Consider the following 576,716-nt stretch of genomic DNA (forward strand, 5'->3'; position numbering starts at 1 on the left):
CAACTTCGGCTTGGGTCATAATCTCACAGTCTGTGAGTTCGAGCCCCGCGTCGGGCTCTGTGCTGGCAGCGCAGAGCCTGGAACCTGCTTCGGATTCTGTGTCTCCCTCTCTCTCTGCCTTTCCCCCACTCATGCTCTGTCTTTCTATCTGTGTCAAAAATAAATAAACATTAAAAAAAAACACACACACACACATTGAGATACCACCTCACACCAGTCAGAGTGGCTAAAATTAACAACTCAGGAAACAACAGAAGCTGGCGAGGATGTGGAGAAAGGGGAACCCTCCTGCACTGTTGATGGGAATGCAAACTTGTGTGGCAGCTCTTGAAAACAGTGTGGAGGCTCCTCAAAAAATTAAAAATAGAACTACCCTACAACCCAGCAATAGCACGACTATGAATTTATCCAAAGGATACAGGAGTGCTGATTCATAGGGGCACATGTACCCCAATGTTTACAGCAGTGCTATCAACAATAGCCAAAGTATGTAAAGAGCCCAAATGTCCATCAACTGAAGAAAGGATAAAGATGTGGTATATATACAATGGAATATTACTCAGTGATGAAAAATAATGAAATCTTTCCATTTGCAACTACATGGATAGAACTGGAGGGTATTATCCTAAGTGAAAGAAGTCAGTCAGAAAAAGACAGCTATCATATGTTTTCACTCATATGTGGAGTTTGAGAAACTTAACAGAAGACCATAGGGGAAGGAAAGGAAAAATAAGTTGCAAATAGAGAGGGAGGCAAATCACAAAAGACTCTTAAATACAGAGAACAAAATGAGGGTTAATGAGGGTGCAGGGTTGGGGGGATGGGGAAAATGGGGATGGGCATTGAGAAGGGTACTTTTTGGGATGAGCACTGGGTACTGTACGTGAGTGATGAATCATGGGAATCTACTCCCAAAGTCAAGAATACACTGTACACTGTATGTTAACTAGCTTGATAATTATTTTTAAAAAGAGAGAGGGAGGGAGGGAGGGAGGAAGGAAGGAAGGGAGAAAAGAAGAAAGAAAAGAAAGGAGGGAGGAAAGGAAAGGAAAGGGAAGGAAGGCAGGAAAGAAGAGGGAGGGAGGGAGGGAGGAAGACAGAGAAAGAAAGAAACAGAAACAAAGAAACAGAAAGAAAGAAAGAAAGAAAGAAAGAAAGAAAGAAAGAAAGAAAGAAAGAAAGAAAGAGGAAAAGAACAGAAAGAAAAAGAGGAAGGAAGGAAGGGGAAAAGATTAAATAATAGGAAGGGATAATAAAAGGAAATCAAATTTGTGATGTCACCCTAAAAAACAAATAAATGAAAATAAAAACTTAATCCAAATCTGCACTCAGTTTACCTCAGTCATCTCAGTCAGTGACAGCTAGATTTCCCTCTTGGTAATCTGTCTACCTGTATTTTGGATCCCTTTCTGTCTCCTTAGGGACTTCCCATTATCAGTTATTTCCTTTTATCCAAGTGATCAATCTTACCTGTGTCCCACTTTCCCCCATCAACGTTAGACATATCCAACGTTAGACATTTCCCCCATCAACGTTAGACAAATCTTCCCCTCAATCTCATATCTCCAGTCTACCTACCCATCTTGTCATACATTTAAATGGCCCATATTCTTGAAAGAGTTCATTAAACTAGCTGTTTCCATTTGATTTCCCCTCCTTGTCATGTGTATACCTGCAAGAAATCCACTTTTTTGGGTAGTTCTCTTTCCCAGTCACATCCCAGAATTCCCAAAGAATACTTAATATCCTGTAAATCCACCGTTTTTCAGTTGTTGCCTTAGCCAGATAGGCAAAACTGGCAGTGTAAATATTTACTTTTAAAAAGCTATGCAAGAGGGGGGAGGAGCCAAGATGACAGAACAGCATGAAAGTTTTTTTTGCATCTCTCCTCCCTTGAAATACAGCCAGATCAACACTAAACCATCCTGCACAACTAGAAAACTGATTTGAGGATTAACACAACAATCTGCACAAACTGAAACATAGAATTCAGCAGGTACGTGGTGCAGAGAAATGAACTGGGGGAGAAAGCCACGGAGGACAGGGAGCTGTTTTTGCTTGTGGAAAGAGGAAAGAGACGGGGAGAGTACAGAAAGCATCCCCCCTGCCTGAAAGCAGCTGGAGAGAAAAGAAAGAGTATGCAAGGGACTAAATAAAAAATGGAGAAAGGAGAAAGGAGAGGGTTTAAATTCCATCAAGATTCTATAAACGGGGAGTGTAGAGTCTGAAACTCCACAGCTGGATACCTGGCAGTGCTCTAGTGGGAAGGGCAAATCCCCAGGAGCAGAGAGAGAGGTCCTCAGGGTCCTCAGACCACATGGGAAGAGGCATTTCCCCTGACGGGAGGACATTTGGTAGACACTGTGTGGTCTCCCCACAGGCAAAGATCCCAGTGGACCCCAGAGAACAACCACATTCACTGGTGCTAGAACAAGGATGTTAAGGGGGAAGCCTGGCACCAAATGTGTGTTGTGATTTTCCATAATCCCTGAAACAATGCCACTACAGGATTGTGAGAACTTTTTCTGAGGTGTGCTGGCACCCAGCCGCAGTCTCTGGGCATCAGTAGCAGCACGGTCTCCAGGATGTTCCTGGGGATTGGGATGGCACCCACCCATCACTCGGTGAGACCCTCCCTGAGAAAGTCTGAGCGGGTCAAGGCCACAGTCCCTCAGATGTGAGGGGTTGGGAAACACACCCCCATCTGAGATAAAACTCAGGAGGGAGGTGCTGCCTGGCAGACTGATGGCTTGGTCATAAAGAGTGTGGAAGTGGAGGGCGCCTGGGTGGCTCTGTCGGTTAAGCGTCCGACTTCAGCTCAGGTCATGATCTCACGGTTCATGAGTTCAAGCCCCACATCGGGCTCTGTGCTGACAGCTTGGAGCCTGGAGCCTGCTTCAGATTCTGTGACTCCCTCTCTCTCTGCCCCTGCCCCACTCGTACTCTGTCTCTGTCTCTCTCAAAAATAAAACGTTAAAAAAAAAAATTAAAAAAAAAATAGAGTGTGGAAGTGGGGAGTGGACAGAAGTGAGAGACAAAGGAGGGGTGCTTGACTGCCAGTTGTGGAGAGCACAGAGTTCTGATACTGGGTAGCTGGGTGCCACTATTTTCACCCATCCCTTGCATGCACATTCACACCTACAGGTACCACAACAATCCACCACAGTAAGTTAAGCAGCGCCATCTAGTGGAGAACAGAGCTCTTACACTAAGTCCCACCCAACTGGGCCAACCTGGCTCTTCAGGAACAGCACAAGTCTCTCCCCCCGCTTAGGTTACTGACTATAAGGTACTTCATAGTTCGACTTTTAAGGGAAAACGATGTAATTTCAATTGTACTTCAGTCTGTTTGCTGGTCCACCTATTCAAATTTTTTTCTTTCCTTATTCTTGAATACAGAAAGAGAAAAAATTTATTTGTTATTTGTTATTTTAATTTGTTTTTCATTTCTATTAAAAATATTTTTCATTAATTTTTTCTATAATTTTTACGTTTTGTAAATTTTTCAAATTCAATTTTTTTACTTCCATTTCATTTTATTCTATCTCATTGTCTTCCTTTTTTCAAATTTTCAAACATTTTCCTTTTTTTCCCTCTTTTTTTATCTTTCCCTTTTTTTCTCTAATCCATCAAGCTTCTTTCAACAACCGGACCAGAACACACCTAGGATCTAGCATCCTTTATTTGATTTTTTTGTGTTGTTTTTAATTTTTTAATTGTTTTTTTTTTACTTTATTAATTCCTTTTCTTCCTTCAAAATGACAAAATGAAGGAATTACCACAAAAGAAAGAACAGAAAGAAATGACAGCCAGGGACTTAATCAACACATATACAAGCAAGATGTCTGAAGCAGAATTTAGAATCACAATAATAAGAATACTAGCTGGGGTTGAAAACAGACTAGAATCCCTTTCTGTGGAGGTAAGAGCTGGTCTGGATGAAATAAAAAATGCTATAACTGAACTGCAATCTCAAATGAATGCCACGGCGGCAAGGATGGGTGAGGCAGAGCAGCAATCAGCAATATAGAGGGAAAATTTATGGAAAACAATGAAGCAGAAAAAAGGAGGGACACTAAGGCAAAAGAGCACAGTTTAAGAATTAGAGAAATCAGTGACTCATTAAAAAGGAACAACATCAGAATCATAGGGGTCCCAGAAGATGAAGAGAGAGAAAAAGGAGAAGAAGGATTATGTGAACAAATCATCGCAGAAAACTTTCCTAACCTGAGGAAAGATACCAACATCAAAAGCCACGGATGACTCCCATTAGATTCAACAAAAACAGACCATCAACAAGGCATATCATAGTCAAATTCACAAAATACTCAGTCAAGGAAAGAATCATGAAAGCAGCAAAGGAAAAAAAGCCCTTAATCTGTAAGAGAAGAAAGATCAGGTTTGCAGCAGACCTATCCACAGAAGCTTGGCAGGCCAGAAAAGAGTGGCAAGATATATTCAATGTTCTGAATTGGAAAAATATGCAGCCAATAATTCTCTATCCAGCAGGCTGTCATTCAAAATAGAAGGAGAGGTAAAAAGTTTCTCAGACAAACAAAAATTAAAGGAGTTCATGACCACTAAACCAGCTCTGCAAGAAATTTTCAGGGGACTCTGAGGGGAGAAAAGATGAAAAAAAAAATAGATCAAAAGCAACAAAGACTAGAAAGGAACAGAGAACACCATCAGAAACTCTAACTCTATAGGCAACATAATGGCAATTTATTCATATCTTTCAGTACTCACTCTAAATGTCAATGGACTAAAAGCTACAATCAAAAGACATAGGGTAACAATAGACAAGAAAACAAGATCCATCTATATGCTGTTTACAAGAGACCCACTTTAGACCTAAAGACACCTTCATATTGAAAGTAAGGGGATGGAGAACCATCTATCATGCTAATGGCCAACAAAAGAAAGCCAGAGTAGCCATACATATACCAGACAATTGAGATTTTAAATTAAAGACTGTAACAAGAGATGAAGACGGGCATTCTATCATAATTAAGGGGTCTATCCACCAAGAAGATGTAAAAATTGTCAACACTTATGCTCTAAATGTGGAGGCACTCAAATATATAAATCAATTAATCACAAACATAAATAAACTTATTGATAGTAATATCATAAGATAATCTCAACAGAAAATCAACAATGTAACATTGGCTTTGAATGACACACTGGACCGGATAGACTTAACAGGTATATTCAGAACATTTCATCCTAAAGCAACAGAATACACATTTTTTCTCCAGTGCAAATGGGACATTCTCCAGAAAAGATCACATACTGGGATGGAAATCAGCCCTCAACAAGTACAAAAAGATTGAGATCATACCGTGCATATTTTCAGACTATAATGTTATGAAACTTGAAATCAACCACAAGAAAAACTGTGGAAAGATAACAAATACTTGGAGACTAAAGACCATCCTACTAAAGAATGAATGGGCTAATCAAGAAATTAAAGAGGAAACTAAAAAGTACACGAAAGCCAATGAAAATGATAAGACCACAGCCCAAAACCTCTGGTACACAGCAAAGGCAGTCATAAGAGGGAAGTATATAGCAATCCAGGCCTTCCTAAAAAAGGAAGAACGATCTCAGATACACAACCTAACCTTACACCTTAAAGAGCTGGAAAAAGGACAACAAATAAAACCCCAAACCAGCAGAAGACAGGAAATAATAAAGATTAGAGCAGAAATCAATGCTATCAAAACCAACAAACAGTAGAACAGATCAATAAAACCAGGAGCTGGTTCTTTGAAAGAATTAACAAAATTGATAAACTCCTAGTCAGTTTGATCAAAAAGAGAAAGGAAAACAATATATAAATATTGTTTACTTATATATTGTTGTTTATTTGGGAAAACCCAAATAAATAAAATCAAGATTAAAGAGGAGAGATCACAACCAATACAGCAAAAATGCAAAAAATAATAAGAGAATATAAGAGCTAGTATACACCAATAAAATGGGCAATCTGGAAGAAATGGACAAATTCCTAGAAACATATAAACTACCACAACTGAAACAGGAAGAAATAGAAAATTTGGACAGACCCATAACCACTAAAGAAATTGAATTAGTAATCAATGATCTCCCAAAAAACAAGAGTCCAGGGGCAGATGGCTTTCCAGAGGAATTCTACCAAACATTTACAGAAGAGTAATACCTATTCTCTTGAAGCTGTGCCAAAACATAGAAATGGAAGGAAAACTTCCAAACTCATTTTGTTCTCTGTATTTAAGAGTCTTTTGTGATTTGCCTCCCTCTCTATTTGCAACTTATTTTTCCTTTCCTTCCCCTATGGTCTTCTGTTAATGCAACTATGTTGCATTTAAGCAACATAGACACTGATAAGAAGAAAGGAAAAGTACTAGCACAAAAAGTGATCTCCAGAGTAGGAGGAAACCCAGAGCCTTTTGCTACTAAGGACACCAATCCACACACTGAGGATTTTTTAACCCTTTTGGTCCTGGCAACTTTAACTTACTAGAAGTTAGGGCCATGAAAATAGACAAAACTACAACCAGAGTCACTGGAAGGAGACCCTATTTCAGACAATAAATGACATAAATTATAATGGAATTCCAACAGATTGATTTGGACACAAAAACCCAGTGCCTATTAGATTTATAGTCCAAGGTAGGACTAACTTGATCCTCACAGGAATAAAGATTGCACAACTTGGACCCATTACCACAGATGTTAAATATAATCATCTTAGGGCATTTGGAGAAAATAGTACTAATTTACAAAGATCTTTGTTTCACAGAAAAACAACAACCTAGAGATTAAGATGGCTTATACCTAATATGTCCCTAACATTTCCCTTAAGACATCTCCATGGAAAATAGCTGGGAAGCTACTAATATAATAATGAAATTAGGACTATTAGCTATGACTCATGATAGGGGACAGAAACCTTCACCACACTAAAGTGACAGAACAAATTAAAAAGGTAATTCTGCCCTCTGCAATGATGTGGATGGAGCTAAAGGGTATTATACTAAGCGAAATAAGTCAGTCAGAGAAAGATAAATGACGTATGATTTCACTCATATGTAGAACTTAAAACAACCTAGCAAAGGGGGGAAAAGAAGCAAACCAAGAAATAGACTGTTAACAATAGAGAACTGATGGTTCCCAGAGGGGAGGTAGGTAAGGGCATGGATGAAATAGGTGATGGGGATTGAGGAGTGCACTTGTCATGATGAGCACTAGGTGATATATGGAACTGTTGAATCACTATATTGTATACCTGAAACTAATATTACACTACATGTTAACTAACTGGAATTTAAATTAAAACTTAAATAAAATTAAATTAAAAGTATATTTATTTTTGAGAGAGAGAGAGAGCTCGTGCGTGTGCGCACACGTGCACAAGCAGGCTAGGGGCAGCGAGATGGGGCCAAAGGATCCAAAGCAGGCTCTGTGCTGACAGCAGCAAGTCCAATGTGGGGCTCAAACCCATGAACCAGGAGATCATGACCTAAGCTGATCAGACACTCAACCAACTGAGCTACCCAGGCACCCCTAAATAAAATAAAATTAAATTAAAAGGTCATTCTTAAAGCCATACCCCACAGGACAGAACATTATTAAAGGTATTTACTGGTGCTAGAAACACAGGGGAACTGATTGACTTGATAAGAACAGCTGAGAAAGTAAGATAACAGCTATAGCGTTAACACTCATGTATATGGATAAAACAGGCCTTTATCTAATGTAAAATAGACCCAATCAAAATGGACCATGAGACTAAACCTACAACTATTTAGGCCACTACATATTTGTTTTAATATAAACAAATAACAATAGAAACCCCAGAAACTACTTATAGTGGCAGAAAAACAAAAATAACCAACCTTTTAGAGTAAATAGACCTACAGAAAAGAAACCCATATGTAGACCCACTAACCCACTTACTATAAATAGTAACTTAGAAGCAATTTTTTAATGTTTTCTTTATTTTTGAGAGAGAGGGAGAATATAAGTAGGGGAGGGGCAGAGAAAGAGGGAAACAGCGGATCCGAAGCTGGCTCTGTGCTGACAGCAGAGAGCCCGACATGGGGCTCAAACTCACAAACCAGGAGATCATGACCTGAGCTGAAGTCAGACACTTACCCAACTGAGCCACCCAGGCACCCAAAAAGAACTTCTTTATAAACCCTTGGCCCAAGCCAAAGACAACTGCCCATAGGTTACACTAACCATATTAATAGAAACCCCTTTGTATATAAAAATACTACATATATCACTATGTTGTTAGATACAGAGTCCCAAGTAACAATGATACAAGGATTTCCTAGTAATTTAGAAAACTAACAACAAAAAGGAACTGAAGGATTTGGATAAAAATTAACCCAAGGCATTTGAGTACATAGATTGATGATAGGCCACGCATTAAGGCTAAATGTTTTATAGGTCGAATGCTTGAAATGGATGTCACAGGACATTTTCATATTAAGGGAAAAATTTCAGGAACTTCTAAAGGAAATAATTATTGTGCCTACTGTTTCGCCATATAATAACCTGATCTGGCTCCAAAAAGACAAATTATAGGAATTTAAACAAACATTCTCTCTAAGTTGAGAGAGCACCTCCCTGATACAGATGCTATTATAAACAATATCACCACTGGATCCAAAACTTATTACATGGTGACAGATTTATCTGACATGTTCTTTGCTATCCAACCGATGAAGGGAGACAACCTATGATTGCATTTACATGGGAAGGCAGACAGCATCAGTTTACTAGGTTACCACAAGGATACTTAAGCAGACTAGTAATAGCCCACAACATTCTAACACAAGACATCTAGGCTTTTCAAGAAAACTCAACCTACAGCAAACCAGTATTTCCTGTATTGATGACACTCTTATTCTGGTGATAACTTGGAAGAACAGACTAACATCAAAAATAGAGTTAATTAAATTCTTTACACTCAGAGGGTAGACAATCAACTCAAGTAAGGTCCAAGGACCCCACACTACTGTAAAATTCCTAGGCATAATTTGGTCCTCTGAAGGTAGAAAAATACCACAACAAGTCATAAACTAAATAGATTGCATGCCAATTCCTACCACAAAAGGAAAAGCTCAGAAACTGATAGGACTGTTTGGATACTGGAAAGAGACATCACACATATGGGGATATAGTAAAACACATTTATGAAATAACTGGAAAGAATATGGAATTTATATGAACAGAGACTCAGGAGGTAGCTTTTACTTATTTGAAAAATGCTATCAGAATTTTTAATATATTGGAACCAGCTAATGAGAACTCTAAATATGTTATATTTAGAGTACCTATATCCATATGTACCTATGTTTGCAACACAGTCACTGTGGACTAAACCACTGCAGGACCCCAAATTGTACCTAACTGGATTCTGGACTAAAAATTTCTCATGGTCAAGAACAGAAACCAACCAAATGAAAGGCTCATCAAGGCACCCTCTGAGGCCCCACAGGATACATAGCCACTAACAGAAAATAAACTAATTATACTTAAACTCCAATAGCCTATTCTGGAGTAGGTAGAGCAAACCCCTGACAAACAGAGAAGAACTATTCCTGCTCAAAAAGTCCTAACATGGAAATGGTATATTTCTAATTTTTTAATGCTTATTTATTTGGGGGGGGGGGAGGTGGGTACAGAGCACAAGCAGAGAAGGGGAAGAGAGAGAGGGAGACACAGAATCTGAAGCAGGCTCTAGGCTCTGAACTGTCAGCACAGAGCCTGACACAGGGCTCGAACTCATGAACTGTGAGATCATGACCTGAGTCGAAGTCAGACGCTTAACCAACTGAGCCACCCAGATGCCCCTGAAATGGTGTATTTCTAAGCAGGACATATGGATGGAAGTCATCCCTCTGCATTAACTGAGGAAATCTCAGTAATGCCAATAGCGAACTTTACAGAATTTCCAAAGATTGAGCCTAGCCAAACTCGAGCAGTTGGGCAATGGGGACCATCCTGGTCCACAACACTCAACAATGCATGGCTTACAGATGAATCAGTCTCCATGGCACCATCTGGAGTATGCTGGCAGACTGTGGCTTTGAGGAGTAATGATGGTCTAATCCTGGCAGAATCAGGCTCAGGAGAAGAAGCACAATAAGCTGAACTAATAGCCATAAAATTGACCATGAACAATCAATTAAGAAAAATTAGAATGAGGTATATCTTTTCTCAGACTCATGGGCGATAGTTAATGAATGGAGTAGCTCTTTATCAAGAACATGGCAGAAAAATGACTGGAAAATTAGGAAATAAGAACATACAGGGTAAAGGCATATGGCAGAAAATATTACTGACTGACATATCCATATTCATCACATGGGTCTCTGAACATCAGAAGGACAACTCTGAAATAATCAAATTTCATAACCAGGTAGACAAACTCACCAAGAAAAGAAAACTAATGAGGCAAAGATTCCTAAAATGTATCTTTAAAAAAAAAAGAAAAGATTGGTGGTGTCTGGGTAGCTCAGCTGGTTAAGTGTCCAACTCTTGATTTTGGCTCAGCTGAAACCGAGATCATGGTTCGTGAGATCAAGCCCCCAGCCCAGATCTCTAACCCACAGAGATCTGTCAGCATGAAGCCTGCTTGGGATTCTCTCTCTCACACCCCTCTATCTGCCCCTCCCCCGCTCATGTATGTTTTTCATCTCTCTCTCTCTCTCTCTCTCTCAAAATAAATTAAAAAATAAATGTTAAAAAATAAAAAAATTTTTAAATGATTCATGGCTAAGGAGGAAATCAATTAAAACCATAACCTTAATTGATTTCCTCCTTAGCCATGAATCATTTTTAAAATTTTTTATAAGAAAGACAGTGGAACATGAAATCTGAATACACAGACGACGTGCCAGTTTGACAGGATTATTACAGGGACACATCACCAAACAGGTCATGATGGCACACATGACTAGAACATAGTCATAGAAAAGAAACATATATATATATATATATATACACACACATATCTGTCTATATATGTATATACCAAATAGCTCTATTTCAAATTAAGATATGTGAGAATTGCTGAAAGTTTAAAGTTTGAAGGTCATTAATGAATACTTCAGATAAGATCAAACCCAACAGACCCTTCCAAATTATACAAATTGACTATATAGGATCCTTGCCTACATCAGAGAATAAACTATATGCATGCATCATTGTAGACACATGGTCGGGAATAGGATCACCCTATCCTTGCAGGAAATTTTATTAAAAATCCACCATCAGAGCATTAGAAATCTGGATTGCATGGAGTGGTATCCCAATCATCATACAATTAGGTTAGGGAACCCACTTCACAGGAAAGCTAATACAAGAATGGGCTAAGGAAAAAGGCATAGTGTGGAACTTCCACCTACCCTACAATTCAATTACCTCTGAAAGGTATAATAACTTGCTCAAGGAAAAATCTAGGTTGTTTACTAACAAACCATTTATGAAAGCTTGGACTAAAACAATCTGGGAGTTGGCAAGATCTCTAACCCATAGATACAGAAATGCTGGAAAAACTCCTAGTGAATTAATATTGCAGGCACCAACAGAGAACAGAATTAGCACTAGCAACACCCCAGAATCTAAATTAAAAGGAAAAGTGTTAATTTAAAAATTTTTTTTTCTTTAAACATTTATTTATTTTTTGAGAGACAGAGACAGAACATGAGAGGTGGAGGGGTGGAGAGAGAGGGAGTCACAGATTCCAAAGCAGACAGCAGGCTCTCAGCTGTCAGCACAGAGCCTGACATAGGGCTTAAACTCATGAACCGTGAGATCATGACCTGAGCTGAAGTCAGACGCTTAACCGACTGAGCCACCCAGGAGCCCTGGAAAAGTGTTGATTTAAAAACATAATGATATATATAGAACTGGGGAAATTATAGCACCTGCCACCAATAAAACCTATTGGGTGACTGAAGGAAAAGACACATTACCTCAAAATTTTAAAAATAATATGATACCTCTACCAAAATTTCAGGCATGAACAACACCATCTTTTATTTTGTCAACACTAGATGCCTAGCATTTAGCCTAACATGAGGCAGGGCAATTATGCTTGAGGCAATCCTTGCAATAATGGCCGTAATAACTATAGATTTCCTTGTGTGGCAAGAACAACAACAACAACAAACTAAAAATTTGTAGGATACTATCTTTATTTTGCAGGAATGAATCTGGTATGCATCTTTAACCCTATCTGTGTTACTAAGTGGGTTAGTGCAGCGTGCTGCCAGCTGGCCATACAATTTTGCCTATTGCTTGCTAATGAATAGCACTCTCTTTGCAGCTATGGATAGTCTTCCAATAGCTCCAGCAACAGTTGTACCACCATTCTGAACTGGAATACCAACTTTTGGTCCAGATACAACTTCCCTGGCTGTGACATTATTACAACTGAGAGTCACCAGCATCACCTAGCTGAACCAGACCCCATCTTTCACTATCAGCATGATCTACTAACTGGGAAACCTGTCAATGTTTCGAGAAACTGAATACTTAGGATAGCTGATGAAGCAATGGAAACCTCCACTTCAATCTTCACAAGAATCAATGAGGATCATTGACTTGAAGGATGAAGATTGGCCTGAACTACCAACTGGCTCTTGGTATTACAACCCAGAGCATATGATGACGAAGTACTGGTGTCTGTACTTCTCCCTTATCTTACTGAATTGAGTGCAGCATTGAACATAAGGCAAAGACTGTACAAAGTAACCACACTTTAATTCCTGACTTACTTTGTGTGCTAGCATTTCATTGTAAAACAGCAGCTCCTGAGTATTCACAATGGGCAATTATATCTTTAAATAGAAGAAAAAACCCAAAGATTATTTGCTACACTCCCACTTTACATTGTTTAATCCATATTCATCTATTAGAAAATTAACAATAGATCTCTGGACATTGTGTCCAGTCATTAAGAAAGAGGGACACCTCCTAAGGTGTATAGAGGGCACATAGAAAACTTAGCATATAACACATATCATTATCCTTGGTGATATACCTCTGGGTTTTGCCTCACACCAGAGATTTCTACCCAATAATATGGGACCTTTTGATAATAAAACCTCTCATGCTCATATTAGAACCTAAAACAGTAGCCTATACCTTGAAATTTAATATACAGCATTTTCTTTTTTTTAATTTTTTTAAATGTTTATTCATTTTTGAGACAGAGAGAGACACAGCATGAATGGGGGAAGGTCAGAGAGAGAGAGGGAGACACAGAATCTGAAACAGGCTCCAGGCTCTGACTGTCAGCACAGAGCCCAACGTGGGGCTCGAACTCACGGACCGCAAGATCATGACCTGAGCCGAAGTCAGACGCCCAACCGACTGAGCCACCCAGGCGCCCCATATGCAGCATTTTCAAGCCACATATAGATCCCCAAATTTTGCTCAGTTTTATCCATCTTAATTTATGCCAACTTTATAATCTATGCCCAAAACAGATTTTCTAAAGAAAGAAGAGGCTTACAGTTCTTTGTTGGGCTGGTAGGAGGCTTAATTGGAGGAAAAATGGCAGTTGATTTTTCTTATTCCAAATCAATGAAATCACATGAAATTAAAAAATTTTTGAAACCAACAATCACAGTTTAATATATATACCATGGCAGCTTTGTCAAGGTTGGGTACTCAGATGAGTAAAATTAGCAGTATATTACAAAACATCAATTAATTTCATCAGGAAGTAAATAGAGCAATGAAAATTTGATTTTTATTATTATTTTTTTAAACAGAGAACGTGTGTGAGAAGGGGAGAGGGACAAAGGGAAAGAGGGGGAGAGAGAGAGAGAGACTCTTAATCAGGTCCCATGCTCAAACCCACGTGGGGCTCCACCTCACAACCCTGGGATTATGACCTGAGCTGAAACCAGAGTCAGACGCTCAAGTGATTGAGCCACCCAGGCAACCCAACGAATGAAAATTTGACATTAAGTTGGAGGGAATGCTAAAAAATATCAAAATACTTTCAAAAAGAAAATAAAAGATGTTTCTCTGCCTGTAGATTGTCAATTGTTGCAGTTAAGATTGGTTGGTATGTGGAAAACTCGTGGAACAGCAATACTCTTGAGACAATACTGGCTACCTGAGGTAACAGTAAACCCAACCAGAAGTCAAATAGGTGCCACACATCCTAATGGCTGTGATTCCTTGGGCAACTGTGAAATTAGATTATTGGCATTTCCAGGAGGAAACATCACGTTGGGTTTACCACACTTTTGCAGTTCCCCAATATTAAAACTTAGAGTGAAGCCTACAGGCACCTTATGATAGAAGGAAAAGATGTTCCTAAGGATATGTTGGTGGAATTGAACCCAAATGCCTTTATTACTGCTAGACTTTTGACTATGCCTATAGTATGTATCCCTATGACTAGAGCCTTGATGCCTCCTCTACTAGTTAATATAGGAAATTGGACCATGATAGCATGCTTGAAAGCCAAACTCACCCTAACCTATTTAAGTCAAGGGAAAAATAAGGAACACAACATGATGGGATGTGTAAAACTAGAACAGGTAATGAATGTGGCAATAGAAGAAAAAAGGTATTATTTGAGCTTAATAGAAGATGAAAGAACTATTAAAATAACCAGAGAAATGTTTCACGTTGAACATCCTAAAATTAATAAATGTAAATCATGCATTAAAAAACTTAAGTAAAGGAACATTTGAAAGATGTGACTAAAAAAGTCAAAATAATTTGCAGGAATTGAGAAGAGAACCAAAACATCCATTTCCTAAAATAATGACAGCCTTGAATTCTGATGTTATGGCAACTGAACATGTGCTTGACAGTGGTGTGCCAGCCATACTCCATGGAGCTTTACAGAAAAGATCTTTACTTGGAGGTGCACCTGGTTGGCTTAGTCAAGGGAGCATGTGACTCTTGATCTTAGGGTTGTGAGTTTGAGCCCCAAGTTGAGTATGGAAATTACTTTAAAAAAATAAAATCTTCAAAAAAAAAAAGGATTTTTATTTGGAAACATAAACCATTTGGTTAATCTTCTGACAGTTAAGAAGCTTAACTTTTGGCCACTTGGTGATTGGCTATGGTACCATGTTAAAGAGTTCTTTGTTGTGTTTACCTTGGGAATATTAGAAATATCGTTGCTTAAACTGGTCATTAAACTATGGCATAAAAGAATGTGCAAAGGAAAAATACTTGTAAAATATGATAGTTATGATTAAGACTGTAAGTGATGTAGAATCACAGGGTGCATTGATATTTTTGTGAACTTAGGTTTGTACAGAGCATTAGGCCCTTAGTATTAATTCGTGTGTGAGTGATTTGAAATCACAGGTTGGATTATTTTGTTTTGGTTTGATATGCTTTCAAATCCACTTGCTTATAGCCAAGACAAAAACAGTTGTTGTTTTTTTTTAGTAGTAAAGAATTTTCATATAAGAATTAAGTTTTCATATAAGAATTAAGTTGTATCAGGATGTCATCATCTTATCTGTACACACCCACGAGAACTTACTGGCTTAGCGTCTAAGGGGCCCTTCTGGGGGTTTATCAATACACACATATGAAGGAGCAACCATATAGCAAGGGGACATTTTGACTATGAATAAAGAGATTCTGTGATTACTACCCAAGAATGTTTGGTCTAGACAAGGCTACTCTTTGCTAATCCAAAATAGCTCTCCAGGGGCACCTTTGTGGCTCAGTCTGTTACTGGCAGTTAAGCATCTGACTCTTGGTTTCAGCTCAGGTCATGATTTCATGGTTTCATGGGTTTGAGCCCCACATCCTCTCTCCCTTTCCCTCTGCCCCTGCCCCACCTGCACTGTCTCTGTCTCTCTCAAATAAAGAAATAAACTTAAACAAAAGAGAGAAAGAAAGAAAGAAAAGAAAATAGCTCTCCAAAGACCTTGGAGCAATTCGCTCCTGCCAGGGTAAAGAAAACTCTTTTACTGGCCGTGGCCCCTGGAAGAAGATGCTCTTGCCCATCAACACCAGGGCCCTCCTGCCCTAGCAACACACTCCAGAAACACTGGGCTTTGACTTTTGCGCTGGCAGGTAGCTAAACTGTTTCACCTGAGTATCAGCTCCTACTAAAGTTACCCATCAACTAAATTTGAGATTTAGTCCTTTCATCTCCCCTTGACCGGAACAACAGTGTGATTAACTTAAGATTGGTTTGGAGTATGCTATTTCTCTATTGGTAAATTAAAAGGCATTATCCTGTATACTATTGGCTTGTGAAATTCAGGCAGTGAACTAGTGTTAAATACATTGTTGACAGAGACAAAAATCAGTCTGAGAGTCATTTGCCTGCCCACAGTAGATTTAGGGGGAATATGCACATTTGTTTAGGTTAGGACTCGGAATTAGGCAGATGCCAGCTACCCCCAGTAGCCTGCTTCTGTGACCTGGCCTTTCCCTACAGCTGCCCTGTCTCAGGTCTCTGGTTCCCCTGACCTGTGCCCCTGGCACATGCACAGTCTGCACTCTGTCAACTGGCCTCTGACTGTTAAGGCCCTGCAGGCCTATAGGGCTCAGGCCGGTCTCCAAAACCTGCATTGCCTCTGGGGTGAAGAGTGCCTGGTCCCCAAAAGTCTTCTTGAGGCAACAGCTTTAAAGTGGTGACAGACAGTCCCTGGCTTCTCTAGCCATCAAGATTCCCACGTGTCTGGTATTGGTGGGTACCCCAGCCATCATCCTGTGCCACCCACCCTGGCAAGGAAGTCTGGATTTCCCCATTTGTGTCTTCAGGGGGAATATGTGCATTTGTGTGGGTTAAGACTTGAAATTAGTCAGATGCCAGGTACCCTCAATGGCCTCTTCCTGTCAACTGACCTCCTGCAACACTGTCCAGCGTTAGGACTCTGGCTACCCTGACCTGTGCTGCCAATGTGTGGGCAGCAGCCACATTGTCAGCTGGTCTAGGGCTGCAGGGGGCACTCCAGGCCCATGGAGCTCTGGCAAGACCTCAACCACCTCAAAGGCTTCAGGGTGCAGGGAGCCCACCACACCCTGAAAATATTTCTGAGGCTCCATTTTTAAAAATTTTTTAACGTTTTTTATTTATTTTTGAGACAGAGAGAGACAGAGCATGAACAGGGGAGGGGCAGAGAGAGAGGGAGACACAGAATCTGAAACAGGCTCCAGGCTCTGAGCTGTCAGCCCAGAGCCCAACGCAGAGCTTGAACTCACGGACCATGAGATCATGACCTGAGCTGAAGTCGGACGCTTAACCGACCAAGCCACCCAGGCGCCCCGTGAGGCTCCATTTTAAACCTGGGACTATCAGTCCCCATTCAGACTGGCTGCTTGATGGTATCCCGGGCTTTTCCAGAAATCAAGGCTCCCAGGTGTCTCTTATGGAGGGTACAAGGAGGATCCTGAGAAGACCCTCCCCGGCAAGGCAGTCCAGATTCCTCCAGCTCTGCCTTCAGGAGGTGTAAGTGCATTTGTGTAGGTTAGTACCTAGAGATACGTGAATGCCTAGTACCCCCCACAACCGCTCTCTCAAGCTGGCTCCTACTCCAGGGCCCTGGCTACCCTGACATACTCTGCTTGCAAATGCGCAGAACAAATTCCATCAGACTAGTGAGGACAGCTAAGGCTCTCCAGGCCCGCTGAGCTGGGGTCAGTCCCAAACCACCTGCAAACTCTTTTGGTGGACAGAGCACTCCTCTGAAAATCCTTCTGAGGAGGCACCTTTAAACTGGCAATAAGTCAGTCCCCATTTGGCTGGCTGCCTAATGGGGTCCTGGGATTCCCAGTAATCAAGGCTCCCAAGTTTCTTTCAGTAAAATATAACCCAGCAGATGGCCAGGCCCTGTCCCCACAATAAGGTCCAGATTCCTAAAGCCTTACCTTCAAGGAGAATATACACACTGATGTAGTTTAGGGTTTGGAATTATGCAGATACCTTGCACCCCCTCCAGCCTGATCCCATGACCAGTCCTCTCCAAACATTTGCCCTGTTCCAGAGCCCTGGCTATATACATACCTTGCACATATGCAGTATGCAACCCACCAGCCCACTTAGGGCAGCCGGGGCCTTCTAAGCCTGCGAACTGGCCTGCCCCCAACTACTTCCATAGATACACTCTTAGAGCAATGCTACCCCTGAAAATTCTGAGGTGGCAGCTTTAAACTGGTGACAGTCCTCATTTGGACTGGCTGCCTGAAGAGGGTTCCCTAGCAATCAAGGCTCCCAGGCATCTGATTGGAAGATATTCCAGCAGATTGCCTGGGGCCCAACTCTGGCAAGGAAGTGCCTCTTTTCCCCAGCTCTGCCTTCAGGGGGAACATGCAAATTGGTGTAGGTTAGGGCTCAGAATTAGGCAGAAGCCTTATGCTCTGAACAGCCCACTTCCATGACTTGGCCTCCCCAGACACTTGCCCTGTTCCTGGCTCCTGGCTACTGGCCTGTACACAAGCCAGCCCTCCAGGGGCAGTCCAGGCCCTCCAGGCTGGTGGAGTTCAGTTTGGTTCCAAACCACATGCATAGCCTCCAGGGTGGAGGGAGCACAACCCCCAAAAAAGTCTTTCTGAGGGGGCAGCTTTCAGTGGTGTCAGTCTCTATTTGGCTGCCTCCTGGGGTCCCCAGCTTACCAGTAATCAAGGCTCCCAGGTGTCTCTTAGTGAAGGATACTCCGTCCTGACAAAGCAGTCCTGTCTCCTCCAGCTTTGACTTCAAGAGGAATATCTGCATTCGCGTAGGCTGGGTAGATGCATTACATACCCCCACAACAGCTCACTGTCATAATCTGACCTCTCCACACACTCGCCCAGTTCCAGGTTCTTGGCTACCCTGAGCTGCACGTCTCGCGCATGTGCAGTATGTACCCTCCAGCCCATCTTGGGCAGGTGGAAGCCTGCTAGCCTGTGGAGCCTAGTAATCAAGGAACTCAGGTGTTTCTAACTGCAGCATACCCAGGCTATTAGGCCTGGCCCCACACGGGCAGTTTCCTCCAGCTCTGCCTTTAGGGGGAATATGTGCATTATATAGATTCGGGCTTGGAATTAGGCAAATGCCAGGTACTCCCAGCAGCTCACTCCTGTGACCAGGCTTCTCCTGACACTTTTCCTATCACAGGCCCTAAGCTAACCTGACCTGTGTAGCACATGCGTGGTACAAATGAAATCAGCTGGTCTTGGGGGGGGGGGGGGTGAGGCCTATCCCCAACCACCTGCACAGGCTTGACAGTCTTTATTGAGGAAACAACTTTAAAATGGCCAAAGTCAGTCCGCATTTGCACTGGCTGCATTAAGGGGCCCCAGACATCTACGTTTTAGCCTAATAACCAAAATCAGCTAAATGTTTAGTGATTTAAAAGTATTTCTAAATAATATTTGTATAGTCTAGCCACAATCCACTTACCCTATTAAGTTTGGACATCTTCATATATTGTGATTCATTTGTGAAGTTAATAGCCTCAGCACTTTACAACAGTCACTCTGTGTAGTTAGGAAGACAGAAAGCTTTTAGTTTACATCATTTTCCCTTGAATAGAGAGCTCAATAAGTCATTTCCTCCTGTTGAAATAAAAGCTGTTCAATGAGAATACAGACCAAATTCTGTAACTAGAGAAGTATATGTTACTGTCATGAGCCCATGAAAACAATATCTGATATATCTAAATTCTAGTTCAATAAAAGAATTTTGACAAGCTCTTCAGATTCATTTTGGCTTATTTTGTATGACACTGATCAGTATGCTTGTTTGCCTGTTTTTGAATGGTTGAATTCATTGCCCAATGGCTGGTTTTTAAAATACAGTCTACTTGACTTCTCTGTCCCACTTAACACTGTCCACTACCATGGGTTCGTGGTCTCTCCTCTCTGATCTTCTCAAATACCACTGTCTGAGGTCCTCCTAACTCTCTGATAATTCTTATCTTGGGTTCTCTCACTGTCTTAGCTGTTGTGATTTCTCCTGAACTTCTTCTTTTCTCTCTGGTGTGCTTACCTGATGTCCTCAACTATTCTTATTTTTTCATTTATAGACATTAACTCTCAAATCTATTTCTTAAATGCCAACCTTAATCTTGAATTCTAGACTTGTATTTTTTATCTGTATTCTGGACACCTCTACCTGGATATACAAAACATTTTTTTTTTATTATCGCTTGTTACCTACCTACATACCCAAAACACTGGTCCTCTTCCTAGATTCCTGTTCTTAGTGGATGGTGTTGCCGTCCATCCTTTTTCCCAAGCTGGAAATCTCAATTATTCTTAATTCCTCTGTCTTTACCCCTCTCATGTTCTCTTTCAAAAAAAATCTTCAATCTAGCCCATCTTTTCCATCATCTCTGCTTTGCCCTAGTTTAAAAGGCTTGCATCATCTTTCACTTGGACTTCCCAAACAGCCTCAGAATTGACCTCCTTTCAGCCCAGAGGACTCCCATCAAAATCAACCAATGCAGGCCAACAGCAAGACATATTATATTTAAATTTGCAAAATATAGTGATAAAGAAAAATCCTAAAATCAGTAAGACAAAAGAGGCCCCCAACTTACAAGGGAAGACCCATAAGGCTAGCTGCAACTCTCTCAACAGAAACTTGGCAAGTCAGAAGGTAGCGGCATAATATATTCAATGTGTTGAAGGGAAAAATCTGCAACCAAGAATACTGTAACCAGCAAGGCTATCAATCAGAATAGAAGGAGAGATAAAGAGTTTCCCAGACAAACAAAAACTAAAAGAGTCCATGACCTCTAAACCAGACCTGCAACAAATATTAAAGGGGAAAGGAAAGACCAAAAGTGACAAAGACAAGAAAGGAACAGAGGAAATCTCTAGAAACAACAACAAAACAAGAAATAAAATGGCAATAAATACATACCTATCAATAATTACTCTGAATGTAAGTGGACTAAATGCTCCAATTAAAACATTAGGTGTCATAATGGACAAAAAACAAGACCCATCTATATGCTGCCTACAAATGACTCATTTTAGACCTAAAGACACCTACAGATTGAAAGTGAGGGGATGGAGAAAAATTTATCATGCAAATGGACAACAAAAGAAAGCCAGAGTAGCAATGCTTCTATCAGACAAACTAGATTTTAAATCTAAGACTGTAACAAGAGATGAAGAAGGACACTATATCACAATAAAGGGGACTATCCAAGAAGATATAACAATTATAAATATTTATGCTTCCAACTTGGAAGACCCCAAATATATAAAAACAATTAATAAAAAAACAAAAAGGAACTCATTGATAATAATACAATAATAGAAGGAGACTTTAACACCCCATTTATATCAATAGACAGATCATCAAAACAGAAAATCAACAAGGAACAGTGGCTTTGAATGTTACACTGGACCAGATGGACCTAACAGATATATTCATAACATTTCCTCCTAAAGCATCAGAATACACATTCTTTTTGAGTGCACATGAGACATTCTCCAGAACAGATCACATACTAGGTCACAAATAAGGCCTCAACAAGTACAAAAAGATTGAGATCATATCATGCATGTTTTATGACCGCAATGCTATGAAACTGAAAGTCAATTACACGAAAAAAATTTGGAAAGACCACACAAATACATAGAGTTAAAGAACATGCTACTAAAAAATTACCGGGTCAACCAAGAACACAAAGAAGAAAAATTTCAAAATACATGGAAACAAATGGAAATGAAACCACAATTGTCCAAAACCTTTGGGATGCAGCAAAAGTGGTCCTAAGAGGGAAGTATATAGCAATACAGGTACACCTCAAGAAGCAAGAAAAATCTCAAACAACCTAACCTTACACCTGAAGGAGCTAGAAAAAGAACAACAAACAAAGCCTAAAGCCAGCAGAAGAAGGGAAATAATAAAGATTAGAGCAGAAATAATTTTGATATTGAAACTAAAAAAAACAATAGAACAGATCAATGAAATCAGGAACTGGTTCTTTGAAAATAATAAAATTGATAAACCCCTAACAGACTTATCAAAAAGAAAAGAGAAAGGACCCAATAAATAAAATCACAAATGAGAGAGGAGAAATAACAAATAACACCACAGAAATACAAACAATTATAAATTAATATTATGAAAAACTGTATGTCAACAAATTGGACAACCTGTAAGAAATGGTTAAATTCCTAGAAACATGAACTACCAAAACTGAAACAGGAAGAAATAGAGAATTTGAACAGACTGATAACCAGCAAAGAAATTGAATCAGTAATCTCCCAACAAGCAAAAGTCCAGGGCCAGATGGCTTCACAGGTGAATTCTACCAAATATTTAAAGAGTTAATACGTATTCTTCTCAAACTATTCCAAAAAATAGAAGGAAAACTTCCAAATTCATTGGAATTTGGCCAACATCCCTGATGTACATGAATGCAAAATTCTCAATAAAATACTAGCAAATTGAATCCAACAGAACATTAAAAGAATCATTAACCATAATCAAGTGGGATTTATTCCTGTGCTGCAAGGGTAGCTCAATATTCACAAATTAATCAACATGATATACCACATTAATTAAAAAAAAAAGGATTAAGAACCACATTATCCTCTCAATAGATGCAGAAAAAGCACTTGACAGAGGTGCCTGAGTGGCTCAGTTTGTTAAGCGTCCAACTCTTGGTTTTGACTCAGGTCACTATCTCACAGCTTGTGGGATAGAGCCTGCTTGGGATCTGTGTCTCCCTCTCTCTCTGCCCTCCCCCACTTGTGCTGTCTCTGTCTCTTTCAAAATAAATAAACTTAAAAAAAGTTTTTTAAAAGCATTTGACAAAGTACAGCATCCATTATTGATAAAAACCCTCATCAAAGTAGATTTAGAGGGAACATCATACAGGCCATACATAAAGGCCATACATGAAAGACCCACACCTAATATCCTCACTGGCCAAAAACTGAGACCTTTTCCTCTGTGCTCAGGTACAAGACAGGGATGTCCACTGTCATCACTGTTATTTACATAACATAGTACTGGAAGTCCTAGCCTCAGCAATTGGACAACACACAGAAATAAAAGGCATCCAAATTGGCAGGAACAAAGTCAAATTTTCACTATTTGCAGATGACATGATACTCTATATAGAAAATCTGAAAAACTCCACCAAAAAATTGCTAGAACTAATACATAATTCAGCAAAGCTGCAGGATACAAAATCAACATACAGAAATCTGTTGCATTTCTATACACCAATAATGAAGCAGCAGAAAGAGGAATCAAGGAATCAACCCCAATTACAATCACACCAAAACCCATAAGATCCTAGGAATAAACCTACCCAAAGAGGTAAAAGATCTGTACTCTGAAAACTATTGAACACTTATGAAAGAAGACACAAAGAAATGGAAAAATATCCCATGCTCATGGACTGAAAGAATAAATATTGTTAAAATGTCTATATTACCCAAAGTAATCTACACATTTAATGCAATACCTATCAAAATACCAAGAGCATTTTTCACAGAACTCAAACAAATAACGCTGAAATTTGTGTGGAACCACAAAAGACCCTGAATAGCCAAAGCAACATTGAAAAAGCAAAGCAAAGCTGGAGGCATCAGAGTTCTGGGCTTCAGGTTATATTACAAAGCTGTAGTCATCGAGACAGTATGGTACTGGCACAAAAAGACATAAAAGACAGTTTCTTCAACAAATGGTGTTAGGAAAACTGGACAGCAACATGAAAAAAAAATGAACCTGGACTACCTTTTTACACCATACACAAAAATAAATTCAAAATGGATGAAAGACCTAAATGTGAGACAGGAAACCATCAAAATCCTAGAGGACAACACAGGCAGTAACCTCTTTGACATCGGCTGTGGCTGCAGCAACTTCTTACTAGATATGTCTTCTGAGGTAAGGGAAACAAAAGCAAAAATAAACTATTGGAACTTCATCAAAATAAAAACTTCTGCACAGCACAGGAAACAATCAACAAAACTAAAAGGCAACCTATGGAATAGGAGAATATACTTGAAAATGATACGTCTGATAAAATATGGAAATACAAATATGAAAATGGAGAGGGGGGAGATATGCAAACCAAGAAACAGACTCTTAACTATAGAGAAGAAACTTATGGTTACCAGAGGGGAGGTAGATAGGGGAATGGGTTAAATAGGTGATGGGGATTAAGAAGGGCACTTGTGATGAGCACTGGGTGTTGTATGTAAATGATGAATCATTAAATTGTACACCTGAAACTAAATTTATACTGTATGTTAACTAACTGGAATTTAAATAAAAACTTCGGGGAAAAAAAAAAAGAAGAACTGGTCTCCTTTTTACTCTCCCTGATCTGGTCCATCTTCTTCAGTGCCAAGAGCATAATCTATGTATGAAAGAATTTTGTCAATACCACAGCTTGCTTTTGCCTGTCAAATGATGCCAGAAATTAGATTTGCAACTAACTTATGACAGTTAGCTCATGATTGTTACAGCTGTATCAAATATACCACACTTTGCTGTTCACTGAAAATATGGCAAAGAATAAAAATGAAGGTTTTTACATCATTTTTAACACTGGATTAAGCTGCAAATTCACACAAAAAATTTATATCAAGCTCTGCAAAGAACTACCTTAGCATAAATAAAAGGATAGAGTTTACAAATAAAAACTATAAGGAAAAGAATGCTAGTTGAGTAATGTTTTTACAGGTAAACTCATATAAATAGTAATTAATAGCATCATATTGAGCCATTTGCAGAGTTAAATCCCCTTGTGCAAATTCTCTAGAGTTGGATGAAGATATTGGCAAATGGGCAGGAGAAAGCTTTCCTTGATGGAATAATTGCTATTGTCTCTTTCACTGCCAGCTGACACTTATTATTTTTATTATTTCACTGACAGCTTATTATTTTTTTAAATTTTATTTTCAAGTCATCTCTACACCCAGCGTGTGGCTCGAACTCACAGCACCAAGATGAAAAGTCGCATGCTCTATTGACTGAGCCAGCCAGATGCCCCCAAAGACAGCTTATTTTTAAATAATTATGTTACAAACAAATATTGTATTTTCCCCAAGCTAAAAAATTTAGCTTTGCTGCCAGAGAACACAAGGGGCAAGAAAGCTCTCTATATCAGGACACTAAAACTTGAGTAGTTTTTTTTCCCCCTCTCTAAAAAATTTCAGTTATTTTTTTTCCCCAAAGGTCTTTTTTCAGAAGTGCAATTTAGGATCCACATGCAAGGAATCCATGTCGCCACTAGAGGGCGCCAACCACTTACACAACGATGAGTAGTAACCATTTCCCTATCTTTCCCCTTCTGAATTTTTTCTTTCTTTCTTTCTTTCTTTCTTTCTTTCTTTCTTTCTTTCTTTCTTTCTTTCTTTCTTTCTTTGAACTATTTCTAAATCAGAAAGGCCAGGTGTTCTTAGTAAAAGCCTTAGTAAATAGTTTATATTCTCTCTCCCTTGTGATTTGTTGTGATATATACACATGAAACCACAGATAACTAGGGCCACACATATTTTCTTCCCATAAAAAAAAACAGCTCCTGTGATCTTCTTTCTCAACTTTTCTTTCCTTGCCCCCCTGCCATGTTTTATTTTATTTTATTTTTTTATTTTTTTTTTTCAACGTTTATTTATTTTTGGGACAGAGAGAGACAGAGCATGAACGGGGGAGGGGCAGAGAGAGAGGGAGACACAGAATCGGAAACAGGCTCCAGGCTCTGAGCCATCAGCCCAGAGCCTGACGCGGGGCTCAAACCCACGGACCGCGAGATCGTGACCTGGCTGAAGTCGGACGCTTAACCGACTGCGCCACCCAGGCGCCCCAACACCCTGCCATGTTTTAAAATCAGTTCTGAAGTTTGTCATATTCTTGTATTGCTCAACTTTATGGCTGTAATTATATTAACTGACTTTAAAGTAATCAGATTTCTCTTCTCCCCTCTCCTTTCTGTTTCTGTTTTGTTGTCTTCCATCTCCTTCCCTCATATATTCCCAAGCATTTTTTCATCTATTCCTTTTTTTTCATCCAAATATTTGACTCCTGAAAGCGATGTTACAAGAAATGGGGGGGCCATGCTGTATACAAAACTCTAAGTAAGAAAAGCCTAGCATAGAGGTCAAGTGCAGCCAGGATCTGTGTGCTTTGGTCCATCCCTCCCTGGGGCTGGTCTTCCACAACAGGTGCAGGTGAATGTGGTGCTTCATCAGCCAGACAGAAAAGACATCTCTCTGAGTCTTTCTAGAGGAGGAGAGTCAGCAAAATGGGTGGTTCTGGAGCATCTAGGAATGTAGTTCACAACAATGCATAGTGTTAGCTGAACAAGACAAAATCTGTTGTTATTATTATAGAGAAAAGATAAAAGAGTCTGTAAACTCAAGCAAATATAAGAGTGGCTGTACTGGTGAGAACAAAAATCCATTTATATCATTTTTTATTCTGGGGCACTTGGATGGCTCAGTTGGTTAAGCTTCTGACTCTTGACTTCGGCTCAGGTCATGATCTTATAGTTTGTGAGTTCGAACCCCGTATCTGGCTCTGTGCTGGCAGCACAAAACCTGCTTGGGATTCTGTCTCCCTGTCTCTCTGCCCTCCCTCGCTTGCTATCTGTCTCTCAAAAAATAAATACAAATAAACTGAAAAATTTTTATATAATTTTTATTCTTGAAATAACATTACAAAGAAAATTTTGTGGGAATATATAATCATATATTGTGACTTTCTCAAAATGTCCCTAAAAGCATCTGTTTGTCTTTATAATCAATCCACTACAGTTTTTCATTTGTGTAGTATTTAAATTCTTTTGGCAACTCTTCTATTTCAGCCAGCAAATCCCCTTGAGAATAGAAGCTCCTCATGTTTATAGTCATTTACTTGTTTTTTAATGTTTATTTATTTATTTATTATTTTTAACATTTATTTATTTTTGAGAGACAGACAGAGTGCAAGTGGGGGAGGGGCATAGAGAGAGGGGGACACAGAATCTGAAGTGGGTTCCAGGCTCTGGGCTATCAGCACAGAGTTGAAGGCAGGGCTCGAACTCATGAGCCATGAGATCATGATCTGAGCCTAAGTCAGATGCTTACCCGACCAAACCACCCAGGCACCCCCCTAATGTTTGTGTATTTATTTATTTTGGAGAGGAGGGAGGGGCAGAGAGAGAGGGAGAGAGAGAATCCCAACCAGGTTCTGCACTACCAGAGCAGAGCCCCACACAGGGCTCAAACCTACAAACCATGAGATCATGAACTGAGCCGAAAGCCATCCAGCCCGATATGGGGCTCGAGCCCATGAACCGTGAGATCTTGACCTGAGCTGAAGTCAGCTGCTTGACTGAGCCACCCAGGTGCCCCAGTAACCTTGTCTTAGTTATCTGTCTCAAGGGTGCCTCCTTCCTCTAGTATTCTAGAATTTATTGAATAAATTCAAGTAGATGATACACCATTTTTAAAATTATTATTTTTACTTTTACAGAGTGCACTTGGGGGAGGAGCAGAAGGAGAGAGAGAGAGAGAGAGAGAGAGAGAGAGAGAGAATCTCAAGCTCACTATGGAGCCCTATAAGGGGCTCTATCTCACAACCCTGGGATCATGACCTGAGCCAAAATCAAGATGTGGTTGCTCAACAGACTGAGCCACCCAGGTGCCTGACTCTATACCATTTGTAAATCAAAGTACTCTACAAATATATCACTGTTGTTATTAAGTTGTATGTTTTTAGGGGTGCCTGAATGGCTCAGTCAGTTAAGCATCTGACTTCAGCTTGGGTCATGATCTCATGATTTGTGAGTTTGAGCCCTACATTGGACTCTCTGCTGTCAGCATGGACCCTGCTTTGAATCTTCTGCCCACCCCCCCACTCCCCACCCTTCCCCCACTTGTTCTCTCTCTCTCTCTGTGTCTCTCATTCTCTCTGTCTCTCATTCTCTCTCTCTCTCAATAAACTTTTAAAAAAAGATGTAAGTTTTTAATGCATATCACAGTTCTTTCTTTTCAGATTCTTTTTTTTAAATATATGAAATTTATTGTCAAATTGGTTTCCATACAACACCCAGTGCTCATCCCAAAAGATGCCCTCTTCAATGCCTATCACCTACCCTCCCCCCCACCCCATCAACCCTCAGTTTGTTCCCATTTTTAAAGAGTCCCTTATGCTTTGGCTCTCTCTCCCACTCTAACCTCTTTTTTTTCTTTTTTTTTCCTTCCCCTCCCCCTTGGGTTCCTGTTAAGTTTCTCAGGATCCACATAAGAGTGAAACCATATGGTATCTGTCTTTCTCTGTATGGCTTATTTCACTTAGCATCACACTCTCCAGTGCCATCCACGTTGCTACAAAGGGCCATATTTCATTCTTTCTCATTGCCACGTAGTACTCCATTGTGTATACAGACCACAATTTCTTTATCCATTCATCAGTTGATGGACATTTAGGCTCTTTCCACAATTTGGCTATTGTTGAGAGTGCTGCTATAAACATTGGGGTACAAGTGCCCCTATGCATCAGTACTCCTGTATCCCTTGGATCAATTCCTAGCAGTGCTATTGCTGGGTCATAGGGTAGGTCTATTTTTAATTTTCTGAGGAAACTCCACACTGTTTTCCAGAGCGGCTGCACCAGTTTGCATTCCCACCAACAGTGCAAGAGGGTTCCCGTTTCTCCACATCCTCGCCAGCATCTATAGTCTCCTGATGTGTTCCTTTTGGCCACTCTGACTAGCGTGAGGTGATTATCTGAGTGTGGTATTGATTTGTATTTCCCTGATGAGGAGCGACGTTGAGCATCTTTTCATGTGCCTGTTGGCCATCCGGATGTCTTCTTTAGAGAAGTGTCTATTCGTGTTTTCTGCCCATTTCTTCACTGGATTATTTGTTTTTCGGGTGTGGAGTTTGGTGAGCTCTTTATAGATTTTGGATACTAGCCCTTTGTCCAATAAGTCATTTGCAAATATCTTTTCCCATTCCATTGGTTGCCTTTTAGTTTTGTTGATTGTTTCCTTTGCTGTGCAGAAGCTTTTTATCTTCATGAGGTCCCAATAGTTCATTTTTGCTTTTAATTCCCTTGCCTTTGGGGATGTGTCAAGTAAGAAATTGCTACGGCTGAGGTCAGAGAGGTCTTTTCCTCTTTTCTGATTCTTACCTTCGGTCACTCTTCAAACATTATTTCAGAGCCTACAATGTGCCAGGCACTGTGCTAGGATATAAGTATGAATGTGACATTGTCCCTGACTCTCCACATTATGTCACATCTCCTTTCTCCTTAAATCTCTAATACTTCATTTTCTCTTATTGTCAACTGGTGATCTCACTTTACACTTCGTTGAAGGAAGAGAAGCCAACAGGCACTAATTACATCGCCTCACCATCCAATCTACCAACCCACCTAACTCTGAACACATGTAGTCTCTCTTTTCACAAGGAAAACGCATACCCTCTCCTCTCCAGGGCTCTGGATTGCATGCCTGCCACGTTTTACTCGGGCCATTATCTGCTCTTTTCTGCAAAATGCCTTCGTGTTTTCAATAAGTAAACTCTAAGGTCCACACCCTCGACGGCTTCTGCCCTGACTCTGCATCCTTTCACAGTGAAACTCATCAACAATTGCCTGTGTTTGCTCTTCACTTTCTCACTTCTCCATCTCCTCCAACCCACTTCAATTATATGTTCACTGAATTTGTTGAAATAACCTTCATCAAATCTGTCACCAGTGACTTCACCTTGCCGAATACAATGCCAGTGTTCAGCGCTCTCTAATTTGACCACACTTCAGGATTTGTTCAGCGCTCTCTAATTTGACCACACTTCAGAGATGACCATTTCCTCTTACTTAGAACACATTCCATTGTTGGCTTCTATTACCATATACTGTCAATTTTCCCTCCTACATCACTGGAATTTCTTCTGGGTCACCTCTTCCTTTACTCTGCCTGTATATATTAAGTGCCCTAGGTGTCTATTTTAGGACCTCTTTTCTTCTGCAGTTAATGTCACGACATAGGTGATTATATCCAGTCTCATTGCTTTAAATACAATCTATATGTTGAAGAGTTACAAAATTATGTGTCCAACTCTGATATCTCCCCTGATCTACACACTTAAATATTTATCTGCCTTCTTACATCTCTACTTGCATCCCTTAGTGCATCTTAAATATAACAAGACAAAATCAGAATGTTTTCCTGAAAATGCTTTCCTTTTCCAGGAAAGACTTGAGTAAAAGGATCCCCACTCACCCAGCGATTCCTCTTGCCACCACATCCAATTCATCAATGAGTCTTCTCAGCCCTACTGCAAACTGGAACCTAATCAAACCTCTGCTCACCACCATAACTACTATGACCTTCGTCCAAACCACCCTCACCTCTTGCCTGGATGGCAGCAATGGCAATATGAACATTATCTATGTTTATCTTCTTGCCTACCACTCAAGAAGCCAGAGAAACTTTTCAAAAGAAAATCACATGACTGCCCTACTTAAAACCCTCTGATAGCTTCCTCTTGCCATTAGAGTAAAACTGCAGCGCCTGTCCAAGTCCCCCGAGACCCGCATAGCTTTCTGACCTCATCAGCTACCACTCTCCTCCTGTTCACTGAGCACAGGGCCGGCCTTACAGCCCTCATTTAATGCCAAATGCATTCCTGCCTTAGGATTTGCTCTTACTGTTCCCTATTCTAGAAATACTCTTCCCACAGATCTCTTCCCTGGGTAGACTCCTTCCCTTCATTCACTTCCTGGAGCTGCCAGTGCAAATGCTGGCTCCTCAGATCCCCTCACCATTCTGTCCAAAGTGTCCTCCCACCCACTGCCCACCTCCAAAGTCATTCTATTCCCCATTACTCTGTTTTATTTTTTCATAAGACTTACTACTACCTGAAAGTATTGACTTGTTGACATTATTTTGTCTTCCTCCTCACGAGAATATTAAGGCAAAAGGCACGGCTCTCATGGCTCAACCCTATGTCCCCAGTGTCCGGCAGACAGATGTTCTGTAAACATTTATTAAATAAATAAATAATTGAATGAATGAATGAGTGGGAAGACATGAAAGACAGCATAATGATAACCCTCAGTGATACAAACTGTGACAGAGATAACCAACCAAGGAAATGGTCCTTGAAGAGAAGCAGTATCATAAGATAATCCAATTGCTCGATAATTCTTTTTGCTTTGAAAATGTAAGATTACATTTTTATCATTCAGATCTTAAATATTTAAAGATAGTTAAACTAAACACCTTTCACATAGGAAATCTCACTTTTCACCCCTTTCCACTTTGCAGGTCCAGATGGGTCTTCCTAATTAAGGCCCATATCTCATTTCTCACTACCTTTTCAGGCTTCTACAACATGTTCTTCACAAAAACAAGAGCAAATTAATAGACTAGAACAGCTATCTGTATTTTTGAGATGCTATAGTTACTTGAAATCTTAGACTTTGCTAAGAGCAGGACAATTGCTTTTGAGATTTCTGTGAAATACTATGATAGTCAAAATTAATAGGTGTATTTGAAATAAATTATCAAAGAGTGTCATACATTTTGATCTTTAGGTCTTTATTTTTTTGTATTTTTTAACTGAGGTATAACTCAACATTATATTAGTTTCGACAGTACAGCATAATGATTAGGTAATCATATATATTATGAAATGATCACTACATATCTACTTAACATCCATCACCGCACATAGTTAAAGAGTTTTTTTTCTTGTGATGAAAACTTTTAAGATCTGTCAGCAACTTGCAAATATGCAACACAGTATTATTAACTATAGTCACCATGCTGTGCATTATATCTCCATGACTGATTTATCTTATAAATGGAAGTTTTGACCCCCTTTTCCCATTTTTCCCACTCCTCATCCCCTGCTTCTGGCAACCATCAATCTGTTTTTTTTAACTATGAACTCCTATTTTTTTGTTTTGTTGTTTTTTAGATTCTACATTTAAGTGAGATCATATAGTACTTGTCTTTCTCTGACTTACTTCACCTAGCACGGTGCCCTCAAGGAGCATCCATGTTGTTGCAAATGGCAAAATTTTATTTTATTTTTTTGTAATACCTGAATAATGTTCCAGATCTGTTTTCAGATCTTGATCATTGTAAATCGTGCTGTAAAGAAATGAGTGTGCATATATCTTTTCAAGTTTATGTTTTCAATTTCTTCCAATAAATACCCAGAGGTGGGATTCCTAGATTATATGATAGTCCTATTTTTAATTTTTGAGGAAACTTCATACTGTTTTTCCCACAGTGGCTGCTCCAATTTATATTCCTACCAGCAGTGCACAAGGATTCACTTTTCTCCACATTCTCACCAACACTTGTTATTTCTTGTCTTTTTGATACTAGCCATTCTAACAGGTGGTTTTGATTTACATTTCCCTGATGATGATTGGTGATGTTGAGCGACTTTTCTAGAAAAATATCTATTCAGATCCTCTACCCATTTTAAAATCAGATTGTTTTTTTGCTATTGAGTCATAAGAGTTCTTTATATATTTTGAATATTAAACCCTTATCAGATATATAACTTGAAAATATTTTTCTTCATTTATAAGTTGTCTTTTCATTGTGTTAATGGTTTCCTTTACTGTGAACACGTCTTTTAGTTTGATGTAGTCAGTCCCATTTGTTTATTTTTGCCCTTGTTGCTTTTGCTTTGGCATCAAATCCAAAACATCTACTAAGACTGATATCAGGGAGCTTACTGCTTATGTTATCTTCCGGCAGTTCTATTGTTTCAGGTCTTACATTCAAGTCTTTAGTCCATTTTGAGTTGACTTTTGTGTATGGTGTCAGATAGTGGTCCAGTTTCATACTTTTGCATGTGGTTGTCCAGTTTTCCCATTCTTTCCCCGTTGTATATTCTTGGTTCTTCTTTAAAAAGAAAATTAATTGTTGAAACAGCACGCTGAGAAGAAAGGAAGATGGCGGCGTAGGAGGACGCTGGGCTCACCGCATCCTGCTGATCACTTAGATTCCACCCACATCGGCCTAAATAACCCAGAAAACTGCCAGAAGACTAGCAGAATGGATTCTCTGGAGCCAAGCGCAGATGAGAGGCCCAAGGAAGAGGGTAGGAAGGGTGGAGAGGCGGTGCGCGCTACACGGACTGGAGGGAGGGAGTCGGGGCGGTTATTTCAGCAAATTCAGTGAACATATAATTGAAGTGGGTTGGAGGAGATGGAGAAGTGAGAAAGTGAAGAGCAAACACAGGCAATTGTTGATGAGTTTCACTGTGAAAGGATGCAGAGTCAGGGCAGAAGCCGTCGAGGGTGTGGACCTTAGAGTTTACTTATTGAAAACACGAAGGCATTTTGCAGAAAAGAGCAGATAATGGCCCGAGTAAAACGTGGCAGGCATGCAATCCAGAGCCCTGGAGAGGAGAGGGTATGCGTTTTCCTTGTGAAAAGAGAGACTACATGTGTTCAGAGTTAGGTGGGTTGGTAGATTGGATGGTGAGGCGATGTAATTAGTGCCTGTTGGCTTCTCTTCCTTCAACGAAGTGTAAAGTGAGATCACCAGTTGACAATAAGAGAAAATGAAGTATTAGAGATTTAAGGAGAAAGGAGATGTGACATAATGTGGAGAGTCAGGGACAATGTCACATTCATACTTATATCCTAGCACAGTGCCTGGCACATTGTAGGCTCTGAAATAATGTTTGAAGAGTGACCGAAGGTAAGAATCAGAAAAGAGGAAAAGACCTCTCTGACCTCAGCCGTAGCAATTTCTTACTTGACACATCCCCAAAGGCAAGGGAATTAAAAGCAAAAATGAACTATTGGGACCTCATGAAGATAAAAAGCTTCTGCACAGCAAAGGAAACAATCAACAAAACTAAAAGGCAACCAATGGAATGGGAAAAGATATTTGCAAATGACTTATTGGACAAAGGGCTAGTATCCAAAATCTATAAAGAGCTCACCAAACTCCACACCCGAAAAACAAATAATCCAGTGAAGAAATGGGCAGAAAACACGAATAGACACTTCTCTAAAGAAGACATCCGGATGGCCAACAGGCACATGAAAAGATGCTCAACGTCGCTCCTCATCAGGGAAATACAAATCAATACCACACTCAGATAATCACCTCACGCTAGTCAGAGTGGCCAAAAGGAACACATCAGGAGACTATAGATGCTGGCGAGGATGTGGAGAAACGGGAACCCTCTTGCACTGTTGGTGGGAATGCAAACTGGTGCAGCCGCTCTGGAAAACAGTGTGGAGTTTCCTCAGAAAATTAAAAATAGACCTACCCTATGACCCAGCAATAGCACTGCTAGGAATTGATCCAAGGGATACAGGAGTACTGATGCATAGGGGCACTTGTACCCCAATGTTTATAGCAGCACTCTCAACAATAGCCAAATTGTGGAAAGAGCCTAAATGTCCATCAACTGATGAATGGATAAAGAAATTGTGGTCTGTATACACAATGGAGTACTACGTGGCAATGAGAAAGAATGAAATATGGCCCTTTGTAGCAACGTGGATGGCACTGGAGAGTGTGATGCTAAGTGAAATAAGCCATACAGAGAAAGACAGATACCATATGGTTTCACTCTTATGTGGATCCTGAGAAACTTAACAGGAACCCAAGGGGGAGGGGAAGGAAAAAAAAGAAAAAAAAGAGGTTAGAGTGGGAGAGAGAGCCAAAGCATAAGGGACTCTTAAAAACAGAACAAACTGAGGGTTGATGGGGGGTGGGAGGGAGGGTAGGGTAGGTGATAGGCATTGAAGAGGGCATCTTTTGGGATGAGCACTGGGTGTTGTATGGAAACTAATTTGACAATAAATTTCATATAATAAAAAAAAATTAATTGTTGGGAATGCAAACTGGTGCAGCCACTCTAGAAAACAGTATGGAGTTTCCTCAAAAAACTAAAAATAGAGGTACCCTACGACCCAACAATTGCACTACTAGGTATTTATCCAGGGGATACAGGTGTGCTGTTTCGAAGGGACACATGCACCCCCATGTTTATAGAAGCACTATCAACAATAGCCAAAGTATGGAAAGAGCCCAAATGTCCATCGATGGATGAATGGATAAAGAAGAGGTGGTATATATATAAATTGGAGTATTACTCGGCAATCAAAAAGAATGAAATCTTGCCATTTTCAACTACATGGATGGAACTGGAGGGTATTATGCTAAGTGAAATTATTCAGAGAAAGACAAATATCATATGGGGACTTTAAGAGACAAAACGCATGAACATAAGGGAAGGGAAGGGAAGCAAAAATCATATAAAAACAGGGAGGGGGACAAAACATAAGAGACTCATAAATATGGAGAACAAACAGAGGGTTACTGGAGGGGTTGTGAGGGGGGGATGGGCTAAATGGGTAAGGGGCACTAAGGAATCTACGCCTGAAATCATTGTTGCACTATATGTTAACTAATTTGGATATAAATTGAAAAAAAATTAAAAATTAAATTAAAAAATAAAACACACACACACACACACACACAAATTAATTGACCAGGCGAGCCTGGGTGGCTCAGTTGGCTAAGTGTCCAACTTCAGCTCAGGTCATGATCTCAGGGTTCGTGGGTTCGAGCCCTGCGTCAGGCTCTGTCTTGACAGCTCAGAGCCCGGAGCCTGTTTCGGATTGTGTGTCTCCCTCTCTCTCTCTGCCCCTCCCCAGCTTGTGCTCTCTCTCTCTCTCTTGAAAATAAATAAACATTAAAAAAAAATAATTTACAGGGACATCTGGGTGGCTTAGTCAGTTAAACATCCAACTTCGGCTCAGGTCACGATATCACAGTTCATGAGTTCAAGCCCCATGTTGGAATCTGGACTGACAGCTTGGAGCTCAGAGCCTGGAGCCTGCTTCAGATTCTGTGTCTCCCTCTCTCTCTCTGCCCCTTCCCTGCTCATGCTCTGCCTCTTTCTCTCTCAAAAATAAATAAACATTAAAAAAGTTAATTGATCATATATGTGTGGATTTATTTCTGGGTTCTCTATTCTGTTCTTTTGATCTTGTCTGGTTTTATGCCAATACAATACTGTTTTGATTACTATAGCTTTGTAATACAGTTTGAAATCAGGGAGCATGATGCTTTGTTCTTCTTTCTCAAGATTGCCTTGGCTATTTGGAGTCTTTTGTGGTTCCATACAAGTTTTAAGATTATTCTATTTACGTGAAAAATACCATTGGAAAATTGATGGGTATTGAGTTGAATGTGTGGATTGATTTAGGTAGTGTGGACATTTTAACAGTATTAATTCTTCCATCTTTGAGCATGGAATATCTTTCCATTTATTTGTGTCTTCAATTTCTATCATTAATGTCTTATAGTTTTCAGTGTACAGGTCTTTTACCTCCTTGGTTAAATTTGTTCCTAGGAATTTTAATGTGTTGGAGTCAATTGTAAATGAGACTCTTTTCTTATTTTCTCTTTCTGATAATTCATTATCCATGTATGAAAATGCAACAGGTTTCTGTATGTTAATTTTTCATCCTGAAAATTTACTGAATTTATCTACTAGTTCTAACAGGTTTTTGGTAAATTCTTCATGGTTTTCTATCTATAATATGTCATCTTCAGATAATGACATTTGTACTTCTTCCTTTCCAGTTTAAATAACTTTTATTTCTTTTTCTTGCCTAATTGCTGTGGGTAGGACTTCCAAAACTGGCAAGAGTGGGCATCCTGGTCTTATTTGTGATCTTGGAGAAAAAGCTTTCAACTTTTTGCCACTGAATATGATGTTAGCTGTGGGCTTGTCATATATAATCTTTATTATGTTGAGGTACATTCCCTCTAGATCTACTTTGTTGAATTTTTTTTTACCATAAATGGATGTTGAATTTTGTCAAATGCTGTTTCTTCAACTATTGAGATGATCACATGATTTTTTTTTTTAATGTTTATCCATTTTGACAGCAAGAGAGAGACAGAGTGCAGGTGGGGGAAGGGCAGAGAGAGAGGGAGACACAGAATCTGAAACAGACTCCAGGCTCCGAGCTGTCAGCGCAGAGCCCGATGTGGGGCTTGAACTCATGAACTGTGAGATTGTGACCTGAGTGGAAGTCGGACTCTCAACCGACTGAGCCACCCAGATACCCCATGATCACATGATTTTTAATCCTTCATTTTGTTAATGTGGTGTGCCACACTGATAGATTTGTTGATGTTGAGCCACCCTTGAATCTCTGGAATGAATCCCCCTTGATTATGATTATGATATATGATCCTTTAAAATTTTTATATTTATTTTTATTTTTTGATTTTTAAATGTTTATTTTTTTAAAAGAGAGTACAAACAGGGGAGAGGCAGAGAGCAGGGGTGGGTGGCACATGAAACAAAGGATCCAAAGCAGGCTCTGTGCTGACAGCAGAGAGCCAGATGCGGAGCTTGAACCCACCAACCCCAAGATCTCGATCTGAGCCCAAGTCTGACACTTAACCAACTGAGCCACCCAGGCGCTGCAATGGATGATCCTTTTAATGTATTCTTGAATTTGGCTTACTAATATTTTGTTGACGATTTTTGCACCTATGTTCATCAGGGATATTGACCTGTAATTTTCTTTTTTTTGAAGTTTTTATTTTAATTCCAGTTAGCTAACATACAGTGTTATATTAATTTCAGGTGTACATATAGTGATCTAACAATTCCATTCATCCCCTGGTGCTTATCAACACAAGTGTACTTCTTAATCCCCAACATATATTTAGTTCATCTCCCCACCCACTCCCTCCAGGTAACCATCAGCTTGTTCTCTAATTAAGAGTCTGTTGTTTGGTTTATCTCTTTTTTTTTTTTTTTTTGCTTGTTTGTTTTGTTTCTTAAATTCCACATATGAGTAAAATGGTATTTATCTTTTTCTGATGGCCTGTAATTTTCTTTTCTTTTTAATGTTTTATTTATTTTTGACAGAGAGAGAGAGAGACAGAGCATGAGTGGGGGAGGGGCAGAGAGCGGGAGACACAGAATCCAAAGCAGGCTCCAGGCTCTGAGCCGTCAGCACAGAGCCCCATGCGGGGCTCAAACTCACGGACCGCGAGATCATGACCTGAGCCGAAGCTGGGGGCTCAACTGCCTGAGCCACCCACGTGCCCCAAATGTTTATTATTTATTTTTTAGAGAGAGAGAGAGTACAAACAGGGAAGGGGCAGAGAGAGAGGGAGAGACACAGAATCTGAAGCAGGCTGAGCTGTCAGCACAGAGCTCAATGTAGGGCTCAAACTCAGGAACTGTGAAATCATGACCTGAGCTGAAGTCAGACACTTAACTGACTACGCCACCCAGGTGCCCCCTGATGGCCTGTAATTTTCTTGTCTTGTGGTGTCCTCCTCATCTGCTTTTAGTGGCAGGGTAATGCTGGCTTCATAAAATGAGTTTGGAAGTGTTTCTTCCTCTTCTATTATTTGGAAAACTTTGAGAAAAATTAATATTAGTTCTTCTTTTTCATTGTTTGGTAGAATTCACCAGTGAAGCTTTCTGGTCCTGAACTTTTCTTTGTTGGGAGGTTTTTGGTTATTGATTCAATCTCATTATTGGTAATCAGTATGTTCAGATTTTCTATTGCTTCATGATTCAGTATTGGAAGGTTGTATATTTCTATCAATTTATCTATTTCTTCTAGGTTGTCTACTTTGTTGGTGTAAAATCGTTCATTACTATGATATTTTGGTCCTCTTATGATCCTTTTGATCCTTTGTACCTGTTGTAACATCTTCTCTTTTTCTTTCATATTGATTTCATTTGAGTCCTTTTTTTTTTTTTTTTTTGGTGACTTTAGCTAAAAGTTTGTTAATTTTATTTGTCTTTTCAAAGAGCCAGCTCCTTGTTTCATTGATCTGTTCCATTGTTTTTTTAGTCTCTATTTCATTTATTTCTGCTCTTATCTTTGTTATTTCTTTCCTCCTACTAACTTTGGGATTTATTTGTTCTTCTTTTTCCTTGAGTAGCAAATCAGGTTGTTTTTGGTTTTTTGGTTTGTTTTTTTTTTAGATTTTTCTATGAAGCTCCCTCTTAGAGCTGCTTTTGTTGCATGTCGTATATTTTGGTGTGCTGTATTTCCATTTCCATTTGTCTTGAAGTATTTTTCAAATTTCTCTTTTGATATCTTCATTGACCCATTGGTGTTCAGTAGCATGTTGTTTAATCTCCACATAATTGTGAATTTTCCAGTTTTCTTTTTGTAGTTGACTTCTCGTTTCATACCACTGTGGTCAGAAAAGATACTTGATGTTATTCCAATCTTCTAAAATGTGTTAAAACTTGTTTTGTGGCCTAGCATATGATCTATTCTAGAGAATGTTCCATGTGCACTTGAGAGGAATGTGTATTTTGCTGCTTTGGGGTGGAATGTTCTGTATATATCTATTAAGTCCATCTGGTCTAATGTGTCATTTAGAGCCAGTGTTTCATTATTGATTTTCTGTCTGGATGATCTATCCATTGATAATGATGGGGTATTAAGTACCTTACTATTATTGTATTGCTGTCTATTTCTTCATTTAGGTCTGTTAATATTTCCTTTATATATTTAGGGCTTCTATACTGGGTGCATACACATTTACAAATGTTATATCCTTTTGTTGGATTGACACTTTTATCACTCTGTAATGTCTTTTTCCCTCTTTTTACAGTCTTTGTTTTAAAGTCTATTCTGTTGGGAGCCTGGGTGGCTCAATTGGCTAAGCATCTGACTCTTAGTTTCAGCTCAAGTCATGATCTCATGGTTTGTGAGTTTGAGCCCCATGTCGGGCTCTGTGCTGACAGTGCGGAGCCTACCTCTGTCTCCCTCTCTCTCTGGCCCTCCCCCACAAATAAATAAATAAACATTAAAAAAATAAAAAATAAATAAAGTCTATTTGGGCTGACATAAGTATAGATGCTCCAGCTTTCTTTTGGTTTCCATATACATGAAGTAGCTTTTTCCACCTCTTCACTTCCAGTCTGTGTGTGTCCTTACATCTCAAGTGAGTCTCTTGCAGGTAGCATATATATGTGTCTTGTTTTATTGTGTTTTTTCTTTCTAAATTTTTATATCAGGTTTATTGAGGCAAAATTTATATAAAGTAAAATTCACATAAATGTATACATATACATTTTACATATACAGTTCTATGAATTTTGACAAAAGTATATAGTCATGTAACCACCATCACAATCAAGATATAGAACACTTCCAGAAAGAGAGAAAGAGAGAACGAGAAACAGACTTTTAACTATAGAAACAAATTGATGGTTACCAGAGGGGAGGGGTTGAGGGTGAGTGGGTAAAATAGATGATGGGGATTAAAGAGTACACTTCCCATGATGAGCACTGAATAATTTATAGAATTGATGAATCACTACATTATACACTTGAAACTAATATAACACCGTGTGTTAACTATAATGAAATTAAAATTTAAAACTTAATTAAAAATATATAGAGATTATTTCTATCATCCCAAAGTTTCCTCATGCCTCTTTGTAATTAATCTTCTTCCACCCCTTGTCTACCACTTATTCTGACAGTATAATTTTGCCTTATCCAGAATGGAATCATAATGATTTTTTGGTAATGTTTTTGAGACTCATTCATGTCACATGTCTGAGTGGTCTTTCCTTTTTTTTTTTTTATTTAAAAATGTTTTTTAATGTTTATTATTTATTTTTGAGAGAGAGAGACAGAGTGTGAGCAGGGGAGGTGCAGAGAGAAAGGGAGACACAGAATCCGAAGCAGCTCCAGGCTCTGAGCTGTCAGCATACAGCGCGACGCGGGGCTCGAACTCATGAACTGTGAGATCATGACCTAAGCTGGAGTCGGAAGCTTAACTGACTGAGTCACCCAGGTGCCCCTGGTCTTTCCTTTTTATTGCTAAAGTAGTACTTGATTCTATTATAATTTGGTTATCTCTTTCTGTGCTAAGTGCATTTTGAGATATTATATCCAGAAATAAGGTTTTCTGGAAGGCATTTGGGGTTTACTAAATAAACATTTATTGAGCCTCTACTATGCCTGTGGATTCTGAGGTGAATATAATGCAGTTTCTTTTGAAGGGAGACTAACAGAGCAGGTGAAAGAATAGGACATGAGTTTTCTTATTGTTTTTATAAAGGCCCTACTAGAAGCCAAGTTTTGTGAGACTGAAAACTCTTTGAAACATAAATACATGTGGTATTTAATTAAGGAATTCTTTCACAAATATATTTTTTTAGTTCTGTTCACACACTTTATTGTGTATGTTCAATTTTACTGATTGTAATGTCCCAATTAAAAATCTTAAGATGGAATAATATAGTAATTAAGAACACAAGCTTTTAGAATCACAGTAACATGGATTTAATTACTGTGTTTGTTTCTTCTTTGGTATTGCAGACATTTTTTGTTTTGTCTTTCCAGAACAGCAGCCTCTATTCTAGAAATCTCTCTGGCACAAAAACAGGCACATAGACCAATGGAATAGAATAGAAACCCCAGAACTAGACCCACAAACGTATGGCCAACTCATCTTTGACAAAGCAGGAAAGAACATCCAATGGAAAAAAGACAGTCTCTTTAACAAATGGTGCTGGGAGAACTGGACAGCAACATGCAGAAGGTTGAAACTAGACCACTTTCTCACACCATTCACAAAAATAAACTCAAAATGGATAAAGGACCTGAATGTGAGACAGGAAACCATCAAAACCCTAGAGGAGAAAGCAGGGAAAGACCTCTCTGACCTCAGCCGTAGCAATTTCTTACTTGACACATCCCCAAAGGCAAGGGAATTAAAAGCAAAAATCAACTACTGGGACCTCATGAAGATAAAAAGCTTCTGCACAGTGAAGGAAACAACCAACAAAACTAAAAGGCAACCAACAGAATGGGAAAAGATATTTGCAAATGACTTATTGGACAAAGGGCTAGTATACACAATCTATAAAGAGCTCACCAAACTCCACACCCGAAAAACAAATAACCCAGTGAAGAAATGGGCAGAAAACATGAATAGACACTTCTCTAAAGAAGACATCCAGATGGCCAACAGGCACATGAAAAGATGTTCAACGTCGCTCCTTATCAGGGAAATACAAATCAAAACCACACTCAGATATCACCTCACGCCAGTCAGAGTGGCCAAAAGGAACACATCAGGAGACTATAGATGCTGGCGAGGATGTGGAGAAACGGGAACCCTCTTGCACTGTTGGTGGGAATGCAAACTGGTGCAGCCGCTCTGGAAAACAGTGTGGAGTTTCCTCAGAAAATTAAAAATAGACCTACCCTATGACCCAGCAGTAGCACTGCTAGGAATTGATCCAAGGGATACAGGAGTACTGATGCATAGGGGCACTTGTACCCCAATGTTTATAGCAGCACTCTCAACAATAGCCAAATTGTGGAAAGAGCCTAAATGTCCATCAACTGATGAATGGATAAAGAAATTGTGGTTTATATACACAATGGAGTACTACGTGGCAATGAGAAAGAATGAAATATGGCCCCTTGTAGCAACGTGGATGGAACTGGAGAGTGTGATGCTAAGTGAAATAAGCCATACAGAGAAAGACAGATACCATATGGTTTCACTCTTATGTGGATCCTGAGAAACTTAACAGGAACCCATGGGGGAGGGGAAGGAAAAAAAAAAAAAGAGGTTAGAGTGGAAGAGAGCCAAAGCATAAGAGACTGTTAAAAACTGAGAACGAACTGAGGGTTGATGGGGGGTGGGAGGGAGGGGAGGGTGGGTGATGGGTATTGAGGAGGGCACCTTTTGGGATGAGCACTGGGTGTTGTATGGAAACCAATTTGACAATAAATTTCATATATTAAAAAAAAAAAAAAAGGAAAAAAAAAAGAAAACTCCCCCTCAAACTGATTCTCATGAAAGCTGCCATCTCTTAGGCATTGACTCCCTAAGTGCTGAATCCTCTTGCTTTCCTAACTTGGCTCTTCTTTTCCCATCACACTTTTGTTTGGGCACCAGATCCCTCTCTGTCTGTTTTGTGACTGATTCAGAAATAACAGAGCTAGGTTGTTAGTTGTTTGTTTGTTTGTTTGTTTGTTTGTTTGTTTGTTTTTAATGCTAGGAACTTTGCTAAACCTTTTAATGCATTATCTCATTTAATTATGACAACCACAATGAGTCATGATGCAGTAAATATTATCCTTATTTTTCACATGAAGAAACAAATGTTTAGAGATTTTATGAAAGTCACAGGGCTAGTAGATGGTGGAACCAGCTCCCTTCAAAACCCTTGCACATAGTCACAAACTGTGGCTCTCAGAAGCCAAAACCCCACTCCTAACCCAGGACATGTCCAGTGGAGCCTCTGGTCTCCTGCTCTATGGGTGGGTGGAGGAGTATTCAAGGTCTTGTTTCACCTCCACTATACTTTAACTTTACTGGCATCATGGATTCCATGAGTCTTGTTAAATACTGGGTAGTTTTCACTACTATTTTTAGTTCCTTCACCACTTACAGGAATGCCTCAGCCTTGTTATCATAGTCTTTGATGGCGTTCAATACGACATTTATCTCTTTCAAAATAGACATGATCCCTCTAATCTTATCTGTCTGTGATTTGGGGGTTTCTTAGTTTCCCTTGTTGCAATGTTTTCTACAGGTACCTATTGCTTTGTTACTCCTCTTTGGAGCTGCAACATTTTTTTCATTGAAACTGGGTTAACTTCTTTCATTTTGTTTAGTGTTTTGTTGGGACAGATCTACTAAACTATTCTATCCTGCCTATTACACTACAATAGACTGAATGTTTATGTCCCACAAATTTATATGTCAAGAAATCCAAACCCTCAAGGTGATGGTATTAGAAGGTGGGGGCTTTGGGAGGTGATTAGCCCTCATGAATGGGATTAGTGCTCCTCCAAGAAAGACCCTTTGCTCCTTCTGCCATGTAAAATTACAGTGAAAAGATGGCCATCTATGGAAAGTGGGCTCTTACCAGACTAAATCTGCCAGCAGCTTGATCTTGGGCTTCTTAGCTTCCAGAATTGTGAGAAATAAATTTCTATTGTTTATAAAGTACTCAATTAGTGCTATTTTGTTATAGCTGCCCAAACGGACTAAGACATATACCTAGAACAGTGTCATTTAAACTCTAGGACACAACTCATTAGTGAGATGTGAAAACAATTTACGGGTTGTTACCAGTATTTTTAAAACAGAAAATAGAATTGAAAATATCAGAGTGTATTATACATGTTCAGGATTAATATAATTTTGTGAAACATTTGTCTCAATTGTGTGTGTATGTGTTACAGTATAAAATATATTTCTCACTGTGAGTGATGATCAAAAAGGCTTGAGAATGCCTTTCTTAAAGAATCCTCCTCTTGGGAATGTCCTGTTTTATCCCATAGGAAGATAATATTTTCATTCATCTTTCTATAGCTCAACTAAACCACAAAAAATGGCATTTATTAGATTTCACAGTTGTGACAATTATCTAAATAACTGAAGCATAACCTGTAAGTATCCTAGATCTATGTCAATATATGATGTTAAAAAGCATTTCATCTTAGATGGGAAATCATCGACCAGCTTCTATAAAGTGCTTAGAACATTTCTTTTCCCAGGACACCTGGGCGGCTCAGTTGGTTGAGATCCGACTTTGGCTCAGGTCATGATCTCACAGTTTATGGGTTCAAGCACTGCATCAGGCTCTGTGCTGACATGCCAGAGCCTGGAGCCTGCTTCAGATTCTATGTCTCCCTCTTTCTCTGCTCCTCCCCAACTCATGCTTGCTCACTCTCTCTCTCTCTCAAAAATTAACTAATTAATTAACTTAAAAAAAAAAAAAAAGAACATTTCTTATCCCCAAATATAGTGCATTCAGTTTGTCCCTTGTACTTAGAGATTTTCCCACTACCAATTCCATATTCCTGGGAGAGGGCTCAGCCCATATTCCTGATGGGCTCAGCTTAGGGTAGGTGATGACTTAGATCCAGTCAATAATGGCAGAGATGAAAGTTAAGAGGTCACATGATCTAGCACCAATAAGCAGGAGCTATGGGTGGAGTAGGCATGAAGAGGCATACTGCCTCACAGGGGGACCTCGGTGGCTTTGTCAGTTAGGCATCTGGCTTCAACTCGGGTCATGATCTTGCAGTTTACAATTTTGAGCCCTGCATTGGGTCTGTGCTGACAGCTCAGAGCCTGGAGCCTGCTTTCGATTCTGTGTTTCCCTCTCTATCTGCTCCTCCCCTGCTCACACTCTGTCTCTCCCTCTCTCTCTCAAAAATAAATAAACATTAAAAAAAAATTAAATCCTGCTTCCTGAATTTGGCATCTGAGTACATCTTTTATCAGTGTTTGTTGGGAATACCCTAATAAAGTGTCAAAATTTGATCACTGGCACATATTTTAGGACCATTTCAATAAGGAAACTTAAGAGGCTAAAAGGAATCATCATCCTACACTTGATTTGACCCTCCATTAAAAGCGTGAGTTATTGGGGCTAATACAAACTGTTTGATCCCATCTAGTCCCACAGGGGCAGGTCTGAGCATCTTTAAATAAAAGGGCTAGAGTCTGAACAGCAAGACCCACTGGGAGCTAACTCTGGTGCTCTGAGGCCTAAAGACAGATTCTACCTTACCAGGGCCCTGACCTCTGCCCATAAATCACCTAAACCAAGGTTCATCTCAACTTCCTATTGATTATGTCTTAAATCCTTCTAAAAAGATTTCTCAGCCTTATCATTCCATCTGACCAAACTCCTAACCATTTTGTTTCATAGGGTTTTTTTTTTTTTTTTCAGTGCTTACCATGTTTTCTTTTGAGTACGAGGCTTTGAGATAGTTACTAAGGATACATTGGAGAATGAAATAAACAGTCTCTGTCCTGATAGAGCTAATTGTCTTCATTTGTGACCAGGACTGTCTCTTATGTTTTACTGGTTTTGTTCTCTACCTCAATCTTCATTCATGGGACTTTACCTCTTCCTGAAATTTTTGCAGACTTCTTCCTTGAGCATTCTGTGAACACTGGGTCAAGGGTGAAAGGAAGAGTTACTCTGTGTCTGTACTGCAAGAAGGCACATCTTTCCTGCTTATCAGAAAATCAAAAACATTCTTAAGAGCAGCTGAAACAAATATAAAGCCTTTTTTTTTTTTTTTTTTGTAGGGGATCACCAGACTGACCCATGTAATCTTATCTACGGAATTCTCTTCCTTAACCTATTAATTATCTCACTCAATCCTTAATTTTCTTAGCAAGGTTCTAATAAGACAAATATTTGGGGTCCAGCACTAATAGCTAGGATCATGGTGTCACTACCTATGGAAGTCGTGACTACACAAACATTTTAGTGAATGTTAAAAATACTTATGAGGTGTGTCATTAGGAAATTATTACTATCAATAAGTAAATTATATATGTGAAAGTGATATTTTAAACTAATTAGAGTGGATTCAGGGTTACTCAGGGTAAGCAAACCATTCAAGATCAAATATTTTTTAACATCTCTTAAATACATGCTAGGAATTATGCTAGGCACTGAGAACACAGCACTGAACAGTCAGACAATCGAGAAGACTTGTCTGTGTTCACCCTATCGAATTCCTCTCCTCCCATTCTCTTATAAACCTACTCTAGGCTTTTGATCTCCACTACCCCTCTGACACTGTTTTTGTCCAGGTCACCAGTTACCGCCCTATCCATTGTTAAAACCAATAGTCAATCCTTAGTCCTTCTCGACCTCACATATTTGCAGCGTTGCAAAGTTGCTCACTCCTACCTCCTTGAAATGTCCTCTTCACTTGGGTTCAGAAATATTACACCCTCTTGGTTTTCTTTCCTAAATGGAGCAGGGCTGTCCCCCAACTTCCCTAAGGCTGCTGTGCCAGGTCAAACAGGTACAAGCAATCCACCTGATTGAAGGGCTGAACAAGTTTAAAAGAGAATTACAGAATCATTTCTTTTTATGCTTACAGTACTTAATTAAGGTATAATTTATAAATAGAAAAATGCACAAACCTGATTTCGACGAGTGCATATACCAGTGTAACTAACACTCAGATCAAGATATATCATCCCAGAAAGTTCTTTTGTGCCCCTTTCCACTCACCCCAACCCAAAGGCCACCAATTTCCTACTTTCCCTCATCAAAGATTAGTTTTGCCTATTCTTGAATTTCATACAAAGGGAATAGTACAGTATGTATTCTTATTGTCATGTGTTTCTTTCACCTGCATGGTTTTTGGATTCAGTCATGTCATTACATATATAAGGAGTTTGTTCTTTTTTATTGCCACTCTATGAATACACCATAGTTGTTTACTCATTCTGTTGGTGAGGAGGTTGTTTCCTGACATGGGCTACAATGAATAAAACTACGATAATAAGTGTACTATTAACATTTGCCTTTTTGTGGACATACACATTTCTCTTGGGCTATATATCTGGGAGTGGAATGGATGGGTACTAAGGTAGGTGTATGTCTAACTTTATATAAACTGCCAATTTTCCAAAGCAGTTGACCCCTCAACATCGTGTGGTGGTTCCGATCGCTCCACATTCTTGTCAATACTTATCAGTGGACCAAGGTCAGGCCTTCCTTCTGCTCTACCAGCTTGTACGCTCAGCTCCCCTCAGTCCCCTTTGTAAACTCCTGAACTGAAAGCCTGGACAACTTGAAAAGCAAATGGTGGAGTCAGTCTTTTAAATATGAGTCATTCTGGTGGGTGTGTATTGGTATCCCATTGTGGTTTTAATTTTAATTTTTTTGATGACAAATGATGTTGAGCAAGCACATTTTCATAAGTTTACTGGCCATTCGAATATCTTCTTCATGAAATAATGGTTTAAGTTTTTTTGCCTGTAATTATAGTTTTGTTTGACTTATTGTTGACTTGTAGGACTCTGTGAATCCTTCATCAGATATATGTACTGTGAATAGTTTCTTCCAGTTTTTGTCTGAATATTTTGATGAGATGAAATTTTAAATTTTGATGAAGTACAATTTGTCAGATTTTTCATCTATTTGTCATTACTTTTATGTCCTGCATAAGAAAGCTTTGCTTATGCTGAGGCAGTGAAGTTTTGCCCCTATGTTTTCTCTTCGAATGTTTACAGTTTTAGTTTTCATATTCAGTTTTACAATGATGACTGAGAAGGCCACTGTCAGTCACTCAGAGAACGGCAGTTGTGTCTTGTCTCCTTACTTCCCTCCTTGCATCCCTGCTGCCCCTTCCCAACACAACAGCCATAGTGACCCTTTAAAAACATCATGTAGGTGGGGCACCTGAATGGCTCAGCCAGTTAGGTGTCTGACTTCAGCTCGTGTCATGATCTCACTGCTATGGGTTCGAGCCCTGCATCAGTCTCTGTGCTGACAGCTCAGAGCCTGCTTCAGATTATGTCTCCACCTCTCTGCCCCTGCTCTGCTCACTCTCTGTCTCTCAAATATAAAATAAGATATAAAAATATTTTTTTAAATATTTATTTATTTTTGAGACAGAGAGAGACAGAGCATGAACAGGGGAGGGTCAGAGAGAGAGGGAGACACAGAATCTGAAACAGGCTCCAGGCTCTGAGCTGTCAGCACAGAGCCGGACGCAGGGCTCAAACTCATGGACCGCGAGATCATGACCTGAGCCAAAGTCAGACGCTTAACCGACTGAGCCACCCAGGCGCTCCTAAAAATATTAAAAAAAAAAACATCATTCAGGGGGCACCAGGTGGCTCAGTTGGTTGAGCATCTTACTCTTGAACTCATGAACATGATTTTCTCATGCTAAGAATTTGGTATTTTAGAGGGGCACCTAGGTGGCTCAGCTGGTTAAGCCTCTGACTTCAGCTCAGGTCATGATCTCACAGTTTGTGGGTTCGAGCCCCACGTCGGATTCTGCGCTGATAGCCCAGAACCTGTTTGGGATTCTCTCCCTCTCTCTCTGCCCCTCCCTGGCTCACTCTCTCTCTCTCTCTCTCTCTCTCTCTCTCTCTCTCAAAAATTAATAAATAAATAAATAAACATAAATTTTTTTAAAAAAATAAAATAAAATAAAAACATCATTCAGATCATGTCATTCCTCTCATCGAAAACCCTGGTGACTCCCCACTTTATTCACAGTGAAACCCAAACTCCTTGCAGGGGCCCAGCAGGCCCTGTGTGACCTGGCCCCTTTATTATTTTCCTGAGTATCATCACTGCTCCCAGCCTGGTTCGCTCTGCTTCAGTCACATTGGCCTCCTTGCCTTTCACAGAATGTGAACACACCAGATAAACTCATGCTTCCGCTCTTCCGTTTCCTTTGCCTCAAATGCTCTTTGCAGATATACATATGGAAAAGAACCCTCATATCCTTCAAGTCTTTGTTCAAGTGTCTCCTTGATGAGGCTGACCTTGACCACTATGCTTTCCATCTCTGCACTTCGAGTCTTCCTAACCCTGCTCTGTTAGTCCATAGCACTTAGCACCTCTTACATACATGGTGTTCTTATTTATTGTGTTTACTTATTGTCTGTCTCCCTCTGCTCTAGTGTAAATTCCCTGATAGCAGTGAGTTTGGTATGATGTTCACAAGCCCATAAAACATAACCTAGAATGTAGAAGACAAATCATAAATTTTGGAATTGTTTGTTTCCCTTTTTATGAGTAAGCACTTCAAACATCAGAAAAGCAGAGAAGACAGTATAATAAACCAACAGTTAACAATCATTTGAATTTAGTAATTATTAGTATTTTACTATATTTATTTGTTCTATCTTTTAAAAAATTTTTTTAATGTTTTACTTATTTTTTTAATTTATTTTTTAAAATTTACATCCAAATTAGCATATAGTGCAACAATGATTTCAGGAGTAGATTCTTTAATGCCCCTTACCCATTTAGCCAATCCCCCCTCCCACAACCCCTCCAGCAACCCTCTTTTTGTTCTCCATATTTGAGTCTCTTATGTTTTTGTCCCCCTCCCTGTTTTTCTATCATTTTTGGTTCCCTTCCCTTATGTTCATCTGTTTTGTCTCTTAAAGTCCTCATATGAATGAAGTCATATGATACTTGTCTTTCTCTGACTAATTTCACTTACAATAATATCCTCCAGTTTCATCCACGTAGTTGCAAATAGCAAGATTTCATTCTTTTTTGATTGCTGAGTAATACTCCATTGTATATATATATATACCTCATCTTCTTTATCCATTCATCCATCAGTGGACATTTGGGCTCTTTCCATACTTTGGCCATTGTTGATAGTGCTGCTATAAACATTTGGGTGCATGTGCTCCTTCAAAACAGCATACCTATATCCCTTGAATAAATACCTAGTAGTGCAATTGCTGGGTCATAGGGTAGCTCTATTTTTAACTTTTTGAGGAAACTCCATACTGTTTTCCAGAGTGGCTGCACCAGCTTGCATTCCCACCAACAAAGCAAAAGAGATCCTCTTTCTCTGCATCCTTGCCAACATCTGTTGTTGCCTGAGTTGTTCATGTTAGTCATTCTGACAGGTATGAGGTGGTATCTCATTGTGGTTTTGATTTGTATTTTCCTGATGTCGGCTGGCCATTTGGATGGCTTCTTTGGAGAAGTGTCTATTCATGTCTTTTGCCCATTTCTTCACTGGATTTTTTGTTTTTTGGGTGTGGAGTTTGGTAAGTTCTTTACAGATTTTGGATACTAACCCTTTATCTGGTATGTCGTTTGCAAATATCGTCTTCCATTCCGTTGGTTGCCTTTTAGTTTTGCTGATTGTTTCCTTCACTGTGCAGAAGATTTTTATTTTGATGAGGTCCCAATAGTTCTTTTTTGCTTTTGTTTCCCTTGCCTCCGGGACATGTTGAGTAAGAAGTTGCTGTGGCCAAAGTCAAAGAAGTTTTTGCCTGCTTTCTCCTCAAGGATTTTGATGGCTTCCTATCTTACATTTAGGTCTTTCATCCATTTTGAGTTTATTTTTGTGTATGGTGTAAAAAAGTGGTCCAGTTTCATTTTTCTGCATGTCGCTGTCCAGTTTTCCCAACACCACTTGCTGAAGAGGCTGTCTTTATTCCATTGGATATTCTTTCCTGCTTTGTCAAAGATTAGTTGGCCATACGTTTGTGGGTCCATTTCTGGGTCCTCTATTCTGTTCCATTGATCTCAGTGTCTGTTCTTGTGCCGGTATCATACTGTCTTGATGATTACAGCTTTGTAATACAGCTTGAAGTCCAGTATTTGTTCTACATTTTATGCTAAAGCATTTCAAGTAAATTGTAGATACTATGATGGCTAATCCCTCATGCTTCAGTATACATGTTTAAAAAGATAAGGACAGATTTCTACAAAATTCCAATGCCATTCTATACCTAATAAAATTAATGATAATTCTCTCTTTATTTCCATATTTAATCAAAAGCCAAATCTGCCTCTGCATTTTTGGTATCTTATTCCCATGTATATTATTTCTATTTCCATTATCACTTAGATTATCACAACAACAATAATAATAATTGTGATTTATTATATTAATAAGAGTAACTTATTGTGTGTCAGTGCTGCTTAGAATTCTTTAAAAAAATTTTTTTTAACTTTATTTATTTTTGGGAGAAAGAGACAGAGCGTGAGTGGGGAGAGGGGCAGAAAGAGGGAGACACAGAATTGGAATCAGGATCCAGGCTCTCAGCTGTGAGCACAGAGCCCGATGTGGGGTTCGAACTCACGAGCGGTGAGATTATGACCTGAGGTGAGATGGGACGCTTAATCGACTGAGCCACCCAGGTGCTCCAAGAATTCTTTATTAATTCATTAAATCCCAACTGGTCTTGTCTGCTGCTGGGATATTCAAAAGCCCACTTTGTAATTCACCTTAGAAAGCATGCCTTGTGATATGCCTATTATATCCTGACCTTACATATCTCTGCTCCAAACAGCCCACCTTTATCTTATTTTTTCATCCTTTTTCCCTGTTAATCTGTTACATCATGGCCCTTAGTGCACCACATCTTCCAGTGCTCACATACATGTATAGCCCCTTTCCCTTACATATGGACTAAATATGTGACTTGTTTCAACCAATACCATGTAGCAAAAGTGACACTGTGTCTGGTCCATGCCTCAACTTAAAGGAGGTCCAGCAGCATCCATTTTGGCTATTGGGAGTCTTGAACCACCATGGAAGAAGTCTGGCTACCTTGCTGCAGAGACCACATGGAAAGAAGTGATACAGAAAGCCCATGTAGAAAGGAAGAGGCCCCGAAATTACATCGAAAGATAAAGAAACCAGCTCAGCTGTCTCAGCTGACCCCAGAATTGATTATGCAATAATGAGAAAATTGATGAGTTAACTAATTAGATACAGAAGAAATAACAAAATTGCCTCATCCTGGAATACCCTAGCCAAGACTTTCCTTTTGCTTTAGGGAGTGTTACTCAGAGCCTGGCCTGAAGCCCACCTGTATTATCAGAATAACGTGGGGTGTTTATTTGAAAGGGAAATTTTTGATTCAATCCCAGAATCTCTTGAGCAAGACAGGGGAATCAGCATCTTTAATGACGTTTCTCCAGTTGATTCACAGACACAATGAAGTCTAAGAATCCACTTAAAGACTTTCTCTTGCCTGTTCTCCACACTGTTCTAAGCCTACTTTTTTTTTTTTTTTTTTTTTTTAACAATCTCTTGCTCTACTCTCAGGAATTTGATCATGCTGTTTCTCAAATGCTGGACCAGAATTCTAGATCAAATAATTTCTCAAGGTTGGCATTTTCCTCTCCTCTATCCAACTCTGTTCTACCTGGCTCACTCACACTGGATCCACCTCATCTTCAGGATCCTTCCTGATTTTGAGTTGCTTCTCATATTCCATCTGAAGAAACTCATGGCTTTGAAAACTTAAAGTCCTTCGCTCTGCAGACTGATTCTGATTCCCATCTTATTTCTCAGGCCAGCCACATCAATTCTCCTCATCCTTAAAAATTCATGATGAGAGTGTTTAAATACAGTCCAGTTTAAGGACAGAAAAGTATATGATGGCTTTGTCAATTAGGAGTTGACATTAGTGAATTCAGTGAGATCCCTATCAAGGGTGTGGTGAAAGCAAAAGCCAGATTTTGCAGTAGGTTGAAAAATGGGAGCTGAAGTTTAAAGAAGTTTTATCAAGATGGGAAAGACTAAGTATCTTGTAGGTGGAGGAGAAAGAACCAGTAAGGAAGAAAAAGTTAGCAAAATAATGTGTGTTGAGAAGGGTGATCCAGAAGGGATGTGAATTGATTATAAAATAAGATCCCAGAGAAAGAGGGAAAGTGTTACAGGTTTCTATTGCTACAAAACAAATTATCCCAACTATTTTATTATTTTTTTTAATGCTTTTTATTTATTTTTTGAGAGAGAGAGCGTGCATGAGCAGGGGCAGAGAGGTGGGGGGGACAGAGGACTCAAAGTGGGCTCCATGCTGATAGGCTGACAGCTGCAAGCCCAACGCAGGGTTTGAACTCACAAACTGCAAGATCATGACCTGAGCCAAAGTCAGATGCTCAACCGACTGGGCCACCCAGGTGCCCCTTCCAACTATTTTATTACATCTCGTGATTTGGGGGCCAGGGATTTAGGCATAGCTCAGCTGGGCAATTCTTTTGCCCTGAATAATGTTGTATGAGGTTACTTGCCAGATCTGCTGGTGGATGGGTTAGTCTGAAAGATCCAAGATGGCTTCATTCACATGTCAGATGCCTTGGAAAGAGTGTCTAGAAGGATGGACTTGACTGAGAATGTCAACCAGAGCACCTGGTTTTCAGAGCAGTGGCATTTCTCAGAGCAGTCTCAGGATGATTGGCCTTCTTATGTGATGGCTCAGGCTTCCAAAAAGAATATTCCAAATGTCTTGAACAGAAGCTTTATGACTTCTTATGATCTAGTCTCTTAAGTGCTAGGGTCACTTCTGATGAATTCTACCAGTCAAACAAGTCACTATCCTTAGAGACTCAGCCCAGAATCAAAGGAGGGGAATTAGACTGCACCTTTTGGTGAGAAGAGTGTCAAAGAATTGATAGTCATTTTTAATCTGCTATGAAAGGAGTGAGTTGGATAAAATCAGAGAACACATAAAAGACTTGCCTTGGATGTGAAGAGAGACCCCTCTACTGGACTTCTAAATGTTGGAGTATCCAGAGCTCTGTCCTCAGCTGTCTCTACATACTGGGTCCCTGGGTGATGTAGTCTTGTTGCTTCAAAGACCTTTGTATACTGGTAACTTTCAAGTTTATATCTCTAGACCCAAAACTGTTGCCTGAGTCCAGACATGTATATCCAACTACTTACTCAACATAACCACTACGATGTGTAATAAACACCTCAAATTTAACATGGCCAAAACAAAGCTATTGATTTCTACTCCAAGTCTGCTTCCTCCAGTCTTCCTCATCCTAATAGATAATACAAATATACACTAAGTTGCTCAGGACACATACTTAAGAGTCCTACTCAGCTCTTCTCTTTTCCTTACACAGCATACTCATTCCATCAGTATCTACTAAAAACAGGTCCTATTGGCTTCGACTTCCAAGATATATCCTGAACCCAACCACTTCTCTTCATCTCCACTCTTCTTGTCTAAGTCAATGCCATCATTACCTTTCACTGGTCTCTCTGCTGTACTTTTGATCCCCCATTGTCCTTTCTCCATCCACATAGCACTCAGAGTAATCTCTAAAAAGTGTAAACCAAACATAGTTGACCCTTGAATGACACAGGAGTCAGGGGTGCTGACCCACTGTGCAGTCGAAAATCTACGTATGATTTTTGACTCCCCCAAAACTTAAATGTTAATAGCCTATTGTTGACCATAAACCTTACAACATACACAATTAATACATATTTTGTAAATTTTGTGTAGTATATACTGTATTCTTATAATAAATACACCAGAGAGAAGAAAGTGCTATTAAGAAGATCGTAAGAAAAAATACATTTACAGTACTTGGTGTGAAAAAAATTCACATAGAAGTGGACCCATGCAATTCAAACCCATGTTGGTCAAGGGTCAACCATAATACAATTTCCCTCTTCAAAACCCTCTAAAGACTTCCCAATGCAATCAGGACAACCCATAAACTCATCAGGATCCAAGAGGCCCCTCAAATCTTGTTCCATTCTCCTCTGCTCCCTTGTTCATGTTGATCTTCTTTTGGTTCCATGAACACCCAAGGCTTGTTCCTGGCTCAGACCTTCCCACCTGTTGCTCACTTTGCTTGGAGAGCTCCTGTGGATCTTCATGTGGTTCCTCCTGTTTATCAGTTAGGTGGTAATAAATAACTCAAATGTCACTTTCTCAGAGAGGCATTCCCTGACCACTGTAGTCAAATTAGTACCACATCTCCCCAGTCATCTTCATCTCAGGGTTCTATTGTTGCTTCTTCATAACACTTGCCAGTGCCTGAAGTTCTTACTCATTTCTTCTTTATGTTTATTGCCTATCCTCCCTCACTAAAACATAAACTGGAAACATAAATAGGGGGAGCTATTACTGTCTGTTTTATTCCCACAGCTGATTTTCCAGTACTGAGAACACTGTAGGCCACAAAATAGATACACAATAAATGTTCATTTAAATTGATTATTTTTATTCTGCAAGCAGGTTGAGAGAAGTGGAGAGAGGAAAACTCTCTCCTGTGATATGGTACATAAAATATTTGGCTGTTAGAAACAGATGGGAGAGGGTTTTCAGAAGGGTAATGAATCATTTTAGACTATTCTCTCACTGTTCAAATGTTGTGGGTTTTTTAAAATGAGTGGTTGAAAGTTTGTTTCAATTCTAATGAAAGCTTCTTAAATAGTAATTTTATGAAAAAATAATTTGATTTTTTTACCTTTTTAGGTAGCATTGGCTGTCAAAAACACCAATCCCACATCTGTTATAATTCTGGCCTAGAACTGATTTCCCTTAATCCATTGTTTTTGTTTTACTAGCTTTTGTTTTTGTTTCCCTTCCTTTCTTTAAAGGATCTGTTACATCTGGCTCTGACAACTTAAGACCAAACTCAGAAAAGCATAATATCAATGCTTTCTTTCCTTATTGCCTTTCAGTATGGCCTTAAGTGATTCCTTTCATGTGCCCACACCCACACTTCTATCTTTATTTCCCATCAATAAAGTCTAGCTGTTTTTCAAGAATTAAATACGTGTGTGTCATTTTCTATATTTGAACATAAAGTTCCATTCAAGGTAGATCAGGGATGCAAAATTTATTTTCTTACTCAACTTTTTAATGATGCTTTCTTAAAATGGCTCTTATGACACTTTTTGATGAGTTCGTTTTTATTGGCTCACATACACCCCTCATCTAGAATGTTGCTGTGAACTAGAAGTGAATTTATGAACGTGATGAGAAGAGCAATTAAACAAAGAGCTACTTCTGACAGATGAAAGCGCTGTGAATTATTTGTCTTAGAGAAATGCACATCTACATACAGCAGTACAGCTTTTGGAAACCAGATCAACCTGCTGGACATGCTGAACTAGTTCTAGTCTATTCCAAAAGTGGAAAATAACACATGGGATTCATTTCTGAGACGTTTTCAGAAAGCCAAATGTGTTCCAGGTGATATCTCACGTCAATAACTTCACTGGGGTTTTTGACTTGCCCTTTTGTCATTTGCAAGCGTGGCTAACGCACCAGAGTGGACACGGCTGCGCAACACTAAGCAGTCAGCAGCTGGGTGAACTGTAGGGTGCTCATACCTAGCCCAGACAAGGGCTTTTAAGAACAAGCCTCTACTCATGTGTGTGTCTATACACAGAGAGCTTTAAGAAATTAAACATTGCTCAAACCTCTTTTAGCCTGCGCCTGATCTGGAATCTTGATTAGGGAGCTTATTTTTGGAATTGTCCACATTTGGTCAACCATATGTGCAGGAGAAAAGAACACAGTATCAGTCTGAATGTGTGTCTGTGATTGTTTCCTCTTGTTGAACAGCAAGCAGGGGCTGGGACTTTCCCTGGTCTATTTCCTTACCTCCAAGCAGATCTGGATGTAAACTATTCCTAGACTAAATAAATAATAGTTTAATTAATTCTTGTGAGTCTCCAAAGAAGATTCCATGGCTTCCTTTAGAATGAGGCAATTCTCATTCCAAACTACCAAATGCGACATTCATTGTCCCAAGGTCTTAAGTATTTCGATGACAAGATGGGTGGTATTTGGTTCTAAATTTCCACTCTGGTTTTCTTACAAGGACACCCAACTTCCTCTTATTTTCATGGGCCTCAAGTGGTCTCACAGGCCCTGGGACTTTTTATTTGCTGCTCCAGAATCAGCCTCCTGCCAAGGCTACAGCCAGTAATCTGCCTTGGACTTTCCTACTCCTGCATAAGCCTGCTCAGAACTGATGGGGGAGGGGTGGGGACTCCTACCCACTTCCTTCTAGTAATTAATACAGATCTTTCAGCAGTAAACTTGCCCTCAGGCTAAAGCAATTTAAGCCCCTAAGAGGCAGCCTTTTTTTCATCTTCACTGATTGTTCTTTTCCTTAAGTATTTCAAAAAAGTTTTCTCAGAGAGTAGGCCAGAAAAGCATTAATCCGTGTTGTAATAAGCAATTCACAGGCAGACAGCTACATCTCTTGGTTTTTCTGATGAATCATAAGAATTTCCTGCCCTCCAAAGCAGCCCCATCCCTTCCCCAAAACACTGTTAGACAAGTTTTCTTATTTGGTTTCGGAAATATAATCGTGATATTTTGGGGATTAGCCATCAGTTCCAAATTCTTATATCATTTCCTCCAGGAGGTTTTGAGGCTTTGAGACCCTCATGCAAACAATATTCTCTCACTCTGATATTTTAGCCTTTCCCAAGTGAACTTATAATTTATGCATCTTTCTTTCCCACATTTGACCAAGGTAGGCCTTGTCTATGCAACATCTCCAACACTTACCCAAGTGTGATGGAGTACCCTGGGAGCTGCACTGTATGTCTCTGCCTTATTCTGCACAGCAGTTCCCTGAAACGGTCTCTCCTTTCCACTAGTCCCAACTTACTCCAGTCCTTCTGAGAAGGAGAGCTGGTTAAAAAAAAAAAAAAAAGCAGATAAAAAGGGGCAGCCAGATGTCTGAGGACAGATACTCCTCTTGCATGCTTTTGGCTTCTTCAGATCTTGCTTGCCTCTTGGATCAGCCTGTAGCCAGGAACTAGAAGCTTGACTGTACTAGTCCCACCCATCCCAGAAGCACGTATGTATAAAAGACCAGCAAAACCCCAGCCGGATGCTCAGCTTTGGAGGTGACTCCACTGGGCCGGCAACGGTGTGAAATGAACAGTCTTTTCTGATCCTCCCGGGGCTTGTCTCTTCCTGGGCGCCGAGTATTTGCTGTAACACTTCCACCTTCCAACCAATTCCTACATATTGTGATTACAAAGCTCTGGGATGTTAAAAAGAGCTACCACCACTTCACTGAACACACACACACACACACACACACACACACACACACAAGTTTTGACCTCTTGGATTTAAATTATTCCAAAAATGGAAAAATGTTTCCATGTTTGCTTTGGAGACGAAATAGGCAACACTTTCAAGTCAATGTTCAAAACTACTTTCCTATTGTCTACTAACTGCAAACAAAACAGGATCTTAGCGTTTTCCTCCGCCATAATATAAGCCCCCATCATCTCTCGCCTGGACTCCGAAAACAATTTCCCTACTTCTGCTCTTCCTCACCCCTAACACATTCTCTACACAATATCCGGTGTCATGTCACTTCCTTTTTAAATCTCTTTCATGGCTGCCGGTTTGACATAGAATAGAATCCAAACTCCATACTCTAGCCTCCAGAGCCCTGATCGGCCTATGTCTCCAAACTCACCTCCTGTGCTCCCCCCGCCCCCCACCATCCCCCTCCTGTGCTCCCATCACACCAGTCCTCTGTCAGTTGCTAGGACCCCAACAAGCTCTTTCCTGAATTAGGACCTTGTACTTGCTGCTCCACTGCCTGGAAAAGCTATTTTCCTGGCTCAGTCCATAGCTGGCTCCTTATTCTTTAGGTTTCAGATTAAATGTCACCTTCCCAGAGAGCCATTCCCTGACCTTACTGGCTAAGTATTAAATTGCTACCACTTCTTCTTTTTTTTTTTTTATTTGTAATCCAAATTTTATTTTATTTTTTTTATTATATGAAATTTATTGTCAAATTGCTACCACTTCTAAAGTCACAGTAGTAGTAGCATAATTAACACTGACAATAGATAAGAAGAATAGTAGAATAGCCCCTATTATTCTCTGCATTGACCTTCATTTCCTTCTTGACTCTTTTGTCCTTCATGACTTTCTATATGTTTGTTATGTTTCCTCAGCTGAAGGTTGGCTTCTAACAGCACCAACGTTGTCTTACTCACGGGTAGGTCCCTGTCTCCTGGTGTAGTGACTGGCATAAATAAAAACCAGGCAATTAGTAAAGACTTGTTGAAGCAATAAAGTTTTAGGATTAGAAAATAACTTAGAAGTCATCCATGTAGTCCCTTATCCTAATCATCCAGGGCTTTATTTTCAGCTCTATCTAATGCAGAGTTTATTTATGCTGGTTGAGAACAAAAAACAAAAAAAAAACAAAAAACAAAAAAACAAAACTCAATAGGGAGGAGCTGTTTCTGTCTCCCTAATTGATTTTACCTTACTTGTTCTGACATCAGCTTTGCTTTTTACCCCATAGACAAATAGTCATATGAGTCATTTATTCTTAGCTAAATAGCTAACCATGTGGCCACTCCTTTGGAGGGGGAGGTTGTTATAGTTGAATGAGTTTTAGATTAATTGTCATTTAGTTGTTCACCAATCTCAAAAGGATTTTGTCTATTAATATCTCTAGCGCTTAATAAAGTTTTTCCAAACCATGGGCTCAGACTCATTACTGAGTAATGAAATCTATTTATTGCATCATAACCAGCACTTGAAAAATGGAAAAGAACAAGAGCACATTCATTGCATATTGTAAAGATAAGTCCTGTCTAGAGAAACTGTGGTTTCAATCACAGACGTGACTACGTATAAGTGTGTGTACTATGTTTTGAAGTAAAATACATTTTTAGTATTTTACTAAGTGGGAAATAAACAACAGCAGCAGCAAAAGAAAGGTCTGAAGGCCACTGCTGAAATGAACACTCAGTGTCTTACGGTAGAAAGGAAGTTATCTGGCAGTCCTGGGATGGTGTTTAGGTTGACCTCCTGGGCCGTTTTCAGCCAGAGCTCTGAGGCTGTTCAGGATTGAGGTGGATGAGAAGGATAATTCTGCCATGCTTAAAAAAATTGTTTAATGTTTATTTATTTTTGAAAGAGAGAGACAGAGTATGAGCAGGAGAGGGGCAGAGAGAGAGGGAGACACAGAACCCAAAGTGGGCTCCTGGCTCTGAGATATTGTTACAGAACCTGGTCTGGATCACCCGGTGGAAGAACCACGCGGCACTCGGAGATCTTGGAAGGCAGAAGGTTTATTTTACACTGGAGGGCTCAGAGGAGATCACTCTCCAGAGGTCTGAGTCCTGAGCATAAGCAGAGGGAACAATTTATAGTCTGTTACTTCCACCTTCCATATTAGTAGTAATTTGGTGTGTGTGCTGCAAGCGGGGTGGGAAGAAGAATCTGGAAGGGGAATCTTCGGTTAGGACTGGAATTTCCCTATCAGTCCTGTCGGCCATCTTATAACAGATTTTCCCCTATCATTGTCAGCACAGAGCCCAGTGTGGGGCTCGAATTCATGACCCATGAGATCATGACCTGAGCCGAAGTCAGACACTTAACTGAGCCACCCAGGCATCCCAATTCTGCCATACTTTTAAATGAAAACACTACTTCATAGCCTGGAAACAGACCAAAATGTCATAGAAACACAGGGACCACATCAGCTTTTTGAAGTAAACTATAAATACAACAAATACATTATTCATTATTATCTTCATTATTAGTTCTTCATTACTCTTATTCTGTAATCCTATATCAGAATAATTTTGGCCTCGCATACTATGGCCAAAATGGTCAGGAATCTGGTAAGAGCTGGGTTGGAAGGGAAATGAGTAAAGAGGTTCAGGAATTAGGCCCCCCCAAAAATTATGTGTTTTCCTTTTCGTGCCAATTTTCTTCTGATGGCTTCTCCTTTTACAGAGAGCAGGAAGCAATATCATCAGCTGAGAATGAGGATGGGGAGGAGGTGTCAGAGGTCAGAAGAGAGAAGGCACGGAAGCAGTGGGAGACTGAATGCATTAAGGAAAGGTAATATGACTGTGGGCAGCATTAAGGGATATACATTTAAAGTGGGCCTAGGGGCGCCTGGGTGGCTCAGTCAGGTAAGCTTCTGATTTCGGCTCAGATCACAATCTCGCCATCTGTGCTGTGGGTTTGAGCTCCGTGTCAGGCTCTGTGCTGACAGTTCAGAGCCCGGAGCCTACTTTGGATTCTGTGTCTCCCTCTCTCTCTGCCCCTCCCCCACTTGTGCTCTGTCCCTCTTGCTCTGAAAAATAAATAAGCATCAAAAAATGTAAAAAAATAAATAAATAAAGTGGGTCTAGCCAGCACAATATATGTTCAGCTGGGGGATGCTGGCTTGCAGTAGTCAGAGTTGAGTTTAACCACAGATGAAAGATATGTTTTGTTTAGGGGGAGTGAATAGCATGAACAAAGTTTGAGTGCTTAGAATTACATGATTGTAAATATACTAAAAAAATCTGGGAATCACAAGCCATTCATTTGGCTCCAATGTCCACCCAGAAAGCTGAGAAACAGCCTGGCACTCTCCTCCTGCAAGTGAAATGTGTGGCATACCACACTGAATTAAAGAGGTTTAATGGAGGTCTCCCCAGGTCTTCTGATTTAGCTGTGAATCTTGACTACAACGGTCATTTAGGGATCTGATTGAGCCACCTGTTTTCATGTTTCACACTATCAGGAGGGCCCTTTATTATAACCACAATGACCAGAAATAGCTGAAGAAGGCTGAGTCCCCACTAGAAGTGAAAACTATAAATAGTTCACTAGACAGTTAATTTCAGCAAAATTCCAGAATACGTCGATAAGCCAGAATTAATATTCAGTGGGGGATTCGTATTTCTCCTCAATGAGAAGCCAGTAAAGCTAGGGACTGAGTATGGGCATAAGGATAAAACCTTAAAACCTTGAGCTACTGTAACCCAGAAGAGTACTTGATACTATTGCATGAGAAGTTACACGGCAGCCGTTTTCTGTCAAACTACAACAGAGGATTTTCAATTTAGGGTCCAATTTGAAAGTTATTCTTCTTACATAAAAGAGAAGAGTTTAAAGGACCTTCCCCCCATCACACTATGGGAAAAATACTTTGGAGAAAGAGACAATGGAGATACCTTAAGAATTGGCAAGGCATTTTGTGGAAAGAATTGGACCCTACTTCACAATATCACTGATAAGGATTTGGTACATAGAGTACAACTTAGGTTTCAGTTAAATGTCCCTTTTCGGCATCTTTTGGGATGAGCACTGGGTGTTGTATGGAAACCAATTTGACAATAAATTTCATATATTTAAAAAAAAATAAATGTCCCTTTTCAGGAAGCTTTTTCTCATCCCTTTAGACTAGGTTAAAAACTTCTGAACTGCCACAGAGTTGCAGGTTTCATGGGATACACTTATACATTGTTACTTATCTGAAATTCAAATGTAACTGAACATCTGTATTTTACCTGAGGACTCTGGATTTCTTCTTTTCTTTTTTAAGCACCCAGGACAATTCACTGTAACTGCTTATTTAAGAGAGAAAACTCTATAAGGGCAGAGACCAATTTTTTATCGATTTACTTTGCATCTCTAGGGCCAGACATGGTCTGGCCATATCATGGTCGGGATGACAAAGATTTGTTGAATGAAAGACAAAAGTTATTGTAAATGAATATGAAGTAGAGAGTGAGCATTTTTTGTAGATGGTTGTAAAGACTCAGATTCAACAAGTACACATCTTAATTTGGGATGTCTTGAGATAAAAACAGAAGGGATTACACAGAAGAGGATTAATTGAATCCGATTTGATTAATGCAAGAAAAGAAGATACCATATTAGAGTAGACTAGAGATGAGTCCCTAGCTTTACTGGCTTCTCATTGAGGAGAAATATGAACATATGAACATATACATATATATATTAGAAATGCTCTCCCAGGTTTTTCCCTGCCTGAGCCTCTTCTGTCCTTCTCTGTCTTCAGGGTTATTTCTGACTAATGTGCAGTGTAAGAATGCCAGCCATTTCTGGGGTAAACAAGCAAACCAACCCTTGTTACTTCTCAATAAGTGGGACTAAAAATACCAGAATATACTTCTTCTATGTTTGTCAGTGAATAGATTATTTCAATCAGCCCATTTACAAGCATTCAAACTTGCTAACCACCAAATCAATTGGGTAAGATGTTAAGGTGGTGAAATCAATTCTTTTGAATAAACTTAATCTCTGTCATCTATAGAAAAAGTCAACTTTTTTTTTTAGGAAATGTCACAGACAAAAAAAAAAAAAAATTACCAATACCTCTCTCAATTCTCTTTTAGTCTGAACTTCAAGGTCAAGACATGCATCAAGAAGGCGTCGGTATAACACCCCTGGCTGCCCCTCAGCTCATTTGCTTTCCCCAAGGTAGGAGATAAGTTCTGCCGGGGTCCATAAGATCTATAGCAGTGCCCTTGTGTAGTGGACATATTTTGGAACATCTTGGTGACTCACAATGAACCTTTAACTTGTCCCTCACCTGCAGCAGAGTGTGTTCATTACCCAACCCCTGGCCACACTAACTGGACCAGGACTAGGCCACTGACTCAGGCTGAGCAGACCCCCTTCCCAGGGAATTGGAAGCAGGGATGGGAAAGAGAGAATGAGTCTTTCCATGTGGCTGGATCCATAAAAGTAAATTTGGGAGCCATGGCTGCCATCTGCCAGCTGCCATATGGCTCAAATAACTGAGAAAGCCAGATGCTGAGGAAAACAATGAAGTGTGAAACAGTGAGTTCTCTGAGTTCTGCTGACCTTCCTGTTCCATTTCCAGTCTTGACACCTGGCTGCTTATATTCTTTGGCTCAGTGACACCCCTCTTTCTTATAATTTCCCCTTTTTCTGCTTAGGATAGTTCAAGCTGGTTTCTACTATTTGGAAACATAAACATCCTGAAGGAGTCATGTGGCACCTGGTTGGCTCAGTTGTGGAACATGCAACTCGATCTTGGGGTTGTAAGTTCGAATCCCACATTGGGTGTAGAGAGTAGTTAAACATAATATCTTTAAAAAAAAAGTCCTGAGGAGTCCTGAGGGCTGGGTGTTCTGTCCCCACAAACCCCCCTGGTGAGACAGTTGTTCCTCCAGGCATCCTGTGCTGGTCACACTGCTCTTTCCTTAGCTCCTTATGAATCCTATTGGGCAAGTCAAATGGGAAAATATGCATGAAACAGAGTGGGAAGAACTAGACAGAAATGAATTCAGATCTAACCACATCATTTATTCGCTGTTGGATTTTATAAGTTCCTTAAGCCCTCTGAACTTCCATTTAACTTTTTATTAACACCTGCTTTGCAGGGTTGATTAAATGAAATAATGTATGTAAAAATTCTAGAACAGGGTAAGCACACAGTAGGCACTCAGCATCTAATGGCTACAGATAAAACATGGAATGGCAACCTATAAACTATGCTTCTTGGCCCAGGAGCTGAGGCAGTACTGTCACTTGGTATCCAGGGACACATATAAGGTGCTCCTCCACAGTAAGCAATGAGATGGCTTTCAAGTTTCTGATTAAATATTTTTTTAATGTTTTATTTATTTTTTTCTCACCTTATTTTTATTTTTTTTAATTTACATCTAATTTAGCATATAGAGCAACAATGATTTCAGGAGTAGATTCCTTCTTCTTCTTCTTCTTCTTCTTCTTCTTCTTCTTCTCCTTCTTCTCCTTCTTCTTCTTCTTCTTTTCCTGCCCCCTCCCACCACCTTCAGGAGTAGATTCCTTAATGCCCCTTACCCATTTAGCCCATCCCCCCTCTCACAATCCCTCCAGTCACCCTCTGTTTGTCCTCCATATTTAAGAGTCTCTTATGTTTTGTCTCCCTCCCTGTTTTTATATTATTTTTGCTTCCCTTCCCTTATGTTCATCTGTTTTGTATCTTAAAGTCCTCATATGAGTGAAGTCATATGATATTTGTCTTTCTCTGATTGACTAATTTCACTTAGCATAATACCCTCCAGTTCCATCCACATAGTTGCAAATGGAAAGATTTCATTTTTTTTGACTGCTGAATAATACTCCATTGTGTGTATATATATATATATATATATATATATATATATACACCAAATCTTTTTTTTTTAAAGAAATGTACCATTTTTTTAACGTTTATTTATTTTTGAGACAGAGAGAGACAGAGCATGAACGGGGGAGGGTCAGAGAGAGGGAGACACAGAATCCGAAACAGGCTCCAGGCTCTGAGCTGTCAGCACAGAGCCCGAGCCCGATGCCAGGCTCGAACCCACAGACCGCGAGATCATGACCTGAGCTGAAGTCGGGCGCCCAACTGACTGAGCCACCCAGGCTCCCCATATATACCAAATCTTTATCCATTCATCCATCGATGGACATTGGGCTCTTTCCATACCTTGGCTACTGTTAATAGTGCTGCTATAAACATTGGGGTGCGTGTGTCCCTTCGAAACAGCATACCTGTATCCCTTGGATAAATACCTACTAGTGCAATTGCTGGGTCATAGAGTAGTTCTATTTTTAACTTTTTGAGGAACCTCCATACTGTTTTCCAGAGTGGCTGCACCAGTTTGCATTCCCACCAGCAGTGTAAAAGAGATCCTCTTTCTCCACATCCTCACCAACATCTGTTGTTACCTGAGTTGTTCACGTTAGCCATTCTGACAGATGTGAGGTGGTATTTCATCGTGATTTTGATTTGTATTTCCCTGATGATGAGTGATGTTGAGATTTTTTCATGTGTCAGTTAGAAAAAAAACTTTTTTTTAAGTTTTATTTGTCCATTTTGAGAGAGAGAAAGAGAGAACGAGCATGGCAGAAGGGCAGAGAAAGAGGGAGAGAGAGAGAGAAAGAGAGAGAATCCCAAACAGTCTCCACATTGGCAGATACGGGGCTCAATCATACAACCCTGGGATCATGACCTGAGCCGAGACCAAGAGTTGGGCACTCAACTGACTGAGCCACCCCGGTGCCTCTCACTCTTTCTGATATTAACATTACTTTGTGATGAGCATCCTCACAACTAAATCTTCAGGCACATATTTTATTTTCTTAGAATAAATTGCTCTTAAGAGAAAGCACAGGTATGTTGTTCTGGTTCTTGATGCAGATTGCCAAAATTCCTTCCAAAAAAACTGAACCTAGTTACACCTCCACCAGCAGTGTGTGCCTACATATCAGTGTAGTAGACAACTAATTGTCCCCCATATCCAATCTCCCTTTCTTCCATACTAATTGAGTTTTAGCAGAGTATGTGGCTGCCCAGGCTGAGTACATTTCCCAGCTCCCCTTGCCACCAGTATGGCCATTAAACTAATTCTTAGCATCAGATCAAGAGATTTGCAACTTCCCTTTTATTTACTTAAAAGGAAACTGCTTGCCCTCCAGTGCTTCTCTTTCTCCCTTCCCCCAAGCTGAAACTCAATCCCATTTTAGACATGTAAATGAGGACTACTGCTTTAGGGAATGGTGGAGCAAAAGGACTGAAGGACCTTGGGACCCTGAATGAGTTCATGGAGCAGAAACCCACCCTTCAATAGCCTAAAGCGCTTACCTCCAACCTGTTACATTAATGTCTCTTTGCTACAACTCGGCCTGTATCTTAATAGCATAGTAGGATTAATACATGTTTATTAATAATAGTAAGACATGTTAGAGTGCTAATTAATTTTATTCAATTAGCAGGTTTGTTTAATACAAACAATGGCTGTTTGTATTATCCATAATAGCCCAAATGATGTAGCTTCCATTTACATGTTTCAGTATTTCCTTTCTAAATAATGGTTCTTTCTGTCTGCTTTAGGAAAAATTTCCGTTATTATAAAAGTGCCACAGGTTTTAGTGCCAGTCACTCTACCCTTTGTTTTCACGAAGGTTTCTTCAGTGTTAATGCATAGTGTGTCTTTCTTTACAGCGAGCTACTGAATTTCAAGTATATAATTGACCTAAGCAGATTTAAGCATATACTGTGGAGTTCTTTATTTCCAAGTATGAACTCACAGTTGATCATCTACAAATATTTCGTAGGACTACAGGTCAGATTTCTAGAGAGTTACATTAGTTGTACACTCCACTATAGACTGTTACGACCACAGTCTAATTTTTATGAAAGTAACTCCCTTAACTATTGCACTGGGCCTGATGTTAACTACTTCTCTCTTATGAAAGCTTGTGGAAGCTTGTAATATATTACGCTGATGCTCTATCATCATACATTTGTTGGATTGCATATGAGAGCTTCTAGATTATGTATGGATGATTCTAGAAATAAAGTGAGTATTACGGGGATTCATACAAACTATTCCTAAATAGATGCTTAATATTATCTTTGCCAGTTACATAAATGTTAAATTGGTCTGTGATTACCCCCTTCTTTGTTTCCTTTCTCTCAAGGATCGCTGGTCTGTGCTGGCTACTGCCCAATGTCTGAAAACATTTGCTTCACTTATTTTATCCAGTGTTATGGTTATTTACTGTGAGAAGGTAAATCCATTATTCTGTCATAGCCAAACCAAATACCATTGTGAAATTTTGAATCTTCTTTTTCTACCTTAGTGCCATATGATGAGGATTGTCTTATATTAAATAAACATTCAGGAATCAAGACGGTCCTAGAACTAGGTTACATCATTGGCCCTTCCTCGTAGCGGATCACTGATCCTTCACCATGAAGGTAACCATTCTTTCCATTTTTCCTTTCTCCTCCTTCATCTGTTGCTGCCTCTAATGCTCTTCTCCTCTGCCCTGCTTCTCATAACTTTGGTCTTCTGAAGGCTTATAATGGTCTCTAAGAATCTTTTCTGCTCTAACTTCAGCTCCCCCTACCAACTACTAATTTGCCCTCTGTATTTCACACTGAAACTCCTAAAGAAATCATATGGTCATTACTCCCCCTCATTCTGGGGGAATTTTTTGGACCAACGCCTTTTCCTAGCAATGGTAGGTAAAGCTGGTGAAAAAGAGAAGTGGACTGGTCACTCTGTGCAGAACATGGCCACCCAGCACTTTATTCATCAGGAGCCATGGCAAAAGTTCTGCACAAAGGAGCAGTCAATATGACAGTCACTGGCATTGGCTTGTAGTGGTGATTTATTTATAAGTCTCTCTCCTCTAAAGGTGACCTTTTGAGGGTAGGAGGCAAGTTTTAGGTATTTTTTAATGCTTAATGGCCCGCACATTGCTTGGCACATAGTAGGTTCTCAATAAATTTTACTGAACAAATGAATTGATGAATGGCTATCTTGGGTCCCCAGACAGACTGTTGACTCTCTTGATTGGCCCCAGAGTTTAACATAAATCCTAGAAATTGATAAATCACAAAGGCTAGCCTGGGGAATGTTTTAATAAATAATGTTTCTTTTAAAAAAATTTTAATGTTTATTTACTTTTGAGAGACAGAGTATGAGCTGGGGAGGGGCAGAGAGACAGGGAGACACAGATTCTGAAGCAGGCTCCAGACTCTGAGCTATCAGCACAGAGCTGGAGGTGGGGCTCAAACTCACAAACTTTGATATCATGACCTGAGCAGAAGACGGACTCAACCAACTGAGCCACCCAGGTGCCCCTGAATACTATTTTTTTTTTAATGTTTATTTATTTTGAGAGAGAGAGAGTGTGTGTGCACACAAGCACAAGTGGGGGAGGGGCAGAGAGAGAGAGAGAGAGAGAAGAGAATCCAAAGCAGCCTCCACACTCAGCATGGAGCCTGACATGGGGTTCAATCTCTTGAACCCTGAGATCATGACCTAAGCCAAAATCAAAAGTCCGATGCTTAACCAACTGAACCATTCAGGTGCCCCTTAATAAATGCTGTTTTTTAAAAAAATAATTGAGGGCACCTGGGTGGCTCAGTCCGTTAGGTGTTTGATTCTGGCTTGGGTCATGATCTCAAAGTTCATGAAATCAAGCCCTGCATCCAGCTCTCTGCTGTCAGTGCAGAGTGCAGAGTCTGCTTGAGATCCACTGTCTCCCTCTCTCTGCCCCTCCTCTACCTCACACATGCTCTCTCTCTCAAAAATAAATAAACATTAAAAAAAATTAAAGGGGCCCCTCGGTGGCTCAGTCAGTTAAGCGTCTGACTTTGGCTCAGGTCATGATCTCATGCCTGGTGAGCTCAGCTTCACATTGGGCTCTGTGCTGACAGCTCGGAGCCTGGAGCCCGCTTCAGATTCTGTGTCTCCCTCTCTCTCTGTCCCTCCCTGCCTCGCACTCTGTCTCTCTCTCTCTCTTTCTCTCTCTCAAAAATAAACAAATGTTAAAAAAATAATTCAACTACAAATAGAAGCGTTTTGTGATTTTGCTTTAATGATTTTAATGTGTGCACATCAATTTTTAATCTGTTTTAGAGTGACCTGGGTTAAGAATTCGTCTTCTCATCCATCTTACATACCTCCCAATTCGAATTTTAAAAACACTAATTTAGATTGGTTTTCCTTAATTTGTCAGAATAATATTTTACAGCGGTTCTCTGGGTAATGAAGATCCCTTTGTGCAGACAGCAGGTATGCCTTTAAGTATTTGTTGACTTTCCTGTGCACTAGTGAGTCACTGACCCTGAAGCAAGAGTGGGGGTGGTTTGCACTACAGATGTCTTAATCATCCCCATGGTAACACAGAGCCTTCTTGCCTACTACTTCTTCCCACATCTTTGTTATATTTGAAGGAGGAAATCATTATTTACTTTAGATGGTGATGTTCTGATGCTTTTCAGAACACAAATTCCTTACCTCAGCATTGTTGTGTATAAAACATTTGCCTAGCAACAATAAAAATAGTGATTATAAATGATACATTATAAAGTGAAAAATACCCTGCCGATTCAACAGGATTTTAAGATTCATTTTTTTTTCTCAATTTTGCATCACAATTACCAAGATGTTGGAATTAAACTATACTTAACTAACTGGCTAACTGATGATTCTTACATAGTTTGAAAAGGTAACCGCTAAGTACCGTTATATGTTTAATTTGAAATATGTTTGCTTATAAAAAGTAATTCCTGCTCTTTGTAGTTAAATTAGAAAATAATCGCAGGCAAAAAGAAGAACATTCAATAATCTAATAATCTCCCTTCCGCATAGCTTATTATGTCTTTCCAATACTTTTCCATTAAATGTATCTGTGGGTGTGGTGGTGGTAGAGAGAGAAGGACAGAGAAAGAGACATAGAAAGACACACCATCCACCCTTAAGCCAATACATTTTGCCCTGTATCCCAATGTTTTCAATTTAACAACAAATTGTGGTATGGAACTGTGGAATCATTACATTGTACATCTGAAACTAATATAACACTGTATGTTAACTAAACTGGAATTAAAATTTAAAAATTATAAAAGCAAAAAAAACCCAATATAGTGTGAACATTTTTCAAATACAAATTGGCCTTTGAGCAAGACAGGTTTGAACAGTGAGAGTCCACTTACATGTGGATTTTCTTCAATAAATACACTACAGTATTGTAAATGTATTTTCCCTTCCTTGCAATTTTAATAACATTTCCCTTTCTCTGGCTTACTTTATTGTAAGAATATAGTATATAATACAAAATATGTGTTATTTGATTGACTATGTTATCGGTAAGGCTTTTGGTCAACAGTAGGCTATTAGTTGTTAAGTTTGGGGGGGAATCAAAAGTTATACATTATAACAAGTTATACATTATACATTTTGACTGCATGGAGGTTGGCACCCCTAATTTCCCCATTGTTCAAGGGTCAACGGCATTGACTACAGTGTCGTTTTTATTCGTTGACTAGCATAGATGCTTTGTTAAATGAATTTACCATATTTTATTTAACCAGTACACCTTTTGTTGGACATTTTAATTTTTTACTTTCTCACCAATATCAAACATAAGCCCAAGAGAAAAAGGAGATAGAAAGAGAGAGACAGGAGAGGATGGAGGGAGGGGGGAGGCAAGGAAGGAAACTGCAATAAACACCTTGTGGCACACATCATTAGTTACTTCCTGAGCACATATTTTCTTAGCATCATTTTGAATTGGAATTGCAGGTTTACAGGTATGCACTTTGCAGACATTTTGTCAAAGAACAATTGAGAACAGATTTGTACAGTTTGTAACACTGGATATTATCTTTTAAAATAATCCTTATCAATTAGATAGGCAAAGATGGTATTTTAATATGCATTTTTTATTACTGATGAAAAGGAAAACTACTCACCTTTAGCGACCCTTTTCATTCTTTTCTGTCTTACCTGTAGAAGTCCTTTACCCATTTTTCTATTTATCTCATTCTCATTGATTTGTAAGACTTCTTAGCCCTTTGTCATCCCACCCCCCACCTTTGTAAATGTAATCTCACCCCACAATGTGGGGCTCGAACTCATGACCCCAAGATCAAGAGTTGTGGTCTCTACCAACTGAGACCACCAGACACCCCACCTTTTTTCCCCTTTTAGTTTGGCATTTGTCCTTTAATTGTTTCCCTCTTCCAGTTTAGGATTTTTTCTTTTATTTGTTGGTGATTTCTTTTTTTTTTAATTTTTAATTTTTAAATGTATTTTTTATTCTGAGAGAGAGAGAGAGAGAGAGAGAGAGAGAGAGAATCATGCTGAGTATGGGATCATGACCTGAGCCAAAATCAAGAGTCAGATGCTAAATAAACTGAGCCACCCAGGTGCCCCTATTTGTTGGTCATTTCTGAAATAATATTTAGTTTTTCATATCTTTTAAAAAGATATGCAATATAATTCCCACTCCCAAGATTATATGTGTTTTTCTATATTTTCTTTTAGTAATATTATTTTATTTTTATATTAATATCTTTAATCCAACAGGAATTTATTTTGGTACAAAGTGTATTTTTTTCCCCTCTAAGCAATTGGTCACTAGCTCCCTAACTTACTGCATAATTTATACTTTCCTTGTTGATTAGGAATGACACTTTTATTATCTATCTGCTTGGGTCTGAATAACTTTGAATTTTAACGTGAAAATACATAGCTTCTTGACAGAGCTAACCATTTTCTTTCTCAATCAGCAATTGTGTGGAAGATGAAGAGATGTCCGTTTGAATGACCGAAAGATACTGGATGAATCTCTAGCTTTTTTTTTTTTTTAATCAGAGAATATCATAAATATTTTATAATTATTGCTAAAACAGACTTGTTGAATATTTTTTTAATGTTTATTATTTATTTTTGAGAGAGAGACAGAGACAGAGACAGAGTGCGAACGGGGGAGGGTCAGAGAGAGAGAGAGAGAGGGAGACACAGAATATGAGGTAGGATCCAGCCTCTGAGCTGTCAGCACAGAGCCCAATGCAGGGCTTGAACCCATGAACTGCAAGATAATGACCTGAGCCCAAGTCAGATGCTCAACAGACTGAGCCACCCAGGCTCTCCGTGTTGTTGAATATTTTAATCTAAATGTCTTTTTTAAAAAAACTAAATGTCTTATCTAAAAACTTACTAAATACCTTAAATTTTTATTGCTATGTATCTGGCTGTAATGACATTAATGACATTTTATTATCATACTTTGCTCAACACATCAATAAGATATTCTTAACGTATTATGTGTAATATGTGGATAAATGTATATATTTATCATCATTATTCTGAAGCTAAATATTATTTATGAATTTCAAATGCTCAACAAATTTCACATACATGGGTAACTTTCTGTAAGGAGTTCATAGATTTAAGTGTATTAGTTCATGTTTTTCCAATACAACCAACATAATTATACCACAGAAATTGAAATCAACTTTGCTATCCTTTATTTTTTATTTATTTTTTAAAGTTTATTTATTTTGAGAGGTGGAAGGAGGGGCAGAGAGAGGGAGAGACAGAATTCTAAGCAGGCTCTACACTGTCAGTGCAGAGCCCGAAGTGGGGCTTGAACCCATGAACTGTGAGATCATGACCTGAGCTGAGTTCAAGTCAGACATTTAACTGACTGAACCACCTAGGTGCCCCAATGTTGCTATCCTTTAAACTGAAGCTGCAAACACATAGAGAAGCATCCGTGTAAAAGTTGGATTAATCTTTGTGCTTTAGATGTTCCTTTGGTCTAAACAAAAAACACACACATACACACACACACCACAACAATACATATTTCTGATTGAAACAATAAACCTACTTTTAGTTTTGGTAAAGATGACAGGTTTGATGGCAAACACTGTAAACTGGGATTTACTTGGAGCAATGACTTTCTCAACCACTTTGCCTGTAATTTAGCCACAATGAAGTGTGTTACTACTAGGTACTCCTGAAAATACTATAATCAGTCAATTAATCCATGTAGCAACTCATTGTGGGAAATGTTGGCCTTAATCGCGACAGTGATTTAGGTCATATTACATAACAACAGTCATAAGGATAAATCTGCAGAATTTTATATTAGGTCACTTCAAATGTATGTATATATACATATATATGTATATATACACACACATATATATATTATGTATATATATATATATATATATATATATATATATACCTGAAAAGTATACATATACTTTTTCTTCCCTTACCTACATTCTAAGGCACTTTTAGAGATATTTTGGGACGTTTGATAAATGTTAAAAATAATACTTGCTATCAAACACCAAGATTAAATCCTGTGTGTGAACCTGACTGAAAAAAGAGCTACATAGCGATTACCAAGAAAATGCCTGTGAATTGCTTGGGCAGAATCTCTAAAGCCTATTCTTTTCCCAGTAGCTCATTTACAGTGAAGAAAACAAGCTAGGTACCAGGGGAATTTAGCCTGAAAAAGGCTTATTTTGGCCCCCTGAGAGACAAATTAGATTTTATCTCTTGGCTCATATTACAAATTGTGGCTGTTCTCCAAATCAGGACTTGAGGATAATTTTGTTTTAATGAATATTTCTCACTTCCTTCCCTTTAATCATGCTCTCTATGGAATATTAAGAATATCTACCACCTCTCACAGATCACTTCTGTTTTACCTACTCTAACTTTCTGTTCCGTGACAAGAATCTCTTGATCAACTCCCTCCACTTTTCTTGTAAAATCCAGACATATCTGTTAGGCTTAAGAAAAGTAGGTGATGATTCTTTCCCTTGGGAATTTCCTGATTTCACTCTTGTTTCTTGTCTTTCTCCCTTTATTTTTGATTGTTCCAAGCATGGAACAATCTTTCCTGACTTGTCCTCTTCAGTTCACAATCTTCATTATGTTCCCCTATGTCACTCCTGGTGTTCATAATCCAAGGCGAGAGAGGCAGATGTGTGGTCCACAGATTGCTATTTCCATTTAATGGCTTAGTTAAATGCTTTGTATTGAAAGATCCAGGAACACAGGAATTATGCCCACTTTGTGCACCACTGTACATGCAGTGCCTACCTACCATGGTGTGCTTAACACATTTTTATTGAATTAATAATAATGGCCACCATTTTATAAATTACTTAGCAAATGATAGGTATTGTGCCATGCACAAAGCTGTCTCCATTTTATAGATGAAAAGGCTAAAACTTGGAAAAATTAAGCAACTTGCTCTTGGTCACAAGGCTAGCTAAAGTTGAAGAGCCACGACCTGACTTAATCCTTGGTATAAAAGGCTCATGGGGCGCCTGGGTGGCGCAGTCGGTTAAGCGTCCGACTTCAGCCAGGTCACGATCTCGCGGTCCGTGAGTTCGAGCCCCGCGTCAGGCTCTGGGCTGATGGCTCAGAGCCTGGAGGAGCCTGTTTCCGATTCTGTGTCTCCCTCTCTCTCTGCCCCTCCCCCGTTCATGCTCTGTCTCTCTCTGTCTCAAAAATAAATAAAACGTTGAAAAAAAAATTAAAAAAAAAAAAAAAGGCTCAGAGCCCATCAGGGAGCCCGGGTGGCTCAGTTGGCTGGGCACCTGACTTCCACTCATATCTCTAAGTTTACAAATTCGAGCCCAGTGGCGTGCTCCGTGCTGACAGCTGAGAGCTTGGAGCCTGCTTCAGGTTCTGTCTCCCTCTCTCTCTGCCCCTCCACCACTCACTCTCTGTCTCTCTCTTTGTCTCCCTCAGAAATAAACATTAAAAAATTTTTTTTATAAAAAAAAAAGGTTCAGAGCCCAGACTCCATCCCCACACTGAGCGTGGAGGCAGTATAATGTAACTATGTAGAAGGGTTGTTTTAGGGCCAGACAGCACGGCTTTGTCACTTGAGAGTTCATCTAAATTCAGTTTCATCATCTGTAAAATGGAGACTATTTATTGAACAAATATTCCTTGGTTTCCTGTCATTCCACCTCAGAGTTGTCTTCAATCTGCTGCATTGCCTTTGTTTACTTTGACACAATTGATGCTGATGATCATCAAGGGCTTAGACCTCTAGAAATGAAGGTTTAAACCACCCTAGTGGGTGAAAGTCTTAGTCAGCTGAGATATTAGTTGCAAACAAGGAAACTTGCAATGGGCCAGTTATACTCTCATTAACAGTAGCAGGAATGAGTAGTCTGCATATGTACTGCTGCAATGTCTAAAATTTAAAAATTTTTCCCCTTTTAAATGAAGACCTATCATTGTTTTCTTCTCCTCCTTTTCTTTCTGTAGCAACCATTTCCATCCCTGTCCCCAAACAATTATTTACAGGGTGTAGTGGTATAATTATACTAACCATTTATTTAGTCCTTGTATTGCAAGACCATGAAGAACCACACCTAGATGAGACTGTGCCAGAACTGAAAGAATGGGCATTTTACACCCAGAGATCAGGACAAGGAAAGCAATAACCCCAAGACACTCCTTTCACCAGTTGGAGGCATCTCTGGGCTTGGAAAGAAAACAAGTGCAGATGCTTTTGTACTAGAATGGCTAGATCATATTTTATTTATTTATTTTTATTTTAGAGACAGAGTGAGAGAGCATGTGTGAGCAGGGGAGAGGGGCAGAGGGAAAGCGAGAGAAAGAGAAAGAGAGAATCTCAAGCAGGCTCCACACTCAGTGAGGAGCCCAACATGGGGCTCGATCCCACGACTCTGGGATCATGATCTGAGCCAAAATCAAGAGTTGGACACTCAACTGATGGAACCACCCAGGCACTCCTAGAATGGCTAGCTCATAAAGGCTGGAGGCATTTTGTCATTGCACATGTGGGGAAAGGCAAATAAATAATGGAACACAACAGCTGTCCCTTAGGCCAGCCACAACAGCTCACAGTGACACCTCCTTCCCCAGCATAGGGGTGGAGCAAACACAAACATCCACACACATAACTTGCAATCTAGTCGCTGCTGAGTGATAGAAGGGTAGAAATCTGACCCAAACTGACCAAACAGACCTGCTTTCCTGCAAAACTGGAATTTTGAACTGAGGTGCAAGGAGACAGGGAGTTGTGTACAGCCCTCTGAGAGGAATTTCTGGATTCCTATTACTGAATTTCCCTGGTTATACAATTCCCAAAAGTCTGTGAGATACCCCAATATCCTTCTGGAAAAGTCAACTTAACAAACTGGATTTGTTATTTGCAATCAGAGGAACCTTAACTACTATACTTCCCTGAATAGTTTTCTTTCATCCTATTCCTTCAAGTTTTCATTCCTCCAAGAATACCACAATGTTCTATCTCACTGAGCTTTTCCTGTTCCCCTGAAAACCTGCTCAAGGATTACCTCCTCTGTGACACTTTCAATCATTACTCCATACTTAACTGTTCTGTTTGGAAGGTCCTCCACTGTGCCCACGGGGCCTGTCATGCCACAATCATAGCACTTACCATAGTACACTGTAGTTGCTGGTTTACTTTCCTGTCTCTCCCATAAGATGGCAAGCTCCTTGACAGAAGGTGCAACTTCTCATTTGACTTTATTTCTTTGGTTCCTTTATATAGTGCCTGACACAAGGGAGACCCAGTAAGTAAATGGATAAATGACTAAACAGTTTCTGCTTCATCATGAGAACATGCTCAGGCTAACCTACTGGAAGAATGTGAGAGATGATGGAAAAGAGCCAAGGCCTTTGTAGACCTAAGGACAGACAGTTGGCCCAAACACGAGCATTCAGCCAAAATTAGTAGATCCACCTACCTGATCCATAGCTGACTCAGAAAATGAGTGAACCCAGCTAATTCCAGAAAAACTGCCCAACTAACAACACATTGACTCCTAAGAAATAATAAATGGCTTTTATTTAATCTACTGACCTTTAGGGTGGCTTGTTAGGCAGCATTTTTATGGTAATACGTAACTGGTACAATATCTGTGAGTTAAATTTCACCTGGGATCACCATCTTTAGAGCTTTCCTAGCTAAACGAGAGATTTAAATTCCAAGGACTGCTTTTACAAGTTCCACTGTGAGTGTGAAGAATGAATATGTTTATAAATTAGTAGAAATAAAATTTCTCACTGCTTGCTATAAGACATGTTAAAAACTAATTTAAGGGCACTTGGGTGGCTCAGTCAGTTAAGCACCTGACTTTGGCTCAGGTCATGATCTCATGGTTTGTGAGTTCGAGTCCCACTTTGGGTGAGCTTGAGCCCTGCTTCGGGTGAGCCCTGCTTCTGTCTCTGTCTCTCTCTCTGCCGCTTTTGGGATTCTCTCTCTCCGCCCTCGCTCACGTGTGCCCTCTCTCTCTCTCAAAACAAAAACAAAAGCAAACTAACAATTTTAAAATACTTTGAAGGAAAATCAAAAGTAAAATCACCAATAACTTCTCTATTCCAACACACGTCTGTTAATTTTTACATGTTTTTACTCAGCTTTTACCCACATGCATATGTATTTTCACATAGTTCTAATAACAATAATGCTGTATTTTGTGTCAATGTTAGAAAAAAGTACCATATTCATATATGATTATTTTAATGGCTACATAATGGCTCTTCAAATGGTTATACCATAATTAATCATTTCTCTATTATTTAAGTTTACTTTTATTTATTTATTTTTGTTGTTATCAACAACGGGACATAATACAGCTTTTTTTCTTTTTTTGGTATTATTTATTTTGGTATGAAGGCCAGGATGGTGTCTTTCTTGTTTATTTTTCAGGTTCCCAGTACTTAGCAAAGTATATGGTAGACACCTAATAAACATTTGTTGGATGAAAGCAATGTGTGAATGAACAAATGGGATTTACAGAAGTAGGCTTCCTAGTTTTACTTGCTTCAAATCCTTTTTTAAAAATATTTATTAAAAACTTTTTTTTCTTTACATTTATTTATTTATTTTTGAGAGACAGAGTGACAGAGCACAAGCAGGGGATGGGCAGAGAGAGAAGGAGACACAGAATCCGAAGCAGGTTGCCGGCTCTGAGCTGTCAGCACAGAGCCCGATGCAGGGCTCAAATTCACAAACCGTAAGATCATGACCTGAGCTGAAGTCGGATGCTCAACCGACTCAGCCACCCAGGTGCCCCAATGTTTATTTCTTTTTGAGAGAGAAAGAGACCAGAGCTTGAGCAGGGAAGGGCAGAGAGAGAGGGAGACACAGAATCCAAAGCAGACTCCAGGCTCTGAGCTGTCAGCACAGAGCCCGACGTGGGGCTCAAACCCAGGAACCATGAGATCATGACCTGAGCTGAAGGGGGCCACTTAAACAAGTGAGCCACCCAGGTGCCCCTCAAATGCGTTTAATAACTATGTATGTATGTATGTATGTATGTATTGAATCTAAAGCAGGCTCCAGTGACGGTGAGATCATGACCTGAGCCAAAATCAAGAGTCAGACCCTTAACTGACTGAGCCACCCAGGTGACCCTTGCTTCATATGCTTTTTAAACTGAATTATCATGGTTAAATTAGATTCAAAATTCACATCATTTGAAAGAAAAATTTATTTGCATCATGTTTTAAATTTATCACTTATAGACAAAGGGATTTGTTATTCTCCCTAGAAATTTTGAGTTAGTTGCAAAGTTGAGCCATGAAAATTTATCAGCTTTAACTGAATAAAGAAGGACTTCCAAGGTTTTTGTTCATGAACTGCTTGTACAAATATCACTGGATGAACACCATCTATTCCCAGTCCTCATTCCTAACTCTGCAACAATAGACACTTGTGGCTACTTCTTACTTTTCTCAAATTCGGTCAGTTGTGTATTGGTTTATGGAACAATGAATTTATACAACTTTCTTGCTATTTTTCTGACCACTCCTCTTGATCATTCTCTAAAGATTTCCTTAGTCTTCTGCTTGTCTCCTTTTGCAATCACTGTCTATAATCACTCGCCTAGAATCTTGTCTTCAACCTCTCTTCTCTGTGAAGTATGCCCAGAGCTGTATATCTAATCCTGACCACTTCACCTGTGTTTTTCAAGCTCATCCGTTTCCTTAAGACCTTATTTTGCTTGTATTTCCCATCTACCCCTCTCCACTGGCTCTTCTCCCTTGAACCTCACCTGTCTTCTGGTCTTTGCAATTCTTCCTTGACCCTGCTTCTCCCTCAAGCTGTCATCCCACTGCCTTATTTCCCTTTATCAACAAACTTAGGAAGTGTGCTCTATGTTCCCTGCCTCCAATTCTTCCTTTCATTCCTCTCTTTAACTGTTTGCATGTTGACTTCTGCTTTCCCCTATTGGCCTTTTTTTCAGTGACACTACCTTTGATCCCCTTCCAACAATGCCTCTCTGTGGCATCTCACACTCTTGCAACTCTTCCTGCATGTTTTTTGTTTTTGTTTTTGTTTCTGTTTTTTGAGAGTGTGTGTGTGCACACATGTGCAAGTGGGAGAGGGGCAGAGAGAGAGACTCCAAAGCAGGCTCTGCACTGTCAGCATGGAGCCCATCATGGTGCCCGAACCCATGAACCACGAGCTCATGACGTGAGCCGAAATCAAGAGTTGGACACTTAACTGATCGAGCCACCCAGAGTGTCCCCACTTCATGGTTTCTTTTGCACTATGCTTTTTTTCAATTTCTATCAAGAGTATGAGACATTTTTTTCTTTAGGTTTCTTGGTTTTGGACTTCTTTTTTACTCTACCATCCTTAAAGGTCTTTATCTTCTTCTAGAGTTAACAAATATTTATTAAGTGCCTAACATGTGCTGGGAACTATGTTTGCCCTGGGGATGCAGAAATGAACAAATCAGATACTCACTGACTCTGCAGTATTTACTTGTCCTATCTCACTGCAGATGCAATCCTATATATTCTTTTTCCAAATGCCTCTGTTTTGTTTCCTCTATCTTATTCTCACTGAATCTCTTGTTCAGGTCCACATCATTATTAGCTTATTTTTGAAATAGCCTAGTAACTAGTGTCCTGTCTCTCTCCATTTTGGTCCATCCCACATGGTATCCCTAACCAATCTTTTAAAATATTTATGTCATCCCCCTACTCAAAATGCTCACTGACTCTTTCCACTGCCTGCACAAAAGACTCTAGACTCCTTAAAAGGATATTGGAAAGACCTGAGGCCTTGCAGTCAGAAAGCTTGGGTTACATTTCCAGTCTGCCATTTACTCACTCTGTGACCTTGAATAACTTAGCTGCATTTTGATTTTCCCATCTATAAGATAAAACCAAATACATATGAAAGTGCTTTATATGTTTTAAGTGCTAGAGTGAATATGTTTTTTTTTCTTCTTTTTAATTTAGAGACAGTCACCATATTGAAAATGGCCTAAGCTTCAGAACTAAACAACAATCTGGTTTCAAATCCCAGCTCTGTTACTTATTATCTGTGAGATTTCTGAACAAATCAGTAAACCTCTCTAAAGCTGTTTTACTGTCAAAGCATCCTTTTGTATGGGTATCTGAAAATTAAATGGAACAGGGAATCTGAAAACTTCTAGTTGTGTATAATTCATAACAGGCACTGATTTGTTATCTTTTGGGCCTAGCTTACTTTTCCTGCAGCACATCTCACTCCACCTCTTTACAAACCCTATTAAACAGTCTACTTGATTTTCCCAATTCATACACTGCACTGTATTGTAAATGGATCAATGAGTAAACAGTTTCTGCTTCATCAGGAGGACATGCTCAGTTCTTCAAAGCTTAGTTAAAATGTTGAGACCACTCTAAAGCTCTGCCTTAATTCCTAATCTCAGTCTCTGAGATTAAAAATCTTATAACTGTATTTGACTAATGTTTCCTTGACTATCTAGGAACCAAAATATCAGGTTCTCCCAGCTCTTTCTGTGAAATAGTTCTTGGGATCACTTTTCTTTTCAATCCCATTATTCCATTCTTTCAGTTGTAATGATTTTTTTTTTTTTTTTTTTTTTTAAGTAGGCTTCACACCCAGCGCAGGGTTCAACACAGGGCTTGAACACACGACCCTGTGATCGAGACCTGGGTTGAGATCAAGATGCTTAACCAACTGAGCTAACCAGGCGCCCCTAATGATGACTATTTTTTAACAACTGCCACCATTTACCAGCGAGAGAGCACTGCAGTTCTGGGCTAAAGACTTTGCATACATTATGTCATTTGATATTTAAAACCCCCTGTGCATTCTTATTCTATAGATGAGAAAAATCAAAACACAGCTTAAATACCCTGCACAAGTTACAGTTAATTAAGTGGCAAAGTGGGGACCAAACCCAGATCTGAAACCAAAGTCCTTGAATGAGTTGGGCTTTTTCAAATTGAGTAGAACAAAAACATAGGAGTTTTAGAAGTTGAGTAGGAAAAAAAAAAAGGATTATGAAGATATAAAGAAAATAAAGAAGCACAGGAAACTGTTTCACAGAAGCCTCCTGTCTATTTCGAAAGCAGAATACACCAACACTCTAACAAGCCATTTATTTTGTTGGGCTCTCTGACATGAGTATTTGAGGCTCTAAACTCTTCTTGCTTCTCTTGCTCTTCTTACTTCATAACTTCTGCTGCCTTATGTATTTGGCTGTCTCACTTCTCTCTCACTAGTGTAGAACACAAACGCTTTAATTCAATGAAAGCGATCTCTTCAATGGTTCTAGAACAATTTCTGCTTCTACAACCCTGTTATTTTGAATACACATACTTCCCTTTCTCTCCACCTGTCAAAAGCCTATATTTCAAGACTCTGCTATTACTTCTTCCTAACAGCTCCAGAGGATTCTGGAGTGATTACTATGTGTTCAATCCTTTTGCTGACCCATGATGAACACATAAAGTAAGCAAGAAATAAACCTTTTGAGATTTGGGAGTTACTTGTTCTTGCAACATAATCTTGCCTATCTTAACTGCTACACAGGACTTCAGGAAAGTAATCTATCTTCTCCAAGCTTCACTTTCCTTATCTGAAAAATGTAGATTAAAACAGTATCTATCAAATAAAAAATGCTCTGAGGATTAAATGAGATAATACAGGTAAGAGTGCTTAGGTTAAATACAGGTAAAAGCACTTAGCACAATGCTAAGTAAGATGTGTATCCTAGATGTTATTTTTTAAATTTGTATTATCATGAATTAGCAATTGGTGTGTTAACAGTGACAAATGAACATAATGAAGAGTGTTATTTGCTTTTTTCAATGTTAAGCGTCAAATTACAAATGCTATAGATTTTTGCCAGTAATTTTAGCTGAAAACTTGGGCAGCTATGAATTCACACATTTTAAGAAGTTATCTTAACCACTATAGCGTTAGCCTACCTTATTATAATAGCTATATTGTTTTTTTAATATTTTATTTATTTTTTAACGTTTATTCACTTTTTGAGAGAAAGAGAGAGAGAGAGAGAGAGAGAGAGAGGCAGAGAAAGAGGGAGACACAGAATCCGAAGCAAGCTGCAGGCTCTGAACTGATAGCACATAGCCTGATGAGGGGCTCGAACTCACAAACTGTGAGATCATGACCTGAGCCGAAGTTGGATGCTTAACCGACTGAGCCACCCAGGCACCCCTATATTGTTTTTTTAATATCATGAATCTTGGGATACATGAAAAAAATAATGTATCATATATACGCACTCTCTCTAAAACTCTTAAGCTTATTATGGAGATATTATCCTTGTTTTCAAAAGCCTACTTACACCAGAGATATACTGTATTATAAATAAAAATTTAAATATAGGATCCAGGTTAGCATATTTCATAAAATCTCACACTATATGTATTTAAATTTATTTATTTTTGAGGGGTGGGGGTGAAGGGGCAGAGAGAGAGAGAGAGAGAGAGAGAGAGAGAGAGAGAGAATCCTAAGCAGGCTCTGCACTGTCAGTGTGGAGCCCAATGTGGGGCTAGAATTCATGAACCATGGATCGTGACCTGAGATGAAATCAAAAATCAGGTGCTTAACCAACTGAGCCACCCAGACACCCCTCACACTATTTATATTTAATTAAATTTTCTCTCCAGCTGTATTATGTAGGGTTTATTGTTGGTTGAAGATTCCCCAGACCTGATAAAGATTATAATAATGAATACTAACATCTATATTAATTCATCATGTTAAAAGTGCTTTTAATATACAGTCTCATTTGACTTTGAATCCTGTAAGTTATATAATATTTCCATTTCTGGTTGAGGAAATGAGGTTCAGAGACTGACCTGTCTAAAGTAACAAAAAACTGGGACTGTAACCTGGGTCTCTTTACTATACATTTCATGCTTATGCCACCATAGAACCCTGCAGTGATAAACCATTACTGGAATAACAACTTCACATGTGTGCTCTACAGATCTAGTATCATTTGCCTAGAAGTCTGTATAGCATAAATGTATAAAAAACCATTCACATTAGCATTTTTTTTTTTCAGAAACACCAAGATTTGGGTCAATGACAATGTGGTAACTCTGGGGACATTTTTGCTAGCTAGCTTTTTCAGACTAATAAACTTGGTAAGGACAAGATAAATTTAGACAATATAACTCTTTTAACCAACAGTCAACTGATATACAAAACACTTCATAAAGAGCCAACATGTGAGCCAAGAGTTTCACATTCCTATTTTGAAAAAATTTAAAAACATTGTTTTACCAAAGAAATTCTGTTTTGACTAAACTTAGCACTGAAAAACGAGCATCTATACTTTACAAATTAAAGAACCCACAAATGTACTGGAAAAAATGCTAAATGAAAAATAGTTAAATAAAATCCCCAGGTGCCATATCTAGGGTCTTAAACTGAAATAAAATTTTAGGGTTTTTTTTTGTTTGTTTGTTTGCTTGGTTTTGGGTTTTTTTTTCTTGTTTTTAAGAGAGAGTGAGCAGGGAAGGGGTAGAATGACAAACTTCAGTAATCTGCAGGCCTGACGTGGGGACTGACCTCAGGACCATGAGATCCTGACCTGACCCAAATCAAGAGTGGGACGCTTAACCGGCTGAACCACCCAGAAGCCCCTGAAATAAAACGTTATAAGGAAACATTTCAAACAAACCAGTTGCCGTCCAATGTATCAAGAACAGTGTATATGACTGAAGTGCCAAAAGTGATTTAAATGGGATCTTTTACTTTTTAGAAATTGCAACACCCCACTATTTATAACATGGGCTCTTCTTGCAAATGACAAGTATGACACATTTTGTGAAGAACTTGACATGCATTGATACTACAAGTCATCCTGGAGACAAGCAAAAACGAGAGTTGCGTAAAGATACATCAACGTACTTTTCTCTGCCCTCTCCAGAAGCCAACGTGCAATACACCGTTAAAAATGGCTAAATTGGAATCTCTCAACGTGGCTCACTGCACACTATACTCAATTTCCACTACTGTGGATTTTACTTCTAGTTTCTGGTTTAGCTATTAGCAAGCCACTTCTCTGAACGTTTCATTTCCCAAAAAAACAAGAAAATGGGTAAAGGATCATAAAGAGCTTTGATCCGAATAACATCTATTAGACATCATCAAAAGCTTTTCCTCTGGACGATGTACACAGGCCCATGACGTTCTGCTTTCCTCATATCTCATTACAGAACCCAAGCCTCTTTGTTTCATTCGCACTTTGGGCTCCTTAAAGAACAGCAAAGAGAATTCTTATAAGATAGCCAGTGCTCCTTTGTCGTCAGGGAAGGCTGGGAGAAGGTTTTGAGGCCTCAGCTGGTTGAGAGATGGTAGAAGCGACCCACCCTCGCCCCAACCCAAGCCTGCGCCACAGCTCCGGTACCACGACGCGCGCGCGCTCGCCCGGCTACTGTCCCAGTGAAGGGGCGGGATTCCGAGGCGCGTGCCGAGACGACGGCAGGCGGAAGCTGCTGGCGACGAGGACCGTTCCCGCCGGCGCGGGTGGGGGAAGGGCAGCAGCCACACCCGGAAGTCAGTCTGCGAGGGAGGGAGGGGGGACGGGGGGGCGAGGCTTCCGGTAGCGCAAAGGGTATCGGGAGAGGCTTCCAGCAAACCTTCTTCCTTGGCCTCTGGAGGGACCACCGTTGCCGCGGCTTCGGCTTCCACGATCTGCGTTCGGGCTAAACGGCCACGGCGGCTGCTACTGTCGTTCCCCTTGTGCCCGGCTCTGTCCGTATTCGTTCCCAGGCGGTCGCCACGGTTCCAGCAGCGGCCGCGGCCGACATGTTGTGAGGCGGCGGCGCGGGTGTCTGAAGGATGGTTTGGCAGAGGCGCCGGCAGCGGCTGCTGGCGGCAGCGGCAGCTGGGGCTCCGGCTCTTTAGAGCCAAGCCCGCTGGGTGTCCGCCTGGTACCGCGGCGAGGCCAGTGCCCCCGGATCTTGCCTCTCCTCCGGCGCGGTTGGGGACCGGTTGGGCGACAGCGCCCGCTCCTCTGAGGAGACACGAAGGTGGTTCCCCAGTGCTCAAATTTCCGGACCACCTTTGCTTTCTCCTCTCCGACGTGGGCAGTGCTGTCCCCATTATCTTCAGCCCCCCGACCTCCCTCCCAATCTCGCCCTAAATCTCTCACACACACGGGTGTACCCCACCCTCACGAACCAGCCCCTCCCCACCCCCCACCCCTCGTTTTCTGCACCCTCTTCGCGCTCCTGGGATCCCACTTTGAGGGCAGCCTTTGAAAAATCTTCGCGGAATAGTGGACCAGAGCTGGGGAGTTTTTAAAAGTCGGGGCGCGCGCGAGAGGGAGATACGATGGCTTCCTCATCTGGCAATGATGATGATCTCACTATACCTAGAGCTGCTATCAATAAGATGATCAAAGAGACTCTCCCCAATGTCCGGGTGGCCAACGATGCCCGGGAGCTGGTGGTGAACTGCTGCACTGAATTCATTCACCTTATATCTTCTGAAGCCAATGAGATTTGCAACAAATCAGAAAAGAAGACCATCTCACCCGAGCATGTCATACAAGGTAAGTGGTGTGTGTGGGGTTTTGTTTGAATGAGGGTGAGGGGCAGCCTGCCAGTCGCGTGACCCGTTCATGTCAAAGCCTTCATTCCTCTCCCCTGATAATTACGAGTAGACGAAAAAGCCACGCGGGCATGGAGGTAGCCGGTGCCTTCAACTCGCTGTGTAGTATTCTTGTGGTGCTTTTCATCCGGCGAGTACAAGTAAGGATTGCCAGCGTTTAGGTCAGCCTAACGTCCTCCAAAGATAAAGTAGCAGTCGTCGTCTGTTTACAGCCAGGTAAGCGGAAGCAACAAGAATTTTGCCTGCCTGCCGTTGAACCTAGACATGACAACTGAGCATTTGTCTCCCTAACGTGGAACCTCAGACGTGACAACTGAGAAAGGAACCCAAAGTTCTCCCTTGGAAAATGAATTTTCAGACAGGATCTTCCAAGTATGAGTGGAGACAGCACCCCTTCCCCCCCGCCCCGACCTTTTCACGGATGTAGAGGAAAAGATGAATTTTCTGAACGCATGAGTGAAAGAATTCTTAATGTAAACGCGTTTAACGTTGTAAAGTTTGGTGATGTTGAATGAAGAGTGTGTTTTCAGCTTTAAGAGTGGTTCAGTGAGGGGCCCCTGGCTGGCTCAGTTGGTGGAGCATGCAGCTCTTGATCCCAGAGTTTTGAGTTTGAGCCCCACGTAGGGTGTCCGTTTTACTTAAAAAACAAAACAAAACAAAACAAAAAACAATAATAAAAATTAAAATAGTTTAGTGGTCCTACTGTTCATCAAGTTAACAAAACTCTCCAGTTGTATTCTGGAAGAAAAGGGTGGATGATTATCCTTTCTTCCCCTCCTTTCTTTTTCCTCTCTTTCTCAGTTTTTCTTTTATGTAGCTTGCTTTGCTTTATGGAGATAAATTTTTAAAGCTTGGATTGAAAGTTTGTAAGAGATTTTTTTCATGGAACATTTCCCTGCCCTTTCCTGTTGCAATTCCCATTTAGATGCATACACTTAAGCTTTTATTGAGCATTTCTGAAAGTTTGGACAGTTTCCCATCTTGGAAAGGGTTTAGTCCAGTAGTAGGGGTTTGGGGGACCACATTCTGATGGTTTGTTTCAGGCATAGGGAGACATAATGTTTTGGACCACTTACGTATACTCTTAAGAAAAAGTTGCATTCAATTTGAGGTGATAACTTGCCTTTTATAATAATTGAAATTCTAACAATTTCTTGATTGCTTTTGAAGTCAAAAAATCGTGATGAATTTTAATCGTTTTAGTAGGCAGGCAGGTGTCTACCATTTTATTTTTCATAATTTAACTTTGCAAAGGTGATGTCCCTGTTACTCTGAAGTAGAGAACACATCTCGTATTCACCATATCCAATATTTTATTGTCAGTATTGACAAAAGGATTAGATGATTCATTTTTGGTCCTTACTGATGGATGGAAGGTAGATTTTAATGTACTCTGCCATTTCTATTTCAGTCCATGAAGAGAAAAAAAATCCCTGGGAAAAACCGTATTTGATTTTAAAGCTAGGTTGTTTTGTTTGTTTGTTTTTTTAACTTGTGTGGTGTGTGAATACTCTGGTAGGTACAGTGAAAGTCAAGTTCTCTATTTTTCCTCTTGTGTTTTATTTTTACATTGTATGTACATGTTTTAAGTCTTTCATGAGATTATCCAACACAGCTATAATTTCCTTTTACAACTCATAAAAAAGAAAAAGAATGTTTTATCCACATTGCCTTTCTAATGAAAATTTCAAAAGCTTTCTAAAGGATCTGCCTAAACATTTGTTTACAACACAGGAGTGAGGATTGTTCCAAAAGTCTAATAACACATTACAATCTGTCTTCTTGGGTAGTTTATTCTTTTCTAAGATATATTTAGATTTCTGATTGATATGATGGAATAAAAGTGCAGCTGTAGCAAGCAGTATGCTAAAAAGCTCAACTTTGGAATATGCTAAATTTAAGGTGTGAGTCCAAAAGTTCCAGTGAAAGCGTTTTCCTTTGTGTACTGAGGATGATTGATTATTTTTAAAAAAATCATCCACTGCCCTGTTACAGTCTTACAAATTTACCCTTTCTTTGGGTAACGTTGTTGTTAAGTGGATAAGAACCTACCATTTTTGCCCCAAATTCCTCCAGTTAGGGGAATACATCTTATACATTTGTAATCTCATATTAATTTCATATTGTTTAGCCATTTTAAAGAATTTTTGTCTTGAGTTGTTACTTTCTTTTTTAAAAGAACTCCTCTAAGGTGTGTATTTTTTTTTAGGTGTTTAAAATGTATCTTTACAGATTAACCCTGGAAAGCTTGCTAAATCATGGTAAATAGGACTTTTTTATGCTTTTCTGTAAGCATTTATTATTTTGGTATATAGGATATATGCAAGTGGAATAATGTACATTTAAAGTCATATGAATCTCACATTTGAAGTTCCAATTTTTTAGTTTAATAAGTTTAATGAACTAGATTTTGCTTCAGGACATGTCATTTGTTCACTTGCTACTTTGCTTTACATTGTCAGAGCAAATTAAGCATTTGAGGCTGTTCTGTAAAATGGAAGTTATTAAAGTTGACATAACTTTATTGTTAGTAAATCTTTGAAATAGTTAAACTTTGAAAAAATTATGAAATGTTTTGCTTTTTTTGAATTTAAAAAGGGGACTTGGTATTGAAGATCACAGATGCACAAATAAAGGGGTTCTAAGCTATAAAAGGTGTTCCTTTCATGTCATTGCTGGTTTTTGTGAACACATACTCTTAAATAAGTTTTAACATGTTCTGTTGTATTATGTAAAGAACTGACATTGAGAGTTAAGAACTGCAAGTTCTACACTGGAAAGTCTTTGGCCTTAGGCAAATCTGTTAAAGGTTTCCTCATTTATGTATAAATAATACTTAATTGTTTCAGGTATTACTTGCAATTACTGAGAATCAGTCAGGGTTGAGAATCTTACATGATATGCTGCAATAAATAATTTTATATTTTTAGAAGTTAGCTTTTCTTAGGCACACTTTAAAAAAAATGTTTATTTATTTTGAGAGAAAGAGAGAGAGCTCATGGGAGGGGTAGAGGGAAAGGAGAGAGAGAATCCCAAGCAGGCTCTGTGCTGCAGAGCCTGATGCAGGGCTCCATCTCACGAACTGCGAGATAATAACGTGAGCCAAAATGAAGAGTCAGATGCTTAACCCACTGAGCCACCTTAGACACCCCTAAGATGTTTATTCATTTTTGAGAGAGAGAGAAAGAGCACGTGCAGTGGAAGGGCAGAAAGAGACGGAGACACAGAATCTGAAGCAGACTTCAGGCTCTGAGCTGTCAGCACAGAGCCCAAAGCAAGGCTTGAACCCATGGACCGCAGGATCATGACCTGAGCCAAAGTCAGATGCCCAACCCACTGAGCCACCCAGGTGCCCCTAAATAGTAATTTTTAAAATGCGTAATGTTACTGATTAAAATGTAAAGCTTGAAGTCTGTTATGTTTAACCTTACAGCATAATGCCATTGTAAAGCTGAAGTATAAATAAAGATATTTTAAGTGATTATTTTTTTGAATTTTTAATTTTCTGCCACATTTCCCCCCCACATTTATAACAATAGTTAGTAACTGAAAAAGTCTCTGAGGATTTGCTTCTTCAGCAATGGAGTTGCTCCAGGCTATCTCTGTTGAAGGAATTAAAAAAAATCTAGTCCCTCTCACACTGGTACTTTTGTGAAATACAATAAAAATGGATCACTAGAAAAACAAAATTGAAAAATACATAAAATTTCAACTTTTGTTGTTAGATTCAATAAACTTAAAATTACTCTTGTCAAATTGCTTTGAAGGTTCTTTTTTTTTTTCCTCCAGCTTTAATGAGTTATAATTGATATAACATTGTGTAAGGTTAAGGTATACAGCATAATGATTTGATATGTGTATATATTGTGAAATGATACCACAATATGGTTAGTTAACACATCCATCACCCCATGTAGTTAAAGTTTTGCTGTGAAGGTTCCTAAATGCTTTCTTTGATTTCCATACTTAACTCATCACAGACCATTATAAGCAGTTCTGGCACAAGTCCATGGACCACAGTTTGAGTAGCTTTGCTCTAAAGCCTAAATAAACCACAGTCTATTTTAGAAAGTGGATGTGAAGTAGTTTTTAAATCAGAGGATCTGAGTGATTGCAGAGTTATAAAAATAATGAGAATGAAAATGATATTGTATTATCTAAATAATCATGCATACTGGTATTTTTTCCAAAGGGACACATTATGTATATGGAATTGGTATTATCACATAATCAAGTTTTTTTCAAGTTAGGATTTTATTATTTAACTTAAAACTGACATACCTTGTTTTTATTTTTCTTCTGCTACCCAACAGTTTTGAACACTACTAGGTACCTGGCATGGTGTTAGATAATGGTAAGGGTATAACGATTGATTATATTTGGTTCCTGCTCTGCCCTCAGTCTCTCATTATTGTCCCAGATTCCCAGGGGTAGTAATCCATAGAGGACATAATTAAGGGTCTTCAGAAACCTTTGCCTGGCTAATGAGCCAAGAAGTCACTTTGGCCTATATCATCCTTTTAATGCATTTTAAGTGAACTACCCCCCCCCCACACTTCCTTTAACATATAAACAAAAGAAAACAAATTTGAGAATGCTATTTTACGTATTTTAATATTTTAACGAAAAACCTGTATTACACATTTGAATATGAAGTAATTCACATAAATTCTTGTTATAACAAAATTTTATAGGATTGCGTTACTTTTGTAAATTAAGATAAGCCTGTATTATTGTTGCTGGATGGAAGTTTTCACCTTTTTTTTTAAAGTTTTTTTTTTTTTAAGTTTTTTAACATTTGTCATTTTAAAAAAAGTTTATTTGGGGGGGGGGCAGAGAGAGAATCCCCTGCCAGCTCCCCGTATCAGCACCGAGCCCAACACAGGGCTCGAACCCACAAAACCATGAACCATACTGTTGAGATCATGACCTGAGCTCATGAAATCAAGAGTCAGATGCTTAACCAACTGAGCCACACGGGGGCCTTAACATCTGTCTTTAAAATTGAAAAATGTGGCAAATATTTTTTTCCCCTAATATACCATGCACTTTTCTGGGTATAGTTTTAAAGTACATGGCAGAGGGGAGCAGACAGGCATCTGAGGAGCAAGTGATGTATGTGTTTTACCAGCAAAAATTTTTCTTTATTTTTTTCTTTTCTGGATTTTACTCTGAGATCCTTGATAGAGCCAGGGCCCTACCAGTCCATTAAGTCTCTTTATACAAACTAGAAAAAGGCACTTCTTCCCTAAAAACCTTTACTACCATCTGCCAGAAAAGTGCCGTAATAAACATACAGATCTATGTTTACAGTATGAATGGCCTTCCTTAGATATGGTCCTGTTGTGCACTGAATAACCTGCAAACCCGCAATGATGGCCCTGCTTAAGAGTCATTTCCCTTATCCTTTAAGATACTCTTTGTGTAAAATGGAAAGGATTATTCCTATATGGTAACAAATGGTGTAAAATATCTCCTTGTTTAGAAAAGACTATTATCTACTTATTCCTGGTAACCATAGTGTATTTAAAATTTGGATTAAAGTCAGTGCAGTTTTAGAAATTAAAATTTATGGCTCTTCCTGTTGAACCATTTAATTGAGAGTACACATTTGTATATGGCAGCTCTTTGAATACTATTAAATATTAACCTTGGATTCACTTGCAAATTTTTTTAAAGCGGTGTTCTCAACCTTAGATGGTTTTAAAAGTGAGTTTTTTAAATTTTTAACTCAAACTCTCCATGGTTAAAAATAGTTTGGATTGGATTTTTTTGATGTTGAGTCTAGTAATTGATGATAATTTGAAGAATTGTCTGCATGGTGGTGATTAATTTTATAAATTTAACATTTTATATTATAAATATATTCATTCAACTTGAATTTAGTGTGATAATGCATAGCTGCACATTTATTTATGTCCTGTACACTTATTAGGGTGCTCTTTTAAATGTAATGGAAAAAATAAAGATGAATAATACATAGTCCAAGTGGTTATGGGAATCTTATGTGCTAGACATGGTGTTAAATGCTGCAGATCACTTGTTGATCCCTATAGTCCTAAAAATAATATCGTGAATATTTTGCTTATTCTGTGGGCCAGCCTCTGTTCTAAGCTCTTTGTTTATATTAATTCATTTATTCTTCACAGTAACCTGATCTGATGAGATACAGGTACTGTTATTCTTGCTTTAGTGGCACAGAGGTGAAGGAACTTATCTAAGCTCACACAGTTCATATGAGGCAGAGCTGGGATCAGTCTCTGGCAGCTGTAGGGCCTGCAGGCTTAACTGCCATACTGCATATGTTTTAGGAAGATACTACGAAATGCTATTCTCAGAGAAGGAAAACTGAAGCTTAGAGATATGAAGCAGTGTATCCAAGGTTATATGAATATATTGACAACCAAATTTCAAATTCTAAGATGTCTATCTGATTTTATAAGGGGGAGATTACTTCTGTCTATGAGCATCAGGCAAGTTTACTTAAAGATTGAGTTTGATTTGAGCCTTGAATGCATTACCGTCAGTATGAATGTGGGAAACTGATGTCTGTTGGGAAACATTGAGCAGTTAGATTTAGCATATGTAGGGATTTAATGGCAGAAATAAAGCTGGAAATGTAGTAGGGCTAGATCCTAGAGAAATGTGGTATACGCTAAGGAAATAAGACTTTCTTCAGAATGTTGGGAGGAAACCACAAGCCATTCTCTTGGTTTCTTTTGGTATTGTCTCCAGCCAATATTATTGAAAATATACTACTATATGCCTTTAAAAAAGAGAAGAAATTGGGCTGCCTGGGTGGCTCAGTCACTTAAGCATCCAACTCTTGATTTAGTCTCAGGCCATGGTCTCAAGGTTCGTGAGATTGAGCCCTGTGTTGGGCTCTGCTCTGACAGTGTGGAGCCTGCTTGGGATTCTTTCTCTCTTCTTCTGCCCTGCCCCTGCTCCTTCTCACTCACATTCTCTCAAAATAAGTAAATAAACATTTAAAAAAAAAAGAGAGAAAAAAAAGAAAAACTTTGGCTTCTAGCATTGACACCAAATTATCAGTCTGTCAGTTCAAGTAAAAAATGTAGGCTGCTTAATCTTCACTTAATTTTCCACTATATCTCCAACTTTTTAGGCCAAGAATTATGTGGTAGTTATTTTGATATTCAGAACTCAGAGTAATGAATTACTGAAGTTTTTTTGGGGAGCAGAGGCAATAAGTTAGTATAATTAAAATTCAAGTAATAGTACTCTGCTTTTTGGCATGAGATTATTTCTAAAGAAGGTTGATGCAAAATAGCTTAATATTTGAAGTAATTAAAGTCATAAATCATTTCAAAATGTCCTTAAAAACCACAGTTTATACGGGAGGGAATGCGTATTTGTAAAGGTGTATTTGGTATTCTCCTTGAAGAGCAAATCCCTGTAGTTGGAATTCGGGGCAGCTTTGCTGAGGGCAGTCTGGTTCATCATAATTGTTGAAAAACTGCAAGAACTGATACACTAAGTTAAATTCATCAACTATATTTTTCACCATCTATATTTCATCATTGGGTCAGAAAACAAAAATGCCTTTGGGGCACTGGCAATATATAGAAAACTATAAAATACAATTTTAATTACTGTGAGCCAAAAGAAAACTTTATGCTTTGTCTTGATTATAGAAGGCATTTAGAAGGTGCATTACTATAAATTTTCTTTCTAAATGTGAAAAAATAAAGGGAGAGAAAATTGTTAATACTTCTAACCTTATAGTCTGTCTTTATCCCAGTTTTCTGCCACATCAGTTGAAATGTTTTTATAGTGCTTCCTGTTAAGTTTTATTTTCAAGGGAAACTTGTTGGCTGAATATAAATGCTGAATTTCATAAGTTATTTCCACCCGTATTTCTTAAACTTGGCAGTTGGAGTACCTTTGCTAAAAATAGTCTCCTGTTTGGTATATTGTACAAAAGAACTTATCCATTCTTTTATCCCATCCTACTGAAACTTAGAACATATGTTACCAACCTACTTTTTCTAAGCCAAATGGCACAAAATATGTTATTAACAAGTAGACTCCAAATACTTGTTTTTTTGATATTCTTCTAGAAAGTGACTGAGGTAATGATGTTTGATTTACTGTGAGTGGTATAGGAAAAATGTTTTCTTACTAAAAGCACATGTTCTTACATTGGACTTTGTTTTTTTCCTCTCACAGGAAATGCTTTGGTTTTTAAAAATTAATCAGAAAAGTAAATGCCTGTGCTGTTAAATGTTCCTCAAGTTTTATCTAATTTGTAATATAATAAGAAAGTTGATACAATATTTTGATTTAGCCATTCAAATAATTGCTGTGCAACTATAAAATAGGTAAAATTATTAGAAGACAGAAATCCCCACCCCTCCAAAAAAAAACCCCAAAAAATCACAAAAGCTTAATCTTCCATAAATGGGGGGGAAAGACTAAGTTTTATCACTCTTTCATGTTTTCATTTCCCTAGCACTAGAAAGTTTGGGCTTTGGCTCTTACATCAGTGAAGTAAAAGAAGTCTTACAAGAATGCAAGACTGTAGCATTAAAAAGAAGAAAGGCCAGTTCTCGTTTGGAAAACCTTGGCATTCCTGAAGAAGAGTTATTGAGACAGCAGCAAGAATTATTTGCAAAAGTAAGTAATGCATTATAAATTGTTTTCATCTGAATACTGCCCTGTTTGCTAACAGAAATCATACTGGTTTCTGAAATCATTTCTTAAATCAATATATATATACAGAGGATTTTCTTTCTGTGGCTGGTTGTTTGATCATAGAGTCTGATGTTTAAATCTAACCAGTTTGACTCTGTTTGGCCAGTTATTTGCTTCATAAAAAAATAAATATTTGCTCATTAAAATTTTTTTTTTTTTTTAAACAGGGTGCTTCAGTGGCTTAGTGAGTCAGGCGTCCCAACTTCAGCTCAGGTCATGATCTCATGGTTTGTGAGTTCCAGCCACACTTCTGGCTCTCTGCTGTCAGCTTAGAGCCCGCTTCAGATCCTCTGTCTCTCTCTCTCTCTCTCTCTCTCTCTCTCTCTCTCTCTGCCCCTCCCCCACTCTGGTGCACGCTGTCTCAAAAGTAAACGTTAAAAAAAAACTTTTTTTAAAGTAAATATTTGCAGCAACCTGTTTTCTTTTTTTTATTAATTTTTTTTTAATGTTTGGGGCGCCTGGTTGGCTCAGTCGGTTGAACGCCCGACTTCGGCTCAGGTCATGATCTCATGGTCTGTGAGTTCGAGCCCTGCATCAGGCTCTGTGCTGACAGCTCAGAGCCTGGAGTCTGCTTCGGATTCTGTGTCTTCCTCTTTCTCTGCCCTTCCCCCACTCATGCTCTGTTTCTCTCTCTCTCTCTCTCTCTCTCTCTCAAAAATAAACATTAAGAAAAAAAATTAAAAAAATTTTTTTTAATGTTTATTTATTTTTGAGAAAGAGAGAGAGAGAGAGCATGAGTGGAGAAGAGAGGGCGGAAGACACAGACACTGAAGCAGGCTGCAGCTTCTGAGCTGTCAGCACAGATGTGGGGTTCGAACTTGAACCGTGAGATCATGACCTGAGCCGAAGTTGGACACTCAACCAACTGAGCCACCCAGGCGCCCCTTTTTTAATTTTTTTAATGTTTATTTTTGAGAGAGAGAGGGAGACAGAGTGCAAGCAGGGGAGGGGCAAAGAGAGAGGGAGGCATGGAATCTGAAGGAGACACCAGGCTCTCAGCTGTCAGCATAGAGCCCAGTGTAGGGGTCGAACCCACCGACCATGAGATCATGACCTGAGCTGAAGTTGAACGCTTAACCAACTGAGCGACCCAGGTGCTCCAGCAACAATTGGTTTTCCAAGGAGAACAACTCCAAAATAACTACTGATTTTACTTTGAGTTTTTTATTTTTTTGTCCAGACAGAACGACCAGTTAAAAGCATGAAAAGTATACTTAAACATTCTTAAGATTTAAAATGATGGGCTGGTGAGAAAATACTATATCAAATTTTATAATGAGTGGTATATAAGGAAAATTTAATAAACATCTATTTTATAGTGAAATTAGGTTTTTAATGTACCTTTAAAACAACATACTAATCTTAAAAAATTCCTTCCTTCCTCCCTCCCTCCTTTCCTCCCTTTCTTATTAAAACTCTAATTCCCAGTCTGTGAAGGATTAGTACTAATATTCCTCTCTTTAAAATAAAAAAAGGAGAAGATGAAGTTCTTACTACTCTAAGTTTTGGCCTCTCATTTCAAATTAGATTGTAAGGCAGTTTTGGGTTGAAGAGGTGAGATTTCCCACCAGTTACTGTAGTTACCATTAGAACTGGGAAGTATCACTTTTGGTAATCTCTTTCAGACTAGCCCTATACCTGATCTCTTTGTAGTCATAATAATTTAAGTAGTCATAAGTTTGAATCAAAAAGCATTTGAATTTTAAGTGTTATCAAGCACTAGACATCAGAATACCATTCAAACTAATAAAAATAAAAGTTTACTAACATTATTGAGTTCTAATCATGTGTTAATCATGTTGCCAAATAATTTACCTGTATTTTTTTAAATCCTCACAACAACCTACAAGATCGGTACTAAGGAGGTACTAAAAGCTTTTGAAACAGGTGTGAATACAAGTAAACACTTTATAATCCATATGAATATGAGATAACAAAGACCGATGATTAAAAAACCTTAGTGGCTATTATTTATTAACTCTCTGCTATTGCAGATCACCTAGAGAGTGCCAAATTAGATATTTGATAAAAGGAAAAAGATGCTCTATTACTTTACATACTTTGCAGTTTTTATAAATATAAATAAAGAAATGTGAATTTTATTATACTCATTTACACGTTAAGAAACAGACTCAGATGGAGAAAGAAACTTGCATGAGATCATTCATTTTGTTTGTTCTACATATGTTTACTGAAGTCCTCACTACTTATCAGATATAGTGCTAAATGCTAAGCTTATAATAGTATACGAAAGAGACATGGTTCTTTTTTTTTTTTTTTAATTTTTTTTTTTTTAACGTTTATTTATTTTTGAGACAGAGAGAGACACAGCATGAACGGGGGAGGGTCAGAGAGAGAGGGAGACACAGAATCGGAAGCAGGCTTCAGGCTCTGAGCCATCAGCCCAGAGCCCGACGCGGGGCTCGAACTTACGGACCGCGAGATCGTGACCTGAGCTGAAGTCGGACGCTCAACCGACTGAGCCACCCAGGCGCCCCGAGGCATGGTTCTTATTATGATGGAACTTAGTTTACTGGGAAGGATTGAGTTAAACAAATAAAACAGGTTAAGTTCATATAGTTAGGAAGTGTTGGAGTCTAAATTCAGACTCAAGTCTCCTGAACCCTAGACATGTGCTGTTTCTACATTACTATGCTAATGTTCTAGCCACCATTTTGTGCACTTACACTTATTTTAGAACTTTTAAGTGGAACATGATGGCTTTATCCTCTCCAGGGCAAAAAGAAGAATGAAAGAAATAATTGCCCACCAAATCTGTCTTTACCTTTCTATCCTTGTCATTTGTTATTTCCTCTTCCTTATCTTCCTTAATTCTTGCCTTCATCTATGGGTGAGGATCCCTTAATATTTCTTTGCTCTTGTGAGGAAAATCAAGAGAGAGGTAAAATTATAGCACCTGTCTAGTACTTCTTCCTTAAAGCACAAAGCACTTAAGTCCTAAATATGGTAAGTAAATATAACAGCTTTTTTTATCAGTTTGATTTCCTTTCACCTTTTAGACTTTATTTTAAATACTAACACAATAGCATCTTCATTTGAAGCAGTCTTTCAACTGCTAGCAACAAAATGTGGAAAGGGGGAACCATTAATATATTGAAGTTAAGATTAACTGTAAATTACAAATGAGTTATTTTAGTATTTGGGTGGGGAGGAGAGTCTAAAACATAATGAAAATCTCCAAAAGAAGAAATTAATTAGGAAGTATACACTTACTGTCTTTCACACTCCCATTTTAAAAGAAAAATACTTGAGGTAGGTTGGGTAAGAGGCAAGAGAGAAAAAAATTAGAGAAAGTACTGCTAGAAATTTTAATTTATGAAAATAAAATTTATCAATCAACATAGACTTTAAAGGCACAGGAATGTTTTTATGTCTAGACAGAGAAATATGTTTGCTAATATGGGTACTTAAAAGTCAGTTAAATTTTTTTTTTTTAATCTTTTATTTATTTTTGAGAGACAGAGAGAGACAGAGCATGAGCAGGGGAGGGGCAGAGAGAGAGGGAGACACAGAATCCGAAGCAGGCTCCAGGCTCTGAGTTGTCAGCACAGAGCACGACGTGGGGCTCGAACTCACGAAACATGAGATCATGACCTGAGCCGAAGTCGGATGCTTAACTGACTGAGCCACCCAGGCGCCCCAAAAGTCAGTTAAATTTTAATTGTAACCTGTACATGTCTTTGTAGATTACTGAATAAACTATGAGATCAAGCAGCTTTTGCAATAAAATCTGTGTAGAGACTTGAAACTGAGTTTTTTTTTTTCCTGTGCCACGAAATTATACCTGTATATGATTGATTAAGTCACAGAGTAAGTATTCTTAAGTTTATTAAATTCACATATTTGGTTTGCCCTACAATTTTCTTATGAATTCTTAAAATGTTTTTCATGAAGCATTCTTAGTCTTTTTTACACTCTGGGTATTCCTGCCGTAAAGGTAAATATGCCTGTGTGTTAAAATAACTATTTTTCATACTTTTTAATTAAAAATAGATGCAATTAGTTATTAGAATGTCTGGTTTCTGATTTCCTAAACAAAAAAAGTTTTTGTCTTTTAGGAGAGGTATGATATAGGTACACTGACAACTGTAATATGAGGCTAACTACTTTCATCAGGAAAATATAAAGAGTTCCCAAGTACACAGACATTACATTAGATTTTGGCAGTGTAAGAGTGTGCCAATTATTTCGCATGTGAGTGCTAATACAAATTTAAACCCAAGCAGATCTCATCACATGTTAACTTATGAATGTTGACATTGGAATACCTTACCTGTAGTATAATATCAGTTCTGGACTGAAAAGTTGAGGAAGAAACTTAATTTTCTTTTTTGCATAACTCAGAAAAACAGCTTGTATGCAGTTTACTTGTTGACCTCAGCAGATGACCTAAGCTGATAGTGTTAATTCAGATTTAAGAGATTATGGGAATCTTGGTTTGCATAGATTCATGATCGATCTACATGCAATACTAACTAAATTAGATAGCTTTTACATTTTCACATGTGTACATAGGCCTTCTGCACTCTTTCCAACACCCATTAGTTATTGAACTTTGTAAACTGGCATTGAGATATACAGTATTTTGTTGTACCAGTTTCATAAATGGTTTATAGCACAGTATGTGTGGGTTTGAGACATACCAAGGGTTAGTTTCTCAAGGTTTCTTGTTGTGCTTACTGAAGTAGCATTTGATGGAGGATCTTTTATATACATTTGTGGTAGATGAAAAAAAAATTATATTGCAAATCCTTTCTTTTTTTTTTAAAGCTTAAACCATATAGTAAGTTTTGGTCCAAGTTGAGTAGGATAAGTTAAACTTATATTGCATTCTGTTAACCAATATAAATGTATTTTTGCAAATCAAAATCACAAGGAGATGTTACTTATAAATATGTTAATTGGGGAGATTTCATCAAGTGAAATGAAATAATAAAATACAATACTAGGAAAAAAATAAATATTTTTGTAAGCATAGTTGTGTTGAAATAAAGTTTTCAAAAGAAAAAAAAAAACGCATGCACCAGTAACTAAACAATTTTCTTAGCCTGAAACCCACCTTTCTGTGCTTTGATTTGTGATCAAGCCTGGTACTCTATAAACCACATTTCTGCTTTTCTATTGGACTTCATTGGACTCTGCTTCCAGTAGGGGGTTCTGGAGGGAGATTGCCAGGCTAGAGAAGGAAGGCAGCACTTGGGCTCCTTTCTTTTACTTCCTATTAGCTTTAGGTTCCTTTGAACAACCTACCAATGCATCTTTACTCTGGCTGCATCAATTTTTTTTTTTCCTGTGGCAGGAACGGAATCCAGCGTATAGTTTCTTTACAGAACCAGCATAAACATTCATCATTTTCCTCCAGGGTGTGAGTCTCAAACCTTGGGCCCTCTATCAAGCTCAGAGATGCTTTTACCAGCCAATCTATGCCAGTTCTTCAGAGGTCTGAGTTTCAGTTCCATGGATTGTTCCTTTAAGCTTCTTAAAAATTAAGTTTTAAAAATTCCAGCCTCTTCCTTTATTCCCTCAGTTTTAGGATTGGTGGCTGCTTTTGGTAGTTACCAGTTGTGTAAAGCTAAGTGTTCTTTTCATGCCTTTTCAATGACCTAGTTACCAACTTTATACTTGGTTAACAATCCTTTATATTGCATTCTTTCTATTCCCCTAACTAATGTGACTTCTATCTCCTGATTAGGTCCTGAATGATACAGTTAGGACTTAGGAGAAAAATGGAGAAAATGATACTTCAGTTTGACTTGAAGAGTAGAACTTCAGTAGGTGAAAATTAGGAAATTTCAAATAGAATGACTATCAGCATGAGTTAAGGTAGTGAAAATGTGAGGGTATGGTGTATTGGGGAAGCATTTTAAGTTTTAGGGGTTTTTTTGGAGTACCAAGTATGTATTACAATTGGGAGATAGGTTGGGGCAGGCAGTAATTTGGAGGACCTTGAACTCTAGGTTGAGAAATTGGACTTAATTGGGTAACAGATGATTTTTTTTTTAAGTATAATAATGACCTGATTAGAATTTTTTTCTAGAAACGATTGGATAATAAATTCAAGAGAGATTATTAAGAAAAGTTAGGAATGTACGTGGTAAAATCTTAATGTTAGAGTTATACTGAGCATTACTGTTTCCCACAAAACATGCTTTCAGAAAATACTGGAGGACTGTGTGTTGGGAATGTAACAAGGAGTATGAAAATAGTCTCTATTCTCAAGTCTAGTGGGAAAAAAGATACATACTCAGATAATTTGAGAACAAAGTAAATAGGTATGGGAATGCATAGAGAATTTTGGCATATGAAACAAAGTGCACAGTATGATCTAGATGGCCAAGAAAGACTAATTTCTGTTTTAATAGATAACTAGGAATTGGCTATGCATAAAGGAGGGTGGCGTGGTGAGTGTGAGTCAGGCTTAAAGGACAATTCTGAGAAAAGGCAGAAAGGGAAACAGCATTGTTTTGGTAGATTCCAATGGAATTTATATGATCTTTTCAAGAACAGATTGATTTTTTTCCTTCTTGATGTGGTTTTTCTGCTAATGAATTAAATTGGGAAAGACCTTTAGCTGTTGCAACATTGCTTGTAACGTTTATGTGCGTATCTTGGTTTCTAAAATTCTGTGATGGTTTTTAGAGAGGATATATCAAATGAATGGATTTTAACTATCTCACTTAAATTCAGTCCTGGATAAGTGCCTTTTCTCTAGTGGGTATATGGGAAGGGTGGGTGTGTGTGTGTGTGTGTGTGTGTGTGTGTGTGTGTGTACCCATGTGTGTTTATTTAGGGGAGAGGGACAGAGGAGAAATGTATGTATAGGGTAGGGAACTGTGATAGAAACTCAAACATCAAAATAGCTATTATACTCATGTATAGTACTTTTTCTTAAGAGTTAGGGGTACTATACTAGACAACTTTTAAATCATAGAAATAATTTTTAGATTGAAAAATGTTTACATCTGGGGTGCCTGGGTGGCTCAGTCGCTTGATCATCCGACTTCGGCTCAGGTCAGGTCTCGTGGTTCACGAATTTGAGCCCTGCATCAGGCTCTGTGCTGACAGCAAAGAGCCTGGAGCCTGCTTCAGATTCTGTGTCTCCCTCTCTCTGCCCCTCGCCCACTTGTGTTCTGTTTCTCTAATTCTCTCAAGAATAAATAATAAACATTAAAAAAATGTTTGCATCTAAATTTTAAGTTGAGAGGACAAAAGAATCAAGTGAAAAAAAGGTAGAGAGATGGGCTCCTGGGTGGCTCAGTTGGTTAAGCATCTGACTTCAGTTTAGGTCATGATCTCGTGGTTCATGGGTTAGAGTCCTGTGTTAGGCTCTGTGCTGACAGCTCTGAGCGTGGAGCCTGCTTCAGATTCTGTGTCTCCCTCTCTCTCTCTCTGCTCCTCCCCTGTTCACGCTCTATCTCTCTGTCTTTCAAAAGTGAATAAATGTAGGGGTGCCTGGGTGGCTCAGTCGGTTAAGTGGCCAAGTTCGGCTCAGGTCATGATCTTGTGGCCCCATGTTGGACTCTGCTGACAGCTTGGAGCCTGGAGCCTACTTCTGTTTTTTGTGTCTCCCTCTCTCTCTCCCCCTCCCGTATTCGTGCTCTCTCTCTGCCTTTCAAAAATGAATAAATGCTAAGAAAGAAAGAAAGAAAGGAAGGAAGGGAGGGAGGAGGGAGGGAGGGAGGGAGGAAGAAGAAAGAAAGAAAGAAAGAAAGAAAGAAAGAAAGAAAGAAAGAAAGAAAGAAGAAAGAAAATGTTAAAAAAAAAAAAAAGAAGAAGAAGAGAGAAACTGGGAAAGGAACCAAAGAGAGAATATTATGATTTTTGTACCAGCTTTTTCAATTTCAGTTGAACCAAAGGTCATAAAATTATGTGGCATAAAAAGACTGTCTATAAGAGAACCAAGTTTTGGAAACTGTCCTTAGTTGATAGAGAAGCAGTTGTCTAACTGTATTTCCTTATAGAGTTCATGTTTTCCAGATGTATAACGGTTATTTAGTGGTTGGAAAGTATCCAAATTTGGTAATAACTAAGTCTGTAATTGGCTTAATCTATACTTAACCAAAGTGTGTATGTTGTGAGTTTTAAAAAAATTATTACTTGTTTTTATGTTTTTGGTGTTTAGGCTAGACAGCAACAAGCAGAATTGGCCCAGCAGGAATGGCTTCAAATGCAGCAGGCTGCCCAACAAGCACAGCTTGCTGCTGCCACAGCCAGCGCATCTAACCAGGCTGGATCTTCTCAGGATGAAGAAGATGATGATGATATCTGAAATTTACCAGCTGAGTTTCTATTTCCTCTATAAATGTTTTTCCCTGCACAAGAAAACAGTGAAAGAAATGCTTATCTGTAATTTTGTATGCATCTTGGTGGACTTGCCATTGGTATTCTAGGGATGTCTGCTGTTAAGTTTCATCTATTGTGTGCTATTCATGTAAAAACTGTCTCTTTGAACTATTGAAAATTTAAGATTCAGTATAATATCAATTTTGAATTTTTAATGGTGTTTATGAAATTTTAGATAGCAGTGAGTCCTTTATTTGATCAATAAACAGTGTTACAGAAAACGTCAAGTTTATAAAAATACAGTGAAATTTATACAGAAACTCTAAATCTGCATTTGCATTTCCTCTGCCCTTTTAACTAGACTAAAAATTGGGAATTTTAAATTATTGGGGGGAGGGTGTTGTGTAATGCAGTAGATGTTAGATCAGGATGTGAAAAAACAAAGAGTTCAGTTTTGTAGTATCTGAATTTTTTGTCTTTTAAAATGAGTGTATATATATAGGCAATAAATATATATGCTCAGATAAATATGCTTGTTTAAAAAAATCTCAAAATGACATCCAAAAACTTAGGAAGGAGTATGTTCAATAGTAGTTCTATGAATTCGGTGGGTTATGTTTTTGATTTTGTTTTTGTTTTATGTAGAGGTAAAAACTACAGTTTTATTATGGCATAATTCATCTTGAGCTATGCTATTACATTTCAAAGACTGCCCAATTTTGAGGACTGTCACGATTCTTACTATTTCACTCCAATAATTGTTAATAGTATTACTTGCTTAGTCCATCCATCTTTATTGGAACTTGTGAAACAATTGCTTAGGTTTCATTGGTTTAATGGAGATTCATGAATATGAAACCTTTGCTGGGGGAAAGAAATGAAAGTTAATAAGCATGCTTACTATAAAAGAGGGATTTTTTTGTAATTTAACTGATAGTTATAGTTTACTTATTGTTTGTTTTTAGCATTACTTTTACATTTTCTTGACTAGATGGCCTAGAGTGTCCAGTGCTTCCTTTTGAAATGGCATCATTATCTCCATCATAATTGAGTGATAGCTTTAAAAATGATTGGTTTTATTTTGTTTAAGAAAGCGTGTCATAACTGATCAGCCCTATATGAAACATAAATAGTTTCAACCTACTCATTAAAAGGGAGAAGCTTTAATTTGGTTCCACTAAATAAAGTATGGTAGTGATTTTTATAGGAATCCAGTGTATTGAAGAAATGGCATATTGTTTGTACTTTGGAAACAGAATGGAAAAGCCACTTTAAGATAGTATAATCTAAATTCCTATGTCAGTTGCCAAATCATTTAAATTTGTATATTCACCAAGTCCAAGGATAAATTGTGGTTGCTGGGATTCAGTTTTAATTGGAGAGCTAAATAAGTAAAGTTTATAAGTATTAGATTTCTTAAAGGTCTTATTTTGCAGTTTTAGAAAAAGTGAAATATTAGCATACATTTATTAAATACACTTCCCCCATGCCATGAAAAGGTTAATTTTGCTGAATGTTTTAAGTTGAAGTTGATATTGTATCCATGAAGTGCTTTGGACAAGATAGAAGGGGTTGTTTTTTTAAAAGTTTAAGTACCAAAGGTAGTCTAGTCTAAGAAATAATAAGTTAATAAGTGTTGGCTTTTCTAATTTGTACTGTAACATCCTTATTCTTTCTATTTTAAGTATATCTGTTTCTTAAGTAAACAACTTAGATATTTTTCCACTTTTTTTTCCCTGATGCAGAGTTCAGGTTAATTAATATTTTACTGCATCTGATAATGTATTATATGTTTGAAGCCTAGTGACTTTTCATTTTGACATTCTTGTGATTTCATATGCTGTATTCTTCAAGCAATAAAATCTGATGTGTTTTATAAATTGTTTTTATATTTAATAATCTACACAGATTAACAGCAGGAGATTGCTATTACTAACATTTTTAGTAGTTTCGAGAATCTTAGGCCCAACATTTTGATCATTTAGTATTTAATACCTGACTTTCTCCTTTGTTTATTGTTATTTCAGAAAATGTGGTTTTACTTGTACTTTTGTAATGGCAGTCCTAGGATCCAGGCATAACAAAGCTAATTAAGCAATGTTTTACTTTTAGTTTACTTTTTAGCATTTAAAAGTCATTATAATGTCCATTGTTGAGATTTTTTAAATCTTGTAGAGAGAGAAACAAATTTTTAGGGTTCTTGAGAAATAAAGTTACTGTTTAGTAAATATCTTCCCCACTTCCTTATCTATCTTTTTCAGCAACATTGAAAAGATAACATTGAAAAAATAACATTGAAAAGATACCAATTATTTTTATTTTTATTTTTTTAGAGAGTGTGCAAGTGGGTGGAGAGAGGGAAAGGAAGAGAGACAGAATCTTAAGTAGACTCCACACCCAGCGCAGAGTCTACCGCAGGGCTCGATCTCATAACCCTGAGATCATGATCTGAGCCAAAATCGACAGTTGGATGCTTAACCAACTGAGCCACCCAGGTGCCCCGAAAAGGTACCAGTTTTTAAAACTGCATATACCATGCATATGTTTTCACAAATTAAACATACTCATATCACTGGCCTTCAGGTCAGGACACAGCAGTGTAAACACCCCAGAAGCCCCTTTTGCCCCTATTTTAACATTGTCATCTTCCCTGGAAGTAACTACTATTCTGTTTTCTAAAACTATTGATTAGTTTTGCCTTTTATTTTATGTAAATACCATCTTTTTTAAATTAAATTTTTTTTTTTTAATTTTTTTTTTTCAACGTTTATTTATTTTTGGGACAGAGAGAGACAGAGCATGAACGGGGGAGGGGCAGAGAGAGAGGGAGACACAGAATCGGAAACAGGCTCCAGGCTCTGAGCCATCAGCCCAGAGCCTGACGCGGGGCTCGAACTCCCGGACCGCGAGATCGTGACCTGGCTGAAGTCGGACGCTTAACCGACTGCGCCACCCAGGCACCCCTTAAATTAAATTTTAATGTCTTATACAGGCTTACTAAATAAAAGTATTGCACACTAATGAAGATTGAAAATTTACATTCCAGTTGACTAGCCTAAAGAGTTTAAGACCACTTTCACATTTATAGAGCCTAATTAACGCTAGTAGACAGGCACACCCTCATCTTTAACCCCTTTGTCCTGAGAAAGGAGGCTTAGCTGCCTCTTTAGTTCTTCAATTTTTCTTGTTCTAGTATCTTCATCTGTAGGGTGAGATTAACATTTCCAACAGTTTGGAAAATTTCGCTTTATAGCAGCTGAACAGAGCAGATGGTCTCTGAGATGCATTCTTTCTGATTAAGTGCTAGATCCACTTGGCTTTGTGGGATACCTTTTACTGAGGGACTCAAGTAACTGACCACTTCTTAAACCTATTAAAACTTGTACTTGTTCTATTTATGTTCCAAACGGCTGAAAGAGTTCTAGTAGGATCACACCCAAGCTATACATACTAATTTGGTGTCACGCTCAAATCCTTCCAACTCTTCAGGTTAAGTGTACATACAGACAAGTACCCACCCTGGAAGTATATGTTGGTATTCTGTTGCCATTTCTCTTGATCCAGTCCATGGTTTTTTGTTTGTTTGTTTTTTAATTTTTTAATGTGTGTTTTATTTTTGAGAGAGTGCACAAGAGCAGGGGAGGGACAGAGGGAGAGGGAGACACAGAATCCGAAGCAGGCTACAGGCTCTTAGCTGTCAGCACAGAGCCCGACGTGGGGCTCGAACCCACAAACCGTGAGATCATGACCTGAGTGGAAGTCAGATACCCAACTGACTGAGCCACCTAGGTGCCCTGATCCAGTCCATGTTCTGAATGATGTCTGTATAGGCCAGACCAGAGTCTTCTATTTTTACTTGCTGATCAGGGCCATGAAGAAAAATATTTCTGGACTTCAGGTGTCTGTTATGTTATGAATGTAAAATACACTTTCCACCAATTCTTGAAAAGATTTTTATTGCAACACTGGCCTTAACATAAGGATGTGTGTACATTCGCCCATGTATTCTGGCCCTGCCTGTTTCACTCAGTTATCCAGTCCTACAAAGAGAGTTCACACAGGTGGATCTGAATGTGCAACATCAGGTGACACTGCATCAGGTGATACCTGCCCCATCAAGTTTTAACTTTTCTTCAGAAGATTCCTCGATGGATGTGAAATTCTCTTCTAAGTTGTAATCATGCATAAGTGGCAGCTGATGTTCAGCAATGTGGAAGACAAATCAGCTCTTCGAATAAAATCATTCCAATTCAACGGCATCTTTTGTGACTAAATTGGTGATATAGTTCATCAGTCTATTAGTCTGATTTTCAGTGCCAGCTTCTCCTAAGGAGTTTTCTTTTTCTGGGGTGAATTTGGCAAGGATAATGGATGATTTTTTTTTTTAATGTTTATTTATTTTTGAGAGAGAAAGAGACAGAGTGTGAGTGGGAGAGGGGCAGAGAGAGATGGAGACACAGAATCCGAGGCAGGCTCCAAGCTTGGAGCTGTCCACGCAGAGACCAGCGTGGGGCTCAAACTCAAGGACAGCGAGATTATGACATGAGCTGCAGATGGACGCCTAACTGACTGAGCCACCGAGGGGCCCCTGGATGAGCTATTACTTTAATCATTTTTGACATCATGTTGATCTCTGTTGTCCTCCTGGTTAGAGATCACTTCCAGAGATGGCAACTGAATAGAGATTCTATCTTGCATTTGGGCCACATGAGCATCTACTATCCAAGCAGTATGATGGCCTACAACACCTTCACTTCCCATAGTACCTTTATGTAATCTGTTTAGTTGCACCCTTATTCAGCATATTTTGATTGCAAAATTCTGACCATCTGATTTATTCCTGAACTTGTATACTCTTCCATATCCACCTTTTCCTAAGGGGGCAAACTGTTCGAAATCATTTAAGTAATGTGAGGTTTGTTTCTCCAAGCTACTTCTCTTGATCTGATCTGGATATCAGAAATATCCTCACAGGGATCCTGAGGAATTCTTTCTTTAGCTGACCTCATTAAATGAGCAATAGCTATGGGCGCCTGGCTGCCTCAGTAGGTAAAGCACATGACTCTTGATCTTGAGGCTGTGAGTTCAAGCCCCATGTTGGGTGTAGAGATTACTTAAAAATAAAATCTTATAAACAAAAAAAAAGGCAGTCACTCTGTTCTGATGTAGTCTTGGTGAGCTAAACTTATCACTACAAGTGAAAGAAGACAGCAGTGCCATTTTGATAAAGGTCTGACAAAGCAATTTAAACACCTGTCTTGAATGAAGTGGATTCATGAACATGGCTCAAGTGTTCCAGTGAAGAAACAAGCAGTAATTTGGTTTGCAACTGCAAAAGGCAAAATCAGCTGTCGTAGGGTCATTTTAACACCTGGGGTTCTGCTGGAATATCAGATTCCAAACATCCCTCCTGCTGCCCCTCCCCACCCCAGCACTACGCCACTAGGTCTGGGTTCAAGCAGAGATCGAGCCCAATTCACTCAGGGGCTGCGATGAACCTCGCTGCTCTCCAACCTCCTCAGGAATTAAGGTGGCCAGGGGCTGGGAGAGGGCCACTGCAGCATTCCAAGTCCCTCACCATCATACTTGGGAGTCTGAGCCATGGGCCAGGAAGTCCATGGTAGGTGCACAGGCACAGACCCGGCTCCATTGCCCTCGGCCTCACACTCCCGGTCCCCGGAGTGGCCCCCAGCAACACGGACTGCAGCCCAGCCTGCCTGCTAACCCACTGCCACATCACTCAGCACCCCAGTATACTCTTATTTGATCATCATCGTATTTGTGAATATACTGTTTTTCCTTTGCCACTGTAACAAATTATCCCAAAATTAGTGATTTAAAACAACACAAATTTATTCTCTTAACAGTCCTGGTATCAGAAGCCCAAAACTTGTTTTTGGTTTTTTGTTTGTTTTTGGTTTTTTGTTTGTTTTTGAGAGCGCAAGTGGGAAAGGGATGGCGGGAGAGGGAGTGAGAGAATCTTAATCAGGCTTCATGCCCAGTGCGGAGTGTGTCTCACAAGTGAATGATCGTGACCTGAGCCAGAATCAAGAGTCAAATGTTAACCTTAACTGAGCCACCCAGGTACCCCCCTGCAACTATGTTTAATAGGCCAAAGTGAAGCTATTAGCAGGATTGGTTCCTAAATCTGAAGGTTGTGAGTGGAGCATCTGTTTCCTTGCCTTTTTCAGCTTCCAGTGGCTGCCTGTGTACTTTGTGGCCCCTTACTTGGTATTTAAAGCCTCTGCTTTCATCATCACATCATCTTTTCTTCTATAGTCAAATCTTCCTCTGCCTCTACATTTAGGGTCTACCTGGATAATCCAGGAAAATCTCATTTCAAGATCCTTATTTGAATCAAAGTCTCTTTTGCCATATAAGATAACATTCACAGGTTCCAGGGATTAGATCCTGGATATTTTTGGAGGCCATTATTCAACCTACTAGAATGAGATTTATTCATAGCATATGTATTTGTAGTCATTCATTCTCATTACTGAATAGTATTTTATTAATTTAACCATTTTTATTATATCCAAAATTTATCCATTCTACCATTGATGGGTATTTGAGGAATTTCTAGTTCTTGGCTACTATGAATAATGCCATGGAAGACATTCTTATACATGTCTCACTTCTGTTGAATGTATACCTGGGAGTGGAGTAACTTGGTCATGGGGTATGCACATACTGGTTTTAGTATGTATTGTCAGTTTTCCAAAGTGCTTATAAGAGGGCACTATTCTAATATGTACCATTATAATGAATTACTCTAAAGGTCTAGAGGCCTGACAGTGTTAATGAATTTCTCAAAATACCTAAATTATACCAAATGAGTTATACTTGTTATTTAATATCACGCAAGAGGAAAATAAAAAGCAAAAGTATTTGTCGTTGTAGACACAGTGGTATTATGCACTCAGAGAACTGCTCCAAAGGAAAAAAATGCAAGTTTTATGTAATCATAAATAGTATGTCAAATTTATAAATAGAATGCTTAATTATGGAAAACATATAGCTTACATTTTTAATTGAATTAAAATGTTTTTGTTAATAACCTTTTTTGGAAATACAAATATTTCCTCATACCCAAATGGCCACCAGGAAGAATTCTCCAATCCAAATAGCATAGGCACTGCCTTCCACTGGCTTCACTTGGATTTTGTTTGTTTTCTTCTTCCCTGTCCCTAATAGCTTGGCCCCCTCTTTTTTAAAAAAAAAAAATTTAAAATTTTTATTAGAGAGAGAGAGAGAGAGAGTGCATGTGCATGAGCTAAGGAGAGGGGCAGAGAGAGAGAGGGAGAGGGAGAGGGAGAGGGAAAGAATCTTAAGCAGGTTCCACGTTGAGTGTGGATCCCATGACCCTGGGATGGGACCATGACCTGAGCCGAAATCAGGAGTTGGAAACTTGGGGCACCTGGGTGGCCCAGTTGGTTAAGTGTCAATTCGGCTCAGGTCATGATCTCACAGTCCGTGGGTTCGAACCCCACGTTGGCTCTGTCCTGACAGCTCAAAGCCTGGAGCCTGATTCAGATTTTGCATTTCCCTCTCTCTGCCCCATCCCCACTTGCGCTCTCTCTCTCTCTCTCTCAAAAATAAATAACTGTTAAGAAAAAAAAAAAGTTTGACACTCAACTGACTGAGCCATCCAGGTGTGCCCAAACCCCTCTATTTTTTACCTTGCCCCACAGCATAGAATATCATGGGTAGGATTGGCCAGGGTGAAGAGAATGGGTACATAAATAACCTCCTTTTCACCTATCCACCTTGTAGTTAAAGCATCATCACTAATCCTTCTCCTATTTCCTCAAAATAAAACTTACTTTTAACATATATACTTAGATTTGCTTTTTCCTATAAAAGATGTAAGTGAAAAGAGAAAAGTAGGGAAGCAAAAGAGGTAACTTTTAACTTACAATCAATCTCTACCAGAAACCAATCAAATAAGTAGCACCTTAGAATTCCTTAATTTGTCAGAATTTAGGATTCTCAGTCTCAATGTTACTGACATTTTGGGTCAATTAATTCTTTGTTGTGAGAGGCTATCTATCCTGTGCATTGTGGGGCGTTTAGCAGCATCCCTGGCTTAGATGTACTGGGTGCTGGTAGCACACCCCCCACACACATTGTGACAACCCAAAAATGCCTCCAGACATTGCCAGATGTCCTGGGAGGGGTACAAAATCACCCTCTGTTGAAAACCACTGCCTTAGAGATCTAAGTTTTTATTTTTAAAATAGGGTACCAGGGAAAGACTGAAATTGAACCTCTGTTTGGAAGCAACATGTGGTCTAAGTTGAAAAAGACAAAAAGAAACAAGGTAATTTGGAGATTATAGGCCCAGGATTAAAATATATTTTGAGGCGGGCACCCGGGTGGCTTAGTCAGTTAAGCGTCCTTCTCTTGATTTGATCCCAGGCACCCAGCCTGCTTGGGGTTCTCACTCCCTCGCTCTCTGCCCCTCCCCCACTTGTGCACTTGCACTTCCCTCTGTGCAGAAAGTAAAATCTTAAAGGGGGCTCTTGACCTCACATCTGCTGACACCTTCCCCCTAGAACTCTAGTCCAGCTCTTCACCCAGAGATCGTAGCCACACCCAGTTTAAGATAGATCAGGTATACTATCTCATTACTACGTATATCTTTTAACAAGTATATTTTTAAATTGCTTTTATTGTAGTTAAATATAAATATAAAATTTACCATTTTTAAGTATTCGGTTCAGTGACATTAAGTACATTGATATTGTTGTGCAACCATCACCACTATCTCCAGAACATTTTCATTATCCCACACTGAAATACTGTATCCATTAAATAGTAATTTCCCATTCTTCTCTCCCTGTAGCCACAGGTAACCACAGTTCTGCTTTCTATTTCTGAATTCAACAATTCTAGGTACTTCACAGAAGTGGAATCATAAAGTATTTGCCCTTTTGTATCTGACTTACTTCACTTAGCTTGGAAGGTTCATCCATGTTATAATATGTATCAGAACTTCATTCCTTTTTGCAGCTGGATAATATTCCATTGTATGTATACATCACATTTTGTTTACTCATTGACTGATGAATGGGTAGCTTCTACCTTTTGGCTATTGTGAATAATGCTGCTAGGGACATAGGTGTACAAACATCTGTTCCCTAAGAAGCATTTTTTTTTTTTTTGAGTGTACAGAACTATATATTGAGAATTAAAACAAGGGAAGAAGTATAGTATAAATGCATATACAACAACAATTTATAATATATGATAAATATTACATGACTGAAGGGGACACTTGTACTAGATCTTACGTGAGTTATTCCATTTTCTCATCACTTCTGTGAGGTGTAGGTATTGAGAGTCAAGGGTGGCAGGCTGGTAACACAGGTGTAGCATTAAAAGTGATAGATATGGGTGCCTGGGTGGCTCAGTCAGTTAAGTGTCTGACTTTGGCTTGGGTCATGATCTCACAGCTTGTGAGTTCGAGACCTGCTTTGGGTTCTGCGCTGATAGCTCAGAGCCTGGAGCCTGCTTCAGATTCTATGTCTCCCTTTCTCTCTGCCCCTCCCTCGCCTGTGGTCTGTCTCTCAAAATAAATAAACATGTAAAAAAAAATTAGGTAATATGATAATATCTAGCAAGTGGAGGCATCAGGATTTGAACCCCAGGGAGCCTGGGTGGCTCAGTCCGTTATGCCTCTGACTTCTGCTCAGATCATGATCTCATGGCTCGTGGGTTCAAGCCCCATGTCTGACTCTGTGCTGACAGCTCAGAGCCTGGAGCCTGCTTTGGATTCTGTGCCTCCTTCGCTCTCTCTGTCCCTCCCCTGCTCATGCACTGCCTCTCTCTCTCTCCTGCCACCTCCCCCCCCACCAAAACAAACATTTCAGAAGATTTAAAAAAAAGAATCTAAGTAGTTCTAAGGACTATGTTTCTTCCACTAGATCATTCTGCTTTCTCTCCAAAAGTACTCTGGGAATACTGGGATGAATCTTTATATCTTTATTTGAAGTCATTAAAAAAATTATAAGCCTTCCCGAGGATAGCAAAATTGTGTGCTATTGCAAGATAATTACAGAGCTCACTCTAAGGAAGCAGAGGTAATGTCTGGTTTTGGGCTTCCTCTTTCTGCCCACTATTGTCTAAATGATTCAGTGTTATGCAGAATATGAAATATTGTTAAATTATTTCAGAAAGTTGGTTTATTGTGTTGGTTTTATATAAGACTTTTCTTCTGATCAAAATACTTCCAAGACTATAGGAAAATATAACCTGGAATCAGTTTTCTAGAATTTCATCTTATCCAAATGTTGCAGAATTTTGGAATTCTTCAGAGTAAGCTCCCAACCAAGGCCAAATTTAAGAATTTAATTACAAGGCCCCTATTTGTTTATATCCCAATAACAAGCTTACTATTATGCAAATAGGAAATAAAATCTAGGAGGAGGATGTAGTAATTGTGGACCATTATGTAGAATTTTGAAGTTAAGGATGTGTTTTTTAATGGTACAGATAAATCAACAGCTATTAATATATGAAGACAAGGCTTGGGGAGAGTGCTGCCTCCACCTTTAATGTTGGAATTATTTTACAGTATTCTAGTCATGCTGTTTTGGAGGCTGGGCAACGATAAGCCTCACTTCACAGCCTATTGTTCCCACCTGAATCTTGCTGTAGCTTCCTAACTGGCCTTGGCTGCCAGTCCCTCCTTGTTATGATCCCTCCTTCACATTGCTAACAGTGTTGTGTCTCTAAAACACAAATATGACTATGAGACTCCTCTGCTCCGTGATGATAGTGTTAAGTCCAAACTCCTCTAAGCATTACATAAAGTATCTTTCATAACGTGATTCAACTTTTTCTACATTTTCTCAATTGCACTGAAACATGGGCAGTATAATGCCATCTCTTGTACACTTTATTACCTTTGCATGTGCTTCTTCCCCACCCTGGATTGACCTTTTCTTTGCTTCACCTGGCAAGTTTCTAACCATACAGCAAGACACAGCTTAAATTTTAGCTCCAATGTAAAGTTCTCCCTAATTCCTCAGTACATAGTTACTCTTTGTCTGGCTATCTATGCCTGTGATACATATTTCTATTTTCAAATCCATAATACCATACTATAATGTGTTTGTTTACAAATTATTTGCATTACAGTGAGACCTGCCAGAGAACAGGGACCATATCATCATTATTTCAACATCCCTGGCAACTGATATAGTCAAGTTTTTTAGTTGAACTTGTAAATATCTGCTGTGGTCAGCCCTCATTTCACCTGATGCTTTATACCATTTGCTCCTGGAGCTATCATACAATATACAGGCATTCAATAAATATCTGATGATGATGGTCATGGAAAAGAAAAGAAATTATTGCATTTCATGTGCCATGTTTAAAAAGAGAGGACTTTTTCTCCTGAGAGAAAACCTTTCAGGAATATGGTATTTCAGTACCTAAAAGGTTGAAATTATCAGAAAACCTCCCCTGCCAACACCCACTCCAGGCATAGCACATTCTCTGGTCCTAGGAGTATAGGATAACAAAATGTTATACTACAAAATTAACCAGAAAAACAGAAGGCAATCAAGGGATTTCAAGCAAAGAGTGATTTAATACAGGGAATTAGATAATACAATTATAGGAAGAACTGGAAGAACCAAAAGGAAAGGCAGACGATATTGCCCAGGAATGAGGAACTAGGAGAACTCTTTTGGAGCCTCCACTCATCTGCTGACTGACTCGTGCAGGAGCCTCATTACCGCATAGGAAGTCACTTAAAACTCAGCAGCTGAAAACAACAATCATTATTTCTCACAGTTCTGTGAATTTGCTGGGCTTAGCTGAGTGGTTGCTTCACATACTGTTGTCTGAGGCCGCAGTCATCGGAGGGCACAATTGGAATGAAATGTCCAAGGTAACGCACTCACCTGGCTGGTGGTTGGTACCATCGGGTGGGATCTCAGCTGGAATGGTCAGTTGCAATGCCTTGATTCTCCATGCGGCTTGAACTTCTTAGAGTATGGTGGGATTCTAAGGAGTGGCTCCAGAGTGTTCCCAAGGGAAGGAAGCGGAAACTGCAGGTCCTTTTAAGCCTTGGGCTCAGAAGTCCCAGAACATTACTGCCACCACATTCTATTGGTCAGAGCTATTTCAGGGAGAGGATACAGGTATCTCTCGCTTTTCAAAAGTTCAAGTTACACCACTCACTTTTACGAAAGACCTGCATTAGTACCTGTTTTCGCTTACCAAAAGAAATTTGAAGAGGAGTTTTGCTTTTACGAACAAAGGTGGAAAGGGAAAATAGCATTCAGTGTTTGTTTGGCAGAGAGAACCTTATAGAGGCAGCACGCACGCCTAGCGGCAGAGTAGAATCGCTAACTCCTTCCCAGGGAACTACACTCAGCCTCTCAGCATAAACACCATAGCTTTGAACTGAGTCTGTGGGCATCTTCGCTTTATCCTCATTTATTTTGTGTATCTGTTAGCAAGATGTGTCCTAACGTGTCAGAAAAGCCTAAGGGAGGTTATTTTTTGAGTCTGGGAATGCTCAAAAATTTTTTCATACAAATGAGTAGTAATTGCTTCTTTGCCTCATGCCATTTCAGTTCAAAAGTTTTCATGCTCTACTTTCGGATAGTGGGGGAGAATACAGGAGGAGGATGTAGAAGCATCCAGAAGGAGGATGAAATGTTGGGAGTGGGAGCTGTCTTTAGAGACTAGCTGTCACACTTGTCTTTGCACATGCTTGTTCTTTGCTCCGAAATGCTTTTTTATTGTTTCCTGTCAAATATTCAAACTGAAAAATCCAGCTTACATTTCACCCTACATCTAGAGCCTTCCCTGATACCCTCAAGTACAGTCAATAGCCCTTTATTTCCTTCATGTAATCTGTGCCTGTGGTACATATTTCTGTTTTTGTATCTATCGTTCCTTATTATGATTTGTTTGCTTGCATATTTTTCTGTGAGAGTATCTAGGGGACAGTAATCATATCATTATCATCATCCGTATCTCTAGTAACTGTCGTAGTAAAGGTTTTTGCAATTGAACTTCTAAGTATCTGCTTGTGGTCAGTACTAATTTAGTCTGGTGTTCTCCACCATCCTGTTCTTGGAGCTTCGATGTGGGGAGATAGTGGTGAATATCCAATGGTGATAATAATGGAAAGGAAGAAAAATTGCCTTTTAAATATTCTGTTTAGGAAGAAAGGATCATGTATGAGTCACTTAATAAAAATTTTCAGGACAGGGGCGCCTGGGTGGCGCAGTCGGTTAAGCGTCCGACTTCAGCCAGGTCACGATCTCGTGGTCCGTGAGTTCGAGCCCCGTGTCAGGCTCTGGGCTGATGGCTCAGAGCCTGGAGCCTGTTTCCGATTCTGTGTCTCCCTCTCTCTCTGCCCCTCCCCCGTTCATGCTCTGTCTCTCTCTGTCCCAAAAATAAATAAACGTTGAAAAAAAAAAAGTTTATAAAAAAAAAATTTTTTTTTCAGGACAATTGATATTTTAGTCCTGTCAGTTCTGTCAGCACAGAGCCTGATGCGAGGCTCAAACTTGTGGACCTTGAGATCATGACCTGAGCCAAAGTCAGAAGCTTAACCAACTGAGCCACCCAGGTGCCCCTAGTCCTGAAAGTTTTAAACTTATCTAGAAAAATAATTTTCCCAGCATAGCACATTCTCTGGTTCCGGGAACATCAGATAAAATGTTATGCTACATAGTTAATCAGAAAATGGAAGCTATTTAAGGTATTTTAAGTGAGGAGGGTTTTAACACAGGAAATTAGGTAACAGAATTGTTGGAAAGGCTGGAGACGCTAACGGAGGTCAAGTTACCCAGTCATGAGGAACTACAGGAAGCTGCTTCTTCTCCTGGAGCCTACAGTTGTTTGCAGAATTCAACTCCTGCAAGACCCCATTACTGCCCATGACTTAAGGGAGTTGTGCTCCCTGCCCCATGCTGTTGATGCAAACTACCAGACGCCCATGTTTAGCTGCTACCCAGGTGTCCCAGGAACTGACTGTATGACAAGAGGGTGCAGCTCAGTTGGTGCCACGACTGCCTGAGCTAGAAGAATGTTTCTTTCTTCCTTCCTTTAGCTTTCCAGTCTCTTGCACATGCCCACTGTTGACTGAATCCTGAACAGGATTCCTGCTGGCTAGGGAGGCCAAGGAAATTCCTAGGTTTCCCAGCCCCTGCAATACAATAAAATTGTGGGGATGATGCTGAACACATCACAATATCTAGAACATGGCATTAGAAACTTGGCTTATAAAAGGAATATAGTGATCATAGCACTCACGATAGTTCTACCCAGATGGAGTTTTAGAATAGAAGAGTTTTAGTCAGGGGCGCCTGGGTGGCTCAGTCGGTTAAGCGTCCAGCTTCAGCTCAGGTCACAATCTCGCTGTCCGTGAGTTCGAGCCCCGCGGCAGGCTCTGGGCTGATGGCTCAGAGCCTGGAGCCTGCTTCGGATTCTGTGTCCCCCCCTCTCTCTGCCCCTCCCCCATTCATGCTCTGTCTCTCTCTGTCCCAAAAATAAATGAACGTTAAAAAAAAAACTTTTAAAAAAAGAAGAGTTTTAGTCTTATGCTTTTAAACATTTGATAAAATAAATAAGAGGGTTTTTTGAACCAATGTCTAGAACTACAGTACTCGTAATCTTAGGTAACTTTCAGCCTTGGTTTTCTCACTAATAAATTAGAAAAGCTTTCTGACTTAGCAGTCTTTCACAGGCACAGTGGTAGTAGGATTTTTAAACCTATTAGAGAAAAAATCATGTATGTGTACATATAAATATGTATGTATAAAATGTCTTGGTACATACACACACACATAATGTGACAAAGAGATACTGTTTGAGAAAATGAAAATTTATTTTTGCCACCCAGTGATTATGTAGGACTTTGGTAGAGTACTGGCCAAAAGTTGAAATATAGCTCCACTAATGTTTATTGGGCATTGGCACTGAGCTTGGCACTAGGAATACGAAGATGCATATTACACATTCCAATTCAGTAAGTGTTTAGTAAATATATTTCTGCTGGATATTTAGGTCTTAGGTCTACTAAGATGAACAAGACAGACTTTTTCCACAGAGGCATTCAAAGACTGATAAGCAAATGATTGCAAAATTGTGGTAAGTGTGTTGATAAGAAATTTAAAGTATAACCAAAAACAATTAAATGGTAAAATTTTTAAATTTAATTGACGAGTAAAAAAACTTGGCATTTACTTAAAATTACTCAAGAAGATGCCATGTTTAGGGGAAAAAATACTGGCTCTGAAATGACACCATCTCAGGCAGTTAGAATTGAGGGTATTTAGTCTTGAGATGCATGTAAAATGCTCACTTTGGGAAATACTGAAAGGTATTTTCTTTAAAGTCATATAATCCCACCACAAAGATGGCCACTGGGAACATTTTGATGTATTCCTTTCTTTTTTTCTTTTTTAATTTTTTTTTAACGTTTATTTATTTTTGAGACAGAGAGAGACACAGCATGAACGGGGGAGGGGCAGAGAGAGAGGGAGACACAGAATCGGAAACAGGCTCCAGGCTCTGAGCCATCAGCCCAGAGCCTGACACGGGGCTCGAACTCACGGATCGTGAGATCGTGACCTGAGCTGAAGTCGGACGCTTAACCGACCGAGCCACCCAGGCGCCCCTGATGTATTCCTTTCTAATCCAAGGGTATTTTTCTTAAAATAATGGAAATGAAACCAAAAATAGAGGCTAATAGGTTCACAAGGCATGATAGATTGCATGTAAATTAGAAGGCAAGAAAAAGAGCGAGAGTGAGAGAGAGAGAAAGAGAGAAGGATCTATTTGGGCCAGGTATTTCAAACTTCAAAATACACACCTGAACTTGGTATCTTCTTCCCTATGCTTGTACTTGCCCTTTTTAGGAATGGCACCACCATCTATCCAGTAATGAAGGCAAATACATCCAGCTACTCTCAGAGTAATCCTTCTAAAACAGTCTAATTTTATTGTTCCTTTGCTTGAAATCTTTCAATAACTCCCCATAGATTTTGGGATCAAGTGTCATTTTCTTATTTCACTATTTATAGCCCTTCACCATCTAGCTCCCACCCATCCTACTCGCTTGACCTGCCTTCCTGCTACCTATATAGTTCTCCACATTAGCCATGTTAAAAAATTTGTAGTTCCACAAAGGTATAGCAGTGTTCTCCAATCATCTTTGTCTTTCTACATGCTCTTTTCTCTCTAGAAGGCCATCATATACCCCCATCTTTTCCTCTGTTTAATTGCTTCTCAAAAACTCAAGGGTTGCCTTTCAGGATGCTGCAATCTATTCTGTTCCCCCAATGCACCAGGCACATATCTCTAATATAGCATTTGTCTCACTGTCCTCAAATTATTGGTGTTTTATCTCTTATTCAATTCAACCAAGAGCTTCTTGAGGACAGGGACTATATCTTGATGATCTTGAGAGTCCTGCTTCTATCACAATACCCAACATATAGTAGGTGTTATAAACATTGGTTGAAGGAATTTATGTAAATTGGTAGATAAAAGGACTGGTGGGTTTTTTAATTAATAATCTTCAGGAACTACATTTAGAAATTGTAGCAAATATTGTGAGTTGCTTACATAATAGCCACCTTCACCCCCCTTTTTTTCTTTTCTTTTTTTTTAGTAATTTATATCCAAATTAGTTAGCATATAGTGTAACAATGATTTCAGGAGTGGATTCCTTAGTGTCCCTTACCCATTTAGCCCATTGCCCCTCCCACACCCCCTCCAGTAACCCTCAGTTTGTTCTCCATATTTATGAGTCTCTTATGTTTTGTCCCACTCCCTGTCTTTCTATTATTTTTGTTTCCCTTCCCATATGTTCATATGTTTTGTCTCTTAAAGTCCTCATATGAGTGAAGTCATATGATTTTTGTCTTTCTCTGACTGACTAATTTCACTTAGCATAATACCCTCCAGTTCCATCCACATACTTGCAAATGGCAAGATTTCATTCTTTTTGATTGCCGAGTAATGCTCCATTGTGTGTGTATATGTATGTGTGTGTGTGTGTGTGTGTGTGTATATATATATATATATACACACACACACACACACACATACCACATCTTCTTTATTCATCCATCAATGGACATTTGGGCTCTTTCCATACTTTGGCTATTGTTGATAGTGCTGCTATAAACATGGGGGTGCATGTGTCCCTTTGAAACAGCACACCTGTATCCGTTGGATAAATACCTAGTAGTGCAATTGCTGGGTCTGGGGTAGTTCCATTTTTAGTTTTTTGAGGAACCTCCATACTGTTTTCCAGAGTGGCTGCACCAGCTTGCATTCCCATCTTCCCTTTTTTTATCATCAAAACTCAAGTTTCAGTGTGGCAGTGTACCCCAGGGCATGTATCTTGATAGATCCAAGGCAGTCATGGCATCCCTATCCCTCTTTGCCAATAATACATTTCGGTTGACTATGATAGGGCATAGAGGGAAACTACGGAGGCTTCAGGGAGAGGTCTTGTTACTTTCTCTTCTCCCTTCCTGCTATGTTTACAGTTCTGTGAGGGATGTGAAGCCTGGAGTTGGGGCAACTGTCCTGTAATCTTAAGGCAGCAGCCTTGAGGACAAAAAATAAAATGCTGAGAACTGTGGATGGGGAAAGACAGAGTCTGAGTCTTTGATGAGATAACTGAGCCACACCAATCCTAAATTGCCTATCACATCAAACTTGCTTTTATGTAAGATAATTAAAATGGTTCCATTGTTTAGGCCACTGAATGATTGAATGGTGGCCCCAAAAAGATGTCTATGTCCTAACCCCCAGAACCTATGAATATGACCTTATTTAATGACATAATTAAATTAAGTGTCTTGAGCTAAGATCATCTTGGATTATCTGAGTGAGCCCTTAATCCAGTGACGAGTGTCCTCATAAAAGACACACAGAGGAGAGATGCACAGAGAAGAGGAGAAAATGGAAGTGCTGGAGAAGGCAATGTGAACACAGAGGCAGAGATTGGAATTATTCAGTGACAATCCAAGGAACACCTGGAGCCACCAGAAGCTGGAAGAGGTAAAGGGTTCTCTTCTAGAGCCTCCAGAGGGAGAATGACTCTGCTGACACATTGATTTTGGGCTTTTGACCTTCAGAACTGTGAGAAAATTAGTTTCTGTTGTTTTAAGCCATCCAGTTTGTGATAATTTGTTATGGCTGCCTCAGGAAATAATATAAAACTGTAAGTCAATTCTCTGTTTGTTGCAGCCAAGGAGATCTTAATTAATATAACGATTATTTTTAAGTTCAAAGTAAACGTATGAAAAAAAAGTATTGGTAATAATTCAGGAAGAGATCCTGGAGTCCCTGAAAATTCTTTCCATAGGATTTCAAACCAAGGTTGATACTAATCTTGTCAAATCTGGGAATTAAACATATCTCTGACTCCACTTCAACTTCACCCTACATCACTCTGCTTCAGGGACTAATGGCTGGTAGCAGAGATGAAAGTTATACCCTCCTAAGAGGATTTTTTTTTTTTTTAGAAACCTTATTTTCCATTAACCTTATCCATTTTGTTTGCCTTTGTGAAAGAGCAAGACCGCTCAGTGGTTGTTCCTACCCATTCAGGGGTCTGAGTGGTAGGAGCTGCAGACCAGTCTTCAGTGGCAGGCTGAACACTTCAGTCTTCAGTACAGAACTGCTGAATAGGCACGGAGGGCACCTGCCTACTTCCAGACCAGTCTGTGACTTCAGGTTGAATAGTAGTGAACTCAGGAGCTGGAACAGTCCATTCACCCAGAAATTCTTCCTTGGTCACAGCCTTTTTCAGTTGGCCTGCACCACCACATGTCTTCAAAATCTCTGTAGAAGTAGAGATCAGGCATGACCTCCCATGGGCATTCACAGGAAATGGCGTCAGGCATGCACTGAACTTCCCGGGCCAGCATCCACCACACCAGACCCACTGAGTGAGTTCCCTTGTTGTTGCAATGGATGGCATGGCAATGTCCACACAGTGCAGAGGAGAGTCTGCATGGACCCTCCCTGGGTAGTGTGGAAAAGATCCTTTTTTTGAGGGGGGTGGCGTGCAAGTGAGCAAGGGGTGGGGGGGGGGGTGGGGGGAGAAGCGGGGCTCACACAAAGCAGGGCTCAAGCTTACCCAAAGTGGGATTCATGCTCACCCGATGTGGGGCTCAAGCTCACCTGAAGTGGGACTTGTGCTCACCTGAAGCAGGGCTTGAGCTCACCCAGTGTGGGACTCGAACTCATGAACCGTGAGATCATGACCTGAGCCAAAGTCAGATGCTTAACGACTGAGCCACCCAGGCACCCTCGTGGAAAAGATCCTTAAGACCATTTTTGATGAAGTTAGATTCATCCCTGGTCTAGCTCAATATGGGCATTTTTTTGTTCCTGTTTTTAAATATAAGCAAAAGAGATTGGGATTTGAGGTAGCTTCAAAAGTATGTACAATTTGGAACAGAAAGACAACATGTAAACATTTAAAAGTCAGGAAAAGAATAAAAAGAAAATCAAGACCAGGATACATTGGAATGAAATATGCAAACTATCATGTCCTACATAATTAGAGTTAAGTCTCAAAATTAAAATTATTAGGGATCAAAGCAAAAAGAGTTAACCATTATGTGATCCATGTTGTCCTTAAGGAAAAACATATTAGTTTCAAGAAAATGAAAGCTTTGCTTTTCTTGGCAGTTTTTCTTTAAGAACTTACCATGTAGGTTTCAATATAAATATCACTTCCTCCAAGAAGAGTTTCCTAATGACATCCTCCCTCCAAATTAGGTACCAGTACTATGTGCTTACCATTGTATCACTCACAAGATCCTTACAAGACTACTAAGTTCTTTGAGCAGAACGACTGATTAGCTTACCCCATTGCAATATTCAGGGGTTTTTTGGAGGGGTGGTAAGTGGGTTAATAAGACTTCATGGTGGTGGGGCGGGGAGGGAGGGCGGGTGTAGTTCCCATTCTAACAATGCATTGAGTTATGATCCAAGCTGTGAGTGGGACCAGAGTTTTCCTTAGAAAATAGCTTGGAGTATGTTCTAAGACATGAAACAGTTAACAGTTTAAAACCTGTTTAAAATTATTTTGCCCTACAAAATGTTCACTGTGAACATAGCAGCTGTCCTTTGAAGTCATAGAACACTGTTAGTAATGACACATGGAACATGGATTTAAGCAGCACAGCCTCCTGTTGAACTCTTTGAGATGAACCAGCTGAACCTGAACCCACTTATCAATCTTAGTCTCATTTAAAGCTGGACAACCAGGCAGTATGTGTCTCCTAAAGTGATTGATACGAGGCTAACAACACTACTTATGAAGTATTCTTGCCCTCCAAGAAAGTGGAATCTGCAAGTTTCTAAAGCTAACTTCCATTATAGGAAATAGAGGAGATAAAGGAACACAAGGAAGCAAAAAGACAAATCCAGAATATGGTAAATTCCATAGGACAACTGGTCTCTGTAATCAAGTCAATAGCATCAAAAAGGGGTAAGGGAGAAGAGACTGCTCTGGATTAAAAAAGGCTTAAGAAACAACCATATGCAACTGGTTTAAAAATCTTGTCTCAACAAACCAATTATAAAAAGATAATTTTGACACAATTAGGAAAATCTCAATAAGGTCTGGGTATTAGATGATACTAAAGAATTATTGTAAGTTTGGTTACATGAGTTTCTCAGTTGGGTTCTCCCAGACCCAGAGATAAAGATTCAAATGCAAGAAGTATAGTTGAGAAGGGATCCTAGGAGACACTGGAAGAGAAGGAGGAAGTGAAATGAGGAAGGAATAGAAGCCAATAAAAGCTGCACTATTAAGCAACCTAACCATTGTGGGCAAGTGGAACTTAATCTCACTAATGTACTTTGGGAAATAGTGTGAAATATACCTCAGAGCTAATTTCCACCCGCAGGCCAAGGGACCTGAGTTACTTACATACCAACTCCCATCAGGCATTGATTCAGCTGTGCCCATGGGAGAGGAAGGCAGAGTGGGCTCTCCAGGGGCCAGAGAAAGCCCTCAGACAAAGAATACACTCTGAAATGATAAGAGCCAAAGTGATATGGGAAAAAGCACCAATACCATTTGCTACAGTGTGACAATAGTGTGGTGGTAATGTAAAAACATGACCTTTCTTAAAAATGTATACTGAAATATGTGAGGGTGAAATGTCTGAGATTTGCCTTAAAATACTTCAACAATAAAAAACAGATGAGGGGTACCTGTTTGGCTTACTCGGTAGAGCATGGGACTCTTGATCTTGGGGGTCATAAATTCAAGCCCACTTTGGGTGTAGAGATTACTTAAAAATAAAATCTTTAGGGGCGCTGGAGGGGGCTCAGTCGATTAAGTGTCCAACTCTTGATTTCTGCTCAGGTCATGATCTCATCATTTGTGAGATGATCAAACCCTGCATCAGGCTCTGTGTTGACAGTGTTGAATCCCTGCTTGGGATTCTCTCTCTCTGTGTCTCTCTCTGCCCCTCCCTCACTTGTGCTCTCATCTTTCTCAAAATAAATAATAAGCTTTAAAAAATAAATAAAATCTTTAAAAATAAATTCAAAAAGTAAAAAGGACAAATGAAATAAATATGGTAAAACGATAATTATTTACATCAGTCATGGGTATGTGGAAGTTAACTATGCTAACCTCTCTACTTCTGTGTGTATGAGAATTTTTTGCAATAAAAATATTTCTAAGGTACATCTAAGTAATGAAAATATGTCAGCTGGGCTGCCTGTAGTAATTGGATATAAATTATTTCATTTAGAGAACATCTGACAAAGGTAATATTTTTAGTTTTAAAATAGTTTACCTTAAGCTATTCTTTCTACCTATATGTTTGGCCTAAAAGGTTTTCACAGTAGTACAAGCTGGCTGGGATCTGAGAGCTACCTTTTGATTGCTCTTTTGAGATGGAGTCAGTCAGTCAGTGAACTGGACCAAACACATTTTACAGATGGTCCAGCAGCCCAGGGCTGCTGTGGCTTCACTAGGCTGGTGTGTTAGGAGTCCCCCACCCTCTGTAACTGGGTTTTCTCACATCTGTGAGGCACTTCCTTTTCTTAGTTGACAACACAAACCTACCTGCTTACACATAAAAGGAAACCTAATACCGGTCCAACAACTGAACCCTTTGGTTCTCCTTGCCTTCGCTGACACTCTTGGATTTAGACTCTTCTTGTCTTCCTGGACTTCTGACACTCATGTGCATGGATCTGATCATAGAGTATTCAAACAATATTGGGTCAAAAAATCACTGAGCTTCAAAGTTTGCTTGCCTACATCAGGACTATGCACTGTGCCCAACTACTTCATTAGACTTTTAGACTTGTCCCTTTTACATGCTCCACAATACCACTTGGCATTGTTTTATAATTCTTTGTTAATATCTGTTATGTTAATTCATTGAGACAGGATTATAGTAGACGGCATTTTTTGCAGGTGACAAAACCCCGACATGACTCCCTTAGGCAAAAAGAAGAATCTATTGTCTCATGCATGAAACTAAATCACAAGGACAGGGAAGTAGTTAGCAATATGAATAGAAGGGACTAGGATATTTTATTTGTTATTCCTGGAACAAAGATCTGGGGATTAATAGCCTAGCTTGCCTTTTACCATACCAGAATCACTTCCCTCAATACCTCTATGCTACCCCCATTGGCAGCCCTAATTAGGTATAGCCTAGCTCCATAAACTGGTTCTGGAGACTAGATTTTCAGGTGAGCAACTGGGTTCAGTTGTATCTGAATAAATACTTATCATGTGCCTATTTACATATCAGGCACTGTTAGGTTCTGGAGTGAGGATATGTAAAGGATTTGGTCCCTGTTCTCAATGGAAATCTCAATGTCATTATCACCTTGGCTACCACTTTGAGGAGTCATTTCATGTGTTCTCAACAATCCCACTCCACCTTGGCTCTTTGTGAACTGAGGATCATAGTTATTTTTAATATGTTTTGCAGTACAACGTAACTCTAGCCAGTATTAAGATTATGAAGTTTCTTTAAACATTCATTGCAAACTCTCAGGTCTAAAATGAACAGAAGGTTTCCTAATTTTCTACTAGGCATTGATTGTGTTTCCAGGCACTTAGCCAAATTTTGAAAAGAAATTTATTTTAAAGATTGTCATTTTTAGATTTTATTAAGATATATGCTTTTCTTTCTTTTTTTTCAGTTAAGACAAGCTGTTTTCTGTTTATGTTTTTTTGTTTGTTTCTGTGTTAGGCTATAATAATATCCTCTAAACCTTAGTAGCTTAAAATGACAAGAGTGTATTTCTTACTCATATGCTATATGTCCATCTTAGGATGGTAGGGGCTCTGCTCCATGTTGTTCTCACTAAAAGATGCAGATTCACAGAGGCTTCACTCTCTGAAACATCACTGGGAACCATGGCAAGGGAAGGAGAAGGGCAAATTATGCAAGATCTCTTAAAGTCTTCCTCCTGGAAGTGACATTCATGACTTCTGTTCATTTTTATTGGCCAAAAGAAATCTCATGGCCACATCTAGCTTCAAAGGGGCAAGGAAGTATAGTCCTACCATGTGCCTGGAATATTGGGGAGTAGCAATATTTTCTTCTGGTCACCAAATATTCATTTAATTCTTCCTCATTCATGCAAAATACATGCACCATCTTGCCAAGGTAGACAACCTAAAAGTTCCGTCTAGTCAGGGCATCCAGATCAAAACTCAGAATCTCTGAGTGATGGGCAGTAACCTTTACATTAGGTACAGATGTGGCTCCTTTTGACATCAAAACCTATGCCTGAAAAGTCAGGTTATCTGTCCCCATGGATAGGATAACCGCCATAAAAATTCCCTTTAGGAAGGAGACGTGTAGCGGAGGCAGACACCCATCTGTGGCAGTTCTGAAATTCTGTTCGACAGCTATTCTGAGGACCTTATATCATCCTGGTGAATGAGGAATATTTCTTCATTAAACTCTGACTCTACCCCCTGTCAGTGATTCCCTTGTTCTTTGTTCTTTATTGCTCCTGATTCTTTCTGTGGATGATTTTCTCCATTATTATCCTTGGCCATATCTGGAATGGGTGTTTGGGGGAATATATCATCCTCCTTTCTTCCCTGAGATATTGGAGTCCTAAGAGGGAATAGTCATGATCTCTTTTGTTTAGCCCAGTCTAGTAATTCTTTTGAAGCTGCAACTCTCTCAGAAACTTAATGAAAAGGTAAAAATACCCAGACTAGTCATTGTCATCAGTTCCATAAGCCAGTAGTCACCTCCATAATTTCCTTTCAAGGCATGATTCTCATTTGATATAATTCTTTGTTTTCACTCTCCCTCTCCCTTGTCTCTCATTGTGATTACATAGGTTATCAGACTTGATGTGAGAGTCACTTCCCCTTAGTCTCTTTTCTCTGAGCCATTGTATCTAAATAACCTTAGTTGGTCGGACCATTGATCTGGGACCATACAGAGATGTAAAAAATTGGTGAAGCAGCCATTCTCTTAACTTGATGCATTGCCTTCAGGCTGAGTTTTAGTTATCTTTTGTCATCGCAAGCATTTCTTAGTTGTATATTTAATTATTTGGGGTTAAGAAGTAGTTGCCAATTTCAACTCTGGGAGTCCTCAAATTGGTGATTATTTATTCTCTTCATTCTTGCTTGCAAACCGGTCGATTCTTTTTTCACCTCATATCTTTTTTGTAGTATCTTGTCAAATGCAAGCCAACAGGAATGAACATAAAACATTCCTTTTTTCCAGTCTGTCACTTTAGCTACAAATTTATTATATGATCTGTCTCCCAAATGAACTGTAGGAAACAGTTTTATGAAACGTTTTATCACTGCATAACATGGATTGCTATCTTTCCATCCTCTGAAAATGGTTTTCTTGCTACCTGCCATCTGTCTCTTAAATATTTTAGGTTCTTGTTATGGCAGCACCTCATTTTAGATAACAATTTCTACCTTCTACCAATGATCTAGATTTTGCTACAGTAACAACTCTTTAGTTCCCAGTGGTTCAAAATTATAAAGATTTATTTATCATTCATGCTACTTGTTTTCACAATATGAAGCAGAGCTACACAAATAGACACGTAGCCTACCTCTCAGTGTTCCCAAAGACATGATGCTTAACCTGTTAGATACCTGAAGACTTTCCCAAGGTACACAGGAAGGATAAATTTTAAGGAGTCAATTTCTAATTACTGGAGTAATACCCTCCAGTTCCATCCACGTAGTTGCAAATGGCAAGATTTCATTCCTTTTGATTGCCGAGTAATACTCCATTGTATATATATACCACTTCTTCTTTATCCATTCGTCCATCGATGGACATTTGGGCTCTTTCCATACTTTGGCTATTGTTGATAGTGCTGCTATAAACATGGGGGTGCATGTGTCCCTTTGAAACAGCACACCTGTATCCATTGGATAAATACCTAGTAGTGCAATTGCTGGGTCTGGGGTAGTTCCATTTTTAGTTTTTTGAGGAACCTCCATACTGTTTTCCAGAGTGGCTGCACCAGCTTGCATTCCCACCAACAATGCAAAAGAGATCCTCTTTCTCCGTGTCCTTGCCAACATCTGTTGTTGCCTGAGTTGTTCATGTTAGTCATTCTGACAGGTGTAAGGTGGTATCTCATTGTGGTTTTGATTTGTATTTCCCTGATGATGAGTGATGTTGAGAATTCTTTCATGTGTCAGTTGACCATCTGGATATCTTCTTTGGAGAAGTGTCTATTCATCTCTTTTGTCCATTTCTTCACTAGATTCTTTGTTTTTTGGGTGTCAAGTTTGTTAAGTTCTTTATAGATTTTGGATACTAACCCTTTATCTGATATGTCGTTTGCAAATATCTTCCCCCATTCTGTCGGTTGCCTTTTAGTTTTGCTGATTGTTTCCTTCGCTGTGCAGAAGGTTTTTATTTTGATGAGGTCCCAGTAGTTCATTTTTGCTTTTGTTTCTTTTGCCTCCAGAGACATGCTGAGTAAGAAGTTGCTGCGGATAACTTGTGTTTGTTAAATAAAATTTTTAAATGTAAGTACCTTCTCACTCAGCAGCATATTAACAGGAATATATACCATTATCAAGTGGGATTTATTCCTGGAAGGCAAGGGTGCTTCAACCTATGAAAACTAATCAATGTAATATACCACTTTAACCCAGTGAAGGAAAAAAGTATATGATCATCTCAAACTGATGCAGAAAACACATTTATCAATACCCTTCCATGATAAAACTAGGAATTGAAGAATATTACCTAAACATAATAAAAGCCTTATATGAAAAACCAGCAGCAAATAGACTCAGTAGTGAAAGAGTGAAAGCTTTTCCTCTAAGATGAGGAATAAGATAAGTATACCCCATCCACCACTTCTACTCAAAATAGTACTAGATGTTCTACTCAAGAACAGGCATCCAAATTAAAAAGTAAGAAGTAGAGGCACCTGGGTGGCTTAGCGGGTTAAGCATCCAACTCTTGATTTTGGTTCAGGTCATGATCTTGGCTCAGGTCATGATTTCATGGTTGGTGAGATGAAGCTCTGTGTTGGACTCTGTGGTAGCAGCATGGAGCCTGCTTGGGATTCTCTATCTCCCTCTTTCGCTGCCCCTCCCCCACTCTCTCATGCATGATCTCTCTCTCTCTCTTAAAATAAATAAACAAACTTAAAAATGAAGAAGCAAATGTATCTCTGTATAAAGATGATATGATCTTACGTGTAGAAATCCCTAAAGATTCTACAAAAAAGCTGTCAGAACTAATAAATTCAGCAAAGTAACAGAATACAGAGTCAACACACAAAAATCAGTTGCATTTCTATACAATAACAACAATCTGAAAGAGAAATTATAAAAACAATTTCATTTTCAATGACATAAAAAATACTTAGGAATTAACTTAACCAAGGAGGTAAAAGACTTCAATAATGAAAATTACAAATCACTGTTGAGAGAACTTAAAGAAAACATAAATAAGCCAAAGGGATCCTGTGTTGATGGATTGGGAAACTTAATATTGTTAAGCCATCAATACTACCCAGAGTGATTTACAGATTCAGTGCAATCCCTACCAAGATTTCAATGACATTTTTTTTGAAGAAATAGAAAAACCTATCTTAAAATTCATACAGAATCTCAATGGACTTGGAGTAACCAAAGCAATCCCGAAAAAGAACAAAGCTGGGTGATTTACACTTCCTAATTTCAAAACTTACTACAAAGCTACAGGAATCAAAACAATGTGGTAATGGTGTAAAAACAGACATATAGATCAGTGGAATAGAATAGAGAGCCATAAGCCCTAACATATATGGTCAAAGGATTTTTGACTAGGGTGCCAAGACTATTAAATGGGGGAAGGACAGTCTTTTCAAAAATGGTGGTGGGAATACTGGATATCCCTATGCTGTCAACAGAGTAAAAAGACAAATGACAGAATGGGAGAAAATATTTGCAAATTAAATATATGATAAGGGATTAACATCTAGAATATATAGAGAATTCCTAAAACTCAACAATACAAAACCAACAAACAACTTTATTAAAAAATGGGCAAAGAACTTAAATAACATTTCTCCAAAGATCTACAAAAAGCTTATTAGCACATGAAAAGATAGTCAACATCACTAATCATTAGGAAAATGCTAGTGAAAACTACAATGAGATATCCCTTTACACCCATTAGGATGGTTATCATCAAATAATCAGAAAATAACAAGTGTTGGAGAGGATGAGAAATTGGAACACCTGTGCCCTGTTGGCAGGTTGTAAAATGGTAACTGCTGTGGAAAGCAGTGTAGAGATTCCTCAAAAAAGTAAGCATAGAATTACCACATGATCCAGCAATTTCACTTCTGTCTATAAGCCCAAAAGAATTGAAAGCAGAGACTTGATCAGCTATTTGTATACCCATGTTCGTAGCAGCATCATTCACAATAGTTAAAATGTGAACACAACCCAGGTGCCCATCTACAGATAAATGGAAAAGTAAAATGTGTTATATACATACAAGGGAATATTTTTCAGCCTTTAAAAGGAAGGAAATTCTGACATATGCTACAACTGGGTGAACCTTAAGGACATTACGTTAAGTGAAATAAGAAGGTCACAAAAAGAAAAATTCTGTAAGATTCCACTTATATGAGGTACTTGGAGTAATCAAAATCATAAAGACAGAAAACAGTATGGTGATTCCCAGGGGGAGAAGGGGGAATTAGGAGTTTGCTGTTTGATGGGTATGTTATCAAAGTGGCAGTTTCTTTTCCTACTCAGTACAGTTCACCAAATAACCAAACAGTATTTGATGGCAAGCAGGTAATTTATTCAATGACCAGAGAATGGAGAAAAGAACCCAAGGTTTGTTTTTGTTTGTTTGTTTGTTTTAAGTAGGCTTCATGCCCAGAGTAGAGCCCAACACGGGGCTTGAACTCTGGACCCTGAGATCAAGACATGAGCTGAGATCAAGAGTGGGATGCTTAACTGACTCAGCCACCCAAGTGCCCCAGGAACCCATGTTCTAAAGGCACCTTCTCCCCGATGAGGTCTCCTGGTCACTGTTTTAAGGGGTTAGGGTAATTAAGAGGCTGGTAAGTAAGTTGACATCCCAGGACTTTTTGAAGAAGAGGGAAGAGACTTCTCAGAATCAGAGTGCCACCTCTTTCCTCCCTTAAACAGGTGCAGTCAGATCTATTATGGTACTGGTAGGTATGTTTTTTATTGTTACAATTAGATGGTAATGATCCTGAGGTCATCTGAAAGGTTAGCACAGCATCTAAATTGGATTATATCAGCCAAAAACTAGGTCAGGGGGGCTTGTTTGGAGCTTGCAGCCTCTGGCATCCAGCCCTTAGTTTCTGGTGGCAAGCAGCACCTGTAAGGAGGGCTACAAAACTATGCTATTGTGGCTTGTTTGGAGCTTGTTAATGAGTCCCTGGTGACAGGTATAGAGTTTCAATTTCACAGGATGAAAAGTTATAGAAATGGATGGCGGTAATGGTTGTACAACATTAGCAATGTATTTAATGCCACTGAAATGTACACTTAAAAATGGTTAAGGTGGTAAATTTCATGTCATGTGCACTTTACCACAATAAAAACACATTGGGAAAAATATCTTCCACAAACTCTAAGCCAAGGGAATATTTTCACATATTGATTCTGACCTGTTCTATATAGGATAAAAGAGGATTGGATTGCTTAGAGTGTGGGTCCAGAAGACACCCCTCAACTCAGGAACCAATATAAATGTTTTATTCTCCTTCTTGTTTGCTTTCTTGAAAGTTATCCCATAGAAATCTCATGGAAATGTCTACTTCAAAAGCTTCAGGAACACGAATGTCTTGACTACATATTTACTTTATACATTACAGTGCTGTCTATCCATTGTGTGTGTATTTTAATGGTTACATAGTAAAGGTAAATAAAGAAGACATTTACCTTTACTATGTAACTATTAAAATCATAAATCATAAATATTAAGAATTTATTAAATCATAAATCATAAATATTAAGAAGGAGAGGAACATCACTATAGTCTATAAACATTAAAAACATAATAAGGAACTATTAGGAACAACTTTATACCAATAATTTCAACAAACTTGGATGAAATATACAAACTACTAAAGCTTACTCAAAAGATTACTCTAAAAGATAATATGAAAAGTTTTATAGCTATTAAATCAAATTTTTAGTTAAAAACACTCCCATAAAGAAAACCCTAGGCCCAGATTGCTTCACTGTTGAAGTTCATCAAAATGTAAATGTGAAATAATTAAGATTGTATAAAAATTCCTTCAGATAATCGAAGAGGAGGGAATGCTTCTTAATTCATTGTATGAGATCAGCAATAACCTGGTACCAACACCAGACAAAAACAATAGAAGAAAAAAGTACATTCTAATATTCCTCATAAACATAAAGGTAAAAAATGTCTTCAGACAATTTGGGCAAAATAAATCCAATAATGAATACAAAGGATGATACATTATGATTAAAGTAGTTTATCCCTGGAAAGTAAGACTGGTATGACATTTGAAAATCACACACACACCCTCACACATTCGTCCCAATAGATAGAAATCATTTGACAAAGCTTACATTCATTCCCCATGAAAACTTCCAGCAAAGTAGCAATAGAAGGGAACTTCCTCAGCGTGACAAAGTCCATATAGAAAAAAACCTGACAGCTAGCCTTATGGTTAATCATAAAAGATCTTTCCCTCTAAGGTTCCAAACATGGCAAAAAATGTCCATGCTCATTTTTTTTTATTCAACACTGTATTAAGGCCATAAAAAGAGACAAAAACCATATAGGTTGTAGAAGAAGAAAGAAAGCTATATTTGTACACAGCATAGCCATCTTTGTAGAAAATCCTAAGGAACCGAGGTGCCTGACTGGCTCAGCTGGTAGAGCATGTGACTCTTGATCTTGGGATTGTAAGTTAGAGCCCAACATTGGGAGTAGAGATTACTTAAAAAAATAAAAAAAATAAGGAACTGTTAAAAAAAAACAAACTACTATGCCTAGGAAGTGACTTATCATCATTGAAGTACACAAGGTGAATATAGAAAAAATATAAAAATACTAGCCACAGTAAGGAATTAAAATTTAAAAATTTCTATCAGTCTTAATATCATTAAAAATATGAAGTATTTAGAAATAAATTTGTTGAAAGATGTTGAAAGCCTATACACTGACAAAGATAAAACATTGCTGAGAGAAATTAAGGAAGACCAAAATAAATGGAGAAATATAGCCTATTCATGGATCAGAAGACTCAATGTTGTTGACATGTCAATTCTTCCCTTATAGATTCAGTACAACCCCAATAACAAAGGTCAGCAGAACTTTTTTGTAGAAATTGACAAGATGATTCTAAAATGTTTATAAAAATGAAAATAATCTATAACAGGCAAAGCAACTTTGTTTTGTTTATTAAAAATTTTTTAATGTTTATTTATTTTTGACAGAGAGAGAAAAACAGTGCAGGGGCAGAGAGAGAGGGAGACACAGAGATTGAAGTGGGCTCCAGGCTCTGAGCTATTAGCATAGAGCCCAATGAGGGACTCAAACCCACAAACCATGAGATCATGACCTGAGCTGAAGTTGGACACTCAACTGACTGAGCCACCCAAGTGCCCTTATTTATTTTAGAAAGACAGAGAAAGAGAGTGTGTACATGCATGCATGTGCCCAAGTTGGGAGAGGGGCAGAGGGACGCGGGGAGAGAGAATCTCAAGCACCCTCCACATCCAGTGAGAAGCTTGATGCAGGGCTTGATCCCACAACCTTGAGATTATAACCTGAGCTGAAATCAGGAGTTGGATGCTCAACCTATTGAGCCACCCACATCCCCCAAAACAACCTTGAAAAAGAAGTGGGGAAAGATTTACACTATTTAATACCCAGACTTATAAAGCCACAGTAATCAAGATGCTATGGTATTGGTGTAAAAATAGACAATAGAACAGAGAGTTTGTAACTAGATTCACACTTAACATGGTCAATTGATTTTTACAAAGAATTAATGTAATTTACTGGAGAAAGGGTAATCTTTCAAACAAATGATGCTGAAACAATTGGATAGCCATATGTGACAAAATGAGCCTCACACTATACACATGCTATACACTGTTATTTCACATTGTGTATACACTATATACAAAAATTAATTCAAAATGGACCATACTCTTAAACATAAAAGCTAACACTTTAAAATTTCTAAAAACAAACATAGGAGAAAATCTTCATGTCTTTGGGTTTGGGAAAGATATATTTTGGGGGGGGTGGCAAAGATTTCTTAAATAGGACACAAAAAATCATTTAAAATGTCTACTGTATTGATTATTTACTGTTATGTAAAAATTACCTCCAATCTTAGTGACTTAAAACAATATACATTATAACTTTTGTGTGTCAGGAATCTGGGCATGATTTAGCTAGGCCTTCTGCTTCAGAGTCTCTCATAAGCATGTAATGAAGCTGTCAATGTGGCTGTGGTCTCATCTGAAGGACCATCTGGGCAGGGGTTCAATTTCAAGCTCACTCATATGGTTATTGGCAGGAGTCAGTTTCTCAAAGGTTGTTGAGAAAGTCTTATTTCCTTGCTGGTTATTAGCCAGAGGCCAACCTCAGGCCACGTGGGCTTCTCAATAGGGTAGCTCACAACAGAGCAGCCTGCTTCATCAGAGGAAGAATGAAAGAAAAATGCAGAGAAAGGCTACAAACAAGAAGGAAGTCACAGGTTTTTGTAGCAGACTCTTAGAAGTGACATTCCATCACTTTCCCCATAAACTTTTCATTAGAAATAAATCATTAGGTCCAGCTCACACTCAAGGGGAGAGGATTACACAACGGCACAAATACCAGAAAGTGGGGATCATTGGAAGCCATTTTAGAAGCTGTGTACCACAAACAACAAACTGGACTTTATAAAAATTAAAAAATTTTGCTCTTCAAGATACACTCTTATGGGCTTGGAAAAATTTCGCAAAACATATATCCAATAAAGAGTTGGTATTTAAAATATATAAAGAACTCTTAAGATACAAACAGATGAACATAAGGGAAGGGAAGCAAAAATAATATAAAAACAGGGAGAGGGACAAAACACAAGAGACTTTTCAATACAGAGAACAAACTGAGGGTTGTGGGAGGGGTTTTTGGTGGGGGGATGGGCTTAATGGGTAAGGGGCATTAAAGAAGACACTTGTTGGGATGAGCACTGAGTATTATACATAGGGGATGAATCACTGGAATCTATTCCTGAAATCATTATTGCACTATATGCTAAGTAACTTGATGTAAATTAAAAAATTAAAAAATTAATTACTTTAAAAATATACATAAAGAACTCATACAACTCAGTAAGAAGAAGATAAACAGGGGGTGCCTGGGTGGCTCAGTTAGTTAAGCAATGACTCTTGATCTCAGCTCAGGTCTTGATCACAGGGTTGTGATCTATGCTGGGCATGAAGTCTACTTACAAAAAAAAAGAAGAGGATAAACCAATTTTTTTTAAATAGGCAAGAGAGATAAAAAATTTTTTTTACATTTATTCATTTTTGAGAGACAGAGACAGAGTGGGAGCAGGAGAGGAGCAGAGAGAGAGGGAGACACAGAATCTGAAGCAGATTCCAGCCTTTGAGCTGTCAGCACAGAGCCCGACGTGGGGCTCGAACTCATGGACCGTGAGATCATAACCTGAGCCAAAGTCGGACGCTTAACTGACTGAGCCACCGAGGCACCCCAAGAGAGATTTAAATAGTTACTTCACCAAAGAAGGTATATGATTGGGAAATAAGGACATGACATAATGCTCGACATCACTGTTCATCAGGGAAATGCAAATTTGAAATGCAATGAGGTAACACCATATACCCTCTAGAATGTTATATTGGAAAGAATGATAATACTAAGTACCAGTGAACATGTGAAGCACCTGGAACTCTCTGCTAGTGGGAACTTAAAATGGTACAATCACTTTTGAAAACAACTGGGAATTTCTTAAAAAGTTTAACATAGACCTATTATATGACCTAGCAATTACATTCTATTGCATTATTTCTATTGCTGCTATAACAAATTATCACAAACTTCGTGACTTTAAACTACATATATTTATCATCTTACAGCTTTGGAGGTCAGAAGCCCAAAGTCAATCTCTCTGGGATAACTCAAGGTGTTGGTAGGGCTGGTTCCTTCTGGGAGTTCCAGGGGAGAATTAGTTTCTTTGCCATCTAGCTCTTGAGGCTGCCTGCATTCCTTGGCTCATGATCCCATTCCCCATCTTCACAGCCAACAGCATAGCCTCTTCTAATTTCTCTATCTTCTGCTCCATCATCACCTCATCTTCTGTCTAACTCTATTGCCTGCCTCTTGTAAGGATGTTTGTGATTACACTGGGCTTACTTGGATAATCAGGATAATCTCCCCATTTTGGGTTCCTTAACTTAATCACACCTGCAAAGTAACTTTTGCCCTATAAGGTAACATATTCACAGGTTCTGGGGATTAGGACATGGACATCTTCAGTGGGTCATCATTCAGCGTGCTGACCCCTTCTAGTTAATCACTGTAAAGAAAAAAATGAAAGCATATATTTACACACATACTTTTACACAAATGTTCATAGCAGCTTTATTAGTAATATTTACAAATAGTCTATTGGTAAAACAAAAAAATTAAACATTGATCAAATGAATGGATAAACAAATTGTAGTATACCCACACAATGGGACACTACTCCATAGTAAAAAGGAATTAACAATTTAATAGCAACAATAGCAACAATATAAACGTTTTTCCTATTAAAATGTTTATTTATATTTTTTAAATGTTTATTTACTTTTTGAGAGAAAGAGAGAGAGAGAGAGACAGACCACGATTTGGGGAGAGGCAGAGAGAGAGGGAGACACAGAATCCAAAGCAGGCTCCAGGCTTTGAGCTGTCAGCACAGAGCCCGACATGGGGCTTGAACCCATGGACAGTGAGATGATGACCTGAGTTGAAGTCAGACACTTAAGTGGCTGAGCCACCCAGTTACCCCTACCCTATTTATTTATTTAGAGAGATGAGGGGAAGGGGGAGAGAGAGAGACTGAATCTCAAGCAGACTCTGTGCTATCAGTGGCTCAATCCCAAGAACCATGAGATCATGACTGAGCTAAAATCAAGAGTTGGATGCTTAACTTACTCAGACACCCAGGCACCCCTATACAGCAACAATATAGATGAATTCAAAATAATTGCAGAATATAAGGAGTATGGCGGTGAAGAGTACATACATCATGATTCTGTTTACGGAAAATTCTAGAAAATGTAAATTAATCTATACTGATAAGAAGCAAATCAATGGATGCCTAGGGACAGAGCAGTTTAGAGGGAAGAAGTTTTGGGTTACAAAGGGTCATGAGGGAACTTTTGGGGGTGATGAATATATTCATTATCTTGATTGTTGAGATTAAAACCTTGGATTGCAAGTAACTTGTTCTGTGAGTATTTCTCAAGACGAATGAATATTTCTAATAAATTTTAACTTGTTAAATGAGCGATGTCTTGCAATATGAGTAGTATGACACCGAATGTCACATGATCACAACTGAGCCAATGGTTCTTGAAATTTACTTTGATATACAAGTGCTTTGAATTACAAGCATGTTTCTGGAACAAATTATGCTTGCAAAGCAAGGTTTTACTGTATATATACATATATATCCCTTTAAATATGTGCAGTTTATAGTATGTCAATTATACCTCAATAAAACTGTCATACAAGCAAACAAAAAACCAATTTATTAGTTCTATCTGGATTAATCATAATATAAAGTGTTGGGCATTTTGCTGGAGGTGGACCTGTGTTCACCTTGGTTTCTTAGTAATCAGACTGGATTTGATGCGGAGCAATATACAGAAGAAATATAACCAAAACTTCCTCTTTTCCAATTTCTATTTTTCAGTTTCCATGGAAATTATTGAAATCCACCAAAGGGTGCCAGTTATCTTAAAGCTTCTTTCCAAAGATTCTACCTAGGGAAATTCTTCTTTGCTTTCAAAAGTATCTAGTTAACACTTGAGGTTCAAAAGTGCTTATTTTCACCTAGAATTCTCACCTAAGCCTTCTCTACCTTTCTCTTTCAGTGGTAGATTTCATCACAGTATATGTATCTTCTAGGTCAGATGATAGCAATGTGCCACATAGGCCTTTGCTTTCAAAACTCCACTGAAAAGCTAAGATCCAAGTAGAATGCTTTAAGCAGTACATTAATCCAATGTTTTGTACCGAGCACTGCTTATATTCCAAGAATTGAATTACACATATTAAGTCTATTTCTCCTTTTGGATTTTCATGGTAACAGAAATATATATTGTTGCTGCCTAATACCTGCCACGTTAAGTGGGCTGTAATCTGTAAGGACTGTAAGTTATGGTCAGGAGGCAGAATAAAAATTGGAAAAGAGTCATGAAATTCTTACACAAAGAAATGGAAAATTTGATTTTATTCCAGATTTGATAGTCTTAAGTGAATGTCTAATATTTACATCATGTCTTAACATCTACATGTCCTAATATTATGCCCAATATTTACACAGTGTCCAAATATTTGTCTAATACTTGCAAGTAATACATTTACAGAAAAACAGGCCTGCAAACTGTAGCCAAAGTCTGTGTTCTTTTGCCCACTGCAGGGACAGGTTCTATTTGCTTCTATATAATGCAGCATTCTCGCCATTAGATGGCAGTCAAAACTAATGTAATGATTAAACTCCCTACCTTATGTTTAATCATTTGCCTAAGTGTAAATTCTGTTCCTCAATGGACAAATTTCTGAAAAGTTCTATGAAAATTGTAAGACATTATAAATGGTCCAACATTTTTTTTGGAAAGCAGAATTATTTTACAAGGTAAATAAATACCCCTGGGGTGCCTGGGCGGCTCAATTGGTTGAGCTACCAACTCTTGATTTCAGCTCAGGTCATGATCCCAGGGTTGTAGGATCAAGCCCTGTGTCTGGCTCTGTGCTGGGTATGGAGCCTGCTTAAGATTCTGTCTCTCCTGCTTGTGCTCTCTCTCTCTCTCTCCCCCAAATAAATACAATAAAATATTTAAAAAAAATTTTTTTTAATGTTTATTTCTGAGACAGAGAGAGACAGAGCATGAACAGGGGAGGGTCAGAGAGAGAGGGAGACACAGAATTTGAAGCAGGCTCCAGGCTCTATGCTGTCAGCACAGAGACCGACGCGGGGCTCGAACTCACAGACCATGAGATCATGACCTGAACCGAAGTTGGACCTCAACCGACTGAGCCACCCAGGTGCCCGATAAAATATTTTTAAAAACGTAAATAATACCCCTAAGAGAGCAGCTTTTTTCTTTTAAAAATTAACTTTCTAAAACTTAAAGCATAACATATACAAATACACAAATCTAAGTACCTCCAGTTTGAAGTATCATCACAAAGTAGAAACACCTTGCACAAGCATCACCCATCTAAAGTGAAAGAATATTATTAGTATCTCAAAAGACCCTCTTGTACTTCCTCTTAATCATCACCCTTTTCTTCTCCCCAGAGATAAACATTATCCTGACTTCCAATGTTATAATTTAGGTTTTCCTGTTGTTAGAAATTTTATAAGTGTAATTATGTATTACGGATTCTTTTTGTCTGGCTTCTTTCACTTAATATTTTTGCTACTTTTGCTTGTAGTTATATTTCATTCTTTTTCTTTGTGGTAATATATTTTATTACATGAATATACCTCTATTTCTCCATTCTACAACTGAAGGAAATTTGGGGTGTTTCCAGTACTTAACTGAATAATTGCTGCTATGAACATCCTTGTACATGCCTTTTGGTGCACATATGAATGTATTCATTTTGAGTATATACTAGGAGTAGAATTTTTGGATCATATAGTACGTGATATTGCCAAATAGTTTCTCAAAGCTGTAGCAATTCACATTTCCACCAGTGTGTGAGAATTTGCATTGTTCCATGTTTTCACCAACACTTGGAATTGTCAGTCCTTCAAATTTTAACTATTTTGACAGACATGTAGTAATATTTCATTGTTGGTTTGAATGTGCATTTCTCTGATATCTAATAAGACTAAACACTTTTTAATGTTTGTAGGCTATTTGAATATTTTCTTTTTTGCTTTTAATAATCTCTACCCCCAACATGGCGGCTTGAACTCATGACCCCAAGATCAAGAGTCAGATGCTCTACCAACTGAGCCAGACAGGCGCCCCTGAATATTTTTGTAGGTGAAGTGCTGATTCATGTATTTTGCCAATTTTCTATCATGTGCTTTATCTTACTGTTTTGTAGTTCTTTTCATATTCTCAATATGAGTCCTATGTTGGGTATATATGTAATGCTAGTATATATATTCTCCATTCTGAGCTTCTTTTTTCATTCTCTCTAAAGCACTTTTTGATAAATTTTAATGAATGGCAATTTACCAATTTTTTTCCTTTATAATTAGTGCTTTTTTGTATCCTGTTTAATACACTTGTGCTAATATTACATCATGAAGATAATCTCTTATGATATGTTCTAGAAGCTTCACTACATTAATTCTCACAGTTAGATCTAAAATCTACCTGGGATTGAATTTTGTGTATTATAGGAGGCAGCGGTCAAGATTTATTTTTTCCATATGGGTATCCAATTGATTGAGCACTGTTTGATAAAGAGGCTATAGCTTTCCTACTCTTCAATGCCAAACTGGGTGTTTTTATGTTCAGGTTTTTTTAAAGCTATATGGTTTAAAGTAGAGCTAAGTTCATTATTTGATAGGGTTTTTCTGGGAAAAAAAAAGTCATTAAAAAATCCCGTTAGAATCCTTTAATATGCAGATACTTGCATGTTTTGACAAGGGGATGGTTTCATCATTATCCAAAAGGTACTGCATTTTCTGGGAGTTTAAAACTCTCCTTTCTTGGGGGAATTTAAAAGATAAACAATTTGCTTGAAGTGAAGCAGATTATATAGGCTTAGAGATGATCCTTGTGACACTTCAAAATCAATTAATCAACCTCAAAGCCAGTATTAATCTGCCTTGTGACTGATCTGATCCAAACCTGAGAAGATGTTACCATCAAGCTAGGGAAACATGAACACATTTAACAGTTAGAAAACAAATCTGATAATATGAAATCAAGTGTTTCCTCTTTTACCTCTTCATAGTAGGCTTGGTAAAAGATAACAATAACAATAGCAACAACCGTGAATCCTCCCCAGAAATTTAAAAAATAAGATTTGTAATTTAAAAAATCTGATTGTGTGGTTTCAAACAAATGGTGTTGGATTCTAAAATTATTTCTGTTAATTTATAACTTTTATATTTGAATGTAAATTAAGTTGTTTACTGCTTCTTGAAGTTTATGATTATATATTTTCACATATGGCTTTATCTGGCTGTCTTTCTGTCTAAGCCTTGCCAAATGATCTATTGTGCTTAAATGCATTAAAATGTGTTGTTTGATTAATTATATTGTATACTTGCAGGTATACTTCTTTAGGAAAACAACAAATAGAAAAAGATAAAATGTTTAGATTACAAGTTTGGGAGTCATAACTGAGTTCAGTTTATCCCTACTTCAAAAAAATCACCATTAAGCTTGCTTCCTTTTTTGTGGATTATTATCTCTTTAATAAGATAAGCACTTAACTCATCTCTACTGGTCTTTTGCCAGGAAAGTGGCAGTCATGGTTGCTTTGGTTTTTCTGAATTCTTTTTATTAATTTTTAAAGAGTTTCTTTTAATTTATATTCTGAACAAGTAACTAATACCATTTTTATGTGCAATTTCTAAATAACTTTCAAGTTTAAGAGAATTTATTAATTTTAAAGAATGTACAAAAACTGTGCATTTTACAAATCTAAAATAATTAGCTGCTGACAATTCTTTTTCTACGTAAAAAAGAGTACAATTAAGAAAACATTATTTTATAAATAATTTTCATTTTAAGATTTCTCTTAATTCACATTTTAATTCTAGTTTACTGGCAATTTGGAAGCAAATAAGAATGGTATATAGGCATTTGATGTAAAAGAATCTGAAAATCAATCTTAGAAATATGACTTATGTACATCTATTGTCAACTTTAAAGCTATGTAGAAAGGGAATTTTGTCTTATTATTTGAGAACCTTTGATTCTCATTTATTAAATATTAATTGTGTACCTGTTCTGTGCCAAGAATAGTCCTGAGCTCAAAGGAGACAGACAAATAAAAAGACTATTCGAATTATCTGTTTAGATGTAGGTACCGAGAACAATAGAACATACCAAGTACAATGTCAGGAGAGGAAAGAAGAGGGAAAGGAATATTCACAAAAGCCTTCTCAGACCCAGAATGTAGGGCGAGTCCTTGAGAATGTGTAAGAGTTAACCAGATGTAGAGGAACTCATGCACAGAGGCATGGCAGTGTACCCAAGCAGTCGTGGAACTCAGTGCAGCTGGATATGGCTAGAGCTTAGGAGTAATGGCAGAGTGGTAGGAGATGAGTGGAAAGGTAGTTGAAATCCATATTGTAAAGGTTCTTGGGTGTTGACAAAATTCACAATTCTGTACTATTTCTTTTCGTTAAAAATGTCAATTTAAGGATTTTAAGAAGACCACCTGGATCCTTTTAACCAACAAAATATTTAGCATTATCAAGGAAAATTTTGAATCACCCTCTTTCAAAGAATAAGTGAAATGGCCATAAAGACCTCAGAAATTACCCAGTTTGGAGGCTCAAGATCTCCAAGAAGCCCCAGGACTGCTATCACCAGACACTGTTTTCTACAATATGGGTTCATAACAATGGCTAGAGTTGTTTTTGTGAATGAAATCAAATGCATTGCCTAAATTGTGGTACAGCCACGTAATTTGTGGTATTCCTTTCCTCTGAACACAATAGACCAGAGATAGAACACTAAAAAAGAGAAATAAAAATTTCCCCCTCAGATTATATATTTGCCTATAAAAAAATTCTTTGCTGCCAATTTTGCTGAAATGGTGGAGAAGAGATACTGTTTCTTCAGGTTGGCTTCAGGAGAATGACTCAATGCTCTAGCACACTCAGCTGGGGACAGTGATTGAATCCCGAAGAATTGTAGTCAGTCCGTGAACACAGAATGACATTTGCTGGGTAGTGGGTAGGATGAGATAAATTGTGAATAGGTGGGGCTGTCTCCTTGAACCAGGCTAGGCAAATTCCTATGATGCCAGAACACTAGGAAGAATTTCCAGGAGTGGCAGGTCCTTGCTACTCTTGGCCTCCCCCATTAGAAGTGCAAAAAAGGCAGGTTACTTAATAGAGGTGTAAGCAACTGCTCAATTACTCCATTTCGTACTCTAGGGGCCAGAAACATTAATTAGGAATCCATTTTCCTGAGCCTTCAACTTAAACGTTGAGCGGTTTCCTGCCTCCCCACCCCTGAGTGTGGCCTGGTTGGACTCACTCCCCATCAGATTCTAAACAGAATCTCTCCAGTGTAGCTTGAAGTGAGTCATTCATTTTCTCAGTCTTTCCTGGGAGATACAAAGGATGGTATTTATGTGAGTGTGGAGTGTGTGTGTTTGTGTTTATAGTTTTTTTTGGCAAATGCTCTGGAACAGTATGTGTGTGATTTAGATGAATAATCAAAATACATTGTGGAGTTTAAAAATAGCAAACACAACTACATACAAACAAATATCATGGCCCAACCACTGGAAATGAAGAAATTCTGACTTAATAGGCCTAGAGTGAGGCCTAGGCACTGTTGTTATTTTTTAATTCTAAACTCTTTTTAAATAGGTACAACACGGGCAATGTAATGAAATTAAAATAAAATAATGTAATAAAAATTATTTCCAAATAAAATTGGAAATGGTGCAAAAGAGTGGTAATGAAAAGTGAGGTTTCTCACTCCAGTCTACTATTTCCCCCTTCCAGAGGTAACCCCTACTTCCAGTTTCTTGTTTGTCCTTTCAGAGGTATCCTGTGCATATAAACTCAGAGTAAAAACTTCCTCTATTAAACAAAAAGTGATAGCATCTTCTACCCACTGTTCTGAACCTTCTCAGGCACAACTTTTCAAAACTCTATAAGAAGCAAATTCTTCATTAAGAGCCACAGATACAAGCTGTTCTCAGAAAATATTGCAGACATATCTATCAAAAATCTTTTACAGCCAATTTCAGGTGTTCATCAACTCCCTCAAACCCATGACTGAAATTCATGGTTAAGAATTCCTTACCTAAGGTGTTTAATCTAAGATTATCCTGAACACTTAGCTAGATAAAATACAGGATGTTCAGGTAAACTCAAATTTCAAATTTCAGATAGACAACAAATAACATTTTAGTTTAAGTATGTCCCATTTAATATTGGCAATATCAGAAATTCAAATTTAACTGGGACTCCTATATTTTTGTATGCTAAATCTGGCAACCCTACAGAAAAAAATTTTCTGTAAATGTTTGTTTATTTTGAGAGAGACAGAGAAAGTATGAGCTGGGTAGGGGCAGAAGGAGAGAGAGAAACCCAAGCACTGTGGGGCCCAATGAAGGGTTCCATCTGAAAAATGGTGAGGTCATGACCTGAGCTGAAATCAAGAGTCAGATACTTAACCAACTGAGCCACCCAGGTGGTCCCAGAAATTTTTGATTTATTGGAAGCTATTCCAACTAATTCTCTCTAGAATGCCCTGTATTAGAGACGGTCTAGATTATAACTATAAGACCAGGCTCTGTAGGATAAAGTCAGATTTTAATAGTTTAACCAGAAAGTGTTTATCTGCTGGCTTATTTCAAAATAAGTGGCTTTAACTTGCTCTTTTATTTAAAGGATAAAACTGTATTGTTACAATGCAATGGTGGTTAAAAGTAAAAATACATTGAGTTTACATATAGATTATCTTATTTTCAAAGAAATTAAAATATCTAAAATCTAGGCTGTTTTGGTCCATAAAACGAACACTAAAATTGCAGCTAATTGGATTTGGACAAGGATGACGAGAATCAGCCTTTAAATCATCTTTATTATCAACAAAAATGATATTAAGCATTGACTCATAGGTAGCATAAAATCCTGACATGGAGGATGCAAAATTGTTATTTATGACTTTTTAAGTAAATCAATAACATGTTATACTAAATATCAAATGACAAAGACTTACGAACATTAGAATCCTAATAGGAAGAAAGTAAAAACAAGGATTACCATAATAGGTATGATTCTGTTACACAGGAAATGAAACAAAAATGGTAATGTTAGATCCTGAGTATCCCAAATATATTTGAATGGAGTCAATGAAAATAAATTTTATCATTCCATTTCAGAATTGTTCTCACCTAATAGCTAAAGGTAAATTTTCATTTCCTTTAATGTTAATCTGTATAGGATTTCAACAATGGTGCGCTGATGTTTAAGGATCAGTTTTTCAAATGAAAAGACAGCCTTGATTTGTAGCATTTGCCGATTCCATGGTGTAAATAGTTTCACTATGACTGGTACCAAGCTAATGTTTTTAACAGTCTGTTTGCAAAAGTCCTGAAAACGTAACAATCGGTTTTTGTGAGCTTGTAAAAGCTGGTTTTACTTCTATAAGTGCATAGGATGCAAGGATTGGATTTCATAAAAAGAAAATAGAGAACTAGGTGTTCTTTTTGTTAATTGATGTGTGTATTTTTTTTTAATGTTTATTTACTTTTGAGAAGAGAGAGACAGTGTGTGAGTGGGCAAGGGGCAGAGAGAGGGAAACACAGAATCTGAAGCAGGCTGCAGGATCCCAGCTGTCAGCACAGAGCCTGATGCGGGGCTTGAACTCATGAACCACAAGATCATGACCTGAGCAGAAGTTGGACACTTAACTGACTGAGCCACTCAGGTGCCCTATTGGTGTGTATATTTTTAAATTTGTCAACACAGGCAAAACCCCACACAAAAACAAAAACAAATGAATGCTTTAAGAGTTAAATTAATGGAAGTTTTGAATGGGTATGGGAAAGTGTAATAATCACCTGAAGAAATTTCTAACTTTTGTTATACTAGGTCTCCTGACTCTAAAGAGAATTTAAATAAATACCTAATTGCTTTTACATCCACCCAGTTCTATAATAACCCGTGGGAAAGCACCAATCATCATAGAGAAGTGGAAATGAGTTACCTCTTTCAATTAATCTATTCCGTTTGATTTACACAAAATATTATTTATTTTTTTACTTTTTTTCTTTTTGCCAAATTTCATTGGAGCAATTACATGAAATGCTTTAACTAGATTCAGTACTGGAGAGCAGAATCCCCAAAGACAAAATAGTAGGTGTTTTTTTCTTTTTCTTCAGTGAGCCACTTTAAACTATCCTCTTCAAGTTTTGAAATTCTTCCAACTCTTGGTTAGGAAAACTGGCGGTTCAGAAAGCAGCGATGACTATTTACTAGTCAGTGCCATTCTTCATTCGGCTGGCATACCTGTATTCTGGTATGATCCGGTTTCTGGTGTGGTCTCCATTTGAAGCATTAAAACGGAGGTGCCAAGTACATTGTCTTGATATTCTAACTAAAATAGTTTCAGTTTGATTGTTCTGGTCTATCTATGTAGATAATGATTCTATTTGTGGACACTGTCGCTATAGTTTTAAGACAGAAATCTTAAGTTATTTAAATAACAAGAAAGGAGTTGCTATTGTTCATGCTAGAGATTTCCTTTCAATAGTGGAAATTCTATATGATTGGTAACCATTTTATAGATGGGACATTGGTACATGTATACATGCTAAGAAAAGCTTTCCGTGTTATAAGTGTTGATACAAAGTTTTATTTTTTTCTTTGAAAACACTTTCCGATAAAGTGCTTGAGACATTACTAATTTTATACGTGGAATAAACTTTTTTAAAAATTAAATTTATTCATTTATTATTTTTGGGAGAGAGAGCGAGAGAGCAAGAGAGCAAGTGAATGAGAGAGAGAACCAGCAGGGGTGGGGCAGAGAGCGAGAAAGGGAGACCTAGAATCCGAAGAAGGCTCCAGGTTCCAAGCCGTCAGCCCAGAGCTCACGGTGGGGCTTGAACTCACAGCCATGAGATCATGACCTGAGCCAAAGTTGGACCCTTAACTGACTGAGCCACCCAGGCACCCGTTGGAATAAACTTTTGCAAGAATTTAACTTTAAGACAAGAGATTGATGTATGGTTAGAGGTTGATGCATTTGGACTAGTAAATTACTCTATATTCCAGAATGCAGCAGTGAACAATTATCTTTCACAATCTAATTTAATAAGGGAATTCATGCAGGGAAATTTTGAAACTGGAAAGGGCATTAGCTATGTTTATAACCAAGAAACCATAAAAGGAACTTACATTTGAATTAATACAAGATAAAAATACACAAAAGAAAATGTAACATTTCAATGGTTTATCATAGAGCAGAGTTCAAACATATGCTTGAAGAGAAAATGGATTCAATAAAAATTATTTTCCATAATTAATAAAAAGATACAATGTAATAATTTTTAAAATTGCTAATGAGCCTGTGTAATTTGACCTCTTTCAAGTTTACTCAGTAGAGTGGCTGCATTGTAAAAATATGTGGAGAAAGCTAGAATATTGTTTTCTGAATTCCTTCTTATTGTTGATTACATTATACAATCTGTATTATGAAACAGAAGCTCTGTGGTAATGGGGTGCCAAGATAGGTCAAATAGCAAAAAGGTATAAAATAACTGGTTTGACAGGATTTTGTATCCCTTAATGATGCAAAATATGATTTGGGTGTAGCATCTGAAGTAAAATAATAGTAGACTACTGTTATACTAAAGAGATTTTGCTTTCAAGATGCTAAAAGTTATGTTTTACCTTTTTTAGAGATAAAAATGATGTGTTTGAACTGCTAACAAAGCACGTTGTTATGGGTCCATAAGAATAAATCTTATATATATGAATAATTAAACACCCAGTGGATTCTGATTAGGTCAAAAATCAACATTTTTATAAACTGCCATGCCAATAATATATATTTGTGTGTGTGATTATGCATGTGTGTGTAAAACACCTCTGGATGTTCGTTAGCTGAAATGTGCCTGCATTATTTTAGAGATTCATTATAAAAAGGAATACTTTGGAAGCTGATTAATCTTTATTATTTTTATAACAAAATATAACAAAACATTTATTCTTTTGTTGTGATAGTTTTCACTTTTTAATCATTTCTGCTTAAAGACTTGAATAGTGAATTCTGAAATCATGATAAAATTTTGTAAGTTACAGTTACTTAAAAGAGATGATCAATTTAAGTTGGTTATATGAATTATGTTTAAATTTTATAGTAAGGTAGGATAGTGGAAATTTTCCCTGAATTATTGGCCAAAAATCTAAGTTTTTGAAGAGAAATGAATTGTTCTAAGTGTGGAGTTCTATTCAGAAACTTTGGGAGAAGAAAAATATTCAGGCAGGAGATAAGACTTTATGTTCATTTGGGGACTTGTGTAAACAGTATGGTTAAGGATGATCTTCAATGTTATTGGTAGATTATTTTACTTTTTAAAGGAAAAACATGCAATTTTGGCTTAAATTATGCTCCATATGTCTTAACTTTCATGAGAATACCTAGATACAGTAAACCTTAGTATTGGAATGGTTCTGAATAATGAGACAACCATTTAATATATTTTCTACTACTAATAAATCTTACTTGTAATTGCTAAATGCATTCATGACGTCTAGGGAGTTAGAGGGAGAGGGGAAATGGATAGCAGCATTAGGTGAGACAAGTAACAATGAAGGAATTCTGTTTTAAATACAGGCAGTATAGACAAATATTGGAAAGAGAAAGTGTTCAATCAGTGCTTCACAGACTTTTCACTGCATGGCATACTTAAAATTGGCCATTGCAAGAGAGTATTTGTACGCTTAAAGCTGGATTCAGAGAAGGGAGGTAAGGATTCAGCAAGAATGGTGGCCTGTCAGGGAAGCACAGGTTATTTGCCTTTAAGTCCACGAGGCTTCACAGCTAGGCAGAGACAAGGATTGAAGCGGAAGAGACTGGGCCACCTGAGCAGGCAGTTCAAGGGGAGGAGTTTCAAATGTTGACACTCCGGTTGGGATAACTTAAGACACTCATCTGTCATATGACACTGAGGAGCACTGTACTAGTGACTGGATTGAAGTGTGTGTGTGTGTGTGTGTGTGTGTGTGTGTGTGTTTAGGAGACAAGCAATTAATACCAAAGCATATGTTAGCAGTTGCTAAGTGAATTTGATATCTAATGGTACCCACCAATCTGGATGACTGCAGTTAATGATTGTTCACAAAGGCCAGGAAGTAACCCCCAGAGGAAAGAGGAAATGGTGGACCTGCCTCTAAGATTCCCATATTCTGAGTGAGAGGTACCTGAAGTTCCAATAGGCTCTTTGCACTACCAAGGAGGAGCCTGGTTCCCGTCCAACCCCCACGGACAAGGCGCCCAATCCTCAGCTGGGTCTAGCTCGGTTCTCATTTCCTGCAGGTGATAACTCGGCTCATATTGGTCCATGTCGTTATCTCTTGTTATGGCAAGACATGAAAATGTATGCTGAAAGATCTGCCTCTTCTTATGATTTCCTGGCAGAAGTTATAAAATTAAAATGTTTTATTAAAAACAGAATCGGGGCACGTTGCATTCACATTTGACGTTCAACCTCTACACATTTCGATGATTCTCAAGATCACCTTTACCAATCAAGACTTAAAAAAAATAAGTAAAATACAAATCTCCGACTATGTAAACCCAAGGATTTTTAAAAGGTTTCTATGTTAGGATTTCTCCCAGGTGGAGGAACGACAAGCAGGAAGGGAGGGCGACTGGAGTTGCCTCATCTAAGGGGTCTCAGGGGAGAGAAGGGAGGTGGGAGTGTTTCCCTTCTCTCCCTTTCCATCTTGGAGGCAGAGATGAGAGTGGCGGCGGGGGTGGTACTGTCCAAGCCCCAGGCGGCAGGTAGGAAGAAACCTATCGAGTGAGCCAGGCAGGTTGGAGACCCTTCTGCTAGGATACTCTACCGGCAAAGGCCAGGCGAGCGCGGGTCCGCCGCGATCCCAGGGTGCATCGCGCCCCGCCCCCTCCCCTTTCCGCGTCCCGCCTCCCCTCGGCCCGGGCCCCCTCCCTGCCGGCTCCGGGAGGCGGGGACGCGGCGTTGGCGGCGGCGGCTTCTCCTGTCTAGTCTTTCTCACTCACTGGGGAACCCGGCAGTCGCGGCACCTTCGGAGGCAGAGCCGTGGAGCCGCAAGCCCGTTGGGCAGCTAGTGGGAAGTCGGACAGACTAAGGGCAGAGCCGACAGACGGACGGAGAGCAGAGCAGCCAGACGGCTGGAGTCGCCTCAAGTTCCGCCATGAGCTGGGGCACGGAGCTGTGGGTGAGTCCGATAGAGGGGCTCCCCGCGCGGACGCCACAGCGCGCGAGGGGCGCAGGCTGGTCAGGCGCAGCTGACCGTCGGCGGCCAGAGCTCTTTGGGCTTTCCTGCCCCAGGCGCTAGCGGATGGCGGGGGTCCCTCTCCTTTGTGTGCAGATCCCTGTTCCTCTCCGCCAGGGTTGAGGGGCTGCTGGTCTGCGCTCCCGCTTCTGCCGCCGCGGCGGAGCTGAAGGCAGCGCCTTGGACGGCTGAGGGAGCGGCCCGCGGACTCCCGCGTCCGCCGCCATCCTCACCCTTTCCCTGTCTCTCCTCCGCCTTCACTTTCCGACGCCTGGCTCTTTGCCGGGCTGCGCTCTTCTCTCTTTGTATCTCCTCGCCCGGAGGCGGGGGAGGGGGCCCATTGTCCCAAAGGGGCGCTGTTCTCTGACGAGGAGGGGGCCCGCTGCGGCCCCCAGCCAGGGCAGGGGTCCCCGGGGCGAGGGCGTCGCCGGGCCGGGACTGTGCGGGGAGCCTCGAGGCGCCGCCCACCGCCCTCGCCCTCGCCCCAGGTAGGGGGAGCCTGGCGGCTTTGTTCCGAGCCCGGCCTCCGGCCAGCCAGGCCCAGCCCACACGCCCATTTCCCTCTCCCAGTCTGTGTGCCCCGGACCCGCGCGTAGCTTCGGGGACTTCGGGGACTTGGGCTGGGCCATCCCCGGCTGCTACCTTGGGTTGGGAGGGTGGCTTTTGGATCTGAATTAAATTGATGGGTCGATGGGGAAGCCAATTTTGCCTGAAGGAGCGTAGGGCTTCCCGATTGCTTTACTTCCCTTTCCGCTGTTCTTTATTCTCACTCGTTCTCCCCCTTTTCTTTCTTTCCTCCTTGTCTTTCTTGGGCGCTAAAGGCTGCAGACAATGCCCAATGACTGACCAAGGTGCGGGTGGGCTGTAATAGATCGGAGAATTCGCTCGCGACGTAGCTTCGGAAGGGTGGAGGTGTGGAGGGCAGTGATTTCTCAGGTGCAGCCGAGGGACCTGGGGCGTGGGGGCGCTGTCCTGAGAGCTGCCTGGCTTCAAGCCACTCCCCTTTTTATCCCACCTGTGCACATTTTTCGTGCCTTTTGTTAACGAGGATCTCGTGAAACCACTGCAGAGGGGCGGGAAGAACTTTTTTGTCTTTAAAGGAGCAGTTTGGCTGGGAATGAAGGTAGATCGGTTAATTGAAAGGCAAAATGCTTTCTTAGGTTATTTTTCACAGACTGGGAATCTTAGAACTGAAAGAGACTTTAGAGTTCATCTAGTTGGAACACTTAGCCAGCCCAGGAATCTCCTGCTACATTCAGGACAAGTGTTTGCCCAAATCTGTAAACACACCACCCAAAAGAAAATATCTCAGACGTTCATTTCTTAGATAGCATTGACTGTTCTAGCATTAGGAAGGATTATGTAGTAAATGAATTATGTAAAATTTAACCTTTCACGTTAGTTAGATTCTCAGGCGTTATTGGCCTTTTCCCTTTGATTTCGTACATTTTATAATTGACTGTAGTGCATTATCAATTAAAGTAGTTGGGTATAGTTTTATTTATATTTATAATTAGAAAATATTTTTATTTTTACGTAAATAATCCACGTTTCAGAGGAAACCAAAATGTACACAGACTTTTTTTAAAGTATACACTGGAAGAGTAGAGTAATAGTATTTAGATTTAACTCTTAGATTTAAAAAAGCACTTTATCATACTGTAGAAAAAGTTTTAAGGAGAAACCAAATATTTTAGTCAAGATTAAAATGTGATTAAAATTTTTTTTATTTGTAATTTAAGAATATAATGCATTCAAAAGTGATTAGCAATCTCCCACTATCTCCTGTATTTTGATTATTTATTTTCAGCTTTTGAATAGTTTCTCAGTTTGGAAAGGTTAACTGTAGAAGAGATGGGAATTTCTGTTCTAACTATAAAAATTATTTTGTATCCTTTTGGAAATTATGAAAAAAAAATTTAAATTAAGTTTTCTCTTAAAATTTAATGCACTGTGTTTTAAACTTTTTAGTGGTTTTAGGATTTGAGGGAAACCTTTATGAGAAACCAAATGATATAGAATGAACTAGTATCATCTGGATGCTTAAACTCTAGATAAAGTAGAAGTTGGTGTAGAGGTCTATTGTTAGCACCCAGAAGAGACCTTAGAAAAATTTGACTGGACTTCCTGTTTTTACTGTTCTGTTTTGAATAAGGATATTGTGCTTCCAGTGGACTGTAACAAACACCTATACTGTGCTCTTGTCATTGAGGAATTTGAGGTTGGGGAAATTCTCTTGAAATTCTGAATTTAGAAACCAGTTCTATTATTTCATGTTTAAGATTACATTACTATCCCAAAGGTTTAATTATTGGGAGCATGTTGTTACCAAAAAAATGATGAATACAGTTATGCACTCAAACTTAAGTTTTTTTCTTCTATTCATTGGAGTTTCATTGCTATTTTAATGCTTAAGTCTTATGTTAAATTTGAGGATAAAATAATAGAGAACCATTTTAACACTGACTCTGGGGGACAACTAAAAATGATAGTCTAAGTGGGTTACGTCAGACTTTGTTGTTTGGTTGTGAGGGGATATGAATTAACTGGTAATAGATTTGAGCTGTGCTTCAAGGGATTCCACGTGTTCCAAATGAGCATTTTAAGTAAGCATTGAATTTATACTAGAGACTTAGTTTTGGGTTCTCTGTTCTTGGTTATATGAAGCAAAGAGATGACAGTATCTTCATTTCTTCAGGGTGCAACATAATTATAAGACAGCATCTTTTTAAAAAATTTTTAATTTTAATGAGCTGGAGAGAGCGTGAGTGGGGGAGAAGGGCAGAGGGAGGGAGGGGAGGGGAGGAGAATGAAAGGAGAGGAGAGGAGAATGAAAGGAGAGGAGAATGAATCCCAAGTAGGCTCCATGCTCAGTGCAGAGCCAGACATGGGGCTTGATCCCACGACCCTGGGAACATGACCTGAGCTGAAATCAAGAGTCAGACACTCAACCAATTTAGCCACCCAGGTGGCCCAGTTATAAGATGGCATCTTAAGTGTTGTTTATTGTGTTGATTTTCTTATCACAGGAAGAATGGTTGGATCAAAAAGAATCCAAGTATGAATTCGTGACTTCACAAAGCACAGATTTTGTAATTATTAGCCCTTTTTAAAACTGAGAAAATTAGAGATTGGACAAGTCCTGTGTTTAGTCAGTACATTTTATTTATTAGGAGATACTCTTGTTTTTTTGAGGAGCAAATTTCAACAAAAAAATCTGTGTATGGATTGTGAGTGTGTGCCTTAGTTTCCTTGGTCTGTGTGATTTTTGGCCCTTAGCTTTAAGAGTGTATAATTAAAAAAATTTTTTTTAACGTTTATTTTTGACAGAGAGAGACAGCACATGAGTGGGGGAGGGGCAGAGAGAGAGGGGGACACAAGATCTGAAGCAGGCTTCAGGCTCTGAGCTGTCAGCACAGAGCCTGACGAGGGGATAGTACTCACCAGCTGTGAGATCATGACCTGAGCCACAGTCAGACACCTAACCAACTGAGCCACCCAGGCACCCCAAGAGTGTATAGTTTAAAAACCATTGTTATTTTCATTAAATTATTAGCTAAGTGCTTTTGACAAAGCTCATGCTCCTTTTGGAAGAAATTGAAAAATTTGGGTTGGATGATAGATTCAGTGGATAACTCCCAATCTTAACCCTTAATGCTTCTTTATCTTTGTCCACATAGCATTTACATAGCATTTCTATTTTAATACCTACACTGCAAGTGTACTAGACTTTGAGTCCTGGAGTATAGAACTGGATTAATCTTTGTTTTCACTGACCGAAACAATGCCTATAGGCGATCATGCATGTTTTGCCTCATTGAATTAATAGTCTGTTATGCAGAGTATTGATTACTGATTAAAAAGTGCATCCTGGAGGAAGTCTTTATGGTTCTGAAGGCCTTGGTAGGTGATGATGGTTTAAATGGTCTAGGTAATAGTTTAAGAATGTCTAAACAAATTGAATCCAAAATTAGGAAGTTAAGTTTTAGTGTTTGGGTAAAAAACTTTTATATTGGGGAAAAACTGACCTAAAGGTATTTCTTCTGACTTTACCTGACTCATAGGTTTGTGATGTGACTGTAAAAATAGCTGATGAAATCTTAGGCCACAGTAATGGGTTTGTCTAGGACAAAGCAGTTTGGTCCCACTATAGTCTATAATGTTTAGAATGTATTTGTAATATTGAAGATTACTTCACATTTTTTAGAAAATCGGTGCACCTGTGTAGAGGAGATTGACAAAGAAAACAATTTATTAAAAAAAAATTTTTTTTACATTTATTTATTTATTTTTGAGAGACAGAGTAAGACAGAGTGTGAGTGGAGGAGGGGCAGAGAGAGAAGGAGACACAGAATCTGAAGTAGGCTCCAGGCTCTGAGTGAGCGTTCAGCACAGAGCCCGATGTGGGGCCTGTACCCATGAACTGTGAGATCATGACCTGAGCTGAAGTCAGACACTCAGCCAACTTAGCCACCCAGGTGCCCTCAAAGAAAACAATTTATTAATTAATTAATGTGAATGGTGTTGCTTTTTTTAAAGACCATGAAATTACTGTAGGAATTTAGTTTAAAAAAAAATTATTGAGTGTCCATTATAGGGAAGCACTGTGCATGGTGAAATTTAGAAAGGTTTATAACATTGGCCCTGCTGTGAGGAAACTTAGAGCCATTTTTGAGGTGATACTCTTTCCTAACTCAGACACTCCTCTATGTTGGTATCACTGTCCAGAATGTCTTCTGTTGATCAGTTCCTCTTAAACCTCCTTTTCTCCAGAGTACACATTCTGGATAATCTCTTTCTTATGGATTACTACTTATGTTATACTTATTTCTTGTACATTCAAACCTTTGGGAAAATAGTCATGGTATAAATATTTATTTATTTTTATTTTTATTTTTTTAAAGAGAGCACGATTGAGAAACAGGCAGAGGGAGAGAGAGGAGAGAGAATCCCAAGTAGGCTCCACCCTTAGTGCAGAGTCCAGTGCAGGGCTTGATCCCATAACCCTTGGGTCATGACCTAAGCTGAAATCAAGAGGGATGCTTAACCAACTGGGCTACCCAGGCACCCATAAATATTATTACATTGTATTCCCTCTTGTTGGTAGAATTTGTTGTGTTCACCATTGTCTTACGACTGTTGTTCTTAGTTAAGGAGGCTGAGAGTCAATCAAGTCATCTATTTATGCCACCATTCTGTCCTAATACGGTGGAAGCTGGAGAACTGCCTCTAACCAATCTCTCTCCTCTGCATTTGCTACTTAAATCACTCAGTTCCACTCCCCTTCCCTGCCTTTATTCTGGAACACTCACTCTCTTTCTCCTTCCCCCAATCTATAAATGTGGGTTTGGCTGAACCCTTAAAAACCTATTTTACCTACTTTTTCCTATGTATCGGCTCCTGTTTGCAGGCAGAAAATAGGACAAGAGAATAGTAATGAATGGTTTATAATTAGGGCACCTACAAGTGCTATTTTATTTATTAGTCTTCAAACATTTTTAGCTCAATAGCAAAACAGAAAAATACTCTTTTGGGGAACATAGTCATACCTGCACTGTATTAAAAACTAGTGGGAAAAGATTATATACTAAGTTTTGTTTCATAGGAAGCAAAAACTGTTCCATGTATTAGTTTAGGCTATGTATATCAGACATACCAAAAAAGATTTGGCATGGGGTTTGGAATAAGGAAGGTTTTGCATATGGAGATTCCTGAGAAGTTCCTAGAGGGCAGAGATCATTGCCTAATCATTGTCTGATTCATTGCTCTATTCTTCCCTATCATCAGCACACTGCCTGGCATAGAGCCTGACACTACTAGGATCTTTAGTGAATGTTTGCTGGATTGACCTGAATGTAATGGTTAGGTTTGGCTTGAATTTGAATTCTAGGATGCCTGGAAGTAGTGATGCAGGGTAGATTGGGACCAGGCTGAGAGGTAGGTGTGTCTAAATGCTGGATTCAAATTCATGGAGTGAGTGAGAAAGAAGTTATTTATTAGCATTAATTAACTCAACCTTTAGACTATTTAAAAATCCACAGAAGGAAGTTTTAGTTTGTGTTAGTAGAAGGGATTATTTCTTCCTTCCGAAGCTTTTGGTGGCAGGAGGAGGAATCCCTCTGGGTTTTAGAAGATGAAAGTTTATTGATTTTATCACCTCTTCAAGAATATTTGAAGGGTGTTCTTTTAACAATGTGTTATTGGTTCTGATATCAGTTGTATTTTTAAAATATATGTTGTTTCTGTATTTTGTTTACACTGTTTTTACATTACCCTAGATATATGAATTAATATTTTTACTTCTGTATCAGTTTTGTTCCAGTGCTTTCTCTGAGGTTGAGTTTTGATCATCCTCCCAGTGTGCTTGATTTATGCACTAAGTTTCTTAAATATCAAACATATTTTAGAATATTTTGAGATACCACCTTTAATTGATGGTAAATGATGCCTTAAAATTGCAAATTGTGTTTAAAAATAATCTTTTGATACAGTTAATTCTAATATTGTCACCTGCGCTTTTCAGCATTTTCCTTTTTTCCTATATTAAGTTGTATTCTGTGATTACTTTTACAGGGTTTTCATTCACTACTTCCTTAAAACCACCTCTTTCAAAGCGTAGATAGATGCTGTAAGGTGTTGTAAGATGCTCTCTGACTGCTTTTTGTAATGTGGGATTCAGCATTTAGAATTTGTACAGAGCCCAAGAGAAACAAATTTAGAATAAGAATAAAAGTTTTTGTAAAATGTCGCTATTGAATCCAAATTATTTATTAATATTTGGGACTTAGGAACAATTTTTCCTTAAGTTCTTGATAGAGGACTAATCCTCAGACTTTCACAATACCTCATGAAATAAGTGAAATATTAGTATTATATATTTGTCATAATTAGAAGAAATATAAATGTTTAGTCAGATTTTCCAGTCATACCATTTTTTTGTTGTTTCTAGAGTGAGAGTCATCTCTTTTGTTCCTGCTGTATCCTTGCTGTATACCTATTTTGTAGAAAAAGAATAGGCATAAAATAGGCACAGAACTATTTGTTGAACAAGGAAATCAATGAATTGCTGTAATTCTGTTATCAGTTAATGTGTTGAATACTAAGGGTATTTTGGCTTTTTTCCCCAGCATGTATATTTCTTATTTAACTTTAGCGATCCTTTGTTGGTTTTTTAAGTAGGCTCCACATCGTGAGGCTTGAACTCAATGATCTTGCGTCAGTGCTGTACCAACTGAGCTATCCAGGCACCCTTTTAGGGATCCTTTTTATAATCTTGAAATATATTTAATTGTGCCTTTCATATGAAATTTTTCTCTTTTAGGCCTGGAGTTCTCATTTCCTTGATTGTTTGAGTACAGATGATTATTTTCTTATAAGTTTATTTATTTATTTTAGAGAGAGAGAGAGAGAGAGTACATGTGAGCAGGAAGAGGGGTAGAGAGAGAGAATCCCAAGCTGGGGATTCTGACAGCGTAAGCCCAATAAATGGCTTGATCTTAGGAACTGTGAGATCATGATCTGAGCCAAAATCAAGGGTCGGATGCTTACCCAACCCACTGAGCCACTCAGGCACCCCCAAATGATTATTTTTGTGGTATATTTTATGATCCTTTGGATTTTAGAAATGACAACAGTGAACATTCTCTTCGGTGGTCATGTAAGAATAATGTAAATGTAAATTTTCTGAAACTTAATGAATTGGGAAAGCATAAAAGATTACTTTTTAGAGAGTAAAAATGTTAAGTTGATTCTGAGAGATTTTTGACATATTAGTGGTGTTTAGTTGAGATTCTTTTTCCATCGCAAATTATAAAAATCAAAATTATTGAAATAGCTATGGTAAGTAAATAGCTTTTGAATAAACATAACTTTTTTTTTAAAACTTTTTGGTTTATTTTATTTTATGTTATTTTATGTTAGAGAGAGTGCGAGCAGGGGAGGTGCAGAGAGATGGAGACAGAATCTGAAGCAGGCTCCAGGCTCTGAGCTGCCAGCACAGAGCCTGACACAGGGGTTGAACTCAGAAGCAATGAGATCATGACCTAAGCCGAAGTTGGATGCTTAGCCGGTTAGACTGAGCCACCCAGGTGCCCCGACACAAACTTTAACTTTTGAATCAATCTTCTAGACTTGGACCATGAACTAAATGAACATCTTTTACTGTTTGCCAAGGCAGAATATAATTAACATTTGTTAACTTTTTGAATCTGAAAATGCCCTTATTTCACCTTCATTTTTTAAAGTTTTATTAAGATATAGCATTTAGCCGTTAAAGTGTACAAATCTTATGTGTTGAACATTAAGATTAAAAGAAAAATGAACATACTCCTGTAATTCTCACTAAGATCAAGATAGAGAAGTTTCCTTCATGCTGTTTGCAGTAAATATCCACCCCAAAGTAACCACAATTCTGACTTGTATTGCCATTGATTACTTTTGTAGATTTTTTAAAACTTCACATGAATAATATATACTCTTTTTTGGTCTGACTTCTTTCATTTAACATGTTGTATGTGAGAATCATTCTTTTATGGTTAGTTTGTGGTATTCCATGTTATGTATAGGGTTTGTATTTTCTTCTTCTATGTGCCTGGAGTCACTCCTAGTCTGAGACCACCTTAAACCAAATTCAGAGCTTGAAATTCCCTTGTGTAGGTGTCGGATTTTGATTTCTGTCCCCACATTTTGTGCTATGTTATCAAAACAAAGATCCTGATTTTTAGGATTAACAAACATCCTCAGGGTAAAAGTAGCTTATATGCTTTTATTTTTCCTTTTTGGTTTGAATTTTTCACTTGTGACTTTGTAGTTCCTTGTTATCTTGGCTTGTCTTTGATGCTTTATATTTTTGAAATATATTTTATCCATATTTTAAAGTTTTTATCCAGTGGAATAGTGAAAGTTGATCCGAAAAATCTAGCCTGCTACTACTAGAAACTGAAAGTTGTTACAGTGAGTTTTTAATTTTTAAAAGGTGTTTATGTATTTATTTTGAGAGAGAGAGAGGGAGATAGATGGGGGAAAGGGGGGACAGAGAGAGAGAGAGAGAGGAAGATAATCCAAAGCAGCCTCCGTGTCATCAGCACAGAACCTGATCTCATGATTGTGAGAATGACCTGACTTGAAATCAAGAGTTGGATGCTTAACTGACTGAACCACCCAGGTGCCCCAGAATTTTTAATTATTTTGCTATTGTATTTTTAATTTCCAAGAGCTGTTTTCTTCCTTCCTCCCTCCCTTCCTTCCAGCATGAGCAGGGGAGGGGCAGAGAGAGGGGGAGAGAGAGAATCCCAAGCAGGCTCACTCAGCGGAGCTTGAACTCACCAACTGTGAAATCATGACCTGAGCTGTAATCAAGAGTTGGATGCTTAACCAACTGAGCCACCCAGGCACCTTTGTTTGTTTTCTGAATATACTTTCTTCATAGCATCCTCTACTTAGGTTTTGGATTAATATCTTCTGTTAATTCTTTTTGTATACCAAAAATAGGTGTTTTTTTTGTTTGTTTTATTGTGTTTAGTTTTCTTATCTTGCATAATGTTTGTAGCCTCCAAGTTGCTTTTTTTCTCCGTTTTTGCTAGTTTTCATTCCTGTTTTTTATGTTCAAGACTTTCCTTAAATATTTTGTGATCCCAGGATCCTGGCAAGATGTCTGTCAATATTGGGGCATACTGAGCTGTGATATGCCCTACCTGTAAGGTTAGGGTTTAGGCTGTTTAAAGTTTTTGATCCCTGTAAGTGATTTTTGCTTAATAGTTCCCCCTAGGATTGTTCAGAGCTTCTGCCTCCTTTCCAATCCTATTGTGAAAGCTCAGGAGGTATACTGTAAGTCTTTCTTTTGAAGTCACAGTTATCATTGTTGCTTATGGTGCTGGGTGCTGCAACTTGATTTTTTTTTTTTTAAACAAGTGCTGAAATAAATATTTGTCTTGTATAAGAAGATATTTGGAGATAGGCAATCACTGGCATGGGTTCATGAACTCAGCACTTTCAGGATCAGCATTTGTGGAAATGCTTTGGACTTTCTCTCAGAGTTGCAAGTTGTACCTCCAGCTATCAAACCTGTATGTAAGTCCAAAAAAAAAAAAAAAAAAAAAAAGGAAAGTAAGAGAAAGAGGAACAACATCAGATAAATCTGCCTCTTTTTCAGGAAGGCAAAAGCTTTCCCAGAGTTTCTACAACAAACTTCCCCTTAGGTTTCACTGTTCAAAGCTGGACAAATTGCCACCTGAACAAAATTAGGGTTCTATTAGAAATGAAGAAGGGGAGTAGTTTTAATGTACCCCAAAATACAGAATTTATGGTGTCTGTCTCGAAGGAACTAATGATCACTTTGTAGAAGCAAAACATGTGTGTACAAATATGTATTTATGGATATTTGAATAATAGAAAAGGGGCTAAGAAAAGGTAGTGATATTAGTGATGAAGCAGATACATATTTTTTAAAGTTTATTTGTTTTGAAAGAGAGTGTGTGAGCAAGGGAAGGGCAGAGAGAGAGAACCCCAAGCAGCAGAGCCCAACATGGGGCTTGATCTCATGAACTATGAGATCATGACCTGAGCCGAAATCAAGAGTGGGATGCTTAACCAACTGAGCCACCCAGGCACCCCAAAGCAGGTATTTTAGAGTTAAGGTCTTTAGGAGTCCAGCATGGCCCACCATAATTTTAAGAGGCTTGGTGATGAGGGGCTTATGTGTCTTACCTGGGGTTCGTGGGCTGCCTTTTGCTTGCTATACTATGCCGTGGTGACATCACCTGCCAGAATAGATGGGTGTTTTGCATAAAATGGTTAGAATTGATGGTGAGGGCTTGTTGAAGTTGACCTAACCTCAGACTGAGTGAAGGCACTGCAGGGACTGAAGAAAGGGTACTGAAATAGAAGTCCAGAAGTTTTTTTTGTGAGGAGAAAGTTTTCGTGGATGTTGGAAACAATAAAAATCTCCTTTAATGGCGCAGGTCTCTTAGTCACCTAGATATACCACCAGGCTATAAAATTGACTCCAGGAAGTAAGAGGCCATCAGCCTAGAGTTACTGGCAGTTTTTTTTTTTTCTTTCTTTAAATTGATACATTAGTATGGTACATTTGTTAAAATTAACCAGAATTGATACATTATTGTTAACTAAAATCCATAGTTGATTCAGATTTCCTTAGTTTTTACCTAATGTCTTCTGTCCACATTACATTTAGTTGTCATGTCTCTTTAGGCACTTTTTTTTTTTTTTTTTTTTTTTGGTAAGTGCTTATTTTAGAGTGGGTGGCAGGGGCAGAGAGAAAGGGGGGACAGAGGATCCAAAGTGGACTCTGCACTGACAGCAGCGTGCTTGATGCAGGGCTCAAAATCACGAACTGTGAGATCATGAACTGAGCCAAAGTGAGATGCTCAACCGACTGAACTACCCGGGTGCCCCTCTCTTTACACACTTCTTATCTGCCATTTTTTCAGACTTTCCTTGTTTTTGATGATCTTGTGAATTTAGAGGAGTATTAGATATATTGTAGGATGCCCCTCTATTGGAATTTGTTTGATTAAAAAAATTTTTTTAAATGTTTTATTTATTTTTGAGAGAGAGAGAGAAACAGTGCGTGCGAGTGGGGGAGGGGCAGGGAGAGAGGGAGACAAAGAATCCAAAGCAGGCTCCAGGCTCTGAGCTGTCAGCACAGAGCCCGACGCTGGGCTGGAACTCATGAACCGTGAGATCATGACCTGAGTCAAAGTTGGATGCTTGACTGACTGAGCTACTAAGACATCCCTGATGTTTTTATTGTGATCAGACTGAGGTTGTGGGTTTTGGGAAGGATGAGCATGTGCCATTTTCATCACATCATTTCAGAGGTACAGATTATCAGGATTTATTGTTGGTACTCATTTTGGTCACTTGGCTGAAGTAGTGTTTATCGGATTTCTCCACTATAAAGTTATTTTTTCTTCTGTTTCCATACTGTATTCTATGGAAGGAAGTCACTATATGCATCCTACACTTAAAGGGAAAGGAGTTATGCTCCCTTTTTTTAGGGTTGGAGTATCTACATAATTTATTTGGAATTATTCTGCACAGGAGATTTATCTCTTCTCCCTTATTTGTTTATATTAGTAAGGATATAATCCAATACTTCTTCATTTATTTTGTTGCTCAGATTGTTCCAGCTTTGGCCGTTGAGAACACTTTTAGTTGGCTGCTGTGCCCCTGTACATATCTCCATTAGTAAGGATTTTTTTTAAAAGAACTTGTTTACTTCCTTGTACTATAAGATGGTACAGGCTCATCTTGCCTGTTTTCTGTCCCAGCCCTAGAATCAGCCATTTCTCCAAACAGCTCTGGTTCCTTTCATTGGAGAGTGGGGTTAGAGACCAAGATATAGGTGCTAGATGTGCTTACTACTGCAGTTTTATTCTTTCAGTTTCTCTCAGCTGATAAAACAGATGTATGTGTATATACTAAGCTGTGTACATGCACTGTATCTGTAAATATTTCTGTATGTAACCACCTGTATCTATATTAAATATTTAATGTCTCCAACTTGAATCCATTTGCACATTATCCTTTTAGCCCCTTCTCCTTGCTGACCTATAAATTCCTATCTGGGACAAGTCCCTTTGGCTGCTGTTCCTTTTCAGTATATATGTAGTGTAGCAATATCAGAGTTAATAATCTGTAGCCCTCTGGGGAACAACTTTATCAGCTAGAGTAGAGTTCTTACGTGCAGTTCCTTTTCCCTCTAGTTCTACAGACTCTTGCATTTTCAAAGTTAGGTCAGCACCATTTATTCCCCCATCCCCTTCAGTGAGCTTGTTTCATACATTTATACTACAGTTAGATTTTCTCTTTTTTTTTTTTTTTTTTACAGTTAGGTTTTCTTATCTCAGTCTGTATTCTTTCTTGGGATCCTTTGATTTTCTTCGTAATTTTTTAAAAAAATTGTATAGACTAAGGATTGTTCTTGTGCTGTAGAGTTCTACAGGTTTTGACAGGTGTGTAGTGTTATATATCCACCATTCCAAGATCATAAAGAATAGTTTCACTTCTTAAAAATCCCCTGTGGCCTATCTCACACCCATTGGGATAGCTGCTATCAAAACAACAGAAAAAAACAAGTGTTGGTGAGGATGTGAAGAAATTAGAACCCTGTGTGCTGTTGGTGGGAATGTAAAATAGTGCAGCTACTATGGAAAACCAGTATGGTGGTTCCAGAAACTTAATCATGGAATTACCATATAATCCTGCAATTCCATTTCTGGGTATTTACCAAAAGAATTGAAAGCAGGTTTTGTTTTGTTTTCCTTTTTTAAAGTAAGCTCTACATCCAAAGTGGGGCTTGAACTCACAACCCTGAGATCACAAGTCACATGCTTTATTGACTGAGCCAGCCAGGTGGTCTGAAAGCAGGGTCTTGAGAGATATATATGTCTATGTTGATAGCATTATTCACAGTAGCTGAAGGATAGAAGCAATTTAGGTATTGATCAACAGATAAATGGATAAGCAAAATGGTATGTGGATACAGTGGAATATTATTAAGCCTTAAAAAAGAAGGAAATGCTCATCTACTCTACAAAAATGGATGAACCATGAGGACATTATATTAAATGAACTAAGCCACAAAAGGACAAATACTGTGTAATTGCAGTGCATGAGGTACCTAGAATAGCCTAGAGACAGAACATGGAATGATTGCTCAGGGCAGAGGGGAGGAGGGAATGAATAGTTATTGTTTAATGGTGTAGTTTTAGTTTAGAAGATGAGAAGGGTTCTGGTAGATGGTGGTTGTGGTTGTACAACAATATGAATGGAATTAAAAACACTGAATTGTACACTTAAAAATGATTAAGATGGTAAATACTGTCTTATGTATATTTTTACTCCCCTCCACCAAAAAAAAAAAAAAAACAACCCAGAAAACAACAAACCCCTGTGCTCTGTTGATCTTCCCCTGTCCAACTACTGATTTTTTTTTCTTTTTAAATAGCAGTTTTAGATTCACAGCCAAATTGAGCACAAGGTAGAGATTTCCTGTATGTCTCCTGCCCCCAGGTATGCGTAGCGACCTTATTAGCATCTTCCACCAGAGTGGCAAATTTGCTACAGTTGATGGACCCACACTGACAGATCATTATTACCCAAATTCATAGTTTACATTAGAGATCACTCTTGACACTGTACATTCTATGGATTTAGGCAAATGTATAATGACATAGCCACCCTTCAAATATACAGAGTAGTTTCACTGTCTAAAAAATCCTTTGTGCTCCACCTGTTCATCTTTTCCTCTTTTCTAACCCTTGACTACTGATTTTTCTTCTGACTTTTCATTACCCTTAAAGGAAAGCCAGTACCCATTAGAAGTAACTATTTCTCTCTCTCACCCAAACTTAGCTTTAGGAAACCACTAATCTTGCTTTTTCTAAGCATTTGCTTGTTGGACATTTCACATAGATGGGACCCTACAATATGTGGTGATATGTAACTGGAACTTACTTTTTTTTTTTTTGTAATAGTATTTATTTATTTTTAAGGTTTATGTATTTATTTTGAGAGAGAGAGAGAGAGAGAGAGAGCGTGAGCACAAGCAGGGAATGGGCAGAGAGGGAGGGAAGGAGAATCCCAGGTAGACTCTGCACTGTCAGATCATGACCTGAGCAGAAATCCAGAATTGGACACTTAACCGACTAAGCTACCCAGGCACCCCTGTAACTGGAACTTTTCAATAAACATGTTTCCAAGACTTATCTGTGTTACAGCATATATCAGTAAAATTCACTTTTTTCATTACTAAATAATATTCCCCTGTATGCATATACTACATTTTATTAACCTGTTCATCAGTTTATGGACATTTGGGTTGTTTCTGCTTTTGGCTATTGTGAATAATGCTGCAATGAACATCTGTGGATAACTGTGTGGATGTATGTTTTTATTTCTCTTGGGCATATACTTAGTGGAATTGCTGGGTCATATGGTATCTCTGTGTTTAACTGTTTGAAGAACTCCCAAAATGTTTTGCATTTGCACTAGCAATATAGGAGGGCTCTGATTTCTTCACATCCTTGCCAAAACTTGGTATCATCTTTTTTTTTTTTTAACATGTATTTATTATTTTGAGACAGAGAATCCCAAGCAGAGTTGTGCTGTTAGCGTGGAGCCCCACTTGGGGCTTGATCCAATGAACCATGGAATCATGAGCTGAGATCAAGAGTCGGATGCTTAATGGACAATTACAGCCATCGTAGTGGTTATAAAGTGATATCTCATTGTGGTTTTGATTTGCATTTACCTTGTGACAAATAGTGTTGAGCATCTTTTCATGTGCATTTATATATCTTCTTTGGAGAAATGTCTGTTAGCCTCAGTTAACTTTTATTTATTTTTATAAGTTTTTTTTAAGTTTGTTTATTTTTTTGAGAGAGAAGCATGCATGGGGGAGGGGGAGAGAGAGAATCAGGAGCAGGTTCAGCAGTGTCAGTGTGGAACCCTATGTGGGGCTTGAACTCACCAATTGTCAGATCATGACCTGAGCCAAGGTCAGGTGCCTAACCGACTGAGCCACCCAGGCACCCTGGTGGCTCAGTTGGTTAGGCACCTGACCTTGGCTCAGGTCATGATCTCACAGTTTCTGATTTTGGGCCCCTCATACGGTTCTCTGCTGTCAGCACTGAGCCCACTTTGGATCCTGTCTCCCTCTGTCTCCGCCCCTCCCCGACTTGAGCACAATGTGCTCTCTCACACACTCTCTCTCAAAAATAAATAGTAAAAAAAAAAATCTAAAATATTAATGTTCACGTTAATTAGCTGTGATAGTATGTATTAGTAAAATACAAATAGAAACCAGTATTGAGAAGAAAAGAAATTTAATTGCAATGCTAAGAAGATACTGTATTTATATTTGGTATTTCTTGTTGAACTTGTCAGCCACTCTTTCAGACTAAGAAGTATTTGATTTTGGCATTTAGATTGAGAAACTTAAAATCCAAGTGCAACTGTTAGCTGTGCTTTCTTTTACTTGTCTTTTGTTTAAGAAACTTTCCCCCTAACTGGCACTCCACTTAGCTTGCTTCCCTTAGCTCTAACCATGATGGCAGTCCTTGTCATTGTCAGGTAGAAACTTTGTTGTTACATCTCCGTAATTTCAGCTATGAAAGGCCAGGGAAGATGAGGTCCCAGAGATACTTAAAAATAATGAAAACTTCTGTATAATTCATATGTGACCTTTTGAAGTTCGAATTTTATTGCAGAATTTAGTTAATGCCTGGAACTAAGATAATTTTGGCTGTTCTTCAGATCTGTTCTAAGAATAATAATGGCAATATTTTGTAGTGATGCAAGATTACAAATGCTGCAGTGGTATTTACTCATTTTATTGTAGACAGATAGTTAACTGAAGTCACATTTTTGTTTTCCTTTTCGTAGTTTTACTATATCATCTAGGTCAAGAATCTAGCCCCCTCCCCCTTTTCCTGTATCTTTAATTTTCTTGGTTAGGTAAAATGTTGATCCATTTCTACATTCAACTCCTGTTAGTCCAGAGGTTATTGATTTATTTTGTGGCTTTTATACCCTTTACTTGAACAACAGCAGCTTCTCTCTTATTTCACTCAGCTGTTGATTATTTGGTCAGTTTGGCCTGGAGATTCTGATTCATTAAGTTGTGGTGGTGTTGAGTGGTCAGCCATCTGGAGTTTTATAAAACTTTGCTGGTGATTGTGGTTCTTACCCCTGGCTGAGAAACATTGCTGTTAATTAGCAGACCTTTAAACTGGGTGATCATTAGAATCATCTTGGGAATTTAAAGGCAGTAACAACAAAACAAACCTCCCAAGCCCTATTCTGACCTCCTTAATCAGAATCTGTAGGAATGAGGCCCAGGAGTTTGTATTTTAGAAACATCTGGATGATTCTGATAATACCAAAGTTTGAGAACATTGCTTTACAAGCTCTAAAATCAACTTATATTAAGCCAGGGCATTTGGAGAACTTTTTGTATTTGAACTGTATCATAACTTCCTTTTCATTCCCATTGAATTGCTTTTAGGAATACTAGGAATAATTGATTATTGAATGGTTACTATGTTGAGGCAGTGTATCTTCTTGGGGTCAGGTTAAGTGTGTTATTCAAAACTACATCACAGTAAGTATCAGAACTAGGATATGAATTCAGGTCTCTTTCTACATTCAGAGACTTCAGTTTTTACCATGAATATTATACTACTTTTATTACTTTTGTTGAGAAGCCAGTCATCAGTGTATGTGTAAAGAGATTATTTTTTGAAGGTCCTACCAGTTCGCCAGTTTATCATAAGGACTTTGTTAGAATATTGCCCACTGCATTACTGTGTGTTCTTTATGAGACTCGTGGAAGAAATTTCTCTTAGGCTTTTTATTCTATAGAAAGTGTTTCCATAGAGGAGGGCACCTTTTGGGATGAGCCCTGGGTGTTGTATGGAAACCAATTTGACAATAAATTTCATATACTGAAAAAAAAAAGTGTTTCCTGTGACTTTTCTCATTTTGAATTTGCTGCTAGAAAACTTACAGTCAGATTTCTGGTTCACTGATAACAAATGTATGGATTTTTTTTTTTGTCTGCATTTTGTTTACAAACTGTCTTGGTATCATTTTAAATGTCTCCTTGATCATTTTTGTCATCTTTTTTTTTTTAAGTTTATTTATTTATTTTGAGAGATAACAAGCAGGGGAGGAACAGAGAGAAAGAGGGAGAGAGAGAGAATCCCAAGCAGGCTTCGCACTGTCAGAGCAGAACCTGATGTGGGGCTTGAACTCATGAACCCATGAGATCATGACCTGAGCTGAAAATGAGTCAGGCATTTAACCGACTGAGCCGCCCAGACGCCCCCATTTTCTTATCTTTTTAAAAATTATTTTATTTTGCTGTGTTACCTTTATAAGTCATTTTAAAGGAAAGTGTTTAAATTAACAAGTGATTTTGAGCCATTTTATATAATTTTGGCTAAATGTCTTTTTGAAAGAGTTGACTTTGGGGAAGGGAGGAACTTCGGATTTGGAATGTGTGTGCCAGGCACAGTGGTAAATGGTTGTTTATTTTCATGCGAACTATTTTGGTCTTTTCAGTACCACAACTTAGTTTAATTAAGTGGTGGTATTCCCATTCTATGGAAGATGAAACTAATGAGAAAGATTAACCTTTGTCACCAAAGCTAAACTTGAACCCAGTTTTGTGTGACTCCAAAACCTTTATTATTATTTTTTTTAAGTGCCTCTAATGGATCTAATTTACGTAACCATTTCTGAATGCTTTCTTAGGGTTATTCATATAATCAACACACATTTGTGGATAACTTTATAGGAAGCACTGTGTCTAACACTGCCTTGTAGAGATTGCCACGCTGATTAGAATGTTTTATCCTCAACTTAGCATGTCTTTGAATGGACATTAGATTAGTTAGGGCCCTGGTAGGAAATAGCACAAAAGTTAAATGAGTAGAGTTTAATAAAGATATTGTTCATAAAGATGTGGGCATATGGTCAACTGAACCAAGGTGGATGGTGAAGTACCCTGGAGCTAGTAACAGTTGGGAGCTTTTATTACTTAGGTTGGTCTTAATGGGCAAGGAGAGGGAATAGTTCACTAGACCCCTAATCAGGAGCTTTAAGATAGGGCTGCCTGATAGCATCTGACCTTTAGCATGGGAACAAAGGAGGTTTACTGTTAATTGGTAGGGAGAGAGCTGCAGGAATAAAAACCTTGGCCTCACTTTCATCTTTTTTGTGCCTTCCATTGACTGAACACAAGTTAAGCCCAAGTTAAAGAGCAAGGGAGCCCACTCACTGATGTAGTCTACGGGGTCCAGAGAAGTATTAAAGGTAGACAGTGATTCTGGGAGGGAAAACAGCACAGTCATGGTCTTTGTTCTAAAGGAGCTCATCCTGCTGGGAAGACATATATTCAGCAAATTATTATAAGTGTGATTATAAGTGATGGGTGCTAAATACAAGGTGCTGTGGAAATGCATCACATCATAGATGTACCTAGTTTGAAGGGTCTGAGAAGGCTTCTCTGTGGGAGGTTCTTACACATCCTGTTTCTTTGAAAACAAAACGAGATCGGGGTCCCTGGGTGGCTCAGTTGATTAAGCATCCAACATCAGCTCGGGTCATGATCTCACCATTCCTGAGTTCAAGTCCTGCCTCGGAGCCTGGTGCCTGCTTGGGATTCAGTGTCTCCTGCTTTCTCTACCCCTCTCCCGCTCGTGCTCTGTCCATGTCTATCTCAAAAATAAATACACATTAAAATTTAAAACAGATTTCTGGTCTCATCTAGAGCTTCTGATGTACTAGGTATGGGGTGGTGTTGGGGAATGTTTTTAAAAAATCTTATCTGGGTGATTCTGTCAGTCATTTATTAAAGTTACTGAGAGGCCACTATGCCTGAGGCTTACAGGTTGAGGGGGAGGGTGGTGTGAGATGAAGCTAGAAAGGTGATTGGTAGAGTCTTGTAGATCATTCTTTTTTTTTTTTTTTTTAAACATTTATTCATTTTTGAGAGACAGAGCGTGAGTGAGGGAGGAACAGAGAGAGGGAGACACAGAATCCGAGGCAGGCTCCAGGCTCTGAGCTGTCAGCACAGAGCCCAGCGCTGGGCCGGAACCCACGGACCATGAGATCATGACCTGAGCCGAAGTCGGACACTTAACCGACTGAGCCACCCAGGTGCCCCATCTTGTACATCATTCTTAAAGATTTTGGACCTTGTTCTAAGGTAGTAGGTAGATATTGGGAATTTTTTTCCAAGCTACCTTGTGTGCTTTCTCCTTCTCTATATATTTTAATGTTTATTTTGAGAGAGAGAACATGTGTGCATGGGGGAGGGGCAGAGAGAGGGTGAGAAAGGTTCCCAAGTGGCTTGCTGTGTCAGTGCAGAGCCTGACACTGGGCTCAGTTTCTCAGGACGAGATCATGATCTGAGCGGAAATTAAGAGTCAGATGCTTCCCTGACTGAGCCACCCAGGTGCCGTTACCTTATGTACTCTATATCTAGCTTCTTCTGCCTCTCTCCACAGCTTCTAATTCCCATGTCTGGCTTCATTTCTTTGATGTCATTCTCTGAACTTCCAATTCCTCAGTAGAAAATAGTTATCAAGGAGACTGGAAAAATAAAGAATTAGTGACAACTGTAACACTGTGTCTCCTCTGAGCCCTAGGATAGTAACTGCATTCTAAAGTTCGGCAGTTTCCGTGGAGGACTAGAGTCAAGGCCATTTTGTGTTTTCTCAAGTGAACAGAATCTGAAATGACCTCTCCCTATCTTAAATGTTTCTTGGTATCTAGAATCATGATAAACATAAAAGCAAAAAACTGTAAGATGTAGGGAATTATATAGAGTTACAGTTTGAAATGAAAGAAGTAAAACATTACTTTTGGAAACCCTAAAGATTTGAGATTCTCATTCTGGAAAAAATTTCATTATTTAAAAGACAGTATTTTGTGTATTAAAGAGACACTCTGAGCCATCATTGCATTTGAAGAAATATTTTACATATGTTACAAATACTAGATAAAGAAGGAGGAGGCATAAAAGTCCATCAGTATCATTTCTAAAGTATAAAACCTGCTATACATAAGAAATGTGGTGCCTAAGAATACCTGTAATTCTGTTTAGTAAAAGGAAACAAAGGAATATAGCTTGCTGTTAACTTTATAGAGTTGTGAAATATAATTGCTAAATCAAAAATTCTGACTGGTAGTTGTATATATTAAAGTGACTTCTCCATGTTAATCTGTTCCTTACTACCCAGTGAATTCTATTTTTTGTGGTATTATTTTCATTTTCTTGAGTTTTGTAAGTATTGTAGATACTAGATCTGCAGGTAGTAACACTCTGCCTTCTCTTTTTGCAATGTTTATACCTCTAATTTCTTTAATTTTAATAGTATTTTATTAGTGCATTAAAATATCACAGGACATATCAGATCAAACACCAACATCTAAATACTAATGCACAAATAGTATGAAAGTTGTTTTTGTTTATGTAAAGGATTTATTAAGCTCTTAGTAGACTATAAGTTCTTTTTTTTTAAAAATATTTTTAATGTTTATTTTTGAGAGACAGAGCATGAGTGGGGGAGGGGCAGACAGAAGGAGACACAGAATCCAAAGCAGGCTCCAGGCTCTGAGCTGTCAGCACAGAGCCCCACGCATGGCTCGAAATTCATGAACTGTGACATCATGACCTGAGCCGAAGTCAGATGCTTAACCAACTGAGCCACCCAGGTGCCCCAGTAGGCTATAAGTTCTGAGTGCAGGATTTACTTTTAATTTTTGTGTCTCCTATCTAGCGATTTATTGGGTCTTAAACCCTGAGCCTTTTCACTTTTGTAAAATAGGAGTATTGATACTTAACATCAGGTGAGATTAAATGAGATGTTATATAAAGTGCTCAACACAACATCTGGAACAACTGGCAGTTTTATTTATTCATTTCAACAAATGATTGAGAGTTGAGCAAAGCACTACGGCTATAATGTGAGCAAAACCAGGCTTGGTAGAAGAGAATGCAGTTATCAGCCACACAAAGAGTAACAAAATTCTTTAAGATAATATTGATATAAATATCTAACCTACTTAATTCAAGGAAGGTTTCCCTATAGAAAAGATGTTGACAAAGATCTGAAAAAAATATGTAACTAGGAGCTAGTTAGCAACAGGAGTGTGCCAAAGGGCAGGAGGGTGAATTGAGACAGAGGGTGTAGCAGGTGCAAAGCCCCTTAAACGGGGTGTGTAGCCCTTTCTCAAATGGGAAAAAAACCTGCCAGTGTGGTTGGAACAATACAGATCCAGATGTATTGGTTGAGGTTGATGAGGTAGACTGCCATTCACAGAGCATTTACTTTGTTCATGTACTTCTTACAATTTAAGGTACATATATTGACATCTTTTTTTTTTTTTTTTTACAGATGAGGAAACTAAGAGAAGTTAAGTGGCTTGTCTAGGGTGACACATCTAATAAATAGCAGATTTTTAAAAAATGTTTATTTTTGAGTGAGAGAGTGAGAACACAAGCAGTGGAGAGGCAAAGAGAGGGAGACACGGAATCCTGAAGCAGGCTTCAGGCTTTTAGCTGTCAGCACAGAGCCGGATGTGGGGCTCAAACCCACGAACCGTAAAATCATGACCTGAGCCGAAGTCAGATGCTTAACTGACTGAGCCACCCAGGTGCCCCATAAATGACAGATTCTGAATTTGAACCCAGGCAGCCTGGCTGTGGAATCAGTGCTCTTAACAGTTGTATAGTATTGCCTGACATTACTTTTGCATTTTGAAAAGATCATGGGCTCAATGTGAAAAACAGATGAGAAGGTGACTAGAAAGGATATGGAGAGACCAGATAAGAGGTTACTGCAGTATACCAGGAAAGGTAATTGTAGCTTGGTGTAGAGAGATGACAGAAAATGCAGAGAAGTTGATAGTTTACTATTACATAGGGTGAGTTTAATCTGGGTCAATAAGTGAAGAATCAGTGAGTCTGAAACACTTGTATAAACATGGCTACATGCTGTCTCACTGCACAATATTTGTAAGTAACAACTGCTGAATTATCTGTTGGAATAAAAACTGTGAGGCCATTATAAACTCATTTAGATTTATTTGTTACTACCAACCAAGATTTTTATATTAAATACATGATAGAAAAAGATGTTAATCTACAAAATAATGGGTTGTTTATATTAATTCTACAAACTTCTCAGTGTACTTGATGCTGTAAAGCTCTTCTAGTATTTTTTTAAAATTTTTTCTAACATTTATTTATTTTTGAGAGACAGAGCATGAAGGGGGAGGGGCAGAGAGAGAGGGAAACACGGAATTGGAAGCAGGCTCCAGGCTCTGAGCTGTCAGCACAGTGCCAGACGCGGGGCTTGAACTCCCTAACTGTGAGATCATGACCTGAGCCAAAGTCGGTGACTCAACCAACTGAGCCACCCAGGCGCCTTGCACCTCTTCTAGTTCTTATTAGACGGTTAAATACTCTTTAAACAAAAATAAATTGCAGTATAAAGCTATTCTCAGATATGGGAATGTGGAGCAAAAGAAAAACACTCTAAGTATAAATATAAGTTAATTTACTTTGAGAGAGAGAGCGAGCGAGCATGAGCAGGTCAAGAGGGCAGGGGGAGAGAGAGAATCTTAAGCAGTCTGTATCCTCAGTATGGAGCCCAACATGGGCCTTGATCCTATGACCGTGGCATCATGACCTAAACTGAAATCAAGATTCAGTCATTCAACTGACTGAGCCATGTAGGTGCCCCTGTATTTCTATTTTAACATCCTGCTATAACTAACTGTGTCCTACATTAATGTATTTTGTTATTAAAACCTTTTTATCCTAGAAAGTTAAAAGATGTAATAAAGACATTAATATCTATATTTAGTATTTTACTTTTTATTTCTTTAATCAATTCTAATCCTTTCTATAATTCTAAGTACCATTGATTGACACAGACTACCTAATTATTTAATTGTGAAAAACTTTGTTTTTTATAAAATGTCTGGAACACATGGATTCACTTTGGTTCAGGAATAAGCAAACTGTATGGATTAAGAATCCTTCCAATTAGGAATAAGTGGGGAAGTGATAGTTGGAGAATATAAAACGGAATCTAAGGTGAATGAATGGCAGAATCCTTCCCTTCTCACTCTACCTTCTGAGTAACACAGGCAAGATTGAGCAAGGTTGGTTTCCTCACAGGATTAGAAACTGTGTTGGACTAGAGGAGGGTATCAGAACCCGAGTCTTGAGGAGGGCTTGTACACAGGAAGGTGACCTGTAGTATTAAGACAGAGCCTAAGCTGGGTGGAGACATCCACATGAGGGGATGATGTACTCAGTGTGGAATGTTCAGAGCATGAGTAGGATGGGGATGACCACATGGGAGGGTTGAGACAGAGGCATCTATAACCCACTGCAGTATTTTGGAGGCTGAGTGGTATGCAGGAGGGCAGTCAGGCTCAGTATAATGGAACCTAGGTGTAATGAGGGAGGAATCCATGTGGATGGGTGAGCACAGTAGCATTAGCCCAATGCAGAATGTCAGAGTAAAGGGCAGCAGCAGCAGTCTAATGAGTGATATGAAGGCTGAGTATAGCTAAGAAGGTATTTAGGTGGGGAGTGGTGGCAGTAGCAATGAGAGATTGGTTATATGTTGAGGATCATTTAAATGTGTAAATAAATATATTAAGGGTAAAGGGAGCCAGGTTTTTCACTTTGGAGAAAGGAATTACAAATACTGAAAGGGTATTGGTGGTTGGTATTAGATTGGAATTGGAGATAGTGGTGTGAATTCATGATTTTCAATGTTTATAGATATGTAAAAGGATAATTGTATTATGTCCATCTTGTACATCTGTATGTATGTGTACATTTTCTGTAGGTCTTTTCATTGAGAGGGCCTTGGGGTGGTGATATACCAATGAGGAATGAGTATACCTAGTATCTAAATCTTGGCTTCTGAAATATCTTTCTCCATTAAAAGCAACCAGAGCTCCCTGGAGAAATAGCTAATTCCAGGGCTAGGGCAGGAAAAATACAGGATTAGCCTGAACTGTCTTATGCCTCAAGTAAGGAAGTGCTCAAAGAATGATAAGAACATGTCAGAAACATGCCAGCCTAAAAAGGCTCGCACTGGCCAAATGTGGGATAATTTAAACATCAAAATAATGATGGTTATGAATGATAATCCATGGAATAAAATAGGAACCTGTGAGTCCATACTGATAAAAAACAAAAATAAATGAATAAACTTAAAGTTTGAAGAAAAAGATATTTCATAGTTCACAGTTGATCACAAAGGGAAAAATAGTACTTTATAATGGAGAGGCTTGGAGTGATCACCTTAATCAAGTGATCAGTTAGCATCATCAGTAATGGGACTAATGGAAGTCCTATGCCACTGGATTGAAGGCAATGAGGAGGAGACTGCATCTTTTCCTGCCAAAGATGCTTAATGTGAATCATAGGGAAAGATCAGACAAACTCAAAATTGATGGTCTTTGTGCAAAATAATTGGCTTGAAACCTTCAAAAGTGTAAATTGTGAAAGATAAGATTGAGGAACTAGTAACAGATTGAAGGAGACTAAAGAAGAAACATGACAATATTGTAACATACCATTCTAGACGTGGTCCTGTTGTTGTAAAGGACATTATTGGACCAACTGACAAAACTTGAATGAGTTCTGAGAATTAGACAGTAATATTGTATCATTGTTAATTTTCTGATTTTGATGGTTATATTTTTATATAGGAGAGTGTCCATGTTTGTAGAAAAGAGTAAATTTAGGGGTGAGAAAAAAAAGTAAATGTGAAATGTGAAAAGTAGAAACAGCAAGTACACCAACAGCTCTTTGGAGGAATTTGCTAAGAAAGGAAACATAAATGGGGCTGGATGGGGGAACAGAGTAAGGGACTTTTTTGCTTTTTGTCTTTTTTTTTTAATATGGATGATATTAATGGGATGTATGTTTATGATGAATAAGAAAGATCTAGGTCTTGATAATGTGGGAGAGGGTACAATTTCAGAAGTAATGTACTTAAGTAAGAAATGGCATGGGATCAGTGCGCAAATGAATTGATCTTAGGATCAGGGATCAGTGGAACAGAGACAAAGGTAGAGTACAAGCTGATAGTTTAGTAATCTGAAGATGAGGTAATTATAGATTGCTTCAATTTTCTTAGTGACAGTGGAATCTAAATTAGTAGCTGAGAATGAGGAAAGATGGTACTGGAGGTTTCATGAGCAAGAGGAAATGGCAAATAGTGAAGAGTTAGTTAGAGAGTGAACAGACCAGGAAAATGTAGTAGGATTAAAGGGCACCTCTGAAGGCCCCCCTGAGTTTTGTGGTAAAAAATTTAAAAGTGAGGCTAAGCATTATGGATGGCTGTTTTTCTCCAGCTTTGTTCAGCTGACTGGATATAGGCATATAGAGGAGTTACACAACTGGATATAACCAGGGTTGGATTTTATCAGAAATACAACAAAGGAGAAGGGCAAAGGAGTTGAGGATACTTTCAAGGGAGTGATTATTGTGATAGACTAAATGAGACTACGCAACACTCACCCTCTCCACCTTGATGTTTTATCAGAAAGGGGACTTATTTTACATTGGCTTGCTTGCTTCTAAGATTCTTAGGAAAAGAAGTAAGTAGTTGGGTTCTCTACAGCGGTAACTAATCAGACTTCTTCCACATGCTGTGTTAAGATTATTCATTGAGTACGTTGAAGAATGCTTGGGAATCCAAAGAATTTTTTCCCCTGTTAAAAAGTGGTATAGATTTTAAAGATTTTACCAGCTTTATTCAACAATTTCAGTCAGGCAGGATCCAGTCTAGATAGAAAGGACCTCTCAGGAGCTGTAGCAGATGAGACTTATAGGCGGAAGGGAGCAGGAAGAAGGAAGTTCTACTAGTCAAAAAAGCATATTTGTTATTGCAAGGTTACTTTCCTGTAGGGGATGACAGCATCTATCAGGCAGATTATCTAACTAATGCTGATCAGGCGATTCCTGATTGGTTTAAAATTTCATTTCTGGAAGAGCCAAAACTGTAATTCTCAGGTTGCTATGTGGGGCTTAGCATAAGCAAATTCATTCTAAGCCCTCCCCCCACCATTGCCTTTATACTGAGGCAGAAACATTAAATGGTATATCTGTATAATAATTTTTGTAATTGTTAAATAAGTTCTCAGGTTCTATTTCCTTGTACCAAAAATGTTTATCATGAAGGTCAAATGTATTTCCCTCACTAATGGTTTTCAACATTTAACACACATTTCCAATTCCAAGTTTTGGTTGCTGTCATCTTCTCTCTAGCATCTTACCCAGAATCTCATCACCCCCATTTTTCATCCTTCAGAGTTTAACTTAAAACTCTCCTGGGGGCACCTGAGTGGCTGGCTCAGTCAGTTAAGTGTTTGACTCTTGATTTTGACTTGGGTCATGATCTCTTAGTGGGATCAAGCCCTACATCGGGCTTTTTGTGGACAGCTTGGGGCCTGCTTGGAATCCCCCCCCCCCCGCCAATAAATAAACAAACAAAACAAAACTCTCTTGACTTTGTCTCATTTATGTGTTTTTTAAACCTATGAGAGCTCATAGAGGGCACACCCTACTTCTCCCATGTGTCCTTTGTACCCAGGTCACTTCAGAGCATTTCTGTTTCTCTTAAGTAGTTTTCATATAATTTCTTGGCTTCTGATCTCTAGATTACCAGTGTATCTTCTAGAAGAAGCATAGACCAGGTTTCTCAAACTTGGCTGTATTGACATTTGGGCTAGATAATTTTTTTGTTGAGGCACGGAGCTGTCCTATGCGCAGTAACAGGTTTAACAGCATCCCTGGCCTCTACCCAGAAGTTACCAGTAGCAATCCCCACTCCCTCCTCTCACCGTTGTGACATCCCAGAATGTCTCCAGACATTGTCATATGTCCCCTTTGGTGGGAAGGGGTCAAAATTGACCCTGGTTGAGAACCATATTGTAGACTGTTGAACTAATAAAGGTTGTGCATCTATCTTCAAGTCTGGTATATATCTAATGTATATATAATTTAAATTTTTAGAAAAAGTTGAATATTGGGGCACTTGTGTGGCTCGGTCAGCTAAGCGTCCAACTCTTGATTTCAGCTCAGGTCATGATCTCGTGGTTTGTGGGTTCAAGACCTGTATCAGGCTTTGCGCGGACAGCACGTCTCGCACGCTCGCTCACTCTCCCTCCCTCCCTCCCTCCCTCCCTCCCTCCCTCCCTCGCTCTCTCTCTCCCTCCCTCCCTCTCTCTCCTCCTCTCTCTCCTCTCTTCTGCCCCTCCCCCTGCTCACAGTGTGAACATTCCTTCTCTCTCAAAATAAATGAATAAATAAAACACTTAAGGAAAAAAAGTTGGATATAAGCTTAAATTTTGTAAACATTAAATCATTTTAAGTGAACTGGGTGAATATACCTTTAATATGAAAACAGGCCATTGATAGATTTTTACTGACCTGAAATGAATGAAAACAGCTTATTCTCAAGGAAATCCGCTAGTGAATTTCTTCGTAAAGCCATTAATTTGTCCACTTAGTTTTTGTAATTAAAAAAATCTGAATTTCTTCAAAGAAGATGGATATACACACAGATATATAATGACTGAGCAATTGTCTTTCTTAACTACCCTGCATCTTTTCATGTTCAGTATAAAGCCACAAGATTCGTCAACATCCAGTATTAACTGATATTTGCTATTAAGAGAAAAAGTTTCTACGTAGTCTCTAGATTTTAATTTTTACAATGTTTATGTTTACCTTGACATTAGTAAGAATAAAAAGAGTAGAAAAACGTAACTCAATTTGCTTATAATTAAAGATTTGACTATGTGAATTCAAATGCTAGTCTGTAAAGAAACCATTCTGTTTTTACAAAAACATTAAAATTAAAATCTTCTATTTATGTAGTCACAAAACATTAAAATCCCTGAATGATCTAATCCATAATTCGTATCTGTAATCCTAAGGAAGGACAGTCAATTCTCCTCAAAAATTTATGCCACAGATGACAACACATAGCTCCTTTAAAAAGTTAAAGGTTAAAAGATTTTCAAGTCAATTGGGGCCTTGCATTTTGGCATATCCAGTAACACTTACAGATGTTCAGGGCCACGGTGTCTTGCTTTGCCCACTAGTAATCTCATCTGGTAACATGTTTAAATTGACTTAAAGTTGGGCACATGCCACCTTTTTAAAAAATCAAAGTTTGTTTAAAATAAGATCAGGACGGGGCACCTGGATGGCTCAGTCGGTTAAGCATCCGACTTTGGCTCAGGTCATGATCTCACAGTTCATGAGTTCGAGCCCTGCATCGGCCTCTGTGCTGACAGCTCAGAGCCTGGAGCCTGCTTCAGATTCTGTCTCCCCCTCTCTCTCTGCCCCTGCCCCACTCATGCTCTGTCTCTCTCTGTTTCTTGAAAATGAATAAACGTTAAAAGAAAAAAAAATTTAAGAAAAGGATTTTTGTTGTGTTGAGTGTTTGATATAACTTGCTGTATCATTGTGTATGTGATAACTTCATGAGAATTAAAATAATACCCTTATTCAGTTAAAAAGAAGTCCTAAAAGTTCTGTAAAACTATAGTTACTACTTGTTACAAATTAGTAAAAGTAACATATTGAACACTTACTATATGTATGTATATATAGTTTTTTTGTTTTGTTTTGTTTTGGTTTTTGAGAGAGAATATGAGCATGTGTAAGCAGGGGAGGGGCAGAGAGAGAGAGGCTCATGCCCAGCACGGAGCCCGATGCTCCATCCCATGACCCTGGGATCATGACCTGAGCCAAAGTCAAGAGTCTGATGCTCAAACAACTGAATAACCCAGGTGCCCCATATGTATTTTATTTTATTTTATTTTTTTGATAATTTTTTTTAAAAAGTTTATATTTGAGAGAGAGCATGAACAGGGTAGGGGCAGAGAGATGGAGAGAGCGTATCCTAAGTAGGCTCTGTGCTGTCAGAGCAGAGCCTGATGTGGGGGCTTGAACTCATAAACTGTGAGATCATGACCTGAGCTGAAGTTGGACACTCAACCGACTGAGTCACCCAGGCATCCCTGTATTTTAATTTTTAAAGTAAAGTTGTAAAACAAACACAAGGTTGACAGTGTTTGGTTAGTTCCCCAAATCTACTCTGAAATTGTAGTGGTCCATGAAGTTGAAAAGTTCAGGAACCCCATTTCTTAGACTACTCAATTGCCAGGTTAAGTAACAAGCCCAGGCAGTTTTGCCGGGGGCAGTTTTCCCCAGTTTCCCTTGGCTGTTCACTCTTACTGCTTTCTACCCCAGATAGCCAAAGAACTGTGCCCTGTACTTTATAACTTGGATGCTTGGAAGTGTCTCTACTGCAGGGGCATTCAAGCTCTCTTAACAGAGAACCTCATGTTGAAAAATTTAATATGTACAGGTCATTACTTTTTTTTATTGATAACAATGATTAGACTGTAAAATAAATGAATTTTTAGTAATTAAAAAATTTTAACAGTTAAGTATCTGACTTCTGATCTCAGCTCATGTTATGACCTCAGGATCTTGAGTTCAGGCCCCATGTTGGGCGCTGCACAGGGGGTGAAGCCTACTTCTAAACAAACAAATAAATAAAAGCAGTAAGATGCAGTCAACTATATTCATAGAAAAGCGAGACAGTCAATACTTTTTATAGTGTTAAAAATTATCAAGAATTACAGCATTAGGTAGAGCCCTAAGATATTGTATCTTTCAGCTTTTAGCAGTTTTATAAAGGAGAATGAACTTTCCAAGTCAGGTGGGCACAAACATTACATGGAATTTAGCCATTCAGAAATTCCTGGAGAGTGCTGAGATTTATATAGCCATTTTGAAAAATCCCAGAAATAATATTTCTTCTTATGAGGAAGTTTAATTTTGATTCAGGGTTTCTTTAATTTGTACAGTCACATTGACAGGAAAGATACTTGATGATTCAGACCCATCTTGAGGTTTGCTTTCCAAAAGCAGCCATTGAGTCATACTTTGAAATTTGTAACTCTTCTAAATCTCTTTATTTCACACTTCTCTAACATACTGCAGTTCTTCACAGGTTATGATTTTACTGAAGTCAGGACAATTTAGCAAGGAGAAATGAGTAAACCTCTATTAGCCATGTGCTCCATACACATAATACCTCAGTCTGAATACTTTGGACAAATCATTAATGCTTTTGTCTTTTTCCTGCAGTGTCAAATGGAAGGACTCCCAACTTTGTACCCCTCACAAACCAGTCAAGCTCTTAGAACTCATTTCTCTATAAAATAAGGATACTACCACTGACTTCATAGGGTTGTGGGTGAAGATTAAATGAAATAATGCATCTAAAGTTCCTCCATACTTTGGGGGGCACTGGTGTGTACATACCTTCAAGTATCTATACATTCTTACCCATGAACCCTGAGGGCCCTACAAATTGGGTCTCTCAGGGTCTTTTGATTCTAAAGCCTCCTAATTTAAAGAAGTAGTGTATTAAATCTCTTCAACAAGTTTCTACATAATAAGATTTCCAGACTATTTCAAGTCTTCCAGTTAGCACAAAAGCAAGTAATGGTTTAAAGTAGAACAGTGAAAAAAAAAAATTCAGAATCTTGATCACTTGCTCTGATGCATGATATTATTAATCTTACCTGTGTTGCCATAGAAACAATCCAGATAAATGCTGCATTGGAAGAAGTGCATAACCAATAAGTAGCTGAAGCTTCCCCTCTTTTGTTGTAGGTGTCTCTCAATATTGTAGAAGACTTTTTAATTTCTATATAAGCAATTAGAGAGGCCTCAGATAGGCCTAGATAAGAGATTTTGGCTAAAAATCTTAGGTAGTCATTTGTTGGATACTGCTCTCTGAATATTTTAGTGAAAGCGTATTTCAGACCCAATCTTTAGCACTACTAGCTATCAGTAGTCATTTGGTATTAATACCACCAGAAAGGAAAACAGTATTGATGCCTGAAATATGAATTTTTAAGAGAAAGATTCAGGAAACTAATGGCCCATTAATTATGGGATAAAATAATAATTCTAAAAATACGTAACCAATTTATTAGGTCACACTTAAAAGCCTTTAATTTATTGTATTCCTGTGCTTAAATGAAGGCATAGTAAAATTCAAGAGAAATTGAGATTCAAAACAGATTTTACTTCTGAGCTGGGAATACAACGAAAAGTAACAGACTACTGTCCATTTATAATATCTTTTTAGCACTTTTATTGTATTTCATTGCCACTTGTGAATACACAGTCTAATTCTGAATAATGGTCATTTCCTTCAGTCCTTTTCAATAGGAGAGAAATAAATTGGAAACAAAACAAAAAAGGGAAAGTATTGGTCTGCATGTAAAATTTCAGTCTTCAATTTGAATACAGATCTACCAAAAAAACATACTACTAACCTGAAAGTTTTGTTTGCCCTGTTTCCATTTTTTCTAAGCTGCTAAACCTCCTCCATGTGTGTACTTTTCTCCTAGTAAGTCTTTTGTTTGTTATTCTAAATATCTGATGTATTTTACATTAGCAAGAACACATCATTCCTTTGCTATCGATGTTAAAGTTTAGGTAAGAATTTAATAGTGTCCCTTTAAACTTATTTTATATATATATATAATACTTGTAAGTATATCTTTATGTGAAGTATAAGGTTTATGCCAGTGCTATTGTAGGAGTAAAAAATGATTGATCATAATACGAAGTTTTTTTTTTTAATTTTTTTTTAATGTTTATTTATTTTTGAGAGGGTACGAGCAGGGGAGAGGCAGAGAGAGGGGAGGACAGAGGATCCATAGCTGGCTCTGTGCTGATGGCAGACAGCCTGATGCGGGGCTCGAACTCACCAACTGCAAGATCATGACCTGAGTCAAGGTCGGATGCTTAACCGACTGAGTCACCCAGGTGCCCCTTAATATGAAGTTTTTTTAAAAAGTCTGAAATTATGTATTCACTCAAAGTACTATGCACAATAATGGTATATGGAAATGCAAGCTAGTAGTAGCTACCCCACCTGCTCACAAGCTAGTTTTTGAGGTTGAAGTGTAGGAATCCTTTAGAGTTGATATTAAAGGGGCAAGGTGGCCATGTAAATTTAAAGTGGTATTAATAGTGCCTATTTTATGTTAACTTGCAAGATTCATTTACTTGACCATTTCCCTTTTACTCAGTGTCTACCCCCGATATTATAATTACATTACATACAAGACAGACTAAAGAATAGCAAAGTCATAAATGTTTTCTGAACATTTCTGCTTTGGATCTTAAAAACTTCAGATTAGATTAATGAACAGTACTTATGAGTCATATAAAAATTTATTTTAATACTAATTATAATTTCTTTATTCTACATATTAAGATTTTCTAATACTACTTAGAAAAATAAACCATAAAACTTCTGTCTGGGCCAGTTCTGCTTCTTCCAAATATAACAGAGCATATATAGATATAGCTAAATTATCTAGTACTTAAACCATAATTATATGCTAAGAATAGTATGAGGTCACTCTTTGGAGTTATTCCCATGAATATACCAACAACTAATCTCTTCAGATTAGATTAGGGCCAGGAAGCCCATTTACTCTTTAAATAATAAATAAAATTTTTGAGAGCATTTACTTAGCTAAGTGTACTAATTTGAAGGAGGAAAACTGGAACAACTAAGACATCTGGATCCTTAATTCAGCTCTTACTCAGCTCTGTTACCTTGGGCAAATAGCTTAATCTCAAGGCTTCAGTTTCCTCATCTGTAAATAGAGAGGCTAACCTTTGATGTCCCTTTTAGTCATATGATTTGTGATTAGATTTCATACTTAAATTATGCTCCTGGAGTAGATTTAAGAGTCTGAAATGGGGGAAAGGGAAAGATGCTAAGATAAAAAGGAAAATGAGCTCAGGAGGAAGAAAGCCAAGAAATCAAAGAGAGACTATGCAAAGGGATGCTTAGTACTGTTCTAGAGAATGTTTATATTAAAAAATATGAATGCATATACATAGGGATTGGTTCTGCTCTCAACTCTACCTTTTGTTAATCATGTTCTTTGATCTCAAGACAAAGGATAAAATGTCAGCTCCACGGGAATGATACTGTTTATTATTGGTGTGAGGGTAAAGGAACAGTGGCAGGGAGTTGTCCAGGATAGTAGGTAGCAAGGACAAGGATGAAACCTGATGACCAGAGAATCTGAGCCAGGGCAAAAGAGTATAACATAAAACTAGATTTAAAGTACTTGCTCCCATACTGGAGTCTCATCTTTACACTTAAGTAACCACTGACTAACCCTGGACTCAAGTTGGAGATTTGGGAAGCAGAGCAGTGCTAAAGAGGCCAATGTGAGACAAATGAAAACCACTAGGATCCCCATATTTCAAAGAACTATGAAAATGAGAGGGACAAAGTGGGAAGATGCATCATCCATGTGGATGCTATGGTATTGTTAGAAATTGTAGAATTAAAGAAGATGTTAGATAATTTACAGGTACAAGATAATCAAATCTTGTTTCATGTAACAGTCATGTTCTGATAGTATGTAAATTTATTTTGGATCAGTAGAATCATTTTAAAGGTATTTTATACATCTATTTTAAAGGTCTACAGAGAATAGTCATTTTATAATTTAAGTGTCTTTTAAGCACAGCATTCATATATTGAGTTTGCTTAAAGACGTAAAACCTGTATGTTTATCCACATTCAGATATACCAATCTGACCCTAAAAATTAACCATCACCACTGTATTTAATATTTTTCTGACAATACTAGCCAATGAAATTAAAGAGAAATTGTGATTATTTGATTAATAACTCTTCTTCTTGCTAAGTATATTTTTGCTCACGTTGTGTCCCTACTGCCAAGCCCAACATTCATTCACTTAATGAATTAAATGAATAATAATAGCCACCAGTGCCAAGCTCTGTGCTGAATGCTTCATTTATATTTCATTTAATGTTCTCACTTTGGAGTCCTGCAAATACTCCAGTTTTATAGCTGTGGAACCTGAGGCTCAGAGATCAGGAGCTACTAAATATTAAACTAGGTAGGCGATACAAAGAATTAAAAATAGATCCTGCATTTAGAGCTTATGGTCTGCTAAAAGCTAAATAAACGTTTTAAGTGTACACAGGAAACATTAGTAGTCTATTTGTGCATAGTTCTTGAAGTATTGATGTTTAGTATGATATATCATGTGCTATTTTAATGCATTGATGTACCACTGGTTTTGTTAGTAGAATAGTTATTTTGGATTCTAAAAAAATCGAATCATTTGCATCTTGAGGTGTAACCAGGTAGTTATATATGTACTCTACATTAGAATTTCAAATTAAACAAAGATCAGTCTTATGTAACTGCTTAATTTTCAAGAGGTAGAAGAAAATAATAAAGCATAGCTCTGTAGCAAGAATAATTGTAATTTAATTCAGAGAATATGAGCATGAAAGTCCTAAAAATGATATACAGATAAATGTGTTGGAACCTTCATCTCTACATGATGAAACTAAAGGAGATAAAGACCAAACTCCAAATGCTTTTTTCAAGTAACTGCTATTTATCAGTACAAAAGAGTTTAGTTCCTGTTAAGAAAACAAAAGATAGTTCAAAAGATTTTCTCAGAAGTTACTCAAGAGATGAGATTACTTGAAGAATAAAGTGTGGTTGGAAAATATGTGGTGTTAGCTTGTAGCTGTCTCCTCACTGCTCTCTTCAGGGAGAAAATGTATCCAAGCTGGAAAACTTTGCATAAGAATATGCACAACAAAAAATGATGCTATTGGTTCTTTCTTTTTATTGTTTATTTATTTGCTATTGGCTCTTTCAATGAAAGATTACTTTAAAAAAGTCAAATGCTAAAAAAAATTTTAAAAATAAAAGTCAAATGAAATTTTATTTTCAGGTATCATAAGTAAGTGGTCAATGTATATACTGCTCAGGTTATTTTAGAATATTTTTGTTACATTTGCTAGTTAAAATAACCATGTATGTTTTACATTCTGTTTTATAATTATTTTTTAAATGTTTATTTTGAGAAAGTATATGTGGGTGGGGGAGGGGCAGAGAGAGAGAAGAGAGAAAATCCCAAGCAGGCTCTGTACTGTTAGTGCAGAGCCCGATGTGTGGGGGTTGAACTCACAAACTGTGAGATCATGACCTGAGCCGAAATCAAGAGTCAGCGTTTAACCAACTGAGCCCACCCAGGCGCCCCTGTTTATAAATTTGTATTTAAACTTGCCATTTTGTATGCTTAGTTTTATATTTATAAAAATGTATTTGTAGTCTGTACTTTAAGTACTTTCGTTTTACCAGTTTTTTTTTTTTTTTTTTTTTTTTTTTTTTTTTTTTAAGGAGTTACTGAATTGTGAACACTTCAAAATACTAGTACTAAAACTACTGTTTCGGAGTGTCTGGGTGGCTCAGTCAAGCGTCTAACTTCAGCTCAGGTCATGATTTTGTAGTTAGTGAGCTACACCCCACGTGGGGCTCTGTGCTGACAGCTCAGAGCCTGGAGCCTGCTTCAGGTTCTATGTCTCTCTTTTTCTACCCCTCCCCTGCTCACACTTTGTGTGTGTGTCTCTCTCTCAAATAATAAATAAACATTAAAAATTGTTTTCTATATTAAATGAAGAAAATGCCTAAATAAATACTGGTGTTAAAATTGGTATTTTAGTATTAAATAAATTCTGAAAATACTTTTATAGTAGGGGCTACTTATTCATTGCATACATTCTTTTGCATGTTTGGTATATTTTGCAATAGAAAATGTATAATTGAAAAAAATGTGTTGCATAAGCTATACTTTAGGTTTGAGTATTCAGAGGAAAGAGAATTTTAGTGAATTTGGTTATTTTTTATTTCTCTTTTAAGTTTTTTTTTTTAGTTATCTCTACACTCATTGTGGGGCTCAAACTCACTACCCTGAAATCAAGAGTCACATGCTCTTCTAAATTTGGTAATTTTAGAAGTATACAGAATAAGGGTTTTAAAATGTCACTTTTCTGAAAATATTTTATATGAGGTTTTGTATGTGATTTGTTCTTTAGAAGTTGGTAGGTTAAAAAAAAACCCTTCAAGTGTGACTTCTCAAAGAATCCTATCACTTTGCTTCCTTTGTGCACATAGTGAATTATTCAGAAATTAGCCAGATGTTTTCCTAATAACATGGCCACTTTTAATTTTTAAATTTTAATTCCAGTATAATTAACATACAATGTTGTATTATTTTCAGGTGTGCAATATAGTGATTTAACAATTCTAACATGTCTCATGATGACAAGTATACTCTTAATCCCTTTGATCTATTTCACTCACCGCCCTCCCCCCACCTCCTCTCTGGTAACCATCAGTTCTGTGTAGTTAAGAGTCTGTTTTTTTATTTATCTTTGTTTTCCTTTGTTTATTCTGTCTCTTAAATTCTACATATGAGTGAATCATATAGTATTTGTCTTTCACTGATTTATTTCATTTAGCTTTATACCCTCTAGATCCATCCACGTTGTTGCAAATGGCAAGATTTCGTTATTTTTTAAGCCTGAATAATATTCCTCTCTCTGTGTGTGTGTGTGTGTGTGTGTGTGTGTGTGTGGGTGGGTGTGTGTGTGTGTATCACATCTTTATTCATCCATTCATCTGTCAATGGACAGTTTGGTTGCTTCCGTAATTTGGTTATTGTGAATAATGCTGCAATAAACATAAGGGTGCATATCTATTTTTGAATTAGTGTTTTTGTATTCTTCGGGTAGATAGCCAAAGTGGAATTACTGGATCACATGGTAATTCTAAGTTTTTGAGGAACCTTCATGCTGTTTTCCATAGTGGCTGCACCAGTTTGCATTCCCACCCACCAGTGCATGAGGGTTCCTTTTTCTCCACATCCTCATCAACACTTGTTTCGTGTGTTTTGATAGTCATTTTGACAGGTATGAGGTGATAGCTCATTGTGGTTTTGATTTGCATTTCCCTGATGCTGAGTGCCATTGAACCATCTTTTCATGTATCTGTTGGCCATCTGTATGTCTTTGTAGAAATGTCTGTTCATGTCTTCTTTCTGTTTTTAATTATTTTTTTTGTTTTTTGTTTTTTTAGTGTTGTATACATTCTTTATATATATTGGATACTAACCCTTTGCCAGATATGTCATTTACAAATATCTTTTCCTATTCCATAGGTTGCCTTTTAGTTTTGTTGATTGTTTCCTTTGCTGTACCAGAAGCTTTTTATTTTGATGTGGTCCCAATAGTATATTTTTGTTTTTGTTTCCCTTGCCTCAGGAGACAGACCTAGAAAAATGTTGCCATGACCAGTGTCAGAGAAATTACTGCCTGTGCTCTCTTGTAGGATTTTTGTCATTTTATGTCTCACATTTAGGTCTTTAATCTGTTTTGAGTTTGTGTTTTTGTGTGAAAGTGGTCCAGTTTCATTTTTTTGCATGTAGCTGTCCAGTTATCCCAACAGCATTTGTTGAAGAGACTTTTTCCTGTTGCATTTTCTTGCCTCCTTTGTCAAAGATTAATTGACCCATAGAATTGTGGGTATACTTCTGGGCTGTCTGTTTTTGTGCCAGTACATACTGTTTTGACCACTATAGCTTTGTAGTATATCTTGAAAGCTAGGATTGTAATACCTTTAGTTTTGTTCTTTTTCAAGACTATTTTGGTTGCTCAGGGTCTTGTGGTTCCATACAAATTTTAGAATTATTTGTTCTAGTTCTGTGAAAAATGCTCTTGGTATTTTGATAGGGATTGCATTAAATCTGTAGATTGCTTTGGGTAATATAGACATTTTAACATTTTTATATTAAATGCATTATTATAAAGCATCAAGTGTCCATTTGTGTCATCTTCAATTTCTTTGATCAGCACCTTATAGTTTTCAGAGTACAGGTCTTTTACCTCCTTGGTTAAGCTTATTCCTAGGTATTTTATTTTTTTTTGGTGCAAATCTAAATTAAAAAAGAAATTCTGTTAATGTTTATTCATTTTTGAGAGACACCAAGAGAGACAGAACACAAGTGGGGGAGGAGCAGAGAGAGAGGGAAACACAGACTCTGAAGCAGGCTCTAGGCTCTGTTTTTCCAACCCATGAACCCTTAGATTATGACCTGAGCTGAAGTTGGCTGCCTAACTGACTGAGCCCACCCAGGCGCCCCTAAATGGGGTTGTGTTTTTGATTTCTCTTTCTGCTGCTTCATTATTTGTGTATAGAAATGCAACAGGGGTGCCTGGGTGGCTCAGTTAATCATCCAACATCGGCTTGGTTCATGATCTCATGGTTTGTGGGGTCGCCCTGCATTGGGCCATGCGCTGATGGTGTGGAGCCTGCTTGATATTATCTTGCCCTCTCTCTCTGTCCCTCCCCAACTCATGCTTTCTCTCTCTCTGAAAATAAATTTTAAAAAATTGCCATGGATTTGTGTATATTGATTTCATTTCCTGTGACTTCAATGAATTCATTTTTCAGTTCTAGGAATCTTTAGGGTTTCCTATATACAGTGTCATGTCATCTGCAAATGTTGACAGTTTTACTTCTTTCTTACCAGTTTGGATGTCTTTTATTCCTTTTTCTTGTCTAATTGCTGTGGCTAGGACTTCTAGTACTATGTTGAATAAAAGTGGTGGGAGTGGACATGTACCTGATCTTAGGGGAAAAGTCTTTCACCATTGAATATGGTGTTAGCTGTGGGTTTTTCTTTTTTTTTTTTTTAATTATTATTATTTTTTTTATTGAGAGAGAGAGTGCATGCAAGAGGAGGAGGAACAGAGGGAGAGTATCTTAAGCAGGCTCCACACTCATCTTGGAGCTTGACATGGGGCTTGATTTCACAACCACAAGATCATGACCTGAGTCAAAATCAAGAGTTGGACACTTATCCGAATGAACCACCCAGGCGCTCTCATACGTGGCCTTTATTATGTTGAGGTTTGTTTCCTTTTTTTTTTTTTTTAATAAATATTTATTTATTATTGAGACAGGGAAAGACAGCATGAACGGGGGAGGGTCAGAGAGAGAGGGAGTCACAGAATCTGAAACAGGCTCCAGGCTCTGAGCTGTGAGCACAGAGCCTGACGTGGGGCTTGAACTCTGGACCGCGAGATCATGACCTGAGCCGAAGTCGGATGCTTAACCGACTGAGCCACCCAGGCACCCTGAGGTATGTTTCCTCTACACCTACTTTGTTGACGGTTTTTATTATCAATGGATGTTGTACTTTGTCATATGTTTTTTCTGCATCTGTTGAGATGATTCTATGGTTTTTATCCATTATCTTGATGTGATGTGTCATGTTGATTGATTTGCAAATAATTGAACTACGCTTGCATCTCAGGAATAGATTGTACTTGATTGTGGTGAATGATTTTTTAATACATTTGGTGGATTTGGTTTGCTAGTATTTTGTTGAGGAGTTTTGCATCTATGTTCAAAACTGGCCTGCAGCTTTCTTTTTTTGTAGTTTCTTTATCTGGTTTTGATATCAGGGTAATGCTGTCCTTATAGAATGAATTTGGGTTTGTTTTGTTTGTTTTCCCCAGATTCCCACTTTATTCCTATTTGCAGAATGTTACCTCCCCCTCTTTTTTTTTTTTTTTTAAATATAATTTATGGTCAAGTTATCTAACATGTGATGTATATACAGTGTGCTCTTGGCTTTGGGAGTAGATACCTGTGATTCATCACTTACATAAAACACCTGGTGCTCATCCCAACAAGTGCCTACCTCAATGCCCATCACCCATTTTCCCTGCCCCCTTGTCCCCTCCACCCCCTTCCACCCTCAGTTTGTTCTCTGTGTTTAAAAGTCTCTTATGGTTTGCCTCCTTCTCTGTAACTTTTTTTTTCTTTCCCTTCCCCCATGGTCTTCTGTTAAGTTTCTCAACTTGCACGTATGAATGAAAACACGATATCTGTCTTTCTCTGACTGCCTTATTTCACTTAGCATAATACCCTCTAGTTCCATCCATGTTGCTGCCAATGGCAAGATTTCATTCTTTTTCATTGCTGATTAGTATTCCATTGTATATGTATACCACATCTTCTTTATCCATTCCTTAGTTGATGGGCATTTGGACTCTTCGCATAATTTGGCTATTGATAGCACTGCTGTAAACATTGGGGTACATGTGCCCCTATGAATCAGCACTCCTGTATCCTTTGGATAAATTCCTAGTAGTGCTATTGCCAGGTTGTATCTTAATTTCTATCTTTAATTTTTTGAGGAACCTCTACACTGTTTTCCAGAGTGGCTGCACCAGTTTGCATTCCCACTAACAATGCGAGAGAGTTTCCCTTTCTCCACATGTTGCCAACACCTATTGTTTTCTAGGTTGTTAATTTTAGCCACTCTGACTGGTGTGAGGTGGTAGTTCAGTGTAGTTTTGATTTCTATTTACCTGATGATGAATGATGTTGAGCATCTTTTCATGTGCCTGTTAGCCATTTGGATATCTTTGGAAAAATATCTATTCATCTATTCTGCCCGTTTATTCACTGGATTGTTTTTCGGGTGTTGAGTTTGGTAAGCTCTTTACTTACTTTGCATACTAACCCTTTATCTGATATGAATTTGGAAGGTTTCCTTCTATTTTTTGGAATAGTTTGAGAAGAACAGGTATTAACTCTTCTTTAAGTGTTTGGTAGAATTCATTCGTGATGCCATCTGGTCCTGGACTTTTGTTTGTGGGGAGTTTTTTGAGTACTAATATAATTTCATTGCTGGTAATTGGTCTGTTCAAATTTTCTGTTTCTTCCTTATTTGTTTTTGGGAGGTTATGTGTTGCTACGAATTTATCCAGTTTTTCTAGCTTGTTCAACTTGTTGGCATATAATTTTTCATTGTATTTTCATATAATCCTTTGTATTTCTCTGTTGTTGGTTATTTCTCCTGTTTCATTTCTGATTTCATGTTGTGTATTTGAGACCTTTCTGTTTGTTTGTTTGTTTATTTTTCCCCCTGAAAGGTTTATCAATTTTGTTGATCTTTTCAAAGAACCAGCTCCTTTGGTCTGTTTGTTTTTTTAGTTTCTGTATCATTTCTTTTTTTTTTTTTTAACGTTTATTTTTGAGACCGAGAGAGAGCATGAACGGGGGAGGGGCAGAGAGAGAGGGAGACACAGAATCAGAAGCAGGCTGCAGGCTCTGAGCCATCAGCCCAGAGCCCGATGCGGGGCTCGAACTCACGGACTGCGAAATCGTGACCTGAGTCGAAGTCGGACACTTAACCGACTGAGCCACCCAGGCGCCCCATAGTTTCTGTATCATTTCTATTCTCATCTTTATTTCCTTCCTTCTGGTTTTGGGTTTTGTTTGTTTTTCTTGTCTAAATCCTTTATGTGGAAGTTTAGGTTATTTATTTGAGATTTTTCTCACTTCTTGAGGTAGGCCTGTATTGCTGTAAACTTCACTCTTAGAAGCTTGTGATGCATCCCCAAACTTTTGTAACATTGTGTTTTCATTTTCATTTGTTTGTGTATTTTTTTATTTCTTCTTTGATACTTGGTTGACCCATTAATTGTTTAGTAGCATGTTATTCAACCTCCCTGTATTTGTGTTCTTTTCAGATTTTTTCTTATGGTTGATTGAGTTCAGAAAGATGCATGGTATGACTTTGATCATTTTGAATTTGCTGATACTTGTTTTGTGACCTAATACATAATCTCTTTTGGAGAATGTTTCATGTGCAGTTGAAAAGAATGTATGTTCTACTGTTTTTGTATGGAATGTTTTAACTATATCTGTTACATCCATTGGGTTCGTTGTGTTTAAAATCTGGTCACTTTTTAAAAAGTGTCTATAGTGAACTTAGAAGGGTTTTCACTAATAATAAGGGTTCATGCTTTTGCATCCCACAGGTTTTATCACCAATTAGTAATCCATCTTGTTTGATAGAATTTGTAGATTGGCAACACACAAGATTTCTGTATTTTGTGGATCATATGATTGATTTAGTTGACAAAGATAGAATTTGGACAGTAACATACTTTTGGTAGCCACTTCTCTTTCTTGGATAATGAACATTGTGCACTTATGTATTATTTTTATTTGTGATCTCAGTTTATTTTAACAAAAGTTTTGAAAAATTACTTTCTCTTTTCCTGATTTTGATTATGTAGTCCTCTTGGAATGCATTCCTTTGTTGCTTCTAGGTGTCCATATCTTTCAGAACCCAATTTAAAATTTATCTGCTTACACATAACTAACCTCATACTTAGTGGTGAGAGATTGAAAGCTTTTCCTCTAAGATCAGGAACAACACAAAGATGCCCGCTTTTCCTGTATCTATTCAGCATAGTATTGGGAGTTGTAGTCAGCAGTTTTGCAAGAAAACAAATAAAAGATATCCACTTCTGAAAGGAAGAAGTAAAATTATCTCTGTTCACAGGTGACATGATCTTAAAGGTAAGAAACACTAAAGATTCCACAAAAACTTTTAGAACTAATACAAATTCAGCAAAATGGCAGGGTACAAAGTCAACAGGCAGAAATCAGTTGGGTTTCTATTCACTAACAATGAACAATTTGAAGGGAAATTAAGAAAACATTTATAATGGCATCAAAAAGAATAAAATACATGTGAATAAACAACCAAGAGGGTGAAAGACTTGTCCCCTGAAAACTATAAAACACTGCTGAAAGAAATCAGAGAAAATATAAATAAATGAAAAGACATCCATATATATGGATTGGAAAGATGTCAATACTACCCAAACTGATGTACAAATTAAATCCAATCTCTGTCAAAATCCCAGTGAATTTTTTTTTTTTTTTTTTTTTTTTGCAGAACAGAAAAATCAGTTCTAAAATTCATATGGGTCTCAAGGGACTTTGAATAGCCAAAATAATCTTGGGGTGGGGGGAAGGTTGGAGGGCTCCCTTTTCTTGATGCTAAACTTAGTACAAAGTTACAGTATGGTAGTGGAATAAAGACCAATAGGATAGAATAGAAAGCCCAGAATAAACCCTCATATATATGATCAAATGATTTTCAGGAAAGGTGCCAGGGCTATTCACTGTGATCTTTTCAACTAATTGTGCTGGAAAATAGGATATCTACATGCAAAAGAATGAAAATAAACCTTTACCCTACAACATGGACGAAAATTAACTCAAAATGAACAATAAATAAAATACCTAAATGTAAAAGCTAAAATTATAAAAACTCTTAGAAGAAAACATAGGGGAAGAATTTCATGACATTAGATTTAGCAGCGACTTCTTGGGTATGATGCCAAAAGCACAGACAACAAAAGGGAGAACAGATAAATTTTGGACTTCATTGAAATTTAAAACTTTTATGCATTCAGTGACACTATTAATGTAGTGAAAAGGCAGCCTAGGGAATGAGAGAAAACATTTGCAAATCATGTATCTATTAGGGATTAATACACAGAATACGTAAGTAACTCCCACTACCCAACAACAAATAATCTTGTCAGAAACAAGCAAAGGACTTGTATAGACATTTCTTCACAGAAGGTATACAAATGGCCAATAACCACATGAAAAGATGTTCAACAGCACTATCATTAAGAAAATGCAAATTAAAAGTATGAGACACCACTTCATACCTAATAGTATGGCTGTATTTTAAAAAAAGGAAAATAACAAGTGTTGTCAGGATGTGAAGAAATTAGAACCCTTGTACACTGTTGGGAATGTAAAATGGTACAGCTGCTGTGAAAAACATTATGGTGGTTCTTCAAAAATTAACTATAGCATGAATTACCATTATGATCCAGTGTTTCCATCTTTGGGTATATACCTCAAAGAATTGAAAGCAGGGTCTTGAAGAGAGATTTGTACATCTTCGTTTATAGCAGCATTATTCATAATAGCCAGAAGTGAGAAACAAAACAAGTGGCTATTCACAGATGAATGGAAAAGACAAAATGATACATACATACATTGTATAATGGAATATTATTCAGGCTTAAAAATGAAATACTGATAAATGCTAAAATATAGAAGAAGCTTGAGGACATTATGCTAAGTGAAATAACCCAGTCACAAAAATCACAAAATAGTGTATGATTCCACTTATGTGAAGTTCCCAGCGTAGTAGAATCATAGAGACAAGAAAGTTGAATGATGGTTGCCAGGGGCTGAGGGGAGGGGAGAATGGGGAGTTATTGTTTAATGGGTACAGAGTTTCAGTTTTGCAAGATGAAGAGAGCTCTGGAGATAGATAGTGGTGATGTTTGCACAGCAATATTAATGTACTTAATGCCACTGTACACTTGAAAATGATTAAGTAAATTTTATGTATATTTTAATTTAAAAATGACATTATAAGCAATCAGTAAAATAATAATTTTTTAAGAAGTAAAAATGTCTTAAAATATCTGCTGACTTAACTAATCACCTTCAGTGACAATATAATACAGTAAAACCTTGGATTGTGGGTAACTTGTTCTGCAAGTGTTCCACAAGGTGAGCAAACATTTCTAATAAGTTTTAACTTGATAAATGAACGATGTCTTGCAGTATGAGTAGCATGTGATGCCGAATATTACATGATCACAGCTGAGCCAGTGGTTCTTCTCTCTTTCTCTCACTGTGGCTTTGTGGATAATCATCTCCCATGATCAGATGCTTGGTCTCAGGCTGTGGTGTTTGGCAGGAATCAGTGATTTTTTTAGAACATTGGAAGGTGCCCACAACTGGCACTTGTGTATTTTGTGTCACTTCACAGCACCTATGGATAGTCCTTTGCTTTTCCATACAAGGTTAAGAATGCTTTGCTTCTTTCTAGGTCATGCTGCCTGCATATATAGACCCTTTCTTCTGTTACCTTATTGCCAGTTATATTAAATACAGTATATGACAAGAGTTCATTAGTACTGTACTGTAGTCAGCATCTGTTGGTGATAGTGAAGGTTGTCCTATATAATAACCCTCCTCTCTCTTCTCACACCAGCCACGAAGGTTTTCAAAGTTAAGTGCAGGTTAATTTGTTTATTTTTCTTTATGTTTTGTATTTTCTTTATTATTTTGTGTATTATATTACATATTGTAATCATTTTTATATGAATATTTTGGGGCTGTGGAACAAATCATCTGGGTTTCCATTATTTCTTATGGGGAAATTCACTTTTATATACAAATGCTTTGGATTATAAACCTGTTTCCAGAACGAATTATGCTCACAAATCAAGGTTTTATTGTACTGTGTTTAGAAATATCTTTGTTTCTTTGTATCTTCATATTTAGAATTGTATGTCCACTGTAGCTATTTCTACTCTATAAAAGAGCAGTTAAGTTTGAATACCAAGTCTATTTTTTTGATTTCAGAGTTTTAGCTTATTTTATTATTATTAAAAAAAATTTTTTTTTTTTTTGAGAGAAAGAGTACAAGTTGGGGAGGGCAGAGAGTGAGGGAGACAGAGGATCCGAAGCAGGCTCTGTGCTGACAGCAGACAGCCTGATACAGGGCTTGAACCTATGAACTGCAAAATCATGACCTGAGCCGAAGTCGGATGCTTAGCTGATTGAGCTACCCAGGCGCCCCGAGTTTTAGCTTATTTTTAATAAATTGAAAGATAACTTTATACACATACAAACAAAACTCTAACTTTATTTTCATTTTTTAGAAGTATTTATTTTGGTGGGAGGAGAGTTTGCATGCTTGAGAGAGAGAGCAGAGGAGGGGCAGAGAGAAGGAGAGGGAGAATCCCAAGCAGGCTCTGTGCTATGAGTGCGGAGCCCAACATGGGGCTGGAACTCACAAACCATGAGATCAGGACCTGAGCCAAAATCAGGAGTTGGATGCTTAACCGACTGAGCCACCCGGCTGCCCCTTCAAATTCTTTTTAGCAGATTAAGTAAAACCCTGTCACAATATGATAAGTGAGACCCCAAAATTTTAATTGCATAAAATACAAAGTTCTTGAAAATGTTATTTAGTTTGTACTATCACCAAAAGTGCAAAAGTAGAGATGGTGAAAAATTGTATGGAATTGTCATTTCACTTAAGTGAGAAAGGTCCTAAATGAACTTGTGCTCATTTTTTTTTTAATCTTAACTCTCTTAAGGACTTTAGTTTGCTGCTTTTTGAGAACAAGAGCAGGGCAGAAGACTGGAAACAGTAACATTATATTCAAATTTGTGTAACCTCTTGGGCTTTGCTTTATTCAGTGAATTTGCATTTGTTAGCCTCATTAGAAACAAGATTTAAAAGTACACTTTTGAGTTTTAGGGACAAGAATTTTGTTCCCAAAGATTAAAGTTAAGTATGTTACCTTTGAAGACATTTCAGCTGTATCAATTTGTATTCTCTGAGAAGCAGCCACCCATATGGGAATGCATTAGGGGTGATAACCTATTAGGGGGAATGGAGGGGAAGCCAGAGAAGGCTGAAAAAGCCCTAAGACCACCATGCAAGTATGACCTAAATGGAGGAGGTGAAGGAGGAAGGAATATTGAGTAGAAGCATCTTAGGCTAGAGTGAAGTTCTAAGGAGAGTTTGGCAAGGTTGTCTGGTAGTCCTTGAGCCAGATTCACCCATCAGAAGAACCCTTGGTCTCCCTGAACCAGATGTCTGTATATCTTTGCCTTCCATAGTCTTTGTGTGGGAGCACCCAGTGGGAAACCCTGTGGTTGGGGCCCTGGTCACCTCTGTTCCCTGTGGTTAGTAATCTGAGAGGCACATTCTCATGGTCTCATTACCATCTTATAAATTATTTTTTTGTGTGGAATGTTTTATGGCCTGGCAAATCATTGCCTTTAAAAGACATGGCTCTATTAATTAGGTACTCTTGTGTATTCATTTATAATCCATAATTTGGAGAATTTGAAGAATTACATTTTTGTCTTATCATATATGTGATGCCTATTGATGTAAATTATGAATGCAAAAATGGGAGAGGGACTCTTCTTCCCCCTCAGATCTCTATAATACCTCCTATATCTGTATTCTCAACTAATGACCTTGCTTCAGTTTTAGTGAAAAGAATAGAAGTAATCACCATAGAATTCTTCAGAAGCTATTACCACCACGTCTGCCAAACTTTCTAAACCTGTGCCAATTTACTCGCCTTCTCTCCTGCTATAACTTGAACTGTTCATTGTCTTAGGCAAAGGTCAGCCCCACCAATTATGTACACCTCTCCTCTTACCTGCTTAGTGCTCACTGGTTCAGTTCTTCCCTTTCGTCTACCTTATTAGTGTTTTCCTTTCTTTTGTATCATTTCTATTAGCATATAATCATACTGTTTCTTCCACCTAAAAACCACCCACACTTGATCCTACTTCTCTTTTTAGTTATCATCCCATATCTCTTCTCTTTAAAGCAGAATTCCTTGGAGTGCCTGGGTGGCTCAGTTGGTTAGGCATCCGAAGTCAGCTCAGGTCATGATCTCACAGCTTGTAAGTTCTAGCCCTGCGTCGGGCTCTGTGTTGACAGCTCAGAGCCTGAAACCTCCTTTGGATTCTGTGTCTTGTTCTCTCCCTGTACCCTACCTGCTTCAGATTCTGTGTCTCATTCTCTTCTCTGCCCACTTGTGCTCATTCTCTGTCTAAAAAATAAATGAATGTAAAAAAAAAAAAAATTTTAAAAAACCCCAGAATTCCTTGAAAGTGGTGTCTTTATTCATTGCCTCTAATTTCTTTCTTCCTCATCCTCACTGAACTCACTTTAGTCAGGGTTTTGCCTTCACTACTGTAACAAAACTGTTCTTGTTAAGGTTGTCAATGATTTTCATAATGCTCCATTCAGTGGTCCGTTTTTATTTAGTCTTCTTACTTTTAGTAGCATTTGACAAGTGGATCACTTCCTCCTCCTTTAAATAATACATTATTCATTTGGCTTTCAAGATGCCACACTTTCTGGTTTTATTTGTACCTCACTGGTCCCTCCTCAATGTCCTTTGCTGGTTCCTTCTCAATTCCCTAACTTCTAAGTGTGGGTGTGCAGTAGAGCTGAATTGAAATTGCATTCAGGATCATGTCTTAACATACATTTTCATGGAGACCACTTCTGTTTAATTCCAGACATATGTATTTAACTGCCTATTCAACATATCTTGGATATCTAAGGATATCACAAACTTAACTTTTGTCTTTTCTCCTTGACTAGACTTGTTCACTTAATTACCCCAGTTTAGTTCAAAGCAGATTTATCCTTCTAGTTCACGGTGCTCAAAATTGATGTCTCTCCTTCTTTCATAGTCCACACTGAAAACATCAGAAAATTTTGTTGGCACCACCTTCAGAATATATCCAAAATCTTACCACTTTTCATTACTCTCCTCCTTCTACCTTGTGCCAAGCTAACCTGAGCTATGATCTGGATTATTGCAGCAGCCTTCCCCAAAAGTCTCCCTTGTCCAGAGTCATGTTTTTATTATTATTAAAAGTTAAAAAAAAATATTTTTTAGAGTGTGAGTTTGGGAGAGGGGCAGATGGAAAAAGAGAGAATCTCAGGCAGGCTCCACACTCAGCATGGAGCCCAACATGGGGCTTGATCCCCTGACCCTGGGATCATGACCTGAGCCAAAATCAGGAGTCAGATGCTTAACTGACTGAGCCACCAGGTACCCCATGAATCTTTTTTTTTTTTTTTAAATCAATATTGAAGAGTGATCTCTTTAATAACCTGAGTCAGGTCATGTCAGGCTAATGCTCAAGACCTTCCAGTGTGTTTTCATCTCAATCAGTGTTAAAGCCAAGGCCCTTATGGTGGAAGATAATCTGCATTCTGACCCTCATATGCTTTCCATTCTAACTTCAGTTCTTCCCTCTGCTCATTCAGCTGTAGCTTGCTTATTCAGCTTCTTGCTTTTCATGGAATGCATCAAGCATATGCAGGCTCAGAATCTTAAACATTTTAACAACTAAACTTGTACTAGTTCTTTTGGGTAGGCAGAAGCCCTAATAGCGTGAATGGTGTATCCAAAGTAATAAGCAGGAAGGCAGAATAAAAGCACATAGGTGTTTGTGGTAAAAATAGAGTTGGAGAATGAGGAATTATCTTCTGATTGTGTCTCTTTTGGTGAGGTAGGAAGCAAGGTATTGGCTGAGAGTGAGATGGATAGGAGGTGGTGTAAATTTAAACTGTAAGAAGGTATAAGTTAGTTGGCTAGGATAATGGGGTGGTGAATGGGTTTGGGCTAAGTAGTTTAAAGCTTTTTGGGTTAATAAGCACAAATTTCAAAGTATGACCAGTCAGTGTAGTTGGTTTGGTGGTTCATCTGTCCATCCTTCCTACCCACCCCACCTTTTTTCACCAGCATGAGGATTGGTGAAGAGTTAAATATGAAACTAGGGTTGAAGTTGAACAAAGCAAGAGAGGGCAAAGACAGTTGAAGCTGTTGGCATGGAGTGAATACAGTGATGGCTTATGGAATCCAAGCTGTGTCGAAAAAGGAGGGGCATGAGTGATAGAAAGAATGTGTCAGGATCAATGGATTAAAGTTCTGTCTATGGGGTCAAGACATTAGTGGCCTTGGAGGGCCTGTGGCTCAATTGGTAGAGCATGCAAGTCTTGATCTTTGGGTCATGAGTTCAAGCCTCGTGTTGGGCATAGAGCTTACTTTAAAAAAAAAAAAAAAAAAAGTTGGGCTCATGGTGGCTGCTTAGTTAAGTTAAGTGTCCAGCTCTTGATTTCATCTCAGATCACGATCCCATGATTTGTGAGATCGAACCCTGTGTCTGATTCTGAACTGACAGTGTGGAGCCTGTTTAGGATTGTCTGTCTCCCTCTCTCTCTGCTCTTCCTCTGTCTCTCTTAAAAATAAACAAACATTAAAAAAAAAAAGCTACAGGTCTTGGGGTACTGGAGTTTGTGAGTTTGGCAGATAGGGTTAGCCATCTGAGAATGAGAGACTCCCAATTTATTGGGAGTAGGAGATACTGTACTTGCTGCTAATGATAATGGAAATGATCATTGGAATGAGTTGCTGAGATAGAGTAGAAGAGAAAGTCATGGGAAGAGAAGTAAGAAAATAAGCAGTAGGGTATTAGAAGAATTAACTGGATAGATTTTGAAGTCACTAAAGCTTAATTTAAAATTTAAGTTTTTTAACTAAAAATGAAAAGATAACAGGTAAGTTTTCCAAATACACAAGTTTGCAACCGGTTTTTAAAGAACAGATAAAACTACAAGGAAACAAATCCAAATAATTAAGTTGTTTATTTTAAACTTAAAATATTCCTCAGTTTGCTTTGGGGGTAGACGTTGTTGACTCTAAATTATGAATTGATTTTTTTTTCCTTTTTAGCTCCATGAGACTTAAAAAACATTTCCAGTTCCATATGAATCCAAGAATGAGAAAAGTCAGTTGTGTTAGATCTTAAAAATGTTTCTGCTAGTACTTTGGTATTCATAAGTGCTGGAGAAACTTTGGCAGAGAATCAGAGCCATAGACTAAGCCCAAACTAGGACAACAGAGTCATTATTCTGCTTTTTAGTAAAGAAAGTCTTTTTTTAAATAGTTGTGACCCTTGGTGCTTTACCAAAAGTACTTTATTGGGACTTCATTTGGATGCAAGGCTATGTCAAAGTAATTAGAAAAACAAGGATTGAATATAAAATGGTGACTTCTAAAATAATTATAACATTTTGTTATACATAAAATACTTATTTTTAATTAAATTACATTAAAGATAAAAGTAAGATAACTGAGTAAATTTATTATTTATTACCACACTTACCAGTATGCAGTAGAGCCTTGGAGCAACATATAATTCATTTGATTTATGCTGAATAGTGTGGACATTTAGTTGGCTTTGGTGCCAGCTTTAATTTAGAATGTTTGTGTGTGTGTGTGTGTGTGTTCCCAAATGAATAAGGTGAAATAACTTTAAACATTTTACAGAATTAAAAAACAGTACCTAAGAAAACAGAAAATAATAGCTTTCTTGAATTTAAATATGAGATAACATTTAATTAGGGCATACCACTGATGGGGGAGAGAACATTTCACAGAAGCTTTGGTAAGAATGAATATGTTGGAAAAGGAATTAAGAGGTTAATGGAGGCAAGGAAATGGAATGAGTTAGACTCTGCTAATAATGTAGAGTAAATCCATAGAAATAAGAGCAATGCTAAAGGTAGAGAGAATGGGGGAGTGAGGATAAGTTGCCTGTTTTGATAACTTAACATTTATTTGTAATCCATAGGTGGTTTCAAAATACTGCTTGATTCTACTTCTTTAGTTTGACTTGAGCATATCCTGACATGTTCCACTATATAGTCCTGAGGTATCTGCTGGCATGGACTGGGGAGAAATGTGATCTCAGGCTTTGAAACTAAAGTGATTAGAGTGTGTTAGCTGTGAACACATAAGGCTTTATGATTGATTCTTATATTTGATTTAAAAGTTTTGTACTTCATTTTGTGTTAGTGAAAAGAATTCTTAATGGTCTGTCTTCTCTCATGCTTCAGGAGTTGTTCTGATCACTAACGTGTATGCTGCTCAGAAACACTGAACAACTTACCAGGAATCTTGTAAAGAGTTTAAGCATTCATGTGTGTTTGTGTTAGGCAGTTTCTAACTTTGAGGTTTTTTCATTTGTTCCTTTTGTCAAAGCTTCCCAGTGACCCAGAATTTTTTTCAAACCATCTATTTCTTTCCTGATGAAAGAAATGCATCATTTTTAGTAACAGTATTCACAATAGTTACTCATTTGGCTTTTAAGAATATAAAACTGGCAAAGATTTTAGAAGATAATCTTTCTAGTCCCATCCCATTTTTGTTGCTAGCCAGCTATGAGGCACATTACTTAAGCAATTCTGGGCATCAGCTTCCATACTTGTGAAACCAAGGGTCTGGGACCATTATTTATTAATAAACATTAATTACTAAACTTACCAAACAATGGTGTGTTGTAGTAGAAAGAAAATGAGGTCTGGAGTCAGAAACTTGGTTTTCTCGTTTATAAAATTTCTTGTCCAAGAGGGTTTTGAAGGTGATATTGGGTAATACATGTGAAAACACTTTGTAAATTCAAAAGTGCTATGCACCAGATGGCCAACCGACACATGAAAAAATGCTCAACTTCACTCATCATCAGGGAAATACAAATCAAAACCACAATGAGATACCACCTTACACCTGTCAGAATGGCTAACATGAACAACTCAGGCAACAACAGATGTTGGCGAGGATACTAAGAGGATCTCCTTTGCATTGTTGGTGGGAATGCAAGCTGGTGCAGCCACTCTGGAAAACAGTATGGAGGTTCCTCAAAAAACTAAAAATAGAACTACCCTACGCCCCAGCAATTGCACTACTAGGCATTTATCCAAGGGATACAGGTGTGCTGTTTCGAAGGGACACATGCACCCCCATGTTTATAGCAGCACTATCAACAGTAGCCAAAGTATGGAAAGAGCCCAAATGTCCATCGATGGATGAATGGATGAAGAAGACGTTGTGTGTATACACACACACACACACACACACACACACACACACACACACACAATGGATTATTACTCAGCAATCAAAAAGAATGAAATCTTGCCATTTGCAACTACGTGGATGGAACCTGGAGGGTATTATGCTAAATGAAATAAGTCCGACAAAGACAAATATCATATGACTTCACTCATATGAGGACTTTAAGAGACAAAACATATGAACATAAGGGAAGGGAAGCAAAAATAATATAAAAACAGGGAGGGGGACAAAACAGAAGAGACTCATAAATATGGAGAACAGAGGGTTACTGGAGGGGGTGTGGGAGGGGGATGGGCTAAATGGGTAAGGGGCACTGAGGAATCTACTCCTGAAATCATTGTTGCACTATATGCTAACTAATTTGGATGTAAATTAAAAAAAAAAAAGTGCTATGCAAATAGAATGGTTATTCAATCAGCAAGTAAGTGCCTTGTATGTGCTAGGCTGTGTGATGAGGTTAATTTTGTTATCAGCACCTGGTTTTTAACATTTAAGTCATTGAATCCCATAAAAATACTCAAATCATTGTTAAAAAATGAAGTGATTCAAATGATTGGAAACTGTCATATAAAAATGATAAATGAACTTGTACTTTTTTCTCATGTCTCTTGGATTCAGAGTAATGAGACAACTTTATGGTAAAGTTATTTTGCAGTTTGGAATTGATGTTTTTGTTGAGTTCTGCTTAGAGAAAAAGTAAAATGTCTGGTAAAATCACAAGAATTTAAAATGAACATTTGTTCACTGAATATATTAACATTTCAACCATGAATCTTGTTTGGATCTCTTGCTATTTACTTTGCCTTTTTATTCTTTATATGAATATTGCTAAATTAGTTTCTCTGCTCACTTCTTTTCAAAATTTAAATCACTCAGTTTTAAATGTTTGGAGTTTATCATACTGATTCTTAATGTATTGTAATTAACATGTCTAGTTGAAAACCAAGATAATGTTATTCAATGGATTTAATAAATTTTATCTTAAAAATGAAAAACTGTTTTGTCTGCATTTTAAAGGTCATAATATTAAATCTATATTTGACATAAATTCTTATATTTTTTTAATTTTTTTTTAACGTTTATTTATTTTTGAGACAGAGACAGAGCATGAACGGGGGAGGGTCAGAGAGAGGGAGACACAGAATCTGAAACAGGCTCCAGGCTCTGAGCTGTCAGCACAGAGCTCGACGCGGGGCTTGAATTCACGGACCGTGAGATCATGACCTGAGCCGAAGTCGGCCGCTTAACCGACTGAGCCACCCAGGCGCCCCATAAATTCTTATTTTTAACTCGTGGATTGACTGAGGCAACAAATCATGTACAATATGGGTATATAATGTAATAGGATTTAAAATTTTCTATGTTAAGACTTTTGTCTTTCAGAGGTACTTTTTTTTCAATTCATATTTTTTCCCCCAAAGTGGTTAAAAAACAGAGAATTTTGTTTCAATTTTAGTCAAACGTGTATCTTGCCTTTAGCCTGCTTTTTAATGCTGATTGGTATATTTCCTAGTTGGCCTTTATTTGGGATCTCTTTGCTTAATAGGTATATGAAAATCTTAGTTAAAATATAACTAACTCAATTATTTGGCTTCTCTGATGTTTTCTGCTTGTACAGTTGTCCCGTGATATTTTTGAATATTTAAATAATCTGGGCACCTGCGTGGCTTAGTCGGTTAAGGGTCTGACTTCTCATGGTCCATGGGTTCGAGCCCCGTATCGGGCTCTGTGCTGACAGCTCAGAGCCTGGAGCCTGCTTTGGATTCTGTGTCTCCTTCTCTCTTCTGCCCCTCCCCTGCTCGTGTTGTCTCTATGGGTCTCAAAAATAAATAAATGTTAAAAAAGAAAAAAAAAAGAAAAGAAAGAAAAAAGATACAATGGCCATTATCATGATCGACTAGAATGGTTTTCCATGAGAAAATTATTTGAAATCTGGCCACAGATCTGTTACTGTTAGTAATGAGCTTGCCCTGAATGTATTTTGAGTCTTAGAATAATCAGATGATAATATGAAACCAGATAAGCAAGAGTTTGAAAAATAAGAATCCAAATGGTGACCTGTGCAGTTTTTTAGTGCTATTTAAAGTCACACGAGCAAGAATATACTAAATTTCACTGAATTTACTGATAAGTGTTGGGAAGCTCCTTCCTTTTATTGTGGTATAAGTACATTTACCATTTAAGTGTACAATTTATTGAAATTAAGTACATTCATGGTGTTGTGCAGTCATCACCACCATCTATCTCTAGAACTTTTTTTTTCTTAATTACCCATTCTGAAAATAGTGCTCCCTGAATCTTTTTATTTTATTTTATTTTTTATTTTTTTAAATTTACATCCAAATTAGCGTATAGTGCAACAATGATTTTAGGAGTAGATTCTGTGCCCCTTACCCATTTAGCCCATCCCCCCTCCCACAACCCCTCCTGTAACCCTCAGTTTGTTCTCCATATTTATGAGTCTCTTCTGTTTTGTCCCCCTCCCTGTTTTTATATTATTTTTGCTTCCCTTCCCTTATGTTCATATGTTTTGTCTCTTAAGGTTCTCATATGAGTGAAGTCATATGATATTTGTCTTTGTCTGACTAATTTCACTTAGCATAATACCCTCCAGGTTCCCTCCATGTAGTTGCAAATGGCAAGATTTCATTCTTTTTGATTGCTGAGTAATACTCCATTATATATATGTGTGTGTGTTGTATGTGTATATATACCACATCTTTTTTATCCATTCATCCATCGATGGACATTTGGGCTCTTTCCATACTTTGGCTACTGTTGATAGTGCTGCTATAAACATGGGGGTGCATGTGTCCCTTCGAAACACCACACCTGTATCCTGTGGATAAATGCCTAGTAGTGCAATTGCTGGGGCGTAGGGTAGTTCTATTTTTAGTTTTTTGAGGAACCTCCATACTGTTTTCTAGAGTGGCTGCACCAGCTTGCATTCCCACATCTCTAGAACTTTTTTATCTTTCCAAAGAAACTCTACCTATTAAACAGTAATTCCCCATTCTCCCCTCAGCCCCTAGGAACCACATTTCTACTTCCTGTGTCTATGTGTTTGACTACTCTAGGGACTTAATACAAATGGAATCACAGTATTTGTTCTGACTGGATTATTTCACTTAGAATAATGTCTTCAAGGTTCATCCAGATTGTAGTATGTATCAAAATATCCTTTTAAAGGCTGAATAATATTGTATGTATATACCATAGTGTGTATTTATTCATCTGTTGATGGACATGTGGGTTGTTGTCATCTTTTGGTTATTGTGAATAATGCTACTATGCACATGAGTGTGCTGGAATCCTCTCAGATTTCACACTTAATGGTGAAAGCGTACTTTTAGAAATACACTTGCTCTTCTTTTTGTGGTAAAAATAGTGATATAGTATGTGTAAAATAACATGGTGACAAACTAATGGTCTCAACATACTGTTAGAAATATTTTAGGAAAAGTTATATGCTAAAAGCGTGCTTATGCAGTTTGATTATGGTATCTCAGCACATAGTGTTTTAAGATTGTTTCAGGAATAAAGTGTGTTTAGAACTACTTTTTTGTGAACCACTAAAGGAGAGCTATGTTGAAGATTTATACTCAATGGTAAATTATTTGAACAGTGTTTTATGAAGGAATTGTATAACCAGTGATACTGCAGTGCATTGAATGGAATTTTAAAAAGGAAATTAGGATATGATTGCAATTTATTCACTTCATCATTTATCGGTAAGCAAAAAAAGGTGAAGCCAGAACACCACAGAATATTATAACATATTTTTATTGTCAATTTTATGAAAATAATGCCCTTATAATACAATAGATACAGATTTTTTACAGTATTTCCAAATGAAATGGAAGGGACCATTGAAGGTTGTTGTTTCATGCAGGTTTTTTTCATCTCCTGGCTGTTTCAAATTTGTTGACCATTTCTTTAATAAGTGACCATTAGTAGTATGCTTTGTTAGCACGTATTTTTGAGAAAATTTAATCTGTTCCTTCAAGATAAAAGGAAAATTTTAATAGTAAATGACTACTTTTCCAAAGAAATGTGAGCTGTGGAGAAAGCATTTTGATGCTGAATGTTTGGAAATGCTTCCATCATTGTATAATTTTGTGTGTCTGCAAATACTATATCTGCACCTTAAAACAGTTGGAAACAGAAATTTCTTGTTTTAAAGTCAGGGTATTAGTCTGGGTTCTCCAGAGAAACAGTACCAAGGGGGGGGGGGGGGGGCATGGGAAGAGAGGGAGGGAGGGAGGGAGAGAGAGAGAGAGAGAGTGTGTGTGTGTGTGTGTGTGTAGAGAAAATGAGAGAGATTGATTGGTTTGTAAGGAATTCTGTGACAATGATTTTACAGGCTTGGCAACTCCAAATTCTGCACAAGGTAGGCCCAGGGAAGAGTTCTTGTTGCAGTTCTAGCCCAAAGGCAGTCAGCTGGCAGCATCCCATCTTGCAAGGTCAGTCTTTGTTCTGTTAAGGCTTTCAACTGATTGGATAAGGCCCACCCACATTATGGAGGGTAATCTGTTTTATTCTAAATTTACCAATTTAATATTTATCTCATCTAAAAATGCCTTCACAGAAACACCCAGGATAATATTGGATCACATATATGGGCAATGTGGCCTAGTCAAATTGATACACAAAATCATATCACAGTTTCAGTGGAGTTTGAACCTATTTGTTAAAAATATAAACATGCGGTGTTTCCTGATTAGTTTGTAAAAATAACAGACTAACATCAAGGACCTTTATTAGCCAGATTTTAACACAAGCCTTTGCATATAGGTAAATGAGGTTTAAGAAGGAATTGGGAAGTATAGTCAATAATGAATTTTTTCCATTTAGAACTTTATATCTTTGTGGGATGTTTTTTGTTTCCCCAACTCTGACAATCACTAAACATTAAGTGTTCACAGTTTGGAACCAAGGCTTTTTGATTTATTTGCTATTAAGTATTATACCAAGATTTTAGAAATAATGAAGCATATTTAATTCATTGCTCTCACTAAAATTGTTCATATTTTTAAAAAGTAATGGCCCAAAGGCTTTTGTTAAATAAGTTAAAAAATTATTTAAAACTAACATTTATTTCATTTAAACTTCTTTTTAAAATTTCTATTTTTGTGCATTTCACAATTATGTAATTTAATAGTATAGTGTATATAATTTACAAAGTTACATATGATACAGATATTCACATTTTTTACTAATAGGGGTTTGTAATTTTAAAAAATTAAAGATTTTATCTAGAAGAAAAATAAGTGTAATGTAAAATTTGATGAAGATGATGGTGGGAAGAAGCCTTTGAAGCATTTTGGAAAAATGAAGGGTGATTGTTTTAGCTTCAGACTGTTCCTTTAGGGGGGAATGTTTTTTGTTGAGAGTTACTCGGTTTCAAAGAGAATTCAATTTATAATAGGAAATACTAATACTCCAATTAAGTTCACTGGGCAGTGCATTGTTTTGCTGTTTCCAAGTCTACTTCGGAAGCCACATGATAATGTAAGAGTTGTATGAAAGAATAGAAATAGAGTAGTAATACCAAACTGATAGCCAGATGAATTCTGCCTCTGCTGTTCAGATAGAATTTACCTTTACAAGTAGAATTTAAAATGATTTAAGGTAGGGAAAGGGATAAAGGGCGAAGACTTGGAGATGATTCATTTGTAAATAATGAATCTGATTAAACAATGGGTGATTTAGAAAAAGAAGAACTATTAGAGATACAAAAAGGGATGATTTTTGACTATTTTATCAACATAGGTTTTTGATATGGGAGAGGGAGAAAACACCAAGTTTTTAGTCAATTTGGAGATGGGAGTCAATTTGAAGGATAAGAAATGATGATTTCTTAGACAAGAGGTAGAAAGGAATATTTGAGGATTGAAAGAGCTCTGCAGGATAACATAACTTTGTGATGTGTTGGTATCATGTTTACTGCATTGTAGAACACTTAATGACATCATCATAACCCTATTGAGGTGTGTGATGGGATTCCCATTTTAAGATGGAAAAAGTTCAGAGAGCCTTGGTAACTGCCCAAGGTCAAACGTATGGTAAATGCAGAATTTACCAGGTGTATTTGATTTTGTTTAGCTTCATTGAGTGCTTGCTATGGTGCCAGGCATGGTGCTTATTATGCCTTGGGAGTTTCGAGATGAATAATACATGGTTCTTGACCTCCAGAGTATGGCAAGTGAATAAGATAGTAATTTTTAAGCTTCTGCACAACAAAGGAAATAATAAACAAAACTAAAAGGCAACCTATGGAATAGGAGAAGATATTTGCAAATGATATATCTATCTGATAAGGGGTTAATGTCCAAAATATATTAAAAAGAACTTACACAATACAAAACCAAAAAAACCAAATAATCAAAAATGGGCAGAGGACCTGAACAGACATTTTCCAAAGAAGACATAACAGATGGCCAGCAGACATGAAAAGATGCTCAACCTCCCTGATCATCAGGGAATGCAAATCAGAGCTGTCGTCACCTCCAGCCTGTCAGAATGGTTAAAAACAACACAGGAAACAGGTGTTGTCGAGGATATGGAGAAAAGGGAACCTGGAACCCTCTTGCACCCTTGGTGGGAATGCAAACTGGTGCAGCCCCTCTGGAAAACAGTATGGAGGTTCTTCAAAAAACTAAAAATAGAACTACCCTCTGATGCAGCAATCACACTACTGGTATTTACCCAAAGAATACAAAAGTACTAATTCAAAGGGATACACGCACCCCAAAGTTTATAGCAGCATTATCTACAATAGCCAAATTATGGAAACAGCCCCTGTCCACTGATTGATAAATGGATAAAGAAGGTGTGTGTGTGTGTGTGTGTGTGTGTGTGTGTATGTATATATGTATATATACATATATATAAAGAATACATATATACATCTATATAAAGAAGCTATAAAAAAGAATGAAATCTTGCCATTTGCAATGACATGAATGGAGCTATAGAGTATTATTCTAAGTGAAATAAGTCAGAGAAAAATACCATATAATTCACTCATGTGGAATTTAAGAAGCAAAACAAACAAGCAATGGGGAAAGAAGAGAGACAAACCCAGATTTTTAACTATAGAGAACAAACTGTTAGTTATCAGAAGGGAAGTGGGGGGGGGCGGGGAGAATGGGTGAAATAGATGACTAAGGAATGCACTTGTGAAGAGAACCACGTGATGCATGGAAGAGTTAAATGACTATTGTCTACCTGAAACTAATAATTACATTGTGTGTTAACTAGCTGGAATTTAAATAACTTTTAAAAGAGAGTAATTTTTAGGGGAGCCTTGGGGACCCCTAGATCAATATACCCCAGTCTGAGAGTTTAGGGCCATTTTCTGGAAGCCACGGTGCCTGAACTAAATCTCAGAGGAGGAATAAGAGTAAATTGTAAAAAAGGTGACCAGGGGAGAGTGTTGCATCCAGAGGAAACCACATGTGTAAAGGCATTCAGACATAAAGCTCTGTGATTTATGCTAAGAAATTTAGCATTCTAAGACATTTAATATTTGTAACCTACTTCTATGTAGATCTTAAAGGATGAGGTGAGTGGAGACCAACAGAGAAGCCTCTCTGAATAAATATCAGAAGCTGGTTAAAATATTTGTGGATAAAATTTTAGACTTTTCAATGTGTTTTTACCTTCCCTTTCTAGGATCAGTTCGACAGCTTAGACAAGCATACACAATGGGGAATTGACTTCTTGGAAAGATATGCCAAATTTGTTAAAGAGAGGATAGAAATTGAACAGAACTATGCGAAACAATTGAGGTAAGTTATAATTTTTTTTCAGTTCTCAGAAATGAAGTTATATCTTTAAACAGATCAGTGTAAATTCTGTGGATTTTTTGGGTCATAATTAGATTGAATTAGGTAACTGATTTTTAAAAAAAAAATTTTTTTTTAGCATTTATTTATTTTTGAGAGAAAGCGCAAGCTGGTGAGGGGCAGGGAGAGAGGGAGATACAGAATCAAGCAGGCTCCAGGCTCTGAGATGGCAGTACGGAGCCCAGCGCGGGGTTCAAACCCACTAGCCGCAAGATCATGACCTGAGCTGAGGTTGGACGCTTGACCAACTGAGCCACCCAGGTGCCCCATAACCAATTTGTTTTAATCAATTTAATTAAATAATTGGAATTATTTAGGAATATTGGCTAGCTAGATCATGCCGTAGATATTCCAGAAACATATGTAAAATGCTAAAATCAGGAAGCAAAATGCCAGGAAAAAGAAATTCCTGAGTAATATGCTTTCCCCTGTAATTTTGCTCTAGTAATCTTTCAAAAGCGTTGAAGATTTCTTCAATTTCTCAGTTCTTCAGAGTTTATAGAACTTCGAAATTGAGTGTGCGGAGCTGAATTTCTGTCAAAAATCAGATAATATATTTCTGATGAAAGTAATGTTGGAGTATGTGTTAGAAGATAATAGTTTTAAAGGGAAAGCTTTAGCCATAAAACAGATGGAATTTATCTTAAGGTTTTGTTCAGGTGGAAAATTGTTGTGAGACTACACCTTGACAAATAGTTTTGGTAGAACTTACTCAATAAAAACGGTGCTTAAAGTCTCAAAGACTAGACCCCAATATAAGGTTCTAGCCAGCAGGGTTAGGGTTCCTTATGTTGCAAGTGACAGAAAAGTAACCTAAAACAGGCACACGTGACTAAAAAATTTAGGTATATTTAGGAGCGCCTGGGTGGCTCAGTCCATTAAACGTTCATCTCTTGGTTTTGGCCCAGGTTATGATCTCATGGTTGGTGAGATTGAGCCCCACTTAGATCTCTGTGTTGACAGTGTGGAGCCTGTTAGCGATCTTTTTCTCCCTCTCTCTCTGCCTCTTACCCCATTATCTCTCCTCTCTCTCTTTCTCTCTCAAAATAAACAAACAAACAAACAAACATTTTTAATTAGAAAAAAAATTCAGGTATATTTTGATTCAGGGATCAAATGTGTCCAGGCACCATTTCTTGGCTCTGCTTCCCCTTGTTGCTTTTATCTTCAGTTTCTATTCAGTACTATCCTTCCTGCCCCTTTAGCTCTAGATTTCATATCTTCATACCTCCACATTCCAGGGAATGATGGTCTTTTCTGTTGTGCATTTGGGGAAGGAGAGAGGAAGGAAAAGGGAGAAAGAAGAAATTGAAAGAGGGTGGGGGGGTGGAAGGAAAGCAGAGTGTAAGCTTGTGCCACCTTCTTTTTTCCAGAAACTCCAGTGAAGGTCATCTTTTATCATGCTAAACCTAGTGAGGTTATATGTTTCTCCTGAACAGTTCAGAGGTAGGAATACTCTTAGGTTGACTTATAGCTAGTGAAGGGGGAGGATAGTTACCCTAAAGAAATTTAAGTGGGTGGCAAAAGATTAGGGGATATTTGAGTGATACACCACATATATCTACTACAGTAGTAGTGGTGTATGTAACTACTGACTGGTTATAGGGATGGAATAGAGTAGTATGATGAATAGATTACTTACAGTATTTTTATAATGATATGCTATTATAATGACATTTGCTAACATAGTGGCGTCATGCTAATGTACTGATCCCATTCATTTCCTCTGGTTTTTGTGTTTTGTTGTTGAGAGAGAAACAGAGCATGAGGGGGGAGGGGCAGAGATGGAGACACAGGATTCAAAGCAGACTCTAAACTTTGAGCTGGTAGCACAGAGCCTGTGTGGGGCTTGAACTCACGAGATGTGAGATCATTACCTGTGCTGAAGTTGGACGCTTAACTGACTGAGCCACCCAATTGGCCCTGTTTTGTTTTGTTTTGTTTTTTAAACAAGGTATTTTCCATATGAAAATATGAACCAGCAAACCTACTAGGATATTAATAAAAATAATGGTAATATTTCACCTGTCCAAAAGTTGTGATCTGGGAACTTTATCCAGAATCTAGAATTCTTTACCCAAAATCAAGAAGCATTAAGGACCTCTGAGAGGTTAAAATAGCAATAAAAAGTAATCACATGTGAACAATGAAAAATTTCCCTCATTTAATTTTCAATTTGGCCTCATTTCTAGCACAGTAAGTTGTCTGGTTCCCAAGTTTTCCAATGGAAGTGAGGATAAGAAATGTTACAGGCAATGTAGTGATGACAGTTTGAAGTGACAATAAGGGAAGAGTTCAACATACTACAAAAAAACAGATGAAAACAGTGTTTCCAACATAAAAGCACTTTGTCAGTAAGGGAATGATGAAAAATACTATGGAATAAGCAGTTTAAATAAATCACATGTAGCAGGATAAACTTAAAAGGCTATTCAGTCCATCAGTGTAAAAAGCAAATTGTAGAACTGAATGTACAGCAAGATCTCCTTCTTTACTCGTGTGTATGTATACAGTTTTGTATAAAAGTTGTATATTTTCTGAAGAAGTCTAGGATACACCAAATTGTTTTATAGTGGTTATCCCTAGGGAATGGGAGTGGGGGATTGGTAGGAAAAGGAAGTTCCATTTTTTATTTAGACTTTTGAAATAGTGAAGTTTTTTCAGTGGTTGTGTATTATTTTTGTAATTTAAAACATTTGTTCTTAAGCAAAGAAGATGACATATTTCAAAAGAAAATTCTGTTACAAATTATAAAATAAAAATTGGTAATTTAGGGGTGCCTGGGTGACTCAATCAGTGAAGCATCCCAACTTCAGCTTAGGTCATGAACTCGTGGTTTGTGAGTTCAAGCCCCATGTTGGGCTCTGTGCTGACAGCCCAGAGCCTGGAGCCTGCTTCGGATTCTGTGTCTCCCTCTCTCTCTGTTCTTTTCCCACTTGTGCACGCATGTGTGTGCGTGTTCTCTCTCTCTTTCTCTCTCTTTCTCTCTCTCTCCCTCTTTCTCTCCCTTCCTCCCCCTTCCCTCTCAAAAATAAATAAACATTAAAAAAATTTTTTTTGAAAATTAGTATTTATAAGGTAGAACTTCAACAATCTGGATGTCTAGAATAACTGGACTCAGGTTTCAGGAAGGCCAAGGTTTTACTATAGTAATAGGGCTAATCAAATGGCAGATTTGTTAGCCTTTCTGTTTTGTGACTGATAATAACCATTATAATTTTCAATGAAGCAAGGGTGGCTAGAACCCACAATTACATGATATGGAAAATACAATTTTGTAGGAGACAGTAAGCTTTATTACGTATAGATACTCTAGATCAGTGATTTGCATCTTTCTTCTCTACCAGCACACTAAAGAAATTTGGCACATCTCCATCTTAATAGTGGCTCTCCAGTGTAATGCTTTTCAACAAAGACAGGGTTATTGGAAGGTGTTGAGGAATTCCAGTAAGGTAGAATTGGGAAGAGGCATGTGTAACTTAAACCACTGACTCCCTTTCCTCTCTCTACATTGAGATTTGCTCCTTTGGCTGAATACTTAGTAAATGATTGAATTATCATTTACATGCTCTTTATAGTATCTGTTTTGTCCAAAGGGAAGAAGTTTGCCTTGTTTATTTCCTCTCTAATGGGAAAAACTCTTTCGCTACCTTTTGAAGCAATTTCTTTTATAGTGAGGCAGCTTCCCCCCCTCCTAAATAACTATATTCAGAATGTTATACATTTATATTTTAGATATATTGTAAGATTAAAATTTTTCAGCCTTTCGTACCCTTAGTTTATTTTCCTCTTCCCCCTCTTATTTGTCTGTGAGGAGTGACTTACATCCTTTCAAGTTGGAAGGGGGTTGGGAATAGTGTAAGTCTCTAAGGAATTTGGAAGCAAGGTTTGTAGGAACTTGAGGGGCTAGTTGTTATTAGGAAAAGGTGATTTATTACTGTCTAGTAAAACTTTAGTCATGAGACCCTTCACATGTATATTAGTGGGCCCTATGCTTGGAGGATGATTGCTAACATGTAACTTGGGGCATGGAGATAAAAGAAGTTTCCAAAGGAATTTTTATATGTTAAAGGAGACTTACAGGATCTTGGAGGTTGGGATAATGTTAAGCTAAGATTGTATTTTACCGTTAGTAAAGGATTAACGTTGAGGAAGTTGAGTTCCTAGAGGAAGGTCACTCTGCCTGTCTCAGGGACTTGTCAATAGGCTCTATAAGTTGTAAAGAAGTCTAATTTTTTTCTTTTGCTTTTGTCCTGTACATCAGTTACAGATAATTGAGTCATCTCCATTTTGAGTGATGATATATGGTGACATCAGATTACTTGGTAGAATGTTTTTTTGTTTGCAGGCATAAAAAAATGAAATCGGTCATTCTTTTAATAAACTTACACTATTGTATTTGTATGGCAGAGATTAAAATTTCTTTAGTAAAAAATGAAGCTGTATGTACATGATAGATATATATCATTTTTTTCTAGTAAAGATAATTACAGTATTAAGTTCCATCATAGAGATTGTTCTATGAAATTGTATTCCTCTACTTCCACAGACCATTCCTTTTTGGTTCAGATATGGCAGTGTGGTATACTGGAAGAGAAATAGATTGGACGACAGAAGCTTAACAGCTACTCTTACTTTAACTAGAACAGAAATCTCTCCCAATTCCTTTTGATCTTATGTTGTGTACCAATGCCAAGCCTGGCCTACATAACTGGTCCTCCTAGAGCTGAGTGGATATAAGTTGAAGAATAAATAATTGAATGATCTGTGTTTCAATTTAGTTTAGAAATTAGGATCTCTGCTCATATGCTGAAACTTTGACAAAGTACTGCTTTCTATCCATACTAGAGTTTTGTTATGTACATCATTGTGATGAAGTTGTTCTACTAAGAGCTGTCCTAAATATTTAGGGTAGGCTTAGGTATAGAATAATCCAAATAAAACCGGTTTCTATTTTATATTTAGTCTTAACTTTCTCATGCCTCTTCATCACTGTTCTTTGTCACTCTGTTTAGTCTCAGAAGAACCTAGGGAGCTCATCTTAGTACTGTTTTGATGAAAGTAGAGATTACGTTTATTCTTTGGTTGGCCATTGTTTAACTCTCTACTGCTTTGGTCTCTTCTGTGTTTTTGATCAACTGTTGAATACAGTAAACCCTGTTAGTGGCATCTGGCTAGAGGCAGGAGGAACTATTGCCCATATTTTGGGGTTTAGATGAACTTTCTTCATAGAATTCAATCCTGTGGAAATTCTTTTATTCCTTTCAATCCCCACTGAGCCTGCCCGGGTTAAAAAAAAAAAAATATATATATATATATATATATATATATATGTGTGTGTGTGTGTGTGTGTGTGTGTGTGTGTATGTATGTGTATATATATATACATATATATACATACATACACACACACACACACACACACACACACACACACATACACACACATATAGGTGCCTGTATGAGATGATTTATTGGCTACATAATTGTGCTTCTTATTTAAAAAAAAATTTTGTTTTAATGTTTATTTTTGAGAGAGAGACAGAGCATGAGCAGGGTAGGGGCAGAGAGAGCAGGAGACAGAGAAACAATCCAAAACAGGCTCCAGGCTCTGAGCTGTCAGCGCAGAGCCGAATGCGGGACTTGAACTCAAGAACCGTGAGATCGTGATCCCAGCTGAAGTCGGATATGTAACTGACTGAGCCACCCATGCGCCCCACTGTGCCTCTTAATTCTAGAATGTCATCACCTACTAAAATGTAAAACTTGACAGAAGAGAGAGATTTTTGTTTGTTCTGTGTACTGCTTATTTCCTAGCTTCTAGAACAGTGCCTGGCACAGAGCAAGCCTTTGTTTTTGGTATTTACTGAACACTTATATAGCATTTATTTTGTTAGCACTATTCTATTGCTGTTGTACATACTAATAGGTTTTATTTTCATAAAAACCCAGTGAGATTTCAGTTATTATTTTAAAGATAGGAAACTGAGTTACAGAGAGGTGAATAGTTAGTTGGCTTCAAAGTAGCTGCAGAGTCAGGGCTGTAGATGGTATATTATGCTGCTTCAGCATAGAGAGAATGAATAATTCTCTATTGAGTTTTTTTTTTTCCTATCACCAGTGCCTAGTACCACTGAAACATCTTTGGGTCTCAGTGGTACTCTGAGACAGTAAAGACAATAATAAATTATCTGGAAACTGTATAACATAGTTTTTACAACTAACATATCTATTTATAATGTAATAGTTACAGAAATTTGATTAAAATGTAAATTAACTTGTGTACTTCATAAGTTTAGGTCTAGTTGTATGTTTTCCATAAAAATAAGAACAGATTCAAAAAAAAGGTTAACACCTTAGAAGTCCTTCTTTTAAGAAAATGTTTTTTTCATTACGGAAAGTAAAAAAACAAAAAACAAAACCTGTCAAGAAGCCCTGTTTATTTTCATTTCCTTTGCAAGAATACTTTTCAGTGTTTTTTAAACCTCATGTAGAAAGTGTTTGATTTTTTAATTAAGAGAACTTAAGACAAATACTTTTTTTTAGTTTATTTATCTTAGAGAAACTGAATGAGTGGGGGAGCGGCAGAGAGAGAGGGGGACAGAGGATCAGAAGCAGGCTCTGTGCTGAGAGCAGAGAGCCCAATAGGCCTTGAACTCCTGAAGAATCCTGAGATCATGACCCGAGCCACAGTCGGAGGCTTAACCGACTGAGCCACTCAGGCACCCCTTAGATAAATCCTTTTTACTTGTTATGATTCCCATAATCTATTATAAATTGTAGTTAGGGGTAGCATAAGGTTACTTTAGTTCTCTCTGATTCTTGCCTTTAATATTTTCCTTAACTGTGTTAATTCTTTTCTCCTGATGACTTAGAGAGCAAACACCATAGCAGTTGGAGAGCCTTTTCTTTAATGTCATGTAACTATATTTTCTTGATATGTTTGGATTGGACTTCATGTAGTTATCATTGGCATATTTTAGTTTTTTGATATTTTATTTTTTGATTATTGTCATTCTTCTCTTATCCTACCTTGTTCTTTTAATGAGCCATAGAGGTCTGTTTTTGTCTCATTTCATTTTGTTATACCTAAAATGTTGCTGCCTGCTTCCAGCCCCCCAACTTAATTATCCACCAAACTACTAACCTACATTTTTAACTGGATTGAGTGTCATTTTCAGTTTACATATGCTGCTGCCTCATTTAATCTTCACAAGAGTTTGATGATCTGTGATAACCTTTGCAATTTTAAGTTCTTTATTTTCAATAGCAAGCATCCAACAGTGAACTGTTGAGGAATGATTCAATCAATGTGGAATGATTCATTTTACAACTAAAGAAACTCAGGCTCATCACCTTAATGAGAATCACAATCCCTGTTCTTGATTTTTGTATTAAAGTGTTTTAGGTGTTTTTGTGTTTTTGTTTTGATTAAATGATGAAGCAGAACCTAACAAGTGAAACACAAAAGTCTTAGGATAGAAAGTTCAAACCAGTTGTATTGAATATTTTAATAGTAAGCTTTCTAATGAAAAGGATTTAAAGACCTTATTGTTTAAAGAACTAAAAAAAGTAAGTTGGTTGTTAATGGTGTTGGCTGTCTAGATCACTTCATTAATCTCTTGGCTCTTTCATAATGCCTTGAATAATTTCATTTCCAAATTACTTTTTGTGCCATTTGAATTATGTAGCAGTGATTAAAATGAGGTAAAATTTTTATTTCATTATCCTGTTTGTATCAAATATAGGTAAATCAGACATTTAACTGCTCATTTGAATCCAGACTATGCAGGTGTTACTATAGTTGTCTTTTAAGAATCTGATATTTAGAAGGGAAACAGAAGAGCAGAACAGAATTTCTTTGAAAAGTGTTATACTTAAATCTTTGGTGGCAGGCTCCTCCTTCCTCAGTCTAAATTGAAAAAATAAAGTAATTTTTCTTTCTTTTCTATCTTGAACATCCCTGAAAATATTCTTCTGAAAGATCTGCAGTTGCCTATAATCCATTATTATGCCTAAAGAGCAGTGAATTGTTGCATATATTCTTTGGGTATAAACTATAAAGCTGAGGCTAGTATAGCCCCATTCACATTTTAGGTACTGTGTACCCTTGATATGCTAAAGATAAAGCAAAAGTAGAAACTGGCATTAAAGAAATGAGAATAGATACTAAGGTAAACCTTTCACATCTTTGAAGCTTGATTCTTTCCCTATGCCTTTCATAAATAGGTCCTTTTATTTCTTCTAGTCATTTATGTATTTCAGCATCTGTCATTGGTTGAGGTGTAAAAAATGAGAATGAAGCATGTCCCTTTAAAATATATATATATATATATATATAATATGCAGAATTTGTTGTAATATCACTTGTAGTAATCCCCCCCTTTTTTTATTTTTTAAAAAAGTTTATTTTGAGAGAGAGTGAGCGAGCAGGGGAGAGGCAGAGAGAGAGGGAGAGAGATAATGTCAAGTAGGCTCCATGCTGTCAGCACAGAGCCCTATGTGGGGCTCAAACTCACAAACCATGAGATCATGACCTGAGCTGAAACCAAGAGTCAGATGCTTAACTAACTGAGCCACCCAGGTGCCCCCCCCCCCCGCTGTTTTTTTTACATTTAATTTTTTAAATTGTGGTAAAAATGTAGTTAACATATGATTTGCCATCTTACTCATTTTAAGTGTACATTTGAACTGCATTAAGTGTATTCATACCATTATGCATCCAATCTCTAGAACTTAATTCATCTTGAAAAATTAAATTCTATACCTGTTAAACAACTCCCCATTTTACCCTTCTCACAGCCCCTGCAGTTCTACTTTCTGTTTCTATGAATTTGACTACTCTAGGAACCTCATAAGTAAAATCATATTTGCTTTTTTTGTGACTGGCTTATTTCACTTACCATAATGTAAGGGTTATACATGTTGGGGCATGTTTAGAATTTTCTTCCTTTTTAAGGCTGAATAGTATTCCATTGTATGTATGTGTGTGTATATATATATATACACACACACACACACACCACATTTTGTTTATCTGTTTATCTGTTAATGGACATTTGGCTTACCTTTTGGCTATGATGAATAATGATGCTATGAACAGGTGTGTATAAATATTTTTTTGAGTCCCTGGTTTCAATTCTTTTGAGTTATATACCTAGAATAGGAATTGCTGGATCATATGGTAAATCTGTGTTTAATTTTTTGAAGAACTACCATAATGTTTTTCTCAGTGGCTGTGAGCTGTTTTACATTCCCACCAGCAGAGCCCAAAGGTTCTAACACTTAAAATTTAATATTTAACACTTAAAATGTTCTTGCCAGCACTTAAAATTTCTCTGCTTTTATTTTTAAGAGTAGCCATCCTAATGGGTGTCACAGATCTGCTTGTGGTTCTGATTTGCATTTCCCTAATGATTAGTGATTTTGAGTATTTTTTCTTACGCTTGAGGGACATTTGTGTATCTTTGAAGAAATGCTATTCGAGTTCTTTGTCCCAATTTTTAAATCAAATTATTACTTTTTTTTTGTTACTGAGTTTTAGGTGTTCAAATATATTTTCTGTATTTTAACGCCTTATCAGATATATGAGTTGCAAATTCTTTCTCCCATTCTGTTGGTTGTGACTTTGGATGCACAAGTTTTACATTTTGATGTACAAGTTATTTGTTCTTTAATTGCCTGTGCTTTTGGTGTCATACCCAAGAAATCATTACCAAATCCAGTGTCATGAAGCTTTCCCCTTATTTTTTCTTAAAAGAGTTTTGTAGTGTTAGCTCCTGCTTTTAGGTCTTTGATCCGTTTTGAGTTAATCTTTTTATATGGTGGAAGGTAAGGGTATACAACTTCATTTTGTCTGTGGGTATCTTTTATGTTTAATTTTACACTGTATAAGGAAAGATTCATGTTTGTAAGTGATGGAAAACCCAGTTTGAATGATGAGTATAATGAGAAATTTGTTGAATTATTTATTGATACCTTTTATTGATTTTACTTTTTAATTGAGTTCAAGAAGAGGTTGAATAGTCAAGTTGCTGGAAGGCCTGGAAAGTAGTTAGGTCACAGGGGTAAAAACGTATCTGAAACACATTCAGAGAGCCCTTTGTTTTCTTCTTTTTCTCCAAAAAAAAAAAAAAAAATTTTTTTTTGTTTTTGGCTTCTTTTGGTGGGTTGCCTCCATTCTTTCAGTCACACTGGCTTTCTCTGTATAGCAGGAAATACACTCACCAGCAGTGCCAGTTTTATGTCTCAGATATTCAGCTCTCATACTGGCCTCAAGGTCCCAAGACCTTGGGAAATTCTAGGAAGAAAACTCTTTGGCTCAGTGAGATTCAGTTTCTATCTCTGGATCACTTAATTCAGGCCCATAAATAGGGCCATTTCAATTAATCTGGCAGCTCCCAAGCATGTTAACTGTTAGATTGCGGGGAGAAGGGGCAGTTAAGAAGAGGGATGCTGATCAGTCTCAGGTATCTAATACTATGCTTCTGCCAGAAGAAATAATATGAGTTGTATCCCATTTTACAATAAATATGATATTGGTATCCTGTTAAATAAGGATTGGAACTCAGGTTCTCATTGGAAGGTGGTTGAAAATGTATAGACGTGATTTTCAGCCTTTAAAAATCTTTGGGATATCTTATACTCTGTCATTTAACTGTAATATGTAGTTTTAATAAAAGTGAATTAAAATTTTGAGACATTATTTGAAATATTCTATAATTTTCCCTAAAACCAAAAATAAATAAAAACATGAAAATGGATAAAAAAGATTAAAATTGGGAATTTAAATTTAAGTAGTGTGATTATATTTAATATTACATATATCATTAGCATATATATGGAATACCGTAAGTTTTGGAGAAGCCCATTAAATTTAGAAGCTTTGTCTGACCGCTGAAGGAGAAATGTTCATTCTTGTGTTTCTAGAGTGCGAGATCCTAAGGTAGTTGGAAAACATGGGTGAAACACACATATATCAAAACAAAGCATCAGCATACCTGTGACATCTATTTTAATTTCTTTGATATGTATTGCATGTGTATAAAACTTTGTGTTTCAGTTAATTCCTAATTTACAGCACCCTACTCAAAAATGTGACTTACATATGGCCTGCTATCATAATTGGTTACTTTTGGAATCTCTGGTTTTGTTCGAAGTTTGTGAAAAAGAATAGCCTAGGGGAACTGACAGTTAAGGATAGATTTCTTGAGAGTGATGAATTGCGTAAAATATCTTCAGTTGAGAAACAACCTAAATGCTTTACACTTAACATGTTTAAGACAAGCCACTCTGAGATTTATTTGAGCTAATAAGCATATTATGTTAAAAATGTGAAGCAGGGATTTATGGGACTTACTAATCATTCACACTTGTTTATGAATTTTTGCTGACTTTACACTGTTTTCTTAGAAGTTTCAAAGATCAGCTGCTTTGAAGGGAATACATTCTTTATGTTGTTACCATTAATTTTTTGAAAAAAATATAAAAATAGTATATGACTATTGTAACATATTTAAATTCAAGTCCTTTCCCAGCCCCTCTCCGTAGAAGTGAGTATAATTAATAATTTGTTGTGTCTTCTTCCAGAACTTATGTTTTCCTAGAATAGAAGTTTTGATTTGGTGTAATACAAGCAAAACATTTTGGACCATGCTTTAGTTTTTCTAGTGGCAGGGTTGGCTTGGATGGAGCCTAGTGGCTTGTGTACGGTTTCTATGGGCTCTTTATACTTGGGGTTTGGGAAGAGTTGCTATAGACGGGTGACTTTTACATAAAGAATGGCAAGAGTGATGAAAAAAATTGCTTAGGACTAACCTTGCATTGCAAAAGATAAAAGTAATTATTACTTTCTTCTTCCCCTTCCCTCTTCTATATATATGCTCTTCCTCCCAGAAGCTAGAGTTTGTTTATTTATTTATTTTAATGTTTGTTTATTTTTGAGAGAGAGAAAGCGTATGAGCGGGGGAGGGGCAAAAAGAGAGGGAGACACAGATTCCGAACTCACAAACTGTGAGATCATGACCTGAGCTGAAGTCGGACGCTTAACTGACTGACCAAGCCCTCCAGGTGCCCCCAGGAGCTAGAGTTTAAATTAATGTTTTTTATGCTATGTTTAAGCTGTGTTAGGGCTTTTATGGGTAACCTCTGGTAGCCATAATTATTTTAAGAGACAGAAGCCCAACTCAGATTGGAATTTATTAATGTGACTGAAAAGTTCAGGGATCTGGATACTCAGGAAAATGTTAAGAATTCTCTTCTCTTGGTTTTGCTTTCCTCTCTGTTGGTTTAATTCCCAAATAGTCTCTTCTCACATGGTAAATCTAAGATTATATCCTATCAGTTTAGCTTCAGCAGAGAGAGAACATGTTTTCCCAAGAAGTACAACAGAAATTTTAAGATTGACTTTTGTTAGCCTGGAATAATGAGGCTGGATCAAATAAATATTTCTAGACCATAGCATGTGGCCAGCAGCACCATAACTACATAGATGTGACATTGAAAGAGCTGTAGTTTTGGATATGCTAGGCAGTACTGAAGTAGTAACTCCACATCCCAGGGGTTTTACACAGCAGATCTTATTTCTTGCTCATGCAAAGTTGACTACAAGTTCAAGTGATAACTCTCTAGGGTAGCCCATGTGATAACTCAAAATCCAGACTATTTTCATCTTCCATCTCTGCATGGAGCCTCCACAGTTGCTTCAGCAGGGAATGGGAGAGCCCTTAGGGTTATGCACAAGTTGTCAGTGCTTTATCCTGGTAGTTACACAGAGCTTATGGCCCATGATACAGAATTAGTCACGGGGTCTTGCCTAATTGCAGGGGGGGCTGGGAAATGTATAAAATCACATGTTTTTTTTGATGAGCAGAAATGTATCTGTCACAAGCTGTTAGAAAATAAAGGGTAGTCAGTGATGCAGATAGGCAAGACAGTTAATGCCCTCTATAGCCTGGAATTCTAAATAGTGCTTAAAATGTTGATATACAAAAATGTGTTCAGAGTTTGAAACTACTTGCTCTTTGAAATGTTTTTTGCCCAAGTTTGGCTTATTTTTGTTTAAAGTAATTCATGGATTCGTGGTTGAAAATCACTGACTTTAAAAGTAATTTCTAGGGGCACCTGGGTGGTTCAGTTGGTTAAGTGTCTGACTTTGGCTCAGGTCATGATCTCCTGGTTTGTGGGTTCAAGCCCAAAGTCAGGCTGTGTGCTGACACTTGGAGCATGGAGCCTGATTCAGATTTTATGTCTCCCTCTCTGTCTCTGCCCCTCCCCTGCTTGTGCTCTATCAAAAATAAACAAACATTAAAAAAAAAAAAAGTAATTTCTAGGAGCTCCTGGGTGGCTTAGTCAGTTAAGCATCCAACTCTTGATTTTGGCTCAGGTTATGATCTCGGTCACAGTCGTGAGATCCAGCCTTGTGTTCGGCTCCCTGCTGGGCTTGAAGCCTCCTTAAAATCCTCTTTCTCCCTCCCCCTCCCCCTCCCCCTCCCCCTCTCCTCCTCCCCCATTCATTCTCTCTCTCTCTCTGTCTTATAGGAATGAATGAATGAATGAAAATGAATAATTTCTAGAATACAACACATTTATATGTTGGAGACTGTGTAGTTATGTTTTTTTTTTTTTAAGTTTGTTTATTTTGAGAGAGAGCATGAGCAGGTGGGGGGGGGGGCGTGGAGAGAGAGAGAGAGGGAGAATTCCAAGCAGGCTCCACACTTTCAGCACGGAGCCTGATGCAGGATTTGAACCCACGAACGGAGAGATCGTGACCTGAGTCGAAATCAAGAGTTGGACGCTTAACTGACTGAACCACCCAAGCACCCCTAGACTGTAGTTATCTTAATCAATGTGCTCATAAATTAGTTACCTTGTAATTGCTAAATTAAATATTTTTGGTATCAGTGCTGTTATCTCTCTTTGATGTACATACCTGTGGCAGATGGACTGCTATCCAATAGACATTCCTCCTCCTATAACAGCTTTATTGAGGTATCATTTACATACCATAAGATTTCACCCTTTTAATGTATACAATTCAGTGGTTTTTAGTATACTCACAGAGTTGTCAAACTGTCACCAATATTTAATGTTAGAATATTTTTATCATTGCAAAAAGAAATCCCCATACCCATCAGCAGTCATTCTCCATTTACCCCTCCCTCAGGCCCTAGCAACCACTCATCTACTTTCTGTCTTTGTGTATTTGTCTGTTCTAATTAACTGAATTATTCCCATCGCTTCCCCATCTTCCTTTTTGAGTTCTCTCTTAGAAAGACTCTAGGTCATATACAATTAACTGGTGTGGTAGCTATGATTCATCATTCTTTCTGTTGATATGGTACCTGAAATAATCAATGGGTAGCACATAGATTCGCTGATGTTTGAGTTAATAAATTAATTCATCCACAAAAACGATTTTGGGTGGTGTTTCAGATAACTTTGACTAAGAACCAATGGTTAAGGGTGTATGGTTGGATTTACTTAATATGATGTAGAAGGGCCTCTGCTGCTCCACATATATCTTTCCAACCTCACTAATTACCATTTTTGGTTCACAGTTGATGTTCCAGCAACAATGAACCCATTTGTAGTTCTTCATAAGTGCTATAGTATTTTTCTTTTCCTTGCCTTTGCTCATTAGGTCTTCTCTATTTAGAATTCCCCCTGGGCTTTCCAGTTGTCTAATTCTTGTTTACCTTTTCAGGGCATGTCAGGGAGTCAAATTTCAACCTTTCTCCTCTGGGGAAGCTCCTCTATAGAGCCTTCTATTGTTCTTTTACCATATTATGTTATGGAAAAGCGTTTTATATATTTGGTATCTCTAGGCCAGCAGTCTCTGAACTTTTTATTCCTTACCTGTAGAAATTGTTTGAACATGTGTGTGTGCACAATTATTAATAACTAATGTACATGTACTAGCGTGGTGTGGTAAATGTTAGTAAAGCTTTAAAAACATTTTTTTAATATACTTATTTCACTTTTGAGAGAGTGCTTGCGTGTGAGTAGGGGAGGGGCAGAGGGAGAGAGAGAGAATATTAAGCAGGCTTCAGGCCCAGTGCGAGGCCCAATCTCATAACCGTGAGATCATGACCTGAGATGAAATGAAGATTCAGACTCTTAACAGACTGAGCCACCCAGGTACCCCTAGGACATTTATTTTTAATTGTAATGTAGTTGACATGTTATGAGTTTCAGGCGTACAACATAGTGATTTAAACATTTATATAAATCATACAGTGCTTACTATGATAAGTGTAGTTACCATCTGTCATCACTTATTGCACTATAATTGACTGTATTGACTATGCTGTACTTTAAATCCCTATGGTTGACTTATTTTATAACTGGAAGTTTGTACCTCTTAACCTCTCGTACCTATTTCACCCATTTCCCTTATCTTCTCCTCTCTGGTAATCACCAGTTTTTGTTCTTTGTATTTATAACTCTTTCAGTTTTTTTTTTTTTTTTTATGGTCCACCACACAGAAGTGAAATCGTATTGCATTTATTTTTCTGTCTGACATATTTCACTTAACATAATATTCATTAGGTCCATTCATGTTGTTGCAAATGGCAAATTTTTGGTTTTGTTTTTTTTTTTATGGCTGAGTAATATTCTTGTGTGGGTGAGTGTGTGTCTGTGTCCCACATATTCTTTATATATTCATCTATTGATGGATACTTAGGTTGCTTCTGTATCTTCACTATTTAAATAATTCTGCGATAAATATACAAGTGCATATATCTTCCTGAATTAGTATTTTCATTTTCTTTGGAGAAATATCCAGAAGTGAAATTACTGGGTCATGTGGTATTTCTATCTTTAAATTTTTGAGGAACTTCCATGCTGTTTTCCATAGAGGCTGGAGGCTGCACCAATTTACATGTCCACCAACATAGGGGCACAAGGGTTCCCTTTTCCCCACATCCTCACCAGCACTTGTTTCTTGTTATTTTGATACTAGCCATTCTGAAAAATGTGAGGTTGTTTTGCTTTTCGTTTCCTTGATGGTTAGTGAGGTTGAACATTCTTTGATGTTTCTGTTGGCCATCTGTATGTCTTTGGAAAAATATCTCTTCAGATAACTATAGCTATTTTTAATGAGATTGTTCTTTTGGTGTTGAGTTGTATGAGTTTTTTTTTTTTTATATATATTTTAGATATTAACTCCCATTGGATATATCATTTGCACATATCTTCCATTTAGTAGGTTGCCTTTTCATTTTGTTGATGGTTTCTTTTGCTGTGAAAAAAGCTTTTAGTTTTATGTAGTCCCAATTACTGATTTTTGCTTTTGTTGCCTTTGGCTGAAGAGAGAGATGTAAAAATGTAATGCCAAGACCAATGTCCAAGACTTTACTGCCCATGTTTTTTTCCTTTTAGGAGTTTTATAATTTCAGGTCTTTAATCTATTTTGAGTTTATTTTGTGTATGGTATAATTAAGTTCCATTTCATTCCTTTGCACACATCTGTTCAGTTTTCACAGCGTCATTTATCGAAGAGACTGGCTTTTCCCTATTATATATTCTTGCCTTCTTTGTCAAAGATAAATTGACCATAAAGGCATGGATTTATTTCTGGGCTCTCTATTCTGTTCTGTTGATCCATGTGTCTGTATTTGTGCCAGTACCATACTGTTTTGACTACTGAGGCTTTGTGGTGTACTTTGAAATCTGGGATTGTGATAGCTCCAGTTTTGTTCTTTCTCAAGTTTACTTTGGCTATTCAGGGTCTTTTTGTGGTTCCATACAAATTGTAGGATTATTTGTTATAATTCTGTGAAAAAATGGTGTTTTGATAGGGATTGCTTTGAATGTGTAGATTGCTTTGGGTAGTATGGACATTTTAACAATATAATTCTTCCAATTGAGCATGAAATATCTTTCCATTTATTTGTGCCATCTTTTATTTCTTTCATCGTTTTATGGTTTTCAGAGTACAGGTCTTTCACCTCTTTGTTTAAATTTATTCCTAGATATTTATTCTTTTTGATGCATTTGTAAATGGGACTAATTTCTCATTGTGCCATTTTGTCATTAGTTTATAGAAACACAACAGTATATTAATTTTGTATCTTGTGATTTTACTGAATTCATTTATTCTTAGTTCATTTATTGTTTTTGGTGGAGTCTTTAAGACTTTATATGGTATTGTGTCATCTGTCAATAGTAACATTTTACTTATTCCTTAAAAATATGGATGCTTTTTATTTCTTTTTCTTTTCTGATTGCTATGGCTAGAACTTGTAGTATTATGTTAATTGAAAGTGGAAAGAGTGATCATCTTTGTCTTGTTCCTGATCTTAGAGGAAAAGCTTTCAGCTTTTCACCATTGAGTGTGGTGTTAGCTGTTGGCTTGTCATATATGGACTTTATTATGTTGAGGAATGTTCCCTGTATACCTACCTTTTTGAGAGTTTTTATCATGAATGAATGCTGAATTCTTTTCCTGCATCTGTTGAGATTATCATATGATTTTTATTCTTTGTTTTGTTAATGTGCTACATTCACATTGATTGATTTATGGATTTAAGCCATTCTTGCATTCCAGTAATAAATCCCACTTAATTGTGTTGAATGTTTTTTTAAAAACTTTTTTTAGAATATTTATTTATTTTTGAGAGAGAGCATGCAGACATAGGTGGGACCGGGGGAGCAGAAAGAGGGAGACAGAGGATCTGAAGCAGGCTCTGAGCTGTCAGTGCAGAGCCTGATAGCTGGGCTCAAACTCACAAACCATGAAATTATGACCTGAGCCCAAGTCAGATGCTTAAGTGACTGAGCCACACAGGTGCACTGAGGTTTGTTTGTTTTTCTGATTCAGTTTCATTACTAGTATTTAGTGTATTCAGATTTTTTTCTTCCCGATTCATTCGTGAAAATTGTATTTTTCTGGGAATTTATCCATTACTTCTAGGTTGTCCAATTTCTTAGTATATAAGTTTCCATAGTAGTCTCTTATAATCTTTGTATATTTGTGGTGTTGGTTTTAACGTCTCTCCTCTTTCATTTCTGATTTTATTTATTTGAGTCCTCTCTTTTTTTCTAGTTGAGTCTGGGTAATGATTTATTGTTTGTTTCTTTGTTTTTATTTTTTTAACGTTTATTTATTTTTGAGACAGAGAGCACAAGTCGGGGAGGGGTAGAGAGAGAGTAATACAGAGAATCTAAAGCAGGCTCCAGGCTCTGAGCTGTCAGCACAGAGCCTGACGTGGGCCCCGAACTCACTAACCACGAGATTACCACCCCAGCCAAAGTCAGATGCTTAACCGACTGAGCCACCTAGGTGCCCCTGTGTGGTTTTTTTTTTTTTCTAGTTCCTTTAGATGTAAGGTTAGATTGTTTGAGATTTTTTTATTTCTTGAGGAAGTCTTATATCATTATACTTTCCTCTGAGATCTGCCTTTGCTGTGTCCCAAAGATTTCAGTGTCGAGTTTACATTTTTGTTTGTCTTAAGATATTTTATTATTTTCTCTTCAATTTATTTGTTGACCCATTGGTTATTTACTTGCATATTGTTCAGCCTCCATATGTTTTTGTTTTTTCCAGTTTTTTTCTTGTGATTGATTTTCTAGTTTCATACTGTTGTGGTCAGAAAAGATGCTTGATGTGATGTCAGTGTTTTTAAATTTATTGAGACTTGTTTTGTGATCTAAATGTTATTTATCCTGGAGCCTGTTCCATTTGTACTTGAAAAGACTGTATTCTGTTCTTTTTGGGTAGAATGTTCTGTATATATCTGTTAGGTGCATGTGTTCTGATGTGTCATTGAAAGCCAAAGTTTCCTTATAGATTTTGCATATACCTGTGTTGTCATCTGTTGATGTAAGTGGGTGTCAAAGTTCCCTACTTTTACTGTATTACCATCAATTTCTCCCTTTATGTCTGTTAATATTTGGCTTATATATTTAGATGCTTCTCTGTTGGGTGCATAGATATTTACAGTTGTTGTATTCTCTTACTGGGTTAATCTCTTTACATTAAGTAACGCCCATCTTTGTTTTAAAGTCTGTTTTGTTTGATGTAAGTATTGCTGTCTCAGCTTTTGTTATTGTTTCCATTTGCCTGGAATATCTTTTTCCATCCCTTTACTTTCAGTCTGTATGTATCTTTAGGTCTGAAGTGAGTCCCTTGTACGCAGCATATAGATGGGTCTTGTTTTTTTATCTATTCAGTTACCTAGTTACTTTGATTGGAGTATTTACGTTTTTTGATTGGAGCATTAAATGTTCATTTACATTTAAAATCATTATTAATATTTACTGATTGCTATTTTGTTAACGATTTTCTAGTTGTTTTTGTAGTTCTTCTAGTCTTTTTTCTTTGCTTTTCTCCCTTGTGATTTGATGACTTCTTAAAAAATTTTTTTTTAATGTTTATTTTTGAGACAGACACACACACACACACACACACACACACACACACACACACACACACGGAGTGTGAGCAGGGGAGGGTCAGAGAGAGACACACACACAGAATCCGAAGCAGGCTCCAGGCTTGGAGCTGTCAGCACAGAGTCTGACCTGGGGCTTGAACTCCCAAACTGTGAGATTATGACCTGAGCCGAAGTCAGCTGCTTAACAGACTGAGCCACCCAGGCGCCCCCGATGACTTTTTTTAGTGTTAGGCTTGGATTCTTTTCTCTTTGTTTTTTTGTGTATCTGTTACTTGTTTTAGCTTTGTGGTTACCATGAGGTTCAATATATAACATGCTATGTATATAGCAGTCTATTTTAAATTGATGGTCACTTAAGTTCAAACACATTCTTAAAGCACTTTTGTTTTATGTATTTGATGGTACATTTTATATCTTTTTATTTTGTGTATCCCTTAACTAATTATTGTAAACAAAATTGATTTTACTGCTTTTGTCTTTAACCATCATACTAGTTTTATGAGTGATCTAATACTTTCACCATATATTTGCTTTTCCTGGTGAAATTTTTTCTTTTCATAACTTTCTTCTATTTATGGCCTTTTCTACCTTAAGAAGTCCCTAAAGCACTTTTTTTTAAGGTCAGTTTAGTGGTGATAAAGTTTTTTAATTTTTGCTTGTCTGGGAAACTATCTTTCCTTCACTTTGAATGATAACCTTGCTATCTAGACTATACTTGGTTGTTGGTTTTTTTCCTTTCGGCATTTGGAATGTCATGCTACTCCTTTGTGGCTTGCAGAATTTCTGCTGGAAATCAGCTGATAGACTTAGGTGATTGTTGCTGTATACATAATATTTGCTTTTGTCTTGCTGCTTTAAGATTGTCTCTTTAATTTTTGACATTGCATTATTATGTGCTTTGCTGTGGACCTCTTTGGGTTCATCTCCTTTAGGGCTTTCTTCCCTTCCTTGGCATGGATATCTGTTTTATTTTCCAAGTTAGGGAAATTTTCAGCTATTAATTCTTCAGATAAGTTTTTTTGTCCTCTCTCTTTTCTATCTGGGACCCTTATAATGCAAATGTTAGTATGCTTGATGTTGCCCAGGCGTCCCTTTAACCTATTCTTTAAAAATCCTTTTCAGGATGAGTCCCACTACTCTGTCTTCCAGATTACTCATTCATTCTTCTGCTTCCTCTAGTGTATTTTCCACTTCATGTTTTGTATTTTTCAGCTCTCATAGATTTGTTTTTTATATTTTCTTAACTCCTTGTTTAAATTCTGAATTCATCTATTCTTATCTCAAGTCTGGTGAGCATCTTTATGACCATTATTTTGAATTCTTTATCCAGTAGATTGCCTATTTCTGTTCTATTTAGTCCTTTTTCTGAGATTTTGTCTTTTCTTTCATTTGGATCGTATTCCTCTATTTCCTTGTTTTGTCTGTCTCTCTGTTGGTTTCCATATATTAGATGGGTCACCTGTGGCTCCTGGTCTTGAAAGCAAGTGGCCTTATGTAGAAGGTATTCTTTGGGCCAAAGTAATACAATTTCCCTTGGTCAGCAGAACCAGGCACTCCAGGGATAGTCCCTGTATGGGCTCTTCGCACCCTCATGTTCTGACTGGGCCACAGTGCTCCTGGCTGAGAGGCCTGTTGTGAGTGTGGTGGTGGTGGAGTTAGCTCCTGGTATAGCTGGCTGCCAGGCCCCACTGTGACATGCTGAGCAGGCATGCTCGGGGGTGTGGAGCTGGGCTCCTGGGCCCCTGGCCTTTCCCAGGTCAGGAGTTGCTTTGGAGGGGTACCTGTCAGAGCAGATAGGTTAAATAGGGTAGGTCTGCAGGGGAACACTGGACTGGGTGAACAGTTCTACCAAAGTAGATGGGAGAGTTTCAGAACTGGTGGTGCCTGCCAGGAGAGGGCCAAGTAGGCTGAAGGAACGCTTCCATTTCTGGAGAAGTTTCCTACAGATACCTGCTCTTCTGCATACTTCCTAAAATTAGTCCATAAATGTCCTTCACGTATGGTCCAGGCATGTTTCAAACTACTGCCACTGTGCTGGGCCTCCCATGAATGATATTCACTGGCTCTTTGAAGAGCAGAGTCTCAGTTTCCTGTAGACCTGTGGCTCTCTCTCATAGTTAAGTCCTGGTGATTTTCAAAGCCAGATGTTACGGGGGCTTGCTTTCCTTGTGCAGATCCCCAGAGAGAGAGGGTACTTTATGTAGGGCTTCATCCCTTTGCTCCTTAGGTAAGACCTCTGCACCTGTGATATCTGGTTCCTGACTATGTCGCTGCCCCTACTATCCTTTTTTTGATGGGCTTTTTCTGTATATCTTTAGTTGTAGAAGAGGTGTTCTGCTAGTCTTCAGGTCATTCCCAGAGTGAGTTGCACTGTATGTACTTGTAGCCGTGAGTGTTATGGAAGAGAGAAGCTCTGGATCTTTGTTCTCTTCCATCTTACCCTCCTTTCTTTTTCTTTCTTTCTTTTTTTTTTTTTTAATTTTTTAATGTTTATTTTTTGAGAGAAAGAGAGGAGGAGGGCAGGAGGGAGGAAGGGGGGGGGAGAGAGAGGGAGGGGGTGAGGGTCAGAGAGAGAGGGAGACAGAGTCCAAGCAGGCTCCAGGCTCTGAGCTGTCAGCACAGAGCCCAATGCGGAGCTCGAACTTAGGAACTGTGAGATCATGACCCTAGCCAAAGTCAGACACTCAAAGTCAGACTGAGCCATCCAGGGGCCCCTTCCCCTCCTTTCTATTAAACTTTTGGTAAACAAGTATATAAATGTAAGGCCTGAAGCTTTTATCCTGTACCTTGTTTTACAACCAGTGGTGACTATGAGTTTTTTAATTAACTTGGTAAATGTAACCCTCCTCAGTGTCTTGCCTGTTCTCTCCCCTGACTCTTCAGGGTGTTAAGACCTTCTCTTTTGTATTATAGCATCCTTTGCATACCTTTATCATAGCAGTTATTATGTTGTATGTTGTAATTATTGGTATATACTTCTGTATTCCTTTCAATGGAATGTAAATCTTGAATGTGGATATTCTCTCATTTCTAATGTTCCCAGTAACTTGCACAGTGCCTAGCATATAGAGGATAATTATAGAATGAATAAGCTGAATTAAATGGAATGAATTGATAATGATTTGAGAATAATTAGAACAATGCTTCTTTTGAAGTATTTATTTGAAAGGCCATAGGGCCATTTATTTTTTAAATGCCTATAGGTTAAAGCAGTATATATCATATTTGTGTTGATGAACTAGTTCTTTTTGAGTTTCCAATTCATTGTGTATTGTTGCTTTTGTAAAATCCAATAAAAATTTAATGCCAGAAAAAATGTCATAAAAAAGAGACATGTAAAATACAGGCACCAATTTTTTTATTATTAGATTCAATAGACATAAACTTACTCTCAACTTGTGTACTTAGCTTTTTGTGGATTAGTCACAAACAATCTGTGGAGCTTTACTTGTCCATGGACCATATTTTGAGAACTGTATAAAGCACTGTGTTAAATGCTTTACAAATATTATCCACTTTAATTTTCATAACCCTGTGGGGTGTAGGTACTGTTATTGCTATTGATAGGAAATTGGGCAAGTGAATTATCCAAGGACACTAGATGCCACACAAAACAGCCAGGATTCAAACCCAGGTAGTATAGTGTTACTTCAGAGTCCATGTTCTAGTCTTCTTATGAGTTTGCAAAGATGAGATGAGGTAGCGTGTTAGTCTGAGACTGTCTAGAATGGACGTAGATGCAGGCAAAGAAAGTTGCAGTATAAGTGTAATTAATATGCCTTAGAAAAAGAGAATGTGAAGGGTCCCATAATGATGTTCATATAAAAGTAGAATTATGGAGGATGCTGACCAACTGTTCTTTTATCCTATTAGTGAATCAGCATTTGTTTTCATATCTTAGTTCATTTTAAAATATCTGATTTGCAAAACAAAATAGTGATGGTATGTCTTTGAAGTACATGTCTTTTTGCTGTGACTCAGTGTCATACACTGAGTACTTTGTTTCTTCTCTTCCTCCTCTTCTTTGCTTATTTGCTAGCATAATCATCCTATTATTATGATTACACTCATACAAACACGGATAATAACATTTCCTTTTACAGATACCAGTATTTTCAGAACAAAATGTAGAGATAATATGTTAATGGTAGTAGATGATTATACTGCTGTCTTGTTTTTTATCATTAAATTCTTGATATCATGAAATTGGCAACTTAGAGAATATTTCAGTTTTAGTAGTAGTATGTTTTGTACGTTAAAAAATTTTTTTCTTCCTATAGAAATCTGGTTAAGAAGTACTGTCCCAAACGTTCCTCCAAAGATGAAGAGCCAAGGTAAATTCTACACTTGTTTATTATTGCATATTAAAATTTAAAAAATACTAATATTTGTGTTATTTAGTAAAGTAAATATGCTGTTAGCCCTTTATAATGATTTTTTAAAGTTTTAATTAAATCACAGTTATATGAAGAAGGAACGACTTTAATAAGAATGAATATTTCAGTGGGCTCAGTTTTCTGAAATAGTTGAAGTATGTGGGACTTCACCTGAGTCACTTAGTCTTCCGTATTTTTTCCATACTTGATTCTGTAGTTGTTAGCTTATTAGATTCTTGCTTTTACTCTTAGAGGTATTAAGATAGTTTGACTGGTTGGTTTAAAGGGATAATGAAAAGGAATGAGGTTGTCAGGGTAATCTTGGAACTCTGAATAAAAGTTTGGGAATTACTTATGAGCTTTTTGGTCTTAAACAGGGGTATGTGGATGGCTCTGAAATGCAGAAACAAAGAGACTAGACTTAAAACAGCTTTGTGTATAATTGTTAATTGTTAGGATTCTTAGGTTTAGTGTTAACGGAGTTCTATCTGAGCTATTGCCTTCAGCCAAAAGAATAGTCTGGCAGTGTATTCAGAGTAGATCTATACATTTTAATACAGCAATTCTCTTTGTTTCTTTCCTTCTCTCCACACACATTTTTTTACCCTTATTTTTGCCCCTTCTTACCCCTCTTTTGGTGCCAACTATAATGGCACTTTACTTCCATTCAGGATGTGGGCAGGCATACAAGCAGCTCTGTCCAGAGCTGATAGCAAAATTGTTCTGTAGATCAGCCATCGAGATGCATTTGAGTGGTATGATTGGCAGGTTCTGTCCTCGAGAGCAAGCGTATCATCTCTGCACCAGGTTCAGCTGCCAGTCCTAGGAATCCAACCAAGTGGGCCAGTCACCCCAGCTCAGGCCAGTCACTTGGCTACTTAAGAGATTCCAGTATGTCAAAAGAGCCTGCAGGTAGTATTCTTAATATTTTTTGACCCCATATATCCCTTTATTTATAAATTAAGACTACTTGAAAGTATACAAACATATACAACTTGAGCTTAATATGGGATTCTTTCATACAAAGTTAATTTGGAGTTAGTAGTGAAGAAAGAGTTAGGTTGAGTATGTTAAAATTTGTCAAGTGTCAGGCTGAATCCATACCTCACAAAACACATTTGTAAAGAAAATAAAGGAAATTTCACCATTTTTTAATATGTTTTTGTCAGGTTTACCTCGTGTATAGCCTTTTTTAACATCCTTAACGAGTTGAATGACTATGCAGGACAACGAGAAGTAGTAGCAGAAGAAATGGCGCACAGAGTTTATGGTGAATTAATGAGATATGCTCATGATCTGAAAACTGAAAGAAAAATGGTAATTATTGTTTTTATCCAGTTATATATAATATGAAATATTTTCACATAATTACTTTGCTTTTCAAAGTAATGTTTGTTCAGTATAAGCTGGTTTTCTGTTTCACTCAGTTTCTTCTAGCCAAAATCATCTTAAGATACTCTTGCTAATTTGTAATCTTTTTGGATTTAAGACCAAGATTTGATAACCTACAGCCCATGTGCCAAATTTAGCTTACTGCCAGTTTTTCTTAGTTCCCATGGGCTAAGAATGGTTTGTACATTTTGGATAGTTGAAAAGAAGATCAAAAGAATATTTCATGGTATGTGAAAATTGTATGAAATTCAAATTTCAGTGACTATAAATAAAGTTTTATTGAAACAGGCCCATACTTATTCATTTATGCATTGCCTGTGGCTGCTTTTGATTATATCAGAAAAGTTGAATATTTGTAACAGAGACCACATGGCTTGCAAAACCTAAGATATATATCTGACCCTTTATAGAAAACATTTGTCAACCCTTAATTAAGACATATGTATTTTTCTAGAAATTATATCTGTTTTAAAGGTTATGCTTACAGTATTCAGATAATACCTATAAAATGCATTTGAGAGTTTTGCTCTACTAATAATCTCTTCCTAAGTCTTGATATCAAGTTATATAATTAGTACCTTAAAAAAATTAAGCGAAAGCGTTTGGGTTTTTTAAAGATTTTTAGTATTTAAATGTAATTTTTTGTTTGTTTTTTTGTTTTTTTTTCTTTGGTTATGATCATCAGCATCTTCAAGAAGGACGAAAAGCTCAACAGTATCTTGATATGTGCTGGAAACAGATGGATAATGTGAGTTATAGTGTCTTCATGCTTAACATAAAATTTTATAGACTAGTTTAGCCCTAAATTCTCCTATGCTTCACATCTATTGAGTTGAATATTTCTCTATGTATTTATTCATTTTTAACATTGGTATAAAAAGAGAATGTGCATTTTGTTATTTTTTTCTGTATGGTTCTATACTTATACCAACTCTGTGGTCTTCAGATATCTGTAAATGTTTAGGAAAACAGTTTTTGACTTTGCAGTAGTTACTATAAACTATTGATAACAGGGTAGGAGTAATGGGGATATTAATAGTGATGTATCTTAGAAGACCATTTGACAGAGACTGAGAGGACCTAGATCGTAGTTGTACCTTTTATGAGTTCTCTTGATTTCATCCTTAGAATATGAAAATTGAAGATTGTGGACTAGATTTGTGAAATGTTTCTTCCAGTTCAGTGATTCTATCATGAAAATGTTCCTAGTACTGGACTCCTGGTCATAGACCATTCAAATTATAGGAAAGAAAATACTTGATAGTATTTATAGATAAAATTATAAAAGTGCAATAATTATTTACTATAAAAACTTTCCAAAGGTACTTGCTAATGTGGTTTTTCTTAGATATTCTGGCATACAGTCATTTGAAAAACAATATGTCTGCATGGAACATTGTTGTCTCCTTTCCTTAAAATTCTCCGCCAAATGATGTTCTGTAGTACAAGATTAATACTCTTTGAACCCTCAGGTTCGCAAGCAGCTTACTCTTTACTTGCGTATTTTTATTATGGACACTGTATTCCTTGGAAATTATGCTAAAAGGAGTTTTCATGTTATGTTAATCAGTTTAGTTTGTAATTGTTGGGAAAGGGACTTTCAAGTTTGAGATGAAAAAACCTCGTGTATATATGTGTTTTTGGCCATTTTTTCTTGTTTTAAAACCACATATTTAGGGGTGCCTGTATGGCTCAGTTGGTTAAGCGTCCGACTCTTGATTTTGGCTCAGGTCATGAACTCACAGTTTGTGGAATTGAGCCCTGCGTTGGGCTCTGTGCTGACAGCACCGAGCCTCCTTAAGAGTCTGTCTCTGTCTCTGTCTCTGTCTCTCTCTGCCCCTTCCCTACACACACACGTTTCTCTCTCTCTCTCAATAAATGTTTTTTTAAAAAAACACATATTCAAACCTTAGGTTAAATTTCTACTGTATGAATATCATTGATGTAAGATTCTAGGCACCAGTGCTGATTGAGAATTTTTAGTGCTACTAATAGTCTCTTTCATTTTTGTTTTCATTTTCATTCTAATTGGTTTTAACAAGACTTTTAGGGAGTGTTTACATTTATTAAATTTTAAATTACCTTAGCTAGCATTCTTAGAATCTGCCACCTAATGAGTATGTATGTGTTTTCATTTGCACATAATAACAGACTCCTTCCTACACTCATGAGTCATTGGTGCCTTTAAAAACTTGTGTTGACACAAATTATTTTTGTTATGTGCTGACTTGCCTTTAGAACAATTGACAGGGACGCCTGGGTAGCTCAGTCAGTTGGGTGTCCGACTTCAGCTCAGGTCATGATTCACGGTTCGTGAGTTAGAGCCCCGTGTTGGGCTCCGTACTGACAGCTCAGAGTCTGGAGCCTCCTTCAGATTCTGTGTCTCCCTCTCTCTGCACCCCTCCCCTGCTTGCCCTCTGTCTGTCTCTCTCTGTCTTTCTCTATCTCTCTCTCTCTCAAAAATAAATAAACATTAAAATTAAAAAAAAAAAGAATAATTGACAGTTAATAAGCAAAAATTATAGGGGTCACAAGAAAGAAGCATCAAAACAAAATGTGGGAGTAATGTCTTTAAGACATTGATTAGCAATACCATTAAAGGTGAGTTCAGCTCAACTCGTATTTATTGGAGGCATCCTTGACATGTACTGAGTCCTGGTACAAAAGTGAATAGTGAAAAAAGTGATTAGTGACGTAGTCCTTATTTTTGTGGAGCCTGTGGTCTAATGAGGGAGACAAATATAATTTCTGTGGAATTTGCCGAAATATGTGCAGGATCCCATTTCTTCTCTATCTTGTTTAATCAAGAAAATGAAATTGTAAGATTATTAATATTTTTGAAATTATTGAGAGGAGATTTAAAGAACTGGGAGAAATAAGCTAAATTAGTGACAGAGTATTGAAAATTGAGGAAAACAGTTTAAAAGACAGTTATGAACCACAGGATAATGAAAATAGGCCACCCTGGTATTAAAGATGGAGGGCAGAAGAGAATAGCCTGCAAAGAAGATTTTGAAGGAATGGTGAGAGATTAATATGAAAAAAGTACCAAAGATGCCAGATCTATCGGTTAGTGGGTTTAGGTAACAAACAGAGCATGCAGATTTATAAGAACAGGGCTCAGAAATGGAGCAGTTCCAGAGTTGGTCCATAGCTCAGTGATGTCACTAAGGCTGCTTCTCCTCTCTGTGTCTACTTTGCCATCTTGACCACGTTGGCATTTTTCCTCAGGCTTGTCCCCTTATGGTCAGGAGTTGAATGAAGCAGCCAAGCACCACATCCTCATTCAGTTGCATGCAGAAGCAGGAAGAAGAGGGCATTTCTTTTCTAACTGTTCCTTTTTATCAGGGAGGGAAAACTTTCAGAAAAATCCCCAGCAGACTTTCTAATGGGTGCCTTTGACAGGATGAGATTATTTAACCATGCTCCAGATGTGGCAAGGATCAGCTATTTTCAGCTACACTGAGAGGTGGGCTTTTCTAAGAAAAACTTTTTTTTTAAAGTTTATTTATTTTGAGGGAGAGAGCATCAACGAGAGAGGGGGAAAGAGAATCCCAAGCAGGCTCTGCACTGTCATTGCAGAGCCCAGTGTGAGGCTCAGACTCACGAACTGTGAGATCACGATCTGAGCCACAAGAGTTGGCCACTTAACCGACTGAGTCACCCAGACACCCCCAAAACAAACATGTTTTATGCAAAGGATCAATAATCAGAATGGGAGCAGGAAGCTAGAAGTTAGTGGAGTGGTTAGCACTTTTACATTTCTGAAGGAAGACAGTTTCCAACAGTTTCATACCCAGCCAAATTTTATCAGTTAAAAGTGTTGGTGAAGTTATTTTTGGCCATGGAGACTTAGCTCCCACAAATCTTCTAGGAAGCTACTGCTGAATGTGTTCTAGCAAAATAAGGAAATGAACCAGGAAAGGGGAAGGTGTGGAATTGGGAAATAGGAGATTCAAATCAAAGGAGAGGTAAAAGGAATCTGATAATGGTGAAGGGAAATTGCAGGGTAACAGCTATGTAGTAGGTCCACTTTGGTGTAACCAATCCAAATTTCAATAACCCAAATTTCAGTAGGTCAAAGCCTTTGGAAGAGATCTCATCAAGAAAGTAAAATTTATAGAATTCTGAATATGTTTGAATTAACTGAGGACAGATTTTTAAAAATTTTTTTTAACATTTATTTATTTTTGAGACAGAGAGAGACAGAGCATGAACAGGGGAGGGGCAGAGAGAGAGGGAAGCACAGAATCTGAAACAGGCTCCAGGCTCTGAGCTGTCACCACAGAGCCCAACGCAGGGCTTGAACTCACGGACCGTGAGATCGTGACCTGAGCCGAAGTCGGACGCTTAACCAATCAAGCCACCCAGGCGCCCCGAGGACAGATTTTTAAAGAACTGTGTAAACTAGAGTTGACTTAAAAGTACATTTACAAAAGTATGTAAAAAGGTACATTGAAAACTAAGCAAATTTAGTCTAGGAATTAAAAAAAAAAAAGTTTTGTTTGTTTTTTTCGGACAGCTCAGAGCCTGGAACCTGCTTTGGATTCTGTGTCTCCATCTCTCTGCCCCTCCCCCCCAATAAATATTTAAAAACTTTAAAAAGTATGCAAGAAAGGAAATATGGTATATATTGCATGGCTCTATTATGAGTAGCTTTTACCAAGTCGTAGCAATTTGTATTAAATAAAAAAAAATTTAAAGGCCGAGTTCTGGGCTAATGGTATTCCTGAGACACCTGGAACAAACAGTAAGAAACCACTTTGGAGGGACATTCCCACATCCCACCACAAAAAATAAAAACAAGCAAACACCAAAAACAACCAAATAAACATAAAAAACCAAACACAAAACACCACACAAAGCAAAAAGTCCTCTGAAGATGAGCTTATAATAAATAATTAGAAAATACATGTGATTTTTTTTCTTACTAGCAAAAGATGAAGTATATAATATTAACTCAGGCATGCCTATGATTTTTTTTTCCTTCACAGTCTATAATGTCTGATATTTAAGTTACATGGGTTATTTGTAATACTAAAATTTCTTTTCTACTTTAGAAAAAATTTACTTTTAGTGTGTAATTCTATACAGTGTACAGTGGCAACATTTTAAAGTTACGAGGTAAATTTTATTTCTTAGTGTGATATTTTAATTTTTTAAACAGAGTAAAAAGAAATTTGAAAGAGAATGTAGAGAGGCAGAAAAGGCACAACAGAGTTATGAAAGATTGGATAATGATACTAACGCAACCAAGGCAGATGTTGAAAAGGTAAGAAATAATCCAAACTGACTTTGATATAAAAATATTATTACTTGCATGTGGAGGGTCATTGTAATATTTGTATTAGTATTAGATTTCTCCAAGAGAAACACTACGTCTAAATCTAAAATATACAAATATTTGTGTAGTTCAAATCACATGTTAGTCGGATTGTGTTTATTTTATTGTAATGTCTTAACTGCATTCAGAATGCATAGGAAAGATATAATTGCTATTGAGAATGAGTTTCTAAACTAAAAAAAAAAAAAAAAAAAAAGAATGAGTTTCTATCCTATTCCAAAACAGAATAGGAAGTCTAAGGTATGTTGATGGGGTATGCAACTGGGGGTTGGGTAGTGTGCTTCCCTAACTTGACCCAAGACAAAACAAGATTAAAGTGTCAGAAGTATGTGATGTTAGTTAGCTATTTATGTTTTTGTTTCATTCATTTTGGAAAACTGAACTGTTCGTCGCTGATTCTGGGCCAGATGTTTTATAACATAACTATTTGTAAGGATCAGCCCGTAACTACTGCTGCTTAGCTTTTCCTTCTTTGCTGTATGTTCTTTATCTTAGAACATTGGACATTTCAGAGGGGTAATTTTCTGCATTCCATTTTCTTTACCACTTAAAGCCATAAAATTATATAAAATTCAGATTACAATTATCTTAAAGTCCTTCTAGTATAACTTGTGAGGGTTTTATTTTTTTCTACCCTATTTCTTAATGACTTTTTATACCTCTAATGATAGTTAAGTCCCTTGTCATTGGAAATACACAGACTTAAGGCAGTTTGTTCTTTTTTTGATTTTTCCAACTCTAGCGTTTCCTTATATTGATCCCACTGATCGCTGTGTTTAGTTTTAGTTTCTTTGAGGTACTGGGAAAGTATTCTGTATTTTCTACATAAAGCTCTTTAGATATTCATAGCAGATTCTCTGTCCCTAGATGAACCATTGTATTTCTTTATTCTACTGAGGAAATGGCTTTAAGTCACTTTTCATTATGACTGTTTTCCTTTGGATACCTGTTAATTTGTCAGTATCCCACCTAAATTATGTTAACTTCCAGTTGGATGTAATAATCCAGATAATGGTCTGATCAGTCCAGAGTTTGATTACCTCACTCATTTTGAACACCAAATTTATGTTAATTACGGCCTAAATGTATATTGATTTTTTTTTTTTTTTTTGAGCAACCACATTGTTTGGATGGACTCCCATTGGGTTTATGGTTAACCCCATGTCTTTTCACATATGGTGTGATATGAGAACATGTGTCTCATAACTTGTACTGTTGGTATTTTAGATGCGTGTGTACATCTGTATCAATTATTAGACTTAACTCTGCGGTTAAGATTTTTGGACCCTGATTTTGATCATCCATATATTCATTTCCTTCCTAGCATCATGTCATGCACATAATGTGTTGTTATTATTTGATAAAAATGTGGATCACAACAGTTGCAAACACTGTTGTATACATGTGAGGCTTGCTTGCTGGTTGACACTCCTTAAAAACTCCTTTGACTTATTATCAAACATTGATTGGAATACATAGCTTAGGTACTAGGCAAGATAAGGGACTCTAACTGGACTCTTCATTTAACTTATGTTTTTTATTTTGTCTATAGAGATCTCTTTAGAGACTAATTAGACATTTTGAAATCTAGATAGAATATGTTAATAGTTTGACCTAACTTAAGAATTTTAATGTTTATAGTTTCCTTTTATACTCCTTTGTTTGCAACCTCCTTACTTATTAGAGAATTAGGAAAACTTTGAGGATTTGCTTTAGGAACTATAGAGTAGAGGGATTCTGTTCTAAGTGACCGGTAGGAGAAAGGAACATAGTTTAAACTGAGCAATTACTGATAAAAGTTTTAAAAAAAAAAGTGAAGAAGGAGCAAGCCTATTACTGATCTTTCTAAAGAAAAGAAAGGCAGTTGCATAACAATGTGAGTATACCATAACACTCCTGAACTGGTCACCTAAAAATGATTAAGATGGTCAATTAAGATGATATTGTGTGTTTTACAACAATTAAAAATAAAAAAAAAATTTAATGTAATATTTAAAAAAAAGGCAGTTAAGTATGAAGCCCACAGGGGGGCTTCAGTTGTTCTAGTTTCTAGCTTTACACTCCTATATGCCCTGCTGGAACCTTTGCCCTAGGTTTTAGGAATCACAGCCAGTGACTTAGAACAGGAGCCGTTTCGCCTGACCATTGTGGGTAGGGAATAATTTGGATTCCTCTATTCCATCATAGTTTGTGGGAACAGGGAGAAAGGGGGAAGAAGTAAATGAATGTGTACTTAAGGTCCCAGAACTTCAAATGTATTTTTCTGTAGAAATACTTCGGGCTATGGTGTTTAGTTTCCATAGTACTTAAGTATTAGAATCTTCAAGTACACTGTAGATTAAATTTTTTTTTTTTTGTGGGCTTCTCTATTATCTTGGCTACTATGTATTTCCAGAGGTCAGTTTGTTTCTGAGTTCACAAGAACTAACTTGTGGACCTACTGTTAGAAGGTTAGAGACTACATTTTGTAGGAAATGGAATTAGAACAATAAAGTGTATTAATGTGTTTTACAACTTCCAGAGCACTCTCATATAACATGATTGGTTCCTTGGAGCACTATGAAAAATGGAGTTCAATTCTTTCTTTTTTTTCTTACTACATTAGAGTAATTGAGAAATTTACTTAGATTCCCCTCCAATAAATCTAGAATTAATGATTTTATGTTAGTATTCTAATGTTCTTACCAATGTAGATGATGCTGTTGTGACCTATTCAAAAAGCATTTCTCTAAGAGCTTGAGATGAACAGAACTATATTCTAAATAATCATTCCTGAAAGTACCTTTGGTTTTGTATAGAGACTGAAATCATTGTTGAGTATTACCATATCCAAAAATCATATATTTAATCATTAGTGTTTCACTGTGGTTCTGAGTTGCATATAAGTGGATCATGTTTTAAATGTTTTACTATAACTTGTTAACTGTCTAAAGTATTTCTATGGTGTTTTCCCTCTTCTGGTTAAGAGCATACTGTTGCAGGTCAAGCCATAATGTTGTCATTTGTTTAATTTTAAAAAGTCTGGATTTGGTAAGAAGAAACTTTATTTGAACAGATTATTGCAAAGGGAAGGACTGTTGCAAAAAGAAAAGGATTGTTGCAATAGGAGAGTGCTCTGTCCATAAGATATGCAAGCAACTCCTTAAATTTTAAATGATATTAATAGTTGGAAAAAGTCTAGGTTTAGCATAACTTTTAGAAAAATGAATCAGGTATCATTTTGTTATTGTTATTTGTGTTGGTAATGATGTGGACCAATTTGTCTCTAGGCCAAACAGCAGTTGAATCTGCGTACACATATGGCTGATGAAAATAAAAATGAATATGCGGCACAATTACAAAACTTTAATGGAGAACAGCACAAACATTTCTACGTAGTGATTCCTCAAATTTACAAGGTAAAGTTTAGATATGTGAAATTAATCTAGTTTTAGAGTTGGAAGAGCTAGTCTTTTTATATGTGAAACTTTTAAATTTGAGGCATCAACCAGGATGTTTCTAGATTCACTAGTCATCAGGACTAGTGATAAGAACTTCTTTTATGATTATAGATTTGAAAAGTAAATTTTTCCTAACTTTGAAATCATGAATTTTCCTACTGAATAATTATTAGTGTAATTAACAGTCCAGTAAAACAATGACATTTTCTAGATAAATTCTAATACTGTATCATTCAGTATTAGGACATAGGGGGGATTCACTGGAATTGTTCTTGGTAAGCTGCTTACCTAGAATTGGGATGTAGCTTTTTGACACTATACCAGAGTTACTGGCATTACCCCAGGTGGCAGAAATAAATCTTATGAAATGTATTTGCTAGCCTGGTTTTTGCCTGCTTGTCTTCCTAGTTGCCAGATCATAAATGTAATTCAGGCCGTGAGTTTGCTTACAAATTCCATCTGTCATCACTTGATGATAAACAGTTGCCAAACAGCCTGAGGTAAAGACCCAGAATTTATATGAGGGTGAAGTTATGTTACTGCTTATTCTAGAAAGAAGAGAAATTAGAGTAAAGGGATTGAAAAGTGTTGAAAGTAGTATCTGGGAGAGCAGAGCTTATATGGAAAGAGTTGTCAGCCCAGATATATTTTCTTTTTCGTTGTAAGGCAAATTAGCAGTACAAAGGAAGCATAGTTAGAGATGGTGGCCTAGAGTGGGTATCATATTCCAGTCATTTAATCCAGAGCATCTAGCCTCATGACTAGCATCTAGTCATCATCACTCAGTGGTGCTTTTCTAGGCTCTCCAGCCAAGCCATTATGTTGTGGGGAGATCAAAACTGTGTTTTGTGCTTAATCCTTTTGTTTGAACCTTGCTGTGGAGCAGTCTTGCCATTTTTTTTTCAGTGTTTATTTTTAAGAGAGAATGAGTGGGATGGCGCTGGAGGGGGGGTGCAGAGGGAGAGAGAGACACACAGAATCCTAAACAGGCTCCAGGCTCTGAGCCGTCAGCACAGAGCCCAATGTGGGGCTAGAATGTATAAACTACGAGATCACGACGTGAGCCGAAGTCAGACACTTAACTGACTGAGCCACCTAGGTGCCCCCAGGCTTGCCATTTTGTAATGCTGGGAACAGTTCCTTTGTGAAAATGTGGGTGTCAGAGTAAATCCACAAGGTTTGGAAAGTAGAGAGGAAAAGCTGGTATAAAGGCTGTGGGAGTGTGGGGACTTGAACAGTGTAGCTGTGTCCTAGGAGAAAAAGGTTAGTAGTGTCGGCAAATATTAAGGGTCAAAAATGCCTGTAAGTTATTTGGCTTCACTTGTCATAGCATAATTCTTAGGGGCATGTGCCAGTAAATTTTTGAATTGTGGGGATTCCATTGTATGTACCACTTTCACCTTTTGGCTTCCTGTTTTCATCTTGTATCCCCAATCCTTTGATAGTTACTGAGCAGTAGACTGACTGGTAGGTCTGAGTACCTGTTGGTATTCAGTCAACTATGGATCCTTAATCCAGTGAGATCTTACCAAAGTAATCTGAACTAATTTAAGGACTTAGAACTCTCAGATTTATATATGTTACAGGCTAATTGCTTAAAAAGAAAGAAAAAAAACCCATCAAAATTCTGTTTTTGAGTGCAGCTTTTGCTGGAAGCATAGACAACTGCTCTGACTGAAGAATGGAAAGGTGGAGGTGGTATGAGGTAGGGAGCTGGTAGCCTGTTAGGGGATCCCTTTAGAATATTTGAAAACCGGTGTCACCTGGTTTAGGATGTGCTGAAAGGCTTGATTTTTTTTTTTTTTCCCTTGTGTTATGTAACAAGTCTCAGGTTTTAAGTACTGTAAGACTGTTGAAAAGGTATTAACAACAGTGTGACTGTTAGTGTAGAATCCTAATTTGGGGGGTGGGGTTGCGTCAGAATGAAAAGAAAATTTAATATTCCCTTTTTTAAAAAAAACTCTGATTATTAGCAACTACAAGAAATGGATGAACGAAGGACTATTAAACTCAGTGAGTGTTACAGAGGATTTGCAGACTCAGAACGCAAAGTTATTCCTATCATTTCAAAGTGTTTGGAAGGAATGATTCTCGCCGCAAAATCAGTTGATGAAAGAAGAGTAAGTGCTATATAATTATATTTGAATAAATGTATTTGGTTTGCATATGCAGTTTCAGTTGGTGAAATGAATTGGGAAAGGGGTGAAGTAATTGATGGGTAGCTGATTATACTTTATATTCTGTAGAAGTCTGGCAATAGATTGGACTGCTTTGGGCTTTTTTTTTTTTTCCCATGTTTATTTATTTTTAAGAATGAAAGAGAGCGTGAGCAGGGGAGGGGCAGAGAGAGAGGGAGACACAGAATCCGAAGCAGGCGCCAGGCTCTGAGCTGTCAGCACAGAGCCTGACATGGGTCTCAAACTCATGGAATGAGAGATCATGACCTGAGCCGAAGTCAGATGCCCAAACGACTGAGCCACCCAGGCACTCAGTGGACTCCTTTGGGCTTTTAAGACTGTTCTGAACACCAAAATTCTAGTTGTTTTGAAAGAAAATTTTAATCCTTCCTTTTCCCCTGACTAAATTTTCAGTTCTACTCCAAGAGTATAACACAACCTGTGAACTGTAGGTTACAGACTGTGTTGTACTCTTACTCTAGTGAAAGTTTAGAGAAAGCAATAGATATAAAGTTACTATAAGAATTGCTTTTTAATGGAAGAGTTGGCACTTGAACTGTGGGTAGTGTATGGAGTAATGGGCAAAAAGAAAGGGCAGTAGAAGGAACAGCATAGCCCTGCTCCCCTTGAGAAAGTATATCCACTAACCTGTCTTAATTAAGGTCTAGCAAGAATCTTGTACCTGGTCATTTCTCAGTAAATGTTGATTGAGTGACCAGAAAGGGTAGTTGGCAGAAATTTATGTTATGAAGAAGGAGCAAGAGAAGAGAACCAGTTATGGGGGAGTACTAAATATATACCACATATTTTAGTCTTCGTAGCAAGTTGGTATTATATTAATGAGGATTTTTTTTCTGTAACAAATAGAATTTTGACTTGAATTTTAAAAATAAAAGGATTTTAGGGTTCTTTAATCAGAAATTCAGAAGTACATTTATATTTCAGTATGGCTGGTTACAAGGTTACAAATGTAGTTAGGTCCCTTCTCTCTCATTCTTCTCATCCTTTAGCAAGTGATTGGTAGGGTGGCGTTAATGACAAAACTAAGGTGTGACTTAACAGATAACTTTTGACTAAATGACAGGCCAAATGTACAATGAACAGAAATAGGGAATAAAAGAGAAGGGTTTTAAACAGGAGGAGTTTATAAGAGATAAAGTATTCTGTTTGAAAATAATGAGGTTAAGGTGTCAGAAGAACATTTGGATAGTGGTATGTAATTCCAAAGACAATATATAATATAGTTATGTGAGTTTTAAAGTTTTAGGGGAAATAGAACTTTATATTTTTAAAGTTGCTTTTTGTATTTAATATTGTTTGTCAGATCTTTCTCCATTGTTCAGTTAACATTCCCAACTGTCTTCAGTATATTTTATCTTTTCCCCTGTTGGATGCATTAAAGCCTTTCTACCTCTTACTCTTTTACATAGATGCCTTTTCCCCTGTTTCAAAGATCAACTTTTTGTAGATACCCTATAAAGCAAAAAGCCTTTTTCCTCTGAAACTTCTTAGAATTTCTACTTGAGACTAACCTCTTCCTATATTCCTTTTGTCAGTTAGATCTTTCTTATCAACTAACTTGTCCTCAGATGAATTTCAGTGGGTTGAAGTTGTGGAATGAAAACACTTCATGAATATTACGAACTAATAAAATGTTAATTTGATTATAAATTCGTATTTTATTGGGATTAAAATATTTAAGGCTTATTACTAATCCACCAGAAGAAATTATTCACTTTAACCTTTAATTATTATCTGTAGAATTATTTCCTTTAAATTTTTGTTGGTTGTTTCCTTGAGTAAATTTTTAACAGCTAACAGTATTAAAAATAAATGAAATGATTTTAAAAACATGTTTCTTATGTGTAGGACTCTCAAATGGTAGTGGACTCCTTTAAGTCTGGATTTGAACCTCCAGGAGATTTTCCATTTGAAGATTACAGTCAACATATTTATAGAACCATTTCTGATGGGACTATCAGTGCATCCAAACAGGAAAGTGGGAAGATGGATGCCAAAACCACAGTAGGAAAGGCCAAGGGCAAGTTGTGGCTCTTTGGAAAGAAGCCAAAGGTAAAAGTCATGAAATTCCTCTCTGCTAATAGTTTTATTTTAGTGTGTCGTTTAAATCAATGTAGGTGTTGAGTGGATAATGGCTTACTATTAATAGAGATAAGTATTTTTATCTGAATGATTCAGTTAACTTTTCACTTATTAGAAACATAGTTTTGTATCTTAATAGTAAAAATTATTTCTGGAGTTAACATTTGACCACCACTTAATGAGTAAAAATGTTAAATAGTTGTTAATACCTCTTGAATTATATGCTTTTGAAATTTCACTTGTATGCAGTTTCAATCAGAATTTCTAAGGAAACGTTGTGATCTAACTATAAGACCACCAAAATTGCAGTTCTCTATTAGAATGAATGATTGACTATATAGCAATAATAAATGTCACATTAGGTCTTATAGATCGTACTAACGAAGTTATTTTTATCATCCATGTGAATGTTTAATGGGAGGGGCCCAATGTTTGTGGTTATTTGAAGTTTAAAAATCTCCAGTTTACTAAGAGAATCTCTCTTAACTTCTTGTTGGAACCCATTTTTTGATGTGCTGTGTATGTTAGATAAATCTAGTTCAGCAGCATGAGCAAATGGAATAGATGAGTGCTTAATCCTACCAATTTAGTGCTTATAATAGTGTCTATCTAGTATGGGAATAGATATGTACTTTTAATCTGATATGCTCTATTTATTAAAGTATAGGTGACTTTAATTCATTTTTCTGATCTAGACATAAGAATGCAGATAAATTTAACTCATAATATACCTATTAATCTCTTCAGAAGTACACTTATAATTAACTCAAGCATTATTCATGCTTTTAATATTTTCCAGGTGAGAAGTTGAGAGGTGAGACTTTTTTTTTTAAGTCAAATCAGAGTAGACAGGAAAGCTTAGAAAAACCAGGACTGCTGAAGTTTTTTTTTTTTTTAAATGAGGTGCATTGAAGATGAAATAGAAACAGTCTGAGAGAAAAACCACAAATGTAATGAAAACTTTTTGCCTATTTGTGATAATAATTAGTTGCAGTTTTAATATATATTATCTATTTAGATAACTTTACCTGTAGCTGTTGCCTTTATCTCTGACAAGTGCAGGTTAAGTATAACCAGTTAGGTAGTGCTAATGTTCTAGAAATTAGAAGAGAATTTTTTTTATGTAGGTCATATTGCTTTCTCTGACATTATAATTTGTGTACTCTATATTTTTAATGTCATTTTGTAAAAAGTGATCAAATGAAATGGTACATTTCTTAAAGTAAATTTGACTTCTTAAACTGACCGTTTTGGCAAAACTATGTTAATATTCTTATAACATTTTTATAGAAAACTTTGAGATTTATTTTGTGAAAAGTATGTTGCCAAAAATAGAATTTTCATTTAGGAGAAAACTATGCACATTTGGCTTATTGATTCCTTTCTTTATTTCCATATTAGCCACAGTCCCCACCCTTAACCCCTACTAGTTTATTCACATCCAGTACTCCTAATGGGTCCCAGTTTCTCACATTCTCCATTGAGCCCGTGCATTATTGTATGAATGAAATAAAAACAGGGAAGCCCAGAATTCCTTCTTTCAGAAGTCTCAAAAGAGGGGTAAGTTTAATAATGGGTTAAAATGCATGATGGCCTATTGTGTGTGTAGTGTGGCTTTTAATACTCTCCACCCTCATTATAAGGCTCTCTCCTGTAAATATGTAGTTTAAAAAGACCACAGAATTAAGTATAGCTGCCCTCAAGTTAAAAATAACTCCTCTTTATAACATTTGAAATGCGCAACCACAAAAGAATGGTATTATAAAGAGGGTGCTGGGTACAATCATATTAGCTATTTTTTTGTTTATGTGAAATCATATGTCCACCATTGTCTTGTAATGTATTTACATTTTTAAGACTTTCAGTAATTTGTCACTGCAGTTAACTCATGCAATACTTTGTCACTAATGATGACTTCTGCCAATTTATAAAGTATTTTGTTGTCTATAAAAAAATCAAATTCAATTTTTAATTTCCCTACTTTTAGAAGTATAAAACACAGTTTTCAGTAGTTAAATAAGAAATTAAAGATAGGCATGTTAAATACCAAGATTCTAGATCATATTAAGATAATACATTAGAAGATATTTTGTAAATTATTTGCCTATAAAATACTAGATATTACTGAGTAATGTTTACATGGCATTTGTGTTCTTGAGCTTAAAAAAAAAGTATTTTTTTACCAAAATATTTTTTTTAATTGCCCAGTCTTTGGTATTTACTTAAAAGTAAAGTTATTCCGTAAATGAAAAATATTAGAATTGTAAAAATCAAGTATCAAGCTATTTTTTAGCAACACCTGTTATACTACTGATAAATAGTAGTGTTACTCCATTATGTTAGTGAAACTAATTTCTCTTGTTTATATTTGATTTTAAGGATGTGCTTGTAATATTCATAGCTCATAGTTTAGATATATTTATGAAATTTGAACATTTGTTTGGACATATGAAAAACATAGGTGTGATAGCCCACAGATGAGAACTCAATCTATCAGTGCCATTAAAAAATCTAATCATTAACAGTGATACACTATAGTTGGGCTTACTCTTGTTCCTGCCATTCTTCCCCCACCTTCCCTTTTCCTCCCTTCCTCTCTGCCTTCCTGCTTGCGTTCTTTTTCGATTCTTTTCTTCTCTGTCTAGTCTGTTTTAATTACCTTCTGTAGCCTTTTCTACAAATTGCTTCAGTTGAGTTTCTCTTTTGGCCACATGTAGAACAAGATATATTCATTTAGGGCAAGATGACATTATTTGCATTTTCATTAAAACACTATGACAACCTGAAGTGATGTCAGTAATGCAGTAGACATGTTCCAGTATATGATGTCCCTTTTTGGACTTCCTTTTTTCCTATACTGTCACGAACATTTTTACATCTATCTTACCTACTTCTGTGTTGAATGATGATATAGGCAATTAATAATATTCTGAAAAGCCAGTAGGAATGAGTCTGTGTTATACAGTACAGGTAACCTGTATTCATTTTTAAAAGCCCTTAACACTTGTTGGAAACACTTAAGAAATCATTAGGGATTTTCTTTTGCCTGACTTAGGAGGGCAGAATTCCCATCTTTCTTCTCTATGATGATTTAGATTTTATTAAATATTCTGCTGTTATGAAAAATGACTGTTTAGCAGCTATATTTTTGTAATTGTTTCTGTATCTTACACATTGAGTCTACCAGATCCAGTTAACAGTAATCTATACAGTATAGTTATAGAGATATCAAATAGTTGTGTGAAATTTAGGCAGTTAGAACTGTGAGCCTTGGAGAGAGAAGTTTAAATATGTGACCTCTTCATTTTTATTGAATAAGTTATAGGTGGAATTATAAAATCTACATTTTATAAAATTGTAGAACTTAAAAGTATCTGCTTAGTTATTATTTGTCTTATTTCCACTTACTGCTTTAGTTTTAAATATTAGAACATTGTTTTGGGGGAGCCAGTTCCAGAAGGTCAAAATCCTCCTACTTTTGTTATTACTTACCGTACCAAAGGAGAAAAAGCAATATGTAAGGTAGAAAATATGACAGATAAATTGACTAGGATATTGGAGGATAGAGCAGAAAGGAAAGTCTATTACAATCTTGGCATTGACTTTTTTTTTTTTTTAGTGTTTATTTTTGAGACAGAGAAAGACAGCATGAGCAGGGGAGGGGCAAAGGGAGAGGGAGACAGAATCTGAAGCAGGCTCCAGGCTCTGAGCTATCAGCACAGAGCCTGACATGGGGCTTGAACTCATGAACCACAAAATCATGACCTGAGCAAAGTCGGACGCTTAACTGACTGAGCCATCCAGGGGCCCCGACATTTTTCATTTTGATTGGTATTTAGTAGTTTATCAGATTCTATTTCAAAATTAACCTATGGAGATATTTTTCTTCCAGTTAAGAATTTTCTCAATATAGGAAAATCCAAAAAGAAGAACTTCTTAAAAAATAATTTATTTTTTTATTTTTATTTTCATTAAAAAAAATTTTTTTTTACTGTTTTTGTTTTATTTTTGAGAGAGAGAGAAAGAGAGAGACAGACAGACTGTGAGTGGGGCAGGGGCAGAGAGAGAGGGAGACAGAATCCGAAGCAGACTCCAGACTTTGAGCTGTCAGTACAGAGCCTCATGTGGGGCTGGAACTCAACAAACCGTGAGATCATGACCTGAGCCAAAGTCAGACGCTTAACCGACTGAGCCACCCAGGTGCCCCTAAATGTTTTTATTTTTGAGAGAGAGAGAGTGAGCAGGGGAGGGGCAGAGAGACGTAGAAAGAGAATCCCAGGCAGGCTCTGCACTGACAGTAGAGAGCCCAATGCGGGGCTCAAACTCAAGAACCATGAGATCATGACCTGAGCAGAAGTCAGATGCTTAACCTACTGAGCCACCTAGGCTCCCCAAAAAAGAAGAGAAGCTTTAAGAAGCCAGGTTTTTGTTTTTTTTTTTTTTAAACATGGATTTACATGTCAGTCTATTCACTTACAAAATAAGTCTTAAGGTATTTTGGGGGGAAATTTTTGTTTTTTGTTTTTGTAAAAGGACCTGTGCATACAAATTGGTGTAGAATAAAGCAAAACTGAGAGAGATAGAATTCTCTTATTTTTAATGTTTATTTTTGAGAGGGTGCAAGTTGGGGAGGGCTAGAGAGGGGAGAAAAGAGAATTAGAAGCAGGCTGTGCGCTGGTAGTCTGACAGCAGCAAGCCTGATTTGGGGCTCGAACTCATAAACCTTGAGATCATGACCCAAGTCAAAGTCAGACGCTCAACCAGCTAAGCCACCCAGGTGCCCCAAGTCTTAAGGATTTTTAAAGCTGATGAGTTGTACCATTCAAATCAGAAACTCTTGTTTTGAACTATGTTTGCTACGTTGTTTTTTATTAATATTATATTTTTAAAATATTTATTTTTGAGAGAGCATTAGCGGGGGAAGGGCAGAAAGAGAGAGAGAGAGAGAGAGAAAGAGAAAGAAAGAATCCCAAGCAGGTTCTGCACTGTCCGGGGTGAGCCTGACATGGGGCTCAAACTCACAAACTGTGAGATCATAACCTGAACTGGAATCGAGAGTCTGATGCTTTAACCAACTGAGCCACCCAGGCGACCTATTGTTTTTCCTGAATATCTGCTTTTGGCTTTCTAAAAAATTATAATTTTTCTTTTTTTTTTTTTCTATATAAAGTTCCTAATATTTTTAAGGATCTGAGAAATGTTATATTGGACCAGTGTTTTTGAATTTGATGGTTGATACCATTAGACCTTTTCTGAGGGATGATGGTGTATAATTTTCCTTATGTGAAATCAGGAGCTAACCATTAATGGATAATTGGTGCACACCTCAACTTAACTATTTAATATACAAACAAATATTTTTTACTATATAACTGTTTCATTTGAGATTGTTGGGTAATCCTTGTTTTTGGAAGTAGATTTATCTAGCAATAACAAGTCCATATTATCTGTCTAAATTATTCATGGTCTGAAAGACTTCATAGTCATATTTGTAAGCTTTTTATTTATTCAGAATACAGTTATCAGTATTTTCCTATCTTTAAAAGAAATCTAATAATTTTAATAATTTATATTTATATTATATTTAAAATCTAATCATTTTAATTACCTAATTTCCTTTTTAGTTCCCTTGTGTATTTATTAAGGTATGGGGGTATGTGAAATTTTCTAGTTATAGGTACATGATAATTGTATATGAGAGGAAGATATTTATGTATTGAACATGACTTACTTAAAAGAGAACTTGAATATTTTTCTAATATTTTACAAATAACTTGAGTTTTTTGTATCCCTAAATCTAAGGTTAGTGTACCATAAATTAATTTTATAATTGATATAAAACTAGACTAACTAAAACCTGAACCATTCGATATTTCAGTTATAATTATCTTAATGTTTTCTCTGAAGCATATTAATACATAAACTGGAAAAATAATTTTTATTTCACTTAGAAATTTAGCTGGGAAAAATTATAAAAGATAAATTCAAATACTCTACATATTTTGTTTCTTGTGCTCTATATAATTTTGTCTTAATAACATTAAAGAAGACCATGAATATCTTTTTAAAACTTAAACTTGTTAACCTTTTTACCAGGAATTTTGTGATCCTAAAATAAGTTGTGCTTTTTGTTCCCTGAAACTACTGACAGTCTAAAGAATGTTAAGCTTAATTGGAAAGCTAATGGATAGCAAATGTCATCTTTCTTATCATCATAACCATTAATATATATAGCCAATTCATTGGAGATAAGGGGTAGATATTTTTGTCAGTTATTTATTAAAGTTCATATTTTTTATGTGAAATTCTTCTACCTGACATCCCCCTTCTTTAAACATCGTGATTTAGAAAACAAAGAAAAATAAAAATTTTAGAGGTTGCAAGCCATGAATGAATGAAGATTAATTGAAGATTAGCTTTGTAAAGCCAAATTGCATATTACGGGTCACAAGGAGTGTGTGTGTGTGTGTGCGTGTGTGCATGGACACATGTGTGCACACGTGTGTTTACTTGGTATGTTTGGTAGATACATTGCCAGTTGCAGAGCCGTGCTAACCCACCTCATGTGGGACGGACACACACAGACACACACACACCATTAGTGTATATATGTGTGGTACATACCACACGAGTAGTATATGTACTGTATGAGAGCACTCTGGCTATATCCTTTTATATTTTCAGAAAGAAAAATTTTATCTAGTTTTCTTTCTAAAAATTGATGTTATATTTTTAGTGTTGCATATGGATTTCAGAAAAACTGAAAAGTAGACACTCCGTTTTCAAAGCAACATTCAACGCATGTATTTGTGTCTGTTAAGAAATATGTATGGGAAACTTGAATCTGGGTGACTCATTGTTTTGATAATGTGTTTCTAATGTGTCTGTACATTTTTTTAAAAAACCTTATAACTAAGGTAGAAATGTTACCCTTGACATATTTAAATTCAAAAAAGTGTTTTGAACTATAGCAGTTCCTGTGATGCCAGTTTGTTTAATGCATTGGGAAGAGTTTTTCATTTTTTAAAACTTCATAGAAGAGTTTTTCAAATGGCTAATATTGGATCTTTATATTTAGCTCTTCAAATATTAGTATTTTGAGAATGAAGAACTATAAGTAAAATCCACTTACGGAGAATTTCTATTTACTTTTAAGTTTTTGTTGCATTTAGAAAATATCTGCCCATTATCATCAGTGTATTTTTTTTTTTGCAAGTAATTTACTTTCCCCAAAATGTGCTTAAAATTGTTTTTCTGGCATAATTGTTTGGATTGTGAAATGTTCATGATTTATTTTAATATTGTAAAAAAAAAAGTATAAGTTATTGCATCTTCTGTATTGATTTCATGTGAATAATTTACCATTTCTTTCTGTTTTCCATTGAACTATTCAGTGGTCGGTGAAGATGGTAAGCCTTATGTGCTGATCTATATACTGTGCCAACATTAATCTCAAAACTTTTTTTTTTTTTTTTAAGTTTATTCTGAGAGAGAGAGAGAGAGAGAGCGAGCGAGCGAGCGAGCGAGCATGAGCTGGGGAGGGGCAGATAGGGAGACAGAGGATTCCAAGCAGGCTCCATGCTGTCAGCACAGAGCCTTGTGTGGGGCTCAAACTCCCAAACCACAAGATCATGACCTGAGCTGAAATCAAGAGTCAGACACTTCACACCCAGGTGCCACTCAAAACATTGTGTTTTTTGTTTTTGTTTTTGTTTTTTTTATTCAGACTAAGTAGTAAGGTACAACCTTACATTTTCACCTTGTATGTGTCTTTTCTTGTTATAATTTGATCCATAGTCCAACATATGCCAGTATTTCTTGATGTCATAAAATTCTAAAATAATATGGTTAACTTTAATCAACCTGTAAAGTTCCTAAATGTTACTGAGTGGAGTCCTTGTCATGTTACAGAGCATAAAATTATAGTTAATTATTAAGTTACATGGTAGAACAAAAGTTCATATTTTTACACAAGGAAAATTAAAAATGATTTTTAATGTCTTTTAAAAAGATTGTATACATGTTATTTGTAGTTTATCACAAGAATCATTAGATTTTCAAAATAGTAAGAAAGAAAATTTCCTACTAATTTCATTAGAGAGTCAGTACTTTCTTCTGTAGTACTGAATGGGAATAAAAGCACACATAATCTAAATTATAGTATGTGCTTGTGCACTTGTGGGTGAGTGTGTGTGTGTGTGTGTGAGTGAGAGATGGTCCTTTATACATTTCAATCACATTAATGGAACTACATTGTGAAGACCTAACCCCCAAATCATTGGGGGTTGCATAGTTTGTTATTTTTAGAAAGTAGACCACTCTCTTTCAGACCAGTTTCTTTCAGACTTTCAGTTTAGCCTTTTTAAAATGTATTCCCTTGTAGTAGAAGTTGTCAATAAATACCTCACAGGTCTTTATATCCATTGGAAATAGAGTGTTTAGCTCTCAAATTCTATAAAAGAATAGGTTATGTCAAAATGGGATATTAGAAATGCTTTCATACCTACTGTTACTAAATTTGAGAACAAGGTTTGATTAGGGGTAAGTGGGAAGCAGGCAGGTTTACTTACAGGTAATTGTGAGTTTATTGTAATAATACCAAAAAATACCCACATTGAAATATATTTCTTTACTTCACTAGATAGTTTTTCAAAATTTTAAGAAATATTTAAAAATATATAGATTAAAAGTTTTATCTTTGGCACATATATAATACTTTTCAAAACCTACATCTGAAGTTAGATTAAAACCGACAACTTACATTAATAATTGACCCCTAAATTTAAAGGCACCTTAGGAAATTCTGCCATTCATTTATTTAGGTCAGATTTGGTTGATTGACATTTTATTATTTCTGCTACTTGGTAGATTAAAAAAACAAAGCCGCTTAGACAAGATGCCCTATTTTTTAAGGTGAGCTTGTTGAATATCCATAATGTATAGGCCACTTGGGGAAAATTCTGGAGATTGTTATTAATGAAATGTTAACCTTTGATCATGGTTCCATCCTAAGAGTGAGTTTTCTGTTTTTTTAAAAGTCAGGGAAACATTCTTATAGATGGTGAAATAAAGCTACTAAGTATGTTATAGGCATAAATGGCCCAGAGAACAAGGATGAGTTTCATTTCAACAATACTTTAAAAATTGAACTGGCATATTCTTCAAATCACCATTTAATTTTCTTTTAATTTTTTTTTTTTTTAACGTTTATTATTGAAAGAGAGAGAGCGTGAGCAGGGGAGGGGCAGAGGGAGAGGGAGACACAGAATCTGAAGCAGGCTCCAGGCTCTGAGCTGTCAGCACAGAGCCCGACGCGGGGCTCAAAGTCACAAACCGTGAGATCATGACCTGAGCCAAAGTCGGATGCTTAACTGACTGAGCCACTCAGGCACCCCTCATATCGCCATTTTAAAAAGAAAAATGAAGAGCGATAGGTATCATCAATTTTTGGAGTGTATCAAAACTTATGTAAATATGGGTTTATGGTAAATAGAATCAATAGTTGCTAATATTGGCTCTGTTGTGTAACCTCTAATATGAGTGACATGATTAACATTTAAGATGGGAAAGACATAATTTGAATCAGAAGTTTACAACTAAATACTAGTACTTTTTCCTAAATGATAGTTTCTTGCATATTAAAACATTAAAAATTTTTCAAACATCAAGCATCTTTCCTAAAGAAGGATCACATCTTTAATCTTTGGATTTTATCTTTCTTTTGGGAAAAACTGAGGTATGTTATTGGTTGTACAAAAGGATAATTGAAAATAAACTCCTTATTAGAATAATTTCTACTTTCAGTTCACACAATGGATAGTTTTACCTTTTGTATGTTTTGGTTCTAAAGAGTGGTTTAATAAGTGTAATCATTCAGAGACTATGCAATATTAAAATATATTTCACCAGTTAGATTATCTCTTTGAGGTAAGTTGCCTACTTATTTGTATAAGCTTTTCATATTTGCAGTCTGAACATTCACAGTATTTGATTTGGGAATGTGGTGATGTTATATAAAGAACAATAATTTGTATAGGTGAGAAATGTTATGTGTTTCCATTTTGTTGTTGTTGCTGTAAGAAGGTTCATATGTATTTATTTTAACTGCCAAGACCTGAAAATGATGTGATAGTGGTCATTACCAATTTTCTTTATCTGGTTATATTTTTACCTGTTCTATTTCATGATTTCATAAACTGGAATTCAAGCTTTGTTCAATATAGTTGTTTTAATTTACATATATCTGTGTAGATTTCTTCTTAAAAGTTTGGGGCTAATTTTAAATTAAACTTAAAACTGATGTGTATTTTTATTTTATAGCGGGTATATTTAAAAAAGAAAATTTCCTCAAGATGTCTTTTATAATTTAGATTCTCTTTTCAGGGCCCAGCACTGGAAGATTTCAGTCATCTGCCACCAGAACAGAGACGTAAAAAACTACAGCAACGTATCGATGAACTTAACAGAGAACTACAAAAAGAATCAGACCAAAAGTATTCTTCTATTAAGTCTTTTTTACCATTATTATTCCTTTCTGGGTATACTTTGAATGATATGTTTAAATGTGATGTATCGAAGATATAAAAATCATATATCCTAATTAAAATATCTTTTGAGGGAAAAATACACTCCTAAACTTTGCAAAATTTTATGGTTGCTGTGTGATAAATAAAAATGAAATGTTAGTTTCTTAGGTTGCAGTTTACTTATTGGATGATAATAGTCCATGTCCTCAATAATATTGCAAAACAGTTTAATGGTTCATTATCAACAGTAGTTTTCACCAACATTAACTGCCTCTTACACCTTGATACATTTCATTTTGCTTTGATACATAAATTGAGCTCAGTAGAAACCTAAGGCTATAATTATTTTGTTTGCAGCAAGTTAGCATACAGTACTTGATTACTTATAGCTTCAGATTCATTGACTCATTGCTGTAATTTTTTTTCAATTTTATAAAAAGTTTCCTTTGGTTCAGTTTTGTTTTAATGAACAGATATTTATGATGAATAAAGGGTTATTACAGTGAATTGGTGCCTTACTGTCTGCTTTTATAGTAAAGATAAAATTGGAGCTTAAACCATAGCATGAGTGATTGAAAGTTTTTGGAGGGTTTTGTTTTTGTTTTTTTTGTAGCTCAGGCAGTTTCGTTCCAGATTTTTTTTTTTAATTGAAGTATAGTTGACACCCATCACATTAGTTTCAGGTGTAGAAATGATTGAAATTTTGATGTTAAGAATTGTACATCAGGTGTAATGGGATGCTTAATCATAAATGAAACACTGTAATATAGTTAATTCTCATTATTTGTGGTAGTTATGTTTTTTTAATTTTTATTTATTTTTTTAATTTACATCCAAGTTAGCATATAGTACAACAGTGATTTCAGAAGGAGATTCCTTAATGCCCCTTACCCACTTACCCCATCCTCCCTCTCACAACCCCTCCAGTAACCATCTGTTTGTTCTCCATATTTAAGAGTCTCTTACGTTTTGTCCCCCTCCCTGTTTTTGTATTATTTTTGCTTCCCTTCCCTTATGTTCATCTGTTTTGTATCTTAAAGTCATACGAGTGAAGTCATATGATATTTGTCTTTGTCTAATTTTGCTTAGCATAATAACACCCTCTAGTTCCATCCATGTAGTTGAAAATGGCAAGATTTCATTCTTTTTGATTGCTGAGTAATACTCCATTGTGTGTGTGTGTGTGTGTGTGTGTGTGTGTGTGTGTGTGTGTGTGTACACACACACACACATCTTTATCCATTCATCCATCAATGGACAGTTGGGCTCTTTCCATACTTTGGCTATTGTTGATAGTGCTACTATAAATATTGGGGTGCATGTGTCCCTTTGAGACAGCACACCTGTATCCCATGGATAAATGCCTAGTAGTGCAATTGCTGGGTCGTACAGCAATTCTGTTTTTACTGTTTCCACAGTGGCTGCACCAGCTTGCATTCCCACCAACAATGCAAAAGAGATCCTCTGTCTCTGCATCCTTGCCAACATCTGTTGTTGCCTGAATTGTTCATGTTAGCCATTCTGGCAGGTGTGAGGTGGTATCTCATTGTGGTTTTGCTTTGTATTTCCCTGATGATGAGTGATGTTGAGTCTTTTTTCATATGTTGGCCATCAGAGTGTCTTCTTTGAAGAAGCATCTATTCATATCTTTTGTCCATTTCTTCATTGGATTGTTTGTTTTTTGGATGTTGAGTTTGATAAGTTCTTTATAGATTTTGGATACTAACCCTTTATCTGATATGTCGTTTGCAAATATCTTCTCCCACTCTGTCGGTTGCCTTTTAGTTTTGCTGATTGTTTCCTTTGCTGTGCAGAAGCTTTTTATTTTGATGAGGTCACAATAGTTCATTTTTGCTTTTGTTTCCCTTGCCTCTGGAGATGTGTAGGGTAAGAAGTTGCTGCAGCTGAGGTCAAAGAGGTTTTTGTCTGCTTTCTCCTCAAGGATTTTGATGGCTTCCTGTCTTACATTTAGGTCTTTCATCCATTTTGAGTTTCTTTTTGTGTATGATGTAACAAAGTGGTCTAGGTTCATTTTTCTGCATGTTGCTGTCCAGTTTTTCCAGCATGTGATAGTTATGTACTATAAAGTTATTGTGAGCACTGAATTCGTGAAGACTGAAATGGAAAATACAGGTTTAAGGCTCCATTTAGCCTCTGGCCACAACATTTTCATCACCTGGTCAGTTATAACCTTGTTTTATGTGTGTTTCTATTTGAAGACTCATTATAATATATACTGTTGGTTTATTAACTTTGAACTCAGGGCTGATAGCACTGTAACTCATGCCTGAACAAAGTCTATCTAACCACATAACATTTTTTCCATAAGGCATCTCACAGCCTTCTTGCCCTTAGAAACACTAGACAGTACTTCAGCACTACACTTAGGGGCTTATTTTAAAAAGAAAAAGCAATGAAGAGCACAGAATTTAAAAAAAAAAAAAAGGCACTAGATGGGCCCCGAAAAGGATACTTGTTTAGAGTGTCTAAAACTTAGGAAAGAAAGAAGGCTGAAATTACTCAAATCTTCTAAAGATAGGTGATATTAAAATAGTAGAGTCAATTATATTTCAGTAAAACTAGAAAGTAGAAGGGATCATTTTCAAAAAGACGTATAAGATGAGATGAGAAGAAACCTCTGTCATTTTATGTAACACATTTAAAGGATGAGCAGAAGTTGAGAAAGAGCCACTGAAGGACATTATGAGACAGTAGAGGTGAGAAGAAAGGAAAAGAAAATGTAACTTCTAGGAAATTAAGAAGGAAAAGAGTTGTTAGCCAGTAATGTCAGATATCAGAGGAAGTCAGAGTGCTGATTGAGGCATACATAACCTACAGTGGTGTGATTAGAGAAATGAGGAGGAGATGAATGAGCTGGGAGAGGGTCAAGTTAAAGATGTATTCCTGTTTCTAGCATGGATGAGTGGGAGGCCAAAGATGCTGTGAACTAAGGAGGAATATAATGAATTTGATTTGGGACATGATGAGTTTAAGAATATTGAGGAATATTCTTCCAGTCCTTGATTAAACCTATATAAATACAAAGACACATATGTGTGTGTGTGTGTATACACACAGAATATACATATATGTAATATATACTTACATATATTACATATATAAAATCTCATAAATGAGAAGCAAGAAATGAAAAATCTCTTTTTTTATTCCAAATGTTTTAAGACGGTCTTCATAAATTGCCCACTCTATACAATCATCTTTATGCACATTATCTGTAAACAGGTAATGTTTGACTATATTTAAAGAGATGTTATTACTCTCTTAAGATAGGCTACATGAGAGCCCCCCAAATCAAATGAAATGAAACTCTTTTATCTGGGAACATATGAAGTGAATATTTAATTCTGTGACTTCCTTCTCATTTTCAGAGAAGCACTCAACAAAATGAAAGATGTGTATGAGAAAAATCCACAAATGGGGGATCCAGGGAGTTTGCAGCCTAAATTAGCAGAGACCATGAATAACATTGACCGCCTACGAATGGAAATCCACAAGAATGAGGTAGGTTTGTTACTTTGCAGTTGTCTAAGACAAATTTCATTTGTATAAACTTCATTATGATAGATTGATTTTTGCTACAATTTTATCTTCAAATATTTAATTTTAGGGTTACTATCTAAAAGAAAGGAATCATTATGGTCTATAATCTTTAGAATTAGTCCCTCATTCAAGTTTTTCTTTTTAATTAAAACTTTATGTAAAACTAAACATTTATGCTTATCAGCTATGAAGTTGATCGTTGGTCAAACTGGAATAAAGGTTTCCATTCTCTAAGAATTACATAATTATAAAAACTCAAAGCACATTTTAATTGTAGACTATCTTTTGAGCTTTTAAGAATACTTACTAAGCCCAGTTTTATTTATTTTTTTCCTAAGGCTTGGCTCTCTGAAGTTGAAGGGAAAACAGGTGGAAGAGGAGACAGAAGACATAGCAGTGACATAAATCATCTTGTAACACAGGGACGAGAAAGGTCACTTTTTGCATTTTATTTGTATTTTTTTCCCTCAAACTTTTTTCACTTTTTTCTAAATTTTGTTCTAAAATTCATTCTAAATTTCATACAGTTCTTTTTCTTCTTCCTTGATGTAATGGGTTTGGCTTTTAATAGCGTTAGTCTTATGAACCTAAATGATTTTCTGTTTCTTTACAGTAGTTACACATAAAATATGAAATTTCCCATTGCTGGTTTGTTCTAGTTTGTCATGCATCCAAAAACAAAGGTATGAACATAGAAAATTTGTGGAGCTACTGTCTGAAGGCATAGGCTCCTCAGACCTGGGAAGATTCCCTTAAGGTTTAGATGGAGTTGGATGGCTTATGCCGAAGAAAAACTTAACTGTTAAATTGCTTAAAGTTTTGTGAAGGAAAAAACAATATTGTTAGTTTGAGTCAGAGCTTCCAAAAGGCATTTTGCTAAGTTTCCATGCTTTCATACCATTTGTGACAATTTCCCCCTCTGTGTATATGTCTCTCCCCACTCTGCCCCCACTAAGAGCCAACAAATTAGAATTCTCCTTAGAGAAAATTTGAGAGATCTAGTATCAAATCTTGGTTACTACTTACAGTGTAATTTGAGCAAGTCATTTTTAATGATCTCTGAGTCCCAGTTTCCTGAAATACAGAGGTTAAAATCTCTATCATACAGGGGTGCCTGGATGGCTCAGTTGGTTAAGCGTCGTCTGACTCTTGATTTTAGCTCAGGTCATGAACTCCCCTTTTGTGAGATCAGCCTTGCATCGGGCTCTGCCCTGACAGCACAGAGCATGCTTGGGATTCTCTCCTCCACTCTCCCCTTCCCATTCTCTATCTCAAAAATACATAAACTTGAAATAGAAAAATAAATTACCTACCATATAGTGTTATTAGTAATAAATGAAGTAATGTACATAGAGCACCTCATAATAAAATACCTGGGAACAGTATGTGCTTGAGAAATGTTAGTTCTTTCTTCTCAAACTCTTATCACTTTTTGAAAGAGTACCTGTATATCAAGAGAAACCCACAAATATACTGGTTTTCTTACTAGTTAAAACCTAGATTAAAGTAATCTAATCTCTCTTGTTTGTGTTATTTAAGAACATGGCTTTTAGGCATACTAAAAGTGCTTTTAATTTCTGATCATACAGATTTTCCATTATCTTGTTCAGTCATTTGATTCTTTAGCAAAATTAACATTTTTTCTCTCTTTGACTTAAAAATATTTTAAGGAAAAAGATGCCTATGGGTTTACCTGTTCTTTTGGATTTTCTGAGTTTTACTAACCTCCCTGTTAGCATGATTAATTGGAAGTTAACTTTATTAGGAGTCTTTTTGCTTTCAGTGACAATAAATATGAAAAGGGATTTTATTGGCTTGCTTTAGGGAGAGCTTGATCTAAGAGCTCAGATGATATCCACAGGACTGTTTCTCTCCACCTCACAGTTCTACCTTCCACTATATTGGCTTCATTTGAAGGCTTCATATGGTGATCTTCCAAAGCACTGGGCTCATATTTCTCCAGGTCCAAGTCCAGTGGAAAAGGAAGGGAGGGAGCTTCTCTTCAGTCCTAAAGAAAAGTCTCTGTGGGTCTTTTCTATCTGACCAGGTTATAAGCCTACTCGTTAACTATTCACTCTGACCACACAAGTGCTGTGCTGAGACGGGCCCTCTGGAGCCAGGACAGAACTCCCCAGGAAGTCTGTGAACTGACCATAGGTCTGGGTGGGTCTCCTGTGGAATTTTAGGGTTCTTTTGCCAAAAGAGGAGGTGATAAATCCGGGATGATGAAAGGCAAGTATTCCCTACATTTCTCCATTTTATCTCTGGACCCAGTGATAGACCTATTTGTTGAATGCATGCCATATGCCTAGAACACTGTAATTTTTTAGTTTCAGGAACTTCAACAAAGAAGCATTTTGTATTGCAGGCAATTTATATATATCATCAACATTTAAGACAATGAAGGCTTAATTTGGAACTGTGTCATTGATATTTAGTTCTGTGAATTGATGCTGAGATCAACCTTCAGATAGCATAAAAAGTTTCCATCTTTGTGATACTTGATGAGATAAACTTCTATGTTTTATAGTCCTGAGGGAAGTTACACTGATGATGCAAACCAAGAAGTCCGAGGGCCACCCCAACAACATGGTCATCACAATGAGTTCGATGATGAATTTGAAGATGACGATCCCTTGCCTGCTATTGGACACTGCAAAGCTATCTACCCTTTTGATGGTATGATTTTCTTTTGTATTTGATAACATTGGTTCCTTAAAGTCTGCATACACTGAAACATGTACTTAGGTGTCCTTAGCTAAATAATACATTGTCAGAAAATTATAATTCCAGCTCATTGGTATGAATATTTTTGTTTAACTGTATTACAAATAGAGGTTTTTCTTTTATACATGACACTGAAAGAAAATTACCGGTGTTATCAGCATCCCAGTACAGATTTTTATTTGACTGTCAACTTTGGTTGATACAGAATTTAATTTCCCCCAGAGATCTTACTAATGCTACATGTAATCACTAAAGTTGAAGCAGCTTGAGCAGGTGGCTCAGAACCTAGGAAGTGGAAGTCTAGTGGATGCCACTATAAGCTCTTCCTTGTAACTTGCTAACATTGAGAGACAGGTACAAGGCAAATGGCATAGCTAAATGTCCTTATTATAGCTGACTCTGTAGGTCATATTTTCTGGTGAGAAGAGGAGAGAATGTAGTAGCTTGTGACTATGCCATCCTTCCCCTGTGAGAGGTGGGGAGCAATCCCTGTGAGGGAAGGAAGACATTGTGGTTCTCTCTTGCAGATTTTTCTGCTTGTGGACTGTGAAAAATCCTTTTCCTCAATTCTGAGGAGCAGAGTAACACTTTCACAAATAAATTGTTATAAAATGGCATATGACTTAAGGTCCTTCCCCACCCATCCGTTGTATTAATTTTAAAGTTGAGTAAAGTTTTTAATTACTCCTCATTCTGAGAAAATAATACTGAATAAGGGCTTGCTATAATGTAACCTAGAGAATTTAACATGTTTAATGAAGACTGATTTGTGAAAACTGTTACTGCTAAGCGGGTTGGGAGTGGTTGGCAATGGGGAAGAAAGAGAGCCCTGAGGTTCATGAGGTTTTGAAGGAAGTTTGTGCTTTGTGGCTGTGACTATTCTGCTTTCACCATCACCAGAGGTGAACCTGTGTTTTTGTCTGCTCTCTTTCAAAACTATATTCTTCTTTCTTCCCGCCCTCTCACAGTCTTAATATTTTCCTGATTTACACGTCATGAATTTTCTCGACAGCAATGCCACTCAAATTTGGGAAAAGAGTTGGAGAAGTGAAATAGGAGTTAGAATATCCTGTCAAATCATATAATGTCATTGAGCTCAGATACTTCATCTGTTATATGGGGGTGATATTAATAATGCCAGTTTCTCAGGGCCACTGTCCAGTTCCAGTGAGATAATGTTATATATGAAAGTGTTGGATAAACTACAAAAGCATCATAGAGCTGTTGCTAATAATATCTTGTCACTGGGCTCTTGGTTCTAGGTATGTTGAAATCTAGTAGAGTCTCATGTTGTTTTGTGTTGTGTTTGTAACTTTTACTCGAAATTATTACTTTAATTACACTTGTGCTGTGAAAATTCTCATTTAGGACATAATGAAGGTACCCTGGCAATGAAAGAAGGTGAAGTTCTATACATCATTGAGGAAGACAAAGGTGATGGCTGGACAAGAGCTCGGAGACAGAACGGTGAAGAAGGCTACGTTCCCACATCATACATAGATGTAACTCTAGAGAAAAACAGTAAAGGTGCAGTAACTTACATCTAAACTAACCAGGCAGCTTTGTGACATGTATGACATAGGAACAATAATGGAAAATGGAAACACATTCAATGGGTGGGAAAACATAAGAAAACTTAAAGAGCATCCAAGATACGTTGTTCACTATGTGAGCTGAGTGTAGGCTCTATCTTAAAGATGTGAATAGTACCACAAGAAACCGTTCTCATGATGTTTTACCATTTGAGTGACATTGGTGTGAAGCTTAATTGATGCCTTTTGCTTTATGTCCTGCTTAAGTCTCTGTGAAAGATTTGTGCTTTTCTGCCTTATAAGTTATAGAATTTGATCTTTGGGCAGGAATCCATAGATAGAAAGCCCCCTTCACCTAACACACACTTTGCTTCTGAAAACACAGTGACTGTAGTGAATTTAAATAAGTAAAACTGCTCTGAAATGCTATAGAAAGCTGGCTCCCAAAAGAGTGGTTTAGCGTAGGAGTTTGAGTTTTTGTAGCTACAGTTTTTAGGAAGAAAAGTCATAGTTGGCTTATTGAAAGAATAAGAAATACGGTCATTTTCATTTTCCTCCCTATTCTTTGCTTTGGTTTCCTAAAGGAAGAAAACAAGCACCTCAAACGTAAATCTATTTCAGTAGTAGGCTAATCAAGAGACCTGCAAAATAAGCCCACCTGGTCCAGCTCTTGAGTGAATAAAATGGTTTTCTTCTGAGACCTGAAAATATTTTCATCTAGTATACTACAAATTTTTAATAATGTATAAGCTTCCTTCCAAATTAATGCTTGTATTTTTCATCTTGAATATGTCTTTGGGGAAATACCGTTTTGGTGATTGTTTAGCATTTAGCAGTTATACGTAGGAAAATAGATTCTAAGTACACTGAGAGGAAATCTTGAATGGAAGGCAAGTCCTGGCAAATTTTACTTTGAAAACTTTTGACTGACTGGGTTGAATGACTATATTATCTTTATCACCATTTAGGGCATTTCCTCATTTTGGCTAAATCATCAATTCAAGATTATTTTTTCCCATTAATTGCAACAAGCATTTGTTGGAAATACTGTACCGTAAAGGATTGTGCAGTGCTGGTCATGTGGGGAAGTAAAGTGAGGAAGCACTTAAGAGACTGGTCCTTTAATTTTGCTCATGTCCCAGATTTTTCTGGTGTTCTCACATAGCTGACTGTAAAATAATTTTAGGACAGACACTTTGGGGACAGACACTTTAAACTGAACACCCCTTTTGGTCTTACCAAAGGTCTTCAGTAATTGTTCTTTTCTTTTTCCTCCTGGACTACAGGTTCCTGAAGAGGGTTTCTGAGGAAATGGGCAAGATGTTGAAGGAGGTTACATGCAGCTGCTTTTAGGGGGAGGGTATTAGAGTTGTCAGGCTCAAACAGAGAGTGAGAGAAGCAAGTTGCATGAGTGCATGCAGACGTTTTTTTGTTTTGTTTTTTTTTTTTAAACTAACTTCATTATCATTTCCATACATTGTTTTAAAAAATCACTGTAATACCAATCCTTAAATTGGTCATTCACAATTATTCACATAAAGGGAACAAGCCAAAAATGGCTAACCTTTTTTTCCATTTCTTTTACTGATGTCTAAATCAGAAAGAATGCAGAGCTCTCATTAAATTTGTCTTCTCTTTGGCTGTCCCAACAGGACTGTCTATCCCAGCTCTGTTCTAATTGGCTTTTAGACCCGTCGTCTGTTAGAACCCTCGCCATTTGTCAGTGTCTGCCTGCGCCACCTCTGTGCTTGCTTAACACCCTGTTGCATGTCTAGAGTGATTGGGCTAGATTTTTCAGGCATGTCTTTATAATCCCCTGTTCTCGTCAAAGCCTTTGTTTTGTTTTACATTTGTAGTGCAAGTCACTTTGTCAGACATCTCCAGCACTAATGTTTCCATCCTAGTATTCGTGTACGCTGCTATAACTTCCCCACTACAAACATTCCAATTTGGGCATGATGAAGAAGTAGTTTGTGGACCTGAAGTGTCTGTGATAAGAAAAAGAAAACATCTCTGCTCTAGCCTACAGCCCGGTTGAAAGAACTCTGAAACGTGATCCATCTTCACCTCAGTCTGGGAAGAATCTATAGTCAGCACTGAAATCCTGGCATAATAAACACACAAGATCCTCACCACCTCAAGACACAGGACTGTTGTCAGAAGTCAGCTGCTTCCATTCAAATGCTGCCTTAAACTAGAGTGCCTAAACCTGTCGATTGCCAACACTACCACTACAGTATCCCACAAAGGGCTTTATGTGTCAGCTCGGTGCGACCTCCTTTAACTCGGCAGCGCTGCCGCGGGTGCCGATGTAGCCTTGGTAGGTGGCTTTTAGAGCTCTACCATGTGTGATGGTGCATCTTCAAATTTATGCATCAGACTAAAGACATGTCCAAGTCCATTTTACTTTACTCAGTGTTTTTAGGAGAAGTTTTATGGACTCCCTCCCCCCCCCCCGCCTCCCCGTTGTGTTTTAATTTGGGGTGACCATGTTCTTATTAAAATGGTAGTCTGTTTCCAAGTGATGCTTTTGTTTCAACCAGATAAAATTTAGTGAAACTTTGTAATGATCTCTGTGCACTTTTACTTGTACAATGGAAATTCCCGTTTGTTTATACTTGTAAATATAATTGTTGTTAGTGCGCCAGTTGCTCATGTTGTCCTGCCTCGCATTTGTGATTCTGTTAATGACTTGTATCTTAACTAATTTCTTAGTAGTGTTTAATAGGGAGATGGGCATGGGTGGGGGGATATTTGTACCACAGAAGCTTCATTAATTTTGTTCTTTACTGTTTTGAGGGAAGAAAGAACGTGAAATGGGTCTGTGTATTATTGGATTTTAAGCAATATTTTAGAAGCTGTGTGACTGCTTTAATAATTCTTTCCCAGTGTTATTTGAATCCTACTAGCAGTTATACTAAAGCTGAATGACAATTGTGTGAAAGTTAATGCCTTCATAAGATCAAGTGCACCCCTGTTACACAGCTGACATATAGCGTATTACCTTTGAGGCTAGTAAACTATGAAGTTTAGATTTTGAATCTCTTTACAGGGTTATTTATATAATGTGACATTATTCAATACTGACAGACTACATAAAGTAGTTTTAAAGTCTAGTGCTATTTTTATTTTAAAGGTTAGCAATGAGGAGGAAATGTGATCTGGCTGTGTTTGTCCTCTGTACAAAGCCTGAAGTGCTTGTGTTTTTTTGGCTGACGGCCACAGAGGGCAAAGTTTAAGGCTTTCTTGTAAGGACTAACTGTTCTTTTCAGGCTACTGTTTGTTTTTCTCAAAGCAGGATTTGCTTCCGTAGGAGGCAAGGTCCTTCACGTGGCATAGTGCAACCTGTACGTGGGTTATTACAATAGGACAGACATTTGTACTTGCACAGTTTAAATCATTCTTAAATCATTCTTAAATTTTGAACATGTGAATTGTCCAAAAGAAATCTTTAATTTTTCAGTAATTTTTACTCTTTTTGTGCACATGTTGATTTCTTAATGGTAAATGCTTTGTTTAAGATAGTGTTCTCTGTTGAGAATATTTTCATGGAATAAAACAATCTTTTCATGGTCAGTTAAGGTGTATAGTGTGTTATCTATCTCTTATTCCTACGTGAACTAAAGAGATGTCATTATTTTGTTATTTGGTGTGCTAAATGCCTGATGATACAAAGTAGATGACGAGTTCTATAAGTGGAAGCATCTGTGTTGAGTGACTTTTTTTGCAAAGCAGTTTTGGAAATTTTATTTTAGTTTTAGTTTCTTTCAAGCTTTCCTAAAGGTGGGGGGGGGAGCTGTTTCTTTAGAGTAAATTTAAATTGACTGTGGTAATTTGAACTTTTTATCTTTATTCTACTGTAGCTGTGTTGCACAAACTTTCCTTTTAAACCGTCTTCTCCTCTGCGTCCATAAGAAGTGACCCTACGCCACATACGTCAGTCTGCCCACAGGCTGGACAGCATTTACTGTGCTTCTGCTTGAATTCCTGGTCAGAGAGCACCTGGTCTTCCTGGCATTTCAAAACTTGGGAAGGTATTGTTTGCTACAATTAGTGTCACATCTGTTGTTTTAGGTAATCTTAATTGCAGAAGATTCAGCTTTTTAAAGGGGCAAATATGAAGCTATGACTGTTAACTTCTAGAAACCCCAAAAGAGAATAAAACTCAGGGTTAATCCTGAACAAGGAGGGGTCTCTGTTGTTGTGATTAATAGAGATCTATGCCAAGCTTGGAAGTGGCAGGAAAACAGTGTCAGTAACAAAAACTCAAAACAATGAAAAGGGCTTTTGCTATCTGAACTGAGATCAGGGAAGTCAAATCCAACTTGCTAGGGAAAGATAACATCCCTGTAACAATCTCAAGAGGAAAATGATCTCCAGACTTGTTGAAAAGGATAGATTTTCTTTGTGAGAAGCTATTAGTTTAGATGAAAAAATCTAAAGAAATACCAAACCTATTTCAATGAGCTCATCATATACCTGGGGTCAAATGCATTCCTGACTATAGTTACTGTGAGTAAGAAACTACAGAAAATAGAAGAGGTGCCAAAAGATTAGAGATGGAAAAATACAGGTGAGGAGTAAGTTCTGAAAAGTTTGACGACTCTTAAAAGTACTTGACAATTTTGTCAGCATTTAAGAGAAAATGTGATGGACAACTGACCTAGATCCTAAGCTAAGAACAGGCCACATCAAATTAACCTCATTCCTTTCTTTAGATACAACTGGGAAACTCAATGGACATGAATGTCTTGATTCCAGCACAGTTTCAGCATTTGGCAGAATTTCTTACTCATTCTTGTAAGGTGGTGATAGCATTATTGTAGAAAATGGGAGCTCGCAATAAAGCTGACTTAGTAAACCCAGAATATCAACCCTGAGGAAAACTTCTTGTGGAAGATATGTATGAACCATACATAATAAATGTAAATCTGCCACCCAACTTAAATAGAAAATTATCCTCTTCCTCCAAGGATAACCACTATCCTGAATTTCTTCGTTTTTCTTAGTTTTACCACAAGGGTATTTTTTCCAAAACTTGATTAGCTTTCCGTGTTTTTGCAAAGTATAACGAATATAATAAGTTCCAGTACATGGGGGTTTATCTCAAAAACCACACATGATTCTTTGTGATGCATTTCTGGTTTGAGCACTGGGGACAAAGCTGAAGGACTTACAGTAGATATACTATTATTTCAAGTGTTGGGGAATCTTATCTGGTTTTGTAAGCCCTTGAGTGGGAGGAGGAACCTGGGCAACCAAGCTAAAGAGGATCTCGTCTGTTCATCCTCCCAGAGAAATGCCTCATCCTGCTGAAGGGCAACATATGTCTAAGCTCTGGTAGCAGCTGGGAAGATTGGAAAGGGAGTGTGGGCAGGCACAGGTGTTTAGGGACATAGCCCCTTGTGGTGCAGTAATGGCCCTTTAGATTTTTTTTTTTTTTAACATTTTGGCAACTTGTTCTGTGGTGGAGGGTGGCCTGTCGTGTGCACTGAAGAGGCATGAGGCGAGTGACTCTTCCAGGATTCTCCTACCCAGAAGAGTATGCTCTAAAGCAAGTGATAACACAACTGCTCTTTTCTTCCCTCTCTTCCCTTGGCTGAGCTCCAGACAGGAGTATCATATTTGTTTGCCCTCTCCATCTCTACAAGTTCACCCTTCTTGACCTAACCAAGCTGCTCATCCAACCATTGTTTCTTGGTTGGCCAATGCAGGGGCTGGGGGCAGTTTTGGGTATGAAATGAGACAGAAACACAAGTTTCCAGTTCCGGCAACCAAGATCATCAGTCCCCACCCAATTAGCCCTGTCTTCTCACCCTTTATCTCTAGTTGGGAGCACCTGCCACTAGCTCTTGGCATATAGCCAGCACCCAGGTGGTACTGTCCTGTCTGATAAGATGGGGATCAGCTGCATGTCCCTTCTCTTCAGGTGCCAAAGAGCATATTCGTTAATGACTACCAATTGAATGGGGGAAGCCCTTGGAAGAGTTTGCATCCGCATATGAGAGCATCATTTAGCTGGTGGGAGCCATGTCAAAAAAATTCTACCAACCCAACTGTTGAAACAAGTGATTTGGAAATTATTAGTGATTGCTGAATGATTTGTGCTACTTTCATCACTTGATAAAGTTTTATTGTGTAGTTGGTTTATTTAAAGAATACAAGGGTTGGGTCCCCTGGGTGGCTCAATTGGTTACACATCCAACTTCGGCTCAGGTCACGATCTTATGGTTGGGGAGTTTGAGCCCCATGTCAGGCTCTGCTGACATTTCGGGGCCTGGAGCCTGCTTCAGATCTTGTGTCTCCCTCTTTCACTGACCATCCCCTGCTTGCGCTCTGTCTCTTTCTCAAAAATAAGTAAACATTAAAAAAAAATAAAGGGTTTATTTTCTTGATTTACACATTGACATCTATTGTTGATTCATATATGAATTCTATATTAACATTTAAATATTTTGAATATTGCATGGTATCTTCTGAGACTTGGTTTTTCACTCAGCTCTAAGATTTAATCATGTTTATGCATAGTTCATTTTAGTGTGTATAGTTCATTTTAGTGTGTATAGTATTCTATTATATAAATACACAATTTACCCATCCTCTTGATGGACAATTGGGCTATGTCCTGAATTTTGCTTGCATAAACAATGCTGCTATGCACATTCTTATGCATGTTTACGGATACAGGAGTTCTGTATTGCTAGTTTGTGGGTTATATTTATCTTCAGTTTTTAAAAAAAATGCCACATTTTTCCTTCACAGTGATTATAACAGTTCTACATACCTACAGCTTGTATATCAAGGTTACTTAGGCTCCATATCCTGGCCAATTTTTGTCATTTCGACAGATGAAAATGGTATGTATCTTTAATTTGCCTTTCCCTGTTTATTGATGAAGTTAAACATACTTTGCATTTTCTGTGAAAAGCCTGTTTATATGTTTTGCCCATTTTTTTTCTGGTTATCTTTCCATATCTATTCATGGGAATTCTTTATTAAGGATGCTAATTAGTTATTTTGCTGTGTAGCATAATAAAACTGGCCCAGTTTCTCAGGAGGCTGCAGTCAAGGTGTCAGTCACATGCTGTTGGCCAGCCTCAGGACCTTGCCGTGTGGATTTCTTCATAGGGATGCTCAGAACATGGCATCTTGCTTGCCTCAGGGATCCAAGAGAAAAAGAAGCTGTAGTTTTTGTAACCTAATCTCAGACATGATGCAGCATTACGTCTGCCCCATGTACTTGGTAATGCAGAGCAAACCTGCTACAGTGTAGGAGGGGACAACAGAAGGGTGTGAACACCAGGCTGCAGGGACGGTCAGTGACCATTGTTGGAGGCTGCCTATCATACTAATCTTTGGTTAGTTTCATGTCTTTTTAGTAACATCTCTTTGTTCTTTCAATTTATGACCTCTTTTGATGAGTAGAAGTCTGTTTTAATGTAGATTGACCAATCTTTTATATTTAATGTTGTTTTCTGTCTAGTTTAAGAAATTCTTCCTTGATTCAAAGTAAAAAGGATATTCTAGATTTCCTTCTAAATGTGTTATAGTTTTACCTTTCGCATGTGTGTTATTTTGGTGTATGATAGGAGGCAGGGGGCTGTTTTCTTCCCTTTCATTTGCTTAACCAGTTGTCCAAGAATTATTTAAAAAGTCATCCTTTCCCCCACTGATTGCCAAAGTTACTTCTGTCATTTATCAAATTTCCAATGACAATTTAATTACTGTAGCTTAATAATCAGCTTTTAGGTCTAGTAGAACAGATTCCCCCCTCCCTCCATCTTAACTTCCTAGGATGGTATTGACTACTTCTAGTCATGTAAATTTTAGGAAAACCTTATCAAGCTTGAAAAATCCTGTTGGATTTTGAATGGGATTGCATTGAGCTTATAGGTCATTTTAAGAACTAGTATCTCTGATACCAAATTTTGAAATCTAGGAACATGATGCTCCCGTTCATTTACTTTTCTTCAGATGTTTAAAGTTAAAAATTTTTTTCACCAAATTCTTGTACATCTTTTGTTAAAACCATTCCTAGGTATCACATTTTTTTTTGCAAATGTTTTAATACCTTGTTATAAAGTATATGTTCAGAGAAATGCATAAAACTTAAATGTAAGCTTAAGTTACTAGAAAGTCAACACTTGGGTCTGGAAATACAACATTACCAGCACTCCATACTCCCACTGTGTCCTCCTGATCACACCCTGTTCTCTTATAATTATCCTGACCTTTTCTAATGCACTTTACTTTTTTATGTATTTTTATGCTTTATGTTTCTTAGAGTATAAGGTGGTTTTGTGTTAAATCTAGAATGCTCTTTTAACTGGCAGGTTCAGTGTATTTATGTTTGTAATGATTATTGATAAATTTGGACTTATTTCTGCCATTTTTGTGCCTGCTATTCATCTCACTTTACTGTCTCTTTACATATATATTTTTTCGTTTTCTCCATTTTTTCCTCTACTGTTTGAAACTTTGACCCTAGTTTTTCTTAATAATATTTACCCTTGACATTTTATATACTTAAAGCTAATCAGTATGTTTTAGCTGAACAAAGGGGGTCCCTTTGTTCTTCTACTGATGAGAAGAATAACACTTGATCAGAACTCTAGTAACGCATCTCCCCATTCCTGGCTTATGTTGTTTTAATTAACTTTTCAACCTCACATGGTAGACACTGTTGTTTTAGTATACCTAAAAGCCTACCAGTTTCTCTGCTTGACAGTCCTTAAGTCTCCACCCTTTTTTCTAGATGAATTGCTTCCTCCCCACCCCACTTTCTTTCCTTCTGAAGCTGTTAGCACAGAGCCAGACTCGGGTCCCGAACTCAATGAACCACGTTGAGTTTGATCTGAGCCAAAGTTGGATGCTTAATTGAGCCACTTAGGTGCCCCTCTAGTTGCTCTTTCAAACTATGGCTTTTTTTTTCACCCCAGGGCATTTGGGGCTGCTGTGGGCTAGGGGCCTGGGGCTCACCAAGGTGGCAGGCTGGCTATGGTGCCAGGACCATGTTCCTATCTGCACTGTTAAGGTGAAAGGGAAACAAACCATGGTGCTCATTAGTCTCTCTGACCCAGAGAGTTCCAGCAGCTCCCCAACTATTTGGCAGGGTGCTAGGGCTAGTTCCTTTATGTTCTAGTAGCCCTTTTAAACCATGGCACTTTTTTTTTTCCTGTGCCCCAGGGCAAACGAATCTGCTCACGGTTTTTCAGTACCATCCTTGTTCACTGCAGTTTGCAGCTTTGGGGGTGTGTGTGTGTGGGGGGGGGTCCCTTTGTTACTGTGTCACCATTCCTCTTGCTGTTCTCTGTGTGGTTTCTACCTCTTGTTGAGCAGAAGCTGTTCAGTCAGCCCTCAGTTCTTTAGGAGGAATTGCTCTATAAATAGGTGTAAAATTTGGTATATCTGTGGAAGAGGTGAGTTCAGGGTCTTCCTATGTTGCCATCTGGGACTGGAAGCTCACCAGTCCCATTAGTTCCAAATGCATTGATGTCATGAAATATACTAACATCTGGGTACCTACTTTATATCAGGTGCTGTGTTGCACACAGGATATGATGAGGTTAACCTGACCAAAGTCAACTGCTAGCAAACACCACAGGTCTACCCTATATAACTATTGACTCTGTCTCCCAGACCGAACCTTAAATTCTCCATCCCACGCTCATTAATTTTGGTTTATTAGGATATAGTCTCTAGGGAAGAAGGTAGGAGATAAGATTATTCTATGCTGATGAGTTGTTTAATATTAAAGAGACTAGATACAATTGTTTCACAAAAAGATATATTTTCATTTGACTATTTACATTTCTCATATTTAAAGAATATCATACAACTGATACCTTCTGAAATGTTTCATGCTTTTAAACTCTGTTCTATTTACACTTATCTGACAAGAAATTTAAAATGGTCAAACGCCTCAGTAATAGAAAGCAACCAGCCAACATAGCCAGATCTTCTCTTAAATTTGCTGATCAACATTAGCAATAGTTACCTTCATAATAAATTATCTTCATTTTAAAATCAGTAGTAATTTTAAACAATTCATAAATAAGTGTGCTCTGTGCAATTTACATGTTTAATATCCTGTGGATACTAAAAGCTTGTATACTGTCAGATTTGCACATTGTTACTTTATCAAACAATAAGCCTTCCCAAAGAAGAAACTGGAGAAGCTTGAAATAATATCCTAAGGTATTCTCGAGAGTTATCAAAGCTCTGCCTGCTTTACTGGAGGAGGTTCCAATTTACGTGAGAGGGCAGTTAAAATCTGGTTGAATTTCTCATATCTTTCTGTCTGATTGACTTGTGCACCTTTGCTGCCCCATAGCAATCGCATTTGAAATTCAGTCTTGAAGATTTCACTCATTTCTTCATCTGGTTGAAAACCTAATATAAAAAGAGAACAGTTAATTCAGTTTTCGAATACAGACTGAAAGACTACTTGCATAAGGTAGGTAGGATCAAAATGAACTTCATCTTGTATCAGAACTTTAAGAAGAGCCCCAAGGAAAAATCCAGGCTCTGTTTTCCATAAGGGAAGGGCAGAGCCCCATGGTCAAGGACCTGAGCACTTTCAGAGAAGGGATACCAAGGAGACTGACTAAAACAGGACAGAATAAAATTGGTGTGCACAAGCCACTGTGGGAAAGTGTTTAAAGTACCTTGTTTTGTTCTGTTTTTACAGCTTTCTTGATGTACAGTTTATGTGTCATGATTCTGCAGTTTGATTTAGAATACCCTGTACAAGTTGTAGAACCATCACCACCACTTTTAGAATATTTCCGTCACCCTCAAGTTACCTAGTGCCTCTTTGCTTTCTGTTGCTATTGATTCACCTACAGATTTGATAGAAATGGAAACCTACGATGTGGCCTTTAGGTCTGGTTTATTTTGCACCATGTTTTTGAGAGTATTCCATGTTGTTGCCTGTTATCAATTCATTCCTTTTCACTGCTGAGTAGTATTCAGTTATACAGACATTCCACGTTTTGTTTATCCATTTACCAACTGATAGATTCGGACTGTTTCCAGTTTCTGGCTGTTATGAATACTGTTGTAAACATTTGTATATAAGTCTTTGCGTGGACATGTGTTTTCTCTAGTAGAGGAATTACTGGGGCATATGGTAAATCTATGTTTATTTTAGAGAAACTGTCAAACTCTTTTCCAAAATGGTTGTACCATTTTATATTCTCACCAGCTCCAGCTTCTCCACAAGCTGCCAAATCTTAGTATTATCATTCTTTTTAAATTGTAACCATTGTAGACAGTGTGTATTATCTCACTGTGGTTTAAATTTATATTTCCCTAATGACTAATGCTTTGAACATCTTTCTATGTAGTTATTTGTCATTTGAAGATCTGCTCAGGTGTAGCGTCTATTCAAATCTTGTTTGCCTTCTTAATGAATTCTAAGAGTACTTTATACAGTCTAGATATAAATCCTTAATTGGATAAATGTTTAGCAAATATCTTCTTATAGTCTGTGGCTTGCCTTTTTACTTTCTTAATGGTATCTTCTGAAGAGCAAAATTTAGAATTTTGATTCATCAGCATTTTTTGGTGTGGTTCAGGCTTTTTGGGTCCTAAAATAGCTTTGCTAATCCAAGGCCACAGTGAATTTTCCCTATGTCATCTTATAGAAGCTTTATACTTTAGCTCTTACATTTGGGTCTGTGATCCATTTTGGATTGATTAATGTATATGGTATGCAGTAAAGATGATTCATTTTTTCTTTTGCATATCATATCCAATAGTTCCAGCACCATTTGTTGAAAGACTAAATCCAATGAATTTCGTTGGCACCTTTCTCAAAAATATATTGACAGCCATATGTGTGGATCTGTTTCTTGACTCTCTCCCTCTGTTTCATAAGAGAAGATCTGCTCTACTTAAAGCCAAGAATATTCAGTCAACTCTATTAGTGAAGTAGAGACCAACAGCCAAAGAGTCAGACAGGCTGTGGTTCTCATCTTTGATTACTTCTGGTTTAATCTGCTCTGTCCTTAAATATATCTCTACCATCTAGATTTATAGGATCTTTGTGGTTAAGAATAGAAGCCTTCTTTGTCCATCCTTCCATGTGAAGCCAGAATATCTTTGACAGATAACATCCTGGAGGCCAGATGACGACTTCCATTCATTCAGTTAACATGCTTTGAGTCCCTGCCTTGGGCTGGGTATTTGTTAGTTGAGCAAATCTCTGCTCCTACTGGGTTCATAGTTACTTCCAGCAATGGGAACTTGCTATATAAACCTGTAGCAGGATTAACTGAGAAATACCATTAGATACCTTTAAAGTGATTTGCTATAGAGCAGCTTAAAGTGCTTTTCTCAAAACCCATTCTAATATATTGGCTTAGGCAACATCTAGGGTAGTATAGTTATTAGCCTTGTATAAATAGGCACTCTAATATCTGGTGAATTGAATTATGTGCTTTTATTTTTTGAATCCTACACTGCTAACTGTGGAGAACTTTCTGAGGAAAAACTTGAAACAGGTATGTAGTTCTTAAACCTACAGCAGTATAAATTGTTTAGACCCAAATTCTGGTTCTGAAGCAACAACTTTGCTTTATGGTGAAATAAATAGGCCTCTCCTGCCCTATATAATTTTTTCTTAACTTTGTGGATATAACTTTGGGCCCTTGAAGAATTTCAGAAATACAGTGAAGAAGAGAAAATAGTCATTCCTGATAACCACCTTGAGTAAAGCCTTCTTTCTCGTACCTGCTTCCTAAATGGTCTTTTTGCCTACAAGCCCTCAGCCCTCCAGCCTCCCACACACAGATGCAAAATTTAAAATAAATCTGACCATGTCATGACACTTTCCCATATTTAAAACCCTTAACAGACTCTTTCTCAGCTGCAGTCCTACAGGGAAGTCCTTCCCACCTCCATCCACCTCCTTCAGTCTAGGTGGTCATTACTTAAGGCACACTTTACATGAATCCAGACCTAAGTACTGGTGGTTTATATTTCTCTCCACGCTGTCTCTGCAGTGCCTTTACCTGTGTTGGACCCTCTGATGCTAAAAGCAGGGGAGCTCACCTCCCAGTGTGACTGGGAAGAAACAGGAATGCAGATAAATGAAGTCACACAGAAGTCTAACTCCCCATATTGGCCCATCACATCTTCAAATAGCTCTGATCAGGAGTTCTAATGGTAGGTAGGCTGACCAATTCCTTGTTGACCCTTTCTCTCAGCTTATTCTATGCCACTGACACAACTGAACACATAAAAAAGGATAAACAGGACTCTCAAGTCACTTAGAGATTAAGAGAAAGTAAGGATTCATCATAAGAAATGGAATTTCATGCCTTAATCTTTCCTATTTGGTCTTTTCCTGAGACCATCCATGCTTTTTCAAAGTTCCTTCATTCTAATCACTCTGCAGAGTAGAGAGTGGCCTATAGAACATAGCTCTTACCTTCCAAGATCCTCTCGGCATTCATCCGGTAGCTGTCTGCAGCCTCTGCCATGAGACGGGCTGTTGCCAAGTGGTTCAGCATAATCTCACAGCTTTCGTCATTTTTTTCCCACATGTCAGTTCCTTCAAAAGTGACCTCCTGGCGCTCCATTAAGGTCACAAGAGGCATCAATAGTGGGACTGATATTTTGTTGGGGGGAACACACGTAGACTCTGAAAAACAGGGTAAAGTTTTCTATGTTATATTCTTTTCTCCAAGTTAAGCAAAGACAGTTCCAATTCAAGATGGCGACGTAGGAGGAGCCTGTGCTTACCTCCCCCCAGTGGACACACCCAACTCTGCAGGTAAATATGGAAATTCCTCTGGAAAAAAACTAAAAACTGAGCAACTCCTACATATCAGGTGAACAAAACGTGGTCCACATCGAAGCAGGTAGGAGAGGTCAGGACCCAGTCTTGTCATAAACCCCAACCCTGGCACAGCAACCCACAATTGGGAGAGAACTCAAAACTTGCAGCCTCCTTGTGTTTAAGACCTGCACCAAAGAGACAAGCCCCCAAAACATCTAGCTTTGAAAATCAACCCTGCATACATCCGCAAGACCCACAAGTCTGAGACAATCTGAGAAAGAGCTCTTAAAGGGCTTGTGTGCTCAGACTCACCTGCCCCACGGCTCACCATGGAGTTAGCCAATTAAGACGGGCTCATTTGCTAATCTTGAAGAGTTGGTCTGAGGAGCAGTCATTAATTTAGCACACAGCCAGGGATCCGCTGGCTGGCAGGCACCATCTTCACGTTCTTCCTCTGCCTTGTTCTAGCCGGCAGGTGCCATCATTTTTTCTTGCTTCCTGTGGGCACCATCTATATGCTCTCCCTCTGCCAAATTCCAGAGTGCCAGTATCTCCAGAGGGGAGATTTTACATACATCTGGTGTCTCCATTTTTGTGGCTGTTCCTCATGATACATCCCTGACCACTTGGCTCTGAAGGCCAGAGGGACTTGTGATTCCGTGTCTCACAACTGTAACAACTGGAGACACAGGCACCCCTAAGGCATAGCACAGACAGCCGACTGAGACACATCCCCAGTCTTTCTGGGAAAGAAGCCTATTTGCTTGTCCTGGAGCTTTGGCCCGAGGGGTGGGCTTCATGTTTGGCACACAGAGATGCTCTGGGGCCTACAGAGATGCTCCCAGATAATGTAGGGTTGTGGACACCATCTTTGCACTCTCCTTCTGCCTTGCTATAGCTTCCTGATACCTCTCAGAAGGGAGCTAGCTAATACATTTCTCTGAAGCCCTTTTTTTGCAACTGTCACCCAGGAGACACCTCCAGATCACCTGGCTCTGGTGGACAGTGGGGCTTATGCTTGCATTCCCACAGGATTATATATATTTGCATAATTTAAAAAACTGATGCCTGAGGGTCTGGCTTCCAGCTGACCGAATCTAGGTGCTGAGACCCTCCACTTTGGGACACTGACAGGTCTTGACATATCCGCAACTACTGGGAGCCATGAAATATAGAAAAAAGACTGCTTGGACAAACACAAAGGTTAGACAACCAAGAACTAGGTCCGGGTTGAATGATAAGGTTCATCTCCTACATGAGGCCACTTCTTCAAGCCTGAGAGAGGTGGCTGTTTTATCTAATGCACAGAAACCAACACAAAGAGTCAAGCAAAATGAAGAAACAGGAATATGTTCCAAATGAAAGAACAAAACACAGAAGAAACCTTAATGAAATGGCAATAAGTAATTTACCTGATAAAGAGTTCAAAATAGTGGTCATAAAGATGCTCACTGAATTTGGGTCAAGAATAAACACAGTGAGGACGTCAAGAGGTAGAAAATATAAGTACCACACAGAAGTCACAGAGCTGAAGAAAACTGAAAATTACGTGAGAGGGTTTCAACAGATAGATGGAGCAGAAGAAAGGAGTAGTGAACTCAAAGACAAGACAATGGAACTCCTACAATCAGAGCAACAAACAGAAAAAAAAAAAAACGTGAATATCGTCTTCTTGATGACATTCCATAACTCCCTTAAACTAACATTTGCATTATAGGAGTCCTAGAAAAAAAGAGAAAGGGGCAGAAAACTTACTTGATGAAATAATGGCTGAAAACTTCCCTAACTTGGAGAAGGAAATCGACATCCAGATCTAGGAAAGCCCAGAGAGTTACAAATAAGACCCACCCAATTAAATTGTCAAAAGTTAATGAAAAGGAAAAAATCTAAAAAGCAGTAAGAGAAAAACGTGTAATGTACAAGGAAACTACCATAAGAGTCTATCAGATTTTTCAGCAGAAACTTTAGAAGCCAGAAGGGACTCACACAATATATTCAAAGTGCTAAAAGAAAAAAAAAAACTTCCAACCCAAGTATAATCTATCTGGCAAACCTATCATTCAGAATTGAAAGGGAAAGAAAGAGATTTCTAGACAAAAGATAAAGGGGTTCATCACTACTAAACTGGCTGTACAAGAAATGTTAAAGGGACTTCTGTAAGCTGAAAAGAAAGGGTGTTAATTATTAACAAAACATAGAAGTACAAATCTCACTGATAAAAGTAAATAGTAAAGATGGATTAATCACTAATAAAGCTAGTATGAAGGTTAAAAGACAGAAGTGGTAAAAAGATGTATAATGTGACATCAAACACAAAACGTGTGGGAGGTAAAAATGTAGAGATTTAGAATGCATTCAAACTTAAGTTGGTATCAACTTCAATAGTAGACTGTTACAAATTGTTAAATGTAAGCCTCAAGGTAACCAGGAAGCATAAACCTACAGTAGACACACAAAAGATAAGGAGAAAGGAATCCATGCATATCACTAAAGAAAATCATCAAGTCACCAATGAGGTGAACAAGAAAGGGGCAGAGAGGAATGATAAAACAGAAAATAATGAAAGCAAGTAATGAATGAAAACAATGAAAAATGGCAAAAAGTATACCAATCAATAATTAAATGTAAATGGACTAAATTTTCAAGACATACAGTGATTGAATGGATAAAAAAAAAAAAAAAAGACCCATCCTTATGCTTCCTACAAAAGACTCACTTCAGATATAAGTACACATACAGACTGAAAGTTCAAGAGATGGAAAAAGATAATTGTGCAAGTGGAAACCAAAACAAAGCTTGAGGAGCTATACTTATACCAAATAGGCATTAAAATGAAGACTGTAATAAGAAACAAAAAAGAGCATTACATAATGGTAAATAGATCAATCTGATAAGAGGATATAACATTTGTAAATATTTATGTACCCAACATAGAAGCACCTAAATGTATAAAGCAAATATTAACAGACCTAAAGGAAGAAACAGACAACACCACAATAGTAGAAGACTTTAATACCCCACTTACTGGACAGATATCCAGATAGAAAATCAGTAAGGAAATAACTACCTTAACAACACATTAGATCTGATGGACTTAACAGATATATACAGAGTATTCCATCCAAAAGCAACAGAATACGTATTCTTAAGTGCACATGGAACATTCTCCAGGGTAGATCATATGGCAAGTCACAATACAAGTCTTAAGAAGACTGTAATCCTATCAAGCATCTTTTCTGACCACAGTGGTATGAAACCAGAAATTAATTACATGAAGAAAAGTATAAAATTACAAATATGTAGACGTTGAACATCATGCTATTAAACATCCAGTGGGTCAAAAGGGAACTAAAAGAATACCATGAAAATCGAGAAACAACATACCAAAATCTATGGGATGCAGCAAAAACAGTTCTAAGAGAATTCATACTCATCAATCCCTATCTCAAGAAACAAACAAACAAAAAAATCTCAAACATATTTTACACCTCAAGAAACTATAAAAAGAACAAACAAAGCTGAAAGTTAATAGAAGGAAGGAAACAAAGAACAGAATGAAATAGAGACTACAATGACAATAGAAAGTATCAATGAACCTAACAGCTGGTTCTTTGAAAAGAAAATTGACAAACCTTTAGCTAAAGACTCACCAAGGAGATGACACAAAATCAGAAATGAAAGAGAAGTTTCAACTGAAACTACAGATAAACAAAGGATCATAAGAGACTACAATGAACAATTATACACCAACAAATTGGACAACCTAGAAGAAATTAATATGTCCCTAACAATATACAACCTACTAAGGTTGAATCATGAAGAAATAGAAAATCTAAACAAACTTATTACCAGTAAGGGATTGAATTAATAATCAAAAATCTCCCTACAAACAAAAATCCAGGACCAGATGGCTTCACTGGTAATTCTACCAAACATAAATGAATACCAATCCTTCTCAAACTCTTCTGAAAAATAGAAGAGGGGGGAATACCTCCAAACTCATTTTATGAGGCCAGCATTATTACCTTGATACCAAAACCAGACAGGGGCTCTACAAGAAAAGGAAATTACAGGCAATATCCCTGATGAACAAGGATGCAAAAATCCTCAACAAAATACTGACAAGCTGAATTCAGCAATACATTAAAAAAGATCATATACTATGATCAAGTAGGATTTATTCCAGGGATGCAAGCATGGATCAACATATACACACCAATCAATATGACACACCACATTAATAAAATGAAGGATAAAAATCAGATGATCAACTCAATAGATGCAGAAAAAGCATTTGACAAAATTCAACATCGATTTATGATTAAAAACACTCTCAACAAAGTAGGTATAGAAGAAACATACCTCTACATAATAAAGATCATATATGACAAACCTACAGCTAAATCATACTCAATGGTGAAAAGCTGAAACCTTTTTTTCCTAAGATCAGAAGCAAGACAAGGATACCTACTCTCAGCACTTTTATTCAACATAGTATTAGATGTCCTAGACTGAGCAACTGGGCAAGAAAAAAAATAAAAGCCATTCCAACTGGAAAGGAAGAAGTAAAACTGTCACTATTTGCAGATGACATATTATATATGGAAACCATTAAAAACTCCATCAAAAACTGTTAGAACTAATACAGGAATTCAGTAAAGTTGCACGATACAAAATTAATATACAAAAGTCTGTTGCATGTCCATACACCAGCAATGAACTATCAGGAAGAGAAATGAAGAAAACAATCCCACATACAGTTAAATGAAAAAGAATATGTGGGAATAAATTTAACTAAGGAGCTGAAAGACCTGTATACTGAGAACTATATGACACTGATGGAAGAACTGAAGAAAACACAAAAAAATGGAAAGATACTCTGTGTTCACGGTGTCCATACTATCTAAAGCAATCTAAGATTCAGTGCAATCCTTACAAAATTCCACTGGCATTTTTCACAGAAATGCAGCAAACAATCCTAAATATGGGGGACCCACTGAAGACCCCAAATAGCCAAAGAAGTTTTAAGAAAGAACAAAGATGGAGGCATCATACTTCCTGGTTTCAAACTATATTCCAAAGCTATAGTAATCAAAACAATATTTTATTAGTATAAAAACAGACACCTACATCAACGGAACAGAATAGAGAGCCCAGAAAGAAACCCATGCATTTATGGCCACTTAATTTATGACAAAGGAGCCAAGAATGTTCAATGGGAAAGGACAGTTTCTTCAATAAATGGTATTGAGAAAACTGAAGAGCCCCATGTAACAATGAAAATCAGACACTGTCTTACACCATACACAAATATCAACTCAAAATGGATTAAAGACTTGAATGTAAGACCTGAAACCATAGAACTCCTGGAAGATAACATAGGCAGAAGCTTCCTGACATTAGTTTGGCAATGATTTTTTTTCTGATAGCAAAAGCAAAAATAAACAAGTGGGACTATATCAAACTAAAAAGTTTCTCCACAACAAAGAAAATCACCAACAAAATGAAAAGGCAAACTACTGAATGGGAGAAGATATTTGGAAATCATATTTGATAAGGGGTTAATATTCAAAATATATAAAGAATTTATAGAAGTCAACAGCAAAGCAGAAAGAAAAAAAAACACCAATGAAAAAGGCAGAGGATCTAAACAGACATTTTTCCAAAGGAGATACAGATAGTCAACAGGTATATGGAAAGGTGATCATCAGGGAAGTGCAAATCAAAACCACAATGAGATGTCACCTCACACTTGTTAGAATGGGTATATAAAAAAGACAAATAACAAATATTGGAAAGGATGTGGAGAAAAGAGAACCCTTGTGCACTGTTGGCAGGCATGTAAATTAGTACAGCCACTATAGAAAACAGTATGGAGAGTCCTCAAAAAATTAAAAATGGAACTACCATATTATCCAGCAGTTCCACTTCTGGGTATTTATCTGAAGAAAACAAAAACATATTGAAAAAAATATCTGCACCCCATGTTCACTACATTATTTACAATAGCCAAGATATGGAAACAACCAAAGTGTCCACTGATGCGATGAATGGATAACGTGGGTATACTTATATACATATTTATAAACACACACACACACACACACACACACACACACACACACACACACACACTGGAGTATTATTCAACCATAAAAATAAGAAATGAGGGATGCCTGGGTGGCTCAGTCAGTTGAGCGTCCAACTCTTGGTTTTGTCTCAGGTCATGATTTCACGGTTTGTGGGTTTGAGCCCTGTGTCGGAATCTGTGCTGACAGTGAGAATCCTGCTTGGGATTCTCTCTCTCCCTGTCTCTTTGCCCTTCCCCTGCTCATGCACTCTCTCTCTTTCTCTTTCTGTCTTAAACTTAAAAAAAAAAAAAAAAAAAATGAAATCCTGCCATTTGGGACAGCATGAATGAATGGACCTTGAGGGCATTTTGCTAAGTGAAATGTCACAGAAAAAGATCAATACTGTAACTATATATGTATATCTTACATATGTAATATATGTGTCAATACTATGATCTCACTTATATGTGGAATCTAAAAAAATGAAACCCAAAACCCCAAAAAGTTACTGAGCTTATGGATATAGAGAACAGATTGATGGTTGCTTGAGCCTGGGGGTTATGGGTGGGCAAAATGGGTGGAGAGGGTCAAAAGATACAAATTCCCAGGTGCAGAATAAAAAAGTAATAGGGAGGTAACGTACAGCACAGTGACTATAGTTAACACTGCACTGCACATTTGAAAGGAGCCAAGAGAGTGGATCTTGAGAGTTCTCCTCACAGGAAAGGAAAATTTCATAACTGTGTATGATGTAGGTATTGATTGGATTGTGATCGTTTTGCAATATACACAAATACTCACTACATCGTACACCTACAACTAATATAATGCTACATACATTACACCTCAATTAAGAAAGGTAAGCACAGAATGAGATGACTGGTAGCCCATGTCCTGTTTTGGCAACTGCAGTTCTTCTAGAAGTGATGCTGTCATCTGATAAAAAGCCTTGATGATCCATCAACAATCCTACAGATAACTCGGGTATCATGATATGTCCGGGTCAAGGTTTTGATCAAACCAGAGCAGACGTGACCTAATGGTCTCACAGACACACGCCTGCTTGTGCTGACTCTGCACTCACCTCTGCCTTCATGCAGGATTTTGCTGAAAGGCTTCAGCTGTTTCTCATAGAGGATGGCGGTCTGGGTGTATTGGTGCCGGAGGGCAGTCCATGTTTTTTCTAATCTTGTGATCTGGAAGAAAGACAGGTGTGATCATTTTGGAAAAGGCTCTCTTTAAAATAAAGTCAAAGCAGTTGAGAGCATCGTATAGAGAAAGGCTAACCCCCATCCCACCCTGTTCTGTATTGCTCTGATGGCCCATCCAGAGGCAGCTCAGTTTCTTCTGTGTGTGCACGAATCTTTGCACACACACATATACACAACTTTTTTATATAAAATGCATCTAATACATTACACATTTTTTTCCATAGAAGTAGTACAAAACAAGCACAGACAGCCTTATTTTGTTAAACTTCTGCATGAAGTTCCACTTTATGGATAAAGTTTAGTCTCCCAGAGAGTTTTAGAAATTTTTTTCCATTATGAAAGTACCTTGTGAAGATTTTGCAAATGTGTCTATGTGTGAAAATATCTGGGGGATAAATTTCCAGAAGTGTAATTACTGGGTCAAAGAATACATGCATGGTAAATGTTGATGGGAATTGCCAACTGTCCAGAGGTTATATTGATGAAAGCATGGACGAACAGAACATACAGCATTTTAATTTACTCGTAATAATGTCTGAGGCACAGAGAACACTGCCCAGACCATATGATGCCACTACTCACTCCTTTATCGTTTGTTTTAGAACAGTCAAGGCCAACACCTGCCACTAACTCTGACTGTTCTGAGACAAACCACCCCCACTCATACCATAAAACCAGCAAGCCTAAGCATCTGAGGTTTTTTACACGAAATAAGAAAGAGGAACGGCACTAATACTTGGGGGACAAGGGCCAGCTCTGTGTTGGGTATTGGAGGAATTTCAAAATTAATCCTCACAATGCCCAGCGAGGCAGTATTTTGGCCTCGTTTTACAGATCAGAAACCAGAAGAGAATAGTTAACTTGCTCCAGGTTTTATAGCTGGTAAGAGATTCATTCCCTTGGCCTCTAAGAGCTGCATTTTCCCAGAGGACGGTGTGAAGCTACCAGCACCCGCAGGTCTGCTGGGACAGAAAAGACACTACTTGTCTTCCTCTGGCCACCCCCTTCTCAATGTGCCTTCTCTCCCCTCGCCCCCCACCTCCTGTGAAGTATCTGCCTTTCTGAAAGCAGCCCTGGTCTCTTGTCTGGGCCCATCTGCTGGATGCTCTTTCCTGATACTAGAAGCTACAAAGAGAAGACATGTTGAGCCTGTAGTATAGGGACAGGTTTGGATGATGATACACAGGAGGGATGTGATTCTCCTCTTGGCTTTCCCTGGGTCTGCCACTTCCCTCCCCCAGCAGTACCCTAGCTCATTGCAGGGTCCGGAATATCCTGGAGGACCAATGCCATCAGGAAGAGTCTGATGCTGCTGGAGGCTAGGGAGCCACCTGCAAAGGCATACTAGGTGCTCGGGGAGAAGTCCCTAATTGCTGAGTGTGATGTCATGGAGGGCAAGCACATGATCCCTCAAACATCCTCTTTGCTGCTCTCAGAGAAAGCTCTGAGCTGGAGGGTGACAGACACTCAGCTTACTCTGTCTGTTGCCTCAGCCTTCCAAAATTACAGGCAGTTTTGGCTAAGAAGAAATAAATATGATACAAATTAGAAACAACGTGAGTGAAAAATTACAACCCCTATTATAGGAATCAGTATATCATGAAAATACATCTAGATTTGCTTATCCTAAATATGGAGCCTATGAAATTCCAGTATGTCTAAAGAGTTTTCAAACTGTTAGAATATTGTAATAGGAACTGACTCCCCCCCCCAAATTTCCTTGTGATGGCATTAAGTTGTTCAGCTTGTTTTTAGGGTGACCTTGCTTTAATTCATGACTAGACCTTGCTCAAATGTGCTCTGACTTGCAGGACGTGTGACTGTAGCTGTCTCCCCTAGTGGCAGTGGTGGATTTTCAGCTGTGGTTATGAAACAGCCAAACTAAATGACCCACTCCGTGGTTTTGGTGTTACTGGTCGCAGACTGGGTTTATATACGACTAGAGGAGCCTGAGGGCGAGATTTTAAACGCCTAGGGCTTGCTTGGCAGGACAGAAATGGGAAAGCGGGAATCTGGACAATCAAGATAACAGAACAACTTTCCTTTGTCAGGTCTGTTCGATTTTAAATACAGACTTTCAGGTTCAACACATCCTAAAAACAGCCCATCAAAGCATATAAACTGCAAATGCACACTTTCAGAAACTCTAATTAGGAGGGTATCTGGCAGATAAGCTAGAAATCTGAATTTTTTAACGGAAGTCTCTTTTAGCTGACCTAAGGAACATACTTTGAGACAAGCCACTCTGGGGATTCTCAGATAGAAGCTCCCCAAATGCCTGATGACCCAGATGAGAGCAGTCTCTATTATACAACACACATTAGCCAGACAGATCATCCTCATTGGTTCTTAAGGAACACCGATGGCTCCTGAGGACGATTCTTCTTACTGCATGCCAGAGAGAAAGTGTGGGCAGTCAACAATCATCCACTGTTTTTAAAAAGAGAACCGAAACACTTAGGACACTGCTTTGGGTTGTCCCCTAATCCAAGCTGCTTTCAGTATGATTCAGTTTACCTTCTGAGATGGACGAAAATAGTCTGTGATTTGCTAAGCATGGGCTTGCAGACCACTTTGCAGAACAATGAGTGCACACAGGCCCGCAGGGCACATGAAGCAAGTAGAACCTCACCTGTGGCATTTCCAGGGCTTTCATGATGGCCGAGAAAGAATAGAGGTCCCCCATGGAGTCTTTCAGTTCCACCGCCACCTGGATGATCCTATTGAGGGTGGCTGCTCGGTCCTCCAAAGAGCCCGTGCAGCCCAGAATGTCCACTGCGATGCCGATGGCCATCGTGTTGTGTCTGGGAGGGAAGAGATCAGTGGTCAGGCCCAGGGGCGACAGGACGAGGAGGAAAGGAATGCAACCCAGCAAGAAAAGGGACTAGCTTTGTTGCCTTTTGCTGCCTTAGCTCTGTGCTGGCAGCTCGGATAATTTGGTTGCTGATTTCAACAGCGAGACCACTCCCACAGGCTGCCTGCGGCAGGGCCTGGGCTAGGCCTCAGAGGGTGCACTATCAAGAGTCAGAAAGGGCAGGACAGGGCCATGTGCAGCTCTGGATCTGGGGGCATGAAGAGGACCCTGCTGGGGTGAAGCTGCTAAAAAGTACATGTGGCTCCCGGTACCTTCTGCCATGAGAGGTCCAGGGAGACACCTGGTCCCTCAACACACTGGGGACTCCCATTCTCAGGGGAGTTCTGGCCACCTCCACTGTGCCCCTGAACTGGGGAATGGAAGGAACAGGAAACGAGAGAATATGCTTGACCCAAGAAGACGATATGGGTCTTGGAACATAAAAAGGGATGAGGAAGTAAGAATGGAGAGTCTGTGTGTCTGGTCAAGAGGCCAGAAAGTGAATGGCGATGTGGACAAAGACTGAATAGCCGACCAGCAGGAATTTCCTTGTAAAGTCAGACCCTAATAAAACAGAAATCTTGTATCTGCCAACAATCCTCCCTTTTCTCATCCTGTACTACCAGGGTCAAGCTCACAGACCCAGAACAGGAAGCACAGTGATGACAACGGGACTAATATGAATGGGGTCACAGAGAAGTCTCTGCCGATGGCAGCAGCACAGACCGCAGTCCTTTCCTTCTCTCCCTACATCAGCTGACTGCTTTGGGCCAGAAAGGCCTCCATTAACTTTCTTCCAGGTGAGGTGAAGCCCCATCCATAGTTTTGGTTACTAAAATACAACATGCCTTTGAAACTCTGGGGCCACCTTGTTCTGAAAGTTCACAGCTAAGGATGTCACTCCACAGCCATGCTTCTCTCTGGCCACATGTGTTGGTCTCTTTCTCACTGCTCTAGGCCAAGGGTGGCATGATTCATCAAGTGGCTAGCATTACTACTTTCTCTAATGGTTATGAAATATGCAATGAGCTCTCCTATCTCTGAGTGTATGTGTGTGTGTGTGTGTATGGCGCTTGCTTGCAGTGTGACCATAGGCTGCTCCCTGACTGTCTACTCCTCAATCTCTTCACTGTAAAAATGTGAGCAAGTCTTGTTATGAGAAACAGATGCGTGGGGGTGTAAAAATCACTAAAGTGCCATGGGGCACCTGGGTGACTCAGTTGGTTAAGCATCCAACTCGATCTTGGCTCAGGTCATGATCTCACGGTTCATGGGTTCAAGCCCCATATCAGGCTCTGTGCTGTTAGTGCAGGGCCTGCTTGGGATTCTCTCTCTCCCTCTCTCTGCCCCTTCCCTGCTCTCTCAAACATTTAAACAGTAGTTGGTAACACAATTGTCTCTGTGTGCCCATCTTTCTCTGTATCTTGGTCCATTTTGTCTGTCTCTACCTCTCTACCTTTTTCTTTCTCTCTTCTTCCTGATGGATCCAAACAAAATTTTTATTTTTTTATTTTTATATATTTTTAATTTTTATATTTTTATTGAATTTATTCAAGTTTTTTTTTTAATGGTTTTTACTTATTTTTGAGAGAGAGAGAGAGAGAGACATAGCGCAAGTGGGAGGGGACAGAGAGACACACACACAGAATCCGAAGCAGGCTCCAGGCTCTGAGCTGTCAGCATGGAGCCCGCTACGGGGCTTACATTCACGTACCATGAGATCATGACCTGAGTCGATGTCGGACGCTCAACTGACTGAGCCACCCAGGCAGCCCCCTCAAGAGTTTTCTTATTTGTAAAGTGTTAAGGTTGAGCTGAGGATTTCAGATGTTTCTTTCAACGAACAGTAACTAATTTTCCATGTTGCCTTCAATTGATTCTTTCATTCACTGTTTTTTCCTATGTTTTAAATGGCCCTTAATAAAAGATAGGTTCTCTACCTCTTTAAAACCCTGCATCATATTAATTAATTCTATCCATTCATTCAACCAACATGTGCCTAAAACCTCCTGCATATACCGCTGTAGGAAGAACAATTCAGCATGGCAGATCTGAGGCAAGAGGCACTAAATGTTATACCAAGGACATCTCCACTCAGTAGGCCTGGAATGGGTGAGGTGGTAAATTAAAAATCAAGGGTGGTTTGTATTTGATTCTAAAACACAAGATGATGATGTCATTTAACCTTCTGAAATGGCTATAACCTTGGCCTTTATTTAGTAAACACACTGTAAGGAAGAAAACCGCTCCCCAGACTCTAGCAGGCAGATCCCCCAGGTCAGCCCCAGGCAGGAAGCAAGCCAGGCAGAGAGGCTCCAGGCAAGGAGCGATCAGGAGAAAGGGGAAACAGATGGAGACAGGAGTGGAATTCAGAAAAGAGCCTGGAGAAGCCCCCAGCCTGCTGACCTCAGAGCGCTCTGCTGGGCCCAGAGCGCACGTCCAGCATACCTAACAACACCGATAAAGTAAGGTCTGGAACCCTGGGATATTTCAGCTGAGATGCATCACATGGCAAACAGCTGTCTCTGTTGAAATGGTGACCACTGGCCCAGCAACATCAGAGGACAAGCTAGTGGAACTGAGAAGCAGGCCCCTGGGACACTAGGGAGGGGAGAAGATGCCTGGAGAGAGAGGCTAGAATCTAAGAAAGCCTGTAAGGAGAAGTAGGAAAATTCAGAAGTCAGGCCTGCCATTCTCCAAAGGCATTAAACAACAAGGATGCCTGAACAAAGCCAAGGACCATTTCCTAACCTGCTGCCTCCCAGAAGCCTTCCGTTCAGCATTCTGGATGTCTCCTATCCATGGCTGTGAAGCCAAAGCAACAGTGGCAGGGGGGTCCTTTTATCAGCTCTCTAGCCAGGTAACCTTGAGAGCAGCTGTATGGATCCCCGAGGCTACCTGAAATGCAAGGTTTACTTTTCAGGAGCTGACATCCTAGGAATGTGATGTCCACCAGCCACATAGGGCTATTTACACTTTAAAAAGTAAATAGTAAAATACGATACTGTGTCTCCCAGTCACTACATTTCAGGCTCTCAATAGCCCCATGTGGTTAGTGGCTACTGTAATGAGATAAAAATATTTCAGCTGCCACAGAAAGATGTCATGGGGATGGTGGCTCTCGGGCCTTGCAGCCTCTGAAGCATCACTGGCCGCCCTCTTCTCATAGAAAGCTGGGGTCTCAGTTGTCCATCACAACCCATGTGTGTGTCATGACAACTAGGAAACTGGCTGGACAAACAGGATGCTTAAGATAACAAGACAGTCTTGCCCAAATCAGTGGTCTTTGCTTGTGTGTCAAGAAGTCCAACTTCTGTGGTGATACAGGAATGATACAGGAATCTGGTCTAGCACTTCCTCTCTCTTTTTTTCCTAATCCTTGCTAAATCAAAGGACTTTGCATGCTCTTTAAGCAATTGTTCTACACTTGTGTTTAAGGTTTAAGTGCTTCTCTTTATAACATGCCTCGCTACCTTCTGTCTTTTTAATTTCTAAACATCCAGTGTTCACACGGGTGGGCTTTAAAGGACAGCCAGGGCCCGGGTATTTGGAGAACTTGTGAGAGAGGGGAGTGATGCTTCCGAGGTTGGGGGCCCCCGAGCGCCACCATCCCCTGCCCATCCCTCAAAGAAGACACTGTTCAGACTCTGTGCTTCCCAGCCTTTCCCACAAACTCCCACTTGGTCCTAAAGTGATCTTAAACTCAGAAGAGACAGAGGAGCCTCAGCTCAGTGAGGTGGTGAGATGTCGGAGTCAGTCTGCCTGCCACCACCCGGGGCTGGTGGCTGGGTGACTTCCGCTGGCAAGGGCCAATCATCTGTTCTGTCCTCTACTCCCTCCTGGGGAAAGGACAGGAACGCATTCTTTGTTCCCCCGACTTCCTCTGCGCTTTCTCTTTGTGCTTCTCCAGGAATTCCCTGGCTCAGGCTTCCGGGAGAAGGGAGAGGCGCCGGGGCGGGTCAGTGGTGTGCCCCTCTCTGCTCTGACAGGCCGGAAATGCAAGGACGGCACTGCTCACCTTTCAATTATGTCCAGGCGCAGCTGGTGGCCATATGGCAAGGTAATGAGTTCCAGCCCTGAGCTCACACCCATGTTCTTCCTCATCTCTTCGGAGACTTCAAGTATCCTAGCGACCTGTCAAGAACACAAGTTGAAACACACCACGGACATGAAGGCAGCGCGTGAAAAGAAACACACTGAACTGGGACAGGATGGATGCACTTGTTACATTTCTTTTTGAGCAGCAGCATCCCCAAATACAGTTTCCGGATGCGATTTGGAGGATTCTCATACACGACCGGAGTCTAAAACCTGGAGGAAAGCACCTAAATTGGTCTGCAGAATCCGCACATTTTGGTGTTTCTGCCCGGCCAGAGAATGGTGTAGTTCTGCCAGCTTTTGTCTAACACAGGCTGGATCCCGCGGCCAACAGCAGCGCCGCCTGCGCACAGAGCGATGAGCCCCCGCAGTGACAAGGCTGACTGTGGCCAAGCACCCCGCTCCTCTGCTGCGGACTCCACCGTTCATGTTCTCACTTAACAGCAGGGCTGGCTGCTATTACCCTCAATTACGCCTCTCCTGGGCTCAGTAAATGCACCATACGTCTGGAAAGTATTAGAGGCATGTACAGCGATTTGAAACCTGAGGTCTGAAGCACACCCACTTCTCCCCAAGAGGCCTTCTTTGTGTGTCCCAGACAGCTCTCCCCATCTTAGTTCCACCGTGCAATCACGGTTTACTGGCACCAGGTATTAGTCGGCCATTTATAGTTATTACATGCTGCCTCGAAATGTTACAACCGAGTCACTGCATGTCTAACACCAGGCTAATGACGCTTCCCTAATAGTGTGACTACCAGATACAGTGGGTCTAACCAACCCTGGACACACAGCGGCCACGTGGCAGCCACGGAATGATTCTTCTCCTCCATCTGCTGCAGTTGTCCTGTACCCTAACAATCCGAGGCAACCGAACAGGCCAGGTATCTTCATAATGGTCCACAAAAAACATCTGAAGTTTGGCTGATATTATTAACCCCGACCCTTCACTTCTGTGGTTGAGCAAAGCAACCACTGTCAGCCCTGAGGAAACGAACCTGTGGGAATTAGCTATCCAGTGGCGGACTGGGAAACAGGATGCAGAATTCCTACTATGCTCTCTGGGCCTCAGTTTCCCCTTCTCTAACACAGCTGCTAAGTTCACGTTTCTAAAGGACTTTGATCTAAAGGATCAAATGACTTTAAAACCTCAAAAAGCTATTTGAAAATACAAGCTGTGAGTCACCGGCATGTAGAAGAGGGAATTTTGGCTTGATCTCTGGAAAGGGATTTACACCTTGAGGATGGCAAGGCAGCCCAGATGCATACCACAGCCACTTAAGGTCACATACGCTTTGCTTGCTTGTTTAGACAGCTGCCCCATCAGAGGCTCCAAACCCAGCTTCTGGGTGGTGGGCATCCTCTAATTCACGCACACACTATGTAATGAGATTGAAAGGTTTATCATTGATTCACTTTTGTTCTGGAAGCACTAGTAACCAGAGTGATCCCTGCTCTCAGAGAGAAGCCTCCAAGTCTGTTTTCTTTCAGTGTAAACACGCAATCCCCTGGTCCCTTTCCTGGGGGTTTGCCAGGATATGCCAAGGCCCGCTTGCCCCAAGGCTGATCTATGGGACAAGGGGATCCTGAGCTCACATGGCAGGGCTGGGATTAGGTCCCCTGGGGAAATGCCCAGAGCCGTGCAGCTCATGGATACAGAGGAGGGATGGACACTGCTAGAACATTTACTATGCAATGGACCCGGCAAGCAACATTGGTGCTCCACCATGAGGCATTCCCACCTCCCTCTGCTCTTCTGACCTTAGCTGTCCTATCTGCAGGGCCTCCAAATTCTGCCTGCTCCTCATCCTATCTTTGGGAGCTGCTGCAGTGACCCAGGGGGAATGCTGGCCCTTCCCAGCTGTCAAGGGACCTTCTAAACTCTAATGAGATCGCCTGGCTCTGCCCACCATTTCTGCTGCCTTCAGCACAGGACTCTGATCTGGACTATGCACTTAAGGGCCTGTCTCCCTCACTGAGCTGCAAAGTGCTTTAAAGGAGGCAATAACCTGGCACTGGCTCAGAAGTAGAGACTTAAAAACATCCAAGTAAAGACCTGCTAGTCCCCCCCCCCCCCATCACCACCTTCACTGCCCACACAGTGAATCCTCTGTAAACTGAACCCTTGACACCCGAATCTCCACACACGTATGTCGTTTCCCACCCAGAAGATGCTTTTCACATTCCTCAGCTGGCAAATTCCTATTCAGCCTTGAAAACTCATCTCAGACATCCCCTCCCCCGTTCCCCTTTCCCCCATGTTCAAGACCCTGCCTCAGAGGCCCCACAGCTCCCGTACCTTCCCCTGCAGAGCATTTCCCACCTGGGCTGTGGTCTGAATTCCTGCATCACTGTCCTTCCCCACATCCCCCGCCGTGGCCGGCCTGGCCCACAGTACATGCTCCATCAAGGCTGAATACCTAACGCTAATAGCCGCATTCTGGGTCAGGCATGGCATGTGGAGGCTTTACATAAGTTATTTCACTTAGTCCTCACAACCACCTGGGTAGGTGGTATTGTTCTCTTTCTCTTATAGGTGGAGAAAGTGGAGAACCCGAATTAGACTCAGGCAGTTCATCCCCAGAGGCCAACTGTAACACACTGGGCCCACTTCTAGATATTGCAACAAGTGGGTGAAGACAGGCTGCACTCTGGGTGCAGGCCAGGGCGGTGCCCATTCGCAGTGTGAGAGGGGCTCAGTGGACACCCAACCCACAGCCCCAGGAAGAGGCTGGACAGGCAGCCTTGAGGCACTTAGGACCATCCATTGTCATGATGGTCTTTCTGGGGATCAGCCTGGGGTAGGAACCAGCATGCGGGCCCCAAATGCTGCCCAGTGCCTGTTCTCAGCTTCCGAGTGGCCATTACATTTGGAGTGGGTAACAACAGCTCTCATTCTATTTCCCTCAGAGATGCTGACTGTGCCTGCTTTGTTGGCAAAGCCCTGAAAGTCAGTGGTTCCAGTAGGAGAATAAGGAAATGGCAGTGGACTCAGGAGAGAGGGAGGAACACTATCAACAGTGCTGTCCTTGGAAAATGAAGGTGGGCGCAGTGAAGCGGACTCCTGCTCTGGGTCTCCGCCTCATTGCGCCAGGGGGCTCCATCCAGCCCTTGTTCTAAGGGTGCCTGAAGGCAGATGGGGAGGGGGGTGCCCAACCAGGAGGACAAAATGCAAAGAAAGAAACCGAACCGGCAAAAGGGCAGGCTTCATGTTCCTTCAGCTGAGAATACACTTAAGCTCTAGATTCATGGCTGCCGAGGTGGTAGGAATGTTCTAGACCCTCCTGCCAAAGGGCGGTCAGGCATCTCACCTCCTCCTAGACTTTCCTAGATCCTCCAAGCCCTGTCTGAGGTCACAGGCAAGGATTCATTCCCTCCTGGGAATTAGGCTGATCCATTTCTCCACAAGGAGCTTCCTCGGTGGAGAACTCCGGCAGGTGCGTACCAGACTCCTGGCCTGTTGGAGTACCAGGGCGGGGTCAAGTAACTAGAACAGGAATCTTAAATCCTCTTACTGCCCAAACGGGTTTAGCTCACTTTAAAGTGAGGTAAGGATTTAATATGACCTGTGAGCACTGCCCAAGGACACCCAGCCAACCACGTGAACAAACCCTTGTTCTTCAGCACTTCGCCTTTCCTGGATCTTTCCCCCAGGGCCCCTCATGCTCTCACAATACACACACACACACACACACACACACACACACACACACACGGAGAGACCACCTCTCAGACCTCGCTCAGTCCTACTTTCAGGAAGGGGTTTGTTTAGCCCAGAACAGCTAGTACCTCCTTAAATTCCTGTAGGCTGTTTTGGGAGGCGTCCTACCCGCCTTGTGAGCTCCATCAAGTGGGGACTCCCTAGGGGAGTGCTCAGAGTCCAGTTTCCTGTCATGATTCATGACCCAGGAAATGTATTTAGGAAAACTCAGCTCCTAAACAGGCCCTGAACTCTGAAGCTAACTGCCTTCACTGAGCTACACACAAATAAGGGCTTTAAATCTCACCACAGCCTCACCTGTTGTTCCAAAGCATGGATTTGTCTCTATACTGGGAGATAGGCTGAGCCCACCCTGGCCTGAGACAACTGTTTTCTAGAAAGATCCCTCTGAAGGATAACTTTGCTGTGGGGTCACCTATGAACAAAAGTTGCCCATATCTAAAAGATATGCCTCCTATCAAAACTGACTATGTAAACACATATTCAGTTATCTGAAAATACAGTCATGATATATGTTCAATCAAAGACTCAGGGTTTAAAATAGTATATTTAGAAAAAAACTAAAATCCAATCAAATCATATGTTTAGGCCTATGCCATTTCTGTGGAAAACAAACACACATGCCTGAAATTATGTACACATATCTGTTTGCAGAGTAAATGTTAACAGTGGTGATCATCAGGAAACCAGACTTTGTGTGATTTTAGTTTTTTTCTTTTAATCTGTATAACTTTTCTAAATTGAGCAAATATTACTTGTGAAAAAGTCAAGGTAAGATTAAAAATGTTTATTCTAAAGCCCACTTTACTAACAACAGAAGAAATATATACATTGTGTGTGTGTGTATATGTATACGTGTATACATATATAATGTATAATAAAATAAAAATAACCTAGGCTCTGCTACTCCAGAAAGTACATTTTCATCTGTAGCCCACTCTCCTTGAACTTGACTTTCCCAGTTCTGATGGAGCTGAGGCCAGGGGAGAATTCCAAAATCAACACCAGCTGGGAGAACTCTATAGCCAGTGGGGGAGGCATGGCCCGTGGCAGGAGCCTGCCCTCCCTCTGCCCAAGGTGATTTTTACAAGCTTCCTGCCTGGGCAAAGGTCATCCCAAGCCTGTGCTTCCCACCCTTTAAATAAATCCCCACCCAGGTTATCTTCAGACTTTTTCTATGAGCAAGCACTTAAAGGGTAAGGTAGAGTGAGGCCCAACCTGATGTCCCCCTTCCAAATTTTCAGAAGCCAGAACAACACCCACCCTGTCTGGGCACTTACCACGCAGTCCATGCTCAGCATGTGCTGGGCGATGACCTTGGGGTCATTGTTGGTGAACAGTTCTTTTGCTCGCTTCAGCATTGCTGTTTCCAGGGGCTTGTTCTCGGGAGGAAGGAGCTTTGACTCGAAGTCATTGGGTCTGAATGAGGAGGCAGTCTCCAGTCGGGGCGGCACAAACTCTACCTCGTCCTCCTGCCCCTGGTCCTTCTGGGTGGCCGGTGCCTCCCAAGGCCCAGCCCCAACATCATCATCAAGGGTCAAGTAGTTGATGCCAGAGTTCCGGGGCCCTGGCGCCCCATTCTGCTTGGCCGTTAGCAGCTCCACGTAGCTGTCCTGGGCACAGAGGGGAGGCCTTGTTCCCCTGTCACAGCCTGCAGCAAAGCCTGGGTTCAGTTCACAGTAGTTGGCCTCAGAGTTGAGCCAGGTAGATGGAGACGGGGGAGCCTTGAGGACAGGTGCCTTGCAGGGCTTGGGGGGTGGTTTGGGGCACAGCTGGCTGTCTGAGCCCCTTAGAGCCTCCCCTGCCCTCGCGTCCGAGGAGACCCTCCGAACCACCGCCGGGCTCAGGGTGGGCTCACTGCCCGTCCTGAAAACGGGTGAGTTTGGGCAGGGGCTTGTGTCCACGCCTGGGGATTGAGGGGGCAACTTACAGCCTGTGAAAGGTAAGAGAGGGTCAGGAAAAGCTCAGCTGTACAGAGAACACAAAACAAAACTAGAGTGACAACTCCCCAGCCCTCAATGCATGCCTTCGGGTTTCGATTTTTTACTTCCCAAAGACAACTCAGTATGACTGTCCCACTCCCAATCTAGGGCAATCTAAAGCACCTCAAGGGCCAGCGGGCCACACCCTGCTTCTGAGGGGATTCTACGAACAGCTGGGCTGCAGTGTCATTTTATGGTCAGAGAAGGTTAGTCCAGTCAGAACAGGACAATACGTGGAGCTGGACGGCAGTGAGTAATCTAGTCTCGCCCTCAGAAACAGAAGTCTTTAGTCACATAGCATAAGGGCCTGAGTCACTCTCACAGCCAGTGGGATCTAGCCAGCTTCAAGAGAGAGCTGAAGACACCCCAGGAAGGTAGGACAAGATGCTGAGATAACCCACATAGAAGTGGTTCACCAACGGGCATTAGGAAAATCACCTTGTGGTCCCAAGGAAGGTCAGTTACGAAAATAGTGAACAATAATCCATGGTCTACTAATATAGTTGCTTATGAGGTTTCCCCATATCCCACACCTCCTCTCTCCTCTGGCTGAGAAAGAACGGAGAGGAGAAGGGGTCTTGTCTGGATGGCTGCTCCTCCAGGAACCCCAGCACTGACCCAGCCCCAGAGATCCTGTCTCTGCCCAGGGAGGGCACTGAGACAGCAAGCTCATTTGTCATGAAGGCTATCAGTTAGCGGATGGGCGTGGGTCAGAAAACTTGGGTTCAAATGCTGGCTTAACCACTTGCCAGACGGATAACTCTGGATAAGTTACTTAACCTCTATGCCTCAGTTTCCTCGGCAACTAAAAGAGGATAAGCATTCCTGCCTTGAAGGGTTGTTATGAGGCTTAAGAGCTGGCACACACGAAGTGTCCAGCTCGCTGATCCGCATCTGGATATAGTTCTACAAATCCCTTACCCTCCAGCCTAGAGGCACAGAGCCTTGTGTTGTCCCCAAATCAGGTGACTGGATGGAGCAGGGAAACAGCCTGAAGGAGATCAGGCTAACACTGACACCCTCCTCCCAGAAAATTCCCAAAGACCTACCAATTGGCAGGTAACTTTCCGACTGGTGGGCTTTGAGGGATAAGGCTCTTCTGTCCTGCATGTGATCCAGGCAGGCTGGCTGGCTACCGCTCTTCTCCTTATTTCTGAAGCAAAAGATCAGTGGAACAGAGACGTGTCATTAAATCATAAAACCTTCAGGCAGCGTCATGGAAAGTTTTTAAGAGAAATGACTGCTTAGAAGGCGAATGGTACAGCACATCCTAACAGTAAAGGAATGTCTGTTGGAGGGGAAATGACTGCCGGGGGCGGTTAACACAGGATTGTGCCCTGGGCTCCATCCCCACGTCCTCAGGGCCAATCCGGTTAGTTCCCGGGCTGCTGCCTCGGAGCCCTTCCATCTGGTGGAGCAGAGCAGGGTCAAGATTTCACGATAGTCTCAGGAAAAACTGATGAACTGGAATGTGTACTTTTAACAGAGCTTAAAATTACTTACAGACCCAGGAGGAGTGACTTGTTCAACTAAAATGCATTTTCCACCATCCCTCGTGGCGTCGGGAAGGGAGCCGTGGGGCTGTCTGCATGTCAGCACAGATCCCCATGTCCCCCAGATAACCCACCGGATCACCCTGGGGTACTGTCACTCTCATCCTGGAAGGACCAGGGCCCCGCAGCCGACCTTATGCTGACCTGGGGAAGGGCCGAGCCTGCGCACCAAGCTGGCGCTGGGAGGCACCAAGCACAGCCACGCGGGGAAAAGGCGACTGTCACTTTCCACACAATTTGCTAGCACTCCTCTGCTCCCTTGCCTAGTCAGACTGGGAATTTCTCTAGCACCAAAAAAGCAGAATCTCTCCTTTGCTAGGAGAGACTGCACTGCACCAGCCAAGTTGTAATGAACTTTCATCGGCCCTCCCACAAGCTTATGTTACAGAAATCGCAATGTTCTTTCCTACCTTTGCAAGCACCAAAGGAAAAAGCAAACAAACCAAAAACCCCCCAAACTCCCAGCAACAGAGAAATTCCAGCAACCCCTCAGAGATAAGGCTGGTCAGAGGGCAAATTCCAAAAGGCAGTGGCTTCAGCCGGGCGGTATTTATGCAGTGATCTTCAGAGCAGCCAGACTCCACTGGCCCAGAACGCCCACCTGGGACGCTCCCAACCTGGCTGAGCTCGCACACTGCCAGCCAGCCAACCAGCGGGCCTGACGTCAGGGAAGGTGTGGTGCGGGCGGGCAAGGGAGGGTAAGGGAGGGCCCCGTGCAGGGTGCTTCCTTATTGAACCCACCCCACCCCCACCCGTGGACGCTTCTGCTGCAAGAAGTGACAGGGCTTAGGGAGCTGTGCTTTCAATGGGCAATTGGAAAAGTGGCTCTGGGGGCGCCTGAAAAGTGGCTTGGTTAGGCGTCCTATTCTTGATATCCACTCAGGTCTTGATCTCCGCCCAGTGTTGGACTCTGTGCGGAGTGTGGAGCCTGTTTGGGATTCTCTCTCTTCCTCTCTCTCTCTCTCCCCCAAATAAACAAACTTAAAAACAAGGAAGAAAGACAGAAAAGTGGCTCTGTTAGACCTGCCTCATTGACTAAGAGACCTTCTCAGTCTTTCTTTCGTTTATCTTAAGAAATAAATTTGTATTTTGGGGCGCCTGGGTGGCTCAGTTGGTTGGGCCTCTCAGTCTTGATTTTGGCTCAGGTCACAATCCCAGGGTTGTGGGATCCAGCCCCAGGCTCCGAGCTTGAGTGTGGAGCCTGCTTGAGATTCTCTCGCACGCTCTGCCCCTCTCCCATGCTTGCTCTCTCTCAGGAAAAAAAGAGCAATAATAATAATAAATTTAAACTAATTAATTAATTAATATTTTAAATCCAGTCACTGAGGGTAGACCAGGAGGCAGGCCTTCTTCCCCAGCACCACACTGGGCAGGGGTTCCGTGCCTTGCCAAAAACTCCCTGGCTCTGTTCATGACATTAACTCTCTGTTTGTTAGTTGAGCAGCCAACCCTCACAATCACAAAAGAAACGGAGCAAAAGGTGCCCCTTTAATATTTTAAGGGATCTCAAGTCCATTCTTATTACTAAGAAGAATTTCTCTATGTCACTTCTTGCCTCCCTCCCTGCAAACAGAGTCCCACATTCCACTGCCCTCCAGAAAATCGTATTTATTATGAGTACTAACACCTACGTGGCACTTATTTTTTTTTAATGTTTATTTTTGAGAGAGTGTGAGCAGGGACGGGCCAGGGGGCAGGGGGACAGAGGATCTGAAGCAGGCTCCACGCTGGCAGCATGGAGCCCGATGTGGGGCTCACAAACCGTGAGATTCGTGACCTGAGTTGACCTGACACTCAACCAACTGAGCCACCCAGGCGCCCCCTAGGTAGCACTCTCTATGTATCGGCATCATTCTAAGCACTTTGCAAGTCTTAAATCATTTAACCCTCACAAGCCCCGTCATTCTAGGTAGGGAAAGCGAGGCCCGGAGAAGTTACATAGCTTGATCAGTGGCGGACCGGCATTTGTGCCCAGGCAGGCAGGGTCCACAGCCAGACACTGACTAACATCCACCAGAGCTTCCTAGGAGCACACGACCTGGTATGTATTACTCAGTTCTGAGCTTGGCTTCTGAATTTCTGCAGTCTGCAAATTACAGTTTATGACATTTCCTCCTGTCCAGAAAGAAAACCAATGAGTGGAACAAAACATGTGGGTTTAAGTGAGTAAGTTTAGATGCCAGGCAGCTGGAGAAGGGAAGCTGGGTAACCAAGCGGCTGGGGCTAGACTTCACCCTACCAGGCCTGCCTTTTCCCTGCTCTCCTTCTCTGGAGCAGTCAGACAGCAGGCACGAGCACCCAGCTCCATGAGAAACAGGTCCTCCGTCAGCACGTGCCACTGGCATTGAGGGCAGGGGGCCCCAGCTGGGCATCCAGTTCTCTGGACTCTTCTCTCCCCCTGTGCCCAGGTTCGGGCCACAGCCCCCAGACTCTCGATGTCTCCAGCTCTCTCAGGTCTTTTCTCATCCACCTTCAGACTGAGCTCTCCCCCCAAACCCCCAAAATGTTGTTGGACACTTGGCACTCAACAAGCCTATGGTCGTATCTCAGATGCGGCAACTGGTTTTTCCTCCGCGGTCCACCCCTTCTCTGGGCCCTCCTGTGGTCTCCAACTTGCCATTCTCCAACACACATACCAGAGGTCCCAGGCTCTCCCTCTACTTCCCCTGCACAACCTGACCCTCCATGGCTCACTAACTGGTCTTCCTGCTCCAAACTCTCTCCTGCCTCTCTGGCACATCGCTGCCCTGTTCTATTCTCGGGACACCCTGTTCACCATGTCGAGTCTTTGAGGCTCCCTCAAACCTCTTAGCCTTGTTCTAAGGCCTCTGTGATTGGGCTGTGGTCACCTCCCTGATCCGGCCCCTACCAGCCCCTTACACGGCCCTTTGCTTGAGCCCCACCGATCTGCCTACCCCAAGGAACTGTTGTCCTTTCCTATCACTACACGCCTGCTCCTGCTGAGCCCCCACCTTGGACCGCCCTCCCCTTCGCGGCGTCTATCCGAACTTTCCCTAGCCTTCAGACCTTCAGACCAGCCGGAATCCTCCTTCCTTCCCAAATCTCTCCTGGCCAACCCTCCCCCTCTTCCTCAGCAACTGCCTCATTTAATTTTGGCTCCAAGTCAGTTGGGAACTAATCACGCACTGCCCCATGACAGCTTTTCCAATTACACTTGGCGTTCTTAGTAACATCCTTTATTGTTCTTCCCTTCCCGCGTGAGCTCCTCATCTGGCTGACTAAGCCCAGGCGCGTCCAGAGTGTCCCTCGCGGTCCCAGCACCACCCCCATGAGGCCGTGACCCACCTGAGGAGGTTTCCCCTGGTCGAGCTCTGCTCCCGGGCGTGGAGGCCGCCCATGGTGAGGCTCAGCCTCTTGCCCACGTCGGACCTGCCCTCGGCCAGGCTGCCCTCCCGGGCTCGGCCTGGGGAGGTGCCGTAGCGCTCCTCCAGGCACCGCAGGGGCACCGTCCTGTTGATGGGCTGGAAGATGATGGCTCCGCTCTGCTGGGAGATGGGCCGGCGGTTGCCCACGTAGCAGCGCACCAGGCCAGGGATGGAGTCGAAGCTCTCCGTCTCAAACTGGTACTGCACGCGGCTGTAGGCCTCACTGAGCCGCAGGACCGTCCGGTGGATCTTGAAGTGCTGAGCGAGGTTCTTCCACTGACAGGTCAGGACAAAGTTTCCGGGGCTGGACAGAGAGTCACGAACCAGGAAGTCGCCATCTCGCTGCACGAGGTTTTCTGACACCTTTGGGACAAAATGGTGAGGGGTAGAAAAGGCAAGCGCACATTCATTCCTTCTAAGAGCTGCACCGCTCTCCACTTCTTTGGGCCAGCGGCGGACCACGGTATTGTGTCTCTTCTTGCTCAGTTGGCTCTTTATTTTTCCAACGTCAAATTCTTAGAAGACCCATTCATTCGCTTAAGAACTACGTGCTGCCCACCTACTGTGTGCCAGGTACTACTGTAGGCACAGGGCTTACAGCAGTGAGTGAAGCAGAGTAGGGTCTCCACTGTCACGGAGCTCCTGTATCTAGTGGAGAGCTGCTACTTTGGTGAAGATAAACAAGCAGCAGGTATGGTATGTCCGATGTTGTAAAGTTAAGGAAAAAGTCAATCGGGAAGGGAGATAAGAAGTGCCTGGGAAGGGATGAGGGCCGTTCGTTGCAACAGGGTGATCAGGAGGGTGTCATGAGAAGATGACATTTAGACAGACCCGAAGCAAGTAAAGTGACAGAATAAAACAAAGCAGAAAATTCATGTCTAGGGAGTCTGATCCCTCCCCACCCCCAGCAAGGGGAGGAGGGAGTTTGGTCCACATCTAGGAGCCTGGTGGATGGGGAGGAGAGGTCCACATGTTGGTGGAGGCCAGGCGCTGTGGAATCAGAGACCTGAGTGTGGTTCTGGGCACAGCACTCGCTGGAGAGCCTGTAGCAGAGTCAGGTCAGTGTCTCACGTCACAAAGTTATAGGGAGAATTATATATTTGCATACACAATATATGCAAAGCACTAGTACAGTGCCGAGAACACAGTAGGTGCTCAAATATTATTAACTACGAGGATGCTGATCTCTACTGTGTTGCCAAAGGAAAATCTCTACTGTGTTGCAGATGTTCCTGTGGCCAGACTGCCTGGCTGTGCATTCTGGCTCTACTGAGTGACTTTGAACCAGGTACATAATCTCTTTGTGGCTCAGTTACATCACCTGTGGGACAGGGATAGTATCACCTACACAGTAGCTATGAAGATTTAAAGGAGCAGAGTGTCAGCTACAACTACCTTATTGTCACAGTGTTCAGTTATACACCCTGAAATGATGTATGACTGAAAATTTACACTCACTGTAAGTGGTAAACAAATTTTGTGATCATAAAAAAGAGAAGGACGGTGGTGACAGTCATCAGTTTTATAAACTTTGACATTTTTTCCAGGATATCCCAACATTGGAACAGTTAGAATAGCACGCTACCATGGTTACTTTAAAATTCCATCTTGGCCTTAAAAATTCGTTTTCACACAGAAATTGCATTTCTTGGAATGGGGCCTGAGGAAATAATTACAGTGATAAACACAGTCGTTATCTTACAGGGTGCTGGTGAGGGTGTCCACTAAATAGCAGAGCACCATACGATGGACACACATACAGTGTAGAATGGTTTTAAAACGATTTTATAACAGCAGAAAACTCCCAGGATATGTCAGTAAATGAAGACAGTGGGCTGCAAAAGTATATGCAGTATGATCTCACACTTGCAAAGCCTCGTAGGAGGCTTTATATCAAAATGTTCACAGTGGTTACCTCCAGGTTGGAGAATTATGGGTGAGAGCTTTTAATTTTCTTTGTTTTACTCCCTGCATTTTCTACAATCAATTTTAAACTAAAAACAAAAAGTTAGAGTAAGGATTATTTCTTTGATAGTGCTGAGGCATCTGCTACATGAAAAAAAATTATCACCATGTGATGCCCTCCACACACCGCCCCCCCCCCCCACCACCGCCCCTTTCCTGTCATGTTGTCCTGGGTTAATGACTGGCTAGATCAGCTTCCAATAAAAACCCAAGAGAAATTCTACACCTTAATTCTGGACTTATATTTTTTCAATTTCTAAACTGTTTAGCAAAAACCCCACATTATTCACAGCTATCACCCAAATGATAGTCACACAGAGAACATCCTAGGCCAGGACGCTGTGGTCACTGTTATAATTCCTCTACCTGCCATCTCCAGGACAGGGGTCCAGGTAGGGGAGGGCTGGAGGGTAAATAGTTGCTGGCCCCACTAGGGTACTGGTGGCCCTGCTGCTCTGTGCCACTTGCCCTGATGATACTCTCTCTTCACCTGAAATTAAAGTACTGTCTTAAAAGAGAAGCAGGTTCAAAGGGTATGAGGCAGCCGGCAGCCGGCCATGAGTTCAATTATCTGAACCACAGGCTGGCCCCTCACCTCTCGGGGTCATCACCCTGCCGCCCCTGCCTCCTGCCCGCTCCGGGTCTGCGGACCACAGGAACACCTGCCTTTCCTCCATCCCCTTCCCGGGCAGGTGGAGATGTACTGTGGGTTCCTGACCTCAGTTCTTCCCGGCGATCTCCTGGGAGACAGGCCCAAGTTCGGCTTCTGTGGGCTAGGGTGTTCTATCTGTTTGGCTAAACTGGGGCCGACTCTGACATGGCGTTGGAGGGTAAGCCGGAAGGGTTCTCAGCGTGCTGGTGTTTGAGAACGGCGGGGCGCGCCCTGGCAGGAAGAGAGCGGGTACCTGGCGGGGGATGCGTCCATGGTACCAGGCGTGGCTGCGCAGGTCTTCGCCGCTCAGCAGCAGCTCCTCCTCCAGCTCCTTCTTCAGCCTCTCAGGGGTCCTGTCCATGACGTGCCTCTCCTTGGAGAACTGCAACACAGGGGCAGCGGTGACCTCCCACCCTGCCCAGGCCGGCCAGGCCAGCCGGCTGGAGAGGCCCTCCCGCCCGCACTTGGCCGCTTGGCTAACCAACCCAGGATATGCCAGAAGCCCTGTTCAGGTAGGGGAGCCTGGATAATGATTACAATTCGCTGTGACCTTTCACTTCTCCAGCTGCAAGAATGTAGCGAAATTTTCCCCTACACACCGGGACTGTGATGGGAGAGGGGGCCAAGATGTTCCTTTTATCAGTCGGCTCAGGTAGGAAAGACAAGGGGAGCTGGGCATTGGGCACCAGAGAGACATGTGCGGGGAAGGAGGCACAAACGAGCCCTGAGAGCTTCCTCGTTGTGCTTGGGAACCATCCTCCCACAGAGCTGGGAAGGACAGCAGTCCTCAACTGGCTCACAGCTCTGAGCCCGCAGGACACTGCTGCCCAAAGCGCAGTCCCCGGGCTGAGAGGGGCGGCCCTGAATTCTTTGCTACTGGCAAACTTCAATTCAGGAACTGAGTTAGCCTTTAGAAACTTTTAGAGCAATCGGACAGAAGAATTTTATGTCTCTCAAATCTAATAACGGAAGTCTGACTTTGGGTTGTTGTATGTCTTTTTCATTTCATTTTTCTAATATTTCATTTTTATGACAGGCTGGAAATTGAAACCTAAAAAAAACTGGTCCCTCGCCTCGGATAGTTTGAGAATCACTGATCTAGGTCACTGCGCAGTGGCCAGGACAGGAAGTCTGGGTGGGCAACACTGCCTCCAGGTCTAATTTAGAGTCCACGCCTACTTTCAACACGTGAACTGAACTTGGACCCCTGCCCAGTTCCCAGCAAAACCCGGCTCAGGGATCACTGACTGAAGGTCATGGGAGCAGGAAAACCATGTCCCTTATGTTCTCCCAAGTTCCCCAGCTTGGCCTCAAAAGGATCACCCAATTATCTTCATCACGCGCTCTGCACCTTAGCAAAGGAAGAGGCCCAAATCCTTCTCCACCCAAGAAAAAGGAAACAGACTTGGGATTTTACACCCGGATTCTTATCCTCAAGTCTCTGTGAGCACGTTGGCCCAGGACGGCCCTGGCTGCAGGATGCAGGGCCGCTCTCAAAGTGGGGCTCTGGTTTACTAATTGCTTCCTTCTCCCACTCTCCTCCTCACAGCGCAGACACCTGCATCAAAGAGATGCCAACGCTGGCTGACCTAGATGCCCGCAGGCATTAGCAGTGATGTTTGCCATCGATCATTAATTATGTACGGGTACATGTGAAGACAGCTCACTGGAAAGACTTGAGTACAGAATGCAGATTGTCAACCAGGCCACATCTACTGGTAGTTTATTGTCTGTCTTGCTTCCCAGTAGATGTCAAGTTTCATGAGAGCAGAAACCCATCTGCCTTCTTCCCTACTGCCCTCCAGCAATGCCTGAACATATTAGGCACTCCACGTTCACCGAATGAGCAAATACCCCAAGGTGAGGCCTGTCTGGGCCTTTTCTTAGTTATGGAGCTTTTCCTCTTCAAATTATTTGAAGCTCCCTATCAGCTGAGCATGTGGCCACACAACTAAAGGATGTCATTCCTCAACTTCCCTCTCTTAATGTAGGCACGTGGCCACATGACCACATTCTGACCAAGGGAAGGTACAATGCCGCTTAGTGGGACTTCTAAACTGGAGAGGCAGCACCGTCTGGGACCTGAGGAGGGAGCCACGTCCTTCAAATGGGGAAGCAGAAGCCCCAGTGGGGTCAACACAACAGTCCCAGATTGCCCACCCCCAGGTCTTCCTTGTGATCTTCTGTCTCGTTTAAGCCTGTTAGTTTGGTTGCTCCTGTCACTGGTAGCTGAACTAAAATCCTAACCGATACTGTGACCCTAGCCTCTCTTGAGCACCCCCGACAGTCTTTTTACATCTAGCCTAAATCCTTGTGCTGTGCCTGGGCCCACTTCTTCTTGGCCTGAGCTCTGAAAACGTGGTCACCAGTAGCCATACCCTCTGTGTCACCCTCCGCTGAAACTGCACTCACCCAGATCCAATAAGCTGTTCCCATATTTCTCTTTACATTCTCCTTCCTTCCTGATGTCCAATACCCAGGCCACTTCCCGTTACCCCCTCTCTCCTTAGCATCGTTCATAAACAGCAAGATTTCTTAGCATTTTATAAACAAATCCTTCGCTCCAGATTTTGAGATAATCCTGCTTTACATTTGTTACCAAAAATATAAACTCTGCTATCTTGTTACTTCTACTCTAATTCCTTAGAGGAAAACCACAGTTGTGGTTCTTCCCCCTGCTGTGGACTGTGGAGATGGGGCATGACAGGGCATTACAGGCAAGTACTGAGGGAGGAGAGGAAAGGAGGCCAGTAAGACTGACCCTCCCTGGAGACGGAACACCAGACTTCAAACACTATGCCCTTAAGCTCTTGCATAATTTGTGAAAAGTTAGGAGTTTACACAATTGACTGGATTCATGGTTTGGGGGTGGGGAGAGGGTGGGAGATAAGGAGGGTAGGAGAGGGAGGGATGGAGGGAGACAGATCCAGAGCTAGCAAACAATCTCAAGGGGTCTTCATCTCAAGCCAGTGACAGCTGTTTCTACTACATTACAAAGAGCCAGGTTGGCTTCTGGGAGCTTCTACCTCAGCAGATGCTGTGGGCACCATGTCTCAAACAGCTAGCTGAACAAGGCAATTCAAAAGTCACCCCCATATGCCCATCGTCATGATTATTTGCGGGGGGGGGGGGTGAATGCCTTCTAGAAATTTCACAACTCTTTTTAGTCACACAGATTACTGCAAATTTTATTATTTTTCCTAAGGGCCTATATTTTATGAGACTTGCCCTTACCAGCTATGATTGTGCCACTATATAAGGAGTACTGTTATACTCATGGTTGGTGAGAGGTGACCATGTAGGAAAATCTGGCAAAATGTATCCATTTGTATATTTGAGAACACCATGACTGATATTTGTGCTCCTTGGGGACCAAGAATGGTATTCTTCAGGGCGCCTGGGTGGCTTAGTTGGTTGAGCGTCCGACTCTTGGTTTCAGCTCAGGTCATGATCTCATAGTTTGTGAGATGGAGCCCCACATCGGGCTGTGCACTGACAGCTCAGAGCCTGCTTGGGATTCTCCCTCCCTCTCTCTCCGCTCCTCCCTGGCTCATGAGCACTCTCTTTCTCAAAAATAAATAGGCTTTAAAAAGAAAGAAAGAAAGAAAAAAGAATGACATTCGTGCTTCACAGGAAAGGTCACCAACCATGGGAGTGGGACATTTGGCAGAATTCTGTCAATTTGCCCCAAACAACCAGAACATGTACCAACAGTGTACCCTTCCACTTAACTGCTGCCATCTGGAGGAAAGATGAGGTTCTGCCCCGAAATGCAGCCATTTCACTTAAGTTTCTGGGTCTTTGGGGCCACAAAATAAACTCTAGCAATTTAGGGTAACACAGGAGTACCTCTGCCCTTGGCAATGGTTTTACCCCATCGGTGTGGCCACCCCTTTGAAGTTCTAACTGATTCCACTAGTGACCCAAGGATCCTCCTGGCCTGCCTTAGATTACATTCTGAGCAAAGTCCAAAAGAGATAAGTTCCTGCTCACACACAGTCACATGCATTGCTATCTCACGCACAGCCCAGCATTATGCATCATAGAGGGGCCGGAAGAATAAGTACAGGTCCCAGTAATCCAGTGGTTTCCAATCTTGGGAAAGTACAGCCAAGCACATCATACTAATCTGTCCCAGTTCCTATAGCCTTTTCTCCCAGTTTATACTTTCCAGCTCTTTCACATTCGTTTCTGCAGACGTCTTCTGAATTCAGTGTGCCTCAAAGACTGGCTGGACCCAAGTCATTCTCAAGTTTTCTGTTAGCATGGGATAGCGGGCATCTGTGACACAGGGCATCATGACACCCAGAGCAAGTACAATATATCTGGGCTCTCTCAGACAGTTTCCACTGAATGGAAATGCAGCACTCACTGGCCCTTTGGATTTTATGTTCTTCCACCACCAGCAAGAAAACTCCTGAACGATCAGTATCTCACAAAGATGCTATAAAAGTTATAAACAACCACATCATAGTAACACGACTTTTTCTCCATGCTCAGATTCTCTAGCTATTCACCCCTGAATTTGAACTTCATTCCTAGAAGGCAGGTCTGATTCTTTGTTTCCAGAGCTTCTTATCTTAAGGAAAGGAGGTGGCAGAGGCTTGGCCCTGACTCGAGTTTTTCTGCTCCAGCGGGGGCTCCAGATCCCTCCATCCTGAGCTCCACCCTACACAGTAGCTGGGGTGTACCCTCCAGAGAAAGAGACGCTCCCGGGTTTGGTTCAAGAACATTCTGCCCATGAGCTTTGCCAGGTTCATTCGAGCCACCACGTCCACCCACGGCCGCCACGAGAGAAAGACGCAGGCAGGTCCTATGTCTCCTGTTCTGTGGCTTGCCTGAATTGCACCCACCAGAAATTTGAAGGGTTCTTTTGGGGGGACTCAGGGTATAAGAAAAGGTGCTATGTACACAAATTAAGTAGTAATTTGAGCAGTAAAGAAAGGGAGGGAAGCTTAGTAACTACTATATCATGGTTTCCCACTCACATGGCTCCACTTCTAAAATTTCGTGTTCTCTCAGCCATTAGTTCTGGGGTCTGGGGTGAGGCGGGTAAACTGATAGGCAAATGCAGGGGGTGGAGGAGGCCCACGCTTGTCCACCCAAATTCAAGTTTAGTTAGAAAATTCCTAAGTTACCATAATTGTTGCTTTTCAGGGGAATCTGAGTCTAGCTACATCTTCCTTACTGCCAGCATTTTAATAACTCTGATGTCAACAGATGTTACAGCACGGTGTTTAAGCATAGCCGGCCCTTGCCCTCCATCTACAGGCCACTGGCCGCTGACCGGCTGTGTGGTTTTGCTTAAATAACTTTACTGCTCTGCAGAAGCCTCAGGCTCCCGGTCTGCAGAGATGGGGCTAACAGTTTGTGATGGGGTGTTAGTAAGGATGAAAGGGATCCATATCCATAAAGCACTTAGAACATAACCCAGGACACAGCACTGTTACCTGTTATGACAGACATATGAGAATGCTACTCATCTGGTTATATAAAAGGGACAGTTCACATCAGAGGTGTTTTCAGTCTGGTGCATGGATGTGTAGGGGTTGGGGGTTTGGGAGGGAAGCAGGGAAGGAAAACAGCCGGCTGCCTGCATGAATGTCCACGGGCTGCCTCGCACAGCCCGCCTGCCCCAGCACCTGTGGTCCGGTTACAACGCCAGAACCAGTCCCAGCTTGCTGCAGCCGGCTCCAAAAATCATGCCTATCACTCTGAATCTGGAATGAACATCTCTGCGGCCCCACACAGCCCCAGCAAGTCTGTTCTTGACAGGCTGGAATAGCCAGGGCCCGGGAGATGGTTGGAAAACATATTCTGGATGTGCTGAGCCAGTTCCACAGACGTGCTGGGAACCTTGATTAACACGGAAACCCAAATTTCAACAGTTTTCCCAGAAAGAAAAAGCGGTTCCAGCCCAGGAGGAAAGGAGCCCAGGGTCTCTTCTCCCAAGGGCTGCCTGACATTAGAGCCTGCATTTCAAATCAGGCACAACAATAGGACCCTGCCTCTTCGGAGGAGGTCTGTGTTCTTAAGCTTGGGGACGAGGGAGGGTGTGCATGCAGTAAATTGTGGGAAAACCCCAGAGAAGGCACGACACTTATTTGTATGTAGGAGACAGTGGAGAGGATTAGAAAAAGATGTCATCTGCATTATAATTAATATTTATTTTACTCTGTCCCTCTCTCTAAGAAAACCTTCCCGGTTCCCACAGAATTTTAAATTGTGCAAATCACCAGGAAAGATCCTGTCCCTAGTCCCAGGGGCTAAAGGTAGAAAGGGAAAGACTGGAAAAGCACCATTTCATGGCCATTAGCAATCGTGACCAAGCAATCTGCCAAACTAATTGCCAGCGGGGGATGACACCCTGGTCCCCACCCTTAGGAAGGCACAGTCTCTTGGACGACCACACACAGAGAAACGGTTTAAACTCATCCCTGAGCTCTGGAGAAGCACTGCCTGGATCTTATCCCTGCCTTCCTGCTCTGGAGCCTGGCTGAGTTACTCTGCCTCGCTGTCCTTAGGTTTTCCCCTGTCAAAATGAGAAAAGTCACTGAAGCCCCATGCCGTGGGAGGGGCCGGTGGGGGGGGGTAGGATGAGAGCATGGGGGGGGGGATCAGGATCGGACCCTGAAGATAAAACCTGAGAAGAGGAAGGATATTTGGGGCGTTTGAGCTAAGAGCAGCTGGGTTTGGTCAGATGGAGGTTCTGGTTGAGGAGGTCTGAAGCAGGCAGAGGTTTTACACACACACACACACACACACACACACACACACACACACACACTCCATCTTTTCTCCAAGCATGTGGTTCAGACCCCACCTTCCTGGGCATCGTGGCTGACTGGCTGACCCAGCTAGAGTTAGTCCCAGGATTTTTCTAAGTGGAACTGAATGAAGAAGACTGAATGAATGAAAACGTCATGAGGCTAGAAGCATAGTGGTGCTACACCTCATGCTGACCCACCATGTGGAGCCAATTGGGTGGAGAATGAAATGAGTGTGCAAGGAGAAGAGGATCAGGAGATGGAAGGTGGGTCCCTGTGGTGCACACATCCCTAAGCCCCAGCTGACTCCATTAACCAGCAAAATCCCCTTGTGACCTAAGCTAGTTTGCCCTGGACTCTTGTCACATGTGCCAAAGGAGTCCTGATCCAGGAGGGCAGGATTGGATAGAGGGGAGTAGGACACTGGAGGCTGAGGGACTAAACCTTCACACTCCAGATGGAGAGAGTGTCACTGAAAATCTCTGGCTAGGAAGGCAACAGGTAAAAAAAAAAAAAAAAAAAAAAAAAAAAAAAAAGATGCTTTTAGACAGAGTAATCCAGGTGCAGTAGGCAGAATGGCCAGGCCGGGGCTGGGGGCACAAGGCCAGTTCTGAGACTTGTGAAGTGTGCAGATGATGGACAAATCTCTATCGCAAGCCCGTATGGTGGGTGCCAAGGCAGGGAAACTGACCAGAATCCATTCTAGAACTTGGATGTCAGTATGAATAAATAGAATTCATCTCTGCAAAGCTTGTTTCTCTCCCCCTTTCCTAGTCACTGGCACCTCCTCTGTCCTTATCACCCAAACTCCCCCGAACCCAAACCCTCAACACTGGCTTCTATCAGTCAAGAAATTCCTGATTCTATCCCTTACCGACACCCACTCTGATTCCGACTGAGATTGCTCTGTTCTGTTCTCCCAGAACTTCTGCAATGGCCTTGTAACAATCTCCCTACCCTCATCTCTGGTTATACACTCTGCACTTACATGCCGCAGACTATCCCACACTCCTGGCTTGGAGACCTTAGTCAAGGGGTGCCCTAGCAAGGGCTGACATGAGATCCAGAGTCTTTCTTAGCACCCCCACAAAAAACTTGATGGGCTCCTATGCCTGGTTTTTACTCTCCCACTCAGACCTGGTTCATGAAGGACATGGACCCTTTCATGCCCTATCCTCCCAGACCCCTCAGCTTTGAATGGCTTTCATTTAACCCCAGTGAAGTGAACCACCACCTTTGCCATATACGGACACCGCATACCGGGATCCAGGTCTGAATTTGCTAGAAGGCCCAGTTCACAAGGGCTATGGATGGATGCCTATGTGAGGACCCCTTGTGGATATCTGCAAAATAACTGGTAGAGGCTTGACGGTGGGGGAGACGGGCCAGGGCACTGCTGTTTTGCAGTGGGGGTCTGTGAATCAGCAGCAACATACCTGCAGAGGTTCTAACGACGCAGGGGCTGGAGCCCAGGCTGGACAATGGGGAGAAGAGGGAGGGGAGTTGGATGAGGCAGGCAGGGGCCTTGAAGGCCAAACTAAGCCAATCTGTTTTTATCTAAGCAGGGCAGGGAATCCACTAATGAATGCTGGGCAATGAGGCAGTATGGTCCGCGGGACACAAGCTCTTTGAGGACAGAGGCCACGCCATATTTCCCTTTGGCTCCCAGAGCCTAGCCTCGTGCCTGGCACACAGCGGGTGCCCCGTAAACACTTACTGACTGGAGCCAAGCTTGCCTTCTTACCCTCTGTGTGGCAGCTTCCTGCCACTGGGTGGGGAGAAAAAGAACATTTGGAGGTTGCTCAAGAACAGGGAATCTTGGCCATCTTTCTAGACTTCGCTTAACTTGTTTCTGTATGCACCAAGCGAGTAAGAGTTCTCACTTCGCAGGACGACCTGATCTAAGGCACATAGAGCACCCGGCACCAGCACCGTGCCTGGCACACAGCGGGCATTCGCTGGAAACAATGTAGAATCTGAACACCCTTTCAAAGAGGACTCTTGGCTGCAAAAATAGTAAGTTACTTCACTAAAGAGTTAAAAAAAAAAAGAATTATAAAATCCATCAGAAGGTTTTAGAGGTATCTGGCCTTTGAGAATTTAGTTCTAATGGAACAAAAAAGCTAGGAGTTGGAACAACCAATTTCTATTCATGCACAGGTTATTCTTTATTTCAGTTCTAAGTTGATAGTTTGGGGGTTTTGAATAGTGTTGAACAGTGGTTCCATCTGTGCATGTGACACTGACCACACGTGAGAAGGCACTTTCCCTGGTGGCAAGCACTTTGCAGGCCTGTATTAGCAAGTGCTCCTGGCTAGCTCCAGCTGCCTCAGCTGTCCACAGTACACGGGACAGAGTGGCAGCGTGAGTGTGCAAGAAATTGTCACGTGCACAAGACTGAGAAGTCCTGGTACAGAGATTATGTGTCCTTCAGGGCCTTGGATGTTTAGTCAAGGATGTTTTTTGTTGAATTTTTAAAACTGAGCTGATTTTCTAGCCATCCATTCTATGATCAAGGCTGGCAATTAACTTGCTTGAAATAAAAAAAAGAGGGAAGGGGGGCATCCGGGTGGCTCAGTCGGTTAAGGGTATGACTCTGGATTTCGGCTCAGGTCATGATCTCATGATTTGTGAGATCGAGCCCCAGGTCATTCTCTGTGCTGACAGTGTGGAGCCTGCTTGGGATTCTCTCTCTCCCTCTCTCTCTGCCCCTCCCCTCTGCTCACACATGTGTGCACTCTCTCTCTCTCTCAAAATAAACTGAAAAAAGAAGAAAAAGAAAAAGGAAGAAGGAAATCTGTGCATGAAAAGAAGGCAAGGGGGAGAGAAAATGAAGAGAGAGGGAGGGAGGGAGGGAGCAAGCTTCTGGGCTATTCTATCCCAGTCAGGAGTGTCAGGCCACAGCACCCAGCATGCTACCGGTTCTCAAAAGCTTCCTTTCTTCTGCCCTGGATGGTTTATTCAGTTGAGGGAGAGGTCAACAACAGTCCAGGCCTCTGATCAAGTGGCACCAAACCACTGCTCAGGTCACAGTTTTCTAGAAATCTCATCCAGATGATCACAACCAAAATTGTAAGTGCGACTGACGTTGTAGAGCATCATACCAAATTGGTCTATTTTCTGAGCGAAGACCGTGTCCTCCTGCGAGCTGGTGGGAAACCCCTCAGGAACGTGCCTTGAACAGCCACCAGGTGACCCAGGCTGGGACCATGCAGGAGTCCAAAACGACAGACCCTCATCTTGAACCCAGCCTGTGCTGCCTCGGAACCTGCATCATTGCAATCCCTAACAAAACCTGAACGTACAAGGACAAAGAGCTCCCACTCGGAAAAAAACATACACTGGATAACCATTGCGCAGAGCCTTCTGAAGCCTTTCTAAGTCTGCGACAGGACCACCTTGCAAGTAAATCTCCCTAACAATGAGATTCTTTGAAGATGTCAGAAACTCTGCCCCTTCAAGTCCCTGCCCTGTGTTGAACTGCAAGCAGTGGACTAGTTTATAACCAAATTCCAAAGTATATCAAGGGCTTGTAGAGATCCAGTTGGTATTTTTACCATTGAACACCTGCATAAATTGATCATGAACCCACAGGATGAATAAATCCCAATCACTTCTGCCACTCTTAACCCTGCCCACAGGCCGAAAAATGAAAATCCAGTTCTCCCCAAGCTTTAAGCCCAGCAACATTTTGCAGGCTCCCTCAGATGTTTTCATCTGAGGTACAAGGGCAGGAGAGAAGGTAGCGTTTGAAGATAGTTAACCTTCAAGCCTCCATGTGAAACAATTTGTATACTGGCTTCTCTGCCACCTTTTATTGACACTCACTGGCCTTATGGCTTGCCTAAAAATGTTTTATTATTACTCCCAAGGTAAATGAAGAAGGGCTTCAATTTACGGATGCAACTTTTCCTACTGGGTGCCAGGCTAGACAAATACAACTTCCGTGCTAATAACTGTAATTAAAGCCAAAAGCTTTAGTTATTAAATAAACCATTAACTTTGTAAATAAAAGTCCCAAGAGGGAAAAAACATGTCAAATTAAAATTCTGAATATCCTATTGGGTAGATAAAAGCCAATGGTGGCACGGGCAATTGGGCATTTCGGCCTGGTCCCCCCTGCAGGAGGACACACAAGTGGCCTGGCCGTGGGCTCCAGTACACAAACAGCACAGTGGCATTACATCTAAGCAGGTGCCCTTCTTACGTGGCAGAGAAAATTTCCATACTGATTGCAACGGATGCCTGGTGGATGGCAATCAAGTATCCCGAGGAAAGGTGCCTTATTCAAATTCATACCAAGGTGCTCTCTGGCTAGAAGGGAGAGATCCCGAGCACCTTTTAAGTGTCGGGCTGTTGACAGTGGGGACCTCTGGTCTCACTTGGGTCCTGTGCCTCGGAGCCTGCTCCTTTCAATCCTCACATTAAAGCTCAGCGCAGCAGGCTCTGTAGGCAGTTCTGTCCACACACACTACACCCTCTCGGCTAAAGTGCTGCACAAACAGCCAGGAGGTTACTTTTAAATCAAGAGTCTGATAGCCACTGGAACATGGGGCCTCCTATTACCTCACCTTCTTGGCCAAAGTTCTGCAGGAACAATCAGGAGGTCAGTTGCAAATCAAGAGCTTGATAGTCACTGGAACACTGTGCCACCGATTAAACCCGCAGGCCTACTGAGCGCCCACTGTGCTACTCGGCGTCCTGGACTAGGTCTGACGGGAGACGCAGACGCGAGAAAGAACAGCTCCATGGCCTGACAGGGGTTACGGCCACTTCGAGGGGACAAGACATCTTTAGAGATCGTACAGCAAACAGCCACAAGCAGTTTTGCCGAAGGTCTCGGAGTTCTCTATCCTATCTGAAGTCAGCGAGGGCTTCTGGCCCCTTCCGAGAAAGGAATCGGTAGCAAAGATACCTCATAAAATTTCAGTGAGTTTTAGCATTCTGAAACACTTCAATTAATTTGATGTTAATTTTAAGTACCTTGATGACATACTTTCTCCTTTCCAAATCCTAGAAAGAATCTCATCTTCAGAAAAGATTCTGCAGATGGGTTTTGATGCCATTTTACCATTTTATAATTAAACCTGCATAATTTATCACACTCAACACCAGATTTTTACTCCAGTGCCATTAAAAACAGATTTGCAATTTGTTATTAAATTAAGATGCTTCATTTTCCTACTACCTGTGATTTTTCTTTTCACAGACAAATGATCATACGAGGGCCATCAGACCCTAGCACAGACAGGAAACTGACATCAAAATCCCTCAAGAGCCCAAATCCAAGAGATTTCATTTTATTCATTATCAAACCTTATCAAGTATTACAAAAAGAGGCTCATAAACCATAAATAGGAAAAATGAAGAGAACATCTGTGGAACTCCTTGTTTATCAAGGTTCTGAGAAGTTTCCAATAACATTTGGCTTTCCATGTGTGTGAATGAAAAAGACTAGTTTAATTTTACATTATGCACACTGGAGTCTTACCACAGCCCACGCCCTAGGCGTAGCAGTAACTTTATCCCCCCAGGCTTACCTAATTGCATTAGGATTATTCTGATCGGTGTGCACAGCTCCCCTACATGTTCAATCCCTGTTACCTTTTATCACCCATCATTCTCTAGGCAAGGTCTCTACGCCTTTCCATCTCGCAGGATCATGAAGTTACTGCTTTTGATGCCTAGCTTTATTTTGATGGAACACCAAGGGACTGAAAATTATTTTTCACAGGAGACCGATCAGTCTAAAAACTGCAGGAGGAATTGGAAGTTGGACCGAATGCAGCACACCCAACACCAACCCTCGCGGCTGCTCCCCTTCACAATAGTTACCTACACATGCGAGAAACTGCTCAACATGCTCATTACACTGTAAGAGCTCCTTTCCCAGCTACCTGCCTTGGTGGCTTTGCCCATCATGTTTCTACCCTCTTGACAAAGCATGATTTACCCATGGACTCACTCAGTGCTCAGCTCCAAGGGGGTCTCATCTTTCCCTGGGAAAAGATAAACTGAAACACAAATGAGATTTTCAACAAGCCATTTGTAGCCATTTGTTAGCCTCTTGCCCTGAAAGCTCTGGGGGTACCTTCCCCTCCAGATCTAATTTAGATGATGACTTCCTAGAGCAGCCTGCAGAGGGGCAACATCCAAATCATCCCCACGAGGCAGCCCTGTTTTCTGATTCCTCCCAACGAGAAATCAGATTGCCACACTTAGGATGAAGGCTGAAAGTCCTTGCTTGCACTTAACCATTTAGTGGGTCAGTGGAATAAAAGGCTTCAAATGCAAAGTTCAGTACTAGGCGACCTATGCCACCCCCTCTGTAAACTGCTTTGCTCCTGTGAACCATGTCCTCAACTTCCGATACCACTTCTCTCTCTCACTAGGTTGGCACACAGGCTAAATGAGATAATGCAAGTGAAATATTAATCACTGGGTCTGGCAGCGAGATTTCATTCCATGAGAGCAGTGCTTTGTTAACATCTATGGGGAAAGGATAAACAGAGACTAACCCTGGCTAATAGGGCAGACCCCAAGATGAGGGTTTGAAGACCAGCTGACCAAAGTTCAGAATGTGAGGAGCTCCAAACCAGAAATCTCTCCCACTGGTCATTCAAGCTTGTTAATTCATCTTAACCCAAATTACGAGTGATCTGGTGGAAAATAGCTGTTCACCAAAATAGATGCCCTATTTGCTCTTCAATAAGAATATCAGAAAATCAGGGCACCTGGGTCAGTTAAGCGTCCGACTCGATTTTGGCTCAGGTCATGATCTCACGGTTTGTGGGTTTGAGCCCCACGTGAGGCTGCATGCTGACAGAGTAGAGTCTGCTTAGGATCCTCTCTCTCTCTCCCTCTCTCTCTGCTCCTCCCCTGCTCACAAGCATGTTCTCTCTCAAAAATAAATAAATAAACTTGAAGAATATCAGAAAATCAAAACCAATTTAATTCAAATATAGTTGACCCTCAAACAGCACAGGTTAGAACTGTGTAGGTCCACTTATATGCAGATTTTGGGGGGCAAATACCATACAGTACTGTAAATGTATTTTCTCTTATGGTTTTTTTTAATAACATTTTTTCTCTAGCTTACTTTATTGTAAGGACACGCTGTATAATACATATAACATATAAAATATGCGTTAATTGACTGTTTACATTAGGCTCCCAGTCAACAGTAGGCTGTTGGCAGTTAATTTATGTGGACTTTACACAGGGGATTGTTCAAGGTCAACTGTACCATCCTTTTATTTTGTTGTTTTTAGAGAGGGAGAGAGAGCATGTGGGAGAGAGCACATGAGTAAGGGGGAGTGGGGAGTAGGGAGAGAGAGAGAGAGAGAGAGAATATGAGAGAATATCTTAAGCAGGCTCCACACTCAGCGCACAGCCTGACTCGGGGCTTGATCCCATGACCCTAGGATCATGACCTGAGCCAAAATCAAGAGTCGGACATTCAACCGACTGAGCCACCCAGGCGCCCCTGTACCATCCTTTTCTTAATTCATCTTGAATGACTGAGACAACGAATGAATAAACAAAATGCATCATGGCTGAAAGACACTAGGAGATCTAACTGGAAAGAAAAACAAGAAATGCCAAACACACACAGAGGAAAATCCAAAGAGTCAGAAACCCTTCCAGCGTGGGGTGTAGAATAGATGACTTTCCAAATTCTCTCTCTCCAAAAACATACCATGACTAATAACTGTCTCAGACATCTGCTTTGGGGTAAAGCAATCATATGTCAGGGCTAAGTACACAGTAGGTTCTCAGTTAAAGCAAACAATTCATCACAAGATGGGTTTTGGCCAAGCATTGACTCTACCACTTCCAACACAGAACTCACACATCACTTTATTATTATTATCTTTTTGGATGTTTATTTATTTTTGAAAGCAAGAGAAACAGAGCGTGAGCAGGGGAGGGGCAGAGAGAAAGGGAGACACAGAATCCACAGCAGGCTCCAGGCACCCAGGCACAGAGCCTGATACAGGGCTCGAAGTCACGAACCACTGAGACCATGGCCTGAACCAAAGTCAGACGCTTAACTGACTGCGCCACCCAGGGGCCCCGACACACATCACTTTAAAGGTGTATTTTTCCAAGAGGAGCTCAAAGCACTCGACACCCACATATCTCGTTTAACAAGCTTTTGAGAAACACAATCACCATGCCAGATGTCATGGCAGAAACAGGAAAATAGCAGCTGAACTTGAGAGGAACAAGACACCTAAAAACAATACAACTCAGATTCATCGGACATGAATATGTACGATGCTCCCGGAGTTATATAGGCAGGAAGAAGATTTAGATCTCACAAGAGTCAACATCACCAAGGCCCTGAATGTTCATGATTTGCTCAGACTTAGAGAATATTAGTTAGAATCCAAGTCTCCCAAAGTATATATAGCACTGGAAATGTTTAGTCCGTATAGAGCAGACCTAAAGGAAACATGAGGGCTATGTGGAAATAGCTGAAGGCTTGGGCTACTGCTATGCCTAGATGATGGTCAAACAGACTTGGTTCAACTCCCTAAGGAAACTCATCCAGCATCACCCCCTACCCTCCCCCACATACTGTTTTATTTCTAGGTGTTCACTCATACCAACCAATTTGGTCTCAAAACAGACATGCCTACAATAATGGGAGGAAAAAATGCACCTGAAGGCCTGTCATGCCCGTTTAACTGCAGAATAAGGTAGACACTGCAGGTACACAGATTTTGACTCAAAGCAAAGAGAGACCTTCTAGCAATTAGAGTTGTTCACATGTGGGAATGTAGCGCCTTAAGGGCACAGTACACGCCCCATGTCTAAAAAGGTCAAACATAAAGGTGAAATCACGTCCTATGAAGAAGTAGGGCAGGAAGACCAGTTAGGAAGCACAGTGCTGGTGGCAGAGTCAGGGAGCAAGAGGCAGATGAGAGCAATGCTGAGGAGTAAAATCTTAAGACATCTTGAGATGTGGAAGATGAATGGGAGAAGAGACACCGGAGCTCCTGGAAGATGCTGAGCCACCAACTCCCAACACAGAAGCACAGAGGGGGCAGGTTTGTGGAAGAGGACGCACAGCCTAAGATGCCCCTGCCCTGTGTGGATGGAGTGGCTCACCAGGCCGCGGGATCCAGGGGCTGTGAGAGAAGGGCTGGACTGGGCACGCACTGGGGAATCCTCAGAATGTGGGGTAGCCTATCTCAACTGCCACCTAAGAGATGGGGGGTCGAGGGCATATCAGAAGGGTTTTTAAGAGGCAGGCTAGAAAGAGAAACTGAAGATAATGTCTTAATCCTTTGGGGCTTCTGTAAGATAAATACCATATACTGGGTAGTTGAAACCGCAAACATGTACTTCTCCCAGTTCTGGACGCAAGTCCCGGAGCAAGGTGCTGGCAGGTTCAGTGCCTGGTCTGCTTCCGAGTTCTAGATAGCTCTCTTCTCACTGTGTCCTCACACAGCAGAGGGGCAGGAGAGCACTCTTTTGTAAGAGCACTAATCCCATTCATAAGGGCTCCACCTACCACCTCCTAATATAGCACACCCGAGGTTAGGATTTCAACATGAATTTGGGGGTGGGGGGGACACAAAGATTCAGTCTCTAGCAATAGTGTGGGAGCTCAGGAAGGGATCCTGGGAAAGATCCAGGAGAACAAGTAGAGTGTGGTGTCCTGGCGGTCAAGACTTTCAGGAAGGAAGAGCCAATAATGCCAAGTGCAGCAGAGTCCCAATAAAATCAGAATTGGACGGCATCCACCAGACTTGGCAAGGCTGCCGGTGGGGTGAAGGAGGCAGAGTGGCCACCGGGAAGTGAGAAAAACAGAGACCGTGTTAATCAGTTTTTGGGTGGAGGAAGACAGGGACCAAGAAATGAAGACATGGAAATAAGCAGTATTTTTAGAATGGGAAAGACTGGAGCATGCGTACAAACTCAGAGGAAAGTGTTGGTGGAGAGGGACAGACTGAAGGTCTCTGAGGAGAGGCCAATGGAGAGAAGTCTATGCAGAGGAGGTGGTCATGGGCACAGGTGGCAGGGCCAGCCTTGGTCAGGACACTTCATCCTCGGAGGAAGTGAGGATCTGGAGCTGGATATAGTTGTGGCTTGTGGGGGTAGTAGTGGGGACGGAAAAATATTGTGCCCGATGGTCTTAACTGCTGCTGTGAAGAAACAAGATCCCACGAGTGTGCAAAAAGGGCCAAAGGAGAAGGTGGAGGGAGACAGACCCCAGGGGGCTGAGCAGGGACAAGCCGAGCCAATGGGAGGCTTCGAGGACATGGGCCTGAGCTGGGGGAGGCGCTCCTCAAGCTCATGCTGCCCGCAAAAGGACCGAGCCCAGACCTCCCCCCGCTCCCCACCCACACTGTTCACTGGCTCCCACTGCCCTGCACAATCCGCTCACCCACCACCTCTCTTTCCTCTGCTCTCAGCTTCGGCCAGGCGTCCCTCCAGGGTGTGATGCCTGCTCTCCTGCCTGTGCCCTCTGCCCACTGCTGCTTTAGGAGCCATTCAGTGTTACCTCCTCCTGGAAGTTCCCTGACCCGGGGCTGCATTAACACCTCTGCCCAGGGTCTCACAACACGCCGGTGTCACGCCTGCCCTGCACCTCCCATGCACGTTGGAGAGAGAGCTGCTTGCACTTTCATCTCCCTACCAGACATGGGAGCTCCTTCAGGGCAGGAGCTTGGACGGCCCCCCAGCACCCAGCAGGCCCTCGTATACAGGCAGGGCGTGGGGGGCAGGGATGTAGGTAGGAGGCTGGCTCACGGGTCTCTCAAATTCCATCTTATTAAGAAACTAGGATTCTAGCTTGTTGGTTGCCTGTGTGTAGCTGCTTTTGTAAAAGCACACGTGTTTCAGAGTGGACACTGGGGAGAGTTGTTCTCTATACAAACTAAAAGACTGATCATAGTTCTTTCATAAGCCAGAAAAATAAGCCATGACATTCTCATGGCCAGAGCCAGATTCCAACAGTAGCCCCTGGGGCTGTGGACACGCACTGGAAATCCAGACGAGGACAGAAATGCCGCAGTTCAAACCCACGAGGCGCTCCTCCCCTCCCCTCCCCTCCCCTGCCAGGACAGCCCGAGTTTCCTCTGCTGGCCTGGAGACATCCAAAATATGCATCAGTTAAAAGGCCCCAGAGTGGTCTCTGACATCTTCAAACACAGCTACAGAGCCCTGGGCCTTCCACATACCCCAGACCCCTCACATGGTGTAGCAGGAAGGCCTCTGTGGCCCCAGCATGCAGACTCTCCAGCGCTCTCCCCAGTGTTTGGCACAGGCCCGCTTCTCTGTCGTCCTGGAGGTGCTGAACCCACTAACAGAATTTTCCCAGGGTCCCAGTCTCATTTCTGCTTCCCACCCACGTTTCTCCAACAAAAACAAGGCCTCGGCCAGGATCCAAGCTCCGGGGTCTGCGGAGAGGGGGTGCCGGGACCCAGCCGCTGTCAGCCATATCCTCCCTTCCCCTGATGCTGAAACCAGATCCCACAAGCTCCCAGATGCCAATGGAATGCATTTAGGTCTCTTTAAAAAAAAGCTGTGCTAGGCTTATTTTGGAGGGCAGGAGAGATAAATGAGCAACTAGCAGCCGCCCTGAGGAGGGGCTGAGTCACTTGGAAAGACACTTCCCGAGTGCCTTTTTCCACTTTGCACAGCTCGTGCTGATGGTGCATCAGCCCCACTGACTAAGGCAACCCAGGCCATCATCAACACCAGGATGGAAGACAAGTGCCCAAGCTGTCACGAGAGCAAACACACCATGGGACTGGCCACAGGGAAGGCAAGCAGGACCTTAGCTCTACCACATTCACTCTGACATAGGAAAGCAGTTTCTAATGCAAACAAGTTCCAGGAATCCAACCATCTAGGGATGGGCAGATGGGACACCTCAGGCTGTAAATGTGCATTCAGAGAGCTCCCAATACTTTTTCTAGGGGCATGGGAAATGACCGAAAGCAAAAACAAAAGCTAAGAGTAGCAACGGCTCAATTCAAGCTCTTCCTGCTATAGAGCACTTGATGGCTGCAAAGACGATCACATCTATGCGTGGGAAAGTATATGCTTAAATTCCACCGCCTTCTAACCATGACTTCTCATTGCCAAGACCAATGCCACCGGACTCAGTGACTGGTTAGCCGAGACTAAACAACTCATTTATGTACCGTCTCTATGCTCCAACCTCTCTGTTTAGGCTCCTTCAGAAACACAGCGATTCTGCACTTGCAAGGGAACTCCCACCTCTTAGATTCCCCTGGAGTGAAAATCACACAGACCTTCCCTCAGGAGTGGCCATTGGTAAAGAGGCAAATTTCAGCTCCTTTCCCCCGGCCTCCACACAAGAAAAATCAGAGACACAGGGACCAGAGTGGCGGTTTGTTCTTATTGCCAGTTCCAGAAATGGGATCGATTGTGCTTCTCACCAAATTCTTTCTGTGGTTCATGAGGGACCTAAAGGTGGTCCCACCCTGTCTGTAGGAGGATTACCTATTCTCTGAAAATTACCTCTGCACGCCCCACCCCCCGAAGCCTCTCCTGAAAACTGGGGTTCACACTATTCTTCCCCAACTGCATTGTAAACTGAAGTATTAATGTGCACACTGTCTTCTTGTTTTAGGTTTCAATGGTCTTAATGTGGTATCATAGAAGGGACATTGAAGGGCTTGAAGCCAGACAACCTGGTTTCTATCCTTGGTGCTCCATTGAATGATTCTGGGTAAGCAGTTTCTCCTCTGGGGGAAGGGGTAAACTATCACCCCGCCAACTCAAAGCACTTGTTTTGAGACTCCAGGAGGACAACTCACTTGTGTTCCTTGTGAAGGAACTCAGACCCTGGAAAGTCTTTTGGAAACGTAATGAGATGACACTATGACCTAATGCTCCTGTGGTAAGTCCTTCAAAGCAGGGGCTCTCCCTCAACGGTCACTTTCCACCCCACCCTCCCGGTAGAGTGCTTATGCATGGATGGGCTATTACATTCAATGTTCAGGGACTTTTGGACTTGAACATGCCTCAGTAATGCTATGGATCGATAATATCTTCACTCCAAACTCTTTTTCACCAGGCATAAGCAAAATAGCCTTTCCTTTTCTCACCCAAGACCCACTGGTCTTTTGTGAAATGGCTGCCTTCTGTGAACCCCTTCAGGGATGTTAAGGTTGTGACCCTCAACATGGCTGGAACATCTCGTCTCTGGCCTCAACTCCACTGGGGCCAGCAAGGATTGCATATCCTTGATTCTCCTCTCCATTCTTGGCCCCCTGTTTCACTCTTTTCCAGGGCCTTGGTATGCAAGTCCACACGAGGCCCCTAAATACATTCTAAATTCCGTCAAATCTCTGCAAGTAAGATTTTATTCCCTCAAAGCACCAGCGTGATTGGTCTCCTATGTAATGAAGGAGCTTTTATATTTTTAGTTTTCTTCCCATACAACAAACACTATTAATAACATTCTAGTTTCTCCAGAGATGATATGGATTAGACCAAATGGAAAGTTACCATGGCTACCAGAGTGTTATTTTTGGTATGAGAAATTCACGCCAAGGGAAGCAGCATACACGGTCAAGAACTGGAGCTTTATTTCCGCTTTGCTATCAGGCAATCAATCCCAATGTAATTTTGCAACCCTAATTGCAACAGAAACTAATTATGAGTGGCAAGACCCGAAAACCCTAATTAAAGTAGGAGTCAATAAAATAAAGCGATGCGGCATTATCACCGGGGCAACTCTGGCGGAAATCACAGGAGGTAACCGCCCAAGCAAAACAGGACGGGAAGCACACTTCGAGGTTCAGTGGGGAGCCCTAAGTTGGGTCTGAAAGTGTCAGTTTCTGGTGAGTGAGCACATCAGGTCCCTTCCACAAAGATGCACCAAACTGGGAGCGAGATGGGAAGCCTTGGGTAGAAAGGAGATGTTTCTACCATCAGTCAACCACCAGGAGTGGCAGTCACAGGGAGGCCAGGGAGGGAGAGCTGAAGAATGGCTAAATCAGGCTCACCCCATGTAATACTGTGGCCTTTCTGTGCAGGCCTCCGAGGACATAACTGCAAAGGAACTGGGGCATCCGAGCAGAATCTCATCACTTGGGCCCAGATATTTATGGGCTATTTCCTCACATATGAACCCTGAGTGGCACTTTTCTGAATTAGCAGAAGTTGGCTTCTGGAAGGACTTCTATTAGAGTGAAAACCTACTGCCAATCCCTGAAGTGTATGGTCCCTTTGGGACCTCCTGGTCTATCTTTGACAGCTTTAAAATACTGTTAATGGCATGACTTCATCCACCCGACGCTAGAACGATCCATATTTAGGCCAGAAACCACATGGTCCTCATATCACCCCACTGGACTCCAGGATAGAAAAGGGCTCTTAAATCAGGGAGGAAACACTTTTAACCGATGATTAATTACTCACCCCCGCCCCCGAATTCCTTGACAAAGACAAAAACAAACTTTGCTAGATGGTTAGAAAGCTACTCGGAACACTCCAACAGGGCAGTAAAATCAGAAGAAGCCTGCCCTCCTCTCCCGCAGGGTATATTATTTCTACAAAGGGCTCTTTCTCCCTTTAATAGGTTTTCCTGTTAGGTTTGCCTGAGAAATCTTCTCTTTCAAGCATTATTAAAAAGAAGGAAGCGGAACATCATAACCCTGCACTAAATAAGTCAGTCCCTCAGGAGATGGAGCTCCAACATCTGGGTGGGAAGAATGTCACGAGAGCTTCAGATTCCTACTTCCCAAGAATAAATGAGGTCTGTAGTCAAGCTAGGACCGACAGGATTTCTTCCACGGCGCACAAAACCACGAATCAATGAGAACCTGTATTAATCTTCATTCCTAGTGTTGTCACAGGCAGGCAACACGGAACACAAGTCTTGTCTTGAATTAGTCAAATGAGGTTCTTTGAATATTTTCGTCAAAATAGTGCACTGACATATTACGCAAAACCTTTGGCACTTGTGTCTCGTAACCAAGGTTCAAAATGGGAGTAGTAAAGAAAAGGCAGTTCCAAACGCCGAAATGTTTTAGAACCCGGCTGAGACTTGCAAGGAGTCGTCTGGTGGTTTCAGCATGTTATATACGTTATTGACATAATGGACTAGCAGGTTCAGCAGAGAGAGAAGGGCTCAGCTGCCTCACACTCACTGCCAACAAGGGAAGAGAGACACAAAGAGAGAAAGAAGAAAAATAGCTCTGTCTCACTGAGTTACTTTGGTATAGAATGTCAGCCCAAAGAGACTGAAAGTGTCTTGAAAAACACAGCTTCATCCCAAAACACAGACTAGGACCTCCTTCTGTGCAGCTGGATTCTGCTTCTAGGGGAGGCGGTTCACTAGGGGCTTAGCAGGGTCTACCGACCAAAGAAAGCACCTCTGTTTTTACAGCCAGCAGGCTGTAAACTTTTTCTGGTGCCTTTTAGAAGACTAACGCTTTCAAGGCCCCTAAAAGAATCTCCAATGCACCTTATCTCAAAACTGCACCTACCTTGGCTCCAAGGAAAGACTTGCGGTGATAGAAGCAGCACAGGGCTGCCGAGAGGGCGTGGAAAGCATTGCATTCCTTAGGCATCTTTCAGTGTCCAGTCCCTGGACCACACACTTTCTTTAGGGTTAAAAGAAATGGGGCTTGGGCGTCGGAGCCCTGGCCCCACGGCGGCAGCAGCTTGGCTGCTGCTGCCCGCAATCCCGTGGCCGGTCCGGTCGGGGGAGTGAGCCACTCCTTCTCCCAGGCCAGGCTGGGACTCTTCCCCTCCGCTGAAGCCAATACGATCCACTCGCTCAATTCTGGCAGGCTGGTGTCCAGCCTGCCATGCACACAGTGCCAGAAATTCTCATGTGACCAGACTTGCTTTCTGATGAAATTCTAACCTCTCTTAGAAGAGGCTTTGGGCTTTAGCTGTCCCCTCAGTTTAGAGACCCAGCAGAAATCATTATCCCCCTCAGGCAGCCTGTCCTTTCCAGGGCTCTAGGGCAGCAGGCAGTCTGCTCCTGGAGGCTTTATCTGTTTGCCTGTCACCCTACCAGCTAAGGGTTAAGGAAGCATGCATCACACCACCTTGTGATTAGACAGAGGCTCCTTTGAGAAAAGGACCTAAAGGTGACTGGGGTGTGACTTTCCTTTAGGACCAATCCTACAAGTCCTAAGAAATGTGGGCAGGGTCCCTGGCCCCACTGTCCCACCCCACCCGCAGTACTGTTTATTTTTAATTAGAATGCTCCTGGCAGGTAGCTTGCAGCTGATAACGTTGGCATAGCCATCACTGTGGGCAAAGCAATACTGTCTTCCGGTGTTTAATTAGCAAGTCTGTTAGCAAACACCCCAAGCGTCCCATGCCCTCCCACCTGGACGAGTGGTCTGTTGAGAGGATGGGGGACAGGCTATGTACCTGCTTCTGATCCTCCCCACTATTTGTCTCACTTCCCTCCTTCACTTGGAAAACTCTGTTTGAATTGTCCTCTCTGCCTAACCCAGATCCAGGACTTGGACTGTGAGGCCCATGCAGTACACGTAGCCAAGCCATCCTCCTGTGCTAAGAGGCCTTTGCCCCCAGGGAGAGCCTCCTATGACCTTCGGGGGAAAGTAATCACCTCCCTTCTAGCATTCCAGTTACAGTGGATGCTCAACAATGTTTTTTGTTTGTTTTTTGTTTTTGTTTTTCAAGTTAAACCCAGGTTTCTGCCTGTAGCTCCTCTCCTACTGTTCCAAACATTACCTTTCTGTGGCTTTGGCCACTCAAGACTGGAATGTGTCCTGAAGCTTTCTGAAACTTCACACAGGCAAAAACTTGTAATGAGGAAGAAACAGAACCTATTCAGTGCAGAAAGGAACGACACCAGATGAGGCATGAGGGAGGTATGAGAAATATCCAACAGGATTAGTGGCAAATCCTCGGGAGGCCTCGGCCTTTGGACTAGGTCAAGTTGGCCTGTAAAAATAGAGACGTGTTTGTTCAATGCCTGGTGAGCGGCTTCTGTGCTTGGATGCGGCCTGAAGGGGCAGAGGGGCAGCCTCATAAATACAGAGGGTGTGGGGATGGAGTGACAATAAGTCGGCACCACAGGGATGGTGGGAAAAGGGGAGGCTGACTTCCTTTATGCTCCCTCAGTCCTCCTCTGTGACTCTGGAGGTGAGATGTGCAGTCATGGGAGCTCCTGGGTCCATGGAAGTGCTCCCAAGAAGCCAGTAGCAAGCAGGAAGGGTGACAGAGTTCACGGGGATTCTGAGCTGGAGGGGCCCCTGGAGATGGGCCGGCTGGTGACTCAGTACTGTCCTCCACAACCCGAGTACTGTATCCCCGAGCAAGCATTTACTCTGTTTGCCCTCATTTCTATTAGCCGGGGTTCAAAGGTAAGTCCACCTGAGCAGCCGGAGCCCATGGCCTGTGTAGATGGCTCATCAATCAGGCCAACAGCCACCAGGTAAGGGGCCCAGTCTTCACCTGCTCATCCCCCTTGGCAGGAAATAAGAAGCACCACCAGGCTAAGAAACTCGCCAAGAGGCTACAAAAAAAAACAAAACAACAACAACAACAACAAAAAAACAAAAAAAACACACCATCTCCAGCCCGGGAAAAGGAAGGGCAACAGCTTTTTAAATCCGTCTCTCCGTCAGAGAGATTCGCCAGCCAAAGCCTCTGAACTCCTCTCGGACCCTCAGAAAGTCTGAATGAAATGCATTCCTGAAAGAAATATGCAAATAATTCAGCCATGTAAAATTACCAAGAATTATGTCATCAGATGCTCCAGGGCCAGGGTAAAAGCAAAACAAAAGATCCTCAGGTCACTGGAGAATCACAGCTCTTGTCACTTACCCTGTTTACTCTAAGAAACGCCCCCAAATGTCGAAAGAATTGATTCTGTCAGGATTAAAGAATGAGCTAGTCTTACTAGGTAAGTGTTTCCTAAGCATTTACAATTTTTTTTTGTTCCATACCAAAAATAATTTCTGAAACAGCACTCAAAGGTTTTAATAAATTTCTCCTGAAATGGCCAAGGAGGGAGACTAAAATAATGTGTGGTTGTTGCATCTAAAGATGATAATTGCGTGAATTTGCAAAGTGCCCTTCACTGACTTGTTATGCTTCTAAATATCTGCATCCACACTGATCAATTCTCCCATGTTCTCCCCACAGTGATTATTCTATTCTAGTTACAAAGAAACAGAAGACCAGGACAGTATGTCACTCAGCAGAGAACAAAGGACCAGGGACTCCAGCCTGTGAATGCAGAACCTGGTATGCAGTCATGTGGAAATACGAATAAGAGATTTTTTAATGTCTTATAATTAAACCTGTTACTCACACGGCCCCATGAAAAGGCAGTGACCTGGGGCTGGGGTCACTCTCTGATGATTTGGTGCACGTGAGTTAGGACCAAATTTGGATTCAGGCTTTTCAACACATTACGCCTTTCTCAGGACCAGGGTCAGCATCTCTAGTGAGACCCCAGGGACTCATGGAGAGGGGGAGGGGGGTGAGGGAGAGAGGGAGTGGTGCTGGGTGTCTCACAGAGCTCCTGGGAAACTGTGCTCTCTTGCGCCCCCTCTGGCCTCCGGGAAGACTTGCTCCTCTGCACCAAGGAACACACCTGTGAAAAAAGCCAGGGCAGCCAGGTAGACCCTCGAGGGGGTCTACCCCATGCCTTCAGGTCAAATGTTGTTCACCCAATCTGGGAAGAGGGTTAAAAAGGCCAGAGGAAGGCCCCCGCTCAAGTATTGTCCTCAACGCCATTGTTTTCCTTGGGCAGCCCTAATACTAACCTGCCCTATATAGTAACCATGGAAACAGGAGTTGCCTGCCAGCCATATTTCACAGACGGTGCTTCCTGTCCGCAGCAGCCCTTGCACTGAGGGAGGCTGAGAGCCCGCAAGAGTCCCTCTCCCAGAGTGCTACCGTCTTCACTAGAAGATCAGGGTCCTAGTGAGGCAGACCCTCTCTTTGACCTGGCATGGGTGGGGAGAGTTGTGTAGGGAGAGAGATGTGCCTTCCAGGTATCTGCTTTTACCTGTTTCAGGGCAACTAGGAAGACCACGTTGCCAGTACGCCACCATTCCCCTCCCCGAAGCCAGCCCAGAATCAGGGCATCACGCCTTAAGCGCACTGAGGTGCTCGTCATTGTCAGGTAGCCCCGTGGACAGTGACACTGCCCATGGTGGGCAGCACGCTGTCACCGGAGGGTACTGATCCAAGGCTGCAAGGCCTGGGCTCGTTCCTGCCCACAGGGACATGCTCAGAGCATCAGTCAAGGGGTGAACACCAGTTGTGGAGGTCACAACAGCTCAGCCTCTCGTGGCAACTCCTGAGACTCCACCTCCCCAGCAAGACCTCTCTCCTGACTTTTTGCCTCCACTAAACCCCGGCATTCAGATTCTTGGTGAACAAAAAAAACAGCTTTAATGAGATAGGGAGTAAGACTGTTGCTACCATTCCCTTTTCCCTGGTGCCGCACGAAACCGAGAAGATGAACCCGGATGGGCCCAATCCTAAGTATCCAAGACTGCCCTCTGCAGGTTCTGCCCCTTGAAGAGCAGCCTGGGAAGCCCAGAGCCAAAAAAGGTGCATTTAATTTTTTTTCATGTCTGTTTATTTTTGAGAGTGAGCGAGCAAGCACGAGTGGGGGAGAGGCAGAGAGAGAAGGAGACACAGAATCCGAAGCAGGCTCCAGATTCTGAGCTGTCAGCACAGAGCTGGACATGGGGCTCGAACTCACAAATCGTGAGATCGCCACCTAAGCCGAAGTCGGACGCTCAACCAACTGAGCCACCCAGCATCAGAAAAGGTGCGTTTCTCTGCAACCCTGTCTCCCAAAGCTTCCCAGACACCTGGCCTGACTGCGGTATTCTGAGCACGACAAAGCAGGAGGCGAGCTGGTGGTGAAGGAACTGGTGCGCCTCTAACTGCCCACCCTCACGTAAGTGATAGGACGCAGGGCTCGAGGGGAGTTTGTTGGGAAACCTCTGAGGATGAGGAGAAGCCATCAGGGAAGAAGTCTCCTTCCCCTCAGGCCAGACTCAGCAGCTACACAAGCTGCCAAAGACCATTGGACACATTTTCCTATATGCAAACGAGATTCATCTCTTGCTCAAAATGCACACTGCACCCGGTGGGAGGAGGGTGGCTCTCAGGGCCACTCTGTGTGTTGCTGTGGACAAGATGTTTGCTTGCGCCTGCGAATACAGAGGGTGCGTTTAAGAGGGTCTACCGTGCACATCTCGGTCTGCCAGTCCTCAGATTCCTCATGGGGGTGAAAGACTATGGCTATCAAATGGCCTCTGTCCGGAAGCAGTATTGATCTGCCTACCACATCAACAAAGGAACTAAGGACAGTATTCACAAGCACGTTTCTCCCTACAGGGTCTTACGGACCCCCCAGTAAATTTCCGTTTCTCTAACTGGCTATTAAAATTGTAAAACTGACATCCTGGGGCTAAATTACGTGAGCGCCCAGCCCTGACTCTGCTTTCTTGCACTATCACACACAATTCCGTCCCATACATCCCACCACCACCACCACCTATTTTCTGATATCACCCCAGGAATCCTGCTACACAAGCCCAATTTTCAGTCTTCAGCAGTAAGGCAAAATGAAACGTGCAAGCATGGGGCAGAATTCCAACCTCGAAGAACAGACTTGGATTCTGGTGGTCTCTGTCTTTTCTCACAGTCCATGAAAACCATCCAGCCTCCTCCCAGAGCAAAAAGGCACACGCTGTAACGTTTTACATATAATTTCAGGGGATACTTTGCCCCCCGAAGCCCATCCATATGTCCCTGGGAGTCTCACTCATCCAAGATGAGCCAGCCTCTCCATGCTTCTTTCCATTCTACACTCACGATGCACGCACCTCGCCCAAAGCGGGCATTTGTTTTTCTGGGCATTGTAGCTCCGAAGTTTTCTGTGCTGTGTGCTTTCCTCTTTCTCCTTCCTTCCACTTTGGTAAGTGTGAGCTATATAAGCAACTAATAGTGACCACAAATACCCCTCAGAAGCCCCTCCCAAGCAGAGCTGGAGAAATGCTCTGAGGGGTGTCTGCAAAGCCAGGACACATGAAGCTTCCCCGGCCAGGACCAGCTGCACTGTCTCCCATCTCCACTGCCCCCAGCTCTCCCATCTCACAAGCATTTCTGAAAAATGACATCTTCCAACACTGAGCTGTGAGACACATATTTGCATGCCTCAAAAGTGACACTGGCAGGTAGGGTAGAAGGAGAGCCAGGGTGGGTTCAAGTCTTTAGTGCACTGCTAGCAAGCTGGGTGACCTTGGGAAATTTCTTAACTTCTCTGAGCCTCCGTTTCCTCCTCCAACTTACCAGGTTTTTTTGAGGCCCAAGTGAGACAACCCATAAAGAGCCGGGCACTCAACACATAGTAGGCACTCAGCAAATGGGAGCTTCGGTTCCCATTTGCTCCTACTGCAGGGCATATTCCTGATCCCACCCAAATGTCAGACCACATGCCCCTCACAGGAGTGTGGACGGCTCTGCCCTGAGCCACTGACTGACAGGCTGGTACAACAGTGACTCCTGAACCTTGAAAGCCAGGGACCAATGAGGAGGCGTTTAAGAGTTTTCTCAGTCTTAAAAATATTTTTAGCCTTCAAACTTTAAGATCACATATGAAAATCGCACATATGGTTTTAATCACACTTGCTCAGATGTCTCCAATGATTTTCTTACTCCAGAGCCGCTGTCGTTTGGAGACCTGTTTGTTTTAGCAGGTGGCACGTGTGTCCACGGTATCTGCCTACTCGGCCCTCACGCAGGGGGAGCTCCCGGTCCATCCACAGCTACTGAGCCCTCAATGCCCCACCCCATCCCAGCCAATCTGACTGGGGATCCTGAACACCCCTCCCCACAGGACCTGGGTCGCACCTCCAGTTCCCCATTGCCCCCCCTCACCAAGTCAGCTGCAGAGCTAGGAGTCCGTCTACACATCCTGCCTGGATGTTCTGCCAGATGCTCCTCCAGCCTCACTCCCTTGCCTAGCCCAGCCCCCCAGGGTCTTGCTCTAGGACTAGATCTTCCATGTGAGGCTGGAGTCCTTAGAGGACCACCTTCCATGTGCGTGACTCCTTCATTCCGCATCAGCCCCTACTACTGGCTACTCTGATACCAATCATTTCTTTTTCTTTCTTTTTTTTTATGTTTAGTTTTGAGAGGGAGAGGGAGAGAGAGACACAGAGGGTGAGTGGGGGAGGTGCGAGAGAGAGCAGGAGACCCAGAATCTGAAGCAGGCTCAGCACAGCACCCAGCGCGGGGCTTCAACTCACGAACCGTGAGATCATGACCCGAGCCGAAGTGAGACGCTTAACTGACTGAGCCATCCAGGCGCCCCCCGTCCTTTTATTTTTTTTTAATGTTTATTTATTTTTGAGAGAGAGAGAGAGAGAGAGAGCGCGCGCGCGCACGCACGAGTGGGGGTGGGGCAGAGAGAGAAGGAGACACAGAATCCGAAGCAGACTCCAGGCTCTGAGCTGTCAGCACAGAGTTTGATGTGGGGCTCGAACCCACAAACTGTGAGATCATGACCTGAGCCGAAGTTGGATGCTTAACTGACTGAGCCATCTAGGCGCCCCCCCTTTTATTTTTTTTTAATGTTTATTTATTTTTGAGAAAGAGAGATTGAGCACAAGTGGGTAAGGGGCAGAGAGAGGAGACACAGAATCGGAAGCAGGCTCCAGGCTCTGAGCTGTCAGCACGGAGCCCGACGCAAGGCTCTAACTCACAGACTGTGAGATTGTGACCTGAGCTGAAGTCAGATGCTTAACCAACTGAGCCACCCAGGAGCCCCTGTTGGAGCACCTTTAAACCCCCGTGAGATGAGGGGAACCCCTCCCCAGCTGGTGGTGGGGCCTTGCTTGCACACCACACTCACTGTCACCACTGAATACTGAAGAATACAAGTTGGGTTCTCAGCAACCCTCCCCGACCACAGACTCCAGGGCTGCGTGCCCAGCAGACTGCAGCAGTCACAGACATCCCCCACCGCTCAGCCGGGGCTCCTCCAAGAGCCAGCATTTCACCCCCGTGCAAGGCCCCCAAGAGCCAGCATTTATACTGAGAGCTTTTACCATGGTGAAAGCTTATTTAATACTTACACTGGGAGACACATATTATTATCTCTATTTCATATGTGAGATCAAACAGTACTTAGAGTTAATAATTAAAATGACTCTCAATCAGAATAGCTGGATCAATCGGATGTGATAATGGAAGCATGACTAGCACCTGGTTGCCTGGAGTACCTTATCTTGTGCAAATCCAAAAGGCAGAATCGTGGCTGCTGCAACAGCCCCTCCCTCCCCCCCCCCCCCCCCCGAGACAGATATTCTTAGCAACAGAGGCAGCGGGTCTCACCTGAAATAGCCCATCAGAGATCTTCACTCATTACTGACGGGAAAGGGCAGAACATGTACAGATGGACACTGAAGCAGAATCTGTAAAGAACCAGGAGGCAGCAAAACCCTATAGCACAGGGGATGACTGCAGGGCTAAGGGACCGCCTTTTTCATATATAGAAACATCATCTAGGCCTATTTCTCTATAGGAGAAGGCCGACTCAGAGGGTGTATTGCATGGGAAGGCTCATATTGATTACCAGCCAGTTTGTTCACTTCCTAGAGCAGTCAGGTGCCAAGCACAATGCCGCCTACAGAGGTGACATCCAGATGGTCAACACTTCTGGTGCCCAAGGTGGGACAATGGGTTCCTTTTGTCAGTGACTCAAAGGACAATACAATCCCTGGCCTTGTAGTGTGTACTCAGAGGAGAGGGAGGGCAGGGTGGAGGAAGGGAGAGTTACCAGGGAGAGCGGCAGGAAGCCACCTGAACCAATCTCGAGGGACACCACAGCAGCCTCAGGGCTAGAGTACTTGTGACGGCAGATGTGAGAATTTTTCTGAGGCCAAACTATAAGCAGAATCCACAGCCCCTATGCTCCAGTGCCCACGACTTCTCTGTAACAGTATGGATCTGACAATCAGACTGGGAGGCAATGGGTATCCAGCACATAGGAGATAAACTCGAGAAGGATGAGTATAGGGTTTGAAAGGGTCAAAAAGAAAATACCTCTGCAAAACCCACCATTCATATGTCAGTATTTTACATATGTACCCCAAGGAAACAGAGACAACCAGAAATAGCGCCCAATATACTTTTGTGATCCTGAACATTCAGGGGAAAAATGATATAAATAGCAGATAGTGGTTATTATGTTTAAAAACTTTAACCCGTGGCATGTACATGCATCTTGTTTTGGATGTGTGAACTAATCAGAATTCTGAACACTAAATAGTCCAGGTGGACATGTGACCTAAGTTAGACCAATCAGAGTCCTTCCCTGGGAGTTTTCAAACCAGGGAGGAGGGAGAGGTCCCCTTTTCCCCTTGGGCCATAAACTTTAAGATTATAAACTAGTGCAGCCTACAGCCATGTGCTCCCACTATATAAACAAGCTGATCTGGGCAAATGCAGCCAGCATGCTGAGAAGTAGAGTCTGGACATATCTTCCTTCTTCAGCACAATCATCAACCCAGGCCACTCTACCCCTGCCCTTCCCAGTGGTAAATTTCCTAGCTCACATCATCAGTTTGAGAGTTTACTTTATGATTGTGAGATTAGGTAAGATTTGAGGTCGACACAGAATACACTGTGGGTTCCACTGGGGTTCACATGTGCAAGACGCGATCTCCACATCTGAGAAACGCTCAAAGGAAACCAACATAAACTGATGTTACATGAAAACATGTATAATGCACACCCATTAATAATAGGGTTGTTCCCTCATGTTTCAGTGATGGGTGGAAATTAATGGTGCTTCACAGCCTCCAAGGATGTTCCATGAAAGAACTGACTTGCCTTGAGTTTTCAAGAAGAAACTGACATGAATTCGCCTCTGGGAAAAGGGATAGGAATTCATGGAGTTGGAATGTCCTGTGCCACTGAACGTAGGTGTGAGTTTTGCTCCCACACCCAGCACCCCTCCCAAGCTAGGGGAAACCATTAACAAATGGGTCATTCAACTCTGCTCATGTAGGCAACAGCACCATCTTCAGTTCCTGGAGGATGTTTCCAAAGCCTATTATATTTTGTGGAAAGACAGACGACCTGATTCAGAGGTGTTGTCTGAGACATTCCCTTACTAAGGCCAGGTGGACTTTACCAGCTACAACTGATTACCTGGGAGAGCAACTCTCATGTCTTCTTTGTAGGTCAAAGAAAGGGAAATCTGCATCATCCCCAAAATATATTCAGATCTTCCCAAATTTACTCCTTATGTAGTCCTTAGGTGGACATGGCCCAGCAAGAGCTTCAGAGTCCCCGCTGTCAGTCTCTGTGGCCCTATGCGGCTTCCTTCATGCACTGCAATCATTTTATTTACCTCAGTGAGGGGCCCCAGCTCTAACACCTGGCTGTTGAAGCACTCATTAAAGTGATCTATGTCTTTGTTTGCTTCAGGACTTATTCATTGTCTAACTCATTGTCAACACTCCAATGCCCAGAAGGATTGGGGCCAATGCCTGAACAGGATAGAGGCCAGTGAATGGTTGGAGAAGGCACAGGGATTGTCAGTCTGGGTCCACAAACACCCTGGAAGTAAGACGTACAATAAGTGCACATGCATATTTCTAGACATAGTTCTTATTCATCCCGTTTGCAAAAAGATAGGCACTTCCTCAAATAATTCAGAACCACAGAGGCCTAAGACAGGACTTGCCACATGAGGGTTATGACCCTCGTTGGGTGAACCAGGCTTGCCATCCCTGTGTCTGGATTAGGACTGGTCCCTTCTTCAGCCCTCAGAAGCACCTCATTCTCAACCGTGAACTGCCTGGGGTCCCAACTGGAGAGAGGCTCCCAGAACACATGGTTCCCCACTCCTACCACCTGCAGGAGCAATCATTAAATGCTGTGAAACCAGGAGATAAGAGGATGCAGCCCTATTCTGCCTGGGCTCATTCCAGCAAAAGCTCAAAGACAGAGGGGAGGACACTGGGCCATGATGGACTCACATGCTTCAAAACACACCCACCTGGGCCTGGGGAAAATGAGAACCCAACTGGAGACTGGTGGTCACAGGAAACAGTCCCTCAGCTTCATCACTGCTTCTGTACAAAAAGCTCTTTTGAGAGTGTGAATGGAGGCTTTATGTGGTTAAGTTCTCATCCACAGGCTAATAAATATGTGAAATGGCCTCTCAGACCAGGTTCCTGCAGCCTGGACACTGAGGTCATTCAAGAAACAATTAGATGCCATCTGGAGAGAGCTGGGACTCAAAAGGAAATTGCCTCGAAGGGCCAAACAGCATGTTCTTGTTCCCAGGGTCTGACACATCCTTATCTTCACTGACATAACCGACGGATGGAGCTCGGCCAGCTAACCCACACTGGGAGCACAGAATGGGCAAATGTGGTGGCAATTAATAAAAGCTTAAGGACCAGAAGAATGTTCATTTTCAGCCTGCCTCAACTTAATGTATCCCCTGACTCACTTTCACATCCAAGCTGAGCATGTCTGCCATAACCCAGACCTTGGCCTCACCAAGCTTTAGGTTTTCACGGCTTTAAAATAAAGCAGTCAGAGCAGAACAGCGACTGCTTCTGGGCCAGCTCTTCACAGTATATAATGAGCGACACGATCATATGAAACAGAGTTGGTATTTGTTGAGGCTTCACGATCCATTCAATTGTAAAGAAAAGGCCCCATAACTGAAGACCCTTATTTCTAGGACAGATTCCCAACCTTATTTTTAAATAAAAATGTAATGTCTCTTCTGTATTAATGATCAGTATCTTTTAAAGAATATATGGATTTAGATAAACAGGAGATGATTATTTGTATTCTAAGTGTTTCTGCAGCTTTATAACAGCTCTTAAGTAGCAGGAGACCCTCTGGGATGGCAGAGTTCAAAATGCAGCGAGGAGGGGGGGGCATGGGGGCCCTTTAGGGGAATCCATGAGGCCAAAACTATTTTCATAACAATACTGAGACATTTTTTGCCTTTTTCGCTGGGTTGGCATTTCCACCAATGAGGTAAAAGCAAGGACGGGTCAAACTGCTGGGATTTTAACACAAAGCAAGGGAGACGTCCCAAACAGGATACCGACTCACCGCATTTCTTAGCTACCAGTTTCTTAAATTTATTTTTTTAGTATTAAAAAGGTTTTTTAAAATATTTCTTTAAAAAATAGGCAGTTTCACCTAAAAGTCCTTGATGAAGCAGTAAGAATTACTTGCTTTATCACAGCTGGACCCTGGAGCCTAGGTCTCTCTTTAATATTCTGTGTGATGAGGCAGGACACGGGCACACGGCCCTTCTCCCACACACCCAAGTCCAGTGGCTGCCTCTCGAGGGAAAGCAAGCGTGTGTGGAACCAGCTCCTTTTTCCTGGAACACCACTTTTACTTCAAAGAATGTCTGACAAACTGTGGCTATTCAGACGTGGCTAGTTATCTGGCAGGTATTTTCTAAAAAAGGAACAAAGTGAGCCTGTCACTTATAGGGGAAAAATTGATAGTATTTGTTGCCAGTGATGAAAACTGAGCTTTCGACTGAAAATTAGAATGCGGGGAAACTTGTATTCACGACCACGAGTTTGACAGCTTCCCAATAGTTTTAATAATTTTTTTCTTATAAGTGGGGATATAAATGAAAGTGAGTTTTTAATATTGTATAATGAAATATATTAACATTTTGAATATCTGCATAACTCAAGCAACCAGTATTTTTCAAACGCTCAATGCATGATGACACAAGATCACACACGGGTAAAAGACCCAACTTGTCACAGAGACTAATGGATTTTAAGGGAATACAGTATAAAGAAAAAAAAAGTTCATGAATATGGTTTCAGATTCCACATTATAATGAGCCTTTATGGAGCTACAACTTTTCAAGTTTTAGCATAACATCAAAGAAGAATAGCTCCAATTATCTGAAAACGCTATTAAAATAGTCCTGAGGGTTGTAAAATGGGTGAAGGGGGTGGCAAGGTACAAATATTCAATCATAAAATGAATAAGTCATGGGGAGAGACAATGTACAGCATGGTGACTATAGCTAATAACACTATTGCATATTTGAAAACAGCTAGGAGAACGAATCTTGGAAGTTTTCGTCGCAAGAAAAAAATTTTACAACCATGTATGTTGATGGATGTTAACCAGACACAGTGGTGTGCATTTTGCAACATATACAAATACTGAAGTTATTATGTTATATACCTGAGACTAATACACTGTTACATCAATTACACCTCAGTAAAAAGAAATACCCTTCCCATCTTGAACTATGTGTCTGTACAAGGCCAGATTTTCTTCAGACTTCAACCAAAACAACACAACAGACTGAAGGCTGAATAAGGTAGGAGAATCAAGCTGTATTCTATGACACTAAAGAGATTTGCAAAAATGTAAAACAGTGCCATTCCTCTCACAAAATTTTGTTTTGGAAAATGATTATTTTTCAGAAAAATAATTATTGTGATTTTAAATAAGTAAATATTTAAAAATTCCTGTATTTTACTTTCTAAGACAATAAACCACTAGTTAAAAAAGCTCACATAACAAAGGCTCCTTGGGGTCCCCAATAATTTTTTAAAAGTAGTTTTTAAACTTTTTTTTTTAAAGTTTATTTATTTCTTTTGAGAGAGAGAGAGAGAGAGAGACGGAGAGAGGCACGGAGAGAGAGAATCCTAAGCAGGCCCTGCCTGCCATCAGCTCAGAGCCCAACGCAGGGCTCGATCTCACAAACCACGAGATCATGACCTGAGCTGAAATCAAGAGTTGGACGCTCAACAGACTGAGTCACCCAGGTGCCCCTGGGGTCCTCAATAATTAATAAGAGTGAAAACAGGTCTTGAGCTCAAACAGTTTAAGAACTTGTGCTCTAATACACCTAAGCTCCTTGTTTTACATAATTTTGATTGATCCATAAGTTTTCAGCATATTTATGAAGTAGACTAATAGAAGGGTGTTTTTATTTTAATAAATAACTCTACCATAAAAACACTAACGCTTATAGAGAAGATTTGGAAACTGGGAGAAACGTGTAAAACAAAACAAACACTCCCTAGCTGCAGGAAGTGAATTTTGACCTATAACTCTCAACACTCAGTCATTCTACCCTTAGTTTTCTCTTAAGGAAGTCCGCACACAAATGTGCACCAAGCCCTCTGAGTTGCAGGCAACGCATCTCTCCTGCATCGTGCTTCACTCCTCTGCGCTCCCACGCACACCGATCAGGCAGGAAATGCTGAAGACCGCCTTCGTGTGAGACCACAATCGCCCTTCTTCAACACCTCTTCTGCTGTCACAGGCCCACACTCTCCTGTCTCACCTGGACAGTCACAATGGCCTCCCAACTCCTCTCCCTGTTCTTGCCCCCGCTCCTGCCATCTGCTAGCCACATTGAACCCAGTGTCATCCTGACTTGGCTCCCCACCTCACTTAGCAAAAGTTACCTACGGGGCCCCAGGCAATCTGCCCCCTCCCTCTTATCACTCTCTTACATCAGCTTCTACCTTTCTCTCGCTCAAGTTCACTCCCTTCCAGCCTCTCTGGCCTCAAGGCTGTTCCCGGGTGGAAGAGGTGAACTCCTGCTTCATGACCTTGCCCTTGCTACAGCCTCTTCCCTTTAGACATCATGCTTGACTGGCCCTTCCACTCAGGTCACCCTCTGGGTGAGCCTCTCCCTGGCCACCCTATTTAAAATGTGGCACCCCCTCACCCCAATATTTCATAGTTCTTTTCTCTGATAAATCTTTTCGCTTAGCGCTCATCACTGCCTCACGTGCTTGCTAGGGTGTCTTCCCCATCTCCCAGTCCTCCTCCCCAGAGTACAAGCTCCACAGAGGCAGGGACATTGTTTTGTTTCGCTGCCATATCCTCAGCCCCTAGAACACTGACCAGAAGGCAGGTCTTCAATATATATTTATTAAATGACTATGACATATGTAACAAATAGGGCTATATTTTTAAATAACCACAAGACTGTTTTTAACAGCATTAAAAAGAACCCAAACGTCAGTGGGGAATTGGCCAATATAATCGTATTTCATACAATGGGATACTGGATAGACATTCAAAAGAAGGAGGTAGACCCATGTATTTAACATGCAATGATGTTCAATAAAAAAATCAAGTTGCAAAGCAATATGTAGTTATATGTTATTTTTGGCAGTCAATCAATCAACCAATCAATATAATTGTTCCCCAACTCAGCCTTCTTACTTCCTTAATCTCAGAATTTCCCAGGAACACTTGAGCTTCCTCACTCTCTTCCCACTCAAGAAATATGTGAGTACCTATCCTTCTCGTAGACTCCCTGCTACTCTCTCTCCTACTCCACTCAGCCTGGGCACACATTGCCCCACAGGCATGGGGTCCTTCCTCAACAATCTCTAATAGGCTGATACCTGTTTTCTGCCTCACCTAATACCAGCTTTCTTCTGGCCATTTTTTTCAGCTGTCAAATAGCAATTCAAATATCATTAAAAAATTTTTTTTTAATATCTATTTTTGAGAGAGAGACAGAGAGAGAGAAAGAGACAGAGCATGAGTGGGGAGGGACAGAGAGAGAGGGAGACACAGAATCTGAAGCAGGCTGCAGGCTCCGAACTGTCAGCACAGAGCCTGACGCAGGGCTGGAACTTGCAAACTGTGAGATCATGGCCTGAGTGGAAGTCAGACAATTAACCGACTGAGCCAGGCAGGTTCCCCCAAATATCATTTTTTCCAAGGATACTTCTTGGTTGCCACAGGTAAAACTTCAGATCACGACCAACTGCCCCTCCCCACTCAAAATCTACATGCAGTGTTACAGCATCTTAAGAGATTTTTGTCCAAGAATGTAAGACAATTTACTCTATTAATAAAATGCCTTTACAATTTTAATCTGTTTAATATAAACCCAAAGAAAACCACCTGCCTCTTTATTTACTTTCAACACAGCCTTTAGTTCTGAAGTTAAAATGTTAATAGTTTAATATCAAAAGCTCCCAGAATATTTAGACAATGAACTGTAGCCAAACGCTGCACTGTTGTGACATATTATTTCCACTAGAGGGCGGAATTGAACAACGATTGCAACGCTTAAAAAAAAAAAAAAAAAAAAGCATGGCTCTCATTTGGGAGTTGATAACAAGATCTGCTGAGGAACTGATAGGTCTGAGCCACAGAGGTTGCCAGAACTACACTTTAAAAAAAAAAAAGTATATATACCTCTGCCTAAATGTGTGACTATTTAAGGTGACAACAGCGACCCCACAATTTTTATCCTATACCAGGTTGGCGAGAGAATGAAGACAGGATAGGAATCTTCTTGCTTTCATTAAATAAAATCACTGGAGAAATTTCTGGAAAAGTTTTAGAGATGCTGAGTGTTACTTGCTTCTTGGAAAACTTTAAGATCTTTAGAACACCCTCATTCCTTCTTCCTTCCATTTAAATGCCCTTTGCATCTGGTTTTATGTGGTCATCAGTCAGTCACTAAGTATTAAGAAAAGGTCCATGCCCTCAGAACTCACCTTCTAGTGAGGCTTTTGGGGTTGTTTTGATTTTTTTTTTTTAACATTTATTCATTTTTGAGACAGAGAGAGACAGAGCATGAATGGGGGAAGGTCAGAGAGAGAGGGAGACACAGAATCCGAAACAGGCTCCAGGCTCTGAGCTGTCAGCACAGAGCCTGACGTGGGGCTTAAACTCACGGACCGCGAGATCATGACCTGAGCCGAAGTCGGACGCCCAACCAACTGAGCCACCCAGGCACCCCCTGATTTTTTAAATAAACAAATAGAACTTGGGACAAGTGATGATCCCCAGAGTAATGACATAGTGACGTGGGGAGGCAGCTTTCAGCAGTGGGGTCAGGGAAGGCCTCTCTGAGGCAATGAAATCTGAGTCACACCACACAGGAGATGACCGTGATAGTAACTAAATTAGTATTTGCTGAGTGCTATCTGCATGTCAGGCACTGTGCTGATAACTTTACATGTAGCAACTAATTTAATTCCTATGTGCTCCCATTTACTGTCAAGGAAACCCATCTCCAGAGAATTTCAGAAATTTGCCCCAAGTCACACAACTAAGCTAGGGGTTTGGATCTATGTTGGCTTCCTACTGCTGTAACAAAACACCACAGATTTGGTGGCTTTAAAATAGAAATTTATTCTCTCACAGTTCTGGAGGCTAAGAGTCCAAAACTAAGCTGTTGGCAAAAGTCACATTCTCTCTGAAAGCTCCAGACGAAGACCCTTCCCTGCCTCTTCTTAGATTGTGATGGCTATATTCCTTGGTGTTGTTGGCTTATCCACACATCAACTCCAATTTCTGCTGCCATGGTCACATGGCATTCGTTCTCCCTGTGTGTCAGTGCCTTTGTGCACAAATTCCTCTCTTCTTATAAGAACACTGGTCTTTGGATTAGGGTGCACCCTAATCCAGTATGATCTCATCCCAGTGTGATCATACCTGCAAAGACCTTCTTTCCAAACAAGGCCACATTTACAGGTACTGGGGGTTCGTACTTCAATATATGTTTTGGGGCAACACAGTTCAACCCACTTTAAACCACTCAACTGTAAAAGAAGCATTCATGCCAAAGAAAAGGCAAAGACCGGGGACCAGTAGGAAAAGCCAGGATGGAGGAATATCCCACTAAGGCAGATGGCAGAATGAGGTCAGAGGTAGACAGGCCACATGAGGAGGGTTCTGAAGTCCGATTATAAAACGGAGCCTAGTCAGATGCCATAGTTTCGATTCTCGCTTGCATGCTAGTTTTCCAGTCTCTTTGCCACCTCTCTACCTGCCATTGCTTGGGATCCCAGAGGAGTCCTCTTACTTTCAGTCAAGGATGAAGGCTGTGGCATGAAATACAAAGGTGAACCTAGCTGTACTAGGCCAGACAAGGTTCCTTTGAGCACCTTTAGAGGGCAGCTCCAGGGTTTGACCTTGATTCAAACCATCAAGTTCAGGAGGCCCAGGGAGAATTTGCTTTTGACTTGGGACACTGAGAAAACGCATCTCAGTCTGCATTGGGGGGAGCAATCTGGCCTGAGGAAATTATCTAGACAAGCCCCAGGCAAGAACCGTCAGGATTGCAGCACCTGTGCTGTCCCCACACACCTGTTCAGCCAACAAAACTGAAGGCCTTAGATGTGATGGGCCCAGCGGGAGACGCTGCTCAGAGCAGACAGGTCTACCCCACAAGATGCCAAGTTGCATCCAAATCGTGCAGGATTGCCACTGTAGCATCTCTGTGAATGTGCAAGGTCTCACAACTTGCACAAGGACTCGTTGCTATGTCACCAGGCGAGATAACAGTGATGTCCATGATGCAAGGCTGAAAGCCTACTATGCATTTTTATTGAAAGCCTACCATGCATTATTGAGAGGCAAACCAGGAACAGTGAATATACATACAGTCTAGAGCAGGAGTCAGCAAATCTTTTCTGTAAAGGGCCCGACAGTAAATATATCAGGCTTTGCTGCCCATTCTGTCATATCTACTCAACTCCATGGTTATGGTGAGAAAGCAGCAACATGTAAATGAATGGGTGAGGCTGTGTTTCAATAAAGCTTTATGCATGTTGAAACCTGAATTTTATAATTTTCACATTCCTCTTTTGATTTAAAAAAACAAAAAACAAAAAACATTTCAAGTGTGAAATCCGTTTTTAGCTTACAGGACAGACAATAACAGGCTGCAGGCCAGATTTGGTCTCTGGCTATAGTTTGCTGATCCTACCAATCTAATGATATCCCCACATGCTCATCAGTTAACTTAATGTCATTGTGGTAACAAGGTCTCCAACTGGAAACTTCCTGTCCTCCCCTAAAATATTCACTGGCTTCTGGGCAAGATGCCAGACACTCGTGTGACCTCTGGAACCTCCTCTGGCTTCCTCTTCCTCACCTCCTCCAGTTAAGTCCGCCAGGAACTGTCAACTCACCTAATAAAATGACTCTTAATTCTCTCTTGGAAAGGCCTCCAGGCCCTGCCCTGACTTTCCCCGCCCACTGCCACTATCTAAGGTTAGGCTCTTGGAAACACTTTGCTCCCACCTCTCACTCCACTGAGCAATTACCAACACGTGATACATGCTCACAACTATCTGTTGAATGAGCCAATGCAGTAAAATATCCATAAGCTCAGCACTTTCACCATGTGATCAGCAGTCTGAGGTAGCCCATCTCCAAATCAAACATTTTCCCTACTGGGGTGACAGCACTTAAGGGCTAAAATATGGTAAGGTTTTAGTTTGCCTTTTTAAAGTCACATTCACTGAGGTTTAATTTACACAGAGTAAGAATCACCCCTTTTAAAAAGTATCATTCTGTGAGCTTTGAAACAACCATAATCAAGGTGTTTCTATCATTTTAAAAGTTCTTTTGTTCCCTTTTGCAGTCAACCTCTCATCTGTTTTCTGTCACTAGTAAGTTTTTATACTGACAGTCCATTCTTTTTTAGGCTGTCGCGCCATTGTATGGTATCCTGCAGTTTCGCCATTCACCAGTTAAAGGGCATTTGAACTGTTTCCAGTTTTTGTCAATTATAAATCATGTCGCTATGAACATTCACATATAGATTTTAAATGAGCATACAATTTCATGACAAGATTTTGCTTTTTACAAATGACTGCATTTTCAAAGACCTGCGGGAAAAGATTCCTTTGAAAGAGGGACTGTCCTCGACCCCTATTCTTCAGTCTTCCCACCCTGCCTCTGTAATTGGTTTTTAAACGGTAGTAACGTTAAACCTCCCAAGAAGATTTGCAGAGAATGTTTTTGGGGTGGAGTGGGAGAGGGTGGATGGGAGCTCTCACTCACTCCTCTGAATGTGAGCCCCAGGGCTGTTTCACATTCACCGTGGGCAGCGTTTGATCTTCTGGTCCCACAGGGCACGGTGCTGGCTCTGCGGATGTGCACACTCAGGCAAAAACCTGCAGAGCCAGCCAATTGGGCCGTTATTTGGTTCATATAACTTGCTAAAATCTCACGGAATGTACAGCGTACCATTGTTTTCGTAAGTCCCTTTCATGACTTTGTTAGCTGGCTAATTCAGAGCAGACTAGCCTGTTTTCCCCGCTGGAAGAAAAGACGTCCCTCAAAGGCAGCTATTTAACCGTGACCATGGCTGCAGCCATCTTGAGCACAAAGCGAACGCAGCCTCGCTGGCCCCTCTCCCACGAGGTCCCAACGCTGGCCCGCGCGCTTATTCTTGGCGCTGGAATTCGCATAATTACTCCTCTTTTAATCTGCTGGGTGACCTAATGTAGCCCGGGCCGGCTGCAGGAAGCGGCCTTGCTGAGATCTGAGCCTTGGGCAGCCTGTCTTATCTGTAGGGCCCTCTCACAAGGAGCATTTCAGAGAATTAACCCCACAGAGGACTGATTGCCAAGGATCCCCGGACTCGGGAGCTGCTCATGAGCGCTGGGTGGTGGGAACGGGGAACGGGGGGTGGGGAGGGGGGGGGAACCAGCCGTCGGAGGACTCCGATCCCCACTCAGGATAACAGCTCCAGCCCTCTCCTTTCTCCTAGCCTGCGAAGGAGCTCAGAAACCGCAAATCATTTCAGAAAAGCTCGCAAGTGGTTCCAGCAAGAATCCACCCAGGCTGACTACAAAAGAAAGGATATTTGTTCACTAGGAGGCTAGCCCGGGACAAAAGGCTGCATTCCGTCCTGACACTTGCTAACTGCGGTCGCCTGGAGAGCAGGCCTTTGTCCACAGGCGGGCATTGTGCTGTTTATAGCCTCGCCACGAAAATGGGCTTGCCTACATCTTGGCTAATTTGAAAAACAGTCATCCCGATTTTCTTTTCTGTTTCCTGGCTTTGTTTTCCGATTTATCTTTCTTAAGGGCATTTTAAAATGAAAAATCTATAATTAACATTTCTCTTATAAGAAAACTCACCCAGCTCTGCCCAATCATCACCTCCCCTAAAAAATGTGTTTTTAAACCATTCCCAGCAAAGAGATGTTTTATTAAAATGACTGTAAGGCTTGTGTGTGAAGAAGCATCTACAAAGAATCTTCAGTCTAAAAGGAAGATAGATCTATAAAGGGGGAGAAGATAGGAAATAAATTTGTAAAATTTAGTGTATGGTGGGGGGCAACTCTTGACGCTTGAAGAAGTAGCCCCAAGAAAAAGAAAAGAAAAAAATAGTGAAAATGAAAGTAAGTTTCACAGGTTCAAGAAGGGGTTACAAAAGTGAAAGCATAATGGATGGTAAGAACAGCTGCAGGAGTGTTGAGGTACAATCTTTTGAAGTAATGTGATGGGTGGGCAGTTATTAGCTCTCACATCCTTGGTCTTAATGTCTGAGACACATCATCTTCCAATCAATATGGCACTTTTATGGTCAAGAGTGATAGATGAAGAATCCCTTACCGCTTGGTATAAAAAAACTTTCCCCTCCAGCCTATCACAGGTAAAGATGATCCTTAAAATGTTCAAAGGACATTCACCCATTCCCTGATTTTCTAGCTGTGAGAAGACAGAAGCCATAGAGAGAAGGTGCAAAGTCCAAAGTCACACAGAGGTAGACCATTCTCCCCTCTCTGTGGGTTCTTAGGGGTTGTGTAATCTGGAGTCCACCATGCGAATGTTATTCTGGGAAGGTTAACACACTGAGCTATTATCATTTATTAACATTTTAAAGACTTTTTTAATGTTTATTTATTTTGAAAGAGAGAAAGAGAGAGTAGGGGAGGGGCAGAGAGAGAGGGAGACGTAGAATCTGAAGCAGGCTCCAGGCTCTGAGCTGCCAGCACAGAGCCCAACGCATGGCTCGAACTCACGAACTGCAAGAGCAGGAGATCATGACCTGAGCTGAAGTTGGATGCTTAACTGACCGAACAAAACAGGCACCCTCATTCATTCACATTTTAGTACATTTTATCAAATGTTCTAGTAGTTACCAGACACAGGTCTAAGAAAGTAGACACGAAATAAATACATTGTAATGGGGGTAAAAATATGACAAAAATCGAATGGGGCAGTGAGCAAGTAAAGAAGCCCAGAATATAAACTCTTCTTCACAATTTTGCCTAGGGCTATTTCCTCCAAAAGCTATTTCCTGTTTAAAAAAAAAAAAGTTTTTATCTCCAGTAAGGTATGCTAGGTACGCAGAGGAAAATTCCAGAGCTGTGCACAACTCATGAAAGTCACTAACAACTAAAGAGCAGGAGAAAGGTGGAGGCACTGTGGAGGTTTCTGCTTTCCAACCTGGAAGAAGTGATTTCTTTTGGGTACAGTGAAAAAGACAATATTATGTGGTTACTGAAAAGGACCTCATGATTGCACAAAACAGTTAAAACCAGACTTTTAAGATGAGTTTAAGCATGAGCTACTGTGGGGAAAAAATGTGGGGAGAAGGGAAGGCTCAGAAAATAAGGAAAAAGTTGAGAAAGGGAAAACTGGGGTGCCTGGGTGGCTCAGATGGTTAAGCCTCTGACTTAGGTCATGATCTCATGGCTGGTGAGTTCAAGCCCCTCATCTGGCTCTGTGCTAACAGCTGGGAGCCCGGAGCCTGCCTCAGATTCTGTCTGCTTCTCTTTCTGCCCCTCCACCGTTTGTGTGCGCGCGCTCTCTCTCTCTCTCTCTTAAATATAAATAAACATTAAAAAGTTTTTTTAAAAGAAAAGAAAGAACAAAACTCCTCTCTAACGGTCAGAATTAAAGAGACAGAAACAGTAGAGAGCAAGATTCCAAAAATCCCCTGGCTACTTTGGAGCTGCTCTAATTTTCTTAGCACATCCAAACATGGTATTCAGCTGGTGGGTCTAGGTGCAGTTGGGAGGCCCCAGCAGGAAGTGAAAGAACCGCCAACAGCCCTGGGGCTTCTCAGCCATGCATGGTTCCCTCCATTCTGGGCACAGAGGAGCTACTTGTAGCCTAGCAACCGCGGACTGGTCCCCTTTCACGCCGTATTAATTCGCTTCGATACAAACTGCACAGAGTGTTAGGAGGACACAGAGTACAAACTGGACAGAAGTGAATTTTGGATTCATTCTCTACCCAGCTCTCTCTGCCACAATACTGCAGCCCCAGCACCACCCAATCCCCCAGTGCCTTGGCTCCCCCAGGCACAAGGAGAGGGAGCCAGTCCCAGATCTCATACCTGGGCACTGGGAAAACCCAGTGAGGATGGTTAGAAAGCCTCCCATGGGAAAGAGAAGGCATTTGAAGACAGAGACCTGGGCCTGTGGTTCTCCACAGAATGAGAAGAGCTGTCTATTGGCCACGTCTGGCTGCTTCCACCACTGAGAGAACTCTCAGAGATCAGCCCACCCCCATTATGTGGCCCATAAAAATGTGCTCCCTTGAATCTTGTTTTTTGGGCTGATAAGTCTCCAGAAGGGGACTCTACACAAGGCAATGACTTTTACATAGAATTTCTACTTTTCTACGTGCCTAAGAGGTATTAAGTATACCAGGGGATTAGGGAGAAGTAACAGCTCTGAGTCAGGAGGGGCCAAACTGCATCCCAGTTCATCTACAACTATCTTACCTCCCTTGATTATTTTCAGTCACCCTCCAAAGTCACTAGGCTCCAGCAGGCACCATTTACAAGGCCTTCATCACATGGACTGGTCAGCCAGGCTTGAGAGGGCAACCAAGTCTGAGAAATGCTAGGATGAGCCTGCACTGGCCCAAGAAGTGTGACACATGGGTCAATTTAGACCTGGAGGTCAAAGGCCTCCATGAACATGCTTTTGGAGCTTCTGTACCCAAAGAAACAAATGGAAATATCCCACATTTGCCCAACAAATCCCCAAACTGCCCCTCCAAACCAAGGGCAAAGTGAGAAATAAAAAAATAAATAAATAAATGTGAGGCATCCAGGAGAAGCACAGGGACATCATTTATAAAGCCCCGATCAGATTCAGACAAGGTTGGGAGCAAAGAGTGACCTTTGGAACACCTCAACAGGTCCTTGGAAAAAAGTACCCTTGAGCCACTAAGAGCGGTCCCATCACGTCTCACTGCTGGGGAAGGCAAGGAGAGCCTAGCAAGCAGAAGCCACCAAGAACCCGCATATCTCTTCTTACCCAACTTAGAATGGCCGATATTCATGAACGTGATGTGACAGCTTAAATAATATCATTCCAGATCATTCCAGAATCTATGTTTAACTTAGAATTCATCACTGGATTATCTTAAAGGCTTGGACATTGTCAAAGAAAAACCAAGTTACTGGAGTAAGGGAAGGGTCTGTGCTTGCTAATAAGCCCAGCCTGAGTGAGCCTACAGTGGGAGACACCCATTTCTGAAACATGACATGGTGGCTTTTAAAAGGCAGCTGTGATTTACACACTGCCTAATTCCAGGGCACATTTTTTACATCATGGTCAAGTCAAATCATAGTCCTGTGAATAGCACCCCCCTATTGTTTTGCAGCATACAACCTGCATAAAAACAAAGGTGGACGTGTTCAGGAGGGACACAGGCATCATTTATAAAGCTCTTTTGTACTCTGACACAGCAGCCATACTGGTTTAGGACTGTACATTTGTTGCAGTGAAACTACAGTTCAGACGTAGCCTGGGTATGAGAGAGGAAAAAATAATACCCACCTCCCTTCCAACAAACTTTATTATGACTACCTCAAGTGACTAAGTGATTCTAATAGAGCTTTCTCTTCTCTCTTCCATCCTCTGGTCTAAAGAGAGAAGAAATGCCAAAAATGGGGCAGGCACAGGCACACAAAACAGCAATAGGCCTAAATACCCCCAAACTGTGATGCTGCCCTTACAATAATGAGGTTGGAATGTGGCTCCCAGGAGGCAAGCACCTTAAAACTTAACATAACGCCATTTCTCCTAAAACTTAAGGATATATGTTGTCATCAATCCAAGAAACTGTGACAAATCAAAGTTCTCTCTTCTACCATAGCAGGTACCAGATTTCAGTTCTCAAAAAGAAAATAAAGCAAACATATATACACAAACACACCTAAGAAGATGGTGTGGGGAAGGGAGAAGGAAAAAGCATCTTTTCTTTCTGCTCAGAAGGATACCACTGTTTCCAGGTGTTGCCTATTTAGAAGCATTGAATGTCAGCCCCACTGAAAAGCAGCGTATTCCCACAGCTCACAGTCCTAGATTAGCCACCACATAGGAGAGGGGCTGTTGGAAAGGAAAGCCGACCCAGAAAAGCTCAGGGAGGCTTCAGTCCTCCACCGAAGATAAACACAGGCTCACAATTCGTTATCTACCATCCCCAAATCCAAAACACTCTGAAAACTGAAAAATTTCAAGTCAGTCATTTGGTGGCAAATCAAACCTGACCTCATCTGGTGGCAAAACGTGAGCTGCACTACATAAGATCATTGGTAGTCTGTTTATCTCACTTTGTGTGAATACTCTTACGTTTCACTGATGAAATAATGAGCTTGAGTACGGAGTACTGACCCTAGGCCCCTCTGAGGATGTTTTTATATATAGGTACCCGATTACCTTCCTAAAAAAATTCTGAATTTAAAAACCCATCTGGCCCCGAGGGTTTCAGATAAGAGGAAAAAGACTGTAGACCTATAATAGGATGACGTAAGACCTCTACAAAAGTTACTGAAGGCCTGAGAGAGTCAGATTACCCCCTGGTTGTTCCAACGTGAGAAGCTTCCTACACAGGCCAGACTGCGGCATTATTTGGCAACACTGTGTTAAAAAAGGGAAATCGATTACGCAGTGTCCTAATTACACGTTAAATCCTGGTTTCCTACCTTCACATATTCCAGGGTTGGGTCCAGAAGATGCTGATCCCTGAAAAGAGAAAATGGTAAGTATGAGAACTGAGAACAATGCATTCTTGCACTGAGTAAAACGTATCCAACATTAATTCCCCCTATTCATTCAGATTATTAAGATAGGCCCACCTCCCCAGCAATACTCCCAGCAGACAGATAAGGAAGTTAGAACAAATACAGATTCCTTTCATGGTATGTGTTGGGGGTAGGGGTAGATGGTAGGACACCACCATAATTTCTCTTTAGAAGCTCCAAGTGCTTTATCACATTCAGGCTCCAAATGTTAGACTTCCATGTAGTGAGTCTACTTTCACTCGAGCATAAAAATTAGCCTAGAAATCTGAAGGAAAGAACACGGAGGATAGAGGTGGGTGTAAAGCAGGACTGGATGCCCAAATGAGGGGTACTCTGGATCAGACAGCTGTATCATGCTCACTTTGACAGAAGAAAATGGAGACTGAGGTGGGCCCAGTGGCTATCCAAGGTCACCTAGCACCAAGGGGAGAGGATGGAGTCTGTATACCCAGCTTTCTAGACCACATTTGCCTTTTTTTTATTGCTGCCTCCATTACCCACCCACCCCTGGTGTCAAGCAGAGAAATCCATCCCATTTTCTTTGGCACCCAAGTATTCTTCTCTCCCTATCTAATGTCTGCTCGTGTCTGTCATAATATGACGCTGGAATTGACCAGAGAGTGAAAAGTAAACAACAGCAGGTGGCCCTAAGGAGGCTGACTTCTTACAGAAAGAAGAGAATCTGACTAGGCCAAAGGAGAGGAGGGGGAGACGTGAGAGTGGTCGTTTTCAGTGCTTGCAGAGTTATAATGAGGTGGCCCCTCAACAGAAGGTGTGAAAAGACAGCTGCCTTCAGAGTCTTAAACTTCAGAAACTCAACACATCCTCACAGAGACAGCATCATTTTGAAAGGACAGAATGGCTGTGAAGCCTGTAAGAGTAGTCTTCTCAAGGGAGTGGGCCTTAGTGTGAGGGTGAGGGTCTCTCAGAAGCCCTACTGATAAGCAGCTTCCTCCACAAGGGTTGGCTCAACCCCCAAACCCGTGGGCTGTGACACTTCCCTGGCAGTGGAGAGACCTCGAAAGATGGCAGCACTTCTTCCCAGGACAAGAGAGAAGGTCACTGCCGGAGCACAAGGACTCCCAACCCCACAGCTCAGGGATACCACTCCCAAAGCCATGCTTGGCCTGGTTTGACCGTCCATTCGGGACTACGCCCAGGGCACCTGCACAGAGGCAGCGTGGCGTCTGAGATGCCCCTTTCCACGTCAGTGGATTAGGTTCTGGAATGAGTTCCTTTGCAGGGCCAAAAGATCTGAGAACAGCATAAGCTCTCTGTCCCTGGGTGCATTCCCATTAAAGAGGGCTATAAACCTCGAAGCCTTAAAACTCTTTGCCTTCAAGTTCATTTATCCGGCATCCAGAGTCCATCCGCTGTGCCAGGTCGTCACTTCTCCTGCCACATGCTCTGGACACCATCTCAGTGTCACCAGGCTTTGCATCCACAGAACCATCTGGCTAGGGACTCAAAATTTTGTCCACAGCACTTGGGCTGTGCTCCCTTTTAAGTTCTTGAACCCCTGTTTTTCTACTGAACTAACATTTCAGGCATATAGCCATCTAGTCTTAGGTTAATCATCTTGCCCAGAGGTCTGGCTTTGTGAGGGCAGAAAGATGTTAGAACTACTGAAATGCTGTTCTCTTCAAATTTTATTTTTTTTTAATTTTTTTTTTTAACGTTTATTTATTTTTTGAGACAGAGAGAGACAGAGCATGAACGGGGGAGGGTCAGAGAGAGGGAGACACAGAATCTGAAACAGGCTCCAGGCTCCGAGCTGTCAGCACAGAGCCCGATGCAGGGCTTGAACTCACGGACCGCAAGATCATGACCTGAGCCGAAGTTGGCCGCTTAACCTACTGAGCCACCCAGGCGCCCCTCAAATTTTATTTTTAAGTACACTTAAAAATGTGTGTTATGGGGGCACCTGGGTGACCGAGTCCGTTGAGTGTTTGACTCCTGCTCAGGTCATGATCTCGCGATTTGCCCACTCCTGTATGGTGGGCAAATGGGACTGAGGCTCAAGGTGAGAGAGAAAGGGGGGCGTGTGATGGCTCAGTCAGTTAAGCGTCCGACTTTGGCTCCGGTCAAGATCTCACAGTTCTTGAGTTCGAGCCCCACATCAGGCTCTGTGCTGACAGCTTAGAGCCTGCAGCCTGCTCCGGATTCTGTGTCTTCCTCTCTCTCTGACCCTCCCCCACTTGTGCTTTGTCTCTCAAACATAAATAAACACAGAAAAAAAATTTTTTAGTGTATGTTACATACATTTATACATACATGTCTTCATCCATGGATAAATAGTATAGGTATGGGCAGTTGAAGTCAATGGTTCCCATATGTTTTTGGTCTCAGGATCTCTTCACACTCCAAATTATTGAGGACCCCAAAGAGCTTTTGTTTATGTGGGTTATATGTACTGATTACTGATATTAGAAATTAAACAGAAATTTTCAAAATATTAATATTAAAAAAATAAACTTATATAAACAATTTTATTACAAAGAGACATGTTTTCATAACAAAAATTTAGTGAGACGAATGACACTGTCTCACATTTTTGCAAATCATTTTCATGTCTGGCTTATAGGGCAGCTGAATCTCATATCTACTTGTCTATTCAGTATGTTGTGATAGGTCTTGGTTTAGAAAAAAGTCCATCCTCACATAGACACATAACTGGAGAAGGGAGTGGTATTTCATTTCCTGATACTTATGGCTATTCTTGATACCATACCAAAACTCAACAAGTGGTAATTTCTAAACGATCAGTTGTAACGCGGTATCTTAAACCATGTCTGGTACTCTTTTGCATCTATCTTGCACCTTGATTGGGCCTTTTATCCATGTGTGATTCTGTAACCACTGTTCTGGAAAATACTGGTTCACTGAGTTATGCAGTTATTCTAAGTTTTGACACATTTCATTAGAATATAAAAAAAGAATCACATTTGTTAATATCATCACTGATCTCATCAGAACTTATAAAGCCTTGGGAAATATCAAGCTCATGGAGGAGGATATAAGTTTTCCAAACTTCTAACTTTCACTTGAAAGTTTGAATTTTTTCACTGGCAGCTTACACTGTCAAATATTTTCCTTGAGCTTCATTTCATTCATTTTGGAGAATGTATTTGCCAAATACCGAGACCATATAGTCATGGTTTGCCATTTTAACTCTCCTTTTTTAGTGCTCAAATATCATCCTTTTCGTAAATTCTTTTTAGCATTTTGTCCAGTATCTGCTCTTCTCACCAGATTTAGCTGTAAAATCCTTTTCCTTTCACCTCTGAAAGTTGAAAAGTTCCTCTCTTCCTTTCTCTAGACACATATCTGAAAACTCTCTGAGCTGGTTCCCTCAGAAGAGATCCTTCCAACTGTCTCAGGCAGAAGTGGGGTGACCAACGGGCCAGGCCAGGCACTGTGCCCGGGTGGCTCCTGAGGCCATGCTGATCGGCAGGACCCGCACTCAGAGACAAGACTGCCTAGGGGCATAGCAGCCTGTGCGCTCCCATCCAGGGAGCCTGGGGTGCTCTCCAAAATGCCCCCCACCTTAGATGAACCTCGTTCTTCTTTGATCCTTTACTGTACACTTCTCTGGGCACAAGAGAAGAAACTGGAGGCTCTGGTGAGGGATAAAACTCAAGGCCCCTCTTGACCCTGCCCCCAACTGAACTCTGCTAAGGGAGCCTTGTTCATTCTGCTTCAAGAGCAGAGGGGAATCCAAATGTCCTCAGATTCTAGTTCTGGGCTCCCGGGGGTGCCCTCGAGAATCCTCATGTTCTCTGTCTCCTTTTTAGAGAGGCAAGGAGGGGACACAAGGAGATATAATGAAACCAAGTAGGTGTGTTACAAATCCAAAGGCTTTAAAAATCATTGCCTTGAACTAAATTAAAATGATGTTTATAAGCAGAAGTGCTGTCTCCTTTCTCAGCCAGTCACATCATCCCGGCTAACCAAAGATAGGAGCTAGAAAACATAGCAGTTGGCCCTGTAGCCCCAGCCTCTAATTTGAAATAGAATATCCAATTATTCATACAAGTCTGTGCAGCAAACACTCCTTAAGCCACAGATTTATATTCTCTGACAGAGATCACTAGAAAACAAACAGAGGGACTTGGCAATATAAATGAAAAGTTTTTTTTTTTGTTTTATTTTGCTTTTGCACATTATGAATCCCACCCATGTGAATCCATGATGTCGTGTGCATCTCTTCTTACACCTGGCGAGGCTGGCAGGCGCCCATGGGCCCTCTGTCAGGCATGCTGCCCCGCAGGGCACGGTCCACAGACCGCAGGAAAGCAGCAGAATGAAACTGGACTCTCTTGTTATTTTGTTCTCAAGTTTATTAAGTTTTAAATAACATCACTATGTTTACGCCAGTTAAATTATTCTCTCCAGCACCCTGTTTTCCTAAGTTCAGACTGAGGGATGTGTGGTCAGAAGCCACAGAAATGGGGTCTTTCCTATTTCAGTTTGTTTCTCATCAGTAACCAGGTTCAGAGTTCCTCCCTCTTAAGAGGACACTTGACCTACAGGTAAGCTATTTGGAGTTACTCAACTATCTTGAGTAAGTATATAAGCAAAATTTCACTACCACAGATCTTTTCTGAGTGCTTGGCATACAGATGAGAAACGAAGCACCCTACATCTGTCTTAAATTATAAAATGCTTTAAATGAATGAATGTTTTGACTTCTTTAAATATTACAGAATAAATTGATGGCTAACAGTGTTGCCAAACAAATGTCCTTTTGGAAATAACATAAAGAGGAATCATTTGTAATAAGACGATTCTTTCATGCAGTGGAGGGATGAGAGAAACTAGATCCAACTGTTCCTGACTGAGTAGAAAAAAGGCTCCACGCACACCAGTAATCTGCAGAGTTGGCTCCCCTCCTTGGTGCACACGGCATGGTATTTGCATTCTGGTTCATTCTATCATGTATTTATTTGTATACAGTTCCTCCTCTACTAGGAGACACTTCATTCCCAGTATCTCCATAGTTCTTGCATCCATCCTACCAACATTATCAAGCATCTACAATATGCTGTGCTGTAGGCCAGACAATGGAAACAGAAGAACCAAAGACAAAGGCCCTGCTCCCAGAGAGGCTGCAATCAAGTGGCAAGGACAGATGAACAGACCCAGCACAACTCAAGTTAAGTTTCAGTGGGAAGGAAATACCATGAAGGGGCCTTTCAGGCAACCTTTGAGCTAAGGTTTGAGGACCGGGTAGAGACTCATCGGGTAAAGAAGATGTGAGGTAGGTGGTGATGAGAAATGCCCAGGAAACAGCAGAAGCATGTGCAAACACATGGGGACACGGGACAATGTGGCATACCTGGGGAACCACAGCATTCAGGGGTAATTCCGCTCTGGTCCAGGCCACCATCATCTATCGCCTGGACCCCTGCAATGCCTTCCCGGCTCCACTGTCTCCACAGGAGCCAGCATGATCCTTACCAAAATCAAAATCCTCTAATAACTCCCATCCAATCACAAGAAAAACCCTAGAGTCCTTACCAGGTTCTCTGAGGCCCTCTTTGGCATGGTCCCCACCAGCTCCCCAACCTCACTCTGGTGCACAGAATTCTAAAGATATCTTCCAACAAGATTCCCCACCCCCACCCCGAAAGTCAACCAAACAGTAATCTCAGTACTGCTGTGAAGGGATTTTGCACATGTAAGCCCCAAGTCAGCTGACATTACGATCTGGCAACGATCCAAACGGACCAGACATGCAAAGCGAGGGGGCCTGGACATGAAGGACCCTGTTACCAGGGTGACATTACAACATGGCCTGTGACAAGGCCCATGGCACGAAACTCTGGGTGGCCACTACATGGGAGCCGTCCCCTGAAGACAGCCAGGAAGCAGAGATCTCAGTCCTACCATCCCAGGGACCGGAGTTCTGCCAACAACCCGAATGACTGTGGAAGCAGATTCTTCCCAGAGCCTCAGATGAGAACACAGCTGCTGACATCTTGGGTTTGAGACCTGTAAGCAAGAACCCAGCTGAGCTCTGTGGGACTTCTGTCCTACAGGAACTATGAGGCAATAAACAGGTATTAAGGCACCAAATTTGTGGCAATTTGTTACGCAGCAAAAGCATACTAATACATTCCACTCATTCCAGTCAGGTCATACTGACTTTTCTTTCTGGCACTCAAACATGCCAAGCTGGTCCCTGCCTCTGTGGCTTGGCATTTACTGTTCCTTTGCCTAGAACATTCTCCCTGCAGTTCTCAAAGGCTCACTCCCTCCTATCACTCAGGTCTCTGCTCAAATAACACCTCCTCAGAGAAGCTTTCCTTAAACACCTATCTAAATGAGTACTGCTGCTACCCTCTATCACCTTATCTGACATTATTCTTTCCCATATTATCTGATATCACATGAAATATTTATTTGCTCAGGTCTTTCTTATGGAATATAATCCTACAAGACTGAGACTTTCTCTGCTTTACTCACCTTGATATCCCCTGTGCTCTGCACACAGCAGTTGCCCAGCAACCATTTGCTGAATTAATGAATGAAAGAACAAGTAACAGAAGCACAGGGTTGGGGGAAGCTCAGGAGTGGTGGGGGGTTGGAGATCAGGATGAAGAAGAGGCAGTGCCAGAGCATAAGGGGTTTGGAGGCCATGTAAACATGTCTAGACTTATGAAAGCAATGGGATTTGTTGACAAATCTTAAGCTGCAGAATAACCAGAGATTTGTGTTTTAGAAAAATCCCCCTGCACTGGTGTGGAAAACAGATTCGTGGGGGGCAAGACAGAGTCAGGAAAACCAAAGGAGATGTTGGAGCAGTCTGGGTGAGAGAGGGCAAGGCCTGGACTATAGGAACAGAGAGAGCAGGGACGGTGTATAGATTAAGGAGACTTTTTTTAAAACAACTTTTTAAATGTTTATTTATTCTTGAGAGAGACAGAGAGAGACAGAGAGGCAGTGCGAGGAGAGGAGGCGCTGAAAGAGAGACAGACACAAACCAAAGCAGGCTCCAGGCTCTGAGCTGTCAGCAGAGGCCGAGGTGGGGCTTGAACTCATGAACCTGAGCTGAAAAGTCAGTGCTTAATCTAATCCACTGAGCCACCCAGGTGCCCCAGGAGAGTTTTCTAAGTGACAATAGGTGGTAAATGACTGGATTCAGTGGGTCAAAGGGAAAAGAGAGGTAAGGGTACTTACTAAATTCTTTCTAAGGGAACTAAGTAGATGGTGCCTAGCACACCTCAATACACTCATTAGGAATGAATTAGCATGGTGCCTGCATCTGACTCTTGATTTTAGCTCAGGTTATGATCCCAGGGTTGTAAGATCAAGCCCCATGGTGGGCTCCGTGCTGAGCGTGGGGCCTGCCTGAGATTCTCAGTTTTTCTCTCTCTCTAAAATAAAATACTTAAAAGAATTAAAGAAAGAAAAAAGAATAAACTAACAAACACCTTTTTCAAGCACAAGAAGAACTTTCAAGGTTACTGGGATCTGCATAAGAATTAGCCCCATTACCACCTATTGTCCATGGTTCGCAGTGCAGTATGATTGCTGGCATTCAGCTATTGAAGGTTTCAGATGAGCTCCCTTCCTTTTCAACTGTTAAATAAGTTACTTTCAGTGGAGTCTTTCACATCTTTCAAGTTATGAACACACAAATCTTTCCCATAAACTACGAAATATAACAAACATTTAAGGGATCCCTTAACACCAACAAAAATAGTTAACTCAAGAGGGAAACACAGAGAACTAGGTGGCTATTAGATACCAGCCAAGAATACCTGTTTTACATAATTTTACATAATTCTTTGGTCTTCTCCATCAGTCCCACACCAGAGGGCAACCACTGCTTGTTTCTGTCTTTTTCATGGGGCTGTAAGCTCCATGAGGGTAAGGACTATTTGTGTCTTGCTCACCAATGTATACCATGCCCTTTGAGTCATATTTGTCACAGAGCAGCCAATTAATCAATAAACAAGGGCGAGAATGGACAAATAAAAATATAAATCACCAAAACCCACCTTTGTATATAGTCCACATAAGGCCTCAGGAAATCAGAAATTTCTACTACAGGGCTTTCATTTGCTTAATATGGTAGACCAGATATTCCAAAAACTAGACGACGAATTAAAGTATGAATGTATTTTCAAATGCATTGGTGACGTCACAAGAAAGATAAAGCCTCAAGAAGCACAGACATGAACAAAACAGATACAGAAACAGAGAACACGTCAAAAACACAAAACATGGACAACAGCAGGGTAAGGAGCAGGGCAGGGAGGATGAGTCTCGGGTCTGCAGAGGTGAACAGCTCACCATAGAGCCATGCACAATGTGTGAGCCATCAGAATCCGACTAACACTACCTCTGCATAAGGAATGTTCAAAAATAAATAAGAACTAAGTAGGTAGCATGCTTTCTAGCAAAGGGAACCAAGAAGGAAACCTACTGTCCCCACTACAAATTCTGATGGTGAAAAAAAATAACGGCAGCAGTGACAGTCTCCCCTAAGAGCTTGTAGCCACAGATCAGCTGTCTTGTCAGCTGGGATTCAAATTTATACTGCTCTGCTTGGACAGAGAAGCCAAAACTGAGAAATTAAAGTGTTTGGGTTGGTGGTGCCACTAGTAAGGAAACAGCACAGATACTTTCTGGGGGGAAACTTTATCAACAGAATGCCATTCAGGATATCCACAAATGTGGTTAAACATAAATTTCCCTTCAGATATAACCATCTGCACAAGGAAGCAAGCCCCAATCACTGAAGTCGGCAGAAACAACAACAGACTGAGATCCTCGAAGACCTCAGATATTAGAATACCAGACATGGGCTACAGAATAGCGATGTGTGATAAATTTTTTTTAAGTTTATTTATTTATTTTGAGAGAGAGAGAGAGAGAGAACACAAGCAGGGAAAGAAGAGAGAAAGAGGGAGAGAGAGAGTATCCCAAGCAGGCTCCATACTGTCAGCACAGAGCATGACATGGGGCTTGAACTCATAAAAACTGTGAGATCATGACCTGAGCAGAAATAAAGAGTTGGACACTTAACCACCTGAGCCACCCAGGTGCCCCTAACAATGTATGATAAATTTTTTAAAAAGTAAAAGATGGAATCAAAAAGTGATCTAAGAATAAACAGGTGGTTATAAAAATAAAAAAAAAAACAGATTATAATATATACATATAATTTGCTACATAGCAGATTAAACATGGCTAAAGAAAATATGACAAATATATAAACAAACTATATGAAACACAGCACAGAGAGAAAAGGTGACAGAAAATATAAAAGAGATGTTGAAGGTTGAATGGGAAGGTTAATTACATTTAACCTGAACTCTACAAGAAGAAAATCCGAGAGAAAGAGCAATAGTCAGGGAAATAAATAATGATGGGAAATCTTCAAAATAAATGAAAGATACCCATTCTCAGATTCAGGCATCCCGGTGCATCCTAAGCAGTATAAACAAAAATAAAGTCCCACCTACACACATTGCAATGAAAGCACAGACCCTCAAGAACAGAGAGAAGATGGTGAAAGCAGCTGGAGAGCAAAGGAAGGATTTGCCCTCAGAGCAATGACGCTGAGGCTGACAGCCTGTTTTCCTCAGCCATAGAGGAAAGGGAGGAGCTCAAAATTTTCTGCCCAGTGAAACTACCGAGTATAAGGGTGAAGAAAGACAATATTAGATAAATAAAAGCAGAGAACACCGTTCAGGAAGAATGAAATGGATGCCCAAAGAACAGCCTAAGATCTAAGAATGAGTGTTGCACAAAGTAACTAGTAAACATATAGGCAGCTCCAAACCAGCACTAGTGGGATAAAATGAGATGAATATATAATATGTGGAGGTAAAAAAATATATATAAAGTGCTGGCAAAGATGTGGAGAAGTTGGAACCCATATGCATGGTTGGTAGGAATATCAATGGTACCGCTGCTAGGAAAAACAGTGTGGAGGTTCCTTTAAAAATTCAAAATAGAACTGCAGTATGATCCAGCAATTCCACTTCTGAGTAGACACCCAGGAGGACTAAAAGAAGGGTTTGAAGAGATATTTATGCACACATGTTCTCAGCAGCATTATTCACAGAAGGCAAAATGTGAAAGCAACCCAAGCATCCGCTGACGGAAGAGTGGATAGACAAGATGTTGTATACAGATACAGTGGAATATTACGGGGCCTTGCAAAGGAAGGGGATTAGGACACCTGCTCCAACAGGGAGAAACCTTGAGGGCTTTATACTAAGTGAAGTAAGCCAGTCACAAAAGGACAAATACTGTATAGTTTTACTTATATGAGGTGCCTAGAGTAATCAAATTCACAGAGACAGAAAGAACAAAAGTGGTTACCAGGACCTGGGGTGAGAAGATGGGGAGTTGTTTCAAGGGTACAGAGTTTCCATTTTGCAAGATAAAAAGAGTTGGGGAGACTGGTTGCACAACAATGTGAATGTACTTAATATTATTCATTAACTCATTACTCATTAACTGTACACTTAAAAATGGCTAAGATGATAAAATTTACATTATGTGCATTTTACCACAATTTTTTTTAAAAAGACAAACTAAAATATAGGACAACAATGGCATATAAGCCAAGTGGAAGGCCACAGCCGGGGCTAGTGTTCTAAGGTCCTGTATTGTTCAGAAAGAAGTACTGTTTCACTTTATCTTTTATAAAGTAATTATATTTTAAAAGTAACCATTAAATGAATAGTAGAGTATTTATTTTTAATTTTTTAAAATATTTTTTAGGGGCGCCTGGGCGGCTCAGTCGGTTAAGCGGCCGACTTTGGCTCAGGTCATGATCTCACGGTCTGTGAGTTCGAGCCCCGCATCGGGCTCTGTGCTGACAGCTCAGAGCCTGAAGCCTGTTTCGGATTCTGTGTCTCCCTCTCTCTGCCCCTCCCCCGTTCACGCTCTCTCTCTGTCTCCAAAATAAATAAACATTAATAAAAATATTTTTTAATGTTTATTTATTTTGGAGACAGACAGAGTGTGAGCGGAGGAGGGGCAGAGAGAGGGAGACACAGAATCCGAAGCAGGTTCCAGGCTCCGAGCTGTCAGCACAGAGCCTGACATGGGGCTCAAACCCATGAACCATGAGATCATGACCTGAACTGAAGTCAGACGCTCAACCGACTGAGCCGCCCAGGCACCCCATGAAGAGTAGCGTATTTTTAAAAAGACAAAATAAGGCAATTTAAAAAACCCATAGGTTTTAAAAAATGTACAGCTAGTACAGACGTACGGAATAAGCAGCAGCTATAAGCCCAAAGATTGTACATCACTAAACACGGTAACTCTTAACTAGATTAAATTCGCAAAACAGATTTTCAGAAGGTAGAGTATAGTACATTTGGATATAATAAAAGTGATATTTTGAAGGAAATGTGTAGCTATAATGCTTATTTTTAGGAAAAAAAAAGACCGAAACTAATTAAGTGTCCAGCTTAAGTAAAAAGAGTAAACACAAATAGAACAGAGATTTAAAAAAAGGTGGGGGGGGGGTGGAGAGAAATTAAATATAAAACAATGACACAACAGGGAAGCAACAAATAAAGCCTTGTTTTTGGAAAGCTTAATAAAATACACCTCTGACAGATGTAATCCCTGGGGAAAAGAGAGAAGGCACAAAACGATATAGGAATGACGAGGGCATAGCCATAGACACGAGGGAGCACAGTAAGAGAACACTATGAACACCTTTATGCCAATAAATTTTAAAACTTAGCGAAAATGAACAAATTCCTAGAAAATACTAAAACAGACTCAGAAAAGAAACAGAAAACTGAATATAGCCATTTAAAAAAACTCAATCAGTTCAGTATCTTCCCACAGGCCTAGGTGGTTATACTATGTAGCAAGCTCTGCCAAACTTTGGAATTATTTGTTACTTGAAAATGATATAAAAGCTTCAAGAGGGGTGCCTGGGTGGCTCCGTTGGTTAAGCATCCAACTCTTGATTTTGACTCAGGACACGATCAAGCTCTGTGTCAGGCTCTGCAATGACAGCGTGGAACCTGCTTGAGATTCTCTCCCTCTCTCGTCCCAAAATAAACAAACTTTAAAAACAAGAGAGAAAAGGTATAAGAAGTGGAAAGGAGAACAGAACTGTCACGATTCACAAACGCTCAGTGTCTACATTAGAACACAAAGAATCCACACAGACCCTATAAAGTAGGGCAAAGTTCCCAGAACACTGCAAAATCTTCTATTTACAACTTACTGAGGGTACGGACTAGAAGGCTTGTATGTCTGGGTTGGAGTTCTTGCTTTGTGGGTGTTCATTCATCACAAATAAATTCATTCCTAGAACACTTAACTGAAATGCAAGACAAAGAGATGAGTGGGACCCGTGGGTCCCTGTTTACCTAAAGTGGCGGGGCCAAGGAGGTCTACCGGTTTACCACTCTTAACCAACTCATGACCAGGGCATGTCACACAATCAGGGGAGGTGAAGCCAACAACTGGGACCAAGTATGCCCTCCATTGGCAACTTGATGGCTGCAGCCTATTCCTATATGGGTATGGCCTTAGAATCTAGAGCCATCACCCTCCCTTCTCTATCAGGAAGAGCCATCAACATTTCAGAATCTTAGTTGGAGTGAAGGGGGGACAGAAGGATTGAAGGAAGGAAGAGACAGCAATAGGTTTTAAGTCTACTGAGAGTTTGTGTCCACTGGACAATATTCCTTACTAGATCATGTTCTTTTAAGTAAGATTAGTATGTGGGACAGTCTAGCATTCTCATTTTATATTTTATTAGATGATATCCATGGTGTTAAGCCTTGCTCATCTCACCAGCCTCGTCTCCTCACCTTGCTCCTGATGCTCCAGTAACTCCAAACTGTTTGACATTCCCTGAACCTAAAGGCCTGGAGTCCCCACTGTCTTCCCATTCATTTCCACCTTCCCCGACCACTCTTCCCTTGCCTCCCACAGCTCAAAGAAGAACATCTCCCCAGCACTTCTTTTTCATTCATTATAAAACTTTATAACAAATAATTATAATTCAATACAATATGTGTACTCCTGTCCATCTCCCTTAACGGGCTATGAGCTCACAGAGAAGAGGGACCATATTTCATCTTATTCATCTTTGTTTTTTTTAATGTTTATTTATTTTTGAGAGAGAGAGCGAGAGAGCGTGAGAGCACACACGCACACACGAGAGCAGGGGAGGGGCAGAGAGAGGGAGACAAAGAATCCAAAGCAGGCTCTAGGCTCTGAGCTATCAGCACAGAGCCTGATGTGTGGCCTGAACCCACAAGGTATGAGATCATGACCCAAGCCAAAGTCAGATGCTCAACCGACTGAGCCACCTAGGCACCCCTATTTTATTTACCTTTGTATCCCCAGGGCAGAGTTGCTCCATAAATGTCAGTTTGAGTGAATGAATGAACGAGTTTGAATTTGTGTGTGTCCAAAAGACCTCTACCCCAACTTTCCCTTTGTCACACTCCCTGGGTTCACCAAGAGATTAACAACATTGGAAGGAGACAGGGAATGAGAGAGAAATGTTGTTTTTGAGAAATAGGCCTCCGCAGCAAGAAGATAATTTAGCCAAAGGCCTGTGACTGAACCGTGGCAGCCTCAGATAGAACCCCCTCAGCAACGGACCGTCACTGCTGTTAGGGCAGTGCCTGGCTTCTCAGCCCCAATGAGACCAGAAGTTTTCAAAGTGACACTGAGAAGCTGGCTGCTCCTGCTGAAAATGAATCTCTCTGGATATGTTTGAAATGTCATGTTTGAAGTTCATTAGGAAGATCACCAAATGGACAGAGAGTTTACTACAGGGCCATTTCCATTGGTTTCTGGGAAAATGAGAAGAAATGGATGCCTGAAAGATGGCTGGCCTGGCAAGTAGAGATGAAGGTCCCGGAAAAATATCCACCGGGATATGATTTGATGGACAGGTTCTTTACTGATGCTGGGAATCCCATGAAAGTCCCCTGCCTTTCTTACACTAGGCAGGGGCATATTATGTATACAGCCTCTGCTAACTTAAAAAGGGATGCAGCTTTAAAAACAGAGAACTGCAACACTTCTAGATGTGCGCTCAATGTATTTTGTTTCATCACCTTGCAAAATAAATGAGAAGAGATTCACTCTCCCACATCTCGCAATGTATTTATTGACCTTATTTGTTAACATAGGCTTCACTAGGAGTCGACAGGATTAAGGTTGGTGCGTATTTCATATTTTCCTCCCAGGGTTAATATAGGACATGAGAAGTTCCTTTTCACTAATACACAAAACCTTAGGGATATTCTTTAAGGATTAAACCCAAAGATCTGCTTTGGAGTAGAGGAGTGGCCTCGACAGAAGTTCACTGGTCTGCACTGGGGGAATTCATCTTCTATTTCTGGTTGTCTAGAGCTAAAAACAATTCACCAGATATGTGATCTGAGCAGCCAAGTGTGACCACTTCCCTTCATCTGAATATTAAACTTTAGTTAATGCTCCTAAAATCACATTAGCTTCTTTGATGACCATAGCACACTGCTGACTCATTCTGAGGCTGCACTTATCCAAATCCTGCAATATTTCTCATATGTGACTATTAAGCCAAACCCCATACTTTGACTTTGCTGAATTCTAGGGCAAGTCACTAGAGTCTTTTCTTTTAAATATTTTTGAGAGAGAGAACGTGAGCGTGGAAGAGTGTGGAAGGGGCAGAGAGAGAGAGAGGGTGACAGAGGATCTGAAGCAGGCTTCACACTGACAGCAGAGAGCCCAACGCAGGGCTCAAACCCACAAACTGCCAGATCGTGACCTGAGCCTAAGTCGGATGCTCAACCGACTGAGCCACCCCGGTGCCCCAAGCCTCTCACTAGAGCCTTATGCAATTAGATTTGGTCTATTCTTTCAAAATGCCATGATCTTTTTTGGATCTCATTTGTGTCATTTTGACATATTCTTCTAAGATTCACGTCACCCCCCAGTGTGATCTTTATGTCCATATAAACAGTTTTTAAAAAACTAGCTGGACTAGGCAGAGCGAGACGTGGGTCAATCAGGACACAGTCCACAGCACGCTTCATGTACTACCATCTGGCCTGCCTCTCACCTGAAGGATATCACCAGTGATTGGCATTTGCTCACACACCTTCTCAAGCTTCCTCTATAGGCAGGAAATTAATCTGGTCTGACTTGCTTTTGGCAAAGCCCTAATACGCTAACGGTCGATGTTTCCTCCAGCAAGTATGCAAAAATCATTGTCCAGTCCTTTTACAGTATTTCCTGAGATCAGTTCAATCTTATTTTACAGGTTTCTATTGTCTCTCTAGTTCCTTTCTTGAAAATTAAGATATTCATCTGCATCTTTGCTGTAGCTTGTTACGCCTACACTCCTCCAAAGTTGGTCTGCATTGGCGTGGACCTTGAGGTGCCTGCATCGTCTTGGCCTTGGGCCCCCTTGGTCTTCTTGGGCCTTGGGGCTTCACCTCATCTGGTGGCATCAGAGCCCCTTGCCATGGCCTCTCCTACTCCAGCTGGGAATTCTCTTCCTTTACATGGATCCTACCCTTTCCAATCAGGGAAGTCATTTCCTTGACAGAAAAAATGCAAGCCAAACAGCAGCTCAGCAGTTTGGTTTCTCTCACCTCCCCCTCTTTGGTTTCGTTGTTCCAACCATAACTTCTGAAAGCCCTTTTTGTTACCCTTAGCATTTTTCACAATCCTCTGCTCACTCTGCACTGTTTCTTTTACAACCCAGAGCCACCTTCTGATGTGGTCCTTGGTTGCATAGGTGGCATGGCCCAACCTTTCTTTGGTCTGGGTCCAAGGCCAGGACAGCACAAGAGCAAGCAGGCAGGCCCTGGGGGAAGGATTATCTAGAAAGTACAACTTCCAATCACCCAGTCAAGGAGAAAAAATAATGTGATACCTGGAAATATGTTAAGGTCAGAGGCCAAGAAAAGCAGAAGAGAACTAGGGAGTGATATGAAGGGCTATACCGTGGATAAGAAGCTGGGTCAGCAGCAAAGAAGGTGGACATAACAGACGCTGGGGAGGTCAGATGGTTCAAAAGGGGCATCCCTTTCTCCTGTGGCTTTGAACTCCTCACACGGACGCAGTCGCTGGCCTGCCTTTAGAGCTCTACCACCCAGCACAAGGCCAGGCACACGGTCGATGTTCAATGTACCCGAGGATGAATTCATGAGAATGGCCCTGGCTCATCCCGCCACATAGGGGGATCCTGTAAACCAGTGAGTCCAGCTGGAGACAGTCCTGCATGCACATCCCTAAACCAAGAACAACCTGGATGGTCACATACCTCATCCTCCTTCGAGCAGTGTTCAGCATGCTATTTCTGGTTGTCTTCAACTGTGTTTCCCTTTCAGAGCCTCAGGCCATGGGATCCTCTTTATCATTTCCTTCAACTTTGAGAATCTTTCTTCCTAGAGCCCAGGTGGGGGGGTGGGGGGCGCGGGGGGATTACTGTAGATGAGGACACATTTCCCTTCCTGGCTATCAGAGATTCTAAGGCCTGAGTACATCTAAAGGTCCTGCTTCTTCCACTTTGCCAGCCAATTCCTGCTTCTGTGAGTCAGTTTCTACCTCATTGGAAAATGCAGCAATGCCCGATTAATGTGTGCATGACATATATTATAAGAATGGCAGTGAAACCACCTCCTCAGGCAGATTTCCTAATCATGTTAAAACAGCATCATTTAAATATCCTACATATTCTACTCTGGTAAGTCTATACAAGAATCCAAGACTAATACAAAGCAGTACTCGTTGATAAAAATTTGACACGGTGATAGATTACCCTGTACTCAGCAGAATTCTAGTGGCAGCATTAAGCTAAAAGCTATAGTTCACATCTTAACTTGGCAGCAGTCAGTCAAACTGAGTAGAGTAAGAATAAGAAACACCATATCAAGGCCAGTACGTCTCTTGGCAGGCAGAGAGGATGGCATCAGTGACTCATCAGACTTCAGGCTGTCTAAGCCCCAACACAGCACTTTTGATAAAAGCAGATGCTTTGTTTGGCTGGTGACTCTTCGCCCTTCCTCACTCCATCCACCCCACCCCCAGCTGCTCTTCATCTCCTTCTGAAACGGTGTGTGTTTGCAAAGGCTTCTTCTCAACTAATTCAAAGGAAGAATAAAAGTGGTATGGTTTTGAGATGATGTCCCCAGGACCTCTAAGAGGAAAGACTTCACCGAGACAAAGAGACAGAACACACGCTCTTTACCTGCCTTCCAGGCCAGGCAGCCGCCTCAAGGTTGCTGCTCACCCAAACGGTGGAAAAGCAGCCGTCACCCCTCAGGCAAAGCCTGCATGTCAACCACAGTCATCCATTTACCTTTTCTGTCCATAGAGTCATCAGAGAACATGTGGGACCCGGTGGAGAAGGAAGTGCAGGAGCGTAATCACCATGCTGCTGACACAGGCTCACAGGGAAGGTGGCCCTGGGGACATGTCTGCTTTAATTAAAAATGTTTTATAAAAAGACTCAAGTAATGAAAAGATGTGTTTTGTTTTACTACATGCTTAAAAGATTAGATCTTTTCCTATTGAATTTTGTCTCTCATTCTAATTTTCATGTTTATTTATTTTTGAGAGAGAGAGAGAGAGAGTGTGTGTGAGGCAGAGAGAGAGGGAGACACAGATGTGAAGCAGGCTCCAGGCTCTGAGCTGTCAGCACAGAGCCCGACACAGGGCTCAAACCCACAAACCGTGAGATCATGACCCGAGCTGAAGTCAGATACTTAACCGACTGAGCCACCTAGGGGCCCCTGTCTCTCGTTCTAAAAAGAAAAACCTTCCTTTGAATAGCACCCCTGTGCAACTCCAGCCTTGCTTCTCTGCTCCCCACCAAAGACAGCCTATGCAAAGTCAGCCTTCACGGCTGACCCCTTGGAACGGATATGCCAGGGATCCTCAGGGCTGGGTCCCAGGGTTCCTTCCCTTCATGCTGTACCCAGCTCTCTCCCTTGGGGAGGACATCCCTTTCCATGGCTTTAATTTCACTTCTATGCAGACTCTCCTGACTGTATAACTTTGAGCGTGGATCTCTCTCCAGAGCTCCAGGCTTATAACACTGACTAGTTAACACCACCACTTGACATGCATGCATCTCGAACTTAGCACACTCCAAAGAGAAGTCTCAATTCTCTGCCATCCACCAAACAAAAAGCAGTCCAACAAAGGAAGCCCTGTTCCCCTCCCAGTCTTTCCCATCTCAGTAAATGGCCCCACCTCACACACCAGCTGCTGGAGCCATGCCTGGTGGTCCCCTTCCCTCACCCCACATCATCAAAACCTCACAAAGTCCCGTAGACTCTACCCACCAAATAGATCTTGAATCCACCCCCTCTCACCTTCTCCACCACTATCCCAGCACAGACCTCTAACTGCTCTCTGCACTTTTGCAGCCGCTTCCTGTCCTCTTCTCCAGAGACCAAGTGATCTTCTAAAAACTGAATCAGATCACATTATTCCCTTACTTAAAACCCTTTAAAGGCTTCCCTTCGCCCTCAGGAGAAAATCTAAATTCCTTACACCAAGGTCTAGGCCAGTGCCATCCAATAGAAATACAATGTGAAAACCATATGTAATTTTTTTTTTTTTACAACACCTGGCGCTCATCACAAGTACACTCTTTAATCCCCTTCACCTATTTCACCCATCCCCCCACCTACCTCCCCCTTGGGTACCATCAGTGTGTTCTCTATGGATAAGAGTCTGCTTCTTGGTTTCTCTCTTCTTTCTCCTTTGCTCATTTGTTTCTTAGATTCCTCAGGTAAGTGAAATCATATGGTATTTGTCTTTCTCTGACTGACCTATTTCACTTAACATAATACTCTCTAGCTTCATCCATGTTGTTGCAAATGGCAAGATTTCATTCTTTTTGATGGAGTGTGTATGTGTGTGTATATGTATATATATGTGTGTGTGTATGTGTGTATGTATATGTATATATACATATACATACACACATATACATATTCTTTATCCATTCATATGAAAACATGTAATTTTAAATTTTCTAGTAGCCAATTGAGAAGAAATAGGTGAAATTAATTTCAATATCTTATTTAACATAATATTTAAATACCATTTTAACACACAGTAACATAATCAATATTAATCAAGTATTTTACATTCTCCTTTTATATTAAATCTTCAAATGTCCCCTCCCACAGAGAGGCCTTCCCTCCACGCAATCGAAGGAGCTCTGGGCTCTCTGATATTCCCTTCCTTGCATCTCCTCATTTTGTAGTTATGTATTTTTTTTTATTAAAAAATTTTTCTTAACGTTTATTTATTTTTGAGAGAGAGAGAGAGAGACCCAGTAAAGAGTGAGCACGAGAGCACAAGCAGAAGGGCAGAGAGAGAAGGAGACACAAAATCTGAAGCAGGCTCCAGACTCTGAGCTGTCAGCACACAGCCCGACGCAGAGCTTGAACACATGAACTGTGAGATCATGACCTGAGCCGAAGGTGGATGCTTAACCAGCTGAGTCACCCAGGTGCCCCAATGTAGCTATGTATTTATTGATGCATTTGTTTGCATGCCCTCTAAACTGGGCACAGCGTAAGGACAGGACCCACATGTATTTCATTCTCCATGGGTACTTGGTACCTAGCATAGTGCCTGGCACAAAGTAAGCTCAATAAACATTTACCAAAGAATAAATAGCTAAGACACTAATATTAAGCACAAGGATAGGCAGGAAAGGGCTGGTCCGGCGCACTGAAGACAGGCCCTGTTTTGTGTCTTAATACAATGGTGTGCTGATCTTTTAGTGCAGCGTGAGGCTGTCATACCTTTAAGCATGAATGGTGGCCAAGACACACTGCTATAGGGCAGCTCAGGGCAGACCCAGAGAGAGGGATTCCAGCCAGACACCGTCAACATGTGGGAAACTTTCTCCCACAGAAGCCTCAGGCATTGAACGTGATCTCAGGTTACACACAAGGATTAGGGGCCTCCAGGAGGAAGGACAGATGGATGGAAACCTACATCTGAGCCCCTTCTACGTGCCAGGTTCTGTGCTAGGCACCCCCACGTGGGATTCTATTTGACCTCATAGCTACCCTTTGAGGACGTAGACAATCAGAAAGGTAAAGTAATTTACACAAGGTCACAAAGCTACTGGGTCTGGTTGCCGGAATCAGTGTCAAGGTCTCTAGCAGCATTCTTTGATATCCATGACTATGTCAGCATCCCAGTAAAGGCATCGGTGGCCTTCAAGGTCAGGTGTCACACAGCAGAGTTGGGGCAGGAGAAGAATAAAGTGCTCGTGATGAGGTGGGGGCTGACAGCAAGGACGTGACCTCCTCCACCCAGACTCCCAGGAAGGCAGTGCCAGGCTCAAGTGCGGAAGTCAGAGCTCTGCCATTTGGTGCAGCCTTCATATTTAGTAACCAGTGAACCTTCACAGCACTCCTCAGAGGGAGGTATTTTCACCCCCATTTTATAGTTCAGAACTTGCCCCAGTTCACACACCTAATAAGTGGAAAAACAAGGATCTGAATGGAGACGTCTGGGTTAAGAGCCTGGTGTTTTCTCCTCCTCTCCATGGAAGGAGTTATTTTAGCTTTGGTTACTATGTCTGCAGGTGCATTTGGGAATCACAGACAGTCCTGGCTGCACAAATGCTGGGTCAGTTATGTCAGGTTTCTCAGACTTCTGTAATTTTTATTTTTATTTAAAATATTTTTAATGTTTTATTTTTGAGAGAGTTAGAGACAAGGCATGAGCAGAGGAGGGGCAGAGAGAGAGGGAGACACAGAATCTGAAGCAGGCTCCAGGCTGCAAGCAGTCAGCACAGAGCCCAACACGGGGCTCAAACCCACAAACTGAGATCATGACCCGAGCCAAAGTTGGACACTTAACCGACTGAGCCACCCAGATGCCCCAGACTTCTGTAATTTTTAAATAAGGGCACAATCCTTAAAACAAAAAGGCCATGTGCTGTCTTTGGGACCTCTAAGAAGAGAGAGCTTGAAATTCTGCATCCAACCCTCCAGCTACCCTCTTGAGGACCGACTGCATGCTGGCAGCATCACAGAGCCGTGAGCGGCAGGGCGGCTGCAGCCTGCCAGCTTATGGGTCCTGGGGCTCCAGCACAAGCCCTGCAAAGGCATCTCCTTCCCATCAACAATAACAACAATGATCTCTCCAGCCTGTATCCTCTGGCCAGGCTGCGAAGGCCAAATCCACATGTGATAAGAACACGAATCATTTGTAACTGCACGGCACCTCCTGTTTACAATAGGCTGCTACGTATACCGAAAGGTGTGAAAAACTCTCACAGTTTCTGACTCTCAGAAGACTAAAACCTGACCTTTCCCAAACAGCATACAAGAGGCCTAAGCAACCATGATTTGTAGGTCCTGGGGGCAGGGGCAGAGAAGATACGGAGCAGCGTCATTAAACAAAGACTGCTTTGTGTAATACTCTGATCATCTTCTTGATTGTGGTTTGCACTCAGTTAAAAAAAAAAAAAATCCTTCAGTTTTCCCCAGAAGAACAGCTGAGAATGCACAGATCCCAGGCTTTCGGTTCAAATCATCCCTGTCAGTGGATGACGGAGGACCACTGTGGGCAGCTGGCGGACCCACAGGCATTTCCCCATGCCTCAACCCTGGGGACGATGGTGGTGGGTGGGGGTGTGTGTGTGCAAGATGCCCAGCAGGGGCTGAGCTCACCTCTGACCCAGCTGCTCCTGGCTCAGCACACCAGGGACCACCGGGGCCTGGACATGCACCGGTCCGTGGAATTCCCTACCCCATCCACAACAGCTGCATCCAAACACCAAGGAACATTTCAAAATGTTAGTAAAACCCAACTTGAAATTTTAAAAGGAAAAAGTCAACACAGGGACTATAACTTTCCTGGAGACATTCTTGGCTATTAAGCGACTGTCACTCTGCTAACTCAATAAATGCATCTTCTATTAAATAGAATCTATAATCTAGTAGATAGCCTTTTTCAACTCTAAACCCAACTTTTCCTCTGTGCACGAAAAGCTTCCAATTTGCAGAGAGGAGACATGCCCATATGTAAATAAAATGCACATATTTGCATGTGGACCTTTGCATTATAGGTCCTTCTGGTCAACTACGAGCTAAAGGCTGATTTCTTTTCATGTCTGGGGAAACATCTTGCTTTGTGAAGGAGAAAGCAGTAGTTCTAGAACTCGGTGGTTCTCAAGAGGAACAAATGAAATAAATGTTCCAGGTGAGGGCACTGACATAGCCCAGAATTAGATATTTAAATCAGTGTTTGGAGAAGAGTCTGCACAGATCCTATGCCTTACACTTTGCTTCCACTTTAAAGAGCAGCCGCTGCAACATGGTACGTTACTTACTGCCTGGGAAAGCATACTGGATTTTAATTTGGGATAATTCTGCAGACTTTCTGGCCCCCGTCAGTTAAAACACTTGTGACTAGTCAGTCAGCTCCACTCATGCAAACTAATGAAACATCACATTGTCCCGCCACATGCTCCCACAGCACAAGGGGCAGAAGGAATTAGGCACTCGGCAGCTGTTCCCAGGAATGCATGCCTCCACGTACCCACAGGCAGGAAGCAGACCCGGAACGGTCTCCCAGAGCTGATCCTTCAGCTATCCTGACAACACAGCTCAACAACAGGAACCAGTCTCCTCCGAGCCCAAGGAAGGTCCCAGATTCAAATAAAAATTCATCCTTGAAGATAAGTGAATCAAAGGGACATCAGTCAAACAACGCTAGTGTCAAGAGGAAATCCTGTCTGCAGACCTCTCTGGGAAGCCTCGCTCTGCCTGCAGAACAAAGGCTTCTTCTGTGACATCAAGCAGCAGGTTTAAGAGCAGCCTGGCTTCTCGTTTTGGCCACCTTTCAAAACCACAAGTACATCCAAGGGCAGCCAAGGCAACAACAAAGCCAAGAGATACGGTCTCCAAATGAGGGGAGACCCACTCTGACTTCTAGGCCTGCCTTCTGCCTGGCTCTTAGTGGCCAAGACTCCATTTCCCAAGGTGGGTGTCCAAGGTGCTGGGTTCAGACTCTGGGGGCTGAAGTTTTCCATGCAAGAGGACAGCTCAGAAGACACCCACAGCCAGTGCCAACCTTCTTGGGAGGCTGTGGAGTACAGTGTCTGAGGAAGATCCTACAGTACTGTCTGGGTTCTAAGCCCAGCTCAGTTACCCACGAGGGTCTGATCTTAGGAGCCTCAACATCCCTGAACCACTTTCTTGACTGTGAATGATAATAACAATGCTGTCGCTCAGGATGAAATCTGCCATGTCTCTCACACAGGGTTATCATGTTTATATAGGATGATTTATGAACACAGTCTTGAAGATATTTTAAACCTATAAAATCTAAGAGATAATAATTCATGTGCATAGGACTCATGTTGATAAGAAAGCTTGACACTACACATTTTTAGGTCAAAGGGGAGACTTCCTCTGCTTTGCCTACGGTCTTCCACAAGGTGGATGTTCAATTAATACGCAATTAAAATACAAGTGACTTTTTCATGATAAATAAGCTAAACGTATTTGTTAGGAAACTACCAAACTTGCAATTTATCAGAATATTTTACAAGACAAAAAGGTGTTGTCTGGCAGGTTTCCCTGGGGTATACGTGACAAGGGGGTCTGGGCTTCCTCTTATGGTCCCATTATCATCATGCCCACACCAAACAGGACAAAATGGAAGGTTTTCAGACTTGACATCTGGGCAAGTCACTGTCAGCTGAAATTAACCTTTGAATTTGCTATGAAAAGTAACAAGGCCAAAAAAGTTTACCTGAAAGACGATCCGCACCAAACCCCACCCCCCGCCCCCACCCCCACAAATCAATAATCTTGTTAAAAGTAGACCTAACTAGTCTCACCCCCTGGAGTCAGAGATCCAAACCTCTTAACTTGAAAATACACATGGCTCCCAGCTTCCAGTGGTGAGTGAGCAAGAGTGCTGGGTGGTTGGTGTTTTCTTAGCACCAGAGCTGTAAGAGCTGAGTTAGGAACAGAAATGCTGTTTCTCCCTCATGGCAGTTCAGTTGAGGCACTTTAGGCAACCCCTGTCTCTGGAGCCCCAGACTTTCATTCACACTGTTTGTCCCTAGCTTTTCATATGCACAAATTTGGTGGATCTTGTGGCTTGCTCCAAAAAGGAACTGAGGCAGCTAATAATCTTAGTAGGAATATTTAAAAGGATGAAAATAACACAAGGTACTTTGAACTCCTCAAAATTGGGAACCCCTCAAGATAGTTTTTAAAGTGCATTAAGGGGGTGCCTGGGTGGTTTGGTCGGGTATGCATCTGACTTAGGCTCAGGTCATGATCTCATGGTTCATGTGTTCAAGCTTAACGTCAGCCTCTGTGCTGACAGCTCAGAGCCTGGAGCCTCTGCCTGTTCTCTTTCTCTTTCTTTCTCTCAAAAATAAACATTTAAAAAAAAAAAAAGCGTGTTAAGTGAACCAAATATAGGGGCATCTGGTTGGCTCAGTTAGTAAAGCATGTGACTCTTGATCTTTGGGTTGTGAGTTCAAGCCCCATGTTGGGGGTAGAGTTTACTCAAAAAAATAAGTCAACAAATAAATAAAAAAATACAAATAAGTAAACAAAATCTATTAATAAGACTGAGGAGCAGGAGACTAGGACTTATGATCCTTTGACATGACCTTCTCACTCAGAATTCTGAAGGTGATGTGTTTGTTACTTCCTGTATTCACCTTTAACAATAAGATATTTTAAGTCAAGGGGAAAAGATGTGAATTTAGATGAATGATAAACAAACCTCCTTAAGTCTTCCACAGCCCAGACTTCAAACTTAGGACATGCACCCACCGCCTGATAAGATCTTTTACAGAGATCTGACCTCTGTCCAAGTCATTTTCAAATCAAAAAGCTTTGAACTCCTGGCAGGTTGTCAGCTTGGGCCTTGGGTGTTTATCAAGAACTTCCTCGAGATAGAAAGGGTGACTCTATCGCCACCCCCAGCTGCCCGGAGATTCCCCCTTGGAAGAGCTGGCACCCAGCCAGGACCTTAGATCTTCAAGGAATGAGTTGGTGAATCGTCTCCATATGGTACACAGTAGATATGTAGCTCACTACAGAGTTTCACTTAATAAATAAAAAGTGGCTACAGCAAGTTCAGGAATAGTTGGTTCTGACTCCACCTTGTGCGGCCTGGTATTTAGTGTTTGTTTCTGGCTGGCCGGGAGCTCTTTTTCTTTGCTGCCTCCTAACCCTTGCGAGAGGGAGCAGTGATTTCTCCGCTTCTTCATCCCCACCTGTCAGATGCCAGTGGTGCAATGCGAACAATACTGTACACAGGTGTGCACTCCCCACTGACCTGTGCCGTCCATGGGCTGTCTGCTGGGTCCTCTGAGCTGAGCGGTCACCCACCTACATTTTGCAGAGCAGGTGCAGGGCTTTCTAAGCCCCCTGACACCCTGGGGGAACCTTCTGAGCTGATGTCAGAAACATTGCAGAGCTCTCCAACACTCTCTACAGAGAATACCTGGGCCTCCACTTATTTTCTTCTTATACTACTGCAATTATGCAACTAAAACTAATTCTGAACTCTTGCCTGTCTAGCTCTCTCCCAAAATCTGTACAGTCTTCCTCTCAGCTTGCTACACTCCAGCCACAGGCCACACCAGCTTCATTTTGGGTTTTTTCAAACATGAAACACTTGCTCTACCCCCAGTCCTTTGCACTGCCCTCCCTATGCCTGGAACCACCTTCCTCTGGTTCTTCCCATGGCTGCCTTCTCTCATCACGCAGGTCTTAGCTTAAATATCATCTCCTCAGAGACCTGTCCACTGTATAAAGATACAAGCCCAATAAATCTTCAGTATATCCCTATTTCCTCTATAGCACTCAATATAATCTGCAATTAACTTATTTATTACCTGGGTCCTTCACTCAATATTAGCTCTGGGAATATACCATCTCAGATGCCCTACCGCTGTCCTGTTAGTTCACATATTTCCTTACCCTGTAAAAGGCCAAGAGCAGATTGCTGGAATGATTTGGCTGCCAGAATGTCTTCAAGGTCGGACCAGCCCTCCAGTTAAGATACTAAGAGGGATGGGGCAGAATTTTCCTGGTGAGGCACTGGTTACAAAATCAATGTACTCTAATCAACCTAGGTGCTCAATATATAGACATTGAACAAAGAAATGAGCTAGGATCAAAGTGGCTGTCTGTGATACAGGGTTGGACAAAAAGAGACACCAAGAGATAGAACAGAAGGAACCAGCCCCTTCTCTGCCCGACAATATCACAGGGTGCTGATCTTCCCCAATAGGAAAAGAAGGGCAGTTTCTAAACCAGCTCTAACAAGCAGAAACCAATCACAGCCAGGCCCAATACAAATCCTGACAAGAAGTTTTGACAACCATAAAGCTTATTTACCCAGATCCCTAGTGGATAGGAGAAATCAATCCTTGTTCTAAAGTATTCTGAAGCTGACCTGATGATGCATCCGTACCAAATTTTATTTCAGCATGTTGGAGATGCAGGTTCTAATTTATAGACATCTTGGCATCTCTACAGAATTGGATGGACATAGTTCAGAAGTTGACATTATAATAAAAAAAATACTTGTTCTTCGTTCTGAGGGACTTTGTGATACACAGGAAGTTGACTTTAGAAATCTCTCACATACTGGATAGTAAGAAATGGTTACTTTTTTTAGGTGTTATAGTTTTTTATATTATGTTGTGTTTTTTAAAAATAAGAGTACTTATCTTTGAAAGACATATACCAAAATATTTACGATAAAATAAGAGCTGAAATTTACTTCAGAATAATAGCAAAGGAAGGAATGTGGGCAGGAGAACAGAAAAAGCAGGACTGGTCATGAAGCCGGGTGGTGGGTCCTTGGGAATTAAACTATTTGCTCTACTCTGTATAGCTGACATATTCCCTAATGGAAAGGCTTTTGGTTTTTTTGTGGTTTTTTTTGAGCTTATTTATTTATTTGTGGGGGGTGGAAAGGGGCAGAGAGAGAGGAAGAGAGAGGGAGAGAGAGGGAGAGGGAAAGAGGGAGAGAGGGAGGGAGGGAGGGAGAGGGAGAGGGAGAGGGAGAGGGAGAGAGAGAGAGAGAGAGAGAGAGAGAATCCCAAGCAGGCTCCACACTGTCGCCACAGAGCCCAACGTGGGGCTCAAACTCACAAAATGTGAGTGAAGAGTTGGACCATTAACTAACTGAGGCACCCAGGCAACTTAGATTTTTTTTTTTAAGTCCCTTAAAGACAAGTCATTTTCACTTGTGGAATTAAATAAGTCACCTGAAGGTGAAGGTTTCGCCTTTCCGGTCTTGCAGGGGTTGCTCCTGGATGATAGCCGGGGTCACCGGAGAGTTCTGCCGTGGTGACTTGGAATGGGGCAGGGTCCCCACGTGACTGAAGTTATCGCAGGACCTGATGGGAGGAGGGGCCTTTTTCTTCCGTGGAAGGGTGCCATGTATAGACACGTCTTGATAGGCATCAGTGTGATGCTCAGCAGGAGGGGACTTGCTGCTCAGAAGGTCCATGGATGAGGCCAGGGGGAACTGGTGATTCACCGGCATGTTTCTGGGAAGGCTCACAAATTTTCCGGCAGCCATGATTCTCAGCTTCTCTAAGGGGGAAAGAAAAGAGCAAAGGCATGAATCTTAGATAATCACAAGAACTGACTTCCTACTCACAAAAGGAAATGGAAATGTACCATTAAACAAAAGAACACGTTCACGGAGCATTAGAAGGCAAACAGTGAATGGCATCATTAGTGAAATTCAATACAAATGGGAAGTTTACTCATGCCCCTATTTTGATCCTACAGAGGAATGCTCCTGGGTTGGCAGCAGATCCACTAATGGAAAAGGGCAAGCAAGTTTCAGAGACTCTAGGGGCACATGAGCCACTTTCTTATTTCAGATGACTGAAGCTGATGGAAAAGCATGACTGACAAAAAAGACTATGGAGGAAGTACTCAAGGTTTCAATATAAGTGCATCAGAGAACACATTATAAATGTTAGATAAGTGGCTCACGTCTTTCCACCACCCTGTAAATGATAAGAACAGGTGGAGATTATTGGAATTCCTCAGCTGCTAGAACGCCTCCAGTGCCAGACCAGCCCCTCAGTTGTGCTACCCAGGGCAACGGGGCAGAATTTTTCCGGCAAAGACCTGGTGCTTACAAATAAATCAATGTACTCTAATTAACGAAGACGGGCCAGGGTCAGGGGTTAGGAGGTGGGTCACTCCTCCGTACATTAGTGGGCTCAGCTGCAGAGGAAAGCCACTAGGGTGAGGGATCCGTGTACATTGTCCCCCAGAGGGGTCAGGAATCTGCCTGCCACCAGCAGAGTTAAGCAATACGCATGGTGCCTGTATGTATAGTCAGGGAAGAATGGGAAGGGAGAGAAATAAGAAAGAGGGGGTGGGGAGCACACGGAAAGAAAAGGAAAATGTGTACTACGTCGTATGCAAAACTAGACCCAACAATTATTCCCAGCTGTGACCACTAGCAGAAATGTTCACCCTGAGCCAGAGTCAGCACCCACTCACCTCCCCCCAAAAATCAAACTATACTTTTGGCCTAAGTCAAATTCTATGAGACATTTTTAAGGCTAATATATAGAGGGAAGGAAACACAAGCCTGAGTAAAAATTAGAACTAGGCTCTGGAGACACTGAGGATCCAGAATCAGTCCCACCAGCCATGATACCAGACTAGTCTGGACAACACAGCAGCATAACTAAGCCTGTTGCACTGTCTTCTCCAAGGCTGCGGAGCAGAACATTCCTTTGCTCTGCCGTCTGTTCCAAAGCCCTGCAGCCCCCATTGCTTACAGAGCACCCTTCCTGCTACAAAGAGGACAGCTCAGAGTGAAAATCATCACTTAATAGTAACACTGCTGTCAGTTCCACTAAGGAACTGGAGACTTGGGACATGGCTTCTCCATGACCACTAAGAAGAACAATGCTCTCCAGAAGCTCACATTGTAGCAGGCAGAACTGGGTTAAAGACAGCGCAAGGGAAATAAACCATCGAGGACATGAACAGTCCAACAGAGAAACATACAAGTTGTGGGGGCTGGATAGGAGGAAATCCTTCACTCAAGGTATATAATCCTAACCTTGTCCTCAGTTCTTTCCCAAACCTGGTAATTCTGGGGCTTGTCTGCTCCATGTCTAACCGTGACCACACAGAAGGCGTGGCTCACGGCGGGTGCAGAACAATAGGGCTGTGAGTCCCCGCATGGGCTTCTCCTGGGTCTGGCCAGTACCTGGCACACTGTCAGCACTTACTCAATGTTAGTCATCATTATTTAAAAAGAAATCCAGACTCCCTGACCCTCCCTGCCTGACCACCAGTGACGTAAGCCCAGTAGAATTCCCTCACCCTATACACAACACTGCCCCCCACAGTTGTAAATGCTTGCCTGCCCAAGCCGTCAGCACCTTCTTCATAGAGGCCTGCATCATTTCAAAGAACCTTCTAGGGAGGCCCAGAGCACCCCACAGAACCTCTTTCTGTGCAAAGGGCCACAGTGATGATCAACAATTTGCAGGTCATTATGATGGGCTAAAGTTGCCCTGGCTCCAGTGTTTCTGGCAGCCTGTTTCCTCTCTGCTTACCCAAGATCTAGATTTCAAAATTGGGCCAAAGGCTCTAGAATGCCCTCCAGCCAGTTCCCCATACCTCAGTTTATTCTCTGAATCGAGGGTTAACACTTGCCCTTCCTATTCTCAACATTTAAGTGCCTTCTCCATATGAGAGGCTCAGAGAAACAATGATGTTTATAAGTCCCAATCCCTATGAACTCTAAGAATCCTAGAACTCATCAATAGGGACCCTTCAAATGCTGGAGGGAAGAACAATTTGAACAAAAGGACTCGAGGAGGGCAACGCTGGAGATGTGGAGAGGAAGTATTCCGGAGGGATTTTGAAAGGTAGAAAATTGTAAGGAAAAGCCTTGCAAAAGGATGCTGTAACAGCAAATGCATAAAGGCAAGGAAGTGCCCCCACAGGCTCACAAACCGCAAGTTGGGCTATGTGGCTCACGTGGAGAAGTCAGGAAGCATTTCCTAGGAGCACCCAGCGTGGGAACAGATGGTGAAGTCTTGAAAGTTGTGTCGAGGGGTCTGGACTGGGCTGTCGGTGCTAGGGAAGATCTGGAAGGGAGGGACAGAAGCCAGTCCGTTCCCAGGAAGGTAGCTGTGGTAATTCTGGAAAGGAAAGAAGGGAGGCAGTCCGGTCAGGCTGATGGCAACAAGCCAGCAGGGAAAGATGAAGTACCCTGACCTGGGGCAGTGGCCAGGGAAAAGAGGGACTGAGGGAAGAATGAGGAGCTCCGGGCCCCTGGCAGGGAGGACGAGGGCCACAGCCTTGGCGGGATGGTGTGGTGCTGTAACAAGCTGAGTTGTGCAGAAGAGGACTCCCGCAGGAGGGAGGCTAACAAGCTCACCACTGAGCTGCTGTGTGTGAGGAAGCCATGACGTGGTTCAGTCGAGGAGGTGAGATATTGGTATGCATAGCTAGGAGCCAGGACAGGATGTAGATTTTTAAGAATCATCAACATAAAGGGAATATTTAAACCTGAGAGCAGATCCCTTAGCTTGTAATTATCAGCTGTGATAACAGATGTGAAAGTACCTCTTAAACTGTCAGGAACCATACAATATCCATGAATTATATCCCTGCTCTCTCTCAGCATGGCTGCTTCAAGCCCAAAAGGCCCAAAGCAAGGGCTGAGCTCTGAAAACCTGAAGTGGTGGTCCTCAAGCTGGCTGCACATAAGAGTCCTCTGAGCAGCTTTTAAAATCCTGACACTCGAGCTGTGACACAGACCAATGAAATCAGAACCTCAGTAGGTAGGACCCTGGCATCATTTTTTTGAAAGCCACTGGTACTGTCCAATGAGGAGCCAGGGTTGAGAGCCACTGGATAAGCAAGTCTCTTTGGTACAGAGCAAACTTAACACTCAGATTTGTTACCTAAGGAACAGAACAGAATAACAATGAGGAGGGGTCAGTCAACAGAAGCATCAATTCATTCATGCATTCAACGCACACAGTATGGAGGGTCTCTGTGGCAGGCACTGTGCTTGGTATTGGGGACAGTGTCAAACAACTGTCCTCATGAGGTTACTACTCTATGATGGAAGCAGACAGGAAGTACCAACTACATGTCCTGGTGATTCCCAGTGCTATGGGAGCACAGAGAGTGGGAACCAGGGTCTAGACTCATCTAGTGGCCAGGAAAGGCTTCCCTGAGGATGGGATGTTGACCTGAATGATGTCAAGAAGAGTCTAATAACTGGAAGGAGAAGATGAGCTAAGTTGAAAACTCCAGAGAATTCTCAGCAGCAAATTGGAAATATGTAAGCCAGGCTCCTCTCTACAACCCACTGCCTCTAAATTGGGACTCTTCCCCATTAAAATACAGGCCTGCCCTATGTGTAGTCACTTGGAAAAACTGGCTCAACACCAGGCCCTATGTCAAGCTTGAATCAGCCTAAGGGTGGTGGAGGTGGGCCCAGACCACAGACAGCACTTCCAAAAAATATAACTAAAAGTGTGGCAGAGGACCGAAGGGGTAACTATAGGTAGAAGGAACTCATTTACAACCTTTTTGGTCCTTGTACTTCCTACTTGAGCTTTATCTGCTTTTAATTTTTCCAGACCCCAGGAACCTAGGGCAAATCCAAGGGATAGAAGTACATGGTGTGTAGTTGGAATCTAGGTTCAAGGTAAGTACTTTTCATTTTGAGAACAAAGCCACTTACTACATTTGACCTCACTAGGCAGAATCCGAGTGTGTTATATGTAGGTGGGATCTCAGAGAATCAAGTCCCTTCCCTTTTCCAGATAAGGGAAGTAAATGTTCATTCATTCAATATATATTGTCTGGACGCTTACAATGTACCAGGGATGAGGACATAATAAACCAGATGAGCTCCTGCTCTCATGGAGGCTACGTTGTGATGGGGGGGGGGGGGCAGTAAGGGTCCAGTCAACACAGACCAGAAGACAAACTAGGTTACATCCTAGCTGTCAGTGCCCCAGGGAACACAAAACAGGATGAAATGATAAAACATACTGGTTGGGATGGAGGGCTATTTTAGATTAGGGTGGTCTGGGGGGGCTTCTCTGAAGAGGTTCTTTGACAAAAGAGATGACACCAGTGAAGAGAAGATGGGCAGGGAGTTCTAGGCAGGGGACTGGGCAGATGCAAACGCCCTGAGGTGGGAATATGTGGTTGGAAAAGGATAGTAAAGACTAAACCCAAATCTCCATTTTCTGGCTCCCAGATTTTCCCTTCTTAGAGATGTTTGAATCAATGCTCCTATTCATTCTGTACTTGTTATGTACTATTTGATTTTTTAATAATCAAACATGGTAGGGGCGCCTGGGTGGCTCAGTCAGTTAAGCGTCCGACTTCAGCTCAGGTCACGATCTCATGGTCCGTGAGTTCGAGCCCCGAGTCCGGCTCTGGGCTGATGGCTCAGAGCCTGGAGCCTGCTTCCAGTTCTGTGTCTCCCTCTCTCTCTGCCCCTCCCCCGTTCATGCTCTGTCTCTCTCTGTCTCAAAAATAAATAAAGGCGTTAAAAAAAAAATTAAAAAAAAAATCAAACATGGTATAGTTCAGAACCTAGGCTTTGAAGTAAGACATTCAGAGGATCAAATCCCTACTCTGCCATTTACTTACTAGCTGTATGGCCTGGGACAAATCAGCCAACCTCTTTGACAGTTTCTCATTTGTACAAATGGGTTAAAAATACCTCTTTCATGGGGTTGTCCTGAAAAATAAATGCGATCACGTATGGAAACTCCTGGACATACAGCAAGCATTCAATAAATGGTAGGTCTCTTTGGAGCAGGTCAGGGAGCAGGTCTGTCTTGCTTATCACTATATTCCTTTTACAAAGAGAGTTCACTAAAGAAGTCACTGCTTCTGGTCACAGCCAGGAAGGATGAAGAAGGAAATATTTTAACTCCAAGCAATAAATATAAACACACCAAACCAGGTAGGACATAGATGCACACACACATAGGCGGACCAAATGAGCCTACATGCTCATGGGTTTAAAAGAAAAGCCCAGGTGAGACTTTGGCCATCTGACATCACCTCTCTCTACTATGCAGGTAAATAGACACTGTGTCCGACTCAGTCTAATGTCAGACCTCGAAATGTATACAAAGGTCAAAGATTCTGTATCTTGATATGAAAAAATGAGACCTCAGTGAATGTTCAGAGCTGAAATCTCAGTAGGGACAAGAGTGAGCTGGACAAACTCCCAACATATGTGCTACCTTCCTGGTGCTACACAGCCAGTGGCTGTGCTTTGAAATGCTTGTGAACAGAGCAGCCCAAGTCACTTGCTTTACAATGATGTCTTGAAGAAACTGATGATCATGTGCAAGTCAATGCAGAAACAGGCAGCCCTCTTGTTTGGAGTTTTCTAGTTTATTTCTGAAATGAGCTATTTCCAAGTTAAACGTATCGATGGTCACCTGCTGTGGGTGTTAAAAACTTTCTATCATATTTTAAACTCTGGAAATGTAACTGCTCCTGCTGTCCAATTATGACAACAGAGAAGTTTTCGTTTGGATACGTAGTTTTATATCTCTGCAGAATGCAACAGGAAGAGAAGTTAGAACCGCTGCACATTAAAAAATTGGCTCGTGCACTTAGAATGAAGTTTTTCTTTGGTTTAGAAATTAAGAGGATCCCCCCCCCCCCAAAAAAAGAAAGAAATTAAGAGGATCCCTGTTTTCAAAGTAAATTCATGAAGTCTGGCCAAATGCTTGAAGTATGAATAATTCTTCCATGGATTGTATTTCAAGCAACACAGCCTAGAATTTACATGATCAAGTTCTTAAGATTAGCATTCATTTGACAAGCAGTCCTTTCTATATGAATAGGAGATTGAGATCTTAGTCATCCTGGAAATGCCAGCCTTCTCAGCAGAGGCTTAGAGAAAGCTGGAGTCAAGGAGGTGACGGAGGCCCTGGCATGGCAAACGCTTTACATTACGCTGCATACATTCCCTTGCACACCCCCATACAAGGGCTCGCCTGTGGTTTCTCCACTATTAACTTGGCAGATCCGCCCCACGCTCTGCTGAACCCCCTCTCCCAGCACCGAGGCCTCCCCTTCCTCCGCCTGGCCTCAGTCCTTGGCAACAGGCAGGGAGATTATCCGCTCCCAAACTGACCTTCCCTCCGCCAATGTATTTTCCTCGGACAGATCCGTGTGTAGCCTTGGGAGATAAATGTCAAGGTTTAAAAGAATCTCAGAATGCTTGGCTCCACTTTCTATCTTAGATAATGGCTTTAGGGGAAAGACACGGAGATTCGGCAACCGGTCTTTCCCCTTCGCACCTTTCTTCAAGAGAGTTAATACCCAAATCTGGGTTTCCCGCCCCAGCCACGACCCACCGTGTTGCCCACGAACTCTTCGCCTTGCCAGCTGCTTCGAGCCCACTCGACCGCTCCCAGACAAGTGTCTACACCTGATCAAACTTTTAAAGTGGTGGCGGCCGCTGCCCCTAGGGAAAAGGGCTGAGCTCTAACCTCTTCCCGTCGCGTCCACCGTCCCTGCCTTCACCTCCCCTTCCCTCCGCTCCCCTCCCCGACGCAGAAGGAGCAGCACAACCAACTATTCATTCTTTCTCAACAAAGGGCGAGAAGGAGGGGGGTGTTGTCAACAGTTACACTGCGGGCTCCTTCGCTTTCTTTGCAAACTTTCCTAGAAATGAGTGGAGAAACTTGCCTCCTGCAAGCCCAGGGCTTCCAGCGGAGCCCCTTGGTCCTCGCGTTCCCTCCCCCCCACCCCCGCCCCCGAGCCCCGAAGAGTGGGACGGGACGAGACGGGGAAGGGCGGCCAGCTGAGCAGCCGGGACGGGCAGAGGCGGGGGGTCGGGGGAGGCCAGCGCCCGGGCAGATACTGCTCAAGAGCAAAAAGCAGAGATAGATGCTCGCCGCACGTCGCTGAGCGCCACTTCTCGGGATTCTCGGGAATCCCAGCCAGTTCCGAGGGCGCCGAGGGCGCAAGCCGGGTCCCCACTTCGGCCACTCCCGCCCCCCAAAGGCCAGCTCTGCCGGGGGCAGGGGGAGCGCTGCCTCAACTTTGCACCTAAGTTTCTCCAACAAACTTCCCAGACCGTCCTCCCAGGGACGCGGCGGCGGCGGAGCCCCGGGAGAAACAGCACCCCCGCGGGGCGCGCGGCACAGACTCACCTCCCCGCGCGGCGCTCGGTGCCCCGGCTCTCCCCGGCTGGGGCTCAGACGCGCCGCTCGGCGGGCCCCACGCCGCGGCTGCTCCCCGAGCACCGGCCGCTCATGGTCGGCGGGGCGCGCCCGCAGAGAAGCCCGCGCGCGGCTAGCCTGTGCGCCGGACGGCTCCGGCGGCTCTCGCTCCGGCCCGGCCCCGGCCCCGGCGGCTGCAGGCGCGGCTCTGAGCCCGCGGCGCGCGCTCCGGCCCTCAACTGGTGATTTGCGGCGTCGCGGCCCCACCCCGGCGAGCGGATTCGCGCGGCCTCGCGGAACCCCCCGCGACATTTACATGCGGTGACCCCGCCAAGCCCTCCTCTGCCCGGGTTTTAGAGTTCGGTTCTCGTAGCTTCCCAAGAAGCCAGTCTTGAAGTGAAGACTGGCCACTTCCAGGTGTACCCCTCCCGAAAGACAACGCTTCCGATTCCACTCCTCCCCCTTCCCCGCGTTATTTAATTACCCAGCAGATCAGCTTTGCTGTCTGCGGACACCTGGCTGGCTTTCAGTTTAAAGGGCTTTGATGAGACAAAGATTCAGGTAACCACAAATAACCAAACCGCTGAACAGGCAAATCAATCACACCCACCTGGACAAATTGAAAGCAAAGTGGGGAGTGGAATTAGCACTTCAGTACTAGGTGGCTCAGTGGGGCGAAAAAAATTGGAGGTCTTAACACTATCAGATATCAAGACCTATTATAAAGCTATAGAAATAGTAACTGGCAACAAGAATAGACAAACCGACCAATAAAATAGAGAGTCAGGAAGCAGATCTACGTTAAATGGTCACAATTCATGTCAGAGATACTGTTGTGATGTGCTGAGAAAAGACCATATGTCTTTTCAGTAAATGATGCTGGATCAGTTGAACATTCACATGCAGAGAAAGGAAGAATCTTGACCCCTACCTCACACCATGCCAAAGAAAAAAAGCAATTCCAGATGGATTTTAAATCTGAATGCGAAAGATAAAATATTAAATTCAAGGTAAAAAATCAAAAAAACATCTTCATGACTTCGAGGTAGGCAGACTTCCTAAACACATATAGTACTAACTATAAAGGAAAAAACTCATCATTGGACAACATTAAAATTAAGAACTCCTGTTCCTCAAGACACCATTAGTGAACAGTCAAACCACAAAGGGAGAAAAGATCATTGCAACCCATGTATCCAATAAAGGACTTGTATACAGAATCTACAAAGAACACTTACAAATCAGAAAAAGAGGGCAGGATATCCAACTGAAAATAGGCAGAATTTTTGAATAGCATTTCTTAAAAGGGGGGGGGGTGGTAAACAGGCATTTCTCAAAACAAAACAATAAACATATGGAAAGGTTCTCCATTATTAATCACCCCCAAAATGAAAACTGAAGTTGCAATGTCTCACTTTACACTGCCCAGAATGGCTAAAATTGGAGAACTTTGTATAACACTTTACAGACCTAGGTGGTATTATCTACTAAAACTAAATTAACATGTAGCCTGTGACCCAGCAATTCTATCCTTAGGGATCTTGTCTACTGAACAGAGAGGTATACACATACTCACCAAAAGACATGTTCAAAGATGTTTATAGCATCTCTCTTTATAACAGCCCCAAAGAAACAACCCAACTGTCCATCAGTGGAAGAGAAGATAAACTCTGTGAAATACTATACAGTAATAACGACTACCTCTATACTCAACAAGATGCATGATTCTCACAAATATAATGCTGAGTGAAAGAAGATGAACACAAATGGGTACATGTTATATACGTCCACTTATGTGAATTCCAAAAACAGTCTAAACATACCTATGATGTTAGAGGTAAAGATAATGGTTATCTTGAGGGTTGGGAAGTGATGGAAAGGGAGCCCAGAGGGGGCTCCAGATGTTAGTAATAATCCATTTCTTGATCCAGGTGCTGGCTATATCAATGTATCTATTTTATAAAAATTAACTGTCCTTCAGTCTATAAAAACTAATTGGCTTGTGCACTGTTCTTCTTGTATGTTCTACTCCAATCAAAATGCTTTAAAAATTGTGCCATGTTGTGTATATTTTATGTCATTTTCATCCCCCTAAGAAAGAACTATATTGGCAAGTCTGTAAGATTCTAAGTGCAGCATCCCTAAGAATCAGTTTCTAGGGGCACCTGGGTGGCTCAGTGGGTTAAGCAGCCAACTTTGGCTCAGGTCATGATCTCATGGTTTGTAAGTTCGAGCCTCGCGTTGGGCTCTGCACTGACAACTCAGAGCTTGGAGTCTACTTCAGATTCTGTGTCTCTCCCTCTCTTTGCCCCTCCCCCACTCATGCTATCTCTCAAAACTGAATAAGGGTTAAAAAATTAAAAAAAAAAAAGAATGAGTTTCTACATTTTCCTCATAGGTGTTTTTGTGGGATGGTCTTTATCTTCCCTACCTCATGACAGGCACATGCTTTTTATTTTTGTTGAATTTTCCCAAAATGTTCAGCCCAGTGAATGTCAAACAGAACAGCTGGTTTATTTCTGAACTGAATGATTAGAAATACAGTGACTGACTTTCTGCTGCTCTGAAGTGTCACTAAAAACAGTGATCAAACTTGCATTGGATTTTCTTGATTTTCAAAATTCCCTGAGCACCTACTATATGTAAAGCTTATACTTTGTGGAGCATCATAGGCAGGTAGCCATAAAGAAAGACTAGACAATTCACACCTAGAGAGGCCTTGGCAAGTCACTGTTCCTCTCAGTTCTTCCTTTTCCTCATGAGTGAGTGAGCAAATGCACATGAGGAGTCAAGGGAATAAAAAGTGCGAAAGTGACTGGCATATAGTGGTCATCGTTAGCTATGCTCTGATTCATGACACAGTCTATGTCTTCCCAAACCCCTGTGAGATGGGAAGCGTCTTTATCCCCATTTACGTGGGAGGAAACAGACTCAGAAAGGTTAAGTAACCTCAACCATAAATTGATTCAACAAAGATTCGTTGCATGCCTACTATGTGCCAAGATCCATAGCTACTAGTAAGAGGCAGAGGCAGAATTTGAATCAGGCGGTTTCACTTCAAGTTCAGTGGTCTTTCTGCCACACGACTCCTTTCACACTTGTATCCCCAGTGCCTAGCTCCCAGTAAGTGCTCGATACATTAATGGCTGGATAATAGTATTTTTAATATACAGTTGATCCTTGAGCAACATATGTTTGAATTGTGCAGGTCCACTTATAGAAGGATTCTTTTTGATATATATGGTACATTTTACTGTAAGCGTATTTTCTCTTCCTCATGATTTTCTTAATAACATTTCCTTAATAACAATAACAACATATAATACATGTAACATACAAAATATATGTTAACTGACTGTTTATGTAAGGTAAGGCTTCTGGGCAGCCACAGGTTATTAGTCAAGTTTTGGGAGAGTCCAAAATTATATCCAAGGGCACCTGGGTGGCTCAGTTGGTCGAGAAACCAACTTTTGATTTCGGCTCAGGTCACGACCTCACATTTTGTGTGGGCCCCATGTTCTATCAGGGCAGAGCCTGCTTGGGATTCTCTCTCCTCTCTCTGTCCATCCCCGGCTCATGCTCTCTCTCTCTCTCTCTCGTTCTAAATAAACTTAAAAAAATTTAGATGCAAATTTTCAACTGTACTGAGGTTGGTGCCCTTAGACCCTGCATTGTTCAAGGGCTGACCGTAATTTTTGATTGGGTAACACTGAAAAATACATATAATGGCAGACAGTGAAAAGTCCCCCTCTCAACTCTGTCTCCCATCTGCCCAGTTCCCCTCCCATCAGAGGTAACAATTGCTATTAATATGTAGAACCATAGTTCTACACTTTGCCGTTTTGTTTTGTTTTGTTTTACCTAACCGTATATCTTGGAGATTTTCCCATTTTAGTACCTGGTACTCCTTTGAAGAGATGTGCTGTAACTTACTTAATCAGTACTCTATTCATGGACATTTAGGTTGTTTCCAACCCTTTCTTAATACAAACAATACTGCAATGAATAATCTTGAATATATGTTATTAGTATGTGCAAGTATATCTGTAAGATAAATTTCCCAAGGTACAATTGCTGAGCCACAGAGTATATGCCTTTGTAATTCTCAGAAGTAATGCCAAATTGCCTCCCGTTGGCATCATACCAATTTATACCCTCCAGCAATTTAAGGAAATGCCTATTTTCCCCCTATGCTGGGCCGAAGTTATCATTAAACTTTTGAGTTTTTGTCAATCTGATAAAATGTGAATTTTAGTGCAATTTTAATTTGCACTTCTCTTAGTATAAGTGAGGCTGCTCATCTTTTCATGTTTAGTAGCCATTTATTTTTCCTTTTTGGAATTTGTACCCCCATTTTTCTATCCATTTGTAGGTCCTTTTATGATCAACATTCTACAACTTCCTTCTATATTAGCTCTCTGTGGAATGAGCTGCAATCTTTTTTCCAGTGGTGATATTAAAGAAAAGAGATGATATATGCTAAGCACTGTTATTTTAGGAAGCTCCTTCTGGAAACCAGGCAGAATGAAGCAGAGAAGTGAGAGGCAGGATACTGATTAGAAAGCTGTGGTAATTGTCACATGACAAGGTCCTTGAAGAGGCTGGTGGCAGTGGGGATGGAAGGACCAAAATGAGCAAAGTTATCGCCAAGAAATAATTAGCAAGAGTTAATAATTAGCAATGATAACAGAAGCTACAATTGGGTTAGGAGTAACTACTAACCAAATACTGTGCTTTAAGTCTTTACAAGCCTTAAGCCATGAGCCGGTATGATATCACCCCATTTCACAAGTGAGAAAAGTGAATTTTTAGCAGCTAAGTAACCCACCCAAATTTGCACTAGATGTAGGTAGCAGCACCAAGGCTAACTCCAAGTCCATCTGACCCCAGCTGCCTGGCAGGTGGAGGAAAATGATCAAAGGTCTGCAGTCCAAGTGCCTGAGTAATGCCTGTCTTGACGACAGATGTAGAAGTCAGAACGCAGCTGCCTCTGCTAGAGAGCAGCAGGGTCACTTTCAGGTACACTGAGCATTTTTCAAAGCCGCTCTCGTGTACATGATCATTCTTTCCACAATGTCTGTGAGTCAAAGAGGGTTAATAGTATCCCTATTTGACTGAGGAGAAGACTGAGGCACCCTGAAATCAAATGACCAATCCCAGTTCAGATGTCTTATTCTCTGGGAAACCTTCCCAGAAACCCGGAACAGGCTCTCCATCAATATGTGCCCCATAGCCCCCTCTCCTTCTTGGAATTCATTACAGTTCATAGTCACACATTTATTTTTGTTATTTCTGTTTAATGTCTGTTGTTCTATAGACTCTAAGATCCATGTCTGGTTTTACTTCTGTTTTGTCCCTAGTTTGGGGCCTGGCACATTATTGGTAGTTGGTACATAGTTACTGAATGAATGAATGAACTCCAGGACTCTAGACCCTTTGCCCTTTCATTTTACATGAATGCTAAAGCTCCCTCATAAGCTAAATAAATATAATGCCAAGGACGTGAGCTGTGCTATAAACAATTTTCAGATTCAGATTTCTTCAGGTGCACAGGCAGCTCCCACATTAATGTTTAAACAGTAAAACCCTGGGCTAAAAGAGACTCATAAAAGGACAATGTAACCAGTGATACGGAGTTGATGTCTTCTGGACAGTGTAAGAGGCTTTGTCAGGGAGCACTCCACCTAGAGTGGATCCCTTCCTGCCACAAAGTAATTTGTTGATCCCCACCCCCTCCAGGACATCACTAGTTAAGAGGCTGCTGGGGCAGACATTGGTTATTTTTAAGGAAAAATAACTCCTAAAATTCTGGCTTTTCCCAGCCTTAAATGGTAAAAAGTAAGGAACACCAGATATTTAAGCTATAACTGATAAAGACCAAACGGAAAATCTGAACTTGAACAACTGCAGACAGAGAGACAGAATTCCCTGAAGTTATATATAATAAACCACTGACACAAAGAGCTGGCATCTCTGACACGCACTTGAGCAGCAAGCACGGCAAGATTTTCAGAAGCCTCACCATTCAGGTTCCTGCTCTGTGAAGAGCTAACCATGGACTTGGTGTCATGGAAATCCCCAGTCTACCAAGCAGGGAAGTCAACTCACCTCTCAAAAGGTCTGTGTGATGGCTGCCAACTAACTCAGTCATATCGGCTACAGAAGTCATCGCAGGAGGGCCATGGCTGCATAGACCCTCACATACTCACTGAATGAGTGAGTGAGTGAAAAAGACGCAGTTCTTGACAACAGAGGCTCACTTTCTACACAAGATACACCTTGGCCTGGTGGTCTACATTTGAACTACTATTTCAGGTCCTGCCTCATCACCAAAGTCTGGACACTTGTTCCGTAGTTACTTTCTTAATTTAATGACAAGGTTTGCATGAATTAACTTCTCCACTTATTTAACAATTGAAAGAGAATACACCAAAATATCTCTGGATAATTCGGGAAATCCAGATGATTTTAATTTCCTTATTTACCCAGCTCTCCTTTACAGGTTTTCCTTTTCCAGCAAACATGTATTATTTTTATTATTAAAAATGTCAATCTGGGGCGCCAGGGTGGCTCAGTCAGTTGGGTGTCCGACTTCAGCTCAGGTCGTGATCTCACAGTCTGTGAGTTCAAGCCCCACGTCGGGCTCCGTGCTGGCAGCTCAGAGCCTGCAGCCTGCTTCAGATTCTGTGTCTCCCTCTCTCTTTGCCCCTCCCCTGCTCATGCTCTGTCTCTCTCTGTCTCAAAAATAAATAAAAACGTTAAAAAAAATTTTTTTTAAATGTCAATTGGTGTGCCTGGGTGGCTCAGTGGGTTAAGCCTCTGACTCCAGTTCGGGTCATGATCCCATGGTCCATGAGTTCAAGCCCCAAATGGGGCTCTGCGCTGGTGGTGTGGAGCCTGCTTGGGATTCTCTCTCTGTCTCCCTCTCTCTCTGCCCCTTCCCCACTTGTGCTCTCTCTCTCTCTCTCTCAAAATAAATAAATTTTTAAAAATAAAGTAAATAATAAATAAATAAATAAATAAATAAATAAATAAATAAATAAAGTCACTTAAATAGGGTGCCTGGGTGGTTCAGTTGGTTAAGCTTCCAAGTCTTGGTTTCGGCTCAGGTCGTGATCTCAGCTGACAGTGTGGAGCCTGCTTGGGATTCTCTCTTTCTCCCTTTCTCTGCACATCTCTTGCTCACTCGCTCTCTGTCTCAAACTAAAGAAATAAACATTTTTTTAGAAGTCACTAAAAAACAAATTCATTAGGCCCTACATTATGGAAAGCATCACTAGCCTGGGGAGATAGGGAGCTGAGTATGTCATCAGATAGCACAGCATAGATAGATACAGAGAGAAAGACTGGATCAGCTGAGGCCCCTGTGCTTTGGAACACAGAGAAGGGAGAGCTGAAAAGTACTGGGGACAGACTGTTGATGCTGGTGAATTTGCCGAGAAGGAGTTTGGGAAAAGAAATGCTTCACTATGGAATGAAGGAAGAGGAAACACATGTATGTAAAACCTAGTGCAATGGCCACTTGGCTGCCATCTTGAATCATGATGGGAAGGGGCTTAGTTTAGATGCTGCAGGTTGCACCAGCACGGGGTGGAGGGGAGCCCTGCAGCAGTGTCGAGTGCAGCAGAAGGAACCTGGAAAGTTGTAGGAAATGAAGGGAACATGAAGCCTGCCAGCTCCCCTAAACAGGAGGAGCCAGGCTGAAAGAAAGATGTACTAATTCAATCTTTGATAGCAAGGCTGGTCTCCCAGATAAGTGGGCTTCAGCCTAATAGAATGGTTTGTGGGATGTTGGTAGCACTCACTCACCATCTTAAAAAAAAAAAAAATCTTCCTAACAATGTTATCACTTAAAACTCCATGATTAGCTGCTCATTCCTTTGTGTTAGGCACCAACTTCTCTCTACAGTTCTCTGTTCTGTAAAACAATGTTAATCCTTAATGGATGACCTAATAGAACACTACCTCTGAATGTGTTATTTGCCCCACAACTCTCCTTCTGGGAATCTCTCCGGCAGAAATACTCACTCACCTGTACACACTAGGATATTCATGGCAGCATTGTTTGCAGCTTAAATAAAAACGTGTTTATCTGAAGAGAGATGACTACATTCCACTGTGCAACTGATAAGAATGAGGTAATTCTATAGGAACTGATACAGAAACGTATCTGAAATGTCATAAAGTGAAAAAAAACAAGTTGCTCTGTTAATGTAAAAGTAGCAAACATATATTAGTGTGGGGTTATGTGTCTACATGGACAAAATGTCTGAAAGGATTTTCTCCCATCAAACTGAGAGGTAAAATTGACAGGTGAGCAGGAGAGGACTTTGCTTTGTCCTTCATGTTATTCCAAACTGTTTGAATTTTTTCCTTGAGCACTGACTGCTTTCATAATTAATGATAACTTACATAGTGCTTTCTATGTGTCAGGTACCATTCTAAGAGCTTTATGCACGTTAACTCATTGAATTCCAACAACGATCTTATGAGGTGGCACTATTCTTAGCCCTTTTTATGGATGAGGACACAGTTCCTGCCCAGGTCACACAGTGATATGTAAAGGCACTGAGCTTTGAACCCAGGCCACCTGGCTCAGGTTTGTGCTCTGAATCACTAGGTTATAATATCTTACAAAGAGGATATAAACAAACAAATAGCAGTGCTTTTAGAGTCAGACATAACTACATTTGAATCCCAGTTTTTGTGGATTGGCTACATGATTCTTGGCAAACATCTTACTTCTGTCAGTTTCCTCATCTGTAAAATGGGGATGATGGTCACATACCTGATGACACTGCTGTGAGGACTGCACAAAATATAGTCGGTGCCTGGCACTTAGTGACCACTTGATAAATAGAGACTGTTTCCTCAATTGAGATTAAATTACCAGCCGTTTTGTGAATATTAATGTAAATGGCTGTTTTTTTCATTGGCTGTCTGGAAGCATCTGATGCTTTCAGGATAAGCAGAGAAGGGGGACTTGGGAATAAGGGGGAATTGGCTCAGATGCAGAATGTGGGAAGTGCTGAATTAACCCTTCACTTTTTTTACAGTTTTGCCTAAAGCCAGTGCAGTTAAGAAAATAAAATGAATAATCCTTATATGGGTTTTTAAACCACTCTGGGGTAAAACATCATCATCCCCATTTTTTGAATGAGGTAGGAGGTTCAGGGGTTTGCCCAAGAGCAAATCAAATAACAGAACAACAGCACTGAACCAATTAAACAACAGAGCCAGGACTGACATATAGATTTTCTCATTCTACAATCCCTGCTCTTTCCTGGACCCCCACTGCCTGAGTAGTTGTGGGGATGTCATGGCTGGGGGGTGGTGACCACAGCCTCTCAGAAGGAAAGCACTATAGAAATGATGACAGTATGGTAATAATCACGCCTCTGGGAGAAATGTTTCATCAGTTCATCAGTTCATAGGCTGCCACTGCTGAGTGGGGATAATGGCCTCCTCCCACCTCAGAGCTAAAGTTGATTCACTGATAAGTGTGACAGACCCCCTCCCTATGGGGTCCACACAGCTCAGGGTCAGATTACACTATCCCTTTCTCTCCATTGTTTAAGGTGCTTATCAAAAACAGTAGTCATCATTCTACAAAATAGGACGCAAGCCATCCTGGAGGACACTGATGACCTCAGCAGGCAGGTGGCTGCTGAGAGATGGTCGGAGGGTCCATAGTGGAGGCTAGCTCATGGCTCACAGCTAAGCAATCTCTTGCCTCTGTCTGATCCTTCCTCATTTTCGACTCAAGAGTAGAGAGGGTCAGTCAGGAGCAAAGAGAGGACACTCTGTTTGTGAGGCTCCAATGGTACCACCCATTTTTCGAGCTCGGTCAATCCTGGCCATGTAGGGGTTACTACCATTCTCCAGAGGGAAGAGATGGCAGCCCGAAATGGATTGGAAGGATGCAGAATTCTCAGCCTTTTTTCCAACAAGACATGAATGTTGTAGAACTCACTCCCAGGTGAGTGCAGGGGTATGCAATCCCAGGGCATGATCCCACAACTTTCTCTTTCACTCAGGACACCCTTTGCTGGCCCAAATGTGGATAATTATTAAAGCTGGGACTCACTACACTATTTTCTTTACTTGTGTGTATGCTTGAAAACACCATAATGACCAGTTAAAATTTAAATTTGAAAAGCCATTTGGAAGGCAAGCGCATAAAAGTGATATTAAGATAGAGACAATCTTGTGTCTGCCAGTTGACTTTTTAAATACGTTATTTACAATCTGCGGTACTGCGTTATTAGTAATGAAGTGCTTGCCACACACATCTCAATTGTAAGGGCAAGGGCATCTGGCATAGCAAGCTGGAGGGCTGGGCGAGGTCATCAATTTGGTCCTTTCCTTTTTGGTTCCTTCTTCACATGAACCCCTCCCCCCCACCACACACACACTCAGTTGGTGTGGGGCACTCCTCGTGGGTGGCGGCCATTTGGAACTCCTTTGAATGGGGTACCAAGATTACCGAAAGGTAAGGACACAGTCAAGCATGCCTAGAATTGGTATAGGTGTCTGCCATGAGGGGCAGAGGACCCAAGGGTCTGTGGGAGGAAACACAGCCTGAATTCAAATTCATAGCTGTGTTCACCAGTGCTTGACTAAGAGCTTTACACATCACCTTGGTCAATCCCTTCAGCAACTCAGGTGATTAAGCCCATTAAATAGATGAAAAAACAGAGGCCGAGTAACCAGCCAAGTTCACATAGTGAAGACACGGAAGTCTCTCAACTGGACTTCCTGACTCCGCTGTCCACATCTCCTCCCAGTGTAAACCCCTATTTCTCATAGTGAGTGGGGGAGTCAGGGTTGAGTTGCTTGAGAATGGCATGACATAGCAAAGTGACTCTTAAAAGAAATAAGCCAGCTGGGTTAACTCAGTGCCCGGCACTTGGTAGGCATTCGGTAGATATCTATGAACTGGACTTTTGAACAGACTTTCAGGCACAGGGTGCGAGCGGTGGGAGTTTTCAGTGGGTTGGGAATCACAGTCTGCCTCCACATACACTTGCATTTCCTCCATGGCAGGAAACCACATGGAAGGGCCTTGCCCTGGGTCAGCAACCTTCCTACAGGGGAATGTGCCAGTCATCTTCCTCGTCATCCCCAGGCAGCCTGAGGAAAATTCCTTTCTCCTGTTGTAGATTTAGGGGGGCTAACTAAGCTGCTGCCCTGTTCTCCTCCTGCTCAGAGGACCCGTCTGAATGAGAGCAGGAGGCAGACTTCTTGGTTGTCAGCATTTCCAGGAAGTTCAAACCCCCGTGTGCTCCCCATGTGACCTCATCTGTCTCTGTCTTGGGGCTTCAGAACTTGGAAGGCATAAGAAGAACTCTTCTTCCCAGCGTGACCAGGCAGTGACAAATGCACCACATGGAAGGAAATTAGTGAATAATCCTTGCATATTCTGAAGTGAGTCACATTGGCCTTTGTTAAACACTGCACTCCAGATGATTCGACTTGTGGTTTCTGTTTCTTCAGAGTATGTTATTAATGAACACCCAAAGTACTAAGTGCCGGGGACAGCAGATCAGGTAGTCCCTGACCTTGAAGCATGTATACAGAAATAATACTATACTGTTACCACCTCTGGTAACAAAGTAAAAATAAAGAAGAGGTAAGATGCCTCTGTGAACCTGGACTGCAGTCATTCTGGTAACTACTGGAGACAGAAACTAGTCAACAGTACCTCCAGGGACCCTTACCCCCTGTACTCTCCCTCCCCAGCCCCTTTCTCTGGGTTCTCCATGCAGATTGCAGTCAACAGTGATCCATAGTGACTGACTCTGCCAGGTGCTTGAGCACCTACGCCTGGTACTCTGTGCTTCGCCTGTCTAATCTGCACAGCAGCCCCCAGAGGTAGATATTATGCCCTTCTTCCCAGAAGAAGAAATTGAGGATCAGGGAAGTTAAGTTGTTTAAGGTCACATGTCTAGAAAGCATCAGAGGACTGGAATATAGATCTGATAGGGATTCTAAAGCCCACGTCTCTCCTTCCACACCTGGCTGCTTCAACCTCACCTGCCTCCTTGTGGAATTTCAGGTGAGGAATGCATACTGAGTTGGGCAGTGGTGGTTGTCATACTGGTGGCCGCCGACTCCACTTATGTATCTATCTGCTGCCTGCTCCAGGACCCAGCAATGCCCTGCTTGAATCACCACAGGGTGAAAAGAGGAAACCCTCCAGTCCTAGGAGGGTTATCTGAGCCTATAAAATTTCAGAGATGGTGTAAACTCCTTCTTAGAATGGCCTTTTAGCTTTTTATTGGCTCTATTTGGAAACAGAGATGAGGTAACTTAATAAAGCCCCTCTGTGTTTTGAAACCCAGTGACAAGTTCCGGCCATTTTCTCTTGGGACCCGCCAGGATGACAGCCAGACAACAAGGAAGAGGAAGAGAGGCAGAGGAGTTGATTTGACTTTCAACCTTCCCCCTATTTACAGATGAGACAATTCAGAGGAGAGACGATCCAAACCCACATCCACAAATGATTCAGCGACTAGTGTTCCAGGCACACTCTCCCGTCTTCCCTACCAGGACCAGAAGTTGACTTTGATCCAGTTCTGTCACACAGTAGAGAAAGGGGAACCCTTGCTCACCATGCAAAATAAACCCTCTGGGCATGGCTTCTCTCCACCCTCTTCAGGGCCCTCTTGCCTGGCCTGCCTCTCTCTGCTTCCTTCCCAGGGCGTCTTCCAAACCTTTCCTCTATCCATTCTTCTCAAAATCTCCCCTTCTTCACCCTGATATCAATGTTCTCCAGTTGGCCTGATCCTAAGCATCACCTGGGGAACTTGAACATGCAGATTTCCAGGCTCGTCTCCTACAGGTCTGGGTTGGAGAGATCCAGGCAGAGACTTGGAGAACTCGTGTTTAACGAGACTCCATGTGTCCTTATGATCACACATTCTTGGGAAACCCTGGACTGTGCTCTCCCTGTCGTCGGACACTCCTCCGAAACCAGCCTGGAGCTGGCCAGTCCTCAAAGCCACCTACGTCTGCCCTGTGACAACACCTCCGGTGCTCCAGTGTCAAAGCACACTGACCTCCCACCTCCAGTGATCCGCACCTGAACTCCATCCCACCTACCAGGTACCACCTGCCATACTACCTCTCTCCTTTCGTTCACCAGCGGCTCTGCAGTTCCTCTGCTGAAAGTGCTCTCCGTGAGGAAGACAGCAGCCTTCAGAGTGCATGACCCAGCAGGCATGATTCGGACATTGCGTGATTGACCTTTCTGTTACATGTGACACTGGTGACCGCTTCCTCGTTCGTGAATCTTTCTACTCCCTTCATGTCTAATACATCATTTCCCCCTGGTTCTCCTACCTCTCCAATCCTCTCCAGCCCATCTTCCTTGTGGGTCCTCTTTCTCCAACCACCCTGAAAGTGGATGCATCCAGGTCCTGAATTCAGCTCACTCTCTCTGGTTATCACACACACTCCATAGTTTTACTACAACCTGCTTCTTGAGCTACAGTCTCACATCCAAATGGTCTGCTAAATGTTGATTTTGGTACAGACAGTTCAAAACCAGTACATCCCAAAGCTAACTCACCCCGAAGCCAGTCCTTCTCTTTTCTTGCACATGTCAGGCTACTTGCCTGAGCTGGAACCCTGGGAGCTGTCCTGGGTCTCAGTCTCCCTTCATCACCGCCCCACACAAATGCACACACGCAGCCAAACTATGCACCAAGTCTTGGGGACTCTATGCCTCAACGGTCCTCAAATCCATGCCCTCCTCTCCTTCCCCACTGCCACACCAGTAGAGGTCCTTCTCTTCTGTCACCTGGACTCTGTCACCTTAGCCTCCTGGCTGGTCTCCCGCCCTTCCATCCTGCCCTTCTCTAACCAGTCTTGCACCCAGCCACCTGAGCGATGCTGCTAAGATGTGGGCCTGACCCCATCTCTCCGCCATTTACAGCCCCTCAAGAGCTTCTTGCCACCCACAAATTACAGTCCAAACTCCTCAGGGTGGCTCCCCTGAAGCCCTCACTTGTCCCAAGCCGCCACGTCATTGCTCAGTTTCCCTCCTCCTTCATCCAACTGCCTTCCGCCCCACCACTACCCCCAGCCCAGGCATCGCATTCCCCACAACTTCTTTGCTGGCTCTACACAGCTGGGCCAGTGCCCTTCAAACATGTCCCTATAACACACTACATTTACCAGATTACCTGGGAACATCCAGCTATTAACTAGGGAGAAAGTTTGGGGATTGTTTTACAGGTTTACAGCGTCTCTCCACCCCTAGTTGTTACCACAGTGACCAACGGCTGGCTCTTCCTTGCACCTATGATTGTGTCTCAAGTCAATTCTCCCCTCCTTCTGCCTTTCAGAATACAGCACGAGGACCACCCAGGCATCGGCCCACCTCTATCTCTGTTCCTCAAAGGGAGTGGCCTCTCCTGTCTATTGGCAAAGCTACCAGAAACTTGGCTTTGAACCACTCGTGTCTAACAGGTGGTCCGGATATTCTGACAGAGACTGTGGGTTTAAAGAGAGGGAGAGATGGAATCATAAAATGCCATGTTTTCAGACCACCCTGAACCCCAAGGGCCAGTCACTGGTGAAGGAATACTGTACTGTGGAGTCTAGGTGGGAGAGAGGACACTGATCCACATACCTGCCCCCTCAGGAATTCTGGGATGTCAGAGCAGGCCTTTAGGAAGGTTATTTCCAAGCCAACCTGCCAGACCTCTGGGAGGAATGGTGAAAAGCTAAGACTGATGCTAGAACGCCCAGGGCTATAAGGTGTATACTACCATAGTGGAGGGAAACACTGCCCTCAGCCTCTGCAGGAGCTCTTTGGATAGACAAGGTATTCACACTCTATAGGAGATGGGGTAAATCTCCACCTGGGCTTAGATTGCTCAATAATGTCACCAAGATTATTGCTGAATTGGACTCTATGGAGCCCTTCAAATGTCCTCTGACCCAGCCCTAGTACTAATGGATCACAAACTTCTTCAAAGAGGGGCTGGAAAAGTTGATAGTGCCAGGCTATCTTTTGTAACCTATCAATAGCTGGCCATACTATGGAAAGGAAAGTGGAGACAGGAGCAGTAAGTTCAGAATAAGCAGCAGAAGCAGCATGGCCAATCCAGACCATTAAAGCAAAGAATGGAAAATGGGCTGCCGTGCACAGTTGTGCAGGTTGTTCACTGCAAAAGGTTGCTCAACTGAAGGAGCAAATGGAGGCTGAAATCTAGCCTGTGCACCCATTTCCCAAGCTCTTTGTCCTGGTGCAGAACTGCATTTGCTGGAAAGAAGAGGTGCCTGTTTCTAAATTGCAAAAAGGTACCATTTGGGATTGTTGTGACTTTGAGGGAGAAGACATTGGCAGCAGCAATGAGAAAAGCTTATATGAATGCAAGAGAAAGCCAAGGATCTGGCAGAAGACAGCAAGGGCTTTGAGAGCCCCAGGAACCCTAATGGGTGGAAGCTCAGAACGTCAGCTTATTGATATGCTGCCCAGACCCATGATTATGCCCTACTCTTCCCTATCACCCCCTTTACCATCATCCTGCTCCCTCCCAGCCCACCCCTGGCCATCCAAAGTCTCCCTGGCCAGAGGAAAGAAGGCCAGTCTATCCACGGCTGTGGCTCCAGTCGCCCAAACCCTAATGACTCATTCCTGAATGGGGTGGAGGATACCGGGTAAAGACAGGCAGTCTCCCCAAGCCCACCCTGTGACTACCACCAATCTTGGCTATTATCAGAGACCTCAGCTGGAGAGCTAGGCCACCAGCCTTTGGCTGAATGCCAAGTGAGAAAGGGCTGTTGAGTTTCCCCCCTTGTTCTGTTTCTATTTATAGCCTCACCTTAATAGCATCCACTCCTGGTGACAGCTCACAGGTTCTAACCTGCCAGGAGCACTTCTAGAAAGATTATAGCCTTGTTCAGAAAGCTAACAGCACAGAACAGAAAGGAGCCTGGGGATGGCCTCCTGCCTTTTTTGCTTGGGACCGAAGATGGACAGGCAGGTAGAGGAGCCTCTAAGGCACAGATGTCCAGGGGAGGCAAGGGGAGGGGAAACTAGCTTTTCTGAGCCCCTGTTTTGTGCTGTGAGTAGCTGATCGTATTTCAGTCTCCAAAAACCCTGTAAAATAAGTATCATTATTTCCATTTTACAGATGAAGAAACTAAACCTCAGAGAGGAGAAAAACCCTTGGCCAGCTGGTAAGCGGCAGGGCTCTGATTTGAATTTTCTGATCTTTCTGGCTCAGACACATGGGGTTTTTTAACCCAAAGTATGTCACCTGCAAAGTATCTCCCTTGGGGAGAGACAAACTCAAAATAGTGAAAAGGAACAGAAAAAGCTTACAGAGTTTTGCTTCAGCAACTGAAGCCAATCTCCCTACTATCTTCTCCCTCCCTGATCATACTTCCTGGGCACCCTCAGGGGAAAATTACACTCCTTGCTCCCCGCACCCCACCCCTAAGGATTTTTATTCAGGTGAAATAATTGTATTAAAGCTGTACCTTGTGGCGGGAAGGAAGGGTGAGTAGAAGAACTCATGAGCTGATTAAATATGAGCCAGCAAGGGAGAAACTTCTTTCCCTCCATCCAGCTTCTCAACCCACTACTCAACCAAAGCATCACCTCTCAGGGAGTAACTGCCAAGACCCACAGTTTAGTTAATAAAATGTGAGAGCAGGAAGGGGCTGTAAATAATAATAACAATGTTTACCTAGTGCTTTTTATGTAATAGCCAAGCACCGTTCCAGGGATGGGATATTACACAGAGACCCATTTAATACACACACACACACACACACACACACACACACACACACACACACACACACACACACAGTACAAATGGGAAAACTGAGACCCAGAAAGGTGACAGAATGTGCCCAAAGTCTCTCAGCTCTTAGGAAAGGGACTTGGAATCAAGCTCACACAGCCTGGCTCCTAGATGCTCCCCTTCCTCTCAAAGGTCATCTCTCCTCACTGTCCCCTTTGCCCCCACAAAGGCAGAGTCAGGCAAGGTGTTGGGTCTTCTGGCTGGGACCCAGGGCTCCTGTCACACCCGAGGGGCTTGGCACACTCAAGACTCCAGGAGGGTGCTAATGGCACTTCATTCAGTTCAGATTTCAGATCCCACCAAACTAGAAAATACTTTCTTTTTTTATTATTTTTTTAAACATTTGTACTTACTGTTGAGAGGGAGAGAGAGAGACAGCGCACGCGCGTGTACGCGCATGCATGAGTCGGGGAGGGGCAGAGAGAGCGGGAGACAAAGAATCCGAAGCAGGCTCCAGGCTCTGAGCTGTCAGCACAGAGCCTGACACGCGGGGCTGGGATCCATGAACCGTGAGATCATGACCTGAGCCAAAGTCTGACGCTGAACCAGCTGAGCTACCCAGGCACCCCTGAAACTAGAAAATTCTTAAATACCTATTTATTTGTCTGACATCTGTGCTCTGCTGGGCTTATCGAAGGCTAGCTAGAACTTCCACTGGATTCTTCCCATTTCCTTTCAGCAGAGATATGAACGGAAGCCAGAGGGACGGTGGCACCTTGCACCTCACACACCCAGCAGGGCCTGGCAATGGCTCTAAGCACTCCCTGCAAGGCCAGCAAGTATTTTGATAATCTTTCCCCTATGGGATTCTCCCGTGGAGAACCCATGGACGCAGTCAGGAGCAATCTTTCAGCAGATTCCACAGGAAGGAACACTACATCACTGGAGGGCATTTTGACGCTCAGGGCTTGGGAGAAGGGAAGCAGGCTTGGAGGCAAGGGCTGCCCAGACGTTCGTGGATCCCTCAGCCCCCAGTGTACAGGGGTGGCTGGCTGCAGTGGACGTGGTCGAGTGGGAGGCAGACAGGGTGGGGGTCAAAAGCACAGCCTACAGAGTCAAACCTGGGCTTCAGGACTGGTCCCGCTGCTTGAGGCCACGTGACCTCCAGCGAACCACTTCACCCTCTCTGGACCTCAAGTTCCGCCCTGGAAAACGGGGATAAGAGAGCAGTACTCACCTCTTGGACTGGCCCTGGAGAATCAGACACAATAACATTAGCAAAGCATTGAGCACAGGGCCTGGCACATGCATGCGCTGAGTCACTACCATACAGACAACTGTCATCGTGAGATCCTTCTCTTTCCTTGAAAACGAGCTCATGGGGTGTGTCCTCTGCTGTCACCGGTCCCCTTTATTGAGCCTCATTTAGGGGACCTGGGACCCCACATCTGACCCCAAATGTGCCTTTGGGAGGAGAGGGAGAACCCTGAAACATTGTCCCTTGTGGCCACAAGTTCCTTCTGCCGGCACAGAAGTTCCAGGGCCCATCCTGGCTCACAGCCAACTCCCGACACGTGTCAGGTCAGCTGGGCAATGAGAAAAGCCCCACAGACTCCTAGCACGGGACATTTCTTCACAAAGGCATATAATTTTGAAAAAGATAAAACAAAATTAAACATTTACAAGAAGAGGAATAATACAAAGCCACTGGGGACAAAAAAGACTTGGTGCAGACCGAGGGGCACAGGGTAGAGTCCAGGCTGGTCAGGACCTCAGGGGCCTGTCTGACACGGTGGCTCCCCCCACCCCTCATGCCCATTTTCTAGCCCCACCCCCAGGGCCTCTTTCAGAAGACTGATTTGCATCTTTGGTATCTATAGGCCCCAAATGATACAGAGGATTGCCCTGGGGCCCAACATGCTCCTACTGACTCAAGGTCAGACAGTGGATCCCTGAGACAGAAAAGCCACTTCCTGTGTCCCTAAGCCACCTGCCTGATAGCTACTTTCTCCTCTGAGGGCACCCGAGTCACCTGCAGGGGCAGGGCGGGACCTGGTCCAGAGAAGGGGCTGGGAGAACGAAGAGCCCAGGCCACACACAAACCTGTGGTTTGGGATGGTGTAGAGTGGACACACTGCTCATCCACAGAAGAAACCTAACCCTCCTGTAAAGGGATTGATCCATCCCACCTGAACTTTAGGAGAGATAATCTCACGTCGCAAGGTCTTGGGGCCAACACACTAATCCTTGTACACATTCTGCCCCTTTCCCCAACCTGTGCATACCCACATCACTGCCCTCCTGATCCCAGATCCCTCCTGAAGCCACAGGGCCCCTTTTTTTAAAATGATCTAAGAATCCTGTTTGGTGTTATGGGGGGGAAAATGCGTGTCTAGGTGTAGGGGTGTGTGTGTAGGGGTGGGTATTCATGTAGGGAGGGAGAAGGTTGACAAGAAGTCCAAGCACATGGGCCAGAAAGAAGTCTTAAACACAACTGCAGCCTATCTCCTCTCTATTACCCCAACTTATCAGCTCAGGCCCAGGGTCACAGGAGGTCAGCAAGCCGACCTAGTTCCCACACCTGGCATGTGGCTTTGAGCAGTGGAAGTGGCTGCCGTGGCAACTAGGTCCTGCAATAAGTCTGTGGAGTCCTGGGCTCGGGCCCAGATCCTGTATGGTGGGGACAGCAGTGTGCCCTGTCCCTGATCTGACTGTGCCGTGCCAGTCCCAGAAGCTCCCTCAGAGGCAGGCATGAAGCCAGAACACTTCATTAAGACTGGATGTCTGATAACAGCCCCAGCCCTCTGGAAACCTCACACTGGCCAGTGGCATAGAACCCGCCAGGTCCCAGCCCTCCCTGGAGCTCTGGGCATCTGATTTCAGTGCACTTATGCTTCAGCTACTCCCACAGGAAGGAGAGGGCATGCTCCCACCCTGTTTTTAATTTCAGGAATACAGCAATCACCCATACTTGTGGTTTCATTATAGTCAGAGTGGTAGCTACCCACATTCTTCACAGACTTCAAACCTGATCCCAGTAGAGCCCCAAACTGTGACTCTGGAAGTAGACAAATAGGCCCAGGAGACCAGCAAAGGGACCCCACTCTCTGTGGTAATGGATGAGAACACAGGTACAGAGAAGTAGACACATTTAACCAAAGTCACACAGCTAGTGAGAAGGCAGAGCCGGATTTTAATCGGGCGCCATGGCCGTGGAGCACTTAGCCTCTGTGCTGCACTCTGTCTCCGCAAAAAGATAAGGGCCATGCCCTAAATGCCCAGTGAGGAGCTGGGACCCCATCTGGGTGTGAGAGGAAGTCACTGTGTTTTTAGGCAGGAGAGTGACCTGATCTATTACACTTTTTGGGTAATGTTTATTTATTTATTGAGAAAGAGAGAGAAAGCATGAGGTTGGGAGGGGCAGAGAGAGAGTGGGAGAGAGGATCTCAGGCAGTCTCCACTATCAATAGGGAGCCTGATGCAGACTCCATCTCGTGAACTGTGAGATCATGACCTGAGCTAAAATCAAGAGTCAGAAGCTTAACCGACTGAGCCACCCAGGCACCTCTATAGCACTTTTAAGTGACTGTTCTGCTCACAGTGGGGAGAATAGATTGTAGAAGATCAAGTCAGAGACTACATCATTAATCCAGGCACTAACATTATTGTAACTGACTAGCATACCAGCAACTCTTTGTTTTTAATTTTTAAAGCCTATCGGACATTGCACTTTTATTTTTTGTGGTTTATCTTCAAAGACTTTGGCAGCTAAAACAATACATCTTTTCTTTCCTTAAAAAAAAAAAAACCTCCAAAACTCAATAGACACACCCCCCAAAATGATTTAGGGTAGGAAAGCCAGTTTTTGCCAGTCTTACCTAATTCCACTATAAAGCATCTTTTCTATGGTCTTTAGATTGTTATCAAATGAAGCCAATGATCTTCTTAAGTTGGGAAGTTGATTCTTGCTCCACCCAGGTTGTTTCCACAGCTAGGAAAAGGGGGTAGAGTCTTAACTCCAGTGGGAACTTGGGGTGTGGGTTTATGTGTGGAAGAGAAGTTCATGGGCTATACAAAATTTAAGCATCTGATCTTGAGCATTTAAGGGGGCGGGTATTAGGACTACAGTGATAAGTCATGGCTCCCCAGACCAATTTACCCTGTGACACTGACTCTGGATGTGGTGTCTGTGTGTTCCAGGAGCTCTTGTAAAAGAAAACAATAAAGGCATACTGATAGACCTCCCAGGGAAATATGCAGACATGTTATTTCATACAAACCTCCAAGCTCCTGTAAACAATTGCCTAAGGTACTTATGTAAAACGCAACTTCTAAGGGCATCTGGATGACTTAGCCAGTTAAGTCTCTGACTTCCGCTCAGATCATGATCTCATGGTTCCCGAGTTTGAGCCCCACATCAGGCTCTGTGCTGACAGCTCAGAGCCTGGAGCCTGCTTCAGATTCTGTGTCTCCCTCTCTCTCTCTGCTCTCCCCTGCATCTAGCATTTCCCTTCCAGCCCAGCTACCTTCTGATGCCCAGAGTGGGGTGGCCTGTTCTGGGGTGCAGGTTCAAGGCAAGTTTCCCTGCCCTGACACCCTTTCCCGGATGTCAGGTTGTCTAACTTCTGTGTGACTCCCTTGCCTCATCACTAAAATGATAACTATTGTTAACTATTGTTCACCCCATAGTGCGCTTGTGTTTCTGCAAGTAAAACAGAGCAATTATCATCATTAGTGATGACATCATATGATCATTACTGGAAGTGAAAGGGTAGGAGAGGAGGTGGTCAAATCTAAAGCACACACTCAAAGCTACGATGAATAAGGACCCAGAATTACCCAGGAAACAACCACCCTGGAGCCTGGGCAGGTTAGTCAGAGGATTCTCTTAAGCTCCCGGCGCTACTCCAGAAGCCACTTCATAGGCTGGATCAACACCATTCCACAACCCCGGGGCCAGCTTCTGCTGGCTCAGCATTGCCCTGAGCTCCAGGGCCCAGCACCAGGCTGGCAGCTTCCTACCTGGCTGGTCCCAGTCTCCCGAGGCTGGTTTGGATCAGATGCAGCTGTTCCTGTGGCTGAATGCAAAAAGCAAAGGCCTTCTGGGTTTGGTGTGAGGAAATTCCGGGAACTCAGGCAAGGCTGGTTCTGCTGAAAGGGGAGTAACCCGGGTCACAGGCTGGTCGGACCTGGGTCTGCGGCCTCGCCTGGGATTGCCTTCTGGGCTATAGAGCTAACACTGCCCACCCAGCCCAGATGCTTCCCTGCCCGTTGTCTGAACAGCTCACAATTTAATTCTAAATAACAGTGACTCACAGGACAGTGGTTCCCTTTTTTGCCAGAGCAGTCTTCTATAAATCAAACCTTTCTCCTAGGTGGAGAAAGGTCTTTACTTTTCAATAGAGCAGGAGGCAAGCAAAGTGTTGTGATTGGAAGCACACACGTGCAGTCAGATTATCTGCATTTCGAGGTGGTTCCACCACTGACAAAGTGGTGTGACCTTGGGCAAGTTATTTAACGTCTCTGTGCCAGAGGTTCCCCACCTGCAAAATGGGGAAAACAGTAGCACTTACTTTATAGGGTCATGATGAGGGTTAGTGAGTTTAGAGCTATGCCTGGCTCATAGTAGGCACTTCTTCTATCAGTGTTTGATAAAAGTCCAATCGTGGAGAACTGCTTATGTAAAATCTATATGACGGAATACTACACAGCTACTGAAATCTGTATTATAAAAGAATAGCAATATGGAAATATATTCATCATCTATTATTAGGTGAAACAGTAGACTCTACAACAAACTACAGTGTAACCATTATTGTTGAAAAAATAATAAAAAATAAATCTACATACATGGAAAAGTGTACTAAAATACACCAAAAGAGTGTTTTTCTATCTTCCAAAATTTCTGTGTTCTCTGTGTTACTTTAGTAATTAAAAACAAATAAGAAAACAATAAAAATTATTCAGTAATACAATATAGGAACAATTATTTAAGTGTAGTAGAGGTGCAAAATCCAGATTAAATGATCATGCTTTACAATGATGATGATGATGAGTGTCACCTGGGCGGCTCAATTGGTTAAGGATCCGACTTTGGCTCAGGTCATGATCTCGTGGCCTGTGAGTTCGAGCCCCGCGTCGGGCTCTGTGCTGACAGCTCAAAGCCTGGAGCCTGTTTCAGATTCTGTGTCTCCCTCTCTCTCTGCCCCTCCCCCGCTCATGCTCTGTCTCTCTCTCTCTCTCTCTCTCTCTCTCTCTCTCTCTGTCAAAAATAAACATTAAAAAAAATTAAAAAAAAAAAAAAAAGGATCCAGTCCTTGATTTCAGCTCAGGTCATGATCTCATGGTCAATGGGTTTAAGCCCTGAGTCGGGCTCTGCACTGGCAGCACACAGCCTGCTTGGGATTCTCTCTCTCCCTCTCTCTTTGCCCCTCCTCTGCTGGCATGCTCTCTCTCAAACTAAATAAAAAAAAATGATGATGAAGATGATGATGATGATATTGGTTCTAACAGTCCCTAGCCTAGATCATTCAGAGCTGAGGCTAAGAAGTAACCACTACCACGTGCTTTAATGGTTGGCAAAATGTTATCATCGAAAGGAAAAAATAATACTACATGCTTATATGGCTACGACATACTATTGTGCTTCTGGGAATAATCAAAAGCTAATCATACCAACGCAGCCAGATTTAAAACTTACCTAGGCAACAGGTGACCCACATACGTAAAATAAACAAAAAAGCAAATGACCATGTGTGAAAGCAGTGAATTGAGTGTGCTTTGCAAGGTGGTGAGTGAAGGGGTGTCATGCAAGTTGCATGCATGGACAGGATGGGGTGGGGTGGGGGAGGGTTCCTCCAGCCATTGAGTCAGAAGTTTCAAGAAGGAAATGGAACTTCAGGCTGCTAAAATAAAGGAAGGAGATAAGCATCTCCTTTTACTGCTCACTTGTGTAGAACTCGAATGGAGAAAAGAATAAGTCGAGAAGTATCGCCTGAAACGTGACCTTCGGTAATAAGCAGACTTCTCTACTCTGTCACCAAGCCACTTCTCCCTCTGCTCCAGGGTTTGACAAAACAATGAAACCCCCCAAACATGCTGCATGTGGGCTCTGATGGATGAGGCTAATGTGAAATTGAACCCTTGGTGTGACAGAGAACAGGTAGTAGGAAGAATCCCCAGACCACTTTAACCTCACCTACAATGTGCCTCCTCTGGTTTTGCCTGGTGTTCTTAACACCAATAGTTTCATACATCCTTTCCCCAGATCCAACCAACTGGGGGTCCCTTTGCAAGTTGTCATGATCTTGTTCATCTCCATACTTTTAATCCATAGATTCCCTCCCCAGCATCCTGTTACCCTCAGAAGACACGAAGACATTTGCAAGGAAAAAATACTAATTGCAAATACTGAAATGTGCTGGCTGAATGAAACTTTTGACTGACAGAAACTGGTTTCAGTTCCTACTTTATGGTTTCCACCAAAGTCCCTCATGTTACTCACCTACTCACAAACCACATTGATATCCACATGGAAAGGATCATCTCCACAATCCCCCAAACACCTGACCTGGCTGGAATTCTTTCTTTCTTTCCAAAGACTCATGGGGTCCTGGGGTTGCCCTCCCAGGCCTGTGTCCAGTGCCCAGCCAGGACGAGGTTGGCAGGTTGTTTTTTCAGCAAGAGCCAACAGTGATTAGAATACACAGGTGCTTTCTGTTGATGCTTGTGGGGAAAAGACTTCTAAGCTTCAGGTTTATAAAAACAAAATTGGTATCAGGAGGAGAACTGATTGCGCAGTTGAAGAAGGCAATGAAAAGCATCACCCGAAGTGCCACAATAACCTGAAAAAAAGTCCTCATTGTGTTTGGAGAAGGGAGGGCCGGGGAGCCCAAATGAAGTCAGCGCTTTTTCCCTTCCAAGAGCATTTGGTTTAAAGCCACAGAGAAGAAAGGAACAACAGGGTGTCCACAGGTGACCCCTCAGGCACATGTGATAACAGCAGGCCTTCCTGGTGGTGGGGGTGTTTCTCGTCCCTTCCTCTGCTTTCTGACCCCAAGAGTTGGAGAGGCTACATTGATTTACAGCCTCATCTCTTTTCCCTTCTTTCCGATCCTCCCAGTCTGCGGTCTGGTCAAAAGCACACTCAAGGGAGGGAGAAGCCAATGAATCTGCCTAACTGGGGAGGGGTTTTGAGCAAGCACTGACATTGTGACACGAACTTTGTTTTCAAACGCCCCCCACCCCTACCCTGCGCTTCAGTGGAGCAAGGCTGTGGTGTGGACAGGTGTTCGCAGGGGCCCCCAGAACACAGAGCCTTTTCTTAGCATAGGGCGACCCTGACGAGGAGGTCTTCAACTACTGGCATCAGACTAGGATTGACAGTACTGAGTGCTCAAAGGAAGCCCTCCTCTCCATTAGAGTGGCAGGAAGGGGGGAGGGCAATATCTCCTGGCAAGAAGCAGGGAGGGCAGTATCTCCTGGACTAGACATGGAGAGAGAAAAAAAGATGGCAGTTTAGATACAAAAGCTGTTGTGTGTATGTTTTTAAAATTCTATTTCTCACTTATGGGGTTTAGATTGGAGGAAAAAATTCTTTCTCTGATCAATGCAACCCTCCTCTGTAAGGACCATCATATAATTCTTTCACATCTCTATCTTAAATATATGTTTTTTAAAACAAGAAAAAATAAGTTAACTTTCTATAGTCAAGTCACAAAATAAATCTATCTGTTCAATGCTCTGTTTTCATTGCTTTCCCTCTGCAAAGGTGTTTTGGGGAACACTCAAACCTTTATTTTACTTATTTTTAAGAGAGAGAGAGTGTACAGAGGTGGAGAGAGCAGGGAGAGAGAATCCCAAGAATCTCTGCCAGCACAGAACCTGAGCTCGATCTCACAAACTGTGAGCTCATGACCTGAGTCAAAATCAAGAGCCAGTGGCTTAACCGACTGAGCCACCCAAGTGCCCCCATTCATACCTTTAGACTCGTTTTTGCTACACAAAAAAGATCAGGCTAGCTTGACCAAATCCATAAGGGAATGAAATAAAAATCCAGGTGCCCCAGTACTTGTTAAGCAGTATAAATCCATTCCTGGTGGGACAGGGGTTAGAAGGGTAGACGAGGCTGGCCAGGGGTGGCCTCCCTCCCTGCACCTGAGCCCTTGTTTCTGTCTTTGCATCTACTGGAGGGGCCAGCCCAGGAAGCCAGGCGAGCATAGCTATGCTACACCTGGCAAAGCTGGGGCCGCAGAAGCCTCCCTGCTCTGCTGGTGCAGGTTATCTGCCCCCTCTTCCTCAGCCCCTCGAAAGGTAATTTGAGTACTGAGAACTAAAACCCAAAGTCACTAATTTGGAGAGACCTTACCCTAGCAGGGCTAATCAGAGCCGGAAGGGCCCATGAGCTCTGCCCTGGGGCAAACACATCTTAGGCGCTCAAACTGGGAAACTCATCCCTTTTCCCTAAAAGATGGCTGTTAGGATCCCTTCTGCAGGTCATGTGCAGCCCCAAGTGATGCCTGTGAGTTCAAGCCCCTGAGCGGGGACTACTTTCCAAGGCGGCACCAGCTGCCCCGCCCAGTACCACTGCTCTCCTACTTTCCATCTCTCTATTTCATCCAAGTGACTGTTCCTGTCCTTGAATGCTACACACAGATCCCTGACTGAGTTCTCCAGGTTTTCTGAACACCAGTGTCTCTAATAGCCTCCTACTCCCTGGTTCGGTCTCCAACGGTCTAGTGATGTCCAGCAGACTTCCTAGGCCTCTCTGTGGCTCCCACTCCCTCTTCCTCCTTTCGCCTTTCCCTCCGCAGCCTCCCCAGACACGGCACTTCTCTCTCTTCAGCCACCTCTTCCTTCGCTGGCTCTTCCTCCTTCCTGCCACCATCCTCTCTTGTTCCACACCCTTTCCGCACTCTCGCCTGACCTCTGCTGCCTGCGATCATCCCCGGCCACCACCGTAACTGGCCTTCAGGGTCCCAGGCTGGCATCACAGGGAGACAAGGAGCTGCCCCCACTGAGGATGGCCTCCAAAGGGGTTTTCCCGATTCCAGTTGTTACAACTCGTGATGGAGGGCAAAGCAGGACAATATTCCTTAGGCCTGGGTTGCCACCCTCTTCTTCCCACTAGTCTAAGAACCTAGGCTTCCTTGGAGTCCCCAGGCTGGTCCCCCCAAAATCTGATTTCTTGTTGCTCCTAGAGGCAAACTTCTTAGTAAGACCCACAAGGCCATGCTTGCTCTCTGAACCCTTGCCACATTGGTCTGCCTTCTGTTTCTTGAATGTGCTATAGTCCCTCCTACTGTAGGCCCTTCCGTCACCTCTATCTGGAACATTCTACCTCCTTCCCCTCTTTTATCTATTAACTCCTTTTGTTACTTATCTGTTGCTATGTAACAAATTAGCCCCCAAATCTGCCAGCCTAAAACAACACAAATTTGCTATTTCACAGTTTCTTTGGGTCAGGAAACTGGGAGCAGCTTAGCCTGATGGTTCTGGGTCAGGAGTCTCTCAGGAGGTTACATGTGAGCTGTTAACCTGGGTTTCTGTCATCTGGAACCCCTTCCTAGCTCCCTCACTTGGTGGTTGGTAGACCTCAGTATCTTCTGGACTATTGGTGGAGATATGGGTTCTTTGTCACATGACATTTACGTGGGCTGCCTGAGTGTCTTTAGGATATGCAAGCTGACTTCTTCCAGAATTAATGACCAGAAAGAGAGAAAAGGAGGGGCGCCTCGGTGGCTCAGTTGGTTAAACATCTGGCTCTTGATCTCAGCTCAGGTCTTGATCTCAGGGTTGTAGGCTCAAGCCCTGTGTTGGGCTCCATGCTGGGTGTGAAGCCTACTTAAAAAAAGAGAGAGAGAAAGAGAAGGAGCCTAAAACAGAAGCTGCAGTCTTTGGAACCTAATCTCAGAAGGGACATATCATCCCTTCTGCCATATGTTATTGGTTAAGTACACCAAACCTGGTACAGAGTGGGAGAAGACCACCCATGGTATGAATACCAGCATATGAGGGTCATAAGGCCTATCATGGGAGGCTGACTTAATTATCACTTCCTTTTCCTTAATATATATTTGTAGGATTTTCTGATTAAAGTTTGTCTCTCCCATTTGATCGTAAGCTTCTTGAGAACTGGTATCTGTTTTGCTCATGTATCAGTTAGCTCTTGCTTTTAAACAAACCAACTGAAGACTCAGTGGCTTAAAAACACATCCATGCATTCGTTCTCAGGTGTCTATGGGTCAGCTTATGCATCTGGCATCATCTATTGGGTTAGCTGGGGCTGATAGGCCCAAAATGGCCTCATTAATCTGTCTGGGGGGTAGCTGGCCATTGGCTGGAATAATGAAAGTCAATGGGCCACGTGTCTCTCGTTATTTAGCAGGCTAAGCAGGGTGCGTTTGCATGACAGGTGTAGGGTTTCAAGAGTAGGAACCGAAAGGTACAACGCCTCTTAAACAATTTGGTAAAGGTACAACAGTCCTTCCACCACTTTCTATTGGTCAAGACAAGTCATAAAGCCAGCCCAGATTCAAAAGGTAGAGAAATAGGGGCACCTGGGTGGCTCAGTTAGTTTAAGCATCCAACTTCAGGTCATGATCTCGCGGTTCGTGAGTTCGAGCCCTGCGTTGCGCTCTGTGCCAACAGCTCAGAACCTGGAGCCTGCTTCAGATTCTGTGTCTCCCTCTCTCTCTGACCCTCCCCTGCTCATGCTCTGTCTCTCTCTCTCTCTCCCAAAAATAAATAAACACTAAACACACACACACACACACACACACACACACACACAAACCCAAAGGTAGAAAAATAGACACAAGCTGGGAGAAACTGCAAAGTCACACTGCAAAGAGGTACGGATAATGGGAAAGGGATAATGCAGCAATGTTTGTAAACAATTTATGACAGCACACCACAGTATCTCCAGAGCCTAGCACGGTGCCTGGCACATACAAGGTATTCAATAAAAAGTATTTCTTTCTTTCTTTTTTTTTTCTTACAAGTTTATTTCTTTATTTTCAGAGAAAGAGCATGAGTGGGAGAGGGGCAGAGAGAAAGGGAGAGAGAGAGAATCCCAAGCAGGCTCTGTGTTGTTAGTGTGGAGTCTGATACAGGGCTTGATCCCATGAACTGAGAAATCATGACCTGAGCTAAAATCAAGTGCTGGACACTTAACTGAGCCAGCTAGTTGCCCCAAAAGAGTATTTCATAAATGAATGAGTTTGTTTGAACATTTTATCTTTAGTTGTCTTTGTTTTGCTTTTTGTTGTTGTTGTTGTTGCTGTTGTTTTTTTGCTTTTCGCCCATCTCCGTTGCTGTTGTGCAAGCACTTTGAAGACAGGGAACTTATCTTATTCATGTTTGTGACCTCACGATATTGACACAGCATTGGCGGGCTTCAGTAGTGATGAATAAGTGTAATGCCAGCTCTTTCAAACCCTGTCCACACATCACTATCATTTTGCCTTCCTCAGAGTTTAAAGGCTTCCATAGCAGATTTGTGTAGGCTCTGCAATGCAACTAACCAGGGCTTGGATCCTGAATCTGTCATTGACCAGCTGTGTGACTTCGGCAAGTCCTTCACCCAGCTGAGCCCCAGTTTCTTATTCCACAAAATGGGGGTGCCTTCCCCAGAACCGCTGTATGGCTTCAGTGCAACTGGATGTGCGAGTACTGAACACAGTAGTAGGCACTGAATAAATGTCCCCCCCCTCCTTTCCCTTTACCCTGATGCCCCACATCACATCAGGCCCCTCCGGCCCCTGCCCTGGCTCTCCTAGCCTTGCCCAGGAAGGCCACATCTGTTGCACACCCCTCAGGTCCCTTGAGCACAATCACTGATGTAAACATAACAGCTAAACCCCAATCAACAGTGCAATTCCTACGGACACAGATGGGCAGGAAAACTGTCCATCACAGGTGATTTTTGTCACCGCCTGGTCGAGCTTCTCTAATCCTGAGGCCAGAGGATCTTCCTCTTGTGCCCCTCAGGTGTCTGGAGGCCCAGCTGCCTTCTGTTGCTCTGTCCTACTGATCATTCACCCTCCAGTCACCATACAAGTGCTTACTGCTCAGGTCCTTTTAAAGATCCTCTATGTATTTCTTCTTCCTGGCTTGGCTGTCTTATCTCATGTTCTTCCCTTTCTTTCTTTACACCTCCTTCTCCCCTCTTCCTCCACCCTTTACTATTTTTGAGCTTTTTTCCATATGCCAGGCAACATGCTAAGCACTTTACATTAATTGTCTCATTAATTCTTACATCACACCTAATGGCATAAGAACTATTATCACACCACTGTTTCCCTGATGAGACTGAGGCTCAGAGAGTTCACCTAACTTGCTCATGACCACACACTTGGTAGGTGGTAGAGCCAGGATTAAGCCTGGGTTCTTGCCCCAAAGCTTATAGCATCTCCCTCATTTTATACTCCCTTTCCTCTTGTCACCCAGTTGTTCATCCTGCAGGGACTTCCTGCTAGAACATTCTTTCTCCTCTCTAGACGGCTGGTCTTAGAAGTTCTTCAAAATTACCTCCTTCCTCCTCAGCTCCTCACTTTCCTTTCTCCCTTGGGCAGCATAGTTCAACAGAACTTTCTGTGATGATGGGAATGTTCTCTGCACTGTTCTTTACCATAGTTACTAGACACATGTGGCTTTTGAGTACTTTTGATATGTGATCAGTATGACAGAAATTGCATTTTAAATTTTATCTAATTTTAATTAACTTAAATGTAAATAGCCACCTGTGGCTATTGGACAACACAGCAGTACGGTGTCATCTTTGTGTAGTGTCTACCGGAGAGAGGATGGGAAGTGGAGGTGGGGAAGGATACATGGGGAGAAAAGCAACTTGAGGAAGCCACAGACTATTTTCTCGTGAATCAAATTGACCTAAGACTAAGCTTCTCGTAAGGAAAAATCATTTAATAATGACCAGATTTCTGGTCCAAGATCTTTTCCTGGACTTCTGCCTTCCAATCACCAAATTCCTGGTGAGGTCATCAAGAATGCCAGGCTTTTGGAATCATGTGGAGGCTCTCCAGAGGGACAGCCTTCCTAAGCAACATGCAGGCTGAAATGTACTCATTTCAGTGTAGGGAGAGTGAGAAATCACTGAAATATGGTTTCCTTTTTCAGTGTATTGCTGAAATCCAAGTGCCATCCATATGACCTTTGACTTGCAATTTACAATTCTATAGAGCTTCCCACTCTATAGAATTTCTGGAAATGCAGATTTAAAAACTCACCAGCAATAGTTTCAGAAACCCAGAGTGGCACTTTTTTTTTGTCTTGAATTAAGACAGCTTCCAGGATTTATACACAAAGAGACCTCAGAAATGGTTTCTTGATGAATTTGATAATCATGAGCCTTCAATGATTAACAAATTTCTATTGGAAAAATCTGCCCAGTTCTGGAAGCAAAAAATTCATTCTTTTACTCATTTATTCATCTACCTATCCATCCATCCATCCATCCATCCATCTATCCACCAACAAACATTTTCTGAGTTTATAGGAAGGTTTAAAATGCAGGTGGGGAAGGGAGCTGAAAAGAAAAAGAGAAAGACAAAAACTTATAGATTCAACTTCCTTTTAATTTCAAAAGCAAATAGGTAGGTTTTATGCTAGTAATCCAAAGGACGTATAGCACTGAGTCCCTGTTCTTAGTGTTTTCTACCAGGTATCTTTTATCTATCTATCTATCTATCTATCTATTAACCAATTAAATATTATCAAGTCCTTTTAATGCACAGACTGTTCATTTAGTTATTATCACATAATTGTGAAGTTATAAAGCATTTTAATTATGTTTTTTATTATGAAACTGACAGCCTTAATAAACTGCAATTTATCTTTTCATATTCCTGCTTCTATCTCTAGAGTGGGGGTCCTAGAAGGCTAGGACATCACATTGACTGTTGTGTCCTCACACCCTAGAGCACTGCCTGGCATACATTGGGTGCTATTAAATGTTGGAACATAAAGCCACAGAAATGTGACACTTGGTTAGATCCATGATCCACCCAGTCAGCAGTTTGTCTCCAACATGGGAGTCAAAATCCCAAAGGAATCTGAAGAACTTGTGCTGAGATCAATTCATCGACTCCCTCCCTTCCTGATTATATGTCTAGCTTCTGATGTCAAGGGATAAGAAATTCTCTAAGTACACTAATCACAAATAGGACCTCGTTTTTTTCCCCTCATTTCTTTTTGTACATGTGTCCTAAAACCTCATCACGTTCAAAAGTTGTTTGTTCCCTATCTACTTCTAACAACATAATATTTGGTGAAGATTTCAAGATTATCATAGTCTTATCCATGACTTTCACAGTTTTTATGAACTTTTGTCACATCCAGTTTTGACTTGTGCCTTTACAGACCAGAATATATTCTTGAGAAAAGCCTTTTTTGAATATGGAAGTCACCCATTTTGCCTTTTTGTCATGTCTGTATAGTCTTCTCTGGGGACCTTTCATAAGATACAGGGACAAAAACTATATAGAATATTCATTCTTTTATTTATTTATTTGATGACTCATTCAGCAAATATTTATTGCATGCCTACTATGTGTCAGCCACTGCAGTTCTGTATTGGGTTCAGACTGAATAAAATTATAAATCCCTTCTTGTTCCTCCCTTCCTGATGCTCTCTCCTGTTCAACTTCTAGAGCAAACATTATGTTTGCTCTTATGGGCTGAACTGTATTCCCGCCAAATTCAGATATTGATGTCCTAACCCTTAGTACCTCAGAATGTGACTATATTTGGAGATAAGGCCTTTAAAGGCATCACTAAGGTAAAATGAAGTCATACAGGTGGGCTTTATCCAATATGATTGGTGTCCTTCTAAGTAAGAAAAGATTAGGACACAGATACGCACAGAGGGAAGAGCATGTGAAGACATAGGAAGAAGAGAGCCATGTACAAATCAAGGAAAGAGACCTCAGACAAAACCAACCCTCCTGACACCTTGATCTTGGACTTCTACTCTCCAGAACTGTGAAAAAATTAATTTCTGTTGTTTAAGCCACACAGCCTGAGGTGCTTTGTTATGGCAGCCCCAGCAGACTAATAGCTTTGGAAACTCATAACCCCTGTGTATATATCCTTTTATTTCTTTTCCTTCATTTTCTTCTCTTTTCTCTTTTTTGTTTTGTTTTGAAGTGTTGATGATCTCTTAGAGATATTTTGTTTACTTTTCACATATGTGTCCTCTTTCCTTGGCTAGGTCATAAGTTCCTCAAGGGAAAAGCCAAGGAAACAAGACACCATCTTTGGGATTTTCACCTACCCCTGAGCAATAGGCAGGGCCATTTTATTTTATTTTTTAATGTTTATTTATTTTTGAGAAAGACAGATAGATTGAGAGTGAGGGATGGACAGAGAGAGAGGGAGACACAGAATCTGAAGTAGGCTCTAGGCTAGCTGTCAGCACAGAGCCTGACGCAGGGCTCGAACTCATGGACTATGAGATCATGACCTGAGCTGAAGTCAGATTCTTAACTGACTGAGCCACCCAGGCACCCCAATGCAGGGGCCATTTTAGAGTTGAGGAAAAAGAGGCTCTGGAGAGATAGCCAAGTTGCCCGAGATCTCTCCAGTTGGCCAGGGAGGTGAGGGTGTGCTGGGTTCTCCATACACCTGCCTGGTCTCAAAGCCAACACACCTGCCACCTCACCAGTCTTCCTTCTTGAGTGCCTGAGCTGGTGGCTCACAATTAGTTAAATACTTCAGAGAGCTGAGCTCAGAGCTGACCCACAGCAGATGCTCAAAAACTGTTTATGGACTTCAGTGATTTAAATCAAGATGGTTTGGCTGACCCAGGGCGATTAACCTGACAGCACTTCTCTCACATAGTGGACAGACGGAAGCTCTCTGGGAGAAATGTAAAGACCCGGGGTGTCAGGAATCACTATCTCTTCCTCCCCCCAGCTAACAGATAAAAGCTCTGTCTTGACTGTTCACTTTTAAATTTTCTGTCAGAACAAGTTGCAAACATTAATGCATTTGGTAGCGCTCAGTCAACTGGCAGTTATTTGTTGTGACAGGGCAAAGATGGCATCCGCCAAGGATGTTGACATCATCCAACCCAGCCCAGTTTCCTTCGGACCAAGAATGTCAGTATCCTTCTCCAGGGAGGACAACTGTTTCACCCCCAGCAGAGGCCTGCAGGCAACAGGATGCAGAAAGAGCCCCAGGGCAGGTTGCAGGGGCAGGCAGGGCCAGGAGCAGCCTCCACAGGAGTCCAACTCTACCATGGTTTAAAACACTCTGGAAACAATGGCCATTTAAATGCTCCTTTGGTAGTGAAAATGGTTATAAAAATAGATCTGACCTTTTGTGTTTTTCCAATCTTGCACCATGTGTATTTATCACCTATTCAAAAATAAATTTAAAAAAAATTGTTTTAAGTTTCCCATGGTCTTACACCCAGAGCTTGAAACAGTGTAGAACTGACTTGAGAGCGCTGGCCTGGGGGGTCAGTGAAATGGTATTAATTTCTGCTCTACCACTAACTTAGTTTCTGAAACACAAATTCTTCCTGCTTAAAATCCTCAGAAGCTCAATCACCCACAGAATAAATTCAAACTCATTAACTTGGCCTGTGAGACGAGGGGTGATCTAACTCCTACCTACCTGTCTTAGTGTAAGATCCCCCCAGAAGCAGACCCCTCCATAAGGATTTGGGTGCTAGTGCAAGAAGGCTAACGGGAAGTGATCCTTAGAGCATGGTAAGGCAGTGGGGGCATGAGAGACAAGGAAGGAAGGGATGCCAATAAGGGGTGGGAAACTTGGGTTCAATCCCTCAGGGTCCCTCTGAGAGAATGTGTAGACACTCCTTAGAATTATCTGACCAGGGTGAGGAAGCTGAGGGGTTTGTTCACCACCTCCCTTCCTCACCAGTTGAGGGTTGACCTGAGGACCCTGACTCCTTACCCCTTCTCATCTGCCTCATGTAAGGGCTGAATACATTCTTAGGACCAAAGAACACTCAGGCAGGGAGACGTGGGTGCTTGAGATAGAAACTACAGATGGGCTGGACAGACCATAACAACGTCCACAGTGCCCTGCCGCTCTTTCCATTGAGAGGTGAAATCTACTTTTCTACCCCTTGAATCTGGATTTGCCTTTTGGCAAAGAGCATGCAGAGCATACAAAGTCATAGGAGTTCTTGGCCTAGGTCCCAAAAGACCTTACAGCATCTGCTCTTACACTCTTGGAACAGTGCTACCAGCTGGGAATAAGGCCAGGCTCGGTTGCTGAAGGATGAGAGACAAATGGGGCTGAGAGGAGTCATCAAGCTAAGCACACTCAGGTCAACCAGCATCCCGTCAACTTGCCAGCTGACCAGGAACACACGCCCTAGTGAGCCCAGCTCAGCCCAGAAGGTCGACTTGGCCTAATTTGCTGAGCTCACAATCATAAACTAAATAGGTTGTTGTTGATTCACACTACTAAATTTGGGGGTGGTTTGTTATGCAGCAAAAGCTAATTGATACAGCAATTTAAGGGAACTGACTGAAGCTGCAGGTAAGCTCTAGAGTAGGACAAGGGACACCAACAGCTTCTACCACACTACCTGTATTATTCTCTGTTGCTGTGCAACAAATCACACTAAAACATAGCAGCTTAAAACAACCTTCTATTATTTCATATGGTTTCTGAAGGTCAGAACTGGGGAGGGGCTTAGCTGGGTGGTTCCAGCTCAGGGTCTCTCATTATGGGCGGGCAGACACAGGAAGGTCTGACTGGGCCTGGAAGGTGTGCTTCCAAGCTCATTCACGTGGCTACTGACAAGTCTTTTGTTCTTTACTGGCCGTTGGCTGGAAGCCTCAGCTCCTTACCACATGGGCTTCCATAAGACTGCCTGCGGCACGGCTGTATTCTATCAGTCCACACAGACTAACTGTGGAACAATGTAGGAGAGGGCTGCCCAAGGGTGGCAATACCAGAAGTGGGATTGCTGGAGGCTGCCTACCCCACCGTCTTTTCTCTCTCATCTGCCCACATCCCCCCGCCATATACTCCACCCTTCAAATGACTCATTCATTCCCTGAATACTTAATAATGATAACAGCTATTACTGTTTTTGTAAGGCCACTAAGTGCCAGGCACTGTGATAGTCAGTTCATGTATGAAAGCCGTATCTTTTCTTCATCTGTGAGTCCTTGTCCTCCTGGGAAAGATGTCCTATGATACTGTGTTATAGTAAGAAATATGTATTTGGTCTCCGTTCTTCATCCTGGCACAGAGCTCTTAGAACCCTGGGAATTTCTGACTGATGGGGTAAGAGGAATGTCTTCCGTTATTCATAATGAGCCCCCTTCAACCATACCTGCCTTCCTTGGAGGGTGGTGCCTTCTCACCCCCAGTCCCCTCCTGAGGCCACAGTGTCTGACAGAGAACCAAAGTCAGAGCAGAACCAAAGTCACTGTGGGAGTCACCCCTGCCACTCACAGGCAAAGATCATAAAACTTCTACCTGTCTATAGTTGTTTTCACTTTTGTTTTCCAGTGAAAGGAATCAGAATTGCTTTTGTTAAAAGAAATGAACAACAGCAAGAAAGGTAGAAAGAAAGAGAACATTCTGAGGAACAAAAGAAACACACTCCCACCCAATACCACACACACTGGTTCTGGGAGCCTTTTGTCACTTGGGAGAAGAAAACAACGAAGAAGCACGCTGGAACCCCAGTGCTCTGTGCCTGTCCCTGTGTTCTCGAGGTACCTACCTGTCCTGCCACACGCCCGGATCAGGATCTTGAGTGGCTGCAATGAGCCTGAGCCAACTCCATGGGCACTGCTGGCTGAGGCCATGCTAACTCCTGATAGTGTGCACGGATCACAGCCACTGGCAGTAGCTGGATTGGCCGCTCTGGAAGCCTTAGAAATTCAAAGATGCCTCAGTCTGGAAAAATTTCATAAGCATTTAGGTGGGGCAGGAAGGAAGGGGAGAAGAGGCTCCTGTGAAGTCAGCACTGTAGGGGCCAGTGGTGAGGGGAAGAGCGATGGTTACTCAGTTCCTGCCATGCCCTTCAGACTGGAGCCCAGGTCCAGTGGCTCATAATCCTGAACATCCTCTCCCCTGGGAAGCCCTCCTTGACTGCACACAGGAAGCATTCCTCTCTAAGAACACACATGGCCTTGTGTTGTGATTCTCCCTTTAATAACACTGAAATTTTGGTAGACACCCACAGCCCGGTGGGCTAGAGACTTTGGGAACCGAGTGGGACCCTCGGTAAGTGTTTGTTGACCTGAGGATGATGGAGAATATCTAAGGCAAGGCTCTACATGTGCTCTGAGAAGGAGAAACACCACTCACCATGCCTGTGCTTCTGGTGACCTCCACTTGGGAACTGAATGCATCCTTCCCACAGATGGCAGTTCCTGAGACGCTGAGTGTAAAGTAGGGAGGGGGTAACCCCTGGAACAAGGATTCCTTGGGCTCACATTCTGTCTCTACCATCTACCAGCTGTGTGGCTCTGAGCAGGTTAGAAAATAGCAAAGGCACCCACTGTGAGGACTTGTGAGGACGGAAGGAGTCACTACACACGTGAGTAGGTAGACCTGTGTCTGCCAGGTGACAAGCACTCTGCAATGTCAGCTCTTAGCATCTGCCCTGTCTTCCCCAGAGCACAGAAGCAGAACTCCAAACTCGTTCAGGGACTGCCCCGAACGTGCATGGGGACAGAGAGCGTGCTAGGGACTGGCTGTAACTGCTGCTCCAATAAGCTCACACCAGGTCCTGCGAGGGAGAGGGTAGCCCCAGGTCAGTGTTAAAGGAAAGGGCTCTATTGGGGAGGGGGGTAGAGGGTGACCTTGGCTCCAAGTGCCTGATCCCATGGACTTGTGAGCCTCCCCAAACCTCTGCACCCTGGTTTGGGACTCCAAATGAGGGCCTGCTTGGACCTTGGGCCTTTCTGTTTCTGGACTCCTGGCCTTTGCTGCTGTCCTCAGGGACAAGCTATTTTAGGTAGCAGTCAAAATAAAACTGAGATTAACCCAGAATTCTTGGCAGTCAAACAATACCATAATTATGTGCTTTTTAACTTCAGAAATCGGGCAGCTGAAGCTGAGCCTCTGGGGTGTGTGGGGTGCTTTGAGGATAAGAAGCCTCTATCCAGCGCTAAGTTACCTTCACATGCCGATCGCCACGGTGGCCACCAAAGAACCTTCAGGGTCTTAGGGACACTATTTCTCCCCAGGGAGTCATATTGTCTGAACAGTAATACAACTTGCTTTCACACTAGACGCTGGCAGGTTGGAAGGGTGACTTATTACTTTCTATATCATAAATCCTTCTCCCAGAAGTCCTGGTCCCAGGGGCTGGTGGCCGTGAGGGAACAGAGGACGCTTGTGTTCAAGGGCTGGGTTTTCAGGGCAGGAAATCACCCAGAGGAATGTATTTGTGCTTTGATTGCCGACAAGGGGCGCGGACCCCCTAGTCGGGCAAATAGGCCCCTTCGTCTTTGCCAGGAGCCGAGGGGGAGGGGAGAGAATTAGTCACACACAAGAGTAACAGGATTAGGCCCCTGAGAGTAAAATCCTTCACTCCAACCAGAAAGAGGAAAAAGAATGGGGGATTCAAGTAGATGGGGGGAGGGGGTTGAGATTATGTCAATAAAGGTCACTGCATGAAGAACAAAGAGGCAGCCGTGATTGAAGGCTCCAGGCACATCTTTAAGCTCCCAGGCAAGATCTCATAACACAAGGAAGGGAAAAAAGAACCAACAGGTCCCAGGTCCAGGGGCAGCCCCAGAGGTGTGGCTGAAAAAACAGTTTCCCACCAAACACTCACTTGGCCCTAGGAATAAGGGGCATCTGGAAACATGATGCTCTTAGAAGAGTGGCTAGATATTTGCCAGGAAAGTTGACCTTGCAGGGAGAATGGAAATAGAAAAAATACACCCCAATGCTCTCTAGCGGAGCCACCCGGTTGATATGGAGGCAAAAAGACACCTTGGATGGTGACAGACCTTCTCCATTCCTTTAGGGGAAGGCCATCTGGGCTTGGGCACTCTGCATGGCAAAGAAGTGATATGTGGGATGGTCCCTTGGCCCCTGCCCTCCCCACCGGGAATGCATACGTTTCCACTGTTGTAGTTGAGGGGTTTGCCCCTTTCATGGCTCCAGGGGCCCTTCATTTACCTCCTACCCAGGGTCCTGAGACCCAGTCTTCCTGACAGTTTTCTTGGGAGGTGCCCTGGGAGGAATGCATATCTTTAATGGAGGATGTGGACTTCCTACTTGGTTTTAGTTTGTGTGATTATTATTTTTGTCTCAAAAGCCTGAAACATCTTTCTCTGCCACACAAGCCAAAAGAAAGCAAGCCTTAGGAGGTTGACCCTGGGGACTGGACATGCCCAGAGAAACAAACCTGTCTCAAAGACAGAACCTTGAGTTTGGACTGGGGGCAGGCAAAGGAAAAAGAGGCTTAATGATAGACAGTGAAAGAGGTCAGCAGTTCTAAACAGGTGGGCCTGGAATGCAGGCCCCCCAACTGTTCTTCCTGGTAAAAGGTGATGGGTTTTCATGCTGGAAGGGCTGCCTTGCTCATACTTTTCATCCTGTGTGGTCTTTAATTGGAAAAGGAAGTCTCATTCCAGTGTGAAAAAGAAGCCACTTGGCCACCCGCCTCTGGGGACTTCATGGCGGGGCCTTTGTCCCTGCAGACCTGGACAAAATGGGCTGGCCCTCTGTCTAGGGCAAAAGGGGCTTTGGACAAACAGGTTGGGTGGCAATAAAATGATTAACAAGGGCCAGAAACTGATCCCATTGGGCCTTAGCCAGTGTTTTGGGAAGATCAGCCAAAGTGAAAATAAGGGAAACATTAGAGGGGAGCAGGGGCCCCATGAATTAAGATGCCAGCTGCTGGTGGTTGGGGCTCCACATCTGGCCTCCCAGGCTGCGGACATTATAAAGAAAGGACTACCACCACACTGATCTCATTGTAGGAGGACTTCTGAGGTCTGTGTCCATTACCGGCCAATAGTGTCTTCCAGGCTGCTCCCACTTGACCAACACTAACCTCAGGCCGATGTATACATGGGAGCCCTCATTTGTCGGATTTTTTAGAAATTCCCAGGAGATAGACCCCCACCCAACTTGTACACATAAGCAGAGCCTGCAGAATTCAGAAAGCTGCCTTAAATTCTTGCTCATGCAAGGGGGTACATCTAGCTATCATGTTTCAGAAAATGCTTGCTTCCTGCCAATGTGGTGAGGCAGCATCTACAAGGGCAACTGGTTATCCAGTCTGAACAACCCCGGTGCTCCTCCTGCTACCCAGCCTGGGTGGCAGAGGACTTTCTTCCCTGAAAAGCTTTTCTCTAGTGGGTTTTCTGGAGAGGGAGTCCCCTTCTGTGGGATAAGCTGTAGGAGGGGATGGAGGAAAAGTGATGGAATGTCCCCTGTGCCTTACATGCCCCACCGCGCTGCCTCTCCTACCCCTGACTTGCCATCTGTACCTGAGTATGCTGGGGCTGGGGGAGGCATTCTCGAGTTTCTCCTCTCACCCACCCACCTGCAAATATCTCTGAGAGGAGTGAGCCCTCCAAGCTGTTGTTAGCTTGGAGATCATCCTGGATTAGTGTGGGCCCTAAAACCAATGACAAGCCTTAGAAGAGGAGAGAAGGACAAAATAGACATGGGGAGAAAGCCACATGTATGCAGCCACCAGAAGCTGAAACAGGAAAAGAAGGATTCTCCGCTAGAGCCTTTAGAGGGAGCATGGCCCTGCCGACACTTAGATTGTGAACTTCTGGCCTCCCGAGCAGAAAGAGAATAAATTTCTACTGTTTTAAGCCATTCAGTTTATGGTAACTTGTTACAGTAGCCCTAGGAAACCAACACAGTGTAGATCTGCTATAGGTCAAGTTCCCCAAGAAACAGATTCTAAAACAGAAGTTTGCATACGGGTAGTTTATTGGCCAGTGCTCTCAGAAATGATACCTGTAAGGCTATGAAGGAGGTCAGATCAGGCAGGGGAAGTGATGAACTGAGCTGTGGTTGTAACAGAGGCCTCAGCCTATCCGGGAGCCCTGAAGCTGGCACAGTCTTTCAGAGTTGTCTCAGACTGAGGCCAGGGAGCCAGACTGTGGCACCTGCATCAACCAATCATGGATGTGGGAAGTCCCATGGGAGGGTAGCTCTCTTCAGAGGAAAACAATGTCTGGGAAGGGACCACCACTCCCAGTATCTAGGGAAATGAGAGGCTCTGCCCGAAAATGGGGAACTGGGGATGCTTCAACTTGCACTGAAATACCCTTCTAGTCATTTCTGTACTTCCGTCTAATATACATTTTCAGTTTTAGCATTTAATTTTTGAAACACTCGAACTTCTTTATGTATGTTTCTACATAAATTTAGCAGAATATTTTAGCTATAAATTTATTATTAAAATATCACTGAGCTTTATGTGTTAAAGTCTATAGAAGAAGCTCATTTTAAGGAAGTAGAAGTATTCCACATGACTAAAGTATCATGTGATTTTTCCAGGAAATAAAGTTTTCCTTCTATATATACCTCTCAGTTCCAGACATCCTGGCCTTCTTTCAGTTCTTCCAGATGCCTCTCTTGACACTAGTTTGTTTTTGATGTGCATGCTGTTCTCTCTCCCTGGCCAGCTTTTCTTCGGGAGCTCCCCCACCTCCCAGTCCCCTGCCTCTCATATGTGTGGCTCCCTCCTGCTCATCCCTCATTTCTCAGCTGAAACACAGCCTCACAGAGAGGCCTTCACTGGTGTCCCCCAAATGAACTCCCCCCAAAACACTTCAAACTTTCCTTCTTATTCCTCACCACACTTGTGGTTTCTGCTTCATCAGGACCTAGCACTGAGCAGACAGTGGGAGTGCAAAGATACTGCTGAACTGCACGTAATCTTGTCCTGCAGTGCCTGGGGTCTGATTCAGTCTTATTTACTGCAACAGGCCTTCAGCACCCACAGGTGTCATGGACTTATGGGCACTTGCTAAACGGGGTCTGTGGCACCAGCCCTACAGTAGCCCTGGCACCACTGGCCTTCTAGTAAGTGCTCAAGGGTATTTCTGGCTTGCTTTAAAAACATCTCTGGGATCTTTCCTACAGGATTTCCAAGTAATATATGTGAGACTCCCTCCTCTGGAAGATGGAACTTGGCTTTTCCCCCCACCTTCCCTGAGTGTGGGCTTGCTTCTCAGGAGTGCAGTATGGAAAGAAGAGACAGTAAGGTGACAGCAGAGACGTGATCACTTAGGCAATCCAGGTTCACATCAGCGATAAGTTATGTTGATCATGTGTACCCTTGATAAAATAGTGGTACTCCACCTCTATATTCTTCCCTCCCCAAACTCATAACTTTAGTCTAACCATGACAAAAGCATCAGACAAACGCAAATTGTACAAAATACCTCACCAGTATTCCTCAAAACTGCCGAAGTCTTTTATTTTATTTTTTTTAAGTTTATTTATTTTGAGAGACAGGGCAGGAGCAGGGGAGAGGCAGAGAGAGAGGGAGAGAGAGAGAATCCCAAGCAGGCTCCACACTGGTCAGTGTGGAGCCCGATGTGGGGCTCAAACTCACCAACTGTGAGATCATGACTTGAGCTGAAATCAAGAGCTGGCCACTTTACTGACTGAGCCATCCAGGTGCCCCAAAACTGCCGAAGTCTTTTAAACAAGGAAAGTCAGAAGCTGTCACAGGCCAGAGGAGACCAAGGAAAAGTAAATACAATGTGGTATCCTAGACAGGATCCTGAAACAGAAAGGGTGGGAAAACTAGTGAAATCTGAATAAAAGGCAGAGATTACTTAATTGTAATGTACCAGTGTTGGTTTCTTGGTGTGACAAATGTCCCCTAGTGATGGAAGATGTGAACAATAGAGGAAAGGCAGGTGAGGGGTATATGGGAATTCTATTCTATCTTTGTAACTTTTCCATAAATCTAAATCTATTGTTTTTTTAAAAATCTGGGAGAAGTACAACACCAATTCCATGCCAGGGAAAAGCCTCTGGGCCTGCTCCGTCCTCTGATGGGCCTATTTTATTGGAGTGGGGAGGTAGGCTGGAAAGGAAGGAGGTTCAAGGTCAGGGACTCAGCTATAAAAACATGTCCTAAATGAGCTGAAAACATCAGTGGGAAGCCTGTGTCTTACATAAATAAATAGCAGATATTAAAATATTGCAGGTGCTATCTGAATCCAAGCAACTTTCTCTCCCTTTGACACAGTGAATGACTGAAAGCTTCCAAAAGGAAGTTCAAAAACCCACACTCTTCTTCCCTAGCTCAGGTCATGTGTAGACAGTGTTAACATCCAGCATCTCCTCACAAACAGTTCTATTCTATTCAGGAATGGGGAATGTCCTGGGCCCCTGGGGGCGGGGGCAACGGGTGGAGGGACCAGTGCTCTGAGGCTGTAGCTTTGAGAGGCCTTCTGTCACCCATCCCACCTCATCTGAGCGAAGAAGGCAGGACGGACTCTGACACTGGAGGCTCCCGGGAGAGCCCCAGAAGTGGGCCTGGCAGGCAAAGCTGTGAAACAAGTCTGTGGAACACCCAGGCAGGTCACTTCTTCCTAGTGCCAGCAGGCCCAGGAGATACTGTACTCTCCAGGGAAAATAAGAAAGAGAAAAAGATAGAAAACAAATTAGCATATTTAGGGAAAAGAAAGAAGTTCACAGAACTAGCTTCATAGTATGAAGCCAAAATTAGCAGAGTCGGGGCACAGGACAGGACCCTGGAGATAGAACCTGCTCCCTGGACAGGAGCTCAATGCCAGAGGAACTTTGTAAGGCCAGCAAAGTCACAGGGACAGGAAACCAGCAGTGAGAGTGGGGAGTGAGCAGACAATGAAGGAGGACTGAGAAGGAAAATCTGATTGGGAAGACCTATACTGTATTTATTTTTTTATAGTTTTTTAAGAAATGTTTATTTATTTAAAAAAAATTTTTAAAAGTTTATTTGAGAGAGAGAAACAGAGCATGAATGGGGGAGGGGCAGAGAGAGAGGGAGACATAGAATCAGAAGCAGGCTCCAGGTTCTGAGCTATCAGCACAGAGCTTGATGCAGGGCTTGAACCCATGAACCATGAGATCATGACCCAAGCTGAAGTTGGGCACTTAACCAACTGAGCCACCCAGTCTCCCTATAAATATTTAGATTTGAGAGAGAGAGAGCAAACAGGGAAGGGGCAGAGAGAGGAGGACAGAGGATCAGAAGTAGGCTCCGCATTGTCAATAGCAAGGCCAACAGGCCTGTGGGGCTCAAACTCATGAGCCACAAGATCATGACCTGAGGCAAAGTCTGACTCAACCTACTGAGCCACCCAGGCACCCCATAAAGACCTGCACTTTACAAAGCGACTTCAGCAGTTGCTGTGGAGTTAGATTCTAAGCCACGGTCCTTGTGATGACCAGGCTGCCCATGTCAATCAATCATTGGATCTCGGCCTATGGCTCTCTACCATCTCCTCTTGCCCCCTACCCCTGGGAGCCTCCACTGTCCTTCAGCCACATCATCTGCTTCAAAACCTTGAACCCCAGAAAATGTCTGTGAGGAAATCAAGAGATCTTCCCTCCCCTAGTGTCTGACTTCTCCTTGGGCAACAACTCCAGAATCTCTAGATATAGACCGGGCCCTGCCCAGTGGGACTTCTCCTCTGCCTGACCTGCAGCAATGAGATCATTTCTAGACAAATATTGGCTACACCCAAGCAATGGCAGCAGAAGGAGAAGTATCTGCTGTGCATCTAAAACCCTCTGTCATTGGGGTTAGTATCAGAGGCCCCTGAAAAGCAGCACACAAAATACAAAATTGAGACCCGGGCAGCATTTTACCAGGCTTTAATGGGAAAAGAGTTAGAGGATACGATCTTTAATAGAATCTAGGTTCTAGACAGCTTTTAAAAGACTTTGAGGAAGGGAGCCTGGGTGGCTCAGTTGGTTAAGTGCCCGACTTTAGCTCAGGTCATGATCTTGCAGTCTGTGAGTTCAAGCCCCGCATCAGGCCCTGTGCTGACAGCTCCAAACCTGCTTTAGATTCTATATCTCCCTCTCTCTCTCTCTCCCCCTCCCCTGCTCATGCTCTGCCTCCCTCACTCTCAAAACTGAATAAATGCTAAAAAATTTTATTTTTAATAAAACTAATAAAAGTCTCTGAGGATCCAGGCACCAAATGAGATACTCCCTCTACCCGCAATGGCCCTGCAGGGTCCACTCCAGCCCATTTAACCAGACTCACCCAACTTCCTATTTGGAGGAGGGCTTTAGATGAGAAGAAAACCATAGGTTCCCCCTTTGTTTATAGAGATTCAGAAGCCGCTTTCTACCAGAAGAGACATGAAGACTTAAGTTCATCAAAGGTTTATTCTTCTGTCCTATGAAGTATCTCAGAATCATGGAAGGCTAAATAACACCACCATGTGATTCTTGGAAAATAGGATTATTTTCAGAAAAACAATTCATGGTTCTAAGGGATCTGGAATGAATATATTACAGGGGGATTATGAAGTGAACGCATAATATCTCATATTCAGTGGTAAACATAAAATAGTGAGAAGACATTTGTAGAGAGTCAGGAGATTCCTGATGTTACTCACCACCACCCAGTTTTGTAGGTCTTTGGTCATTTATCCTCAGCTTGATTATCCAAAAAATGTAGCTTCTTCTTCAGTGGAATATGTAGTTGATTGAAATATCTTGGATGTAGATTTTGCTTTTGAGAGCACTGAATTTCTATAGGAAAAGTAAAGAAGCAGAGGTACCATGGAACACAGGAACTGAATCTATATAATGTGCATATATATATATATATATGCATGCATATCTATATAATGTGCATATACATAATCTATATAAGGTCCAAAATTAAACCAGTAATATGGAGTAAAGATACAAATTGATCGGGGCGCCTGGGTGGCTCAGTCAGTTAGGCGTCTGCCTTCAGCTCAGGTCATGGTCTCGCGGTCTGTGGGTTCGAGCCCCGCGTCGGGCTCTGTGCTGACAGCTCAGAGCCTGGAGCCTGTTTCAGATTCTGTGTCTCCCTCTCTCTCTGACCCTCCCCTGTTCATGCTCTGTCTCTCTCTGTCTCAAAAATAAGTAAACGTTAAAAAAAATTAAAAAAAAAAAGATACAAATTGATCTAATATAAAACTCACTTTGGATCTGTGAGACCCATCTGGACCAAGGCTGAGGCAAATACAGTTCGTATGAAAAGAAAGGGTGCATATGAAGAACTCCCAAGCCAGAATACTGTGAAAAATTTTTAAGCAAATGAAGTCCATTATCATAAAAATAGTTGGCAAAAAAGAACAATCCCCAAGAAATAAGCAGAGCACAGAGGATTTCAGGGCAGTGAAAATACTCTGTATGATGCTCTAACAATGGATATATGTCATCATTATACATTTGTCCAAACTCATTGCAAGTACAACACCAAGAGTGAACTATAAGGTAAACTATGAACTTTGGGTAATTAAGATGTGTCAATGTAGATTCATCCTTGGTAAAAAAAAAAAAAAAAAAAAAAGCCATTCTGGTTAGTGATGCTGATAATGGTGGAGGCTTTGCATGTGTTCAGGCAGGGGGTAAATGGGAAATCTCTGCACCTTCCTTTCAAGGTAAAGAGAAAAAGTCCCTAAGCAATAAGTACACTGAAAATTCCAAATGTTTATCTTCTAATCCCCCCTCCCCAAACAGTGGGAGCCCCTCCCCAGACTGTTACAGTTGTTACAGAACACCCTGTTGGGCACAAGGACAAGAGGACATAGGTCTAGGGGCGGAGCAAAGCTTAGAGGGAGACCGTCATGGGGAGGCTGTGAGGATTAACACCCCACCTTCCTTGCAAGGAGCTTTCAGCCCCTCAGATGAAAGGTACGTCACCACAGACCAGCACCCTTTCCTCTACTCAGACTCTAGCACAGCTGGGTGGGGTTTGTGGGTATGTGTGTGCATGCATGTGTGTGTGCATGTGAGCGTGTGCATATGTGTGTGTGTATGTGTGTGTACATTCACTCCTTTCTAGACCTTCTTTGCTCAGAGCCTTGGCCCACTGGGTGATAGTGTAAATATTACTCAAACAACATTTTTTTCTTTCAAGCATTAGGCCACACAGGCAGCAGACAAGTTAATCTGAAAAGCAGAATTTAAAACCAAAATCCAATCTCTGAGGAGTAGAAACCAGTGGGTTTTCTCTTGAAAATCTGGCCTTATGTTGTTCCTCCAGGAAGTGGAACAAGGTCTTTATTGGAGGAGAAAGCTCCAGATTACTGAGATGAATAGGGTGACTGGCCTCTATCAGCTGGCAGACAAGATCAAGACAGATAACAACAACACATTTGTAATTACCCAGTATTTTCAGGTAGAGTGCAAAGTGTTGATGGACCTCATATAATGACATAATTTTGGGGAAGTATGTAAGAAGTGGGCAGTGTAAGCCCATTTTTGATATGGGAAAGCTTGGGGCCCAAAAAGATGAGGGATTCTCCATACTCTAAGGCTTCAAAGTGGGGTCTACAAACCCCTCAGTAGTCCAAGAAAGCATTCTAAGGTTAGCCATAAGCATTCTCCGTAAGAATTTTTTTTAAGTTTATTTATTTATTTTGAATGAGAGACACAGAGTGTGAGCAGGGAAGGGGCAGAGAGAGAGGGAGACAGATAATCCTAAGCAGGTTCTACATGGTCAGCACAGAGCCTGACGTAGGGCTCAAACCCACAAGCCATGAGATTATGACCTGAACTAATGTCAAGAGTGAGATACTTAACCGACTAAGCCACCCAGGAGCCCCATGTCTCTGTAGGAATTATTACTTTTTTATTCATTTTGATGCTAATTTTTAAAAATAAACGTTTTGTAACATGTGGTTGGCCACCTGACAACTCAGTACCAACATGGTTTCAGGCACGCACTGACGTTTGTATTTATAATCATGTAATCATATAATCATCTAGACGTGCCTGCCTTTATCCTTCAGGTAGTGTTCCTCAAGCTGGGGTGCATGGATATATTTTTAGGGATCACTGGATGCCCTAGTTTGGGAAACACTGCTTCATGACACACAGCATTCCTGTAGGATCTGCCACAAGGTGTGGCTGAGCCTCAGGAACGAGCCAGAGGGAAACAGCGGGACTGTAAAAGGGTGATTTCTTTGTCAGAGAAGCGAAAAAGAGGGTACCACATGAGGTTGTGACCTGGCCTGGGCTGACCTCTGAGGAGGTCAGATGGGGTGGTGAGGATGTGGTGTTTGGGAGCAGGAATGATGCCCCTAAACAGGTGGTGACAGCCTTACAGTTTTGCATGGGCCACCCAGGGGTCAGACGTCATCATGGGCAGAGGCTAGGACATCCAGGTGGGGGAGGGGCCTGGCACAACAGGCAGAGCCAGCCGTAGTGCCTGCAGAACTTAGGGCAAATCAGGAAACCAAGGCAGGGGTCAGAGCTATTACTGGGCCAACCCGGAGGGGCTTCAGCAGGCACACACAGGATGCACATCCCTGGCATCCCAGTACCAGGTGTAGGGTGGTGCAGGGCCTGTGTGAAAGTCTTTCCACGTAGTCTACTTCCCTTCACCCTTCAGTTGTCATGACTTAAATGCCAGTTCTTCTGGGAAGTTCTCCCTGGACTCCAGACTAGCCTCTCTGCCGAACACCCACAGCCCCCTGCTCTTCCCTGTGACCTTTCTTCCTTTGGTGATGAGCTGTGCCAGGACTGGCCTATGAGCTTCCTGAGGTCAGGGGCTGTGCCTGGCCTATTCACTGTTGTATCCCCAGTGCTGGGAATATAGGAGGGCTCTGCAGGTATCTGTGGATGAAATAAAAACAATGGGAATTCCAGGTTTGGTGGGTCTGAGCTTCTAGAACACCCACTGGTCAGAAGTGATCTGGACCAGGTCACATTTGCCGGGGCTGCAGTGTCCTATGCCAAAAGCTGAGAAACAACCTTCCACAGGAATGTTCTGTCGTGCCAAAAGTCTGAATTGCAGGAAACTTTTGCTGCCATCCCATAGGATCTCCTGATCTGACTGCCCAGATAAGGGCCTTCTTCTCTGACTCCTTAAGCCCATGTCATTGAAAGCCATGAGCTCTGTCACAGCAGGCAACACGAGCCCATGCTGAGATGTTCCTAAGCCCCGGGCACTTTTACTTTTGGAGTAATCCTATATCAAAAAATCACTAAAATGTTCTGTCACCTCACATGAAATATAACATATTTAACCAGGTTAAGAGGTGAATTCAGATGCAGTTGACCAGCTGGAGTCATGTTGCATTTTGTAGAGGTTTCATTAAAGATTTATCAATTTTAATTTCACAGTTTTTCTTATTTTGTAAAGTTTATGTTGTTTTTCAAGTCTTAAAAAATTTTATAGGCCTATATAAAGCTCATTCATCCATTTATTGCATAAAGTGATCCTAGGTCCAAGGTAGCGATGCTCCTTGGCCTGGAACTCCCAGACAAGCTTCTAGCATCTGCTGATAGAAGCCAAACTTCTTTATAAGACTTGGACACATCTACTCAAAGCACAGCATTTGGCAGCCTTCCTAGGGACCCTGTAGGCAGAACAGAGGAAGAACATTCCCGCCACCAGAATGGAGGGCCATGTCTCTGAGTGGGTGGTGAGCATTAGCTCCCAAAGAAGGCATTCGGAATGCAAAACAATCCAAGCAGCCTAGTCATTGCACTCTGACCATGGTGAGGAAACTCTGGAGAATCCAGGAGAGAGAAAACAAGGAGAGTGGTAGGAAGGGGGTTTGGGGGTGGAGAAGAGCTAATTTAATACTATAATTTTTACATTAAACTCAGAAAAAAGTTCCCAAAGCTCAATTCTAAACTAACAGATTGAACACGCAATTTTACAAAATGGGGAGTAGTAATGAGGAATTTAATTCCAAAATAAGCCAGGATTGGGGTGCCTGGGTGGCTCAGTCTGTTCCTGACTTTGGCTCAGGTCATGATCTTGTGGTTTGTGAGTTCGAGCCCCGTGTGCTGATAGCTCAGCTGTGCTGACAGCTCAGAGCCTGGAGCCTGCTTTGAATTCTGTGTCTCCCTCTCTCTCCGACCCTCCCCTGCTCATGTTCTGTCTCTCTCTGTCTCAAAAATAAATAAAACATTAAAAAATTAATATATATATAATATATAACATACATTATATAATATTTAACATATATTATATATGTTATATATATATATATATATATATATATATATATATATATATATATACATATGCCAAGATTATACTAAGTCCTCCAAAAAGGTAGGTGCCCTCAGGCAGTTCACATATGTAGATCAAATCTCTGTGATTCCCTGGTACAATATGATAGTATGAATAAAGAACGTAAAGCAATAATTACGGAGAAATGGACGAGGAGACAGGGATTGATGGGACCTGAGGACCTCAGAGAGATCTCACAGAGATCTTTTTAACTGGATCTTACAGGATGAAAGGAATTTCTCCAGATGATAATAGGAGGGAACAAAATCCCAGGAAGAGAAGGCAAAATGAGCAAAGCTATATAAATAAAAAATAACAATGTCTAACTTTCACTGAGTGCTTTCTATGTGCCCGTTCTGCACTAAGCACTTCATAGTAATTCTCCTCCTAACACTCTTATGGTAAGAAGGTTATCCCACTGTATGGCTGAGGAACCTGAGGCATGGGGAGGCTAAGCGATTTTGCAATCAAGCCCCAGGGCCCTGATCTTCTAACCCCTTGCCAGGACCTGTGCAGGTATGGCGGGGAGGGGAAGGGGGGTCGGAGGGAGAGGAGAGGGAAGGAGAGGGGAGGTGGGAGTCCAGTTGAGGGGATATAGGCTCAATGGCCAGGTCTAGAGAACTGGACACTGAGACTGAAAATGGAAGTTGGACCAGACTGGAAGGATTCTTTGATGCCATGTTAGGATTTGGCTTTTATCCCATAGGCCTTCCTCAGAGTGGGGGTCTCTGGATCATCTTGGACTTGTGAAAATACAGATTCCAGGCATGGCCCCCGATCTGCTGAAGCAGAAGCTCTAGGATGGATCCTGGCAATCTGAATTTTACAAAGCTCTCTGAGCGGTTCTTCCGCATACACAAGGTCGGGAACCCCAGCTGCAGGTTATGTGAACATATGGCCATTTGTAAGTTGGGGGATAAGTGGTCACACTTGCTTTTCAGAAAGCAAAGTTTTGAGCAATGGATGGGTTGGAGAGGGGAAAGACTCAAAGCAGAAGATCAGCCAAGAGCCTGCTGTCCTCTCCAGCCACGTGAGAGTCTGGACTGATAGTAGTATGAGAGGTGTTTCAGTGACAGCATGAGAAAGACAGGGATTGGATCAGATTGGAGAGTGAGGTATGACCAGTTAATTAATTATTCACAAGTTCCTGCTTGGGTGGCTGATGATGAACTTGGGTCGTAAGAGTGCACAGACATGGTTTAGAAACTCAAGTTCAGACTCAAGCTCTGGTACCTTCTAGCAGTAAGTAAGACACTGGCTCCTCAGTTTTCTCATCTCCAAATAGGGACAATTTTACCCACCTCATATGATGGTCGTGAGGATTCAATGACACACCATAAGGAAACACTGCATACACATGCCTGACACTCAATACTTTTCACCCTCATCTCCAAAAAGGAAGATTACAAGTGAAATGAAATAGAGGGGAGACCTTGACTTATGAGCATCCCCTACCCCACACCGTCAGAACCCACCCCACGCCCACCCTGCAGGAGGGTGATGGAGCCGAGCTTAGACCTCCCTCCGCCGCTGGTCTCAGCGCCAAGGATGAGCTGAGCTGGGAAGGAATGTGCTGAGGCTGAGCAGACCTGGCTGTGGGTCAGAGATGAGTCTCTGCCTGGCATCAGCATCTTCCATGGCAGCTAACAGCTCCTCTGGCAGCATGCCTGTGAGGTCCGTCACCAAAGGGCTGGGCAGGCCAGGGCAGACCAGCAGCCAGGTCCAGGAAAGCTGGATGGAAGATGCTGGTGGGGAAAGCATCGGCTCAGGGAGCTTTAGTAGCTGTGCTGAAGCTGTCCTGAGCCAGGTGAGGGGGTCTAGGGTTAGCACTAGGGCTGCCAGACAAAATGTTTCATGTAATGCTTACACTAAAACATTATTCATCATTTATCTGAAACTCAAATGTAACCAGATGTCCCATATTTTTTGTTTGGTAAATTTAGCAACCTTAGTTAGGACCCTAAGTTAGGACACCTTTAGGTCCACACAGGTTAATCCTGGAGCCAGTACCAGAGAATAGGACCAATGGGAGAATGGGTGGGGGTGGACGGGTTGGGGAGGTGGGCTTTGGCTCAGTGCTCTGAGGGTGACATGGCTCCCTGACCCCCATCCAGGAGACTGGTGGATCTAGACATGGCACTGCCTCTGACCTGGAATTCCGACCTCGACCTGCCAGCCACACATTGAACTTCTTTCTTCCTCCTTGTCATCCATGTTAACCTCCCAGATCTGGTTCCCGGTTTTCCAGATCTACAACTGTGAGCTGAACTTCCCTTCCCCTGAAAACTGCTTCCTTGTGATTGGCATGGCTATGTGACAGCGGCCACATCCTCAGATGACCCCCACTCCAGTTATGAGATGTGCTTTCGGAGCCACAGAGGAGCTGGTGAGATGGGAGTGGCAGTGGTATAAGGGTGGGAGAAATTAGGTTTATGATATGCAGTAATCAAAAACAGTCATGTATCGGGGCACCTGGGTGGCTCAGTTGGTTGAGTGTCCGACTCTTGATTTTGGCTCAGGTCATGATCCCAGGGTTGTAGGATTGAGCCCCTTGTCAGGGCTTGTGAAGCCTGTTTATGATTCTCTCTCTCTCCCTCCCTCTGCCCCTCTCCCCAGCTCATGTGCTCTCGCTTTCTCTCAAAAAAAAAAAAAAAAAAGTTATGTGCTAATGAGTGCCATGCCTAGACGTTCAAGTCTCCTGAATTTAATGACCTGTATATTTTTATACATCCAGTAATGACTAAAATCTTTATCCTTTGATCTTTTAATACAGTGTTACAAACATCTAAAACTAAAAAAAGACTAAAAATGTACACTGTGTAATTTTTTTAAATATGAAATTTACTGTCAAATTGGTTTCCATACAACACCCAGTGCTCATCCCAACAGGTGCCCTCCTCGATGCCCATCACCCACCCCCCATCAACCCTCAGTTTGTTCTCAGTTTTTAAGAGTCTCTTATGGTTTGACTTTCTCCCTCCCTAACTTTTTTTTTCCTAGGGTAGATCTATTTTTAATTTTTGGAGGAACTTCCACACTGCTTTCCAGAGTGGCTGCACCAGTGTGCATTCCCACCAACAGTGCAAGAGGGTTCCCATTTCTCCACATCCTCACCAGCATCTATAGTCTCCTGATTTGTTAATTTTAGCCACTTGGACTGGCGTGAGGTGGTATCTCAGTGTGGTTTTGATTTGTATTTCCCTGATGAGGAGCGACGTTGAGCATCTTTTCATGTGCCTGTTGGCCATCTGGATGTCTTCTTTAGAGAAGTGTCTTTTCATGTTTGCTGCCCATTTCTTCACTGGATTATTTGTTTTTCGGGTGTGGAGTCTGGTGAGTTCTTTATAGACTTTGGATACTAGCCCTTTGTCTATGTCATTTGCAAATATCTTTTCCCATTCTGTTGGTTGCCTTTTAGTTTTGTTGATTGTTTCCTTTGCAGTGCAGACGCTTTTTATCTTCGTGAGGTCCCAATAGTCCATTTTTGCTTTTAATTCCCTTGCCATTGGGGATGTGTCAAGTAAGAAATTGCTGCAGCTGAGGTCAGAGAGGTTTTTTCCGGCTTTCTCCTCTAGGGTTTTGATGGTTTCCTGTCTCACAGTCAGGTCCTTTATCCATTTTGAGTTTATTTTTGTGAATGGTGTGTAAGAAAGTGGTCCAGTTTCATTCTTATGCATGCTGCTGTCCAATTCTCCCAGCACCATTTGTTAAAGAGACTGTCTTTTTTCCATTGGATATTCTTTCCTGCTTTGTCAAAGATTAGTTGGCCATACTTTTGTGGGTCTAATTCTGGAGTCTCTATTCTATTCCATTGGTCTACGTGTCTGTTTTGTGCCAATACCATGCTGGCTTGATGATTACAGCTTTTTAGTAGAGGCTAAAGTCTGGGATTGCGATGCCTCCCACTTTGGTCTTCTTCAATATTACTTTGGCTATTTGGGGTCTGTTGTGGCTCTGTACAAATTTTAGGATTGCTTGTTCTAATTTCGAGAAGAATGCTGGTGCAATTTTGATTGGGATTGCACTGAATGTGTAGATAGCTTTGGGTAGTATTGACATTTTAACAATACTTATTCTTCCAATCCATGGGCATGGGATGTTTTTCCATTTCTTTGTGTCTTCTTCAATTTCCTTCATAAGCTTTCTATAGTTTTCAGCATACAGATCTTTTACATCTTTGGTTAGATTTATTCCTAGGTATCTTATGATTCTTGGTGCGTACACTGTGTAATTTTTGATTCAGTTAACCTTGCATATAGAAATGTAGCCTCTCAGGCCCAGGCAGGACCAGCTTCGTGGATGTGACTGGTACAGGGCTCTGAACTCAGAAGGATCCCGTGCTTGGTCTACTGCTATACTATCACCATCTTGCAATTCTTAATGACTTTTGAACCAGGGCCCTACATTTTCATTCTGCACCGAGCTTCACATATTATGTACTTTGCCCTACCCTGAGGGCATGATGGGATATGCCCCAAAATTGAGTTTAGCACATGCGGGACAAAAAGAGCTTCTGAAACACCAGCCTTGAAAACCCTACACTTGTGCTGTGGTGGCACAAAATCATAAATAGGAAGGCATTTTCATTTGGGGGAGGAGAGTCAAGTCAAATCATATCAGGCAGGTATCCTATCACCTGGAAGGCAGCTCACCGTGACAGGAAACAGTGACGACAGCTGCCAAGTGTGGCATGGGAGGCCTAGGGAGGCCTCCGCTGCCAAGTGTGGCATGGGAGGCCTAGGGAGGCCTAGGAAAGAGAGCATGTCCACAAAGATGCTCCTTCCCACAGACACAGGGTAAACAGCACAAACCTAAGAGTGCGCTGTGGGGAGGGGGGCCTTCCCGCCTCCGCTATGACCTGGGCCATCCGTTTCAATCCCACAGAGCTCAACCTCTCCATCCGCAGCCAGAATCTCCCCCACCCCCACCAACCTGTCAGGCTGGCACTGGGCCTCCCCTAGTGGACTCTGTCAGTGGGCCCTGGTGTGCCTGGGACTTGCAGCAAGGAGCAGGGCACTGAGAGCCAGAAGGGGGTACTTGGGCTTGTCTCCTCTGCTCACTCAGCACTCATTTCCTTCTCTTGTCTTCCTGCTCTGTCCTCTCCCTTCCCGACACCCCCCCCCCCACCCCATCCCCCTACCCCATCCAGGCTGGAAAACCCTGATGCATCTGGATTCCCACAGGATCAGTCGCTTAGCAGAGCAGAGGTCAGGGAGGGGATGGCCTTTCCCATCCTTTTTGTTCTAGTCCAGCGGCTATCTTTGCTATCTTAGGTGATAGGCATTAGGGACTGTTGCCAAGCCGTAAGGCCGAGTGGGAAATTCAGTAGAGCGGGCTTTTTGTTTATTTCTAATAGGAAGTCAGGAATTACCCGACAGCAAGGGCTGTGTTTCCAGCTGACAGCCTTGTGTTCAGCCTGGGATAAAAGTGCTCCTGCTGATTCCACATCCTCTGCCACCAGCCTGATTGATAACAGCTGCAGATGACCCTGGGTAGAGCTTGGCTTTCAGCCTGCTCATCTCTGCTCAGGAGTCCTTGCTTGGCCAACATCGAGTGACCACCGCCCAAATCTGCCAGATGGTTTCAGACAATATGCTCACCAGAGTCAGATGTAATTCAAGAGGAAGTTCTAAGAATGTCACTTAGTGGTTGGGTTGGTTGTAGAGGCTCATATCCCACCAACATCCCAGTAACATCAATGGCAGCAGGGCCCAGACTTAGCGGCTTGCAAAGTGGGAAGGACATGCCAAATAATAATAGCTGATATTACTATTAATGCCTGACACCTCCATGGAGACATTACAGTGTGGCATTAAGATCATCGGTTCAGTTCAGATTGCCCAGATTTGAGGCCTCGCTCTGACATTTGTTAACTCTGTGACCATGGGGAAGTTACTTAACCTTTCTGTGCCTCAGTTTCCTCATCAGTAAAATGGGGATAATGAAAGTGCCTACTTCATAAGGTTGTTGTGAGGATTAAATGTGTTAATATTCATAAAAATCTTAGAATGATGCCTGGTACATAGGAAGTACTTAATTACTGTCAAGTATTATATTCTTTATCCTCACAATGACCCTATAAGGAATGCATGTTGACAGATTAAAAACCAGCTTCAAAGAGTTTAAATAACTTGTCCAAGTGACACAGTTGGTAAATGACAGACCCTTGACTTCGATCAGAGCCTGTATACCAACCTCCACACCATGGCGCCTCAGTACAGAGGTAAATGGAGAGGTGTCTGGGTCTGGCATCTCTATCCAGCATTTATGACCCCAAAGATGTCCTATTGAGTTGACCCAGGACACTGGAGACAGGGAGGAAGGGGGTTGCAGAGTGCCAGAATGAAGACATCTCTTTGAAAGAACAATCTGCCAGCCAGAAGACTTTCACTCCAGAAGGAGTAGATGGAATTAAGGTGAGGACCCTAGACTTGTCCCATTCATCCTTCCCGCTATAATCCAAGGAGCTCCTCGGAGTGAGATCATAGCAAGCAGGGTTGCTTCAAGTAACTCCCTGAATCTGGTCTTTCATGGTCTCAGAGAGAAAGTGGAGGCTATTGCTGTGGTTGACAAGGTGCTAATGGTTTCTAATAATCTCCAAATCTCCATTAAGTGTTCCTTACCGATGGGCTATGATCAAAACCCCTGCTCCCAGGGGACCCTGGTGAGTGTCTCTCCATCTGCCAGGTTCCATTTCCTCTAATTGGCTTGGGCACCTGGGCCTGCTTAAATAGAATTTACACCTATTAGAAGCAGTTTTCCATATACCCAGATTCCATTCTTGCCATCTACTTTTGGTGAAAGAAACTCTTCCCCAAAATGAATTAGACTGAGAATAAAATCCCGGAAACTAAAAATCTCGGGTGTTTCAAAACACTGACAAAGCCATCCTGGGTTTCTGCTGAAGTACTTTTTTTTTTTTTTTTTTTTTTTTACAAATTGAAACAGGGACCTTTTTTTTTTGTAAACCTACTATTTAGAAAACAAACAAACAACGAAACACACATACAACTATTTCAGAAATGCCACCACACAGAAAAGAAATCCTCTTGCCAAAATGCCACCATATAAAGAAGGCAATTGAAGAAAAGAGTATTTGTCAAAATGCCACTGCCATTATACCAAGTGGAACTGAAGGAAAATGAATATCCTGCCAAACTCTATAAACCTTTTTCCAAATCGCTTATTTTTTTAAAATGCAACCTATTTTATTAAATGTTTATTGAACCACAGACTGTGAAGTTTCTTTATATAAAAATAATAAAAAGTATTTGATAAGGTTTTGGTAGCAGAAAAAATTGGGGTGCTACATTGAAAATGGTCGAGAGATTACTGGGTTGGGTAACAGGGCACCTGTATTTTTCACATAGGTGTTAGGTTCATTATTTATTGCTGCTTCACAAATCACCCCAAAACTTAGTGGCTGAAAACAATACCAATCGCTTATTGTCTCGCACACGTTCCCTGAGTCAAGAATTTGGTTCTGGCTCAGACTTTCTCGTGAGATTCTAGCCGGTGCCCAGCAAGGAGAGTTATCTGAATTTTGCCTGGGGCTGCAAGAGCCCCTCGCAGGGTGGTCCACTCACTTGGCTGGCAAGTTGGTGTTGGCTGATGGCAGAGGCTTTGGCTCTTCTCCATGGACTTTTCCATGGACTGCTTGAGTGTCCTCACAGCATCGGGGCTGCCTTCCCCAGGAGCGAGTCAAGAGACAGAGGTGAAACCCACAGTGGCATTTGTTACCCCCATCGTGCCCCCTACCAGACCCCGTGTGGGCAAACACTACACAAGGGCTTGAAGACCAGAAGGCAAGAATCACTGGGGGCCACCTGGGAGGCTGGCTACCACAGGTAGCTCTAACACTGCCCAGTTTCAAAAAGCCTTCTGTGATCTTCCAATTTGTGCCAAGTGTTCCTTTCTTGTTTTTTTTTGTAACACCTAACCGCATTCATCACCCCACTAAAGGCTTATGCTTTTTCAGTTATAGATGCATAGAAATTTAGAGCTGAATAGCACTGTAGCAATCACCTATTCCAATTCCAAATGCCTCTTGAGATCATTTATTCAAATGATATGTTGGGACACCTGGGTGGCTCAGTTGGTTAGGCATCTGACTCCTGATTTTGGCTGAGGTCATGATCCCAGGATCACGGGATTGAGCCCTGCCTCAGGCTCCACACTGAGCATGGAGCCTGCTTGAGCTTCTTTCTTTCTCTGTTCCTCTCCTCCACTTTCTCTAAATTAAAAATAATCTTAAAACAATAAAATAAAATGATATGTTTAGGTGTTCTTCTCCTTTCCAGACTGTAAACTCCTTGAGGACAGGGACCATGTCTTATTTTCATGGGTTCTCAGTGCCCAACACAAAGCCTGTAATGTAGAGGTGCCCTTGAAGGTTGATTGAAATGTTTTGCTCACCTTGGTTGAATCATTTCATTCTGTGGACCTGTTTTCCCATTTGCATTGGACTGGATGATTTTTTTTTAATTTTTTTTAACGTTTATTTATTTTTGAGACAGAGAGAGAGACAGAACATGAACGGGGGAGGGTCAGAGAGAGGAAGACACAGAATCTGAAACAGGCTCCAGGCTCTGAGCTGTCAGCACAGAGCCCGACGCGGGGCTCAAACTCACTGGCCGCAAGATCCTGACCTGAGCCGAAGTTGGACGCTCAACCAACTGAGCCACTCAGGCACCCCCAACTGGATGATTTTTAAGCCACTTGCCATTTTATCATGTGAAGAGTCTTTTTTCCTAATGGAATGAGGTCATGTGGCTTGATAGCTTTTCATTGCTTTCTGGAAGTATCTCCTTTTGGTTTGGGATAGAGAAAGTCCACGGGCTACGGTACTATAGAAGTGGGGCAGCTTATAGCAGACTCTCATAAAAACACTGGTGGAATAAATTGCCAGCCTAGGGTCCAGTCTTTGAGCCAAGACTAGTTCCAGAACACTTCCCAGCCGTGTCGTGGGAAGGGAAAAGAGGGATGACAAGTGAAGACAAAGAGACTCCCTTACTCTGTGAATTAATCTGATCATTGCTGCCTTGCTTAAAAGTCCTTTTCATCCTTCATTGCCAACAGGGCAAAACTCAAATTCCTTAGTCTGCATCCAGGCACCTTCCCTTTCATGGACCCCTTGCTCCGGGCATACATGCTGGTCATACCCTGTCCAGAGCTGTTTTCTTTACTGGTCTAATCCCTTACCCCTATGTGGCCTGTTCCAAGCAAACTCTACACCAGCACCTCCAAAAACCACTCACACTGAGTATAAGTTTTTTTGGAAGTTGTATTCCCAAGAAACACTTGAAATAAATTTTTAAAAAACCAAACATTTTCTTTAATGTTTATTTATTTTTGAGAGAGAAAGACACAGAGCGTGAGCGGGGGAAGGGGCAGAAAGAGAGGGAGACACAGAATCTGAAGCAGTCTCCAGGTTATGAGCTGTCAGCACAGAGCCCGACACGGGGCTCAAACTTACAAATCGCGAGATCATGACCTGAGCTGAAACCAAGAGTCAGACGCTTAAGTGACTGAACCACCCAGGCACCCCTTGAATTAAATTTTTTTTAAGTTTCGAGAGACAGAGAGAGTGAGCAGGGGAGGGGCAGAGAGAGAGAGGGAGAGAATCCCAAGCAGACTCTGCACTGTCAGCATGGAGCCCAACATGGGGCTCGAACTCATGAACCGTGAGATCATGACCTGAGCAGAAACCAAGAGTTGGACACTTAACTGACTGAGCCACCCAGGCGCCCCACACTTGAAACTAAACCTATACCAAGATGAGTTTAAAAAAATTATGCTGTGTAATTTTTCTTAAAACATTTCATCTAATAGGGAATGGGAAAAAGACTCTAAATGAATTAATTGAGCCTTTCTGGGGTTTTATCCGATGTACTAAATCATACTAGAGAGAAAACTGAGCCCAGGAGAAAGAAAGATCTAGAGATGACCCTTCCATATCAGTGGGCTAGTTCCCCACACAGAGGTTGGTAGTCCTGTAAACAATCCTGACTACCCCATAGATCTCACATATCACAGTCTCTACTGCTCTGGAGCATACAGACTCTGCATTGGGAGCTTCATAAAAATTTACTCATATTTCTCCACCCAGCCCCTCTCACTGTTAAGAGATGGCCCATGAGGGGAAAGTGCTGACCCTGCTTTTCCCTGAGGCGCTGGACTAATGCAGTTCCAAGCAGGTGGTGTTTTCCCAGGTTGACTCCTTTGTTTAGAAAATGTTTGGGGACTTTGCTGAGAGCAGTCAATCACCCAGGAAGTACAGACAAGCCCATTCTTACCAAGTTATTCCTAAGTACACTGACCTCATTATTTGCCCATAAATGTGAATTGATATTTATTTAATGTGTCTGTTTGTATAGAGATTGTCGATTGTTCTGTGTGCCTGTCATCTCTCTGTCTACACTGCTGTTTCTTAAAAAGGAGGGTTACGGCTTGATGGTGCAATATGTCACAGGCTGCTGAGGAAGGGCACTGGGATCCACAGTAGGAGAGGACAGAAAGTGCAGGGAAAACCCATGGATCTAAACCAGCTAGCCCGACTAACCAGATCCTGAGAGGCAGCAGGCTGGATGCCTCCAGAACCTGCACTGTATATCGCAGCTACCCAGAGCTTTTACTTCACGATGTCGCTTCACCCCTGTAATGGCCCTGTTAGGTAGGCATTATTATCACTACTTCACAGATTATAAGAGCTGAGGCATAGAGTGGGAGGGTCTTTGTCACATTAGAACTTTATGGCAAAATCACTTATTCTTTTTTTAAAATTTTTTAATTTTTATTTATTTTTGAGATACAGAGGGACAGAATATGAGTGGGTGAGGGGCAGAGAGAGAGGGAGACACAGAATCTGAAGCAGGTTCCAGGCTCTGAGCTGTCAGCATAGAGTCCAACACGGGGCTGGAACACGCAAACCATGAGATCATGACCTGAGCTGAAGTTGGATACGTAACTGAGTCACCCAGGTGCCCCCCAAATCACTTATTCTTAATGGAGCTTGGCTGCAGGTCCTGCTCTAGGTAAAGTCTGACGTTGGTGGGGTTGCCCTGCTTAGTTCTGGTCTCCCCCTCAGGACACATTCTAATGGGGGTGAACAGCCCTAAAACTAGCTGAACTCTAGAGTAGTTGAATTGAGAAGAGCACAGTGCTTCTCCAGTAGTAGCACTTTCCATGAGCAACGGTGAGTACAGGAGACAATGTGGGACCCTCGCTTAGCTCTTCCACATCACATCACACAGGCCACCCACCTGCAGTGTATACTATAGAAGCTGACTCTTCTGCACACGAGGGAACCAGGATTTGAGAAGACCCCCCCACCCCCCTTGAGAAATCAAGAAGCACACTGGGGCTTCCCTGCAGGCTCTCTTGGGCACCTCCCTCGCAACCTTCATTCTCCCCCACTGTATTGTTGATTATAAAAGAGACCAAGCCTGAGGCAGATGGTTACCCTCCCTTTCCTCCAGAAACCCCTATCCCACCTTCCCTGGCTCAGCTCTCCCAGACCTCCCTCACTGACATGATTTATTGCTTTCATTAAATGGGATGCTCAGCCAAATTCAACGGATTTCATGTCTTCCCTACGAGGAAACCCCCTTAGGAGGCAAGTTGACATAGTGTCTCAAAGAAGAAAGAAGCTACAAATGAAAGCAATTCGCCCCAATTGTGCAGTCTGTCTTTCCCCTTCCAGGCCTTCTCTAACTTGACTGAGCTGGGCCAAGACCCAAAGGCATTTCTTTTGAACTTAATTATCTCCAGGGAACCGTAGCTAGAAATCAGGCACACACACGTCTGCCCTACACGACAGGTACACTCTTGTTGGATGGCTGGGGTCTCGGGGTCAGAGGTCTTACGGGTGACAGCAACTCTTCCCCACAAACAAACAGACCCTTTTAGAAAGCCAGTGATGAAAGGTCTCCCAAGGGGGAGCCCACCGTGGGGGCAGAAGCACACTGTCCATATCACCTGCTGGTTGAGTCAGGAGACAGTCGGTGGGGCAGAAGAGGGACGCTGAAGGCTTGGCCGTGCCACCCAGGGTAGGCAGTTGGATTCAGCCTCTGCCTGCCTCTGATTTAGGCACTTTGATGACAGACCGTTTCACCCTGCGGCAAATGAACAGAGCCTCTGTCAACAGCATCAGTGCGGGGAGCCGGGTGGCCCGCTGCTCAGTTGTTTCCAGAACTGCTTTGTCACAGGCTTTTCTGGTTATTCACAAAGTACTCAACATTGTCTTCTTGGGCTAAAATCTTTCATGCAAATTAAAGGTGGGTGATAAATATGCATTTGTCTCCCATCCACTATCTTTTTCCCCCCTGAATCTACCCCCACCCCCACTCCCACCGCTTTAGCACAATCAAATAAACATTCCATAGTCTCTTACTACTTGATAGGCAGAAAAAAGGGTCCTGGGTCTCGTGTTGTCTCCTCCAGGTGTTTAGAACTCTGTGTGTGGTGGAGGTAGGGACTTGTCTTTTTGTCTTACTCACTTGCTCGTTGGTTTCCCACCTCAAAAATGAGGCCATTCACAAATTTTACGCCTGGGCATATTTCTGAGGGTATGTGATAAGTGAAAGTATCCAGAACTCCTCAGAAGGTAGAAGTGTTTATCTACTCATCTATAATAATCGGGTGAACGTAGAGGTTGATGAGAGGTCTTTGGAGTGACAGAAGGTTACAACTTCAATGAATAGTTCAACAAAGCTCTGATGCTCTCCTTGAGTTCTATGAATCAGCTCTTGGATTTGTAAACATGTTGGGTAGGAGGATGTTGACAGCATCCAACTTGATGAGTCTCCCAGGACAGGCACAGAAGGCACAGCCACCAGCCCAGGTGCCAAAGGAGCTTAGGCTGGGTGTCATGCCTGTCCTAGAGCTGGAAAGGGAAGATGTCCTGGCTGAGATACTACCAGGTCATGCTCAGTCCCAGTCTCTCCCTCCCAATCCATGCCCCATCCTCCCGCCATACTCCTTCAGGATGCCTTCTGCAGTGAACATGTGCAAACACTACATGCAAAGTTTGAGACTTTCCATGTTCTTAATTCCTGAAGAAGAAAACTTCATGGGTAGTTCGGAATCTTAAAAAAGACACTAACACCTTTCGCTGAACATAGCAACGTTCTCAGAGCAACATAAATGGAGAAGCCATTGCTAAATTGGTTCTTCCTACAATGGGTGGGCACCCTCAGGGAGCACAGGGTTGGCCTGGCACATACACCTATAAACATACTTGAGGTGCTTCAGGCTCAAAACCCAAATCCATACCCTCCCATCCTATGCCACTCCTTAGTTTTGACTTTCTTTTTCTTTGTTCTTCTTTTCCTGGCCAAACTTCTTGAAAGAGTAGTCTACACCATCTTCACTAACATAACACACATTCCTGAGTCCCCTATACTCTAGTCTTCACTCCCACTTGCTCTTGAAAATGCTCCCCCCAAGGCCCCTGGCTGCCTCTCAATCATCCAATCCAGTGGCTGTTCAGTCCTGCTCAAAGCCCTCTCTTTACAGGGCTTCTGCAACACTGCACTCTCTTATTTTTCTGAATCTTCTCTTAGCTTCTGATTCTTCCTTTCTGGTTTCCTTCACTGACTTTGTACCTGTTCTTCCTTAAATAATGGCTTTCCTCAGGGTTGTGGTCTTGGTCTTGGTTTTCCTCATTCCTCATATTTTTTAGAAGACATCAGTCTTTCTTTATGGCTGAGCAGCCCCTCTGAACAGACTTCTGTAGGAGAATTCTCCACCTTAACAGTTAAGGTGGAAGCAAAGATAGCATAGGTACTCAGTTTCTCAGCTTCCCTTAAAGCTGGTGTACAGGCATGTGACCTGGGCTCTGGCAAATAGGTGCACCCGAAACCCACCTTCAAGACGGGAGCCAGGCTCAAAAAGGCATGCACTGGTGGGCCCCATTCTGGTGAGGATAGATGCTGCTATCTCCAGGTGTTAGAGATAGTGGCCAGTGGCCAGTAGTACAAGCTGTGGTCCCCTCGCCCAGTGTTACGATGGTCAGTGGGGGGGGGGGTCACCCTTTGCTTTCCACAAAGATCCGTGTCTTGAGTAAGGGTTACATTGCCACATGTGCAGGCCTGACTGTCATCTTCACCCCATGTCTTGACTGAGCCTCCTAAATACCTCTTTATTGTGTCTCCTGCTATGTCCAGAACCATTATATGAGTGTAGGATCTCATTAGCTTTCACCTGCACTATGAAAACGATCTCCAAATGAGTTTCCCTGCCTCTTGCCTCATCCCTTCCAAGCAAATTTGCACCACTGCCAGAGTGGTCTTTCCCAAATATAAACCCCACTGTCATTCCCATGTTTAAAACCTTCCAGTAGCTCCACATGGCTTCCAGGATAAAATCCAAACCCCTGCACATGACATTCAGAGTCCATCTCCCACTGCTGCCCCACATACCCCATGCTCCAGCAACGCCCAGCCCCTCGTGTTTCCTGCACCTGCCACACTGATTTACACCTTGAGGCCTTTGCTTACTGCGATCCTGGAAGCTCCTACCTACTCCAGTCTCACCCACCTACCAGCATTGATGATCCGCCAAATGCCTGTGCACCTGACCAAGAACCAAGCCTGCTAGTTCACTGGAAGGCCCTCACCTTAAGAGAATGGAATTGCCAGCTCCCCAGAGTCTTCTGTCCAGTGTCCGTGGAGCAAAAGGAACCCTAAGAAGCCTATTCTTCCTCTCTTCCTAACTCACTCGCTTATTCCCTCAGCACATATTTTTTGAATGACCACTCAATGTTAGCTACTGAGCCAGTGCCAGGGTAGGGCAGTAGACCATCCTCATGGAACACGGGGCCAGCTGAACTCCCACTGTCTGAGGCTAGCCTGCTTGCCCAGGCTTCTGCACCATCTCCTGAATTCCACTCCTGTTCACCTCCCCACCCCCAAACAGCCAGCTTCTATCTCTGTCTTTCTTCTCCTCTCACAGGGGATGGCATCCTAACTCCTGCATCCTTTCCTCACCTGGCCTGATCTTCATCTCTGTCATCCACCCATCCCTGGGAACTGCTCCCTCCTAGAGCCCTTGGTGCTGTGCCTGGCTCCATTCCTTGGACCAGATGCCTTGACTATTAATGCTGGTCCAGGCTGGATTGGAGGTGGCCACTCTCAATGACCCTGTGACTTTAACTTTTAGCTCTTCTGTATCCCAAAGTGTCTGGTCTGATCACCACCACTTTCAACCTCCCTTCCACACCCCACTGTTCATTTCTCCACTCATTGGGTCACTGCAAGTCTTGCTATTTATAATTCCTTCTTCCCCCATGATTCCATGCTTGGCAACTTTTACTCTTCCTTCAGACTGTGCAAAGGTCGTCTCCTCTGAGAAGTCCCCATCTCGCCTCTACTTTTCCTGCACACTATCTTTGGGGTATGCTTGTATCTTTATTAGCTGTTACCCAATCCTACTGGAACTATCTTCCCCACTCAACCGCAAACTCCATGAGGCTGGGTCTGTGTCTTAAAGCATTACTGTACTCCCGTGCCTGGCCCAGTATATGACATAGGGTGGAATATAAGATAAATATAAATGCAGTAAATGCAAGGAGAAAATCCAAATCCCATGCTGAATTCCTATCTCTAAAATTAGATCACCTTCCCTATGTTCCCATTTCCATTAATGGCACATAAGTATTCATGCAAACAAGTAGGTCTTCTCAGCCCTACTTTCTAAACCTAACCCACCTTCCATTTCTCCTTTTCCCTTCACTCAATGGCAAATATTAAATGACTGGCTCTCCAGGAGAAAAGCCCTGTTTTGTAGTGTTTGTCATTTTCCATGGTGTAGACAGTCCCACCACCGCTGACTTCAAGCTACCAAGGTGATGGCGCTAAACATGGAGCTGGGAAAAGGTGTGCGCGGTGACTCATGTGAGGCAATAACAGGAGCCAGCTCCAGCACACCACTGCCTCTTATCACCGTGAGTCAGTGCCAAGTCCAGCTAACCCTCCCTTAACCCCCAACATCCAACTCTTCTTCATCACTTCATGCCTTCTTTCCATACTGCACCTTTCTCCAGGGGAACCTGTCTTTCCAGTGTTACAGTTTTTCATTGCATTAGTTTTCCTGCCGCTGCTGTAACAAATTGTCACCGACTTGGTGGCTTAAAACAACACAAATGTATTTTCTCACAGTTTGGAGGCTGGAAGTCTGAAATCAGTTTCACTGGTCTGAAATTAAGGTGTTGGCAGGGCCGTGTTCTTTCTGGAGACTCCAAGGAAGAATCTGCTCCTTGCCTTTTCTGGCTTCTGGGAACCGCTAGCATTGCTTGGCTTGTCGCTCCAATCACTGCGTCTCTGTAGTCACACTGCTTTCTCCCCTTCTGTCTGTGACAAATCTCCCTCTGCCTCTAACAGAGACACTTGTGATTGCATTTAGGGCCCACCAAGATAACCCAGGATAATGTCCCCATCTCATGATCCTTAACTTAACCACATCTACAAAGACCCCTTATCCTATAAAGTAACATAACAGGTTCCAGAGATTTTTGGGGGTCATTATTCAACACACTACATTCATTATTTTTAAAATGCCTAGCGTTCAAGAATATGCAATGGGAAAAAGATAGTCTTTTCAAAAATGGTGTTGGGAAAACTGGAGAGCTACATGCAAAAGAATGAAACTGGACCACTTTCTTATGCCACACACACAAATAAACCCAAAATGGATTAAGGACCTAAATATGAGACCTAAAACCATAAAAGTCCTTGAAGACAGCACAGGCAGTAATTTTTCTGTCATTGGTCACAGCAACGTCCTTCTAGATATGTCTCCTGAGGCAAGGGAAACAAACGCAAAAATAAACTAACTATTGGGACTACATCAAAATAAAAAGCTTCTGCACAGCAAAGGAAATGACCAAGAAAACTAAAAGACAACCTATGGAATGGGAGAAGATATTGCAAATGACATATCTAAAAAAAGGGTTAGTGTCCTAACTATATAAGGAATTTATATAACTCAACATTCCCCCCAAACAAATAATCCAATTAAAAAGTGGGCAGAAGGGGCGCCTAGGTGGCTCAGTCAGTTAAGTGTATGACTTTGGCTCAGGTCCTGATCTCACAGCTTGTGGTTTCAAGCCCTGCATTGGGCTCTGTGCTGATAGCTCAGAGCTCCCAGCCTGCTTCAGATTCTGTCTCCCTCTCTCTCTGCCCCTCCCCTGCTCACGCTCTCTCTCTCTCCTTCAAAAATAAATAAACATTAAAAAAAAATTTTAATGGGCAGAAGACACGAACATCTCTCCAAAGAAGACACACAGATGGCTAACAGACATATGAAAAGATGCTCAATGTCACTAATCATCAGAGAAATGCAAATCAAAACCACAATGAGATATTACTTCACACCTGTCAGAATGGCTATAATCAAAAATACAAGAAACAAGAAGTGTTGGCAAGGATGTAGAGAAAAAGGAATCCTTGTGCACGGTTGGTGAGAATGCAAACTGGTGTGGCCATTCTGGAAAACAGTATGGAGGTTCCTCAAAAAATTACAAATAGAAGTATCATAATATCCAGTAATGCCACTGCTGGGTATTTACCGAAAGAATATGAAAACACTAATTGGAAGGGGTATGTGCACCCCTATGTTTACAGCAGTATTATTTACAATAGCCAAATTATGAAAGCAGCCCAAGTGTCATCAATAGCTAAGTGAATACAGAAGATGTGATATATATACAATGGAATATTGTTCACCCATAAAAAGAATGAAATCTTGCCATTTGCAACAACATGGATGGATCTAGAAGGTACAATGCTAAGTGAAATAACTCAGTCAAAGAAAAATACCATGTGATTTCACTCATATGTGGAATTTAAGAAACAAAACAAATGAGCAAAGGGGAAAAAGAGAGAGAAAGAAACCAAAAAAGCAGACTCTTAACTATAGAGAACAAACGGATGGTTACCAGAGGGGAGATGGGGGTGGGGTGGGGGTGGAGATGGGTGAAATAGGTGATGGGGACTAAGAGTACATTTACCTTAATGAGCACTGAGTGATGTATAGAATTGTTAAATCACTATATTGTACACCTAAAGCTAATAAACACTGTATGTTAGCTACACTGGAATTAAAATTTGTAAAAAAGACAAAAAGAAAAATACACATTTAAAAAATGCCTAGGCCTTCCCCAATCAGTGTTGTCCAAAGTGCTGACTGAGCCAGAAAGGAGAGTAAGCACCATCTTTTGCTCCCAACAGTGTGCTTGCTGCATTCTCCTGTGCTTTCTTCCACTTGCCTGGCCTTTTCCAGTCTGTTTGGTTTTCACCTCTGGTGACCTTTCAGCCATTAATGATTTTAATTTCCTGATGACAGCCTTTTGACTCACAGTAAATAGCAAGTTGGCTTTCCAAAGAAAAACAAACATGAACTTATTTTAATGGTTAGATAACCCACTGGATATTAGCTTTTAAGTGTGCTGTGCTCTACACTGGTGTGTGGGGTGGGGGGCGAGCTATGTCTTTCATCAGGACAGTTCTATAGGATGTGGAGAAGTTAAAGACATGGCCCTATCAACCCCAAGGAAATGTTGATCATTGGTAATAAATTATGTCAGGAACATATCTCTTTGGACACTAGATATAATGATCCCACAGGATGCCCATTCATAAATGTTCATGTACTTAGAAGCCCATCCCTACCCCTAAATGTAAAATTTTGGAAATAGGGCAAGAACCTAAAGCAGCCTAGAGTGTAACCTAGCATAACCACTATTGGCATGTCTGGTGCTGATAAAGCTTTGATGATCATCTTTATGCAAACTGTTTTTCCATATTCAAGGCCATTTCTTTATATCCATGAAGTCCCAGAATGAATGAATCCAACTGAATATTGCTAAAAATATTTCATATCACTTCTGGGCATCAGTGCTCTGTACCATTTTTGGCCCAGAGATCCAGACCTCTTGTAATCAGCCCACCTCTACCTGTTCAAGCTTCCTCTACTTTATTCCCCCATGAGATCCATCCACAACAGCCAGGCTGATTGGTCTACTGCCTCCCATTTGTCTGTGCTTTGGCTCTGGTATAGTTTCTCAGGTTCCTCCAATGGCCGCTCTTCTCAGACTGCTCATCTCTTGCCCCTCTTTCAAGGACCATTCAAGTCCCCTCTTGGGAAAATCTTCCCTTAAAAAGGTGGCCACATTAGGGGGTTGTGTTATGCAGGGAAAGAGTATCTGATCTGGAGTCACAGTCTCTGGATTCATGTCCATGAGATGTCTGAGATAAAAGTCACTTATCCTTCTGGGGCCTCAATTTCCTGATTCATAAAACAGGAGTTATGATCCTGGCTCAGGCTACATTCAAGGTTGTTTTCCAAAATAAATTAATGGGGAAAAAAAGGAAATAAAATAATGAATATGAAAATGTTTTAAAAGTTTCATAAGTGTACAGCATTGTTATTTCTTCCTTCACTAATTCTCCTTTTGTCCTTAATGTCTGTGCTACATATTTAATAGTACTTGATATATAGTCCTAGTTATTCTTCAATAGCATCATATACCTGGACCTACATTCCTACTTGATATAATGTTGTATAGGAAGATGGCTTATTCCCTATCACTTGTGTGTGCCTCAGCCTTCCTGCTAAATTGGGATGTACAGGAGTAAGAATGGTGTGATTGGCATTGTCTGCTTTTGTTCTGTGTGCTGCCCAGCACAACACTAGACACAACAAAGGTGCTGAGTAACATTTGACTAGAAGCCTTACTACCACACTATGCCAGTTTAACTTCCATCTTAAAAAGTTTAAATTAATCATTTAGTTGAGAATTACAAGATAATCTGCATTAGCTACAGGTCATGGTGTACATCTCAAAGATATGTTACTGTGTCCTTCAACAGAAAAATTGCAGCGATGATGGTGGTCGTTTTGTACGTATATTTCGCTATGGCTTCCAAAGCAACCGGAGAACAGACTTGGATTTATGTTGGTCAATGTTCTTTCATGGTTCTCCTTTTCTTATCACCTTTACCTACACTTTCTTTTTAAATCATATTGAATAAAGTAACAGGAAAAAAAGCAGGTTAACAAAATCTTCAAAGTGGATTTCAACAATAGAAAGGTAAAAATTTCTAAAATCAGATTCTTTAACAATGACTAGCAAACGATGTAATATAGGTTGGCCACTCTTAAAGAAAATCCAATTGCTAGAAACCCAAATTTATAAAATTAAAATTGGGAAGTATATTTTCATGGGAGTCTTTTACTAGGAAATTCCTCATTCTTATAAAACTCTTGAATCAACTAAACAGACAACGCAAAAATGTTTAATTTTCACTTACCAAATCAGGCTCATAAGTATCGAGTAAAGTAAATTGCACCTGCACAAACGGGGTAATTTTATACTCATTAAAATCTTAGTTCTTGGTATTCACTTGCTCAGTGAATCATTTGCTTAAAGGTGATCTAGATTTTTTGCTTTTCCTGCTTTGGTTGAAATATATAATAAATGGGGTTTCCTTATCTTAAGCGGAGGCATCAGAATTGGTCTCAATTGAAAGAATTTGTACTCCAACTGAGCAAAGACTGTTCTTGCAACTCTCCTTTGATACTTGGCACTGAAACAAGGAATCTAAAATTAGCTGCCTTCAGAATCCAGGTGTGGACTAAGTGGAAGCAATTCAATTTGCCCCAGGAAGTCACAGAAATCGTTGAAATAGCACATAAGGGTCTGGTCAAACCGCTTCCTTCACTAAAGCCAACTTTTCAGGACTGCCTCCCTCTGCAAGGAACAGAAAACCACCATACTGTAGTGCTGAAGGGGATCAGACAGAGCATCTCATATACACTCTTCATTCTGCAGCTCATGGGAATAAGTGACTGGCCTCTCTGAGCCTGTTCTCACATCTGCAAAATGGGGTCATATTACTTGCCAGTCTACTTCTCAAAGGTACCGGGAAGATTAAGTGAATGGGTTTTTTAAACTGTAAGCATAAGGCATGCTTTATTCATTTCCACAGTCATTTTGGTGGTTTTAAGTCATGTCTATACATTCTTTAACACTCCTCCCATCTAGAAATCCCCTCCTTCTGAATATAGGCAGCCAACCTTAAAGGCTTGCTTACAACCAAGAGAATGTAGCCAGCTTCTGAGGCCAGGTTAGAAAAGGCAACTCAGCTTTCACCTGATTCTCCTGGGACACTCACCCCAGGAGAAGCTTGGCACCATATTACAAGCCCAGCTACCCTGAGACCGCCATGCTGGAGGGAAACCACATGTCAGCAGTCTTCACCTTCAAGTCCCTCCCAGGCCAGGCACCAGTCATGTGAGGGAGTGATCCTTCAGATGACTCAAGCCTTCAACCATGGAGACACCCCAGATTTTGAACTTTCCTAGTTGATGTCCCAGACATCATAGAATAGGAACGAGCCATTCTTATTGTGTCCCTTCTGAATTCCTGACCCAGAGAATCTATGAACATAATAAAATGGTTGTTTTGTTTTGCAACTGAATTTGTGCTATTTGTTACACAGCAGTGGTAAAGCAAACAGTCACACTGAGTAATGAGGATCACAGCAACCACAGAAACAACATCAAGCACAGCACTTGCTATGTGCCAGAAACATTGGCAAGCGTGGCACACATGCTTGCCCCGGGCAGGGACCCACTCCTCCCGTGTGGTGAGTGACAGGCCCTCAAGGCAAACCTTTGGGCTTCCACTATAAGGGCCTTTCCCTCATGTCCAGTCTGTTTGGTTCCAGTCTATTTGGTTCCTCTAGTTCCTCTCTTTTCCCATCTGCCACTTACAATCCCCTTCTCTCAAGAGATGGAATAAAACTTGGTTTTTCTGACTTGGTCAACTTTCAGACTGGTTTGGTATCACCAGGGAGGTTTCTAGCATTCTTCTGGCAGCCATTATGCCCATCCTGAATGCTGAATCAGCCATGTGGCAATATCTCAGAGCCCTGCTTTGCCTCATAGGCCAAGCCCATCAGATCTAGTTTTTTCTGAGCCGCCTGGAGAAAATAACAATTCACAGAACAACTCATTCACACATTCTAATCTCAAAAACATGCTGTGTGACCCATTTGCTCTTGGCCCCCAGAGCCATTAGCACACTTGTGACAAATTATCTAGAAGTTCTCCATACCAGTGCCAGCTCTTCTGGGCTGCCAGCCTCCAGATTTCTCCTACACAAGGGTGTGTGGTCCAGGCTGCTGCCCTGGCAGGCCTTCCCCATCTGGAAGGGAAAATCCACTCCAGCTTTGGCCCTGATACCCCAGATTCCTTGAATCTGCGGATCCACCCAAAGGCCCCAGGTAAAAACGTGTCTTTGAATGTCTTTAGGAACAGCACTCAGAATGCACCTCTTTGCCATGTATTTAAAGATCTACTTTGGCTTTTCAGGTTTATCCTCTGAACAGTACCACCTGCACACTCAATTTGACCAGCCCTCAGCAAGTGCAAACTTCAGGCACCTCTGGCTGGCAAGGGGCTACTCTCTTCAAAGGCGGACTTGAAAGAAAGTAGGCACTAACTCTTCCACTTAAAACGGTCACTCCCACAGAGTATGAAGGGAGCTGGCTCATCCATCCTAGCAGTGAAATCCCCTGTAGAGTCCACACCTCATCCTCTGTCACGTGATGGCAATGCTCCTAAAAGGGCTACGACTAAGCAGCTCCAAGTACCTTGGAGCTTGGAATGGCCCCAGAACTCATGTGTGGGGGGCTGGGAGGTTTCAAGTCAGCATTGAGCTTCTACTAAGTGTTGGGCGTTGAAATTACTAAGATGCATAAGACAAATTCCTGCCCTTGCTCACAGATGATGAAGACATTGGTTCTCAATTGACTTCCAGGTATACCAATGGGTGTCAATCGGTTGTGAGATGTGTCACAAGTAATTTTCTATTGATAATAGGAAGTACCAAAGATGTGAAGTAAGAGTGGACTCGTGGTTATACGTGCGGTATTGTTGCTTTCACTTGTCCTGACAGAAAAAGGCATTTAAAAAAAAATTTTTTTTCAACGTTTATTTATTTTTGGGACAGAGAGAGACAGAGCATGAACGGGAGAGGGGCAGAGAGAGAGGGAGACACAGAATCGGAAACAGGCTCCAGGCTCTGAGCCATCAGCCCAGAGCCTGACGCGGGGCTCGAACTCACGGACCGCGAGATCGTGACCTGGCTGAAGTCAGACGCTTAATCGACTGCGCCACCCAGGCACCCCGAGAAAGGCATTTTATAGTGGGGCAACATGGTAAGTGTCACACTTGTGAGTGTCATCTATCTTGTGCCTCAAGGAGAAAGGCTGAGAACTGTCCTGAGCCCAATGAGGGCAAGGTGTGGGCCTGCTACATACACAGACACAATCCACATAACTAACAAAAGAGCCTCCTCTACCCTTTCTCGTAGAGAAGAGACTGCCAGCAGTAAACTGCCTTTCCAGAAGCTGACAAACCAAAAGAGACTGTTATCTTTTGACTCTGGCAAGATTTTGTTCATTTGTTGTTTGTTTAGGAAAAGAATAGTGTACCAGTTACAGCCGTGACAATGTGTTTATTACTATGACCATCACCTCTCTTAGCTGGTACCTCACAGGTGACCCATGACCAACCATGTGGCAAACGGTGCCAACTTCATCTGTTCAGTAATAATAATGCTATTTATTTTTATAGTGCTTTAAACTCACAAAACATTTTCACATTCATTGGCTCTGGTAGGTTCAACTTGAGGATGCTCTGAAGTAGGTCTTAACCCCCATCTACACGTGAAGAAATGACTTTGGAGAGGTCTTGCTCCAAGTCCATAGCAGGTCAGTGACAGCTGAGATTCAAATCCAGGTCTTCTGTTTCCAAACTGTGCTTCATGTGTTTACCCAGACTGTGTTAGACTCAGCCTCGTGAGGGAGAGGAACAAAGGTTCAGCTATATCTTCAGTGCAACATCTAAAGGGAACGGCGGCTGGTTTCATATTGTTAGATGATGTTTCACCAGCTCAGGGAAGCCTGTTTCTCTGTAGTGGTGATACATCAAGCTTTCTCTGCTTGACCTGTCTTCTTGGCTCTATGTTGTGAGCCCTCCTGCAGAATTTCCTCTGCTTTAGGTACACACACACACCTCCCCCCAGTACACCCATACACTTATGACTGTTCCAGACCTGGCAGGGAGGAGTACTTCCACTTAGAGCTTTAATAAGCAGTTCAAACCACAGGTCTGAGAGCCTGAGAGCCTACAAGTCTTACTTCCTGCTATTGGAAGACCAGAATACGTACCAGCTGACATGGTTGCCTACTGGGCTGGCGTTTTGACTCTTTTGCATGTGGACTTAAGGGTACTTCACTGTGACTTAAATCACAGGAGATTTTGCAGAGAAGGAATAAAAAATGCTCCCATAGCTTTACCCCTTCCTCCCAACACACACACACACACACACACACACAGGCAGACAGACAGACAGACAGACAGACAGACACACATGCACGCGCGCGCACACACACACACACACCTGCCCTAGATCAGGCTTTGGCTCTGTGACTAAGATGATCTACCCAGTCACCTTCGGCCTGGAAGAATGTGGTGTCCATACTGTGACATGGGCACTGCTCATCATGTGCCATTTAAAGCCAAGGACCTTTCACCCCTCAGTTTAAGTGTTTCTCAATCAAAGTGCTTATTGAACTTCAAACCGAATGGTCACTTAAAGGCTGATTGCAGCACTCCCACAGTCAAAGAAATGAAACTTTTGGCTTTGTTAATGCTGAGTCTTGGCTCAAGGTTTGAAGGCTGCATGGAATTTTGCCCTGTTCTTGCAAACATTTGGAGAACTGCTCAGTCAGCCTTCCGGGAAAAACACGCCCGCGTCCTACTGTAGGCCTTCAGCTTTGGTCTTGTCAACACAGGGATCATTGAGAGCCTAACTCTAAAGCTCTGCGCTCCTTTGTTCTCTGAATATGGAGGACAAGATGCAGAGTAATCAGAAAACAAATGATGGAATTATGGTTATCAGTGGGGATGCACTTCATCTTTCCCCAGGACTTGTATGATATCATTGGACCCACATCTCAGAGATGAAGTTGAGCTACACTTTTTATCACCATTATGTGGATGAAGAGTAAGAAATGTATAAACACATAAAGAGATACAGAGCAAAAGAGTGTATGTGTGTCTGCATGTCCAAGTGCACACGTGCGCTCTCATAAAGAAGGAAATACATAATCATTTAAAATTATCCAAGTTGACATCTGATGATAGGGGCTTTTGTATCATTTAAATTTTTTGTTTCATATTCCACATCAGGGTTATCTGGAGTCATGTTGACTGCAGGGCTCAGACCAAAGAGTGGAAATCCCCACAGGCAGGAGCCAGCCTGCAGTTGAAGTTCACTGCTCTTGACAAATAAGCAATGGGAGAATATGCCCCCTGTCATGTGGGCTGCATGGCTCTCCCATCTAGAGCCTCTGACAATTTGAGTGGATGGTAAACAACCAATAATAACACAGACAACATGCAAGAATCGATGATCAGAATTTTACAGCTATGTTTAATATTAGAAGACAAAATTAAGCTGCTTTTTAACTGTATGCAGTGTTCCAGGATTGAGTTTTTTCCCTACCCTGTGTGTTAGTTTCCTTAGTAGCATGAGTTTCTCCTCTTCCAGAAAACAATGTCTGGCCCAGGTCATCCAAGGGCTATTCTTGGAGTGCTCACTCTTAACCTTCTCCCCTCTACTCTGTCCCTGCAACACCAACCCCTGGTCTAATAATCAACCTTCCAACTAGTATAAAATTTTTTTTAATGTTTATTTATGAGAGAGAGAAACAGGATCCGAAGCAGGCTCCAGGCTCTGAGCTGTCAGCATGGAGCCCAATGCGGGGCTTGAATCCATGAACCTCGAGATCATGACCTGAGCTGAAATTGGATGCTTAACCAACTGAACCACCCAGGTACCCCCGTAACTAGTATGGAGCCTTCCTCACTACATGCTAGAAACCAGCCTCTGGCCAACCTGCAGAGCCCAGTATCTGCTTTATGTTATATAGGTTATTTTAAACTTTGCATTTCACTTTTCTTACTGTCTGAGATCTCTTGGTTTTGGTATAAATGCTGATGAAGTAAATTAGGATCTTATGCTTATTTTTCAATTTCAACTGAAATTGTTATAAAATCTATTTTTTAATGTACCTTTTATTTTTAAACAAAAACATTAACGGAGACTGAAGGGGCCTTGGTTGGTTCCTAAGAGGTAATATATCATTTGGACAAAAGTATGTCTGTACCCATTGTCCCTCCTGCATAAAGCACACCCCAGGGAATGCCCAGCTACAGCCTCTGGGAAGAACTGCAATGGTTTTTGGCACTAACAGAGTCCCACGGCTTTTAAAATGATTCCCCTGCATTCCTATGGCTGCTATGTCAGGGACTATGTAAAAGTTAGCCTCAAACGTGGGGATGTTTGGACTTATAAAATTTGCACTCTAGGCTCCTAGGGGTGCCTGGGATGGGAGAGGGAGAGATGCTGAGCTGTACAGGCCTCTCTGGGGTCAGGGAAGGGTGGGAGGAAGTGAGGAATACACAGTGACTAGTTGTGGTCCAGCTCAGCCTCCAGGTAAGAAAGTCATAATGGCCGGGGTCTGCTCTGGACCTGATGGGCAGGTGTGTGTTTCTGGCCCCTGGGTTCTGGGGAAACAGTGTCTTTGGGTTCCTTATTGACGTGCAAAGAAGAAAACCCTCACTTCTGCTTCCTGTCATAGTCAGGGGGATTGTGTTCAGACTGAGGAAATCTAGTGGTCTTCAAAAGAAGCTCACAAAAGAAGCTGAGGGACAAGGCCAGGCCAAAGAATGGGGCTAGGCCTGGCTGACAACCTCCCTTTGGTTCCTCTCTTTTCCCAGAGTGGACCATACAGCCGCCTCTAGTTTCTCTTATCCCCACTTTCGCATTTACACCCCACCTATCTAATTTCCTGGCCAACTTCAAAAGGAGGGAAGTAATGACTTTGTAAGGTAAGTTTGTCCAGACACAGAATGAGACGGTTTCTTCATTAGGTGTTTAGTCACCTGTTAGATAAAGGGTCAGCCCTCTCTAGAGAGCACCATGACTCTTCAGTGCTTCTCTACCTTTCCTTTTCCTTCAAGAGGGAGGAGACAATCCTCCCTGGGCTGCAGAGGGCCAGGCAGGTGTCCTTTAGAATTAACTCCTTCTCCCCTGGGTCATTCTTTCATCAACCTCCCCTCCTGGTGGTAGGGCATCCCCCTATTTCTTCTCCCCCACCAGCCTCACTGGGGCTGTAAAAGCAGCCTGCAGACTGCTCATGCCTAGACGTCAGCTGACCAGCCTCCTGTCCAATATCTCTAGGTGTCATGGGTTGGGTTCCCTGGCAACAGACTTTGAGAGAGAGATCTACATGCAACTGGCTTGCTGAGTAGTGTTCTTGGTGTGAACACCTGTAACGGAGTGAGGGAAGACGGCTCAGGCATACAGTGGTCAGTGTCCAGTGTACAGAGGCCTCAGCTGATCCCACAGGGAGCTCTGAAGCTGGGTTGGTCCTTCAGAGAGGTCCTGAATGGAGGCAAAAGACCCAGAGCTTGGAGCTTCTGCATCATCCAGTCACTTGAATGCAGTTATCCCTGGGCTGGGGTATAACCTTGGGCGAGGCAGGGCCCTTTGGCTAAGGGCAATTTCTAGGGAGGGACCCAGCTACACCCCCCATCGATGGACAACACTCCTGGCAGTAAGGAGAATGAGTGCCTCTGTTCTGAAGAGAAATCTGGGCAACACCTTCCTGCCAGGGACCAGAGAAAGCTGTGGCTTCTAGTTCCCACTGTGGTTCCTAGTTCCCGCTGTTTCAGGTCAAACTCTTGGCCTGACCGGTCAGGAGATGAGGCCAGCAAGGGGAGGAGTGAAGGAGAGTTTTCAGGCAGCCCTGCCAGCGGCTGGAAAAGAACAAGCATTCGGTGTTTGCTGCTCGGCAGACCTGGCCTATAGAAGATGAACCAGCTGCCATCTTGGGGAGGGAGCTCAAGTGACCTGCCTTAGGCTGAGGTGGAGAGTCCAACACAGCCCAATAATTCTTCTGGGAAAAGCCGCTAACTGGGAGCTAGTTCTGGCATGGTCTAAATCTAGGCTACATTACTGGATTCCCAAATATTATTGTAACCCAACTCTGCTTTGAGCTTCCCAGTGTATGTCACTTTTATTAAAAAAAATTTTTTTTAAATTTTTTTTTAACGTTTATTTATTTTTGAGACAGAGAGAGACAGAGCATGAACGGGGGGAGGGTCAGAGAGAGAGGGAGACACAGAATCAGAAGCAGACTCCAGGTTCTGGGCTGTCAGCACAGAGCCCGATGTGGGGCTCGAACTCACGGAGTGTGAGATCACAACCTGAGCCGAAGTTGGATGCTTAACCGACTGAGCCACCCAGGCACCCCCCCCCCCAAATTTTTTTAATGTTTATTTATTTTGGGGAGAGAGAAAGAGAGTGTGTGTGAGCAGGGGAGGGGCAGGGAGAGAGGGAGACACAAAATTCAAAGCAGGCTCCAGGCTCTGAGCTGTCAGCACAGATCCCGATGTGGGGCTCAAACCCATGAACTGTGAGATCATGATCTGAGCCAAAGTCAGACACTTAACTGACTGAGTAACCTAGGCCCTCCACCCCCCAGTATATGTCATTTTTAAAGTAGGGCAGTCTCGGGGCGCCTAAGTAGCTCAGTCGGTTAAGTAAGCATCTGACTTTGACTCAGGTCATGATCTCATGGTTCACGGGTTCAAACCCCACGTCAGGCTCTGTGTTGACAGCTCAGAGCCTGGAGCCTGCTTTGGATTCTGTGTCTCCCTCTCTCTCTGCCCCTCCACCACATTCTCTCCCCGTCTCTCTCTCAAAAATAAATAAACATTAAAATTAAAAAAAATAATAAAGTATGGCAGTCTCATGGGGACCTGGGAGGAGAATATCTGAGAAATGTTTTGAGAAATACTGACCAAAGCTAGAAGCAACATCTGCCTATCTTTTTATCTTTCTTCATTAAAAAAAAGAATATTTATTTATTTTGAGAGAGAGAGCATGTATGTATGAGCAAGGGGAGGGGCATAAAGAGAGATAATCTCAAGCAGGGGCTCAATCCTGTGAACCCTTGAGATCATGACAGAATCAAGAGTCAGACGCTTAACTGACTGAGCCCACCTAGGTACCCCTCTTTTTTATGTTTCTTATATGTATTTATCTTCTTCCTTCAAATAACCTGAATTCACCAAGTCACTTAATCTGATCCAGTTTGTCTCCCCTCTATCTGTTCACCCACTTGGCACCATTGCCACATCTTTATTTTTCCGTCTCATTTGGGAGGAGGGACAGTGGGTAGTGGCTGAGGAGCGGCTGTGTGAGTACAGAATGGGAGAAAAGTCCCACACTGTGCCACCGACAACCCTTCTCCAGGCAGAGTAGGAGAGTGGTTCATGAGGCAGGTGAACGGTGGAAGGTTCCGGGCCTGTATGCCCCAAGAGCACACCCCATTATCTCTCTCCCTATACTACCAGGCAGAATTGGATAAAACACCAGCTCATTATCCCCTAAACTAATCCCACAGAGGACAGGCTGATGCAACACGAAGCCTGTGACACAGTTAGCCAGCCCCTGGCAACAGCGTTCGAAGTATGGCAAGGGTGAAATATTGCCCTACTGGCTGAAAGAGCCTTTTGCCACCAACAAAGAGCCATTGTGACAACAGGAAGACTCCAAAAAGCTGGGTGCAGTGTAGACAGGAAAGAGCTCTCTCTACTTCTCCCCCTCAAGAAAGAGAGGTTTAACCCTCCAGTGTTTGGCTAATTTCCTAGGCCCATCCCCATCTGGGCACCCAGGAGGGGCCAGCGGCTCTTGGCTGGAAGGCTGCCTGCTGGGCAGGTCAGGGATGGCACCTGGGCTTGTCACCAAGTGGCTTCTGTAGGTGTTAGAGGAACAGAGCGCCACAGGAACCTTACGGGTAGTTTTTGTTTTTTGAAGCCTACTGCTTTTCCTTGTTTTCATTCCATCTGCATCAATTAAACATTTAAAAAATCAAATGACAAGTGTTTATTGAAAACCCACCAACACGGACACTCTCTGAAAAACCCTTGTTCTCTTCTTATACCTGCTTCTACCCATCAGGTCCTCCTCCCTCTCCTCTGCCGAAATACCCCTTCACAACCCAGCCTGAGGTCCACCCCTTTCTCCAAGGCTTTCCCGGTCACCCCTGCTGGTGACAACTTCCCTTCCTCTCTCTTTCCCTCCTGCATCATGTTCCCAGCCCTCTCCATCCCGCCTGGGTGTCCCCAAACCTATTCTCTTCCCTCCACGTTTTCACGTCCCTACCATCCCTGGTCTAATGATTGCTCCTTTCCTGCTCTTCCTGCCTTTTTTATCTCGCCCCTTCCAATCTGTTCTGCATGCTGAACTATTTGCTCTAAAAAACAAATATGACCGGGTCATCTACTAGTCTGAATGTTTCTATAATAGCTAACACTTACTGAACGTTTCTGCATGCCATGCTCTGTGCTAAGTGCTCTGCATGAAAAACTCATTCAAAGCTCACAGTAACCCTATGAAGCAGGCACTGCTTTTCCCATTTCACAGATGAGGAAACCAAGGCCCAGAGAAGTTAAGTAACCTGCCCAGGATCACACAGCCGGTAAGTGGCAGAGCCAGCATTTGAACCCATGCAAAGAGGATTCAAAATACCACCCTCTCTGGGGGTGCCTGGATGGCTCAGTCATTTAAGTGTTTGGACTCTTGATTTCAGCTCAGGTCATGATCTTACTGTTTGTGGGATCGAGCCCCATGGTAGACTCTGAGCTGACAGCATGGAGCCTACTTGGGATTCTCTCTCTCTCCCTCTCTCTGCCCCTCCCCCACTTGATCTCTCTCTCTCTCTCTCTCTCTCTCTCTCTCTCTGAAGATAAATAATAATAATAATAAAAAAAAACCCCACCACACTCTCAAGCAATGCACCATAATTATAGTGCTTCTCAATGGCTCTCCACAGCTCTCAGGATAAAGTCCAAACTCCTTAGCACTCAAGGCTTCTCATCTTAGGCTCATCCCTTTCCACTTGCTGATATGTACCCTTTACTCCCCTACACCCCAGTGGTGTGCAGCTAAAGGTTTAACAATTGGATCTCTGCAAAATAAAGCCCTGATTGGTAACATTTACCAGTCTCCATGGTGTCAGTCCTCCCACGTGGACAATTTCAGGATGTGACCACAGCATCACTGAATGTGGAGTTGGGGAGAGGTGGGCACAACCAGCTGTCAGGAGTAGCTCTGGGTTCAGGCACCCACACACTCCACCCGTCTCTATCACCCACAATGACTCCGCCCACCCAGGACAGTCCCTTGGACCACAGACCACCCATCTGCCCTATCACTGACCCATGGTTCATGTGTGGATCTGGAAAGCTCCACTAAAAGTCGACATTCATTTCTTCCTGCTCACTACCCACCACGGGCAGTCTGAGAGCAGGGCTGAGAACATCGACTAGGCCATGAAGTCTGCTGACCATCCTTCGAACAGGCATGTGTCCCCCTGCATCTCTCCCACAGCCCCTGCCCTCCACCCAGAACACGCTACCCACAGCAGTCACATCTTTGCCCCTAAGACATAGGCCCAAGACCCAGAGCATCCCTGCTGCCCTACTGCACCTTGCCCACAGCAGTCCTGGCCTCTCATCAGTGGATAGCTGCCTGAGGCTCATCCCTTAGCCTCTCCTCTTCTCAATCCACCCACACTTCCAGGGGCTCACGTCTTCATGTTTCATGATGTGATAATTTCTGAATATAGATGTCACTGGATCTCCGCTCAGACATCCCCCAGGCACCTCACGCTCAGGACCTCTCAGGCCTCATCTATCCTCTTTATCCACAGACCTAGTCTTTCCTCTCCAGCCCCAACCTCTGTGATTCCACCCCACAGTCCTTGGGAGCAGTGTCCTTCCAGCTGTGGCACACCTGTGTGTTTGCATCTCCTGTCTGAGCAGGGACTCACCCACAGGCCAGGCAACCCCTGGGTGTTCCTTCTCAGAAGCTGGAGAATCTCCCTAAAGTCAGGCATGAGCTAGAACAAACACCCCAGGGGGTAGTCCTAGCAGAAGGGGACACCGCTGTCTTCTTCCAGCTCCTAATTAGAGACCAGGTAGTTTCCCCAAGTCAAGTACTGGCTTTCCCTTCAGTGTCCCTGATGCAAAGTGCAATGACCCACTCCTGCTGGGTGTGTGGCTTAGGAGCAACATCTTCTTATTAATTAAATATTTAATATGGTATGACTATGTAAATTGTGGACGCCATACACGAATGCCAGTTTTTACAGGTTCATGAATGAAACTTAACGCTTCCACGAGACTACAGAAATCTGCCCTGTTCTTGGTCATTCTGAATCTTGTGGTACCTGGGGCAGCATCTTTAAAAAAATTTTTTTTAATGTTTATTTATTTTTGAGAGAGAGAGACAGAGACAGAGCACGAGCAGGGGAGGGGCAGAGAGAGAGGGAGACACAGAATCTGAATCAGGCTCCAGGATCTGAGCTGTCAATACAGAGCCCAATGTGGGGCTGCAACCCACAAACTACGAAATCATGACCTGAGCCGAAGTTGGACGCTTAACCGACTGAGCCACCCAGGCGTGAAGCAGCATCTTTAAATGCAGCGCGAGGTCACAGAGATCTGTGGGACAGCAGGTTAAACACAGAGAAAGTTTACACAGAGGAGGTTCTGGCTTCACAGCTGAGCCGTCAAATTGCACTGATGACCCCTCTGGACCAGTGCAGAACCCCGTGGGGCAGTGACTGAAAAGCACTTCAGAGAAGTGAAAAATTGGGACAAATGTATTAGGTGGCACTAAAGTGTGTAGACGAGTGTGTATGTAGGGTGTAACTGCCCTGAGCAGTCTCAGAGATTGTCCCGATAATGACTGGGCTGCCAGCTGCCTTTCCAGCCACGCCCCAAGGTGATTGTGCCCAGGAAGTGGGCAGCCGTAACTCTCTAAAGGTTTATCTGTACAGACATTTCTCTTTCTGAATGGAGGAATGTTGCCTCTCCTATTGCCTGGTCCAATGACCTCTGTTCAGAGGAAGCCCTGGCTTCAGTGCACACCCAGCCAGAGGCTGATCACATCTGCCTTCTCACACTTCCCTCCCAGCTCCTCTCCTTGGAGCCCTCTTCCGGTTATTTAGGTAACCACAAGGTCTCTCCCATTTTGATGGTGTCAGCTGGAATCAGGTCATGATAAACCAATTGTGCTGGATCTTTCATGTCTATCTGTTGAAGGTTTCCAGGGAATTTTTCTAGCGCTTATCTGATTAACTGGGGCCAATTCACTAAGCTCCCAAGTAATGGAATCTGCTTTAAGCTTTGAGACATTGAAACAAAGACACTTAGACAAAGATGGCTGAGATAAAAATTCATAGTACAACAAAGGCTATGTTGTAGGGACAGAAAGACAAAGACCTTAGGACAGAATTTATATAGCCACAGGGGTGGGGGAGGGGAAGGTACCTCAATCTTATGAGGCAAATTGGTGTCAGAGTGAAACAGGCCTCCTCTTCTATTTAGCCAGGGTGTCATTGTTTTTGAAGCAGCTGAATGATTTTGAATCTGGTGTAAGATTATCAAGATCCATCAAGAACTAAGAAAGAGCTACAAGAAACTAAGCACTCAACTTGATTTACTCTGCTATTTTGGAAATAAATATAATATCCAATTCAACATTTGTATCAGGCAGATCTTCTAAAATCAGAGTTACAAAAGTACGTATTTCTAGGTGTGGAAAACACCATCTGTCAAAGAGCTCTGAGCCCTTTTGAGCTCTGCCTTAGTCTAGGGGCAGGGATATTGTAGGGCTGGCACCTTTCATGATGGGTGGGTCAAGGTGGAGAACAAGTGGGTTCCTGCAGGGCCATACTATCAGAGTCAATGGCCAGGGCAGTGATGAATAACCTTATCTGCAGAGAGAAACCCTCAGGGAGAAACCAAGTGCCAAGGAGAGAGGCTGGCAAAGTCCTACCCAACAGGCTGAGTGAGACAGGAGGGATGTGGACAGCTGCCAAAAAAGCAGGTATGCAGATAGGAGGGAACCAGTAAATGGAATCCATGCCAAAGGATGAGATAAGTGAAGACAGAAAATTGCATCCTGGGGGTTTTCAGCTGAGAAGTGTGGTGTAAAAAGTATACAGCCCACGTGGGGAAGTCGGAGAGGCACTGGCCACTTAGAGCCGAGCTGGACAAGTATCTGTGGGAGAATGCCAGGAAAAACATCATTGCCCCCCTATTCTAGAGGGGGATGTGCTGAACTTTGGGAAAGTGGAGAAGTTAGAACTAGAAGCAAAAGTGTGATCTGGTCACCCAAAGAGAGAATGCATAAACAAAGTAAGAGGGGACTATGTAGAGGAGAAAAGTTTAAATTAAAAATTCGGCAGCTATGAGATATTTGATTTCAGCCAGGCCCCATCCTGTGGGGGCCCCCCTGGGGGGATGTACAGATAAGGCAGCCTCAGAGGAAGGAAGGCTAGAAGGGCTCTTTGGGGCTTCTCCTCTCATGGAGTTAAGGTGTCTGGCAGCCTCCAGAATGGGGCCCTTCATGGAAGAGATGCAGGTTCCCCTCGAGCCATAAAATCTCTCCTCTGGTTCCCCATGGGCTACAGTAGGTCACCCAAGGGGATTGAACAGCCACAGATAAAAGCCATCCTTTTTAGCTCAAAGGCCATCCTCTCTTGCCTGTTCATGGCCAGCAGGCTGCAAGACATGAGATCTGAGAGTTACCACAGGTCCCAAGGGCTTTGAGCGCTGTCTCAGAAAGGCCCTTGAGTGTTCTGGGCTCTGTGGGGTAAGGTCAGTGTGCATACTTCCAAGACAAGCAAAGAGAGCCGGCTCTATAATTTCCTAACACGAAGGGAGGAGACAGAGGAGCACAGACCATATAACTTCCCGAAAAGCACAGCTGGCAAGCTCACCCACACTGTGAGGTTACAACTCCCTAAACTAATTAAAAGGCAGAGCATGAGAATGTCTGGATTGCTGCATAAGCATCTCTTGGGGGAAAATATGTTTATGGTATTACATACCCAAGGCTCCCTCTTCACTTCCGAGAGCCAAGGCTGACACAGGTGATTATGGCCTAGAAGTGTTAAGTGTGAGTGTGTGTGTGTGTGTGTGTGTGTGTGTGTGTGTGTGTGTGAGAGAGAGAGAGAGAGAGAGAGAGAGAGGGAGAGAGGGAGGGAGAGAGACAGAGAGAGAGAGAAGGAGAGAGAGAGGGAGAGAGATGGGGTGGATAAGAACTCAAGTAGAGAGATATATAAACATAAAAAAAATTTAAAAAACATAAAAAAGAACTCAGGGAGAGAGAATTACACTGTGATGGGAAACAGCCAAGACAGGATACATCTTCCCTGTGATTCTCCTCAAGGACGCAACAATAAGCAAAGGGCTTGAATTGCTCCAAGAAGGAACTGGCATGGCCATTAGGGAAAGAACAAACAAACAAACATGAAAAACAAAATCAGAAAAAATTTAAAACCAAAAGAATCCTACAACCTATAAGGGGGTGCTTCAGCATTTCAGTCTCTGGGAGGTGTTGTTTTACTCTCTAAGTATAAACAGCTACTGGGGCGCCTGGGTGGCTCAGTCGGTTAACTGTCTGACTTCAGCTCAGGTCATGATTTCTCAGTTTGTGAGTTCGAGCCCTGCATTGGGTTCTGTGCTGACAGCTCAGAGCCTGGAACCTGCTTCAGATTCTGTCTCCCTCTCGCTCTGCCCCTCTCCTGCTCACACTCTGGTGCATGTACTCTCTCTCTCTCAAAAATAAACAAACATTAAAAAAAATTTTTTTTAATTTTAAAAAATGGTAAGAAACATGAAATTCCGTGAGACAACTTGGCTCATGATGTCATGGAGCTTCCAGGGAAAGCCATCTGCTTTAACTGCTGGGACCGAAGAGTTCTGTTTCCTTAAGATCCTGCCTCATTACCTACAAAACTGGGACAGGTTATATGACTTCTCCAGGTATTATTCATTTTCCCAAGGGAACAGTTGAGTGGAGCAGGCATTGTGGGTGGATTTGGAATAGGTAAAATACTCTGAAGCTGCTAAGGAAGAAAAATTAGAATCAGATACTAGAAAATCTGCTCTGCTTTCTAAATTGCATGGTGTTGTGGCCTAGATGAAATTATCACAGATCTTCAGAGCTATTGAGACCTGCAGATGTTCAAATCCATGGTGTGAAGGACCTTGTGTGTTACTGGGGTGAATGCCTCACCCAGCATCAGAATCCTTCCAACCATACTCCTGAGACGGTGCTGGGGCCAGGGAACTCTCTAGGTCACCAGGAATCCATCCCTTCTCTGTCAAGGCATCCAACATAGCATGCCATGGTGCTCGCCAAAGCTGCTTCTTAGATTGCACTGTATCTATCTCCCTCCTACCAGAGGCTAATTCTGCCTTCTATAAAGGCTGGAGTAAATCAAATCCCACTCACCCATGGCAGCACTTCACAGAAAGGTGAGTTATTATGCCCCCAGATGCTCTCTTCTGCAGGCATTCAACCTTATCTCCACAGCCCTCACCATCCTTGTCTCTCTTCTCTGAATGCACTTGTTCCCCTACGCTTCCACTGATTGTACAAATATTTAAGGAGTGTCTACCAGAAAGACAGTACATGTTGTGTGTGCACAGACAAAGCACAATCCCTGTCTTGAGGGGGCCCCCTGGCTTGCAATGGGGGCGCCGTCAAGCAGCTGCAGTATGGTGTGGGAAGTGCTATGACAGGGCTCTGGAAGCTCAGAGGATGGAGAAGCTGGCAGGCAGAAGGGCACACATGCGTGTGTGTGCATACGTATATGCATGCACACGTGTGTGTGTGTGTGTGTGTGTGTGTGTGTGTGTGTGTGTGTTAGAAACTGCATTCTAGAGTAAAGAGACAGAAGGACCAGTTCTGGGAACAGCTGTGGTTTGGAACTATTAGAGTCAGGGTTGTGGGTCAGTGAAGGGCCAGAGGTAGGCTTGAGAGGTCACCTGGGGCCAGATCATGAAGGACATTGCATGAGACTATTCTGAGGGCAACAGGGAGCTACTGAAGGCTTATAAGCAGGAGGCTGACACAATCACATTTAGATTTTGAGAATAATCACTCTGATTGCAAGTTGGAAAGAAGACTGGAGGCAGACGTGACAGGAGGCAGGAGATGCCATAGCCATTTCAGAGCAGACCCAAGCAGGACTCTAACCTCTCTTATTCTGAAAGCTGAACTTCTTTTTTTTTTTTTCAATTTTTATTGAAATTTATTTTGAGATAGAGAGTGTGAGGGGCAGAGAGAGAGAGAGAGAGAGAGAGAATCCCAAGCAGGCTCTGCATTGTCAGTGCAGAACCTGATGCAAGCCTTGAACCCACGAACAGTGAGATCATGGCCTAAGCTGAGGTGGGACGTTTAACATGACTTGAGTCACCCAGGGGCCACTGAAAGATCATGAGTTTCTATCAATCCTGCTTGTGATTATGAACTAGCCAGGGTCCACAGCTCACTCTTGTTTCACATGCACGGGCCACTGAACCTTTTCTGTAGGGACAGCAATGCCAGCTCTTTCCCAGCATCCATCTCTACAACCAATCATTTCAAATTTAATCTTGTCAATTTCAGTTCCTCCTTTCAGGCTACTGAAACTGTGCACATCTTGATTCAACCCCCGCATCTTTACTTAAGGGGAATTACTGAAGGATTTGCCAAAGGACACGGGGTTAATCGGTGGTGGAAGCAACCCCAGAAACCTGAACCCAGGTTTTCTGACTCCTACACCAGGCAGCCTGTTACTCTGCCTCTCTAGGAAATCGATCTGTTTAGAGGAACTGGAATCAAGATTTACTTGGAAGAACAAGTCTTAGTTTACAGACCCCAAAGGCAGGAAGGGAGGACCCCTTACCCCTTTCTAGTATTTCCTCCTGCTGACTGAAAGGATCCCTGAGTTTGAATCTAAGATCAACAGGGATGGCGTTACATGTCCTCAGGCAGCTGAAGGTCACAGTTGTTCAAAGCCAATCACGGAGGCACTTGACAATGTCAGAAGGCTGAGAGAATTTCATAGGGTGAAAAAAAACCTTACAAGCTAATGAATGCTTAACAAAAGCTCCTCTATGGAACTGAACTAGTTCAGGACGTAAAAGCTGTTCAGGGAGACTGGACAGGTGATGGGAAATGGGACACCCTGTGGGTGGGGGCGGGAGAGAAAAAAGGGGAGGGGGGCTGCAAACAGAAAGCTTCTCTGGCTGAATGCCCAGAGAATCAGGGTCTTTCTCAGCTGGGATCTAATCCACTTGGCCTCTGGACAGGATTTTTTGGGTGACTGGTTTTCCCCCGGGCCCTGCTCACTAGTGTCTGACCCTCGGTGCGGGGAATCAGCAGTGGATTACATGCAGAACCCGGTGCCCAGATTTACCAGCGTATCAGTCCACCCCCACACTGCACACCATACCTTCATTAGCTCTTTTCCTCTTTTCTTATTTTTCTTAGATGTCAATGCCTTCTTTCTTTCCTTTTTTTCTTTAAAAAAAAAAAAAACAGCCCTCATACTGCATCTCCTCTGGCGAACTCATGGGAAGCCCACCCCTTCTGAAGACCCAACCCCTTTCCCATAAGCCATCCTCTCACACGTCACTTGAATCCTGACCTCAGGTTCCATGAGCGCAATGCTTTTTCTGTTCTTAAGCCAAATGCCATTATGGAAACATTAGACCTGTTGGCTGAGCAAGAATTTTATGGATCCCTTCAAAATAAGCATATGTTTGTCTTTTAATAACTGTCAGTTCGCCCAATTTCATAAAGGGAGCTGAAAGCAATAAGGAGCAGGAGCAATTCCAAAATATACTTTTCAGGTAGGACTGTGCGGACAAACCTTTACCTACTTTTCAAACACCAGGCACCATAAGCATTTTTTCTAAAGAGGAGAAACAAATTAAGTCATATGCATTTTGCTGCGGGCCCCAAGCTGGAATAGAAGCCCCACACAGCCTGCAGGAGTCCTTGCCCTCTCCCAAAGCCTTTCCCTGCAGTCTAACAAAACTCTCCTCGGTGAAGCAGGAGCCTGAACTTATCTAGTTCAGGAGATCAGGTGGCAAGAGCTTCACTAAAGCCATCAACTGGAGAATACTTGTTTCAATAGCATTTTCTATAGCTTTCTGTCTGGTTTCTCACACATCTTCAATGACACCTAAAAAGCTTTGTTGAAGCGAAATGTGTTTGTCTGTGCCTGGGTGACTCAAATTGCTTCTCTTCCTTGCCAGGAAATTCCGATTTCTGGCAAGAAATGCCCACATAAAGTCCCACATGGCAGAAAAGAAAAGCCTAACTGACACAGAGACTTCCAGAGCATTAAACACTGCTTAAATTAAAAAGAGAGAGAGAGAGAGAGAGAGAGAGAGAGAGAAATAAAGAAAGAAAAGAAAGAAAAAACTAAAATAAAAGCTTACTCTGCTTACCTACTCAGTGTGCCACTTTTTTTTTAATTTAAAAAAAATGTTTATTTATTTTTGAGAAACTGACAGAAACAGAGCATGAGCAGAGGAGGAGCAGAGAGAGAGGGAGACACAGAATTCGAAGCAAGCTCCAGGCTCTGAGCTGTCAGCACAGAGACCGATGTGGGGCTTGAACCACAAACCATGAGAAAATGATCTGAGCCAAAGTTGGATGCTCAATCGACTGAGCCACCCGGGCACCACAGTGTGCCACTTTCAGAGACAGAGAGATACTAGGCACTGAGCCGTCCTTGGCCATCAGGGCACCGGTCTGCATGATCATTTTTGTGTCTCACTTTCAACATACTACCAACTGAACCATTGTTACCTCCTGGCAAATCTGAGTTTAACATCCCTCAACCTCAGTGTCCTTTAAAGCCAGCGGACTTACCTAATGATTGGATGCTGATGCTTCACCTCTCCCAGGCTGGGGCATCATACACAAGGGGATCCAGGGGTGTATCCGCCACCCTCAGCTGGGAAGCTGTCTGCTTTCACCTGCAGAGCTGCCTCAGGGTCCAAGCATGCCCCCCACTGCCCAGCCTCTAGCTGCCCAGCAGCAGGAGTATCACCAGGTGAGTAGTCAGGTACAGGAGGTTTGCTATGTGATTGCTTCATGCCGCAGACCACTTCCTGTCCTGAGTTGAAGAATGAAGGAGGGTTTTTTTTAGGAAACACAGATTTTTCAACAAAATTCCTTTTCGATGTGTGTACAAGAAGGTGCATTGCAATGTTATCTGTAAGAGGAAATAACTGAGAAAAAATGCTTGCCAAGTGGTGACTGAAATAAATTATGGTACAATAGTTCCCTCTTGCCCTTATAAGCCAGGCGTATGTTCCAAGACCCCCAGTGGATGCCTGAAACTACCTATACATACATACTCTAATAAAGTTTAATTTATAAATTAGGCACAGTGAGAGATTAGCAACAATGATAATAATAGAACAATTATGACAATATACTGTAATACAGTTATGTGACAGACACCTGGCTGGCTCAGTCAGTAGAGCATGTGACTCTTGATCTCGGGGTTATGAGTTCAAGCCCCATGTTGGACATAGAGCTTACTTAAAAAAAAGAAAAAGTTATGTGAAGTGGTTTGTCTCTCTCAAAATACCTTATTGTACATACTTACTATTCTTCTGGTGATGATGTGAGATGATAAAATGCCTATCTAATGAGATGAAGTGAGGTGAATGATGTAGGCCTTGTGATGTAGTGTTATACTACCATATGTCAGAAGGATCGTCTGCTTCCACATGGCAGCTGACTTCAGATAACCGAAACCACACAAAGCAAAACCTTGGATAAGGGGACCTACTGTATTTCCATAACGTGGAATTAAAGAGAAGAAAATCTATATTTGCTGCTGTGAAAAAGGTCTCAAAGATATACTGCTGGGTGAGGGGAAGAAAGGAAGTTGCAGATAGTATTTGTGATAAGGTCCAAGTTGTGTTTATTTTTGTATACGCTGAGAAAAATGTCTAGAGTGATTCACAAGAAATTTGGAACTGTGGAGGCTCTGGGGAGAACTGGGAAGGAGAAATCTTACTTTTTTGGCACTTCTTGGATTTTCTTCTTTACCCTCTTTATGTACATGGTATTTTTACAATTAAAAGAGTTTTTTTTTAATTCCTTTCTTGCCTAATGAAAAATATTTTTTTCAGCTAGCCAGGAGCTTCCAACAAACAAAATCTGTCCATTAACAATCAAGCTGCAGTGGATGACTTTGTAAAGAGAAACTCAATATCCCACAAAAGTATATTAAATAGTGGACAATAGCCAAACTATGGAAAGAGCCCAACTGTCCGTTGACTGATGAATGGAAAAAAAAGATGTTGTATATGTGTGCGTGTGTATGTACACACACACACACGCACACACACACACACACACACAGAGTGGAATATTATTCAGCCATAAAAAGATGAAATCTTGCCATCTGCAAAGATGTGGATAGAGCTAGAGTGTATTATGCTAAGCGAAATAAGTTAGTCAGAAGATAAATATATGATTTCACTCATATGTGGAATTGAAGAAACAAAACAGATGAACTTAGGGGAAGGGAAAGAGAGAGAGAGAGAGGGAAGCCATTAGAGACTCTTAGCTATAGAGAACAAACTAAAGGTTGCTGGATGGGCTAAATGGGGGATGGGCACTAAGGAGGGCACTTGTGATGAGCACAAGTGTTATATGTGATGAATCACTAAATCCTACTCCTGAAATCAATTTTACCATATATGTTAACTAACTACAATTTAAATAAAAACTTTGGGGGAAAAATATTGAACAGTAGAACTCAGGGAGTCCAGGGGAGGGAGATGTTTTCAGAAGATAGATTCTGATAATGCCCCAAGTTGAGAAACACTGAATGAACATACTGCATTTTTATTTTTATAATCTTATATGCCAGAAAATTTCAGCATATAAGGTAGAGAAAACACTACAATGAACCCTCATGTACCCAAACCTAAGCTTCATTAAATAACATAGCTAATCTGTTTCATACCTAAACCATCCCTTAGAGTCTTTCCACCTTCCAAACATCATGTCATCTTATCTGAGGGTATGTATTCTGTTAAGAACTCTCTCTTTTTTAAACATTACCATCATACTATTAAAATAGATTTTAAGAAATTATCCATAATGCCTTTATACCATTAAATATCTACTAGTATTCAAATTTCCAAACAAAATCTATATATTGTATTTGGTTGCTATGTCCATTACGTCCACTTTAATTTATAAGTTTCTCTCCCTCTGTTTTTCCCTTGCAATCTATTTGTTGAAGAAACCAAGTCATTTGTCCTATAGAATTTCCCACATTCCGGACTTTGCTGATTATATGCCTGTGGTGTTTTTGAGTGTGCTCTTCTGTCCTTCTGTTTCCTGTAAATTGGTAGTTAGATCTAGACTTGTCTGATTATGGTCTAGTTCTTCAGCAATAATATATAATGCCCTAAGGGCGCCTGGGTGGCTAAGTTGGTTAAGTGTCTGGCTCTTGGTTTCGGCTCAGGTCATGATCTAACAGTTCATGGGATCAAGCTCCATGTTGGGCTCTGTGCTGACAGTGTGGAACCTGCTTGGGATTCTCTCTCCCTCTCTCTCTCTGCCCCTCCCCTGCTTGTACTCTTGGTCTCACTCCCTCTCAAAATGAATAAATATACATTCAAAAATTTAAAAATATATATATAATGTCTTGTGTCTTTGAATTGTGTCCCCCTAAAAGATATGTTGGAGTCCTAACCCCCCTGCCTGTGGATATAATCGGTTAAAATGAGGCCCACCCTAATCCAGCCTTTATAAAAGGAGGAACACTTATTTTTTTAAAAAAATTTTTTAATGTTTATTTATTTTTGAGAGAGAGAGACAGACAGACAGGGCACGAGCAGAGGAGGGGCAGAGAGAGACACAGAATCCAAAGCAGACTCCAGGCTCTGAGCTGTCAGCAGAGCCGGACGTGGGGATCGAACCCATAAACCGTGAGATCATGACCTGAGCCAAAGTCGGGCACTCAAATGACTGAGCCACCCAGGCACCCCTAAGAGGAGGAACATTTAAACACAGACTCAAGAAGATGGCTTTGTGACCACAGAGGCAGAAATTGGAGTATTGCATCTACAAGTCAAGGAATGCCAAAGATTGCTGGAAAATAACAAAAGCTAAAAGAGGAAAGGAAGGATCCTCTCCTAGCGTTTCAGAGGGAACATGGTCCTGCCAATACCTAGATTTTGGACTTCTCCAGAACCGGGAACCAGTAAATTTTTGTTTTAAGCCACCAGTTTGTGGTACTTTGTTATGGCCACCCTAGGAAATGAATACACTCATCATTGTCTAGAACCATTATTTCTTTAAAGGCTTTGAGGATGGTGATATTCCCTCTAGACCTTCCTATAAAAAGAAACATCTCCTCTCCTACTATTTGGTTACCCTGAAGTTTACTTTACATGGAAAGGTATATTCTTTCTCTTTACTCACCTGTCTTCAGAACAATAAGGTGGTTCTCAAGCATCATACAAAGGTGACAATGGCAATATTTTTTCTTTCTCTCATTATGAACTTGTGAATTTTCAACATGATTCATGTGTTTTAATCTTTTTTAGTTTTTCTTACTCATGTTTAAATGGTCCAATTTGTGTCACTGAAAGCCTTGATAAGTTGACTTCTGAGTCCTTTTGACATAATCCCAGAAATTCTGGGTACATGGGATGCTCTAGGCTCATCATATATATTCCTGCTTCGGACCAGAACCACTCATTTCCCCAAGGAGCCCTCGGTCCATTTAGTGAGAAATGCTATTTGAATACTGTGAGCTGGCACTAGGGGCATGCATTGCATTTGATTGCTCATTGTTTCTGGGACTTTTTAATGGACAGAGCTAGGAAACAGATTTCTCAAAATAAGAAAAGTGTGTCATAAGTTCATACCAATACTTTTTATTCAAATTTAAGATTATAAAATGTTTACTAAATTTTTAATATATTTTTCCATTGAAGTATAATTAATATACAGTGTTATATTAGTTTCAGATATATAATATAGTGATTCAACAATTCTATATATTACTCAGTGCTTGTCACAATAAATGTACTCTTAATCCCCTTTATCTATTTATCCATCCCCTTTATCCATCCCCTTTATCCATCCCCCTACCCACCTCCCTTCTCTGTATTTAAGAGTCTGTTCTTTTGTCTCTTTTTTGTTTCATTTCTTAAATTCCACATAAGAGTGAAATCATATGGTATTTGTCTCTGTTTGACTTATTTTACTTAGTGTAATACTTTCTAGGTCCATCCATATTTTTTATATATAAAGAAGAAAGATCTCATTATTATGGCTGAATAATATTCTATTGTATATATACCATATCTTCTTCATTCATTCATCTATAGATGGACAGTTGGGTTGCTTCCGTACCTTGACCATTGTAAATAATGCTTCAATAAGCACGGGGGTGCATATATCTTTTCAAATCAGTAATTTTGTTCTCTTTAGGTAAATACCCAGCATTGGCATTACTGGATATTATGGTATTCCTAACTTTTTGAGCAATCTCCATACTGTTTTCCACAGTTGCAGCACCAATTTGCATTCCCACCAGCAGTGCAGAAAGGGTTCCTTTTTCTGCACATCCTCGCCAACACTTGCTATTTCTTGCCTTTTTGACTCTAGTCATTCTAGGAGGTGTGAGATGATATCTCACTGTAGTTTGGATTTGCATTTCCCAGATGATTAGTGATGTTGGGCATGTTTTCATGTGCCTGTTGACCATCTGTACGTCTTCTTTGAAAAAATGTCTGTTCAGGTCCTCTGCCTATTTTTAATCAGGTTATCTGGGTTTTTGTTTTTGTTTTTGGGGTTGAATTATTTTAGTTCTTTATAGTTTGGGGGCATTAACCCCTTATCAGGTATATCATTTGCAAATACCTTCTCCATTCACTAAGCTCCCTTGTTTTCTTGATGGTTTCCTTCACTGTACAAATGGTTTTTATTTTGTAGTCCCCATAGTTTATTTTTGCTTTGTTTCTCTTGCCTAGGGAGACATAATTAGAAAAATGTTGCTACAGCCTATGTCAAAGAAATTACTATTTATGTTTTCTTCTAGGAGTTTTATGGTTTCAGGTCTCACATTAGGTCTTTGATTCATTTTAAGTTTATTTTTGTGTATGGTGTAAGAAAGTGGTCCAGTTTCATTCTTTTGCATGTAGCTATACAATTTTCCCAATGCCATTTGTTGCAAAGATTGTCTTTTCCCTAGTGTGTGCTCTTGTCTCTTTGTCATACATTAATTGACCATATAATTGTGGGTTTATTTCTGAGCTCTCTGTTCTGTTCCATTGATCTATGTGTCTAATTTTGTGCCAGTACCATACTGTTTTGATTACTGTAGCTTTGTCATATATCTTGAAAACTGGGATTATACCTCCAGCTTTGTTCTTCTTTCTAATAGCTTTAGCTATTTGGAGTCTTTTATAGTTCCATACAAATTTTAAGATGATTTGTGCTCTGTGACAAATACTGTTGGTATTTTGATAGGGATTGCATTAAATCTGTATATAGCATGGGGTAGTATGAATATTTTAACAATAATGATTCTCCCAAGCCATGAACATGAAATAGAATATCTTCCCATTTGTTTGTATCATATTCTATTTCTTTCATCAATGTTTTATAGTTTTCAGAGTACAGGTCTTTCACCTCCTTGGTTAAGTTTATTTCTAGAAGGTTTTCTGTAGATTGAATTTTTGTCACAGGAAAGTTTCAGGGAAAAAGTAATGTTACTGTTACAAGGGGACCCATAAATTACCCATGATTATGAGCTTATTTATCTTAGACTCAATTAAACCATGAAACAAAACCATGGAGTCACCAGAACCATTGAGAGGCTGGATTCTCTTGGATTCTGGGACCTCTCACCTCCAGGAGCTAGGTCTCTTGGTAACCCTCACCCTCACCGCACACCCAGATCTGGACTCAAGCTTATGACGTTTGGCCAAAAATGACCCAGCCTTTCCATTTCGAGGCCTTTCACTGTTTTCCTCAAGCAGCAGGTCAGGTGGCCTGTAGGTGGGGTAAGTTCCAGTAAGTCAGCCTGACTGGTGTGAAGCAGCCTATAGCAAGTGGAGTGGGTTTCTTGGTGATGAAGAGCTGGGTGGCTGGGGACAGAGCAGCTACCTCTAGGGGCTGTGGTTCATTCATATGTCTGTTGAACACCCAGCGTGTCCTGGGCACTGCACAGCTACTATTTAGGACAAGATAAAACATGCAGTTAATAGTTACTGTGGGGCAGGCATTTGGCTAAGCATTTTAGTTATGTGGCCTCATCCTAAAGTCACCCTAGATACTACTACTCTCTTTGCAATAAGGAAACTGATCCTCAAATGGGCTAATTAGCTTGCTCAGGATCATACAACTAGCAGTGTTGGAACTATGATTCCAACCTGGTTGTTTTGGCCATAGCTTTAGCTTTATCCACTTCTCCCATGTCCTGCCAAGCTTCTAGCCACCTGGCACTTCTGGTTCCTCCAGCAGACCCCATTCCTCAAGTCTCAGGAACTTTCCCAAATACATTCTTTTTCCCAACCCTTCCTTGCTCAGCTAAATCCTACCCATCCCTCAGTTTATACTCAGATATCATTTCTTAAGGGAAGGCTTTCTGAAGTTGGCTCCTTCCCTATTGTCCTTATCATACTATCATATAATCACATTAATTATCAACCCTCCCACAAATTCTGGCTCTTAGGAAGAGGAGAGTGTTTGATTGTTTCAGTTATTAAAAAACCTCCAGCTTTGGTATGGAGTCATGGTAGGGACCCAATTTTCTGACTCTGATCTCAGGTTTTGATATCTTGGTCAACATCAAAAAAAGGAGGTTAGGAGGAAGGGCAAGAAGGGGAGAGGGAGTGGTCAAAGCAAGCAGTGGAATTTCTAGCAATCAGATTTAGTTGTATAAAACTGAGAGAGACACTGTGGGCACTGACTTTTAGGCAATTCACTTTTTTTTTCTTCTTGGAGGCATGGTGAAGAGAAATTACCCAATGGTTAACAGAAGCATTGTTAGGAACAACTTCTGAGAAATGAAATCCTGCAGGGCCATGTGTACGCCAGGAGGCGAGTGTGCTCTGTTCACCACTTTCATCCATCTAGTCATTCATTCATTTGTTCACAAATATTTACTAAGCTCTGCTAGTGTCAGGCACTGCTCTAGGCTCAACAGAATAGGGCAGAGAACAAAAGGAAGCCCTTGATCTCTTGGGGCTTACATTCTAGAAGGGAAGATAGTTAACTAATAAACAAATACAGAACGTGTCAGGGGACATAAGTGGAATTAAGAAAAAGAAATCATTCCCTTGGTTGCCTTTTGCTGATTATTTCTTTTGCTGTGCAGAAGCTTTTTATCTTGATGAGGTCCCAATAGTTCATTTTTGTTTTTATTTCCCTTGCCCCCAGAGACATGTCAAGTAAGACGTTGCTGTGGCTGAGGTCAAAGAGGTTGCTGCCTGTACTCTCCTCTAGGATTTTGATGGTTTCCTGTCTCACATTTAGGTCTTTCATCCATTTTGAATTTACTTTTGTGTATGGTGTAAGAAAGTGGTCCAGCTTCATTCTTCTGCATGTTGCTGTCCAGTTCTCCCAACACCATTTGCTGAAGAGACTCTCTTTTTTTCCATTGGATACTCTTTCCTGCTTTGTCAAAGACTAGTTGGACATATATTTGTGGGTCCAATTCTGGGTTCTCTATTCTATTCCATTGGTTTATGTGTCTGTTTTTGTGCCAATACCATACTGTCCTGATGATTACAACTTTGTAATACAGCTTAAAGTCCAGAATTGTGATGCCTGCAGCTTTGGTTTTCTTTTTTAACATTACTTTGGCTATTCAGGGTCTTTTCTGGTTCCATACAAATTTTAGGATTGTTTGTTCTAGCTCTGTGAAGAATGCTGGTGTCATTTTGATAGGGATTGCATTGAATATGTAGATTTCTTTGGGTAGTATAGACATTTTAACAATATTTGTTCTTCTGATCTATGAGCATGGGATGTTTTACCGTTTCTATGTGTCTTCTTCAATTTCTTCCATAAGCTTTCTATAGTTTTCAGCATACAGATCCTTTACCTCTTTGGTTAGGTTTATTCCTAGATATCTTAAAGTTTTTGGTGCCACTGCAAAAGAGACTCTTAGATACAGAGAACAAACTGAGGGCTGCTGGAGGGGAGGTGGGTGGGGGAATGGGTTAAATGGATGATGGACATTAAGGAGGGCACTTATTGGGATGAGCACTGGGTGACATATGTTAGGGGTGAATCACTGGGTTCTACTCCTGAAGTTAAGACTACATTGCACATTAACTAACTTGAATTTAAATTTAAATAAATAAATAAATAAATAGTTAAAAAAGAAGAAGAAAAAGAAATCAGGGTAAGATGATTGCAAGTAACAAGAAGGGCTGTTTGGGTGCAGGGCTCAGAGAAGGCCCCTCTTTGAGAGGAACCTGGGTGAAGAGCGGGGTGCTGCACAGATACCCGGGGGAAGGGTGTCCCAGGGTTGTATTAGTCATACCAACAGAATGTCATTCGAAACCTGAGCCTCCTCCTTCAGCCCTTTTAACTGCTTAGTATTGAATTCATCCAGGAAATGAGGACAAACTTACCAATGTCTGTACATGCACTTTGCTAAAGCTTTTTCCACCAAGGCAATGGCTTATGGCAGCTGTGCTATCCATCTCCCAGCCTGCATGCAGTGTCACCAGGCTTCTCCTGCAGGCTCCTCTCCCTCCTCCCCTGGCCCCAGGACAGGAATCACCCTACCCCAGCGTCTCATTCAGAATTTGGGGCCAACTCATCCTGGGGTGACTCAGGTTCCTGCCACCCTCAGCCTCCACCCTAAAGGCAAACCCCGCAGGGCAATGCCTTCTCTGCTCTCAACCTCACATTGTTTTCACCATCCTTTCCACTAATATCACACCCCTACTGCTCCTGAACTCCCTCCAGCCCTTCGCTGTAGGTCCCCTGTGGCCCACACCCTGGACCTCCACCTTTCCTCCCAGTGCTCTCTGATCCTCTGTGAGGGCCCCTCCCAGCCTCCCTTTACTACCTTCTCCAGGGCAGTCTGCTCATTGTCCCACATCCAGGGGACCCCAAACGGACCAGCTGTCCTAACTCTCCTGGTGCTTTGCAACATCCACTGATTCTGAAGCCTCTTTTCCTCTGTGCTTTTCCTCATCGATGCCCCTATCAAATCCTGGGTCTCCCATAATAGTTATTGAGGAATTGGCTCATAGTGTTCCTCCCACTCCAACACTTACAACCACCTTGGGGAATCTGGCTGAAGAGTCTCTTAAAACCCTGGCCTCACAATTTCTTGGCTTCTTCAAATGCAGTGACCTTCATCTGTTCCCTACTTGGCCACCCACAGCAATCAAGCTGTCCAAAGCACAGAGACCACAAAAGAAAATAAAAATGGACCAACAGGAAGCAAAGAGAAAGCAAAACCAAAATGGTGGGAGCCAGGATTTTCTCTAGAAACGGTGAGGACGCTCACCCTTTGGAGGGTGGATTTGACATGCTTTATGGATGATTTCACTTGGTTTAAAAATGTACATGGTTTGGTCAGAAATGAGAGCATTCTGGCTAATAAAACTTTTTTTGTTTAAAGAAAATGAGTCATGCATACATTATTAAACATACAAACAAGAATAAATTATACTGAAACCGCAATGAATATCACTTAACCCTTATCTGCTGAGTAATGCCATCCCTCACATTTACATAGTGCTTTTGCACATTTTATTTCATTTTATCTGAAAACAGTCCTGTCCAGGCTCCCCTGTATGATCCTTCAGTGACTCAGACTCGTTCAGGAATCTGGATATCAGTGCATTATATCAACTGAGGCACTTCCTATAGGAAGGGAAAGGCTGCCAGCATGCACTGGGCTGTGGAGTGGAGGAGACAGCCCAGTGCTGCAGGGCCCAGCTGACTAAAGCTTTTGCCCCTAGTCTGATGGGTCTGTGCCAGGGGTCAGCAAACTCTCTGCAAAGAGGCAGAAACTAAGACAATGCAAATGAAATAGCATGGCTATGTCCCAGTAAAACTTTCTTTACAGACACTGAAATTTGAATTTCAGTTAATTTTCACACATCATGAAATACTACTTTTATTCTGCTTTTTTCAACTATTTACAAACGTGAAAAACATTCTTAGTTAATGGGCCATTACAGAAACAGCTAGTGAGCTGGATTTGGCCCATGGGCCCCAGTTTGCTGACCCCTGCCCTGTGCCAATATACCTATAAGGAACTTGACAGCTGGCATTCTGTTCACAGACTAATAGTGAGAACAACAGCTGCCATTTTGAACACTTTATTCATGCCAAATACTACGGAAATATTTTACATACTATCATGCAAGTTATTATGCTATCCCCACTTCACAGATGATAAAAACAGGGCTCCCAGAGAAAAATCTGCCTGAGATCATGCCACCAGTAAGGTTAGAGGGTTCCTCACCTGTATAGAGACTGTTCTTAACTAATATGCTGTAGTGTCCCTCACACCAGCTCTCCGCCATAAACATTTCTGGGTCTCAAGTCCCCTTGCTCTACCTACTTATCCTCCTATATCATCCTGTTGTTTGGCTGTTTTGATTCTTGCTTTCACCTCCTCTTTATTCCCCACTTTAAGACTTATCTTCTCTCTGGCCTGGCGACCATTCAGGCTAGATACCTAGACACTTATCTCTTTAACTTTATCCAAATCCATGGGTTTGGGTCATGGAAACTTGAGCCTGGATAAGCTGGAAGCATGCTGCCTTTCATGAGGCAGATTGGAGCTGTTGGAGCCAAAGGTGAGTTTCACCCAAAGCCCTTACAAGATGTGGCAAGTATCAAAGCCGGAAAACCCAGACCAATGTGAAGTCTAAAGGTGGGGGACCCAAGAGGGAGGGGCACCAAAGGCCAGGACCTGGGTGGAGCCAGAAGGGAAGGTAAGGGAAGCAAAGTTAAGTCCTCCTTGGTTTCCCTGGATGGAGCCAAGCTCCAAGGCTCTCCATTGTGGTCAGTTTTGAAGGGCAGTGGGCAGGCAGGCCTGGCTTGAAGGTACATACATGGTCAGAACAGGCAGGCTCATCTTGGGGCTCTCTTCCTGTGAGCAGCAATATTCCTGAGCACTACTCAGCATCTTTAGCTCCACTCCATATTATGGACCCTAAAGGCAAGTGTTCCGAATGAGTCTAGATGAAACTATCCACATACTATAGAAAACTGGAGCCCAACCTGGCCAGACTGATATCTAAAGGGCACTTCAGAAGTGCTGACACTGTAGGGCACTGTGGTTCCCAAGAAGTCAGTTCATTTTGAGGCCAGTCCACAGATGGCAGAGTCCAGTCCTGGGTGGAGAGGGGTAGAGAGGTCATGGAAAGAGTTCAATCTCAGCAGAGAAAGTGGACTCCATAATACCCCCAAATCACAAACTGGAAGAGCTATTATAAGACTGATTAATTTAACTACAGAAAACGTAAGAAAATCTATTGAACAAAAAGAAATAAGACAAGCCATGAAATGGGGCAAGATATTTGCAACACCTACAACTGACAAAAGATTAGCGTCCAGAATATATGAAGAACTCCTATAAATCAATTCTATAAAAAATGAGCAAGGGGTGCCTGAATGGCTCAGTCAGCTGAGTGTCTGACTCTTGGTTTCAGCTTGGGTCATGGGTTCCAGCCTTGTGTTGGGCTCTGTGCTACCAGCGCGGGGCCTACTTGGGATTTTCTCTCTCCCTCTCTCTGTCCCTCCCCTGCTCATACTCTCTCGAAATAAACAAATAAGCTTTAAAAAAAATAGTTTGGAAAGCCATTTTTAAAAAGATGGGCAAAATATACAAACATGCATTTCAGAGGAAAGAAAACATGAATTAGCAAAAGCTAAGAAGAATGGCAATATCAAAGGGTGTGAAGCATTCCACTCTGGCAAAGTGTAAATTGGTTCAATCACTTGGGAAAACTGTTTAGTATCATATAGTAAAGCTGAAACTACAGATACGATACCCCATCACCTGGAACTTCCACTCTTATATATATATACCTGACGCTAGGGTTTCTCAACTTCAGCATGGCTGGCATCTTGGACCAGATGGTTCTGTGTTGTGGGGACTGTCCCATGCGTTGTAGGATATTTGGCCATCAGATGCCAGTAGCAATGTTCCCTACCTAGTCATGGAAATCAAAAGTGTCTGGGACATCTGCTGACTGTCCCTGACTTGACATTTCTAAAAATCACCCCTGTTTGAGAACCACTCCTCTAGGCTCTTGTGCACCAGCAGAGTTCTACAAGAATGTTCATAGCAACACTGCACAACACAGCAAAAAGCATATACACATGAGCCAAAAAAAAAAAAAAAAAAAGACTGTAATACATAAATATCCAGCAAGTGAATGGACATCTAAATTATAAATAATTGCAAGGAAAGATCACACAGTTCTAAAAATGAATGAACTTCTCCCAAAAATCAAAATTACTCTTATAAACGTTGGGGAAATAAAGTTTTAGAAGAATAGATTTAGTATAAGTGTTTCTATAAAGTTTAAAACATAGGGGTGCCTGGGTGGCTCAGTAGGTTATGCATCTGACTTTGGCTCAGGTCATGATCTCATGGTTTGTGAGTTTGAGCCCTGTATCAGGCTCTGTGCTGACAGCTCAGAGCCTGGAGCTTGCTTTGGATTCTATGTGTGTCTCTCTCTCTCTGTTCCTCCCCTACTTGCTCTCTCTCTCTCTTTCTCTCTCAAAATAAATGAAGATTTAAAAAATAATAAAATAAAACATGTGAAGTTAAATGGTTTATTATCTAGGAGTACCTACATAGATGGTGTGGTAAACTGTACTTCCCAAACATGGCTGCAATCTCTGGTTTCATATGCTCTTCCAGAACCTTGTCACTCTTCACTCAAGGTGGAGTCAGTGTCCCTTCCCCCTTGAACTCAGGTAGGGCTTTGTGACCACTTCAACTAATAGACACTATGAGACTTCTGAGGTTAGGTCATAAAAGGTGATAGAGCTTCTGCCTGGTTTTCTCTCCTGGGATGCTCACCCTTGAAACTCAGCCACCATGTTGTGAGGAAGCCTAGGCCACATGGAAAGGGCCACATGGATTTAAGCAAGACTAGGCCTCACCCCAGCTCCAGCAGCCAGCTGAGGAATCGCTTTGGAAGTAGATCCAAGAGCCCTCAGTTGAGCTGCCCCAGCTGATGGTGTGAAGCAGAGATTAGTTTTCCCTATAGAATCCTGCCCAAATTACAGATTTGTGAGGGAAAAAAAAAGAAGAAGAAGAAGATCGTTCCTGTTTTAGGCCACTAAGCTTTGGGGTAAGCAGCCAACAGCTATCTAGAATAGATGGTAAAAACTATCATGAACAACATGGGTTGAGAACATAAAACTTGGGACCAGAGTTACTAATGGGAGAGGATGGGGAATGTGATTGAGTAGGTGCATGTGGGGAACTGCCTGCCACAGAACGTTCTAGCCTGGTGGCTGAGCCTACCTTCATAGATGAGTGAAGCCACACACCTCTCCTACTCCTAAGCACCTGCTGTGTGGAGGGTGAGCAGTCCTGTGTGGCATTCAAGAGCTAAAGAAAAAAGTTCAGCCCACAAGGGGAAGAAAGTGCCTCAATTCCATGGTGTGGACACAGCTGGCCCCACCAGTCTGCTGCCGTCTTCATGCAGGCCCGAGCTTTTCTGAAGGGCTAGACAGAGACTGTGCAGGGAAGGCTCTCCTTAGGCAATGCTCTTCTGGCGGTTTAATCAACACTTACAGTTATCTGCTGACATTTTGGAAACAAAAGCAAGAACCCTTGAAAGGACAACAGTGAACACTCTGTGTCTGAGCCACCAGGAATATTCAGAACTGATCCTCAACAGTAGCATGAACACTGGACACTTATCTTCCAGAGAGAAGGTCTTTGTGTGCAGACCTGGCTCTTGGCAAGGTTGTGGTGGTGGAAAACTGACACTGATATTCCCTGTATGAGCTTCCCTTACTCCTATTGAGAATTCCATGTCCTGTGGATCCAGTGTTTTTCAGGCAGTGAAGATGGCAAATGCAAGGTCTCAAGAGGAATTCTGCTCAATCGTGTGGATTCCCAGGAGGGCCGGTCTGGGAGGGGTAAGGCTGGAACTCAGCAGCGGGATCATTCTGGAAGCTGAGGCATATCACTCATTCCTGGTCTTTAAATGAGTAGAGAGCTGGGGTGCCTGGGTGGCTCAGTTGGTTAAGCGTCCAACTTTGGCTCAGGTCATGACCTCACAGTGCATGGGTTTGAGCCCCGCATCGGGTTCTGTGCTGACAGCTCGGAGCCTGGAGCCTGCTTCAGAGTCTGTGTTTCCTTCTCTCTCTGCCCCTCCCCAACTTTCACTCTGTTTCTCTCTCTCTCAAAAATAAAACATTACCAAAAAAATTTAAATGAGCAGAGAGCTGAAGATGCCCTTCAAACAAGCAATGGTGACCTAACAGTGTCCAACAAAGAGAGAGCAGATTTAAAAAGAAAGAAACCCCAAAAGGTAGCTTTTCATAGAAAGTGCTTTGAAAATTAAAAAAAAAAAATCACTATTATTTGCTATTTTTCTATGATAGAATCTGGGTCTATTTTTTCTAAAGCAGAAAAGCCTCAAAGTCAAATACTTCTGAGACATAAAATGTAATGAGCAAAGGGTAATAGAGAGTGGTGGGGACTGTAGCAAAGAGACTAAGGACAAGCCTTTACTAAGGGGGCCACCACTGCTCCCCTTCTGCCTGTTGCTGAGATGAGGAAAGCTTGCCCTGGAAAGTACTCAATCTCCTGGTTGTAAAGAGAAGCCAGAAGTTCAGACACTCACATAAAAATTCACAATTTCCAAAATAAGATGCCAGCTAAAACAAACATGTATATGAATAGCATTTGGATGTGTAAAGAGGTAAATAACTACCTCACGGGGTTGTGGAGAGGATGAGTGAGATAGAATTGAACCAACAATCATTACTTACTAAACAGGCATCAGAAAAACCTAGAAACATAACAAAAATAATCAGCGTCTATTCACTGTATTTTCCAAAGACAGCCTCACTGGTACCTTCCATCCCACAGGCTATTTTTATTATGTAATCTTGACATTCCTTCAAGTGGTGGGGCTCCTTTTCCTCTCCTGAACCTGAGAAGGATGTTATGACTTCCTGAAGCAACAGTACGTGGAAGGGATACTATGGGACTTTTGAAGCTGGGTCACAAAAATGCCATGCATTTCTGCCTTGCTCTCGGAAGATGGCCACTCTGTCACCCTGCCTCCATGCTAGGAGGGAGCCCAAGCAGCCTGTGGAGGCCGATGTTGAGTAGAACCAGAGCACCCAGTTCACACATCCAGCTGGGTTCCTCGCCAAGGCCAGCTCCACCTCGCCAGCAATATGAGCAAACCATCTCGAAAGTAGGTCCTCCAGCTCTAATTTAAGCAGCCCCAGCTGAAACCATGTCAAGCAGAGACAAACCAGCCCTGCTGAGGCATTCCCAAATTGCAGATTCATAGGCAAAATAAATCAATGTTGTTGTTTTAAGTCATTAATATTTGGGTGTTTTTTTTTTACACAGCAATAGATAACTGGAACAGGTTCAAACAACAAACTATTAGCCAGAGACACTCCCAGAAGAGTAAAGGAAGAGATCCAAGGTCAATTCAGGATCTCCTATGGCAGAGAAGCAAAATTTTGTGGGTCAAAAGGAAAAGGTGTTTTTCTTCCAGATTTCCAAGGCTGAGGCAGAACCCAATGAGACAAGTAGTGGAGGGGAATGGACACACTGAGCCCTAATTCAACCTAACAATCAGACTGAAGAAGGCACTGTAACCCTTCCACATCTGAGTGTACAGTCCAAATCCTTTTCAAGTTTGAAGAGCATTTCTATTTATCATCTGGACAAGTGTTCCCCAGAACAGGTTCTCATACTACCCTCCCACTATATCCAACTTTCTTAGAAGGGGGTCTGGGAAACTGCATTTTTTAAACCACCCGCTAGAGGATTATCTGTGCCAATTTACATCCACCCATCTCTCACTTAACAATTTCAGACATTTTCTTGGGGTTATTATTAGGATAATGTTTATGGCTTAACATTTAGACAGCCCATGGCTCTGTCAGGGGAAGAGCAGGTGGGTCATTTTTTTTTTTAATGTTTCTTTATTTTTGAGAGACAGAGCATGAGCAGGGGAGGGGCAGAGAGAGAGGGAGACACAGAATCTGAAGCAGGTTCCAGGCTCTGAGCTGTCAGCACAGAGCCCAATGCAGGGCTTGAACCCATGAACCGTGAGATCACAACCTGAGCTGAAGTCAGATGCTTAACTGACTGAGCCACCCAGGGGCCCCAGGTGTGTTGTTTCTCAGTCAGCAGAAGCCCTACCTCCTCAGTGCCTCGGTATGATGGGCTTGGCATTAGGCTTCAAGAGGTGCAGGGAAGGGAGCATCCAAGACAGATGGTGGGTGAAAACTTAAAAATCAAATAAAGTCAGAGACAGTTGTGCAGACCAGAGCCTCAGTCCCCCATCACCCCATTTTTTGGGCATTCACCACCTTTTCCCCTCACCAAGTCACTTGCTCAGTCCCAACAAGGACCCCAGCTGCACCTGCCTTCTCTTCAGTAGTAGAAGTAGGCTACAAGAACTTAAGCTAAAAGTTGAAAAGTATGTGATTTTAGTAAAAGTGATAACTGAAAATGTCATTAAATATTTTCTCTTGAAGCAAAAGGAAATGCTTGCCAGCCAATGAAGATATAGAATCTAACATGTAAAAGCCTTCTATGCGCAGGGCACTTTGCTAGGTACTCATTGCTGGGGAAGGCAATTGGACCATCTGTATTAGACAAAAGCCACAAAAGGTTACATGCAAGTTGCAAAAATATGTATATAGTATTACCCCATTTCTACAAAAATTATACCTACAGGTATATGATGGTATCTTTATCAGGTAATCTGGAAGCTGAAACACCAAGCTAATCACTGTGGTTGTAACTTGGGGTTGGATGGGGTGGGGTCGGAGTGGGAGGCAGTGTGAGATTGTGAGGAAATTTCATTCCTTTTTTTTTTTTTTTTTTTTTTTAGAGAATGAGAAAGGGAGCTCATGCGCAGGGCTTGATGCAGGGCCCAATGCAGGGCTCAATCTCAAGTTGTAAGATCAAACCCGACGTGGGGCTCCATCTCAGGACTATGAGATCATGACCTGAGCCGATATCACCAGTTGGCATAACTGAGCCACCCAGGTGCCTCTGGAAATTTCACTTTCTAAAATAAATTTCTCTGAAATTTATTTCAGAGCCTGATTGGCTCAGTTAACAGAGCGTACAACTCTTGATCTCAGGATTGTGAGTTTGAGCCCCACATTGGGTGTAGAGATTACTTAAAAATAATATCTTAAAAAAATTTTTTTAATGAATTTCTCTGAAATGTTTCTCTTCTGTTTTTATATTTTGGTGATGGAAATGTATTAAGAAAATGTAATAAGAAATATAATAAAAACTGTAAGGATTATTTTAAAATACAATACTAGTACTTTAAAACTATCTTTGTGGGGGTAATATTTGTACACAAAAATGCACCTATTTTAAGCATACACTTTTGTTTAGTGAGTTTTGATAAAAATACACATACCTACAAACACCACCTCAAACAGGATATGGAATATTTACATCACCCCAACACGATTTCTATCCCTTCTACCCCAGACAACCATTAATCTGCTTTCCTCACTAGAGATTATTTTTGTCTACTCTAGATTTCATAGAAGTTAGAAGAAAATGTAATGTTCTTTCCTATATCTAGCTTCTTTTACTCAGCATGTTTTCTTTTTTTTTAATTTTTTTTTATGTTTATTTGTTTTTGAGAGAGAGAGAGAGAGAGAGAGAGAGAGAACATAAGCAGGGGAAGGGCAGAGAGAGAGTGAGACAGAATCTGAAGCAGGCTCCAGGCTCTGAGCTGTCAGCACAGAGCCTGATGCAGGGCTCGAACCCACAAATGGTGAGATCATGACCTGAGCTGAAGTCAGACACATAACCACCTGAACCACCCAGGTACCACTCTTGCTTTCTTTTTTTCTTAATTGATTTATTTTGTGTGTAAGAGAGAAAGAGAGCACAAGTGGGGGAGGGGCAGAAAGAGAGAGAGGGAGAGAGAGAATCCCAAGCAGGCTCCGTGCTGTTAGCAAGAGGCCAATGAGGGGCGTGAACTCACAAACTGTGAGATCATGACCTGAGCTGAAATCAAGAGTTAGATGCCTAACTAAGCCACCTAGATGCCCCTCACTCAGCATGTTTCTATGATTCATTCATATTGTTATGGATTGGTCATCTGTTCCCTCTTATTTATGAATAGTGTTCTATTGTATAAATACATAGCAGTTTATTCATTCCTCAGATGATGGACATTTGGATTACTTCTAGTTTTGAGCCATTTTTTATAGTATCAAATTGTTATGAATATTTACGGACAGGTCTTTGTATGGGAATATGCTTTCATTTCTCTGAAGTATATGCCTCAGAGTGGAATTGCTAGGCTCTAAAGTAAATGTATGTTTAATCTGATTTTTTTTTAAATAGGTGTTTGGGATGCTCAGTTGGCTAAATGTCCAACTTTGGCTCAGGTCATGATTTCATGGCTCATGAGTTGGAGCCCCACGTCAGGCTCTGCACTGACAGCTCAGAGCCTGGAGCCTGCTTTGGATTCTGTGTCTCTCTCTCTCTCTGCCCCTCCCCTGCTTGCGCTCTGTCTCTCTGTGTCTCAAAAATAAATAGACATTAAAAACAAAATAGGTGTTTGCATTTTGGAGCAGCAATTCTCACAATTTACTCTAAATAAATAATCAGGGCTGTATACAAAGATTTAGCTATCTGGATCTACATTACAATATTGCTTATACATTTGCTACAATTTAAGGTATGTATAACCCTGCTATGGATTACCACATGGCAATTTAAAGGGATATTTCAGCCTTCCAGTTCAGGTTAAAGACTTAGCATAGGTATTTACCTTCTCAACTTCCACCATTAAAATAACAGTAAGTGGGTTAAAATGGCATAGACCCACAATAAACAGGGACAGGGACCATCAATAGTCAGAGATTTCGGGGAGACTGGAGGAAGATGGCAGCGTAGGAGGACTGTGGGCTCACCACGTCCTGCTGATCACTTAGATTCCACCCACATCTGCCTAAATAACCCAGAAAACTGCCAGAAGACTAGCAGAATGGACTCTCCGGAGCCAAGCGTAGACGAGAGTCCCACGGAAGAGGGTAGGAAGGGCGGAGAGGCGGTGCACGCTACACAGACTGGCGGGAGGGAGCCAGGGCGGTGGAAGGGCAGCCAGCCTACCTGGCAAGGCAGAGCCCCCAAATCTGGCTTGCAAAAGCAGAGGCGCCGGATAGAGTGTGTTCTGACAGCCAGCAGGACTTAACATCTGGAATGTTATAAGTCAACAGCTCTGCTCCAAGAGCGGGAGGGCTAGAAGACAACAGGAGGGAGAGTTGTTGAGCTCCAGAGGACAGAACTCAGCTTGGCGGGGAACAAAGGTGCTGGAAAGCGCCATCTCCCTCGCCCATCCCCCAGCCAAAATCCCAAAGGGAACCAGTTCCCATTAGGGAACTTGCTTGCAACGCGCAAACACCCAGTGCTGTGCTTCTGCAGATCCATCCCTCTGATGGGTCTGCCTCCCTCCGGTACCGCAGGGTCCCTCCCGAAGCGGACCACTGAAGGCAAAGGGAGCTGAGTCTGCCCCTCCCGCCCCTGTGCACCTTGTGGATCCACCCTGGCTAATATGCCAGATCCCATCAAAGCAGCACACAAGCTTGGCAGTGTGCAAGTAGCCCAGACAGGGGCCACACCACTCCACAGTGAGTCTTGCCCCTGGGAGAGGAGAAGATAAGATACACACCAGTCTGACTGTGGCCCCAGCGGCGGGCTGGGAGCAGACATCAGGTCTGACTGCGGCCCTGCCCACTAATACAAGTTACTCCAGACAGCACAGAGGAAGAGCCCTGAAGTCCCAGGCCACCCCAGGGACTATCCAAAATGACAAAACGGAAGAATTCTCCTCAAAAGAAACTCCAGGAAGTAGCAACACCTAAAGAACTGATCAAAAATGATTTAAGCAATGTAACAGAAAACGAATTTAAAATAATAGTCATAAAATTAATCACTGGGCTTGAAAAAAGTATAGAGGACAGCAGAGGATCTATTACTACAGAGATGAAGGGACTAAGAAACAGTCAGGAGGAGCTAAAAAATGCTATAAATGAGCTGCAAAATAAAATGAAGGCAGCCACAGCTCGGATTGAAGAGGCAGAGGAAAGGATAGGTGAATTAGAAGATAAAATTATGGAAAAAGAGGAAGCTGAGAAAAAGAGAGATAAAAAAAAATCCAGGAGTATGAGGGGAGGATTAGAGAACTAAGTGACACAATTAAGTGTAATAACATACACATAATTGGGATTCCAGAGGAGGAAGAGAGAGGGAAAGGTGCTGAAGGTGTACTTGAAGAAATCATAGCTGAGAACTTCCCGGATCTGGGGAAGGAAAAAGGCATTGAAATCCAAGAGGCACAGAGAACTCCCTTCAGATGTAACTTGAATCTATCTTCTGCACGACATATCATAGTCAAACTGGCAAAATACAAGGATAAAGAGAAAATTCTGAAAGCAGCTAGGGATAAACATGCTCTAACACATAAAGGGAGACCGATAAGACTAGTGACGGATTTATCTACTGAAACTTGGCAGGCCAGAAAGGAATGGCAGGAAATCTTCAATGTGATGAACAGAAAAAATATGCAGCTCAGAATCCTTTATCCAGCAAGTCTGTCATTTAGAATAGAAGGAGAGATAAAGGTCTTCCCAAACAAACAAAAACTGAAGGAATTCGTCACCACTAAACCAGCCCTACAAGAGATCCTAAGGGGGTCCTGTGAGACAAGGTACCAGAGACATCACTACAAGCATGAAACCTACAGACATCACACTGACTCTAAACCCATATCTTTCTATAATAACACTGAATGTAAATGGACTAAATGCGCCAACCAAAAGACATAGGGTATCAGAATGGATAAAAAAACAAGACCCATCTATTTGCTGTCTACAAGAGACTCATTTTAGACCTGAGGACACCTTCAGATTGAAAGTGAGGAGATAGAGAACTATCTATCATGCTACTGGAAGTCAAAAGAAAGCTGGAGTAGCCATACTTATATCAGACAAACTAGACTTTAAATTAAAGGCTGTAACAAGAGATGAAGAAGAGCATTATATAATAATTACAGCGTCTATCCATCAGGAAGAGCTAACAATTATAAATGTCTATGCGCCAAATATGGGAGCCCCCAAATGTATAAAACAATTAATCACAAACATAGGCAACCTTATTGATAAGAATGTGGTAATTGCAGGGGACTTTAATATTCCACTTACAACAATGGATAGATCATCTAGACACAGGATCAATAAAGAAACAAGGGCCCTGAATGATACATTGGATCAGATGGACTTGATAAATATATTTAGAACTCTGCATCCCAAAGCAACAAAATATACTTTCTTCTCGAATGCACATGGAACATTCTCCAAGATAGATCACATACTGGGTCACAAAACAGCCCTTCATAAGTATACAAGAACTGAGATCATACCATGCATACTTTCAGACCACAATGCTATGAAGCTTGAAATCAACCACAGGAAAAAGTCTGGAAAACCTCCAAAAGCATGGAGGTTAAAGAACACCCTACTAAAGAATGAATGGGTCAACCAGGCAATTAGAGAAGAAATTAAGAAATATATGGAAACAAATGAAAATGAAAATACAACAATCCAAACACTTGGGATGCAGCAAAGGCAGTCCTGAGAGGAAAATACATTGCAATCCAGGCCTATCTCAAGAAACAAGAAAAATCCCCAATACAAAATCTAACAGCATGGCTAAAGGAAATAGAAGCAGAACAGCAAAGACACCCCAAACCCAGCAGAAGAAGAGAAATAATAAAGATCAGAGCAGAAATAAACAATATAGAATCTAAAAAAACTGTAGAGCAGATCAATGAAACCAAGAGTTGGTTTTTTGAAAAAATAAACAAAATGGATAAACCTCTAGCCAGGCTTCTCAAAAAGAAAAGGGAGATGACCCAAATAGATAAAATCATGAATGAAATCATTACAACCAATCCCTCAGAAATACAAGCAATTATCAGGGAATACTATGAAAAATTATATGCCAACAAACTGGACAACCTGGAAGAAATGGACAAATTCCTGAACACCCACACACTTCCAAAACTCAAACAGGAAGACATAGAAAGCTTGAACAGACCCATAACCAGCGAAGAAATTGAAGCAGTTATCAAAAATCTCCCAACAAATAAGAGTCCAGGACCAGATGGCTTCCCAGGGGAGTTCTACCAGACGTTTAAAGCAGAGATAATACCTATCCTTCTCAAGCTATTCCAAAAAATAGAAAGGGAAGGAAAACTTCCAGACTCATTCTGTGAAGCCAGCAGTACTTTGATTCCTAAACCAGACAGAGACCCAGTAAAAAAAAGAGAACTACAGGCCAATATCCCTGATGAATATGGATGCAAAAATTCTCAATAAGATACTAGCAAATCGAATTCAACAGCATATAAAAAGAATTATTCACCATGATCAAGCGGGATTCATTCCTGGGCTGCAGGGCTGGTTCAACATTCACAAATCAATCAATGTGATACATCACATTAATAAAAGAAAAGATAAGAACCATATGATCCTGTCAATCGATGCAGAAAAGGCCTTTGACAAAATTCAACGTCCTTTCTTAATAACCCTTGAGAAAGTCGGGATAGAAGGAACATACTTAAACATCATAAAAGCCATTTATGAAAAGCCCACAGCTAATATCATCCTCAATGGGGAAAAACTGAGAGCTTTCTCCCTGAGATCAGGAACATGACAGGGATGTCCACTCTCACCGCTGTTGTTTAACATGGTGTTGGAGGTGCTAGCATCAGCAATCAGACAACAAAAGGAAATCAAAGGCATCAAAATTGGCAAAGATGAAGTTAAGCTTTCACTTTTCGCAGATGACATGATGTTATACATGGAAAATCCGATAGACTCCAACAAAAGTCTGCTAGAACTGATACATGAATTTAGCAAAGTTGCAGGATACAAAATCAATGTAGAGAAATCAGTTGCATTCTTATACACTAATAACGAAGCAACAGAAAGACAAATAAAGAAACTGATCCCATTCACAATTGCACCAAGAAGCATAAAATACCTAGGAATAAACCTAACCAAAGATATAAAAGATCTGTATGCTGAAAACTATAGAAAGCTTATGAAGGTAATTGAAGAAGGTATAAAGAAATGGAAAAACATTCCATGCTCATGGATTGGAAGAATAAACATTGTTAAAATGTCAATACTACCCAAAGCTATCTACACATTCAATGCAATCCCAATCAAAATTGCACCACCATTCTTCTCGAAGCTAGAACAAGCAATCCTAAAATTCATATGGAACCACAAAAGGCCCCGAATAGCCAAAGTAATTTTGAAGAAGAAGACCAAAGCAGGAGGCATCACAATCCCAGACTTTAGCCTCTACTACAAAGCTGTAATCATCAAGACAGCATGGTATTGGCACAAAAACAGACACATAGACCAATGGAATAGAATAGAAACCCCAGAACTAGATCCACAAAAGTATGGCCAAGTAATCTTTGACAAAGCAGGAAAGAATATCCAATGGAAAAAAGACAGTCTCTTTAACAAATGGTGCTGGGAGAATTGGACAGCAGCATGCAGAAGAATGAAACTAGACCACTTTCTTACACCATTCACAAAAACAAACTCAAAATGGATAAAGGACCTGAATGTGAGACAGGAAACCATCAAAACCCTAGAGGAGAAAGCAGGAAAAAACCTCTCTGACCTCAGCCGCAGCAATTTCTTACTTGACATATCCCCAGTGGCAAGGGAATTAAAAGCAAAAATGAACTATTGGGACCTCATGAAGATAAATAACTTCTGCACAGCAGAGGAAACAATCAGCAAAACTAAAAGGCAATGAACATAATGGTAAAAAATATTTGAAAATGACATATCGGACAAAGGGCTAGTATCCAAAATCTATAAAGAGCTCACCAAACTCCACACCCGAAAAACAAATAATCCAGTGAAGAAATGGGCAGAAAACATGAAAAGACACTTCTCTAAAGAAGACATCCAGATGGCCAACAGGCACATGAAAAGATGCTCAACGTCACTCCTCATCAGGGAAATACAAATCAAAACCACCCTGAGATACCACCTCACGCTAAAATGAACAAATCAGGAGACTATAGATGCTGGAGAGGATGTGGAGAAACGGGAACCCTCTTGCACTGTTGGTGGGAATGCAAACTGGTGCAGCTGCTCTGGGAAACAATGTGGAGGTTCCTCAAAAAATTAAAAATAGACCTACCCTATGACCCAGCAGTAGCACTGGTAGGAATTTACCCGAGGGATACAGAAGTGCTGATGCATAGCGGCACTTGTACCCCAATGTTTATAGCAGCACTTTCAACAATAGCTAAATTATGGAAGGAGCCTAAACGTCTATCAACTGACGAAGGAATAAAGAAATTGTGGTTTATATACACAATGGAATACTACTTGGCAATGAGAAAGAATGAAATATGGCTCTTTGTAGCAATGTGGATGGAACTGGAGAGTATTATGTTAAATGAAATAAGTCATACAGAGAAAGATAGATACCATATGTTTTCACTCTTATGTGGGTCCTGAGAAACTTAACAGAAGTCTATGGGGGAAGGTAAGAAAAAAAAAAGAGGTTAGAGAGGGAGAGAGCCAAAGCATAAGAGACTCTTAAAAACTGAGAACAAACTGAGGGTTAATGGGGGGTGGGTGATGGGTATTGAGGAGGGCACCTTTTGGGATGAGCACTGGGTGTTGTATGGAAACCAATCTGACAATACATTTCATATTTAAAAAAAATAGAGATTTCAACAAATTTCTTGGAAACAGAAAGGGTTGGGTGAGTATTGACTAATACAGCAGGGGGACTGAACTGTAACCAATGAGGGCTCAAGTCAGTCCACAGACCCTGAGAGATGCCTCAGCCTGCAAGTGAAAAGGATTCCAGACAGCAGACATGGCAAATGGGTCTGAAAAACCACTGTAGTTCCCTAATGCAGGAGCGGGCACCTTTGCTCCCTGATTGGACGGGGCCAATCACTTTCTCTGGGTCAAACACTGAAGGGCTCATTTCTGAACAAATTGTACAGGCTTCCTGGGAGAACTAGGGCAGCCAATGGGGAGTTTAGAAGTCCAGAGTGGAACCTTCAACACTACTGCCTTCAGGGACCCCGAACAAGAACAACAACAAACACCTGTCTTCCTGCCAGCTTTGCCTGGAGAGAAGCCTGGGAGCGGACCAGTTCTGCCTTGGCTCTTCCAACCTCCCATCAGCTCCTTAATGCCTCAGTCTTAAATAGGAATGAAGAACCAAGAGTAAACAGATATGGGAGGAAAGTTGGCAATAGAAAAAAATTAAGAAAAAAATGAATCAGCAGGCCAATACGATTCTAGAGGAAATAGAGATGATTCATGGGACAAAAGAGGATTAAACAAAAACTTTTGAAAACCTCAGCAACAACTGGGCAAATATCACAGTGGTAAAACAAGAGAAGGTGCTATGAAGAAGAAACAATCAGAAAACAAAGAGTTCTTTAAAATCCAAAATATGTTTGAGAAAAAAATGCTACTACTAACAATAATAGGGTTAGAACATAAAGTTGAAGAAATTTCCTAAGTATAGATTTTAAGATTTTAAAACAAATGCAAAATATGGCAGAAAAGCCAAAAGAAAGAAGGGGGTGATCTAGAAGTTTGAGATCTAAGTAAGAGGAATTAATTCCACAAAGGGGCGCTTGGGGGGCTGAGGCCGTTAAGCGCCGGACTTCGGCTCAGGTCATGATCTCAGGGTTTGTAAGTTTGTGCCCCATGTTGGGCTCTGTGCTGACAGCTCAGAGCTTGGAGCCTGCTTTGGATTCCGTGTGTGTCTCTCTCTCTGCCCCTCCCCCGCTCACACTCTGTTTCTCTCACGCACTCTCAAAAATGAACATTAAAAAAATAATTTAAAAAAGAGGAATTCCACAAAGAGAAAAAATAAATATAAATATAGTAAATAATTTTCTAAAAGGACAAAGGACATGTCTTTGACTGCCAGGGCCCAGTGAAAGCCCAGCACAGAGAAATGAAAAAGTATCCACACATGGTCATAATCACCAGAAGCTGTCAGAACACCAGGAATAAGGAGTGGATGCTAAAAGATTCCAGAGAGAAAAAAACCCAAGTCTCCTTTGAGGGATTTGATGTTGGACTTAGAATTGCAGACACAGCCAATTCATGAATCAAGGGGAAAGCTGAGTAAAGGTATTTGCAGTATCAAAGTATTTTATTTTATTTAAAAAAATTTTTTTAACGTTTATTTATTATTGAGAGACAGAGAGACACAGAGCGTGAGCAGGGGAGGGGTAGAGAGAGGTAGAATCCGAACGAAGCAGATTCCAGGCTCCAAGCAATCAGCACAGAGCCTGACACAGGGCTCGAACTCACAAACTGCGAGATCATGACCTGAGCCGAAGTTGGTCACCCAACCAACTGAGCCACCCAGGCACCCTGTATCAGAGTATTTTAATTTCTACCTCATGCATAGTTTATCCCAGGGAGTTACCTGAGGACATGCTCCAGCAAAATGAGAAAGGAAATGAAGAGAGAGGAGGCTCTGGGGGTCCTGAGAAGAGTGACTCTACTCACTGAAAGCCACAAAGGGAATCAGCTGCAGACCAAGAGAAACAGGAGCAGGAACATACAGAACTACAGAGAGCGACAGGCAGTGGGTTCTGGCTTTGCTTTCTGGTTTGCTTTGTTTTTGGAGAGGAGGTGGAAAGGAGAGAGAGAGAACCAATAGAAAAATAGCATGATTGAAAGCCTGGAAAACATGATGTGTGGATAAGATTAAGGAAATCGGTGAAATGTAAAAAAATAAATAAATTTGTTCCAGAACATTCTCCTTTGAGGACAGACATTGGCCCCATAAAAAAAGTACTATAAACCTAGTTCCTACTTTGATCTGCTATGAACTGTATTTACGTAGCCAACAAGGGATAAACATCATTTTTGGTCTTCAACTCTTAGAATCAACCTCAGACCCAGGTAAACAGCAATGATAATTTTAGAACATGTTGGGAGGTGGAAGGAAAGATAGGAAGGAGTGCCATGTCCTTACCTTACAAAGTGAGGAGTAAAGAGATACTATCTATAGTTGACAGGAAGTGGGGGGTTAATTATGTCCTTTGAAGTTGCAGGGACCAGGAAGCTTTGGGAATGGGGGCTTAACTATATTTAGAAGAGTGGGGGGGGGGGGAAGTAGGAGTGGGAGAGCAGTGAACAGATCCTCACATATCACAGTGGGAAGTCAACAGAAAACACTGAAGTTGCTAAATAACAAAGAGCAGCTTATTTAGAAATGTGCAGGTAACCAACAAATTAATTTGAAATAGGAATATTTAAAATTTGCCCCAGGGGAGCAAGACTGGGGGGGAAGGGAGAGTAGGTGACTCTCGTTTTGTATATAAGGTCTTTGGTATTATTTGATCTTAAACCATTTGCATACATTACTACTTGAAATCTTTATGTGGGATTTCTCATAAGCAGTTTATAAGACTGTGGAACATAACGGCCTGCAAAAAGTTAGAGGGATATAAAGCCAACTGGTGTTGAAGTCATTGCTGGGTCTTTGGATAACAAATTATTTTATTTTCTTGTAACTTATACATATATACATCTTTTTTTTTTTAATTTATTTTGAGAGAGAGAGAGAGAGCTAGTGAGACTGAGCTGGGGAGGGACAGAGAAAGAAAGGGGGGGAGAGAGAGAGAATTCCAAGCAGGGTCTACACTGTCAGCGCAGAGCCCAATGTGGGACTTGAACCCTCGAACCATGAGATCATGACCTCAGCCAAGACCAAGAGTCAGTCACTTAACCAACTGAGCCACCGAGGCACCCCTACATCTTTCATAATAATTAGTGTTTTACTCTTACAATAACAAAAAATAACTTTAAAAAAAGTTTATTTATTTTGAGAAAGAGAGCGTGAGTGGGGGAGTGACAGAGAGAGGGAGAATTTCAAGCAGCCTCTGTGCTCCCTGTGCAAAGCCCAACAAGGGGCTCAGACCCATGAAGCTGCGAGATCAAGACCTGAGCTGAAATTAAGATATTGGATGCTCAACCAACTGAGGCACCCAGGAGCCCCCAAAAATAACTTTTAAAGATGGACCCCACAAGTTTCTCCTGGGGGCACAAACTATCTCCAGGGGAGGAATACTCAAGGTGGTTATGGTTATGCCTGATCTGAAGTGCCCACCTCTCCCCCGTCCCCTCCCCGTCTCAGATGCAGGCCACTGGCCCAGGCCAGCCCAATCTGATGTCAGGGTCAGGAACCCTAGGATTCTGCCTGGCTTCAAACATATTACTAAAAATCTCACCAACCTACAGCATCAGCCTCCTCCATGCCGGCATCCAGCAGACTTCCACCGTCCTCCACAGGTCCTAGGACCCTAGGACCCTCTACAACCACCAGGGCTGAGCTCACTGGGCTCTCACCCATGTTTTGGGCCCAGATAGGATTGGTCAGGGAGTCACTCAGCCCGGTCCAAATATGAAGGTCCCTGGACTTCAAAACAAACTCATTTGTGGCTAATGAAACAGGGTGGGCATTTTGCTATAATACACCCCACATTAGGATAAAGATACACAGCATAGAGCTGTACAGTAGAGCTGGAATTCCCTTACATTCATTTATCTGTTTATTCTATAGACAAGAAATAGAGACCCAGAGAGGCTCAGTCACTTGCCCAAGGTCAAAACCTAGATCTGATTCCCAGTCTTTTGTCTATAGAATTTTAAAAGGAAGATAATTAAGGTGTCTCAAGTTCTTTGGATTACAGGTAACAGAATCTCAGTTTTAAGCCAAAGTAAAAAAATGACCAGAAAAACATTAGAATCCAAGGGCATGAAGTTCAGCTCAGGAGGGATCAGAGCGAGGTGGAGGATGCCTACAGACAGCCGCTCACCTCTGTCTCTCTCTCTCCAACTGGCTGACAGGCGTACATGGCTCCCAGGACGTAGCCCCACATGCCTGGGATACTCCTCAGATGGGAGGATGGATCATGCTGGGCAGACACAGGGTCTGGGCCAGCATAAGCACAGGGTGGGAAGGAAGTTATCTGGAATATCTTTGTTGCAGGGGGTTGGGGGTGAAGTTCTGACAAGCGTTGAATGCTTCTGGGATATCCTGCTGGGGACATTATTAGTACAGGTACTGTCCTCATTTTAAAGGCAAAGGCCTGAGGCTCAGGGCAGATAAGCACATGGCTATTAAGTAGCACAGACTGTAACTGACTCTCCTTCCTCTTAGTGTAAGACGCTTTCCTTTATGCTCCTCCTCTCTTGTGAAATGATGCTATTAGCATTGGGAGCCCTGGAACAAATCCTGCCTCTCCTATTTGCCATTCTTTGGGGAGACCTGCAGTTATGTGAGGCTCAGTGCTTACTGCTCAAAGCCACCAGGTCTGTGGGCCTCTCTGGGTCCTCGAAATAATGCTGAAAAGTGACTTACCCGCTTTGTTGCCTTAGGGGCTCTCTCCATTTCCTGGTATTTTGTCTCCGTTCAGGAGTGTGTCAGGGCGAGCTCATTCTAGCTCCCACGAGTCAACTGCTCTCTTTTTTGGAATTTTGCAAGCTAGCTGACATCATGTTGGCTGCCTGAAATTGGCCATTCTGGGAGAATCCTACAGCATGGAAATTGACAAATGCTATCAATCAGGGTTCTCTGGCAATCCCTGTCAGTTGTTAAATATTTACTAGCACATCACTGTCTCCATCTGCCCATTTCCTGCCTGGAAGACTATTGAAGATGTTCATGTGAAAACTCACACTTAATTTTCAGTTCTGAACATCCTTTATATATACTGAACGGATTTTTAAAAATATCTTTGCAAACATGAATGCTTCATATCAATTTCGGTGGTAACTCCAGGCCAAATGCCTAAGAGAACAAATGGATTCTTTGTGTAACTCAACTCCCACCCCCACCCCCCACCCCTTTAGCTATAATGCTTAAACACTCTTGTTTTCCACACTCACTGCCATGTCTTTACCTCAGGTCCTTATCTCCCATGGAGCCTATCGCTGAGACCCCTATCTGGTTTCCCTGTGTCCAACCCCCTCTTTTCCTACTCCGTCCTCCAGCAGATCTCTGCCTGGTCAATCTTCTGAAAGCCCTGCCTCTGCCACATCTCCTATCAGAGGCTCCAACTGGCTCCCAACAGTTCAAGCTCCTGAGCTGGTGCTCAGACCACACCCCCCCCCCACCTTTGTCTTTTCGCCCATTAATTCCCAGGGAATTCAAGTCATGAACCTGGACTGGACTGATCTTGGCTTGTGTGCATTCCCTCTCCCTAGAAGGCCTTCCTTCACCCCATCTTTTCTGAAACCTAACTTAAGTGTTATTTCATCCATGATACTGTCTGTAAACCCCATGGTCCAGCCAGAAGTGACCCCAGTCACCCTTGGACCTGTTAGAACTCTTTAATTGTGGCTCCCACATGTCCCTAACAGCCATGGCTACTCTAAGGTGGGCTGGACACGATCATCTACTACATCACTGCAACTCAAATTGTGGTTCAGACTGGCAGCCCCTGGGACTCTATTAGAAATGTAAATTCTAAATCCCCATCCCAGGCCTAAGTGAATCAGAATTCTGGGGTACCCTCCAGGTGATTCTAATGCACACTGGTCTACACCCTTTCCAGGTGTTTTTTTTTTTCCTACACAACATCCTTTTTTATGGCTGCTCCTTATAGTATGTGTTTACTGTTAACGTTTTCCCTGCCCATTCAGATTCTAGAAGTCTTTACCTTCTAGGATTGCTCAAGGCTGTAGGTGGTTGGTTCCATCTGCCCCAAATCGCATGCCTTTTCTATATTTCACAGGCCCAGGAATGTTCCCTGTGTCCCTTGCGCCTCCTGAGATGTGGAGCCTTGAGCTCTATGCTGCATTCAGCTAGGTGCACCGTCCCTCCTCCACAGACTGGCATTAACTACATTAACTCCCCTCAAAACATTTAGATCAAAGGCCATCTTGTACCTCAGGCAATTCTGTTATCAGGTAGGCTTTGGGTGCAGCCACTTTGGTCAGCCCAGGAGACAGGGCTCCAGAGAGGTTGAAGCCACTTTTCCTGAGGAGAGCGCCTTTCTCTGCCTGGAATCAAGCGTGGCCACCATAAGGCCCAACCTTCAGAGAACTAGGGCAGCCCCTCTTCACCTTTTTGGTAACTTTTTATTTGGAAATAATTTCAAATAATTTGGAAATAATTTCAATAATTTCAAAATTGAGAATAAGGAAATACCATGTACCCTTTACCCAGATTCACCCATCACATACATTTTGCTCTATTTCTTTCAGTGTGTTATTCTGTTTTTTAACTGTTTAAAAGCAAGTTACAGACATTGTGCCCCTTTGCCTCTAAATATTTCCTAGAACAAGAACATTCCCTTATATAAACACAGTATGATTGTCAACTTCAGGAAATTTAACACGGATAGAATATAGTTCGAATTCAAATTTCATCAATTGTTTCCCCAAATGTCCTTTACATCTATTACTCCCCCTCCCCCCAAGCCCAGAAACCCATCAAGGATCAGTCATGTGTTGCATTTAGTTGTCTTGTCTATTTAGTCTCTTAATTTGGAACAGCTCCTCAGTCATTCTCTGAATTTTTTGACCTTGACATTTTTGAAGGGCCCTAGCCAGTTACTTTAATAAGACCGTTTTTGAATGTAGGTAAATGTGGTATTTCGGTGTTAGATTTGGGTAAGCTCTTTTATTGGCAGGAAAACCACAGGAGAGGATGTTCTACCCCTCTCAGTGTAGCTCACGAGGGGATCCATGAGGTAAGTCTGTCCCAAGAGCAGGAATGTTAGCTTTGAGCTCTGGAAAGGCAATGCACAGTTTCTTTGTGAAGGCTGCCCTCTGCTGGCCATTTTCTACAGTGAGGCGCTACGCCTCTGATGACAGGGAGGACAAGGCGCCAGAAGCCCTGAAGTACAGATCCTGACACTTTACTGGTTGTGAGAGTATAGGAAAGTTATTCAGCCCTATCGAACCTCGTTTTCCTCATCTGTAAAAATCGGGCGACAGTCCCTGAGTGTGAAGGGGTCCTTTAAACGTGGCCAAGTGCAAACGTCTACACGGGCTGCTAGGACTCCTCCGCAGACCCAGCCCAGGAGGTCCTTGAGTGCCAAAGCTGCTCTTCCGGACCCCCATCCACTACCAAAAAAGCCTCCAAAGTGTCTCGTCTGTGGCTGCCAAGGCAGAGCTATTCTCCTTACCCGAGGGTTCCGTGAACAATACATTCCCATGAATCGTGTTGTGAAGGAACGCGAGGAGGCCTGGGTTTCCATGTTTCTGTGCTGTGGGTCGTCCGGGGTCCTCTGTGCACCCACCAGCCCTCACGCCCACGTCCGCTGGCTGCTGCCACACCGCCGCTCCCAGCCTGGCGCTATGGGCCCTCCCCTTCCGGGGCTGCTGGAGCAGGCGCCCTCCACCCCCACCAAACTCCGCAAACCTGGGCTCTCAGCGCGTCAGACTCACCTGCACCAACCCTGGGGAATTGTGCCAATTCTGTTCTCACCGAGACTTTAGGTCTTTCTCCACATTTTCTTCGGGTCCTTTTTCAGAAGCTTAGGTAACCACACACACCACACACACATTTCTTCCTGGCTGCCTGGAAAGATTTATTGAGCACCAGTTATACCCCAGGCTTTGCATTGGGGCTGCACGGAACCCCACAGAGCTGATGGCTTATGGGGTGCTGGAGACCAGCAGAGCAGCAACATCACAAATGCGATCGCTGTGCCTTCTGAGGCAGACTTCTCATGTCCCACGTGAAGCAGGGCCATGCTTAGTACCTCCCGTGTGGCCCAGGGCCTCCTTTTGAGGGCTTTATTTTTATTGAGTGTTCCCCCAGGACACCAAAGAGATTCATTTTGTATGCCCCCAGGAGAAGCTCAGAGGAGAATTATGAGAAATAAGTATATCAAGAAAGAGAGGAGAGAAATATTTCTCAGCATGGAATCAATGAGTGGTTTCTTTTCTTACTTAAATTTACTCTTCAGGGGCGCCTGGGTGGCTCAGTTGGTTAAGCATCCAGCTTTTGATTTCAGCTCAGGTCATGATCTCACGGTTTGTGACATCCATCCCCACGCTGGGCTGTGCGCTGGCAGCCTGAAGCCTGCTTGGGATTCTCTCTCTCCCCGTCCCCAACTCTTGTGCATATGCACAACTCTCTCTTTCAAAATAAATGTTATTTTAAAAAATACTTTTCAGAGCAGAGGTATCTGTAGTAGTAAATCTGACCTATTCTCTGGAGCATCTGTGGTCTCTTCATGTTTGGAGGATCTTGGGATTCTTGAGAACCCATAATTCAATGAATGGAATTCTGAGCCTGCTCAGAGGAATGAGTCTCACACAGACAAGTACTCAGTATATGCTGACTTACAAGTGAACTTCACTTATAAAGCTAGTGCCCAGGTTAGGCTGTAAGAGGTCAGGCCAGAAGGCACTGGTGGGGTGGGGTGGGGGGGGGGGTTGGGGGGGGCAGCTGGGGGGAGTAGTCCCAACGGACTTGATGAGAAGCCTCCCAGCTTCCCCTCATTTACATGACAGACAGAAGTCACTTCTTATGCACATGAGAGGTACCACTGGCTGACCAATCTGCCTCACAGGCTTCTTCTCAGGGAAAATGAATTCCAACATGGAAAGGGCCAGGTACCATTTGCGTGAAGATGCCCTATATGTAAACAGATATACAGGGAACGTGCTTGGGCCAGAAACATGAATCAGGAGTCACTTTACAATGTAATTTTGTAGGGATTGATTAGGGAGCAAACATACTTGTCTTCAACTGGAGAGGGGCGAGTTAGGACAGAGTGCAGCTTACACACCCATGGTCAGGGCCCGTGTTGGGTTTATCCTGGTCTATTCCCACCTGCCCTGCTTCCTCATTCGTGTGTATGCTCCCCCACAAAGGATGCTGGGGAAGAATGTGAATGGAGTATTCACAAATGCATCACTACTTCCTAAAGAACAAGTGGGTAAATAATTAAGTCATTCTGCTCTGCAAAGGGGTGAATGCTATTTGGGAAAGTACACTAGAAAATTCCATGGTGGTAAGGACCATGCTGTCTTGTTCACCACTTTGAAGTTAGTATCACACCTGGCAGATATTAGGCACATAAAAAAAAAAATTAGCTGTGGTGGAAGCCCACCAGGACCTACTTTATTCTATCACCGTAGTGTAACTCCTTCTCAGGAACAAACAGAAGAATAGAGTTCATGTTTTCTCGTGACCATATGCCCCAAGCAATACTTTGAAATAAATGATGCTGCAATTTCCAGTTTTGTTTTAATTGGTAATTCATAAAATCCTTTAGAAACCCAAACTGTTTAAACAAGCAATTGATGGTAATACTGATGGCATTTAAGCTGTTGTCAGCTTAGTGCTTGATTGACAACGTCAAAACCACCACCATAGCTAGGGTCACAATAACTCAGGAATGCAAAAAAAATGAAGACAGAACAAAATGAACCCCCTCCCCGCCCCCTGCAAACTATCTCAGCTATAATTATACAAACAGGTAGTAACTTGCATTTTACTGAAGTCCTGAAACTGCCTTGAGGGGCAGGTGAGCAAACAGTACATTAAGAAAACCAAAAAAGTTATAATAATAAAACTAGTTTGTCTGTCCTGAGCCTAGGAGGGCAATACCTTCCTGATTGCTCCACAACATTTACTCTTTGGCCATCTGTTTTCCTGGTCCCTTCACATCCTGTGTTAGTAATCCCTGCTGTGACTTTATGGTAACTCAGGGCGTCTTAACTAGTTGGGCTGTGTACCTGGGCTAAGAGTCTACTGTTACAACTTTGTGTCGCCAGAACCAAATTGCCTGGACGTGTATCCCAATTCTGCCACTTCCTAGCTATGATCTGAGCAGGCTGCTTATCCACTCAGGGCCCCAGTTTCCTCATCTGTAAAAAAGGGATAATAGTACTATCAATCATTCATCAACTATTTATTGAGGACCTATTATATGCCAGGCATTATTCTAGGTGCTGGGAATAAAATACATCAGGAGGCTTACATTTTAGTGGAGAAACAGACAAGTAATGAAGTAAACATATAGTATGTCAGAGAGTGAAAAGTGCCATGGATGGGCATAAAATGGGTTGGTGAAGAACTGTGGTTTTTAAGTTTATTTATTTATTTTGAGAGAGAGAGGAAGGGAGACCATGTGCATGCATGTGTGCACGAGCAGGGGAGAGAGGGTAAGAGAGAGAGAGAGAGAGAGAGAGAGAGAGAATCCTAAGCAGGCATTGTACTATCAGTGCAGAGCCTGATGCGGGGCTCAAACCCACAGACTGTGAGATCAGGACCAAAGCCGAAACCAAGCGGTGGGTGTCTAACCAACTGAGCCACCCAGGTGCCCCAAGGAACTGTGGTTATTAAACAACATGGTAAAATGACCTTGGAACATAGACCCTTAAAATTCTGTGATTAAATTATCAAACGAATTAAGCACTTAAACTGTGCTTGGTACATGGCAAGTGGTACATTTTTGTTAGATATGAGGTATTATCAATGTATGTTAGATTTTTTTGTACATGTCCATGTTGTACGACTGCTAACCAATTTATACCTGTCTGCTATGACTAAGCCACTTGCAAAGGAGCAGTCTCTAACTCAACCTGGAGGCAGGAATCAAGGAAGGCTTTTGGGAATGTGTGTGCTTGATCAGGGTGGTGACTGACCAAGAATTGGCTGGGAGAACAAGGCGGGGAGGGCCAGGGACAGTATGGGCAAAGGTACTGAGTCACTAGAGAACAAAGAGAGTTCAGATCATCACAATGCTTTGATATGGCTCCAGAAAGACACTTGGGTGTTGTTGATAAAGATAAGACCAAAGGAGCAGGCAGGGACCAGCTCATGAAGTCCCTTTGATGTCCTGCTACATAGTTTGAGCAGGGGGAGTCATCTGTAACAGACATCTGTGGCCACCTACCCATCAACCAGTCACCACTCACCCTCTTCTCCTTAACTAACAGAACCCCTTTCTGTGGTCACAATCCCTACTCCCCGCATGGTCCTGTGCTTCTCAGAGACAACCATGGAAATGCCATTCCCTTGCCAGTGATTTAGGAGACCCACAAGTCCTGAGGGCAAGTCTGCTGGGGGCCCTGGGAAGGCTTTCCTCCCTGTCGTACACAGAGACAAAGACTTTCCTCCCAGATACACAGGGACAAAGTGCCTCTTCTGCTGCTGGGTGTGGAGGTGCCTGCATGCAGCAGGCATTGTGCATACCTGAAGGGATCCAGCCTGGGAATGGCACAGCAGAAGGGAAGCACTGGGGCTCCCAGACCTGGAACCACTGAATTCGTCTATGGGGAGCCCCTTCCTCAGGTTTCTTGTTGGGTGAGATGATGGGTGTCTTTTGGCCACGCCGGTTTAGTCAGGGCTTTCTAGCTCTTAGAAGTCATGTGATGACATTAGCATTTAATAAGGCTTCCTCTAGGAGTACAGAAAGGTGAGTGAGGGGAAGACACCAGCAGAAGGAATCCCAGTTAGGAGGCAGCCGTGTCTCCTTCTGGAAGGGTCCACTCTCAGAAGCCTGTCTTTCTTTTTCACCCCTGAAAGGATTGTTGACTATCTTGGAAATAGTGAAAAGAAAAGAATGCAAAAAAGTATTACAAAACCAAGTAGTGACCCACAAAAGGACCGACTATGTTTCTGCTCTGTTCTGTCGCCACCAGAGTTAAGAAGACCTGGTTCTAGTCAGCCTCCATCTGGTTGGGAAGTGAAGAACCAAAGAGTTTGCTTAACATACCTACAGGACCCGCTTATTGTTCACCTATCTATCATCTCTGACTAGAACATAATCTAGAATGTAAACTAGAATCCAAGAGATAGAGACTTTGTCTTGTTTGCTGTCTTAGTAGACAGTCAACAAATATTTGTCGAATGACCAAATGAACCCCGGGCCATCATGCCAGGCGTGGCCCACGCGGCCTGGCCAACTGCACCCCCTGCCTCCTATGTACTCCGTGCCTCCAGTGCCCCTGCACTAGCCCCGGGAACTGTCCCCACCAGTATGTTTAGGACTCCCAAAGAATAAAATAGTATAGACAGAAATAACTTCTTTCCACATTTTCTCTCAGAATTCCCAGTGCTGCTACCCCGGTCTCTGTGAGGTGAGGTTTGGCAGGAGCCTGCGTTTTTCCTCAGCTGGCCAGGAGGCGGAGGCTGACTCCCTCAGCTAAGGGGAGGGCAGAGCATTCCGATGGAGAGGGCTGGATGGGGCTAGACTCCACCATGGAGGCTAAGTCGGGGGTTATACCCTCCAGACCTCTGATGACAACTCTCCCTGTCAGGAGAATCACTTACCAGGAACCAGCCACTCTTCTCTCTCCTGATGGCCTCCCTCACTCTTGCTTAGATGCACCATCCTTCACCCCTTTGTTCTTCTGCCTCCTCCTGGCAAGGGTCCTCTTCCTCTCTTGGCGGCCCTCTTTCCCACCTACTCTTCTTCCTGGCTTTATTCCTCTCAGCTTTCCCATCACACTAACCTCTTTGTCTTCTCTCATTGCTCAAATGACTTCTTTATTTTTACACCCCCCCCCCGCCCCCCGCCCATCTGTAAGCCCATAGCTGCCTGCCGGGGTCTTTCCTCCTCTTCATTTCTTAGGTCTCATCAAAAAAGCCACCTAATCTGGATTTAAAGTTTCCTACTGGGCAGGTGGTTCTGTGTGCCCAGGTGGTCTGAGGCAGACTCTGTGGGAGAGGCAGCTTTTCAAGGCTTGGCTGTGAGCCACACACACCTGAGTTTTGTTCCCAGCCATACCCTCCCTCACCTCCTCACAAGTACTGACGGAGACCTCTCAGTGGGGTTTAGTCAGCTCTGGGACGGATTCCCCGGGCAACGTATAAGTGGATGGCATTGTTTCAACACCCAAGGTCAAGTCAGGGAGCCAGTACACACAAAACTCCACTCCATAATACAAGATAAAATATTTGAGTGCTAAATGTGTGTCCCCAAGCCAACCTTAGGGCTACAGTCTCACTTCCAGGGCCATCACTGCTGGGCCTCCACCTAAGCTGGCAGCTCACCACAGGTGGCCTGACCTCCGGGACTCATCTTGCCCCACTGCACTGCTTTGCTTTCAGGAGCTAAGTAGCAGCCTCTGTGGGCAGATTCTCCTTCCTACCTGCAGGAAGGTAAGGCATTTTGCAGATTTAAGCTCCTCCCTGGTAGAGAAAAGCAACCAAGGCAAAAGTTAAGGTCTCTTCAGAGAGAGAACCAGAGGTCATCCAGCAGGAGGCAGTAATATTTCTTTTGTGGAAAGCAAACAAGGCCATGCTCCCTGCCTTTCTGCATTCTCTGCCTGCCCCTTCTGGTGGAGATTCAGGATGGCCCTTTTCTCTATCCTCAGCTCAGCCTCCCTCCTTCCCCAGGGCCAAAGCTTTGGAATCAGCAGCCACTGGCTGGGCACTTCCACGTGAAGCAGAGCAGAGGCATTTAGAGGGCATGCAACATGAGTGAAGCTTGTTTGGCCCTCCTTACCCCATTTCTGTTCTGGGCAACTCATTCTACTTGGCCCCTCTAAATCTGTGCCTACTTTGGGTTTCAGCCAGAGCATGTTTCTGCCCTTGTTTGCCCCCATGGCAGCCTTTCTTGGTGTCCCAGACCACAGTTCCAGCCCAGTGGAACCATTGCTGGGTTTTGGAGGGATTCATTTTTCAAAGAGAAAAGCTTTCAAAGAGAAAGAGAAATCTCTAACTTTTAACTCATAGAAGGAGCTCAGTAAACATGCGCTGAATTTGGTGGAGAATGGAAGGAAAGAAGGAAGGAAGGAAGGAAGGAAGGAAGGAAGGAAGGAAGGAAGGAGAGGAGGGAAGGAAGGTAGGAAGGAAAGAGGGAGGGAGGGGAGAAGGAAAGAAGTTCTGGAAGGGAGGGAGGGAGGGAGGGGAGGAGGAAGTAGGGAAGGAAAGCAGGGAAGGAAGGGAGGGAAGGTGGGGAGGGAGGGAAGGTGGGGAGGAGGAAGAAGTCTGCTATCTCGAGTGCCCTGCCATGGGAAGAACCTCAGAGCCAGAGCTTCTGAAAGCTCCAAAGCTGGGTGTCTGGGGTGGGGGGAGGCAGCAGAGAGACAGAGCAGAAGGAACCATCTCCTGCAAGAAGGCAGGCCAAGGGCTGGGCACTCTGTCTGCCCCAGAGCTCCTCTGCCTAGGTCCTGAGGACCCCAGGGGCCACACCCCTTGTCTACACTCCTGCTCTCTCTTCTACCTGAGCTGCTCCTTCCTCTCCTATTCATGCTTCCCATTCCTACTCCTTCAAGACTGGCTACAAATGTCCTGTGAGACTTCCCACTATCCCTTCCCTGTCCCAGTGGCCGGGACTCTTCCTCCTGGGCTGGCCATCAGCCTTGCTCACATTCTCGGAGTAGTGCCTGACCGAACATATTTGTTTCTATGTCTCTCCCCTTCACAGCTTTGCTTATCCATGTACACATCCATGCCTCGTTCATCCCAGAATCGGCCCCTCAGTGACGGAGAGAGACCCGGCTCCCCAGGGCTGCCAGGTAGCTCCCCCGCCAGCGCCAGCGAGGTAGGAGCAGACTTAATGAGGAGTTACGAGATGGTGACTGTTTTGAAAAGGAGGGCCAGGGTGCTGTGGGAGAATGTAAGAAGGGGGTGTGTTCAGTCTGGGGCTGGGGCAGGGCAGTCAGGGATGGTCTCCCTGACCATTTAAGCTGAAACATGCAGAATGAGGGGGTCCAGAGAGAGGAAGGGGTGTGTGTGCATGTGTGTGTGTGTGTGACAACAACAGAGAGAGAGAGAGAGAGAGAGAGAGAGAGAGAGATGGGGGTGGGGTCCCAGTTCACACTGAGCATATGCATGTGCAAAATCTCGCCAGGGAAGGAGACAGTGCTCCAGGCGGGAGGAATCCAAGCACAGCCATGCAGCCAGGAAGGAAATAGGCTGGAGAGTTAGGTAGGAAAAGATCAGGGCACACTGGGAAAGCCATGTTCACTGCCAGCTCTGGAAAGGGAGGGCCTTATTTGTTTTTGTATTCTTGGGGCCCTGCAGAGTAACAGGTGCTCAAGAAGCATTTATCGAAAAAAACAAAGAAATGAAAACACTTTAACTAGGGAAACAGAATTTAAACAGGATACGGAGATATGACAAGTGAAACAAAACCTCTCTCAAGGCCAGCTGTGCCACGATGAGAGCCATTTTGACCTTTAACTAGGAGACCAGGAAGTACCCCATCCTTCTGACTGACGCAAAGACAGGTTTGTAATGAGCACATGTGGCATGATTTGAGTTGGTCAGATGTAGCAAGATATGTGTGCCAGCTAACCAAAGCAGGCCTATCTGGAGCCAGTGGGGAGAATCTAAGTGACATCTGCCAGGCGGGGACTTCACACAGCAGGGAAGTCTGGCAGACAGAGACCCAGCCAGGGGCTGTCTTGATGCCACTCATCAGAGAGGGGCTTTCTCTGCTGCACCCTGCAGTCTTGCAGCTCCAAAGATTTGAAGCATTTTAGAGTGAGGGAGGAGTCTAGGGGCCATCTGGTCGGCCCCTCATTTTACAGAGGAAGACACTGAAGCCAGAGAGGTTGAGTAACTTACCTCCACCCTGGCTCTCAGGCCTCCTGGTTCTACATCTGGGCCTCCTAGAAGCACATCTAATAGGAAGAAAGGAGGGGGAGAGGAGAGCAGAAGAGGAGGGCTGGAGGGATGAAAGGAGAGAAAGAGGAGACTATGCCGGGGCCATCTGGTTGGAACTAAAAGGGCAAGCAGGGGAGGGGTAGACTAGGAAACATTGCTTGTAACATGCTCCTATCCCTATTTAGGCAACATGTTGAAAGGCAATAAGAGAGAACCCAATATTTGTCTCTCAGAGGAAGGCTTATCTCTGGGAGGAGAGTGCCCACCTCATAGATCCTGGGTGCCACTGGCTGCAGCTGGGACCATATATCCTCCTTCTTAAGGCTATTCCATCATTAACCAGTAGGTAGGAGCTGGGATCTGGGACCCACCAGTCAAGTTTGTCTGAGTCCTCACACTTGCATTATCTCCCATACCTCTCATCTCCTTCCTTCTAGTAGAACTGAGTTTTAGCTGGCGCATGGCTGTCTGGAATAAAGACTACATTTCCCAACTCCTCGTAACTGAGTTGCCTCTGTGACTAAGTTCTGATCAACGGTATGTGAGCAAGGGATCAGGTGCGGCCTCAGAAAGTCAGCAGTGGTTCTCTATCTGGAGAGATGGTGCCCTCAGGGGACATTTGGCAATGTCTGGGGACATTTTTGTTTGTCACACCTGGGAAGGAGGAAGTCAACACTGGCATCTAGTGCGTAGAGACCAAGGATGCTGCTTAACATCCTACATGCACAGGAGAGCCCCTACAATAATGAATTATCTGACCCCAAATGCCAGTGGCACCAAGACTGAGAAATCCTATCTCAAAAGGAGACAGCATGCTCATCTCACTCCTTCCTCTACTACTGACTGGAGTGTAGACATGAAGCCTGGAGTCTGAACTGCCATCTTTGATCATGAGGTAGAAGCCACATGTTGAGGATGATGAAGCAGGAAGAGAAAAGGAGTCTGGATCCCTGATGATCCCCAAACTGCCATATCAGCTAAGGACAACTCTCTTCCAGATTTCTCTACCTACAAGTTAATAAAGTTCTAGTTCACTTAAGCCTCTGTTGCTTTGGTTTTCTGTCATTTACAGCTGAAGTTAATTAATATACTTTCCCCTCTTGCTCCTTTTTCATTCCTATCAACGATGGGAGCCTCTGTTCACCTAGCCCTTGTTCCTGGTCTCTCCTCCCTTTGTATTCCTTTGTTGCTCCCAGGTTTCACCCCCAGATTTACCTGACAGCTATATTCATTCATTCTCAGTTTGATTTACTTTGAATTCTGACATCTGCTCCAAGATCCATCTTGTTGCAGCTCTGAGACTATCAGGTTCTGCTCCTTCCAGATTCCCAGTCAATCAGGCTCTAATCAGTCCTATGAATCAGGCATAACATTTAGATTCTAAACATTTCTTCGTAACCCACTTTGCAACATGGAGCCACATTCTCCCAGACTAGGCACTATCTGTAATGACCAGCATACAATGGGTGCCAGTTCAGCTGAGTGGAAGCTTGACCAAAGGAATAGACTCCGACCCTTACTCCATACAGGCACTACCAACTGGGTATCAGCCCTGGTCATATTGTACCTGAAGAATTCATCCATCCATCCATCTATCCATCCATGCATCCATTTATTCAACACCTGCATGAGTCATGTTCAAGGCTCTCGCATGGAATCTGTTATGACAATCCCCTGGAGGTGTTTCTATTTATCATTATTATTTACCCACAGGCTTAAAAATGACATACCCTTGGCTACCAAGTAGGATCACCCAGAAAAACAGAGGGGAATAGCTACACCTCTCTTTATCCCTTTGTGGCTCCCCTTTGCTAGCATTGAAGAACTTGGTATTCATTAGCCCTTTCCTTTCTGGGAATTTAAAGTCTGCTACTGAAGGGCTGAGAAAAAAGTCATGGTGACCCCACCACTATAAAAATGAATTCAGTTTTACAGTCACAGAGTCAGGGATCCAAAAGTAAATCATTTGTATTCAAGAGCAAATATTCCAGAACAAGGAGGAAAATTCAGCCAGCATACTTGCTATTGCTTGAGATTGTCCATCTGACATCTTGAGAATATAATAAAATGCATAGAACAAATCATTTCAAGGGGAAAGTGGGCAAGGACCAAAGAAAAGTAAAACAAGGAACATCCCTGTGCGCCTCTGTAGCCTTCAGATGAACTGGGATAAATTATGAATCTAGTCCCAAATTTCTGAGTCATGACTGTAAATCTGATGTGAGGGTGGAAACTTCCAACTCAGCCAAAATAATTTAGTGTGAGAAGAACAAAGGTAAATCATTTTAACTGTCTTCCTTTTCAGAGTATTTGATGGTTGAAGTAGAAGAGCAAGAATATGGCTGTCATATTAAAAAGGGGCAAGAAGTAATGTTCTGGATGCTATGGAAGCCAACTTCTGTGATGGACGCCAATATTCCCACCTCCAGGTATTCACACCACTGTGTAGTCTCCTCCCACATTGTATTAGAGTTGGTCCATGTGACCAGTAGAATACAGTGGAAGTGATGGTATGTGATCTCTGAGGCTAGGTCATAAAAAAATATGTGGCTTACACCTTTCTCTCTCTCACTCTTAGATTATTCACTCTGGGGGATGTAGCCCCGTGGAGGGGTCTGTGGCAAAGAACTGAGGCCTCCTGCCAACTGCCACAGGAGTGCGTCATCTTGGAAGCAGATTCTCTAGCCCCAAACCTTCAGATAACTACAACCCCAAACAACCTCATGAGAGACCCTGAGTGTAAACCATTTGGCATATGCTCCCTGACCCATGGAAATTGTGAGGTAATAACTTTTTATTGTTTTAAACTGCTAAGGTCTAGGGTAATACATTGTTGGTGGTGGTGGGGTCTTTTTTTTTTGTTTTTTTTTTTTAAATTTTAGAGAGAGAGCCTGAGAGGAGAAGAGGGGCAGAGAGAATCTCAAGCAGGCTCCATGCTTAGCATGGAGCATGACATGGGGCTTGATCCCATGACCCTGATATCATGACCTGAACCAAAACCAAGAGTCAGACACTCAACTGACTGAGCTACCCAGGAGCCCCAATAGACAATTATTATATCCTTTAATGTCATGTCAATGTGTTAGAAGTTCAGTTAATTCCCATGACAATCTTGTGAAATAGAAATTATTTTCTCCATCTTTGAAGTGTGAAAATTCAGAGAGGTAATTTCCTAGGGTTATATAACTGCCTCCAAAGCCCACTAAGCCACACTGCCTCACTTAGCCAAGCCTCTCAGGCTTTCTCCCTCCTCCCACCGACTTGCAGAGATGAGCCAGGCTGTCCTACAGACAGGGTTTAATGATGGTATTATATGATCATAGGGTGGAGGTGGATGAAGATTTGAAAAGTACCTCTGCCTACAAAAATGTTATTCTTTCACACTTGGTGGAGACAAGGTGAAGCAAATGGCATTCTAAAGCAATGACAAATAAATGAAATAACTAAAAAATGGACAATATGGGGTGCCTGGGCAGGTCAGTCAATTGAGCATCCAGCTCTTGATTTTGGCTCAGGTCACGATCCCAGGGTCATGGGATAGATCCTCGAGTTAGGATCTGTGCTGAGCATGGAGCCTTCTTGAGATTCTCTCTCCCCCACTCTGCCCCTCTCCTGCTCGGGTGCTCTCTCTCTCAAAATAAATAAGTAAGTAAGTAAGTAAGTAAGTAAGTAAATAAACAAATAAATAAATAATGTTTCTAATTAGAATCATTACTCTGATGCCAAATAACAAGACTCCCATTGAGACAAAGGGTTGTTGGGGTCACTTGGGGGGTCTATGACAGACATGCCATGGGGAAAGAGCTGAGACCCTAAAAGCTTGGACACCTCTGCCTGGAAGATTTCCTTCTCACTCATAAGCCTTGTCCCTCAGTCTGACTCAGGAGAAAGGCAGCCTGGAGTGATTCTTCTGCCAATCCTGGAATGGACTCAACCCAGGTTCTGTTGGACGTCATTAACAACATACCTTTCCTTCCCCAATTCCCCACACAGTGGGAAGTAAAAGGGCATAATTTCCTCTGAGCTGATGTTTTGGGCCAATAAATCAGATTGGTCCTGAGCTTTCTGATGTAGTTTTGAGATCTCCTTGAGAATTTAAATTAATGCTGATAACAGAAGCCCAAGTGGACTAATGAGAGTCTGAATACCTAAATCCCAAACCAGTGCTTTTCAAACTTTAATGCAAATGAATCACCTGGCGGATCTTATTAAAATGCAGATTATGGTTTCACCCACCCCAGCTCATCCTCTCCTTGCCCCACAAACTACCCCCACACATACCCCAAGCCACATATTGCATCCTGTGAGCCTTCTTTGCCCCTTTGGAAAAACACCACACTCCACCTGTCCTGAAGAAAAAAAAAAATGCAGATTCTGATTCAGCAGGTCTGGGGAAGGTCTGAGACCTTGCATTTCTGTCCATCTTACAGGCTCTGCTGATGCTCCTGGGCCATGGTCATCACTGTAGTAGGAATGGGCAGAAAGCATTTGTTCTCATACTTGGCTGCATATGAAAATCACCTGAGGAGTTGAAAACAAAACAAAACAAAACAAAACAAAACAAAACAAAACAAAACACAACTAGTGCGGAGCCCCACATTTAGCCATGCTCAATGCGTAAAAGAACAAATGTGCTATCTGCAGGCGCAAAGCCTGACCAAACCCAGACTAGGGTCAGGCTTGGCCTTTGTCCAGCCATCTCGACAGCAGATGGTGACTGCCACCTGCAGGATGGTCCTACATCCTTCCTGAGCTCTGCTATGCTTAGAAACCTGCTCAGCAACCCAGCCAACCCAGCCACAAGGTCCAGAGCTGGCGCTGCCTTCCTCAGAACATGAAGACCTGCTTCTACCCCACTTTCCCTTTGTGAATAGATCCCCCTCCCCCGAACACCAGCCTACTGGTCTGAGATTTTCAACCAGCTCTTCCCAACCCTTCCCTTTGAGGGCTCGATCATGTTCCATTTATCCTCAGCTGTGATTCTCGTCCTCTTGAGAATGGGCTGATGGCACAGAACCACGGAACTGACCCACACTTGACTTTGTCACTGGCACCCTGAACCCCAGTGACCTATTCTACCAGCACCAAGGCCAAATTAGCTGCAACCAAGGCCAAGTTAGCTCGACCCTTTTTCACACCATGCATTGGACTGCTCAGCCTCTACCATTTTCCCAGACTGTCTGGTCTTCTTCGTCACATCCCCCAGGCTGTATGCTAATCCCTGCCAGTATCCCTGAGCACAAATTGGCCGTAGGTTAGAGAATGTTTTCATATGTGGCCTTCCTCCCTAATTCCCTCTCCTGGATGAAATCTCTCTCCCCTGAAGTCCCGTTCCACCTGTACCTCACCTGGAGACCTCTTGAGCCAGCATCACAGTTGGTTGTGTATCTGTGTTCATTTCGATTAGGCTTATAAACCAGGCACGTGTCTTTTTTCTTTAGATCTCATGTAGACCCTCAATCATCACTTGCTGAAGAGATGAAGAAGCATAGGAAAACACCAAGTATTCATTTAATGAAATGTAATGGTCTCTTTGACCCTTGCCCCACACCCCCATTCAGCCTGCATGCCACCTCCTAAATCATTTTCTAAAGCCCAGTCATTCTAAAGCACACACCAAAAGAACCTAGTAGCTCCCCATTGCCTGTTGCATTACATCCACATTCCTCATCCTGAACCAGGCCTGCCCAGGCTGCTTTGTCACACTTGGCCTCAATCCTACCTGTCCAACCTAATCTCCCAACACATTTAACTCCTCACCCCCCACGGTACTTCTGTAAGGGCCTATTCGTCCCTCTTTTCTGTCCTAATGTCTATATTTCTTCATCTTAGAAAATTTTATTTTCTTTTCCTTATTTCCATCTTGCCACCTATGTAGTTTGGTTATTGGTCTAGCTAATACTTCCATGCTAAGATTTTTTAGGATGTAAAGGGCCATCATTTAAATGTTGAGGGATTTTGTCTGGCAAAAAGTTTTCATTTTGGAAAACCATGTGGTTGCACAAGTAGAAATAAGAATCCACTCAAGGTTCTTTGAGACAGAACTGAGGAAATCATGAAGCTGAAGGTAAATGTTTCCGGCTTTCAGACTGAGAAGCTGGGTGTTCTGTTTGGTAACAGACATAATGTCTACAGTCCAGTGGGAGCTGGGTCGTGGGTTGTGACAAATTTAGCTGATGCTGTATCTGAACTCTGGTTTGTTCCTTTAGGATGTGGCTTTTTTTTTTTCTTAATTGAGAGTTTCTTGCTAATAATAACAGCAAACACTTGTTACACACTTACCATGTGCCAGGCCTGAGATAAACCCTTGCAAGGATCAATTTCTGCAATCCTCAAAACAACTTTGGGATTTTTTTCAGATGAGGAAAGAAAGGCTCTGGGAAGTTGAGGATTATGTCTTTCAAATCAGAGTCAGAGCCAGGATGTGAACACCAGGAGTGTGACTTTACAGTCTGTGCTCCAAACCTCAGCATCTTTACTTTTTTAAAAAATCTCATCCTTCTAAAACTTCTAATTGGGGTATGCTTATAATTAATATAGTAGTACATATTTATTACTTGGGAGTGCAAACTCAAAAACCTTACATTGGCAGGGGTGCCCATCACACTTTGCCATTTGTTTTCATATGCTGTACTGCATTATTTGCATATTGCTTCATTTTCATTGTCACATTTCTCCCAAGGAATTGGAAGTCTCCTTGGATTGTGTCTTAAACTTCCACTCTGTCTCCCACAGTAGACCCAGGTATATCCTCCCTAAACACTCCATGAACTGAGTTAAATCCATACTCCAATGACCTTCTCCCTCTGAAGCAAAGCAAAGCTAGTGAAAATACACAACACTATAGATTTCTAGGCCTTCTGGGGGAGGCTGGAGCTACTAGTAAGCACTGCAAATAGAACATAGTAACTTAAAAATAATTCTGCTGTACAAACATGAAAAGTGTTATTGCAGTCTCCCAGGGATGTATAATGGATTTGAACTTTAAAACACCAAAATGAAGTTTTATTTAATTTAGGGCTTTGCTGTTCAGGAAACTAGAATTGGACGTGATCAGCCTGAGTGGAGGTGGTTACAGTTCGTGCTTTGGCTCCCTCTGTCGGCAGGAAGGAAGAGGAAGAGGTAATTTTTTTTTTTTACTTGGAGTAATTCTTGGCTCGGGTTTTATAATGGCTGCTGTTTACTGTATGTACTGTCTGAAAAAATTCATCTTTTAAAGTTAGGAAAGGCTTAAGACCTTAAAACCTACTGAATCTTTCTTCTCAGATGGAAACTAAATACACATTTTCATTCCCTTTACGTGCTAACATTACTGTCTCTGAAGCTAGATTCACTATAAAGTGCTTATTAATTGTCATAGAACACACACAGAGCTTGTTCCACTGTGGCTTTCCCAGTCTTCTAACTGTAGAGGGTAAAAAGTACAACCTCAATTGCTAGCAGAGTTTGTTACAAGCCTCATTTTCCCACACTGTCTGCTAACCCTGTATCTTGGGAGTGTTTTCCATGACAGGAGAAGGAGCTTTGATCTCAACTAGTAAAAGGAATCAAATATCCAAAATTCTTTGTTTGATTCATCAAGTGGAATAAGGAACACACACATCATCCTCTAGCACGCTGTCTCTTTCCCAATGTCCCCTACGCAGAACTTTTATATATGAGTCTGAATTGTTACTTATGTCAGTGACTCATCATTTGAGAGTTGGCACCAACACCTCCAGACAAAATTCCTCTGCAAAGTGTTTCCACAGGGGCACTGAACACCTGTCTCTTCCTCTGTTCCTCCATGTTCAACTCCAAGAACCAGTGAAGACAGATGCCACAAGTGCCTGGTACATTGCAGAGTTCAGTAAAGATTTATGTAAATATGATTTAAAGTCATATTCTATTTTACAGGCTAATTTTGCACATGTAAGAATTCCTCGATGCTTGCAAAGACATATTTTATTTCATTAATCTTTATTAAAGAGGGCATAACAATGTTATACATAAAATGCTTGTTGTCAAGGAATGTTGCTTATATTATGGTGGAATGAAACAGGCCTGACAGCAATCAGGGTCCTGCCACTTACTGTTTGGAGAGACAGGCAACCATGGGCCCTCAGAATCCTTGCACACTAAGGATCCTTGCACTAAGATGCAAAAGCCTGCTCACTTGGGCCATTTCTCAGGGTTGTGCTTACAGTGAGCAAACTTGAGGGTGTCTCCCCATAGGACAAAGAGCAGTCTTGCTTACTGCTTGCTATAAAATGGTGGGTTCCCCAAGTTTAGCATTTCTCTCCTGTAATGAAATCCATTTTGTGTGCAAGCATCCATCTGGGCCCATCTGCTTCATTCCTGTGAGAATTGGGGTTCGGAACCCAACACAAACATGTTGACACTGCGGCTACTGCTTTTGCTGTAATAGTCTTTCATTTATGACCCAGTACTCTCGTGTGCTCTGTCAGCATCCATGAAGCTGTGACAAGCTAATGTGTTAGCCTGCAAGGAGGGTAAAATCTCAGATTCTTCACAGTTCTTAATACTTACTAGCTGGGTGTCCCTAAACAATTAATTTAACCTCTCTTAGTTGCAGTGTCCCTTCTTTCTGAAGAGGACAATAGTAGCTGCCTCATAGCACCGTTGAGGAGTTAAATAAGAATGGAAAGATCCCTACCAGACTACATTCTTCCTGGGAGCTCCCTTTCCCTCTTTAGAACACTAAGAGACTACTCTGCTTTGATGCCTGATGATGCTAGGCAGGGACGAATGGCGTGAGGCATGGCGTGAGCTGTGGCTGCTGGTGGTTTGGTGCAATGGTGGGCCGAGGACCGACCTGAAGAGCGCGCACAGCGGCAGAGCCGAAATTTCTACGTGGGCGGGGCGCGGAAAGCCGCAAACTAATTGAAGAGGGAGGCCCTGGGGTTTTGTCTGCAGCGGTTGCATAGCAACCACGCCGTATTTACTTAGACTGTCTATTTCAAGTGGCTTAGGGGTCGCGCTGTTGGGGACTACTGGGGCACTGAGGCCCCCTCCCCCATCACCCACCTGATTCGTGGCGACCACGCCATTCCGAGGAGCCACTGGCTTGGCCGCCTCCCGCCGCCCCGGGAACCCCGCGGCAGCGCTCGGGCGCGCGCCCTCCAGCCGCACGCACCCGCACACGCATGCTCCCGGCGCTCCCACGCGCGCAGCCAACCTCATGGCTGCCGCCCACGCAACCGCGTGGTCTTGGGGCGCGGACTGGGGGCGGCTGCGCGGCGTCCACGGACACAGCTCCCCGCCCTCGGACAAGCTCTCAGAGGATGCCAGGCGCGGGGCGCGTCGCCCCCCTCAGTCCACCAGAGCCCGGATACCTCAGAAATTCGGCTCTGGGTCTGTGGGGAGCGAAATGCAACCCAAACCCCGTTTTACCGAACCCTGCGCAAATAAAACACGCACAAGCACGCACACAGACGTCGCAGCGGCCCGCCAGGGAAGAGCCAGGGACCCGGGAGGGGCCGCCGCTCGAGATCGGCGGCTAAAAGGTGCGACGTAAGTGCCCGGCGTTACCGGCCCGGCTTAACGGCGCAACGGCCGGCTTGGTTCCGTGTCGCCGGGGCCAGGGCGGGGCGGGAGCGGCCGCCGGAGAGACCCGGTAGGCGGGGGCGCTCGGGGCAGGAAGGGACCGGGGAGGAAGAGCGAGGGTGTGATTTGTCCTGAGCGGCCAGATACGGCGGCGCCCCGGGTAGGCCCAGGACCCGGCTCTGGCAGCCCTCGGACCGACCGGCTGGGGCCCAGCGGAGTCGCAGGGCTCGGCGACCTCGTGTGAGGCGGCCGCTGGGGAAGGACGGGCGCCTTCGGCACACGTTTGGTGGTCGCTACCCAGGCTAGCAATACCGTGGTCTCGGCAAGACAGACGGATGGCTGGGGGGACGGCTTAGGGGGCGGTGGGAAGGGCGCGGGGCCGTCGCCTCTGGCTTAACACAGCAGATGCGCGAAGACTCCAACAGGTGGCTCCGTGGCGCAATGGATAGCGCATTGGACTTCTAGAGGCTGAAGGCATTCAAAGGTTCCGGGTTCGAGTCCCGGCGGAGTCGCAGTTTTTCCCGATTCCCCCCCGAAATTATTTTCTGACCCCATCGTTTCTCTCCCCGTTATTTTTTTTCCTAAACGGTTGAACTTGCCTCTCCATCTCTGCCTTCTCCTTCTGCATTGGGCTTCTGCGGCCGTTCCACCTCTAGCCGCTCGCGCCAGTGCGCTCGCCCCCCGCCCCGCTTCCTCAGCTCTGTGGCTCAGGATCTGGGACCAGCTGACAGCGGAGCCTGATCCAGGACCTGGGAGGAACGGCTCCGGCCGGTGGCCCAAGCGAGGCCTCGCCATTTCGGCCCAAAGTTGGCCCGGGTCTCGGCTGTTCCGGAGGAGTGTCCCCCACGCTCCTGTGCTGACAACCCCTCGCTCGGAGCGCGGCGGTGAGCGCTAGGGAGGGCGCGGGAAGGATGAGAAAATGGGCCTACACCGTGACCTGCGCTGTGCAGGCTGACTGCCCTTCCAGTCCCGGAGGCTTCAAAATTGTCACGTACCGGAATCCCCAGTAGGATCCTGTCAGAAATGCAGATTCCTGGGCGTCATTGAGGGCCTCGAATGGAGTCGATTGGGGATGGGGCCCAGGAATCTGCATTTCTGGTAAGAACGCCCGCTCCTCAATCCCAGGATTCCAGTGCTAGGAACCGAGTCCCAGGTCCGTTCTGCCTGTCAGCTCCTCCAGGCAGGGATTGCTATCTTGCATCTCTTCCGACAACTCATAGGTTTGCATGTGATTAGGGTTCCACCTCACTAAATGCAAGTACATCAATGAATGGGCTTTTCAAAATTCACTGTAACAAATTTGATGCAAAAAATTAAAAATCCGAAATTGTCAAAAAACATTGAGAAAAGTAAGCGTTGTTGTTCCTATACCTTAGCCTTTCAATTCTCTTTATAAGCTTTATATAAGATTATAAGCCTTTCAATTCTCTTTATAACCATTAGTGAAAATGGTTTCTTGGAAATATTTTCAAATGTATTTTATGCACGTGTCAATTTTTATATCTGTTGTCTCTGTTGATATACAATTGGTAGTATGCTACACTTGCTCTTTCACTTATTAATATAGGTAGACCTGCCTTGTTCCTTTGTACGTATGTATTGTAATGATTTAACAGTCTTCAATAGTTGGAAATTCAGGTGTAAATATTTTCCTGTTACAGTGCTTCAGTGAACATGCTTGTTCTTACATTGTTGTAGACAAGTGCAAGTATATCTATAGGATAGATTCCTAGGAAGTTGGATTGTTGGGTCAGGGGTTTGTTTGTTCATTCTTTGATAGATATTGCCAAATTACTCTCCTAGAGATTGTACCCACTTTACTCTCACAGACCCATGTGTTATCAAACAGGTGCAAAATGGTTTCTAGTTGTAGTGTCAATGCATGTCTTTTATTACGAGGGAAAGCTGAGCGTTTTTTCATATGGGGAATGATTTGTATTTCTTTTTTGTTATTTATCTGTTCTTAGGTTTTGTTCATTTTTCTATTGCATAGTTGGTCATTTTCGTATTGGTTTGTAGTTCTTTACATATTCTGGAAACCAGTCCTTTGTTTATATGTGTTACAATTATTCTTTCTCAATTGATTTGTCTTTTGATTTCCTATATAGTATTTTATTTTATTGCCTTACAGAAATTCATATATTTGGATTTATCAGTCTTTTCCTTTATGGCTTCTAGGTTTGGGGTTATACTGCACTCAGATTCTTAAATAATTTCATTATGTTTTATTTTAGTGCTTTATCTGGTTTTATTTTTATACTTAAATTTTAATTTCATCCAGAATATACTTTTGTATCAAGGGTAAAGTGGGAATTTGGTCCCAGAATCACTGGTAATGAACACCCTAACTCTTCTTTTCTATACTCATTTATTTGAAATGCCTATTTTATCATTTTCTAAATTTCCACTTGCATTGGGGTGCTTGGATTCTCTATTCTGTTCCATTGATCTGTCTTCATTCTGATTCACCAGAACTGTGCTGTTTTTATGTCTAATGGGGCCAATCCTTTCTCATAACAGTTTTTTAAAATTTTTTCCTCAGCTATTCTTGAATTGTTTTTCCCATATAATGTTAATAACTAGCACCTGTTTAGCATTTATTATATACCAGGTACTATTCTAAGTGCTTTATGCATTTTAAGGCATTTAATCCTCCTGACAACTCTACCAGGTAGATATTATCCCCTTTCATGGAAGGGGCATCTGAAACAGAGAGGTTAAGTAACTTGACCAGGAATACACAGCTAATAATAAGCAGTATGCCAGGATGGGAACCCAGGAAGCCTGGGTCTTTGGGTAAAACCATAATTCTGCGTTGCCTTTTCACATGAGCTTTAGTTACAGCTAGTCTGGTTCTAATCTTAGGAGATATTTGTATTGGAGTCATGTTATATATAGATTAATATAGGGAGAATTGAACTGATTATGTTGAATCTTACTATTTAAGAGCAGAAAGGAGGGAAAAAAAGAACACCTATGCCTTTCCATTTGTTCAGTTGCTTTTCAGGAGTATGTAAAAGTTTTCTATTATAGATCTTGAATTATTTGTTAACTTTATTCCTACTTTATCCTTTTTGTTGGAGTCTTTTATTCCATTATGTTTTCTAAGTGATTATTGTTTGTATATAAGAAGGCTTTCGATATTTTAAATAATAAATTTATATGTAGCCATCTTAATTGAACTGTTTTACTATTTAAAATGGCTTTTCAGTTCCAAACCGTGGGATACCACTTCACATCCACTAGGATGGCTGGAATAAAAAAGACAGACAATAACACACATTGGCAAGGATGTGGAGAAGTGGGGATGTAAAATGGTGGTATCTTTTTGGAAAAAAGTTTGGCAGTTAGTCAAAAATTTGTACAGAGTTACTATAGAACCTAGCAATCTCACTCCTAGAGAAGTGAAACCTGTGTTAACACAAAAATTTGTACGATTGTTCATAGCAGCATTATGCTTAATAGACAAAAAGTAGAAACAACCCAAATGTCCATCAAGTGATGAGTGGATAAACAAAATATGGTGTATCCATACAGTGGAATATTATTATCCAGCAATAAAAAGGAATGAAATAGTGATTCATGTTGCAACATGGATAAATCTTGAAAACATTCTGCCAAGTAAAAGAAACTAGTCATATAAGACCACATATTATATGATTCTACTTAAATAAAATATTCGAAATAGGCAAATCTATTGAGACAGGAAGTAAATTAGTTATTGCTAACTGCTGGGGATAAGGGGAATATGAAGTGACTGCTAATGGGTATTTAATGGGATTTTTTGGGAGTGATAAAAATGTTTTGGAATGAGTGATGACAATTGCTCAACTCTGAATATACAAAATCCCAGCAAGCTACACATTTTAAAGGGGTGAACGTTATGGTATGTGAATTATATCTCACTTTTTTAAAAGGAAAAGTTTTTTCAGTTAACTACATTGTGGTTTTTGGAAATCTATCACCCACAAATAATTATAGTATTATCTTTGTTTTTTATGCCTCATTATTATTTCTCTTGTAATAGCATCTGCTAGTATCTCTAGAAAATGTTCATTTTTGTGATAATGGTGACAGTAGACTGAGTCGTCCTGTTTCCGATCATTATAGGAATGCTCTCCACTAAGCATGATGCTAGCTTTTGGGGTTGGCATGCACACACACACAGACACACACACACTTTATCACATTAAGAAACTATACCTAGTTGTCAGTAATCTGTGGAAATTTTTCTCCTTTGATCTATAATATTGTGCAGTATATTGAGAGATTTTCTAATATTCAACCCTTCTTGCATTCCTGAAGTGAATCCTACTTGGTTGTGATGTATATTTATTTTGGTATTCTAGTATTTTGCAGTTTTTGCATATTTAGAAAGATTGACATTTGTTCATATACCATAAATGCAGCATTATTTAGAATGGCCCCAAACTGGAAATAACCTAGATGTCTATCAATAGTGAAGTGTTTGAAAACAAACAGAAACAGTCTCCTAAATACACAGAACGAACTGGTGGTTGTTGGGGGTGGGAGGATGGGCGATAAATAGGTAAAGGACGTTAAGAGGTACCAACGTCAGCTATAAAATAAGTCACAGGGATGAAAAGTACAGCACAAGGAATATAGTCAATATTGCATTAACTTTGTATGGTGACAGATGGTAACTACACCTATTATGGTGAGTATTGCTTAATATATGGAATTGTCAAATCACCATATTGTACACCTGAAACTGACCTATGCCAACTATACTTCAATTAAAAAATTAAAAAAACAATTGAATTGTTTGAAGAAAGTATAGTAGAGCCATATAATTGAATACAATGCAGACCTTTACAAAATGAGGAAGATTTATGTATACTATGGAAAAATATCCAAGATTATATGAAGAAAGCCAATATGAAAATGAGCATGTTTAATATGATTCTCTTGGGCTAAATAATGCTAATAATAATAGTAATAATGTGTATTACTATGGTTGTATGTGCATAGAAAATTTCTGGAATCATATGCAGTTAACAATGCTGGAGCAGGAAGAACAATGATATGGGGGGGTGGGCCTTCTTTTTTTATATCTCATTGTAATATTTGAATTTTTTCATATGAAGTCTATCTTATCCTTGTAATAAAAAAGTTAAGTTTTGAAAGGGTAAAGCAAAAGAAAAAAAACAACAAAAACAAAACCTAATGTTAATGATGAAGGGGAAAAAAACATTTTGTCTGTTCCCTAGATCACTTTCATATGGGCAGCCTTGTGATACTACTTACCATTAAAGATTTTCTGAACTTCATCCAACATTTATTGACTACTTACATTTTACTATATGCTGGATCTCAGGCATAAGTACACTGTTTAGAAGCTCCTCCTGTTAAGAGTGGAGAAACATGTAAACAAAGTATCTCTTTACAGTGATTCCAGCAGGCACTGTGTCCTGGAGGTCTTATACAAACATGTTAAGGACTGTGGACTTGACAAAAGGTAGTGAGTGGGAAACCACTGAACAGCTTTTTAGGTAGGAAGCAGTGTGACTATTCAATGTGTGCTTTCTGTCCCCACTCTGGCTATAGTGTGGATACCTGGCTGGACCAACAGTGCAGGACTGGAAGCTGGAAGACCAGTTCAAGGCACTTTGAGTTGTTTAGGTACGAAAATGATGGAGGCTGGGGCACCTGGGTGAGTCAGTCGGTTGAGCATCCGACTTCGGCTCAGGTCATGATCTCGTGGTCTGTGAGTTCAAGCCCTGTGTCGGGCTCTGTGCTGACAGCTCAGAGCCTGGAGCCTGCTTTGGATTCTGTGTCTCCCTCTCTCTGCCCCTCCCCCACTCATGCTTGCTCTCTCTCTCTCTCTCTCTGTCAAAAATAAATAAACTTAAAAAAAAAAATGATGGAGGCTGGAACTAGGGGTGGTGTGGGGAGAAACCCAGAACACAGACATTTGATGGATAGGCAAAGAATGAGGTTTTCAAAGAGTCCAAGAAAGGGTAGCCAGAGAAGTAGGAAGAAAACTAGAAGGAAGTATTCTCTCCAAGAATTGATGGAGCAAGGTGCCTCTAGAGAAGGGAGTCAAGAGGAAAAGGGAAACGTCTAACAGTTTTCCAAACAACTGCTTATGCCAACCAGTTTAGCCCTCACCATTTAATTACTCCCCAGGTCCTAGCAAGTAATGATTATCCCCATTTTACAGATCTTAATTCTTAAATTGGCATCTTAAATTAAGATGCAAAGATCATCAGGAATAAGATGAAAAGAGTAGCCTAGAGATGATGGGAAAATATCTGCTCTTCTAAGGCAGGTAGGAAGAGAGGGGGATACCAGCATGAAGGTCAAGGGAAAACCAAAGGTGTTCATTTTTGAAGACCTATTTTCTTTGTGCTCTTTTCCAGCTCTGCCCCACACACCCAAGACTCCAGGAAGGTATTGACAAAGAAGGAGTTGCCTGAAGGGGTGGAGACACTCTCATCTTACTGCTGCCTGTGGTCCATAAAGACCTGAAAGACCAGAGGCCGGGAGTGGTTTCATTCAGCTTCCTCCTAATCTGGGGCTTTCTCCATCTTAATATAAATTAAGAAATGTTTTATAATCTCATTCATCCTCAATTTGATTTATATTTTTGAGTACTAGCATAAGGAACCACGTAGGAAAGAGTGAGATAGAGTGCATTTTCTTAAGAGTTCACCCTAGTGTGGGGCAGGGAGCCATGGATCGATAGTCCCATTAATTAGGATTGGCTTTGGCTGTGAGTGGCAGGAAACTCAAACAATGCATTTAGCAAGATAGAGGTGTCTTCCTCAGGTGAAAGATCAGGCAGTGGCAACTACTGGATCAAGAGACACCCAGGCTCCTTTTTATTCTTTCACCTTAAAATGCAGCCTCCTCCTGATGTTCCGAGAAGATTGCTCCTCTCCTACCATCAGGTCAACATACTAGTTAGTGGGGAGAAAATAAAGGGACAGAGTCCCACTCCAAGCTCACTCATCTCAGGGACACTTCCCAGAAGTTGCACATACTGTTTTCACTCACATCCCATAGAAAGGCGAGAATCATAGCTTTTTTTCTCTTTTTCCAGGTAGCCACATTCTCAGCTACAAATTATGTGTTCCGTACCTAGTAAGGAAAGGAAGAAAGCTCAGCAGATTTTGTTGGTGATGTGGAAACAGGTATGCAGATAGTTATAGTGCAAGGCTAAAATACAAGTGTGACAAGAGTTACACTTACTAGCTCTGTGACCTTAGGCAAGTTACTTCTTAAGCTGTCTGTGCCTGTTTCTTAACTTACATAATGACGATAATAGTAACATCTACTTCGTAGGTTTACCTGAGGTTACCTAAATTATTATATATGTTTTGTATGTACACACATATACAGTTACCTAAAAATTTAACTCCCCTCTATATCAAGGCAGCTGAGATGAACTTGTGCGAAGCTCAAGTCGGAAGTAGTGGCAGATTTGGCTGGAAGGGCAGACGTTAGACAATTAGCCAAGGTTTTGATGAGCTTCACATTCCGGAATTAAGCTAGGACTTGTTCTTCTCAATGTTCATTGCTATTTTGGCAACGTGTATGTGTATAAATCTGAGTACATACACACATACATACATACATACATACATTTAAGGGAAAAAATAAGTCTTGCTGATAATATGCTAACATTAATATCTAGAAAGTCTAACCACAATGTGTGTCTTTTTTGTGTTTACTTTAGCATGTTACTCTATGGAGGGTGGAGGAGTAGGTGTAGGAGAGAATGAGACTGAACAAAACTTCATACATTTCTTTTCACATGGGTGACTACAAGCACATATTTCTTTCCCATCATTTAAAAAGGTCGAGGAAAACACCTTCTCATCATTTGTAATATTCTTCACTGCATATGGTAACTAAAATTCTCATGGTAACTGGAACCAAATCTAACCATAGTTTTCATATCCATATTTCACTTTTTCTCCCCTTAATGAACAAGACGTCAGAATTTCAGTATGTTGCATGGGGTCTGAGGTCAGATTTGGTGCCTGAGCCCTACCAGTCCCTCCTTTGTAATCCTGGTTGTAACCATAAGAAAAGCCCATGGGAGGGAAAGTACCACTCATCGCACAGCTGGGGACACTGAAGGACTTCTCAGCTAAGTTGTGAGGGAATAATTTATATTCCCATCATCCCCTACTTTTAGTAGAGAAAGTGAGGCTCAGAATAGCCCCAACTCCAGTTTCCCATCTTCCCTGGAAGAGAGGAGGTAGACCTGTACCCTAACAGGGCAAGAGTGACTGCACGTTTTCAGACTTAATACAGCAACTCTCTTCACTTATAAAGATAGAGCCCAGTATCTTGGGTTCACTTCAATCCTTTTTCCTCCGGAGGGGTGAGTAGGAAGGAGGCAGGTAGGGAGAATTTCCTAAATACTATGCGTTGGGCCCAAAAGAGAACATTATAAGGTGCTAGCTAACATGTTAGGGAAGTATCTTGAACCATCCAGATCTACTCAGCTACTAGCTGAATACCAGAGTGACCTCATCTTAATACCATGTGGAGCCCAAATCACCCAGCCACGCCTTGACCCACCAAATCATGATTTATAAAAACACAGTGGTTGTTTGGAGTCACTGAGCTTTGGGGGGTAATTTGTTACACAGCGATAACTGGAACATACACTATGCACCACCCATCACCTGTACCTAAAATAATTTTGCCTTCCTCACTGTTGATGTATTTACTAATCACGTTTTTTCCACGTCAGGAACTCTCCACTGTTATCTAACTTCCCATCTCCTAGCTCGTTTTGAGGTTTCATTTCTTTGATACAACACTGATCTGCTAGGATAGTTAATAACAGGTCATGCTATTAACTCTGCTTCTTCGAAGCTATTAATCGGAAGCATTCCTTCTTCACTTTTAAAACTAGAAACCTTTCTTCCTCATTTTAGCTTATGTAATAATGAGAAGACCTGCATCTTACATTTTAATTGGTCAGATGCTTGGGGAACAGCTATTTAGAATGCATTTTTTGTTTCAGTCCTTACTGAAAACTTCCAATAAAATGTCCTAGGTTCAGGTTGTTACTCTGAACGGTAGTTGTCTGTAATGGAGAAACTGAATGGAAAAAGTACCTATACATACCTCAGAAATGGTATTAACATTTTTTTTTCATTTGTTTTCTTGTAACTTACTGTTTCTAAAAGTGGGAATCCCATAAATTTATCCCAGTTACTCAAGTTTTTATTAAACTTTTCTATATAGCTCTCAACCACCCCCCCCCCCCCCCCCCCCGCCTTTTCTTTTTAAAACTGCCATGGATCCTTGACAGCCAAGTATGGCCTCTCATCAGACATCCTTGTTATGGGGACCCATGAGACAGTTTCTCAGGTCTTAATAATAAGGAATAAATGTTTCTCTAAAGCAGTTTTTATATCAATACTGCACGTAGGACTGATTTTTGTTAGACATTAGGAAGCTCAGGCCCCACCTTTACCAACTGTTACACTTGGTTTTATAGAACTGTTTACTGACTTCACCCTGGCTTCATCTGATTTCTACCATCCTCCTTTTCTGTTCCCTCATTTCCTCACTTAAGCCTGTGCAACAAGGTAGGGCGTTTTAGAAATCTTTCAAGGTCTTACAATGTGTTGATGTCCCTTTTATCAGCACACTCTACCATACTGGCACTTTGTATGTTTTATAATGCTTTTCAGCTAAGGAGTCAAGCTACTTTCTCAGTCATTAAGCCTTAGTTCAGGTGAACCAAATTCAGGGACACAAGCCAAAATCACCAAAACCTACTTCTCCATAGAACTGCTTTGCTTAAAAACAAAGGACAAATACATCCATTATTCAAATATACAGATATTTGTAGAAGGTTATTTGTAGATTTCCTTCTGACCTTTACTATAATTATACTTAGATATCTTTCTTTAGTTTTGAAGGTTTAAAATAAATTTAAGATCATATTTGAGATGAAACTATAACATATAAATGTTAACAGAGATAACTTTAAATGATTTTTAGTTGAATTGTTTATTCCACTGAATAAGTTTTGTTAATTGTTAAAAACTCTTCTTTTTGTTCCAAGTTATTTAAGTGGCTCCACAAAAATACATATAATGAAGTAATATTAAAAATGAATCCATGGGGACAGAACAAAAGAGAGCATGTTAAAATGTAACTAAAAGTAAACCCTCAGAACACCTCTATGGTGGCTTACGGACTGACTGAGCTGGACTCGGCACTTAGGCTCAATTCTCTTTCCTCACCACTGCCTCCTAACCTAGAGAGCTCGAATGCTTTTTTTGTGTGGCAAAGATCAGAGGTCACTAATCTTGTTTTCCTTGTAATATGCACTGGACATCACAAATATTTGTCATAGCTGCAGTTTTCAAATACCAAATATTCAACCCATCATGGCATTCATGAGTCAGAAACCATAACGAAAATCATACGGTAGATAAGAAGCTGATATACACCATGACCCTGAGAAAAGCTGGGTAAGTCCTCAACCCTCTGTGCACAGAGACATCATACTGAATGATTATAACAAGTTTGAGTCTTCTTACAGCATAGTAGCATGCATGAGTTGAAGTAATGTTCTGAGAACAGCGACTCCTTCTGGAAGAATCTGCGAAGGGTAAACTAACTTACTTCTTGTTTTGATTATTCAATGCTCTCATAGTGGGGTCCTTGTTTTACCCAGTGGGAGACAAAACTTAATATTCTTGGAATAAAAATTTTTCTGTAAAAGAGAACAGATGCAGATACTTGCCTAACTCCACCTATGAATGCCACTGTCAGTTCTAATACTAGGTTGGTTATGATCCCAAGCAATAAACACAAAATACGAGATTTTATATTTACTGAAATCCCAAGGAAGCATTTTGCTGGAAAAATAGAGGTTCCATAAATGATGACATTAAAGGGAAGAACCCACGAAGAAGCATTATAAGAAATGGCCAACACGCCTTGGGTACCACAAGTAGGTTAGTCAGGATGTATACTTCTGCCATTGGAGAAGGAGATAAACCCAACCAACCACTTTAAAATTATTCCTGGCCAAATTAAAATTATACTGATTTAATCCTAGTTCACCTGAAACACAACACTCAATCTAGATAAAATTAATCTTTCCTCCCGTTTTAGTTGCTAGGGAAAGAAAACAGTTCTCCTGTGTCTTCTACCTTTAACCCAAACTTTCTCGGAAGTCTTTGTTACCTTTTTAAGACTTTTTTATAATTTCATTTAGCTTTTCAGTCATACTGCTCCAAAAATACTTTGGTTCCAACTATGACTTTTATACTTGAAACAACTATAGCTTCACCAATTTTCTGGAGCTAAACTTGGAAATGGGCATTTCCTGTCTACACACACACACACACACACACACCCACCCCTACATGTGAATCACGGTATTGTTTAGCTTTATTATAGAATTTTAAAGTTTTTTGTATATGTTAACAAACTTTATACTTTCTAAGTGTTTTTTAATTCAATTTTCTTTAAATAACTAAGTGTCGAAAACTTTACAAAAATGTTAATCATCTTAAAATGGTTGATGTTTTCCTTTTTCTCCCTCAAAGGGTCTAAGGATGGGTGGGTCTTTTGTAGACACGCTTGTTTTTATCCCAAGGGGTATGTGATTGATTCTCCCTCAAGTCAACTTCTTTCAGACAGGGCCAGTCTATATTAATTTGTGTGATGGTGTTAGTTCTCAAAAACATCTTGAGTAAACAAAGAGATGTAAAATACGTGGCTTGCTCGGTGAATCTCAATTGCGAAATTTCTTCTTCTTTCGAAACTTCTTTCCTGCTGCATTTGCTGCTTTTTCAGCCATGATCTCTGAGTACTTCCTTCGGTTATATCTAAAAAGAAAACCAAACCTTTAAGTTCTAAAGTATGACATTAGAAGTTAATGTAATGGTGGTTGTATAAATTCTAACCCTCAAAACATTTTTTGCATTATCACTGTTTAATCACATCTGTACTAAGTTGCACCATGTGGAGCTGTACCTGGAGCTGGGAGACTGGGCAGTGAACAAGACAGCCACATTCCCTACCTTCATAGAGCCTGCAGTCCATTGAGGAAAAAATGGCAACTGTAAGGGAGGGCTTTTGAAAACTTTGAGCCACTGGACACCCATGCACTATATCCAGTTATCAGATGGTATCAAATGCTTTAAACATTTTTTGTAGGATGAAAATGTGAAAATAGACTAATGCAGAAGCAGATATGAGGCTCTATCTATCTTTAAGCCAGACATTAAAGAGATCTGCACTAAATCATTTTTGTTTTGTTCATGAAAATATTTGTTTTTGTTAATGTTTAATGGGATATTATTTTAAAAGGAATTAATAAATATTTTTGAAGTTTCTTAATATTAATTGCCATTATGGCAAATATTAATAAAATGTAGTACACAAAAGTTCAAAAGAAGGGCTTATCAGTACAGTTAATTAGGAAAAAGTAAAAATTCTCTAACCTGTAAAATTAGCCAGAAAGTTCTAACCACTTTCACTGTTACATAAATCTGTTATTACTAAAGCTGAGGATTAGCTAATACTCTCTTTAAAACAGAAGCTATTTAACAGTTTTAAGAAAGGCAGAGGGAAGGGGCACCTGGGTGACTCAGTTGGATGTGTGACTCTTGGTTTTGGATCAGGTCATGATCTCATGGTTCATGAGTTGGGAGTTGGAGCCCCGTGTCCGGCTCTGTGCTGACAGAGTGGAGCCTGCTTGGGATTCTCGGTCTCCCTCTCTCTCTCTGCCCCTCCCCTGTGCACAGGCTCTCTCAAAAATAAACATTTAAAAAATAAAACAGAAGCTATTGAAGCCCATTACAATATTACAGCTCACTCAATCCCACAAGAAGTCAGCACCACAATTTACACACATTCTAACAAATGTAAGATTACATTAAAAATGAAACAAAATCAAATGTGTTCAAACTTCAGTGACATTAAAGTAATATAGACTGCTATACACATGGGATGCTACATATGAATCCAATGATGACCACAAATCTAAAACCGTAACAGATACACAAAAAATAAAGAGAAAGGAATCCAAGCATAATACTAAAGAAAGCCATCAAACTGTAAGGGAAGAGAGCAAGAGAAGAAAGATCAGAGAAAAACTATAAAAACAACCAGAAAACAATTAAAATGGAAATAATTACAACCTATCAGCAATTACTTTAAATGTAAATGGCCTCAATGTTCCAATCAAAAGACACAGGGTGAATGACTGAATAAAAAAGGAAGACTCCTCTATATACTTCCTACAAGAGACTCACTTCAGCCTGAAAGTGAAGGAATGGAAAGAGATATTCCGTGCAAATGAAGTGGGATGGGGGGGGGGGGGGGGGGGGGGAGGGGGAGGACAGGGTAGCAATACTTGTATCAGATGAAATAGACTAAAAATAAAGGCTGTTGCAAGAGACACAGAATGGCATTATATAATAAAGGGATCCAACAACAGGATATAACTATTGTAATTTCTATGCATTCAATATAGAAGCCCCTAAATAGATAAAGCAAAAACTAATAGACATAAAGGGAGAAACTGACAGTAATACAATAATTGTAGGGAACTTTAACACCCCATTTACACCAACAGATCATCCAGACAGAAAATCAAGGAGAAAACAATGGCTTTAAACAACATGCTGGATCAGATGGACCTAACAGAACGGTCCATCCCAGGAACAACAGAATACACATTCTTTTCTTTTTTCTTAATACATAATTTATTGATATGCTTTTCTTTATTTACTTTTTAATGTTCACTTATTTTTGAGGGAGAGAGAGAGAGAGAGAGAGACAGAGCATGAGTGGGGGAGGGGCAGAAAGCGAGGGAGACACAGAATCAGAAGCAGGCTCCAGGCTCTGAGCTGTTAGCTCAGAGACCGATGCGGGGCTTGAACTCACAGACCATGAGATCATGACCTAGGCTGAAATCGGACACTCAACTGACTAAGCCACCTAGGCGCCCCATGAATACACATTCTTTTCAAGTGGAACAGTGAACATTCTCCAGGATAGGTCACGTGCTAGCTCATAAAACAAGTCTCAATAAATTTAAGACTGAAATCTTACCAAGCATCTTTTCTAAAGATAATGATGTGAAACAAAATGAATTATAAGAAAACAAACATGGAAGCTAAACCACATGCTACTAAACAACCAATGGGTCAATGAAGAAATCAAAGAGGAAAAAAATACATGAAGACAAATAAAAAATGAAAATGGTCAAAAATCTTTGGGACACAGCAAAAGCAGTTATGAGGCAACTTTATTGTGATAAAGGCCTACCTCAAGAAAAATACTTCAAAAAATGTAACCTTACACCTATAGGAACTAGGAAAGAACAAATGAAGACCAAAGTTAGTAGGATGGAAATAAAGATCAGAATGGAAATAAATGAAACAGAGACTAAAAAAACAAAAAAGCCAGACTCGTCAAGAAAAGAGAACTCAAAATCAGAAATGAAGGAGAATTAATAGATACCACAGAAATACAAAGAATTATAAGAGAATACTAAAATAAAAAAAGTATATGCCAACAAATTGTGGACAACCAAAAAAAAAAAAAAGATAAACTGCTAGAAACATAAAATCTTCCATAACTGAATCAGAAATAGGAAATTTGAACAGACCTATTACTAGTAACAAAACTGAAACAGTACTCCAGACTCTCAACAAAGTTCAAGATCAGATGGATTCACAGCTGAATACTATCAAACATTTAAAGAACAGTTAACATTATTCTTCTCAAACTATTCCAAAAAATAGAAAAGGAAGGAAAAACTTCCAAATTCAATCTGTAAGGCATATTCCTGATACTGAAGCCAGACAAAAACACCACAAAAACAAAAAAACCCCCAAAACACTACAGGTCAATATGCCTCATGAACAGAGATGTAAAAATCCTCAACAAAATATTAGCAAACCAAATCCAACAATGTTAAAAAAAATCATTTACCACCATCAAATGGGATTTAATCCTCAGATTCAAGGGCAGTACAATATTTGCAAATCAATGTGGTGCATTAGTAGGAAAAAGGATAAAAACCACACGATCATCTCAGTAGGTGACCAAATACAACATCCATTTATGATTTAAAAACTCTCAACAAAGTGGGTTTAGAGGAAACCTACCTCAACAAAATAAAGGCCATATATGAAAAACTCACAACTAACATCATACTCAATGGAGAAAAACTTTAAGAGCTTTCCTTCTAAGATTAGGAACAAAACAAGGATGTCCAGTCTCACTAGTTTTATTCAATATAGTACCAGAAGTCCTAGCTGCAGCAATTACAGAAAAGAAATACAAGGTATCCAAATTGGTAAGGAAAAAGTAAAACTGTTACTACTTAGATGACCTGACATACATATAGAAACCCTAGACACTAACAAAACACTAACAAAGTGTTTAACCCTAGATACTAACAAAACACTAACAAAGACACTAACAAAAAATAATCAGAATAAATAAATTCAGCAAAGCTGTAGAATACAAAATTAATATGGAAGTTGCATTTCTGAATACAAATAATGAAGTAGCAAAAAGAGAAGAAAACAATCCCATTTACAATTGTACCAGAAAGAAAATACCTAGGAATAAATGTAACCAAGAAGATTGAAACAACCTATATGCTGAAAGCTTTAAGACACTGATGAGAAAAACTGAAGACAACACAAATGGAAAGATGTATCACACTCATGTACTGGAAGAATTAGTATTTGTAAAATGTCCATAGCACCCAACATAATATACAGAATCAGTACAATCCCTGTTAAAACACCAACAGCATTTCTTGAAGAGCTAGAACAAATAAACCTAGAATTTGTATGGAACCACAAAAGACATTAAATAGCCAAGGCTATCTTTAGAAAGAAGAACAAAGCTGGAGGTATCATAATCCCAGATTTCAAGATACACTACAAAGCTATAGCAATCAAAACAGTAAGATACTGACACAAAATCAGACACAGAGATCAATGGAAGAGAATAGGGAACCCAGAAAATAAACACACACTTACACGGTCAGTTAATCTAGGACAAAGGAGGCAAGAATATACAATGGAGAAAAAGTCTTTTTAATAATTGGGAAACCTGGACAGCTACATGCAAAAGAATGAAACTAGTCCACTTTGTTATTCCATACACAAAAATAAACTCAAAATGGATTAAAGAACTAAATATGAGACCTAAAACCATAAAACTCCTAGAAGAAAACATAGACAGTAATACCTTAGGACATAAGTCTTAGCAACATATTTATGGATAGGTCTTCTCAGGCAAGGGAAAACAAAAGCAAAAATAAACAAGGGGGACTACACCCAAATAAAAAACTTTTGCAAAGCAGAGGAAACCAACAAAACAAAAAGAGACAACCTACTGAATGGAAGATTTATGTGGAAATGGTATCTGATAAGGAGTTAGTATTCAAAATATGTAACTTCCACAATTCAGACCAAAAAAACCAATCTGATTAAAAAATGGGCAAAGGGACCATAACATTTTCCCAAAGAAGACATACAGAAGGGCAATACACATGACAAGATGCTCAACATCACTAATTACCAGGCAAAATCAAATCAAAACCACAGTGAGACATCATATCACACCAGTCAGATTGGCTAGTATCAAAAATACAAGAAGCAACAAATGTTGGCAAGGATTTGGAGAAAAGGGAACCTTCGTGCACTGTTGGTAGTAGAAATTGGTGCAACCCCTGTTGAGAACACCATGGAGGTACCTCAAAACATTTAAAATAGAAATACCATATATGACTCAGTAATTCCACTAGCGGGTATTTACCCAAATAAAACCTCAAACTTGGAAAGATATATGTACCCCTATATTTATTGCAACATTATTTACAATAGCCAAGATATGGAAGCAACCCAAGTGTTCCAAGGACAGATGATGAATAAAGATGGTGTTAGACACAGACACACAGACACATAATGGAATATTATTGAGCTACATAAAAGAATGAAATCTTGCCATTCATGACAACATGGATAGACCAAGAGGATACTATGCTGAATGAAATAAGTCAAAGAGAAAGACGAACACTGTAGTATTTCACTTACATGTGCAATCTAACAAACAAAAAACAGACTCTCAAATACTAGTCAGAATGGCTATTATCAAAAAGAAGTAACAAGTGTTGGTGAGGATATAGAGAAAAAGGAACCCTTGGGCTTGGTTGGTGGGATGTAATTTGGTGCAACCACTATGGAAAACAGTATGGGGGTTCCTCAGAGAGAGACAGATAATAAACTGATGGTTGCCAAAGGGAGGCTGATGGGGGAATGGGTGAAGTAGGTAAAGAGGATAAAGAGGCACAGACTTCCAGTTGTAAAATAAGTCATGGAGATGAAAAGCACAGCAGAGAATATAGTCAAAATTACAAAAATGTTGTATGGTGAGATGATAACTACACTTATAGTGATGAGCATTTTGTAATGTACAGAATTGTCAAATCACTACGTTGTACACCTGAAACTAATAAAACACTGTATATCAACTATATCTCAACAAAACCAAAAACCACATACAATGCTGAAAATCACATTTCCTTCTGTATATCACACTTACTTCTTCTGTTCCAAGACATTCCTACTAATGGAACATATGACACATTAAAAATGTTAAGTTCCCTATCCTAAAGTATTCAGAGGCCAGAAACCTCTTAAGGAGAATGTTGTAGAAAGAATTAAAACATTCCATGGGCTAGTAGAGTGTTTCACATAGTGTGATACATAAATTTAGGTGACAGACAATATTCACTTAAAGCAATGTATTTATCTTCAGCTACATTACAAAAATTATAAGCCAACTAACCCATTTATAGTAGGCAATACAAAGTTTCCTTTTATTTTTTTCTTAAAAAATTTTAAGTTTATTTATTCTGAGAGAGAGAGAGCGCGCGTGCGCACGCGAGCGAGCGCATGCCAGCAGGGGAGGGGCAGAAAGAAAATCCTAAGCAGGTGCCAGTGTCAGCGCAGAGCCTGATGTGGGGCTTTCATGAACTGTGAGATCATGACCTGAGCCAAAGTCAAGAGCTGGATGCTTAACGACTGTGCACCCAGGGGCCCCTAAAGTTTCCCTTTAAAATAAAAGCAGGCAACATACAGATGATGCAAACATGAAAATGGTACTCAGTGACTGAAGTATGGGAACAATGAACTGTAAGACTACCTCTAACCTGCAATTTTATGAGTTTCATTCTACGAAATTTCTAGTTTACTGCCATCTTCCTCATGCTATTACTTTTTAGTGAAAGCACTATCAACACTGCTGTGATTTCTGAGATTGCTAGCATTGAGATTACAAAATACAGGCCAATTTTTAACCAGAACATATGGATCACACTTAGTAAGCAAAGAATCAGCTTGCACCACACCTCTGTGGGGATGGAGAGAAAACGACAGGCTTGAGATAGAATAGGAGAGACAGTCTGAATGTGGGATTAAAGGAAGTGCTAACGGATGGATGGTGATGCTGTTCAGTCATGAGATACAGAGCACTGGGAAAGGATTAGACTGTATTGCAAGGGTGGGGTCAGGAAAGACCAAGTTAGCCCTTAGAGGTGTTTGTGAGATATCCACTGGATGCTCCTGAGGCAGCAGATGGCTATGTGGGTATGGGGTCAAGAGAGATCTGGACTACACATAATACATTTGGAAGCCAGCAGTATATAAATTATAACTGACGCCCTATGGGGGATGAAACTCCCAAGGAGAGAGTAGTGAGAAAACAGCATTGCTTATTTCTAAAATTTTTACCATTACCCAGACTAATTAGGTTATGTAACACTTGGGTTAAATTTGTTTTCCATGCTGACAAAGTTTTTAAAACCCTTTGACAGACCTTTTCACTTTTGCTATTAAACCAATCTGGAAGTTCAACAAGGGTTTCTGTATGAGGTATGCTTTTAAATCTCCTAGAATACACACATAGCTGCTTTAAGGACATTTAAACATACTCCCAATTGCTCCCATCTTTAAAAAATCCTCCAACTCCACTTCCACTTCACAAACTTCAAAGAATTGTCTCCATGTCTCCAACTCTCTCCAATCCAGTCTTCTCCCCAACTCCTGGCAAGAATGCTGTGACCCCCATGTAAATCCAAAGGAAGTTTTTAGTTCTTATTTGATCTCTCCGCAGCATTTATTCCTGTTAACCATTCCCTCCAGTTTATATCTGCTTGTAACACTCTCTTGCCTGACTGCTATGACACTATGCCATCCTGGTTGTATTAATGTCCGTCGGGCATTCTTTCCCAGTCTCCTTCACAGGTTCAGTCTCCTCTAGCCAGTCAAATATTTACGAGCTTCCATGTAAAGCAGTAGTTCTAAACTGGGAACTGCTTATGCCCCACAGGGGACATCTGAAAATGTCAGTAGTCATTTCTGTCACATATTGGGAATGGAGTGCTACTGACTTATAGTGGGCAGACACCAGGGATGCTGTTAAACATTCTACAATGCACAGGACAGTTCCCCCTAATAAACAGTTATCTCATCCAAAATGTAAATAGTGCTGCCATGCTAAAGCATTTAAAAATTACCTGAAATTTAAAAGTTTATGTATGTTCGAAAGGAAAGCATATATAATTCAAAATGAAACATAAATTCCTTTACCTTCTGAACTCAGAATCAGCCAGCAGTTCTTCCACAATAGTTCTCTTCCTTTGTTTTTTGGGAATTCGGGAATGGTAGAAGTCAGCTGGATTGTCAACAATGGTTCCAATCTATGAGCAAATGATTGAAACAAGTCATGTAATACTTGAATGCTAAGTTGCCTTCATATTTCAGGGTAGCTCTAACAAACTGTATTTATAGAAAGGAAAGGAAAACCCAACTTAAATTGAACTGATATTAAAGTTAGTTTTGCCATTTTTTTCAAGCAAAAAGAAGTCACTTATTCAATTGGCATTGGGTCCTACTAATGACATTTCAATAGAATTTATAGTAAAGTCAAAAATCCTTTTATGTAATTTAGTGCTAGGCAGTACAGCAAACTCTTGATGAACAGTGTAACTAGAAAAGTGGGACAGAGAATTTAAATTCTTTTACGTTTTAGTTTCTCAATATAACTGACACATAAATTCTACTACACACTTATTTGATCCCATATGTTATCATAAATGCTACCTTCTTAGTAACCACTCTGTTCATACATTCAACCAAGTAAAACTTACAGTGTCTACTATGTGCCAAATACTGTGCTAAGTGTTTGGGAAACAAAGACAGCATCTGGCTCCTGCCAGCAAAGAGCCCACAGTCTTAAGGAAAATCCATAGACAGGTAACTAAAAGATTAAAGCATAACATATTATGCTGAACAAAACACTGCAGATGCCATGAAAAGATAAGTGACCGCTTCCACCTAATGGAAGTTAGCGTTTCACAAGGATGACATTTTAGCTTAGATTCATATGGGCAAAATTTCACCAAGCAAACACAGCAGAGCTAAGTACATCATGCAAAGTCAGAATGCCAAGACCAGTCTGTGTATATTCTGAAAAGACAGTGGCTGAGTGTGTTGGAGCTTAAGAGGGCTATGTGACAAAAGAAGGGCTAGTTAGCCAGTTGGAGTGCAGACTGTATAGACTCTACCCTCTATGTCATAAAGAAACATCGAAGGTATCATTGCCTGATACCTGTGATATCACTGAGCAGAGGTGTATCATGAGCAGACTGCCTTTTTTTTTTTTTTTTGTAAAGAATAGATGACTGGCTACAATGTAAAGGATAGACTATCAGGGAGAGCAGACCTGGAGGAGGACTACTATAGTAATTCAGATGACTGACAAGTAAGGTAATCAACAAGAACAGAATAAAGTTGACAGCTACCAGAGGGTGAATCAACTGGATTTTCATCTGCAAACACTTTGAATACCAACTTTTAACTTATTTTCAGCATTTGCCTGGAGATGACCCTCTACCTGGAGAAGTGGAGTTTGGTGCAAATGATTCCCTATGTCCTCCTCCATCCTGTAAGGATTCTTGCTGTTAGTGCTGTTAGGCTAATATTATTTATACATGATACACCCAACTTAGAGGTTCCGTAACTTTTAGAGGTATGACCTGGCAACTTAGTTACCATTTGCAACACCTTCTCTCTATAGAGAACGCCATTACAAGTTGGTGGCCAACTGGGTTCCGGCCATTATTACACAGCCTAAGCAGATGTGCGTCATAAATATTCATCTGTGTTAAGAGTAAACAGAAAGAACACTATAGTGCTCTCCAAACTAAAATCCACAGAACATCACCACCGCCATTGTTGTTTCATACCTGGAAGTACTTGGGGAAGCCATCCCTATCATTTTTCTTGTAAAACCTTTTTGGGTCCATGCTAGCTCTCATCTTCAGTGCTTTGAGATCATTTTTAAGTTCATCTGTCAATTCTGGAGCTTTCATACCAAACCAGCCATCACCCGCTGATTTTTGTCGTTCTTTCTGAAATTCAGATTTCAGGAACAATTAAACCGAAAATTCTGACCTTAATAAGCAGTGTATAAACTATACCTCATTCCCTCCAAAATTATATATAGAGAATTTCATGAATTAAAAACAAAAGAGGTTACTTTACAGAATATATTAGTCCTCAGATTCACCTTTCATAAAAGAAATTGAATCACAAGTGTTTACTTTGGTAAATTAGGCACAGTATTATCAGTTTCATAAATGAGGGTTCCTTAAAATTTATTTTGTGTCTTAGTAAGAATTGCTGATTTGCCGGAGAATAACCCACACCTTTAATCTTTATTCTGTAATCTGGCCTACACAAGAGATAATGTATAAAAACATTTTCACTTCTGGAGCTTGTATGTTAACATTTTTATTCAGTCACCCAGGTGACTCAAAGTCACTTAGTCTGACCAGTCTAGAAATTTATGTTATTTCTAAAATTAAAAAAAAAAAAAAAAAAGGATTCTATTCTTTGAGAAACTCCCAGCAAGTTATTTACCTAATTTTATTTTTCATTCATACAACATTATGGAGTGTCTACCACATGCCCGTAATGCTCCACCTTAGTGCTGAGACATTACCAGGGGAACACCCTCAAATTTCCTTCAAGCTCCCTTGATAATTTTACCCTTACTAGTTGAAATGGCAGATGGAAACAATCCCCTATTTTTACAAAAGAAACTAGTTTGTTAGGGGTGCCTGGGTGGCTTAGTCGGTTGAGCATCTGATTTCACCTCAGGTCATGATTTCACGGCTTGTGAGTTTGAGCCCTGTGTCGGGCTCTGCGCTGACAGCTCGGATACCTGCTTCAGATTCTGTCTCCATCTCTCTCTGCACCTCCCCTCTGTTCATGCACTCTCTCTCTCTCTCTTCCTCTAATATAAACTTTAAAAAAAATAAAAAGTAAATAGTTTCCTACCCTCTCAGTGGGCAGACTACAGAGACCTGGGGTTTTTTTTACATTAAGTTCCCTATGACAGCTTACAACAGAGCTCTTAACTCTTTGTGAACAGTACCTATAAACCAAGAGGTGTGGACAGTAACCTTATATGCTGGCTGTCTAAGGAAGGGGAAAAAATTTTCACCAAGTGAAAATCTATATAAAACGTGTTTATGAAACCGTATTTTATGGGCCCTTAAATTTTTGTGACAACTTTCTTTGCAAATACATTTTTTTTTTTAAGATTTTATTTTTCTTACATAATCTCTACACCCATCATGAGGCTAGAACTCACAACCCTGAGATCAAGAGTCACGTGCTTTACTGACTGAGCCAGCCAGGTGCCCCCAAAATACATATCTTTAAGTTACACAACCATGGTGTATAGGCTGAATATATATAGTCAAACACACCTAAACATTCTAAATAATGAGAGCCACTATACTTACTCTGCGTTTTTTCTGAAGTTGATACTTTGATTCACTATATGGTAGGACACAGTAGTTTTTTTCAAAATCAGGAGTAATGATGGTTTTCTGCAAAAGCTGCAAAAATATTAAATTGGTTTTAAAAATATCAGAATATCATATAATCTTTTCCAACATCTTTTACTTTCTAAGCAAAACATCTCCCACACTGAAGACTACTCCAAATATATTAGCCCTCTTTATATACAACCATACTACTGCAAAGCTGTTTCAGTCCTTAAGTTTGTAAATTCTATTACAATAAAAATGCTTTAGAAGGCAAACTGAAGGATTATTTTAGGAAACTTCATCTTAAATTTCTTTTTCTAAACTAAATCAGCACACATCAGATTTACATTAATTTGTCTAACTTGTTTTCATGGATTTGCAACCAGCCACTTGCACCAAACTGGAAAATAAAGTCAACAGGAAAAATGCCATAACAGCTCTTGAAATCTCTGAAAAAAACAAGCAAAAAAACCCTAGCCTTTAATAAGTTCTTTTGATGTTGGTAAAACAGCTTCCTCTGATCTGAGGAGTTGATATTAAGTACAGTGATATAAATCTGATTAAACAACACACACTTTTTTATATCAACGAAACCATCCTGTCTCGATAAATCTGCTTTGTACAATTCAACAACATATCTCAGACACTCTTCTAACATCAATTCACACACAGATCAACTTCATACTTTTTAATAGCTGTTACGCACGATAATTTTTCTTCCAATATTTAAGTGTCCATCAAACCTTTTCCCACTTAAACACTATAAACATCATCTCTACACACATATGATTATTTCTGTAAGATTCTAAGTTTTGACAGGTACTGCTAAATTGCCTTGTATTCAAGTAAGGTTAAATCCTACCAACGGTTAATCAGTGCCTTTTTCTTTACATTGCTACCAACACTAGGTATTTTTGTGTGTCGTTAGTGGTGCCTTATGGCTGTTTCCATTTGCTGTTGATCATCTTTTTGTGTATTTATTAGTTATATACAAGTCTTCTGTGGGAGATGCCTGTACTTTTGGGGGTTCTTTTTCAGAGGTTCTTCTGCATTTTTTTGTTTGCATACGATAAACAAATATTGTCATAATACTATTTATGTTACTAAAAAGTGCTTCAGGGTAATTAGTCCTCTCCCATAGTGTAAGAACTAAAGAAGACTGCTCCTGAGCCCTTAAAATAGTTCACAGAAATATTAATTTGGTCAATAATATTTGAAATTAATCAATTCAGAAATCCTCAATTCAGGTTCAGGCATAGGAGTTTCTGGATAGTAGAGTAGCAGTCTAGACTTTCCTTTCACTCAGAAATGAGAGCATGACATTTATTTAGCAGATTGTTAGGAACTTGTTGTGTATCAAGTACTATAGTGTGAGTGAGTGAGCGTGTGTGTGTGTGTGTAGAGAGAGGTTGGGGGGTGGATGCCACTAACCAGTAGTGGGTAGAGGCCAGGGATGCCGCTACATATACTAAAGTGAACCAGACACCTTCCTACAACAAAGAGTTACTAGCACAAAAGACCAGTATTGCTAAGGTTGAGGAATCCTGTTTTAGAAATATAAAGCTAAAAGACAGGAAAGTAACAATTATATGATCAATAATGAGTCAACTCTATATTGGGTGTTGCAGAAGCACAGAGGTGGTGGAAAAGACTAAAGTTGGAGAATGTCTCCCAAAGGCAGTGGTCTATTAACTCTGCACTGGCTTTGGAAAGAGCAGGACATGTTCAGGGAACACAGCATGTGAACACAGATGAAGGAACAGAGGCACCTTGTTTTGAAGAACCACTGAAGGACTTAAACAGGAGAATTTCATGGTTAGATTTGTGTTTGTGTTTTTTTAAGTAAACTCTACACCCAATATGGGGCTTGTACTCACAACATGGAGATCAAGAGTGGTATATCACATATACAACTTCCGAGCCAGATTTGTGTTTTTAAAAAGAGAAATCTAGCACAAGTATGGAGGGTGGCTCGAAGAAAAGAATAAAGAGACCAGTGCAGTAGTCTAGATGAAAAAACAAAGCCCTGCACTAGCCAATGACAGTGGGGTGAAAAGGAGGGAACAGAGGACAAGGATGTAAGAAGCGGCATCCCTTAGGCTCAGTGATTGACTGCAAAAGGAAAAGAGATTTTGGCATCATTAACCAGCACAGAGAATACTGAAGAAGGAGCTGGTTCCAGCCAGAAAGAGAGGGAGGGCTATTAGTGAGGTCGAATGCCTGAGCAAATCTGAATAAACAGTCAACAGGCACAACAGGATTTAGACACAACAGGCACAACAGACCTGAAGGGACAGCAAGGCTAGAAAATACAGATTTGGGGAAGCCATGCACGGTTGTGATGAAAGATGAGGGTTTGGGTGAGGTTGCCTACCCTGGGATTTCCTTCTGCAATTATATGTATAATTTTAGGTCTACATGCAGGTATGTATTTTTCTGGTGGGGGGAGTGGGCACCCAGTTTTCAGATTCTCAACAGCATCCAGGACAGTTAAAAACTAAAAATATAGCAGGAAAAGAGAAGAAAACACAACCCCTGGGATAACTGGTAGGTGCAAGAAGAGGAATGTTGATCCTGTATTATTTTTCAAATGTCATCTTTTATAGCTAGGACTTTGAGGGGGGAAAAAAGGAGCACAGTAGGCTAATGTGGTTTTCCTGCAGGAAAATTAGTCTCTTATCAAAGACTAATAATTTCTAGAAGTGACTGCATAGTTCTGTGAAAACCAACAGGACACTCCGTGTAACTTACCATGTCTTTCTTTTTCTCCTTGATCTGTGTTAGGGTTCTCTTGTTTGACTGTAGTTTGTCTGCATTGAAATTAATATACAAACCACCCAACTGCTTGATACTCATACCAGGGTCTATGCTGCTGCTTGTCAACTTCAGACTGAAAGAGAAACAATCACTTAAAGATCAAGTAATCAAATAAAAATGGAAACAACTGAGATTGTATTTTTATTTTTATTGTTTTTTTAAAAGTTTTTTTGAGAGAGTGTGTGAGTGAGTGGGGGAGGGGGTCGCAGAGAGAGAGAGGGAGAGAGAGAATCCCAAGCAGGCTCTGTGCTGTCAGTACAGAACCCAACGCGGGGCTTGAACTCACAAACCGTGAGGATCATGACCTGAGCTGAAGTCAGATGCTTAACTGACTGAGCCACTAGGTGCCCCGAAACTATATTTTTAAAATCACCTTTTTCTTTCTCTCCTTTACTGCCAATGACCTCTCCCCCTACAAAAAAAAGAAAAATCTTACTTTTACAATGGATTCTGAAAAACTGAATACATGTTTTAAATCTAATACAACCATTTAGAAGAACATTCTAGGATGAATAATGAATGAAAAAAGTTTTTTTGATTTCCTAGATTTTCTTAAAGATTAAGACCACATAATATGCCAATGTACTTCATAAAGGAATTTTATAAAGAAAAGAATTACAGAAAAGAAGAGATGCATCTGGCAGTTTAGCTCAACTTCATACACAGGCAGTGAGTTAACAAATATACACCTGCCATTGCTAATAACAATGAAAAAGGTTTTGAACTTCCAAGTTACCCAAACTTAAAATGTTTTCCTGGGTAACTAAGGGCATTTGGTAATGCTTCTAAATCAGTGAGTTTTAAACAGTAATGAGTATCTGTATTTCCCACTGAAGGTTTTTAAAAATATAGAAGTCATATTCCAGGATCTACCAAATCGGAATCTTCTACAGTTGGGTCTGGGCTCCTGCTATATTTATGTAATAAGAATTTCTACTTTTACATTACTGAAAGGTCCTGTTTATAAGCAAATACATTTGGACTTATAGTTACTTTCTTACCTAATTATTCATATAAACATCAGTTGAAAGCTTTGATCAATCTCTACTGGAAAGTGAAATCACTACTGTAGTGGTTTGGCAGTGACTCTCAACCCTAAAGGTACATCAGAATTATCCTGTAGGAGAGTGACTTTAAAAAATAATAAATATGCCTGCGGCTACCTCAGAGGTTTATTTCATTGGTTTAGAGTGAAGACTGGGCATCCATTAATGTATAGGCCCTTACCAAGGATGTCTGTATTTCCAGTGGATACATTGCCACCAGGGACCTGTGCCTAGAAAAACAAATTTAAAATAGAAAACAAAAGAAACTAAAGAAATAGCCCCAAACATTGGTACTTTTCAATGGGTGACAGATTATAGGTGATTATTTTTCCTCCAGCTTTTCTCTATTTTTCAACTTGTCTATGATCCGCATGGAGGAAAAGAAATAAAGTTCCTTTCCTTTCATGTTCTTCTTAACTATCATGTAGGAAAATCTTTAATAGATTTCTAATAGGTCACTGGTGGGAGAAATATGACTAACAAAGGCACACACAGAGACCAGGGAAATGGGGGATAAAAGAGCTCTTTCATAAAGAACCTGAGGCAGGGGCTCCTGGGTGGCTCAGTCCAGTAAGTGGCTGACTTGTGCTCAGGTCATAATCTCACAGTCTGTGAGTTTGAGCCCCACATCTGGCTCCCCGCTGTTAGGGCAGAGCCTGCTTCAGATCCTTCCCCCCCCCCCACCCCCTTCCCCACTCATGCTCTCTCTCAAAAATAAACAAACATTAAAAGAAAGAAAAAGAACATGAGACAGTAATTTTCTCAATTCCCTTGATTTCTTTTATATTTTTATGGTAAATTAGCCACTTGAAGTATGTATCAAAAACCTACTTTTAAAAATAAAGGTAAAACTTACAGTTTAGATTTTGTGCTATTTAGTAAGTCGTCTTCATCACTAAAGTCATCATCTTTATTTCTGTCAAGGTCTGATGGTTCTTCACTTTTTTCATCTTCTTCCCCCTCTTCTTCCTCAGTGGCAACCTCACTTGCCTTGTCTCCCTCATCCAGGTAAAAATGTTTATCAGTACTCAGTCCAGGAGTTGTGTCGATTACAAACAATGGGTTGTCACAAGACATATTTTCTGAGTCTCCATTTAATGACTCCTTTTGACCATTATTTTCAACAAAACACACAGTGTCCTCTTCGTTCTCACTGTTTTCAGACTGCTGGCTCTCATCACTGCTGAGCACTAATAAAACAGAATCACCTTTATCCAGAGATGTGTTGAGCTCAGACTTGAACAGTTTGGTTTCGCTCTCAAAATCTATACCCCTTTCGTCATTCATGTCTTCACGGATACCTTTGACCGTGCACTCTTCTTCTTCATCACTACCACCACCAAATTCTGTCAGGTCACTTGTTTTTTTGGTGTTCTTTCTCTCTTCATTCCATCTGTCCACTTCTACCACTGCAAATGTCTGAGCTAACGATTTCATTATAGCCTGACAGTTCACACGTGAGGACTCTGATGTAGTTTTGTTATTTTGGGGGGTTGACTGCCTCTGAGAAACTAACTGCTGAATGTCAGTGTCCTGAGGTTCAGAAAGGCTTTCCAACTGAGACTTTTTCTCATTTCTTTCTTTCTCCTCCTCTACCATTCCTTTGGATTCTTCATCTAAATTCTTACAATTCTGTTTTGTTACTTCTTTGAGAGGTACAACACTGGCCTGTTTTTCCTCTCTTAGATTAGAATGTTGACGTTTTTGCACTGCTTTTTTTCCCCCTGAATTTCTGTGGAAGGAATCATCAAAGTCATTATAAGTTTCATTACTATAGAAATTTGGCTTATTTATCTGAGAAAGAGATCTTGCAAGTAAACAAGCTGTTTGTCTGGTATCTGAATCCTCTGAATTCGTTGGCAAATTTATGATCTGCTTTTCAGTTTCTGGTACAACGTTAGTATATTTCTCCTCAGTTTGTGACTGTAATTTCTTCTGCATACTTCTTGTTGTCCTCATAGTTGTAACTTCAGAAAATGAAGAAATGTCTGAGTATGATGATTCAGCATCAGAAATAATTTCTGCATATAATTCTTGGTTTGGCTCACTTAGGGATTTAGCCTTACTTCTTCTAGTTCTTGTAGTTATTAATGTGGGCGGCACAATTCTAGAAATACCTGAGACATGTGATTCAGCTTCAGAGTCATCGTCTTCTTCAGCATGAGACTGATTTATTGGAGTTATTTTCAGCCTTTTCCTAACACTAGACACCGGGGTGCATGCAACCAAGATCTGCCGTCTCCTAGTTACTCTTAAGATGGGATCCTGGAGCTCAGACACAGAAGAACAATCTGACTCTACCTCAGAGGTCTCTCCATCAGTATACGGCTTGTTTATCTCTGGTAATGAGACTGTAGTTCCACTCTTCCTCTTTCTGCTTTTAGGAGTTCTAGGGACTGGACTTTGTTTCCTAGTGGTTTGTGATTCAGCAGTAGTTGGGTCAACAGGTGGAGATTCTTTCCTGCTTTTTGGATGTGCCTGAATTCTTTTAGCAGAATTCTGGAAGTCAGAACAAATACACTGTCATTTAGGTAGGGCTGGAATTAGGGCAAAGCGAGTGAAATACTCCTCTCAGGAGCAAATTTTAAGAGGGCACTAAAAAACTCCAGTGAGATTAATACAAAGACAACCACCACCACCCACGATTAAAGAAAAAAAAAAATCAACTTAAATACTGGATCTGCCCCTGCATTTGCAGGACCCTTCCTCATAACAACGAGTACCCATGATTTTAGAAAGTAAAAATAAAAAAACACATTGGATCTGACTTTACATTTGGAGGACCCTGCCTCAGTCTCCTCCCCAAGACCTAGATCTAACTTTAGGGAACAAAACAAGTAATTGAAAATTTTCTGCACTGAGTTATCAAATGCCAAATATGCTTGGTGGACCTGCATTCCGACACACACAGGAGAAGAGAGAAGAAGGGAAATACTAACTCTGAGCACAGATGTGTTTAGGAACACACACACACACCAGTGGAATCAGTCGCGTCCCTTACCTTCACGTACCTAAAGGAATTAACGCTCCATTCCCTTGGCCACACAATCAGACCAGCGGACCACTAGCGCCACTAACAGCCACCAGGCGGCGTCACTGAAGCTCTCCCCAACGCCGAAAGAAAGTGCTGAGGCCATTACCAGCTCCCCCACGTGAAAACGGTCACCTTCTTTTCACCCTCATCAGACTCGTATTTGGTTGCCGAAATTAATCCTCCTTCGTACGGTGCTAACAGGTTAAAAGGCCGCAGCCGTGCACCTGCATTACGGAGGTGTACTGCCCGAAGCAAGTTACCTGACCTCTCTGTTCCCTGCTGAGGACTGCCTTAAAAGATCACAGCGAGGACCGAAGAGGTAGCTACGGGCTTGGCAACGGGCCTGAAACAGGGCAGCGTGCGACCGGCTCGGGCCCTTCCCGCCGCTCGTCCTCACGCTGCTCCGCCGGGCCTGCGCGCCACCCTACCACCCAAGCGCCGTTCTGCGAAGCGGCGGGCAGAAATGACGGCACGCTGCGACCCCTACCTTCTGCTGGGAGTTTTCAGCCAACGTGGCTTGGATCGTGGCCTGAGGCCGTCCGGACCTGGTTACCACCATCTTCCCTGCTCGCGGCCACCTCGGTTCCGGCGCCCCGGAAGTGCGTCAAAGAAGCGACTTGCTAGCCTTTCCCGCGAGGATTCCGGCACTAGCGAGACTCTCGTGCCAGTCTCCGGCCCACGGACCTAGGGATTCCCAAGGCCACGGCTTCTAGCGTTCTCTGCGGTGTTTGCTGTGGAGGACTGATCCACCGGCCTTCTGCGGGGAGTGACCTTCGGGGCGGCGGCGGAACCCGCAGTGACCGAGGGCCCCGTGCCAGTTTCACACAAAACTGGAAAATTGCATCTTCTTTCCAACTTCATCCATCCTCTTATTTGGCAGTTCTAAAGGTCTTAATGTAGTCATGGGTGTGACCGAAGGAATCATTTGCATTGTTTATAATACCTTTTTTTTTTCAACATCCTGCCCTTATTCGTACAGTTAAATATTAATAACATTGAAAGACTCTTTGAGGTAAAGATGTATTTGTTAAATGTCTCAGAAACTCGGAGACTAGTTAGGAAGCTGTGTGATCTAAAGGTGGGATGGTAACTAGTGATCGGAAATAAGCAGAAAAGAAGAAATGTAAATTGTAAAGGAGAGCGATCATTTTGTTTTGTTTTGTTTTTGTTGCAGTGAAGGGAATGACCAGAATCAAAAGGCGTTTCATTTTCTTTTAGGATGAAGGATGGAGACCTAGAATATATCTGAGGAGAATGGAAAAGGATTGAAGGAGGTAAACGGATATTGGAAGTGAGAAAGGATGAATGCCTCATCAAATCTATTCTTTACTGTTTTATAAGAGAAAACTAATTTCTCTTACTGTCACAAAACATACTTAAGTGGGCACATTGCCATCTAGCTAAATAGGTCCTTTCGGTAGCTTCCCTTGCAGCCAAATGTGGCTAAATTTTGGCCAATTACATACAAATTAAGGGTTGTGTAGTTATTTAGGGACTACATGAAAAGTAGGGATTTTTCATATAGGGACTATATGAAAAGAGAGGAGGTCCTCCCTGCCTTCTTTAATTGATTTTTCTCCCTGGAAAGCTATATTCTCAGGTTTCATGCAGCAAGTTTGTGCCATGAGGATAAAGCCAAACTTTAGGGATGGCAGAGCAGTGAGAAAGAAAAAGTGAGTCCCTGACAACTGATGGAGCTGCCATTTCAGTCCTAAACAGCCTACTTCTAGATCTGTTTCACCTGAGAGAAATACCTGTGTTTTTATTTTTTTTCCTTTTCAAGTTTTTATTTAAATCCCAGTTAACATACAGTGTAATACTAGTTTCTGGTGTAGAACTTAGTGACTCATCACTTAAACTGTCATCTGGAGATTTTCTGTTACTTGCAGCTGAGCCTAATCCCTACTGAAGAATAGAATAAAAAATAGAAATGGAGGAGTTAGTCACAAAAGAATGCTCCTTCCTTTGAGGCAGGAGGGAAGAGTTGATATCAAGCACAGAGAGAATGTGAATGCAAGGAAATTAAAGGGGAGGAAAGAAGAGGGGCTTTTGGAAGGATAACCTCAATCTTCTCTGTAAGTAGAAGATTCATCTACTTAGAGGAATGGAAAAGGTTTAGACTGACTCTTATGGGGAATGTGGTAAAACAAAGGAGGAATTTTAGTATGGCCTAGTAGCAATGAAACTATGTAAGGAAGAACATAAAAGAAAACAGGCTAGATTTAAAGACAAGATAGAATGCTGTAGAGGAAGGAAAACGAACCTATTGGAGGTGGGTAGTGGAGATCAAAAGCATGGAGGACAAAGTGTCAATTATAGTAATAGCAATGAGCTCGAATTTGCTGGGTACTAAGTGCTTTACATGCATTAACTGTACAACTTTAACACAAATTCATGAAAATAGCAATTAAGATCATAGGAGTGGGTATAGAAAATTGGGAAGTATTAGAAAATCAATGTGTAATGTTCACTTGTAAGTATAGCCCCTTTAAAGTAAAACAAATAGGGGCACCTGGGTGGCTCAGTTGGTTAAACAACTGACTTTGGCTCAGGTCATGATCTCACTGCTTGTGAGTTGGAGCCCTGCATCGGGCTCTGTGCTGACAGTTCAGAGACTGGAGCCTGCTTCGGATCTGTGTGTGTGTGTCTCTCTCTCTCTCAAAAATAAATAAAACATTAAAAAAAAAAGTAAAACAAATAAAACCCCCAAACATTACAATCTTAACAAGCTCAAGAAACAAAATGCAAAAATTAAAATGGCAGTACATATTCATAATCTGAGAAGACTGAGCTGGTCTACTATAAACAGTCTGCTGATAATAGGCAAAACTGTGATGTGTTCCGTTTTTATGTGGGCTAATCAGGTCTGCCATGTTTCTATTTCTACCTTTATTGCCTACCCTCTTTATCCAAGGTGGATTTAGGGCCAATCCAGTATACCCAATTTTAGTTAGATATAGTATGAAAATACAGTAGTTATCACTCAGGCTCAAAGGGAAATTCTCCCTTGATAATATTTTACTAATTAAACCTTTAAACTGAAGGTTTGAATCTTTCCCTGGAACTTCAAGCATTAACCAAAAGATGGGGGTTTTAGTTCATGAGCCTTCTAAAACTAAATACTATTTGTAACCATTCTGTATTAAATAATATAAAACACTAAAGTTTGGCTTGTAAGATGGTCCCCAATGGTCCAGTCTCCAAGTTTCAAACCTTTGAATGTGGACTGGACTTACAATGAAAGGAATGACAAGTGATACATATCTATTTTATGATTAGATGACAAAAAAAAGCTGGCTTCCATCTTGCAGTCTCACTTGTTCATTTTGTGGGAAGCCAGTTGCTTGTTATGAGCTGCCCTGTGGAGACACCATGTGGCAAGGAAGTGAGGGAGGCCTCTTGGCCTATAGCCAACCAGGAACTCATTCCAGCCAACAACCATATGAGCAAGCTTGGAAGTAGACCAACCTCAATCAAGTATATAGATGAGTCTAATTCCAGTTTATGCTTTTTTTTTTTAAATGTTTATTTTTGAGAGGGAGACAGAGTGGAGTGGGGGAAGGGCAGAGAAAGAGAGAGGGAGAACAGAATCTGAAACAGGCTCCAGGCTCTGAGCTGTCAGCACAGAGCCTGACATGGGGCTCAAACTTGGGAACAGTGAGATCGTGACCTAGGCCCAAGATGAACACTTAAGCGACTGAGCCATCCAGGCACCCCCTGACACTTTTGATTGCAACCTTTTGTGACACTTTGAGGTACCCAGACACAGCAATAAATCAAAGTCACTATCGAATAATTCTGCTTTAAAATTTCAAGTAAGTAGGTGCTCTTTAATGTCTAGCTTCTTGCACTCAGCATGTGTCTGAGATTCATCTATGCTACTGTATGTAATTTTTATTGCTGAGGAGTATTCTATGATAATACAATTCATTTACCCATTCAGCTGTTGATAGCATTTGGGGGGCTTCCAGTTTTCAGCTATTATAAGTGCTATAAACATTTATGTCCTTTTTGGACATATGTTTTTATTTTTCTTGAGTAAATACCTAGAAGAATAATTGCTGGGTCATATAGTAAGTGAACACTTAATTTTGTAAGAAATGTCAAGGTATTTTCCGTAGTGGCATACCATTTTACATTCCCACCAGCAATATCAGAGTTATGCTTGCTCCACATTTTTGTCAGTACTTGGTACTATCAGTCTTTTAAAATTTTAGGTATTTTGTGTTTTAGTGACATCTCATTGTGGTTTTAAATTGTATATCCCTGATGTTAAGCATCTTTTAATGTTTTTTTAACATTTATTTTGAGTGAGAGAGAGAGAGAGAGAGAGAGAGAGAATGCATGCACACACGCACTGGGGAGGGGCAGAGAGAGAGGGAGAGAGAATCCCAAGCAGGCTCTGCACTGTCAGCACAGAGCTCCATGTGGGGCTCAATCCCATGAAACATGAGATCATGACCTGAGCCGAAACCAAGAGTCAGATGCTTAAATGACTGAGCCACCCAGGTGCCTCTATTCATGTTATCTTTGGAGAAAAATCTAACATTTTGTCTGCTTTTCATTGGGTTATTATGAAGTTATGAGTTCTTTATACAATCTGGATACAAGTACCTTACACATGATTTACAAATATTTTCTCATTCTGTGGGTTGTCTTTCTACTTTCTTGACAGTGTACTTTGAAGTGTAATTTTAAAATAATTTTATTATGTCCTATTTTTCCTCAGAAATATGTACTAGAAATATTTTCCCTGCCTGTATCTTGTATTTTCACTTTCTTAATGTCTTTTGAAGGATGTAAGATTTAAACTTCGATTAAATCCAGTTATCTGTTTTCTTTTGTGATTAAGTTTTGTTATCAAAAAGTTTTGCAGCCAGCTTTAATTTCCTGCTTTGTTCTAATTCCAATCATATCAAAGTAGGTTGAAATTTTCAACTAAAAATAAAAAAGAGACTAGAGAAAAAGACATTACTTTTAGGGACAGAAATCCAGATTTTCATCAGGAAGAGTATATATACCTGGGAATCAGTGTAATATTGTCTTCAAATTGCTCAGGGAAGGTATTTGGAAACTTAGAATTCTATAATGTCAAATGATCGTTTAAGATTGAGAACTAAATTAAGATATTTTCAGACAAACGAGACCTGGAAAGTTTATTGCCCAATGACCTTCCAGGAAAGAATTACTAAGGACATAAGCAAGAAAAGTTGAAAGAATCAACAGTGAGGAAAGAAACAAGGAAAATAGAGTTAAAATAAGTAATGGACATCGTCAAACATGAACCTTTCTAAAATAATGGACCAACAGACACACAAAAATCTTGTATGACATTTTATACATTTATTCATTGTTGAGAGATACATATTAAAGTTTTGTTTGACTTTTCTGGTAGTGAAACTACGTAACAGCCATATTCTGATCTATGTGGGGGATTTGGGCAAGTTTTAGCCTCTTGATTATAAAACATTACTTTTCCAACCTTACTCTTGTCTCAACAGAAGCCATTCCTTTTTATCTGTAAGGGCAAGCTCTCTAAGAAAGTGTTTTCACTGAGTTTCTAAAGTTTACATATAAATTGTTCATCATTCAATAAAAAAGCATATTTACAAATGAGGCAAACAAAGGCCTCTGCCAGAATGCCCACCTATCCTGTCATCCTACTCTAAGACTAATTTCTTCAGGGAGTCTCCTAGCAGTAGATATTCCCTAGCCCCACTTCCTTCCATATGCTCCCAATCCCTTTTCACCACTTCAGTCATTAATAGATGCAGCCTTTATTGCTTATTCATGTACAGATCTCTCTTCCCCACCCCCCCCCCCCATATACTATATGCTCCTTGAAGACACAGGTTCTTTTTCATTTCTATGTTTATCTGCCAATACCTTACACAGTGGTTGGCATATAGTAGGCATTTGATAAATCTGAATGAATGCATGAATAGCTTTATGGCTTGGATACTTAAAAGCTATTCATAATTTTCAAATCATACTGTTTATGAATTCAAATAGGTCAAAATCAATATAATATTCTAGATGCTTACGTTATTCAACTCAGTTAAAAAATATACAACACACTTTATTAGGTAATTCATTAATACTCATAGGTGATATTAAAGACTATTATAAACATGTTTATTAATGCTTTTATTTTGCCTGTATTTCATAATACACTACTACAGACACATAAAAGTAGAATTATCTAATGAAAACATTTTCCCCTAAGTGTATTTCTAATTCTGAAAACTATAAAAAATATTAGTGAAAATTATGTTACATAGTTTTCAAAAATAAAACTGACATATCCCATCATCAACTTTATGGGGGAAATGACAGGTAAAAGTTCTGGTACATTAGGAAGTTAACTTTAAAAAAGAGGTTCAGAATCATAAGTTGGTATATTTGCTTATGAAAACAAATGGTTTAAATTCTCCTTAAAACAACTTCAAATTTCTCTAAACATACAATTTGCAGAGAGATCAACTGTCGGCAAATATATAATAAACTATCAATCACTTACATTCCCCAATATTGAAAATGCTAGGTGGAAAAGTTGGAAAGAAATCTGTTAAAAAATGAGATGTAATTAAATGAGACTTAAGCCTTTATCACTGAAAACAAAGATCTTATTTCAGTTACTACTTGGCTCTGGTAGGGAAAAGTCTCAGCATTTATGCAAAATAGAGTAACTTTATTTTCTATTCCATACATAGCTGTTTAAGTGATCTTTGAGAACAGAAAAATCATTAGCTAATTGTGATTCAATCTAGCACCCGCCATCCCTAAATGGATACTCTAACTTGGATACCAGCACAATGTAGTCTTCAGAATTTACACAATGTGAACGTATTTTATAAGACACCTTGGTCCTTCTGGTGACTATAGTTTCTTGGATGGGAATTCAAGATAGACTCATCATAGAACAAATTCTAAGTTACAGTACATTGTGTTAAAGTAAGGCTCCAGTGTATTTTGGAAATGTAATAACAAGCTGTAGCTTCTTTTCATGTTTATGGGGGAAAAAAAAACAATTATATAAATTCTTTCTATATTGAGTCATGGACACACCTCTCCTGAGAAAACGTATCTGTTATATACACTATTGACAACTTAGCTTTCAGCTTTAAGCAATTATTTGGTAGTATTACTGCTCTTTATTTTATGGCTTTTTAAACATTAAGTCCTTAAGTATTTGGAAAGTATTCACTATATTCTGATAGTTTATGAAAAAAAGATGCAAATATCAGCTTGGAAAATTGTAAAGCCTTAAAAAAATCATTTTTTACAGGTTATTCAAAAACAGAAATTAAAGGTACAGAAGTGAAACAAAAAAATAATCTTAAAATTCCATATCTACCTGATCCCCTTCACAACATGAAACTATAATCTTGCTTCTTCATTGAGAGGGGGGAGAGAAGAACACACAAAAAAGCTCCTCTGACACTTGCATAAATCAGCAACAGTTTTTTTTTTTTTTTAATCTTCAAAATAACCCTTCAAACAATCCATTTCTGTAAGTCTAGGGTTAAAAAAAAAAATGTGATATTAAAGCTCCCTCTTAAAATACCTTGACCAATTCATTGTTTAGGCTTAAATTAAAATGAACATTTGTTTAAAAACTTAGGTTGTATGAAAAAAATGTACATTTCCAGGTTAAAAAAAAAAGTTAACTATATACATTCAATAACATATACAATTAACTAAAAAGGCTATATAAGGCTTTAGGAAGCTCTAAGTTTAAATGAGTTTTAGCAAGTAATTCAGCTGATTTCACATTATAATTCTAATGATGAAATTATCCAACCAGTAAACTATAAAACCTTGTTTAGAATAGGAAGAGTCTAGTGTATTTACTTTGAATATGAAACCATATTTTTTTTTTGTCTAAGTTGAAAAAACTTCGGCAAAATTAGTTTTATATCTTAATTTTTATAAACCATGTATTAGGACACATGGTTTAAAAGTACTGATTGAGATATGAGATTTTTGAAGAAATTTTCAAACTATTTGGATGACAGACACAAATTTATAGAACTATGGAGACACAGAGTATATATCAGAGGTCATGGTTTATTTATTTGCTATTTTCTGGTTCTTAAACTAATGAGGAATTATAATAAATAATCTACAGCCTCTTCTAGTTCTAAAGTTTGTATTATACCATTTTGTTTTTAAATAGTTAAGACTGCATCTCAAAAAAGTTGTCCAAAAAGACAATGTTGGCCCTGAATTAAAGATTTTTTTCACTCCTTTTCTGGCTTTTAGTACCTCCTAGCCAGTTATTAGTGGGGAGCAAATATTACCTATTTTACTCAACTGATTCTGAATGCTTATACTCCCCACTTCCCATAGCCCACAATGCCCAGTACATGGTAAACACTCAATACTTTTGAATATTCTTGAATGAGTAGCAAAATATTAAGGATGGACCAAGAATTAAAAAGAATCTGGAGATGATAACAGTTGTTTTTATAAAACCCCAAATAATAATTACAAAGCTTCTAGTCTCCTTTTTCAGATTTGCTTTGGTTTGTCTTGGAAATCATTGCAAGGAAAATATGGCACAAGAATACAAGGTTATATCATTATAGGTAAATACAAGCAAGGACACATAAAGTTTAAGTTTTCATTCATGTATTGAAGAAATGAATTTTATTTACACTACTGTGGATCCCAGCTACTCCAGTTACTCTGGATATAATCATTAATAACAGAAAAAATATCTTCCAGTATTTCAATCTTAACAATTGTAATTGCTTATACTATAGAATAAGAAGCCTTTAATTAATTTTTGGAAATAAAAAATATGTATATACATTACCCTGATGCCTAGGCCCAAAATATATGCAACAACAAATTTTCTTGATTTCTATTAGTCATAAAAATAAAGGAAAAATATATTGCAAGTATTTTCTTTATAGGCAATTTCAATTAGAAAATAATAGTTTAATGAAAACAATACAGTGGTTCAGGTGAGTGAACTGATATGGAGGCAGGAGAAGTATTCAAAACTTGACGGATAACATGTTGTCAAATATAACTGAAGAGTAGCTGCCTCCATGACAGCATTTACAGGAAGTAACCAGATTTTTATACATCTCAATTTTATCTTATATTCAAGGAAACTACAAGTCAGTAAGTAGGTTATGATCCTAAGTCATAGTTAGGAACCCCTTCTTTTAGCTTGTAAGATGTAGCCTTTTGATTTGATAATTCCTCTACTTTTAACAATGACTGAATACCGCAGTAGCCACAGGGGCACCCACTCGTGTGCTTGAATGTCAGGGATGCTTTCCTGAAGAGCTTCTTGGAAACTGGCTTCAGAAAGCAGTTCTTAAAACAAACAAACAAACAACAAATAAAAACCCAAAGTGTTAAATTTGAAAATAACAACACTTTACCATGTAGGTAAGCATTTAGATACAACAAAAGAAACACTTCAAAGAAATATAAAATATGAAGAATATAAAATATGCTTTTCCTTAATGTATGCTATGAATCTGAACCAGAATATCAGAAAGAGCCAGGCAGTTCTTTAACGTATCTACACCTGTACCCCGGCCTATTTAATTCATAACTTCTGATGAGTGGAGCCTGCATAGTTGTTTTGGTTTTTGTTGTTGTTTTGTTTTGTTTTTGAAGATTTCCAGGCGATTCTAATGTAAAGCCAATGAAAATACAGGAAAATTACATACAACGATGAAAAAGGAAAGTTATCAATAATCCTATCAACTGGAGACAGATCATTTCCATTGCCATGTATTTCCTTCCAACTTTTTTTCTGCATCTATTTTCCATATCTTAAAAATCATAACTGTAGTTACAACCTAATTTATTTTTTCAACTTATATTATGAATCTTTCCATGTAATTATTCTTTGGATGCATCACTTTTTTTTTAATGTTTATTTTTGAGAAAAAGAGACACAGGTGAGTGGGAGAGGGGCAGACAAAGAGGAAGACACAGAATCCATGCTCCAGTATCTGAGCTGTCAGCACAGAGCTGACGTAGGGCTCAAACCCACAAACTGTGAGATCATGACCTGAGCCGAAGTCAGACGCTTATCTGACTGAGCCACCCAGGCGCCCTGGAAGTATCACTTTTAATAATTACCCAGATACTACATTATCTAGATCTCATAATTTATACATTTCCTCATTGCTAACCAAAAAAATTAAATTTTTCCTAGTATTTTGCTAATAAAAATAATGCTATGCTGAACATCTTTAAAATGCATGCCTGGCTATGGAATAACAAAGCCAAAGTACAAGTACATTTTGAAAGCTTGATCTATAGGATACTCTGAGTTGCTTTCCAGATGGGCTGTACTTTACACTTCCACTAGCAGTTGATAATGTCAGAATGCCAATCTTATCATATTCTCTCGGGCACCAGTGATCATTTAAAAACTCTTTGGCATCTCTTTGATAAAGTAATTATTTTCTGATTCTACATTTACATCCTGCTCTGATGTACTACTCTCTTTCTCACTGCCTCTTCTCCAGCCACACTGGCCTTGAAATCCTCAAGCACATTCACACTTTTGAATCAGTTGATTACTCTTTCCTGAATCCTCTTCCTCCAGATTCCCACAGGTTCTCTCCCTTCTTGCAGGTCTCTGATTAATGTCACCTTAGCAGAGAGGTCTCCCTGACTACCCCATATAAAACAACAATCCCTAACCTGGGCACTCTTTTCTCCTTCAGTCAACTTTTCTCCATAGCATGTACCACCATTTATCACATTTAACATTTATCTTATGGTCTGTCTCCTCCCATCATGAGTGTTGGAATTTATATGACTTGGTCCTATATCCCTAGTATTCTGAACACTGCCTGACACATAATAGGTACTCAAATGTCTGTTGAATCAACCAATCAATGTGAAAAGTTTCTACTAGGGTCAGAACCAACCACACAGATAGGGATTAAGTGACCATCTAGACTGTATGATTTGGCAGCGCTAAAGGATGCACTTGCCCCAAAAGAACTGCTGTGATATTTGAATAATGTCAATAGTAAACTCTCAGTAAATGTTTGCTATTATCATGTGCTAGGCACTTTTCTGAGTACATGTATTAGCTCATTTAATCCACATGTTAACCCTATAAAATAGATATATTCTCCCCTTTTCCAGGGGGAAGCTGAGGCAGAGAGGTTAGATAACTTGGCTATGCAGCCTAGTAAAGTGTAGCTTTCATAAATGGAAGGCAAATGTCTCTTTGGGAAAGTAACATGAACATGGATTTGCTTATCAGACCATCTGACAGAGAAGAGGATTCTGGAGGAAATGAGACATAAAGCAGATCAGACTTAATGGGAGTGAGGGGAGGGTGAAACAAATGAAAACGGGAAGGTTCTGAGTCAGGATCACCCACTTCACAGTTTCACCCTGACTGTAGTTGAACTGTTACCACAACTTCTAGGGCAAAGAGTAATGGAAAATAAACACTTTCTGAAGAACAGGGTAATTTCAGAACAGAGGAAGGGCTTTAGAGGGGACTTAAAAACAAAACTCTATTTTAGATGACAAGTAGAGTTAAATGTTTTACAACTTGAGTGCTTAAAAAATAAAATGTGACACACCTAATCAGAGAGCTATGCTACTATTCATCAACTTAACTACATACTTTTACATTAACCATGCGAGCTCTTTAGAGTCAGTAAACACAATTAATCTTTTAAGAAAAGAATTGCTTCATTATAGATCAAAGTGAAGATTCACTAATGGTATATGCAGAATCAGCCTATAAATTCTAATCAAAGGGTTTAGAAGTAAAATTAGAAAGACATCCAAGTGTCAAGTTATGTCAGTAAAACAAAATAATATCAAAAAAGGATTAAATCTCTCTTCTCATATATATATGCAATTTATTTCACCATAACAACATGCATTAGCACATAATCCACATGCCAACATTTAGATAACATGGAAATAAAATACCAGACACCTTAGTCTTTTCCTATTTCCTTTCCTACTGGAAGAAGAGTTTTTTTCAAGTGGAGCTAGAATGGGCCGCAGGCTCATCCATCAGCTGTTGGTAATAATTACTGTTGGAAAAGCCCCCCTCCTCCTCACCCCCACCAAATAAATAGATAAGTGATATAATATCTACTAACATATGGAAAGTTGGAATTTAAAGTTGGGTTTATGTTTCAGAACAAATCAGCATAGAAATTCTTCGTTAGATTTTCAACTAAAATGACTTTTTAAAAAATGAATCTAATTACTTATGAAAGTAATTACTAAAGGGAGAGGCAAAAGTCATTATCTCCTATTCTGGTATCATTTAAATGAAAACTGACAAGAAAGTAAGGTTTTCAGGCTGAAATACCACAACGCTACCATCTCAAATCAAAAAGATAGTATAGCATAGGGAGAAAGGCTCCAAATTCAGCCAGGACCAAGTCCAAGTTTAAACTCTGTTCCATGCCAGCTGGGTGGCCTTGGCTACTTTCTTAATTCTGAGGCTTACCAATAAAATGTCCAGTTTCAGCTGTTGTGAGGATTACAGATCATCTCTCAAAGGCATTTAGCATGATACCTAGTATCTAATGAACAGTAACTATTAAAACTCCTCCTCTTCATACAAAACAGTGAAAAAATGAAAATGTGGCAGACTGCTAATAAATAGTGTAACATCTTAAGGGGGTATACATGAGCACACTAACTGAATCCAACCACCAGTATAAAGCCATCTTTTTAGACATGGAAGTAAAAGCTAAATATTTTTTCTCTAAGAATCACCTAGAAAATGTAATTTCTTCCAGTATTTATTAAACTAAAACCTCTATAAAAATGTCATAGGTACCTGGGTAGCTCAGTTGGATGAGCGTCCCACTCTTGATCTCAGCTCAGGTCTTGATCTCAGGGTCATGAGTTCAAGACCCACACTGGATTCCACACTGGTGTGGAGCCTACTTTGGGGGGTAAAAAAGGCCAAATCTCTGGGGCGCCTGCGTGGCTCAGTTAGTTAAGTGTACGACTCTTAATTTCAGTTCAGGTCATGATCTCAGGTTTGTAAAATAGAGCCCTGCATTGGGCTCTGTGCTGAGCATGGAGCCTGCTTAGGATTCTCTATTCCTCACTCTCTGCCCATGTCCTGCTCACGCTCACTCTCTCCCTCTCTCTCTCAAAATAAATTAAAATTTTAAAAAAGTCTTAGGGATTTAAAACTTTCACAAGACATTTCTCACTTAGAACTATACCAAAAACACTGTTTCATTTTTTTCAGTGAAAAAATAAGAATGGAGCAGACTGCTGAATAAATAAGTATAAAGTATAAAACATTCCCTTCCCAGTTTCCCTACTTATCCTGTAAAATGTTAATAAAAATTATTCTACAGAAGGCAGAGAAGCCATTCTCAATAATCAAATGTTTCTGATCAACACATGTCTTGATAGTAATGATTAATAAAATACCTAATCAATTACCTATCCTAAGATGCTTAAATTTTAAATTAAATTTTACCTGCCTCTCTTTCTAGATATTTATCCCCTTTAAGTGGCTATTCGGTACAATTTTTGCTGTACTATACAAGATTTTATATGATACTATTTAAAATATCCTAAAAGATCCTTAATATTTATAAACTTCAACAGACTGGATATTCAGGAAATGATCCCATTAATTTTTTTCCCATTGATATAAAGACAAAATAAAGCTTTCTGAAACTAAAATAAAGGCATATGTATTTTGAACTAACCATTAAGAGAAGTTCTAGGTAACATTTATCACTGTACAAAATTAAAAATTAAATTTTAACAAGTAGCTTCTTGTAAGATAAAACCTCATGATCAATCAAGAAATGAAAATCTCAATCTTACCTTTTGGATCATTATGAGTCAATAGCTGTATGTCAAATTGTTTAGCAAATGCAGTCAAATCAGGTGGCATCACACAGCAAGAGGCAAGATTAACTTGGTTACTATTTGGTTTTACCTAAAGTGAAGAAAATCATGACATTGCCACTAAATTAAGTACTACAAAAAGTGGAAAGCAATAAAAGGACACAACTTTAGAAAATA

At 41.2% G+C, this 576,716-nt stretch overlaps 5 protein-coding genes, 1 non-coding gene and 2 pseudogenes across 18 annotated transcripts in view; 3 read left to right on the forward strand and 5 right to left on the reverse strand.

Moving 5' to 3' along the window:
• Nucleotides 1–85,937: 85,937 nt before the first annotated feature.
• On the forward strand, nucleotides 85,938–105,112 carry DR1 (down-regulator of transcription 1). The gene is made up of 3 exons (XM_015064443.3): nucleotides 85,938–86,157; nucleotides 94,687–94,850; nucleotides 103,072–105,112. Exons 1-3 carry the CDS (start codon nucleotides 85,938–85,940, stop codon nucleotides 103,216–103,218), a joined length of 531 nt encoding a protein of 176 aa, XP_014919929.2. The 3' UTR covers nucleotides 103,219–105,112.
• Nucleotides 105,113–106,002: 890 nt separating this feature from the next.
• On the reverse strand, nucleotides 106,003–107,601 carry LOC106968116 (eukaryotic translation initiation factor 2-alpha kinase 1-like; annotated as a pseudogene).
• A 13,893-nt stretch (nucleotides 107,602–121,494) lies between these two features.
• Nucleotides 121,495–122,380, reverse strand: LOC113592430 (40S ribosomal protein SA-like; annotated as a pseudogene).
• Nucleotides 122,381–150,813: 28,433 nt separating this feature from the next.
• Nucleotides 150,814–284,162, forward strand: FNBP1L (formin binding protein 1 like). 6 transcript variants are annotated; one of them, XM_053214469.1, is made up of 16 exons: nucleotides 150,814–151,082; nucleotides 211,733–211,848; nucleotides 235,586–235,639; nucleotides 236,851–236,998; nucleotides 237,759–237,821; nucleotides 242,241–242,345; nucleotides 245,687–245,815; nucleotides 247,831–247,977; nucleotides 249,904–250,107; nucleotides 251,539–251,697; nucleotides 257,532–257,546; nucleotides 260,521–260,630; nucleotides 264,053–264,185; nucleotides 264,563–264,657; nucleotides 266,755–266,903; nucleotides 268,320–272,059. In XM_053214469.1, the coding sequence occupies exons 1-16, from the start codon at nucleotides 151,059–151,061 to the stop codon at nucleotides 268,496–268,498; spliced, it is 1,830 nt and encodes a 609-aa protein (XP_053070444.1). In that variant the 5' UTR covers nucleotides 150,814–151,058; the 3' UTR covers nucleotides 268,499–272,059. The 6 variants fall into 6 exon arrangements, with proteins under 6 accessions (XP_053070444.1, XP_026914371.1, XP_053070441.1 ...); XM_027058570.2 differs by lacking the exons at nucleotides 251,539–251,697; nucleotides 257,532–257,546 and adding an exon at nucleotides 272,347–284,162 and having other exon boundaries at nucleotides 150,815–151,082; nucleotides 268,320–268,478; XM_053214466.1 differs by lacking the exons at nucleotides 251,539–251,697; nucleotides 257,532–257,546 and having other exon boundaries at nucleotides 150,816–151,082; nucleotides 268,320–268,478; nucleotides 269,770–272,059.
• Nucleotides 278,254–414,354, reverse strand: BCAR3 (BCAR3 adaptor protein, NSP family member). Of its 6 annotated transcripts, none has more exons than XM_053214464.1 (12): nucleotides 414,335–414,354; nucleotides 384,597–384,927; nucleotides 357,248–357,287; nucleotides 310,015–310,143; nucleotides 307,065–307,507; nucleotides 303,255–303,358; nucleotides 301,504–302,156; nucleotides 296,424–296,539; nucleotides 292,184–292,355; nucleotides 289,425–289,536; nucleotides 281,919–282,131; nucleotides 278,254–278,875 (listed from the first exon to the last, which is right to left on the reverse strand). In XM_053214464.1, the coding sequence occupies exons 2-12, from the start codon at nucleotides 384,911–384,913 to the stop codon at nucleotides 278,697–278,699; spliced, it is 2,478 nt and encodes an 825-aa protein (XP_053070439.1). In that variant the 5' UTR covers nucleotides 384,914–384,927; nucleotides 414,335–414,354; the 3' UTR covers nucleotides 278,254–278,696. The 6 variants fall into 6 exon arrangements, with proteins under 6 accessions (XP_053070439.1, XP_026914364.1, XP_026914367.1 ...); XM_027058563.2 differs by lacking the exon at nucleotides 414,335–414,354 and adding an exon at nucleotides 392,538–392,699; XM_027058566.2 differs by lacking the exon at nucleotides 414,335–414,354 and adding an exon at nucleotides 392,538–392,696 and having other exon boundaries at nucleotides 301,504–301,874.
• Nucleotides 414,355–533,330: 118,976 nt separating this feature from the next.
• Nucleotides 533,331–533,415, forward strand: TRNAR-UCU (transfer RNA arginine (anticodon UCU)). Its single transcript is given in 2 exon segments — nucleotides 533,331–533,367; nucleotides 533,380–533,415. It is a non-coding gene; the product is annotated as a tRNA-Arg (tRNA).
• A 10,308-nt stretch (nucleotides 533,416–543,723) lies between these two features.
• Nucleotides 543,724–564,469, reverse strand: DNTTIP2 (deoxynucleotidyltransferase terminal interacting protein 2). 2 transcript variants are annotated; one of them, XM_015064445.3, is made up of 7 exons: nucleotides 563,176–563,677; nucleotides 560,511–562,153; nucleotides 558,543–558,681; nucleotides 555,765–555,860; nucleotides 554,199–554,363; nucleotides 552,541–552,650; nucleotides 543,724–544,743 (listed from the first exon to the last, which is right to left on the reverse strand). In XM_015064445.3, the coding sequence occupies exons 1-7, from the start codon at nucleotides 563,245–563,247 to the stop codon at nucleotides 544,650–544,652; spliced, it is 2,319 nt and encodes a 772-aa protein (XP_014919931.2). In that variant the 5' UTR covers nucleotides 563,248–563,677; the 3' UTR covers nucleotides 543,724–544,649. The 2 variants fall into 2 exon arrangements, 1 of the variants encoding a protein (XP_014919931.2); XR_003420010.2 differs by lacking the exons at nucleotides 543,724–544,743; nucleotides 552,541–552,650; nucleotides 554,199–554,363 and adding exons at nucleotides 558,982–559,020; nucleotides 559,836–559,884 and having other exon boundaries at nucleotides 563,176–564,469.
• Nucleotides 564,470–568,009: 3,540 nt separating this feature from the next.
• GCLM (glutamate-cysteine ligase modifier subunit) overlaps nucleotides 568,010–576,716 on the reverse strand; it is a 21,794-nt gene continuing 13,087 nt past the window's right edge. Inside the window, exons 6-7 of one of the 2 annotated variants that reach the window (XM_027058561.2) lie at nucleotides 576,516–576,630; nucleotides 568,010–570,207 (exon numbers count right to left, since the gene is read on the reverse strand). In XM_027058561.2, coding sequence (XP_026914362.1) covers nucleotides 570,185–570,207; nucleotides 576,516–576,630 — 138 coding nt within the window. In that variant the 3' untranslated portion in view covers nucleotides 568,010–570,184. Of the gene's footprint in view, nucleotides 570,208–571,321; nucleotides 572,022–576,515; nucleotides 576,631–576,716 lie in introns of those variants that run through there. The other variant, XM_027058560.2, reaches the window with a different exon arrangement.

The sequence above is a fragment of the Acinonyx jubatus genome, chromosome C1, assembly GCF_027475565.1.
Source record: "Acinonyx jubatus isolate Ajub_Pintada_27869175 chromosome C1, VMU_Ajub_asm_v1.0, whole genome shotgun sequence".
Taxonomy (NCBI): domain Eukaryota; kingdom Metazoa; phylum Chordata; class Mammalia; order Carnivora; family Felidae; genus Acinonyx; species Acinonyx jubatus.

What these genes read in the sequence shown, in the direction of transcription:
- DR1 (XM_015064443.3), top strand. Translation starts at nt 85,938, where the DNA reads ATGGCTTCCTCATCTGGCAATGATGATGATCTCACTATACCTAGAGCT. An exon ending in ACCCGAGCATGTCATACAAG is followed by an intron (nt 86,158 to 94,686) that starts GTAAGTGGTGTG and finishes TCATTTCCCTAG; the next exon opens with CACTAGAAAGTTTGGGCTTT. An exon ending in AGCAAGAATTATTTGCAAAA is followed by an intron (nt 94,851 to 103,071) that starts GTAAGTAATGCA and finishes TTTGGTGTTTAG; the next exon opens with GCTAGACAGCAACAAGCAGA.
- FNBP1L (XM_053214469.1), top strand. Translation starts at nt 151,059, where the DNA reads ATGAGCTGGGGCACGGAGCTGTGG. An exon ending in TGAAAACTGAAAGAAAAATG is followed by an intron (nt 236,999 to 237,758) that starts GTAATTATTGTT and finishes TATGATCATCAG; the next exon opens with CATCTTCAAGAAGGACGAAA. An exon ending in GCTGGAAACAGATGGATAAT is followed by an intron (nt 237,822 to 242,240) that starts GTGAGTTATAGT and finishes TTTTTTAAACAG; the next exon opens with AGTAAAAAGAAATTTGAAAG.
- BCAR3 (XM_053214464.1), bottom strand. Translation starts at nt 384,913, where the DNA reads ATGGCTGCCGGAAAATTTGTGAGCCTTCCCAGAAACATGCCGGTGAAT. An exon ending in CAACCCTGGAATATGTGAAG is followed by an intron (nt 310,144 to 357,247) that starts GTAGGAAACCAG and finishes CCTGTGTTGCAG; the next exon opens with TTCTCCAAGGAGAGGCACGT. An exon ending in ATGGACGCATCCCCCGCCAG is followed by an intron (nt 307,508 to 310,014) that starts GTACCCGCTCTC and finishes TTTGTCCCAAAG; the next exon opens with GTGTCAGAAAACCTCGTGCA.
- DNTTIP2 (XM_015064445.3), bottom strand. Translation starts at nt 563,247, where the DNA reads ATGGTGGTAACCAGGTCCGGACGGCCTCAGGCCACGATCCAAGCCACG. An exon ending in AATAGCACAAAATCTAAACT is followed by an intron (nt 558,682 to 560,510) that starts GTAAGTTTTACC and finishes TTTCTCTTTCAG; the next exon opens with TCTGAAGTTGACAAGCAGCA. An exon ending in GCTGATTCTGAGTTCAGAAG is followed by an intron (nt 544,744 to 552,540) that starts GTAAAGGAATTT and finishes TTTTCTTTTTAG; the next exon opens with ATATAACCGAAGGAAGTACT.